The sequence below is a fragment of the Natator depressus genome, chromosome 5, assembly GCF_965152275.1.
Source record: "Natator depressus isolate rNatDep1 chromosome 5, rNatDep2.hap1, whole genome shotgun sequence".
NCBI lineage: Eukaryota > Metazoa > Chordata > Testudines > Cheloniidae > Natator > Natator depressus.
The window spans coordinates 119547269-120123984 of NC_134238.1; the positions used below are offsets into that span (position 1 = coordinate 119547269).

Genomic DNA, 576716 nt, shown 5'->3' on the forward strand with positions numbered 1-576716 from the left:
TGGACAGAAAGCCACATCCGTGTTTAAATTCAGGCCCTTTGCCACATAATAAATGTCATTTGAATAACATGGAACCTGTAGACAAGACCACCCTTGTGCCAGAACTACTAGTCTTAAGGTGCCTTAGCGCCTCCCCTGTAGTTGTGGACCACCTCTGCTAAGGAGCCACCAAAAACTCCTTTAAGTAGGTGCCATTGGTGTGTGTGTGAGTGCTTTCTTTAATGGGAATGCCATCTGTTCGCGTGAAAAGCAAATACATCTTTATAACTGGAGATGGGGCCTGAAGCAAAACCTCAGCACCACGTGCTCCTGGATCTTGAAACAGTTTAATTTTGGTTGAATTTAGCTGCTAGGACTTTTCCTTATGCATTCACTCAATCCTCCCACAGCTGCCTACCCCATTAGGATAAGATCTGGAGGTAGCGATTTGGATCTCTCTCTAACTACCCACCACCTTTGTGCAGGATCAAACAGGAGAAGAAAATGTTGCGGAGAAAAAACCAGGTAACTGATTAAAGCATTATTATACAGGTCAAACTTCTGAAACATGCTACCACAGTGCCAAAAGGGGACACTCTCCTAGGAAAGGATTAACGTGATTACAATCAGAAGGCTGCTTGGGAAGATGTGGCGATGTGCTATTCAAACTCATCCCAGTTCAGCTGATTGTTTCTGCAGTGTCAGTTAAGGGTTGATATTTTAAATCCTCATCGCTAGGTTTCAGAGGCAACAGCATATTATGATGAATAGGGTACACATCATATTTGCCTTAGAGCCATGGTTTCACTGTGGCTTGGCTGCAGATGCTGTAAGACATTTCACTATTTCACACGTGGAAGCTTTTATCTTGAGGACGGTGAGGGTGAGAAACGTAACTATTTTAAATGGAAAGCTTAAATTCTGCAACAGCTAACAGGGTCCCAGCCATGAAGTACTATTATGTGATGCCATTGTTCTATCTTCTGCTGACTATGATGGAGGACAAAGACTGATGTGATAACGCTGATCTCCATCCTTCAGAGAGCTGGCCACAGTTTGTGTTAAGGGTCCATTTACAAATGGACGTTTTTAATAAATGGTGAATTGCTAGTATCTAACATCTGCTTGTAACGAGGGTTTCATCGCTCTACTGCACGTATTACCCCTGTCTAGAATATGCAAATAATATCTATTAATTAGCCCTTTATAAATGGAACCTGAATCTAGCATGACCATTTAGCCTCATCCAGGGCTGTGATTAGGGCCTGGTCTACCCAGCTCCGATTTCAGCCACTGGTTGCCAGCCACTGGTGTGCTGATGTGGCTACAAACTTCTAGTATAGACAGGCAAAACTTCTGAAAGGAGAAGCAGCCCCGCTATTGCAAACTGCAGTCTGCCCTTGCGGCTCTGTGTACATGGGGGAAAAAAAAGGGTGAGTTAGCTTGAGTGGAACCCCTCCTTTTATGCCGGTTTGGGCACAGTTCAGCACCTTTCAGATCTCACAATGCAACCAGCTCAAACAAGCTCAAAGGTATTCAATTGTTTCTACACAGCTGGAGTGGGGGAGGTTCAATTAAGTTAAAGTACCTGTTCAAAAAGCAACCCCCCCGCTTTTTGCCACCGGAGATGGTCTAGGCATTTGCAGTACTGCAGCTGTACCAGTGGCTTGTCACCAATGGCTGAAACAGGGGGCCTAGAGCTTAAGGGATGAGGGCCGACATATCTAAATGTCCCTGTGCTAAGTAACTCTGAGAACTCTGGACTCATGGGAGGGCAGTGCAGGTAGAGAGGTATTGATGGTTTGCTCCAACTTTGCTTCCCCTCTGTTTATCCGGTAGGGCCGTGAAGTTGAGCTGTGGCATAACTGCCTACAATAATGCCTTCTCCTACTGCAATTTGACCACAGAGTAATGTCCCACAACCTGTGCTAAATTATTCTGGGGTTGGGGCGAAGACTGGCTAAACACTGAGGGGGAACCGGGACCAGCTCGTCCTAACTCTCCAAAGGGTTTTCCCCAGTTCTAATTATGATGATTTTCTTAAGCAGAATACAGATGGCAGCACTTGATACTTAACCTGCTCTTCCACCCTACAGTGAATGAGAGCAATAGCCACCATTGGGTTTCTGTCCCATTTCCCGCCGCGCGCGCACACACAAATCTTGTTACTCACCATAGGACGATCCTTGTACATGTTTGGATAACAGAGATCTGATGGTTGGTAAGGGGATGAGAGCAAACAGCATTATGGCCCGAGCTGTAACACAAATAAATGGGTAGTTTTCATCAGTACCTGCTGTCAAAACGTCAGCCTAGTGCCCCTTAGGGCAAGGCCATAAATTGCAGATCAGGGCTGGGGTTGAGCAAATCACAGGCAACAGCTGTGGATTGTAGGATTCACTGTGTGATGTGGGCAATGTGGTTCTTTCAGTCTCTCTACAGTATTTAAAAACTAATCCTCGTGTTTAGGCAGGTCATTGTCCCCTTCTCGTGGGTGGTCCACATGAGTGGAGGGGGGTCTATCTGTCAGCAAAGAGGGTTACTCCTCTAGAGGTCGATCAGCAGGGCTCATGCTCTTAGGGTCCTAGCTTCATGCACAGGCAGGATGAATGTGTTATCTAGGAAAGTGATGGCTCTGCTATTGGTTGGGCCTTAGATCTGAAGCTCTTTGGGGCACGGCCTGTCTTTTTGTTCTGTTTGTACAGCACCGAGCACAACAGGGTCCCCGGTCCATGTGACTGGGGCTCCCAGGTGCTACCGCAATGAAAGTATTAAATAACATCTTACAAACAATGCAGGATTACAGGTTGGTGATGGAAGCTATTTAACCAAGTACGCTTTTTCCTACCCCATTCCCCTGAAACCTTGTTCCTCCAACATGTCTCTCTGTTGAATAAGCAAAGCTGTTAGAAAGTCCATTCCCCTGTTTGTTTCTTTACTATTCCACCTTGTCTCCAGACAGAATAATTTTCAGTGGACTTTCAGCTTCCATTCATACAGGGTATACCAGCATCACACAGACCTTATTTTTGTTTTGCTCTCCCTTAGCACTGTGTCCCTGTCAGTCTTTCAGCAAGGAGATCTTAAGCTGAATGGTATAGGCCTCTTTCTCTCTACATTTACCAAACATTCATCTTGCAGCTGCTCACTGCCACAAACAAGGGTACAGTTTTTATGCTGCAGTAACTGCTTCCTACCGCCAAACTCAGCTCCTGAGAGAGTCAGGAGGCCTATCCCTGTCTACCCCTTGTCCATTTATGCCTGTGACCCACTAACCCCCTCTTTTTGTCCTATGACAGCAGCAGTGTTAATGGGCTTCTCTACATGGAATGGTCCCTTCCAAGATGTGCTCACTACTTAATGCTGAACAGGCTGTTCCACCTGGCATTTTTGCGAAGACTTCTGGCAATGCCTTTCCCAGCCCCGAAGAAGAGCTCTGCCTGGCTCGCAAGCTTGTCTCCCTCACCAACAGAAGTGGGTGCAATAAAAGATAATTCCTCACCCACCTTGTCCCCGTCTGTACGTACAGCGCTGCAGGGGCGCAAATGTGCCTCTGCAGCGTGCGGGGTGAAGATGCTCTAGAGATGGGAGCGAGCTCTGCCATCGGCATAAAAACACCACCTCTGTGAGTGACCTAAACGAAGTCAGCAGGAGAAGCTCTCCTGCCAAAACAGCACTGTGCACATGAACGCTTATGGCGCTCGGGGGGAAGGTGGGGGGTGGAATATCTCTCCACCCCCCCCCAAGCCAAGCAACATATATTTTGCCAACATAGGCTGTAGTGTAGACAAGGCCTTACTTACTTAAAGTTCAGGATTTTGGATACGTAGAAAAACTGCTACAGTAGCTCAAGTTGACAATTAGGCTTCCCACCAACCATAGCTATGCCTTCTTGTGAAACAACGAGAAAACTTTGTCCAATCAGCTCCAGTCCCTAGGACGCCTCCATTTCATCTTTGCCAAGATAACCCAAACTTTCTTCCTTCTCAGCCACAGGCCTTTCCTTACAAGGAGCAATATTACCCATAATGAAGACAGACTGTTTGACTAGTATTAATAGCTGAAAAGGGTTTTTTCTCCTATGCAAAGCTGCCTTTCATCAGCTTAGATCTGGGATATGATCTAGTGAAAAATTACCAGCACTAACTAGTCTTTAAAACAAATGATTTTATAAAAAAAAAAAAATCCCAAATCCCTCCTTGAAGCCAACATGTGACATCAAGTTTATTACTGTTAATCCAGCAAAGACAGGGGAAAAGATGGGGCTGACCCAACAGCTAAGGGCCCACACATTTAGGTAAAATTCACAGCTGATCAGAATTTTGCACCTTGGGCTCAAAGTGGCTGCTGGTGTAGTGGGTTAGTGAACTCACGCAGGCCCCTTGCTGCCATCTCAGGAGGAGCAGAGTGGGGAGTCATGGGTCTGCTCTTTATGGCCTTTCTGCCACCCCCGGGGAAGTAGGGACAACCCTGTAACCAGACAGCAAAGATGAGGTATGTGTGAGGGAGGACACAGGAGGAGGAAATTGCTTCTTACACTGTCACCATGTTGACCTCTTAAACTTTAAACCCTGATGTAATAGGAGAATTTTGTGTGGGTGAATAATTTACTGTGGCTAGAAGAGTCTCTTTGGAAAGTGTGTCTCTCCCACAGTGTTTCCTGCTCTGAGGTTTTCATTGACGTGAACAGCAAAGAGCTTTATACTGCTGCTGAAGCACGGCTCTTGCACATCTCCCTTTTCTCCACCTGCCTGCCGCCTAGCGTACATGGGGATCAGTAATTCTCACTTGCAGTGGCTGTGACCAATCATGTCACAGTTCAACTCACCAATGTAGAACAGGAATGTCTGTCGCACAAAGGCCATGATGAGAATGCCAATGCTGAAGGACAGTATCCCAATGATGATCATAGTCGTGTCCCTTAAATACTTGGAGAACACAAAAACCCCCAGGAAACTGGTAATAAAGATCATGTAGCCAGCAGCATTGCCATAGCCAATCTCCACTGGGCCCCAGCTCAAAGGTTTCTTAAGCAAAAACAGCGGAAGCACATCCATGGCTCCCACAACTGCTAGGTCATACAAGATTGCCCCGATGAAGAGCATTGCAATGATGAGTTTTGATGGTGCCAGGGGGCCGCGCCCCTCGTTCTCACAGGAGCCTGAATTCCCTGCAGTTCTTTCATCCTCTGGTAGCTGGCTGTCAGGCTGATCTATGTCCTTGGGTTTGCTGTGAGCTAGGGAAGCTGGGCAGGTGTCTTCAGGCATAGGGACTTTCAGAACAAAGACGCTGTAGAGGAAGCAGAAGGCATAGCAGGCAATGCTGCAGGCCACTAGCATGGTGCCCTGTCGATAACTTATGTGGGAATGGACGAAGATGTGCCCAGACGCTATGCTTCCCAAGAAGCCCGCCATCCCATAGGTCAGCTCGATAACAATCAGCCGCAGAGACCTCCTGTGCTCAGAGGAGCCCAGAGACCCCAGAGCCATGACGCCAGCCCAGTAGGTGGTGAAACCTCCCGTCAGACCGTTTAAGGCCGCCGCCCCATACATCACCTCAATAGGCCACTCCAGCAGGATTAAGAGGAGCAGGAGGGACCTGGAGACCAGATAGCCGAGGAGAGGTAAGCAAATGGTGAGCTTCCTGGTCTTCTTGTCGCCAAGCTTTGTCAGGCCATAGGCCGTCAACAAGGGGCTCAGGCCCAGAACCAAGTTGTAGATGATGTAGAAGTCAGAGACAGCTTTCTGCTGTAGATCCTCAAGCGTATGCGCTGGGGAGGTCGAGCTGGTCCGGTGGTAGTAGTTCTTCACCACTAGCAGCAGCCCTGTGTCGTAAAAGGAGCTGGCTACCTGGGCGCCAGCTACCACGGGCTCAACCCAGGTCCTCACCGCCATCCCTCCGACCATGATGGCTGCTGCCGAACCTTTCCTTGGGGCTACTGGCAAGGAGGTGGGTGGGGAAGGAAGAGCGGCAGGGAGATGTGCTGGAGACAGCAGGTTCAGAAGTTCTGGTGTTAAAACCGAAAGTCACTAACGTCTGCAAGTTAGCACAGAAACAGAGTTGTGTGAGAGCAATGCTGGCTGCAACTCCCCTCCAGCCACACACAGCCCTGTGCAGTGACTGAGACTGCTCTCAGTCCTGCCTGTGCCAGGGACGCTTTTGCGTGCCTGGAGCACGCCCTCCACTCTCTTCCTGGCATGCATTCAGAAAGGTCACAGGGCCCTGCCTTGGGGAATTTCTGTCTCACTTGGGGAAGTGACTGTCCCCTGGTTGTGGCTTATGTTTCACCACCCCTGAGCTGAAGCGTGCAAAAGGAAACACAGCAAAGCAGTGGCAACATCTATCTATGGGGTGGGGGGGGGAAGGGTGGAGAGGGCTGAGGTCACTGGACAGTAGCCCTCCTTCCCCCCCACCCATCTTCACCCACCCCATGTTTGTTGCTGGTGGCTTTTGAACCTGTTTACCCTGTTCCTTGCCCCCCCACCCCAAAACCTTTTCAACAATTTGAACAGCAAATTGTAGCAGGAAATTCAAACAAAAACAAGGCTGTTGCACTGACCTGTCTCCACAGCCACTCCTGTGTGCATTCAGCCTCACTGTGCTTCTCAAATGAGGGCAATCCTGACGGGCTCTCTTGGCTTACACACACAGCAGAGTCTAGAAATAACTCCCTTCCCACACTAGCTGAGTAACCAGTGAGCTGAGGAGTTAGTAGCTGTGGTGAGTAACAGGCCACATACTGGAAAATGTGTGGCAACACCACCCCCTTAGCCTGGGCTCTCCTGAGGGCCGAGGCACCGGGAACAGCAAGGCAACTGGAAAAGGGAGGCTGACTAGCAGGATATGTACTGTGACCATGTGTGCTTTCGCAAGATCCTCTTGCCCAACCCATCTCCCAAAGCAGCCTCTTCCCATCAAATCACCCCACCACGAGGGACACCCTTGCTCCGTTCCTGCTGCTGGGGAAAAAGAACTGATGCCATCTCCATGTCTCACCCCCTCTTTTCTTTGCCCTGAGGCGTCAGGTCCTGCCTAGGGCCCCCCCGCCTCTTTGGTCCCTCATCTCTGGGCTGGTGGGACTGCAGGTGTGTCCGAGCAGTTGTACACAGGGAGCAGTTTGGCCCCACTGCTGTCGGCCCCGCAGGAGCACTGTGCTCATTGATCCTGGGAGTGGGGAGCATACACCGCAGCATTCCCAAAGAGAGGGAGCTCTTTTCCTCTCTCTCGTCGTCAGCCGGATTTGTCTGGCCAAGCAGGGCTCCGAATGGTTGATGTAGGGACATGGAAAGCGACTTGGAGTCAACTGAGTTGCCGCCAGGGCTCCATCAGCAGAACTCGGAGGCAGCGTGTTGGTAGGCGCCCCTGCGAGTTAACGCGAGACTCTGACATGGTTGCCTTAGCCCGCTCCGTCTGGTGCCTAGATCCTAGGGTGGCAGTGCGCTAGAACTAACCAGGATTGAGCCCCTGGAAAAAAGTAGCTAATGTTTGGTGTCCAGCCATCTTCAACACAATGGAACTTTCAAGTCCCTAATTTTTTTTAAAGATAGAACCGGCTAACCTCAACAGCCATGACTGAGCACCCCACCAATATCAGGGTCGGGGGAGGAAACAGGGAGGGACAGAAGAAGAAATAAAATCTGTGACTAACCTAGGCCTGGCCCTTGAGGGGAGGGGAATTGGGCAATGGGGGGTATTTTATACAGTTTCATTCAATAGATTAACCCCCTTGGGGATTTTTCAGTTGCATCCTTCTCCGTACATTTGCATCCAATGCAAAAGAGCAGCAAAATCACAGGGGACTGATTGGCCAGTGATTTCACTATTTGTTTTGTTGCACTAAGGCTGCTCGGGTGGGGGTTGGAGTGTTGTGTCTGCTTTGTATAAACCAGGATCTCTTCTCTCCCCCATCTCTAGGATTTCCAATGTCTGAGAAACAAAAGTAGGTGAAATACATCCAGAAATAGCTGCAAGGACAGGCCCAGGGGCACCTCTATACCCAAATGACAGACGGTCAGGTGTGAGAACAACCTTTAAGTAGCAGTAGGAAGGTAAGCAAAGGCAGAAAACTTGGTTAGCATGGATTGTGCCCTGCAAATCTTTCTTGTGGCTTTGCTATGTAATGCAACTATCCCAAAATCATGCTGATGCAGGGACAGGCTCTGCTCTCTAAATTTCAGTGGTGTTACTTGAGCTCATGGGCACCATGTGAACCACCGGCTGGAGGAGGCTAGTCCCCAGCTCCACCCTTTCGTCCCCGTCCACCACAGCCACCAACCCCTGCCCCAGGCTAGCGCCCCCTCCAGCCCAGAGCACCAGGAGGGCGGGCTGCGTGGCCCCAGCCAGGGCCCCCACAGTGGGGAGCTGCAGAGGAGGCCTGGGGGGCAGAGCATGGGCGTGGCTACCCCTGGCTATTTGGGGAGGTAGAGCCTCCCCCCACCTTTGATACCCACTGCCCATGCTTGAGATGCAGACTGGTGTTATGTAACACTTCCTAGTTGGGACCCAAACCTTCATACCATGCTGCACTATCGTGTCTGAGTACAGCCATATAGATACACGACATACATGAGAAACCAAACATCATCATCGACCTCCCTCAGCCAAATCACCTTGAGGCTAACGAGACGTGGGGCTCTTGCAGTCCAAGGCGTTAGGAAGGAAGGGAGTCACACAACTGATGACTCAGCAACTGCAACCAGCCCTCTCCCTGGAGCACCTCTGAGCACACCTGTGGCAGTCTGGCCTCTCATTTACGCAGGTGTGAAACTATTTAGTCCAAGCCAACACCTTAAACTCCACCCAGAAACTAATCCAAAATCAGAGCAGGCCAAGGAGATATGGCGTAACGTGATGTCCGGGTGAAGAACTGTTTACTGTAGCAAAGCAGCAAGAAAAAGTTCTTTTGGGCCTAAACCCTCAGTTTTCCGTAAGGCAAGACTATCACTGACTCCGATTGTTCAGACACCCCCTTCCATGGCTATCCAGAGGTGAAAGTAAGCCGGTACACAGCCGGCTGTACCAGCAGGGGACAGCTTCCCCAGTCCGGCAATTGAAAAGGGCCCTGGGCTCTGTGGTTTCAGGTCAGTGCGGTGCTAGTGTTCTTGTAACACTGACCGATCCCGGTCGTCGGCGGGGGGGATCAAACCTCGGACCTCTGGAACCAAATGCATGAGCCTCTACCGCATGAGCTAAAAGCCATTTGCCTGCTGATGGATGGTATTGACTTGCCAAACATTCCTGGTGAGGAAGGTAGAAAAGTAGGGCCAGAGCTAGCCTAACAAATGGCTGTTTTACTTCCCTTTCAAAACCGCAGACGGGCTGAACAGCAGAAGCAAATATCTCCTGTTTTTAATCTCCTGCCACCTTTATTTATTTTTCAGTCCTGAGTTCTGTGCTGAGCCAGCAAACTCCTTGGGTTGCACTCATTTGTGTGCTGCTCTCCCTTGTGGAAAAATCAGAACACTGCAACCTCCAAAGTATACATTTTCTGCAGGATTTGGTTCTCCCTTGGGGAACTGGAGGTATATAGGTGACTAACGCCTCTTATGGTTAATGGGACTCCCCACATTAATCCCCTACATGTAGAGAGGAAAATATCTCTTTATCATGTTGAACAGAGTCTTAAAGCTAGTCTTAATTGAGGAATAAATCTCACCACAATTCCTAAATAATCCCCAAATATTCCTCACGTTATGTATTGCTCTGTGCATCACCTGGCTTTCAATTAGTGAGAAAAGTTACATGAAACTTTTTGGGAAGGGGAGGATTTAGGCATGGAAAAGAGATGAGACACACCTCTATGTCCATGCAGTGGCACACAAGAGGAATGTGATGACTAAAACAACAACAGCATTAGGTTAAAAAATTCCAGGGCCGATAAAGCAAACGTGGCAGCTAAGGGAAGCTTACAGCCGTGACACAGCTCATAGTAAAAGAACAAAAAGGATCACTGTTGAATCTAAAGATCTGTGGAAGCCTAATTTTAAAAAAGTTATTCAGAAACAATGCTTCTTATATACCCTTTGTCTATATTTTATTTCAGAACGCTCTACAAACATCTCTGGTAAACAAACAAGCTAAGGAGACAGGGCCTGCTTTGAAGAGCCTACGAAGTTAAGAGGTAGTAGGATGACTGGAGAAGAGACACCCGGGATAGGGAAGGGTTAGGATGATAAGATCACGTGAGTTACTCTGGTTAGGAGGAGACACATCTTTTAATGGTCTTGTGTGTTTGTTTCAGGGGAAGATGCGACTGTTTAGGTTTCATGGAGAAACTGTGTCTTTAGCTAGGACCTGGGTGGTGAGAGTGGAAACATGTCAGGCAGGAAGGGGGTTCCACCCATAGGCGGCTGCACAGAAGAAGGTCCTGAGGCTAGAGTGGGAAGAAGGAAACAAAGTGAGTATTTAAGGTTGGGCGGGTGAAATATGAGAGTTGGAGCAAAAAGAGGCTGTGGAAGGGAGGCTCAGGACCGTGGCATCGATAGGAAAGGCCAGGGCAAAGGACTTGAAGAGGAGGATCTGGACGTGGGCGATGCGGATGATTTTTGTGGGTGCTTTGTGGATGGATGGGAGAAGGCGAGATGGAGACACAAGGAAGCGGTGATAGTTGAGACAAGAGATGATGAGGAGCCGGACGCGCATTTGAGCAATGGGAATGGAAATGAACAAACGCGTTCTAAAGATGCTGCAGAAGAAAACCTGGCAACAGGAACAATACAGGAGGAGAGGATTCCAGACTAATAGAGTTTATGAGGGAGGATGGTGAAATTGGTAACAGTGAAGAAAAGGGATCATGATAGGAGAGTCCAAGAGGGAAAATGAAGAGTCTGTTTTTCACTGTGCTCTGTTTGAGTTGGTGGCATGATATCTGGGAAGAGATGCTGGGAGGGCAGCTGCAGAAAACAAGATTGCATGGAGTGGGAGGGAAGCGGGTTAGGGAGGTAGCTCGGTGAGTCCAAGGTATAAAGGGGTTATTGGTAACCTGGGGGAAAGCGTATACAGGAAAAAGAAGAGGGAGTTGAGCTAAGAACAGTCACCGAGGACCTCCGTGAAGGAGCAGGAATATCTATAACTGTAACCTATGATACCTAGGGCTGAAGTTACTCTCCTTCTTAACAACAAAATCCCCAGGAGACACCCCACCCCTGAAAATCCATCACACAGTAAATTAGCAGAGACATTTCACATTACCACAACACAGTTAGGGCTAACTCTGGATTTATAAGCCCCAATCTTCCCTGGCTGGCAAAAGGCGAGGCTAGAGTCACCACCAGTATTGGGCACCTAAACTGCAACAATTTCTAATACCGAGACCAGCGAGAGCCTCTAACATCACTTGTTTCTCATGTGCCTGGGTATTGTACTGTACTAGATATTGAAACAACAACAAAAAAAAAACGGAAGGAAAGAGACACTTGGTTTTAGTGACGGAGCTATTTAAGTTTGCCAGACTCCTCTCTGCTTAATGGCAAGTCAAACAAGTGCACTTCATTTGTAAAATTATCTGCAGCTTCCACACTAATACTACACATCTGATGATGTTTACAAGTTTAATTGATCCCTTTTTTCCATTCAGCAGTTCTTCTCACTAGGGTGTGTGTGTTTCACGCCCAGAACGCAAAAACTAAGCTTTTCTGGTATAAAGAAAGCCAACTGCCCGGAGCATGTCGGACGCCCTGCTTGTTTGTAAGGAAGGCTATGGGTTGTTAGCAGGCTTCCCCTGGGTCCAGCCCAACAGACTCCCTGTTAGAGCACCAGCATCAGGGTATGGTCCTGTACAATAACAGCAAATGTGCTATCACAAAGCAATGGGATTGTGTCACTGCTTATCTCATGAAAGTGATGAGTAAAGACAGCTTTTCTGGTTGAATCTGCCATTTCCCCTCCACTTGCCTTTGATTTATATTTGGGCCCTCTTAATTTCAGATGATTCAAAGCTTTAAACCAGCCAAGGCCTGGTTCCTATTGTGTCTTTCACAACTGTTTACTTCTTTTTTCTCCGAGCACCCTGAGACACTATCTGTCACTGAGTGCTGCTGAGCTGCATACAGGACTGGCACCCCTGGATGAGTCATCATTCTGCTAGCTCCAAAATACCCATGTCAAAGGGCTCACAGAGCATTAGGCCGGGTACATGCTCCTCCCCATCAAGAGCCCCGGCTCCTCAATGTGAGCCCTCATGATTATGAGATTTCAATGGCAGGCTACCAACCCACCCCTCTGCATCTGCTTCTCCAGTGATGCAGCCTCTACCAGCAGGTACATCTCCTAGTGCATGGAAGAAATTAAGAGCAGCTGACTCAGAAGTCATCAAAGAAAGCTGGAAATGGCAATGCTAAGAAGAGGGGGAAACTCTGCCAAACTTGTCACAATAATCTCACCTCAGTTGAGGGAAATCCAACCACTGATCACCAAGATACTACAGAGCCTTGGGGTCTGCTGGCCTTCTCACTACTCCTGGGTGTGCCGATTACTTCATTGGTGAGGGATGTTTTCTCCATTCGTAGTGGGCTAGGGGACTATGCCTCTTATTCCCACATGAGGACTTCGCCTCTGTGATCCTTAATTTAAACAGCACCGCCAGGTTAGGCTGTTGCATTCTGCTCTTGGAATGTGATTGCCACTCAGAAGCTGCACCCAGCAGCCCACATATTGTACCAACATGAACGTTTTGCACCGGCTCTCTGCAAACTCCACTGACTCCCCTAGTCCTAATTCCAGCAAAGTTAACACCCGAGTGCTAGCCCACAACACCATTCACAGGCTAGATTGGTTGTTATCAGCTCACGTATCCGTGACCCACCAAGACAGCTTCCCGTCACAAAGCTGCCACCGCTAAATGGCCCAAGTAAAGGCACTTGGGAGCATAGATGCTGCCGCACGCCCTGGCTTGGAGCTGTTGATACAAGGTTAGAGTTTGGGTCGCTGGCTCTCCGCACCTCCTACTATAAAGCTCGTTCCATTCCTCCTGCTTGGGAGCAGATCTTTATCTTCCACAGGAGAGCAGACTGAGCCCGGCTTGCCCGTGTTTAAATGCCACAACCCATTCCTTCCACAAGGTTTTCCCCCTGGGCAGAGAGAGACTCAGAGGGGGCCAAGAGGACTCAGGAAAGAGAGTCCATTTAGGGCACACTTGCTATGACTCAATACTCGGACACTGTGGGAATGGGTGCCTTAGAAATACCTTTAGAGCTTAGATAGAAAATATCGAACTGGTGATACAGACGTTCATGTTGCCTATGAGATCAACAGTGTATGTGTTGCAATAAATCCCAGGGAGCATATATCATGTTATTGTCCAGCCATTTCCTGTAATCTTTTAACTAGAGACTGATTCCGGAAACAAAGGGCCAAGAGTTGAACCAGGGATAGAGTTGGCCCCCGAGATCAAATGTCTGCTTTAGAAAGCATATCAGATTTGTGCCGTTTGAATTGCTGTGATTTCTTCAGTCTTGCACTGCCCTTGGCCAAATGCATTAGCTGCTGTTTAGCTTTAACCCCTGTTCTTTGTAACGTAACACACAATTTCAGCTGGCTTCAGAAACTGTTCCCTCAACATCACAAGAATAAACTAAGTCTTTCCTCTAGTTATCATTCTGCCTGTCTTTTATTTCCTTTTCTGACATCACAGGTTTTCCACTGTTTACAACACTTCCCCATCTGTCTTATTTTTTGCTTTGAGTGTTTTCTTTCTTGATCTGCCACTTCCTAGGACCCTTAGTTACACTTACACTTTTTTTTTTAATACAAAGGTAACTTCCAGACATATTCATCAGCTGCCTTGACTACAGTCAGGTTACATGGACGATCAATTTGGCCCTTTCCCCCCGTCTCTTGAATTTTCCTTTGTCCTACAGTTTTCATCTGCAAGGGGGGGGGGGGGAATTAGGGTTGTGCCTCTTGCGTGTCCTTATGATGTACAGAGAGCTTGTTCTTCCCAGCTATTTTTTCCCAAATTGTTTTACCGTCAAACTATCAGGAATATAAAGTTTCATCTTCCGTGGTTTTGCTGGAGGCCTCCTTGGAGGAGCAGAGAGCTGGAGAGGGGACTTTTCCTGGCCCCTAACTGAATGAATGGGATGCTGAATCTTAAACTAACAGAGCTTACATTTGTCGGGTGTTAGAGTCATGAATAGGTGTTAAGCGAACGAAGCAAAACCAGAGCTTTAAACAGCCTGAGTAAAAAAATCTTTGCCCTTCAGAATCGCTGTTCTATGTCTGTTCGATATAGATTCTTGTATCTATAGTATCTGAGCACCTCAGGTTTCAGTTCCATGGTACCTGGGATATCATAAAATCACAGGGTCACCCAGAAAAAACATAGAACTGAATTGACATGAGAACTCCTTCACTCGCAGGCTGAGAGAGAAAAGATTAATCTGACAGGGCCGGGCCTGGCTGGAGACTGGTACAAGTAAGGAGACCTCCTCCTGTCAGTAATAGGTCAGGAGTTGTCGGCGAGGGGGTGGGGATGGGGAAGTGGGCTGGTGAGCACAGCTACAGCCTGCACCTCTCGGCAGTATCCGTCCTTCTGTCAATGCTCAATGAAAACAGGAACTGGGCACGGACTGGCACTTAGGTGTAAACAATTCCTGCTCTAGAACCATTTGAAAAAAGACCAAAAACAAACGGAGGAAAGGCTGAACCAGAAGAGCACATGGAGGTGAGGTGCAAGGGAGATGCACATCACTGACGGTCTGGGACTGGCCCTGTGCTGATGCTCTGCCTCAGAGCCTTGCTGCTGAAAGCAAACTGGGTGAGCTACCCTGCTTTCCTTTAGCTTTAACAACGCCCCTCTCCCCTTCCACTTAAAGAGGGTTGGCTGAGTTCTCTCTGCCTCCTACACACAATACCTGGGTATCCAAACTGTGACACACACGTCATCACGGCATGTGTTGGGAGACTCCACCTTTCGCCAGGGATATACTTAACAGGAGGGCTGGGAGGCTTCATTGCCATTTAATGACTCATAATTAGTAATGTCCACAAGTGCTTTGAAAGCCTTAGCTGAATCGTGCTAAGTGCTACTCACTAATTTGTTCATATTCTGAACTCCCTAGTTTGGGCATTGTGTTAAACTATGGGGGCATTTAATGACAGCTCAAGGCCTTTGCTCAGCCCAGTGTAAGGCAGCTGGAGTCATTCCTTTACCAACTGCAGTAAATCAGCTCTGGCCTCTCTCTAGATGCCAGCTTTTGTCTAACCACATTTAGCTGGCACCAGCCTGGATGCCCACTGCACTGGACTACACAGAATGCAGCCCCGTGACCTGAAGTGAGCACTGAGGATGAGCTCATCGCATTGCTATGTCTACATCCACGGCTGGCCTGTGCCAGCCAACTCAGGCTCCTGGTGCTCGGGCTAAGGGGCTGTTTAATTGCAGTGTAGATGTCCAGGCCCCCTCAGGGCCCTTGAGCCCAGGCTCCAGCCCAAGGCTGAACCATTAAACAGCCTCTCAGCGTGAGCCCGAGTCATCTGGGATGGGCCAGCCGCTGGTTTTTAATTGCAGAGCAGGGTGGAGGGTAGGGGTTCAGGGCGGGATGGAATGTAGACCCTGGAAGTGTGAGTTATTCAGACTGAACCCTCTAAGTGAGGGGGCAGGGGCTGCACTGTTCTCAGGGCCCTTGTTTCCTGTGTGTTATGGCTAAAAGCTTCAATTTTCAAAAGTAATTAGTGATTTTGGAGGCCTCAACATTAGGACACCTGGACATATGTTGGCAAATGGCATTTGTCCAGCTCTGCCATGCTAACTAGTGATGATTCGTTGTCCTGAAAAGGGGAAGAGGCTGCAGTTCCTAAACCGTATTTAATAGCTATGGCCTAAGTTTTCAAAAGTGATTTTGTAGGCCTCATCTTTGGGTGCCCAATGTGGGACACTTGAAAGGGCCCTGCTTCCCCGACTGCAAGTCCTGCCTTCTTTTGGAGCTGCCATTGCTAACATTGTTATTTGTATTGCAATAGTGCCCAGGAGTCTCAATCATGGACCACACAGAACAAGAACCAAAAGACAGACCCTGCCCCAAAGAGCTGGGAGCGTAAGTAAGAAGCCTTCCTGGGCCGAGAGAAGACCATAACTCTAACAACACTGATAATTACTTTTAGTAAAGCAAAATAAAACCAGTTCTTGTAACTCCATTTGGTAATAGGGAAGCACTTTGCAGTAACAGGATGTGGTGGCTCCCCACTGTTGCATAGGCAGGAAGTGTCACATAAAGCTACCCTTCCTTCTGATTGCTTTCGTAGTTAGAACCTGAAACAGAGAGCGAGCAAGTTTTGGCTGTAGACTATCCCAACAGGGCACATCATGGAACATGGATCTCTGTTTAGCCATGTTATATAACTAACCTGATTTCTTTCTTTCCCCACACCCTGACCCAGAAACATTTCTTAGTGCAGCAGTCCCGGAATGGTTTGACCTATCTGATGCCTCTTGCACAACCTAGTAATCTGGAGCCTAGTGAGAGAGAGAGAGATGTTTTTGTTAGCCAAGCTGGATGCTAGGAATCCTGGGTGTTAAACCAAAACTGAGCCATATGCCGCATGTTCAGATTTCATGAGAGAGGGGGTTTTGGCATCATCAATTGGCTGGCACAGGAGACTCTCTTTTATTTCCATTTCCCCCACCAAGACAAACTAACATCCATTAAATGAAGACAGCTCATTGTTAGAGAGGAACACTGATACTGCAGCTCTGTATTATGACCCTGACTACAGGGGCACATGTCACTCCTCCAGATTTTTCTCTCCTGCCTCTAGCTTCATAAATTTGGAGGCCCACATTCAGAGGCTGTCAAGGGCAATGTTGGACAGTGGGCATAACTGACATGCCAAGGGGTCGTAGCAGGAAAAGCAGCTAACAGGCAGGTGTAAGGGCCAGTAAGGAGAGGGGACACCTATTTATTCTTACCACCTTCCTGTTCTTTGCTGCACCCCTACCTGCCGCTGTGGCAGGAAAGTGATACCCAGTTACTGGTGTATAACTTACCCAACCTGTTATGTCACTTCAGTCCATCTGAGTCTGGTTTCAGAGTTGCATTCCGATGCCAACTCCTATCTAATGTATTACACCAAGGGTACTCCGTGAGAGCGAGAGAGCGAGAAAGAAAGGGGATAACTTCACTGAAAGCTGATTATTTTTGTTTGGGTCTGTTGCTTCAGCTGGCCTTGCTGCTTCATTGCTTCTTAGTTCCCTTCAGAGATTTTGTTGTATGGCACTGTGTGTCAGATGCAAGTCCCAGGTGGGTATATACATGACAGCCAGCCTCTGCATTCAGCTCAACTTCCTAGGACTGGACAGCAGAGATATTTCTTTGGAAATAAAGCACCTACTTCTGTACAACCTAGTGTGCCCTCTAGATGGCACTGTTATTGCACACAGATCCGTATGACCCAGTCTGTTTTGCGCAGCTGGCAGTAAGGGAGGTTTAAGGGACTTGGGTAGCTTTTGGGCAGTTCCATTTTTCTCTCATTGATTTTTCTGCCATTTCACTCTGCTGTGGATCTGTCTATGAGAAGGGGACAGACGTAGCAGGATTTGAGCAGAGCCATGACATGTTGCCACACCTTGGTGTTTTTGTCTACCCTCACAATTTAACATCCAGGAGCAGAAGCTCTTAGCTCAGGGACCAAAGTCAACATGGCATTTAATAATGATTTAATCAGGCCTGTTAATGGGTGCACACTATGTAAACTCATTTCATACATTACTACTAGTTCTGGGCTAAACTATAGCTCGTGCCAAACTTTGAGCTCCCCATCAGCCTGGCTTAGGCTGCTTCTCCTTCAGATGCTGCTTGGTTTTTGTCGCTGACCCTGGGGCTGGTAGAACAAAACTGCTTCTGCTCTGAGATATTGGATATTGAGCTGTACGTGGGCATGAACCAGATCTCTGGCTCTGAATGCTCCCCAAAATCTAGGGAAAGTCAGCTCTGGATCCAAACTTTGTGCCTCAGCTCTATCTCTGATATTAACCCCAGGAACCGTCAGGATAGACTCACTCATGAGATTTCTAAAGGGATAGGAACCAAGGCCCAGAGCCTCAAAGATACTTAGGCAAACGCCCACTGAAATCAAGCACCTCAATATTGTTGATGATCCGGGACCAAACAGGCCCAGTTCCTGTCTTTGCCCACACCCCAGCATGAGTCCTTCCGCCTTCCTTCCCTTATCTGTAGCCATCCCATCACGGCGTGTGGCACACACGGTTGGCCAGCTGCCTCCATCTGTGCCCACCTTCCCCGTGCTACGGGCCCCACTCTCCCTGCTCACATGTATTGCTAACAACATGCTGATGCTTCCTACCTCCAACCTGACTACCTAACATATACCACCCTTCACCTGTCGCCTCGCTGGCTGAGAGGAACTGGCTTCATCTCTAATGGAGGGACGGGAAAGTCTGTGGCATCTTAGCAGAGGCTGGCGTCTGAGCCTGCCTTTGCCTCCCAGCCTCCAGGTAGCCTCCCTTCTTGCTAAGCGACTGGCTACATGAGCCTGCTTGGAGATTGCCAGCCATTACAATAGTTGTGCATGGACAATTTCCAGAATAAGGTGGCACTAGCCCTTCAGGTGCCAGAGGATTCAGTCTAGCTTCTGGTGGCTTTCAGGTTATTTTTAACAGGACTAGTTTAAATACCACAGTGTGTAACGGTCTGTGAGTCAGCCAGTGCCCCACCCCAATGGGGTGCCAGTTCCCTCTACCCCCAAAACATCCCAGCCCACAACAAGCACCCCCCCCTTGCCTGTACACTTCTTCTGACTGGAGATGGGGAGACCTAGTGGTTTGTCTTTTCCTCCAGCAACTTCAGGGGCAACTCTGCCATCTGTCTTGCCAGTGTTTGCAAACTCTCCCAGCTGAGAGTCCTCTGGCCAGGGAATCGGCAGCACCCCAAACTGTTGTGTCACCGAGTGCCGAGGTTTGGGGCAGGCCAGAGGCCCTGGATCATTCGCCCAGGAGCCTGAGGTTAGATATGCCTAGCAGGGGAGGAGCCCCTGGCCCATACCTGAGTGCATTTTGGGGATTCCTCTATCTTATGTGGTTCTCACCCCTCCCTCTCTCATCATCTGAATCCTAGACCTCCCCTCACCCATTTCCCTAACCAGGTGACGCCCTCCTGGATTGTGTTCTCCTCATGTGTATCCCACACACACACGCATCTCAAAGGGGGCTTTCTTTTCTCATCTGCACCCCCCAACTGCTCTCCTGCATTGAGTCAAGGGCCCAGGAAGGGATAGGAGAGATGCCCGCCCTTCCTCCAACCCCAATACCTCAGGCAGCTGCCACCTGCGCTCTGGCGGCTCACAGCTCAGCTGAGCTCCCCCAAGGGACAGCAAGGCAGCAAGCTGCCCCTGGTGGCAGAAAGGTATTTGTTTTAAACGTAGCATTTGGGGTTCAAAGGGACCCTATCAATTTGGTTCTTGAAAAGCTGGGGGGAGGAGGGGCAGTTTGGAAATGGGGCACAGAGCATTTCACTGCTAGGTCATAGGGTGGAACTGGAAGTCCTTGTGCATTAGGTGTTGGGTGCTCTTAATCCAACTCCCAGCCTATAGGTACTTACTCCATCCGGACCACTTTAGACAAGACTGGCTGGCGTTGCTGGTGGCCATCCCAGCAGAGGTGCCAAAGAGGTATAACAAATTACCTGCACTTTCTTTTCATGCTGTAGCGCGGTGGCGAGGAAGGCTGCAAAGCCAGTGCTTATGCTGGGTCAGTGTTGCCAACTCTCACGACTTCATCACGCATTGGGGCTGCTCCTCCCTTGCTCCAACTCAGTATCTCTGCAAAGCCAGGCTTGATGGACCTGAGCATTCCCCAACAAGCTTGGGACAGAGGGGATGCAGTGCCCTTGGAGGAGCGATGACCCCACTCCTCAGTGCCTGGGATGAAGGGAGCGAAGAACCACAGCTGGAGAAAGAACAGAGTTGTGCTAAGGATGCAGAATCGATGTGGGGATGGATGGAAAAAGTTGATGTGGGGCTGGCAGATGTGAGGACTGGAGGGCAGTCAATGGAAGTGAGATGCGGCCGGGAGTCCATAATTATTTGAAGGACTGGAGACAGGCATAGAATTAATTGGCATTTGGGGCTTTGAGAAGCTGTGAGCCCGCTGAACCATCAGCAGAAGTGTTTACAGATTGATGTCACTTGAGCTCATTTAGGTTTTTCGAGCCAGTTCTCCTGCAGTTGGGGGCCAAACCCACCATACTCAGTCACTGTTCATCTGTGAGAGTGGGCAATGTCCCACATGCAGACTGGGGACAGGAAGGGGGAGTTCAAAAATCAGAAGACCAAAAAAACCAAACCAATCAAATTTTTTAAAGTCTTACGATTTTTCAACTGATTTTTTGAACTTTGTGGCTGGCAACAGTCTTGAGCCTTCAGCTGTCAATCATGTCTCTTTCATGAGCACTAAATGTACATGAAAAAATTAATTCAGACCTTGGGATCCCCCACTGAGCCCTGGGTTGCAAACTGGAGATGGGTCCAGAGCTGAACACGCTTGAATTTTTGCTTAAGTTCAAATCCACATTTGAAATTTGTGGCTTAAGGCCTAGGTCCTCTGTTACCGAGCGTTGGTTCCTCTGCCTTTAGGCCCGTCTACTAGGCCCTGCCTCAAAGAGAGTCTGCCGCCCGTGGTGCAGGATGAGGTGAGGAGGTGGCTAGGGCAAAATCACAGAGAGATTGTCAAGCCCCTGCTAAATAGGAAGATGGTGACTGCAGATGGTGGGGGTGACAGGAAAATTTCATCTCAAATAGAATACACTAGATTGGCCTTGTGCTGCATTGGTCCTGTGATTGGACTTGCTCAGGCCTCATTCAGCTAGCAAAGTAACTACAGGACGAATGGGATTCAATCAGGGTCATGGCCACTGCTGTGCATGTGGGCTGAGGTCCAGAGCAGAGCCAGGCCAGCCCCTGGGATAACTCCGCCATCCTCGAGATGTTCAGCACCCACCTCTGCTGCGTGAGCAAACAACAATGAACGTTCTCTAGGGGCAGCAAAGCCAGAACCTCTTGCTCCACTTCATAATCTGTTTGGCCATTAGCAACGTTATTCATACACGGTAACTACTCAGGTGGGCATCTCTAAAAATGCACCAAATTCCAGCCGCTTCAGTGCACTAGTCAATCCATACTCTGCAGTGGGCAGACACATGATTGGGGCAGTGTTCTGATTTCACAGGCAGCTTCTTGGCCTAGCCAGGGGCTTTCCCAAATGCTATATCCTAGAAATGACATGGAATCAACATTCAGCCACTGGCGTAGAATTGAAACCCCTCTGGATGAATTTATGATGTTGAAAGATACAGATCTGGGTTCTACACTTACTTACTTAGTCCAGTGTACCCATTTGGTAGGATTGATGAACTGGAAGCTCCTTTAACAATTGTCTAAAATCTGTGACCATGTTGTAGTCTTGGCTTTGGTCTCTATTGAAGCTACATCAGCCTTCATGTATCGATCTTCCAGCCACTCTGGATATATCATGTAAGAATGCTCAATATTCGACACAGAGGCATGCTACAGCTGGGAACAAAACATCTCTGACACGTTTCCTGAGATGGGCACGTCTGTTACCAAGTTGAATTGTGCAATTTAAACAAGCCTTGTGCTTTTCTCTGGTTTTCGCAGGCCATAGCCCAAGCAAACACTTAGCTGGAGAGCACTGAAAAAAACTATTTATCACTGTGAGATACATTATGAGATGCCCAGATGCTTTGAGGGCAGGTTGGAAAATCCCAATTGGTAGGTTTTGTAGGAAAACAGTCAACTGTCAAGAAAAGAGTAATTTACCAAACTTTCTTGTGTGGCAAATAGAACTTGGTGGCCCTCATCTGCGTCTGTCTTGCAGCATGGTTGGACCTACATCTACACTCCCTTTTTGATGTGTTCCTCGCTGATTTCATATGATAAGGTGGGCTAGGCCATGTCAATGGTTAGGGTCTGATGCAAAAGCCCTGTGAAGCTAGTGGGAGTCCTTTAACTGATTTCCATGGGCTTTGGGTCAGGCCCTGGTTGGGAGATCTTCAAGGAACTCCTATAGGCACTGTGGGGAAGTGGGGTCAGTGATTTGGTGGGTATTGCTCATCCCTCAGAAGATACCCTAGCATTGTGTTAGGGGGCACTCTGTTGCTGCACGTGCTTTCTTTGTGATGAAACAAAGTCGAGGTCTGTTGTGGTCATTGATGTTCCCGTGGCTCTTCTAGTGCCAATAAGGGTAATGTTAGTGCTCTGGTCAGCACTGTGATTATAGTTTGACAGCTTAACGCACCCTATAATTCAGTTAATGTGGAGTTCTTCATTTCTCATTTCTCTAGTGTAGCTGTTCCACCCCAGACACGGCTGCATTTCAGTGATGGCTGAAGTAATACATTTCTGGGGGGAAATTTGGGACTGGGCGTGTGTGTTGGGGATCACCCTGAGGTAATTTTGAAGGCTGGTAAGAGCCAAAGCACAGCAGGCTGGCTGCAGCGCACACAGACACAGCTGAGAGTGACGTATATGCTGGACACTGAACAACCCCAGGCTACAGGGCAGGGGTGACAAAATGACTCCTTGGTCTGGCTTGATTCCTGGTGCCTCAGTGAGCTTCTTATAATCCTTAACTACTTGTCAGGGTGCTCTAAGGCTTAGTGAGTTTAAATTGGACGGGTGCTTTGGCAGCTTTAGATGACAGCGATTTTAGAAGTGCTAGATGCTAGCATTAAACACAAACAGCTGGTAACAATCAGTTTTGTTATACAACTCCTGGACTAGTGGAACAAACTGACACTGTAAGGTTATTTTAAAGAGTGCTAAAGCCTGTCCCACTGCAGACTTCAAATGTGCAGTTTCCCATTTTAAAATGTCCTAAAATTCAAAGACATTGTGAGCTAGGAACACTGGATTTGCCACCTGGGATCCTGTCTCCTTTAGTGTGGTGCAATGAGGGGAAGATTTTCTTTCCCTATGTCATTAAAAGCTGACAGCATTGTCCAGTTTTAGCTTGGATAACCACCTATTGGCATGGACTGTGAAACTATCCAGCCCCTTCTTACATCCTGTCACTGTACGTGATTAATGTGACAGGAAATCCATACCCAATATTGACTTTTCTCTGCAGGAATTTTGGATAGTGTCTATACAAGTGAAAATATCTGAATCTACGGAAAGGATGTCTGCATTAGCTCTTCTTACTAAGAACCTACAGTCAAGTGACCACACCTAGGGCTCAATAAAACTCTCATCGATGTCACAGGAGTCTCTCTCTTTACTTCAATGGGAGTTGGGCCCATAAATAATATGAGAATGTGGTATTCCCTCTCAGTACAGAGGGCCAGATCCTGAGCTGGTATAAAATGGCAAAGCTCCAATGAAGTCAACAGGACTACGCTGACTTCCAGCAGCTGAGAATCCAGCTCAAAGTACAGTAGAACGTCATTGTTACAAACACCAGAGTTATAAACCGACCAGTCAGCCACACCCTGGAACCAGAGGTACACAACCAGGAAGCAGCAGAGACCAAAAAAAAAAAAAAAAAAAGCAAATCGAGTAAAAATAAAGGGAAAGCAGCATTTTTATTCTGCATAGTAAAGTTTCAAAGCTGTATGAAGTCAATGTTCAGTTGTAAATTTTTGAAAGAACCCCCATAATGTTTCGTTCAGAGTTACGAACAACCTCCATTCCCAAGGTGTGTGTAACGCTGAGGTTCTATTGTACTGTATTTGGTGTTTACTTCTAGAAGAGAATCACTCGGTGGCCTGGTGTCTGTAGATATAGTCAGGCCCTAGGGGGCAAGCTCAGCCACTGATATTTTAGCCAGAATTAAATGAATTTGTTCATGGCCAGTTTATATCCATTTGTTCTTGTGGGAAGATCATTAATACACACATTGAATAAGATGGGTCCAATGACCAAACCGTGAGGAACCACTAGTAATCGCTCTCCAATCCGATAATTCACCTTTCAGCACCATCCATTGCCTTCTCCCCTTTAGCCAATTCCTTATCCCCATTATGATGCTTGTACTGATCCCCATTTTCCCTAATTTAACTAATAATTTCCCATGCGGTTCTGTGTCACATGCTTTACTGAGATCGACTGCGCTTCCCTCAACTAAAAAATCAGTTATTTTCTTAAAGAAATCAGATTAGTCTGACGTGATCTACCTTTGGTAAACCCATGTTGAATTACGTTCCCATTACTATTTACTGCTATGAACACCATTATTCTTTCCTTCACAGTTTGCTCTAACACCTTGCATATTCCTGAGGTCAGACTAAAAGGTCTGTAATTGACCGAATCACTCTCCCACACCCCTTCTTAAATACAGGTATGACATTAGCTATTCTCCAGTCATACGGTACTACCTCCCTCCCCCCATAGATCAGACTTTCCGCTCACCTAGATGAAAAAAACAGCAACAGACAGACTGAAAACTGTGGGAAAAGAACAGCAGGTACAATATTTAGGACCCCACACAACACATTACTTTTAGCAGCTGTTTGTGTTGATGGGATGAGAGCATATTTCTCCTCCCCATGGTACCTACCTCCAATTTTACCTGCCAATCCTATGAAAGAGCATTGCAAGTATTTTTAAGGAACAGCTATTATTATAGAAACTCAACACAGGTTTCTGTTTTAATGAGAAAATAACAATATACTTGCATTGTCTGACTCACAGTCACTATAAAACAAAAGCAGGATAACAACATTTAAGTGGTTAATGTATACAGAAAACCTGGGCTGGTCAGATTGGTTGATAAAACGTGACAACAGCGCCACCTTTTGGATGTAAACCAAACCACTGTTACTCTTTTTACTTTCACATAATCTGGATAAGGGGCAAAATGAAGCCAAAACGAGCAGCTTTTCGAAACAACAACTCAGGAAACCTGCATTTGTACCCAAAAACGGGACAGTTACAATTCCAATGCTGAACTATTTTTCATTACACACATGCACTGAAACCAGTCTTTGTCATAGAAAAGGTGTTTTTTTTATAATTTCTTTTGTGGAGACCAAATTAATTTGGCAATAGCGGTCCTTTGTTGCATTTGATTGATTTATATAGAGAGATGTAGGCCTGCCTCTATTTATAGATATCGATGCTTGGTAGCATGCAACTGCAATAAAGAAGAAGCAAGTAAACTGCAGAGCATTTAAGGTATCATAGCACTGAACCATGTGCTGCTGACCACGATGATTTTGTTTCCATAACTTCTGGAAGAGAAAGTGTTGCATGGTAGAGAGGGAGCGGTACTGGACTGGTGCACGCAAACATTTTTTATTGCAGGGTATGTGAAAATGCGGCTTAGATTCCATCCCAGCGCAAAGGCTTCCAAGATGGCAAAACCACACCGGCTTTATAGGAGACTGACTTTATTTTCACAGCAGGGGTTGAGGGGAAGGAGCACGCAAAGCAGGAGATGCCCCGTGACAAGCAATATCAAGCTGAAGAAGTGACAGCCAATGTTTTATTTAGGTATTTATTTTTTACTTACAAAAAATAATCCCTCAAGAAAACAACAGATGCATGTGTCTTAAGAGGTGAGAGAGAGCCAGGAACTTCCGACAATGCCCTCAGCCCTAGGTAACTGCAACCACGCAGAGGGAGAAGCAAATTCATTTCAAAGGGAGCAAAAGCTGTAAGAATCCAACCACTGCAGTGAGAAGTTCAAATGTACGTGCCTTGATGTAAGACTATTTCTCAGTAATGAGCCACTCGTGACATACAGCTTGATACCATGTAATATTGCTAGAGAAGCCCCTTCCAAGACTCATCTATGCTCTCCTCAAACCAAGAGGGATCCAAACCCCCTCTCAATACAGGTGTGCAACTCCTGTAAGTATTACTACAAACAATACCTGCCCATCAGCTGGGCAACAGACTACTGAGTCTGTGGAATTATACTTCCTATAATCTACTGGTAACACACCTTTATTGAACCGGGTCCGAATCGACTAGATTTGCATTTCCAAACAGCTGGTCTATTTGTATATGTGTATACTCTTAAGTATGATTCACTTTAAAGAAATCAATACAAGACAATTGTCCAGTTCAAAAGGGTTTTCTTTTGTTAATAGGCAATTCATAGAACCGGTTTAATTAATGCTTATTTGCCACTTTTACTACAATCCCTGAACACAGGCTTCAAAATGTTTGACTGTTTAAAGGAACATGTGCGACGTGTCAAACCACAGGCTGGAAAGAAATTTAAAAAAAAAAAAATCTTTTGGTTGCAAGCTCTGTGTTTGCCCAATAAAAGCACCAGAATAATGTTCACAGTATCTAAAGCTGTTTTAGGTGAGCCTCAGAATAAAACACCATATCAGGTCACAGAGCAGTATGAAAACAGAAGAGGGATTTAGGGGAGAATCAGCCTCTTGGCTTATTTTAAAAGAAGTTAAAATAATAATTTTAGGTTTATAAAAACAATACATACATGTATATGTCTCCTAAACTTGATAATTTCTAGTCCAGAAATTATGGTTCCCGGTTGTAAAATACGTATTGTTTTGCTTTGCATGAAAAGAAAGAGTAAACCTGGCAGCCTCTATACTACATATGAATACAAAGCACAAGAATAAATACCACATTTCTTTTCTAAATGTCAGATTACAAAACTGCTCAATACTTCGCAATTGTGATTCATGCAAATACCATCTCAGGTCAAATTTTAATATTACAAATACTGTATCAGCTCAGTGCCATTTTATATCCCTTTTCATAAAAAAGAAATTCTCACTCACCCCTATAGCTAGCAAACAGCTCTGGAGAAAATAAATCTGTACACCCATAGCTCTTGTTCATTCTAGAATTCCAACCTCACACACATGTGCGCGCTCACACCCAGACACACAACACCCTTTGTCACTGATTCCAAGCCTATGCACGAACTAAAGGTTCTCTATTTTGCTTTTAGCTCTGAAAACACTGGTTGAACAGCAAAAATAATCCTTTTTCTTGCCTCTCTCTCTCTCACACACTCTCTCTATTACCTTCTTTAACTTTTTATTTCCTGGAAACCTGCATACTCTACATTTACTCCAAGGCCCTTTACCCTATATAAATATAGTTAAAAACATAACTTTTTTCCATTGCTTCATACCTCTGTTTGTGCCAGCATCTGGCTTGATTAAATTATTGCCTTAGTAAAAATTAAATGTCATTTTTTGTGTGTGTTCCCCCCTTACCTTTCTGACTCAGGTTATTCAAACTTTATTCATTTTGTACATACGTCTCTGCCCACACCCATCATAAAAACAGTCATTGCCCGCTAAATACAGATTGTATATTTAGAAACAGTTATGGAAATATGCACTGAGAAACTGGAGACCAGTTCATATTGCAAATATACAGGATCCTAAAGCTAAGGTTATCCGTTTGGCTTGGAATTCCCCTCTACCTCTCTCCTAAACGGACAGATTGTGTTTGCAACGAATGGGGTGCTTTATTAAATATTCTGATTGCAAAACATGGATTGTACATTTCCAATAACAGCCTCCAATTTTTAAATGATAAATTAAGAAAAAAAAAGGGGGGGGGGGAATCAGCAACCCCCCTCCGTCCCCCAATAACAGCAAAAAAAAAAATCATTGCATTTTATGGCTATCTAGGGTAAACCAAACATTAACATTCTTAATGCAGCAGGTGGGATGACGGAGAAGCTGCAGGCAAGTCCAAAGGAAGCCTGGTGACACACCAGGCTACTCTGGGCCAAACTCTCGTTGATACAAAGCAGGGCTGGAAATTCAGTTAGAAGGAAGCACATATATTTGCCCTGCCTTGAGTTTTTGCCAACTCCTTCAGCCTCCCATGCTGATCCATTGCAATGGGTCTGCTGCTGCTTCTGCCCACGGCGACGACACCCTTCCTTGACCAGTCCATGCCTAACATCCTCTCATTCTTTCTTTTGGGGGTGGGGGGTGGGGAAAGGGGGGCGGATTTTGTGGGTGGGTTTTTCTCTTTCGCTAATGGTGCCTGGAGATGGAGCAATCCTGTCTCTGTGGATCAGTGAGCTGCTTGTATCTTTAATAAATATGGGATTAAATGCTGCTGCTTTCTTTTTCTTTTTCTTTTGGTATCTCGGTTCCGAACACCCGTTTTATTGCAAGGGGATTATTCATTCTCTTCCTGGTTGGCATAAATTCCAGCCTCCCAGCGCAATGCCAGGGCACTCTTCCTGCGATTCACCCTGGTAGCCTCAAGGACCTGGAAAAGAAAAAACACCACTTCATTTGATTGCCTTCTTCCACGCCTCTCTAATATCCATCTTTCCCCACCCATACTTACTAGCACACATAGAGCTAAATGATGCCGTCCACACTCACTACTCAATCACATGAGCAGCATAACCCGGGCTACTTATGTCTTTAAGGGCTTGCCAGTGTGAGCAAGGGTTACACCGAATAGCCCATAAAGTCCAAGCTGGACTGTTTAAATCCTACTATTCATACAGCAGCCTAAGTAAGAAGTGGAGAAGTCAAGTCTATCTCTGCAGGCCTAACTCAGGATATCTGCATACTCCCCATCCCAATGCAGACAGGTCAAGTGACAGCCAGCAGGGGGAGGATGGTTACGAAGGATCCATTTTCACTCTCTCATGCGGGGACTACGTACAGCACAAGGTAACCACATACATACATGAACCTTATCTGAGGCACAGTTCCAGCCCACTGTAGACAATGGGAGCCTTGTCACTGACTTCAATCGGCTTTGGATCTGGCTCTTTGTCTTGCAGACTGTTTACCATTTAAACGTGTCATTACCTGTAGACACAAGGTTCCTTCACACTTGCATGCTGTGGTGTTTGGATTGAAGCAAAATCAATGAAAAAGCCATTGCTTGGAACACATGCATGGAAGAACACAGAGTCCTCTGGGTGAAAAACCACACACCTCATGCCTAAACAGGGATGATGTGATACACAGGCCTGGTCTTTGCCACCGGCACAAGGGTGAATTTCCCCCTCGGGGAATAAAAGGAAATCTCAGACATACTCCATCAGATCCTTCCTTCCGCATGCTGTTTGTCCCCACTCCTCCACATCTCACCAAACATTTTAGAACGTTCCCAGGCTTAACCAATGCCAGAGAAGAACCTCATGGGTGATCTAAAGTTTGAACCCAATCCAAAGCCCACTGAAATCAATGGAAAGATGCTCAATGACTTCTAAGGACTTTCAATCAGATCCCTCATGAGAAACATTTTCAAGGGGTTTAAAGATTTAGGTTGAAAAATCCAAACCAACTAGGATGCCTCTAAAGTGTCCAGGTTAGCTAGTGCATGCAGCCCTGTATTTCCATTACTGCCACCCTTGTTGTCCCCTGCCCCACCAGAGTGCTCTACACATCTATGGCATGTCTTGGCCCTGTACAGACTGTCTGGTCTCTGGGGCTGGGACTGTGTTATGTTATGTCTATAGACAGCCCAGCACAATAGGGCTCCAATCCTGATGGCAAATATCAGAATATCTGACTGTAAGAATGAGGACTCTAGATACAAAGAGCAGCTGAAGGTAACCTAGCTGCCGGTTGGTGGGTGAGTAGAGGTTACTTGGTCTTGCAGCTTGTAACAATCCATGACCGGACTCGTTCACAGATGTCAGGGTTTCCAGCTAGGCTGCATATATGCAGTAAGGAGACTACAACTCCTGACAGACAGCTACAAATCATTGTTCCTTGCGCTAAATGAGAATATTCTCTGTGGTCTAACACTAGGATCCAAACTTGCATTTAGAGCTCAGGGACACTCAGCAGTTTGGGGAAAGAAGGGGTTTGGCAAAGCTTTGTTTTTGCCTTGTAGTTTGCATGCACTCTAATTTCTTTTGAGCCTGTGGATCAACAAACCCCCAAACTCAAGGCGAAACCAAGCCAGCACACGCAGTATTGAGTTGAAGCCATATCTCCTTTCCTGGCAGCGATGGGGAGGAACTGTGCATGCCTAGAGCTCAGTCCAGGTTTACTGGAATGTTACATTACTGAAGATCTGCATAAAGCTACTTATATCCTCTTTAGAGACTAACCAATTTATTTGAGCATAAGCTTTCGTGAGCTACAGCTCACTTCATCGGATGCATGCTTATGCTCAGATAAATTGGTTAGTCTCTAAGGTGCCACAAGTACTCCTTTTCTTTTTGTGAATACAGACTAACACGGCTGTTACTCTGAAATATATCCTCTTTGTAAACCATCAGAAGGCAAGACCATTCAAACGGAAGCAGGTCTGATTCCATCCAGCAGAGGGAAGTGGTGCTCACACGGCCACCAATATGTTTACACAATAAAACCCCCGCACCACTTCTTGACTAAAACTCCCCAGAGGCACTAATGGCCTATTGATCCTGCTGCAGCTACAAAGCTGGGGACTAATGGTTTAAATGAGGTGTTAGGGATTCGGACTGCATAAACCATGCCCTAGGACAAGATCTCAAAGGGGTGCGGCACCACTGCCCAGGTTTTCTTGATAACTTGTTCAGAAGGAACAAAGGAACACAGTCGCTCTTTTAGCTTCAGCACAATAGGAAATAAAAAGTGGTGCTTTCTTAGCTTCAGAACTGGGGAGCGTTGACGAGCAGCGGCAGAAGCAGGAGAAAACGGGAATGAGCATTAAAGAGAAGTGCAGGGTAAAGGAGAAGTAACATTCTAACAGGATATGAAAAGTAAATACAAAAGTCACCAAACTCAGGGCAAAAATCGGAGGCCCTTATCTGAGCAAAACCACCCTGCCAGTAGAGGAGAGTTTTGCTTTAGAAAGGACTGCACAATTTGGGCCTTAGTTTCAGGCTAACATAAAACAGGATGGATTTTGTTTTAGTCTCAGTGTTCTAGGGCCAGATCCTCACCTGGTGTGAAATAAACATGGTTCCACTGACTTCAGTGCTGGATCTGGCCTTTTGGTTTAATATTTCGTCTTTGGATCGGCACTATGTTAGCTTTAAGCTACCAAAAACCCGAGAGCAAAGAGAACATCCTTCCCTCCATTACGTCCCCTTTGTCCCTCCTCATCACTGGTTTAAAGCTGCTAACCTATTCTACGTCAACACTGTTCTCAGTCAAAGAACATGGCTGGCAGGAACAAATACTATGGGCTAGATCGGGGTTCTCAAACTGGGGGCCGTGACCCCTCAGACGGTTGTGAGGTTATTACGTGGGGGGTCATGAGCTGTCAGCCTCCACCCCGAACCCCACTTTGCTTCCAGCATTTATAATAGTGTTAAATATTTAAAAAAGTGTTTTTAATTTATTGGGGGGGGGTCGCACTATGAGGCTTGCTGTGTGAAAGGGGTTACCAGTTCAAAAGTTTGAGAACCACTGGGCTAAATCCTCAGCAGGTGTAAATGACTTCAACTGAGGATCTGGCCCAAAGTTTGCATAGATCCAATAACCTACTGAATGCATCTACCCGCTACAGCTTTGTTACTAGAATTTCTATAATCATACAAAATTAGCATTAGAGACTGACTAGTCATTGGAGAGGATGAAGCAGGATATTTATTTCCCCTGTGTAAGAATTATCAACACTGTATTGAGGCATGGTAGCAAACAACCATCATGTCTATCAGCTGGTCCACAAAGCCTCCACTTAAGTTTTTAACTTGGTCATAACTCTCATTGGGCCAAAGAATGACAAGTGCAAGGCACCACAGCTTCCAATGAATTTAATGTCTCTGTTGGTGTACTATACTTTAGACTTCTGTAAGGCATTTGACTTAGCACTGCATGACATTTTGATTAAAAAACTAGAATATAAAATTGTCATGGCACACATTAAATGGATTAAAAACTGGCTAACTGATAGGTCTCAAAATGTAATTGTAAATGGGGTATCGTCATCGAACAGGTGTGTTTCCACTGGGGTCCCGCAAGGATCAATTCTCTACCTTATGTGACTTAACATTTTTATCAATGACCTGGAAGAAAACAAAATCATCACTGATAAAGTTTGCAGATGACAAAAATTGGGGGAGTGGTAAAGAATGAAGTGGACAGGTCACTGACTCAGAGCAATCTGGATCGCTTGGTAGACTGGGTGCAGGCAAACAATATACCTTTTAATATGGCTAAATGCAAATGTATGGGTGTGGGAACAAAGACCGTAGGCCAAACAGGACTCTATTGTGGGAAGCAGACTCTGAAAAAGATTTGGTGTGAGGGAGGGGGCATTTGATAATCAGCTGAATTTGAGCTCCCACTGTGACACTGTGGCGAAAAGGGCTAATTTGATCCTGAGATACTAAGCAGGGGACTCTTGAATAGGAAAAAAGTGTCCATACAGTTGGGATTGGTGCGACCGCTGCTGGAATACTGTGTCCAGTTCTGGTGCTCACAATTGAAGGATGTTGAAATAATGGAAAGAGTTCACAGAAGAGCCACGAGAATGATTAAAGGATCAGAAAACGTACCATGTAGAGAGAGTCAAGAGCTTAATTGATTTAGTTTAACAAAGACAAGGGTAAGGGATGATTTGATTGCGCTGTCTATACATATTTAAATGGGGAGCAAATATTTAATAATGGGCTCTTCAATCTAGCAGAGAAAGGTCTAACATGATCCAATGGCTGGAAGTTGAAGCTAGACAAATTCATACTGGAAATAAGGCGTAAATTCTTAAGAAGAGATTACTTAACCATGGAAACAATTTACCAAGGGTCATGGTGGATTCTCCATCACTGGCAATTTTAAAATCAAGATTGGATGTTTTTCTAAAAGATCTGCTCTAGGAATTGTTTTGGGGAATAATGTGGCATGCCAGAGCTCAGCCAAGATGATCACAATGGTCCCAACTGGCCTTGAAATTGATGAGCAGCAGTTCCATTGATTAGCTCTCCTCAGCATTTGACCTGCTGAAATCAATGGCAGCTTTGTTGGAAAGCTGAGCAAAGACTTCAAGACCTGGCCCCGCATTATTTTAGTAGAAGGAATGGGCCAGAAGGAAGGGATGCTAAAAAGGAAGAGTAGGATAAATCAAAGACATTCTGGAAGAGAGGAACATGGAGTTATTCTCTATAAACAAACAGATTTATTGCTAACCAGTTTATTGTTAAGTTTTGATAAGACTTTCATAAGCTAACGTACCCTTTAACTAACCACCACATTGGAAGCTCCCAATGAAGAGAAACGGAAGAGAAACCTGGCCCAGATTCACCACTACATCACTCCAGTTTTACATCTGTCCCTGAAACCAACAGGATTACATTGGTGGAAAATTGGCCTAATGCAGTGGTGAATCATGCCTTCTGTATTTGCCATTACACTCATCAGATACAGTAGAACCGTGGCGATACAAACACCAGAGTTACAAACTGATGGGTCAACTGCACACAGGGGTGTAGTTTTGGGGAGATGTGGGGGGGGGGGGCATTGCAACCCCAAACAGAGGTAACACATGTGGGGGGCACATGGGATCACGTGCCACTGCCCCGCCGATTTCTGCGAGCACTGAGCTGCCCAGGGCTTGCTCTGCTTGGCCTGCTGGGATGGAGGGGAGCTCTGTTGTTCCCATGCTGAACCCTGTCCCGGCACGTTTCTGGGGGACGGAGCCGCTTCTCCTGCCAGGTGAGGGAGGGTGGCCGCTGTCTCTGCAGCTGGACGCCGCCTCCTGGTTCCTAGTGCCAGTCGCCTTCCCCATCTATGTGTGCTGGGCGCCCTGCATGGTCACCATCCTGTTACGGAAAGTGCCTGAGGTGGGGCAGGGCAAGGGGGGGCAGGGAAAATGAGGGAAGGGGGTGGGGTGGTGGGAAAGAGGCAGTGGGGAAGGAAGGAGGATGGGATAGGGCAGAGGGAAGAAAAGGATAGGGAAGAAAAGGATATAGGGGAATAGGACAGAGGGGAGAGGAAAGGGAGGGGATGGGGCAGGGGACAGTGGGGAGTAAATTTGCAAAGCTGTATTAAGTCAATATTCTGTTGTAAACTTTTGAAAGAACAACGATATTTTGTTCAGAGTTACGAACAACCTCCCATTCCCAAGGTGTTCGCAACTCTGAGGTTCTACTGCAAGAAGCTGCGGGCCTAACTGGGAACGGCTCAATTTCTCTACTAAAATCTGTGAAATGGACAGCAAAATGGACTCCAAACTAGTCCTGTGTCAAATATACAAGGAATCCCCAAAACAGGCTGAGCTAGGTCCTTTTTGTGTGTGGAATGCCCATAATACACCCAGTTCTGGGCCAAAACACCTATTCCAATTGACAGGTTTCAGAGTGGCAGCCGTGTTAGTCTGTATTCGCAAAAAGAAAAGGAGGACTTGTGGCACCTTAAAGACTAACCAATTTATTTGAGCATAAGCTTTCGTGAGCTACAGCTCACTTCATCGGATGCATGCAGTGAATCTCCCCACTGTATTTTCCACTGAATGCATCCAATGAAGTGAGCTGTAGCTCACGAAAGCTTATGCTCAAATAAATTGGTTAGTCTCTAAGGTGCCACAAGTCCTCCTTTTCTTATTTCAATTGAGTAGTTATTTACTCCCACTGATGACCTGTGGTGTCTGTATAAGTGTCCAGCAATGGAGTGAAGTAAATGGACTTCTCGCTGGAGAAAAGACATCAGAATCTGGTCCACAGCTCAGAGCTCTAAATATAGGCATGGGTCCTAGCGTTAGACCATAGCGATTCTCATTTAGCACAAGTAGTAAAGACCTATAATTTGGAGCGGACAGTAAGGAACCATATACCCTGTGCTGCATTTATGTGGCTTAGGGTGGCGACACTGGTGTATGCTGAAGTGTCCAGCAAGTGGATTTAAGTCAACAGGACTATTCGTGGAGTAAGGTGCTAATCAGTGCAAGTCAAGGTATTGGAATCTTGCCCTCTGCGCTCGGCCACACTCATGCATGGCATTGTATTAGTGGAGCTGACAGCAGAATTATCCCTACAGGAGTTAGGTGCCTAACTCCCCGATAAATTGCATCCTGCATGTAAAATGCACATGCTGAAAAACCAGGACTGGGAATGGACATCTCCTTTGCTGTTACTGCTCTCTGGATTTTCTCACTTGTCTGGAATTGCCTCTAAAATTGGCACATAGGCTCCACAAAGATTATAACATTAACAAAGCTAGGAGTGCTTCTCTCAGGCTTTGACTGAATAATTGACAAGGCTACCTCGTAATGGAAAGAGTTCTAATGAAAATAGCCAACTGATGTAAAAAGTATGTTCTGTCTGGAAAAATGAATTTGATCACAAAGTCACATTAAACAGAGAGATTTCAGATGGCAGAAACGTTGAAACGACAGACAAATATAAATAAATATTTGGAATGCTTTAGAACTGTGAACATTGTTCTTCACCTCTCTTACTACACACATGTTGGGGTTTCAGCTCGGAGATCTTGTTGGGAGTTACAGAACATTGTTTTAATGCCAAGTTTTATTTTAAAGTGGATGATTAACAGGATAAAAAAAAATGACTGAAGCATATACAAGTTTTAGCCATCTGCCCCCTAGCGGAGGATAGAGAGAAACAAATTTACTGGTGAATTATCCCATACTTGGTCACTGGCACCAGCCGATGAAGAAGGCAAGCAGGGACAGAATTCAGTATCACTGCATCTCACTCCAGAACCTGTTACTAAATGAAATGGACTAGTATTGTGCAACCCTAGCTAATTTCTCTCCATAGCAGAGGCAATATTGATGTGAAGGAGCTGAATCTCTCTCTGATGCTGCTGACCTAAGCGTGACAGAATTAAACACAGAAAGATTTCAAAGATGACATGCAAGCAGAGAGACTGAAATCCTGGCTCTCCTGAAGTTAATGGCAAAATCCCTAGGGACTGGTATGGGGAAAAGGATTTCCCACATATTGTCTAAATTGACTTGCAATTGACTAGGAAGATTAGCCATACTCCAGCCTCCGATATTTGTACAAGTGAATTCAAGAGAACTTTTGCAAATGGGAGTAATTCCATAAGCATAAGGTGTTTGTAAACTACAAAACAAAGTAGGAGCATATTTCCTCACCGGTGGTTAGAGCTTGCCACATTCTTTGGAATAATGGATCAACTGACTAGCACTCAATGCCATCAGCTTCTTACAGCTTACAGGCAAGTGAGGTGAAAAGCCAACAGTTGATGATGGCATCCAGTTGTTTGTTTTTAAGTCTTAATGCTGATAAATGTTGAGGATACTTCCAGCTAAGTTCTCAAAAGTCATCTTGATTTGTGTATGCAGAACTCCTTCCATGCAAATCCTTGCAAAAGCGATTTTTGTGCTTTATCACCCATTCATGGGCAGAGACCGAGTTCCAATCAAGGCTGAGGGTGTAAGTTCTACCAGCTGTGTGTACAAGAGACCGTGCACAAAAAAACCTTTGCACAAGTGAACCGTGCACACAACTGCCAGCACAAATGCATCAGACAGGTTGGCTGCTCTTGAGAAATTCACCACGGCTGTCCAACAGAAAGTTGAATGCTTGAGTATTGGCCAGACAGGCACACAACTAACAGCACCAACAAAGAAAACTCTTTTTCTGCAGCGTGAAGATATTTTATTTACAGTACATACTGAGTGCTAAATCCTGCTTTTACAGTATATGCATATACTGGGCTTCTGCAGAGTGCAATGGGAGCCGCACTTACATCTGGAAACCCTAACAGAAGAATGTGTTACTGGTGCTGTGCAGTGTGTTGGAATGTGGTCAGTGTCAACAGCAATCAAAGCTAATCTGTCTTGCTATTTGGTGATTTTGTAAAGGTGAGCAGTGTAAACTTACCACTTTTCAGTTGCCTCTGTAACTAACCATTACCAGAGTATTCCTTGTAGTATAGTAGGTAGAAGGAACACTAAGAATTAGAGCTGGTAATGTTATGTAGTCATTCAAGACAAAACTGGAAGTTTTCAGGATAATCATACATGCACATGTGTGAGAAAGCATGCAGTTATTAGCAGTCCTTTTAAAAAGTGGAACAACAAAAGGAGGTCCGGTGTGCTTTTAACGTACGACCTAGGATTCTGAAGGAGATAAATCACAGCAGACTATATTCACAGCTCAGCAGTGTTACAGGACTCCAATTAATGCTGATCAGAGTTGCGTTGCTAAGGACCTCTGCATTGAGTTGAGAATCCATTCCAAAAACACCAGGATTGAAAAGCTATTTCACAGGGCTGAGGTTTAATGACAGGGAGTGCAGATGGCAGATTTTCACCTTAGTCTACAACCATTTTCAACTCTCACTCCTTTCCCACTTATCTCCCCCCTCCCACCCTAGACCTTATCATCAGAATACTGTCCATTCCCTGTGGGAGGCACAAAGACATCTCCACCCGAAGCCCATCAATCGGGAATCTAAAGCGTACTGCCTCTTACAGGCCACGTATACACAGATACTATGTTGATCATTCATAAATGACACCCAAAAGGAGGAGGAGAGTGTGTGTGTGGGGTGGGGGAGTCCTCTGTGCTGTCTACCCTGGGCGGGGGGTTAGGTCGGCATAGCTGTCTCTCTCAGGGTTGTGAATTTTTCACACTCCTGAGAGACGTCGTTATGCCGATGTACATTTGCAGTGTAGACCTGCCCTACGTGTCAGACCAAGAGCTTTGCGGAGGTAAGGGCTGTGCAAGCATCCCTTCAAATGCTCTGTCAATACACTTCAATCCTGACTTAAAATGCCCCTGCTTCTGCAGTCTTGGGTCTCTTGGTTGTCAATAGTGCAAACTTCCATGCTAGGAATGGTCATACTGTGATGTGGAACAAACTACCCAGGAGAGGGACATGGATGCGACCACGGATGAAGTCACCAAACTCCTTTGTGACTTGGAATTGGGATTTGAAGCTATGCTGTCAAAGAGGGAGAGGTCAGTGTGTTTATCCTTTGTACAAATGTAAATGTTATTGAAGACACTATCACTAGAGATGCGCAGGAATCATAATATTTGGATCTGGGTCCATAACTCCTCAAAAGTTGGGGATGTTTGGATCCGAGGTTTTATATTTACCCATTACAGAAGGTTTCATCTGGGAAGGTCAGATCTGAATCTGGATGCTAACTCGCCCAACGCTCAGGAAAGTTCCCATCCCGGGTTTTGGTTTGGTGCCTTCCCTCTAATCACAATCTTCATCACTCCAAAAATTGTAATTAGAATCCAAGGATAAGGAAAAAAAGTTTTGATGATGGATAAGAGGGACTATCCCCCTGTGACGCATGACCAGAAAGGGTTAAGCATCCTGCAGGATGAATGATTCAAATTCAACCCTTAAAAACATATGGGGAGACAACATTTGTGTTTTTGTGTATTTACATATATATGGGTAGAGATCAATAATGTAATCAATAGTCCCTGTCTATGCTGTTTTCTGTTAATGCAGAGATCAAAAGAAATTCTTTACATTTAAATGAACTGCAAACCTAGGATATCCCTGTATTCATCTCTTTTTGAAATGTATAGCCAATCATCTGTGAATGGTGTAAAAACAGGCAATTGCCTTATATGGATCTGTGTGGATAATTACCGCTTAGGAAATGAGTGTCTATTGTTCGTAGAGGGACACGGAGCTGTCACAAGAAGGCCTGAGACTGTATAAAAAGGACTTGGATCCTGATCCTGTCATCTTGGATCTGCTTGAGGCTTCATGCAGGAGAAACCTAAGTCATAAGGACTGAGATCCCAGTGCTGACTGGACCACCCTGAATACAAACATTGGACTATATCCTGTGGACTCAATTCTGAAAGAACTCTTTGCAACTACAAAGCTCACCATCTCTGCTATGAATTTGAATCTCAGAACTGTACTCATGTCTGTGTGTATACTGATCTTTTAACCAATGCTCTCTCTCTCTTTTCTACTACATTTTAGTTTAGTTTATAAAAATTGGCTGTAACGTGTATTTGGGTAAGATCTGGAATATTCATTAACCTGGCAGGTAATGTGTCCAATCCTCTGGGATTGGTAGAACTTTTTATGATGAATAATATTTTCAGTAATCTTCATCATACTTGACTTGGGTATCTGGGTGGAGGCCTGAGGCTGGGTTACTTTAAGGGAACTCTGTTGTTGGCTTCTGGGTAACCAGTGAAGTATTACAGAAGCTGTTTTGTGCTGGCTTGGTAAATCTAAGTATTGGAATATATACCAGCTTTTGGAATTGTCTGCCCCATTCTTTGCAGTTCACCCCAATTGAGTGACCTCAGTTGGCTCCCCTGGGGCCCAGGTCACACCCCCATACACATCCTCACCCCTATTTTGATGTGAAAGCACTGACACTCAGCATGGAAATGCAAACTGAAACAACATGCATTTGGAATGACCATGCAAGAGAAAGCAAAGATAAGCAGTTGAAAAGTACCTCGGAAGTAACCTTGTTAGACAGTAATTTAGAGGTGTACTGGTGGAAAGGAAAAGACCAGCATTAGTACATTGGACAGACGTGTTGAAGTTGGAAACAAAAAACAAAACAAAAAAACTGGAACGAGAACTTGAAGCAGTTTGGACCTGTTTAAAAGGTTAGTTTTTTAATGTATTTGTTTTTAAATGAAGTTGCTTAGCCAGTTGCCATCATGTTTACTCTTACTGGTCAAACTATTTCAGTCTTGCTGCTTGGCAGAGAATCAGGTACCCTCTTCCCATCGTCTCCCGCCCAGTGGCTTCTTCTTTGGAAGACACAGCTAGAGAAAGAGAATAACGTTTTCTCCCCTTATGCAGCGAAATCTTTCAAATGGCAAATACACTGGATTGGACCATTGTCAAAGCAGACAATGAAAGACAAAAGCTGACAATGCCTACAGGAGCTGCCATGTTGAAGAATAGCACACTGAAATTAGAGCAAAACAAAGCGCCTTCTTGTGCCACGGGAGCAGGGCGCACCCAACGCCCTGATCCTGCAAACACCAACTTTCCTGTTATTTATTATGTGCTGCAGGATTTATGCATGTGTTTAATTTTAAGCACACAAATAGTCCCATCTAAATCTGGGGGGCTACTCCATATGTTAGTGTTTGTAGGACTGGGACTGGAGTCTGTTCAGCTTTGCTCCCTTCTGTGTTAGCCAGCAGAAAGGAGCATTTGACCCAAAAGAACTTATCTTCCAACCAGTTAGAAAGTCTCTCATTTTCCTTGTATTCACATGGTGAGCCGAGCCAGAGGCCTGCTCTACACGATCAGATTTTCAAAATGGCAGCTGCCTGTTTGCCTGTTAATTATGCTTTTTTCAGTATATTGTCGACACTTGAAAATGGTTGAGTTATTTGCTCTCGTATGTAATTAGATCCAGAGATTACTTTCTTTTTCCTGAAACTGCATTTTAAAGGCCTCTGCTGACAAATCAGACCTAGTGGTTGTTTAAATAATTATTGCTTAGCCTGGCACATAAAATATGGTCTCTAACTAAGGATGGTGCAAGCTTAGCATGGCAAAGCTACATCTTTATCTTGTAATTTCTTATTCCTCCCCTTCAGAAGTAGTTTACACAAGGGAAAAGGAAAATATAGGGAGGAGAAAAAAACATTCCAGCTGTTTAGGGGAGGCTCATTCTGGTCTTACAAACAGAGCCCTATGATAGGATTTTAGACAAGCAGAAAGGGGAACATAAATACATTTAAAAAAAAATTGGGCTTCAGATGAGCTTCCAGAACATGAAAATGAAAATAAAACTGGGCCAGACCTTTAGTGGGGGGATCAATCGGTGTAGCTCCTTTAACTTCAATGGAGCTACGTCAATTTATCCCAGTGGAGGATCTGGTGCACAATTTGTTTGATGATGCTAACTGTATAGCAGTAAAAATTCTAATTATCAGAGGCTTTTAATAGTGTTATCATCACTGAGCTGCCATGATACCCAGAGTTCTGTTTCTATGGCGTGATGCTCTTCATTTGGAACAAAGTTCTCAGCCAAGACACAGAAGCGCATTTCAAACACAGACAAACAATCTTGGCCAACTTCTTTTCGAGAAGGCACCCGCGCAACCCCACTGACTTCAATGGAGATGCACTGGTGTAACTGAACAGAGAGTCTGGCCCTCAGCATAATGACATCTCTACGAGAGCAGCAGCTACATGGTTTACCACATACAGCAGGGAACAATGTAATGACTGCAACAAAGAACTCCAGTCACAAGCCATTGCCTGGTAAGTCACCTGCACTCATCAGTGCTACAAGGAAAAGGGTATGCTGAGCGTGCAGTCCGTCTTTATCTCTTAGCAAAGCAACTTCTGAACAAGTCCAAGATCTAAAGCAAAAAGGCTGATGGAAACAAACTCCGAAGTTATTAAGGCCACGTAAGGACTGATTCTCCTCTCCCTTATGCTGGTTTTACTTCACTAACTTAAATGAAGTTACTCCTGGTTTATACCCAGAGAAAGTGAGAGAAGAATGAGGTCCCAAATCTCTTGAATGAAAGGTCTGATAGCATCATTCAACAGGCACTAGCATAGCAATATACACAAGGGGGAAATCCTACCACCACCGAATGAAAACTATCCACTTGCACCCAGGGAGATCCAGCCCACTAGACAGTCACCTCTTCTGAAAGAGGCAGAGGACACTGGTGAGTAACTCATTCTTGAGACACGTCCTCACTGTAGAAAGGCAACAAGCCAAGTTAGCAAAGTTTCTTGTGTCAGATGAAGTCCACGGAAGAAGGTGAGCTGAGAATACGCTCGCTTCCTACAGGGGAAGCCTGCTTACGGGCTTGATCCTGCTTCATAGAAATCAATGGCAGTTTTATCATTGCCTTCAGTGGGAGCAGGCTCAGACCCTAACATCTGTCTGCATTTCAAACCCACTCTTCTACTTTGCATTAACTTACAACCAAAAATGGAGTGGGATCCTTTTACATTTCACAGATTCTAATCTGAAGTCTCATACACTGTTGACATAATGTTAAACACCAAAGATTAAAACTCAGCATATTCTGTGGGCTACTGTTTTCAGTGTAAACTTTAAAGACGATAGTCTTAACAGGGTCGTACCTCTAGTGGAAGTGCTTAGAAAGTGGTTTCCTTCGATTATGAACTACTTGGATTGGGATTGTTTTTCTTAAGTGTTTGGAAAGAGTCTGGCACATTGTGGGTGCTAGAGCAAATAAAAACAACAACGGCCAATAGTAACCACTAACAATAATCATATACATGTAAGGGTTTATACTACCCATCTGTCCGATGCACACAGCATTTATACTCACAACAGTCACCTTTGTAAAGTCCCAGTGTAATGATGGGAGAACAGTTTGCTTCCTGTATGCATCTGACAGTCATTAGCTGTGAAATTCATGTCCATTTCCCTACTCTGATGACCATCTGAACATTAATGTTAGCAGTTCAAAAGCTTGAAGGTACCTACATGACGAACTCAGAGCAGAATTTTTGTCCATTTCCCCTTTCTGCTCGTAGGACAGAACAGACCAGACTCAATGGGAAACAGCATTCCATCCACTGTAAGTCCAGGATCCCACTCCACAAGTTCCTAACCAGATCCTGGAGCAACCCAAGAGAATACTGTCCTCAGGAAATCCATCCTAGGTCTTACACTGAACCCAGAGTGTACTGGGATAGGACTTTGGGAGTCTAATGAGTGCTGGGTGAATACTTGTACTGCACAGATATGAGCAACAAGGCTCATACTTCAGTTACGTAGTTCCCTGCAGGCTTTTAGTGAACAGTGAATTCACCTGTGATCACAGAGGGCAACTAGGCGTAGTTTATTATTATAGGATTGCCACTATGATGGACTGATTTTCCCCCCTTCAGATAAACTGATACTGGAGTGTTTTGTTTTTTAAAAATTTTTTAAACATCTTTAAGGCACTCAGCGAGTCACTGTCAACAGAACACTTGATCTTTAAGAGGCCAAACGTTGTCCTATCAACCCCAGCAATCTGCCTGTAGTGAAACACACACGGAAGAGGGGAAGGGAAGAGTGTACTTACACTGCTGTCATCCATCCTCTCACGCCTCTTAGTTTTGTGTGTTTCATAATCCTCCATGAGGGTCTGCATCAAATTCTTGGGCCTCTGGGATCCTGCAGCCTCGTCAGGCAGTAAGTCAGACTGGGAGAGGGGACCTTCTGTTGTCGGGGATGGAGGAGGCCTGATCTTCTCTATCTTCCCTGAAACGACAGGAAGGGACCCCTTTCTAAATGGACAGATTCCCAAGTAGTTTCCAACTGAAGACACAAAGGGAACGCGTTGCAAAGGAACGAGTTGGAGCAATATTTCCAGTGTGGACTGAACAAAGAGAAATTCTGAAACGTAGTCTATAAAATAATGTATCGAAACAAACACGGCCAAAGTGAATTTCAAGTTCCTCCTTTTCCCCCTCCCGGACCAGACTTGCACAAACATTTAAGTGATCTTATTTCATAACATCTAGCAAAGCCGTCAAGTGACATATATACATATCTACCCTACCACTGCTCATTACTAGAATCACCCCTCTCCCCCCGACCCCTAATGTCTCATTTCTGTGCTCTGGACATACGTGAAAGGAAATTGCTGGACTTGTTTTTATTGAATCAGACACTCAAAAAACTGCACAGTGTCACAGTGCAGAGGGTCCCAAACTGTGTTCCACGGAGCACATGGGCTGTCCAGTTACATGGTTCTGGCTCCTTCTTGTTTCCAGCTGCTAAATTGCACGAAAAGAGATAAAAATACCTTAGATATATTTCCTAGTATTTCTTTCCCATGCAACCATGGGATTGTGAGAGGGAGGGGAAGGTGATCTGTGAAACACGCTCTCAATTAAGATGTAATCCAGGCAATGGAAGAATTTGTGAACCCCATGTCCACTGGTTAGATGAAAAGACTGGGAGCCAGGATGAATTCAGGCTGTAGTTCTGACAGGACCGCTTGCTCACTAGGCAACATGCTCGTGACTTAACTACCCTAGTTGGAGAACTGTGTACAAAGCAGGCACATGGGGAAGACTGATCATACAAGGAGACTATTACAACTGCTCTGTATACTGTGAGACACACCCCCCCCCCCATTTCCCCCTGATTCAGCTGCGGACCTGAGCCTTTCATTCTCCGGGCTGGCAGATGCTGGGAGGTCTCCTGGGAAGAGAGGTTGTATCTTATGTCACCAGGCAGCGACTCCTCTGGCTGACTGAAGGGTAGTGTCAACAGGCTTGGAGGAAGCACTGTCTAGCCTTTCTCATCTGAAAGGACGAGGACCATGACTGCAAGCCTCAGGCGAGGAAACTGAAGAGCTTGGAAATAAGGACTTCAGGGCACAAGAAGAGGGAGGCCCCTTTTACAGGACGCAAAACAAATAAAGGAGAATTCTTCTGTTTAAATCTAAATATAATCAGCTACAGTGGGAAAAGGAAATGTAGAAACAAAGTCACACTAACTTTCCCCTAGATGCGGAGGCTCTTTAAAACAAAACCACACACAGAAACAAATGGGGTTAATTAGAAGGACTGCGAATGGATTTTCAGTTGTTCCTTTGCTGAGACAAATCAAAAAGCGAGTAACTCACAGAACAAGTCATGGAAAGCTGCGGCCACCAGAGGTCCCACACAGCAAATCAATGCATGCTGTTTAAAATCTATAGGCTTTCTTTTTAAAGAAGTGAACTCTGAGCAAAGCCCACAGACACCTTTAACAAGAAATCCCCTTGCTGGGCTTGTTTCATTTCTGACCCAAGGTGGAAAAACCCAACAACACTGATAGATACAATGTTACAAGTCTGGCTTAAATTCTCAAATACTGAGAATCATCTGGAAACTCCACCCCCAAACCTACTGGAATGTCCCTAGAAATGGCAAAGGGTCTCTGAGGGTTGTGGGATTTTCTATGCCACGGGATCAGAGTCTCATCTTGAGTAACTCCACAGACGTCACGGATTTGTCCCAACATAACAGAGCTCAGCATGAGGCCCTGTGGGTGCTGCACTTTCTGGTACAACAGCATGTGTTAGCTAGGGCTAGGGCTGTCCAAAAGAAGAGAATAAAAGCAACTCTCAACAACTGACGGAACTAATGGAAAATCGTGTCTGTGTTAAAAGTTAAAGGTTCAGGGCTTGATTTCCCCATTGCATTTGAATGCTGGTGTAAGTCTCTTGGGCACACACGTGTTCTGCAGAGATGAATCAGGCCCTCAGTGTTCCCAACAAGGCCTTTTGTGATTTCTCCATCAGGCATAAACACGCCGTCACCTTAACAAACCCTCAGAGCTGTACAAAATGCTCACAACTGAAAGTGGCTCCTTCCACCCCCAAACACTCTCAATCTCTCCGCCTGCTGGAAAACCCTGCAAGGTGGAGGCTTTGGGGATCTGATCAGAATTAAACAAAAGAAACATCTCCAGGTATTCCCCATCCAGGTGGGCCTGCCCCTCCCTTGCAAGGAGCCCTCCATAAACATCCACAAAGCCACTTCAGTTTTCTCCTTCAAATCCCTCCTTAAAACTCTCCTTTGCAGTGATGCCTACACAAATCTTGACAACAGTTAGGCCGCTGGTCTGCTGTGACCACTGTCTATTTGTTTCCTTGCAGAATGTTGTCTGCATTCATCTGCTGTCTCTTATTTTATACTTACATGGTAAGCTCTTTGGGGCAGGGAAAGTCTTTGTTCTGTGTTTGTACAGTGCCTAGCACAATGGGGTCCTGGTCCATTACCAGGGCTCCAAGGTGCTACGATAATACAAATAATAAATTCCTATATTGCCACTAGGAGTCCGTCCAGGAAAGTGTACTGTTACATGTACATTTCACTGCAGTATCATCATTATTCCCGTATTCTAGATGGGGAGACTGAGACAAAGAGGTGCAGAGACTTGCCAAGGTCACACGGTAGCTTTTCCAGTCTTTTTAAAAAGCAATCCAAGAAATCCAGAAAGTGTGCACTGCTTGTGACCCGACAATAACAAACCAGAACAAAGGTATTTGCTGACACATGGGCCTGGGTTGCCAGCTAGCGCTCGCGTGACATGTTCAGTTCTTGTGTAAAGGCTGCAAAGTAAAATGGACAGGAATCTTGCTCCCAGACAAGAAACACGGGTGAGCCAACGAAGAGACTGGGAGTTAAAGGTTATGAGCTTGCTCCTGCTCCCATGGCAGAACTCCCACTGCCTTCAAGGGAAATGGGATCAAGCACTCAGGGTGCATGCAAAATTGCTATCCAAATCGCAGCCTTGACATATCTCCCTTTGAATATATATTGTATTCCCGAAAACCCATAATGCCTCCTTTGGAAAGCCATCAAGAAAGGGCAGAGAGCAACCATGATAAACCCCTCTCTTCAGAGTTATGTTTCTTGGTCTTGTCAACAGGAAAATATGCTGCGGTTCAGCGGTGGCTGTGATGATGGCTGACCCCCAGATTCCTGGAACTGAAGGAAGTTACTGGAAAATGATTTCTCTCCCCCTCTCATTTCAGTCTCTGGGCAGCTGCGCTTCCTGTCTCACGCACTCTTTGGAGGATGGGGGAAGCTCTCATGTATGCTCTTCCAGGGCCCATAGGAGGGTACTCAGCTGACACAACAGAATTGCTGTTCCTTCCAAGTTTGGTACTAGAAGGATGTTTCCTGGGACGCCTGTGCCAAGCCAAGGGGCATTAGGAGCTGAGAGACCCTTTCATCAGTCTCCAAACCTCTGCATGGCTCTGGGGAGAAATGTGAGCCTTGGTGAAGGAGCCCTCTCCACTCCCTGGTTCTCCTCTGGGATCAGGGAACTGTTCTTCCCTCCCCAACCCTCGACAGTGGTGAGCAACAGAAGACTGGATTGCCCCCATCTTCCCTCACAGGATTAGGGAGCCCAGAGGGTGGAGCAGCAGGTGTTTGGGTTCTTCGCTCCCTGGGATTCCTCTGCAGGTCCCAGGGAGGAGTTTAGGAGCCAGGATGCCTTACACCTCAATAGTGCTGCTAAAGAGGCCAGTCAGTGCGAGTGCACAGAAGAGTGGGAGGGTGGGGCACCAAGGGTGGGCCCAAGCAAATTACATTCTGCTGCTCCTAGCCCCATCCACTCTCCCTTGCTGAGAAGGCCCTTAGAGACAGGGAAGCAATATATTCTGCATATTAAACCAGGATAAACTATTTCAAGGGTGTCCTGTGACAAACAGGACTCTGTTGAAATTAGTCAATTTAAAAATAAAGTTCAAGTTGACACTGTCCCAAAAATAAAAAAATTATTTCCAAAAAACCAAAAGCAATCACATCACAACAGTGGATCTCTGGTCTAATATCTTTTAGATCAATAATGTTTCTGGCCTATATTTTCCCTCACATGACTTAACACGGGACAAATTGTTTAACTTCGATATAGCCTTTAACAATGAAAACCGGACAACAGAAATAAGATGCAGGATGAGATTATCCGCACTGTTTCTACCAGGAGCAAATACTGTCAGCCACATTATAAACTTCTGAAAACCAGGATTGATGATGATAATGCTGACAGAACCTGACCAGTGGCAGTGCCATTGGAGACCAGTGTAGTTTAGGGAGGCAGGGTGTCACGTCTCCCCTGTAAACACATGAATGCCTCCCGTCGCTGTAGCAAGTGTCTACACTACAGTGCTATAGTGCTGCAGCTGTGTGCTGTAGTGTAGACAAGCCCTTAACCAAATTCTGCCCCTGCCTTGGTCTGCAGCACAAAGCCAGCTGTGTTCAATGGCTGCAGATCCTTACCCTGATGCTGAGGGAGAGTGTCCCTTCCTTTCACAGCTACAAACCTCTCCTCTGAGACCAAGTCCATGACTCACGGTTATGGCCCCTGCAGAAGTCACGGATTCCGTGACTTTCCACGACCTCCGTGACTTCTGCAGGGGCCAGTGTGGCTGATCCCAGGGCCGCCCACTCAGCTGGCTCTGGGGCCAGCTGCTCAAGTGGCCCCCGGGGACAGCAACACCAGCCGCTGCTCAAGTGTCCTAGGCAGCGGTCCCTGGTCTGCCGGAGCAGCTCCAGTCCCTGGCCAGCCAGCTGCAGTCCATGGCCCCCAGCAGCTGGTGTTACTGGCCCTGGGAGCCCCTCCCATATCATCTCCCCCCAGCACTCTCCCCACCTCAAGATTTAAAACACAGGTATTTTTAGTATAAGTCATGGAGAGGTCACGGGCCGTGAATTTTTGTTTACTGCCTGTGACCTGTGCATGACTTTTATTAAAAATACCTGTGACTAAATCGTAGCCTTACGCATGGTCCCTATCTGCCTTATATAATGTGGGATGCCTTCGGAGACAGTGCAGTGCTGTTGTCCCAGCAGATGAGGGTTCCCCATGTGTGAACAACAGCAGGACGACTGACTGGGTCATACGCCCCACTGAGTGTGCTCCGAGTTGACAGTGCTGAAAGGGTTTCATTGTGCAGCCTACGCAAGTCTGCTCCTAAGCTCTTCACTACTCTATGGAGTTTGGTTCCAAGACGACGAGTCCTCCCTGTCCCATCTCTGGCCATGGTTTCTCTGTTGGCCTCATCCCATGACTCCCACCTTAACTGTGGTTCACCTGCTGCATTCCAAATCTGAACTGAAACAGTTATTCCTGTAGTAGTAGCTGTCACACTTGTCCCGGGGCCTTAGGGCTTGAACCTACACTCACTGAAATCAACAGCAAAGCTCCCATTAAAAACATAAGGCGATAAGAACGGCCATACAGGGTCAGACCAATGGTCCATCTAGCCCAGTATCCTGTGTTCTGACAGTGGCTGATACCAGATCCTTCCGAAGGAATGAACAGAACAGGGCAATTATCAAGTCACCCTCCCTCATCCAGTCCCAGCATCTGACAATCAGAGATTTAGGGACACCCACATCATGGGGTTGCATGCCTGACCATCTTGGCTGATAGCCATTGATGGAACTGTCCTCCATGAATTTGTCTAGTTCTTTTTGAACCCAGTTCTACTTTTGACCTTCACAACATCCTCTGGCAAAGAGTTCCACAGGTTTACTGTGTGGTATGTGAAGAAATACTTCCTTCTGTTTGTTTTAAACCTGCTGCCTATTCATTTCCTTGGTTGACCCTGGTTCTTGTGTTATATGAAGGGCTAAACAGCACTTCCTTGTTCACTTTCTCCATCCCATTCATGATTTTATAGACCTCTGTCATAACCCCCCTCAGTCGTCTCTTTTCTAAGATGAACAGTCCCAGTCTTTTTAATTCCCCCTCATATGGCAGCTGTTCCATACTCCTAATTATTTTTATTGTCCTTCTCTGCACTTTTTCCAGTTCGAATATATCTTTGTTGACATGGGGCAAACAGAACAGTATTGACTTTAAAGGTGAATAATGCACTTTAATGCATTATTAATGCACTTTACTTTATTTATATTAACTTTACTTTATTTATATTATATTAATATTAATGCATTATTAATGCACTTTACTTTGCTTCTGTAAGTCCCAGAATTTGCCATGTTATTTGACAGTGTAAAGGTGTGGGCAGTCCCTGCGCACAACCCTTGTGGTCTCATGTGGTGGTGTAACTGTTCTCACCTTAATTCCCCCTGCATGGGGTGGCAAGAGGTTTGCTTTAACAGCCCAGGTGAAAGAAGAAGCCAATACACACTAAGAAAATAGCATATCCTCTTTTAACAAGGCTCCAGGACAGAAGCAATTACAGCTCATATAGTCCTGGCCCTAGAGCCCTCGTTCAGCTCCCACAAAAGTCCACAGTCCAAAGCCTTTGGTTAGGTTGGTCTCCTAGAGCCTGAGAGAAAACCACCACTACCCACTGCAGCCTGTGTGTCTTCTACTTCCCTCTCAGCAAGCATCCTCTTCAGGTTTATATAGCCCACCTCTAGGGTGGAGTGGGGCCTCCTTGATTGCAACCCCAGCCTGTCCCTTAAAGGGGTAATACACTCCTTCACAAACAGGAAAATTGTCTCTTCCAGTTTAAGTGCACTGTGTGCACCCAGCGGGCGTGCCATGAAATAGTGAGGAATGAAAGGAAGGCCGAGGAGAAACTCCACAGATAGAATTAGCACTTGGGACAAATTCAGTAGCCACCATTAGGAAGGCTGCAGCTACCAACAGCCACCAAACAATAACACCTGAGATACTAAGTGTGGGAGGGCGGGTGTGTGTGTGTGTACATACAGGAAACAGTTGTATTAACTGCATTGAAGCTGTTGTCTTGTTTTACAGTAACCGTTACACACGAGGAAAACCATTTCAACGGAAGCTATTTCAACAAAACGGCTTGTTGCAGGATTTTTTTTTTTTTTTTGCTTCTTTTGAATCAGTTTTCCTCATGGATTGTGGTTGCCATTAAAAAGGCAAATTTGCCAACAGTTAATAGACAGTTACCATCCTTCTTTCTTATTCTTTGAACTGGAGTAAATGACTGCACAGCACCCAGGGCCTCAGAAATACCTAAAAGTGCAAGCTGCAGCATTCTGACTGCATCCGATCCCTAGCACCTGGCCAACCACCACAGCTGGGACAGCTGCAGTTGAGCCCTCATTTTTGAGTTATGCATGTACGAAAAAAATGCATCTCCCTTTCTTTTTGAAGGGATGTATATTTTGGCTCCTGATCTTCCCTGCCCCACGCTTGCACTAATAATAAAATGACTCATCCAATTTTGTTGAGACTTCCCCCCTTCCCTTGCCTCCAAATTAATCTTTGGTGTGAGACTGAAATTGAGAAATGTCAGCTGGATAGTAATTTATCTGAGGGGAAAAAAGTGGGGGGGAAGGGAGAGAGAAAAAGAGGTTTTAGACTGAAGTGGTTTTTCTATGTAGGCTTATGGTAGCTGTGATGGCTGTTTCCCTGGCAAAGAAAAGTTCCCAAGCTCAGATTTCTCAACACTTTAGGGAAGTAATTATCTCATATTTAATGAAAGTACAATCATCATTAGCATTTAAAACCAACAGCCATAGACCTGGGTTTTCATTCTGTACTGAAATCTTCCAAACAAGTTAAAAACAGTCTTTGCAGTTCATTTCTAAGGAGGATTAATTAGCAAGGGAATTCACAAAAAGAAAGGTGTTTACACACCAGCTGGGCCGGCTCTTGGATTTTTGCCACCCCAAACAAAAAAAATTTTGGTCGCCCCCGCTTTTTTTGTGCCCCCCCTACCCCAACTCCGCCCCTTCCCCAAATCCCTGGACCCGCCTCCTCCCCCAGGCGTACTGCATTTCCCCCCCCATTGCTTCCTGGGGCTCCCTCCTGCCCCCGCAACCCTCCGCCCTAGCTCCCTCCGCTCCTCCTGCTCCCCTGAACCTGTCGCCGCTCCACGTCTCCCCCGCCTCCGGCCAGGGAGAGGCAGTGCGTTCAGGGGAGCAGGAGGAGCAGAGGTAAGCAAGGGTGGGGGGAGCACAGGAAGTAGTGGGGGGGGGGTAGAGGAACCGCTCCCCGCCCCAGCTCACCTCCGCTCCACCCCCGCCGCCGCCTCCGAGCGCCGCCGCTTGGCTTCTCCCCCCGTCCCTCCCAGGCTTGCCTCTTGAAACGGCAAGTCTGGGAGGGAGGGGGGAGCAGGCGGAGACAGAGCGGAGGCGAGCTGGGGGCACGTTTCTAGGGGTGGCATGGCCGGCGCCAGAATGTCACCCCTAGAAATGTGTCGCCCCAAGCACCTGCTTGTTTTGCTGGTGCCTAGAGCCGGCCCTGCACATCAGATACAGCTGAGTTTTTGCACCCAAGGGAGAAAGATACAACTTGCTTTCTGCCTCGTGAACATCAACAAGGAACATAAATGGCAGCTTAGGGAAAGCTATGATTACCATGAGGCATCAGTCACATCCCGTTAGGGATTTCCCATAATCACTGATGAAACATCTGGTACACAGAGATGGTTTTGCGCTAACCAGCTTTCTCACTAAAAGTTGTACAAAAGCCCTAGCAGAATAAAACCTTGTGACTCATTTAATTATTTGACAGCTCGAATACCCATATCCTTCTATGGACAGCATGGTCAAGGTCAGAGAAAGGAATGTACATTTACAATGATGCTCATAAGAAAGGTGTGAAAGATGCAGAAAGCAATTATCTTGTAACAACACAAACCAAAGTTTCAAAGCTCAGCACCCAATCCAGAGCATAGTTGGGGCATGGCCTGCATTTCTGGGTCACAGCCTATATGATGTTGTATGATTTGCTAGTGCTTTTTGGGGAGCGACCCTGGCACTGCTGCTGCTGCCCTTCAAAAGGAGGAGCAACATACTTTGGAGAGGAGGCAGGGTAAAGTGAAGAGTGACTTCTTTAATTTATAGAAAGTTTGTTTTTTTTTTTGAAATTGCACCTTCAACCTGAGGGAGCCCATAACGCTACACAAGCTGCATACATCCAGCACCAATGAAATGCAGCCACCTCTGGGGTGGGGAGTGGGACATGGTGGTGCGGGGGGGGGGGGGGGGGGTTCTAGTTGGATTAAGAACACCAGGCCCCTTATTTTACAAAGAGGCCCCTGCAGTGGAAACAGGACCTCACCCAAATTAGCTGCATGCAACTTCATATATCATTCCTGGAAGCAGTATTGCCAATCCCAAGCATTGAAAAATCGTGAGTCAGGCTCTGCAGTATCATGAGATGGGTTAAACATCATGAGCTTTTATAAAAATGTTGGGGTTCTTTTCATTTTCCTGTTGTTCCTTCAGAGGTCAAAGCTGTGACCTTTACAAAAAAAGCTGAACTTCTTTTATAATCATACGACTCCAGGAGCTGGGGCTTTCAAAAAACCACCTCAGCTGAAGATCTGCTCCACCTAAGCCAATGGCAAAAAAACCTCTACTTCAATGAGGCCAGGATTTCACCCCAGGTATTGTAAGAGTTGACAGCATTGTAGAAGGGTGAAGGTCTGAGCTCACCTCGCCTGGGTTATATGCCTTTTGTTCACAGTTGCCAACTTTCACGCAGTAAATAAGGACCCCGACTTTCACAATAAGCCAAAAATCAACCTAATCCCATTTCAAAACAAGGCCAAAACAAGCCAATCCCTAAGAACCCCAACACTCTTTGTGACTAGATCCCCCGGCCTGCAGTCTGGGATGGTGGTGGGCCTGCTGTACACCCCTGACTCTCTCCTCCCCTTGCCCCTGCTTGCTGGGAGCCGATCAAAAAAAAGGAAGCAACAAGCTACAACAAGCAACAAGCCAAAAACTAGCCAACAAGCAACTCACAAGCCACTTAAACCGAAACCAAGCCCAATTTCTGCGTTTTTTTCGTGGGTTTGGCACGTCTGTCAGGAATGTGCAGGGCCTGATTCTAATTTACACTAAGGCCTATTTACATCATTCTGCCAGTGTAAGTTACATTGACTCCCACTTTTCAGGCCCCTTTACACTGTTAAAGTGGTATAAAGTGGCCTAAGTGTAAATGGTCCAGGGCATTTAAAACCTGATTTAGATCACCCAAGCTCCCCGCCTCCCCAAACATTATAAGACTTAGAGCGTAGGTGAGCAAGAGGCAAGGCTGTTGTTTCAACAAGAGTGCTTCAATCAAGGTGTTTGTTATTTACTCAAGACCCAAACGTATCTTAGGGTCCATAAAGAACCTACAAAGAATTTACAATCTAAGGAAGACAATTTTCATGGAAAATGAAGTGAAAAGCAATAGTGCACTCTTTCAAAAATGACTATGTCAATCTAGATCAGCAGTTCTCAACCTGTGGCCCAATTAGCACACAGCTGCAGCCCAGCTGTGCGCTTAAAAAAAAATTCAAAATTTGCTACGCTGGTCTGGCACGGGGCAGGCTTGGTGTAGGGGGAGAGTAAGGCAGCCTGCAGGAGCACTGCTGCCAGCAGGGGGCTGGTGAGTACCTCAGGGGCAGGAGAGAGTGAGTCTGTGGGTATGTTCGGAGGGGGAGAGGTACTGGGATTAAGAGATTTGCCGGGGTGCTGCAGCACCCCCAGGTTTTAGGTGGGGCTCAGCTCCAGGGATCAGGTCCAGCTGCCTGGCCCCTTGTTGGAGGGGAGAGAGGTTCAGGTCTGGCTGCGGGCTGCCCAGCCCCTCGCAGTGGGGTCCCAGGGTCTGGCTGCCTGGCCCCAGGCATGGGGTCCAAGTCCAGCTGCCAAGGTCCGGCTGCCCAGCCCAGGCGGTGGGGTCTGGGTCCAGCTGCTGGCTACCTGGCCAGTGCTGCAAGGTATGGGTCCGGCTGCCCAGCCCTGTGCCTCGGGGTCCCAGGGTCTGGCTGCTCAGCGCCACTCAGTGGGGTCCTGGGGTCAGGCTATGGCTGCCCGGCTCCGCACAGGGGGTGGTGTGTGGGGGTGTGTGTATGTGTCTGTCCGTTCCCTGGCTGTCCGGCCCAGGGCTCTGCTCCTGGCCCCGCTCGGGCAGGGGCGCTAGACATAAGGGATTGTAGAAGGGCTTTCGGGGGGGGCCTCAGTGGTTCTCAGCCTGTGGCCCACGTAACAGCCAACAATGATAAACAATTGAGAATCACTGATCTAGATAAGTAAGTTTCCAGCCAGTAAAGTAGTGAGTTTGCAACTTCTGAGGAGAACGACACAGAATGCAAATGTGTTTCCTATTTCCTCTGCCAGATATTGTGTAAAATTAAATGTAAAACCCCTTTCACTTCTACCTGCTGTACAACAGAGAGACCATGGAAAATCTACTGTCAATATATATTGCTCCCCCCCACCCCACCCCCCAGCATGCTGTACATACCAACTAGGAAATTTATCCAGCTAGACCTGGTAGAAGGAACTCTATGTTGCAAGCATATTACATTATTATACCAGGTAGTCACTGGATTTTATGCTGCTTCTCCCAAGATTGCAAAAAACCGATGACAGCACCTTGAGTCTGTGGGCTAAGAGGGCAAGAAAAAATAGGATGACCTGTAGGGATTCATCCTGAAACACCAACATCAAGTGCGCTATGCTGATTTATACCAGCTGAGGATTCAGTCCATGCTGGTTAAAATACAGCTGATCATGGTGCCTTTCAATGTGATTTTGCCAGAGTTCTTTTCATATCTTTGTTTGGGGAGATGCTTATGCATTGGGGTGGATTAACTGCCCCCAAGGAACCATCAATTCCCATCAATGCCGCCTACAACAGAGGACTGATCGAGCAACGCAGGCTGTGCCAAAGGACCCAAGATCTTTCTTGAACTTTCAGTGCTAGGACACGCTTAGAGAAACCTGTCCAAACTGGCTCATTCCAAATATAAATGTCATCTTCCCATAAAAATATAATTTATATTTGGCATCTCAACTTTAAAAAGAGGGTAAGTATTTGTTGCCTGGAAAAATAAGAGTAAGAGAAACACACACTTTTCCAGCTGCACTATTCAAATAAATATAAGATTCAGCAGTCTTCCCAAAATTACTTACAAATGAAATAGAGGCAAAGAGTCCACTTCTTCGGAAAGCTTATGCTCCACTACGTCTGTTAGTCTATAAGGTGCCACAGGACTCTTTGCCACTTTTACAGATCCAGACTAACATGGCTATCCTTCTGATACCTTACAAATGAAATGCAACCGCATTTCTCCCACCTGGAGCTGAAACCACAGCGGTTCTTCAAGGCAGGGGCCAACATGTCTTATCGTGTGTGGTGTTATCATAGTCTTTGATATAGGTTAGTGAAACAAGTTACTGAGAAAAAAGAAAAGGAGGACTTGTGGCACCTTAGAGACTAACCAATTTATTTGAGCATGAGCTTTTGTGAGCTACAGCTCACTTCATCGGATGCATACTGAGTGAGCTGTAGCTCACGAAAGCTCATGCTCAAATAAATTGGTTAGTCTCTAAGGTGCCACAAGTACTCCTTTTCTTTTTGCGAATACAGACTAACACGGCTGTTACTCTGAAACCTCTCAAGTTACTGAGATCACTACAGGGGTAACTGAATGAAATTCTATGGCCTATGCTATGCAGGATATAAGACCAGAGGATTTAATGGTCCCGGCTGCCTTAAAACCTCAGAATCTTTGTTGAGTCTTTAAAATTAATGGGCCAGATCCTCTGCTGGTGTAAACTGTCATAGCTCCTTTGGAGCAAACAGAGCGAGGACAATTGACACCAGTCGAGGATCTGGTCCCACATTTTAGCACATGCGATAACAAACCCTGGAGTGTCATAGGGCAAAATATTCTATTTGGTTCAATTTATGGAGCTTCCTCTCCGTATTATTTTTTGGGATAATAATAGCACTTCAAAGAAGTTACCAGCATCTGGCACATTTTTTCCGCAAGAAACACAGACCAAAACCACACTCTTTACATAAAGGAAACAAAAATAATTGTTAGCTATTTATGTTATGGATATGGTTCACATCTGGATTCGCTACAGGAGTGCAATCTAAACCCAACTCCTGTTGAAGTCCACCATTGACTTCCAGGGGAACAGGGACCCTGGTAATGGGCTCCTCAAATGAGAATCCCCCCATACTGGGAATTGGCCCTCCAAAAACTCTTTTCAAGTTTCTTGCTTCTGATTCCATCAGTGGAAAGGAAAACAGAATTTGGATCAACATTTACATCTTCCTGTAACTTTAATGAAACGTTTCTCCCTTAGGATCTCTGTTAATGAGACATTTAGAATACAGAGGTCTATAGCCATAAAGACGACATGCAAAGAAAAGAAAATTGAGCTTGTGTCATTTCTTTCTTTTTTTTATGCTGTATGAAGGAGGCCTTTGAGTTTGTTTTTGTTCTGGAGAAGTGGGGGCAGGGAGGGAGATTTTCTATTGCTTTTAACCATTAAAAACGGGAACACTAGTGCAATTACCACAAGAAGAAACAAGAGAGCGAAAGACGAGTCACTGAGACAGGAAGGTATTTTTAGTCAGTCTATTAAGAACTTTGTTTACTTTTAATACTTAAGTCCAACACCCAATACACACCTTGTCAGTTAAGGTGAAGGAGCTCATAATATATATCTATCGAGACCCCTCCCCCATGTGAAGCTCTCCAGCAAAACCAGATTTGATAGATCTTCTATTTCCATGGTAAAATGCAAGCAGAAAAAAACCTGGAGGTTAGGTGGCAGGGGGAAGACTCAAGAAACCTTTCAGGTCCTTAAACATTATAAAAACCAAAAATGGACACAAGTGGAACTAAAAAAATCCTTTGCAGGTTGCCTTTCAAATAGGCATACGGTTGCAAAAAGTACTGTTATTTTCTTCTGTTTCATCTGACTGTCCTAAATTATAGTGCAAGATTCAAGCACCAGGACCACAAATGTTATACTAGAAAGTGGCAAGGAATTAATCTATCTTCAGAGTTTTCTACAGACTCATCCTGGTTGTATCTAAGTCCTGTCACTGCAATGCTTGGGGAAGAGAGTATATTTCCACTTGCTGCATGCATACACTACTCCCATTAAGTGTACTGGGATAATGTGCCTGCTTTGGATGAATATACACTCTGCTGTCTCTGGATATTGCAGTTTCCATTCATGCAAAGTCATGCAATAAACCCAAAAGAGATCTGAAGATGGCAGCCAGAAAACCATATAGAAATAAAACTAACCTGACCCTACACCACAACTCTTATTATGCCAGATATTTAACTTCAGGCTCTTACCTGGAGCAGTTTTGTAAGCCACCGTTCTGGTGGGCAGTGGAGGTGCGCTCTTTGCGATGGGACTCTGTGCCATCTGTAGACCTTGCCTCTGTCTCTTCAATTCCTCCTCTCGTTCCTGGGCTGCTCTGATCTCTTCTTCTATCATGGACAAAGTCCGCTGTTTTCTTGACCGTAGCTTAAAAGGACCCATGGTCACCTCGGGCTCTTGTGTAGCCAGGATGGAAGCAGTGCTTCTAAGCTCGGCTGCCTCAGAGTACTTGCTAAAATAGCTGACCTCCTGCCTGTTTTCCTCCACAATGAATGGCTGGCTGGTGGGGGATACAGAAGATTGCTGTGAAGTCTTCCCTTCCCTGAGTCCTGAGTCTTCATTTCTTGAAGTCTTTGGTATTGTATCCTTTTTTTCTTGAACAGGAGAAGACACCTGAGGTGGCTCAAACGTTGTGCTCTGCTCCTTCTCAGAACATGGCGCTGGGCTGACTTCTTCCTGGTCTTTGACAGAGTTCTTCTGCTCCACTTTGTCTGTTGCTGGTTTAGAGCCTGTTTTGTCAGCTTGCTCAGCTATGGCTTGTTGAATTGCATTTTGAACTAGTAGGCCGGCGTGGTAGTCCAGCTGGTCATCAACCAGCATGGAGTCTAGCAATGTGGAGGAAGGGGAGTAAAAGCCATGGTCACTAAATGACTTGGAAACACCTACCCGGCACTCTGAGGGGGTGTCCGTTTGGGGGGTCTGGGGTAGAGAGAAATCGGCAAGTGAATTTTCTTGGAGGGGATTCATAGTCTCATTAGAAGCACCACTGTCACTGATATTATCCATGCTGAAATCATTGGACAGAGTTTCCAAGACTGTGGTATCCTGAGATCTCACCGACAATTCATCCAAACCAGAGTCCAGCTCCTCTGGAGGAGAAGACACATTGACCGACCTCGAAAACTGATCTAAAATGCCAGGGTCATCGTCCTTCACCACCATGAAGACTGCTCTCGCACTCATGAATTCACTGTCATCTGCCCACAATTTTGTGGTCTGTCCAGTCTTTGAGGTATCACTGTAAGACAATTCTCTTACTGGGTCAGTTGGACTACTTTGAATATTTCTAGGATGACCCTCTGAGACACAGGAGACCTTCTGAGCTTTTACAATGGTTATATCATTATTCTCAAGCGGTACAGAAGCAGGTCTTGTCATAGAAACTGTTGGTCTGTCTACTTGCGATGGGCCAATGGGTTTGTAGAAGGGCTTGATAGAGAACATTTTGGGTGCCCCTGATCTCTTTGGTGCAATCTGGCTGTTAGCCTGACCTGAATTTTCCATTAACTGAAACTGTTTCCTGGCCGCTGAAAAATCTATCTGTTCTGTGACAATATCTTCTTTTTTAACACAGCCTGGCTCAGGAGGTACAAAGGAATAGGCCACCTGTTTTGGTGACGTTGGTGTTGTGCTTTGTTGCTGCTGCCTCTCCTTGCGTTCCTTGTACTTCTTGTGGGACTCTAGATGTTCTTCATCTAACTGCTCCTCCAGTGTCTTTTCTTGGGGTGGGTTCCACCATTTGGCTGCGATGCCAGGATTTTTCTTTACCGCTTGGCTTTTAATAAGCTCCCTTCTTTCCTTTTCAAGTTCGATAATTTCCTCTGATGGCCTCACTTTCCGGACGCTGTACTTCTCCTTCTCGTTATCATCATCAAAGAGCTTGGATGGCTTCTTTTCTTCCTGGAAGGCTCGCAGTTCAAACTTAGCCTCTTTCTTAATAGTAGTTAAGGTTAGTTCTCCATCCTTGGAGGATCTTCTGGAACTTGTTGAGGAACTTGGACTCGCCGGCATTTTTAGATTGCCACAAAGCTCCTCTTTCTGTCCATCTGAAGAATGGCCATTAGGTTTCAGCTTCTCAGCCATTACATTGGTTTCATTCGGTTCAATGACTGGGGATGCTTGCCTGCCAGCTATTATGATGTCCTTTTCATTGGGTACTGACTCACTGTTAACATGAACAGATGGACCAGAGGCATCCACAATGATTGCACTTGGCTCAGGGGAGCATGTCCCATTGAAGGGGTTATCTGCAGCAGAATCACAGCAGTTGGCCTCCAGCACTTCATCTAGATATCTGATCTCTTTAGCAACTTCACTGTCCAGGGATTCATGCCTGTCCTCAAGGCCATTGTGACTGGCAACAGGCGAAAAGAAGTGGGTTGGATTGTCTGCAGGTTGTGTTGAAGCCACCACAGTGATGTTTTTATGTTCCGAGACTGGGACTTCAATTTCCATTTTCTCTTCCTTTGTAGCAAGTACGCTAACAGGCTCCGGGAACTTGGCACAATTTCGGTCTTTGTCTTTTCTCAACCTGATGTCATCCTCAGGGATTCTGGACGATTTCTAAAAGGAAAGAGAACAAAACCATGGTAAAGTCCTATGAAGAGAGATTTTCTTTTATGCAGAAAGCCAAGAGCAAAAATAGTAAACACCATCTGGAAAGCAAATCCTAGTGTTTCCTAAAGTTAAGATTAAAGCAGCCATATGCAGTGAGGGAAGGAAAGACAAATCAATAATGCTTTTATACTAAAGAATATACATCTTATAATAACTTGGAAGAGATATTGCAGCAACAGCAAAACCGTCCTTTAAATATCTCCCATCTGGATACCATACACCCTTTCTGATCATTTTATACAAGTGCTCAAGACTTTCGCTGAAATTTTAGCTTTGGCATTCCAAGTCATCAAAGGCTTGACAGATTTTTTTAATGCCAGCACTACCACTTAGCACTTAGTACTTTTCACCTCATCCCTTGAAAGAGCTTTATAAGCATAAATTACGTCTCACAATACCTCTGCGCAGTCGATTCCAGTTCCTAATTTACAGATACATAAGTTAAAGCATAGAAAGGTCAGATGACTTGCCCAAGGTCACAGAGTGAGTAAGTAGCATAGCTGACTTTAGAACTCAGAGCCTCTGCTTCCCAGTCCCCCAAACTATGTCCACTGGGTCAATTCTTGCCTGATACAATGCCACTGACTTCAACGAATGATTTTAAACAACATAATAAATACCGTTCCTATTCTGGAATGGGCCAGATTCTGAATCTCTTCTTCAGGCAAGGATTCAACCTGAATTTCATGGGACTACTCACATGAGTAAAGTTTTCAGGAACAGGCTTTACTCATTTTTTAATTTTAGCAAATCAAGGGAGAATACATGAATTCCTAGATTTATTAAAACCCAGCAAAAAACAGTCGGTGTTATCAAAAGCAAGGTATTTTTGAAATTTTTTTTTTTTTTTTAAGTACATGAATTTGGCAAATCATCACTGCAATCTGAAAACAGACACAATCCTAAAGTGGCATTTCTGTTCACTCTGTCTAGAATATTACATACAGAAAAGTGACCTATTAGTCCCTTTGAGGAATCTGGCCTTTCCCCCAACTTGTGCTTTTGCAGAGTGGCTGCTGAGGCAATGGTTTCAAAAATCACTAATAAAACTGCAGACCACAGTGCAGATCCACAATGTTCCCTATTGTCAGCTCGCGAATCTCACTGCTACTGCTGTCATTTATCATGTCTGCTATTGATAAATACCCCAGCAGGAAGCGCTCAGCTAGAAACTCAAATACTGGTTTGCTTGGGGGCCCAAATAACTGCAACACATATAGGCTGGAATGGGAGCTGCAGACAGCTGGCACTTTGCAGGACTGTGTCCTAAAAGAATAGCTCTGTTTTTCAAGAACCTTTGAAGAGGTTTTGTTCACAACAGAAAGCAACAAATATATGAGCCAATAGCTGAAAGTCATGTAAATTTTAAAGTAACTGTCGAGTTTGGCTATCAGATATTTTCTGCTTTTTAACTGTATTTAAGTAGGAAGGAATTTTTTAAAAAGATCTTTTGATTATTTATTTGTTGTGCACAACCAAGTTGTACTGGTCTTACTTTCATTAGGTCTCAGTTCACTTTCTGAACCAATATACTAACCGAACAAAAATTTTAAACTGAAGTCTCTAAAATTCCTTTTTAAAAACAATTTTATTTTGTACATGTTACAAATCTAAACTTGCGTCTATTGCTTTTGATCAGTGTGATATAGTACTGGTATCATAAATAGGGGTCTACTTAAATTGCGGAGAAATCACCTTTTCCGTAGGTTGGTCACGGCATAAATAGCAAATTTGGTGGATGTGTTCATACAGGATATTCCAGGCCACCCTTACTTCTGTGCTGCTGCTGGCCGCAGTGCTGCCTTCAGAGCTGGGCGCCCAGCCAGCAGCCGCCACTTTCCAGCTGCCCAGCTCTAAAGGCAGCACAGAAGTAAGGGTGGCAATACCGCAACCCCCCTAAAACAATAGCCAGATTTCACCGGGGGAGGGGAGAACACACACCAGATTTCATGGTCCATGATGTGTTTTTCATGGCCGTGAATTGGTAGGGCCCGAATCATAAACGCTGATTTGCCTCAGATACAAAACGACATTAAAGAGGAGCAAATCCGGAAGCCCTGATGCAGGCAAAACTCTCAGATTTATACTGGGGGCGAGTAGGTTCGGTTGGAGCAGGATGCAGAATCCTCTGTTGGGGAATTCCTTCACCACAGGAAAATCCTCAGCTCCTGCCTTATAGCTGTTTTAAATCCCCTTTGCATCACTGCAGCAGCGCAAAGGGGACTTACCAGGGGATGAAGATCTGGACCTGACTCTTACCACAAAGAATATAGGCAGCAGCACCAGTCTCTGGAACCCAATAAAGATGATTCCAAACTAACCATCTACCACACTTAACTATCAATGAACTACGGGAAAGTCTGGATCCAGAACCGAATTTTGTGGCCTTGGCCTATCTCTACTCAGGAACCAGTAGGGGACCCTTTTTCTAAACTCCTTGTATCAGCACATATGGCACAGAACATTTCTACAACCACCAGGACTGACAGCTTTTCCAAAGCTATAACTCTAGCAATGACATTTGTATTAACTCATAACTTTTGTTTCATCTTGTGTAACTATTACAGGTAAATTAATACCTTCCTAGTACGGCTGTCAAGCGATTGAAAAAAGGAATTGCGATTAATTGTGCTGTTAAACAATAATAGACTACAATTTATTTAAATATTTGTGGATATTTTCCACATTTCCAAATATATTGATTTCAGTTACAACACAGAATACAAAGTGCACAGTGCGCACTTTATATTTATTTTTGATTACAAATATTTACACTGTAAAAAACAAAAATAGTATTTTTCAATTCACCTAATACAAATAATGTAGTGCAATCTCTTTATCATGAAAGTTGAACTTACTAATGTAGAATTATGTTCAAAAAAATAACTGCACTCAAAAATAAAACATTGTAAAACTTTAGAGCCTACAAGTCCACTCAGTCCTACTTCTTGTTCAACTAATCAAGTTTGTTCACATTTGCAGGAGATAATGCTGCCTGCTTCTTGTTTACAATGTCACCTAAAAGTGATAACAGGTGTTTGCATGGCACTGTTGTAGCCACTGTCTCAAGATATTTATGTGCCAGATGTGCTAAAGATTCATATGCCTTTCATGCTTCAACCACCCTTCCAGAGGACATGCGTCCATGCCGATGATGGGTTCTGCTCGATAACAATCCAAAGCAGTGCGGACGGACGCATGTTCATTTTCATCATCTGAGTCAGATGCCACCAGCAGAAGGTTGATTGTCTTTTTTGGTGGTTTGGGTTCTGTAGTTTCCGCATCGGAGTGTTGCTCTTTGAAGACTTCTGAAAACATGCTCCACGCCTCATCCCTCTCAGATTTTGGTTAAGCCCCTTCGCCTCTCGTAACCGTACCTCTCTGAGCCTTAGCATGCCTGTCTCTCGCTGTGGGCCCCCTCAGGGAGTCCACTCGCTCTGGACCTCCGGGGCCTTAACTCCCAGAGGGAATAATGCAACCCTGTTGTCTAGATCGGAGCGACTCTCAGCCAAGGCACTTCAGATTCTTAAACCTTGGGTGGAATGCTGCAGCTATCTTTAGAAATCTCACATTGGTAGCTTTTTTGCGTTTTGTCAAATCTGCAGTGAAAGTGTTCTTAAAACGAACACCTATGTGCTGGGTCATCATCTGAGACCGCTATAACATGAAATATACGGCAGAATGTGGGTAAAACACAGCTGGAGACATACAATTCTCCCCCAAGGCGCTCAGTCACAAATTTAATTAACGCTTTTTTTTTTTTTTTTTTAAACGGGCGTCACCAGCATAGAAGCATGTCCTCTGGAATGGAGGCCAAAGCATGAAGGGGCATACGAATGTTTAGCATATCTGGCACGTAAATACCTTGCAGTGATGCCTGTTCTCACTTTCAGGTGACATTGTAAATAAGAAGCAGGCAGCATTATGTCCCATAAATGCAAACAAACTTGTTTGTCTTAGCTATTGGCTGTACAGGAAGGAGGACTGAGAGGACTTGTAGACTCTAAAGTTTTACATTTTTTTTTTTTTTTAGTGCAGTTATGTAACAAAAAAAATCTACATTTGTAAGTTGCACTTTCATGATAAAGAGATTGCACTACAGTACTTGTACGAGGGTAATTGAAAAATGCTATTTCTTTGTTTATAATTTTTACGGTGCAAATATTTGTAATAAAAATAATAATACAAAGTGAGCACTGTACACTTTGTATTCTGTGTTGTAATTGAAATCAATATATTTGAAAATGTAAAAAAAAATCCAAAAAAAATATAATACATTTCAATAGGCATTCTATTGCTTAAAAGTTCGATTAATCGCAATTAATTTCTTTTAATCACAATTAATCTTTTTGAGTTAATCGTGTGAGTTAACTGCGATTAATCGAGAGCCCTACTTCCTAGTAACATGAAGGGGCATAGATCACTGCCAGAGACATGCAGAACTATCAGCGATATGAAACAGACAGGGTAATACATGGCTTAAGGCTCTGACTCCATTCTTTTATTAGGGTGAATCTTGCTCTGGCTGACACATGGATGCAAAGGCAGAGACATTGCTTGCTGGTGAATCCTGTGCAAAAGGAACTCTATAGGGACCAGAGCAGGATTCCTTGCAGTGACTGGAGAGATGCAGTGTGGGGCACATTCTGCTGCCCCTCTGAGTAGAAAGTATTCCCACTATATGCTTCCTTCTGACTACAGCATATATGCTAGCTGGCTTTCGGTCTCTACACACTCAACCACCAGTAGACAATGCCTCAACTGGAGACAGGATGTTGTAATGAATCAGCATGCTGCACACAATAGATCCAATCACGAGATAAATCACACACTCCTGCAGAGCTGAGACAAGGGCCAATTTACACTATTCCTTTCAATAATACCTCAGCACAATCAGTTAAAGGATCATTCAGATGAACGCGTTATATTGTCCATAAAAGGTTTACACTGAAGCAGGTCTATTTCTTTCAAGGTACAGTATCAGTTGGTGGTCAAATTGTATATATTGTTTCATATCCTATTTTTGTTTGCAAATTATTTTTAGCGCACGGAACAAAAAAGGTCAAGAACGATTTTATTGCTCACTTACATAACCTTAATTAGTAAAAACTCATCCTCTAATCACAGCCACAACCCACAATGCATAATTAGGTAGTTACATGTATATGCAGTAATTAGGCCATGCAATTATGGCAGTACATAATGACCTAAGTATAAGAGACTGTATAATTAGTACCATGAATGTAATTATGTAATAATGCATCTATTTACACAGTAAAACAAATAAGAGGCTATTCAGGAAAAGTAATAATTACAAGTCTCTGTCATGGATTAGTAGTGATTGAGGGAGAAGTGGGAAGAAATGGCTGATTTTCAGCATGGGAGAGAAGCCAGTCCAAAAAAAAAAAAAAAAGGGTGGTGGGGGGAGGAATTCTGATGCTTTTTTCTGCACTGTTTTCTCCATAGACTGTGGACAAATTTCAACCAGCTCTAGTTAACAGTGTGGTGTCCTGGAGATCAGTATTAGAACCAGGAGTCAATATATTTATTAATCATCTTGAAGACATAGTGAACAGTGGCTGACAAAATTTGCTGCTGACACCTGAGAATATTAAGGGGAGTCCTCAATGATCCAGTAAAACAGTTTGGGGATGAACATTTAGCTGGTTAGAGGCTGGTATGGAAGAAGGGGAATGGGGAGAGAGCATCACAGACAATGTCATACTAAGCCACCCAGGACTGTTGCCATCTGGCAGAAAGAAGGAGGGGTGCTGGGATTTCCACCATAGTAATGTCCTGACCCTGCTTGGAAGTCCAGACTTTTCCATCACGTGTGGAAAATGTGTAGCTCCATCACCTTCTTGCTGCTGGAAGGGAGAAAGAGCTTGTTCTTTCTTCTACTTTCTTCAGAGCCCCTGGATTCTATGAGTAGGGACAGTCTGTAAGTGGAGAGAGCTTGTGTTTGAACCTAACTACAGACAATGCTGTAGCGTTAAAGGTCTCCACATACCATTAACACAGACTTACACTTCTCAGGAGACATGATGATATTTACCGGCCCTGTGCACGTCTCCTTGTTCTCTCCTTTTAAACCAGATGTATCGGGGTAACCAGCGTCATTCCTACAGCATTGCAGAACTTTGGTAAAGTGAAATTATTAGCCTCTTAGGAAATCATTAGCATATTTCCTCCTTTGTTGAATTCCTCATCTACAAAGTGTAAGTGTTTGTGAGCAGTTCATTTAGGAAAAAAATGTGGGAGTAGAGCTAGAGAGACCCATTGAATACATTGCCAGCTCTCTCTCTTTTGTTTGACTCAACAGAAAATGTGTAAGCAGACGGAGTGGGAGGCAATCCTTCCAACCCACAGAAACATTGCCCTTAAACAATGACATTTAAGGAAAAGTCTAATTAGCACCGTAATTGGCCATGAACTACAACATTATTGTTAATATATCTACCAGCTTGAAAGAGCTGAAACAACACAGTTTCACCATTGAGCATCTCTCTCGTGGCTGCTTCCTGGCCATATGTCAGGGCCTGTTCTCTACTTTCACCCTCCTTGACCTCTTGGCAACTTTAGACACTGTCAAACACTCCTTATTTCTTGAAATTTTGTCCTTTATTGGCTTTTGTGGCTCTGTCCTCTTCATTTTCCTCCTGCCTCTCTGGTCTCTCTGTCAGTGTCTCCTTTGGTGGGTCATCCTCCTCCCCTCATCTGCCTTCTCTGGATGTCTCTTAAGGCTCTATCCTGGGCCTCCATCTCTTCTCCCTCTGCACAGTCACCCTCAGTACTCTTATCCGTACGTATGGCTTTAACTGCCATTTTTATATGGATGACTCTCAAATCTACCGCTCTGCTGATCTCCCTTCACCTAATCTAGTTTCTTGGCCTGTCTTTGTAACACCTCTTTGTGCATGTCCAATCATCGTCATAAACTCAACAACGCCAAATTTGAGCTCTTGATCTCCCAAACCCTTCCCTCTCCCACCTTCCTCTATTGCCATGGATATGCCATCATCCCAGTCAGTCAGACCCGTAACCCAGGCAACATTTTCCACTCCAGGACTCTCACTGGGCCCACACATTAAGGCCATTTCTAAATCTTGTGACTTTCTTATATGACATCTCCAAAATTCGGCCTTTCCTCTCTGTCCACACAACCACAACTTTCAGCCACATCCTCGCCATTTCACATCTGGCTTTTCCTCCTCCTCCTTGCTGGCTTTGACTACTGCAAAGTTGCTTCAGTCCAGTCTGTTCAAAATGCTGCTGCTACTAAAGTCACCTGCTTGGCTCATTGCTCTGATCACATCAGCCTCATCTTTGAATCCCTCCACTGGATTCCCCCCTTTACTTCCACATAAAATACAAGCTTCTCATCTTTTCCATTCCAGGCTCTTTGAAACTTAGCTCCATCCTGCCCTGCTGATCTAGTAACCTATTGCAATGTTGACCCTGCCTTCCCTCAGTCAACCTGCCCAGCCTTTACTGTCCACCAGTTATCGTCTGCCTTAAACACTCCCAGGCTCTCTCCCATGCAGAGTCAAACAGAACTCTTCTCTCCCAAGTGCCAGTCCAGTGCCTTTACCCCGCTCTACCTTATGCCATAGGTATAGGCATGACTTTAAGCAGTTGCCTAGGCTTCCAGAGCTTCAGGGATAGTACTGTAAACACTAGGAACATTCACCACCAGGTCAGTCTCAAACTTCTATCTGGCCATGGAGTGTCATTCCTCCCACCCAAATCCCTCTTCCAAAAGTCTGTTTGTGTTTCGACTCAGCTGTGTGTAGTGGGCACCCCTAGATCTCAATGCGTCTCAGACAGTGTAAAAAAATCTGGGGCCATGTGGGAAATACTGGTGTTGGCTACAATGAGATGTACAGAAATAGGGCCCTTAAGAGGAAGAGAAGATAACAGAGGCGGCTGGGTGGCTGTCTGGGCTGGAGAGGTTGAGAAGGAAGCATTGCAGGGAGAAACCAAGGACTGTTTTTGCTTGGGGTTGGCTCTGGGTGGGTTAACTTTCGTAGGATTTGCAGAAGGGTATTTTCATTCAAATTTCCCCCTCTCAAAGATGGTAGCTGCCTTGTGCATCACTGATGGGAGGAAGTTCTGAGTGCGTTCTAGAACATTATTAAAGCTTAGGATTTTCAAATATTTGGCACCCCTAAAGAGCAGATATAGCAGTTGCTAAACTACTTAGCCTTGCTTATTCCATCCCCACAGTTACCTTAAATGCTTCTCTGAGCTGGTCTTCTTCATAGGAACAGATTACTACATTGCACTGATGTGCAACCTCCCTGGGTGCCACCCTCCCAGCCCTGCCTATTTCTGGAGCTCCTTGCCACACTCCCTTCCTGACACAAGGAGTTCTGTGTCCCCCCAATTTCTCCCTTCAGGTTTTCCAATTTTCACCAAAATCACTATGATTCTTCCTATTGATGCCTAGAACATGTTGTTAAATTTTGGAACTGATTGGATGCGGCATTGAAAATTTACTGTATTGCAGCCAAACATCCATCCATACGCCATCAACTTGACCATAGCACTGTGCTTCGTTCAGCCAATTAAAATACTCAATATAAAAACAGATACTTTAAATGCCAACTAGAAAGCTTAAGCTTTGTGCGTGGAAAACGTATCGCAAAGTCAAAGGGAATTTGGGTCACATAAGAAATGTAGGATCTGGTACCTGTCCACTTAGAGGAATATAGGTGGAATATAGGAAACTTGCCTCAGTAGGTGAAACTCCTGTGATAAATGTGTTGCTGAGTGTCTGCAGGAAGCGTTACCATGATCCAGTGGGTAAGGCACTCGACTGGGACTTAGACCTGGGTGTTATTCCTAGCTCATCCGTTCACCTGCTGTGTGACCTTGGACATGTCACTTCACCTCTCTGTGCTTGTTTCCCTTCTTACCCCTTGTCTTGTCTATTTCAATTATCAGATCTTTGGTGCTGGGCCTGATGCTTACTATGTTTAGAGTGCCTGTGGGTGAGAGAGCGTCAACAGCACCATGAGTCAGTGTTTGAACAAACGATGAAGGGGACAGAGTGCAACGAAACAAAACACACATGCAGGATGGGAACCATTGTCCAGACCATCTTGGCTGCTTTCAGCTCACACAACCACAACCCTCCACCCACCTATGTAGGTTCTCACACCCATCATGATGGTATCTGAGCATTGCCCAGCATTCTGAAGTATACATGCTCTACCCTCTCTCGCAGCAGGGATTGGACTGCCTTTGTTTCTGGTGGTGCTAGCGTGAAAAGACTATTTTGAAGAAATGGGTTGGGCATTTTGCTCTTTTGAAAGCTCTTCAGGGAAGCTGAAAATGAGGAAAGCAATAGGGAAAGCTATACTCTGGTGGTGGTGAAAAGAGAGCTGAGAAGGAAGGAGCAATGGATACTGGGGATTGTGTAGGAAGGGCAAAAACACTAGTAGAGAGAAAGGAATAGGGTAGGAGGTCTGCTGCTGACAAATATGAAGCACACCCAGCCACAGCTGCTCGAAACATACAAACCTACTCTCATGAACAATTCTGTCATTGTTTTTTAATACATATAGGATTTGTAAGGCACATAATGTATATACTGATTGCTACCTTGGGAGCATACTTGAGGAAATCTGTTCAACAATTCCTCAGATGTCTGCTCTTTGACTATTAAAATGAAGGTGTAGTGATCCCATTCACTTGGAAAGCATGCAAACAGTTTAGCAATATTCCCCATAGTTCCAGCCTGAGCCACAGACTCCAGCTTCCCCAGGCAGTACACAATACTATGCTTTTATCAAATCAGAATGTGATTCTTTTGTTGGTGTAATAAAGGCTGGAGAACTGTGGCACAAGAAAAGAAGAAATAAATTATTCCGAATTCTCCACTGTCTATACTGGGGAACAGGATTTTTTTTTGGAACTGTCTCCATGGCTTAAATGTAAACTGTGACCTGAATGACAAAGCTTCTGTTGCACAGCCAGGTTTCTATTTTCTGAACAACAAAGATTACCTCCCACTAAAACCAAGGTACGTAAATTGGTAACAGTCTTCTCCAGGTAATAGGTGACCTGAGCCTTTAAGCCAGTTATTTTCTCTTACCCTAAAAATATAAACTTGTTCAGCCCATGAAGAATTTGTTACACTATCAGATTAGATGTAATCATTGCTATGGGAACAGGTACAGTACATTTCTACCATCTGTAAATTAAAGACAAAAGTCTCATGAAGCTGTTGAAAAAAAGCTAAGTAATTATTCGTGGACTTTCACCCCTGCATAGGACTTGGATGGTCTGAGAAAGCTACACAGGCAAGGGGATTTATACGAAAATGTTATGATTTGAGAATCAAAAGGTAATCATAAAATATGCTTGTAACTGTTGGATAGGAAAACAAAATGCTGGCTATGACAAAGATAGATTGTAAGTATCTGTACTGTTCAGCTGGTACAAGCCAAAAAGTCACAGGTACAAGTTGTGTATCAGGACTCCAGTCCAGCACTGCTGCTGCTGTGCAGTATTCGGGGCTGATGTACAGTACTGCAAGAGATCTGCCTCTCTTAAAGCCAGATCCTTCCACCCAGACTTGGTGGAAGCTTAAGTTCCCAGATCACTTTCTGTACAGGGTGAAAGACAACAACCCCAGTGTGCAGTTCAACAACCTCTCTATCAATAAGACCAGTTCTATTGCCCTAGGTGTAGAGGTCGCCAACATATTAAAAAGATATATTTCCAGGTAAAGCTTTCCAAATAAGATGGGGAGCTGCTAGCAGGGTTCATTCATTTGCACTGCCAGCTATCTTCACTCTTTATTCAGAGCTCAAAAGGATTTGGAAAAACATCCAGAAACAGGGATGCTTATCCAAAGCCATGGAGGCCTGTTAGCCTCCAATCATCGCGGCAGACCCCCGAGTGTTTGCTACTCTCCGCCCTGTTGTGTTCAAGAAAGACAGCAGCCCCATTCTCACCACTCTGGCACCTTTAGGGGATCTCTCCTCCTCTCTATTCCTGAGGGATAATGAAGGGCTTCTCTCCACATCATGGAAGGGGCATGGATTTGGGTTTCTGTCCTCGTGTTATGTGCCTCTCCCCTCGGCTGCATCTCTTCTGCTCCTGTCACTTCTTCTCTCCCCTCACTCCTGCATCTTTCCTGCTGCCACCACCTCCCCTCCCTGCCACTTCTGGGTCACTGCAGTTGGGACTCTGCTGCCCGGGGAAGGCTGATGCTTCTGATGCTGTGCTGAGTGGGTTGCTCCTTGCAGCTCTTCCATCACTCAAAGATATCAGCAGAAAGGTGACAGTGGCTCAGGGTGGGAATGAGCCATTTCGCCTCCTGATTACCGTCAGTCCTAGTGAATAGAGAACTATATAATCCCCCCAATTCCTCCTCCTTTTGTTATTAGATAAATCAGCAGCCAGCCTGTAACCAGGACCCAAATTCTCCATTACTCTGCATCTTGCATCTGTACACACTGAATCAAAATAACGACCCTTCTGATCTGATAGCATTTACACTCACTGTGCCCCATGTAACGCACAGCACAAGATGCAGGGCAACACAGAATCATGTCCCAGATCTTTAGCTGGGAGCATCAGTCACCAGGATTTGATTTAATAGACCCAGCCAAAATGGAAAAGTTGGCAAGTACCTGTCTGTTAACGCATAATGGATACCTATATATTCCTGCAGTACCTGTGTTCCACCCATGGCTTTGCCAAGTGCTTAGAGGTCCCTTGGATAGCAGAACCAGTAGATAAATCTCAGTTCTAGTCTGTTTGTGTTCCTTTGCTCTTTCGTTCGTCTTCAACAAAATAGTCAAAATGCAAACCTGAACTTCCAGGAAGCTGTGGTTAAACTTTCATCTTCAAGAAATTGTGGCATTATTTCTTACTGGCGCAAGTCATCCCCATTTCCTACAGGCAGCCAGATACCTAGGGCCTTTGAAGAACCCTGCAGCAAAGTTTCACACACCATTGCAGGAAATGGAAGCTTTTAATAGCCAAAAAGAGATGCAAAAGGTAATTAAGATGGCGAGACTGAGACTTGAGACACAAGAACTCATATTCAAAATTCATTTTCATTTTCCGCTCTCTTGCTCTTTCTTGTCACCTATTCCAGCCTGAAAGTGAAATCAAAATATAGCAACTGTAGGAAAGAGCTTTGGCTGGAGCAGGTTTTTTTTCAGCTCTCTCATCATACGTTTCATCAGTTCAGATTCCAATCCCGATGCTCCTTTGCCTCTGCATTGATTTCTGAGTAATTGAAAACGTTAACACATCATATAGCGTTATTGCCTGTTTGCCATTTATTTTTATTGCTCTAAGTGTAATGGCCGGTACAGGATGTGCTATGTGATGACCGGACATAATCCAAAATGGTGTAGGAGGGACAGCATTAGCTCAAGATTCATAAAAAAAAAAATGTACTATGCACTGATGGCTATTGGTTACTACCTGGCAATACTGTGCCTGTTACGTAGCAGTCGGCATTTCCGTTCTAAATTCCTATTTACGATAACTTGCCTGTAAAATCTGTATTTGAGCTGAAGCTAGTCTAAAAAATTCCAGGACATGGGACATCTCATTTATATAGCAGCTTTCATTCTAAATCACGACGTACCAACTTTACACAGGACACACTCTACTGAAATGCAGCCTCCACTGGGGTGAAATGAATCGCAATTGTTTAGGACAGGAAATGACGAATGCCATACTTGAGCGAAGCAATGGGGGAGTTTATAGACAGAGTTTATAGACAGTTATCCCGGTAGAAATTTGGCCATGGTACCGGGGACAACATTCGGCTTACATGAAGTGTCATGGAATCTTTAATGACCAGGATTGAGGCCCTCCTTGTGCACATGTCCCAGTCCTGCATCAGGATCCACTTAATGTGTACTTACACTTGTGCACAGTCCACTCAATCCAATGGGACTCCACATGGATGCAGACGGCCAATCCTAGTGGATCCTGATGCAAGATCTCGGCTTAAAAGAGCACCTGTAACATCACAGCCCTCAACACCATGCTGTGCCTTGGAGTCAAAGGGGAGAATATGTTGCCTACTGAATCACCAGCACCTGTCCCTAAGGGTTACTTATGCTCTTCGCAAGACCGAGTTCTGCTCTGCTCCAACCTTGCTTAGCTGGTGAGCTCTAAGGGGATCACAGCACATTTAAAAACTTTTTAAAATCACTCTTTAGATGAAGTAGTGCACGTGCACACATATCCCCACACACAACCATTACATCTTTGTGCACTGAAATAACTTCCTTTAAAATATACATATATATTTGCTAGACAGTCTTAAAAGCTTATGTCGACTAGGCCCTTTGGGTATTTTTAGTTGCCATGGTAGTGAGGTATCTTAAATACCCATGTTATTAAGAAGTCAAAGCTGGCGTCTGTAACAAGACCATATTTCATAATATTTATTAATACACACAGTGGTGATAACACTGCAATGCAGGTTGGTGAGGGAAGGATTCTACCTAAGCAGCTGAATTTGCATACAAAGGTAGTAAGCCAACCTTTGGCAGTCATTATATATTTTATGGGAGCTCCAGTTTTCACCACTCTTCCCAGAGATCCCACTAGCATTTGAAAGACTTGGGAACTGGAGACCATTCTGCTTGCAGACGCCAAAGAAAGCTTTTTCTGTTGCATGATGATTGCTTAAGCATTCATTGTGGGAATAAGGATGGCTTTGTAGCTATGGCACAAGACTGGGTGTCATGAGACCGGGTTTCTATTCTTGATGATGCCGCTGGGCACACCACAGGCATGGCACATTCAACTTCTCTGTACCTGTTTCCTCAACTGTAAAATGGGGATAATACTACTCTAACGTTGGGGGGGGATCTGAAAGAATGAGGCAAGACCACATCATCTTAAAAATCCAAACTCTAATGCGCCCAGAGCCCTAAGACTGCAGCACTTGCCGGCCCTAGGGATGGCAGCCACCCACCAAAAGAAAACTATGTTTCCATTCTAGTTCTCCTGCATCTCTCTCAAACCACCGGCAGCCACTACAATGCTGACTGCACCAAAACCCTGAACCATTCGTCTTAGTCCCTGAAGCGTCAGGAGAGGACACTGGCCTTTTCACCTTGCCTATGGATCCTTTAGATGTGCTGGATCCAGGAAGCTTCATGGCTAGAACTTCTTGGGACAACAAGTCCTGAAACCTGTTCTGGTATTCTGTGTGTGCCCTGAGGTAAACGTGCTACAGATAGAACACCTGGAGGGCAAGTGACCCTCTCCTATGTATACCAACCATTTTGTCTGGGTGTCTGATGTCAGACCGATCCCTGGATCAGAGCATGCCTTTGAAGACAAATCTCTTAGCTTTCACATCCAGCATGGAACCAGTAGCTGGAACTGAAGACTTAACAAATAACTCTCCTAAGAATAAGAATTTGTCCTTAACAAACCCAGCTTTTCACTAAAAACTACACTGACAGTAAACTGGACTAAACTAAGGGCACGTCTACACTATGGGCTATGCCACTGTAGTGTCTGTAGTGTAGATGCTTCCTACATTGAAGGAAGAGGTTTTTTCAGGTAATCCATCTCCCTGAGCAGCAGTAGCTAGGTTGATAGAAGAATTATTCCGTCAACTTAGCCTTGTCTGACTGGGGGTTAGGTTGGCTTAACTACAGTGTTCAAGAATGTGAGAGACATAGCTGGGCCAATCTAAAGTTTAAGTGTAGACCAGTGCGAGGGCATAAAATTCTGTTTGCAAGAAGGATCTGGAGATGTTTACAATCTGTCCAGTGCTGCAACTGGAATATTCAGAAAGGCAGACGCGGGGTAAGGAGGGCCAGGTAAGCATTCCAACTGGCACTGACTGCTTTGGAAGGTTCCATCACCCGAGTTGTACCGGCCAACACATCCATGAGCAAGAATATGCAGAGAACACTCAAAGATTCACCATTATTTTCCCCAATAAACTTTTTTAAAAAAAGGGCTTGTTTTATGAAAAAAGACCCCAGAGTTCCCTACAAAGGTTGTGAGTGTACATGACAGCTTAAAATGACATTGTTTTATATTCAAGTCCACCCCAGAGGTATTTAAGGCTGTATTGGCTCCACGCAAACAGACAATCGTCATGGGGCTTAAGAAAAATGAGGGGACGCTAAGAAGGAGAAAGCCTAGTTTAGTTCAAGTTCAACAGGCTTTAGCTTAAGCCCTATGGAATGGAAAGAAACAGAACAGATGGTGATCATAGAATCATAGAATATCAGGGTTGGAAGGGACCTAGGGGTCATCTAGTCCAACCCCCTGCTCAAAGCAGGACCAATCCCCAACTAAATCATCCCAGCCAGGCTTTGTCAAGTCTGACCTTAAAAACTTCTAAGGAAGGAGATTCCACCACCTCCCTAGGTAACGCGTTCCAGTGTTTCACCACCCTCCTAGTGAAAAAGTTTTTCCTAATATCCAACCTAAACCGCCCCCACTGCAACTTGAGACCATTGCTCCTCGTTCTGTCATCTGCTACCACTGAGAACAGTCTAGATCCATCCTCTTTGGAACCCCCTTTCAGGTAGTTGAAAGCAGCTATCAAATCCCCCCTCATTCTTCTCTTCCGCAGACTAAACAATCCCAGTTCCCTCAGCCTCTCCTCATAACTCATGTGTTCCAGTCCCCTAATCATTTTTGTTGCCCTCCGCTGGACTCTTTCCAATTTTTCCACATCCTTCTTGTAGTGTGGGGCCCAAAACTGGACATAGTACTCCAGATGAGGCCTCACCAATGTAGAATAGAGGGGAATGATCACATCCCTCAATCTGCTGGCAATGCCTCTACTTATACATCCCAAAATGCCATTGGCCTTCTTGGCAACAAGGGCACACTGTTGATTCATATCCAGCTTCTCGTCCACTGTAACCCCTAGGTCCTTTTCTGCAGAACTGCTGCCGAGCCATTCAGTCCCTAGTCTGTAGCGGTGCATGGAATTCTTCCGTCCTAAGTGCAGGACTCTGCACTTGTCCTTGTTGAACCTCATCAGATTTCTTTTGGCCCAATCCTCTAATTTGTCTAGGGCCCTCTGTATCCTATCCCTACCCTCCAGCGTATCTACCTCTCCTCCCAGTTTAGTGTCATCTGCAAACTTGCTGAGGGTGCAATCCACGCCATCCTCCAGATCATTAATGAAGATACTGAACAAAACCGGCCCCAGGACCGACCCTGGGGGCACTCCACTTGACACCGGCTGCCAACTACACATGGAGCCATTGAGCACTACCCGTTGAGCCCGACGATCTAGCCAACTTTCTATCCACCTTATAGTCCATTCATCCAGCCCATACTTCTTTAACTTGCTGGCAAGAATACTGTGGGAGATCGTGTCAAAAGCTTTGCTAAAGTCAAGGAACAACACGTCCACTGCTTTCCCCTCATCCACAGAGCCAGTTATCTCGTCGCAGAAGGCAATTAGATTAGTCAGGCATGACTTGCCCTTGGTGAATCCATGCTGACTGTTCCTGATCACTTTCCTCTCCTCTAAGTGTTTCAGAATTGATTCCTTGAGGACCTGTTCCATGATTTTTCCAGGGACTGAGGTGAGGCTGACTGGCCTGTAGTTCCCAGGATCCTCCTCCTTCCCTTTTTTAAAGATGGGCACTACATTAGCCGACTAAAAGGGCATAACTGTGAGCTCAATCAATAAGTGTATTGCTTATACGAGAAGGGAAAGCTGTTTTCCATAGGAATCTGGAGGTCTACCTGTGATATCTTAAAAGAAGATTTATCCTCTCAGAGCTCTACTAAGCTCCAATCTCTCAAAAACAACCAAAAAAAACCTGTTCAATCCCCAGTCCCAGAGACATAAAATAGAGTAGGCAGTGTTCATTTATAGGCCATTTTGTTATAAAATTTCATGGAAGAGCCAATAGAAATCTTGTACCCATCACTGGATATAGTAAAAAGCACACCGCCCCCAAACCTTTAAGAATACATGTTAAAATCCAGGTTCAGGACAGCACAACACGCTGCCACTGGATTTACCTGTATATCATGTATGTTATTTGGGTAGAGTGACCAGACAGCAAGAGTGAAAAATCGGGATGGGGGTGAGGGGTAATAGGCGCCTATATAAGATAAAGTCCCAAATATCAGGACTGGCCCTATAAAAGCGGGACATCTGGTCACCCTATATTTGGGAAACAAGGAGGCAATTCCCAATATCAAGTCACAGCTTCTGAAATTATTATTAAGAACATCCTCTGCAAAGAGGAGCAGAAGAATAATTTAGGCTGAGATTTTCTAAGCTGTCTCGTGGATCAGGAGGTTCAGTTCCCATGGGTGGGTGTTCAACTTCTTCAGCAGCCTCTGAAAAATCTCAGGCTTAAATTCCAGTGAGGCAGACATGTCTCTACATCAATGTTGCTGCAAGGTAGCCTAGCCATCATAGCCGGCGTTTGAGAGCATTACTGTAAAGGATGTTACGAGACATACACATACAAAGAAACAGAAGGAAAATGGAAGGGGAATCATAGTACTATTTCTCCTCCTCAGAACAATGTCTACATCCAGCAAGGCTATAGGAATAATCTGTGAACTTTTATTTCATTACTAAAAAGAAAATAATCTTTTTTGAAACTTCTCTTCTGCTTTTGTAATGAAGTTATAACATCCATAAAACAGAAACTATTTATGCCATGTTTCTCCACCCACTCATGATGGGACTCATTGCTATATACAGATTCATTGATTTCCTTGGTACTTTAGAAGTACAATCTCTTTAGGAAAGAACATTGGAGTTTAATATAGCTCCTATATACACTTGGTCTGTGTGGCCTAGTAGAGAAAGCACTGGACTGGGACTCAGGAGACCAGTATTCCTAGCTCTGCCACTGGCCTGCTGGGTGACCATGGGCCAGTACTTTGCCTCCCCCTGCCTCAGTTTCCCAATCTATAAAATGGGGATAATGACATAGACTGCCATCATAAAGCACTCTGAGGTGTATTGATAAAAGCACTGTATAAGAGCTCGGTTTTGTTATTGCTATTTATGGATGAACAGAGATTGGATTGCAATAATGCTACCATGCATTTGCCATAAAAATACTTTAAAATATTAAATATCATATGTTTCTGTATGCTAACTTTATAGTGCTTCATGTAAATTAACATAAAACTGAACAATAAATAATGATGCCCTAGAATGTGGTCTCATGACCATGAACAGCTTGTCAGTGTAAGAGAATACAGATTTAGAAAGCCATCTAGAACTGGTCTTAATTTTAATGAAAGATGTGCCTAAATCCCCTAGATTGCTTTTAAAATCGTAACCACATCCTTTCACTAAGTGTGTGTATAAAAATACCCATTCAGAAATACAAACCTACCAACTGAGAAATATTTACATGCTAAATGAGTGGGATGTGGCCAAAATAACTAGCAGCGTTTGATATATTGGTCAAACAAAAGATCAATGAAAATCTAAATAAGCAGCATTTTAAAAGAAATGAAGTCAGGCTGCACAGATTCGAAAGAGGAGGTTTATTAGTAATAAATCAAATGTCTACAGTTTCTTGTAAGCAGTGGCGTGGCAGGATGTTGGTAAATGCTCCACATGCCATTGCTGTCCCCAGGCTATAACATATGACCTACCATGTGAGCCTAGCGTTGTAAGCAGCTAGCAACTCCATCTAAGATTCTAAGTTTTGTTCTGATTACAGCCTAAATATTGCAGTCATCTAGCTCACATCCCTGGGGGGATATACCACTGGAAACAAGACTGGGAAGCTTCTCTGCTCCTTATTAGGGCAAAAGGTAGCTGAGAAATCCTAATGAAGAAGACACTCTTTCTCACAACCCACTCTCAATCCCCACCACCTCAACACTCCTTTTCCTGCTGAAAAGCCCCTGATGAAATGACTGGTGGCACATCTGGACTCTGTAAAAGTGTTATTTCATTAAGACAGTCATTACTTGTTCTTGCCACAAAGCAGAGAATTCACGTAACAGTGGAGAAAAAATTCAGACAAATGTTGCAAACTGATTATATTTCAGAACAAATCTTGAACAGTGTGAACTCTCCTGTCTTGGATAGCTGCTCACTACAATATGCAGTTGAGGGTTTTCTTTTTCCCTAATATGAGAGAACACTGAAGCAGGAAATACAGTAAGCATGGGTAATTTACTTCGCATTGGAATGATCGTTCCCGCAAACCCCACCTGTTACATGAAGAGCTGTCACCACATGCACTTTTCAGACAGTTCAATATCCCACTGAAACTAATTTGCAAAAGCAGTTTCTAACCGGGCTCCCCGTTAAGCTGAAAGCAGAAACTCTCATTTTCGCAGCATTCTGGCCTACTAAGCCATCTGGCCAAGGCGACTATTGATTAAAAGAAAATCAACAGGTTGTACCCTCCAACACCACGCCTCCTGGCCCCCCAAAGCCACCAAAGAGGCTGGTTGTGTACAACCAGTCCAGGATCTCAACCATAAGTGACTTCTCAACATCTCAAGCCAGTGATCAAAGCTTAGCATTATGGAGCAGTGCATGAACACTCCAGCACACACCGGGGGAAGTATAATGCTCTGAGTTTTTAGACACATTTTCCCCAAATCCTCATTTTTCTTAAGTTCTTGGAAGTTGAAGTATGTGCTGTCTCAGTGCATTCAAGAGATACCAACCAACCTGTCACAGCTCGCAGGAAGCATGGTAGAAATCAGTAATGTGTCTGCTGCTAAATGTGACTGTCCCTGACGTTGTTTCAATTTACTTTGGTACTAAACAAATAAAAGAGCAAGCAATAGTTTAAACAAGCTCATTAGAAAGAATAAAATGCTTCATATCCCTACAAAGTTGTTCTCTGAAATACAGTTTATATTGCGACAAGGGAATAATAATGTCTGAGTCACTGGAAAAGGTATGCAAGCAGTTAGAGAACGAAATCAGCTAAAGACATTATTTTCAATGGTCCGAGAGCATACACAGTGCATATGTAACTCATGTGTGCCTAATAGGGAGATGTCTCTTTCAGAGACCCATTGGGAGGAGGTAGGTATGAGTTGTCTCTGGGTCACTGTTGCTAGGCAGATTAAGCACTCCACAGACAGAAGCTTCTGGAATTGGGTGTGGACGGTAGCGTTGGGTCTGCTCCAACAGGCTCCCTGTTGCTGGGGTCAGACTCATGGGGGCAGGCAGTCAGGGCAGCTGCTTTGCGGAAGGCAGGCCACTTGCCCTGTGTGGGTTGGGGGAAGCTGAGCCCAGGAGCAGGAAGCAGGCTGTTGTCCCGAGCTCTGAAGCACTTTGCAGCAGGTTACTGATATTGTTACCCGCCAACAGGGAAGTTGGGCAATGCTAATTATAGCCAGGGGAAATTGGGAGGGAAAAATAACTTCTATTTTAATTGTACGCTTTGAATGTTGTTTTGGTTTTAGCCAAACTGCTCTAGTTAAATTGTCTCAACTAGTGCAATTCACCAACTTTTATGTAAATGTAGTAACAGGAGAAGAGTCATTTCTAGTTTGCTAGTCTCAGTTTTGTATTTTCTTGTAACTGCGTTTTCTTTAAATCTATACAGGTAACTGAGCGGTTGATGAATCAGTCAGCTGACTGGCTAGCAGTGATTTCAGCAGAGGAAGAGTCTGCCCGGATTCCAACTGAAGATCCCTACAAGCAAGGGGAGGGAAGACGTTATTTTAGACTCAGCAGACTGTATACACTTGGTGATCAAAGACTCTGAGACTTAGGTGAACAAAACCTAAGCTTTTGGGAACTTTCAGTTTCTTCTGTGTTTCTGTGGGGACTGAACTGTTCAGATTTTAATTTGTTTTCTTTATTTATGTTTACGTATAACTGTGAAGGTAATGGCTGTGGATTATAAAATAGCCATGTCATGCTGTAAAAATTACATTATTTGTTTCTTTATCATAAGATTTTATAAAGTTATTTAATTAAATTCATTTCTTTAGTTCCTTTTGGGACTTGAATGGGGGGAGGTTGACACTGTGCAATCCTTGCTGAAAATCCTTAAAGACTGAACTCTGGATCTCCAGCTGGATCTCTGGATCTCCAGCTACTTTGTATGGGAGTTGGGTTTTTTTTTAAAGGCACTGGGGATGGGAAATGAAGTGAATTCTAGCCCACCCAAAGGTTACACATACATCAAATGTCCTGGTTATCGAATATATTTCAAATCATCTCTTTTGTATCTGTACCAGAACTAACCAGGATGCTCCTGGATTATGCAGAAGTGACAAGAGAGGCAGAGATTTCAGCAGTGGTGCCTGCTATCTACAGCACCGTATAGAGAACAGTCCAGCCAAAGAACTACGAATTCCTCTCTGAGTTGTTTTCTCCTGTGATGGGATTTAAATATATTTCCCTCTTTCGAACCAGAAAGACTTAATGAAGGCACAAGCCCACAGGTCAGGAAACTTAGCTTATCCCCTCTTTCTCTCTGTGTTGGTGCCTGTAAACTCTGAAGCAAGAAAGTGTATTTTCCCCCACAAAGCCTCCTTTTATCTCCCCCCCCCATCTCATTAAGTCAAATGCCTTCCCTGTCTCCTTACAGGACTGCGATGTCATGGAGCTGAGGGCTGGTTCAAAAAAAGAAACAGCCCACCCTGCTCGCCCATTCACACAGACAGCCCTTTAAAAAAAAAACAATAATAAAAAGTGCTATGCTTCGGTGCAATAAAACAGCACAATTTAACTTAAAGACTGAGCCAACCTGTCAGCGTTACCTTCCCATACTTCACGCGGGCAAGGTGCTCAATGAACAGCACTGGTAGGAATTTTTTGCTGGTGCCTTTAAGTGAAAAAAAAAAAAAATCGCGGCACGTCTCTTTGCATCAGCAAAGAAGCAATTAGAGGAACGGTCATCGTGAAAGACACAAGCCACGTTCAGCATTTCACACCAACTGAGAAATAACTAACAGGTTGCCTTTATTCCTCCCACAAAAGGAGAGGCTTAAATGCCAGCGGCAAAGTGTGGGGCCAGCCTGGTGACCTTGTGGTTACTGCAGAATTGGATTAAAGCATGATGGGGTTCTGAACACGAAAAGCAGAAGTAGCAGCTACATTGCCAGGGTGCTCTCTGTGAGGGCTCTGGGACTCTGGAATTTGTTCCCTGCCCTGATCCAAAATAGCCTGAATTTGGTGATTTTCCAGGCAAACACAACACAACATACGAAGTGTATAGTGCTCACTTTATACTAATATTTGTATTACAAATATTTGCACTGTAAAAAGATACACAAAAGAAATAGTATTTTTCAATTCATCTCATACAAGTCCACTCAGTCCTACTTCTTGTTCAGCCAACTGCTAAGACAAACTTGGGGATACATTTATGGGACATAATGCTGCCTGCTTTTTATTTACAATGCCACCTGAAAGTGAGAACAGGCGTTTGCATGGCACTTTTGTAGCCAGCGTTGCAAGGTATTTATGTGCCAGGTGCGCTAAACAGTCATATGCCTATTCATGCTTCAACTTGTAGGCTCTAAAGTTTTACGTTGTTTTGTTTTTGAGTGCAGTTATGTAATTCTACATTTCTAAGTTGCATTTTCATGATAAAGAGATTGTACTACAGTACTTGTATGAGTTGAACTGAAAAATACTGTCTTTTGTTTATCTTTTTTACAGTGAAAATATTTAAATAAAAAATAAATATAAAGTGAGCACTGTACACTGTGCATTCTGTGTTGCAACTGAAATGAATACATTTGAAAATGTAGGAAAATATCCAAAAATATTTATAATAAATTTAAATTGGTATTCTATTATTGTTCAACCGTGAGCTTAAAACGGTGATTAATCATGATTTTTTAAAATTTTTTTAAATTGCAATTTTTAAAAACTGTTTGACAGCCCTAATATAATGCAATCCTTTTGTCCTTTTTTAGACTCAGAAATCCTCCAGGTTGAAGCATAAATTCATATGATAGCTAGGAATGCTCGATTTTGCAGATGGATCTTTGATTTAGCTGAAATCCCTGTTAAATACTCATGTAGCCAGACAGCTCCTTATTGGCAGCAGATTTGAGGATCCTTAAGGTAACAGTGTGGAACAAAATCTCTCAGTAAAGTGACTCTGAGATGTCTGTTTCAGACAGCAGCTTTTGTAAATTTAAGAGTTTGGTTTTGAACTAGAAAGCCCCAAATGGCCTGGGACCTAGTTAGCTGTCAGACAACGGCCTCTCTACCCATGCCAGATTGAGACAGTTTCAGTCAGCAGAGGCACCTGAGCCAGAGCACAGCTGTTTCAAGAGAGGGGAAAGCTGGCAAGCTGTTCTCCAGGAGGGTCCTTCAGCTTTGAAACTCTCTCCCCCTGGGTCCAAAACAGACCTAGTTTGCCAACCTTCAAGACATGCTACAAGGTGTGAACTGTGAGTGGCATGGAGGGGTCGCACACAGATTTTGTACTGGTATAACCGTGTCAGTTAAGGAGTTGGTTTTTTACCAAAATACTTATCCCAGTACAACCCCTAGAGTAGACGCAGTTATATCTGTGCAGAGTCAGTTTAAGGCCAGAAGGGATCACCAGATCATCTAGTCTGACATCCTGTATATCACAGGCCACCAGTAGCACCCAGCACCCACACACTAAACCCTACAACTGAAATTAGACCAAAGTATTACAGCCCACACAGGACACTAAACTATTTCGTGCCACAGGCCAAGAATAGGTGGGACTGCGGTGCACCAATGCCTGAGGCCCCTGCAATGGCAGGGTATCAATCAAGTGAGACGTACCTAAATAACCCTGGCAAGTGACCCGAACGCCATGCTTCTGGGGAAGGCCAAGAAACCTCAAGGTCACTGCCAATCTAACCTGGAGGAAAATTTCTGCCTGACCTCAGATATGGCGATCAGCTAGACCCTGAGCATGTGTCCAAGAACGAGTCGGGAATATTATACCAATACAAGTAGTTTTATACTGGTATAAATGTCCACAGCAGGTGGGTTGTACTGCTTTAGCTTTACAGTACAACTTGTAGTGCGTAGACAAGGCCTAATTGTATTTGGGAGGGCCTACTGCAATAGCTAGGAGTGCCTCTTGATGGCACGTGTGTATGAACTAGGAAGTAACTCAGATACATCCTCCTCCATCTGCAACTCCTTCCCTGAGTACTCGATAAACAGATGGCTTTGTCTACCTAGCGCCTCTCCTGAGAACTCAAGTCAAACACTCAACAGTTAAAGAAAAACACCTGAAATATGTCCCCATAATTGTTCTAAGAGATGTAGCTGTCTCTCATTGGAGCAGTTAATGTCTCTCTTCTAATGTCCCCAGAACATGGGTGCTGCCGCACCCCCTAACTTGAAGTGGTTTCCATCAGAAACTCAGTTTGGTTCAATTACTTTCAGTACCCTGTAGCCACATCTGTAGCCTTTATTTTATTTCAAGTGAATTTACTAATGTTGTATTACGGCAACCCCCACTATGCAAACCGTTCCAGCTCCACGGCCCCAGAAAGCTGTTTGGGTATTAAAGGAACACAAGTGGTACCATAAAGCAGCCCTGCTCCTTTATCATCATGTTAGAACAAGTGAGCCAGGGATTGGTTTTCAGGCCATCCAACCTTTGTGGGTCTCTCCTCTTCACCTTTTATGCAGCTGTGCAAATGGGCAAGTGTCAAAAACGGTAGATCGCTTTAGGTGCATGCTAAATAAGCATGGAAATTAAGATTTTCAGAGTGGGCAAGAAGTAATGTTTTCACCGGTGAAAGCTTTAAGAATTGCTGTGCAATTTGTTAGCACATGTTCTACCATGGTACTTTGCCAAGTTGGCAGAAATAAACAGAGCCAAACCAGGTCAGAGAATATCCTGTCCAAGAGAGCCCATGTAGCAAAGCACTAGGCTAAAGGGCTACAAGACAAGGAATTTTTCAGTTCTCATGGCAGCTCTGACACGGACTATCTCTATAATCTTTGGCAACTCACCGAATCGCTGTGCCTCAGTTTCCCCATTGTGTAAAATGGGAATGATAGGGCTTCCTGACCTCTCAGGATCAATGTGAAGATTAACTGGTTAGCATTTGACCTGAACAATACTTTGAATAAGTTTCTAAGGGTCATTATTAAAATGTAGGTTTGGGAAACAATACACATGAGACCTGATTTTCATGTGAGCTGAGCATGTGTGGCTCCCACCTCTGATAATCAGGCCCAAACAGTAAAAGGGGAAACGGACCAAGCAGTAAAAGGGGAAACGGACAGATTGTCAATTTTCAGTGGAGAGAGGGGAACAGGGGAAATTAAACTGGGACAGTGAATTTGTTCTTATAACAAATACTTAAAAAAAAACAAAAACAAAAACAAACACCCTTGGGTGCTTCCCTCTGTTTAAAGGGCTATTTTATAATCAACAATAGTTACAAATTTAATCCAGTGAGCCATCTTAATAGTTGTTCTCCAACTGTCTCACAAACACAGAATTTAAATCCAAAGACCATTTGTATTTATTTTACAAGAACAAATTCACTTTGTCAGTTTCATTTCCCGTGGTGTCATAACCAGACCTGCTGTTCTGCTTATAAAGACAACCGGAGTTAAGCAGAAATAAAACAATTTCTGAAGCCAGCCTGCATTAAGAGTTTGTCTACATTTGGAAATTTACCAAACTAGCTATTCTGTTTTAACCGCCCCCTGAGAACACTCACTCCAGAATAAGAGTGCCTTTTCTGATTTTGCTTAATCCACTACTGGAATAAGGCTTGATCTACGCTTAACATTTATACTGGCGTAGCTACATTAGCCAGAGTTGTGAAAAACCCACATCCCTGAACAACAAGCTATGCCAACAAAACCCCCAGTGGCCACAGAAGGGTGCTGCTGCTGATGTAGCTAGTCATTCGGTGAGGTGGCACTCCTAGACCAGCAAAACTCCTCCTTCTGTCGGCATACCCTGCATCTACACTAGAGTGGCTATGTCCACAGAGACTCTGTAGTGTAGACACAAAGCGGCCACAGGGGGAGTTATACCAGAATAACTATCCCAGAACAGTTATTTCAGTAAATTTGTAAGTACAGACAAGCCCTTTCAGGCAGTGATGTGCAGGCCTCGGGGTCTGTGAGACCTTACATTTCAGTAGTGAGGGGGAGGGAGGGGTGGCACCCCTCGCTCCAGACCTGATGTTGGGAGGTGATGTTAATTCCCTAGCTGGTCCTGTCACAGAGGAAGAGACTGCGGTCATGTTGTGCTACTAGAAGAGGTGGCCGGGACTATGATTTGTCAAGTCAGGAAAGCCCCATGGATCCCACCAAACCAGAGGGCCTCAAGCAATCACTGGTGTTACCTGTGCCTGCGGGTAGGCCTACACTCTGGAGACTATACTGGCCTAGCTATGCCAGAATAACCCCTAGTGTAGACACATCCCACACCACGGGAAGGAGTTTTTTCTCTCGGAGGAGGACCAGCATCTCCCCAAGCAATGGAAGCTATGTTGACGGAGGCATTCTTCCATTAGCATAGCTACGTCTACATGCAGATTAGTCAATATAGCTACGCTGGTCAGGGGTATGGATTTTTCACACACCTGACCGACATAGCTATGTCAACCTAACTTTTAAGTGTAGACCAGACCTATGGCTGGCCTTGGTGAAACAAGTAGCTTGGACCAATAATTCAGAACAACTTTAACTCATCACGGTGGAAACAGGTTTCATTTTCAGAATGGCTCACAGAACACGTGGGAGCCCCTAGCTGCTATCTGGATTGGAACTGATTTCCAAGGATAACAAGTGATGTACATGATCCTAACTGCCCATGATCAAGCCTCATAAAAGGGGTATTTATACTTGACTACCCTGAAAACCATAGCTCAGAAGGTATTTTGAATTCAGCTCAAACAGAAAGCCAACCTGAACACCCTTACCATTACCAGAAAAGGAACTGTAAATATCTTAAGAATTTTAGTGCTGGGGTCACGTGTCATTCAACTGATATTGCAAAATTTTGAAAATATTGGTGGCTAGAAAGAGGATGGATATGCCATAGGAAACACCCTTCTTGGATTTGTTTTCCAAATATATTTGCATTTGAGCTTGTTTGGTCATGTACAACCATACTGTGGCAAGGAGTGTGGTATAAATAACTGAACATGAAAGACACACACACACACACACTTTGTAACTCATTCACAGGGGAAAAAACAACATTGTTTCCCCCCTCCCCCTGATTCTAGCCTCAAAAAACCACTGGCTCTTCTGTGCCTTTTAGAGTAAGGATGATGAGACGGATGAAAACTATAACCAACAAAAACCACTGCATTTAATAATAATAAACGTACACACCAGCAAACCTGTAATATGTTGTTGAAGGTATATTTACAAAATGCAAATACACAGGGAAGGTAAAGAAGACAGAGTGGAGTATTACCTCTACTCTAGGGAGTAAAAAATAATTATTTGCAATAAGGATGTCCTAATGCATCCTGCCTCGCTACCAATAAGAGATTCTAGGAAAGCTGATCAATCTATACGGACTAACTTTTGAGACCATTTCAAAATCCATTTTAGGATTCCTTCACCTAAGTATTTCAGAAATGTCCTGCCTTCCCAGGCCCTACAAAAAGACATGGAATAAGTAATAAATATAGGATATAACTCTACCGCAGCATGAACGTTGTGTGTATTTCACCTTAACACACCTTGGACATGGGTGAAACTGACCACTCTGTGCTAATACTGTCAGTTCCATTGGCATCACCTCACAATATGCACAATGCCACTGACCTAATGAGAAAAGAATTATTAGGGACCCGTTGAGCAGTTCTTAAATATAAGAAAAACAGGTTGCTCTAATCAGTAAAATTGTTAGTTTCCCAGCATTTTGAAAGTGTTATTAAAAATCCCATTATGGAATCGGAACAACTAGCCTGAATGAAGATATTAGCATTTCTTTTCAGTGATTACTAATTCCTTCAGTGTTTATTGCAGTAACATTAAATTAAATTGAACTCCTGGTATGAATATGGTCCCAGTACGTAATTTTATCAAAACTCAATGTTTTTAGCATAAGTTCATGTCCACTTTTTGGAAAGCTTTATCTATGCAGCTTCCCCAGGATGCAGCATGAACCCTGGGGCTATGCAATCACCGAAAAGTTCTGTTAGTTTATGCGATGCAGTGTTTAACTATTAAACTAATTAGAAGAACAGAGCCATGAACCGGACAATAAAAAACAATGAAAGAAGCACATTGGTTCCCATTATAAACACACTCCTCTTGGTGCAATAATATTTCCTCATTAAAAAATGTTGGAACCATCAGAACTGACTTTCAAGCACTTTGGAGGCTGGTGTTGGGACCTTCAGAAGAGAGTTGATAAAGTTTTTCCAAATTGTTGTGGAAATGCAATGCATAGACAAGAAGGCAACCACAGCAAACTCTTCTAGGCCCTGATTTAGTAAAGCATGTGTTTAAAATTCAACACATGAGTAGTCACACTACAGTCAATTAAGCATGTGCTAAACTGTACCAAGGACTTAAATAAAACAAGGAAATGTATGTACGTTTTAAAGGGAAACTCAGCTGTAATGAAAGAAATAATAATTCCCGCATCTCCGCATCTCATTACAAAGAAGAGTAAATCACTAAATGTCTTTTTGATAGCACTCAATAGCTAATTCACAGTGAATAATATACTCGACAAATGTAGCCTATTTTGCCTTATTGGGGAACACACTGACAAGTTATTTTTCTTGAATTTATTCATTATTCAATTTTACTTTTTTTTTTTCCAATTTTATTTTTTCCTGTCTATGGACTGATTGTCACAAGTTCTCTAGAAGTGCATATTACTCCATATTTGAAATGCAAGCACTCTTAGTTAGCTGTTATTGGTCAAAAGTCATCTGGCATTATTACCAATACCAAGTTAGAGTCAGATGCAATGGTTGTCTCCCGCTTGGTTGCCTTTTTTTCCTGCATATGCAGCGTATGTGAAAGAGATGGCCTATATCTGGTGTTAGAAATGCACATTTGATCATCTTTCCTATTAGCAGAAAATACTAGATGTTGACAAACCACAAAGTTGTTATAAGGCAAGTTCTCTACTTTAAGACTAACTTAAGAGTTACTGGGCCACTTATTAAATAAACCATTTTTTCTTTAAATTGAGAGGGCTTTATTCTGATTTATGGTCAGGTTTGGTTACATCACTCTTGTTGTGTAAAGAAACATTAAAGTGGCTGTAAATGCATTTTCCATCTACTTCAAAGCCCCTTCTTATTGCCAGAATGCTATACAGAGGACTTTTTAAGTCAATGACAATCAGGCCCATAGAGTTCAACTAAGCCCTGGTCTACACTAGGACTTTAGGTCAAATTTAGCAGCGTTAAATCGATGTAAACCTGCACCCGTCCACACGATGAAGCCCTTTATTTCGACTTAAAGGGCTCTTAAAATCGATTTCCGTACTCCACCCCTGACAAGTGGATTAGCGCTTAAATTGGCCTTGCCGGGTCGAATTTGGGGTACTGTGGACACAATTTGACGGTATTGGCCTCCGGGAGCTATCCCAGAGTGCTCCATTGTGACCGCTCTGGACAGCATTCTCAACTCAGATGCACTGGCCAGGTAGACAGGAAAAGAACTGCGAACTTTTGAATCTCATTTCCTGTTTGGCCAGCGTGGCAAGCTGCAGGTGACCATGCAGAGCTCATCAGCAGAGGTGACCATGATGGAGTCCCAGAATCGCAAAAGAGCTCCAGCATAGACCGAACGGGAGGTACGGGATCTGATCGCTGTATGGGGAGAGGAATCTGTGCTATCAGAACTCCGTTCCAGTTTTCGAAATGCCAAAACCTTTGTCAAAATCTCCCAGGGCATGAAGGACAGAGGCCATAACAGGGACCCGAAGCAGTGCCGCGTGAAACTTAAGGAGCTGAGGCAAGCCTACCAGAAAACCAGAGGGGCGAACGGCCGCTCCGGGTCAGAGCCCCAAACATGCCGCTTCTATGATGAGCTGCATGCCATTTTAGGGGGTTCAGCCATCACTACCCCAGCCGTGTTGTTTGGCTCCTTCCATGGAGATGGAGGCAACACGGAAGCAGGTTTTGGGGACGAAGAAGAAGATGATGATGATGAGATTGTAGATAGGTCACAGCAAGCAAGCGGAGAAACCGGTTTTCCCGACAGCCAGGAACTGTTTCTCACCCTGGACCCTGGAGGCAGTACCCCCCGAACCCACCCAAGGCTGCCTCCTGGACCCGGCAGGCGGAGAAGGGACCTCCGGTGAGTGTACCTTTTAAAATAGTATACATGGCTTAAAAGCAAGCATGTGAAAGGATTAATTTGCCCTGGCATTCGCGCCTCTCCTGGATGTACTCACAAAGCCTTTGCAAAAGGTTTCTGGGGAGGGCTGACTTATTGCGTCCTTCATGGTAGGACACTTTACCACTCCAGGCCAGTAACACGTACTCAGGAATCATTGTACAACAAAGCATTGCAGTGTATGTTTGCTGGCGTTCAAACAACATCCGTTCTTTAACTCTGTGTTATCCTCAGGAGAGTGAGATATCATTCATGGTCTCCTGGTTGAAATAGGGTGCTTTTCTTAAGGGGACATTCAGAGGAGCCCGTTCCTGCTGAGCTGTTTGCCTGCGGCTGAACAGAAATGTTCCCCGCTTTTAGCCACGGGGAGGGGGGAGGGTTGAGGGGGTAGCCACGCGGTGGGGGGGAGGCAAAATGCGACCTTGTAATGAAAGCACATGTACTATGTATGTAATGTTAACCGCAAGGTTTACCCTGAAAGACTGTAGCCACTGTTTTATAAAATGTGTCTTTTTAAATACCGCTGTCCCTTTTTTTTTCTCCACCAGCTGCATGTGTTTCAATGATCACAGGATCTTCTCCTTCCCAGAGGCTAGTCAAGATTAGAAAGAAAAAAAAACACACTCGTGATGAAATGTTCTCTGAGCTCATGCTGTCCTCCCACACTGACAGAGTACAGACGAATGCGTGGAGGCAAATAATGTCAGAGTGCAGGAAAGCACAAAATGACCGGGAGGAGAGGTGGCTGGCTGAAGAGAGTAAGTGGCGGGCTGAAGAGAGGGCTGAAGCTGAAAGGTGGCGGCAGCGTGATGAGAGGAGGCAGGATTCAATGCTGAGGCTGCTGGAGGACCAAACCAGTATGCTCCAGTGTATGGTTGAGCTGCAGCAAAGGCAGCTGGAGCACAGACTGCCACTACAGCCCCTGTGTAACCAAACGCCCTCCTCCCCAAGTTCCATAGCCTCCACACCCAGACGCCCAAGAACGCGGTGGGGGGGCCACCGGCCAACCAGCCACTCCGCCACAGAGGATTGCCCCAAAAAAAGAAGGCTGGCATTCAATAAATTTTAAAGTTGTAAACTTTTAAAGTGCTGTGTGGCATTTTCCTTCCCTCTTCCACCACCCCTCCTGGGCTACCTTGGTAGTCGTCCCCCTATTTGTGTGATGAATGAATAAAGAATGCATGAATGTGAAGCAACAATGACTTTATTGCCTCTGCAAGCAATGATTAAAGGGAGGAGGAGAGGGTGGTTAGCTTACAGGGAAGTAGAGTGAACCAAGGGGCGGCGGGTTTCATCAGGGAGAAACAAAGAGAACTTTCACACCGTAGCCTGGCCAGTCATGAAACTGGTTTTCAAAGCTTCTCTGATGCGTACCGCGCCCTCCTGTGCTCTTCTAACCGCCCTGGTGTCTGGCTGCACATAACCAGCAGCCAGGCGATTTGCCTCAACCTCCCACCCCGCCATAAACGTCTCCCCCTTACTCTCACAGATATTGTGGAGCACACAGCAAGCAGTAATAACAGTGGGAATATTGGTTTCGCTGAGGTCTAAGCGAGTCAGTAAACTGCGCCAGCGCACCTTTAAACGTCCAAATGCACATTCTACCACCATTCTGCACTTGCTCAGCCTGTAGTTGAACAGCTCCTGACTACTGTCCAGGCTGCCTGTGTATGGCTTCATGAGCCATGGCATTAAGGGGTAGGCTGGGTCCCCAAGGATAACTATAGGCATTTCAATGTCCCCAACAGTTATTTTCTGGTCTGGGAATAAAGTCCCTTCCTGCAGCTTTTGAAAGAGCCCAGAGTTCCTGAAGATGCGAGCATCATGTACCTTTCCCGGCCATCCCACGTTGATGTTGGTGAAATGTCCCTTGTGATCCACCAGAGCTTGCAGCACTATTGAAAAGTACCCCTTGCGGTTTATGTACTCGCCGGCTTGGTGCTCCGGTGCCAAGATAGGGATATGGGTTCCGTCTATGGCCCCACCACAGTTAGGGAATCCCATTGCAGCAAAGCCATCCACTATGACCTGCACATTTCCCAGGGTCACTACCCTTGATATCAGCAGATCTTTGATTGCGTGGGCTACTTCCATCATAGCAGCCCCCACAGTAGATTTGCCCACTCCAAATTGATTCCCAACTGACCGGTAGCTGTCTGGCGTTGCAAGCTTCCACAGGGCTATCGCCACTCGCTTCTCAACTGTGAGGGCTGCTCTCATCTTGGTATTCATGCGCTTCAGGGCAGGGGAAAGCAAGTCACCAAGTTCCATGAAAGTGCCCTTACGCATGTGAAAGTTTCGCAGCCACTGGGAATCGTCCCAGACCTGCAACACTATGCGGTCCCACCAGTCTGTGCTTGTTTCCCGAGCCTAGAATTGGCGCTCCACAGCATGAACCTGCCTCATTAGAACCATGATGCATGCATTGGCAGGGCCCATGCTTTCAGAGAAATCTGTGTCCATGTCCTGATCACTCACGTGACCGCGCTGACGTCGCCTCCTCGCCCGGTATCGCTCTGCCAGGTTCTGGTGCTGCATATACTGCTGGATAATGCGTGTGGTGTTTAATGTGCTCCTAATTGCCAAAGTGAGCTGAGCGGCCTCCATGCTTGCCTTGGTATGGCGTCCGCACAGAAAAAAGGCGCGGAACGATTGTCTGCCGTTGCTCTGACGGAGGGAGGGGCAACTGACGACATGGCTTACAGGGTTGGCTTCAGGGAGTTAAAATCAACAAAGGGGGTGGCTTTACATCAAGGAGTATTTCAGGCAGGACTTCACGGAGGGTTCTAATAAGAAATGGTGCACCTAAGTTATTGTTCTTATTGGAACAAGGAGGTTAGTCTGGCCTCTGATTGATACATGGCTAGATTTACCTCACTGCACCTTCTCTGTGAGTGACTGCAGTGTGACCTGGAGGAATGAGTCCCCTAGATGGGGGAGGGGGGGAAGCAAATGAGTACAAAACAAATCTGGTCTATTTCTTGTTTTGATCCACTCCATCTATCTTTTACATCTTTAGCTGGCAGCAGACGGTGCAGAAGGACTGCATGCCATCCACATCTCATGGCTGCCCAGCAGAAGAGGATGCAATAGGACTGCTAGCAATCCGTATCGCCTGCCTGCTCACCATAAGATGGTTCAATAGGACTGACTGCAGGACTAAAGAGAATGACCTGGTCAAGTCACTCCAAATTTAGTCCCTGCGCCCATGTCTGCCCAGGCGCTCCTGGCCGACGTGGCCAGGAGCACCTCGGACATGACGATGACGGCTACCAGTCGTACTGTACCGTCTGCTGAGACAAGGCAAGGGGTTGCTGCTACTGTGTAGCAATGCAGTACCATGTCTGCCAGCACCCAGGAGACATAGGGTGACGGTTACCTGAGCGGGCTCCATGCTTGCCGTGGTATGGCGTCTGCACAGGTAACTCAGGAAAAAAGGCGTGAAACGATTGTCTGCCCTTGCTTTCACGGAGGGAGGGAGGGAACGGGGGCCTGACGATATGTACCCAGAACCACCCACGATAATGTTTTAGCCCCATCAGAGTGCTCCATTGTGACTGCTCTGGACAGCACTCTCAACTCAGATGCACGATTGTTTGCCGTTGCTCTGATGCAGGGAGGGGCGACTGAGGACACGGCTTACAGGGTTGGCTTCAGGGAGCTAAAATCAACAAAGGGGGTGGCTTTACATCAAGGAGTATTTCAGGCAGGACTTCACGGAGAGTTCCAATAAGAAATGGTGCACCTAAGTTATTGTTCTTATTGGAACAAGGAGGTTAGTCTGGCCTCTGATTGATACATGGCTAGATTTACCTCGCTGCACCCTCTCTGTGAGTGACTGCAGTGTGACCTAGAGGAATGAGCCCCCTAGACAGGGGAGGGGGGGAAGCAAATGAGTACAAAACAAATCTGGTCTATTTCTTGTTTTGATCCACTCCATCTATCTTTTACATCTTTGGCTGGCAGCAGACGGTGCAGAAGGACTGCATGCCATCCACATCTCATGGCTGCTCGGCAGAAGATGGTACAGTACGACTGCTAGCAATCCGTATCGCCTGCCTGCTCACCATAAGATGGTTCAATAGGACTGACTGCAGGACTAAAGAGAATGACCTGGTCAAGTCACTCCAAATTTAGTCCCTGTGCCCATGTCTGCCCAGGCGCTCCTGGTCTACGTGGCCAGGAGCACCTCGGACATGACGATGACGGCTACCAGTCGTATTGCACCGTCTGCTGCCACAAGGCAATGGGTTGCTGCTACTGTGTAGCAATGCAGTACCGTGTCTGCCAGCACCCAGGAGACATACGGTGACGGTTACCTGAGCGGGCTCCATGCTTGCCGTGGTATGGCGTCTGCACAGGTAACTCAGGAAAAAAGGCGCGAAACAATTGTCTGCCCTTGCTTTCACGGAGGGAGGGAGGGAACAGGGGCCTGACGATATGTACCCAGAACCACCCGACAATGTTTTAGCCCCATCAGGTACTGGGATCTCAACCCAGAATTCCAATGGGCAGCGGAGACTGCGGGAACTGTGGGATAGCTACCCACAGTGCAACACTCCGGAAGTCGACGCTTGCCTCGGTACTGTGGAAGCACTCCGCCGAGTTAATGCACTTAATGCACTTAGAGCATTTTCTGTGGGGGGACACACACTTGAATATATAAAACCGATTTCTAAAAAACCGACTTCTATAAATTCGACCTAATTCTGTAGTGTAGACATACCCTTAGACTATCTTTGAAACATTCCAGTTTCTCATGCTTAAAAATGGGAAACCAATTCTTTCAGTCCTAACTGCATTCTCAGGCCTGCTGGGAAGTACTGCTAAAATGGCCATCCTCTGTGAAAAATTTCATTCATGGGATGGCTGTCCTCACACAGAGACAAACATTTCTAATAACACTTTTAAAATTCCTTGTACATAAACGGAGATTCTTATTTAGTAAACATTGTTTCAGCGAGCTGAGCTTTTACAACTAACAACTGTAGTTCCTCTTTAGAAAACCCACAGTAAAATACCACAGTTAGATTTAAAAAAATCAGTCATTTTACTTCCACAACAGCTTGACCCATAAAGGAGCTATAATCTATGCACCATTTTTGCATAATCAAAACATTTGTATTAATAATACGATGAACTACCACTGCGTATGTTCAAATTTTACAGTACCACACTTGGTTAAGCCTATCTTATTAATGTAACAATGCACAAAGAACATCCATCTAAGTGAACAACTAAATGGAGAGGTTAATTTGTCCTAGTCTAGAATGAATTTAAATGGCTTAATTCAATAACTTTCTTTGGATAACCACGATCCCTGCATTTATAAGGTGCCCATTACTGCAGATACAACCATCTACTTGCATTTACATTTGTTTACTTTGCTGCCTTGAGAACTATAAAGAAGAGCTGTTTGGCATTTTTAAAAACAAACCTGGTTGGGGTTGTGATTTGAATTAAAATATATAATAAGTAACAGACGCTTTCCTTCATAAATCTGGCTTTATTTCTTATTTTGCAGAGTTGCAAGTTTTTGATTAAGCCTCCTCTTGTCATATAGGAATGTCAACTTTTATCCAGTAAAATTGGCATAAATTGGCTTGTTTGCTAACATTGCAAATGCCTGCATACTGTCATCCCATTAACCCCCCTCCCCTCCCTTTCCTACACAAGTTTCTGTGCACGCATAGCCTCCCTCCCCAACGCACTCTATAATGATATCTCTGCAATGCATACAGAGCCCTCAGCAGCTCTTGAGCACGCTCTGTTTTTGACTCTAGGCTTCTGTTTGACTGCACAATGGGGCTGTCACTACCCTAGCACTTCAACATGCAATAGTGGATCCATTTCTACAGCCTTCATCCAGAGCGTTTTCTACTTGTTTAATTTAAAAGGGACTTGGGCCAGGCTCTTGAAGGAGAAAGGATACACTTCAAGCTCAGACAGGGCCACAGCATATTGTCTTACCCGTATCTGCTACTGCTAACAGTACCTGAAGTTAGTGATAGAGTACAACACTTTATTCCAGGATTGATTAAGCATGGGCTATGGACTGGCGCCTTCCCAGCTACAAAGCGGGAGCTGAGAGCAGCCTAGAATCATAGATGCTGGAACTACAGGTGCTGGGGGTGCTGCTGCACCCCCTGGCTTGAAGTGGTTTCCATTCTATGCAGGGTTTACAGTTTAGTTCAATAGCTCTCAGCACCCCCACTATAAAATTTGTTCCAGCGCTCCCAGCCTAGAATTGTGCGGAGGCGACCACACCCCATTTCTTTCAGACCTGGCAGCCTCAGGAGAACACACAGGGTTTCGTTACGCTCTCAGCACAGCTGTCAGACACAGAGGACTCGATGAATCCATTGAGATGCCCAGCTGTGCCCCTCGCCTCCCACGTTAGACCTGCACAAAACGCAGCTCCTCCCCATCCTTTCAAAGGCGGCAGCAGGACTGTTCACCTGGGTAGCCCTGAGCACAGCAGCTGCTCCACAGGGGTCGGCAACCTTTTTTTTGCTCTAGTGCCACTAACAAAATATTTGAGACACTGGAGCAGTTTCTCTTTGCGGCTGACAGCCCCTGGAATGATTTCTCAGACACACACATTCTCCTCTCTGACTTTTTCTGTTCACTCCCCCTGCCCCTTGCCGGTCTTTTTATGTTGGATTTCTCTTTATTTCTACTTCTTCTTCCTTCCCCTGGCTGCCCCCTCCACCCAAGGAGCCAGGCTGCACTAGTGCAAGGGATAGCGTACCAGCTCTTGTGATTGCTTCCCAAGTTTCACAATATTTGGTGGTTTATCTGGGGCAAGCCACACAGATTTATACCAACTGAGATGATTCATTGTCCCCTTTCTGTGGGTCCTGGCTCCTATTCAGGGTCTCTGAACAGATTCCAGCCAGCTCAGCAGTGTACAGCATTGAAACACAGCTCAGCATTCCTCTTTGTTTTACACCTTTCAGTGTCAGGCTACATACTAGCAGTCGAGTGTTGGTCTCCCAGCCAGTGCATCATCACCTCTCTTGGCAAACATCAGGACTGAGAACATTTATTTTCCTCTGCATTCTCGGGTTACAGCAACAGCTATCAAGCCATGACATTTTTTTTCTCTGACCCAATTGCTTTGCAAATTAAGGCCCTAACCAGGGCAGGACTGAAGGGATTTTATAGAGATTTCCCTGAAGATAGGGATAAATTGTCTCATTTACTTGCAGCCCCCTGTAGGGGGCAGTGCAGAGCTGACCGCCACGTGGGGAGCTCTGGGGGCACAATCTCTGCCCAGACTGCTGGTCGGGCCAATATGGGAGAGAGGTGTCAGGACCCATGGCCCTACCTCATCCCTGCTATCTTGGGGGTCCACAACACGCCAGGGATGCACGGAGGGAGCAGTCCTTGAGCTCTTCCAATTGTTCCTTACGTGCGGGGGAGGCTCTCCGCTTTCTGGCCCTTTGCCTCACACAGGTAGCAGTCAACCCTTTTAGATCTGGGTATGCAGCCTGGCTCACAATCTCTTTCTAACCTGCATTCACACATGGTTAATGTAACCATCTGCACAGAGGCATCTGGAAGAGCATGCGATGCCAGTGCCCATCCAGCCTTGAAAGAACACAGTCTGGGGAAAGAAAAGGAGTACTTGTGAGATTAACAAATTTATTAGAGCATAAGCTTTTGTGAGCTACAGCTCACTGGAGAGAACAATGACAGCAGATTTTAAGGAGCTCAACAGCACATCCATAGTCTTATTCAAACAGGTGACAGACACAACACCACTTTGCACCTCTATAGACCTGCCACACAAGGGTCTCAAAGCACATTTGCATTAACCAAGCCTCACAGCATCCCAGATGTAGTCTCCATTTCACAAAGAAGTCAGAGTCAATATATTCTAAAAGCATCCCCTAATTTTGGGTGCTTGACCTCCCATTGATTTCAACTGCAGGTACAGCTGCTCAACCCCTCTGAAAACCAGGCCCTATGTGCCTGCCAAAAATGGAGGCACCCAAAATTAGTGGCCACCTGAAAACATGAGCATAAGTGACTTGCCAAGGGTCAGACAGGAAATCAGAGGCAGTCAGGGAACCTCGCACTGAGTCGGAGCTACCAGCAGAGCGGTCGGTACCGGGCGACCAGAATCGGGCTGAGTGGTGGCTCTTGTCCAACCAGTGCCGGTTGCTGCATCCCGAAGCTGACCTGTCCGAGTGACACTGTCTTGGTCGGGCTCTCAGGGACTGACGGCGTTCAGCGGATCTGCGTCGGATACCCGGCAATCCATGTCTCACGCGGCTCAACTCGTACCGGGACGTCCAACAGGACCAGAAGCTACTACAGGCTAGTTGCCAGGAGAAACGTCCTGAGTAGGGCGACCTCCTTCTTCAAGACAGGCGATGATGTCTCGGAGGTCGCTGATGCCTGATTGGTCCTGGGATTGGTACTGGGCCCTTGGAGACGGTCGAGGCCGGTCCCGGAGTTCTTGCTGGGTGGCACATGCCTCAGAGGGTCTACGCCAATCTACCGGCGAGTTACACCTTGAGTCCCTCGATCGGTGCCCCCTGGCAGGACGCCCCTCTCGATGGGGATCGGTACCGCTGAGGCAGGGACTCACGCATAGGTCCCAAAGTGGGTTTCCCCCTGAGACCGGGGTACCGTGGGACCCGGTGTGGGTAGCACCGGGAGCATCAGGATCTCTTGAGCTTCGGGCGTTGATGGCACCTGAAACTGCCTAGGGCCTGCACCACTATCTGGGGTCGCAGGTAAAGCATGGGATGGGCTGCACTGCTCGACTTGAGCTGGAGTCCGACTTCCCAAAGAGGGTGTTGAGCTGCCCGGCATGGGTCATGGCTCACCCCCAGCCCTCTCCTTTCCTTTGCGGGAGGGTAGATCTTCCCCGCCAGTTTTTTTTGGCTTCTTCCCCGGAGCCCTGGAGGGGGACTGGTGCTGGCTCGTGGACGGTGCTGGAGTGAGTGCCGACTCCATTAGGAGTGCTTTCAGATGGACACCACACTCCTTCTTCGTCCTAGGTTTAAAGGACTTGCAGATATGGCACTTGTCACTTATGTACCTACCCTTCACCTAAGCACCTTAGGCAGGTATGTGGCTCGTTAACGGGCATAGGCTGGTGGCAAGAAGGAACCGAGGGTGGGGCGCCACTCCAAGGGTCACCAGAGCCGGTCCCCTACGGATACTGCTTAGGGAAAAACTTCTGCCACCGGTGCATGTGGCGAGCACACACACCTAATATGGAAAGGACATGAGCAAGCACTCGAAGAAGAAAAGATATTACCTCACCCTTCTTGTCTCTCTAATATCCTGGGACCAACATGGCCAAAATGGTGTCCAACTTTTCAGAACACAAGCCAGGGTAAGGGCATATGAACAGTAAAATGCAGTGGTGCTTCTGAGCAATTTTTCATAAGAATGAAGAACCTGATGATAGCCATATAAGCACCCAAATATAGCACTTTGGCAGAGTATTGTGAGCTCTCAGTCCCTGTCTGTTCAGGGATACTCACTCCCTCTCTCTGGGATTGTTATAGCAGAGGGATAAGGTACTTACGGTACTGAAGCAAACCCAGAGTGGGCATTTTTTAAGATGTGTGTGTGTGTGTGTGTGTGGAGGATTGGTGATAGTGGTTCTGAATCTACTTGTCAATCAGAGCCACTGTTATCCTTTCACCTTCTCTCTGCCGACAGAAAGCCAAAGTTCTCACCTCATTTTTCAAGTAACCTAACTTAGGGTTTGATGCTGCTGCTCATCCCTGTAGAGTCTTAGCGACTTCCACGTAAAATTAACAGCAACGGTGAAATCCACTGTAGACTTCATGGAGTCTCTTAGTACTTTCTCCCTTTGGGGGTCAAAACTCTGCTTGGGGGAGGTTTTTTATTTTTGATTTTTTTAAAGACTGTATTAATTTCCTTTTTCTTCATTTGATTGGTAGGTAAGAATTTCAGGGTAGAATAGGGTTATGGAATCACTCTAAATATGCCAGAATTGTAATAAATATTATTTAGACTAAGTTCTTTGGAGTTGGAACTGTCTTTCTGTTAGGTCTTTGTACAATGCGTAGCACAATGGGGTCCTGAGGCTCCCTGTACAAGTGGTCTTGGATAAACTTTCTTTGTTTACATTCTTTAAGATTTTCTGAGGAACAATCAGGGCTAACAATTTCCCAGACAACCACTCTGAGGGATCTGAGGGCTTAGAAGTATGGTAGAACCTCAGAGTTACAAACTGACCAGTCAACCACACATCAGAAGTACACAATTAGGCAGCAGAGGCACCACCCCTGCCCAAAGCAAATACAGTACGGTGCTGTGTTAAACATAAACTACTAAAAAAATAAAGCGAAAGTAGCATTTTTCTTCTGCATGACAAAGTTTCAAAGTTGTATTAAGTCAATGTTCAGTTGTAAACTTTTGAAAGAACCACCATAGCATTTTGTTTAGCGTTACGAACATTTCAGAGTTACAAACAACCTCCATTCCCGAGGTGTTCGTAACTCTGAGGTTCTACTGTCATGAAATTACTCTTTGGAATCCCCCATTTGGAATTTCTTTTTCTTAGCTTAGGTTCCAGTCCTGCAGTACTTTACTCATATGAGCAGCCCCATTGACTCTCTGATTTTGCTTTGTTTAAGAACCCAGAAGATGCCAGGGAAGTTCTACTTTATTTTCCACTTCCTCAGGATTCTGAAGAGATCTTCAAGCTGATTTTCTAGAACGACAGGACCAATTAGAAAAAAAAAAGTGAAAAAAGTGTTCTATTTTCTTCATGGCTCCCTTGCTAGATTGACAGGTTAACAAAGGGGGAAACCCAGTTTACTAAATTCTCTGACCAGATGATCCTGAAAAGGACTTTTGTGATCAGGGCAAGTGCATATTTTATTCCTCTTAACACACTGCGCAACTCTTGTAGTATCTTAACGGCAAACACCAGAGAGGCATGCAATCCATGAACTGTATATTGCTTATTGAATTGCTTGAAGATTAAAGAATAGATTCAAAATAAACTGAGAAGGTAAAGTATTCATAAGCTAACTCATACAATACAAAACCTAATTTTTGTGCATCCCTATGATTTATATCTGGCAAAACCAATTATGTGAGATCTTTGGGCTATAAATAAACCTCAGCTAAGAACAAATTAACATTTTTTACATTTTTAGCTTAATGCACTACATTTTTTTGGCAGAAGAAACAAAAACACCAGGCGTAAACCATGTCTCATTTTCAACAAACAAGAAGCCAGTAAAAGAAAAACTCCAAAAAAGGAAGTCTCCCAATCCACAAATGCAAAGAGCCAAAACCCTTCTCTAATTCTCTCCACTCAGTATAATAGGAAAGGAAACTAGGCCATCAGGAAATTTACACGCTAATGCAATTATGGGGTGGTTCATTGAGCACTGATAGTCCTGCCCTCCGGTGTTTGAGATCAATCTATACAAATAAAACCTGTCCATCTTTTTCACAAAGCTAAATTCTCACCCATAAGTTAATCAGAAACTATATTTTTGTAATGGAGAGTAGAACTTGATTGCTAAAATATACAAAAGAACCATTTAGGACATTTTGGTACCTTTGAAAAAAATTCCATTGGAAACATTAACTAACTGAATAATTGGATTTACCTATAAATAACAGACACATTTTTACCAGACACAATGTGTATCTCTCCTTACATCATCAGGTGAAACAAATGCAATCCTATTTGTATGTCTACTACTGAGAAAAGCAAATCAAATTAAATTTATGATTATAGCACCATTCTGAAATCGTCATGAAAGTGTACCAGCACTGGCAGAAGTGTTTACCCAGCCCTATGATTATAGGGATAAAAATGCATGATACTTAACTTGTTCATTAACACAGCTACTTGTTCTAGGCACAAGAATTTTTTTCAAGGCTGCCTCTCCTTCCAAAGTTGCTTTGCCATCTGTACCTGGGACGTTAGAAAGCAGCTTCTCTCTAGGAATAGTGATCCGTAGCCAGTATACTGGCCGTAGTACTAGGCAAGATAAATGGAAAGTTTTGGACGAACCCCTACTCTTAGAAAAAGGGTCATCTGTTTTTAGAAGTCCAAGCAAAGCACACGGGACCCTTAAGCTAACATTTTGAAACCTGCATGATCAAAGTTAGGTTCTGTTTTTTTAAGTGACCTGATTTTGAGTAGGAATTGAAGCACCCCCACTAACTTGCAGGGGAGCAACTGGGTTCTCAGCACTTCTGACAATCAGGATACTTATTTAGAAATGGAGTTAGGGGCTTCATTAGAGGCACTGCGGTTTAAAAGTTTTGTCCTCAATTTTTATCTCTCTCATCCAAAGGAAAAATATTATAATGTGTTTGTGCATGTCCATTAAAAGAGTGAGTCAGAATTGTCAACGCTAACTTCTAACTTCCAAGCACTACCAGATCCTCAAAGGAAAGCTGTTATACAATGTAGAGGATTACCACCACCTGAACATTAATGCTGCATAGATAATTAAGAAGTGTGGTGACAGCCTATGTTCAAATACACAGTACCTGGGTACAACATTCCAGAGCCGACACTTCAGTGAGCTGGGAACAAACATTAGTTAATGTGTCAAGTATATGGGAAGAAGTCATGGTGCAGAATGAGAAAGCTCCATGACCTTGTTACATTATAGAAGTTGCATGGTTGTTTAGTAAAAGCATACCAAAGATGCATTCTAACTGCCATCAATGCACATGTGTTTCACAGCATCCAGGAACATTGCCCTGTTTGGCTTGGCCTTTTAAAAGCTGAACTTTTTGTATAAAACATCACTGAAAAAAAATTAACGCTATTGTCTGATACTCTTCACTTCCAGAAACATATCCTGACAGAGCTTTGCAGCACAGGGTATAGCTAAAGCAGAAATCTACCCAAAGGCAATATATGTCTTCAATTAGGCAACTGTTTCTTTGTGAAGGCTTTGACCACAGACTAAACAATAACATGGCTAAGGTGCTTACTGGCCATTTAGCACGGACATCTTCTTTTCTTCTCAATTAGGGTGGTCTTAAATGGGATTAGGAAGAGAGCATGACTTTATGAGGTGGTGCTGCAGCCAGCTACTGCAGAAACACTGCAGAAACCTAGGGATAAATCAAAGGACATGGTCTTCACTGCAGAGTTAGGCTGGGCTCTTACCTGTGTACTGGTCCTAACCCCCCATCCTGTCCACACACCAAAACCTCCCACGAGTTTGGTGGTACTTTCAACCCAGGCTAGGTGGTGTGTGTTAGTTACAGCCCAGGTTCCACTTTCACTGGGGCTGGTAACCTGCCCACTTTGGAGTGAAGCCGCAGGCTAAATTGTTTGAGTGCTGTTAGTCCTCCAATGCCTTCCCATGATTTCCTGTGTGCCCAGAAGGACACACACATTCTCCCAAAATTCAGACAGAAAGATTCATAGAGCAGGTCAGCCTACTACAGCACAAAAAGTAACGGGATATTGCCCCAGAAGTCTTACTGACACACGAGTGAGTGTAGCACCCGTGAGGGCCCAGTAACTTGGGCATGGCTTTGCCATGTGGCTGCTCACACCTGGGCCAAGCTATCCCAGGTGCTGATCACCCAGGCGAACTGCAGTGAAGACATTCCATTTAAAGGCTATTTTATCAGTATCCCCAGACTTCTGCTTGAGAGTGGATTACAGTGCGACAGATTATGATGGTGGTTCTCTAAAAGCTACAGGAATACAACACACTCCACTGTGTTAGGGGACCCCATTTACAACACAGGTATCCCACACACATTTACCACACTAGTCCATTTTGTAGTGTAGACCAGACCTAAAGCATGTCCCCAGACTGTGCAAAAGCTTTGTATTGTCTATTAGCTGGGCATCTCTCCTGAAGGACTACATTATACAGTGATTTTGGGTTCAGTCTGACCTACTGATAAAATCTGGATCAAAAACACCAGGTTTGGGTGTTTCAGGGGTTTGAGGTGTTAGGTTTTGGTTTGGGCCCCATTTCTACCTAACATTCACCAGAGCATTAAACAGAGCTCTAGGAAAACCTCTGGCTAACACATCCTCAAAGCAAGCGGAGTCTTCAGGACAAGTTGGATGTTTAATTCCCTAGCTGGCTTGCATGTGTGATGTCATCTGCTGCAATCTCTAAGCAGTGTATACAGGGCACATACATTACTCCTGATCAGAGGAGGAACAGAGTGAGTTCCAATAGCCCATATTACACAAACCTCTTCCCTACACCAGAAGGATTCCCCGTTCAGAGAGGATGAGTCTGCCAGCATCTCTGCTTCATGCACATTGCTGACACCAGGGCAGATATTGGTCTCAGGTACTTAATTAAATCTGAACTGCCCAGTTAAGACCAAATTCATCCTATCCCGTCCTTATTGCCCATTTTATGAACTAGACCATAATTTTACTACTTTAGCAATTAAAGAAGAAACAAAAAGAAAAGGTAAAAAACAGCAGATAATTTCAATGGTAGATTAAGTTCAAGGTCAACTGGATCCAATAGCTTAGGCTACACATTCCAGAGGGCCTCCATATTTTTTAATAAATCCCCTCCGCCAACACATATACAGCTAAATTAATTTAAGGCTCTGACTTTTTTTTTTTTTTGGTCAATGAGGGCCACATCTCCCCTAAGTCCATCCCTGTGCCGTATATTTTTAGACTGTACAGCACTCAGTAAGGACTGTGGTACAAACGTGAGTCTTGCCCTAGAAGCAAACAGTTTGTTCTGACAGATTTTGTATGTTTAATTGATCATTGTTCATTTTCATAGCACAATGAAAGAAACAAACCTAGGCTTGTTGCTGAAGGGGGCTTGTAGTCCCTTTGCTTCCAGTGCAGCTCAGTACAACTGTAACTAGAACATGATTCCATCAAAAAAGGTGTTTGGGGGGCTCTTTGCACCCTATCGCACAATCCGTTTTGAAAGCAAAACTCTCACTTACTTGAATGGGAATGTCACATAGATTACAAGCTATGGGAGGAAGGAGAGAGGGGCTAAATCTACACTGAGGTGAGTCCTAACATTTCCCACCATTGAATCTCTGCTAGCCAGAGTGATGGCAGAAGCTTTAGTGTCGAGAAGGGCATCCTACACAAAACAACTTGGTCATGTGCACCAACAGTACTATCCAATGGGGTGACTTTCCTCTTCCTTAAGGAATTTCTCTCTGCAATATCGAGCTGAGTGGAAACAGAGTGACAGAGAGGAATGGGAGGTTACAGTTAATTACATATTTTACTATGGCTTCATTTGGATGCTCAGTCTATTTTTTATTGCTATTGTTTGCAATGGCTTTTCCTCCAACTTTAATGGCAAATGACATTTGACTTCGTGTCTGAAGTAGGACGCACCAGTCTGGTAAGTCAGACTCCTACTGGATGTTCCTAGAGCACAGGATAAGCAAGGATCTCTTGGTGGGGACTCAGCATGAATTGCACTTCGCTAGAAGTTACCCCTATACTGTGCCCAGAAGGAAACAATTAATGGCATTGCCTGACCCCCTCCCTTTCCACACTCCAAAGACACCCGTTAGGAAGGTTACATATAGATCCCTTTTTCAAAATAGGCAGCGTCAGCCTAAGAAGAAGCCCTTTGATTTTAAAGCAGTTGAATGAGGGATACTCCGTGAAGGTCAAATTAAAATACATAATTACAATTTGATTGGAAATATTAATTCTTGTATTTTCGGCTGTTGAAATCTGAAAGGAGTGCTCACATTTTATTACTTTTGACGCTGCAAATGTGGTTTAAGGTGTATTTGATCTGCAATGCGTTTAATGATTTTAACACTTCAAGTAGCCAGATTTTTACAAAATAGTTTGATGGGTACATCTGCCAGCTGTCAATGAGAACTTCATGCTCTGAACTTTCTTCCTCTGCTTGTTTCCATGTCATCCATCCAAGTCCCTGGAGAGCAATAATTGAACTCCCATCTCCACAAACCTCTTTTCTATTTCAGAGAATGAATAACTACACTCCTAATTATATTGCTCTGCCTAATTCAGCACTTAATACTTGGATTACAGGGGATGAGTTAGAAAATACTTCAGAGTGGAATAATCGGTTTCAGCATTAGCTCTACTAAAATTTCAATCTACCTTAACTTGAAAAGAGGCTAATGACAACTGTTCACATCAAAATAACTAACTCCCCGAGCCATTTTTAAGGTGAATATAGTATAATCAGTTAAAGACTCTAACAGTAAACAAGCAAGCACTAAGAAGAGAGCTATTCTGTTTTAGTGCTTCCTTGGTAGTATTTATGAACTGACTGATAAAGCCTCTAAGGAACGGTTGTTTGTTAACCAAGCTCCAGGGAATATGGCTGGATAAGATGGGAATTGTTGGATATTCAGTAACACTAGGGGTCAAATGAAAGACATGACTAGCTGCAGAGAGATCATGTTAAAAACGTTTTATTGAGGTATGAAACTATGGTACCTAAACTATGTACCTCATTCACAATACACAGAATATATGTTTATTGTGAATGCATAGCACTCGTATGGCACTTCAGAGATCTCCTCAATCTGTAGCATCATCTTATCAACCATCCACTCCCACAATATTTACTTCTTCCCTCCCTCCCCCCAACAGTTTCCACAGGATATTGACTGGATAATATAAATGAAGTGGAAGGACTAAGGAACTAATCCCAGATAACAGAGAGAACCTTAATCAATGTGTTACAATACATCTACTTTAAATGTCAAAATCCCCCAAAGAAATACCAAAGACAATAATTTACCAGCTATTAAAAACATAAAGCAAGAGAGCAGCAGCATTGCAGGCACCTTACTCAGAAAAAGCAGAGAAAACAACAAAACAGTAAAGACATAAAAATGACAAATTTGAAAGTGTATAGCAGATTTCAGAAAAGAGCGAGCACGATAAACTAAAAGTTTAACACACTTCTCTCCTCTTCATTCTCACAGGAAGCTGGATCTGTCTGAATCCTGGGAAAGGATCGCCATAGTCCCATCCAAACTAAAACCCTGCCCCCTCAACTGAGGGGAGGGACCATAAAGCTCAAAAACACTGAGTACAAAGGACAATAAATAAAAAGATGGCGACAGGAGTGGGGGGTTTCTGTTTTAGTGAACTGAGGTGTTCCTCTTAATACAGCAGCATTGTCAACCCCAAGTGCTCAAAAATCAAAAGCCTCAACACATCATGAAACTGGCTTAAAAGTCATGAGACTTTTTTAAAAATAATACATATGGAATTCTTTTTATTTCTGATCCTTTAGATGTAGTAGTCACACCACATTTTCAAGCTTTTCTCCACAACCACAAAGGCAAGACACTTACATTTTGGGTTTTTTTAAAATGAAAGCTGAAATTTTCATGTAATTACTTGACTTCTTAAAGCTGAGAATTTATGAAAAACACTAAATATTGCAAGAGTCATGACAAAACCCAGGACTGAGCCACTGGTTCAGAAGAAGTAATCGCAGACGTGCAGGGAAAGTGTTATAATAGGAGTCAATGGGCATGTGCTGCTGACTTCTCTTTTGTAAGAACTCTCTTTAAAGGCATCAAGGTTCTTCATTAAGAACCTGTATGACTATCACAGCAGCTTTTAAGAGAAGGAGGAACACATCTGTGGCTTGATCCAAAGTCCACTGAAGTCAAATGGGAGACTTCCACTGACTTCAAAAGGCTTCTGATCAGGCTGCTAGAGCATGATACTCAATAGATGATAGCTTCACTAGGATTTTTATTTTGTTTGTAATTATTGGTACACAGAATAATTTCTGGTCTGGAATCCATTACAATTCTAGGTTTCAGAGTAACAGCCGTGTTAGTCTGTATTCGCAAAAAGAAAAGGAGTACTTGTATTACCAGCAGGAGAGTGAGTTTGTGTGGGGGGGGGGGTGGGGGGGGTTGAGAAAACCTGGATTTGTGCTGGAAATGGCCCACCTTGATTATCATACACATTGTAAGGAGAGTGGTCACTTTAGATAAGCTATTACCAGCAGGAGAGTGAGTTTGTGTGTTTGGGGGAGGGGGGGGGTGAGAAAACCTGGATTTGTGCTGGAAATGGCCCAACTTGATTATCATACACATTGTAAGGAGAGTGGTCACTTTAGATAAGCTATTACCAGCAGGAGAGTGGGGTGGGAGGAGGTATTTTTTCATGCTTTGTGTGTATATAATAAGATCTTCTACACTTTCCACAGTATGCATCCGATGAAGTGAGCTGTAGCTCACGAAAGCTTATGCTCAAATAAATTGGTTAGTCTCTAAGGTGTCACAAGTACTCCTTTTCTCATTACAATTCTAGAACACTGATTATTCTTCTCTGTGTACGGCTATTTATTTGGTAACAAGCGATCTCAGACTTCCATCAGATATTTACTAGAGATTTATGTCAGATATTATTTTAAGAGTCTCTTTAGTGTGAATAAAGATTTGCAAGTTCAGGGCCTGAGTCATTTTAGAAAACATCAGGAAGGAACAAAGTAGTATTTTTTTAAATACTATTTGTTGCACCAATTTGTGTGCAAAAAACACTATTTAAAGGCACTGATTCTCCTATAGCAGGGGTGGGCAAACTGCAGCTCAGCGGCTGCATCCGGCCCTCCAGATGTTTTAATCTGGCCCTCGCGCTTCCGCTGGGGGAGCGGGGTCTTAACCCGCTCTGGCGCTCCTACGCGTAGGGGCAGCCAGGGGAGTCTGCACACTGCCCTTGCCCCAAGTGCTGACCCCACAGCTCCCATTGGCCAGGAGCTGGATGGGGGACCCCTCATCCCCAGCTCCACCCCAGAGCCCACACCCACAGCTGGAGTCCTCACCCCCTCCCGCACCCCAACACCAAATTTTGTGAGCGTTCATGGCCTGCCATACAATTTCCATACCCAGATGTGGCCCTCATTCCAAAAAGTTTGCCCACCCCTGTCCTATAGTAATGGCTTGGCAAAATGTGTTACTTGAGATGCTATTACTGTTGAGACAGCTATTTGCATTAAAGAAAACACCCCTACAATAAAATGTTCCCCAAAATTTAAGAAAAAGCAGTTGATCCTCTCACCAGATACATGGTTAAATCCTGGGATGACCTTTCCAGACCTGTGAATGGCAGAGGAGATTTCAACTGGGGTTTGATTTCCACACTCTACACCCTTTTTCTTTTGCTCTCTCTTATAGTGCCTGATCCAAATCCCACTGAATTCAATGGAGTAACTCCCATTGACTTCAACGGACTCTGGGAACATGCCCATAATGCTAAGGGACATGATTTAGTTAAGGTTTTGTACCAGGGTTTTACCATGATCTGCAGGCCCTGTTGTTCCCATAATGAAATAGATTCTGTATGGATGTCTAAGTTTGTTATGGTATTGACATTCCTGGTATGGTTATTATTGACTTGTCTTACATAACGAAGTCCTGATCCTGCAAAGAGATTTATATGGCAGATACCTGAATGGATACAGAGTCCTATTGACTTGAATGGGATTTATCTGCATGGGCTCCGTTGAGGGATTGAGGCCTTTATCTTTTGTATGAATAGTTGTATTCGGTCCTTAGAAAATCAAATAAAACAAACAAAAAAGGCTCAATACCAGAAGCAGTTTCAAGGGCTTTTTCATTTCTGCCCATGTGCAAGGAGTAGATTGTAAGTGCTTTGGGGCAGGGACCATCTTTTTGTTTTGTGTTTGTATAGCACCTAGCACAAGAGGGTCTTGCTCCATGAGTGGGGCTCCTAGATACAAATAATTTGTAATACAAATACAATAATTTGTAATACAAATAATAAATAAGAATAGTATCCATAGGGCCATAACAGGAAATCTGTGTTGTCATACAGGGGACGTACATGAAGAAAGTGACACAATGATGATGAAAATTTCAGAAAACCAAGGTAACTGGAATGGTCTCTAACATCTGATTCTCTGCATGCCTAATTTCTAGGCACTTATCTTAATCTCATTTTTGTTAATAGTCTACTGAAATGTATTTGTTTAATCTTCAATCATTTCTTCTTAAAGAAAACAAAACCCAAAAAAGTAAATGCCTGAATCTAAATCTGTGCTAGTGCAGTATTATCGTTGAATTTCTACATCCAAAAACCCAACTTATTTAAAGTTAATGTTTTTCTCTAATGTTTTTATGCATCCGATGAAGTGAGCTGTAGCTCACGAAAGCTTATGCTCAAATAAATTGGTTAGTCTCTAAGGAGCCACTAGTACTCCTTTTCTTTTTGCGACTACAGACTAACACGGCCGCTACTCTGAAACCTGTATATGCACAAAGAGAAAAACAATTACAAGCTTCAGGTTGTACAAATCTGCAGTATTTTTTTGCATTTAATAGGTCAAATGCTAGATGGCTTTAAGGTTAACAAGATAGGTGAAGAAAATGACACATTTTGTATATTCACAGAAAGCCGGATTCTAGACTGGGTACTTAAAATAGGCCTACCTAAAGTTCCCCCTTAATTTCACATGGAGAAAGTATTCACTTTTTCTTCTAAAAGACTATTCTGCAGTCTGGGTAACAAAATCCTACAGTTTATCCCAAGGTGGTTACACAGGTGCTGATAAGTAATCTCAATCTCTATGAAATCTGCATAGATCAGATCCTTTAAGATCAAAAGGACTTTGGGTTCACATAAGATGGATAAAGTCAGAACGGACTTTGAAGGGCCTGAATGTGAGCCATTATTGGAAGAATAGCAGTGTTAATAATCAATAATTTTTGCCATAAAGAAGACTTCAACAATTGTATAAACAAGTCTTCACTTGCTACAACTAATGCAGTACTGTCAACCCCAAGCATTCAAAAGTCATGAGTCAGGCACTCAAAATTCATAACATGAATGAATTTTTTTAAAAAATACCATACTTGGAGGTCTGGTTTCAGAGACATTAAGATTCACATTTCCAAACTTTTCCTTGCAACTACAAGGATTAGAAATATAACATGTTTAAAAAACAAAAGCTGAGATTTGCACGCACACACACCGATTCCTTCATATAGGGCCTTAGGAAAGAACACCAAATATTGCAAGAATCATGGTAGAAATCATGAGAGTTGGCAACGCTGCTACTGTTTCAGGTCTTTTTGCAATATAAAAATCATAATGCTTCACCGAAAGCTCCATAAATTTTAAATATCTAATGGAGATTGCTTTCAAGGAAAAGGATACCACACGACAATGTGGGAATCATTATGAAAATCACTACAAGCAAAGTGAATCTAAATTGATTCCAAAGAAGTTCGCTTCTTTTCATATCCTTTTTAGATTTCAACCTTCCCAAGAATAATTCTGTTGCAGCAATTCGCCTTCTTACATTCTCACAGCCTCAAGATTAAAAAATGGCCTCCAACAGAATCCAATTTAGAAGACAGCGAGGGAGCATTATGCAATTGAAGGGACTGGGAATCTGAAGATCTGGATTTTAGTCTCATATGTATCACTGACTTGCTGTATGATCTTGAGCAAGACACTTAACCTGTCTGAGCCTCGATTTCCCCCTTTAACATGTACCTCACAAGGAAGTTGTGAGGGCTAAATTCATTAAATGTTTTAAAACCCTTTTGAGAGCCTTGGATAGAAGGTGCTATCGAAGTCAAATTTATAATATTTTTCAGAATTCACTTGCTTCTCTTTTGCACTGTTCTTTCCAGAAATCAGCTCATCAGCACAACTGAGATGTCCAAAACAAAAATATATATAGTGTATATATATAACCTCACAACAATGGGAGTGAGTTCTCTTTCATTTGTTAGATAATTCTGACACCACACACACACACTCATACAAAGATGCTTCTCAGTATTAAAATAATAAATGACACTTTCAGACAGCATCATGAAAACAACTTTTCTTACCCTTAGCCCCTGTTCCATGGACAGGAAGAGGACTTGCCAGGGTGCTGTGTACCTGAACATCTTTGGCCTCTTAAGCAGACACAATAAATGGCAAAAAGGCACTCTAATCTCTCAGCTTTCTTGGTTGCTTTTCATTTGGAGATGCTTAAATTGAGAGAAATCCTTTAGTCGTATTCTTCAAGGGCCTCTTCAGTAGATTCTAAACAGTTACAGCCATCCCATTTGCACCCAGAGGAACTGAATAAGTAATTCACTAAGAGGCTTTTTTTCTTGGGAAGAGCTCAGCTCAAACTCAATTAGCATAACAGGATGATAACCTTTGAACCTCCCACTTCTGCTGTAGGCTGCCACAATGGACTGCATGTCACCCACAAGTCCCTGGCTTGGAAACCTTGGCTGGGTTTGTTTTTTGGTATGTTTTTCTCACTACTGCTCTCTGATTCTGCTTTCCAAAGTCTAGAAGCTGCCATCAAAAACGACCTAGGCTGTTTCTGAAGCTTTCAAAGACAATCAGATGCACCTGAAGCTTTATTTTTGTTGTGATCCCCCAGGCCAGCCTTCCCGGCTGAAAGCCTCAAAGATCACTGCCTCGTGATTGTATAGCCCGGAGATTTTACTAGAGGGATTTATAACTGTTCGGAATTGCTAAAAATGCTATTAATAAAGAGCACTGGACTAAAATATCATCAACTTAAATGAGGCTGAAATATTTCTCAAAAATACATTAAACCTGTCTCTTTGAAACACCCAAAATATGCTCTACGTTTACGTGTGATCTCAAACTCCTTTCTTTAGCGCCTGTGGATTGCAAATTCATATGCACAATCTAAGGCTACATCTACATTATAGCCGGGATCCCCGCTCTGAGATCGATCCACTGGCAGTCGATTTAGCGGGTCTACTGAAGACTCGCCAAATCAACAGCAGCTCGCTCTCCAGTCATCCCCTGTATTCTACCACCGCCCCAACAAGAAGTGTAAGGTAAGTCAGTGGGAGACTCTCTCCCATCGACCCTCTGCGGTGTAGACCCCGCGGTAACTCAACCTAAGGTACGTCGACTCCAGCTACGGGCGTTGCGTAACATAGGTCAACTTCCGCCGTAGTGTAGACATAGACTAGGCCTTACGTAGGCTATGGGTGACTAAATGGGGAGAAGGGTAAAACTAACAATAAATGTATTTATGTGATTTCTAGGTTCAACTGATATTTCTTGTATTTTACTACTTGTAAGGAAACATGCCCTGGATATTGTGTATAGAATCATGGCCAGGTTTCTAAAAAGAATGTTTTTTTGTTTTTTGTTTTTTTTGTTTTTTTTAAATGGAGCAGTTTGTGCTTATAATTAATTGTGGATGCAAATCTGACCATTTCTAGTCTACACTTGGAGTCATTCTTGATTAACTCCATGTGTGGACACTCTGACTCCAGAAAAAATTACATACAAAATGGTTTTGGATTTGTTTTTTGTGCATGAAGATAACCAGGAACAAAGCTTGTTCTAAAATGAGAGCACCCATACATAGCGTTAATCAGGAACAACTCTGTTTAGACAAGTCTGAAGTACTGTATTTGCCCCAACAATTTTTTTTGTTTTACACCAGAGCAAAAAAAAAGAAAACCCCAAAAGCCATTTTAGGATCACACAGGATCAGATCAGGACCTATCATCTCTCTTATTTCAGAGCAAACTCTTGCATTTTTGCAAGCTAACCAAAATAAATTATAAGACGACACACAGAACTATGAAAAAAGAAAAGGAGTACTTGTGGCACCTTAGAGATTAACCAATGTATTTGAGCATAAGCATGCGATGAAGTGAGCTGTAGCTCACGAAAGCTTATGCTCAAATAAATTGGTTAGTCTCTAAGGTGCCACAAGTCCTCCTTTTCTTTTTGCGAATACAGACTAACACGGCTGCTACTCTGAAAACAGAACTATGAAGCATGCTGTGTTGCAGCACTTTTATCACAGAACTGGGAATTTAGTGCACAGAACAGCTACAGGATCAGACCCCATAATATTTACAGTAAAATAAAATGATACAAAAATCACTGAACAGGCAAACTGGTATTTACTGTAGGTGAGATTCAGATTTATTACATCTGAATGAATCATCATGAATTATGACAAAGTTTTAGAAATACATGATGGCTTTGTGTGAAACTACTTTGAGGAAATCTCTCTCTTCGTAAGATTTATTTCCATCCGATACAGTGTTTAGACATTATTGTGATGGGCACTATTAAAAAACCACAGATCAATAACTATTAAAGCCCTGATTCAGCCAGATACTTAAGCACATGAATAGACTGAATCAGGGTCTTATTTGCCATACGCCATATTTGTTGAATATATGCAATTGCTTGGGAAGGGTGAAATACTTGCATTCATGTATTTCAAAGCAGGAAATGCATGCAACACACACAGCTATAGTTTTATTACTGAATATACACACACCATTTCAATACACAGAGTCCCAATTCTTCTTGCTTAAATTACTTAGCAAGCAAAAATAGCAAGTCATATAATGCTCTCTCTTGCTCGCTCTCTGCTCTCTCTGCCCTTCTGGAGAAATGATTGTGTTATGACATTTCTCAAGTTCATTTTGAGTTTCTTTTGGAAGCAATATAGGTCTATGTTTATTTTTTTTTCAATGGCCAAATAAGATTGGCTTAAACTGGAACACAGCAGCTATAAAAATGCTACACAGTGGTACAGAACTGTATCCATTAAAAAATTCTTAGACTGACCAGAAAAACAAAGGAAACCTTTTGTGCCCAAATCCTGTCCCTAAGGCTATGTCTACACTACACAGCTTTTAGCGACACGGCTGTGTCGCTACAGCTGTGCCGCTAAAAGTCGTGCAGCGTAGCCACAGTTTGTCGGCTCTCCTGCTTACAAAAAACTACCCCCAACGAGCGGCCTTCGCGTTGTCGGCAGCAGTGCTCTCCTGCGGACACACTGTTCACATTGGCTCTTGCCATGGCAAAACTTTTGTTTTTCAGGGTTTTTTTTTTTTAAACACGTCTGAAAGACAAAAGCTTTGTTGTTCAGTTGCCAGTGTAGACATAGCTAGATGCTCGGTTAGGCTACTTCTCTAAAGTGGAGTCAGAGATGTACATGTATTACACACCTGGAGTACACAATAGTGTAAAGGTGATATCTGCTCTAACCTGAAAATGTTTGTTCTGAGACAAGAATGCCTTTGCATTATAACCAGAATATCAGAGAAGAGGGGCGTGGTCTCTAGCATAACCCATGCACATACTCCAAGGCTTAAATTACCCATATACCATCCGGAGAAAAGTGCTAACAGCTTCAAATAAATGTGGAAAATGTAATCATCAAGAAAACTGGTATAATTGAAGGATGAGTACGTGTGCAGCAGATTAAGAGATGTTGCTCAAACGTTGGCTCCATTGTACCTACATACTTACTTCATGGTTGTTTATCTCACAAAGTGCCAAGTGAGAGCCCCTTATAATTGATGTGGGCTCCCAGATCTTTGGGACCAGTCTTTCAAATGCCACCTAGCAAGAACAGATGTGGTTTTGACCGGTGTCTGATGTAAGCAACAAACAAGTTTGTAGGCACTGTTGCTGTAGCTGAGTTGGTCCCAGGATATGAGAGAGACAACGTGGGTGAGGTAATATCTTTTATTGGGCCAACTTCTGTTGGTGAAAGAGATATGTTTGCGAGCTTACATGGAGCTCTTCTTCAGGTCTGACACACAAGGCGTGTGAGGTCCAGTAAAAGATATTACCTCACCCACCTTGCCTCTCAAACAAGTTTGAGCCAGCTGTCACCTCAACCACCATTAAGAAAGCACTCTAGCAGTTTGAGCAAGGAAGGGGGCAGGCAGGACTCCTGGGCTCTATTCCTGGCTGTATCACTGACTCACTGTGTGACCATGGGGCAATCCAAAGGTGTTTTTCTAACCCAAACACATCCTGTGCATACACAGCCCCACCAATATCTCTTTTAACTTATGTGGGGATCTGAGATAGCACTGATTGCTTTGTAGATGGGGGTATGGCCAAGGGTAGAAATAGGGCTATTTGGGAGATACAGCTATTCTATGCATCCTTTGAGCATTCCCATGACCAGACCTGCAAACACTTGCTAAGCATGGAATGGAAGAAAGAATCTGGAGCCTGTTCCCATACCTCGGCTCACCCACAGAAATATATAGCTTTTGGCCTCGTATTGATCTTTTTAGGGCAAAAGCAGTGTTTGGCCTTTTACATACAACACATATAGAAGCAAATACAGCAGAATGAAATGCTGAAGGTTAAAGAGAAGATGAAGAACAGGTTAACCTGAGTGCTCAGTATTACATTCTAGCATCAAACAAACAGTGAAGGAAAGTATGTCTTCATTATAAATTAAAAACCAGGAGACCAAAGTAATGTCAATAGGAAATTAGTCCAATATAGAATTAATCATTTTATTAGTACTACATATACCTTCTCCCTGAAAAAATGGCTTCTGATCCCTGATTTGGCTGGTAGTTGAATTGAATGCCTTTGTTCAGCTAAAAATCTATGTGGGGATTACTAGAAATACTACGGTAGGTCAACTACATGTAGGATAATGACTGAGCTAGAACAGCTCATTAGGACTGCTCTCACCACTCAGCACTAGGAGAGGTTCAAACAGGTACATGAGTTAAAAGCAAAAGCCCAGATTCTTTAAGTTCTGATCTTGTAATGACAGGATGTACAAACGGTTTTTTTTTTTAATAGTTAACTCTCTTTCTTTCAAGTGTTTTGTTTTAGAAAGGCAAGGTTTTTAAACAATGCCCCATATCCTCTTCTAAAACAAGGTATCACAGAGCCACTGATGTCAGAAGACAAATACACCCAAACTGAGATAAAAAAGCTAATTAATACACAGTTGCTGGCTTGTCCACAGGAAGAAGCAGTGAACAAACAGATGCTCAATAGTAACCATGTGGAGTATTACTGTATCATCTGGTAGGGGCCTATCTACCCTGAACCTGCATGCTGATGAATGCCAGCTGTGTTTGAAAGCTCATTCTGTCTCCTTTTATCAGAAATCATTAACACCACAAGATGGCTTTCCAGGATTCAACCACAAATCCAAGCACCAAACACAATGGTGCTTTCCAGCTGATTTTCAAAATGGGTCTGCACATAAATCTCCCAGAATGGCTGGTATTCACAGCAGCACTGAGCAATGCAGGCAGACTTCCATACAGAACTCAGTGCACATACCAGTATAGAACCACACTCTCATCTTGTGGTTTGTTTTACTTAGGATTAGCTTGCGATGGTCTATTTTCCCCTGAGGCAGATTCTGATTTTAAGGGACTATCAGCACTGGCTCTCTCCACGTTACGTCCTAGTGAAGACAAGGCCTTAGAATAAACTGAAGGATTTCTTCAAGCTGATGGAGCCATGGCATTCTTGTAGATCCAATCACCTTCATTCACCTACCCCACCATGAATAAGAAAGATGAGACGTAGTGTAATAGATGGTGAAATTCTCCCCTGTGTAGAAGCTTAGGATAAAGCCAGAGTGTGACTAAGATATTGGACTGGAACCTAGGAGAGATCAGAATTCAGTTCCTGGCTCTGACAGTCTTTCTGTGCCTCCTCGTCAGGAAAGACTTCATAATATTATTCTGTGCTTGTGTGTGTGTGTTGGCACATGCATGTGCACAAAACATACACTGCTGCTGATCTCTTTCAAGACACGTTCTCCACCTCCTTGGCAGAATGGTTTATGTGACGTTTCAGTTTTCCTGAACATGTTGAGAGAAAGTAGTATCAGGGCTATGTCTTATTTGATTGCATTACTCTAAAACCCCAAATGGAAAGATTTTAGTTAGATTGACACCTCCCCCTCTTCCCGGCCCCCAAATGTTCTGAACATAGGCTCAGACAAAGGAACTAGGTCGTTTACAAATTCCACAACAGCAAGATTCTTCTGTTTGTTTTTGTGGGGTTTTGTCAACTCTCTCACTGCTCCCAGGTGCATTTCCTGGCTTGTGCAATGGGCTTCATTGTGACGACCAGCCACAGAGGGTTAACACAGTATAAAGCTCTGTGTTCTCCCTTCCAGGCATCCTCTTGTAACCCCTGCTGCTCTCACACAACACATGATGCATTTGAAAGTGGCTGAAATTCCTTTGATTCCAGTTCACTAGAACTCTGTATTTAAATTTTCTGTTGAAATGCAAACACAGGATGAGTAACAGAACACCAAGCACTGATAAAATGACCACCTTATCCTCATGCTGTGTTTGTTTTGCATCAAACAAGGCAAAAAACTGGATTAATAGCTCACTTACAGGACACGGGCTGGTTTTCACAGGACTGGGGGAGCTTATCAGCTCTCTTGCTAGAATATGCATTAGAAATGGTTTTCAGATGAACACTCAGTCTTTAACAATTTGTGCTCCAAGAGGAATTTAAAAATTTTATTAAGATGATGTTAAAATAAAAAGAAAATGGTACAGAGTTTAAGCATAGAAGTTTCTGGTTATCAGGGAATAACATACAGATTATCAAGGGGTGTGAAGTTCCGTTTAGGATCGGATGGCATAAAGAGTACATAATCTGCAATATCCCCAACTGGGGGTAAAAGGTTAACGGGTCAAAGTACAGACATTGAGATATAATGGCTATGTTCTTCATATAATGGCTATGTTCAGGTGTGGCATATAATGAGTGGATACGATGATGAGGTACTATACTAAACTTGGACCCTATGGTAAGGCTGGCTAAGAAAGTCTAAATGTACAAGCCTGGAGAGCATCCAGTGTAGCACTGGGTGGTATTTAGGACATCCCACTAATTTGTAGCTGTTTTTTGTTACAACAGTTCTGTTAGAATGGTTTCAGAGTAACAGCCGTGTTAGTCTGTATTCGCAAAAAGAAAAGGAGGACTTGTGACACCTTAGAGACCTATCAATTTATTTGAGCATGAGCTTTCGTGAGCTACAGCTCACTTCATCGGATGCATACTGTGGAAATTGCAGAAGACAATATAAAGTCTTCTGCAATTTCCACAGTATGCATCCGATGAAGTGAGCTGTAGCTCACGAAAGCTCATGCTCAAATAAATTGGTTAGTCTCTAAGGTGCCACAAGTCCTCCTTTTCTGTTAGAATGGTAACCAGTCCTTCTCCATGGTTTGAAATGGCAAGAGACCTATGAATGGAGCAGCTCTCCCACTTTTACCTTCTGGGGGTGAGTGAACTGGGATGATGATATCTCTAAACTTCCTTGACACAATGTAGAATGAATTTTGTTGATTTATAAATTAGTAAGCCTCACTTGGCTCTTTTCAAGAAGCATTCTACACATGACACAGAAGGACAGATCCTGGGCTTTGATGATTTGTACCAGCTGAAGAGTTGTCCCTTAGAAGTTAAGTTTCTTGCCCAAGGTGTGACAATGCCAGCACTCCGGGTCCTCCTTTCCAGTCCACTGTACTAACCATTAAATACACTCCCTCACTGTTGAAGTAATGAGATCACTGGAAGAACACAGCATACACTGCATTGTTGCACACACTAGCGACTGGCTATGAGGCAAAGTTGCATGTTAATATGTTGCTTCTCCCCACACAATGAATGCAGCATTGCTATGCATAAGCGGGGGTATGGACCCATGTAGGAGGGGAAAAAGGTGACTTTTCAAGAAGAGGTTAGCCAAGGAATCGCTGAACAATATTCTCTGTATTCAGAAGAACTCTCTTGACACACTCCCTTGCTTACTCTGATGAGGAAGCCCTTCCCCTGCAAAGAATAACACAAAGCTAACTAGATGGACTGACTTTTTGTGGAAGGGTAAATCTACAAAACTCTGCAACTGAAATCTCAGGAGCACCACTTTGCACAGAGTGTGTGTGAGAGAGAGAGAGAGAAACCCAGCCAAATACCCCTCTCAACAGCTGTGTGCAAATGCAGCTCTTTCAACTACATTTCTCAGAAGGAACGTATGAGGTCATGAAGACCAAGACCTTACCTACAGTTGGATATTTTACTGAGGCAAAACCTTCTCCTTCCACATCCTGCTGTGCGGAACAAATAACTGAGGTTAATAAGTACGCATGCTTTATTTATCACTCTTATAGACAATGATTTATAAGTCTAAAAACCACTGCCATGACAGGAGTAGCTACAAGCGCTGGTGCACTGTCTACACTGCCACTTTACAGTGCTGAAACTTACATCGCTCAGGGGTGTGTTTTTTCAATACAGACCAGGTCTAAGTGCTTGGAACCAAACACAGCCTGCCACTAAAAAGCAAGAAGAAAACACTTTATTTACTATTGTTTAGTGCTGCAACTTCAGCTGTCTGATGCTCCATTCCTTTAACTCCTGGTTCACAGCTCACTGAAATCAATGGGAGTCCTTCCATCAAATGCAATGGGCTTTGGATTGGGCCCTTATGCTAATATACCAGGGTTCTCTGTAAGCAGGAAATTCCAGCTTCCAAGTCGTATTCTTTCCAAAGCAAGTGGGACTGCTGCTTGCTCACCTTTTAACCTCTCAAAGACCAGTCAAACTTTTTTTTTTTTTTTTACAAGAGGGATAGCTGACAAAAATCCTGAAACCATCAGAAGAACAGGAAACTCCCACAAATTCTTTAGTGCCATTAACATTTTCTACATACAGTTTTCTAATTCATTACTTCTAATGTCCTTGTTAACAAATGCAGAACAAGAGGAATCCACCCATGTCAACAAGAGGAATTTGTATGGGGGTGAAGAGCAGATACTTTGAGTTTGAGTCAGAAGGGTACTTAATAGCTGTTTAACAGTCCTTATTCCTATCTTATATAGTGATTCTTTCATCCAGAAGGATTGCAAAATTGTTCCCAAACTGCAAATAGAAGGGATTACTCACCACTGAAATGCAACATACACTCTACATCCTTACACTTGCAGAAAATACCACAAGGTCTTTGAATGACCACAAATGATCAGAGCCTTGCTTGCCACCTCCCAAGATATGGCATCTCCAACAGCCCAACATCGCCTAAAACCATGCTGAGGCACTGGTTCAATATTGACCCAAAGAGAATGGTCAGTTGCCAACACCTATCAGTGCTGCCATTTCCTACAACCCAGAATTTTCATTGGATGGCCTCCCATCAAACTGCTCACTCGACTGGCCCTCCTCATTTTATGAAATCTCATGAGCATATCGTTCAATGTGGTAGCCTGAAGAGTTCAGATTAATGAAAAAGGTTCCCACTGGCATTAAGTCTGGGTTTAGAGAAGAAGATCTGACAGAACTTCAACAGAGGACATTGTGAATGTTGTGCTATAACCTATAATCATCCATTACTAAATGAGGAGGTGGGGAATCCTGGGTCCTTATAAAGGCTGTATTAAGAATGAGGTCTCTAGGGACTCCTGGAATATATAACAAGTAATATTTGATACAATATATAGCCATACTACTCACTAGGTCCCGGCAGTTCTACAGTGAAGTGGAACTCTGCCACCTCGCAGTTATTCGACTCCTCTAACAGTCTCATCCTAATTAAAACATGACAATAGCTGCAAGGTTTTAGACCGGCACTCCAAGGGCAGCTATTTTCTCCACGGCTGGTGGTAGCAGCAGCTGCACTGCAAAGCAGATGATGTGATGCACAAAGAATACTAGAAAGTGCAGCGACCTTGTCCAATTCATCTTAGGCATACTCCTCTGAGATGGGCTGACACAGTTTCCTACCCTCTATTTGTCTTTCAGGCACAAACCACTCAGTCCTAATGAATGAATGATTAAATGCCAGCTCATGCTACTGTATGCCCTGGATACAGTTACCAAAGTTACAGCACTGAGCTGAGGACATATAGCTCATTTCCTTGGCATTAAATGGTACCAGAGCGGAGAACTGACACTCAGGGATGGTTTGGTGATCACTGTGCTCACAACCAAATCCCACAACTACTCAGCGGTGAAATGTAAAATGAAGAGTTTCTCTCTGCCTTGTTTATTTTAATTTTTGGGGTAAGATCAGTTAGGTAGTGCAGAAAATGAGTATTCACCCTTCAGACAATGCGAATTTTCCTTATCTTCCTTAAAGAGGAAGCCCCGTATACCTCTTGTAGTGGGACGTCAGTGCCCTGGTAGATGAGGAAAGAGCCTTCTCCCTACTGAAACCTCTCATGATGTCTAAATGTAAATTTTGCGAAGTTTTGTTGTTAATACATCTTTTGCTCTACAACTGGCTAGGCTCCCCAGTTCTGAAAATGCCAACAGGAAAGTCCTCGTCAGCTTTGTCTGGGTATGGGAAACCACCCAAGATAGTCGAGCTTGATCCATAGCCTTTCCACTGACTTCAGGCCGCTTTGGATCAGGCCTTAATAGGGCATGGACCTGATTTATTTACATTGTTTTTGACACTAATAAAATGCAATTTACATCCACTGATTTGCTCCAGATTAAACCAGTGAGAGATGACAATCGAGACTCAGGAAGGGTAAACAGGATTAAGAACTTCAGTACCATCTTAAAGTGGACTCTAGCAGAACAAAGCTAGCTCGGCACACGTAGGGCACTCTGAAAAGTACAGTAAATAATTAAAATAAAATAAATGTCAGCTGTAGAAAACCATACAGGAGTGAGCATGTTTACATGAACAAATAAGGATAGCTTCAAAACAACTTAGCTTCCACACCAGCCCACCCGCTCCCAACTCGCTGGAGCATAGCACTACTGGAGCTGTACTACTAGGGACTTCCCTGTGCTCTCCTCTGGATCTTAGGGTGGACAATGAGATCCTACAGGAAACAGAACACAGTTGAAGGCTGAATTACCTTCTCCACATAAGCTCCACAGAACCAGAGAGAGAAACATGGACATCCCCACTCCCCAGTCCGTCCACCCCTGCCCCAGTGAGAATCCAGAGGTGTAAGGAGTCCCAGGAAAGGTGTCATGAAGCATATGGGACAGCGCACAAGCCCAGCCAAGATGTGGCTCTCTCACCTTAGAAATGAAAAAAAAAAAAAACCCTCTGTTTTAATCAAATCAAGTGTCATTCAATTTTTTCCCCGACAAAATTTTAAATTGTTGGTATTTCAGATGCACTAAAGGAACTCAGCATTTAACGTTATGGCTTTTGACACATCACTGGAAGCTAAAAGGATACCATATTAACACCCTTTTAAAAAATAGTTTTTTGAGGGGATTCTCCATTGTCTGTAAGGCCTTTTATTGGCTTGGGGAAAAGGTGTCTTTTCCTGACATTTGCATTCTCTCTCATTTTGCAAAGGTGTATTTTTCCCTCCTGCCCCTTCCCCCTTTCTCTCCTGCCCCTTTCCCCATTGGCTAAATCCATTCCACAGCGCACAGCCAGAATTAATGAGCTATGTCCCAGGGAGGTATGCAGGAGATGGAATCGTATTCCCTAGCCTGCACACCTGCCAAGGTAGCTCAGGAGATGGATACTGTAAGGGGTGTTGGCTGGTGGGATGATAAGCAGCAGACCCACGGGCCTCAATAAATAAGTTAGGAGCCTCAGTTTCAGCACCTTTTTTAAAAATCTTGGCCGTAAAGCATGTATGTTTTAAGATGCAATAGTTAAAATGATCACACCATACAGTAACCGCCTCATTTGCAGAAGTACAGAACACTCAACTCGAATTCAAGTCAATGGGAGTGGTGAGGGCTGCGCGTCTTTTAAAATCAGGCCTGTATGACCAAGTTTTGCTCAGATGCTCATCTGTCATCAGATTTGGCTCAAAATTTGTTAAGTACTTTGGGATGAAATACTCTTGGGGTAAGATTTCCAACGCTCTCAGCATTGGTCTAATTTCTGCTGCCATCGCCATATCTACGATAAAAATGAGAACTTTCATCAGATTTTGGGTCTCAACAGAATGAAAGTATCCAATTAAGTAACATTTATAGTATGTTAAATGATATCAGTGTGCCCTTTTTCTCTCATCTTAATTCTAATACAATGATTCTTTTCTTGGGTCCATTAATCTGATCCATGTAAAACAGGGAGAGGTTTTATATTAGGATTTATTTAAATGCCCTCTCCGTTCATTAATTAGTTTTGATGAGACACTGTATGTTTGTAGTTATGAAAAGCTACTGCAGTGCCTACTGACCCACTAAAAACGCTTCTTCTCGGTCTGAAGAATGCGTCTGATCTCTATGAAGATAACCACAGCAATGTGCACTGCATGGACTCCTCTCCCTTTCTGGCCGCTGCGAGCAGGTGTTATTCAATAACCTCCATAAAGAGGCCTAGCTCTGTACCACGTTCACTCTTTGATGGTATTTCCAGCCACTAGTCAGATGCGTGTTTTCTCCACAACAGCTGTAGAAATATGGGTTCCTGACAAATAATTGCGCTTAACAATTAAGGGCAGGCTGAACAAGTAAGAGCTTTCTCCCCTGCCAGATTTCACCATTGTAAGGAGCAATTAAGGCACATAAGCTTTACAGGAATAGAGAGGGAGGCAGAGCACTGCTCCAGTTAATACATATTTTTTTTAAATCAGGGCTCTAGGCATTTTAACAATAAAACTTGAGATTGTTTCTGTATCCCCATCAACTTCAATTAGCCACTATCGGGACTAACAACAGCTGCTGCAGCACAAGATTCTGACTTAAGATCGGGGCTCTTTTCAAGGATGGAAGCGGAAGAGGCATTAGCAACAGCCTGGGGATCAGTAACGGCGTAATTCCTTTAACAGGACCATATCTAGGGTTGCATTTGTTACATTATATGTTGCTCGTTTTCCTGCACTAAGCAACCACGATGCATTAGTACAATAGGACTACCAGCACTATTCAGCCAGCAGCCACATACGTATTGCATCAGCACCTCCATCCTAAGGGCAGAGTCCTCTCCATGTACAGGAACTGCCATTCACATAACAGACTTCTGTTACAAAGGCTCCTATTGTCATGCTGCTGAGATTGTCATGTCAAGCTGATGCCTCCATAGCTATTCTTCTGCATAACAGTAATTCAAAACCACCCTCCCAACCCACCCGCAGTGTTTTTTTTGCCTGCCCAACAGATACTGTACACTCAATAAACATGAAATCATTTGGTTGCAGATTCAGTGCGTGACACAAATCTACAGAGAAATAAACCTGCAGAAAAAGAGCCTTCATAACATACTGTTTTGTTTTTTACACCACTACTTGCAATCACCAATAACTATCATTCTAGGTAAGAATGACGGGCACAGTATATAGAAAAACAGGTCAGATGGGTAGACGGATATTACGTGGCTAGCCATGCAAACATAAACACACACTTACAAATAGGACCCAGATTATCTGGAGCTGCTAACAGCAGCCACTACAGAGAAGGAGTTCTCATAATGAACTGACTATATTTTTGCTCCGAGGTGTTTTGAGAGATGCAAGAACAAACCTCAGCTAACCAGCAGAGCTAGAGAGGTGAAACTTTGGTAACTAACCAATCGGCTTGCTGTGCAGAATTCAGTCTATTTCCTACAAAGCCAGCCTAAAGCAGCGTTATGTGTAGGCTTGAAAGGGTTCGATCTAAATAGTTAGTCGTTGATAAACATCATTTCACCTGACACACAGAAGCGGATGAAAAAAAAAAACTATAGTAACTGGCAAGCCCAGCCTCCTCTGCACCTAGCACCCTCAGGAATCCTGTACCCTGGCCCTTTGGAGATCCCGCTGACACTGCTCACTCAATCACTGGCCAGAAGGGGGGGGGGGGGTTGGTTTGCTGTCTGCTACCACTGGGCTGGAGCTGTACAGCAGCAGTGTGGCCTCCCCTGTGGCCAAGAGCTTGTCCTTCTTGTCGCCATCCTGGCCAGAGGTCTCTGCTCCACCCAGCCAGGACCACTGTGTCCCCCACACAGAAAGGCCAAGTTTTTTTTCATTTTTGTTTTTTTTAAGCGTCACCCTCCTAGTTGTAAGAACTGAATACTTTATGGGCAAAATACTGTGATTTAGACTTTTCAATTAGGCTTGTTACAAATAAAAGCAGCTTTAACTTTTTGAGTCTCAACATCTACCGTCATTAAATAATTACTGTCTGACACTCCTGTGACATTCTGTATGTTGGGGGAGCACCCTGTAACCTGCATATTCCTCATTTGTGATCTTGCATATAAAGCAGGCCGTGTGACTATCAGGGAAAAGGTTATGATCTGTTGGAAGTCATTTTTCTAGCCATATGTGTGTATCATTCATGCATATGAAGTTATGAGAATTGTGTTGTATGGTTGTCACTAAAACATGCTGTAAATTGGGGGAATCAGCCAGATATTAGCTCCCCAGAGACAACAGCAAGGAAAGTAATCAACACCCCAGCGTGGTGTCAAACAACCATCAACAGCCATTGTCCAGCAAGGGAGCTACAATTCAATGACTCACCTGCATGAGGCCACACCAGGAGAATTGCTCAACCTTGTCTAGAGACTCAGCAATGCCCAGGAGATATGCCTGGACTTGTGTTCTCCAAGCACATGGGACTGAGGGTATAAAACAGAACATAGGGGCTTCATGCTTGCGCTTTCTCCTTCCCGCACCTATGCTGCAAGCAACAAAAACATTCACAGAAGACTGAAGACTCCAGCAGAGGGGACTGGCCAGGTTTCAAGGGTAGTTGAAAGCAGCTATCAAATCCCGCCTCATTCTTCTCTTCTGCAGATTAAATAATCCCAGTTCCCTCAGCCTCTCCTCATAAGTCATGTGCTCCAGCCCCCTAATCATTTTTGTTGCCCTCCGTTGGACTCTTTTCCAATTTTTCCACACCCTTCTTGTAGTGTGGGGTCCAAAACTGGACACAGTGCTCCAGATGAGGCCTCACCAATGCCGAATAGAGGGGAATGATCACATCCCTCGATCTGCTGGAAATGCTCCTACTTATACAGCCCAAAATGCCATTAGCCCTCTTGGCAACAAGGGCAAATATCCAGTGGGGGTGGGGAGAAAAACTGCTTAATCTAGGGTTGAGAGTTTAGACTGCTTGCTATTATTTTCTTTGGGTAACTAACTCTCACTTTTTGCTTATCACTTATAAGCAGGAGAGTGGGGTGGGAGGAGGTATTGTTTCATGGTCTTTGTGTGTATATAATGTCTTCTGCAGTTTCCACAGTATGCATCCGATGAAGTGAGCTGTAGCTCACGAAAGCTCATGCTCAAATAAATTGGTTAGTCTCTAAGGTGCCACAAGTACTCCTTTTCTTTTTGCGGACACTTATAATCTATCCTTTGTAGTCAATAAATTTGTTTAACTATTTATCTTTAGCAGTGAGTTTGTCTGAAGTGTGTGGTAATTGTGCTAAGGTTTCACGAAGGCTGGTCTGTGTTCACTTTCCCTTGATTTATTAACCAATTAATAAATTTGCACCACTCGCCTTGAGCAGTGCAAGGTGGTATATTCCTGAGGTACCGTGCTGGGAGCTGGGGGGGATCTGGCCGGTGCCTTTCCCTGTACGATTCATAAGTGGCTCTGGGAGCATTCATGCAATCCAGCTGGATGTGGGGCTCCACATGCTGTTGTGCTGAGTGATCACAGCGCCTGGAAGTGTTTGCTGCTAGTCACTAGCAAGGCATAGTGTGATACAGCCCAGGCTAGAGAGAGCGAAGGGGACACAGCGGTCCCACAGTCCCAGGCTGCACCCCAGGGATCACATCACAACTCCACGCCATAAATTTCCCAAATTTGGCAAAATTCAAATAGATAAAAATAAAAAAAATGCTTAAAAATTACTATCAATATTATCTGTCAAAATTACAAAAGAATAAAAATCCAATTCTGCTAAGTCTAATGCTACGACTTTGGCAATAAATATTCTATTCCTAAGAGAGAAAGAAATTTGTGGCAAGCAGAACCCATTTCCAAGCCAATGGGTTATAGTTGAGGAAGAGATCTATCCACTGAATTACCCTCCTTAATCCCCAAGTACAGTACTGCGTTATCCTTCAGATAAGTTACACTGAATATCTGTCTATTTCATGGCCATTCATAACACGCAGACATGGATGAAAACTCATTTTTTCCCACTTGTATGGCCAATTTTTTTTTTTCTTCAAATACAGTTTCCTTTCATTCCCAGTCTCAGCCGGATGGAAGTCTCCCCGAAGAAAAAAAACCCAGCAGCTAGCCTTGCAAACTTGTATAGATACATCTGTCATTTCAAAAACAAAACCAGGACAGTAAGGGTGAGACTCTATTGTATGGAAAGAGCCCGATAACAGATTACGTGATATTAGAGAAATATATATTCCCACTAATCAAGTAATGTGGCACTTCTTAAGTGCATTAGTTTTACCTCTTTGACTCTTAGAGAGTCAAAAGCTTGCATTTAAAAGGAAACTCCGCCGCTGTTTGATTAGTATTGTTTAAGAAATTCTTGCTGAGCCAGAGAGGAAGTGCTCATTTGGTTTCTAAGGCACACCACCAAGCAAAATACCATCAAAACAAGATAAACCCCGCAGTATGAGCAAGTTTCTCAGCACGTAACTCCACCTAGGAATTTTTCTTAGGAAGTAGCCTTCCGCTGTTCTTTAGTGCCTGTTCACTGAGAGTGTGAAAGTCAAGCTCAGTTGTGCCTTCACTGTTGCAAGATGCCTTAACTATTTGAAGGTGCCTTGATGTTGTATGCAGGCTTGCTGTGATATTTATTGTATGAGACACGCTCTAGTACAAACTCTAGTGAGAGACACTATAGTGTAAGCACGGAGTCAGGGCCCGAGCTAGCTCCAACCAGCGACAGGCCCTGGCAAGAGTCACCTCCGAGTCAGAGAGCCCTTCCAAAGGCACAGTGCGCCACGTCCTCCCCTCCATTTAGGACAGGGGTGGGCAAACTATGGCCCGTGGGCCGGATCCAGCCCCTCAGGACTTTGGATCCGGCCTGCGGGATTGTCCCCCGTGGTGCCACAGGCCCCGTGCCGCTCTCAGAAGTGGCCGGCACCACATCCCTGGGGCCCCGGGGAGAGAGGGGGGGCAGAGGGCTTTGTGTGTTGCCCTTGCCTCCAGGCACCACCCCCCACAGCTCCCATTGGCTGGGAACAGGGAACCGCGGCCAATGGGAGCGTCGGGGGAGGTACCTGGAGACATGGCAAGGGCAGCGTGCAGAGCCCTGTGCTCCCCCTCCCCCAGGGGGCCCCCCAGGGACGTGGTTCCGGCCGCTTCCCGGCATGGCATGGGGCCAGGGCAGGCAGGCAGGGAGCCTGCCCTGGCCCCGGTGTGCGCCTCTGCCACCCCGGAGCCACTTTAGGTAAGCGTCACCGGGCCGGAGCCCAAACCCCTTCTGCACCCCGCCCCCCAACTCCCTGCCCTAAGCCTCCTGCCTCCACCTTGCACCCCTCCTGCACCCCAACTCCTTGCCCTGAGCCCCCGCCGCACCCTGCACCCCAACCCCCTGCCCTGAGCCCCGTGCACCCCAACCCCCTGCCCTGAGCCCCTTGTCGCACCCCGCACCCCTCCTGCACCCCAACCCCCTGCCCTGAGCTCCCTCCCACAGTCCGCTGCCCTCCTGCATCCCTGTCCTGAGCCCCCTCCTGCACTCCGCACCCTTCCTGCACCCCAACCCCTTCCCTCAGCCCCCCCATACACTCCGCACCCCTCCTCTGCCCCAATCCCTTGCCTTGAGCCCATTCCTGCACACCGCACCCCCTCCCACACTCCGCACTCCCTGCCGCACCCCAACCTCCTGCCCCGGCCCTGCATACAATTTCCCCACCAGGTTGTGGCCCTCGGCCCAAAAAGTTTGCCCACCCCAACTTAGGACCACCCTAGAAGTGCAGAGTATTAGCTGTGAAGGAGCGGGGTCAGGGCAGCAGTGAGACATGCCAATTCAGTCTATCCCCACTATGGCTTCCATCAGCACTACACCTGTAGTGATGAAAGCTTCTTTCCCTGATGAAACCATGCACTCTCCAAAGGGTTAATCCCCCTCCTCTTCCCACTCTCGGTGGCCCTTGCTGACACAGTTCACCACAGACCTGTGGGTGTGGATCTAGCCCAGTGCTGGCAGCAGTTGCCTGAAGTCCAGTTCCGGAATGACTGGTCTTGGCTTGGAAAGGTGAGCACAAACACTGGAGCAGTATAGTCACAGGCTTTGCCTTCCCATATTGTCACAGACCCACCTGGGCTACACTGCAGACGAAGACGTGGGCAACATGTTCACAGTTCCAAGTGGCTAACAGCTCCTCTCCTCTATCAGGTTAATGGGCTTCCCCAATTCTGTTTCCATCACACCACCAGTAAGATAAGTGTCTTCTCCCTGCATCACATACCAAGACATTTGGTGCCACATGCACAGAGGCCCGAATTCAACACTCTCATTGGCCGGCACAACTCCAGGGAAATAATAGGACTTATGGCAGGGCTGAATACGGTCCAGATACTCAGCTAACGCTGACTGAGTACATGGAGAACAGACCACAGCCATGCAATGTCCCTTCCTTTTCCTCAGCCTTCAGAAGTCAGCTGTCCCTCACTTGTGCTTTGTATTAATATTGTTTTGGCTCTGCTGTATTTTGTATACAGCAAGGGAACAGCATATCAAAAACATCATGGGGCTTTTGCGTATGGTTAATTAACATACTTGTCTATGACATCCGACTCCTGAGGTCAAAAGGAGCCACCAAAAAATAAAAATTCCCCTCCAAATTGTGCTGGTGGAGAACAGAAAAGACCAGAGCAACTGGGCAGTGGGACCCTCCGCAAGGCAGCCAATGTACATGCCATACCCCCCTTTCAGCCCAACAGAAGTATTCCTGCTTTGTGCCTTGCAAGGGAACAGGAGGCAGGTGGCGGGGGAGGGGGAGAGAGAGAGAGAGAGAAGGGAAGTCAATAGAGAGTAGGGTGATCAGATGTCTCGATTTTATAGGGACAGTCCCGATTTTGGGGTATTTTTGTTATATAGGCTCCTATTATCCCCCACCCCCTGTCCCAATTTTTCACACTTGCTGTCTGGTCACCCTAATAGAGAGACTGCCTCCTTCATGATCTCTTTCCCAGATTTTCACCCTGTCCCTCTGGAGAAGGACTTCATGGGCTCAGAATACTATGGAAACCCTCTTGACCCCTTTCTATGCCTCCTCTTGGAGTTCTGATCTGACTTTGGGCCCAACATAACTAGCAGCAAGGAAAAGATCCAAAATGTAACAGAAGTGGAAGATGCAATGCAGATAACAATTCTGATTTAGAGACAATTACTCAAATAAAAGACTAAGTCATTCAAAACCAGGAAATACAAAAAGCAAAAGGGAATATAACAAAGAGTATATTTTGGCTCTCTGGATTTTGTTGTTGTAAGATGTTCATAGTTAAGAAGTTTAGGAATTTTAGCCAGCTGGAGACAAGCGATTGCAATTACGCAACTCTTAACTGAAACCAGACAGACAGTAGAGAGAAACATATCCTACTTTATTTTCTCTGGCCAAGCGTATTATCTTTGTGGGTTTTGTAAATTTCTCCTACAATCACTTTATGGTTTTCTTGACAACTGCATGAGCTGAGACTAGCATTTGTATCTGACAGGGGAGAAGAAGCCTACAGGTCAGCACTAAACCTTACACTACTAGCAGACTTTGAATGCAGAGTGACTGGTTAGAGTATAGAATTTTTGCCTGCCCTCTGTGGATTTAAGAGGGGAAAACCCTCCCCACCCCACTCCACCTCCCCTACAACGACTGACCCACATGCTGCCAACAGACGCCAGAATTTTCCCCTGAAGAGGCACAACAGATGAGCAGCATAATCAGATCACACACAGTAGCACTGTAATTGGAATCTTTTGGCATCCTTCCTCTCATTAGTAAAGGTTAAGAACATGGTGAGACAGCAGTTGCAGAAGATAACCAGTTTGGGGCTCTTTGCTTCCTTGTGGTTATATGACCCCTGGAAGGGGTCCAGAGAGGAAGCCACACCAAGCTGATCAAAGACATAAAGGGCTAAATGGTGCCTGTTCCCAGGCAGAGCGGCCCTGTAGATAGGAAGGAGTTACACCACCTGAGACACTGCATCAGGAAGAAATATGCCGCTCTGTAGGATTTAGTACCTCCTAGATGCTGAGCAGACAGCAGTGAGCTGTAGGACTTGCTAAACCTTTGCAAAGGTATATAGGCAGCACCCGCTTCCTCTTCCCCCTCCCATTATTGCATGGTTTCAAGGAGAGATTGGTTGGGCAGGATCATGGCCCTAACCTTTCCCCCACTTCCTCTTGAGCATTTTTCCTTAGCATTGGCATGCAAACAATGGCTGCCTCTGGTCTAATTGCAGGGAGGGATTCTTTATGCGCTCTCTCTACTCTAGCGTATATGCATCGGGACAGGCACAATTTGGCACAGAGTGTCTAAGATAGGCTGATTGACTGAACAGTATAAGCACAAACAGTTTGGAGAAAAGGAGAGACCTTGCTGTATTAGACGGTTTATTACATGCACCTAGAAAACAAAGACCTAGGAAAGGATCTCGGTGGAGTTACACTGATTAAAGCACAGAGAAGATCTAGCCTAGTATTCATTAACTATTCATTCTTAATCCATCACGGTGCAAAGACCTCTTCAGTACTCTCAAGCCTCTTTATTCCTGCTGAACATTTTGGAGAAAGTACTACCATGCTTGATCATGCTATGATGTTGTCTCTCTTGTTAACACCCTCTGGACGACCCTTTTAGGGTCTGTTTCTTTTACTCAAGCTGAAAAGGCCATTCTGTTTTATTGTTATGGGGAAACCCAGCTTGGATTTTAAAATAAAAAGTTCATGCAAAAGCAAAAGCATTTATTTACAACACAGAGGCATATTGAGATCCCCAGCTGCAGTGCTATTAAATATTTCCTAGCAATAATTGGTGCCTTGCTGGTAGTCTTGGCAGACTAGGCACAGGGAGTCCCTCCACCACCAGAGCTGGTTTCCATTGGAGGGACAGTGCAAGGGAAGTCCTTTAGTCCTCCTCCACTGTTGATGGTGAGATCTGTATTGTTTTTGTAGGCAGACCCTCCCCTCCGGAAATCTGTCATGGGGACCAAACAAGCCAGCACATAGTAGGGGCATTGATGGTGGGGTTTTCAGCATCAGCTTAACTGCCATTGAAATCAACAATAAAATATCCACTGACTTTATGGGTAGAGCAGTGCTGAAGCATTATTAGAGAATCCCATCTTAAATTCACACCCAGGCTACGTCTACACTTAGAGCCGGGGGTGTGACTCCCAGTTTCAGTAGACATCCTTGCAGTAGCTCTCACTGACCTGGCATGCTAACAATTACAGTGTAGCTGAGGTAGCCTGGGCACTGGGCAGTGGCAAGCGGAAGAACAGGCTAGCTACCCACATACATACCCTCAGGGTGGCTAGCTCCTCCCGCTGCTGCTACACTAGTTTAATGAGCGGAGCACGAGTAAGTCTATACAGGCTGGGAATCACACTCCTAGCTCCAAGAATACACCTCGCGACAGGTTGAAAAAGAAGGAATGTGCAAACCTGGGAAGGATAGCAATATAAGCTTAGAATTGCTTACAATACTCATGTCCTCAGGACTAGATGGTATCCTATTTGTTTCCATACCCTATAAACTCCTAAAGCAAAGATGTTAAGAAGATCTACCATGAAGAAAGAGACGGCATCCAAGTAGCAGCTCTGACACTGCTTGCACACCTCCTTGGGTAGAGAAAACTCATGATATTGCTGTGCTAATATGATCGTATTTCACATAGCGTCTTTCCCCCTTGAGTTTTCCTCTTCATAAACAACAGAGCACAAAGTATGCATGCAGCTGCTAGGCCCCTGTGCTAAGTGACAGTAGATTTAGTTTTATTTAATTTGTATAGGGATAGTGGATTTCCCCCTATACAAACACACGCTAATCTCAGTGGTGTGTGTGTTGAACTACACAGAAGTCTCCCTCCCATCCCCTTACAGAGCATATGAGATGTCAAATGACCAGTCTTTCCTCCTATTCACTGGCATATTACTGAACTGCGTCACTGACTCCAAAGGCAAAAGAAATGAGAGCAATTGGATTGTAATTAAAAAAAAAAAAGAAGAAAACATTTTAGTAGATTAATTAGAAAGTCAGCGTGTTTCAGAACACAGGGGCCATTCTTAATGACAGTCGTCCCAGAGTTCACTGTTCTAATGCTGCATTCTGACCTTCTTCTATCACTCCTTGAACTACAGAGGATCAGGTTAATGTAAATACAAGCATGGCCCTAACAAAAGGTGTTTTTTTTCCCCCGTTTTACCTTTTGAAAGAAAAAAAATAGCCTGTTTAAACAGAACGTTTGTATCTGCTGGTGGGCGGGTCACAATGTGAAAAGGGGGGACTTGGGGTGGGAGAGGAAACCCTCCTGGAAGGCAATTGGGTCATTTGAAATGAAGCACTGACAAACATTCTGGCATAAAAGGAAATGCTGAGGAGAATCCGGAGCATGGAAAAGTCTGAATTGTACAGTTGTTTATGTTAAGCCCTTATGCAGTCTACTACTTATTACCAAACAGCCCAGGAAAAGGGTGGAACTCAGAGATCTTCATTGCTTTGAAGCCATGGCATGCTACAGACTGAAATGGCCCTAATGCACTAGAAATAGTAGATTTGTCTGTTTTTCAAACATTTTTAGGCTTTTGCACCAGTAAAATTAAAGACCAATTGCTAAATCTAATTAAGATGCTTATAGTACCATAAAAGAGACTATCTTCCCCAGAGCTCCTTAGTTCTGCTAGCAAAACCATTCCCCCCCATTTTTAATTCTGACCCTTTACTCATGGATCTGTTTATAAACATATTTTATCCCATTTTTCCTGCCACACCTCCCACCCCCATTCCAGGGGCATTGCATTAGGAGGTGAAAATGAACATAAACACAAAAAGGACAGGAGAAATCCCTTGTCCATCAGCAGAGTGCCACTGATGATTCTTCCTATCTGTCCAAACTCTCTTTTCAACCACTCTCACCTTGTGGTAGAGATAGCTGCATAAATCAATTGACTGTCTTCGACATCCTTGATCACTTGAGAATTTTTCTTTAGCTTACGCAGACTGTATTCTTGCATCAGCCTTTGATAGTGAAGTGTGAGTGTTTGAAGACAGACATCACTTGGAATCCAGTGGAGGAAAAGCAGAGATCAATATATGTGTCTCAGCCCCATCCAATGACCATCCTCAGAGTGACTTAAGCAAAGCATCAGCAACCAAGGAGGAAAAGAGGGATGACCTAATCTTTTTGTCCCAGAAGAGAATCTAACAAAGACAGATTCAAATCAATACTCCTCACAATAGTCTCTTGCCTTGGAGAGCCTTTTGTCAGCACAAAGCTAATCAAGGTTCCTTTGAAATCACCATGCTTAAATGTAGAGCTGGCATATGACCAACTTTTGGACCCAACTCCATTTACTTTTCTGGTATATTTATATTCTGATACTTTTGAAGGCTTCTGAGTTTGCTTGTCAGCTCTTCTCCTAGCTAGCTACTACACAGAAGGATTTGTCTACACACAAACTGACAATGAAATAACGTAAACTGCTTTTGATTCACACCTTCTGTTATTTCAGTGGAAGCCTGTGTGTGGACATTCATTTCATATGAAAAGTATCTTATTTCAATTTAACTTACGTCAGTAAAGAAAGATTTGAACTAAAATAAAACAGGATAGTCTCCATCTGAGTTAAAGGCATCCACACTCAGAAAAACATTGGGAAGAACAGACGGTGAGAATTACAATCCTTTCCTGTGTCAGTTTGTATATAGAACAACTCTCAGACTGTCAAACAATGCAAATGGCAATGATTGCAATTTATTCTGATAGGTCAACATCCTGGCCTTGTTTTGCAGAAGATGTAAGGACAAACATTCACATAGAATAACACAATTTAAAAGCAAAAGCAAGCTACCGCCTAAATTACTGTTTAAAGCTGAATTCTGCAGCCTCTTTAGAAGTCACAGAACAGTCCAGTCAGCCTGAAAATTGGCATGTCAGGTCAGGGGCCAGGAGACACTTTGTGGGGAAAATTCGAGGTCAAAAGATCAAGTGGTTCCCGAGACACAGCACTCTAGAAATTAAGTGTTTTGAAGTTTCAGAAGGTTAGGGTTTTTTTTTGTTTGTTGGGTGCACATCTATGAAAAACAAAAGGGTCAGAGGCACAAGACACTTAAATCCTTATAAGCCCTCAGTGAGATCTAGTGCATTGCACCAAAACAAAGCTATAAACACAGCAATATAAAAGTTGCAAATTGTTAGACCTTCTTTTGGAGCTCTGAAGTGGAACACTGCAATGCAATTCCATTAAGAGATCATTTGCATAGTACTCACACTCCTTATCTAGCTTCACTATCAGCTTTTTTCCCCAACCTAAAGAGGAACAAGCAAAATGCTGTTTGCTTGCTTCTCAGAGAAGGGTTTGAATATAGAGAACCCCACAATCTCTACCAGGCTCTTTTGAAGAACATCTATTTCTCTCCCCCCCACCCCCAAGTTATCTAGGGAAAACATTTATTAACCACCCTTTTACAGGCTGGGTAGCTAAAGACAACAGAGGTTCCAGAAAGTTACTTCTGGAAGAGCCAGGAATAGGCCTCAGGTCTGTAGAAGGAAGGGGGAAGAAAACAGGCTGAAAAAACACACTGAACACATGAACACATGGGAGCCCCTAGTTGCTATCTGGATTGGAACTGATTTCCAAGGATAACAAGTGATGTACATGATCCTAACTGGTTTCAGAGTAGCAACTGTGTTAGTCTGTATTCGCAAAAAGAAAAGGAGTACTTGTGGCACCTTAGAGACTAACCAATTTATTTGAGCATAAGCTTTCGTGAGCTACAGCTCACTTCATCGGATTGGAAGACACACTACATTATATTGTTGCAGGGAGGGATTAGTGTCAGAATAGATGATGTAGGAATGTGGTCTTAAAAGCCCATGGATCCTGAAGATGCATAGAGAATCCCAGCCCCAGTCCCAAATATATGGCTTAGATGAGGCTCTGACCCTGCGTGGTTAATATGAATGACCAGAGAGGGGATACCGGTGGCTCAGAACTAGGGAAGGGGTATGAAGCACAGCTGCTAGTTACAAGCCACAATTCAGTTGGTGTGTGTTTATGACTCCTCCCCAATACGGTGCAGAATTAACAGGGGAATCTGCCTCCTGATTTTTCATTTATTTTCAGTATAAAAGTGCCTTTTATATGATCGAAACTGAACCTGTCTTGACACGCAGAAGGCATAATGTGCTAGCCACTGCACGCTCCACAGTCAAGGGCTGAAATGAATAACAAGCCGTGACACAGTTGTTTTGCCTCTGAGTCCCCTATAGTTGGCTATTCTGTACACAATGATAACACAACAGTTTTGCTGATGAGCTCAAAATGGCATTTTGTAGCTTTCACAGCGGCCCCCAGACACGGGTACACTGTGTTCTTTTAAAATATGGCAACGACAAGAGAGATCAGAAACCCACAGAAGGGATTCTCAGAGGACTAAAGGGTTATATCAAGCCATTTAGACAACATCCTCCTCTCAATCCCAAACCCCATTTTTGTCCATTTAAACCCTTAATGGAGTTACCAAGTGGGTAACAAATCCCAAGAGCTCCAAAGCATTTTTAAAGTTTCCAAATGACTGTGTCATGCTGGCAGAGTTCTGCTTATATTTTCCTGTACAAAAGAAAGAGAAACTGGAACACTGAAATATGTTCATTAAAATGAAGGGCCGCATTCTCTTTTACACTTAAGACAGGTCCACACTAGGAAAAATGGTGTGTTTTTACCATGTTAGGGAACACGTAGCATAATCCTACGGTGGTCAAGGCTGGAGACAAGGCTGTTAGCAAGGCTACATCTTCTCTTAAAAAAAAAAAAAAAAAAGGTTTTGTGATAGCTATCTCAGTATAAAATCCTAGTGGAGACAAGGCGCTGTAATGTTACCTTGACCTAGTGGAGGTCAATCCCAGGTGGGAGGAATAGGGCTAGTTGCATCACTAGTTAAATCAAGGTAAAACAATCTGCTGTGTCTCCACTAGGATGTTGCACGGAGATAGGTAACTCACATAGGCACCAACTCCATGGGTGCTCCACGGCTGGCGTACCCATGGAAAAAATTAGTGCCCATCGGCAGCAAGCTCCCCACCCCACCAGCACCTCCCGCCCACCACGGATCAGCTGTTCTGCAGCACGCAGGAGACACTGCGGGGAGGGGGAGAAGAGGGGACGGGGCACTCGGGGAGAGGCAGAACTGAGACGGAAGTGGCGGCGCGGGGCAGGAAGAAGTGGGGAAGTGGCAGAGCGGGGGCAGAGCAGGGGCAGGGCGTGGACCTGGGACTGAGCGGGGGCAGAGCATCCACGGGGAAAGGAAGAAGCCGGCGCCTGTGGTAACTCGAGTTAATTCTCACGATGTAACATCATACTTTTTTCTTTTCTGCGGTGCAGACACAGCCTATGTCGACCTGCTACCATATTAAAACTGAGAGCTGCCTTGTGGATGCTCGTTTACCAGGTGTTAGATAACGCATCTAATCTAACCCACTCTCACACTCCTTTTTTCTTAGTGAAGATGCGGTCTAAAGGTGCCTTTAGATAACTCTGACGGTGTAAAGAGCCCTTAAAGTAGGCGAAGATTACATTTAAGTGGGCGAAGATTACATTTACAGTCACTTCAAGCTCCGTTTACACTGCCAGAGCAATGTAAAAGGACCTTTGTGGAAATGCAAATAAGGCACTCCAAAAAGTCTTTGTGGGATAGAGAATCAAGACTGGTGTAATGGAAAGCAACTGGACATGTTGGAATTAACTTCTAGTGAATCAATGCCACTTACTATTGAAATAGAAATACTGTGGTTTAAAAAAACAAAACACAAAAATTTAAAAAAAAAAAAAAAACCCAAAAAACCATGACAACTTCGGGTAAGAAAAAAAAAAAGATTTTCAGAAGTGACTAGTGATTTTGTGTGCGCAACTTGAGAACTTAGCAGTCCTCTCTTATTTCCACACCTGCCTCCCTCCCTCTGTCCCCCAATGTAAACCTCAGGGGTAAATTCTCAGCAACTATGTAATAGCTTTCAGAATAAGGTTTGGAACAGAAAACTTACCAGGGGACACAGCCCATGTCTTAAACTACAAGAGATGTTCTATCTCTGAAGAAAACCAGTCAATACGAGGTGTGATAACTTCCTTCCTACTTACACAAAAAATTAAAGAACCAAATTCGGGCCTTCCTCTTTCAGTTTTCTGGTGCAGATGACTGTTTTGCAGCAAGTGTGGGCCTGTATTCTGTCCTTGTGGAGGTTCCATGCAGAGTATTCCTACTAAAGCCAGAAGTAATCTGCACATGGGGCATGGAACGGAGTGCTTGGATTATGGCCCCATAGGCGCCGACTCGATGGCTGGAACACCCACAGGGAAAAAATCAGTGGTTGCTCTGCATCCACCTGCAGCCAAGCCCCCCACAGCAGGGGGGCTGTCCAAAACCCAAGACACTCTGCAACCCCGTGTGCCAGGGCCAGGTTGCAATGCCTGGAGCAGAGAGCTGAGCCCTGCCAGCCCTGCAGGACAGGAACTGCACAAGCTGCCGCTGCAGGGTGAGCACACAGAGGCTCGCTCTGCAACTCCCTGTGCCCTGGGCCTCCCACCCACTAGGGCAACACTGACCCCTCCCAACCCCGGGTCCCGCTTTAGCCACTGGAAATGTTTTGGGGCATGCATTGTTAGAATTATTTGGGTCCCCCCTCCCACACATGTACCTACCTTAGGCTAAGTAGGAACTAGAATACTGATCAACAAGTCAGTCCTGAACAGCTCTTCCCTCTGCCCCATTCTCCCGCCCCTGCTCCCTTGTGAATGAAGAACTTGAAAGCACTTCTTCCTATTCACTATGCCTGACCTGACTCGAGCCTCACCTACCGCACAGAGAGTCAGTTATGGATTAGGTAGATTAAACTAGGAACTGATCTTACTGCAGATGGCATTTAACAAATCCAAACATGTGAGAGACTCAAGACCCCTTTTTAAACTGATCCGCTCCAGTCAAAGTGATTCACATGGAAACACATTTTTTGAGGTCTATAAAGAACTGGTGTCATGTTCGTTAAAAACATCTCAAAGGCAAAAAGGCCATTAAAATCCTTATGTAAACCCAACAGTTTGCTCAGACTCATAAATCCCCTTTTTATAAAATAAATACATAAATAAAACAGCCCTACCTACAGGCTAGTTAAGCCCGGTCTTAGGAAAGATTTCCATCACTCCGTTTTTTCAGTTGCATGGAAAAGGGAACTTTGAAGAATTTAATGGATTTTATAATTCATAGGTGTAAATCTAGTGTAATAATCAAATCATAAATCTTGGGGCACTTGGTGAAAAACTAAGGAAAGTGTTCCACATGAAGAGTCCAAATTCATTCTTCATTTCAAAACACAAAAGATTTTATCGTCAAGGTCAGTTTAATGACAAATTACTCTGTTCCATGTATCAGAGTAGCAGCCATGTTGGTCTGTATCCGCAAAAAGAAAAGGAGGACTTGTGGCACCTTAGAGACTAACCAATTTATTTGAGCATAAGCTTTCGTGAGCTACAGCTCACTTCATCGGATGCATGCAGTGGAAAATACAATGGGGAGATTTTATACACACAGAGAACATGAAACAATGGGTGTTACCATACACACTGTAATGAGAGTGATCAGGTAAGGTGAGCTATTACCAGCAGGAGAGAAAAGAAACCTTTTGTACTGATAATCGAGGTGGGCCATTTCCAGCAGTTGACAAGAACAATGACACATCCACTCCCAGTCTTTATTCAAGCCTAATTTCATGGTGTCCAGTTTGCAAATTAATTCCAATTCAGCAGTCTCTTGTTGGAGTCTGTTTTTGAAGTTTTTTGTTGAAGAATTGCCACTTTTAGGTCTGTAATCGAGTGACCAAAGAGACTGAAGTGTTCTCCGACTGGTTTTTGAATGTTATAATTCTTGACATCTGATTTGTGTCCATTAATTCTTTTGCGTAGAGACTGTCCGGTTTGGTCAATGTACATGGCAGAGGGGCATTGCTGGCACATGATGGCATATATCACATTGGTAGATGTGCAGGTGAACGAGCCTCTGATGGTGTGGCTGATGTGATTAGGCCCTATGATGGTGTCCCCTGAATAGATATGTGGACACAGTTGGCAATGGGCTTTGTTGCAAGGATAGGTTCCTGGATTAGTGTTTTTGTTGCTGGTGCATATTTGCTTAGGTTTGGGGGCTGTCTGTAAGCAAGGACTGGCCTGTCTCCCAAGATCTGTGAGAGTGATGGGTTGTCCTTCAGGATAGGTTGTAGATGCTTGATGATGTGCTAGAGAGGTTTTAGTTGGGGCCTGAAGGTGATGGTTAGTGGTGTTCTGTTATTTTCTTTGTCGGGCCTGTCCTGTAGTAGGTAACTTCTGGCAGTGGATGTGTCATTACACAAAGTAAAAACTGTTTCCCCATGTTTATTCCCCCCACCCACTGTTCCTTACATGTTCTTGTCAACTGCTGGAAATGGCCCACCTTGATTATTACTACAAAAGGTTTTTTTTCTCGCCTGCTGGTAATAGGTCACCTTACCTGATCACTCTTGTTACAGTGTATACGGTAACACCCATTGTTTCATGTTCTCCATGTATATAAAATCTCCCCACTGTATTTTCCACTGCATGCATCCGATGAAGTGAGCTGTAGCTCATGAAAGCTTATGCTCAAATAAATTTTTTAGTCTCTAAGGTGCCACAAGTATTCCTTTTCTTTCTGTTCCATGTACTCTGTTCCAAAACTGCTTGCTTCTAAACATTTTTTTAGGCAGAGAAAAACTCTTCTACAAGGCACATGATTTAAGTATACCGTACATTTCAGAAACTCAGAAGGACCCATTAAAGGTCTGATCCAAAGTCAATTAAAGTCAATGGAAACCAGTCCATGGACTTCAATAAGAACTGTGCGTGTATGTCATTCAAACTCCCTATAGGGTCTGTTCCAAAAGCCCATTGAAGTTACTGGGAGTTGTGCACACTTTTCAGAGGGCAGAATTTGGTCCAAAGCCTTCAAAGGTCGTTCTATTCAACTGCAGAGAACAAGCACAAGTCCTTAGGCACAACTTAAGCCCAATATCAATGGCTTCAGAAGTGTATGGAGTCTTGTGGGCCCCCACAGACCACTCTTAAAAAAAAAAGTCTAGCATCAGAATTAATAAAAGGAATCACCGGATCAATATGGTCAAATGCTAACCAGCTGGGTTTGTGAACTGAGGCAGGAGTCTGCTGTACAGAAAAGGAACGTGTACTTATTTTAAAAGTTGTTTCATTTTTGAGTCTTTTGCATCTTTCATCTTTGCTGGATCCTAAAGCCAGGATTCATGAGAAGGGGCGAGACGACAGTTAATGACTATAATTAAATGGAAGTGAACAATAGCAGTACCGTTCAACCTGATAGTCTGATCTCTAGGACCTAAAAATGCGTAATGGGATGCTTAAATGCACGCACGCAAGCACTAGTAAGGACCTAATATTATAGTCCCTGAACAAGAACAGGCCTGTTACCTTCACTGACAGTTTTGACTGCGTATGACTGGAGGACTGGGCCCTCATATGGTAACTATATAGGAGTCAAGCAAAATGGAGCATCCTCCAGATTTATAATACTCCACAGATGCAACAAAACAGGCTGTAAGAATGTGTATTGGGAAGCCGAACGGCACAACACTTTAGCTTGCTCAGTTTCCTAAATGTTGAATTATTCTCAACTATACTTTTCCTTTTCTGGAGAAAGGCTTGTTGATTTCTGTAATATGAATGACCTAGTCATCGGGGGAACCCTATTTGAACACTGTGAAATTCACAAGCTGACATGGTGTTCTCCAAACGGCAGAGATAGGAACCAGATTGACCATATCATGATCAATGGCACACGGCGATGCTCACTGACAGATGCGAAGTGAAAAAGGGTGAAGATGTTGGCAGCGACCACCACCTTGTGACAGCCTCCATCACACTAGAACTGAGAAAGGTGGGTCCACCAAACAAGGGACATAGACATTATGATATTGACAAGCTAAAGTCCCTTGAAATACAGAAAGCCTCCGTTCTGCAGTTAAAGAACAGGTATTAAGCACTTGCAGCCCTTGATGAAGAGGCAGGGAATGCAGATGAGGAGATCAACAAGAAGTAGGACAAAGTAATAGCAATTTATAAACAGAGCAGTGAAGCCTGTCTAGGCTACAGGCAGAAGAGAAGGAAGGAGTGGATTACACCGAGCACATGGAATGCCATAGAAACCAGATGAGCCGTGAAGAAAAAAGTTTTAATCACAAGATCCCAGAAGCTAAAGGACAAATACCATGAGCAGTACAGCAAGGCACACCGGGAGGTCAAACGCCTTGTGAGAGCGGACAAACGGCATTATATTGATAATCTGGCAACACAAGCAGAAGACACAGCTGCTCATGGTGAACAAGGAACCGTCTACAAAATGACGCAGCTTATCAGTGGTAAACGGCAGACACCACCAAACACTCTCATCAGGAACAAACAGGGCCACCTACTAACAACCGAAAAAGAACAAGAAATGCGCTGGACAGAACATTTCAAAGAATTGCTGAACAGGGAGCCACCTAAAGAGGAAGCAAACATCCAGGAGGCAGAAGAAAACAACATGGCGAGGAGCTGTGGAAGCCGAGCTGAAAAACCTGGGGCACAGCTGGGGAACCACTGACAGACTTGCCAGAAACAGACAGGAGTGGAGGAGCTTTTTCACTGCCCTAAACGCCAGCGGTGTAATAGGAACCTGATGATGATGGTAATTTTCCTTCTGGCTGTGTCTGCTTCAAGCAAGGTTTGAGAATACAGTCACGTCCCCTACCCCTTTGGTCTCCCATTTCACAGAACAAAGGAATACGGACATGCCACTGTTTTTGGTGACAGGGCACCTTGACAGCAGCAGTTCACACCACAACTGCTATGGTGACTGTACATACTTCAACAAAGTTCTCTATCAGGATTTAAGGAGAAAATGGTACTGAGAGGGAATTACAGAGGTTTGTTTAATCTCATGAAACAACTGTAAACCCTTAAGACAAAATTCACCTCTCCTAGCGTGCAAAATTCACCTCTCTCTACTGTATGTTCTGCACTGTATCAGGAGGACTCCGTAAGATGACATCATGGCTGCCCAAATCATTTCAGTCTAAAATAGCTATTATTCTATTGGCTCTTGAAACCAAATGTGCCTGTATTTTTTTGATCTTGCAAACACTGAACAGCAGAAAGGTCCATCTTTAAATAAGAAAAGGAAAAAGGAGCTTTAAAAACTATTGGGTCCAAGTTGAGTTTGTTTGGAAAATATCTCAGAGATCTAGGCCTGGTTTCCAATTTCTCATCCCAAGCCTCTGGCTTCCCATGACAGTTTTGATTGTTCCACGTTCTCTCGTATTGCTCTCTCAATCTTTTAGAGGCATCCTGCCCATTCCAGGTAGATGCACAGGGTCCCAGCTATAGCAGGATAGATATAGGTCTGCTAGGGGGGCAAGATTTTTGGAGCCCTCACCTGGAGTGTGCACCCCTTGCATGCTGCTAAACCCAGGTTTTCAGAGTCTGCCTGTACTGAAACTCATAGGGTAGGTCAAAACTGCACATGGCTTATGGTGGTGGGTAAAGTGCAGACACTGCATACGCTCCTAGCATGGGTGTAAACAGCACTGTAGATGGTGAGGCACTGCTTAGTTGAGCAGAGTACCAACACAACAGAAACCTTAGGGTCTGTACCCTACACAGACCTCTGCAGGCCCAAGCAGGGCCTCCCACGTCTACACTGCTATTTTTAGCAAGGTAGTGTCCTGCTGCTGGAGCCTTTCCCTGCCTCAGAGAGCTGCTGGAGCCTTCCCCTGCCTCTGGGAAAGACTCCAGTGGTGGGGAAAAGACTCTGGCAGGAGGGAAGCGCTGGCTGCCTCCCCTTGCCAGAATCTTTTACTGCTGTGTGTAGCTACACACCGCCGTTTGGACACCACCTGCTTTTCACTGCAGCGTGTAGCTACGGGTACCCTACACTCCATCGCCCATGGTGTGCAGTGGACACACCCACCCAGGGCTGTTGGAGGACAGAGCAGGAGTGAACATGTCTGAATTGCCGTTCCAGACGGTCTGCAAATTCTGGCAGACCTCACAGCATTTAGTCATGCTCAGTCCACAACTGGAAGGTTATCATCACAGGCATAAGAAGCAGAAATTTATTTATTGTTATGTAAAATGAAAGCTTAGCTTCTGGAGCAAAAGATGTGGGCCCCAATTAAAAATACCAGCTCATCACGATTTCAAAAACTGGCCAATCCAAGCCTTGGTAGCTGTGCTTCTAGATCCTCTAAGAAAGGCAGAAACCACAGAACACAAATTGCTGCTGCAAAGCAGCAGTACCTTACATGGGGTGTCCCATCAGAAAAATGCATGGAGCCTTGAAGACATAAAAGATGATGAAAGTTTGCATCAGTTGTTTAGTAAGGGCAGGTCAGTCACCAGGACTGTGGAAGGCAATAAGAGATGGAGACATGACTCAGCAATTACTGAATATTTGCATATTTTCCTTCCTGGTCTGCTTGCAATTTCTTGATGCGTTTCTATGGACTGGCCACCCTTTTGCTGGAAGAGCAGTTATATGGAAAGCGATACACGGAAATTTTTGCCAACTTACAGAACAGCTGTGGTAGAGATCTCCAAGGAGGAGGAACCCAGATGATACGGGATGTTTCTTCATCTTCTCTTGCCACTGAATTATAAATGGGGATTACAAAGCCAGGTTGGTTTTGCTTTGGCAAAACCTCATTGGTCAGATTTGAGTTATGTAAAACCAAACCTGGGGTGACTCTGATCCCAAACCCCCCAAAAGTTCAGGAAGTTCCGATAAATGGTTCCAGTTTTGACCTCTCTCAGTTTCAAATACCAACAGGCCTGGGACTAGGCAAAACCTTGGTGAAGGGTGTTTTGTTGTTCTGAATATCAGCTTCTGAATCTTTCCAGTTCTAATTCACCTGAAGCTCCAAACATCAGAAGAGAGGGGCAGTTCAGAAAAGTAGTTCTGGCTTTGGTACAAAACTAACTACTTTAAAAAAAAAAAAAAGTCTAGAATTTGGCACGAGTTTTCGGAATCCTAATAAAAACTTCTTCTTTTTTTAAACCACAGCATTTCTTCTAAGAGGAAGGTAAGCTGCATAGTGTGAGGACTATCTTCAGTCTATTTTGGCCAGAATAAAATACATTGTCTGTGGATAACAAAGGCATGGGAATAATTTGTTCTTGCAGCTTTAATCTTGTATTCTTCTCCCTTGTGTAAGAAAATATTTTTATTTTTTCCTCTAACAGGATGAAATGATTATTATTTAGGTGTTTCTAAACGACCTTTTATGCGTATTGGTGCTCAACAATGCAACAGCTCTGCAGTGCTACAACCCACACAACAATAAACCGATAAATAGCAATTAAAATGTAATAGGTAAAATCCTGGCTCCTTGGGGTCAATGGGAGCATTGCCATTGATTTCAATAGGGCCAGAATTTCACCCAGTGTTTCTATTTGGATGTCAACAACTTTAAGAGACATAATGATAAAATAATGTCTTCTGCAGTTTCCACAGTATGCATCCGATGAAGTGAGCTGTAGCTCACGAAAGCTCATGCTCAAATAAATTGGTTAGTCTCTAAGGTGCCACAAGTCCTCCTTTTCTTTTTGCGAATACAGACTAACACGGCTGTTTCTCTGAAACCCAACGTTAAGAGAGTCACTGGCACAGAGATTACACAGAAAGGGAACAGCTGGGACCAAATTGCTTTGTAACCATTTGCAGATTTTGACCCTGAGACTATAAAGATGCTCTTTGTATATGTTCATCTTGAAAAGGAGGTGAATATTTTTCAGAACAAAACTGCTTAATTTTAAAAGAGCCTGGCCCTGAGTCTACACCTTTCCCTTTAATCAGCCTGACTGCAGTAAACAGACTTGTACAAGGGGTTACTCAGCATATAGTTTGGCCCTGTTTTTCCAAGCTAGAGATTTCTCCAGTATACTTGTTGTGGCTTATACTATATTTTGCTCTTGAAATCCTACTTTCCACGGTTCTGGTCCTACAGTCCTTACTCAGACAAAAGTGCCCAGTAGAAGTCACAGGAATCAGAACTGTACAATCAGACCTCATACTTCCTCCATTTTAGTCTAGCGTTGAAAAGTCGCCCAAGTACTTGTTTCCCTCTGTACAACAGATTCCATTAGTTTCCAGGTCTTCTCAGTATATTCAAATTTGGGAAATTTGTTTTGTCCTTTCCCGGGTACAGTTTCCTTGGATTTCCTGATGCATCAGACAGCAAAACTGGCAAGGGCCATTCAATCTCAAACAGGTTTTTAGAGCAAGATCATTGGTTATCATTTTGCCTCCCAGATAATCTGAAGTCTGTATCTCACAGCTTTGTTACTGCAACAACATCCTGTTTGCATGAGGGTAATTTTCATCAAAAGCAGGATGTTTCCTCTGGGATTCCTATTGCCCACGCTTTGATTAAAAAGAAATCTCATTAGAATCCTTCAGTGCCACAAGTGAATCAAACTAATTAAAATGATAGAAGACAGGGGACAAAATTATTTTCAAAAGGAAACAACTGTTCCTTAAATCACTGCATTAAATCGTTCTGTTTTAAATACATAAATTGATAGCTATGACTTGGAACATTTTTGTCAGGGTTATCTATCCCCACTAGGTCTTCTCTAAGTATCACTACATAAATACCCAGTAGGATAGGGTGACCATATGTCCCGATTTTATAGGGACAGTCCCGATATTTGAGGCTTTTTCTTATATAGAAGCCTATTACCCACCACCACCACCCCCTGTCCCAATTTTTCACATTTGTTGTCTGGTCACCCTACAGTAGGACAAATCCCATTCTCCATCACCCTCAAGAAAACCCACTGAAGTTAACAGATGTAAAAGAAAGCAGAATTTGGTCCACAAAGTCTTCCTCGACCTAAGATGAGTTCACCCTTGCTTATGTTCAGGACATAGCTGGTGCCATATTCTGGCTGTTATCACAGGTCACTTAAATATACTACTGTATATAACTTAGCTGTTAAGTGTTCACTTCTTTTCAGAAAAGCTACTGCTAGTTATTTGAACAATTCAATTTTAAATTATAAACCTAATGATAGGCAAAATATTTGTGGCTGGGGTGGTTGTGGCGGGGAATAGCCTCTATCTACACGACACACCACTGGCAGCGGTGCATAGGGCCTACGTAGCTATAGACTTCAGTGAAAAGCACACCGTGTCCACACTGTGGTATGTAGCTACACGTGTCAGTGAAAGGCTCTGACATACAGGAGGCAACGAATGGGTTTCCTGGCAGCAGGGAAAGGCTCTGGCAGGGGGGAGCTGGCAGAGCCTTTCCCCACTGTTGGAGCCTTTCAGTGTGGTGGAGAAGGGCTCCAGCTGTGGGCAGCTGGCAGAAGCTTTCCCTCTTTCTTCCCCCCGCCAGAGCCTTCTCCTCAGAAGGAAGGATGCTCCAGCAGTGGGGAGCTGGTGGCCTTTGCCCGCTGCCGGAGGCTTTTCCTGTAACGGGGAAAGGATCCTGCAGCGGCAGCTTCCCCGCCGCCCTCCCCACCATTCTTGGAGCCTTTTCCTGCAGCAGCTGCTCTGGAGCCTTTCCCCACTGCCAGTCTTTTCCCGAAGAGGGGAAAGGCTCTGGCAGCAGGGAGACAACAGGGCCTTACGCTACTAAAAACAACAGCGCAGCTGTGGAGAGATAGCTTGGGCGAACGGAGCGCTACAAAGGGGATATGTACTTACATATATAGCCACACCCCTCCGACATGTATTTACTCTACTTGCCTCAACCGTGCCTCAGCAGCTACATTGTTCTTGATACCCATGCAAAAGGGGCTATGTAGGTATGCACGCTACACACCGCCAGAAGAAGGGTGCAGTGTAGACTCACCCTGTGTGTTGAACTATCTCCTATCCCACTCTTCTTGTGTCTTGCATTCTTTGACTGTCAACTCTTCAGGGTGGGAAACATCTCTCACCATGCTCTAGGCCCTGTACCAATGCAGTGGGGCACCTACCGGAATTAGAACCTCTAGCTAGTACCATAACACAAATAATAATAGTAATTCCTTGGGAATTTTATTCTGAAAATTTTCACACTAGTCTGCATTCTCATTACCAAACGCTGAGGTGTCAAACACTTCAGAGTCCTGCTGCAAGCCCTTGGGGCAATAGAATGAGAAAATGGATATGCTTCTTGGTAAACAATCCTGGTTTGGAAGTCAGCTGTACCACAGCTGTGGTAATTTAGCCAGTCCTACCATTGCATTTGCTTGCACAGTACCTCTGTGTTGAAGTTAATAGGGCTCTGTACGGGTCTCTGTGCAGATCTAATTGTAGGATGGGGTTTGGGGTCTCCAGGTCCCCCCATACATCCTTGATTTAGCTATGATCATCAATCAAGAGTGCATCTGTTCAGAGTACTAATCACAACAAATACACCTTAAAAACCCTTGAGTCAGCTTTTCATTCTCTCATAATTCCACATACAAATTCATCAACCCCACCTACTAAATCACCAGGCTGGGCAGGTTGAGTGGTTTGATTAGAAAGATATGAAATAAGATGGGGGAACTGGGGGCAATGTGGTTCTCTAACTTGTGCTATTTTCTCATTACTTGTACGATGCTGCTGGTTAGTTACATTTATGATAATATTCTCAAGGAAGAAAAAAAAATAAGATTCTTTATTATGCCAAACATAATAAAGTTGAATGTCAAGAGACATCTGGTCAAATTCTGCTCTTAGTTACACCAGTGTAAATTTGGAGTAATTCCATTGAAGTGACTATGAGTTTAGCTCATTGTAACAGAGAACAGGATTTGAGCTTCTTGGGTTATGTCTACACTGCAATAAAAAAAACAGCACAGCACCGAATCTCGGAGCTGCTGGGCTAAAAACGGCAAGGTCGACATTATGGCTTGGGCTGGAGTCTGGCTTCTGAGACCCTCTCTCCTCATTGCATCTCAGAGCTCAGGCTCCAGACCGAGCCCAAATGTCTACACTGCAATTTTACAACCCTGCAGCCTGAGCCCCAGGAGCCCAATCTGCTGATCCAGGCTAGCTGCAGGTCTTTTACTGCAGTGTAGATGTACCCTTGGTTTTTAAAGCCTTCGCTATCTGAGGTCGGGCAGGTTTGTTTTTTGTTTCACATTATCAAGAAATATAGGTTTGACCTATTCATTGCTGTTGACCTTAGAGAGGGCTAGGTGACTGCTAGTAGAAGATTAGACATAAATTAAGTGTCAATGGCCATGATGAGTAAGAAGTCCAGGAGCTTAAGACTGAAGATAAAAATAAGCGGCAGAGAGGGGAAAAAACAAAACATGGCAGTGTTAATGGCCAAGTTCTGCCCTTGGTTACTTCCATGATTTCAGTGGGACTGAATAGGTGTAACTGAGGTCAGAACTTGGCATTTAAGCATAACTACAGCATGCAGTTAGCATGCCAGAGACAAGGAAAAAACATTGTAGAAGTTGCACGAGAGTAATTTTTAAACTGTTCTTGATACAGGGTGTGATTGTACCTAACTCTGTGCATGTGTGGGGGAAAGCAGTGCTGGGAAAGGGGCTAGAACTCTCCAAACCAGCACTCATGGGCAGGTAGGGCTGCCAACTTTGGTTGGCTGGATTCCTGGAGGTTTCATCATGTGACATTATCTTTAATTAAAGATTAATCTTTGATTCCTGGAGACTCCAGGACAATCCTGCAGGGTTGGCAACTATATGGGCAGGATACAGGTAACAGTCTTTGGTGAGGAGTGATAGCACTGTGCCCAGCTAGCACCAATTATCCCACTAGCCTCCTGAACAGCAAGAGACAGGACTATTGCCCTGCATCTTCTCTGCAATGGAGAGGGTCTGGCAAAAAGAAGAGGGCACCTATCCTGCACCAGTAACTGGTGCTTTGTCACAGGGAGAATTCTGGCTGTGTCCAGTCAAACTGCATGCAACTCCCACTTGCCGCATGGCTCCTGCTCCCCTTCCTCCAGCCTAAATGAGGACCATCACTAAAAAGCCACCCTCTAGCTTTTTGAAGAGGAAACAAAACCCCCCAGTCATTTACTGTTACTGGCAATGGATGTTTGGAGCAGGAAGAAAGAGTTCACGTCACCGCATTCGTGCTGGAGAGTTGGCTCAGGACCTTTGGCAGCGCTGTGTCTTGCTTTGAGCAGGCTCCAGGCATTCCCGCCCTCCAGCAATGTCTCAGTTACACTTCCAAGTCCCACTCAAAACCATGTTTGTCTTACTTCAGCCTTATCTTTCCCTGCCTTCCTGGGTGGTGTGACACTCTGTACCTCAAAGAAGCACCCTGGACCCCCCATATTCACCAGTATGAGAGGATTAGGATATGTTTTGTACAAAGTATGCCTTGTGAGGTATCATTTAAAAAGCCTTGATCTGTTGAGCCTTAATATCCTGTTTAGGAAGTCATGAAGTATTGCTGTATGTATTACTGAAATATGTTGTGAGGTTGGAAATGCCCATAGCCAGCCTTTCAGTTGCAACAAAGGAGGGCCAGACAGGCATTGATGGCCGATCAGGAAGCATTCACTATCTCAGAGAAGGCACATATGCAATGGGGCGGCCCAACCCAAGTCACAGCAAGGATCATTCTAGCAGCTGGAAGAAGGTATAAAAAGAGAGACCATAACATCATCACTTGGTCTCTCTTTCTCTCCCCCCGTCCCCCGCAATCTCAACCCCTGGAAGATCATCTAGAAGACACAGACTTTGAACTAAGGAGATTGGTCCCAGGCTGGAAGGGGGTCCAGTCTGTGCATTGAAGAATTGTAAGCTGCCTGTATCATCGGTTAAGGTGAGTGACTGCTTCAAATCTTGCGTACTCTGTGTAAGTTAGAATTTAGACTGCAAATTTATTTTTATTTCTTAGGTAACCAACTTTGATCTCGATGCCTGCTACTTATAATCACTTAAAATCTACCTTTCTGTAAAAAATAAATCTGTTTTATATTTTACCTAAAACAGTGTGTTTTTTGGTTGAAGTGCTTGGGGAATCTCAGCTCAGATTACAAAGGCTGATGCACGTCCACTTTCCTATGAAGAAGCAGTGAACTTATTAATGAGTTTGCACTGTCCAAGGAAACTGTGAGCAGTGCAAGATGGTATAGTCCTGGGGTGCAAGACTGGGGAGCAGGGAGGAATTGGCTGGTGCCTCTCTATTGATGGTTCACAAGTGGCTGGAAGATCATTCATGTAACTTAGTTGTGTGCATCCCTGCCTGTGGATGGCTATGTAAGTGCAGTGTCTGTCAGAGGCTTGTAGCTTGGCATTAGTATCACAGTGTGAGGGACAGCCCAGACTGGTGGGTTTGGAGTGCTCAGCAGGCCCACAGCCCAGGTTGCATCCTGGAGACCCTGTCACAGAAGGCTTTAGGCATAAACTGAATAGATGGTCCCCTATGGCTCCCCAGTTAGGAGGCACCATTGGAAAAGCATTGAGACTGCTGGGGGCATGCCCCACCCCAAATTCCCCCCTCTTCAGATGTGGAGTTTCTGCTCATCCAATCCCTTCCTGGAAAGTGGTGTCCTCCTTTCTGCTTAGTCATCTGCAAGAAGCATGTTCAATGTTCAAATATGTCCCAGAAACTTGTGCTAGCCAACGGTCATGGCACTGCCTTTTAGGCACCTCTGTAAATAGTACAAATGATTCTGGGGCATAGCTGAGAACTAGAGACACCAGCCCCAAACAAAGCAGAAATGGGGACTCTTCTGGAAGAAGACATGACAGGTGGACTGACTGATTTGATGGATGAGGTGGAGAAAGAAGAAGCAAGAAACAGGAGGGGATGCTAAGCCAAATCTTTTGTTTGGTTAGGGAGTGAATGCCCCAGGATCCAAGGCTGATCCTAACAACTCCATATGTCATGCTAGCCTGCACGGTGGTTCTATCCCATCTCCCCCACCCCTGGAAGCATGGCTTCTGCTGAAACCTTCCTCCTATCCATCTCTTTCCCAAGGGTTTTATTAGCCACAAGGTATAAAGTCAATGCTGCAGTGAGCAGCACTAACATATATCCCCCAGCTTCAGAATGCAGCAAGCTGCCCAGAGTGCCGGCTCAACCTTTTCCACCCTGGCACACATACACCTTGAAATCCTGTAGAGGGAGCATCCTCCTGTTCAGGAGGGCATGCACATCTTTAGTGGAAAGCATCTGATATTGGTAACGCTCCTGCCTTTTCCACTATATTAGCATTTTTAGTCCTAAATGCATACATTTGATTTTTTATTGCAGTCAGACATGTAGGAGGGCACTGAGATGTACACGGTTTGATGAGGAGCCCTTTCTTACCAGATCTGTTCTCCGTGTGACTCAGAATCGTGTCTGCTGACTTTAATGGGAAAAATAAAGGGGTCCCGCCCAATTTGACTTTATCAGCACTGCAGCCCCAGGAAAGTTATGGGATAGTTAGCTGCATTTTAGTCTGTTTCAAGGTTCACCAACAAGATTGTTAACTAAGTTCAAACTGCAGGGCTAAATCTCCACTGGAGTTTCACAGGTATAACTGGAAGGACAGAATTTGGCTTGCAGAATCTTTATTACTGGTGACAAATAAAGAGGGGAAAGAACCCTGCTTAGCCTAAGTTTCAAACCTCAGGTAGAGCTCACAGTTAGGCAGCGGGAACGGGAAATACTTTTTACTTGCAAACTGATCAAATGTTATCTAGATTCACCATGAGACGACGAACATGAACCCTCCGTTTTGCTCCAGTTACAGACTACCTTGAACGTTCTAGTCCCTTCCTTTCTGAGGACTATAACCTCTGTGAAAAAACAGCAATCAAGCAGGAAGCAGACATGGTCTATTAAATCTGCCTACTGCCAAACACTGAAGTCCTATGTACCGCAAGAGAAACATGTTACACCACCGATATAGAGTTTACAGGGCCTATGTGGGCATTTCCAGTGGGTACCTAAGTTCCCTGTAGGCCGCACAGCAGCCTATTAAGCACCGTGCAGGTGCTCAGGAAACCTGCCCAGCTGGGACCTGCCGCAGCCAGGGGAGGGACATCCCTCCCCCAACCCAGCCCCCAACTGCTGTGGCTGGGGGAGGGGCCCAAACCCAGCCTGGATCTGATGCGGCTGGGGCGCCCTCCCCCAGTCCCGACTCAGCGCTGGACCTGTCACGGCCGCTGGAGGGACGGCCCGAACCCAGCCCCTCCCCCGGCCCCAACCCAGCCAAGCCCCGGACCCACCAGGGCCAGGGGGCCTATCCCCTCCCAGCCCACGTGCTGCTGCAGGGAGAGAAAGCTGTGGGGGAAGTCCTCTATCCCCACTGTAGCCTGCGCCCCAAACCCCTCATCCTTGGCCCCACCCCAGAGCCCGCACCCCCAGCCGGAGCCTCACTCCCTGCACTCGAACCCTCTGCCTCAGCCCTGAGCCTCTCATCCCTGGCCCCCACCCCAGAGCCCACACCCCAACCCTCTGCCCCAGCCCTGAGCCCCTCTTCCCTGGCCCACGCCCCCAGCCAGAGCCCTCACACCCCTGCACTCCAATCCTCTGCCCCAGCCCTGAGCCCCCTCCCACACTCTGAACCCCTCATCCCCACCCCATGAAGGTGGTGCACATAACAAAATTCATTCCGCACACATGTGGGGAAAAATTAGACGGCACACTGGTCCTCTCTCCCTGCCGTAGCCCCAGCGCAGCCTGCACCCCAAATCTCTCATCCACCGCCCCACACCAGAGCCCACCCCCCTAGCTGGAGCCCTCACTCCCCTGCACCCCAACCCTCTGCCCCTGCCCTGAGCCCCCTCCCATACTCGCCGAACCCCTTGGCCCCGCCCCATCCCATCCCATGAATTTTGTTATGTGCACCAATATGAAGGTGATGTGTCACACATCACCTCCATATCGGTGCACATAACAAACTTCATTCCGCACATGGGTGGGAAAAATTAGAGGGAACACTGGTGGGTACTGGTCTTTCTCAGGACTGTATGTTCGTGAAAAGCTGAGGTTATCATTCTAATGCATACTGTAGCTGCTACCATATATTTTTGACATACACTAAGCCTTGATAAAATATTTAGACTCCAGCACTACTTGACTCCACTTTCCAAAGGTATTCCAAATCATCGTGAACGTGTGAAATTTGTTCATGTTTTGTGTAAATCCTCTCTCAACTGAGGTTCAACCACCACTTGCCTTTTTGTAGATTACAGGGTTTATTTGGGGATGAGAGTTGAGAGAGGAACACTAATGACAAGCAGTTGTACGATTCAACTCTGAGGATTAAACATTAGCCGTTAGAGCACATACAGAGCTAAAAATTCAGATGACATAAGAAGGCACAATTCCACTGAAGACAGTTTGGTCTTCAGTCTCCTCCAGTTGAAGGATCACGTGCTACAGAGCACATCCTAAATAACTGGCTCCTGTTATAGCAACTCTATAAAACTTGCACAAATTGCTGAACTAATTTTGTTAACGTTTTTCTTTTGGTCATTTTCCACCTCTATTATGCAGGAAAACTCAACTGAAATGTGACATCTGTGTTTCAATGAGGTTCTAATTTCAAAGGGTTTTACAGCTGGGTTGGTTCAGAGACAAGGAGGTTAGGTGGCTTGCCAAGGTCACACAATTAGTGGCTGACCTTTGACTGTGTCAGACAGTTATTGAGCAAGTTGTATCAAAATATTAACTTGTATATGCAAAGCTGAAAAGAGTATTGAATAAGAAATCACATTTTGCAGACTAATTTCCTAACAAGAAAAAAAGCCCATCTATGACACACTGGGGAAAGGACATGGAAAGTCAAATTGCCCCAGAGGAATGGGGTTTGAAATGAAAAACAGGACCAGCAACCTTAGTTTGTTGGGCAATAAAAAAGTTTTAAGATACTCACTCTGATCAGGTTAAATATACACCAACAGACTGAGTAGGGAGAAATGTTAGAGGGTCTAGAATAGTCTAAAATGCCGAGTAAATATTAGATTTGGTGGAAAATGTCCATTACCAAAATAGACAGTATTCAATCCTCACTACCCTGGCAGTTTTGTGATTAAGGACCCCAGGGTCAGACCCATTAAACTAATATTCAAGGTAGGATCCAATCTACATAGCTTCCCTAGGGAATTGTTCTGGCTACATATTCCAAGGTCCTTTTCTAAACCTTTCTGATTTACATCTGGGCCACTCACAGCTGTACTTTAGGATTTTTTTTTATTTTATTAAGGCAAAAATTACAATAAAATGTGAACATGCTACATCATTCATTACTTGTTGCTTATTCAGCATCCAGTTAATATTCAAAGAACCTGGCTAAAGATTCTGGGCAATCGCTTCCATGAAATGCCATCACACATATTTTTCATTAAGTTTGTATTGGCAAATGTCATCCCTTTAGATTTTTTTTTTCCTGATGCCTGTTTTGTATTCACTACTGTCCCAGTTCTGCACCATTAAGGAATTTAACAAGTTTGCCAGTAGGTAGTTCTAATTCATTAAGAACACTAAAAGGGTCATAGCACGCACTGATCCTAGGAAAACATCGCACAACACCTGCTCCTGGTTTGACATTGTTGCTGTCACCGGCTCATTTCTTGATCCACTCCCACTCTCTGATCTCTGCTGATGATTTGGAAAGCAAAAATTACCTCAGATGGGATTTTAAGAACAGACAGCCTCTATGTAATCAATTAAATCTAATTTCAGTTTCCAGATTTTAGATCAGGAAGGCCATGCTTACCCACAGGCCAACAAAACAGACAATGTATATTTTTCTGCACAGAAAGCTTGGTCTAAATCCCATTACAGTCCATAGAAAGACTGAATGGCTTCACTGGGCTTTGCCCATAGACTCTGTATTGTGTCTATTGCCTAGCAAGAGAGGGTTATCGGATTCTTTTAGAGTAGGGCATATCCCAGATACTGATTGTTATGCAATGTACAGAAAGTTCTCCGTTAGTATGAGATGGGCTTTAAACCAAAAATAAATGTAAATGGATACTAAATCAAGGAATCTATAAAAGCCTACAAAATGCTGCAGTTTTGGCTAGTCAAATGTCCTGAATAAATACTGCTGTTCAATAAATGATTTGTCTGAATGCAGAAAAAAAATAGTATATAAAGGCAGCTTTAATCTGGGGAAAGGTGCACGCAAACCAAGTAGTTTGAATACTGTTCATTTTAAGCTTTCTTGTAAGATAATTCACGACTCAAACCATTACGAACAGCTGAATAAAAAGGGCAGCATTAACACTTGGGCTTCTTTATTAAACTATTTGTGGGATTTCACTCATTTAACATGGCTCATTTCATTCATATGAGGGTTCTAGCTAGGTGGCAAGAGTCTTGGCAATTTTTATGCTTGGGAGCAAAGCCAACCCCTAACTAGGGGGCTAGGAGGAAACATTTCTGAAGACAGGTTATCCTCTTACTATCTACTACAGAGCGTCTTACACCTTCCTCGGATCCATCTGGTGCTGGCCACCGTCCAAGATACTGAACTCCATGGACCTTGGTTCTGATCCAATATGTGTTCCTATGCAAAATGTACCTGAATTGGAATCATCTGTAGAAATCAGTGTAAACTTCAGTGTATTTAGACTTAGTAATCACAAAAAACAGATTTTAGAATACAATTATTAAAAGGGCAAGGCATGTACTGACTTGAACAGATACAGTCTACATTCCACAACTTATGTACAAATACATCATGAACCATTTCCCTAATATACCAAATTCTTTTAAAATGTCTGCAGCCGAACACTCTGTTGTCTAACAAGAGTTACCAAATACTATTTATATATGTTTCAAGATCACTTGCCTGTACTCAGGTAAAATCTTCTTAAATCACTGCTATTCAATACATGTATCACAAATCTACCTGCAAGTTTGAAAATAGTCTCTAGATAAATTTAACCCTGCTACTGCTCTGTAATAAGTGTAAAGCAATGAACGCCAATTCTGTTCTGATTAACTGCTCGCATGATGCCTTATCTAAAGACCACTGAAGTTGGTAAGTCTTTCCACTGACTCCAGTGGCCTTTGGATCAGGTCCATGAAACACTTTTAAATCACCCTCACATCCGATCAGGTCCAAGAAACACTTTAAAATCATCCTCACATCCTTCAGGAAAAATGAGTTAAGTCCAGCCCCAGTGAGTATACCCACGACCTTTGCCTCATGCTTCAGTGCAGATGTGATGTGCAGCATTCTCACCATTCCTCCACCCATGCAAGTAAGGTTACATGATTCAGACTGGTAATTAAAAATACAAAACAATTCCTTCCTGCCATCTCACTCTCAGACTGTGGGAGAGTTTCCTTGCACATTTCCTCAGCATGGTTTCCCCTGCACCCCCTCACGAACCACATTTTGTCATGATTTTAGAATGGAGGCACTAAAGCCCAGAAACAATTAATTCTACATCTGTGAAAACTATTGATATTTGCTCCACATAGGAAGTGTGTGATTTCAGCAACACAAAAAGCCCAAGGCATTATTGTTATAAATAGTAGCAATGGCTTATCCTAAAGGCACACGTGATTAAAAGGTTGATTTTGTATATGTCCAGAGGCTGTAAGAAGGAATCAAAGACAACTGACTGAAATTAAGAGATTACCTGAAGGATTTCCTGCCTTCCTGTTTCATTATCATTTTTCTCTCCTCATCACCCTTTCTACTACAGCTGTTCCTATATGTAGAGTCAAGCCAAATGTGGTGTTTTGAGAATAAACCAAATCAGATGTCACACACACCCACACACAGGAATACAGACCCCAAACATAAACCTAGAAAAAGGACAGTTGTAAGATTTATTATCTAAAAAATCATAATTATGTAAAATATTTCAAACAGGACTTATATTGAGATCTGTACATAGAGAGGCAGCGTGGTTGGGCTGGAGTCTACTCCCACCTCTGCCACTGATTTGCTGTGTCACCTTGAGCAAGGCACTTCAGATATCTGTGCCTATCTTTCCCTTTCCACCCATTGTCTGTCTTATTTATTTAGACTGTAGGGCCTTTGGGGCAGGGATTCTCCCTTACTGCGTGTGTTTGTACAGTGCTGAGCGCAATACAGCCCCCGTCTTGGTTGGAGAAATCTAGGTGCTAATGTAATACTAAGGGCCATATATACTGCCCTTGTGTAGTGGGGCGGCTGTCCCACTCCAGTAGGCAGGGGTTAAAAGCAGCGCTGGAGAGGGCTGCGACTGGGAAAAGCAGTGAGAGCACCTGAGTTAGTAGCGGAACACAGGTGTGGCCAGCTCAATCTGGGCCCAGCTGGCTCTGATAAGAGGGCTGTGGGCCAGGAGCTGAGAGGAGTCTCTCTAGCTGTGGAGAGAGAAGGACCTGGCTGCCTGGGAGCTCAAGGTGCTGGGGAAAGGCAAGAGGAGCTGGGGAGCTCCAGCCTGGCAAATCCCCAGGCTGCGGGCCTTGCTAAAGGCCAAAGCAGGTACTGGGGTTGCAGAGGTGCAGTCCGGGATAGGCAAAGGCAGCAGGTCCTACCCCCTTGCCAATGATGAGTGGCCATTATAGACTGCAGTCTGCCCCAGGGAAAAGGGACTAGATGATGACTGGCAGTAGCCACTGAGGCAAGGTGGGGATAGAGGGTTGGGGGTTCCCTTGGGAGGGGAGACCCAGAGAGTGGGGGTACTGCTAGGACAGAACCCTGAGGTAAAGGGCACCAGGGTCCAGGAGGCACACAGGGCCAGCGGCAGGTGAGACACAGGCCAGTAGGAGGTGCTGGAGAGCTAATTCCCAAGATGACCAGCAGGAGGTGCCGCGCCAGTAAGTTGTCATTTCGCTACACCTTCATTTTTCATTTGAACAACAACAGGAAGATGCTCAATGGCATCAGGAACACAAGTTTAAAAAATAAATCATTCAGAAAGAAACAGCAGACCAGGATGTTTGGGCCCCGATCCTGCAACGGCATATGCATATGGCCACGTCCCATCAGAACCAAAGAAAACAGTGCCTAAGGTAGGAATATGAAGCCTGAGGGCCTGCTCACAGTGTATAACATTTAGCACAGGCACAAGTCTTTGCAAGATCCAGGCTTTGACATGTAGTATACTTTTCAAGCTCACCGACCAACAAAAACTAAGCATTTCTGAAAGAGGCACATTTGAAACCTGTTTTTAGGCATCCTGCCTATTAAAAACAAAAGTAGGGCCTGATCTAATTCCCACTGAAGTCAACGGGAGCTTTTCTGTGGAATCAATGGGAGTTGAATTGGACCTGTAATTAAATTCTGCCACGAGATATTAGGAACCAATACTGTTTTCTCTGGTTAAAAGGTTTGTAATAAAAAGGCAAAAATAAAAATCATTGCCACAAACAAAACACCAGGCTTTATTTGTACTGCTGGAAAGCAAACATCAATAACTGGTAGCTTAGTTTCCCAGACCAAACTCAGCACATCTGTTAGAATAATGAACAAGTTGCTTCCCAAGGAGCTCCATAAAACATTCAATTTCCACTGAACTATGAAATAAGGAGGCGAACGCTTTGAATTTGCAGAAGCATGTGCTTCTTGGGTTAATCTAATTGAACTGCTTATCCAGTAAATAAATAAGTCCTGCATTTCTGAAACCTTTTGGGTGAGGCTTGCCATTTTAGCAGTTTTAACTGAAAGCACAAAACTATATCCTGAGGAAAACTGAGACCTTGCTATTTTTTCCCCCTCTTAACAATATTAAATTACAGCTTAGCAACGGCAAGGGTGGAGGAGGAAATTCCTCTGTTCTCATCTACCCCACACCCCAGAAAAAACCTTTTAGTGGACTTTTGTACAATGAGTTTGCCATCAATTGTTTGCAAGAAACATCTTACATTTTTCTTCTGACTTATGAGTTTGATCCCAGCAGGTCAATTTAATTTTATGGCAGAAAAAAGCCATAAGCATTTTTTTTTTTAAATAAAAAGACCCCAGTGAAAAGTAATCACACAGATCAAAGCATTACACTATCTGCTCCTAAAAGTAAGGAAAAAGTCATAAAGTTATCCAATAGTTACCTACAGTAATCAGTTGGAAGGTGGCTATTTCACAGTTATGAGGCCTAATGGCAAGTTTACATGTGTAAGGGGTACAGAAATATTTGTACACCGGCAAAATTTCCATTAAGGGACGTAGTAGTTTGTGCTTCATAAATAGAATCCTAGAATATCAGGGTTGGAAGGGACCTCAGGAGGCCATCTAGTCCAACTCCCTGCTTGAAGCAGGACCAATCCCCAATTTTTGCACACAAGAGCAAGTAAGTACAAATATAAATGAGATTGCTCCTCTGCTTAATAGTTTCCTCTAAAGCTTTTCCAGTGAAAGATTTTCTTTATTTGCATTTACTCAATCAAAAGTATGGAGACTATGGGCCACATTCTGCTGTCTATCACTTTTACAACTCCCATAGGTGTCAAAGAGATAAAGATCAAAGATAAAGGTATCAGTGTGTATGGGCCCATAGAGGGAGAAAAGTCATCCGCAATTCTTGCTTGAAAAGCTGTGTGTTTTCATCGGCAAATAAATACCCAAAGTGACACTGCAAGTCACAGTTGTTTCGTAGCAGCACTGTGGAATGCAATCTATATACGAATGGAGATGTTTGTGGTGGACAAGGTTCTTTATGTACTTTGAATAAAACAATTACAGAAGATTTGCTCACTTTTAGACTCCATACTTCTCTTGAATATGGATAGTAATACATGCCCAGCTTCCTCTGCACCAGGCGGGGTTACTATTCCTTGTTTTTGAGTCGGAGTTTGGTCTTCATAAAAATTACAGGATCAGGCCTTAAAAGGCATCACATTTTTGTGTTTGCATACTTTGTCTGGATAAGCTTTATTCCATTTAAAACCATCTGCTGTTGGAGCACTGGATACAGGAATTCAGAGGCAAAGTGAAAACTTGAGTCTGGTGATTGCATTCCCAGAATACTACTGTAACTCAAAGCAATAAGAAGTGGTTCAACAGTTTGTGGTGTTCTGGAGTAAAACTGCAACAGGACAGTGTTGAATCAGGCCCACAGTTTGTCATTCAACTGGGTATTTCTGCATGACCACCATTAGCATAGGCAAGCTTGCTGACAATGGACAGCGGGCCAAGATTCTGCTCTCAGTGAAATCTGAAATGAGTCCGACTCCACTGAAGTTAAAGGAGTAAGTCCAGATTTGTATCCAGGTAGCTGAAAGCAGAATTTGGCTCAACTGAAAATACCAGCATGCTCATAAAATTGGATAAGCAAGGTTTTAAGATGGGATTCAGAGAAGGGAGATGGGCTCGAAGTATAGAGGTTGTAGTCTGAAGTCATGGCACCAGAGAAAATAGAACAGTGGGCTGTATATATGTCCATACAAAAAAGGAAAGACAATATGTACAAATCATTGGTCATTTACTGCATGAGAGTAATTGTCTATTCTAAATTCAGAGGAAAATAGAACACATTGTCACAGGATCAGACACATGCAGCCTAACCTTCTGGTTACTGACTTCAGTGGGAGCAGAACTGGATCAGTAAGCTGTTTTTTTCATGTTGGGCCAAAGCTGTCATTTGGAATATTACTTAAATAAATACTTCCAGATTTTGCCCTGCATCACTGTTTCACTTGCCCATTGATCTGTTAGTCAGTCAAGATTTAGAGCTATTAACATTCACTTTACTACACGACAGATTCTATGTTGATGGGTCCACTATCACTCCTACACATTTATACTTGTCATTAAGTTACAAAAAATTTCAATAGTTTGCAATCAGTCACTAGAGACAGAAATATGGCTTTTCTTCTTAACTTAATTTGTTTGTTTAATTTAGCCTGTTAACATTATTGAATGAAAGGAGGTATTTGTTTTGTTTTTTTTATTTTTATATAATTTGAGCTTTTTAGTAGCTGGTTTAGTTTAGTTTAAAATCCAGCTTTTAAACCAGAATAATAATAAGCAAAGCACCCAGAAAACAATTCTTTTGACTCTTCTGATCTTTACAATATCTCTTAATCTACCTTCTTGTTTGTTTTTAATTAGTCAGGTAAGGGACTGTTTTGAAATTTTAAGATTAAAAATAGTAACAGCTAGTGAACCAAAAGCTCTTGGTTACTTGCAAGAGGGATTTGACCCATTGGGTTCACACACTATTGAAAATGGCTCTTTTGGGGCCTGATGTAATGCCCTCTGGAGACAGTGGAAAAACTCCCATTGACTTCAGAGAGCTTTGGATCAGGCACTTAACAGCCAAATACTCAGTTATGGAGGTTGAAGAAGTGAAGTTGCCTGCAGCCTAGGGCCAGGACTACAGTGCATATGGGCTGGAGTAGCAGCCACAGCCCATATGGTGCAATAGGACATGGCGTTCACCAAAATGTGGATTCTGTGCTCTACCTATCTCACATTCCTGACTTCCATGACTGGCCGTGGGGTCGAGCACAGAGACCCACTCAGCAACACTCTATATTATGTTATCCATTGTGCTAGGTGCTGCACAAACACAGAATAAGATGGTGCCTGACCCAAGGAGCACAAAACAAGAGAACTTGACTGTGGCTTTAAAAGCCACCACCTGTCTCTTGGCTTAATAAATACTGGCACAAATTACCCTCTCTCCCCCACACTCACCTTTTTTCGGCTTTGTGAGCTGATTAGTTTATTTTAATGCTGTGTCTGGGCTAGCAAAAAACTGGGGGGGTAGAGGGGAGACACAATTGAAGTAATATATTTTGTGCCTATTTCTCTCTATTTTTGTGATTACACTTTTTTATTCTTCATAAACAAGGGCATCTACCCCATAGTCATGAACACAGGAGTGCTAGCAGAGATTTTCGTGCAAACAAAATCTTCATACATGGCATTTTGTGAGTGTATTAATATCTTTACCTCAAGTCTAGTAGTGTCATAATCTGAGGCCTTGTCTACACTATACCAGCCAACCCCATCTACCTAGTATATACATAGCTACACCAGCAAACCCTCCCCATGTAAATGCAGTTTATACCAGTTCTCCAAACAAACTAAGCTATACTGGCAAAAGCACTTTTTGCCTGTACAACTGTGTCTACACTAGGGCTTTTGTTGCCACAACTACATGGTTAGCCCCCCACCCCCTTCCCCCCAAAAAAAACCTGACATTACACCTCAGGAGAAGTATCCAGTGCATACCTGGGATGATCCCTCTTTCTTAGGTTTTCTGATAATCCAGAGTTCAGGGGCATTTGCTAGAGCAGCCCTCCAATCTTTATCTCAGAGGAAGAAACCACTGCTCCAGCAGGACAGAGTCTGTTCTAAGTTTTGTCCAGCTGGTCACCATGGGAGTCCTGTCCTTTGTGCAGCCCACCAGGCTACACTGATGTGCCAGAGTTAGCAAGAACAGTAGGCAAGAGATATCTAAGATCTGAACTTGTGTTTCCCAGATGTCCCAAAAGAGAGAACTCATCTCTCTCTCTCTCTCTCAGGGTTTGACCAAACATTTGCAATTATAAAACCAAAACCGTGAAATTAGGGAAAGGCCCAGAAAGAGCAGTGGCAAGAGGGAAGAGCCTGCAAACAATTTACAGAAATCAGGAGACAATTGGAGGCATCTGATGTAAATTTAAACGGATGAGGGGAGTAGAGGGAAAGGACACCCTTAAAATACACCTGAGTTCAATCAAGCTCATTTTGAAAGAATGCATTATGTACCAATAGACTATTGGCTCAACCAGTCACAGAATAATGAGTGAGATACCAGACTCTGATAACCCTAGTCATGTTGAATAGTACCTTACTGAAATCAATGGGAGCAATCGCGGAGTGAGCTAGATTGGATGGGTCTGGCTCAATGAGTATGTGTCTCTGAATCTGGCTCCAAGAATTAGTAAATATGATCTAATCTGTTGCCAGCTTTCCAGTTACAACTCCAGCTCTAACACTGCCCCCCAGAACATTCCTCCTTTGAGTTATTTCAGCCTAATGTAAAATACAAAGGCTTTCAATGAATTAGCTGTCATTAGAAGCTATAGTTCCTCCTCAGCAAAGAACTCAATTAAATTTTACCCCTAATTTTTATTGAAAATTAAAACCATTCTCCAGAACCCTTTGGTAATGTATCCGCACCAAACTACAGTGCCCTCTCAGTTTTAGTCCTGTTCCTCTCCATGAACCATGTCAGATTATGTCATCTGTAGTATGTATACGGCATGCTGAATGTGTGCATGGGGCTTTATCAGTAGGTTAAAAAAACCTCCAAACACAACAACCAGAGCCAAGATTTTCAAAAGTGAGACGCTTTCATCCCGAGACATATTAAAGGGGCCTCATTTTCAGAAAGTGCTGTGCACTCACCCTCTCCAAATCAGGCCTCTTTAAGGCATCTCAGGTTGGACATCCACAATCACTAAATCATGTTTGGAAAAGCTTGGCCACGGTTCTGGCCCCTCAGAGTTTATATCCACTAGGGGGTAGGATGAGACCATCAATGTCATTTCCACTAGATGATCAGTTAAGGTGAACAATCTGGCAATGGCCAAGCGATATATTCAATGGCCATATCAGTATTTCCTTCCCATTTCTAAATTCTATTATTCTTATCACCAAAGTCAGGATTTGAACCCAGGTCTCCAGAGTATAAGATTAACACAGGCAGTCTTAAGATACAATTTTATCTGATGAAAATGGAGATCAGGGGCATCGAATAGATGCCAGCATGAAGCCATCCCGCAAAGGGCAAAAAAATAGCATTAAAAAAAAGAAGCTACTTTTGTGCTGTTCCTTAGTTCCTACTTAAGAACTGAAGTGTGCCACTAGACGCACACAGTTACAGTACCATACAGAGAAAAAAAGTGGACTAATGTGTTTTTTCAGAAAAAGCTTTAATTAAGACAATTTGAATAATATTGAATTATTTTGCTCTCAAGGAAGAAAATACTCAAGTGTTTTTCAAAATTTTTTTGGTCAGTTTAACTGCGATAGGCAAGAGACTCCAATGAAATGATCCTGTCAAGCCATTGCCGTATTTAGTTTTTCCTCTTGATAATCCTAAAAAGCAGCAGCAGTAGCCCAAGAAGCAGGAAAGTCTTATCGATCCTTAATTAAAAAGGAACAAATTCACTACTATTCTTTGAACATATTTATTAGGCCAGATCTTCATCTGACTTGGCATTACTTAATTGAAGTCAGTGAAGCTATGCCAATTTATCCGAGCTGAGGATATGGTCTGGTCTGTCTTGATCATGTGCTGCAAACAATTTAAACAACATTTTGAACCTTGAATGCATAAAGTTAAAATTTTGTTTGAAAAGTTGTTTTTCTCTCCTACATACATTTGATCTTTCTGCAACTGAGCCATGGTCTTTCTCAAGTTCTGACACATTCATGCCTTTTCCTCTCCAGATGAAAATAAGCTGTGCTATACAACGCACATTAAAAACATGAATTGGAACTGCATATCTGTGACACATCCCACTATTTCCTTGTCACTTTGCAAGCAACTAAGTGTTTTAAAATCAGGTCAAATTAAGTCTATGAAATCATTGATAGTAGTTTCCATAACAACATGGGAGTATTGCTCTCATGAGAATGTCGGCAGGAATCTTCTCTTCTGCTTACTTTCCGGGGGGCCTTTAAAAGTGGAAGAAAATGACCTATTTACAAGAAAACATAATAGAAGTATGCTTGAGATTTAAGACTCGCTTGACAGTTCAGGTTTCTTTACTGTTTTGGGAATACAGTTATATATTTCAACAGACTGAAATATGGTAAAAAATGGTGGCACAATAATGTTTAGTCAAATCACCCTTTTTCCTCAACAAAGAAATCTTTATTCACAGCAAAAAACTACATTAATGCATTAGCACTAATTATTGGCTTTTGATGCTAGGTCTTGCTGCCAGATGTTGGTTAGGCTCAGGCAGATCTATTCATGTCAGTTCCATGTGGTTCCTCACCCTAGTGTTTTTCCCCAGGTCTGCACTAAAAAAAGTTACAAGAATGGGGAAAATCTTGCAAGCCAGGCATTTCTCTGGTGGTGCTACATCTTGGCCAAATGAGCCTAAATTTGTATCACTAAACCTGCCCTGATGCAATGAGGCAAGGAACTTAAGACAATCGGAGTGTGCATGTACCAATTTAATTTTTTTTATTGCAATCATTAACACAGTACAACCTCTAATGTGAAGCCACTTACCCAGTATAAAGATACCCTATGGCTGGCTCACTATGACTGACCTTGGAGTACCCAGAAATAAGAGTCACCTTGTTCCACCCCCCCACTTCCAGTGAGAGGGACACTTGCTTGTGCTTAACTGCAGATCAGCTCCCTGACACCTCCAGCCTGTTAGCTACCCAGACAATCCCCTTCGGCCTATACCAGCCCTTACTTTGCCTTGCAGGTTAACGATAGGTGCACTCCTGCCCCTGAGCCCCTTTGAAGCGTTCACCTGTAACGTCCAGACCCTAATCCACTGAACACTCAAAGAAACAGGTTTGCTGTCCTAAGGGGGCAGTGTACACACCTGTTTGTGTGATTCAGCATATATATCTAAATGTTGTGATATTATGGTGAAAGCAAGGATAAATTTATTACTAAAGGTTCAAGATTCAAAAGATTGTGAATAAGGATAATGGGGGGAAAAAAGGGTTACATATAAAACAAAATCATAACACACTTTCTAGAGTCTAAACTTAATAGGCTAACCTTCTGTTTAAAGAAGTCTTATCTCAGCCAAGTCTTTTGCAACATCTCCAATCCAGGAAAGCGGAGAGCCCATTTTCATGAATATAAATGTGCCATCCATTTACTTCCTAGATGCAGCCTAAAGGGGCGTCTTTTTCTCTTCTACTTATATCCCCAAAGTTCATTGTTTTCACTCAGAGCCACGATAATGATAATCGTTTGCGGCTTATTTTCCTGTAGATTTCACATCTCCCTGTTGACTTTGCATGTAGATGTGCCGCCATTGTGTTGGCTTACAATGCTTAATTTACATGCAGAGAGACAGGGGAGCAAACATCTTTTCTCCGACAGAAAACCCTTTTGTTAACTCTGCCTTGATATAGACTTCAAAACACATTTTCAGCACACATACATAACTACTTCCATTGAACCGCTACATACATTTCATAATAATATTAAATGACCAGTGTGACCCTGGCTTTCATTTAAGACCTCAGATGACACTCTTTGGTGAACCAGAATGTACATCCCAGAATAAGGATATTCTTGTAATCCCCTTGCCAGATGGGATTGAGGGGTTTTTGGATTACTCTCGCTAGACACAAGTTTTATGTCTAACTATTCTGTCCTGTACTGATATAAGGCACCTTTATATTGGTATAACTGTGTCCACACTAGTGTACTATTTCATACAGAGATACAAGTAAAACCAGTACAGAAACTATTTGTAGTCGAGCCCTTAAGTCAAGCAAAGCACAGGGACATCCCCTTCTTTCCCATGCATATTTCACTGAAATGAATTTAATAATTTACCCTACCCTCCTCTCTTGCTCTTTAGCCCCCTCCTCTACTAGCTGTCACTAGGACGCTTTTATACAGCTGCATTTGCCGACCCTCCCACTCAAACAAGTCTAGGCTAAATCCTCAACGGTGCCAAGGGGCTTAGCTGAGGAAGTTCCTTCATTGACTTCCGTGGATGCTATGCAGCTAAAACCCTACTCAAAGCTCAGAAAAAAGTGTGTGTGTGAGAGAGAGAGAGATCATGTCTAATATTCCCACCTGCACCATGGAATGAGTTTGGATCCTGAAGACTGTCTTTATCAAAGCCATTCTGAGGAATGAAGATGGGTATGTATTTTTCCAAGAGAGATGTATTTGAAAATCATTTTACTCTGGCCCTTATCCTTGACTCTGTATGGCTGGGCTGAATGTCAGCCCTTCAATTGCTCTGTACTCAGTCTCACTTTTTATTGTATTTCTAAGTGTCTCTTATCACTCACCATGGCATCTCAGCCCTCTCTCCCTTGTTCAGTACAAAATATCAAGTTACTTCTCATCATAAAATCTCTTCGGGGTTCCCCCGCTCTTTAGCTCTGTAATGCATTTGGGGAGGATATATAAAACTTGCTTACTATATACGTCATCATATATCTTTAAGCAACGTGTTCTCTTTTGTTCTAGGCTCCCAATATGATACTTATCACTGAAAGGTTTGGGTGTCGGTTATGTTCTCCCCTAAATCCACATTGATGTGGATAGTAACTCCTTGTTTACAGTGAAACGACACTATGTCCTGTACCTAAATATGAAATACCTCGTGCTAGAGAGACTATGGCTATCCAGTAGTTTTGTAATGCTACAGCCCTGCACACAACAGAGTCCTGATGGACATCTAGGGGCAGCAGCCTGGTATTCATAATACCATCAACAGAACACCCAAACCAGATCCCAATTAAGTTAATAAGAAACTATCAAAAAAAGGTATTAGCTGCAGGCAGGTTATTGGATTTTTCTACAGACAACATTGCACCACAGAACACAAAAAGAAAAGGAGGACTTGTGGCACCTTAGAGACTAACCAATTTATTTGAGCATAAGCTTTCGTGAGCTACAGCTCACTTCATCGAAAGCTTATGCTCAAATAAATTGGTTAGTCTCTAAGGTGCCACAAGTACTCCTTTTCTTTTTGCGAATACAGACTAACACGGCTGTTACTCTGAAACCACAGAACGCAGATCTAACTAGCATTTTTGTACTTCTGTATTTTAATATTCATTGGCCTTACCCATTACACAGCTAATCCTGTAAATGTGGTTATGACCATAAATTTAATTAAAAGTTAGCAGAGCATGGTATTAAGTCCTGCACAGAAATGTAACAAGCATATCAAGAAGATTTCTGTGCTGGTACAATACTTGAGTAGGGCGGAGCCTAAAGCAAAGAGCAACGTATTATGTTTTACCTAAATTATTGGTGATACTTTCGCTTTTGTTGAAAATATTTGTGTTTAGATAAAATCTTGCCTTCTCAAAGCCTAGATTTCCTTCTGGTTGACCCCCATAATGGAATCCTAATGTTTATGACATCACATAGTATGATGCCACAGAAATAACTGATGTCACGAGTATTACATGACTTCACTGGGAGAATCAGTATTAAAAAAAACTTTAAAGTGAGAGCCCTTGGTTTATAAAGAAATGCCTTTCTGATTATTCCAGCAGCTCCAGGAGACTCCATCTGAAACTTATGCTAGCTACGGTACATATAGTTCCTGCCCCCAAGAGTTTACAATATAAGTAGACGTGACAAAGGCAATATTAACGTCCCCATTGGTACAACTGAAGCAGAGAGATTAAGTGACTTATCCAAGTCACAAAGGAAAGCTGTGGCAGAGCCAGGGATTGAACTCAAATCTCAAGTCCCAGTGCAGGTCATTAACAACGACATCATTCCTCCTAAGACCACAATTCCTCTCTTTAATCAATGAGCCAAAGCTACAAAGGAGAGTCTAACACAACTGTGAACAGAAACCAGATTTAGGTTTTAATGGAATATTTTTAAAGTTTTCCCAAGTGATAATGTCTATCTTTAACATAACACTACTGACACTTCTCAAGATTCAGTTAATGTTCTTTTAGGGAATCTGCCCTACTTAAAATGCATTATTGGTTTTCCTTGTTATTAGTGAGAGACCAAAGAAATCATTTTTCCTACTCAACAGAACTGTAGGGGACTGCTCACTTTTGGCATCATGTCACATAAAGATGTAGTACAGAGCAACACGTTTAAAACAGCAGCATTAGTCTTTCAGATTTAATTGTTTTCTACCACTTCTCTGAAGTTATCCTTAACGCTGCTTTTTCCTCTCAGTCACAGTATTGTTTCCACTGTTTAAACAGACAAAGAGGAGAATCCTGAAGCCCTTAGTCAGCCAGAACTCCCATTGAAGTCAATGGGATTGTTATTGGGTGAAGACTGCAGAATATGGCCCACACTGAACCCTGCAACCATAACTGAATGTCAAGGTTTGTTCAAATGATGTAATTGCCAGATGTGAGCCTAATTTTGAGGGGGCTTATCTGGAGTTACACTAACAAAGTGAAGCAAAAGAGAGGATACATTTTGCACAGTATCGCAAACTTCTCATTTAAAACACTGTTTTTTAAAAAACAAAAACAAAACCCTGCAGACTGTTATGCCATCATTTTGGACCCAAATAGCAGTACGATCTTTTCATTAGGATTACTGTCTTCAAGCATCAAATGAAATTGGAGCCCCTTTGTACTTGAAGCTGTGCAAACACAATATACAGTCCTGCCCTGAAGAGCTTGCAATCTAAATAGAGAAGTCAGAAAAGCCATTATCTCCATTTTACAGATGTCCTGAGGCACAGAAAGATTTAAGGCCCCTAATTCAGGAAGGTACTCAACCCCATGCAGTCCCACTGAAGTAGGACAGACTACACGTATGATTGAAATTATGTATATGGTTAAGTACTTTGTTGAATTGGGGTCTAAGGATGGGGTTTTCAGATGCACTCAGGACTGATTTAACACTTCTCCCCTGAAGTTCATGGGAGTTTTGTGATTGGGTTCAGAGGAAGCAGACCGAGGCCCCTGCTGAGCCCTTATGAAAATTCCACCCTAAGAATTTGCCCAAGGCTACACTTAAAGTCTGTGACCTTGGGAAATTGAATCTGAACCGCAGCCCAATAATGCCTTAACCAGATCACCCTTCTATCTCCAACCTCCTAACAGATTTGAATGATCTGAACTTTCCATGCCAGCAAAAGAATCCAAGGACAGGAGAGCAGATTTTCTATAGCTGTGATATATTTTCTTAATACAGTTCGCTTATGATTTAGATCAATGTGAACTTGGCTAATCTGCATTTGTCTTGCTACAAAATTAATTAATGACTTATCCTTTGGAAGGATGGAGTGGACTGATGTAGAAAGCCGGAAATCATGTGAAAAGTATACAACCCTTAATTTAAAAATATTTTTAGGAGAGCGCTCTTAAAATTCTTGAGCTATTGAAAACAAGTATCGACCATTTTGGCACACTGATAGATAGGAATTATACCAACTGAAGACTACTGCATTTGTCAGCATATAGTCTGTACTGCTGCTACAGCTCATAATGAGATTTCATTTTACAGAGCCCTGCTTTAGTGGCCTAGGCCAGTAACCAATTAAAACACAAGTCTCGGTAGGCCAAATTCTGTCCTCAGATAAGAATACACAGGTCCCACTGAAGTCAGTAATGCTATGTCTATTGTGCTACTATGCAATGTTTACAGATGCAGCTGCACCGCTGTAAGATCTCCCGTGTAGCCACTCTAAGCTGACAGGAGAGAGCTCTCCCGTTGACATAATTAAACCACACCCAAGAAGTGTCCGCACCGGCACTTCTGGCGGTGTAACTTATGTTGGCCAAGGGTGTGTGTTTTCATACCCCTGAGCGACATAAGTTTTACAGAGAAGTGTAGACATAGCCAAAGTCCGTTCTTCACTCGCACAGTTTTTAATCAAAGGATTAACTGCACCAACTTCAGTGGATTTACTCCTGCTCTACACTAGTGTGGGAAGCAATCAGGGCCCAGTGAATCCAGAGGACAGAATTTGGCTATATACATGTTGAAATTTAAAACACTATTAAAGAGATCAACTGCAAATGATTTAAGAAAACAATGTAAGTCAGCATAAAGACTGCCACTTCATTCATAACTTATATCCTGTTGTGCCTACACGCTGATCTCAGAACAGCGGGAACATTCCATTAGTAAGAAACAAATCAATAGCCAAACTGCCTCAGACATCCCTTGACCAGGTAACAGATGACCTTTTCCCTAGGAATTTCAATGTATGTCCAAAGGGGCTGACAGCTGCAGAAGAATTCAACAGGATGCTGGACTAGATCGACCACTTGTCTGATCTGGTGTGACAATTCCCGTCTTCCATGTTTAGGCACCTAAATATGCAACATAAGAACTTAAGTTTGGGCACCCATTTTTTAATGCGCCAGGACACCTATAGTAAGACTTGAATATTTTTATTTAGGACTTTGAAACTCAAGAGGACAGTTGGTGTCAGTCTTTGGGAAGTGTTATTACAATGAGCCTGGGAGCTTAAATTCATAACTTTGCAAAACACTTAAAATCATGGTCTCAATAAAGATACTGGATTTACGGTTTATTACATCAATCTGTGGCCCACTAATCCCCCTGTTTTGTTCTATGATTGCAGAGATGTTAACAGGCCACTTAACATGTATTCGCAAAAAGAAAAGGAGTACTTGTGGCACCTTAGAGACTAACCAATTTATTTGAGCATAAGCTTCCGTGAGCTACAGCTCACTTCATCGGACCTGAAGACCACCTCCATGTTGAAAGTTTGTCTCTCACCAGCAGAAGTTGGTCCAATTAAAGATATTCCCTCACCCACCTTGTCTCCAACATCCTGGGACCAATACAGCTACACAATACCTACAACTACTTATAACCTGGCCGGTGGCATAGCTGAGAACAAGCAGACAATCCTATATATTCATCTGGCAAAGGGAGCAGGATATTCTCAATGCAGCGTTCTTGACTCTGGAACTTATTCCCCCATTGTTCTGATAGCCCAACTTTGTTGACCTTCAAGGCCAGCTGCAAGGTCTGTTTATCCAGCCTTTCTGCGAGGTGTTGGGGTGAGTTGGTTAAGTGTGAAGGATTTAGTTCTTTTTGGGCTGAGGAGGAGTATTTTACTGATGGCAATGGGTAAAACTAAATGAAGATGCGTGTGTATTTTAAAAAAAAAAATTGTCCATTCATCTAGATTTTCAAGACAAATCTATTCTACGGTTATTTCATTGCGTACAATAAATTCCTCTCATAAACCTCCAGTCATTTAATAGTCTCACATGTTGTACTGCACCATGAAAATTAAGAAACATTCCAACAGTACAGACTGCTAGAAGAGACAGCCAACGTACCAAGAAAATTAATTAATTAAAGAATCTTGGCAGCTTGAACTCAAGTACGGCAAATGTGCTAATTGCTGGTCAGCTGAAGTCAGAGCAGCCTACCTGCAAATGAATAGGTCAGCATGTTGAAATGTCAAAAATCACAGTGAGAATGGTAATAGTAGGGATAACAGTGGATATTGCAAAAAGAAAAGGAGTAATTGTGGCACCTTAGAGACTAACCAATTTATTTGAGCATAAGCTTTCGTGAGCTACAGATCACTTCATCAGATGCATCATGGATATTGCATTATGCATGTTACAAAGGCATTTCATTTCCTGGAGAAGCTTGCCACAAATACAGTATCGGTATAGCTTACTGATTCAGAGCTGTGTTCCTAACTGCAGGACTGGCTTTCTAACACTGAAGCAAGTCAGACAAAAACTGGCATGAATTAATCCACCCCACTCTCAAAATATACATCAGTTTCTCAAGATTCTAAAGCAAGGTCTTCTGGGTACTTCGGTTCCTAAGGGCATTTTTTTAACCCCTTAAGGGGCCTGGTCTTATATTTCTTGCACATGGAATTTGAGTGTACAGAGAAAGCAGAATCAGACTCAAAATGTACACATACAGCTCTTATTAGTACTGAAGTTGCACATACATTAAGAGAAAACCCATCAGTTTATACAGAAACCTCTATGAACTACTGCTACTTATCTGTGCTATTAAAAGACACCTACATGGTTTAATTTACTTAAGAGCTCACATGGGTCATCATGTAAAACAATCTTTGAGCAGGTGTTTTAAACCAGGAAAAAACAATTTGCTGTTTATCTCAAAATTATATCTGCATTAAAAATTTCCAATTAGTACAGAAATAAAATCTGATAGGGGCTATCAAAGTCAAAAATACAGGCGGACACAGAGCTGTGCAATGAAATTAAACAAAAAAAACCTCACCCATGCACTGACTTTTCAAGAATGTGCACAATGAATGTTAAACAAATATCTTAAGTGTCCCAGCGCTTCATACTCAGCTGTGTGTAGTGACTTAAAACATTGTGAGCTAGTAACATATGAATCAACTCACACTCATTAAAACAAGGTAAGCAGCCTTGTAGCGCTCCCAAGGCAGTTGAGTCAATACAATATAATTGTGGAAATGAAACAAATCCCTATCAGCTATGCAAAACCCTTGCAAAGCACTCACCAGACATGAATGTCAATTGACATACCTGAGCTATGAGATAATGCTAGAATCCAGCATTTCATCACAATGCTGAAATGTTAATCACATCTCAAAATAAAAACACTTTCATTTCACTATTAAAATCAGAATCGGGGAATTCATTCAAACAAGTTACTGCCTTAACATACATTTTCTGCAGCTGATAAGTGATTATGGCTGAACACCAAGGCTTAATACTGCTAGTGCTCATTCTGACCAATGATTAATCCCATTAAGTAACTCAAGTGGTTGCTCATACACAGTGGCTCTTAACCCTCCTACACAGACATCTGAATAACCTTCAAAAATGACACCAAAAATGGGGTATGAAGTAGTGGGGGAAGTCTATATTATAGTGGTTTTAAATTAAACCCTCAACATTTAAAATCTGCAACAAGTGTGCTTTGTTACTTCACAGTGATCCAGAGGTGCCATCATTTGCCAAGCAGAGAAAGGTAATTTTAAATAAAAACTATCCCTGAAAAATCTGTAACACTTGAGAGAAATAACCTCATTCGAAAAGCTCCCAAATTATCATGGGTGCTACTGAGATTTCCCAGCTGACAATTAACTCATTGCCTCCCAGTCACCTTTGTACCTACAGTTGCAAATATTATTCAAATGTTACCTGGTATTCCGTAGAGGATGAGTACTAAGAATTCCCACCTAATCTACATTTAAGACTTTTCTGAAGTTCAAATGAACCTGGAGCACAGAGAAAAGACTGAAGTGGTCTTGCCAGCTCAGCGCTTAAAAAGGGAGGCGAATTAAGTTAGGATTTGCAGCTTCCCAAAGAACAGTGTGGGATCCTTCCGTAATAACCAGGCAGAGGATGTGAGGAGACTTGAAAGGAACTGCTGGGGACCCCCAGTGGGAAGGCGCTGTGCGGGGGCTGTATGAGTGAACTCCACAGGATCCTTGCTGCATGGATTTCATTAGCTAGCCTCCCCCCCCGGCTACTCCCTCCAACCCTGTAAAACGCTAACAGAAGTAGCTGGCTGGCGAGGGCCCGCAGCAGCAGGGGAGCACGCTGGTGCGGATTAAATCGCAGGGAGTGTTTGACATTCCGCACACATGGAGGGTTCAGTCACTGGCGGCTCCCCTCTCCCTCGGCGTCACTGCATCAAGCCATGCCCCTGCCAAGGGCAGCCGCTGCTCTCTCCGGGCTCTGTTCCCCCGCTTAGCCCCTCTCTCATCTGGGCCCCCCACCGCTGTGTATCCCCGGCCCTCCATCGCCCTCCTGTGGCCGAGCCAATCACACAAAAAAGGACCCTGCCCCAAAACAGAATCCCCCCCCTCGCCCCCCAGCACAAACCGAACCAGCTGCACAGAAACACAGCCCCGCAGGGCCGCCTGCCTGCCTGCCTCCAGCCCAGCCCCGCTCCCTCCAGAGCTGCGGACCCCACTTGCAAACCGCCCCCCGCCCTTTCCCCTTCCAAGCAGGGCTGGAGGTCACAGCTAAATGCAGCCCGCGGAACTTCCTCCCGCTTAAACCACGCAATATCTGCACCCCAACGCCCGGTGCTGTTTATTGCCCCCGACGCGACGGACCCTGCGCTGTTCATGAAGCCCTTACAGCCCCCCCCCCGAACACACACCCCCCGCAATATCCAGACCGCGCCCCCTCTCCGAAACAAATCACCCCAACACCCCGCCACTGACTGCTCCCAATGCCCAGCCCCCGACAACTCCGGCCGCAAGCCCTGCCTTACCCCCCGGCGCACACACAGCCGCCCGCCCTGCGGCATGGAGTCCCGTGGCCCGCAAGCCCGCCCCGGCCGCGTGGGGCTGCAGCAGCCACCCGGGGCCAAGCCCCCCCACACCCGGGGCATCCCGCTCCCGCCCTCTGCGGGGGCCGCTTTTGCCCTCCCCGCGCACCCAGCGGGGGCAACTTACCCGGGCTGCAGCCACGTCCCCGTCCCCGCGGCGAGGGTACAGCGCCAGAGGTGCCCCCGGAGGCTCCGGCTCCGGCAAGCCCGTCAGCCAACTGCGGCAGCCCCCTGCGCGCCTGGAGGGGGGCGGGTGAGCGCCCCTCCCCGCGCGGCGTGCCCCGGAGGCCGCTAGCCCGCTGCCGCCTCCCCGCGGTCCCTCCTCCGCGGCTGCCCAGCCAGCAGCCTCGCTGCGCCGGCCGAGGGGCGGGCTGGGGCTGCTGCCCGTGCACGCCGCAGCCGGGCTAAGGCGCCGCCGCCGCGAGCCGCCCGCTCAGGCTCCCCCCAGGCTCGGTCCCGGCGAAGGAAAATCCATGTCCACGTACGTACCTGGGGAGCCTCAGGCCAGGGCCACTGCAGGGTGGAAGAAAGTACAGGGAGCTGTTAGGTGTGTTTTAAAGCTAAAGCCTACCCTAGAGCCGGGATGACACGGGCTCTTTGCCGCAGGGAACTGTGTTCCCCCATCTGTCTGCATCCAGCTGGTGTCCCTTGTTTTATAATTAGGATATGGCTAGGGTGTTACCCCCCCCCCTCTCAGGTCTAGTCCACACTACTGCAACTTCCCTGCTCCCTGTCCCAACCGAACTAGAGCTAGCTGGGTGTCAAGCTGCCATCACACACTGTCCCCAAGAGCACCCGAATCGCACCCTATGCTTGCAGCATAGACAGAGCCTTAGTTTTCTTTGGGAGAGGGACCAGTTTTTTGTTCTGTGTTTTTACAGTGCCTAGCACCCAGGGGTGCCGCTCTAGGGCTGGGTCTCTCAGGTACTCATACATACTAAACTAAATTGCAGCCTAAGAATACATTGGGGGCAAGATTGAGCCTTTAGGCCCAGCCCTGAGGAAGGGGTAGTTGAACTGCAACACCCCTAAAGGCACCTTGACTCATACACCCCTCAAAGTAGAGGTTTGGCTCCTGCTTTCTTCGGGGCAGGGAGAGGGAAGTTGTAATTTACTGCTAGTATGGGTCATTCACATCTCTCCCCTCCCACCCCCCTACACACATGCTGGCTCACATGTACTGTCAGTAAATTGAACAGGTAGAACCAGTGCTGTACCCCTCTCTGTCCACCTGATTGTGGTAGGGAGTAGGTGGGCACACAGTCCCTGCCTTCTCCTTTCTGCCTGGATCAAAGGTCTGGATAGCTCACACAGGTTTATAAGGGGAGGTCTTACTCCCCTGTGTAACTGCAGGCCAAGTTACGACATGTGTGTAAACAGGGGAATAGTCCCGCTCTTGTGGGGAACTTTCCTGGCTTCTGCACTACCCCCGTGAAGTGGGCTAGCGAAAGGATCTGAGTCCTCGCTCCCACTTCTTTTACGCAGTGGCCTCCCTGCCCTTGAGGACTCCCCTTCCACTCTCCTGTCTGGCAGAGTCCTCGTAACCCCAACAAGGCTAGGCCCAGCATTCCTGGGGGGCTCGACCTCCAACCTTGCTGTGGTCACCTAGGACAGGGGCTAGGGTGTCCCCACTCCGGGGTACTCTCTCTGCACTGGGCACTTCTCTGACCCACTGACCATTACATACAAGTTAAAGCAAATGCAAGTTATTTAATCAACAATTAATTTTAAAAAGAATAAGGAAAAATGGGAAAGGTTAAAGGAAACACATCAACCCGCTCTGCGGCAGGGAACATCACAAACAGCATCTCTGGAATGTCCAGGCAGTTCACAGTCTGTTCCTTGTAAGTCCCAGGCCTTCTTCTCAGGCCCTGGCTGTGCTGCAGGGATGCTGCGGGTTGGACACTTGCTCTGGTGGTGGCCACACGCTCTCAGGCTCTAAGTGGCAGGACCCTTCTTCCCAGTGTCACCCCCGCCCTGTCAGGGTTATGATCCAAGCTTGACCTGCAGAGCCCCTTGGCTGAGGCGTCTCCCTGTGCTGGGCCTGCTGCCCAGGGTCCCCCTCGCTCTCCTCAGCTGCTCACCGCATCCAGCTCCAGACTGCTCCAGCCCCAGCTCCACCACTCGGTCTCTGCACGGCTGCTGCTCTGCCTCCAGCTCTCTGGGCTGCTTCTTTGGCCCCTCTGGCTCTGGTCGCTCCAGCTCTGCTCCCAGGACAGGTCTGCTCTGCAGCCTGCTTCTGTGACTCTGCTCCCAGCACTGACCTGCTTCCTGGGCTGCTTTTCTGGCCCCTCTGGCTCTGGCTGCTGCAGCTCTGCTCCCAGGCAAGTCTGCTCTCTCTGGGCTGTGCCTCTGGCTTTGGGGCTGCAGCTCTGCTCCCAGCACAGGGTCTGCTCTCTCTGGGCTGCTTTTCTGGTCCCTCTGGATCTGGCACAGCACTGCTCCCCAGCTTAGCTTGGGTCCCTGCTTTCTCCTTAGCTCAGCCCCACTTTGTCTGACCCTGGCAATTCCAGCTCACACAGAGGATGGGACCTCCCTGGCCTCCTGACTCCCTGATTAGCCTGCCTGCCCCGTCATTCAGACTGACCTGGAGCATTGGCCTCTCCCCATTGTTCCTGGGGGCTGTCAGTCTCAAGGTCCTGATTCCCCATCAACCCTTCCCCCTTTTTAGTACTGGGAGCTAGCCAACCAAAACACCCCCACTGAATGTTAGTAAGGGGCAACAGTCCCCTTACATGTGCATAGGTACATGAGGATCACAAACAAAGATGCTGTTGGGGGAAGATGTTGCCAACTGTCGTGACTATATTACAAATCTTGCAAGATTTGGTGTTTTTCTTAACGCTGCAGCTGCTGGGATCATAGAATCTCAGTTTTCATTAAAAAAAAAAACAAACCCCAAGTAAAGTAGTAAGTTTCTAGCCCTTGCAATTGGAGAGAAAAGCTTGACAACATGATACAAGTGTGCCCTAAAGGCTTAGAAAGCAGAAAGTGAATAAAAAGAACTCAAAAGAAAATGGTGACCTTTATAAGAGCTGAAGATGCTGCAACTCCAAAGAGATTAACATATTTCTGAATCTTCAGTACAGCACCTCTTGCCCCATCTTACTGCCCCTGTACTGAATTAGATTTAATTGTATAAGTTCAACGTGGAGTTTTGTTTTGTTAGCAGAAGCAATATAGCAAGTAGCCCTGATGCTGTTTAGATTTTTTTTTTTTTTTTTTTTTTTTTTTTACTTCTTACAGCAGGGAAGCATTTAATTAGTATTAATGAGGCAGGGCACAGATAATACACCACAGGAAGTCAAGTAATATTTCAAAACAGATATTTTAAATGAGTATTGCCTATTGCTTGTAATTTGCATTTTTAACCGTTACAACCCCAGAAGAAAATTATGCCCTCCCTTCATTAATAATGGAAACGTTTAGTGACACCCTAGAGTCTAGTTTCAGTGAAGCACATTTTGTTCACATGTACAATTACACCAAGAATGTACCTTCAGTTTTGAACAATTCTGCTGGGCAGGGAGGCAGACCCTTAAAGTGGGGAATATGTTGGGAAAATCTCAAAGGAAGAAATTCTTTCAGTCCAACTATTGGAGGGCCCAGTATTGGGCTGAATACCCAAGGATGGGAAAATGCTCTTGTCATAAATATAAAGGGAAGGGTAACCACCTTTCTGTATACAGTGCTATAAAATCCTTCCTGGCCAGAGGCAACATCCTGTTACCTGTACAGGGTTAAGAAGCTCAGCTAACCTGGCTGGCACCTGACCCAAAGGACCAATAAGGGGACAAGATATTTTCAAATCTTGGGGGGGAGGCTTTCGTATTGTGCTATTTATTTACGTGTTGTTCTCTCTTGGGATTGAGAGGCCAGGCAGAAATCCATCTTCTCCAACCCATCCTAATCCAAGTCTCCAATATTGCAACCAGTATAGGTAAGCCAGGCAAGGCGGATTAGTTTATCTTTTATGTGAATTTTCCCTGTGTTAAGAGGGAGGTTTATTCCTGTTTTTTATAACTTAAGGTTTTGCCTCAAGGGATTCTCTATGTTTTGAATCTGATTACCCTGTAAGGTATTTACCATCCTGATTTTACAGAGGTGATTCTTTTACCTTTTCTTTAATTAAAATTCTTCTTTTAAGAACCTGATTGATTTTTCATTGTTCTTAAGATCCAAGGGTTTGGGTCTGTGTTCACCTTTACAAATTGGTGAGGATTATTATCAAGCCTTCCCCAGGAAAGGGGGTGTAGGGCTTGGGGGGGAAGATGTCTCCAAGTGGTCTCTTTCCCTGTTCTTTGTTTAAAACACTTGGTGGTGGCAGCATACTGTTCAAGGACAAGGCAAAGTTTGTACCTGGGGGAAGTTTTTAACCTAAGCTGGTAAGAATAAGCTTAGGGGGTCTTTCATGTGGGTCCCCACATCTGTGCCCTAGAGTTCAGAGTGGGGAAGGAACTCTGACAGCTCTATTTGTGACTCATGGGGTTATGGAAGGCCCTGTATGCTCTGGCCTAGTGTGCAGGGCAGCACTGTTCTGCAGTCTTCATGGAAGCCATGGAGGTGCCCTTGTGTAAGAGTAGTTTCAGTCAGGCTTGGGGAAAAGTGGATCTCAGACCTACGTGGGGGCGGGGGTGCACACCACATCCACAAAGGCTGCTGCAGTCTTGACCGTGATAGAGTAGCTATAGTAATCTGTTGAAGGGATGGGGGGTTAAGTCTTGGTTTACTTCTCACTAAGAAACAGGGACCTCTTTTCTCAGGTCTTCTCCCATTACAAAAGGAAAGGAAATGTGGCAATGAAATGTGATGCCTTATCTGTTCGTCTCCATCCACAATTTTCAGTGAGGAAGAGGAACGGGTTTTTCTTGTAATGCAGATTTAAAAAGTCTTAAATTAGCAGCCAGAAAGTTGGAGATTAGAATCTTCCCCCCTTCGCCCCAAGCTCAGACTGACATGCTGATAATTTGAACGAAGGAACACACAGCTTTGCAGTACAAGTGTGAAAGGAAAATGGAACTCCTGGCTGTTCTCTGTGCATTCCCTAAGAGCCCAATGAATTCAGTGATCCGGTCAGTTAGTTAGCATAAGTGCTGTGGGAAACTTGGATGTCACATTCATAAATGCTTTATATTCAATACAAGGGTGGAATACTTATTACAGAGAAGCAGTATGGTCTGGTGGATACTGAACAGGCGTGGGAGGCAGGAGCCCTATTCCTGGCTCTGTCATTAACCTACTACATGACTTAAGGAAAGTCACTTTCTCTTCTTGTCTGGTGAGATAAAAGACAGTCCCTGCCCTGAAGGTATTACAATGTGTTTGTACAGCTCCTAACCTCACTAGGGGCTCAGTCTTGCTAGAGGTCTCTAGGTCCTGCCCTATTACTAAATTTTAATTGCTACATTCCTCAGATGGCTCAGAGGCTCACTTATAAATATATATCCATCTTACTGTGTGTTTGTATCACATAAAAGCCTGATCATGCAACCAGGTACAAGTAGTCCCATTGACTTCAGTGTTGTGCAAGCAGTGAACTGTTTCATCAACCATCAAGTTACAAACCTAATCCTACTAATACTTACTACAGCGTGTGGATGTGTAAACAGTCGCAGAGTGGAGAACTATTCATAGTGGAATCCAACAGAATGAAGTTACTGTATTCTGCACTTGACATCAACATGAAATCATGTTTTCTACTCTTTCAGTGGGCAGTCCCACCATTCAGCCCTCAGCTTCCCTCTTCCTCCAAAACAAATAAGCCAGCCCACCCACCCACCGTAAGAAATCTATAACACATGTGATGTGGCATGATATGAGTTTTACTGCACCTTGTTTGGGAACAGCTGCACACCTCACTCATGGCAATTCCTAATTTTGGGTAATACAGTCATCACAAATCCATAGCAATAAAAGTTATGGACATCTCTGCACAATTCCACCCCAGCCTGTATCTCTGCTATGCTAAAGCGCTTCAGGAGCATTTCAAGTGTAGACAAGCGCAGAGTGTGACAGCTAAATACAAAGTGGAACAGACTGTTCACTCATTTGCGTAACCCATGTTGCAAGATACCATTCAAGGTGAAGTGGGTAGTTAACACATTGCAGTCATAGGACAAAGGAGGGCTAGCGGGTTATGTGATGTTATAATCAGCCATAAATCCAGAGTCTTTAGGGAATCCATGATTTTTAGTGTCTAGCAAAGTTGTGAATTTAAACTCCTCTTTTTAAGGTGTGGTACAGCTTTCCTTTGAGAATGAGGACTGTCAGCTATGCAGTGATTGTTTTATGAGAAGTGTTCACCCACAGGTGATATGGTGCTTTTGTCTCATTTTTCCAAGAGTTCATTCTAGAGCCTAGTGATGGTCTCTTTTCACTCACAGTTATTGGACCATTTAGTGCACTGGATGAGATACACCATATGTTGTGATAGGCCTGTGTAGGATGCATGGCTCTTGAAAGGTGTGTGTGGGGAGGGGAGGATTGATTATTGTAGCTCTGGTAATAGGTCTGCAGGTTTTGCATTTGTTGTAGCAGGGGCTGGTGCCACTTTAAGTTAGTGTTTCCCTCTGTGGGGAGCTTGCTTCTGATGAGCTTGGGGTGAGGTGTTTGAAGGCCCGAAGAGGGGGGTTTGGGAAAGATTTCTATCTGGATGGGATCACCATCAAGTATGGGTTGTAATTGTTTAATGATATCTCTGGATTCCAGTGTGGGGTGGTCCATGACAATTTGAAGTGTGGGATCTTTTTTTCTTAAAGCAGGTTCTCTGAGAGCATTTGTGTGTCTTGTTCCATGATGGGATCTGCTTCACTTTGTTTGGTGAAGGCTGTTTTGAATGTGTGACATTGTGTATCTTGGACTTCCTCAGAGCATATTCTGTGTATAAAAGATATTACCTCACCCACCTTGTCTCTAATCCTGGGACCAACACGGGTACAACTCTACTTAGATTGTAATTTCTGTGGGGCAGAGACAGTCTTTTTATGATGTGTGTTTACAGCACTTAACACAATGAGGCACTGATCCCTCATTGGGACTGTTATGTTCTCCAAGTATAAATAATAATGAGAGTTGAGTTAGAGTGGACTAAAGTGGTGGTTCCAAGATTAAGGGTCACCATGAGGGAAGGTGCAGATGACCGAAGTAATCAAAAGGGGCAGTTACGGACCTTTGGCAGAGGCAAGTAGGGAAAATGACAGGAAATGAAAGGAGAGGCTTGTAGGAACTAACAAACTTCAATTGACTTGAAGTGTAAGTTATTGCCTCTCTTTGGTGCAAAAAGTGAGGGGGAAAGCCACTTAGATGCTTTGAAGAGAGTTGGGATGTGCTTAGAGTAGCATGCAAGCTAAATTTGAGACAGTATTTTGGATGGATTGAAGTCCAGATGAGAGGAGACTGCAGGAGTCAAGGTAAGATAGAGACCTTGTGATCAAAATGGAGAGGAACAGGTGGATTTTGGAAGAGGGGTAGCAGAAAAACTGGCAGGATTTAATGCCAGAATGTGGGATGAGAAGGAGACTGCATTACAAGATAAGAAAATGGCTAGGCTGAGGAACAGGGAGGTTATCAAGTCAACAGCAGTAACATAGAAAGGAGAAAAAGGGAGAAAAATACAGGTATGACATGGGATGGGAGGGAGGTGAAGGAGGGGTTTATTTTGTGCCATTTTAATTTTGGGATGGTGGTAGGGCATCTAGGAAGACTGAGGCAAGTGGAGATGTGAGGTGGAATGGAAGGGAAGACTATGGGGTGGAGAGGTAGATCAAGAATTTATTAATATAGGGGTGATAGGCAATAGCTGAAGCAGTGTGACCAGATGACGTTGGCCAAGGATAGAGTGCAGAAACAAAACCCTGAGGGATACTGACAGGATGGAGAGCCAGAGGAGAAGGAGACAGAAGTTGGAGGTAGGCCTTTTAAATAATGCAGATGTGGCTGCATAATAGACCATTCAGACAACATTTTAGGTGGATGAGCTCGGATACCTGCCCCTGTAGAGGCATTGTTCACCTTTACATTGCACAGACAGAGGGTAAGGGAGCCGGTTCTGTTGCAGGAGCTGGCTTCACCACACTGAAGAGAAGAGGTGCTTATCTTACTAATTGTATTCATTCTATTAGATTTGAGAAATGAGAGACTTCAAAACCTTTTGTATCCAAGGGAATTCTTACATTTACCTCCACCAGCATGGAAATAAAGACTTAGGGCTGCAAGCTCTCAAGACCCTCATAGGTTTAAATATTTGCAATATCATGCCTGTAATCTATTAGTAAAAAAAACATCCATTGATCATGGAATATTTATCCTTATTGTAACCAAAGGATAATTTTGATTCATCAACATCAATGTTGCTGACCTTGGCCATAAGAGGAAAGACAGTCGCACAGGTTAATTGATTCTACATTATCTCTTTAAAGATGATCAGTAAGACCCTTAATATCGTATTTTTTAAAGTGCTAAGCCATATTACTAACCTTTTCTGTCTCCATGCTACTAAACTCCAATACCTTTAAAGCTTCTGAATTTTACATATTAAAATACAAATCTTCGTAAATTAAGCAGTCTTCCATCTACATCTAGCCTTCCTCATACCCAGGATATAGGCTATGAAGATTCAAGATAGTCCCAACTCTCACAATGATGTTAGAATGGTCACAAGCACAGGATATGCATTGGCTATGGAAGAGAGGACAAGACCAATCACACTGGAATAGTTAAGTGAGGAAACCAAGTCTACCCAGAGCTTCTTAGTACTGAAGAAACTTGATATAGTCAGAAAATAAAATTCTCACTTCTCCAATGATAAAAACAACTGCTAAAGACAAACAGCTGTTTTCTTGAACTACAAAGGAAAGAGCCCCATTGATATCAGGTGTCTTGGGATCAGGCCATTGTTGGATAGCACAGCTTCTCACCAAATTAAGTAGAAGATGGAGATCTTAGATTCACTGCATTTTCAGCTCATAAGTGAAATCATGCAAAATGTAACTATAATGCTACGATGGGACTAGTATCCAATTCTAGGCCTGCTCATTAAAACAGACTGCAATCTATATGGAAATCCAGCTCTGCACTACCAATCACTTCTTGCATTTTGATATCTCATTAGAATACATCCTGAGTGGGCAATCATATTTGTCTTTGGGTGTGAAGCCAGGTGGGTACATTTTACACACCAGCATGACAGAATGACAGTTTTGGTACTTCCCTGTGACAGTTCCCAAGCTGAGGCACAAAACATTACAGTGCCACAGGTCAAACGTAATGGCTGTAATAGCTTTCGACAACTCACATAGCTGCATTGCTCAATATCAGCCACAGTACATATTCAAGAGCAATTAGCAAAAGGCATAATTGTAAATGAATACTTAGTTTTGCACTCCTCTGAGCAACCCAATAGATTAGCCAGATTCTCCTCTCCATTACTTCACTCCAGTCCCATTGACTTGACCATGAATGTGGCTGCAACCAGTGTAACAGAGGAAAATTTGGCCTATGGAGAATAAGAATTCAAACTGGCAGAAGTCAACCGAGGATGGCTTTAGCTACCTAAAATAGATTAATTTGCTCTCTGAAATTGACTCATAGCATGCTCATGGATTTTAACAGACCCCCATGCTTGGAATGATAGCAAGATCTGACACCAATTACAGGGGGGGGGGGGGGGAATTCCTATACCACACATGCAGGTCTAAATTTTAAAAGATGATCAGGGATTTGGGGTACCTAACCCCTTGAGGGCTGAGCATCCACTCCCTGGAAGTCAGGCCCCTTTAAGATGTCTCAAACTGAGCATCCAAAATATTGATGCACCTGAAGTCATTGGTCACCTTTGACATTTTAAGCCACACTGTGTAAGAGTCAGTTCCCACCTCTTTACCCTGTTCTTGGTGCTCTGGCCTTTGGTTTGTTGTAGAAGCAGCCCAATGAAGTGAATGAAACTTGCCAGAGTTTGCTGGACTAATTTTCATCTCCTATTGGTGTATGTTAGCATGAGTGTAGATTCAGGGCCTGGGTCTTTGATAACTATTCTGGTAATAAAGCAGAAGCAATTAGACTAGTGGTTAGGGCAGAAGCCTAGGACTTGGGAGCCATGGGTTCAGGTCTCTGCTCCAGACTTCCTGCGTGACTTTGGGCAAGTCAATTACTTTTAGTTCCGCATCTGCAAAATGAAGTGAACAGCACTTCCCTACCTCACAAGGGTGTTGTACAGTTAAATGGTTGTAAGGGGCTCAGATTCTATGGTAAAGGGGGCCACATATGTAATTAAGGTACAATGTCATGATGTGTACTTGGTCCTTTCAGTGGTTTATTAAAATATGGGGCTGCACAATGCTGCCTTGTCTACACTTGTGACGGCAAGGCATGTAGCATACGTGCTGCAGTTAAAAGCTCTGGCAGGGAAGAGACTGCAATGAGGGAAGGCTTTGACAGCTTCAGGAGCTGCTAGAGCTTTTCGCTACAGCTGAGAGGCTCTGGCAGCTCCCTGAAGCGGGAAGCATGCAGAGAACCGTGTAGGGTACATACCCTAAGGTTCTGACATGTCTTGATCCTGCTTGCCTAAGCAGTACTGTCTACCCTGCTATTTATACCTAGGGTGACCAGACAGAAGTGTGAAAAATTGGGATGGGGATGGAGGGGTAATAGGAGCCTATACAAGACCAACCCAAAAATCGGGACTGTCCCTATAAAATCGGGACATCTGCTCACCCTATTTATACCTGTGCTCGGGTGGTGTGCAGTGTTTGACTCTACACGCCACCATGAATGTAGGCAGCTGAAGATGGTCCCTGAACCATGCCAGAACTGCTGATCAGAGGTGTGGTCCCTGGAAAATACTGTACTTGCAAGGGTACCCACTGCAGCACAGCCAAAACAGTGGGCTAAAGGGATAATCTGAACTGCCTGCTCTGGTTTATGCGTGTCTCTTGAAAGATATCCTAGCCCGTGGATTGAATCATCAGTTATAACTGGAGCTCTGATTCCCTGGAACCTACCTATTGACCAGACATCGCTACCAAAATCTGCAATTGAAATTACAGGTTGTCCACACTGAGCCTCCCTATCACTTGTAAAGTAAATATTGCAGAGGAAGAACAGAATGGCATACGCAGATGTCAACTCTCTCCCATTAAGCAGTAACGAGGGTAGAAGAATAAAGAAAACAGCTGCAGTTTATACCACCCACACACAATCTCCGTTTTGAACTACAGCTACAAGAGAGTCTCAAATAGCAGAGAACATGTTATTCTCACCATCAAGCAGGCATTGCATGTATATAATAGGTTATGCAAGCAGATCAAGAAAGTAAAGTTTTGCAATAAGATTTTTCTGAAATTGAGTCTTCATGAACTCATGGGCCTGGCTCGGCTGGTCCTGAAGACGTGACATGTAGCAACTGTTCACGAGGGCCGTGTTTTAACTGTGGCATAAAGAAGACTGATACTACACTTCATTTTAGTCACAAGGTGCAGTAGTTTAATATCTGATGCTGCACATCCTCCATTGGGGGCCTCTTCCTTGTCCACGGCAGGGACAAGGGCATGGCAATGTGCATAACCTAGAGCAGGGATCTCAAACTTGAATTACCACGAGGGCCACATGAAGACTAATATATTGGCCCCAGGGCCGCATCACTGACACACACGCACCCTGCCGCCTCTGGCCAGACCCCCACGCCACCCCTTCCATGAGGCCCCGCCTCCTCCCACCCCTTCCCCAAAGTCCCCACCCCAACTTCGCCCCCTCCCTGCCCCATTCCAACCCCCTTCCCCAAATCCCTTCCTCTTCTCCGCAGGACACGGCTCCTCACCCCTCCCTCCTGGAAAGCGCTAAGCAGGGCCGACTCTAGGCTTTTGGCTGTCCCAAGCGGAATGCCGCTGAAGCAAAAAAAAAAAAAAAAAAAAAGGGGGGGGGGCCAGAATGCCACCCCAAGCACGTGCTTGGTTTGCTGGTGCCTAGAGCTGGCCCTGGTGCTAAGCACCACCAAACAGCTGTTTGGCGGCGGGAAGCACCTGGAGGTAGGCAGAGGAGCGGGGATGCAGCACGCTGGAGGGAGGGAGAGCGGGGGGCAGGGGAGGGGAGCTTGGCAGCCTGCAGGAAATAACTCCGGGGGGAACCCGGGGGGGGGGTGCGGGGAGCTTGGTTGGCCGCAGGAAATAACCCCGCGGGCTGCGTGTTTGAGACCCCTAACCTAGAGCACAATTTGGTCTTACAATTCCAGGTTTCATTAGGCTGAGAGGAACTTTATGGGCCAGGTCTTCAGCTGGTGTAAACCAACAAGTGTTATCAATTGCGCTATGCTGATTTACACCAGCTGTGCAATGAACCTCTATGGTTATCATCTAAAAATGCTCTAGCTATATCTGTATCCAGCTTTTTGAACTTGATCCAAATGGGGCCCATTCATGCTTTTTTGTATTACATTGGTCATTTCATTGTTCAACAGCAGCAAGGTGAATTGTGTTAGGGATTCAACAGGATTGGGTTTGCCCCTCAGCAAATTGCAGCTTATAGAAGCAGATGCTGTCTGGTTGTTTCATACTCTAGCACAGAACTAGTTACAGTCTGTAATCTTTGCAAAAATATAAACCTCAAACTTCACCATGCAGTTTATGAGGCTCTGCTAAAGTTAGCGACTTGAGTGAACATTGCAGCTTGGGATAACTTGCTCTGATCAATTTTGGTTTTTTTGAATGCCGGTAAGGGTGCTTTACTGTTCTTTATTCCGTTTCCTGTAACAACATTTTGCTGATTTTGTTCATAGTGACACCGATGACCGAGTCCACCTTCCTATTACAGAACTCTGCCAATGTCATTAAGCTTTTCCCTTTGCTGTGCAGAGGATCATTTTATTAAGTAAGATGTTGTTATTTTTAAAAATGAGAAAAAGATGAGCTCTCACTCTGTGTTCCTGTAGATTTCCTAATATGGGAGGCACTTTTGTGGTTCCACAAAATTGTCCAGTATATTTAGGTTTGTAGTGATTTTACTTGAAGCCACAGGAACTCAGGAATTTAGAGACTCTAGGTCACATATGGTCCAAGATATGAACGTTTCACATGTATTTATATCAATAGGCACTGAACACAAGTCCTGATTTTACAAGGTGCTTATTGCCTTCAACTCCCATGGACTTCAGTCTTTTATTTTCCCCGCCTGCATCTTTTACTTATTTCTTCAAATTTCTAAACACACAACTGTATGTGCCCAGACCGTACATTAAAAGTCACAGCAGGAAGACAAAGAACTGCCCAGAAATATATCCACCTCTGGCTATGCCTCTCCAACAGCTGAGGGTACTCAACACAACTCAGGGAGTCATCAGCACCTTGCAAGCTGAGCCCAGAGACTAAGTGGTGTGCAGGTATAACATGGGTCTCTGTCTATACTCCTTCCCTAGGTTTCTGAGCTGTCCCACATGCTGTTTTCCAGTGCTTAAAAGGGGCTGGTGACACTAGGGACCACAGACCTGGCCCAGATGAAGAGAGAGCTCTGAGGAGGGTGGACAAGAGAATAGGCTGGAGGGGTGGGTCTCAAAATTGATTCATTCAAACAAACTAGCTAAAGCCTAGTTTTGCTGTGAACTGCTGAAAACATTTTACTGGGCACAACAGAGCTGGCACTTGTTTGAGATCCTTTTAAGAGTTGCCTGTTTTTCAATGCTCCAATCTGTGTTGCTGTCACCTCTGCTAGAAATCAAATATTTCAGTCATATCATAAAAACCAGCCCTCCTAAGCCTCACTGTTGCATCAGGTCTCAAAATATTTAGGAAAGGACCCACCTGAGGCCAGCTGAGTGGCATGGAACTTATACTGATAAACTATTCCTGCCAAGGAAAATTCTGTCACCACAGTGGAAAATGTAGGCCGTCTGCCCAAATAAATTGGTTAATCTCTAAGGTGCCACAAGTACTCCTCATTGTTTTTGCTGATACAGACTAACACAGCTACCACTCTGACAGCTGTCACCTACTATTGGTTTCCACAGAGCATGAATCCATAACTTGCTGACAAGTAAAAGGTGAATATAAACTTACCATCCCAGTCACTGCTGTTTCAGGGCTTTCACATGAGCACGATCCTCTTCCATCCTTAGGCAACACAGCCATTCCCTTCACTCCTGTGAACAGAGTCAGTGAGAGTATACTTATTCAAACGTTTGTCTTGTTTGGATGCAGTACTTGCTTTGTTTCAGTGACATGTTGTTGTTGGCTCAATGTTGTGTTAGTTTTATTGAGAAAATCTTTACCTTGTCCTTTAAAAATATTCTCAATAAAACTATTATTAGGGTTTCTAGTTTTAACCGCTGAACACCAACCAAACCACCCCCAATACAAAAAAGTGAAATCAGCGTTTATCCAAAAAACATAGGAAAGATACCAGAAATGGTAAGGGTCTACACAGCAGAAACGTAGACTTCAGGGGCCTGTTTTATAAAGCGCACTAAGGTGTTGCACATTAATTGATCTGTGTGGAGCTTGCTGATGAGCACTAACGGTTCTCCAGTCATCTAGTGAGCTTTAACATGGTGCTGTTTGAAACCGTGCTATGTTAATACACACTGGGAAACATTACAAAGAGATTACTTATTATAGTATGTACACAGAAATCCCCCAACCTCCCCCCGCCTTTTGGGGCATAGAATCATAGGACTGGAAGGGACCTCGAGAAGTCATCTAGTCCAGTCCCCTGCACTCATGGCAGGGCTAAGTATTATCTAGACCATCCCTGACAAGTGTTTGTCTAACCTGCTCTTAAAAATGTCCAGTGATGGAGATTCCACCACCTCCCTAGGCAATTTATTCCAGTGCTTAACCACCCTGACAGTTAGGAATTTTTTCCTAATGTCCAACCTAAACCTCCCTTTCTGCAATTTAAGCCCATGGCTTCTTGTCCTGTCCTCAGAGGTTAAGAAGAATAATTCTCCCTCCTCCTTGTAACAACCTTTTATGTACTTGAAAACTTATGTCCCCACTCAGTCTTCTCTTTTCCAGACTAAAACCCATTTCACACACCCCCTCCCCAATCTTTCCTTATAGGTTTGTTTTCTAGACCTTTAATCATTTTTGTTGCTCTTCTTTGGACTTTCTCCAATTTGTCCACATCTTTCCTGAAATGTGGCACCCAGAACTGGACACAATACTCCAGTGGAGGCCTAATCAGCACGGAGTAGAGTGGAAGATTACTTCTCGTGTCTTGCTTACAACAAACTCCTACTAATACATCCCAGAATGATGTTTGCTTTTTTTTTTTTTTTTCGCAACAGTGTTACACTGTTGACTTATATTTAGCTTGTGGTCCGCTATGACCCCCAGATCACTTTCCACAGTACTCCTTTCTAGGCAGTCATTTCCCATTTTGTAAGGAACGAACAGTCAGTTGCACACACAGTGGAGTACTTTGCATTTGTCCTTATTGAATTTCATCTTATTTACTTCAGACTATTTCTCCAGTTTGTCCAGATCATTTTGAATTTTAATCCTATCCTCCAAAGCACTTGCAACTTCTCCCAGCTTGGTATCATCCACAAACTTTATAAGTGTACTCTCTATGCCATTATCTAAATCACTGATGAAGATATTAAACAGAACCGGACTCAGAATTGATCTCTGCAGGACCCCACTCGTTATGCCCTTCCAGCATGACTGTGAACCACTAATAACTATTCTCTGGGAATGACTTTCCGACCAGTTATGCACCCACCTTATAGTAGCTCCATCTAGGTTGCATTTCCTGAGTTTATGAGAAAGTCATACGAGACAGTATCAAAAGCTTTAGCAAAGTCAAGATACCGCTTCCTACCTATCCACAAGCCTTGTTACCCTGTCAAAGAAAGCTACCAGGTTGGTTTGACAATTTGTTCTTGACAAATCGATGCTGACTGTTACTTATCACATTATTATCTTCCAGAGGTTTGCAAACTGATTGCTAATTTGCTCCATTGTCTTTCTACATCTGCATAAAAAAATTCACATTGCCAAAAATAAATCCTGAAAAATGAAAATACCCCCCAAAACAGAAGCCCTAAATATATAAATAGCTTTGGCCATCAGTGCAATACAGCCACCTCTGGGACACAACACAGCAGCTGTTTAATAGTGCAAGATTATTCAGGTTTGTCTACACTACGAAATTAGGTCGAATTTATAGAAGTCGGTTTTTTAGAAATCGGTTTTATATATTTGAGTGTGTGTGTCCCCACAGAAAATGCTCTAAGTGCATTAACTCGGCGGAGTGCTTCCACAGTACCGAGGCAAGCGTCGACCTCCGGAGTGTTGCACTTTGGGTAGCTATCCCACAGTTCCGCAGTCTCCGCTGCCCATTGGAATTCTGGGTTGAGATCCCAATGCCTGATGGGGCTAAAACATTGTCACGGGTGGTTCTGGGTACATGTCGTCAGGCCCCCCTTCCCTCCGTGAAAGCAAGGGCAGACAATCGTTTCGCGCCTTTTTTCCTGAGATACCTGTGCAGACGCCATACCACGGCAAGCATGGAGCCCGCTCAGCTCACTGTCACCGTATGTCTCCTGGGTGCTGGCAGAGATGGTACTGCATTGCTACACAGCAGCAGCAACCCCCTGCCTTGTGGCAGCAGACGGTACAGTATGACTGGTAGCCGTCATCGTCATGTCCGAGGTGCTCCTGGTCGCCTCTGTGAGGTCGATCAGGAGCGCCTGGGCAGACATGGGCGCAGGGACTAAATTTGGAGTGACTTGACCAGGTCATTCTCTTTAGTCCTGCAGTCAGTCCTATTGAACCATCTTATGGTGAGCAGGCAGGTGATACGGATTGCTAGCAGTCCTCTTGTACCATCTTCTGCTGAGCCATGAGATGTGGATGGCATGCAGTCCTTCTGCACCGTCTGCTGCCAGCCAAAGATGTAAAAGATAGATGGAGTGGATCAAAACAAGAAATAGACCAGATTTGTTTTGTACTCATTTGTAAACCCCCCCACCCCCCTCCCCCCACCTAGGGGTCTCATTCCTCTAGGTCACACTGCAGTCACTCACAGAGAAGGTGCAGCGAGGTAAATCTAGCCATGTATCAATCAGAGGCCAGACCAACCTGCTTGATCCAATAAGAACAATAACTTAGGTGCACCATTTCTTATCGGAACCCTCCGTGAAGTCCTGCCTGAAATATTCCTTGATGTAAAGCCACCCCCTTTGTTGATTTTAACTCCCTGTAAGCCAACCCTGTAAGCCATGTCGTCAGTCGCCCCTCCCTGCATCAGAGCAATGGCAGACAATCGTGCATCTGAGTTGAGAGTGCTGTCCAGAGCAGTCACAATGGAGCACTCTGAGATAGCTCCCAGAGGCCAATACCGTTGAATTGTGTCCACAGTACCCCAAATTCGACCCGGCAAGGCCGATTTAAGCGCTAATCCACTTGTCAGGGGTGGAGTAAGGAAATCAATTTTAAGAGCCCTTTAAGTTGAAATAAAGGGCTTCATCGTGTGGACGGGTGCAGGTTTACATCGATTTAACGCTGCTAAATTCGACCTAAAGTCCTAGTGTAGACCAGGGCTCAGCAATAGCTAAATGCAGGAAAAGGAGAATAGTCTATTTAAGTGAAGCTGAAGAGACTTCTTATAGGCAGAATGCAAATTAGCTTGATTGCAGTTGGGCAAGGACACTAGGACTAGGACCCTCATCAACAGTGCCATAGTCAAGACTTATCCCCGATTTTCATTTACACTGTTTCAGCAGTGCCTAGAAGGGGCCTTAGTATAAGTGAGAATCTGGCCCTTACTTTTGTATACCTTATCCAAAGTACAGCACACTGGACAGTCCAATGCCTCCCATTACTACCCTGGGGCATTAGCTGAGGATTAACTCCCAGGGAAGTGCCCCCCCTCCTGGATCAAGCATCCCACTTCCTGGAGAATTTTGAAGTTCACCTTTGGATGAGAGTCCTAAGGAAACTAGTGTCAACCCTACTTTGCTGGACCTGATTAATGCACACATCTGAAGGCAGTTTAAAAATTTGCCATTCTGAATAATTGCCCTATTAATATTATGTCCAAATCAAGCTTAAGGCTAGAGAGAAAAGGAAAAAAAACAAACAAAACAAAAAAAACACCTGAAAATAATGCTAATAGACCCAGGGATTGGCTAGCTTAAGTGCAAGCAGTCACATACAGTGGTTTGATTACTTAGTTTTAGATTTTTGCCATTGACCTAACAGATTTAACAAAATTAAAGTCCAGCTCAGATTAAATAATTAAAATATTTACTTTGCTGCCAAATGAATTTAGAGGGTTACAATCTCATCTCAATGCACAAGGATTTATACAAGTAACTTCCAGTGGGGTTTACAGAATGGCAATTTACATGTGTACAGGCACAGATGAAACTATACCCAATGGCGTTGTGCACTTGTGGGCAGTATGCTTTCGCCATCTGCACTTGCTAAATTTTATACACATACTTGGTGTAAGAAATAGTGGTCTAGAGGTTCAAGCAGGGAGTTCTGTGCTCGACTTTAAGCACAATCTCTGCTGCTTTTTGGTTTTATTATAATTACCTTTTTTAAAGGATTGTCTGCCTGAAGGAAGGCAAACAGTTTCCACGCTGCTGCTTATCCATGGAAATATTCCTTTAACATTCCTTGATCATATGACGATTTAGCACTGAAGGAAAAAGTATTCCCATGCAACACGGATTGATCTGGGACTTTTCTAACGTTACTGTTTTTCTACAGAGTGAATAAGAATGGCTGGTGGATCATCTTGCTTTCGTGTCAGGCATTCGCTATTGTGGAGGAAAATTTTCCGAAGTGCTTACAGAGGTTTAGGAGCACAAGTCCCATTCATTTTCAAATCAGCGGGATATGTGCTCCTAAATCCCTGTAGGCACCTCTGAAAATCTCCCCTCCAACCCCCCGTGGCAGTTTCGATTAGAGACTTGGAGATCTTTTCTTTGCGCACACCGACATTAATGGCAAATGTTCACCTCTCTGGAGAGCAGGTCTAGCAGTAAACTGGAGATTTAAGGCCAGTTTTTCCAGAGCTTAGCACCCAGCTTTTATTTAGGAGCTAAATGGGTGGACAGCATTTGGAAGCTGCTGGGTGATGAGCACTTTGAAAATCTAATCCTGGTTTTTTTGGGGGTGGCTTACAATACACTAGGGGCCAGATTCTGATCAGTTACACCTCTTCAGACCAGCTGTTGCTCCCCCTCTCCCCCATGCAGAGCCTGAGTCCATACACGGTAGTGCCTGCATGGGCACTGGCCTCTGTGCAGTGGGTTGAAGCTGGTGTACACACAGGACAGCGGATCTCTGACATCTGACCCTGGTATTCAGTAATGGGTGACTTCTGAGATACGATGGTCCACTGGGTGGATTTGTGTTAAGGAGAGTGTGGTTTTGTAGTCACAGTCATATGCCATTCAAAATAGTCCAAATGGCTACAGGTAGCACCACTTCACATTACCGTGACAGCCAATTTCCCCCCTTTCTCGTCATGTGACTATGCAGCAAAGATGAAGTAAATCAGCCATAACAACTGCAGGGCAGCTCCACCAACACTATCTGGCTCAGAAGCTTTTGATCCATTGCTGTGCTTGCTAGCTCCACTTACGAGACGCACAGGGCTGACTTATTTGTTTCCTTTTATTTGCTGCTGAGTTCAACGGAGAAGAGAGTTTGATGGTTGACGGGAATTCAACAGTAGGAAAGATGGGATAATACAGTGGAAATGAAGCTGAGCTAACAGTCTCTCTTCTTAAGATATGCATACAGGCAAAGTTGGAGGGAAAAGGAAGCTGCAGTAATTGAAGAGGATAGGTTTGCCCTGCCAGTTAAACAGGAACTTTGAATATGCAGGAAACAGGGAGAGACCTGGATTTGTTTTAACAAAAGGAGAAAGGATGTTAGTACTTGAGGAACGGGTTTTAGTTCAGAAAGCAGCTGCCTAGCTCCTTGGTGGTGCAGGATTTAGTGAACATAAAACATCTGTGCTCAAATCAAGGTGTTCATCGGCTTTAAAACCCAGAAGGATCTGGGACCCATGTATCCAAGCAGGTGTGTGTCTCCCCACTACTCTGTGATGCCTACCAAAAAACAAACACCACACCTCTTGACAATGGTTAAGCTATTGGTGTGCTGAGACCACTGCTTATCATACTGACCAATATTGGCTCAGTTTCCTTGTATTCCTCTGTCTGTATCAGTCTTATCTTTTGAGTAATATTTAGATTGTAAATTATTTGTGGCAGGGACTGTCTTTTGTTCTGTTTGTACAGTACCTAGGTGAGTGGTTCCTAGGTGCTCCAGTAATGCTAACAATAAATAGTACCCCAGCACTGCAGTTAATCTGCTGGGAGACTCTAACTGTTGGCTCCTCAATTTGAATGGTCCATGATCACCACTGTGGTTCTCAGGGGAGACATCCTGCCTTGTCCATCTTATGTGCTCCCCCTGGTAGGTCTAGTACTTTAGAGACATTGACTTGAGATTCCCCCCCGCCTGTAGTTTTTAGTCTTCCCAAATGGCATATCCAGTGACTGCTTAAAGTTGGAGACTGTAGCACTGACCTGCCCTGACATTAAGTTGTTAGAAGACAAATAACCGGGTACCACCACTAACTTTGGGATAGAGTGACTTCAGAGGTCAACTTTGCCGTTCAGGCCTCTAGAGTACAAAAAACAAAAATGCCATTTGATGCAGCCAGCCTCTGAGGCGCAGGTCACAGTGTAAGAACGGACAGCATAGGACAACTTGTGTGCAAGCACGGAACCTACAGCCGCACAGTTAGGGTGCTAAAGCTATGCTGTGGTAGCACCATAGCACAGATGCATCCTACAGCAACAGAAGGGATTTTTCCATTACTGTAGGTAATCCACCTCCTTGAGTGGCGGTAGCTAAGTTGATGAAGGCGTTCTGCCATCCACCTAGCTGCATTTACATTGTGTGTGTGTTTAAACACCCTTAGCAATGAAGCTATGTCAATCAAAATGTTTAAGTTAGACCAGGCCCAATTACTGGGCAGGAACAATCCTGCATGGAATGAACCACATGACCTACAGAATGAGGTCTTGCACCTCTCTTTATGATGGACATCTTATCTACCGTTAAGTGTTCTGTAGCATACAAGCCTTGAGGTCATATTCTCTGGTGGCCTGTTACCTTCCTCTACACTGAATCATAGAACACAATTATTTGTGTGTACTCCTGGTCTACGTGCATGTTTTCGATTTGTTTGGGCCAATCCATTGTATATCAATTACTCACCCAGCTCAGTACTGTCTCAAATGTTCACACCTTTAGTCATTAAAGAGAGAAAACCAAAATTTGTGACCACATCCCTGTCTTGATAGTATCAGACTGAGCCTGAAGACCTGGAAACTGTTAAACCACAAAACAGATTATGTGAGACCACCTTGAAATTCCTACATTATGCCCTGCAGGAAGAATTCAGTTACATCTTGAGTCCCTTAAAAAAAGCAAAAACCCCAACACTTCTTTCCTGGACGGGAGGAGGATTTTGTTTTAGGTGCTTCTGCTAGGGTAACCAGATGTCCAGATTTTATAGGGACAGTCCGGATTTTGAGGTCTTTTTCTTGTATAGGCTCTTATTACCCCCCACCCCAGTCCCGATTTTTCACACTTGCTGTCTGGTCACCCTAGCTTCTGCTGAAGTAAGTGTAATGTTACTTCCAATATATTATTCAGCTTATAGAGGTCTGTCTCACAGAGATCTAGGCTGGGTGTGGTCCCTGGTAAACCAGGAGACAAACTGGAACGCAAGCTGCATGGAAGCTTGTCTGTCTATTTAGTTGGTAGCACTTTTCTTTAATAAAGGCTTCTTATGTAAGAGATTGATTCCATGTATGAGGACCTAGGGACTACTTCTAAGCATATGTCTACAAGGCAGTCATCATGGGGTGTGACTGCAGCACATGTAGGCATACCTGAGCTAGCTTTAATCTAGCTAGTATAGAGAACCTGTGGCACCTCAGGCTTCAGAAGCCAGCCTGGGACCTCCTGTCCTTACTCAGGCAGCTAGCCCCTGGTGAGTACCAAAGTCATCCAGCCCTAGCTTCACTGCTGTTGGTACCCACCAGGGCATTGTTTTAAGGCAAAGGGGGCAGTTGCTCCTGCCAGACTTTTCATGCTCCATTAAGCCTTCTACTTCCCTGCCAGACAAGGGCAATGCTAGTGGGGGGCATGAATGGTTTGGAGGGGCACATTCCAGGGAGGGGCGAGGAGAAGCTGTCCTGTCCCACCAACCCAGTTACAGCTGTGCTCGGTACATAGCCTGCCTGAGCTCACTGGAGTCGCTCTGCCTGCCCAGCGAGTGAGAGCTCAGGGGAGGGAGAGAGGAATGGGAGGCCGCTGGGGATGATCATGGGTGGGACAGGGAGGCAGCATAGGCCACACCTTGCAGGATTAGCACATCTGTAAGTTGACAACTTGGTTCCCTCCCCACTTTCCAGCATTTTTCTGAAAAGATGCCTCTGGTACCTGCACTAGCTAGATTAGAGCTAACTCAGGTATGCCTGGATGTGCTGCATTCACACCCCTCCACTGCAGTGTAGATGTATCCTAAGCCTTTAGGGTACGTCAGTCTCATTGCCCGTAAGTCTTTGCCCTCCCTGCTGGGGTTATGTGGACATCCCTCCGATAGCAATTGGTTTAAGATCACCAATGCATTTCCCTGGCTTCCTGCATGCTGCTGACAGTGTGATATTCCATCAGGTGGTTACAAATTCTCCCCTCATATTGACAGTTATACCACTATAGCTTAGGCCATGTCTACACTAGCACTGTAGGTCACTCAGGGGTGTGACACACATGTGCTCTCTGGCCGCTCATTGAGCTGGTTTGATGATGATGGGAGAGCTCTCCCCCATTGGCATATCACAGCTACACAAGGTTTGTAAGTGTGGACATGGTCTCTGATTCAGCAACTAAAATAAGCTATCCCAATATAACTTCATGTCCATACTCAGCCTTTTGTTAGCATAGCAAAAAACAAACAGCTAAACTCACAACCTTAACTGACATACTTATGCTATTAAAATGTTTGAAGTAGAGACCAGTCCTAGGGCTGAAGGTGAAGGTTAAAAGATTCAGAGAACGCTTTGTGCCAGAGTCTTGTTCTGAAGGCCACCCGCATAGTCACCAGCGCTTTCATGATGCACAGCTCTTGACAGAGGAGAGATGCAGTGAGGGGTTTGGAGAAGAATATTGGGAGGAAGTAACTAAGACTGACACCTAAAAAGGCAAAAATCCTTGACTGTAGTTCTTCTACTCATAATAATTAACCAGCCCTCAAAATTAAGTAGAACATCCACAGTCCATTTTTACAATTTAGGAGAACAAAGCAAGGGAAACTGTGCAAAGAATAGAAAAAAATCATACCATATGGAAGAGGAAAAAGTAAAAAGGGGAAAACTCTAAAGGTTTGGTCACAAACCCACTCCCATTAAGCCAATCTTGACACAGCTCCCAGAGGTTTCCAGAGGGGTTTGTATTAGGCTCAATGGAAGTGAACTCTGGGGAGGATTACAGGGGTATGGAGGAGAAGAAGCTCCGTGAGCGATGTGTCTGCAGAAAGGAAAGCAAGATAAAAGGCATTTACAGTATCAGCCATTTCTCCTGCCATCCTGTGCGTCAGAAAGATGGGTCTTGTTTGGAGCAAATGGCAAACTTTTCTGCATTGAAGAGTCACAGAGGTAAGCAAAGGGGAATAAAAAGGAGCAGAAGTGTAGCATTCCTACTAGAGACATGTAAGTAGTTACAAGCAGCGGTGGTTCTTAAAATGGAATCAGTGTATGTGGCACTGTTGCAACAGAACAGGAAAACTGGCAAGAGTGTTACAGGAGCTCCCTGCGTGACCAAGATGGAGACTACAGCTTCCTCATGCACCTTGTATTTATCAATGATACTTCAAGACCACCCAAAAGAAAGTAGCTACATCCATACAATTCTTAATGAGACGGATACAACTCAGGCTGCTAGAGTGAATGAGCTGCTAAAACAGTGGTTCTCAAACCTTTGTGCTGGTGACCCCTTTCACATAGCAAGCCTCTGAGTGCTCCCCCCTTATAAATTAAAATCATATAAAACACCATTATAAATGCTGGAGGCAAAGTGGGGTGTGGGTTGGAGACGGACAGCTCACGACCCCCATGTAATAACCTCATGACCCCGAGGGGTCCCAACCCCCAGTTTGAGAACCCCTGTGCTGAGAGAATCAGATGCTGATAATGGACTGCTGGGAGGAGGAGGTAGAAACAGAGGGCCACATTCAGAGCTTACACAAATGGTGATGAAGTTACACATCAGTCATTGGGCATAAGTGGGCCGGATTCATCCTTGCTGGCCCTCTGCTGACTTTACTGGAATTGCACCAAGGATGAATTTGGCCTACGGGGGTGTATGTGAACGGCTATTGCGTGCCAGGCCTAATAAAGTGAGTAAGTGATGGATGTTTCTTAGGAACTTGAAGAAATGGTGAAGCCATTGGTGCAGAAAAGGAACATTGCAGCCTTGCCTTAGGCTTCTAGGGAAGCCATGTCTAGGGCGCTGGGTACTGATCCAGAACCGAAGAAAAGGGGATGTTCCATCTGTTCAGAAAACGAGACCAAAAAAACCAAAAAACACACATTCAAAAATGTGCAAAGTGTAAAAGCTTTGTATGTTCAGAATGCGTCACCATTTGCTCAAAGTAGTAGCCATTTACTGCCACTTTGCTGTGATTGTGCCTTTTACATTGTCACCGTGGCGATCTATTTTCATTGTCTAAATGTGGGATCAGTTAGATCGACACCTGTATACTTTACACTGTATGTACCTTTTTTCCAAGTGTGTTTGATCATGAGGTCAGTGAGACCACAACACAAGTACTGTGTAGGGGGCTTCTGGATCAAGGAAAGTTTTAACTTGTTCATCGTTGTATAGTTCACTAGTTACAATAGTCAGTTTTAAATGGATCCCATATGTGTACCCCCTAATTCTGACATACTAGGGGTCCCCATTATGGGAATAGTTGGTCCCATAAGAGGGTTAAACAGGAGCTGGTGGGAGGGGGTTGAGAGAGTTATTTGGGGGTTGGGTGGGATGGGTTAGGGCTATGGGAGGAGGGTTGGTTGAGGGCTGACAGCTCCTGGCACTGCCTGGTGGTGCTGGTGACCACAGCTGGCTATGGCTGGCTCCCTCCTTTACAGCCTGTTCCCCTCCCCCATCCCTCGGTCTTGCTAGTACCAGCCTGCCTGGCACAGTTGAGGGCCAGACTCACCGCAGCCACGCTAGGGATGGGGCTAGCTGTCTGGGGGCTGGCTGCAGTCGGGATGGACTCTGCCTCCAACACTGCCCGGTGGCTCAGTCCCATGCTGGTCCTGGCACCACTAGAGACAGAGGTTCACCTGCTGAGCTGGTGGCTAAGGTCTGGGAAGGCTGAGCCCTTTCTAGCCCAAGACGCCTAAGGCTGTTTAGATTTTAAGTTCTTGAGGGTAGGGACTGTCTCTCTGTGTGAATGTTCAACGTGCGGTACACTGGGGCCCTGATTTCAGCTGTGAACTCTAGCTGCTTCTGCGATACAAATAATAACGTTCCAAAGTTTAAATTTAAACTATAAAACCTAGTTTCCTCTTCAGAGAATTTCAGAAACACACTGGAGTCCTGAGGTAGGGTACAGGTTCTCTTTGAAGAAGACACTAATGATGTTGCAATGCCTTTGGTGGTGAGCTGGTTGTTTATGATGAAAAGAAGCCTCGCCATAAGGGCATCCTGGAATGAGAGGAGTGTAACCTTACTACCTTTTTAGATTCCTACTTCAAAAGATACCATTCTGTTTTGCTCCTGTGGGGAGCAGACAGCCTGGAACAATGCAGGCAGACTTGTATGATTAAGGGACTCGGTGTCAGACAATGATGAAAAAGGAAGATCATGCTCCATCAACATGCAGACGCAGGTAGCTAAGTGTGGCAAAGAGGACACATCTGTCTCAATTTTTCATCTCTTCAGGTATGGCATTCTAGACCTGGTTTGCAGCGTTAGGCCCAATGAAAACGGCAGGAGGGGTTATAGTAACAGAGAAACGATGTACCGCGATGTTCGCTCACATAGGGCCAGACTGAAAGCCCATTGAAATCAGTGGGACTCTTTGTACTGACTTCAGTGACTTTGGATAAGGGCCATGGTTTATCCTGAGAGGTTGCCTCCATCTCCACTACACACACCAATGCAGGGTTTGCCTAGGGTGGAAATCCAGTAAAGTAAAGGATTAATGAGTTCGGGGAGGAAGAGAAAGGGCCTTGTGTGGGGAGAGGGATGTTCACCTTAGAGGAATGCTTCAGTCCTAGAAGAGGAAATAGCAACAGATTGGAATATTCTGCCACAGATGGGTGTGACAGTGGTCCAACAGAGTACCACATCTGACAGCTCAGTGATGGAATCAGGATAGTGCATTGTAAAATAAGGGTTTGGACAGGTTGGCATGAATCAAACTCAAGCCTCCAAATGAAGCTCCCAGGGTTGGTTTGCTTTCACCTCTAGTGCAAACTGCACTCTGTGGAGCTGACAGCCTCAATGCTCAACGGTGCGTTGAGATCACAGCGCTAACATTTCTGCAGAAATCTCCACATTTTCTCCTCAAACAGCTGTGTGTGACAGTGTTCTTCCCTAGATTCTCATCTGGGTCCCATACACACACACCTCTGTACTCTGGTTATATGCTGGGGGCCAAAGTTGTCCCCGTGGTCAAGAGCAAGATGCACGGCGCTCTCTCCTCATGTGTCAGACTAGACACTTTGTTCCTTTAAGGTTGTATTCTGCTGCCAGTCTTACTTGCAGTGAGTATTCCCTTACTCCTTGAGTAGTTCTGCTGAAATCCATTGGACTAGTTAGACAAGCACTACTCCATGTAAGGGTGGCGGAATCTGGCTTTTGGTAAACAGTGATCAGAACTGGTCCTTACAATCACATGTTGCCTCCCTTATTCACAATGGATCGAACACAGTAAATAGTCCAGTTTCCTTTAGTGGGCCTGCAACACTAGTAGACCAGGTGCCAGTTCGTGCCCAGGCTGTAGGCATCAGCTGAGCACTGAAAGTCAGAGCTGGAAACCAGACCAGCTCACTTGTATGTTAGTATTGTTCAAGATAGGTGCTAGACTTTTAAAGATACATTTAGACTCTATAAAACGCTTGTAAGTTGCTGCATGCACTGATCTTATGTGTAATGTCTGGATCCCGTGCTATAAGGAGACATGCACATTTTGCTTTGTAACTGTGAAAATGCCTCCTCAGGCAGGAGGAGTGGTTCTCCCGTCAAGGAGGCCCATCAAAACTGAGTGGGCCATCATGAAACATCATGCTACGAAGTCTGGACTAACGGCTCTCACACCCATAAAGGTGCTACTGCAAGGAAGCTGGCCCCATCAGCTTGAATTCTGGGAGAAGGAAATCAAGATAGAAATCACATGATTTTTTTTGTGGGGGCTGTTTGAACTCTCAGGACTGGAGCTAGGAAACAAAAGCAGAGATCCCTAGGGGCAACCTGGGTTAGCCCTAAAAGGCATTCAGTGCTGACAGATGACTACAACTCTGTCACCTTTGGGAACTATCTTGTAATATATCTTGCCTGCTTTAATCTGTAAATAACTTTTTCCTGGTTAATAAACTTTTAGTTAATTACAGGATTGGCTACAAGTGTTGTCTTTGGTGTGAGATCTAAGGTACAAATTGATCTGGGGTAAGTGACTGGTTTCTTGGGACTGGAAGCAACCTGAACCTTTTGTGGCCTTTGGTGTATGTAAGTGACAGTTACTAAATCTGGCTTGTCTGGGTGGCAAGGTGTCCCCTTGGGCACTCGGTCTGTGACTCCATGTTAAGACTGTTACAGTGCTCCAGGACTTCACACTTGTTACTGGGTTGGGTGAAATCTACTTCTAGAACATACCACCAGTGTGGGGTGCCTGTCCTGAGGTTGGCACTCAGGGTTGTGAGCCACACCAGACAGCGTGACATGGACTACTTGTAGAGTAAGGTAGTAAACTGAACTGGAGTAAAGGTAGCAGAGTTTGGCCTTTACTGAATAAGTCTGGCAATCTTAGAAGATGATCTATAACAGGGGTAGGCAACCTATGGCGAGCTGATTTTCAGTGGCACTAACATTGCCCAGGTCCTGGCCACTGGTCCGGGGGGTTCTGCATTTTAATTTAATTTTAAATGAAGTTTCTTAAACATTTAAAAAACCTTATTTACTTGATATACAACAATAGTTTACTTATATATTATGGACTTATAGAAAGAGACCTTCTAAAAACGTTAAAATGTATTACTGGCATGCGAAACCTTAAATTAGACTGAATAAATGAAGACTCGACGCACCACTTCTGAAAGGTTGCCGACCCCTGATCTATAATTAAGAAAGACTATAGTGCTACAGTTTTTTTCCAAAGTACAACTAAGCTGCCCCAAAAGCTAAGCCACTGTATATAAATAACATCCACATATTGTATCGCTTCCTACATTAGTCACCTCGTACAGTCAAGAATTAAAGCGTGTAGTGAACATGTATAATTTCTTAGCATAACATTCAAAGGAAGTGTAACTTATTGATGCATAGATTGAGTTTGTTTCATAGCAGAGTCACATGCTTGAAGGAGATCTAATAAAGGACTGCCTAGGTTTGGAGAGAGAAATCTAGCAAGGCATGACGTGTCAAAGTTTAATGCAAAGTTAGAATGGGAATGTGTCATAATATTGGGTTATATCGTGAACCTAAAGGACTTAACATTTTAGAGAAAGGTCAGTTAGCATTCTGTGCCAAATGCTCCTGCATCTATGACAGGGGTGGGCAAACTTTTTGGGCCGAGGGCCACATCTGGGTGGAGAAATTGTATGCAGGGCAGGGGTGTGGGAGGGAGTACAGGGTGTGGTGTGCAGGAACTGGCTCAGGGCAAGGGATTGGGGCAGAGAAGGGGTGCAGGTGTATGAGGGGCTCAGGGCAGGGTGGTGGGGTGCAGGATGCAACAGGGGGTGCAGGAGGGGTTTGGGCTCCGGGGCGGTAGTGGCCTGCACCGGGGCCAGGGCAGGATCCCTGCCCACCTGCCCTGGCCCCACGCTGGGCTGGGCAGCAACCAGAACCACGTCCCTGCAAGGCCCCTGGGGTGGGAGGAGCGGGGGCGGGGGCGCACAGGGCTCTGCACGCTGCCCTTGCCATGCCTCCAGGTACCTCACCCGAAGCTCCCATTGGCCACGGTTCCCCAATCCCGGCTAATGGGAGCTGTGGGGGCGGTGCCTGGAGGCAAGGGGAATGCACAGAGCCACAGGGACACGGTGCCAGCCACTTCTGAGAGCAGTGTGGGGCCTGCGGCACCACGGGGGTCAATCCTGGGGGCCGGATCCAAAGCCTTGATGGGCCGGATCCAGCCTGTGGGCTGTAGTTTGCCCACCCCTGATCTAGCTGGACTGAAGGGAAATGATCCCATACTTGGGACCTTCCTTCCAGATGTCATGGTATCCTCTCACATGGAGGATACCCCTCCAGGGGAAGGAACCCTGGGAAGAGATGGGTAACAGTACTGTAATGGGGGATTTGATTATTAGAAATCCAGATTCTTGGGTTCATGTGACTAGGAGAAACTGCATGGTGAATTGCCTATGGGGTGCAAAGGTTTTAGACTTCAAGACATCTAGACAGACTGATGTGCAGTGCTGGGGAGCAGCTGGTGGTTATGATCCATGTAGGTACCACTGACAGGGAAAGTTAGGAGGGAGGTCCTGGAGGCCAAATTTAAGCTGTTAGATGAGAAGTCCAGGACCATCATGGTAGCAATCTCTGAAGTGTTTCCACTGCCATGAGCAGGGCCAGTTAGATAGGCAGAAGCGTAGGGTCTCAATGTGTGGATGAGATAGTAAACCTAAATCCCTCCTCTGAACACTAAGAGCTGGGGAACCTTTTGGGAAAGGAGAAGCCTATACAGGAAGGATGGGTTCCACCTAAATCAAATGGAACCAGACTACTGGCATGTAAAATTAAAAAAAAGGTCAGAGGAGTTTTTAAACTAGGGGCTGGGAGAAAGCCAACAGGTGCTGAGGAGCCTTTGGCTCAGACAGACATCCCTTAGTGGAGGATTTATTAAAGGAGATGTGCTATATCCTAGTAAAGAGGAGAGGATAGAAGTTGATAAGTACAGGTAGGAACTGAAGAGAAACAGTCAAAGAAAAAAAAAAGAGTCCCATTCAATTACATCACATGAAGGCCCACAACTAAATATAAATTTTATAAGTGCTTGTACACAAATTCTAGCAGTCTAAATATTAACAAAGGTGAACTTGATTGCCAGATATTAGATGACGCTCTTGACATAATGGGCATCACAGAAACTGGGTACAAAATATATAGGAATGACAGGAGGTCATGCTGGTGGGGCAGTAGCGCTACATGTCAAAGAAAACATGTAGCCAAAGATAGTAAAAATCTTAAATGAATCAAACTACACCAAAGAATCTCTATGGATAGAAATTCCATTCTTGAATAATGAGAGTATAGCACTAGGAATATACTACTGCCCACCTGATCAGGATGGTAATGGTAGTTATAAAATAACTACCAGGGACATGAGAGGCTACAAAAACAGAAAACCCAAAACAAGTGGGGGGGTTTCAACTATCCCCATATTGACTGGGTATGTGTCACCTCAGGGTAGGATGCAGAGGTAAGATTTCTAGACACCATTAATGACTGCTTCTTGGAGCAGCTAGTTCTGGAACCTAGAAGGGGAGAGGCAATTCTTGATTTAGTCCTAAGTGGCACACAGGATCCGATCCAAGAGGTGAATAATTTAGTTGAACTACTCGATTATAGCATTAATAATGTAATTACATTTAAACATCCCTGTAGGGGAGAAGTCCCCTTTTTGAAATTAAATGCTACTGTGGAGGGTAACGCCACAAAAACGTGGAGGCAAGTTAAACGGAACAGTCACAAGAGTGAAATGCCGGCAAGCTTTATGGAGACTATTTAAAAAACACTATAGCAGAGGTTCAAACTAAAGGTGTACCACAAATAAAGAAAATAGTAAGAGAAAAAAATGCCACCATGGCTAGACAGTATAGAAGAGGCAATTAGAGACAAAAGACATCCTTTAAAAACTGAAAGGAAAATCCTACTGAGGAAAACAAAGGAGCATAAACTCTGGTAAGTTGAGGGTAAAAGTATAATTATGCAGGCCAAAAAAAAAAGTTTGAAGAGCAACTAGCAAAAGAAACTAAAACAAAAACAAAATGTTGGGGTTTTTTTGCTAAATATACCAGAAGCAGGAAGCCTGCCAAACAATCAGCAGGGTGACTGAACAATCAAGGTGCTTGAGGAGCACTCAAGGAAACGAACTGTTGCAGAGAAGGTAATGAGCGCTTTGTATCGGTCTTCACCATAGAAGGACATGAGAGATTTCCCACCTGAGCAGGTATTTTCAGGTCACAAATCTGAGGAACTGTCCCAGATTGAGGTGTCAGAGGAGGTTTTAAAACAAATTGATAAAACAAACAGTACTAAGTCACCAGGACCAGATGGTATTCACCCAAAAGTTCTGAAAGAACTCAAATACAAAATTGCAGAACTACTAACTGTGGTATGAAACCTATTGCTTAAATCAGCATCTGTTCCAGATGACTGGAGGATAGCTAATGCAATGTCAATTTTTTTAAAAAGGCTCCAGAGGCCATCCTGGCAATTATAGGCCAGTAAGCCTAACTTCAGTATCAGGCAATTGGTTGAAACTATAGTAGAGAACAGAATTATCAGACAAATGGAGGAACATGCTATGTTGGGGAAGGGTCAATACAGCTTGTGTAAAGGGAAATCATGCCTCACCAATCTATTAGAGTTCTCTGAGGGTATCAACAAGCATGTGGACAAGAGTGATCAGTATACATGGACTTTTAGAAAGCCTTTGACAAGATCCCTCAAAGGCTTTTAAGCAAAGTAAGCAGTCATAGGATAAGAGGGAAGATCTTCTCATAGATCAGTAACTGGTTAAAAGATAGGAAACGAAGGGTTGTAATAAATGGTCAGTTTTCACAGTGGAGAGAGGTGAATAGTGTGGTTCCCCAAGGATCTGGACTGGGACCAGAACTGTGCAACATATTTGTAAATCTGGAAAAAGGGTAAACAGTGAGGTAGCAAAATTTGCAGAGGATACCAAATTACTCAATAGGTAAGTCCAAAGCAGACTGTGAAGAGTTACAAAGGGAGCTCAAACTGGGTGACACGGCAACAAAATGGCAGATGAAATTCAATGCTGATAAATGCAAAATAATGCACATTGGAAAACAATCCCAGCTCTACATAAAAAATGATGGGGCCTAAATCTGATGTTACCACTCAACAAAGATCTTGGCGTCATCATGGAGAGTTCTCTGGAAACGTCTGCTCATTGTGCAGTGGCAGTCAAAAAAGCGAACAGATTAGGAACCATTAGGAAAGAGAGATAATACGACAGAAAATATGCCATTATATACATCCATGGTACACCCACACCTTGAGTATTGCACACAGTTCTGGTCACCCCATCTCAAGAAAGATATTGGAATTGAAAGGAGTACAGAGACTGGGGTATGGAGCAGCTTCCAGATGAGGAGAGAGTAAAAACACTGGGATTGTCCATCTTAGAAGAGAGGGCTAAGGAGACCTAGGAGAGAGGTGTATAAAATCATGGAGTGGAGAAAGCGAAGAGGGAAGTGTTATTTACCCCTTCACATAACACAAGAACCAGGGGTCGTCCAATGAAATCAATAGGCAGCAGTTTTTAAACAAACGTAAGGAAATACGACGGCATATAGTGCACAGTCAACCTGTGGAAATCGTTGCTGGGGATGTTGTAAAGCAGGGCTTAATTTGTGCCAGAAATGGCCAGGGCTGGGGCCTGGCACCTCTAGGCTTGGCAGTTCATAGCCCTAGCCCCTCTGGGCTTGCCGCGCCAGTTCTGAAAGTAAACAATTGCTTGAGCCCTGGCACCTCTTTCATTACAAATTAAGCACTCTTGTGAGGGCCAAGAGTATAACTAGGTTCAATAAAGAATTAGATAAGTTCATGGAGGATAGGTCCATCACTGGCTATTAGCAACCCCATGCTCTGGGTGTCCCTAAACCTCTGACTACCAGAAGCTGGGACTGGACAGTAGGAGATGGATCACTTGATAATTGCCCTGTTCTGTTCGTTCCCTCTGAAGCACCTGGCACCAGTCACTGTCAGAAGACAGGACACTAGACTAGATGGACCAATGGTCTGGCCCAGTGTGTTCTCAAGCTGGATTGGAGATGCTGTGTGAAAAGCCTCTCTTTCATGATATCTTGGCAATTTTACGTGGATTCCTGGCTGGAACCTAGAATTGTAGAGGCATAAAGAAAACGAAAGGTTATGTTTTTTTAAAATGATGAACCGAACACTGAGGTTCAAGACAGTCTAAAAGGAGTTTCGTTTGAGTTTTGAACAAAGGTTTGGAGATGGTTCTTCCATTATTCAGACGGTTTAAAATATCAATAAATGTATGTTATGAACAGAACATTTAAATATTACAATTATTTAAACTCTGCTGTTCAGTTGTCTGGATCTTCCAGATTCAGTTCTGTCATGGATTTCTCTGCGACTAATAGAATTAGAGTTTCAGGCATTGAGCACCTTAGAGCAATAGGTGAGTTATTTCCAAAAGCAGTGAGTAATATTGGGTGCCCAATGCAAGACATCAGGGGCTTGGTTTTTGGGAAGTACTGAGTACCCAGCCTCTGAAACTCAGGCCCCTCTCAGAGATCTCAAGTTGGGTACCCAAGAATTGAGAGACAGTTAAAATTACTAGTGACACTTGAGAATCTTTGTTATAAGGAACATTTGATAAGGGGAAAGGAATCAGCAGAAGGGTTTAACAGCCAGTGCAGACCCCTAGTTTAACACTGAATTAGGTTACCTGGTGAAGACAGATGTTTTTAGACTCAATGGGCTGACAAAAGAAGATACCGAGTCCCAAGGTGAAACGCAGCCTGGGCATAGATAAGTTGAATGCCCACTCACGTCAAGAAGAGTTGACATACTTGCATCGGGGCAAAATTTGACTCCTTATGTTTAATGGAGTGGTGGGTACCTGAACTCAGGTAGACTGTCTTTTGTTTTCAAAACAGCTATGGGCATGCGATGATAACACTTTTGAGTGATAGCCCAGGACTGTGCTCTTACGTTTAAAGTATTTAAGGACTGGGGTGTCATTGTGCTCGGCACTATACAAACAGAGATAGTCCCTGCCTTGAAGTTTACTATATAGAAAAGACAAAAGGTGTGAGGGGAAACAGAGGCCCAGAGATAGGAAGTGGTTTGCCAAAGGTCACACCACAGGTCAATGGAAGAGTTGGAACGAGAATCTGGGTCTTCAGGGCCAGAGTCTCATTCCCAGACCACTACTTTCTGGACTTCTGCAAGTTGTCAGCCTTGCTGGTCAATGCCCATCTTTGCTCAGAGCAACAGGGAGTATGTTCAGATTGTAAACAAACATGTTAGAATGAACAACCCGAGCCTGTGTCTCCTCATTTGTCTTTTCTGTAGACTCCAGTCTTCCCTGACTACTCAAGCCCAAAGAGAGTACAATGAGACTTTAGTGTTGAATTCTCTCCCCCTATTTTTTCCTTCCTTTTTGTGCATTTTGCCTGTGTCAAATGGTCCCTGATTTTGCAGGTTGCTGTTTTATTATAGCCATGCAACTTAAAAAAAGTAGATCTTATATTGATAAAATGGGATACTACTCTATCTACTGGTACTTAATGACATCTTCAGCCATGGTTTAAGGCCTATTGATTGCAGTGGCTGCTGCTGAGAGGGTACTCCCACTGAAACATCAGTGACTCAGCGGATCTGCACCGTGGAGTTTATTAGTTCAGAATGGGTTGCCATGGGAGTACAAAAGAAGGGAGAAAAGAATGGCGGGGAAGGTAGCCCTTGAAGCATTTCTGACTCTTGAAAACACATTTCTAAATGGTAAGCAAGAGTTCCCCCCTCTTCGAATTGGAGAGCCATCTCTTTTAAGTACCACCAATGGGGGAGTCAGGATGCGGCTTTGCAATGGTTACACTGTGGCATTTCCCTCCCATCACATATCAGTGCACCACAATGAGATCATTAAAAATGGCAGGGGATTATTTTGTGGCTCTGCACGAGTGCATTGTACAACACAGGTCAGTCTTATAAAGCAGGGAGGTCGTGCATACCCTTATTAAATCCCCCAGAGCCACTGATGCACATTGGGTGGGTAACTAGCATGGTGGTGAAGCACTAGGGGCACTAGATGGTTGCCAGGCAATCTGTGTTAGAGGGGCTGAGGTTGCACTGTTAATAGAGGGGAGGTAATTGTGCACAGCCCTGTGGGGCTGTAATTTTCCCCACCCATAGGTGCAGAAGCTCATTGCTGGTAACTTCCTTGGTATGCATGCATCTGACGAAGTGGGTATTCACCCACGAAAGCTTATGCTCCAGTACGTCTGTTAGTCTACAAGGTGCCACAGGACTCTTTGCCGCTTTCCTTGGTATAAACTTCCAGCTAGACAATTTAAAGAGATGGATTCAACGTGAATAGTTCTGCTGCTACCCCGCATCTGAAATGTGGTGTCAGATCAACTATGGGGGGGGGAAATTCTGGCTGGACTGTATGTAAAGACATGACAGCTGGCAGGGTTTCTATTTTGTATCAGTGCTTAATGCAGATGGAACGTTTCACGTGGACTGCAACCATGAGGAGCTGCAGTAGCCTATACTAATTCTTTGGGGCTCCGCTTGGATTCATGCCATTGTAAGCTCCTTGGGACAGGCACCAACTTTTTGTTCTGGGTTTATACAGCACCTAGCACAATGGAACCTTGATCCATGACAGGGCTCTTATGCACTGGAGTAAAGATAGTAATACCACCACCACTGCATCAGAGTCTGCCCATGGTGATTCTTTATAAGTCTACTTCATATAATGCCGTACAAATTGCGCTTTAACTCCCTCCATCACTGCTGCACCACAAGGGCATATTGTTGATTTTTACAAGCATGGCGGAGTAAAATCAATGTAATTTGTGAGGAGACCATAGCACTGATGTGTGTGGTTGCTGCATGCATGTGCTTATGTCTCAGAAACTTCAATGGAATTTAGGCAAGTGCTTTGCTGAAGTCGGGATCTAAATGCTACAGGAACTCAGAGCATGGATACTCAGATTGAGGCTTGGGAGCTGCAAGTGGCTCTTTAATGTGTTCCCTTTGGCTCTGTGCAGCACATATAAGAAGCGTGTGATTTAATTATAAACCAGTCTAAGTTAGTAACCAATTGTAGAATGACTTGGTCAGTCATTTTGCCGTGAGAATTATATTATATAAAAATAAATGAAACAATGAATCCACAGTACTGTGGCTCTTTTGGGTAATGTTGATCGGTAATTTCGCTCCTGAACTACCAAGGTCTCAGTATCACTGCTCTACGGGGACTCCTTTGTCCAAACTACATCCATGGGAAACAATCTTCTAGACCAAACCAAACCTTAGGTGCACTTGGAAATAAGGATGCAACAAGATGACATGCACTTGTTTGTGCCCATTATATCAGAGAAATAATTCAAAAGTTATTCATGCACAAATCAGGACTATCTCAGGGGTACCATCAAGGTCAGAGACTCTAGGCTGTATGTTATGTAAACCCTACTGTACTTATGTCAGCTTTCACTTGCACATGCTGCTATCTGCAGTGTTTTCTGAGCTTTGCCTGACAAAATGATGCTTAAGAATCTCCCCCTTTTATTCTGAATCTACAGAACATCAGACAAGCAGGCTGGTGACAACAGCTTCTAGGCAGACAAAAACAGTGTATCCTTTACATGGGAATAGTATCTGTCTTCAGCAACCTGTCTACTTGAGTTGGGGGGGGGGTATTCTTCCTCTTGCACTAGATCTTCAATAATCTCTCAGTGTTAATCTCTCACTAACTAAAAGAATTGAGAGTTTGGGTGTGTTTCAGGTAATTGAGGAAGTATGGTCCAGTGGCTAGAGCACTGAGACCTGGTTTCAATTCCCTGCTCCACCACAAACTTCCTGTGTGACCTTGGGCAAGTCACTTAGCCTCTGTGTGCCTCAGTTCCCCATCTCTAATATGAGAGACAGTAGCACTGCCCTGCATCACAGGGGTGTTGCAAAGACAGCTACATGAAAGATAGTGAGGTGCTCTGATACTATAGTGACTGGTACCTTAGGTACATAATTATCCAAACTGTATTTACTGTGTGGGTCCAGAAAAACCAGGCTGGAAAGCTCACAGGAACAGGTTTCATGTGACATTTCTGGCACCCACATCTAGTTATGGTTAGAAATTCAACAAGTACAGGCTCTCTCAAGGTAGTTTGCACGTCAGTTTCTGGTCCCAGCAGAATGCTAGGCATAAACAAAAACCATACCCAGTCATTTCAGAATCAGAATGTCCTATTATGGCTTCTTCTAGAAATGAGTGAAGAGGTTCTAGATTGCTTTGAGACAGTTCAGCTACCTCTAATCCTAACATGCAATGCAGTCATTCCTCTGGCATTACAGGGTCAAAGCCCCTTCTGAAATCAAGGGAGCCATTTTACTTAGCCCTTACTTAGTAGTAGTTTACTCGGGCAAATCCCACACCAGGGTCAAGGAAAAACAAAAACAGTCTGCACAACTATATCCAGTATCTCTTCCTTTCAATCCCATGACCGTTTTAAAATCTGAAATTTTAATTACTGTACAGATTGTTCCAGTACTACTTTAAATTTGACGTGTCAGAGAGCAGCTTTAGAACTTGCATTTTAAGTTGAATCTTAACCATTTTAGAACTTGAGCCCTCATCTGTGCATGCTCAAAACCCACCCCTCCCCATGGAGATCATGTGTACAAAAGCTTATCAGATTTTTCAGAAGTAAACAAATGCCCTTTTAACTGTCTCTCATGTTAACACTTCTATCCCCTTACCCATTTTTATTGTTGTGTCCATTATCCCTTTTTAAATCTTTGATGCCCAGAACATACTTCCTTATCTCTTTTCTATCAGGGATCTGACACTGGTCATATAAATAGATTGCTAAGAGCACATCTACATGGGAAAGTTTTACCAACTGTATATAAAACTGTTCTAACTGCCCATGTAGGCACTCACTCTAGAATAAGAGTGGGGGTTTCTCAATGTCGCATAAACCCCTTCCAACGTGACCTACACTGAATCAGAAAAGGGCCCTCTTATACTAGAGTTAAGAATGTCCACACAGGAAGCTAGAGCGGTTTTATTTCACCCCTTCACTTTTAGAACTTTCTTGTGAGAACATCCCGTAAGGTTATAAATTGCTTGGGTCCTGATCCAGCAAAGACTCAGGCATGTGCTTAACTTTACACATATTAATTGATCCATTAGGTAAAATCCTGGCCCCAATGAAGTCAATGGCAATACTCCCATTGAGTTCACTTATTAACTTCAATGAGGCTATTGACGTGTGCAAAACTGAGCACATATGTTGGCAGGATTGGAGCTGTTGGTTGTAAATGCTTAAAAGCAGGTTCTGTGTCTTCCTATATGTTTATACAGTGCCTAACATGTTGTGGGCACTAATGCCATTAACAAACAAAATGATGGCCCTCATCTCTCCCTTTCCAGGGCTCTGGGACTTGAAGATTCCTGCTGGGACAGGGACCCCAAAGTCCCAGAGAGTCTGGGGAAGAATCAGCCAGCTGGACTGACCTAGCTCACCTTCTCCCCACAGGACTCACTGCCCCCAGTAAACCCAAGGCTCTCCTCCAACTTACCTTATTGTTGTCCTTGAGAAGGCCAAGCAGTTCCCCCATGCCCTACTGCATGCTGGGATTTACCTCAGCCTCTTTGATGTTTAAAGGGCCAGTGGCAGCAACAGGACCTGCTACCGAGTTTCTGACAGGATGTCAGGGTAGGCAGGCCAGTTCTCCCAGAAAGAACGCTTATGAGATTTGGGGAAGAGGGGGCCTACCTTGAGGCATCATACTGAAGAAATAAAATGGACTATCTGGTCACACCTCATGATCTGGGAGGAGGTCAGCCAGCCACATGCTGAAGATAGGGTGACCAGATGTCCCGATTTTATAGGGACAGTCCCGATATTTGGGGCTTTCTTATATAGGGTCCTATTGCCCCCTTTGTCCTGATTTTTCACACTTGTTATCTGGTCACCCTAGCTGAGGGCGAGAAAGGGAGACGGTAAGAAGCCAATGGACTTGTCTTCAAAAGACAACTAAAGATAAGTGCTGCTTAGGGGTGGGGCGGTGGGAGAGATCAATGCTTAGGGCTGGTTGTGTGAAGGGGGGTGGTTCTTAAAAGCTTAACTGGATCAGAAGAAACCTGTACTCATTGATCCAAATATCATGCCCCTGCCTACAGAGATCATTGGACTCTGAGGCATTCACCCATCCCTACTGCCAGCACCAGCTAGAACCAGGAATGGGAATGTAAAGTTTGCCGTACTAGATGAAGTCATTGGTCAGTGTAGTCTGCTATCCGGCCACTGGGAGTGGCCAGTGCTTAATGTTTCTACAGAAGGGGAATCTTCTTCCCCACATAATGCAGCCAGCTAACTTGTTCAATGCTGGCAAATTCCTTCCAGTCCTTTCCTACTGTGGGACTGGTTAAACTGAAGTGTGAGGTTTGAACAGCCTTGCAATAGTATCCTAGAGTGTCCAAGCTTCCTCATTTATCTCCACCAAACACACCCAAATCCTGTTCTGCAATGCTCCTGCTATTCCGCAACGGGATTTCTTGGCAGGGAAAGCACCAGTTTTCCTGAACTGGGCTGTAACGTTTGTGAAGTGTGGACAAATCGTTCAGTCCAGAATAGGATGAGGCCAGTAGGCTCACTTCATTTGTGACCCAAGATGTGACTACTTGGATTTTTATATAGCTCTCTACAGGCATTAGCCAATCCTCACATTAACCGCAGAGGGGGAGGAGCCCCACATCTTTTCAACGGATGGGGAAATTGAGGTGGGACATTTAAGTGACTTGTCCATGGCAACAGTGGAGCGTCTCAGAGGTGGGATTAGAACTAAGGGGTTCCTGGTTAAAAGTCTTATGCTTGTCTTGCTAGGATATGTCTGGCTGCTCTCAGCTCTCCAGGAGGGAAAGGCTAATTCATTCAGAAAACATACAACGAAGTAATGGCTTAGTACAACTGGTTTGTTTTTATCCCTCCACCCCACCTACTAGTAAACCCACTTTATAGTCAAAACTCAAACAGTCTCACTTTGGCGTCCACAGCAGAGGTGAAAATGAGAAGGTTGAAGAGTCACTGAGGGAAAAACCTTGCTAACCCTGAGCCTGGCTGCCCCGTGGAAGAGGTCTCAACGTTCTCTAGGCGTTGTGTGTGAAATGAAGTCACATGCTGCTGCCTCTCCCGACGGGACAGCGCTCTGGGGAGGCTAGTCTCAGCAACAGCAATGGCTGATGCAGCACAGTGTGTGATGTGACAATCCCCCTCTCTCCCATCTGCTCACTCATGACGTGATTCAGCTTCTATCCAGGATGATTAAATGATTCCCACTCGCTACAGTGGGAGTTGGATCAGACCCTCAACTCTTGGTGACGGGGCTAGCTGAGCTCCCTCCTTCCCATTCCAAAGCGGTGTCTGTGTGCAGCTTGGAGTAGCAGCATGCAGGCATGCGTGTGTGAGGGCAAAGAAGGGGCAGAAGCCGGGAATGGAAGCAGGAGAGGTGGACGAATGGAGGGAAGCAAATTGGTACTTGAAGAGGGTGTGTGTGCAGCTGGGCAGTTAGTTCCACATTACCATGCAGAGAGCAGAGTTAGCATCTTGGGTTTAGCCCCTGGGCTAAGGATGCTATATGGACAGCATGCTCAGTAGCCCCCACCCCAAACTAGGAGCCCCACTCGGCCGGTTTCCAAAGATTTCCCTTCTTGTCAGCAGGCCAAGGAAGGTACCACAACAACATCAGTCCTACAGGGAGGGGTGTTAGTGACAAGAACTCTCCCTCCCCCCATAATTCAGGGCCTAGCCGAATCCAATTCATTCTGGGGTTTGGTCCTGCTTTGAGCAGGGGGTTGGACTAGATGACCTCCTGAGGTCCCTTCCAACCCTAATCTTCTATGATTTGAGAGCACTGCTCCCCATCGCTGCCCTAAAAGGTGTGACACACCATATGCTAAAGAGCTGCTGGTCTCTTAAAGCTCAGCAGTGAGAAGTTTAATTCCTAGCCATTCAGGGTTTTATAAAGAGGGGTTTATACTGGCCTCTGGTGTGTTGGTGACCCCTGGCAGAAAAAGTCCTCCCTCAGAGAAAGTGCTGTGCAAAGCAATAGCAGAAGCTGGGGGGGGGGGGGGGGAGTGAATGGCATAGCTATTTTCATCACAGTGCATTGTGAGATTACTGCTTATTTAACACGCCACAGGCCCAGGGAAGCACCTACAAGTATTCCGCCATTTTTGTTCCAGTGCGGTTAAATTTGTAGGCAGCCTTCTTGCAGGCCTAAATCCTATAGAGCCTAATGAGGATGACACTAAGGGTGCTCTAAAAAGGCCATAGAGTACAGAGGAGGAGAGCCTCTCCAGCATGGTTTTAATCCTCTGTATGGGTTCAATCCTGTAAGGTGCCAAGCACTCTAGCCCCAGTCCTGCAAACCCTTATACACATACTTACCTTTAAGCATGCGCTTAGCACAAGGCCAGAGCGCTCAGCATCTTACAGGAGCAAGCCCTAGAGGATGGATATAAGCCCCAATTTAGCATATTACTTTAGCACTTCAAATTAAGTACAAGTAGTCTCACATGACTACCCACGTGCTTAAAAAATTAAGCACATGGCTAAATACTTTGCTGGATCGGGGAGCGCATTTCTCACATTTTATGGGAGGATTCAATAACCCATACAAAGGTTATCGGTTTCCATTAATGTTTCTGACATTTCAGTAATGATTTGTCTTTGGAAATATCCCTTATCCTACAGATGTTGCCTCTAGCCTATTGGTACTCTAGTAAACTTCTGAGATAGCTTGAGAGGCCCTGACATTTAGGGACACTAAAATTGTCAGGCTTCTTATTTTGCTACCCTGTCACCTATTACAAATAACCTTGCAAGTGTACTAGCTTAGGCCTAAATGCTAGAGGCCAGCCCTTTATCAAGCTAATTGCTAAAAACTGTATTGTACTTCACACACTCCCTAGAGCGGGGGTTTTCAAACTGGGGGTCATGAGGTTATTACATGGGGGGTCACAAGCTGCAGGCTCCACCCAAATCCTGCTTCATCTCCAGTAATTATAATAGCGTTAAAGATTTTTTTAAAGTGTTTTTCATTTATAAGGGGTGGGGGGTCACACTCAGAGGCTTGCTGTGTGAAAGGGGTCACCAGTACAAAAATTTGAGAACCGCTGCCCTAGAGAGAACACACAAACACCCAGGATATTGCAGTGTATGCTATTACAACAGGCCTGTTAGTTCAAAGCACAGTAATCATAGAGTCTCTTACCTTCTATGCAGTGATTTCTTTTTTCCAGACCAGCATCTACACAGACCAGTTCCCTCCTTATAAGTAAAGCTTCCCCCCTCTCCAAACACTTCCTTTTAAAGGCTTGCATCCCGAATGCAGACCAGCTGTCAGCCACTCCCTCCAGGACATTCTGCCAAAGTCAGGTGGGGACTTTCCCTCCAATATAGCTCAGTTTTCCTGTCTACCACATTGCTAGGGATGGCGATATACATCCTATCTCAAGAGCATAATACTTCACTTACGCACCAACAAAATGTTACTTGCTCTGAGCAAGTAGAATTTTGCCAGACTCATTTAAATATTAACTTTCTCTCTTATGGGTCTAACTTATGTTCTGGGGCAAATTCTGCCCTTTCATACTTCCCACACAGCCACATTGAGTTCAGGGCGGTTGCACAGAGTATGAGGCCTTGGTCCTGAAAGCACACAGGCACTTAACTTTAAGTAGGTGGGCTGGTGGTGTGATTCTTGCTTATGGCCTCAGAGGACCAGGTTGCAAGCTCTGGCAGTAGAACTGAACACTGTTGGACCTTTAAGGTCAGATGAGATGATCTGATAATGGTTTCTTCTGGCCTTATAATCTATAAAGTTTCCTGTTGACTTTGGATCAGAGCAGACTTTGCTTTTCCTTGTGTTCTTGAATGTGCCATATATTTCAAATGCTCACTAAAGAAAGAATATTTAAAAAGATGCCAATAATCATAGAGACTGAATTTCTTTCCCTATAGCAGTCCTAGTCAGAATGGAACATATAAGCGCATGCAAGGATGAGATCTACTCTTGGTGGCAGGTTCTGTATTTGCATACATATTTGGACTGTGTCCAGCACCTTGTGAGTCCTAGCAGGATACAAATAATAAATAAAACAATACCAGGATTGCCAACTCCATGTTCAAAAACCATGAGTCAGGCCCCACAAAAATCACAAGTCAAGGTTAAAAAATGATGAGATTTTAAATAAATAAAAAGTGGAGTTCTTTTAATTGGCCTTCTGGCTTTTATGGTGTTATTATTTATCATTTGTATTGTGGTAGCATCTAGGAGCCCCAGTCATAGACCAGGACCCATTGTGCTAGGGGCTGTACAAATGCAGAACAAAAAGCCCCAAGGACCTTACAAACTCAATTAGAATTAATGTTTTCCAGCTTTCCCCTGCAACCCTGATGGCTAGAAACTTATTCTTTGTTTCAAATGTGAGCTGAGATCCTCCTATAATTACATGACTCCAGGTGCTGAGGCTTTAAGAGACTTGCAACACTGTAATGTCACAGTCAGTGAATGATTTCTGTTCTCTCCCCAGTTTGGTGTGAATGGAAACTGATCTGGGTTACTTCTCCTGGTCTACAAATCCCCAGTGTTTCAAAGGTGATCAATAACAGCTTTTGTAATAGAGGTGTAGAGCGAAATAGCAATAACTGCGTATTTCCAGGGGTGTGTATATCTTACACCGGATTTCTACACATTTGGCACAGTTAATGCACTTGGTATGTGACTGTAGCATCACTTCTCACCATTCGCCTGGAAATTTAGCTCTAGCCAAAAAAATTGCATAAATTGGTCAGTAGAAGGAAATATCTGCTCTGCTTCACTGATGAGTTGATTAGGATCCTGTCAGCTTCTCCAGTGGTAAAAATGTTACTATTCTTGTAGCTCCACAGTGGGCATATTTTATTTGATCTAAAGTTACAGGAAACTTAAGATAATGCAGGTTTTTTTAATTTTAATTGCAAGGAGTTAATAGCAGTAATGTGACAACATTAGAATTATATGCATCGGGCCAGATCCTCAGCTGGTGTAAATCAGGATAGCGCCATTGCAGGCAGTGGAGCGGCACTGATTTACCTGAGCTGAGGATCTGGCCCATTATGGATTCCAAAGGGAGATGAAATCAGGCTTTTTTCTTGTCCTCCTGCATACAAACAATTCCAGAGCCCTTTTTTGTCCAACATAGGCTCTCTTTTTTGTCCAGATAGGCTCTCTTCATCAAGCGTCTGATTACTGCAAGCAGCTGAGTTCATTTTTAATAATCCATGTTTTCGTAATTTGGCAATGGTGCTCGTGGGGAGAGAAAACTCTAAGGAGCTCACTCTGGGGAGGAGTTTGGAGTCTCTGATCCCGTTTACTGGCACACGTGGTTTTCTAGTTACCGTAGGTACTTGTAGGGTGCCCATCTCTGTAATATCTCAGTGCCTCGCAATCTTTAATATAGCAGGGTAATATTATTATTCTCATTTGCAGATGGGGAATATGGGGGCCAGAGAAGCTATGTGACTTGCCCAAAGTCACACAGGAATTCTGTGGTGGAGCAGGTCTCTGGAGATCCAGGCTTACACCTCTGAGTGTTCAATGAACTCAGATATGAAGCATTTCTTATATCGACAGAGAGAGCACTCAGCGTTTTTTAAACGGGGAAGCTCTTTTCCCACCCTTTCATTTGGAAACAATTCTTTCCCCCAGGTTCACGGAAAACTCCCCTTTCCTTTGGAGTGACAAAGTATAATTCTCCATGTCATTTGTTCCTTCTGCCCCGTACGCTGGGGACTCCCATCCCCTAATCTTGGTGCAGTGACACCCTCCCCCACACTTTCCCTTTTAAACCTCTTCTCCAACCCCACAGCATCCATGAAATCTGTCATTGTTAGTCATCTCCACTCCCAACGGTCTGTTAGTTGTCATTAAGCAAAAGATCCTCATTCTGTCATAAGTGAGTCCTCCCCCTGGTCCCCTAAGAGTCCATGTGTCTGAGCTGTATTGTGCTTCTGTTGTGATGACAAACTCCACAGGAAACAGGCTGTGTTTCCACTATCTTCTGTATGGCACGGAGCACGCTATCAACAAATAATACAGAATAATATAATGGAAACATGGACCAATTCTTTGTGGTAGCTGGAAAAGGTACGTGGTTTAGTCTTAAGGGCGGGGGGAATCTCACTGTTCTCATTTCACTTTTCTCTGAAGAACTGCACAGCAGAGAGAACAGAATGTCCAGTGGCACCCAAAATTCTGCTGCGACTCTCATCCATGTTTTTTCACTCATACCATTACTGGCGGATGATGCTTCCCTTTGTAACGCTAGGAATGTCAGGGCCAAGTTACATGGTGTGAAGTACGAAGGGTCCTGATGGAATCAAGGAGTCAGTGGGAGACCTGGGTGTGCAAAGCAACAGAGGGGCGGGCTGTGAGTGTGCAGTAACAGCTCACGAATGGAAGCTGTGCAATCCCACCCTGACGGCAGAGGATATCTAAGAAGCGTCTTCCATTTTTACAACCAAACCATCTTTAAATCACCTTGAGATCAGTGATGCTCAGGAGCCACAAGTGGCTCTTTAATGTGTCTCCTGTGGTTCCTTGCAAAACGTGATATTAAAACAGTGTGAGATTTAATTATTAACCAATCTACATTATTAACCAATCAAGATGCTTTTACTATGTTATTAACCAGTTGTAGTTGATAAAATAATACCTGGTCAGTCATTTTGTTGTGAGAATTATATATACATTATACACACACACACACACTAAATGAAAGAATGAATTCCCAGTATTGTGGCTCTTTTGCATAATGTTGATTGCTAATTTGGCTCCTGAACCACTGAGATCTGAGTATCACTACTTTAAATATTCTATTGTATCAGTAGTAACTCATGCTGCAAGCAAGCAAGTTAAACAAATACTTTGCTAACTGTTCTGCTTCCTTCCGGTAATAGATATAAATGAATTACGAGGGTCAGATTGTGGTAACCCTGCTCATGCGGAATGCACCATGAGTAATCCCACTGAGGTCAATGGGGCTACTCAAGAAGAGTAGCAAGAGTCTAGCCCAAATCAACTCCAAGGTGAAAGCGTTTTCTTTTCTCCTACTTGCTACGAGAGTGAAAAAATGTTACTGTCTTTTTAAGGTGACTTGGAAAGGGGAAAAAATGTGGTTTGTGCCTTTTGCTTGTCTGTTTTTTGGCTTAAAACTTAGTACCCACAGGAGTGCCAAATATTCTTTGGCTGGTTTTGTCAGAGGACTTGTTGGATGACTCAGATATGTGAACTCAGAGATTTCTCAGGCCTTAATTGAAGAGAACATTTCTTATAAATGTTTGTGTTAAACAGGGGTTTGCAAAAACAAGGCGTTTTTAATACAGTGACCAAAAATCACTTTTCTGTCAATCAGATCTAATTTCCTTGATTTCTCAAATGTCCTAAACATACCAGTTTTCCTACCATCCACAGAGACTTCCATGGTAGACCAGATCTAAATGTCTCATGTTAAAAAAAACACAGGAAAACCAACTTTATAAAACCTCATATCCAAACCTTTCTGGTCTGTATTATAAAGCACCAACAAGGGACACAAACCCCTTTCCCTCTCCCCCCTCATCCCACCCTTGAAGTTCAGCTTTTATCTATCAGCAGTGACCACAGGGAGCCTGGTAAAGGTCACACTGTCCATTTTATCCCTCAAATGGAAATTGTAATGTGACACTAAGGGACAAATAAACACCTGCAGTGTTGCAAGGCTCATCTTTTCGCCCGGGCACTTGAAAACAGGGGTGGGAGGGCGAGGAGGGCAAGGATTGTAGTTGTAGTGGTGGGGAATAAGAGGGGGGATTACTTTAAATTGCAGTGCTTAGGTGCTGTATTCTAAAGTTATATCAAGGAGACCAAAAGCATGCGGAGAAGGCACCCTCCTGAGCAGTTTTATAAGTCTAAATACATAAAACGTGGTGTTGAGAATAAAACAAGGGGTTGGGTTTTCATCTAAAAATATGGTGGACACTCTCATGGTAAAGGACAGTCTACTGATTTTGACACTGCCCAAGTCCTATTACTGTTTATTCTTGGGACTTAAAGATATTGAATGGAGAACTTTCCCTGGTCAGGAAATTGACTTGTGATGTATTGGCTCACTGCTGAAAATCGAGCCTTTATCTTCCGCAAACAGGGAAATGCTGTGTGATCTTACAACCAATAGGGTCTATGGAGTTTCAGGCAAAGTATCTTGTGAGAAAAAAAAGGGAAAAGGAAAATGACACAATAACAGGCATGATGAGTTAATTCTGTGGTGAAGCATCAAAGAGAAGGAGCAGGAGCAGCGGCAGGGCACAAGAGGGGAGAAAGAAACCACCAAGGTGGGGTTAGTACTTTAATTCTTTTAGTGAGCGAGGCTGCTCCGCTGCAAAGTGTCCTGGAGATCACAGAGCGTCGTGAAGAGTAGGCGTTAGAGAGAAACACAGCACAAAGACACAGAGGTGGGTGCAGTGGAAAGGCAGATTTATTTGCTAGTAATACTGTACAGAGAAAAAAAGAGAGAAGCCACAGTGACAGCCTGGCTGTTGCTGGCAGTGTTCTTGGTTTATTTTTTGTTCTCTCTCTCTTTTTTTTTTTTTTTTTTTTAAATCTGAAGAAAACATAACAGTCAAAAAAGTACACTTCAGGTTACAAAGTACAGCAGCTATCCCAGCAATTCTAATCCAGTGTTAGCACAACAGTCCCCCCCCCCCCCAAAACGAAATGGGATTTTATTTACATTTGCTCACAAAGAAAGTGGGCAACTAAAGCTTTGGGGGGGTGGGGTGGGGGGGAAGGCTCATCCACAACCTACATTCACCATAAAAGCTGCATTTGACACAACATTTTCTTGGACCCCTGAAATAATAATTGGCGTGGGGGGAGAGGGGAGAAGCAGGAAACACGGGTTTGTCCTTGTTCTGACCTGGCATTGCTTGTCTGCCCTTAGACGCAGTTGTCACTGAAAAGGAAAAAGCTTTTAAATGGATTTGTGTCCTGCCTCTGCCTATAAGCAGTGCCTGCATCCTTAACTATAAAGCACAGGACAAAGTTAGAGCCCTGATTCAGAAAAGCACTTAAGACTTAAGCAGGTGCTGAACTTTAAACACGTCCTTAAGCCCGTCCCTATTCAGCAATGAGCTTAAGCATGTGCTTAAGTCTTAAGCACTCTGCTGAATTGAAATGGTTGCATAGATCTTCTCTGTTGCAAAGCTGACAGCAGTGGTAACCATTTATAGCACTGGTACTTGTTAGAATCAGTGACTCGGTTTGGGAGCAGGGCCTTTCACAAATTGGATCAGTCGGTGATGGATTTTAAGTTCTACTTTTGAGCCTTCCTTTAGACTGATAATATCTGCAGAACTTTCCAAGGTACAGTCTGGGGCCAGATTTTTCTCTAATTTACAGTGGGTGGCATTAATATGTTAAGATTCAATACACCAGGGTATTGGTCTGTACCATGCGATTTATGGCATTCTCTATATTAAGAATGAGTAACAATGGCAAGATTTTAATGGTAACCACTGTACCGTACATGCTTGCACACCCATGGATGTCAATGGGATTGTATATGTGAAGCTGAGGGCAGAATTTACGCAAATGGCATTTAAGCTTTGTCTACATTAGCACTTTTGTTGGTAAAACTTTTGTCAGTCAGGGGTGTGAAAAAACTCCCCCCGGACTGACATACGTTTAATTGATAAAAGCGTTGGTGTGGACAGCACTATGCCGGTGGGAGACGCTCTCCTGCCACCATAGCTACTGCCGCTCACTGGGGGTGGTTTAATCTCTCTTGTCGACATAGAGCGGCTACACAGGAGACCTTACTGCAGTGGTACAGCTGTGCCTCTGTAAGGTCTGTAGTGTAGACACAGCCTGATGATGTTGGAAATATCTAAGTACTAGGGATGGGCTCACATCATTTTGTCTTATTCAGGACTCACTTGAACAGCATAGGGGTTGAATTTTCAACTCTTAACTTATTAGGTTTTCACTTTGCTTGGAGGAGACTGTGAACAGAGAAGGCGGCAGGGGGCAGGGAAGAGGAGGAACAACGGAGGAGAGTGACAGACAGAGAGAGTGGGAAAAAAAGAGCAGAGATAGTGAGGGGAAATAGTCTAATGGAAAATCCCCAACTCTCTCTCTCTCAATATTTTATATAATGCTTTTGTGTATATTTTACAGGCCACCATTGTATGGCAGCTTAGCTTTTTAGCTGCGCTCAGGGAGACGAAGGAGTTCTTCTAACCTTGATACATAGCACAGACTTCCTGTCAGCTAGAAGAACATGTCTTAGGTCTCGTCTCTACTAGACAAGTAAACCAGTTTCACTAAATCAATGTAAGAATCAGTCTAGTTAAAGCAGTGCAAATACCTGCAGTAGACAGTTACACCAGTTTAACTCTTGCTTATATCTGTATAGCTTAAAGTCCCAATCCTGCAAACATTTATGCAAGTGCTTAAATTTTATTCCTGTGAGGAATCTTATTGAACTAAAGGGGACCGCCTGTGCGCTTGAAGTTACGCCTGTGGGTAAGCCTTTAGGTCTTGGGACCTGTTGGGTAGCTTTTTAGGATCAGGGCCCAAGTCAGTAATTTACCAGTGTAAATTAAATTGATACAGGAAAAGATTAAATTGGTATTAGTGCATCCAAATTGGGGTTTGCACTGGTTTGGATCAATTTTTAAATAGATTTAGTTAAACTGGTTCACTTTCTCATGTAGACAAGATCTTAAAAAATCTGAATCATCCTTTTGTGGGTTTAAGTAGCAGGAAAAGCAGATTTACAAATAAAACCTTCTTGTGCAATTGCAAGAAAGGGTTTAGAAAAGTCTAAATTCTCACAGGCCAGGAAGGCTGCCCGCTCCTGCTAGACAGGGCCCCTCTGAGGGGGACTGGCATAACAGTAAGATTGCTGAACTGCAGACCTTCTTGAAGCAAACATGTATATTGGTAAAAGCTTCTTTTCCAGAAAAGAACAACAAAAATAGGGAACACAGAGGTAGGCTGGGGTGGGGTGAAAACAGAGTTTTTCTGAAAACTTGTGTGTTCAGCATTTTTGTCTGTTCTTTCAAATACAAGTGGGATATTTTTAAGATCTGATGCATTCCTCTCAATATATACAAGCTGAATATTATCATACGTTTATATTACATGATGGATTTACACTCTTTTCGGTTTAAATGATAATCCATTCATAGTTTAAAGCTTATAGTTTATAGAATCCATAGTAGACAACTTTCTGGTTTACGTACAACAATTAAAGTCTAACACTGTGTCTTTTATTGGGTTACATTGCCAGTGACGGATCATTGAAACTCAGTGCTAAAAGTTATGACTGACACCAAAATATCTGACAGGCATAGTCTGAGCAACTCCTGAATTTGTCGTTATATAGAGAAAACTGGTCAAAATTTATGGGATTTTGAAAATTCAACATTCAAAAAACAAATGGGAAAAATCAATATTTTTCTGAATGATTTCCCCCCAATTTCCGTGGTCAACGTTTTTCAAGTTTTTGACATTTGGTAAATGTCAAATTTGGTAAAATGGGGAAAAATTGAATAAAAATCACATCTTTTTTGCCCTTTTCTCACTCTTTAATAACAGGTAGTTATTAACTGCTATGAGGGCTCACTAGACACAAAATATGAGGTTGTAAAACATCTCTTTAATCTAGTTGTCGAAGACCTGGGGTCAAATTTGTCTATGGTATAAGTTTATTGACTTCATTGGGTTTATAACAGTCCCATAATATTTACTAGATTCTACCCAACATTTCTCTTAAAAAAGAATTGTGGACCTGCTTTCAGATCTAAGGGTGAGGTTTTCTCTACAAAAGATCCCAAGAAGGATTATCATGAAAAAAATTCCAAGAGACTCTGTATCATGGGTGTGACCATATTCTGAAATTCAATCCCCATTCAGGATCTGTATTTCCTTATAAAAATATGATTCCTTAAAAAAATACACAAATGTAAAATACTACATTTTCTATTATATTCTCTCTTATTTTCAGAATATGCAACTTGAATGTTAGACTAAATGAAGAGGTAATGCACCCCTCATTAAGAACCCTTCATTTTGCAAGCACCTTTGTATGTGCTCCCACTAAGTCACTTGCTCACAGTTTATTTTTCTTTTCAGTATTGGGATAACCTCTGAGCCATTGGTTAACTTGGATAGAATGGGGAGAAACTGTCAGAAGAGTCTTCAGTAAAGTTCTAGCGGGTGCTAGCTCAACATTACAAGTGCAATGGTCGCAATGTCATATAGCGCTACTGAATCAGGACCTGATCCTACGAGATGGTGAGGGCCAGTTTTTGTCAATGGGAGTTGTACCACTCAACACATCTCAGGATCACACCATCAATGGGTCGTACTGCAATGCATAAAACTGGAGTGAGTACACAAATAATGCCCAAACTACACCCTGTGGTAATCTTTTAGGCCCTGATCCTGAAAACACTTACGCACGTAAGTAATTTTACTACTGCAAGGAGTTCCATTGATTAAAAGGGGACTCCTCATGGAAAAGTTAAGTGCATGCCTGTATGTTTTCAGGATTGGGGCCTTATATTGCACCTGTATGGACTGGACTCCAGTCGCTTAATTGAGAAGGGCTTGTATACTCTAATAGGGCTATGGGGATTGAAAGATAATGTTGTGTTTTATACAGCTTTGGAATACAGCCTGCAATGTTGGGAAAAAACCAAAAAGAAGAAGAAAAATTAAGAGTGCTAAGGCAAACTGTCAAATGGCACATCTTGCCTCTTTTGTCATTCATTTAGATAACATCACAAAGGCAGACCAGAAGAGTTCTGTAAACATACAGCATACAGTACATCAGCCACAGGAAATAAAAAAAGAAAACAACCCTGTAATTCTTTCCTTTCTGTATTGATGTCCTTATAATTAAAGGAATTGCCTGGCCACTAAGAATAATGTGTTCCATGATTTTGTATGTTTTTTCTTCGTTTTTAAAAAAAGTTGCAGTGATTTGCCAGACAATAGTCCCTTGATGAAAACTAGGCATGACATGAAAAGTAAATCTGTAGAAATTTAGAAAATATAAAATATAAAAGAGTTTCACAGGCGATTTTTTTGTTTGTTGATTTTGTCTTTTTTCTCAGCCTAGGAAAAGACACACTGGAAAGTTAGTATTTTTTTTGTTTTTCTTACAAAAGTTAAGGCAAACAGTTTATTGTGGCAAAATGTTGTCACAGAACCATTTCCAACACTGTTTGTTTGTTTGTAAATATCTTTTCGTGCTGAAATTGAAAATGAACACAAGCCTCTTAAGTCAACCAGAGACAGGGAGCTTGTTTAAAACAAAACAGAAAACTCCCATCATGATCCTTATGAAGTCTCCAGATGAAATATATCTCTGCTTCTTTCATAAAGTGGACCCTTTGCTCTGTGTCTGATTGTGCACATATTTCCGCAGGCTACAGAATATCTAGGGGTGGAGGGAAGTAAACCTTGTCTGAAGCTCGAAGAAGCCATGGAAACCCTATTTACATTCATTAGCCTATGTTAACGTGTTTTACTTCTCAATATAGGCTGCAGTTTAATGAAAAGAGCTTAAAATGAAAAATCTAACATCTAGATGATGTTGTGAGATTTGCTAAATAAGACAATGCTAAGAACTAAAAATATTAGGGCCAGCTGGGGTAAATCGGTATAGCTGAAGATCAGGCCCTATGAGTTTAGAGGGAACATTTTTTTCTCTTTTTCTTTTTTCTTCTTTATTCCCCTCAGACAGGGAACCAGTTTTGGTCAAGAAGTAAAAAACCCTTCTAAATTATCTACAGAAAAGCCATGGCTTTTCTACTTTAACACTGGCCCATTAACCACGATGTCCACACGAATGAATGCAACACAACTGGCCTTTAGGGGCATTAAATATTAGTTGGCAATAACTGAAGAATAGCTTTTTGGCAGTATGAGAAAGAAAAGTCTAAGGCTTGTGCTCTGCTTCTAACCAATAAAGACTCACTTCTCTCTTTCTTATATACCTGTAGCTCCCACTGACTATGGACTAGATGACCTCCTGAGGTCCCTTCCAGCCCTGATATTCTAATGATTCTATGTGATTATGACAATGCACTGGACCTGGGGTACATGCATGTCCCAGTGTGTCTGGACTTTCAAGGGAATCACTTCCCAGGTAATGGGCACAGGAGGATCATGTGATGAGGGAGCATGTGACTAAAGATGCCTGCAGGGAGGTATAAGGACAGCCTATATGAGTTCCTAGTGAGACTTGAGAATGATTAGCACCTCTGAAAAATGAAGCTGTAAGGTTTCCAGGACAGAAAAGTTAGCCACCAGTTATGCTGATGTAACTATGGGATCACCACAACTTTTTTTCTGATAAAAATGACCTGTTAATCATGCAAGCTTGATGGAAATCTAGAGTAATACTTTGCAGAATTCCAACAATTCAATTAGGTTATTATCCATGTGCTCACTGAGGTTAATGGGCGTCCAACAAACTTTACATCAGGCCTGTGGTATATTCCCAGTACCAGCAGTGAATATGTCAGCTAGTATGATTTCAGCAGGCGTCATGTGTATGTGGCTATCATTTGCTAGTCTCCACTTGCCTTTCACTAAGGGTCAACTGGATAGCTGTGAAAGGTTACGTAAGAGGTTTGCCATTAATGGCTAACTGGAATAGCATAAGCAGTCCCTTTTTTTCTTTTCTTTTCCTTTCCTTTCCTTTTTTTTGTATGTCTCATATAATAGCTACCACAAACAAGTGTTTCTTACTGGCACAGAAAGAAAAGAGTTCAGAGCAAGAACTGTTTAATCAGATGTTTAGAACAAATAGTTAATGCAGTAAAAACACCATCCAAGAAAGAGTAGAAATATCATAGAAGCCACCTCAGCCTGGAAAGAGGGGGAGTTTTTTTGACCGTTTTTTCTTTTTTCCCCTTCTTTTATTTTGGGGGAAGTCTGGTAATTTCAAAGATACTTTGACATAATCATCATGATTGAAAATATTTAACCACCAAAAATTATAGGTGCTACTTTTGCTCTCGCTTGTACTGGGGTAAATCAGGAGTAGCTCCCCTGAAGTCAATGGAGTTACACTGATGTAAAACCAGTGAAAATTAGGTCAGAATCAGGGCCATGGTCTTGCCATGAAAAAGTTGACTTCTTTTCCACTATAGAGAGTAGAATCTAAAAGCCAAGACTTTTCGAACCAATTAGTGATTTTGGATGCATCAGTGTTTTCAATTCTGAAGGGTCTGAATTTTCAGAGGGCAGGTGAACAGTTTTTGAAAATCAAGCTGCTTTAAGGGGCCTCAAATAAAGCACACGCACCCCACCCCCCAAAAATGAGGCATCCAAAATCACTAGACACTTTTGGAAATCTTGGCCTCATCAGCATAATCCTTCCTTCTGAAATATCTACTCAAGTAAAGCTCCAATGTATTTCCATGGGAACCTCGCCTGAGTATGGACGGTTGATTGGGTCCTAGGTCTGTACAAGTATAGGTTTACTTTGATTATACGTATCGAGAAATGCTTCTTTGAAAGGAAGTACGAAGTGAGAACCCGCATTTTCTCCCATTGAGGTCAACGGGTGCTTTGCCACTGACTTCACTGGGAGCAAGATCAGACAGTAAAATGTTTCATGTTCGAAGGAAACATAAAAATAGTATTTCTCATATGCCGGTGTTCAGCAGAAAAATCTCATAAATAAACATAGGCAGAGTTACTGAAAGGCAAGTAATTAAATCAGTAACTACATTTCACTTGTGATGACAGCTGGATGTTTTTGATGTCAAGGTAATTTCCACTGTAATTTAAGGAGATAAAGTAGATGCACAATACTGTAATCTGGAAGATTTATATAAGGCAAAATCATCATTTGTGATTTGGTAGAAAGAATAATTAAGGTCCACTTTTGGTTTTACCAATAAGCAGAAATAGCCTATGGCATCTTTTGACACCACAAAGTGAACTCCACAGTTAATATAAAACAGAAATTATGCAAACATTTTGAGAAGGGTGTGTCTGAGTTTTAGCAAATTAAAATGACAAAATGATCTATGGCTCCTTCCACCCACCCCCCCCAAAAATCTATAAAATAATGTTAAAATATGATTTTTTTAAGGCTCTCATACCTGGCTACTGTGAAATTCAGACTCCCACAAAACACTGGGAATCTGATCAAACCTGCCAGATATATAAAGTAAAATATAAAAAATGTTTTCTTTATATATATATTTATATAAAATCAAATAAATATGAAAGCATTTGTTCACTTTCCCATTTCTCTCTCACTCTAAAAACTAAAAAACAAACAGTATGTTTGGTGGGAAAATAATATTTGTGTGTGCATCTTCCTAAAGAACTAGAAATCAAAGCAACCCATCTGCAAGGCAATGGAGGCATTCACTTCCAGTTCACAGTATTGCAGTTAGAAGTACAGTGAGGTCTAAGGAAGTGATGGAGCAGGTGCTGCTCAGAACAGGGAAGGAAGAAGCGGTCACATGATCATACAGCACTGACATCGTCTTTTCTTTTGTGTACCTGGGACTGGTTCCATGGGCAGACTTTCTTCTTTCCCCTCTGGAGAGGAGGGCTCTGTTGTGTCAGACACAGGCCTTCCGGAGACCAGTTCGGCTGCATTTCCATCCATGGTAGATACGTCAGTCACGGTCTTCTCGCGCAAGGACTTCTCATCATCTTCATCTATGAGGACCAGTTCTGCCTTGATAGTTTCATCATAGCCCAGCACTTTTTTTGTCTCCTCTTCATCATCGATGTTTTGGTAACCCATAAAAATCATTGTCACTGGTTGATCCATGCTGGCCTCTGGGACTTCATCTCCAGAGATTTTTGCTTGGTGTTGAGGATTCCCAGAATTCCCCTTGTTAGGTGTATGTACCATTTCTAATTTTGCCTCTTTGAAGAGCATTTGTTCCTTCACATGGCTAAGGTTTCCATCTGCTATCACATTCCTGGCTGACACTGTCATTTCATACCCTCCTCTTACACTTGATTGTCCAGCTTTCTGTATAAGTTCATCTACATCCTTTGAGCTTAATTTATGAACTCCATTTTCTACCACTGTGCTTCCAGAGTGAACCTCATAGACTACCTTGGTACCATCATCATAGACTTTGAATCCTCTTTGATGGGTCCCCTCTGGGCCAATAGGTGATGCAGAGAGAATCTTGGTCTCTCCGGTCTGTTTGTCTTTCTCCACATTAATTTCCATGGCGTACAAAGCTTGAATGAAAACAAGAGAGGAAGTGCATGTTACAACAAAAAAAGCCAGTGAACTGTTAATTGCCAAACAGACAGAGAAAACTACTGTGCCCGTTTCCTATGAAGCTATTTCTAAAGAGCCAAGCATTCTACGTTAGAAGTGAGGTGCTTACTGCGAACAGAACTGGTTATTACAATACCGTACTTTATGTAACTGGATGCTAGGCATGCCTGCTGTAAACTAGAGATACTCCAACTAAATCTGTGCAGAAGTGGTTCTGGTCAATTAGAAGCGTGAAGATCATTTAGGTTAAGTGGGCTCATGGTGTACTTTTGACAAAATGAGATGACAACATGCAGGTCTACCACAGCCTTTCATCTTTGTGCTTGCCTCAGGTTCCAAGAAGAATTGATCTCAAAGCTCCTGACGTGCTCCCGCTCCTACCCTCCAGCCCATAAACAGCTGTTAGCAAATTTTGTTTGGGAAGGAATAAAATGCCCCTGACAGCTTGTTTTATTACTCAATATTTACTCCTACAAATGCCTTTCATCCATAGCTCTCAAAGCACTTTACAAAGCTTGGTAGTTATCATTATCCCCTGCTACACAGATGAGGCACAGATCACATAAATGACACACCCAGCTCACGCTGCAGGTCAATGGCAGAACTAAGAACAGAACTCTGGTTTCCTGGCTTCCCGTCCAGCCCTCTGTCCACTGGATCAGTAAGAACTTAAGGAAGTAAGGTGTGTTTTTAACATTTTGATCTTAATGAAAAGTATATATATATAAAAAGCATAGAAATACCCAAGCTGATTCTTCTTATGGGCTCCTAAAGATTGTTTTCAAAGGGGAGACAGTATAGGGGTGAACTTGATTTCAAAACTGGACCAAACAAAGGGTAATAGACGCACCTGAATTCCAGACTAACAAGGAAAACATTCCCCGACATGAAAGAGTTAAGAAAGGTGCAGTAACAAGAAGAGCATTGTGATCACCACGCAGTTGGGTAGACAGGCAGCCCGCACACAACTTATCCTTCATTCTAAGATCATGGTGCAAACTCTAGAGCTCAATTTTCAAGGTACAATTGTAAAGGTCTCTCAGCTTGTCTGAATGTAACTGTCTATTTAAGTGCTCCTTATATAAAGATGAAAACATTTTGTCTCCTTAAAAGGTACGAACACACAATTAATTGCAGTCGCCACGGTGGGAGTTGTCGCCAGCTGTTGTGAAACTTACCACACTGTCTCATGAAAATTCCAATTCAGTGGACCACAACAAAATTATGAGGATTTCTCTTACTAGGGGAGACCGTCACTTATTGGTGAATACAAAAAAACCCCCAACCCCACGTAAATTGTTACACTGTCTATTAGCAGTGCTGCATTTTCTAGGAGGGCTATTCAATACCATCCATGTACATTTTTTTTGAAAATAGTGGTAATATTAAAATTACCCCAGTGCGGTTTCAATTCTCCCTACTCCCTCACCATATTATCAAGCTTATGTGTCGCTTCCTAGGGCCAAACTCTGTCATAAGCATAGGGAGCATATAATATTGTGCATAATGGACCTCTCTCTGCCTATCTAGAGAAATCCACTTCTGCGTTAAACACTTTTAAGATGCTTGGAGCTATGCACCATGCATCTGAGATTCCAGCCAGCAAAATTCTGAGCAGCCACAGTGAAGGTTTTCTATATCCCTGCTGACTTTAAAAAGTGGGACAGTCCCATTTTATTTGTTTGTATGTACTGATTTACACCTCAGTGCTTGGTCAGTTTTCTCCCACCCTCTTCTTGAGTTCCCCCATGCTTTTGCTCACAAAGACAAGAGCTGAGTTTAAGGGGGCGGCGAGGGGCTGCTAGTTCTTGCTCCTGCTACATGGGACCCCTTGAGTCAGGCAGTTAGTGGCTCACCAGCCTGCTGCCTTCCAAGGTCACCTTTCTGTCCAGTGCCCAGCAGGTAAGCAAGACATCTGTCTGAAACAGGAATTCCTATGACTTATTGACAGGAAAAAGCATGACTGCCTGTCTCTACCCGGTTGGTGCCCTTATGAATTGCTAGATTAGCCTGCATGCCAAGGGAACCTGCTGTGGATTGCACTTCACTGCTTCTCCAAGCAGGAGGAGTGCAGTGTGGTCCTATTTATTTGCCCGCCATGTCATTCAGGGATCATGCCCTGCTGCCTGTGCCATGACTGGATGTGTGGAATAAGAGGCCCCTACAACAGCTTCCTGCACTTGTGTACAAGTACAGCAGAGGGCTGGGCTGCAGTTAGCTCTGAGCATTTAAAGCAGAACCTTGGTTTGTATTCTTTGTTGCTATTTAATTGGCTGATTGGTTTTAGTGTCTCCACGTGTATCATTCGGGGTAATACATGACAAGTAGCATGTTTCTGTCGTTTGGGTTGTCCCCATTTTGGGATCTCTGAGACTCATGTTTCTAAAGTCTCATCTAAGTAGTTGTTACTTGAACCTTAAATCCAAGTTAGAGAGACATTAAGATGATTAAACAAGAGAAGAAGAACCCCACTCTTACTGCACAGGAGCTTGCTTGTTTTTGCCTGTGATTTCTGTGAGGAAGTGTCATCTAGGGGCTAGGGCCTGGGGCTGGGAGTCAGAACCTCAGGGTTCCAGTCCTGGTTCTGCCCTGACTTGGTTTCTGATATCGGGAAAGTCACCCGACCACTCTGAAACACTCAGGCTCCTAGTGACCAAACACTTCAGCCCTCAGTAATGTAAAAGTTGCTGTCATTTTCAAATGGTGTTTCTGTTTAAGCTGTGAGGTAGTTCATATTGTTTAATGCAGACCAGGGGTGTGATTTTTCAAGGCTTCCATGTGCAGAACACCCAATTGAAGTCAATGGGAGTTGCTCCTATGGAATGCTTGAGGACTGGTGCCGGCATCTGTATCTGACCTTGCAGGATTCAGAGGCTCCACACTTTTGGAATAAGGACTCCAGAAATACAAATAAGTACCGACTTGTCCACATGTAGAAAGAGTTGCAAGATGCATCCCTTTGTCCAGATGTCCACTCTTGATGTACAATGATCTCCTAGGCATTTAGGGGCAGAGTTTCAAAACTAGTTGGAAGGAAGGAAGGAACTGTTTTCCCACTGCTCATCTGTGTTAGAAAGTTAACACAGATGTGGTTATATCCTTAAGTATTAAGACACTGACTTGGGAGCTTATTGTCATTGTTATGTATTGATTTCAGAATGTTACACCTGGGACTCTTACATTAGTTAGCTGTTACTCACAGAAGTAGTGCCAATGACTTGATTAAAACTACTCCTATGAGTAAATGCACATTGATATAAACAAATATTCCACAACTGGACCCTTTATAAGCAGATCCTTGCTGAAATGTATTGCCATGGGAAAAGCAGAACAGGAGAAATTTGCTAATCTTTGCTTTTGTTAATCTACTTGCGGATGAAATGGGAATCTAGTATAATACTTCCAAAAGTTGTTGAAAAATAAAGCATGTGATTAATTTTTGTCTTTGCAGTTCTTGTCAAACAGCAAAAAGCACGACTTATTAATACGGTTGGAAATTGGATGATAGTGAAGCGTTGAAAGTACAAAAGTACCTGAAGACGTGAGCCTGCATTACTGTAAGTACACTTTCTGTACAAGTCTAATTACAATGTAACCTGATTTAGTATTTCATAAGAACAACATCCCAGAGTACATCTTATGGAGTACTGTTTCTACCTGTTAAATGGCCTTTAAAACATGGCTATCAAGTCTGTCACTTTTTAAAAAGATGTTCTCAACAATCTTTAATCATGCAATAAAACAAAGCTTATGTTAAATAGTCTTTGACTGTATGTGCTGCTTGCCCTATCCGTTAAGCTGTTTCAGTGCATGGAATCCAGTTATCAAAGAAATACACAAGCAGGCTGAGCTTTTGGGTTATGTTATGGAAGACAGCAGAGATGATTCTTTTCGTGTTTTTGACACAATGGAGCTAGAAACACACAGGCAAATGGGATGTATCAATTTCTGTCTAATGCAGGTCAGATTTAGCACTGGGATGTGCTGTCTGGGCGCCTTGCAAAGAGGAACTCAACCAGATGAAGTGTCCCCATTTGTGGATAGCACCTCAAATCGACACACGCTCTTGCTGCATGAAATAACTGGAATGCCGATGTACCATCTTTCGTTATTGCTACTCTGTGATGGCAATGACGTACCGAGCGGCATGTTGGCATTAATGCATGCAGCATATGGTTTTGAATAGAACAGTATTGAAAATATAAGTAAAATCAACATCTAGGATCTTGCTCATGAATTGCTCCAGTTTAGCAATACATTGAGGCTGAAATTCTGTAACCTCAGCCTGAAACCCAAAGGCGTGTAACATCTTTTATTGCCCCCTAAAAAGTTAAGCATTGTGCTGAAATAAACAACTTCTTTCTGTTCTGTAAGGTTTTACACACATAGTGGGTTGTGCTTGTGTGTGTCTCATTCATCTCAGTGGAAGTTGTGTGGGTGCAGGAAAGGTGTTATTATCATGGCCTAGATTCCATACATTTACATCAGCAGAGATGGAGAGAGAATCAAGCTGAATGCCTCCATTAAAAAGATATCTGCCAAGTGTGCAATGCTACTTTTTAGGACTCACGAAGTATGTAATATAAATAAATGACTTTGAAATTGCTCGCTGCTGTTCAAAGAGCCTTGACGTATTCACAGAATAAAAATCACGTGGCATTTAAACTATATCTGGGCACCAGTCCCGTTAAGGTTAATATAGATCTATATATAAACAGAAGTTTGTGTCTACTGGATTGGCTAATAGAATACAGATCTCCTTGCGACTTACCAGGTACCCTGCTTGATCCGTCCCACCCAGGAACTGGCTCTGCTGTTCGTGAATAGAAGGTTGGGAGTTCGGGGATCTGGGAGTAAATGTAATTTACTGCATCTGGTGTCAGAGAACAGAAAATACAGTTAGATAATGTTATGAGGCCGAGTGGCTTCATTGCTTAGACAGCAGAGTGTTAACTTATCAACCCAAACAATAGACATCAGAGCTTTGTACTGGATAATTGGATCAAAGTAAACAAAGTGCCAAGTCACAGTCATGTGACTGGTGTTCAGCAGACTAGCTGAGGTAGGAGAGAACATGTCCAGATGACTCAAACTTTGTGTCAGTTGCACACATCAAACTATTTGTCAGGCGCTTCTCGATTTTATGAGGTCAGTGACCTCAACAAAAGAATGAACCCCATGTAATGGGTAGAATAAAGGATGTTTTATAGAGAAATACTCATATAAAATGAAGTTTAAAAACTCTGGAGGTAACAATGATCAAATGGCATGACAGGCCAGCTCCCTTATATCAGTTATTTGGCATATTACTTTTGTGTTTTATAGGTTGGTGAGCTGGCATTTGGCTGATCCCATGCTTACTTGACATTCGGTGGGAATAGAATATCTTGCAGTTCCACAGTGCCACCTTTCATCCAAAGCCCTCTGGCCCTGAGTCAATAGGAGCCTAACTTTAAGCATTAACTTTAGTAGAACTACTCACATGCTTACAAATGGGCACATGATTCAGTATCTTGTTGAAATGGGCCTTGAAAGTGGTCAACAAATATTGACTAAGACTCACAACAGCAGTGCTGGGAGGTAGACTAAGGGAAATACTTACAGATTCCTAAATTACACATAGATAGGTTAAGTGACTTGCCCAAGGTTGTGCTACCAGCCAATGGTAGAGTCAGGAGCTCTCAGTCTCCTGCTCTAGGAGCTTCTTTCCAGGTTTAAACACACAAGACAAAGTAATTATTCAAGATGTTTGCATGCTAGGCAGAAGAAGAAAGACCAGATTTTGATTTCTGAAGCAATACTGAAGTATGATCACAAGGAGTATTTCCTTTGGTTTGTTAAATCGACTCCATATTTCCAGGCACAGGTGTTTGCCTCAATCTGCCTATCACTGCATTGATCCCTGGAAATCCTGAAGCCTAGTGCAGGGTTGGACAAACTTTTTGGCCCGAGGGCCACATCGGCGTTACAAAACTGTATGGAGGGCTGGGGTAGGGAAGGCTGTGCCTCCCCAAACAGCCTGGCCCTCACCCGCTATTCGCCCGCTCCCACTTCCCACCCCCTGACTGCCCCCCTCAGAACTCCCAACCCATCCAACTCCCCCAGCTCCTTGTCCCCGGACTACCCCCTCCCGGGACCCCTGCCCCTAACTGCCCCCCAGGACCCCACCCCCTATCCAACCCCCCCTGCTCCCTGTCCCCTGACTGCCCCGACCCCTATCCACACCCCCATGCCCTGACAGCCCCCCCGGGAGTCCCACACCTATCCAACCCCTCCGTTCCCCATCCCCTGACCCCCCCCCCCCGAGAACCTCCACCCCATCCAATTGTCCCCTGCTCCCTGTCTCCTGTCCACTCCCCGGGACCCTCTGCCCCTTATCCACCCCCTCACCATGCTGCTCAGAGCAGCAGGAGCTCACAGCCCCACTGCCCGGCCGGAGCCAGCCACGCCACCTGTGCTGCCCGGCCAGAGTGGCGGGCCAGAGAGCTGGTGGCGCAGCGCACTGAGGCGGCGGGGGAGGGGGAACAGCAGGGGAGGGGCCGGGAGCTCGCCTCACCGGCCGGGAGCCCAGGGACCGGGCAGGGCGGTCCCGCAGGCCGGATGTGGCCCGCGGGCCGTAGTTTGCCCACCTCTGGACTAGTGAATCCTAGTCCCCCAGGGAACGGTATGTATAGCCAGACTGGAGCGAGGCCCCCATGGATCTCAATTACAGAGACAGAGAATGATGTCTTTATTGCTATCTCCAGTCAGAACTGCGCCTCCCTCACAGCCTCTGATAAAAAAAATAAAGCTTGTCTAAGGCACACTACATTTACCCATCCCCACCACTGAAATGTGACATACAGAAACTGTTTCCTGGGATCCCTGATTTTCAATCTCACTTTGTACTGCAAGGTGTTTGGCATTATATATTTCATGGTAATTTCTTGGTCCTGGTTTATTTCAATCAGACTGGTCCACCTCTGTCCATACATTGTGGAACTTTCCACCTTCCCTGGTGACATGTTCTATCTATCTGAGGTACTTAAATAGCCCTTCCTCACAGTAATATCTGAGTGCCTCACAGTCTTTAATGTATTTATACTCATAACACCTTTAGGAGCTAGGAAAGTGATACTATCCCCATTTTATAGATGAGGCAATGAGACAGCGAGAGACTAAGTGACTTGGTCATGGACAGACAGAAAGTCTGTGTCAGAGTACGGAAATGAACCCAGGTCTACTGAGCCCCAGGCTATCACCCTAATCACTGGACCATCCTTCTGAGAGAAGCTCAGGAGCAAGACAAGACAAATTTCTCTGCCACCCCGATAGGTTTTAGCAAAATTCTAATATTCACCAAATTTTATGGTAAATAAGAGATTCTATTTTCTCTGTTCCCTCAAAACATAAATCTTCCAGTCCTTGGGGTTAAAAAATATAGATGATGTTGTTTCTTCTAAGTCTGGTGTATACTAGTCTTGTTAAAACAATAAATACTGGAGGGGAAACAAATCTGTCTGTTTTGGTCTCTCCCATTGCTTGTAAACAGAAGAGATGGGAAGGTCTCTGCAGTGTGTGTGTCTGTGTGTGTGGACCCATGCAGGACGGGGAGAAATCAGGATTAAGAATTTGTTCGGTGGCTGCTTCATCTAGTTCTTTGTGCGCAAATGTGCACCTCACAAAACCCACCATCCCAACTGTTGGTAGTCTCAGTAAAAAGGTGAAGCAGAAAAGGGGCATGAAGACTGAATTACCCTCTGATCTCTGAAGCTGTGTCTCTGCTAGGAAACTCAGGACCTGTTATCCATGACATGGTGGTAAAAAGGCCGGAGCCTGGTCTACACTAGAGCCTCCACCACTGTTACTATCAGTAAAGCTGCACAAGTGGTGAATTCTAATCCTGGGCGAGTATTATGGATTTGACAGCCTGGAAGTCTTCCTCCATCTCTTGGCTGAGGCACCTTAATTGAGTGAGGAAACTTCCATTGTTAGGATATAGATATTCAGGCCTGTCTGCAAAGGCCTGTACTTTAAGAATTTAGGGGTATTCTTATCACTTGGCTAGTTCTAGAGGTATAAAAGAAAGAATCAAAATCACTGTCTGCTGGTGTAAGGGCCTTCTCTTACTGTGACAGTTTGAGGCCCTGTTCTTAGGCTAAGGCCTTTGGCTAAGCAGCAGAGGCAGCCATAAGCTGGGAAGTGACCGGTCACATCCTCACATTTCAACCTAGTCACATTGAAAGAAGGTGCTATTGGGCTGTTAGGAATACAATCCTGTCCTGATAATTCCTATCACCTCCAGAGAAAGGGAAGTGCCTAGAAAATGTAAAAGGAAACAGCATCCTGTCTGGCAAGAACTCACTTATCAATACTGGGATGTGAAATCCTCACTTCTGTATTGTTTTGTCATTATAGTTCCCACTTTGCTATTGTCTGTCTGTATAATCTCTGTCTGGTTCTGTGATTGTTCCTGTCTGCTGTATAATTAATTTTGCTGGGTGTAAACTAATTAAGGTGGTGGGATATAATTGGTTACATAATCATGTTACAATCTGTTAGGACTGGTTAGTTAAATTTCAGGAAAATGATTGGTTAAGGTATAGCTAAGCAGAACTCAAGTTTTACTATATAATCCGTAGTCAATGAGGAAGTGTGTGGGGCCGGGGGGGGGGGGGGGAGATGGGAACAAGGAATGGGAGTAAGGAAATTGGAATCATGTTTGGCTAAGGGCAGGAATGGGAACAGGGACACAGGTGTAAGGCTCTGTGGTGTCAGAGCTGGGAAGGAGGATACTAAGGAAGGAAACTGGAATCATGCTTGCTGGAAGTTCACCCCAATAAACATCGAATTGTTTGCACCTTTGGACTTCGGGTATTGTTGCTCTCTGTTCATGCGAGAAGGACCAGGGAAGTGAGTGGGTGAAGGAATAAGCCCCCTAACATCCATTGCCACTGCTCATGCTGTATCCGTTGTGGGTATAAATGGAGGACAGTATTATCTAACACTGCCAATCCAGCATCTGTCACCACTACAGAACCCATATTCCTCATGGAAACACATAGATGAGATTTGTACCAAGTGCCTTTGAAAGCAAGGGCTGGGTTTGGGAAATATTCTTTATTTCACACCTCAGTGGGCAAACGTAAGCCTCAGGAACTGGACTTTTTTGTTTTAAATGCATAGCGCCTTCTGAAAGCTTTTTTGTTTTGCTGCAATAAGGCCTGAGAGAAACAATTATTTAAGACACAGCTCACTGAGCAATGGACAGTAACAGCTGCTCTCTCTTTTACAAGGTTTCTTGCCTTTGGTGAGACACGGGTACAGTTCCTCTGTGCGGTTATTCTGGGAATCTGCATCAGCACGTTTCTGAAATCTGTTTGCCACACACAGAACTGCTGGCTCTTTCCACGTGCCAGGACATGAAGCAGTTTGGTCTGGAAGCAATGGAAATCCAATAAATAGTTGTTCAACCAGACTATGGAGGGTCTGGTTGGAACAGAAAACTGGGTACCAGGACATCTGCGTTGCATTTCCTTCTCTGACAGTAAATCTCTCTCGGGCCTTGGGCAAGTCACTTCATTTCTTTGCAAAAAGAAAAAAGAAAAGGAGTACTTGTGGCACCTTAGAGACTAACCAGTTTATTTGAGCATGAGCTTTCGTGAGCTACAGCTCACTTCATCGGATGCATAGCTATGCATCCGATGAAGTGAGCTGTAGCTCACGAAAGCTCATGCTCAAACTGGTTAGTCTCTAAGGTGCCACAAGTACTCCTTTTCTTTTTTCTTTTTACGAATACAGACTAACACGGCTGTTACTCTGAAACCTTTCATTTCTTTGCTCTGCTTTCCCCATCTTTAAAAAGGGAACAATAATTACCCTAATGATAGGGTGCTATGAGGGTGAGCTAGGTTAAAATGTTTTATATTATATGGAAGGGATATTAAACACTATGTGTCAGGGCTTAAGCCAAGCTCTAACTCTCAAAGACAAGGATGAGACCTAATGTGGCAGGCAGATTATCCACATCTGCTACTCTGGGGTTCTTACTCCTTCCTCCGAAGTAGGTGGTGCTGGCCACCATCTGAGATAGACCATAGGAATTGCCCGTGTGGATGAAACCCATGTTGCTAAAACAAACTGAAGATGAAAAGAATGATGTTGTTATAGAATTGCTGCCACCTTACTGTCTGACCTTGGTCACATCCCTCAACCTCTCTCTACCTAGCATTTTACTCAGCATCTTTACAATGGACACAATTGACCTACTTCGCAGGGGTGTTCTGAGGTTTAGTTAATGTTTGTTCAGATAAAAGGTGCTACAGTGCATAAGTGGAAAAATATGAATCCATTTGTTTCTTTAAGTGGATTTGGATATTTTGCTTTCTCCTTTTGGTATGTTACGACTCTTTAAAACATTCTTAAAATTGGTGTCCTGGCATTGTGGGTTCCTTAAAACAGATTAAATTTTAGGATTATGGCATTTTCCACGCCATCAACCAAATGAATGCTTAGGAAAACATATAGGGCCACATTTCCAAAGAGCTCAGGGCAGATTTTCAAGGGCTCAGTACCCAGAAATAGGTCCAGGCTTGCAAACGAGCTCAGCACTCATGAAGGCACGTAAATTAGGCTAGATTTACAAAAATGCTCAGTAGCCTGCAGCTCCTATGGAGATAGCTGTGACTAGATGTTCACATTAGGACCTCACCCAACACAAATGAGCACTTTTGAAAATCTGGCTGCTTATTTTGGTGCCTAAATGCAAGCAGAGCTCTTCTGAAAATTCTGGCCCTGGGGACCAAAGTCTGTTCACAGTTATACCCGTGTAACCCTCTAGTATTCCATGGAGCAGAACTGGCACACATAGATACATCGAGAACAACTCCATGCAGCTAGACTGGATATACACATATGTAATGGAGATCAGAATCTGGTCCACAGGGTGTATATTTATGTCCAGATTCCAAAGGATTAAAAATCAAGTTTGGCTGAAAGGCTTGGATTTCGTTAAGCTTTGGTTTGGGGCTATAGCTGAGTGACCAACGTTACTGTAAATGTGGCATTCAGACATTTTAATGGGAATGGAGCCAATAAAGAGATTAATAAAAAAAAATCTACAGCTGAAAAGCAATAAACAGGAGGGATGAGCTAAAGATAACAAAAATCCACACTCTGCTCTTTTGAAGATCTCTGCGGCCATCTTGCCAATTTGGTTTTAGACCTCTGACTGTGAACAGGGCAGAGGGAACAGTAATGGAGTCTGCTCTCTCTTTTCCAAGCATCTCTACGTGAGGAACATGGTATGAGTCGGGTTTACAGGACTGTCGTTTTGCCAGACAAACTCGGATTCATGTTTAATCCACCCACAGGCTTGTGCCTATGGGCAGGTCTACACTAGAAGCGCTACACTGGCGCACCTGCATCACTGTAGCACGCCGGGTGACGATGCTCTATGCCGAAGACAGAGCGTGCTCCCGTCGGCATAATCATCTCCACGAGAGGCAGAAGCTGTGTCGGCTGGAGAGTGTCTCCCACTGACATAGCGCTGGAGTGGACAGTACTTAGGTCGCTGTAACTTGCGTCGCTCAGAAGGGTGTCTTTTTCACACCCGAGAGAAGTAAGTTAGATCGACTTAAGCGACAGTGTAGACATGCCTTAAATCTATTACATTTTTGCAGGCCATGTTCATTCTTAATCAAACTCCTCTGAAGCCAATGGAATTATGCCAGCAATGAATTTGGCCCAGTGTGTTTCATTGTCTCTTCATACTTCATGTCCAGTCTAGTAGCATCTTCTCAATCATTCCGTTTATTAACGGTAACTTGCAAAACCCATAGCGTCACTGCCATTGTGCTTACAGTTCTATTGGTTAAGACGACGGCCTGCAATGAGCTTAGTAAAAACATGTACGGCCAAGAGATACTAGGGTCAAGCTCATCCCTGATGTAACTCCAGTTCAAGGAGTCACACCAGATATGAATGTGGTTTATACTTAGTAATTGCTCGCTGTAATCCTAGCCTAACGGAGAGTGATGGAATCACAGTATCCATACAGCCCAGCACTATACTGTGTCGTCGATGTCCAGTGCAGTTTTGTGCAGGGATAGCTGATGTATTTTGTAGCACATCTCATGACATGTTTAAATGAAAGGCTTGTCAGCTCTTTGTCTGTGATGTGCCACCAGAGCACTGATATGCTGCAAACTGGCTGTAGTGTGAGGAGGTAAGAGTCAGCATGTGACAGGCCTGCTGTCCCCAGCCTAGTCATTGCCATTCTGCTTCCTCTCACTGGGGGATCTGAAGCAGTCAGTCAAAGTGCAGTTACACTGTGGAAAGTGACCACATGGGAGTGATGTTTATTTGCTTCATTGACGTAGAGTTCAAAAATGGTCATTTAGAAATAAAAAGATGTCTTTTTCCACCTTCCAATTCAACCTGGCTTCTCTCTGATCCATGAATCATTTTTATATAGTCACTTTTCTGACATCTGAATTAAAAGGAAGATGCTCAACAGCCAGTGTCTCAGATGGAAAAAACATAAGCACAGAGCAATTTATTCTCTGGTTTATGGACTCTGCGGCATGGGTCACTTGCCTGGATCCTCTGGGCATATCTCACTTAATCAAGGTCCTGCCAGTTCATGGGCCTCGAGCACTGGAGCACCTCAGTCCCTCTTTTTGTGACCTGTGGCACATAATAGTTGGGTCTCTTCAGGGCTGTAATACTTGTGTCTGATTTCAGGAGGGCCTAGTGTGGGTGTTGGTGGCCTGTGCTGTACAGGAGATCAGACTAGATGATCTGCTGGTCCCTTCTGGCACTAAACTCTATGACTCCAAGTCCTTCAGGGAGTGTCAGCAATTGACATGAGGGTCATGAGTGCTAGACGGTGCACTCAGATCTTTCTTTGCTTTAGCAGGTTATTCCTTCATTGTCCATCACAGGTTTCCTTGCACTTTCCTCTGAGGGATCTGGGAGCGGTTACGGTCAGAGAGATGGTTGGTCTGCAGCTGTTCAGCTCTTCCTATTTCCTCTGAAAGGTTTTTAAAAATTTACATAATGAGACAGCTCCCTATTGGCTACAAACCCGTTTCTTCCTACTGAGATCAGCTATAGTTTATGCTTACTAACTTGTCTCCAGTTCAGATGGCAGAAAGAAAAAAAGATTATTAATTTTTGCCAAACACTGATCTTTGTCAAACAATGCCCCCCAATCATCCATGTGGTGGGCTTGCAACATGTACTTTCTCTGGGAGAGCAGAACACAAGAGACTTAACGGTTCATTCAGGATATCATGTATAGGAAGACCTGGTCCTCGCCCTGAAGAATTTATGATCTATTGACAAGTAACAGATGAAGGGTGAGGGGCAGTGATATAACACAAGTGAAGCGGTTATGATGATGGTAGGCACACATCTCACCAGCTGTATTTTTGCTCTGATTATCTATTTATATTATAAAAGCTTAGTTTTAGTTTGCATTGGATTTGGAAGTTCCTGTCAACCTCTGCGAAATCCTGCTTCTTGCAAACTTGTGAGGAAAGTTAGCCTCAAGAGGCAGATAAACTTTAATGAGAGGAGAAGTCGCTTTTGGATCCTCGAGAAGCGCCACTAGTGGGGGTGCTATGATAATGCTGGAAAATACCATGGCCACCATTTTATAACTGGGGTTGCCTACACTGAGACGCTTAGGATCGGTTTTACAAAGGCATTTAGGCACATAAAGGTGCAGATAGACACTTTTGTAAATACAATTTGGTACCTAAGTGCCTAACTCCCATTGAAATCAAGCAGAGCTGGGTGCCTAACTCACTTCGGTGCTTTTGAAAACTATCAGCACCTTTGTGCCTAAATACCTTTGACTGTCTGGCCCCAAAATCTAAGTTGCCATTTTTTCAAAGGTGCTGAGCACTTGCAACTGCCATTGAGTTCGGTACCAGAAAGCAGAAAACCAGGTCCCCTGGTATATAGGTGCCCACCTATGGATGCAGGTGATTAACGGTAAGAACCCATGTTAGAAATGTCTGGCCTAAGTGTCTGGTTGTGGCTGGCCCTGCACAGGTACGTGTGGAGGATGGGTGGAGTGAGAAAGGGTGCAGAGGGCCCTGCCCCAGCTTGCACAGTGCCTGTCACAATCAGCAGCATTCACCCTAGGAACAAAACATTTGCCTTGCTAGATTGGTCTCTATTCTGGTGTCCCTCCTCCGGCAGTGGCCAATTCCAGACACTTCAGAGCAAGGCCAAACAAAAACAATTGTATAATAAAGTCTTCTACTGGCAAAGATGTATCCTGCCCTGCAGGTAGAATTCCTTTCAGACACCTGTAGGCAAGATGAAGCCTGACATATGTTAGGATGGCCTCAGGAATGTCTGATCTGGCTCTTACTCTTACAAAAAATCCTCTCACCACCGACAGCCTATAAATGTTTCCAATAACACAGCATTTAAAGAGGAGGTTACTGATGGGCCTCCCTTCACTGATGCAGGTTACTTTGATTTAATTCAACTGGCAGTCTTCCCCAATGCCTATATTAATTCTTCCTGCTGGACAAAGGCAGGCTAAAGTTCCTTCTCTATCCCTGCAGCAAAACTTAGATAACTTCTCTGCCTAAAATAGATGGCACCTCTCCCATGGTATTTTTGGTTGAGGAGATCTGAGTGTTTCACTCCTATCTGCCTCATCAATGAGGACCACGTGAGCCAATAAGCACTGCCAGGGACACTGGCAGCAGAGTGCACGTTACCACCCATTGTGTAAAAGAAGAAATTACCACTCTTCTCCAGCTGAAATTTACAAGAACCCCTTACTTCAATCCATTCCTCCCCACCAAAAAAAGGCAGCCTTGTGATCTCTTCTGACTCCGAGGGCTTGCCGCACAATCTAGGTTTGGTTGCATTTAAAAATAGGTGGGAAAACCTCCGAATATGTCGATAATACTATTTAAAGACCCATGGTTTGAGTATCCTGTTCTATGTTGAACCTACTCAGAGGCCTTAGAGTGGAGACAGATTGTCTTGACTGACAACTCCCTCCTGTCTGGAATTACAACCTATCATCTTGCCCATGCCCAGGCTATAGAAAAAACGCTACTGCTAAAATCACTCCCCTCTGCAGAGGCCAGATCATCCTCTGCCTTAGGGCAGCTTTATACTGCTCCAGCGGTGCAAGGTTGCTTTAAGTACAGTAGATCAAGCCCCTGGATGATCTGCCCTGCTTGAGGGGTTTCCCTGCAGAGCTTTGATAGCAGCTTCTACACCTCTCTTCCCATCCCTGCAACTGGAACAAGGGGCATGGCTGGGAGGAAGATGTGGCCACGCTGCCCTATATACTCTGGTAAAACCTGGGTGCAGTCGGGGACCTTTGAGGCTGTTGCCTCAGTGAACAGGAGCCTCAGGATGGGAGGGGTTCTACAGATGAGCATCTGGCCCAAAATAGCTCTGTTAGGTCCCTCTCCTCCTTTCTGTCAAGCTCAACTTCTAGGCTTTTCACAGCTCCAGTCCTGCCTACATCTCTGCCATCAATTCCCACTAGTCTTCCTCTTCCTGCTGCCTATGCTTCTCCCAGGCCTGCTTCCTCCTTTGCCTGAGGCTGCAAAGACTTGCTCCTGAGCTTACCGCTGTGGACTGTGAGTAATCACACTGAGCTCAACGGGACTACTCCCATGAGTAAAGTTAGACAAGGGCATAAGCCTTTCTACAACTGGAGCCTAAATGTCCCTTCTATATCCCCCCACCCCTGGTCTTCTCATCTTTCCTCCACGCTATCCCGTATGCTGGAAACACAAAGGATGACCTCTTTCTCCTGACTTACATCCTTCCTTAAAAACACACTTCTTCCACAGCCTTTGGGTGTAATTTAGCACCTAGGGGCAAGGATGGTGCCTTCATCTGTTTATGTATAGCATATAGTACAGTGATTTATAATTCACAGACTTTAAGGCATGATGGACTATTAGATCATCCACTCTGACTGCCTGTGTAGCACAGACCTTAGAATTAGACCCAGTTACTCCTGCACTGAGCCCAATAACTTGTGTTTGCTCAAAACATCTCTTCCAGAATGTCTTCAAATGAAGATGTCAAGAGATGGAGAATCCATCCACCAACGGTGCCCAGTGAATAATAATAATAAAAATACTAATGGAGGACACTGGTCTGCCTGGATATTTTATAGAGCATGGGGATGGATGGGCTGCTTAGGTTAAAGTCAGAACGGAGCAACACAGGCTAGCTTTTTTATTATTATTAGTTTACATACTATTGAATCAGAAGCAAAAGAACCAAACTACTACAAGAAAAACTACTCACACTGCTAGTGTTTCTTTTCCAGCTGGGGAAGCTCGTTAGAAAACCTGGTTGCCAAACAAGTCCAGAGAAGCTTTGGCTGAAGGCTGGAAGTGTTTGGTTGAGGTTTGGAGTAGGTTCTTAAGACAGTCTGGTTAGGAATGGAGAAACTGACCTGAAGTACTTACTCATGTTAATTAGGGCCTGATCCTGAGCTTAGGCACCACTGAAAAGTGAAATAACGTGTTCATCTGGGGACAGCACAGTAGTATAAGCCTTGATGCAAAGCCCGCTGATGTCAGTGGGAGTTTTCCCATTTACTTGAGTAGTCTCTGGATCAGTCCCCTACACGCATTACACTGTAACTCCGAACACAGCCTCAGTGCTCTAATGCAGTGGTTTTCAACCTGGTGTCCACAGACTATGTCTAAGGGGTCTGTGAAAGGTTGTCATTACCATAGAACAGGGGTGTTCAACCTCTGGCCTGTGGACCCCTGGGGGTCTACAGACTATCTAAGATTTCCAAAGGGGTCTGCACCTCCATTTGAAATGTTTTAGGGGTCTGCAAATGAAAATCCCACTGTCCTAATGTGTTAGGACCATTCCATGCCATCCTCATCTATGGCTGAAGACCAAGAAACTGGGATGTGATTTAGCCAATAGTTGGAGGCCTTAACATTAATCTCAGTGCCCTACATCTGTAAGGGGACTGTTGTCCCCTTACTAACATTCAGTGGGGGTGTTTTGGTTGGCTAGCTCCCACTACTAAAAGAAAGGCGAAGGGGCAATGGGAAATCAGGACCCTGAGACTGACAGTCCCCAGGAACAATGGGGAGAGGCCAATGCTCCAGGTCAGCCTGATTGACAGGGCAGGTAGGCTAATCAGGGAGTCAGGAGGCCAGGGTGGAGGGTCCCATCCTCCGTGTGAGCTGGAATTGCCAGGGTCAGACAGAGTGGGGCCGAGCTAAGGAGAAAGCAGGGGCCCAAGGTGAGCTGGGGAGCAGAGATGCGCCAGCCACGGGGACCAGAAAAGCAGCCCAGGGAGCAGGTCAGTGCTGGGAGCAGAGCTGGAGCAACCAGAGCCAGAGGGGCCAGAGAAGCAGCCCGGGGGCTGGAGGCAGAGCAGCAGCAGCAGCCGTGCTGAGGCAGAGTGGAGGAGCTGAGGCTGGAGCAGTCCGGAGCTGGGTGCGGTGAGCAGCTGGGGAGAGCGAGGGGGACCCCGGACAGCAGGCCCAGCACAGGGAGATGCCCCCAGCCAAGAGGCTCTGCAGGCTAGACTTGGAGGGGGATCGTAACCCCGACGGGGCGGGGGCGACGCTGGGAAGAAGGGCCCTGCCACCTAGAGGTCAGGGTGTGTGGCCACTGCCAGAGCAAGTGTCCAACCCATAGCATCCCTGCAGCACAGTCAGGGCCTGGGCAGGAGCCTGGGTCTTGTGAGGAACAGGCTGAACTGCCCTGACGTTCCAGAGACACTGGTGGTGATGTCCCTGGGCTGGGTTACGTGTTTTCCTTTAACCTTTCCCATTTTTTTTCTTATTTTAAAAAATTGATTGCTGCTTAATAAATTGTGTTTGCCTTGAACTGTATGTAATGATCCCTGGGTCAGGGAAGCATCCAGTGCAGAGAGAGCACCCCGGGGTGGGGACACCTTAGCCCCTGCCCTAAGTGACCATAACACAATGGGGGGGGGGGCGAGCCCCCCAGGAATCCTGGGCCCAGCCTTGTTGCGGTTAACAGGACTCTGCCATACAGGAGAGTGGAAGGGGAGCCCTCGAGATCAGGCAGTCCTCTGGGTAAAGGGAGTGGGAGCGAGGACTCAGATCCTTTCGCTAGCCCACTTCACCGGGGTAGTGTATAAGCCAGGAAAGTTCCCCACAATAGTGGGACCATTCCCCCACTTACACATCCTACCAATTCAGTGATGAATAGCAAGAACCAGTCTCTGGAGTGCAAGTTACTGCAGATAAATGATGGAATAAAAAAAACATGCATTATCCACCATTGGTGTTTAGTTCATAAGGGGCTGTCTGGCTATGTGTGAATTTATAAAGCTTTCAGCTAACTCACAAACCTAAATGAAAAGTTCAGTATTCAGGCACATCATGTGCATTTGGGACATTGAATCTATAAACTAGTTATTATGGTAGACATCCATCAAAGCAATCTTTTCTATTTGTGAGACTTATCACACAGAGAATATTACTTCCCAAAGTAAGTATCTAAATGTAATCAACACAAGTTATTAATCTAAATTAAGAGTAATCGTCATTTTATTGAACTGCTTATGAACACTGTGAGAGCACACCACACAAGGGGGAGGGTCTCTACAGTACGTGAAAGGAATTTGCAGCATTTGGTAGCATATGGCAGATAGGTCAAGGATATGAATATTGTATGATGCCCTGTTGGCTGCATAAGCTATTGCAGGCTTTCATGTCCCTCGCCCGCATATAGAGCGTGCTGGAAATTTTCTGACGGAATGCTTTTCTATCAGAAAATGATGATTTGTGGAAACATTCCATGGGACTAGGTCTATTACAATTAAACCTTTGATGGAAACCAGGTGTTACGGAGCAGGGCACGGGCAGTCTGGCCTAGTGGTCAGAGCTGGAGTCAGAGGCAGAGTCAGGAACCGAACAGGGTTGGAGGGGACTGGAGCAGAGCAGGCGCAAGGCTGGGAAGAAGGCAGGCACAGGAGAGATCACAGCCACTGGCCTTTAAGAGCAGGTCTGGTGATGCCCAAACCACCTGAGTGACTGAAAGGCAATCAGGGTATTCAGCTGCAGGGCAGCTACCTGGCCCCAGGCTCAGCTGCGGGCCCTCATTCCTGACACCAGGCACTTGACAGAAACTCGCCTTGTTTCCTGTCAGCTTGCCTGCCCGCCCACCTGCCTCCCCCAAGCTCTCCTACTCCTCGGCAGCCCAGGCTCCAGGCAGATTGCCAGCTGGGCTGCCATGGAGGCAGGCAGGGCTTCCCGGCTCCTGGGCTCTGCACCAGCCTGACTTCAGCAGGCAGCCAGGGTCCCCCAAGGAGTCGGGCAACGGGCAGCCCCCGGAGCATGCTGAAAAATTCCATGGAGGGTCTCCTGACACAGAACGTACCAGTCTCTCTCTCCCATGAACCTTTCTGACCCATTTGTCCCAATTCAGGATGAACATTTTCAAAAACTCTGAAGCTTTTCACAGGAGGGAGATTGCTTTCCAGCCAGCCCTACAGGCACACACTTCATGACCTGGACAGGAGAGGCAGAAGCACCCTACAAAAGGTGGTGGTGGTGGTGAGAGGGGCAGAGGTGCATGAACCATCTTCTCCCCAATGCCACCTCTTCTCTCCAAGGCCCCGCCCCCAGCTCGCTCCTCTCTACGCCCTCCCCCTGTCATTTGTCCTTACAGCCAGTAAAATGTGAGAGGGCCATGGCCCCCTGACCCACCCCTGTTTTGCTGCTCCTGGATCTGGAACTTCACAAGCCTCATGGATTCTTTAGAGGCCTAGCCTCTTGCTGACAGCAAGCATGAGTTAATAGAAAGGCCCGTATGTGAATTACATATGATTTGGCCATTTGGGGCTCAGTGACATTTTTGTTACATGTTGTCTGAAGGTTTATGTTTATGTGATCTAGCTCCAAATAGCCACTGGGATCAGGGTCTTCTTGATGAAACATGATTGTGCGTCAGCTAAGGTTATTTCCAGTCAATGAGATGGTCAAGGATGATGCAGGAGGCAGATGGAAAAGCAATTCTAGGGTGATATTTGAATGGCAAAGTGAAAGGCACATTACACATAGAAAATGTGTAGTGGAGAAAGTGTGGCAGGGAACACTGACCGCATTGGGCTTGGATGGAACAGGGTGCAGAGGAAAAGCTTCTCATATCTACATCAGCACCAATGAAACCCAATCCAGCCCACTTCAGCAGGGCCTGCATAAACCCCACTGCCCTAATTACAACCAGACAGACACACTTCAGGTGGTTTCTTTTGCACGCTTTTTAACATCTTAGAATGAGGATCATATAGAGTTTGTGTGTTCCTCTGTAAGAAACATCATTCTTGAGTCTGTGCTACCAAAAAATAAAGGTTCTACGGAAAAACACTCTGGAAACAATGGACATAAAGATCAGCCGCCATATTTAAAGTTAACGGAGTTTCTCTGGGTTATGCTGATGTCCCCGAGGAGAATTTGTCCCCCATAAGGTTTTAAGCAAATGCATCGCAAAGCATAGTGTACAGCAGTCGTGCCATTTGTGTGGGTGCCACAGTAATACCAAAGCAACCCCCCCCCAACCACATCTCACAAATCATAAAAACAATAATCCCCACCCTGTATCACTTAGCAACAAATTGTTACTACACATCACCAGTTAAAACTGTAGATATAAGTAATGGTGCAGAGGCACTTACCACCATCCTGGTGTGAGAAGCTCTGTAAAGACACAAATATGGGGATCAGTTAAGCCTTCATGTGATGTGAAGCCTCCAAGTTTTTCCTCTAGAATTATCTTGTGTTTGCTGTCTGCCTCTTTGAGACTTATAAAGTGGGAGAGAACTACTGAGCTCTAAGGCTATACGTCTACACACTAATATCAGCAGCAGCTAGGGAATGCATAACTACACGCTGCAGTGAAAAGCAGACTGTGTGTAGCAATATGTGAAAAACTCGAGCAAGGGGGAAGAAGTGGGGAAAAGACTCAGCCTTTCCCAGCTGCCTCTTGCCCTGCCAGAGCCTTTCCCCCACCATCGCAGTCTTTCCCTGCAGTGGGGAAGAGCTCCACCCCCGGGACACCATGCTGCTAAAACCAGCAGTGTAAACAAGGAGCTATGGCTTGGGTGAATAGAGAATTGTTCAGAGTATGTACTCACATATGTATCCACACCCTGCAGGTGTGACTTTCCTCACCTATGCCATGTGTTGCCAGCTACACTGCTATTCACACCAATGCGGGCGGGGGGACGGGGACACACCTGTGTACATAGTCTACACACTGCCAACAGAAGTGTGAAGAGCAATGTACCTTGAGCTGGGCGGTGAGAGGAGAGGGATACTTAGTGTCATTGACATGACAATACCTGTTGGTCAAGCAATGTTCAAGAGTGTGAAATGTGGTCTGGATCCTCAGCTGGAGGATACCACAATGGAGTGAGCCCAATGAAGGGAAGAATACACACCCAGCTGCTATAGGAGAGGTTGTCTATGTACAGGTGCACTTCTGGACTGGCTGAGGGGGACATTTCTCGCCAACCAGACTTTTTATTATCTGGCTGCTGTCTCCTTAAGAGTGGCTGCAGGATTCCTGTACTTTCACTCCAGTGAAATGGAGAGCTCCCCACCTCTCCCCGAACTCCAACGGCACATCCTAAAAAAGCCGAGGAAGTCCAGCACTCTTTGGAAAGGCAGGTGAGTAGCAAAATAACCTGCCCTAGATAGGTGGGTTTGAAAGCTCTGGAGTTTTTTTGATCTTGCTCAGTCCACATCTTATTAGACTCTCCACAGCTATTCTCCCACTGTGCAAAGGCACATAACACTGCAAATGCTGCTTTCAATCAGTATTACACCATGGCTTCACTCTCTTTGAGACTGAATCTTTTTTTGTACCTTTTGAAAGTCCTCAAAGGATTTCTCTGTCTCCTTTAGTTTCTCCAAGATGATTTGCTCTTTGGCAGATATCTGGGATTCTTCACTTTCTAGTGTCTCTATTTCTTGTTCCAGCCTGGAAGACATGGAAAAACCATCCATCATTTATTGCAGTGGCATACTAGATATCTGAAGGCAGCATCAACCTGGGAAGTGAGCATTGGCTTCCTAGCTGCAAAGGTATTAATCAGGATCTTAAATAGGTCAGGAGACAGTGGGAGAATTTCAAAATCTTGTTCAAAAATAGTTTCTTGGCATAGTAGGAGGTTAGAGGGAAGACAGGGCTTAGAGCGTTTGTGGTATAGAAAGGTCTACGTCAAAAAGATGGGAATTTTGGATATGATCGACTTGTCTCAGAACATTTGTCTGTTAAATTAACACCCCCGGCCTCCTTCTCCATTTTGGAAATCTCAGTAGGGCAGGTATATAAACATGCAATAATACTTGGAGGAATAAATATCTCCAAATCCTTCCACACTATAAAGGACGGAACTGGAAACAGCTGCTGGAGGCTGGCAGGGCACCAGCCCCATTGATAGGATTTCCTGAGCTTGTGTGGTACTTGTTTCCAGAAGACAAGGCCTTCACTTGGGTAGGATTCTCAGTTTAATCTTTCTATCTTTCCCATTGTCTTTGGATGATAATGGGGGCAGAACCCTATCAGCCTGCAGGTAATACATACCATGACCTGCCTAGAAAAGCCCTGGAGAGTGATCCTTAGAGATGCTAAATACCCATAGTGCTCATTGATTTCATTGGGAGTTGTGGGCACTCAGCACTCTTCAAAGTAGGGCCAGAATGATTTTATATTACAGCTATATAGTGCCAGATCCCCCACTGGTGTAAGTCAGCCTCACTCCATTGACTTCAGTGGTTTACACCAACAAAGGATCTAGTTCACAATTTTTCTGGACATACCCTAACTTACATACAACATTATCACTATTTCTGCACCATCCATACAAAAATTAATTGCCATATTGAATGTTTGATTTGAGCAAAAGCCGAAGTCTCAAAACGGGGATGTCTGAAGTTCAGGAAGCCCACTGACTTCAGTGAGAACTATGGCTGTTCAGCACCTCTTGTGGATGTAGGAGTCTCACATGAGGCACCCAAACGTGAAAGTTTGGCCTCTATTTCTTTTCTCGCAGGGCTACAAGACAGACAGTATGGCCGAGAATGCGTTACATAGGAGAGTCAGCCCGTCACTGACCAGAGCACTCTTTACAACACTCCTAACTCAACAAATACACTGGAAATGGACATCAGCAGAACCAGAGTACTAGTCACAAGATGGCTAGCTCCTGTCCCGTCTTTTCCCTTGGCAATGCTCAGTTATCCAGGCATATTTATACCTCAAAGATGAAGATATATGAATTCCCTTTACCTTGTGGCCTGATGAATTTACACTGCAGAGATGGGTGCACACATATTCATTTTTTTGCGAAGTCAGTCGTTTGCAGCATTCAGCATTACAGACTCTGTAATGATGTTTGCTGCTAGCCAAATGATTTCAGGTGGCCCGGTAGGTAGGGAAAAAGAAAGTGCATCTGACAAAGCCAGAAAATTGCAGTGGGAGAATTAACTCCTTTCCCCTTTTAAACAAACCAGAACTAGTCAATCTATTATCCCACTGAAGTCAATGGAATAAGATGTTACTCAAGTACGAGTAACGGTATCTAAATCTGATCCATAATAATGGAGGGTGGTGTTAAATGCATCATTTCCTGGATACCAGCTCAGATCTCTGGAGAAGAGGTTTGTCATGGTTGATTCAAGCCAGAAGAGAAAGTTTGTTTCAACCACAAAAAAAAGCTCTCAGCTTTTGCTTTGATTTTCTTTTATGGCTTAGTGGGCTGTTTGCTGTCTCAGTTTTACTCCGTGATGTCTTCCCCCCCCTCCTCCCATTCTCTCCCAAAGTCCCTGCTGCTTTCATGCCAGACTGCCTGCCTGCTGCCCCAGTTAAAAGAACAGTCAGGCCGATGCAACAGTAGATCAACCTCTTTCTGACAGCACATATTGCTCTCGGCTTTCTTTAACCCCTTCGTTGATTCTCTTAAGAAGCAGTAAGAGCCACAAGGGGGAAGAAAGAAATTAGGGGAAGCTATCAGGGTAGATCAGGGAGATGAAGGGACATGGATTTTTAGTCTGACGCTAAATAAGTATGCTTGTAACAGCTGCCACCAGTGTAAAATGGCATAACCCCATTAAAGGCAATGGAGATATGCTGATTTGCACCAGATGAGGATCTAGCCCTAAAATGGGTACTCTGAAGAGCTGGTCCACTCTTGAAAAAAATCTGTCTGGTCAGCTGAAATGCTGGGCCTCCTGTCCCTGCTCTTCCTCCCTATGAACTATCTGAGCAGTGCTGGCCGTTCCAGGAACGTCCAGGTAAGATGTACCCCATGTGCTGCCCAACGGAGCAGACGCATTCAGGGCAGCGACAGCATGTCACGTTCCTTGCAGCACCCAAGACGGCGAGGCACCTTGCTACCACCGGCCCTTAGCATGAAGAAGTCTAGCCTGTACCTGCCTCAGGCAACACGAGCACTTCCCTCCAGGCTTCCACAGGCCTCATTCTCTGACGGGTTAGCGATAGGCTTACTCCAACCCCGCGTCCTCCGAGCATCCCCAGTAGTGTCCAGCCCCATCTCCACTGGGCACTTACAGCATTACCAAACCCACTGTTCCCAAAGGAACAGTACAGCACAGCTTACTAGTTACACCCGGGAACACAGCTTCTGCGTAACACTCGGCACTTAGGTCGGTTTATAGCGAAAACAAGATGAAATTTATTTAACGAAGAACAGAGATTCATATGGTTGCAAACGGGTATATGGGAAACAAAGGGTACGCATAAAACAAAGTCACAGCACGCATTCTAGAGCAGGGGTGGGCAAACTTTTTGGCCTGAGGGTCATATCTGGGTGGGGAAATTGTATGCAGGGCCATGAATGTAGGGCTGGGGCAGGGGGTTGGGGTGTGGGAGGGAGTGCAGGGTGTGTGTGTGGGGGTGCGGTGTGCAGGAAGGGGCTCATGGCAAGGGGTTGGGGTGCAGGAAGGGTGCGGCAGAGGGCTCATGGCAAGGGGTTGGGGTGCAAGAGGGTGCGGAGTGCAGGAGGGGGCTCAGGGCAGGGGGTTGGGGTGCAGGAGGGGGTTGGGGTGCAGGCTCGAACGCCTCCGGGGTGGAAGTGGCGCGCAGCAGGGCTAAGGCAGGGAGCCTGCCCTGGCCCTGCGCCACTCCTGAAAGTGGCCAGTATGTGCAGCAGTGGCTCCTAAGGGGGGGGTGGGGCAGGGAGTGCCGCCACGTGCTGCCCTCGCCTGTGGGTACCACCCCTGAAGCTCCCATTGGCCACGGTTCCCCATTCCCAGCCAATGGGAGCTGGAGGGGGCGGTGCCTGCAGGCGAGGGCAGCGCACAGAGCCCTCTGTCCCCCACTCCCTGAGAGGCTGTAGGAACGTGGTGCCGGCCACTTCCAGGAGTGGCATAGGGCCATGGCAGGCAGGGAGTCTGCTTTAGCCCCACTGCGCCAGGCAATCCTGCAGGCCGGATTGAAAGCCCTGACAGGCCCGCAGGCTGTAGTTTGCCTTCCCCTGTTCTAGAGCCTAAACTTAGCTAACAAGGTGCCCTTTTCTCTAATAAGGTACCAGCCACCCCAAAATCCTTCTCACCATGTTTTTCAACCAGGAGAGCTGAGACCCTTCTTTTGTGAGGCCAAGACAGCTCACAGCCTGCCTCCCCTGATGAGGGATAACTGGGGGGGGGGGGGGTTCATCTGCACCCCAGATATAGTTCCAAAAGTTCATTGTCTCTACTCCCTAAGAGGATAACCTCTGCTGGATTTGTTTTTCCCTGCAGCGCCCACAACCTATTGATCACCATTTTGCTCAGGTGGTGAATGGGCATCTATTGTGAACTATACAATACTCACTTTGCATACACGACTAGCCAGAGAGAGAGAAGCATCTCTTCCTGCCTACCTGCCAAGAATATGTGGCTCACTTTTTGGTGACCTGCCTTAACTCCCAGATCTAGAGAACCTAATTTTTAGTATATACACACACAGAGAACCCCTCACCTATTTTCCATGCACACGTCCAACAATGAGTATGACCATCAGTGCAACTAGTATGTAGATCCTAGACCCAGGGGAACCCTGTAACCCTTGTGCACCCCTGGGCTCTCTGTCAGTTGGTACAAAGAGGTTACTGAATCATGCTATTGAGGGACAACAGCAGCACAGAGGTGATCTGCCATGTGTGAAGGCCCATGTTAAGTTTCCAGTTTTGTCTGAAATAGTGTTACCTCATTATTTGCGGCATTCTCTATGCTTACTAGAGTGACGTCATGTTACCGAGTTATCTAAGGCAATTAAAAAGATGAAGGGAAACCGGAGAACACGTGTATTTATTTGTAATGTGTGCTTCACTGTATTATGCAGGTGTCGCATACGTTATGATAAAGCAGTCATTCTGCTACAGAGGACTGCATTCTCTTGCTTAAGCTGCATTTTTAGCTGGTGAAGTATTCTTGAAGAGCCAGTAGCGAAAGGGTTAAAGTGTGGGACAAGCCTTGCTTTGCGGTCTGTATTTCTGTGCTAATTCCAAGGCTTTGGAAATGGTGTGTGCGCATGTGTGTGGTCTGTATTCTTTTTTACTTCATGATACAATGAACACACGCAAACCTGAATTTAACAACACACACTTACATACCATCTGTGATCTAACTAGAATTACCACAATCTCAGCTGTAATCAACCCATCTAGAGTACACACACCCCTTTTATACCTCCTGAATAAATAGGTCTTCACTGTCATTTGACACCTGGGAAGGAGACCCTTATAATTTCCTGTTCTTGGCTTCTTTGTAGATTTCAGGCTGAAATTTCAAAGATGACTGCACCTGTAACGCCAGCCAAATAAGCAACAACACAGCTTGGAATTCTGCAGGGAATACCCGAGTGGGAAAAGGGATAAAGGGATAGGATAAAGGCAGTGTGAAAAACTGACTGGTTAATGTTGTTGCCCCTTGGCCTGAGCAGTTTGCCAATATTTGGGGCCTTGCCAGGTTGTTTCCATTAGGAGAAGTCCTATTCCCCTGAACACAGTATGAATCAAACTGGAGGCAGTTTTCTTGTTCAGAAATGTAAGTCAGCTTTTCAAATAAGTACTGATACCAAGAGAAGCTCTGCCTCCCGGGGCCATTGCTTCTCTTGTTGTCTCCCTGCTATCTGTTTCCTTCCAAACACAGACACAGACCATGCAGCGACACCCAGTCAATGCCCCAGCTCCTGCAACTGCAGTCAGCCTTCAGGAAAACCCCTATGGCCTCATGGCTTAGCTTCTACTCAGGACTGCCATGATAGTCCAGGCCTTGAAGCATAGAATGTCAGGGTTGGAAGGGACCTCAGGAGTTCATCTAGTCCAACCCCCTGCTCAAAGCAGGACCAACCCCAATTAAGTCATCACAGCCAGGGCTTTGTCAAGCCTGACCTTACAAACCTCTAAGGAAGGAGATTCCACCACCTCCCTAGGTAACCCATTCCAGTGCTTCACCACCCTCCTAGTGAAAAAGTTTTTCCTAATATCCAACCTAAATCTCCCCCACTGCAATTTGAGACCCTTACTCCTTGTTCTGTCATCTGCTACCACTGAGAACAGTCTAGATCCATCCTCTTTGGAACCCCCTTTCAAGTAGTTGAAAGCAGCTATCAAATCCCCCCTTGTTCTTCTCTTCTGCAGACTAAATAATCCCAGTTCCCTCAGCCTCTCCTCATAAGTCATGTATTTCAGCTCCCTAATTATTTTTTTTCCACATCCTTCTTGTAGTGTGGGGCCCAAAACTGGACACAGTACTCCATCAATGCCAAATAGAGGGGAATGAGGCCTCACCAATGCCAAATAGAGGGCAATGCTTCTACTTATACAGCCTGAAATGTTGTTAGCCTTCTTGGCAACAAGGGCACACTGTTGACTCATATCCAGCTTCTCATCCACTGTAACCCCTAGATCCTTTTCTGCAAAACTGCTGCCTAGCCACTTGGTCCCCAGCCTGTAGCAGTGCATGGGATTCTTCCGTCCTAAGTGCAGGACTCTGCACTTGTCCTTATTGAGCCTCATCAGATTTCTTTTGGCCCAATCCTCCAATTTGTCTAGGCCCCTCTGTATCCTATCCCTACCCTCCAGCATATCTACCACTCCTTCCAGTTTAGTGTCATCTGCAAACTTGCTGAGGGTGCAATCCACCCCATCCTCCGGATCATTAATGAAGATATTGAACAAAACCGGCCCCAGGACTGACCCTTGGGGCACTCCGCTTGATACCGGCTACCAACTAGACATGGAGCCATTGAGCACTACCCAGTAAGCCTGATGATCCAGCTGGCTTTCTATCCACATGGCTTCTAGGGTTTCAGCTATTTTGCCCCTGCACCCCATATTCTTTGCAGTGATATTAGGATATGATTAGGACATAATTATGATGTATTTTATGCAAGATAAGTCATGGGAGGGGTCACTGGAAAAGTTATGATGTGCATATATCATTTTTGTATCTGATGTTATGAATATTGACTATGTATCTGTATTTTAAATGTAGTTACACCTGGGTAATGGCCACTAGACAAGAAGCTTTCAGTCTAGATAGTGGGTGGGGAAGGGTCTATTCAGGGCAATGAGCCATTAGGAAAAAACAGTAGGCCTTAGGAGAAGCTTATCTCCCACCTGGTGATCTTTCCTGTGAATGCTCCAAACAGCCTGTAAGTAATGGCTACTATGAATCTACAAGGACATGCGATCAGACCACATCTCTGGACTCCATCTTGGGATGTCAGTATTTTTGCACAGGCTGGTCTGGGAACCAAGCTTTGGAACAAAGGGTTCCCGCCCTAGGAAAAAGCTATATAAGGCAAGGAGTGACATCTGGGGATCTTCACTCCACACACAAAAAGACTCCTGGAAACACCTGAGAAACAAAGACTGAACTGGAGGAAGTGCTGGACCCAGGCTGAAGGGATTTCTGGGCTGTGTATAAAAGACCTGGGGATTCCAAGCTGTAAAGTAAGTGCAGCTTGCCCCTTAAGAATTTGCAGCCTCCTTGTATCATCTCTTAGATTGGATATGAATTAGCAGATTCTCACCCTATTTAGAATATTAAGCTTAGTTGGCATTTTTTGTTTATTTGCTAGGTAATCTGCTTTGATCTGTTTATTAACCATAAAAGATAGATTTTAAGTGATAGCAAACTGGTTTTGGCCTTATCTAAACCAGTGAGTTGGAGTGAAGTGTATGGGAATCATAGCTCACGAGGCAAAGGCTGTTGCATATTCTTCTCTACCTTGAGGGAGGCTTGCTTGTATGTGCATGCCCGTAGCCATAACAAATGTCCACACCTAGCATGGTCACAAACTGTGCTATAAAATTATGCGATGGCCTAGTTACTGCCCTGGTCTAACATGGTTAGAGAAGAATTGTCTAGGTTGGACTGGGAACAACTGTATTAAATTAAGAACTCTATCTCCCCCTGAAAGAGAAGAACTTGAGCCCCATCCCCGAGCAGGGGAAGAGACGAGACCCTTCTACACAGATACCCTGTCTCTTAGGCAGCATTTTCCTGCTTACACGCCCCTCTTAGGTACCTCACATCCCTGGCTGAGGGAGGAAAGACTCCCCAGCTGAGGATCCTCTCTCTCTCTCACAGACAGGTTTATGAAATAATCCCTTTCCACATAAACTTTATCTTATCCTCCATGCTCGAGCTACACCCTCTCAGTCCAAGATTCCTCTTCATTTCCCTCCACAAAAATGGATCTCCCCATCAGTACTACCTCAGCTGGCAGCCCAGGGACCTTCCCCCCCTTATTTGGCTCTTTAGCCCCCCCCCCCTTGTTCTCCTCAGGGTTAGCCCATTCCCCTATCTTCATTCTTTGGGAGGACTACAGGCCTGCTGCCCCACAATCCACAGGTAAAGTCTTGAAGGGCAACAGAACTCAGATCATAATGGACCTTGCTAGCAAACACACTGCTAAGGGAAATCCTGCATGTAGAAAACCATACTTCGTGTGGGTGGGGCTGATGGCTGGAAAGGCACAGCAGGAGGGGAGGTAGCCAGCCAATGCTCCCTACGTGGACATTGGGAGGAGAAAGGCTCTCAGCTCCTTAGACTCCTAGGAGGTCATGGAGAAGGGGGCAGACTCATCTGAGGTATGTGAACAGAAGGGGAGCCAAGTAAAGAGAGAGTCTAGGCGTGGGGGTAGAGGAGAACAGCCAAGGATGGTGGGGAACAGAAAGGGACATCTGCATACACACGTATGGGGGGCCTGTCTCCCAGCCACCCAGAGGATGAAGTCTCAGGCTGTGGGTCTCCTCCAACCTGAAACATGGGATCACCATCTCTCTGCTGCCCTCACCAAAAAGGAGGGGCCCTGCAGCTCTGGCTTTCCCTCTTTCCCCTGCCAGGAGACAGAAATTGTCTAATGAAGGGAGTCTCTTCTCATCTGCACCCCCTCCCAACCGCAACACATGTACACAACGTGAACGCAGGTCTGAGCAGAACTCAGTGTGGCTGATGTAGGATGGGTCTGCCACATGCTGTTCTGCAGTGAGGATGCAGAGATCCATGAGCAGCAGAACTGCTTCAGTTTCTAAAATATAGCCTCCTCGAGCCTGGTTAGTTCACTTCAGTAGTGTAAATTGGTCCTAGAGAGACTGATGCTTGGGAAAAATCTTGTGTATTTTGTTTTGAAGATATCATGGTTTCAGTGCTATAAATAGAGACATTAACAGCAATAAGATTAAACTTTTAAAAAAGATTGATCAGGTCTCTTTTGTCCGTGCCAGCTATGCATAAACCCGAGACAGCTCTGTGGAGCAATCATATCATTTCTGCAAGGAAGGTAGCAATGCAATGGCAATTCTGAACTCTTATTTATGTATGTACGTACGTACACACCAGAGGAAAAACCTCTCAGCAGCAGCAATGAGGAAAGGTCTACTTGGCCAGAACTTCAGGATTCAAGACACAAGGATCCAGAACATGAGTGGGGAAACAGGAAAGGCTTTATAAGCAAGAAAATAACTTGCAGGGGAAAGGAATGATGAGGGTAAATGTGGAACAGTGGGCTGTGCACTGACATGTCACCTCTACTAACTTAGATCCACATTCATCTCTAGCCACCATCTTGGCCAAACACACCAGGGACCTGTAGAGCTAAAAGAATGAGATGCTAGAGCTTGAGCTAAAGAGGCAGGCTGTCAAGCTGAGAACTGTAACAGACCCATATCCCCTGGGGCAGAGGATGCAGTTCTCACTTACTTCAGTGCTTCTCCCAGGGGTGAATTTATCTACCGTTAGCTCAGCGACCATCCTTGGTTCTAGCCCCAACTGGGCTTTGGACCACCTCACAGAAGCAGACAATGTGGAGGAGTCTGTTTTATTCTATGCAGGTTCTTGTACCATTCTGGCAGAGCTGAGCTTCGAATCCTTTTGTCATAACCACAAAACCACCCATCTGCTTTAAGAGACTGTACTAGTCCCATAGCAGGGGTTAACACCAGAGCCACACAGCTGGAAACCAAGAATCTTAAACTGCTGGACCATTTATCTATGTGCCATGCCTATTAATAGTGCCTTCTCTACAGTGACCTCAGACAGACCAGGAGAGGCACATGGATTTGGGGCAGTCACTTATAAGTAGAACCCCCATTTTTTTGGGAATATGAATTAAAACAAAAAACTTACCCCATGCTGGTGACTTTGGCAGCTCCTGTCCCTTGGGCTGGGACTCCAGGCATTGCAAACTGGTGCAAGCAGTTGCAGGGCCACTCAAGGTTGGCCGAGCTGCCCCTCCATCATCATGACAGAATGGCAGCATGGCCAAAATGGAGTGAGTAGCGCTGCAACCTGGCACATTGGGTCACATCACCTTTCACTCAGGTTTGGCCCAGCTGCCCCTTTGTCATGATGGGGCAGAGGGGCAGCTGGGCCAAATCTGAGTTGCCCTGCAACCCCATGCACCAGGTCACAATACCTGGAGCAGGAAGCCAGGCCCACCCTTGCAGGTCAGGAGCCACAGCTGCAAGGTGAGTGCTGGATGGATTGCTTTGCAATTTCCCTCCCCAGGGGGCTGCAGCTGACCCCCACAGAATCTCCCCTCCCATCCCCTGAGGAGGGACAGAACCTAACCCCTGCTCATGGAGAACATGAAATTCCTGAAAATAAAATAGAAACATTATAAAAATTAAAAAGAATTCCATGGGGCTCTACTTATTAGAACACAGACATGGTTTAGCTCAGTGGTTGTCTAACTTTTGTACTGGTGACCCCTTTCACACAGCAAGCCTCTGAGTGCAACCCCCCTTATAAATGAAAAGCATTTTAACACCATTATAAATCCTGGAGGCAAAGCAGGGTTTGGGGTGGAGGCTGACAGCTCATGACTCCCCATGTAATAACCTCAAGACCCCCTGAGGGCTCCCAACCCCCAGTTTGAGAAACCCTGGTTTAACTTCTACACTAGTTAGTTTCCTCAGCAAACCTTGTCAGTTGTGCCAAAACCATCAGAATCCTTTGTAGAGATCAGTACAGTTCATCAAACAGTCAATAAAAAAGGAGGAAGCTGCTTGATTCCATACTGAGCTTGAATTTATGCGCCAGAGTTGAGCAGTGCAATGCTTCTTAGCTTAGCCTTCAACCCCTCTGCAAAAGCACCTCCTTTTGAATCTCTCCTCCTTAGGAAACTTGACACTGTGCACCTTATACTTTCCGAAAGGGTGGTGTTTACTGAGCAAAGCTGCTAATCAAGAGCTGCAAACTTAATTAGCACTTGGAGAAGGGAATAAAACCTCCAGGAGAATACATTATCACCAATCAGTACTTGTAAATTAGATACAGGCACAACACTGGACAAGTAACTGTGGGAGCATGTCTGTGAGGTTTCCTAAATGCATAGGGAAAGTACCTGTCTCCAATGACCAAGCAAAAGATGGTGTCTGGTCTTCATTAAATACGAATTTGTAGGGGACGGGAATCTAGATTAAAACCCATTATCATTAATTAGCAATCATGCATGCTTGTAAAGCGTTGGATGAAGAGTGAAGAATATTTGTTTTGAGTCAGTTGGTAAAATGCTTCCTGCTCAGGAAATGGAGGGTTTTGTGGTGAGCTAAGGCAAGAGCTTTGACCTGGAATTGCAGAAGTTAGAGATGGATAAAAGCAATATATAATCAAGTCCCTCTCCTTGCCAAGGCAAGAGGATCTGTACGCTGACTTTGTCTAGTGTTTTGTCCAGTCTAAAACCTTAAATTTCCCAGGCCATGGGACTTCCACCATTTCCGAGGGAGACTATTCCATCATCTGGCAGTACTTCCTTATACTCAGCCTGAATTGTCTCTTTCTTAATGTCATTTCCTTCTCCTAGTTTTATCTCCTTGGCTCACTCTAGACCACCCCTGTATCGTTCCTTCCTGGTGTTTATTCCCTTCAGATATATGGAGCCTGTTACCAGGTCTCCTCTCTTCAGAGTTCCCCTCACACTGTATATACATAGGGCTAGATTCTGCCACTTGGGTTCCAGTGGAATAATGCCTGACTTTGGGCTAGAGTGTAGGCAGTGTTCTTGTGGTCCTGTCAGTCCCAGGATGCTAGAGAGGCAAGGCGGGTGAGGTGATATCTCTTACTGGGCCAACTTCGCTGGTGAGAAAGACGTGCTTTCAAGCTTACACAGAGCGAGCTCTTCTTTAGGTCTGGGCTAGATAGTAAGCTTACAGACTGCCCTGAGTCAGGGTGTGTGTGCATAACTGCACGGACTCAGGAACGCAGCAGACAATTAATTGCAACTTATGGTTCCTCCCCTGCTGCCCCTTCCTCTGGGAAGGGTAATTACTTCACCCCTTTTCATGAGACAGTCTGTCCCCCACTTGGAGCCCAGCCAGATACTCTGGCCAGTGAGTGAAGGCACAGTAGGACTCCTTCCACTTTCTGTTCACAGCTGGGACTTTCAGACTTCCCTTGTCATGGCCAGAATATGGGCAGGGCCTTAATCACCCCTTATTCCCCTGCACCTCTGAATAAAGGCTATGACAGGCTAGCTCAATCTGGCAGAGCCTGGCTGTCTCATAATCCGTGCCCTGGAAGCACCTATGTGTAAGGGGACAGTTGCCCCCTTACTAACATTCAGTGGGGGTGTTTTGGTTGGCTAGCTCCCAGTACTAAAAGGGGAAGGGTCCATGGGAAATCAGGACCCTGAGACTGATAGTCCCCAGGAACAATGGGGAGAGGCCAGTGCTCCAGGTCAGCCTTAATGACAGGGCGGGCGGGCTAATCAGGGAGTCAGGAAATTCAGGGAGGTTCCGTCCTCAGTGTGAGCTGGAATTGCTGGGGTCAGACAGAGTGGGGCTGAGCTAAGGAGAAAGCAGGGGCCCGAGCGGAGCTGGGGAGCTGAGCAACCAGATCCAGAGGGACCAGAGAAGCAGCCCGGGGGCTGGAGGCAGAGCAGCAGCAGCAGCCGTGCTGAGGCAGAGTGGAGGAGCTGGAGCTGAGGCTGGAGCAGTCCGGAGCTGGGTGCGGTGAGCAGCTGGGGAGAGCGAGGGGGACCCTGGGCAGCGGGCCCAGCACAGGGAGACGCCTCAGCCAAGATGCTGTGCAGGCCAGGCTTGGAGGGGGATCGTAACCCCGACAGGGCAGGGGCGACGCTGGGAAGAAGGGTCCTACCACTTAGAGCCTGGGAGCGTGTGGCCAGCACCAGAGCAAGTGTCTGACCCGTAGCATCCCTACAGCACAGCCAGGGCCTGAGAAGAAGGCCTGGGACAAACCAGGAACAGACCGTGAACTGCCCGGACATTCCAGAGACACTGTTTGTGATGTCCCCTGCCCCAGAGCGGGGTGATGTGTTTCCTTTAACCTTTCCCATTTTTCCTTATTCTTTTTAAAATTAATTGTTGATTAAATAACTTGCATTTGCTTTAACTTGTATGTAATGGTCAGTGGGCCAGAGAAGTGCCCAGGGCAGAGAGACTACCCTGGAGTGGGGACACCCTAGCCCCCGTCTAGGTGACCACAGCAAGATTGGGGGTCAAGCCCCCCAGGAATCCTGGGCCCAGCCTTGTTGGGGTCACGAGGACTCTGCCAGAAAGGAGAGTGGAAGGGGAGTCCTCGAGGGCAGGGAGGCCTCTGGGTAAAGGAAGTGGGAGTGAGGACTCGGATCCTTCCACTAGCCCATTTCACCGGGGCAGTGCAGAAGCCAGGAAAGTTCCCCACAATAGCAGGACCATTCCCCCGCTTACATATGCTTTTCAAAATGGTAATATCTTCATATGGTTTCCCCAGCCCAGCCTGTTACGGAAGATGAACCCTTAGGACTTGCTGTATGACCGTAGCTCCTGTGTGTAGAGATGGGGCTTTCTTTTCCTGTGATTGTCATTGTTTCCCAGTTGTCTCCCTTCCTAGAGAGATAGGGAACCTCTTATGTGTGGGATTTCTTGTATCAAACATCCAAAAATAAAATAAAGTAACTGACTGAACACTGGAATGGGTTACCTAGGGAGGTGGTGGAATCTCCAACCTTAGAGGTTTTTAAGGCCCAGCTTAACAAAGCCCTGGCTGGGATGATTTAGTTGGGGTTGGTGCTGCTTTGAGCAGGAGTTGGACTAGATGACCTCCTGAGGTCTCTCCCAACTCTACACTTCTATAATTCTATGACTCTGAATAGCAGCAGATGCAAAATCCTTGCACTGCAACAAACCAAGCATGTAGCAATCTACATCTGTGATAGAGGTGGAACTGCTCTGTAATAATTAATGAATAACATGTTTTGAATTACCAGGGCTGTTGGGAAACAAACAGGAAGGCAAAACAATGCCTCCAGATAACACCCCTCCGCAAACCCACGGGCGCTGTCACAGGACCATAGGAGACCATTGTCCCGGAGGAGACTGGCTCAATCTCCTGGGCCCACCAAACTGGTTTTAGACAAGCAGGGCCCAAGCCTCAGGAACAGAGAGAATAAAGAACTCTGGCTAAATGGGTAAAATGGGACTCTCTCCAAGCAGGGAGACAGGTGTTGGGGAGCTGTTCAACCAGAGTGACACCCGCTGGGGTGCCTGAAGAAGCTAGACCTGCTTGGCTCTGTTACAGGATGGTAGGGCTTTAGACAGAGATGCATGCAGAAAGTTTATTGCTTTAAAATACTTTTTCTCCAGGTGAAGAAGGAGCGATTATGTGACCCTGGGGATAAGTTTGTTGTCTGGTGTGTGTGTGGGTGTGCTTGCTGCTTGACTGAAATATACTGTTTGTTTGGGGAACCATGTGCTGACTGTGTGTGTGTTGAGCAAGGGAGTTTAGAGGAGGGAGTGTGAGTAGGGGCTGGATACATTTAACATTCCTTAAACTTTTTTAAATATAAAGCCAAAAAATACCCCCTGATCAAAACAATAACAAAGGCAAAAGCTGCAGGAGTAAAAAGAGAATTCAGGCAGAAGTCAGCAACAGAGTGGGGGCTCCCCAGTTTATTGCACCCAATGCAGCACGTATGATTACCTGCCCTACGGGCAGGTGGCATATTTGTGCATTCAGCGCAAGGAGCTCCTGGCCCTCAGAGACTGTGTACGGGCTTTGTAGACACCAGAGTGGCTGAACTGAAGGACCTAAGAGAGACATCTCTATCTATCTATAAATAAAAGAATTTGAAGAACAGCTAGCCAAAGACTCAAAAACAGCCAAAAAAAAAATTTAAGTACATCAGAAGCAGGAAGCCTGCTAAACAACCAGTGGGGTCACTGGATGATCAAGATTCTAAAGGAGCACTCAAGGACAATAAGGCCATTGCAGAGAAACTAAATGAATTCTTTGGATCAGTCTTCACAGTTGAGGATGTGAGGGAGATTCCCAAACCTGAGCCATTCTTTTTAGGTGATAAATCTGAGGAACTGTCCCAGATTGAGATGTCATTAGAGGAGGTTTTGGAACAAATTGATAAACTAAACAGTAATAAGTCACCAGGACCAGATGATATTCACCTAAGAGTTCTGAAGGAACTCAAATGTGAAATTGCAGAACTACTAACCGTAGTCTGTAATCTATCGTTTAAATTAGCTTCTGTACCAAATGACTGGAGGATAGCTAATGTGACACCAATTTTTAAAAAGCGCTCCAGAGGTGATCCCTCTGGCAATTACAGCCCAGTTAAGCTTGACTTCAGTATGGGCAAACTGGTTGAAACTATAATAAAGAACAAAATTGTCAGACACGTAGATGAACATAACTTGTTGGGGAAGAGTCAACATGGTTTTTGTAAAGGGAAATCATACTTTACCAATCACTAGAATTCTTTGAGGGGGTCAACAAGCATGTGGACAAGGGGGATCCAGTGGATATGGTGTACTTAAATTTTCAGAAAGCCTTTGACAAGGTCCCTCACCAAAGGCTCTTAAGCAAAATAAGCTGTCATGGGATAAGAGGGAAGGTCCTCTCATGGATTGGTAACTGGTTAAAAGATAGGAAACAAAGGGTAGGAATAAACGGTCAGTTTTCAGAATGGAGAGAGGTAAATAGTGGTGTTCCCCAGCGGTCTGTACTGGGACCAATCCTATTCAACATACTCATAAATGATCTGGAAAAAGGGGTAAACAGTGAGGTGGCAAAATTTGCAGATGTTACAAAACTACCCAAGATAGTTAAGTCCTAGGCAGACTGCGAAGAGCTACAAAACGATCTCTCAAAACTGGGTGACTGAGCAACAAAATGGCAGATGAAATTCAATGTTGATAAATGCAAAGTAATGCACATTGGAAAACATAATCCCACTATACATATAAAATGATGGGGTCTAAATTTGCTGTTTCCACTCAAGAGAGAGATCTCGGAGTCATTGTGGATAGTTCTCTGAAAACATCCACTCAATGTGCAACGGCAGTCAACGAAACGACCAGAATGTTGGGAATCGTTAAGAAAGGGATAGATAATAAGACAGAAAATACCAGATTGCCTCTACATAAATATATGGTACACCCACACCTTGAATACTGCGTGCAGATGTGGTCGCCCCATCTCAAAAAAGATATATTGGAATTGGAAAAGGTTCAGAAAAGGGCTACAAAAATTATTAGGAGTATGGAACAGCTTCCATATGAGAAGAGATTAATAAAACTGGGACTTTTCAGCTTGGAAAAGAGATGACTAAGGGAGGATATGACTGAGGTCTATAAAATCATGACTCGTATGGAGAAAGTAAATAAGGAAATGTTATTTACTCCTTCTCATAACACATGAACTGGGGGTCACCAAATGAAATTAATAGGCATCAGGTTTAAAACAAACAAAAGGAAGTATTTCTTCAGACAACGCACAGTCAACCTGTGGAACTCTTTGCCAGAGGATGTTGTGAAGGCCAAGACTATAACATAGTTCAAAAAAGAACTAGATAAGTTCATGGAGGCATAGGTCCATCAATGGCTATTAGCCAGAATGGGCAGGGATGATATCCCTAGCCTCTGTTAGCCAGAAGCTGAGAAGGATGACAGGGAATGGATCACCTGATGATTACCTGTTCTGTTCATTCACTCTGGGGCATCTGGCATTGGCTACTGTCGGAAGACAGGAAACTGGGCTAGATGGACCTTTGGTCTGACTCAGTATGGCCGTTCTTATGTTATGCTTTGTTCCTACTCTTAAGATTAACCAGTACTTTGGTTTAAGCAAGCTGTCTGGTCACTCTGTTCACCACTGTTCATAGGTTCCCAAAGGGAAGAACTGTAGCTGCCAAACCCAACTGGATCTATTGGGTGAGCACAGTTGATACATAGGGTACTGTACCACAGGGCCTGGACTAAGAGGAAGTATCCCGTGATTTCACCTCAGGAGTGGTGAAGACATGAGGCCTGACACTAGAGAGGGGACAGATGTGGGGCTAGCACTGTAACTGTGAAAAGAGCACATTCCTGCTATGCACTTGAAAAGTCATTTAGGTTTATTGGCAGATGCAAGTAGTTCTACTCTACGCTGAACGGTGTTATTTATAAATTGGGATAGATGCCGATATAAAGAGAGAGCAATCCAGGGATGACTTCTCAGAGCTCATCCTGCAGTAATGGTACATTACTGGCTACCATAGTATTACCCAGTTTTGGAGCATTATACACAATGAAAAAAATCGGTTATGTGGCAGTGGTTTTCTCTTCCATCCAACAACTGCCACTGCTGCTCCATTTAACCACTTCCAGGCCCAATTTTCCATGCAGTTCAAATATATACGGACACAATGAAGATATGAGTCCAAATTCACACCTGGAAACAGTGGGCTAGCCTCTATTGGCCTCAGTGGAGCTCAGCCTACTGGGCTCATGGTGATTTGGCTTTGGGATTATGAAGGTGTCGTAAGGAAGTATTCAGAAAAAGTATAATTAACTTCCTGAAATAGAAAGGTTAAGAAATAGTGTAGAAGCTAAAAACCTCTTGCTGAGAAGGGTGAAATATTTGTACCACGTAGCTAACCGCTTTTAATGTTGTAGGCAGTGTTGCTATAGCTGTGTTGGTCCCAGGATATGATGGGTGGGTGAGGTAATATCTTTTATAGGGCCAACTTCTGTTGGTGAGAGAGAAGCTTTTGAGCTTCAGTCTGTGTAAGCTCAAAAGCTTGGATCTGTCACCAGCAGAAGTTGGCCCAATAAGAGATATTACCTCACCCACCTTGTCTCTCGAACAGCTTTTAAAACACTTTGATGGTAATAAGAGTTACAGTGGGGATAAAGGAGTTGGGCCTGTATGTCCTATCAACACTTATTATCACTAGTAGTATTTCCATAGCTCTAGAGGCCCAGCTGAGTTCAAGGTCCCACGGTGCTTGGCGTTGGACATACACATACTGAGAGACAAAGTCTGCCCTGAAGAGCTCACAGTCTAAGTAGGCAAGACAGAGGGTGGCAAAAGCATTTAAACCCCCATTTTACAGATGGGAAGTGAGGCTCAGAAAGATCAATTGAATTGTTCAAGGTCCCCACAGGGAGAATGGGGCAGAGTCTGAAACTGAACCCAGGTCTCCCTCGTCCTACCCCAGTGCGTTAACACCACCACCATGCTAAACAACTGTGATGGGCCAGGCGACATAAGCCCAGGAAGTGAACCTGCACAGGAGGGCTTTTCGACAGATGTTTATTCTCCGTCCTTATGGAAAATTACAGCTTCCTTCAGATGGGGCTACAATAGAAAAGTAATGAACTTCTGGAAGCCCCAGGCCCAAACACTACGGACCCGAGCTACCTCCAGCACAAAGCCAAATAGATGGAAGCTTGTAAGGATGCATGTCTGTTTGCCCTAAGCCACTGACCTCCCTAACCCCAGAGGGTAGCGGGGGGGTGGGGGTGGAGGGTATAGTAAAGCTGCACTAGGAATAGAGTGTCATTCTAGTCCTACTGCAGCTTTCCTATACCTTCCCCCTGCCCTCTGGGGGAATCAGGTACCTGCTGCCAATTAGACTTGCCACCATTTGCCCAAGGAACTGCTCTTTTCTTAAGTCTGAATTGTTGGATAGCTGGAAGCAGCTGCAGGGCTTCTGGATACCTGGTGGCAGGTATTTAACCCTTCGTTTGCTGGACACTCTAGGAGGTTCACCCCGTCACACACCACAGGAAGATAATTGAATGGTTTGACAGCTGAGAAGCCAGCTAAACACTGGAGTTGATTTAGTGCAAGTGAAAGGTGCTGGTTTGATAGCCCTAGAGACTGAAGTCTTCTTTACCCCTACAACAGTTAGAGCAGGGAAAGTGGCAGGGCACGTGTAATGACGCATACCGAGATGGGTTGTTGGCAGTGGGGATCACACCTGGGACCTCTGGCTCATCAACCTCCAGTTATGACCTGAAGGTGGGACAGAGCAGCCCTCCAGAGTGCTGAACCCTGGTATGGACTGCCTGATTTTCCTAACGGGGAGAGGATAGGACAGCATCCAGAGCTCTATTTCTCTTTGGTATCTTCTGCTGAGCAGCAAGCTAGATGTAAAATCCTGACTCTGGGGAGTCGTGCAAATGATTCATCCTTTGCGTAACGGAGAATGTGTCAAAAGAATCCTTCAGTTCCAACCCCTGGATACTAAAGGCATTGCCCCTCTCCACCGAGCCGTTCACAGCAGAGTTGCTGTGCATGCTGGGCGTTGCTCCTTTGGTGTGGCACTGGCTTGGCACAGGGGCTGATTTAGGCAAGACAAGAGAAGACGGACAACTCCCTTCCTGCCAGCGAGAAAGAATGGCCTGCTCTCACTGAGGGGCAGGGGGTAGGTTGGGTGGCAAACAATGCCCCTGCACAATGGAAAGGGAGATACTCGGCCACCACCTGCTCCCGCCTCTGGCTCTTTTCATTTGACAGAGGAAGGTTGGTCTGCCCCCTCTCTGCTCCATTCTTGGGAGCTGGCTGGAGACTGCCATCCATGAGAGTCTTGCACTGCAAGCACTTCAGAGAGCAGCAATCTTGTCAGTTTCCATTGCCTACTAGCTCACAACAGTAGAGCAGGCCGGCAGAGAGCAAGTGCAGGGGGACAACACAAGGTGCATGTCATGTGCCATAGGCCATAACTAAGCCAGGGTGTTGGCAGTGGTGACAGCTCAGCTAAACAGCTGGGATTTTAACAACAACTACTGGCAATGTTCTAGCGCTTTTCAACAGAGGATCTTCACACTATCGGAGGTCTATCTATAGGATATTTTAAGACAATCATAGTTACTTCTTTGGTTGTGCAGGGTGGGATATGGGAATTAAAAGTCTGGGGTACTCAACCTTGATCATGCCACTGTCACTTTGAGGGAGTGGCCAGGGCTACTTTACATATCATCACTCTCTAAATTTGTTTTCCTGAGCCTCCTTTGCTTTCTTTTTAAAATCTGACACTTCCATTCCCTGCAGTGTCAGTCAGGCCTACAGCTCCTGCCCCCAAATTATATCTCCTCTCAGGTCACAAATGGCCCAAGATTCCCCCTCCTGCTCAACTTAGGTTCAAAGTGGATGTTAAGCTCCCCCTCTTCTGCTAAGAAAAGACACACAACTAGGGAAACGAACAGGGAAATACATCCCTAATAAAGTCATGCCTCTTTTGTCTCTGCTTCCATTTCTTTTCCTTTCATGTGTTTCTTTCATTTATTCTTCCACTGACTTTTTGGTGGATCCCAATTCCTTTGCAGCCATTCCATTTCCCAGCTCCCCCTGATTTCTTGTACATGTCCTTCCTTTCCTGGCTACCCCAAACTTCCCAGCCTCTCATGCCTTCTCTGACTTCTCCCATCCCTGTTAGTTCCTCTGTATCTCATTCATATTTCAGCGATGCTTCTTCCCAGGCCCCACCCCAAAGAGCTGGTTCATTTCAGTCTCAAGGATGTAAATATTTTGGATGTAAATTCTTCCTCTAATGTACCTATTATTAACATTTACATTGCCTGAACAGCCACTCAAACACAATGTACCCGTAGTCAAGTCAATGTTTTTTTTGTTACACTGCTGTGCCAACGGTTTAAATGGCCTTTACACAAACTCCGGATATCTACTTGTAAATAAACAGACTGTTCTCTTACGACGGAGAAATAGAGTTTTAAAAAAACCAAACAACCCAACCAGTTCCTTCTAATTTTCTGGGTGTGTCAGTAAGGCTGCAAAAGTTCTTGTCTTATCTACAGGAGGCACTTACAAAATTTCTTCAAGGGGAACGCTTCTGGTATTGTTTTTATGAAAGACCCAATTTCAGTGGAACCATTGTATGTGTTTAAAATCTCTCTTGGCCCTTACTGATGTAGTAGGAAATCATGTAGTAGGAAATCATTAAATGAGGGTACCCCAAATAATACATATTACCAGTGCCCGCACAAGTCAATAGAAGTCTTACCACTGACCTCAACAGGCTTTAAGGTTGGACCTTCTGTGACCAAGGAAAATGAATGAGACAACATGAGATGTATGCAGTGTAGCTACAGCCATCTTGGTCCCAAGATATTAGAGAGACAAGGAAGGTGAGGTAATATCTTTTACTGGATCAGCTTCTGTTTCAAGAGCTTGTTTCTCTCACCAACAGAAATTGGTCCAATAAAGATATGACCTCACCCATCTTGTCTCTGTAAGATAACATGAGAGAGAATCTATGTACACCCAAGCCAGTATATATACAGGTATCAATAGATTATAATTAAGGCTATGTTTTAGTCACGGGTATTTTTAGTAAAAGTCATGGGCGGGTCACGGGCAGTAAATAAAAATTCATGGCCCGTGACCTGTCCAGCACTTTTACTAAAAATACCAGCCCTGACTAAAACTTGGGTGGGGGGCCGTGGGTGCTCTGGGGCAGGGGGAGTGGTCTGGGGGTGCCGTGGGTGCTGGGAGAGAGGGGAAGCCGGGCCATGGTGCACGACCTGGGACCCCTGCTGGTACTGGCGGAGAGAGGGGACTGGGCCACGGACCTCTGGTACTGGGGGAGAGGGGAGGTCGGGCCATGGTGTTGGTACCGGGGGAGAGGGGCTGTGTGGGCACGGTGAGCGGCCCTGGACCCCTGCTGGTGCTGCAGGGAGTGTGGGGGAGGGGGGCGTTGGCGGGACTGGCAGGGGTTTCCTACCCGGCTCCGCGTCCCTGCAGCTCGTAGGCGGCGAAAGCAGGGGCCAGGTCAGGGTCCGCTGCTCCCATCATAAGCGCTGGCTGCCGCAGCTCTTGTTGGCTGGGAACCACAGCCAATGGGAGCTGCAGGGGTGGGAGCTGCGGGGGCGGGCAGCGTGCATCACGGAGACCCCCTCCGCTGCCTAGGAGCTGCAGGGGGGCTATGCCAGTGGGAGCCGGGGAGCCCCCCACCCTGACGTAAGCACTGCCCCCACATACCCCCTGCCCCTAGCCCTGAGCCCCCTGCTACACACCCAAACTACTGCTGCTGGCCCAGTATCAGCCCCTGAATCAGCACCAGCTGCTACAAAAGTCATGCTACAAAGCCGACACTTCCATGACCTCTGTGACAGAATCTCAGCCTTAATTATAATCAAAATGTGATATATTAATTGGTAAATTGATTATGGATGAATTAACCAGGACCGTGCTGGGTACAGTACTACCATGCAGTATTCGGGTGTGAGCCACACCGCTGAAGCCAATGGGGAGTCTTTCCCTCAGACCCTGCGCCAAAGGGCTGACATCTAAAGGGAGTCTCTGTCTGGAAAGGAGATTTGAAGGGGAACAGGGGCCTGGCTTTGTGTGTTCATTTGGGGAGGGTGTGCCGAGACTATGGGGCAATGTGGAAGATGATGGGAAGGCGCTTGTGGGAGAACCAGATGAACGTGAGATGGCTGCTGCCATCGCTGGCAGAGACGAGGAGGTGGGTCACGATGCACTACGATAAAACAATGGGTAAACAGAGGGAGGCTCAATTGTGAAGGGCCTCAAGGGATGGACCAGAATTTTGTGACTGATGCCGTGTAAGTGGCAGGAGCCACTGGAGGGACTCAAATAAGGAGATGACTTGTTCAAAGCAACAGGCCAAGATGAGACTGTAGCAGCAGCCTTTTGAATGGGGTGAGGTGGCTGTCAGGAGGTCTGGGGAGGAGGGGGTTGCTTTAGTCAGGGCAGGAGATGATAAGGACCTGGGTCAGAGCTGTAGCTGTCTGGACAGAGAGAAAGCTGGATCTTACAGTTCTTATGGAGTCTGGTGTCTCAAGATCCGGATACCACCTGGATGCTCAAATCTAGAGAGAGAGGTGAAGTTGAAGGTGACAAGGAACTTTGACTGTGAAGATGGGGATGTTAGGAACGGTGACAAAGAGAAGGGAGGCAGGGAAGATTTGTGGGTGAAGATAAGGAGCTCAGCTTTAGAGCCATATTGAGTTTATGCTGCTGACAGGACTTCCATAAGGAGACGCCCGAGACAGGACTGGATGGAGAGAGGCATGTCAGGAGCAGAGGGGCAAGTTTGTGAGTCATCAGCATAGAGACAGTAGCTGAAGATAAAAGCACCTAGCGATAAGGTGTACAGGGAGGGCCAAGGACTGAACTCTCTGGGACTCCTGCTGAAAGCAGGAGGAGCGGGTCCATAGAAGCAGGAAAACAGTGTTGTCTAGTGGTGAGTTCAGGAAACTTGTCATGTACATGTAGAGCTGATTAAATGGCATTATTAGTATCAGTCACTATGGTGAGGATACCCACACCTATCATATAGTACCACATCTCCTGATTACAGCAGCATTTCCTTCCTTGTGCTCTCACCCTCCTTACCCAAGACTGCAGATCAGCCATCTCTTTATTAATATCTGTACCTACACACACGCTACAGTCACGGAGAAAACTCATCTCACTAATTTAATGCTCATTTAAATGTAAAGAAACGGTATTTAAACCTACAGACACATGCACAAACGCACAGTGGAGACGTATATACGTCTGCAGAGGAGACCATCTTCACTCATGGACATAGGAAGTTGGCTGTGGCAAAACTGACAAGTAAGCACAACTGGAAACACACACGTTCATCCCAAAAGTGATCTGCAAAAATCCCGATTCCAACATAGTGGGGAGGTGAAGATAAAAGTCAATATAATTCTCAAGCAGTTCTACATTTACATAATAATCAATTTTGCCACAGTAAATTAAAGTATTCTAGATTAGATCCTCTGATATTTCCCCATGCAATTTAGATGAAGCCCTTTCATTTGGCTGTGGCTTCAGTTACCAGCAAGCTATGAAGTTGGAATCTAGCACTTTGAAAACATATATGATACATATACCCCAAATGAGGTTTCCCTCTGCAAATGCAGACAAGCCTTTTCTATTAAATCATGGCCTTTTATTCAAATTGTTATCATATAATAAATGTATCAGACTTTTTCACCACGGACTTCCTGTACATACAACTCAGGAAATTATTTCCACTTGTTTTAACTCCCTTGGAGTGAAATCCCAGTCCTACTGAAATCAGTGGGTGTTTTCCCGCTAATTTCAATGGGACAAGGGTTTCGCCCATGGTGTGTTCCTTATTTGAGATGTTTTTAAGCTGGAGTTAAAAGGCAGATTCCCCCCTGCAACATCTTGGGGAGAAATACAAATGATGTATCCTAGAAGAACAGCATATTATTCCCATTACCACTCAAAAGAGAGGCAATCTGCATCTGTGGTCCATTAGAAAAGCAGTGTTGTCTAGTAGACTAAGCATGGGGAATAGGTGCCAGGCAGTATGTCTACACTGCATTGTAAACCCAGGTCTGTGGGACCTGGGCTTGTGGACTCTGTGGGTATGTCTACACTGCAGTAAAACACCAGCAGCTGGCCCATGTCAGCTGACTTGGGCTGCGGGGCTATAAAATTGCAGTGTAGACATTCAGGCTAGGGGTCATGCCTGGGGTCTGAGATCCTCCCCTCTTGCAGGGTCCCAGAGTCTGGGCTTGAGCCCAGATGTCTACACTGCAATTTTATACCCCACAGCTCAAGCCCCAGGAGCCTGAGTCAGCTGACCTGGGCTCTAGAGGACTTGGTGCCGTGGGTTTTTTATCACAACGTGGACGTACCCTGTGTTTCCAAGTCTGAGTTTGAGCATCAGCACTGGGCTTACGGTTGCTGGACCTGGTTCTCACAGCCACGCTAATGCATCCATACTGCTCTATGCAGACCTTCTGACTTGGGTCTGCGGCTTGAGCTGTGTCTACATTGCAAAATGACAGGGCTTGGACCTAAGTTTCAGCAGCACTCTGGCTCTGATCCCCTCCCCACATCAGGGTCTTAGGAGTTGGGTCTTTAGTGCTTGCTGACCTGTATATGTGTAGATGGAAGGGAGCTTGGGCTCAAACATGAGTCAGAGCCCAGGCTTAGCGTGCAGTGTGGACATACCCAGGAAGGCCTGCGTTCTAAGCCCGGCTCCACTACTGATTTCCAGTGTGACCTTAGGCATGTCACTTAACCTATCTACCCCAGTTTCCCCATCTTTAAACTGGGGGATAATTGAGTATAGTGAATTTTGCCTGTTCATGAATATTGCAAACACAAAATGTGATTTTTCTCAGATCTATTCACTATTCAGAATTATTCATGACAGATAATTATTTACCTAGATATTCAAAAGCGATTTGTTATAAATATGACATTCAAGCTATTTTGACTGGGCACTGATCACATGTGATGTTTCTGTTTCCTGATTGGGTGAACATAACTCTTAGAATCAGGATTCTAGTACAAATATTTGCAGTCATGATTTCAATATGCACACATATGTTTTGTGAATATTCTGGAACAGTTACTTAAAATTTACTGTTTCAGGGAACAGTCCACCAGTAAGCCCATTTGCTAGATTGTTTGCCGAAAGTGATGCACAATGCCTGTTATCTGACCTGGAATATTCTAATTTACTGGGTGAATACAGTCAAAAATAATTTATGTTTTTTTTTTTTTTAGATTTGAACCAGTTCAGCTATTTTGACTCCTTCTCTGTATCCTGACAGCTGTGTGATTGTAATGCTCTGTTCTAAATAATGGCAAGACTGGCTTCATACCAGGGAACTGTGCAATTTACAGCCTTTTTACCAACCTTCTTTGCCTTTGGCGTGGCACTACGCTATTAGAATCCCTGGGACCTTAGGAGAAAGCTTTCCAAGGGGTCTCAGGGTGCCCAAATCCTATTGAAAGTCATTGTAGATTCGGTGCCTAACTCTCTTCTGCCCCCTTGGAAATCCCACCCATCCTTAGACATCCGTTTGGACTAACTCTCACACATACACATAGCCTGCTCAGCTTGCCAAGGCAAAGATCAAAAGTCAGGGACGTAAGTGAAACGGCCGGGCAGGAAGCGCAACATGATGTGGGATTTGTTTCTTTACTATAAACATGTTATATGACTTCATCTTCATGATTAGGTATTTCAGATTTAATTAATTTACTAGTATCAGTGGGTTGCAGCACCCAGGTTGGATGAAGGACAATACTGGTGATGTAAAGTGAGGAACATCTCTCAGGATGAAGGTCTCCCTCTTGCACTCCCTATCCCCCATCATTCAGTCTAGGGCATGGCTACACTTGCGAGTTTACAGTGGCACTGCTGCACTCTCTAGGCCCGCAAACAGCAGCAGCTACATCAGTAGGAGCTCTCCCGCCAACACCTTCACTTATGTCAGTGTAACTTATGCTGTTCAGGGGGGGTCATTCACCCCCCTGAGTGACATAAATTATTCCGACATAAGCTGTAGTGTAGACACAAGAGACCACCCAAGTTCAGTCCTGATCATACCAATGGTAGCATCCTGCTTCTACTTTACCACACTGATCTTCCTTAAGGCTTTTGATTTTTGTAACAAGCTTTCTATATTGCAGCCTAGTGTGTGGCGAATTTAATGGAGAGATATTTCATCCTGGTGGGATAATTTCAAGGTTATTCTAAGTGTTCCTGCCCAGGCAAATCAAGCCAATCAGGAAGCTCCTAGAACCATGGTGCTGTGCTCAGTTCATTGTTTCCACTCTTAGGCATTTCCTGCCATTGTTCTTGTTAATTTCTCTCAAGTTTTTTGGGGAGGCCTCTGGTATTCACAGACAGATGCACACAGAACTTTTTGTTTTCCTTTTTATGTGGCCTCCCCTTACATTTCCCCAGCTGCCCTCGAGTTCTGGGAAGATGGCTTGGCAGTGATAAATGGATGGGAGAAGCCAGTGAGGCAGAGTGGCTTCTTTCCTTTTCTGTGCTCAGACAAGCAAGGATGAAATCATGCTGTCAAAAGCTGAATGAATTTGCCTGTTTGTCAGAAGAAGCTGTTTAAGATCTTCTTAGAAGCTGGTGGGTGGGTCAGTGATAGCGTTACCAGATAGCAACTGTGAAAAAACGGGACAGGGGTGGGGGTTAATAGGCGCCAATGTAAAAAAAAGTCCCCAAAAACGGGACTGTCCCTTTAAAAATGGGAAGGATGGTCACCCTAGTCAGTGACAAGGGGCTACTACCTCAGACCTGAAGAATTTTAAGAGGATTCCTGGGGGTGATGTACTGTTTTCTAGAAACTGACACACGTGGTTTGATCCCTTTCATTCCATACCGAATTTTCCCTTGTCCCAGTTAGATGAGTCCTTGTAGTTGTATGTATTATGGCTGCAGCACGGCATATGCAGCTACGAGGGTTAGTCAGGGACAGTATTAGCCCCTTGTTTTAGCTTCCTTTGGAATGCAAAATTATTTCTTGTTTTCCCTGACGCGACCTCTGAATTTTTCCTGTCTCTAGGTGGAAAGAGTGGGCGTATCCCCCCCAAGGGTGTTGTAATGTAGTGGGTAACTGAGGATTGAGAGTCAGGACTCCTGGGTTCTAATTCCCAACTCTGCCATTGAATAACCATGTAAACATGGGCATGTCAGAAAGCATTTATGCCTCAGTTAGCCACTGCAGCTACTGTACCTTAGAGAAACTGTGAGAGCTAATTTATACTTCTTAAGCACTCAGATCTCCAAATGAGAAGATACTACAAGTATGAAAGTATTAGATCACTTCTGAGCCCTCCTGGTCCAGTCCAACCAAACAGAGGAAGCTATGCAGCTTTAGGCCTGAAGAAATGAAGGAGAGAAACAGCACTGAGACTGCTCAGAGGTGAAATTTCCAGCCCCTTGCTCCAACAGTATCTAAATCTGAGTCATAACCGTTTGATCACATATGGTGTTTGAACCCCCACAAAAAGAAGAGCAAGTTTAATAATGTGACAACATCCTTTTCTTTCACAATAGATAACGGCAGAAATCCTCCAGATTCCTCATGGAAAATTGGAACGAGACAGGATTTAATTCTGGGAAGCTAAAAAGTTTCACATTCATTTAGGGCTGAATGTTTGTACCAAGAGTCAGCTGACAGCTTCCTGTCCAAGTGGGCCTCAGCCGGGTGAAATTCTTGACCTCTGGATTTTCAAAGTGCTGTAGAAGTTCCAAGTGAGAATGAAGCAGACATCTGGTCTGATTCACGTCAGGGGGTAAAAATTAGTCAGGCCAGCACCTGCAATCCAAGGGTGCAGCATGGGCTAGGAAAAGGCTTTTCCTTTTATTGAAGTCCTTTAAAAGTACATTCTGGGCTCTGGTTTGTTAGGTGGGTCACTTCCAGATACAAGGGGAAGCTGAGGGATGGCAAAGAGCTACGTTAGTATTTATAAACATTTATGTTACAGGATGGGTGATCCATATTTTCTAATAAACCACTGGTGTTCTTTCTGCACCAGACTCAGTGGTCAGAAAGGAATCCAAAGTCTGGGTATTACTCATGCTCAGTTTAGTTATGCTGCATGCAGATTGTCTCACAGAGAGGTTTCTAAACTGTTCTGTGGCCAGCAGAGGTCTGTAGAGCACTTGCTGTGATCCACAGAGAGCTGGCTCTTCCTCACGGGTTCCAGCTGATAAACTGACAGTAGTTGGAGCTAAAGTACATCAAATACCTTCCTCTGATTACTTATCCATGGGAACAACTGCTGCACTTTCAAGAGAGATACTGTGTAACTGTGGATGTGAGGGTAGGTGGTCCATGTGACCGTGTTTGTCCAGGAGAGGATCTCGCTACAAGGATGTGATCAATGCTGTGAAAAAGCTTGGCAATGCCTGCTTCACCTATAGAATCACTGCACATTTAGTGCGAAGAGAAATAAGTTTAGACTAGAATTGTGCAGGACTTTCCTAATAAAACCCCAAAGCAAGTGTTTTGCTTGGTTTTGACTTAACGATTTTACCCCATGTAACTTCTCTGCCACTTGGGGTTGTGCTGTGAACATTTTGCACAGCTGTAGCAGGCTAACCGACAGCTGAGAACGGATGTGGCTCGGGATTTCTACAATAGAGTTGATGGGTGAGATGACTCTACTTTAAGACCCTGATTCAGGAAGTAACTTAAGCACATGCCTAATTTTAAGCATGTGTGTAGCTCCATTGGTTTGACTGGGACAACTCACATGCTTAAACGTAAGCAGATGCCAAAGTATCTTCCTGAATCAGGGCCTAAAAGAACAGTCAGATAAATCTACAGACGGAAGTAGGGCAGGGTGAGGGAAATGGTAGACACCTAGCCCTTTGGAAAATGTAGACTAAAAATAAGACTTTTAAAAATAAACCTTATTATATTTGCAGCAGTAAGAGTATGTGGGAAGTAAAAGAAGCAACAAGCAGGGCTATATCATTCCAGCAGGTTGTCAAGACAACCAGCCACAGGGCAGGAGGGTTAGTCATTAAGCACCAGATGGACACAACCAACTCCCTAAAAGTTTTCTCCCTCATCTGAAACTGGACTTGTTTGTGGTTGAGTTTTCCCTGGCACCATTTGTGGTGCCCTGACACCACTGGATTTACATTTAGAATATCTCCTGTAGTCCACACATCTGTTCTATTCAACACGACAGCCCACGTGGCCTTCAGGCAATAATACTTGGTCACTCCCTGCAATGAAATTTGCCTTGCTGGCAACATGAAGTGCCCACAAGCTCCATCTCTTCATTTCCTATCCTCTTTAGGAATTCACTTTTGGTCTTGGCACATACATGTCAACTTGTTGTAGTCATTTATAAAGAGGCATTTAGCAGCATCAGTGTGGGATTCCAAACACAGAGAATAATGTCAAGAGAGCCGCACCTGCAGTTTTACAGAGGCTAGCCCTCCGACACCCAAGTGGTATAATGGCCTAACCTGTGAGATGATTAATTGTCACCCAAATAGCAGAGTTTGAGTGTTGGCTCTTAGGAGTCAAGGAATGGGCATCAAATCTAGCTGTGCTCCCTGTCAGAATTGTCCAAAGGGCTTTTAGCTATGGTTGGTCACGCACCTATGTCATGCAGGGCTCTGTGCACGGTGATTATGCGACCATAAATCCAAAAAGGTTGCCCTTGTCCTGTCACCTTCCAGCTACCCAGCTTTTCTGTCTGCCATTTTGCCTTCCTTTTCTGAGTCTGTGGTTTTTTGTGCTTGTTGAATGGGTTGCCTGAATGTGGTCCAACACTGATGACCCTGAAAGGACATAGTAGAGAGCAGCAAGAGGGAGCTCCTCTGTGATTTCGGTCACCAGCAAGACTGAAAATGAACTGCCTGCCTCTCCACAACTTCTCTCCAAAATAGCCGAGCTGTTAAGCACGGGCTGGGGGGGAAAGGGAGAGGATGCTGGAAGAGGTTGCTGCCCTGGGTGCCTTTCTCTGAACAGGTAAGTACAGCCTCCAAATATGTGTCAAGAGGTCTAACTAGTTAAGAGAAGAAGCATGGTCCAGTGATTAGGACACTAGCTGAGGACTCAGGAGACCGGTTCCTTGCTCTGCCATAGACGTCCTGTGTGACCATGGCACATCACTCTTAGTCTCTCTGTGCCTCTGTTCGCCATCTGTAAAATGGGGATAATAGCACTGCCCGACCTCACAGGGGTGTTGTGATGATAAGTACATTAAAGGTTGTGAGGCGCTTAGATACGGCAGTGTTGGGGGTTGTATGAATATCATCGTTAGATACGACAATTTCTGGTGGAGCTCTAATCATTTAGTGCCTCCGTGCCCTTGCGTCACGAGAGGGGGTAACACATTTTACGTTTCACCTTAAAAAAATCTTCACTTTCTCTTTCGCTTAGGATTGACATTTTCATAATGCAGTGGATATTATGCTCTAAAAGAAACAGTTGTTTAATTTAGAGTTTTGTGCCCTGAAAACAACCAGTTAGAAAGGGGTTATACATACATCAGTGGATCTGAAAGAACCCCAAACAATCCCTTGAAATCTACTCAGAATGCAAAGGCTCGGTTGTGCCCTCCATCAGCTCTCATAAGGCAATATCATCATGAAGGTCACCCACTAACTTCCCTTTGTTTCCCATTGCGGTTGCATCCTTTGGACGACCTGTTTAGATAATAGGGAGTGACTGTACTTTGGCAGCATCTGCTGGTGAGTAAGAAGAGCTCTGGCCCAAGGATGAAGAATGAGGAAAAGATGTGAAGATGCTTTAGTTCAAAAGATGGGGAACGTGAAAGACTAGTGCTGAAGATAAAAGGTGAATTTCTGTGTCAGACGAAGTGGGTATTCACCCATGAAAGCTTATGCTCCAGTACGTCTGTTAGTCTATAAGGTACCACAGGACTCTCTGCTGCTGTCAGGGAAGGATTGTGATGCAGTGTATGAGGACACCTAGTGGACACTAACATTATGACAGCTGCTGACAGGGTGACGGAGTCTCAACCTTAGGCCACCTCACCTGTCCCAACCTCTCCCCATGGACTTCACACACCTGTGACCAGGAGGACAAACAAAAATTTTCAAAAACTGCCACTGCTTCCCCACCAGCACCACCACAGGAGAAGAGGGAAAGTGCCATTGGAAAAGAGACTGGATTACAACGTCACAGACAACGTAGGGTTTTGCATATTTAGCTTCTGGTGCGGTGGAAGCTCCGGGGTTGGGGTGGGGAACCATAATGCCGTGTTAGACATTTTCGTGGTGAACAAACTGGAAAGTACATTTTAACCGAATCCTGCCCTTAGGTAGTAGTGTTAATGATAGCAAGCCACACTCTTGGTAGGTGTTGTATAAAGAGAATGCAAAGCAATCGGAGCTGTCATAACTTGTGACAAACAATGACGCATCAGCTCCCTGGTGTCAGGTGGAGGTTCACGATGATGAAACTGACAAGAAAAGCCAGGATCAGTTCTACACAATTTCCAGAAGTAAGAGAACTGGATTTGATGCTGTTGGGAAGTGCTGGCTTGACAGCTCTGGAAAGCAAAGTCTTAGTTTATTCACAGAGCAGGTACAGCATAGTAAGCCACAATCAAAGCATCTCCGCATTCCCCAGCCAACATGCCTTAACTCTGACCTGGAGGGACAGCCTGCTTTGGGGTGAAAAAGTAATCCAGTCTCTAGGCCCATTTGTTCTCCACTTCTCCGCTGAGACACGACGGCTGCTTTGGTGAGGGGGACATCTGGTTACTAGTTCAGTGCACAGCTACGACACATAATGAAACTTCAGCCACTCCTGACTTGAGCCGGATTTGAACTGATCACTGAACCTGTTTCCAGCCATCCAGTCCTTACACAAACTGTCCTCGTTAATAACCCCACAACACAGCTATGGGAATATGGTTTAAGGTCAGCACACAAATGACACTGTCCACTAATAACACCGGTCTCTTTTACCATGAGTAAGAAGAGCTTTTAATAAAAGCTTTCCCCTTGGTTCACCAGATAAATCAGAGGACTTGGAGAGGGGAGGAAGCAGATATTCAGCTGGTGTAAATCAATGTCATTATATTGAATCAGTGGAGCTACATCCATTTACACCAGCTAAGGATATGGCCCAATGCTGCACAGTTTCAGCAGGGGTAATAGTTTTCTTTGGTTCTCTCTCTAACGTTCATTACCAGAATATTTAGCAACTTACAGAAATATGTGCACGTTTAAAGAGAAATTGTGGGTGCAAATTTGAATTTGCCTGGAAACCTCCAGTTGAAATCGACTGAAAACTGAATCTTCCTATCAAAGTTTCTGGGTTGTTCTGTCTGCTCTTCAGTAAGGCCATGATCCTGCAAACACCCTAGTTTAACTTTAGGAACCTCGGCATCAATCCCGGTGAATAAAATTAAGCCTGTTTGTGTTTGCAAGATCAGGGCCTAATCCAGTACTTTATATATGACGGTACCCAAGCTGGTCAATTACTCTTCTTTAATGACAATATCAAATCTGTACAACAATTTCTTTTATTGTACTACTGTTATTATTGTTATGTATTATTATAGTATCACCTTGGGGCTCTAGCAAAGATCAGGGCACTAGTATGCAAGAGGCTGTACACACATACACACTAAGCCAACTCTGTTCCAAAGAGTTTATAATCTAAGGAGTCAAGACAGACAAAGAGTGGGAAAAACAAAGTATTATTAACCCCATACTGCAGATGGGGAACTGAGTAGAGAGCAAGTAGGAGACTTGCCCAGAGTCAGAGAGGGAATCTGTGGCAGAGTTGGGAACTGAATTCAGAGCTTTGGAGTCCCAGCTCAGGGCCTTAAGCACAAAGCTGGCTTCCTTGCAAAATCTGTGGCATTTCTAGTCCCACCTGAACATACTGCACGAAAAAGCCTCTCTCAAGAGGAGTCTTTCCCTGCAAAAGCTACAAGTGTGTGTGTGTGTGTGTGTGTGTGTGTGTGTGTGTGTGTGTGTGGTGGAGGAAGTGTCTGAACTTCTCAGAACCTCACAAACATTTGGGTTTTTTAGATCCCATGATCCAGCACAGCAGCTAAGCAGTGTCTCCAAGAATGTCCATGAGTGGCCTCCTTGCAGGTGCCACTGATGGCCTGAAGACAGCCCTGCAGGCAGCCTCTTGACTCAGTTTCTCATTTCCAGGGACTTCCTCAATAATTCACAAACACTTTTGCCCATTCCTACCCTTTCTCAGACTCTGCTTTATTCAATTAACAACCATTCAGAATAAAGATTTTAAGTCTATGAGTTCTCCCAGGCCTTTCCTTCCTGTTGTCTCACTCCCCAGATTTCAGGTTTCTCTGCTGGAGCTGACTTGCTCCCAACAGCCTCTGTATTCCATTCTGTTCACCTGGAGAACTCTCCAGAGCTCTCTCTCTGCAGCTTCCTGCTGCTCCTATCGGGGAATCAGCTGATCCCTGTTCAGTGTGCCTCCTTATTAATCAGGGTTGACTGTCCCCACGACTCAGCAATTAAGGGGCAAGCCACCCTCTTACAAAGGGCTTCAGCCTGAATCTTTACAAGATCCTTATTTTGAGTGCTAATTTTTCCTCCCAACTGATTTAGAAATAGCTTTCTAAGCCTTGCTATTAAACATTCCCACCTCAAACGCATCAGTCCTGCAAAGACTCAGGTCTATGCTTACCTTTAGCACTATGAGTAGCTCAATGGGACCACTCACAGAATATAAAGTTATGCAGGTGTGTAAGTCTTTGCAGGATCGGGGCCTAAAAGAGTAAGAGCATATGAAGATGGCAGAGCCATGCGGTCTGCAAAACCTAGTCTGGCCACCAATATCCCACAAGAAATCAGCTTGAACTTGACCACAATAATAGACACAGAAATCCATGTGTCTCTGCCATCTTCCTTAGAGCAACTCACTGAACAGGAAGATGAAGTTCAAAATTAACTAAGAGCAGCATCTCCATCAGCTCAAACAACAGACATCCCCATCTGCAGCTCTGGGAAAAGAGTCAACTAATTAGACGGTAAAGCTGAAAACATTCAATATCCCAATCAAGATATCGAGTCCCACCTCTGATCAGCCAATGATGCCAGAGTCTATCACCCACTTGCTTTCAAATAAGTATCTTTGCACTTTCTTCCATGCTGCCCCCTCACACCTGGAAGGAGCTCTCCATACACATCTGCAAGGCTACCTCATTATCCCCTTAAAACTCTCCTTTGCCATGATGTCTACAAAAAAAACTTGACAGTGGTTAGGCTGCTGGTGTGCTGTGACCACTGCCTATCATTCAGACCAATACTGTCATACTCATTCCTTGTACTCCTTCATCCATTGTCTTTTGTCTTATACTTAGATTGTAAACTCCTTGGGGCAGGGACTGTCTTTTTGTTCTGTGTTTGTATAGCACCTAGCACATTAGGGATGTGGTCCATGACTGGGGCTCCTAGAGCCTATCGTAATACAAATAATAATTATTAATAATAATAATAACAACCCAACCCTAGAGGAATGGTTAAAAAAACAATAGGGGGTTGTGGTTATGGAAAAGTTACCACACCAGGTATGTACCCAGCAGAATAGATACTTGATTGCCTTTTATGCAATACTCAGACAAAGTACAGTCACTTGCAAAAAAACCAGCACACCTGACCACATTTTTTGAATATTAACGTCTAATAGATATGCCTGGTCTGTTAAATATGTGCATGTAAAGATTTCACTCCATTTAATAAAATCCCTAGAAACGACACATTATAGGTGCTGTAATGATGTAGATTCGGTAATATGGTAACACCCTGTTAAATCAAAAGATCTGATGGCTATATTTCTATGTAACGTCTCTTTAAACAAACATTCACTGTAATAATGATTGTTTTGCTTCTGATATTTACAAGGCAAGGATCTGTAAACTTGTTAAAACTTCCTAAATAAAGAAATAAATAGTTAAAATAATAATAATTCCAGATTTCTCTGAAGAAGTGGAAAACTCAGATCTGATGGACTTTTTTATTCCTGAACGTATCCCAAAACTACCAGATGTCCAGCTCAAAAGGAATATGTTAAACATAGAACCCCACGGGCACCAAGCATGGCTGCAAGAGACAGCCTTCACCTGGGCCTGTACGTATCCACCCGCAACATGCTAAAGATGAGCAATCCCCATTTCACAAGCTTCCATGGAAAGGAGAGCTCGAATTCACATGGGGCAAAGCTAACATTTCCCCAGGATCTTCCTTATCTTTTGCAGCAACACACTGCCTTGAGTCCAGCAGGGAGACTACCCAGATATCAGGGTTTCAGATATATTACCTTGCACCCAGAGGCCATGTCCTCCTTTAAAGGAACATAAACTTTTATGCTTGGAAGCCCTGAAGTAGCTGTGATAGTTCAAGAGCACAAAATCTTAACTAAAGACACAATCCTAAGACATTTTTTTCAGTTAAGTTAATGCTGGTGTGTTATTATGAGGGCAACAGTATTTATTAAATGAAAGGAATTGTCAATTATTGCATGTTAATTGATAGAGAACATATTCTGTAATAATTGTAGGACTAGTTAATCATTTGATCATCCTGACTGACAGCAATCTACATTTTCCATGTAGTTTACAGACTGGAAACTGTATGAAATACCATGTGTCATTTGCATGAAGATAGAACTTAATGACTGAATGCCCTTTTTCCTTATGGGTCTGATACTCCCAACCATTGATCCTTATATTGGCTAAGTGTGTGTGTATGTAACCTTACTCAGCTGGAGTAGCTCATGTAATTAAAGTCACATGTGCTTAAGTTTTTCCAGGATAGGGGCCTATGGGTACTAAATAAAAGAAAACCCAAGTTCCTTCTCTCACTCAAGGGCACATCCTACTTACTGATTCACATACCCAGTTTAAAGAGGTTGGAGGACAGATTTTGCAGGGGTTTTTTTGAATTTGGAAATAAAAACATGTGCTTTCAAAAATATGCACCTTCCTACTGGTGCCTGGACTGTTATACCCACAACCAGAAGGGAAGAAAACAAAAGAAAAGAAAACAGAACCCCCCCCCCCACAATGCAAAATGTTCGGTTCTACAAAAAGACACAAGAACAACAACATTTTTCACCCGTGGAAACTCCAATGCCCCCCCTAAAAATCCTGCAGATTATTGAAAAAACAAAGAATACAACCTGGAGCAGAGATTTCAACAGCATAAGTCTGAAATGCAGTCAAGGACCTTCCAAGTGGCAAATGTCCATGGCTGCATGGCTTTAGCAGTGTGTCCCATAAATCTTTCAAGGAGCTTCCACTGCTTAGAATACTTAAAAGGTTCCGTCATTCCCCTTAAACAGAAAAAAATGCTTAATTCCTGTTGGAAGCCAGTGTAACCACGCTCCTGAAAAGCAATAACTGTCCAGGAGACTTTGGATCAGTATCAGCCAGTATCATTCATTTATCTGGACAATAAAATACTCAGACAAGTCTTAGCAATCCAGATCTCTCTAGCCCTATCACTGCTAATTCATGCTGACTGACTGACCTGGCTTTATTCCACGGACACCCAGCAATTTTAATATTCCCCAAAACATGTTCATTGTGTTAAAAACAGACAAATGTAAGCAACCTTTTTCTTGCACAAGATGCAGAAAAGTCACCCAGTTTGGGGTCTTTAAGATTTTATTTTTGTGGTACTGGAGAAATTTAATCTTGCACATCAGTTTATAACTTCCATCTAACTCTTCTACAATTGTCCATCTACACTCCAGTATTTGCATGCCTTAAAGTCAGGCTTTCTCCTTAAAAAGTGGTTCAAGGAGAGATTGTCCTTTGTCACCGTGTCTGTTTGCTTTGCTCACTTAACTGCTTGCAATAACTATCAGAGGTTCTCTGGAGATTCAGGGCATCACAATCCACAATAAGAACCTGAAATTGTTCCTTTGGCAAATGACATCTCACTTCACCTCAGTGACACACAAGCCTCCATTCAATGCCTTCAAAGAGTCTTGGAGGCCTACAGCCCTCCATCTAGTAAATATCCCAGGTAAGTACGACTGAGCCAGAAGTGATGCCCTTAGGAACCCATCCAGGGAGGCTCTCTAATTGCTGGTAGTCTCTTGGGAAATTCAAATACTGAGGTTACAAATCTCACCCAATCATACCTAAAAATGCTAAATCTGCAACTCCATTTTTATATATGCAAAGCCAGCTCATCAGCTGGTATCAATCGGAGTCCAAGTTCCTGGAGCTACGTTGCCTGACACTTGCTGAGGAAGAGACCCCTTTATCTCAAGACCTTCCAACATGTCATAACTTACCATTATCTGTGTTGGACATAGTAAACTGGATACAAATTAATGTCCTTTCCTGAGCTTTGTATTTCTGATCAGGCCTTGCACTGCTTGGTATAAAACGGACTAGAGGGAATAAGCATTAATTTCATATGGCATGGAAAGATGCTGAAAATCAGCCAGTTGACGCTCTAGCAACAGGGAACAGAACGCAGCATTAAACTCCCCAGCTGGAAATTCTATCACGGGGCAGCTGTAGTTCAAAATAGGAACTGTTATTTTTCCCATCTACTGCGCATTCCAGGAATCAACCCATGGGATAAAATTTTCGGCACTGACATAAGTGTGCAGATCACCAGCTCTATGGTGGACATACAACTTGTCCTACGTCTGCTCACTGTAGCAACAAAGCTTGCACTACCGAAGCAGCGGTGTGAAGCCCTAACCTAGCTGCAAACACCACGCTGGATCACTACCGAGGAAGTTTCTGTAGATTATGTGGCATGTATAAATACTCTGGGACTGTCCTAAATGAATAATCAATTGACTATCGCTTTGGATCCTGTTCACCCACGAAAGCTTATGCTCCAGTATGTCTGTTAGTCTATGAGGTGCCACAGGACTCTTGGCCGCTTTTACAGATCCAGACTAACACGGCTACCCCTCTGATACAGAGATACAAGAATTATGTTCCAGTCAGTCAATCAATCTGTTGTGCTGTCCTGAATCAGGGCCTTTAACTGGCTAGCCACATTGACCCATTCTAAAGGGTTTCTCATCTGCTGGGGGCTAGCAAGAAGATGGATTATTGCAAGGGCTGGAGTGGCTGTCCGGGATAGAGCTGTGAGTGTTGTTGCTACTCAGCCTGTTCCCATGCTATGCTGGCTTATAAGTGACCTGTTTGTCCCATGTCTGAAAATAGACATGCAATAGCTCAAGCCTGGCCCCCGCGGTCTTATCAAAGTATCTTGGTGACATAAAATTCCCTCCAGCGGCAGGAAACAGAATCTTCCCAGGGATGCTTCCTGACAGTGAGAAGCAGCTGCCCTCCCACCATCCCCTTTGGGGGTTTGTTACTGCGAAGATTTCATTAGCAGCTGATGACTGAAGTCCCAGCTTTTCGATTACTGTTTGTACTAAAGTAGAGCCTGCCCTCCCCCACCCCCCTCAGTCAGGATCAGGGCCCCGTTATGCTATTAGCAAAATAATGTTGATTAATAAAAAGTGTTCATACCCGGTGGCATTAGAATTATACAGCTGTTTGAAGCAGATTGAGGGCAAGGCTGCAGCTGGTTCTGTGCAGGTGTCTTGGGCAGGCTTGGAGCATACAGCGGGAGGAGCCTTTGCCCTGCACAAGGACTGCCCAACATTGAGCTGCCTCCTGGGGCATGAGCCCCACTGCCTTCACACCACAGCGGGCCAGAGCTCTGGGACGGGAGGGAGGAAAAAGCACACACTACATCCTTCCAAAGGGTGGGGGAGTGGCCAGTGCAGCATATGGTTGCAGGGGACTCCAGGAAAAATTCTGGCTAAAGCAGACAGTGTTCCTGCCTACAGTACACCCATCACACAGGCTGGGATATTCCATGGACCCTAAGGGAGTTGGGGAATTTCAATGGGACTTGGGCACCTAACTCTCTTACTCCCATTGAAAATCCCACCCCGAGGCAGCAATCTGGCCTGCAGTGTTTGTGCAAGGTGTCAGACTGAGCACCCTGAAAGGTTAAGTCCTGTTTATTCACGGAAGTAAGCAGCACTGCAAACTTTGCCCACACTGCACTGCCCTGCTACGCGGAGCGGGAGGGCAGATTCACTCTTCACTGAGAACATCAACAAGGGTGACAGCAAATGTGGGTGGGTTTTGCAAATGTGTGTTCTAGGACCATTCAGGTGTTTGCTATACAGACCACAAGCTATTACGGAACATAGCTAGATTCAAATGGCTACACAAGAGGCAGAAGACTCCATGTCCCTTTACCATCCTCTGGCCATCAGTCATTCTATCCTGCCATGAAGACCACAGTGCGATCAGATTAAAAAGGCAGGCGTGCCAGTCCAGAAGTGTGGTAGAAGTGGCATATTGTCTCCTGGAACAATGCATGGCAAGGACAGGAAAATCCAGCAGGAGCGAGGTCATGCGGGATGGAGGGAGACAATTGAAATAGTTAGAAGTAGAATGGTACAGTGGCTCAAGCACTGGACTGGAGTAAGGAGACCTGGGTTCCATTTTCAGCTCTCCCATAGATTTATTGTGTGAGCTCCTGCAAGTTTCTTCACTAATCCGTGCTTCTGTTCCCCCTTCTACCTTTTGTCTGTCTTGTCTATAGACTGTATACTCCTTGGGGGAGGGGCTGTGTCACTCTGTGTTTGTACAGCACCTAGCACAATGGGGCCTTGATTTTAGCTGAGGCCTCTAGGTGCGACTGTCAATAATAATTATAATAATACTATGGAAGTCTGTGAGGCAGGGAGGTGAAACAGAAGCAGCAATCCATCAGTGACAAGATTAGCTCCTAGCACTATTAGACAGGTGAAGAAACCAGTTTATTACATTCCCGAATGACTTGGATATTTAACATTCCATACCAATAGTGGAGACTCTAAAAAGCTCTTACTGATTGCAAATTAAATACCAGAAACTTGAAGATGTGACATGGATAGGTTCAGTAAACAACATCAGGAGAATGTGGTACTCATCATAAGCTTGATATCTACACTGCTTAGCTTCTATTACAGAAAAAACTATCTGGCCAGTGTTCCCTCTAAATTTTTCCATGTGTGGAATGAACTTTGTTATGTGCACCATATCGAGGTAACGTGCGGATGTGCGCCACCAGTAGAAACCAAAAACGTAGATATAATATATATTTTTAAAAAGTTACCATAGGGATAATTACTCCAGCCAGGACAGGTTAGGCATTTTACAACTCACTACTCAAGGAATTAAATTTAAGCATAAGAGAGAAATAAAAATTGTGAAATGCATAAACCAGTCAAAAAATTAAAATAACACACTTTGAAAGAAGTATCAAGAAGTAACAACAACACAAATATGTGTTGGGAGGTGAGTGTGAAAGACAGAGTGTGTGTGTGTGTGTGACGGAGACAGAGACGTGCATTGCCCCTTTAAGTACGCTGATGCCACTTTAAGTATGCTGCTCTTTTAAGTAGATCAGCAAGTTCTGACACAGCAGCAGCTGCCAGCAAGCTCCCTCCATCCTAAGCCCTGTCTTGTCCCCTGCCCCCGCTCTCTGGAGATGAGGTACAGGGGAGATGAGAGGGGGACACCCTGACATCAGCACCCCTTCCCCTCCCCCTCATCCCCACGCTGCACAGCAAGCAGGAGGCAGCACACGGCAGTGGGGAGAGGGAGTAGCTCCAGGGCAGAGGACGGGAGGGACACCTGAACTGCCCAACACTTGATAGCCTGCTGGGCGGCCACCCAGCCACGCAGCTTACAGGGAACTTAGGTATCTGCCCAAGTAATTCCTCTTGAAGTTACAGTCTGATTCCCTCCAACATGCAACATCAGCATAGGATGATTTGGGCATACTTTTATATGAGCCAGCTATTTTTCTTGTCTTACAGTTGTAGAAAGGACTCGCCCTACTGGACATAGCAGGTACTGCCCTAGTCAGGTACATGGTAGAAACAGAAAGGGATTGTTTACAATGTAATAAGGGTATGCCATATATTTTGGTTCAGATAGAAATACACTACAAACTCTTTCTTCCTCCCTCCTGCACGCCAGACAAGGCTTTTTTAGTGCTAAAGAATACTGAGCAATTCGGAATCCAAAGAACAAAGGGATTTTCCCCTCCTGAAAACTTGCCTTCCAATGTAGTTTTAAAAATCTACACTAGGCCCAAAGCTGATATTGAACAAGGTTTTGAAGAGGGGGAAAAAAATCTTCAAAGGAGCAGTGGTGAGAACTGGACAAGAGGCCTTTTGTTCTGACATTTCCTAATTCCTGTTGTGTTTACATCTAGTTTCTATCCCACCCAGGATCTGTGTTTCTCACAGTCAGTCACCAGAACAGGGTTCAGTCAGAACCAGTTTTATTTAACCAAGTGTTTAGGCAAAGTTGGTTTTGTTTGAAGGCTACTGTGGTGACTGCTTGGAAACTATAGCCTCTTTGATGTTTGGGAGCAGACAGATGTAAATGGATGTGATCCCATCTTGCAAAAGTAAATGCAATTGAGAGAGAGAGAGAGAGAGAGGGAAGTGGGTTCTGGACACTATATGGCCCCAGCCACCAGAGAAGTTCGATATGCAGAGAAAAGAAATAGGATACTGGGACAAAGGGGTCGGGCATAAGCCTTTCTATTAAGTTTAAGCAGCCGTTGTTTTGATGAGGGAATGGTATAGAATAGGTCAAGGGAATGCTTGGTGTGCAGCTGGTATTTGTATCAAAGAACTGGCTCCTCATATCAAAGACAATATATATATTTTAGCCTCTCTGCAGATACAGCCCCCCTCCATAAATAATTATTTTGGCTTTGTCACCTTCTCCTGGGGCAGCAGTACGCCTCCCAGCAGCGACACTGATCTCTCTGTATGTGTGTACATCTGCCCACATAGCAGAGATGGTGCAAACCTCAACACAAACGAGTGAAGGGTGATTTGCCTATGACAGGTGCATGAGCCTGAAAGTTATGCAGAGCCATATTAGCCCTGCCTGCCCGCCCATGGCTTTATGACAAACTGTTGGCATTTAATTTATAGCCTGCCAATCCAATTATGCTGTTGATCCACAGCCCCATCTGGCCATGGTTTACTGATTACTTCATCTTAAAAGCTGTCACTGACTCCCTGCATCCAGCTCCACTGTTCCTATCCTGTTTCTTCCCTGGAGCAGGCCAGCAGCTCAGCAGAGACGGCAGGCACAGAGAACGCTGTCAGGGCTCGGCAAATTGGTGAGATCCCTAGTAGCCAAAGGAAGAGCCAAAGACATGAGGACTGAGGAGCGCCGTCCTCAAGGTCCAGAGGAAATGTCTGCGGTGAAGGTGCTGGGATTTCCATCCTGGGCCCTCTTTGAAGGTGCCACATTTCATAGAAGTTTCTGGCTATGTGTTTTCCGGGCCCTGCCGGGCTGGGGATGCTGGGAACACTGCTCTGGCCCCAGCTCAGCAGGGACCCTAGCTAGGACACATGTTGGAGCGGGTTTTTTTAAATCTATTGCTCGCAGTTCAGCACGAACAGCAGCAGAGGGCACCCGAGGCTCATTCTAGCACCAACCTCTCCACATTTCTCTGTCCTTGGGCCCTGTCTGTTCCATGTTAGCAAGGCAAGGGCTGGGGTGCAGAGGCTAGCTAGAGAAACACATGGAGGGAGCTGGGCTGAGGGCTGCATACCATGGCGGGCGGAGGGAAATCAGAACTGGCAGGAGGGGAAGAGAAAGATCACCCCAGAAGGGAGCGGGGAGCAGACGGGCTAGATGCTCCTGGCTCCCCTTGAGGCCCATAGGGAGAGGACTGCGTAGGGTGAATGAGAGAGGTGTGTGAGAGATGGGTATGTGAGTGGGCATATGTAAAGTGTGACTGGGAGAGTGGGTGGGCTGCAGGGGGTGGCTGGGGGCAGTGGCAACAGAGGTGATGGGGTGCAGTGAAATAGTGACAGAACGGGTGAGGTGTGGGCTGGCAGTGGTGCGAGAGTGGATGGGGCACATGGGGAAGGTGGTGATGGAGTGGTGAGATAAGGGGGATTAGAAGGGTGACTGGGGTAAGTACAGTGTGAGTGAGGTGTGGGGTGGTAGTGGGGATGAGGAGAATGGGGTACGTGCGGGGCGGTGGTGGGGATGAGTGGATGAGGAGAATGGGGTACGTGCTGGGAGGTAGTGGGGATGAGTGGATGTGGAAAATGGGGTACGCGCAAGGATGAGTGGATGAGGAGAATTGGGTACGCGCAGTGTGGTGGTGGTGATGAGCAGATGTGGAGAACGGGGTACATGCAGGGCGGTGGTGGCGATGAGCAGATGAGGAGAATGGGGTATGGGGGGACGGTGGTGGGGATGTGTAACTGACTAGTGTAACTGACTAGAATTTGCTGCTTGGCAAAGCTAGAAGCAGCAGCAGAGGCACTGGAGCTGTGTTCAGGCTCAGGAAAATGACACTATGTCACATGTGGAAGTTTATCTTCCCAACCATAAAGGTGTCATTTTTTTTAAAAATGAAAGTTTACATTGTGCAGAAATTGTTCAGTGGAACGACCACTCACTTTACATGAAAAGACGGGGAGAGTGGAATTTTCAAGCCCCTGATTATTAGAAATGCCTCCATATGGTTACACACAAACACTTACTCACCAATGCAAAGTGCTAGCGTGAAAATTAACAGACCTGCACACACTTTGGAGTATTTCTCAGTTTCAGGACCATATGTTTTTCCCCACAGCATATATGAAATACTGATCTTTACTTTTAAACTGCTTTTTTTTGGTGGTGGTGGGGGAACCCACTGTGACACACTGGCACCCCAATATTTACCACTGTTATGCAATTAGGATACGTTTTGTACAAAGCATGCCTTGTGAGGTATCATTCTAAAAGTTTTGATCTGCTAGACAGTCATATCTCGTTGGATTGTATGTGGTATTGTCGTATGTGAAGTTACGAAGTTTGGTGATGTAGGTGTGACTGAAACATGTCATGAGGTTGAAAACACCCACAAGTAGCCTTTCAGGTACAACAGTAAAAAGGCCAAACAACGTTAATGGCTTATTGAGGACATGCACAAGGATTACCCCAGGAACTGTGTACAATAGAAACCTCTCAGAGATAGCACTACACAATGGGAACTGTTTGATTCATGTCACAGCAAAAGAGCTTTCCAGCAAGTGAGAAGAAGATATAAAAAGGGGACAATGACATCAGGATGGGACCTCACCCTCCTAACTACAACACACCTGGAAACACCTGAGGGGAAAGGACTGAACTGTGGGAAGTGATGCTCCCAGGCTAGAGGGATTTTTAGCCTGTGTATAAAAACCTGGGAAAACTGAGGCAACTTGTGCCTTAAGAATCTGCCAGCCTGTTTATCACTTAGGGTAAGAATTTGCTAATTCATATCCTACCTATCTAGTGTGTTAAGATCAGTTTGCAGTTTTGTTTATTTCTTTAATAAAGTAATCTGCTTTGATCTGTTTGCTATTACTTGTAAGCACCTAAAATCTACCTTTTTAAATTAATAAACTTGTTTTTGTTTTGTCTAAAACCAGTATGTGGAAATCATAACTGGGGCAAAAAGCTGTTGCATATCTCCCTCCACACTGAGGGAGGGGGTGAATTTCATGAGCTTACGCTGTACAGTTCCCTGTGTAGCACAAGACAGTACAATTTTGGGTTTACCCTTCAAAGGGGAGGGTGCACTTGAGTAACTGGACAGTTCCTTAACTGAGCCTTCCCATGCAGAGCTGATCTCAGCATCTGTGTGAAGCTGCAGCGGGGTGTGTCCCAACCTGTATGTGTGCTGGAAGGGGCTTGAGAGCCTGTCACAATGTAAAGGGAGCCCAGGCTGGTGGGTCAGTTGGGCACAGTGGTACCCCAGTTCCAAGTGGCATCCCGGGGGGAAACTGTCACACCCACCTTTAAAGAAACAAAAGTATTCAGCATCTGGATAAGGTCCAAGATGCACGTATGCACATCAAAATAATCATTCAGTATGTCATACACTGCTCTGGAAAATAGGCCTTTGTACATAGAACAGCATGAACAGTATGGAGTTACTCCAGATTTGCACTGGTGCAAGTGAGATTAGAATCTAGCCCTTCATGTCAGAGGTTTTCCAGAGCCATAACACCTTACATTAGGAAGAGCTGTCAACCAAAAAACAAAAGGATTAAACATTTTTATATGTTCTTAGGTAGGTATGTTTTTTTCATCATCCCTCATATCTTTAGGAGGAGACTGCAAAATTACAGGATTCTCAGGTTACTGACAGCAATAGAGGAATGTTATTTCATGGCATCACAGCTCCATTAAGTGGGTTGGCTTACAGCTTCTGGAGCAGTAAAGGCTGCAGAATTCACACTGGTATCTGCCTTATAAAGAGATTAGATCATTGCTGATATTGTACTTTCCCAATACCAAACTACTGAACCATCCAGTCCCTCTAAATGTAAAGGTGTTTGAATTTATCAGGAAAAATGATCCAAAGCAATGAGGCAGTGGTCAGAAAATTCTTGCATGAGAGAAAGTCGAAACAATAAGGTGTGTGAGAAATCCTGGATCTCCCTTGCCTTGGGATGAAAGAGGGGTGATTGTGCTCATTAATTAGTCCCTTTGCTCAACTGGCTTTTATTGAATTGTGTGCGCTCATCGGAGTCTGAGTCTCCAGTGCCTTGGACGCTGAACAGTCACTGACACCTACAAAAGCAGGTGCAAAATGTTCTAGCACATCAGTATTCTCTGCACATGCATAACAGTGGTTGCAGTTAGTAGCTGCTTTGCAGAGGTGCAAATCATTATGCAGGGTGCAAGAACTGAATCTGGCTCAGAAAGTGGTGTTGTTGCATGTGGGTTTTTAGATAAACTTGACATGACTTAAAAGGGTAACCAGAAAAGAACGTACAATGTAACAATGATGGTCTCGTCAGATAATTGTGATCTGAGCTTCCTCTTTTAAAAATGCTTTGAACTGTGTAAAAGAGTTTACAGATCAACACAAAAAATGTGTAGCTTGATTCTCAGCTGGTGTAAATTAGCCCTAGTACCATTGGGTTTAATTTTGGTCTTGGCTATGCTCAGTTATTTGTACCAATGTCTGGGGAGCAAAACTGGGCCTCAAACTACTTTTAGTGAGTGGAGATTTCCCTGCTGGTTGTTAGAAAGTAAAGCAGGCTGTGGAATATCTGGACTCTTTCTAAATTACTATATTAAGTTTTCTTGGAGTTACTCCAGATTTGCACTGGTGTGAGTGAGGTTAGAATCTAGCCAAGAGAAACGATTAGGCTCCAATTCTGCAAGAAACTCTTCATGGACCAACCGCTGTGCCAAGGCAAAACCCAAATCCAGGAGTCCCTGCCCATAAAGTCACCAGTGACCCACACAATCAGGCCCTTTGTGTGTGTGTTTTTTTTAAATTTGGTATATAACCAAACAAATGGTTCCCCTACCAGAAAAACACCGTACCACAGGATGCCCTTGTCTCTTGTTAGTGTTGCGTCATACCCCATAATGAGAGAAGAAACTGAGTTTCAAAGAGAAGGAAAATGTTTTTTTCCTTTGAAATATCATTTTAGAGTGAAATTAGTGCCTGCGACATGCAGTCCAACAGCCATAATACACAACAGTATTTAAGTCCAAAGCAGACAGCGGAGAGTTACAAAGGGATCTCACAAAAGTGGGTAACTGGGCAACAAAATGGCAGAAGAAATTCAGTGTTGATAAATGCAAAGTAATGCACATTGGAAAACATCACTCTAATTATACCCTGACAAAGTTCCTTCTCTGCCTTGGTAGGTCCTGCGCTTATTGGCGGATTTTCTCGCTTCAGAGGTTCACAGCAGCCCTCAGTTTAGCCACTTTCGTGGCTCAACTCTGCCGTTCACTCAGTTAGCCTCATCACTGGCCAGCATGGGGAAAAGGAAGAAGACCAATCCCCGCAGTCTCTGCTGATCCACCTAGTGGATCGGGGAACAGGCCAGAGACCTTCCCCCTGGTGGAACCCACAGTTCAGTTCAACTCCTCCTGTATCAAGTAGGGAGTTGGGGGGATGAGGGGAACCTGGGCCCGCCCTCTACTCCGGGTTTCAGCCCAGGGCCCTGTGGATTGCAACTGTCTACAGTGGCTCCTGTAACAGCTGCGTGGCAGCTACAACTCCCTGGGCTACTTCCCCATGGCCTCCTCCCAAAAACCTTCTTTATTCTCACTACAGGACCTTCCTCCTGATGTCTGATAATGCTTGTACTTCTCAGTCCTCCAGTAGTACGTCTTCTCACTAACAGCTTCTTACGCCTCTTGCTCCCAGCTCCTAACATGCACACCCACAAACTGAAATGAGCTCCTTTTTAAACCCAGGTGCCCTGATTAGCCACCCTTAATTGATTCTAGCAGCTTCTTGATTGCCTGCAGGTGTTCTAATCAGCCTGTCTGCCTTAATTGTTTCCAGAAAGTTCCTGATTGTTCTGGAACCTTCCCTGTTACCTTACCCAGGGAAAAGGGACCTACTTAACCTGGGGCTCATATATCTGCCTTCTATCACTCTCGTGTAGCCCTCTGGCCCGACCATGTCACAATACATATAAAATGATGGGGATCTAAATGGGCTGTTACCCCTCAAGAAAGAGATCTTGAGCCACTGTGGATAATTCTGTGAAAACATCTGCTCAATGTGCAGCGGCAGTCAAGAAAGCTAACAATGTTATGAACCATTAGGAAAGGATAGATAGTCAGACAGAAACTATCATAATGCCACTACATAAATCCATGGTATGCCCACACCTTGAATACTGCTTGCAGTTCTGGTCGCCCCATCTCAAAAAAGATAGATTAGAAATGGAAAAGGTGCAGACAAGGGCAACAAAAATGATTAAGATTATGGTCCAGCTTCCACATGAGGAGAGATTAAAAAGACTGGGACTGTTCAGCTTGGAACAGAGACGACTAAGGGGGGACATGACAGAGGTCTACAAAATCATTTAATGGTGTGAAGAAAAGGAATAAGGAAGTGTTATTTATCCCTTTATATCTCACAAGAACCAGCGGGTCACCCAATGAAATTAATAGGCCGCAGATTTAAAACAAAAAAAAGGAAGTACTGCTGCACACAACGCAAAGTCAACCTGTGTAACTCTTTGCCAGGGGATTTTGTGAAGGCCAAAATTATTACTGGATTCATAAAAAGAATTAGATAAGCTCATGGGGGATAGGTCTGCCAATGACTATTAGCAACCGCATACGCTGGGTGTCCCTAGGCCTCTGGCTGCCAGATGCTGGGACTGGCTGAGACAGGATGAATCACTTCATGATTGCCCTGTTCTGGTCATTCCCTTTGAAGTATCTGGCATTGGCCACTGTCAGAAGACAGGATACTGGGCTAGATGGACCATTGGTCTGACCCAGTGTGTGGCTGTTCATATGTTCTTAACAGTCACCACTGAGGAGAAGAGGATGATTTCATTCTCGGACCACTTGAGGAGTAAGTTGCTTCTTGTCATGCGTAAGGGTGACAGAATCTGGCCCTTCTGTTGAATCTGATGTAGCACTTTTCATCTGTGGGTCCTAAAGCATTTTACAAAGGTGGACAAATATTATCCCTATTTTAGAGGGAGAAAAATGAGGCCCAGAGCATTCTCAGGGAGGATCTTTACCTCTGTAACACAATTCCTTCCTGCGTCCACCAGGGCATTGATTTGACAACATTCAGGGGACTGCAAAGTCTGTCTTTCCATAGAATCCTAGAATATCAGGGTTGGAAGGGACCTCAGGAGGTCATCTAGTCCAACCCCCTGCTCAAAGCAGGACCAATCCCCAATTTTTTGCCACCGATCCCTAAATGGCCCCCTCAAGGATTGAACTCACAACCCTGAGTTTAGCAGGCCAATGCTCAAACCACTGAGCTATCCCCGCCCCTGCCCCCGCTGCTTCTGGTGGAGGAGAGTTGAACGGATGAGCAGTTGTGGTGGACGACTGAATACTGGCTGAAGGGGCATTTCCAATGGTTTTTAGGTTTTATACATTGGCCCAATGCATGTGGAAGTGGTATCACTATTTTGCACATGCTCCTATAGCTTTGGGGGCGGGGGGGAAGGGAGTGCATTTTATAAAACAGACAAACCAGCTGTCTGATAGCAATGACTTGCAGCAACACTGATCTGGGGTGGGGTGTGTACTGCCTATTTTAATTGATGTTATTATTTTAATTATATGGTGCTTCAGCAGCGGGAGGAATGAATCTACTCTCAGGCCCTGCCTTAGAGTGTAAGCTGATTTCTGCAGGTATCAGGGGAAATCTCCTTCCCCACCCCATCTTCAAATTCAGCATTGCACAATTGGCTCAGCACATTACAGGACTTTCTCTGGCTAGGACCAGGGTCCTGACGCTATGGCACGGAACAAGCGTTCCATTCTGAATTGGAGCCGCAGCGTGGTCCAGAAGACAGAGCACTGAACTGGGCCTCCGGAAACCTGGGCTCATTTCCCAGCTCTGCTGCTAAGTCATCTCACCTCTCTGTGCCGCTTGTTTCCTCTCAGCCTGCACCTGATCCCCTGACCCTGATGGGAGTCTTTCCATTGACTGCTTTGGGTGGAGTTCCTCCTGTCTGTTTAGATTGTAAACTCTTGTTTCTTAGTAGGTGTCTGTACAATGCTACTGTAACATAAATAATACTGTGGTCAGACAGTGCCAATACCAAATAATAAGCAGCATTAGAGTCAGAGAGAGGAGTTATTTAACTTACGTGCCAAGGTGGACACAAGAACAAATGGCTATAAACTGGCCATCAACAAGTTTAGTCTTTAAATTAGGCGAAGGTTTCTAACCATCAGAGGAGTGAAGTGCTGGAACAGCCTTTCAAGAGGAGCACTGAGGACAAAAATCTAAGTGGCTTCAAGACTGAACTTGATAAGTTTATGGCGGGGATGGTATGATAAGACTGCCTACAACGGCATGTAGCCAATCTGCGATTGCTGACAGCAAATATCTCCAATAACCAGTAAAGGGACACTAGAAGGGGAGGGCTCTGAGTTACTACAGAGAATTCTTTCCCAGGTCTCTGGCTGGTGGGTCTCGCCCACATGCTCAGGGTCTAACTGATCACCATATCTGGGGTTGGGAAGGAATTCCCCCCCCGCCAGTCAGATAGGCAAAAAAACCCCCAGGGTCTCTGCCATTCTATGCAGCATGGGGCACGCGTCACTTGGTGGTTTAAACTAGTGTAAATGGTGGATTCTCTGTAACTTGAAGTCTTTAAGTCATGATTTGAGGACGTCAGTAACTCAGCCAGAGGTTAGGAGCTATTACAGGAGTGGGTGGGTGAGGTTCTGTGATCTGCAATGTGCAGGAGGTCAGACTAGATGATCATGATGGTTCCCTCTGACCTTAAAGTCTATGAGTCTATTTGATGGTCAGAGGAAGGGGATTTTTCATTAATTTGAAGTGTTTTCATTAAACTACTTTTAGAAAATGTTGAAGTTTTCAGGGTTGCTGCCCCTGTGAGCAGAGGCAGGGCATCTTTACATGAAACTGAACTCTGAACAAAGGACATTTCCTGATAACCTGGTAGGGAAAACATGGGCCATTCATTATGATATGTGAAAGGGTTTAGTGTGATTGGGTTTTCCCATTTGCCATGCTGCCCACACATTGAGTGCAAAGACAAAAGCATTATGGTGTTTTCTTATCTCTAGGGTGACGGCCCTGGCAATCATTTCCTAGAAGATGAGACTATAATGGAGTGTTGGCTGCTGCTACCAGGAAAGAATTTAATGCTACCAGGGTCTTAAACCTGGGTTGTAAACTGCTGTGATTTTTCTGCCTACAATCAGTTGCATTTGCACAAAGAGAAAAAAACATGGTAAATATTTTTACAATCCCCAAATAACTAGAGCCCTGATCCTGTAACGAACTATGTGTTGACAGGATCTTGCACTTATGTGGAAGTCAATGGGACACAGGAATTTGCCTGTGTATATAAACTTGCAGCATGGAGGCCTAAAACACCTTTATTTGCAGAACTATTGGCAGAGTTGGGGTTAAGCACTGCAGAGCCTTCATTAGTCCCACTCTTGGAAGTTAATAAAGTGATTGTGCCAACACACAGAGCGAGGGCTGAAAGTGTCATTAAAAAAAACAGTACACATTTTAATACCAAAATATTTGACGGGCACCCCATTGATGACAGAGATGGGGAGTGGCTGGTGAGTCCATTTGTGCCACGACCCACTGGCTTCCCTAACACTCCAGCAGGGAGATGTGGGGTGATGCTGTACCATACCTGGTCTGCCATTCATTGATACTGCTTAATTTGCCTGCATTGATGTGCGGGAAAAGGAAAAAGATGAGTGGGACATGGACGGAGAGACCTGCATCAGGCACTTGGACGCACTGGCTGCTCCCACTCAGCTCCACCCTGATATTAGGGACCACCGACCATCCTGACTTTGTTTTAAAGTGGCTTTTCAGCTTTTAGGACAGCTCCTTGCTCACAACCTCCAGCCTCAAGAGCACCAAGGACTTTTTGAGGTTCCTCACTGTTTGGAGTTTCAACTCACTGCTGATCCACACACACACATTTGGAGTCATTGAGCATAATAAAGCAGAGTTGGGGACCAAAAAGTTCCTGGGCAGAGCAACAGCCTGTATCTGTCTCAGTCTGGCATGTGGCAATGGGCCCAAACAACAAAATTTAGCTCCTGTTCTCCGATACGCCAGATCTGATATGCCCCAAACTTCTGGAGTATTCCAGTTCAGGGCTTTGGGTGGAACCACTGAAAAAGTTCCCCTCTGCAAACTAGAGTGGAAGTTTCTAATGTATCTGTAGTAGTGCCAACATTTATGTGAACTGTACATACAGCATATATTTCATGCTGCAACCTTTTCCAAACCTGGAAGGCTATTTTACCGGCCCGAGGTTGAGGACTTCTATTTTGTTCACAGCTCTTAGCTGAAAATCCCCTGGCAGCAAAGCTGGAATCTGAGTGTAACAGATACGAGCTGCCATTCCCAGAGCTAGGAATGGTGTCAACTTGATCCACTGCTAAACGTCCAGTACTATGAGTGTGAGAGCGGGAGCTGGAGTAACTCGTGAACAGTAAGCTTGACTCTCCCCATAGCGTCTGATCAATGACTGACTTCCATGCAATCCGCTTGGAATGGCATTTAGAGGGGTAAACTGGCTCTCTGGCTTCCTGTCCTGGACACTGTCAGCTAAATGAAGCTTACAAGCACAACTCCGTTGGCTGCATGTTATTTCTTTGCTGCAGTTGCCCCCTGAAACATGCATCTAAGTTTAGGACTGACGTTTCATTGCAGGTGTGCCAGCTTATAAATAAATGCTTATGTACGCTCATAGGAATGGGACTACTCACATCACAATGTCCTGAAGCACATTCCTCTCCCCTTAGTTTTTCCTGGGAATTTTATTAACATCTGATTTCTTTCTATATCCTTTGGAAAGTAAGAGGTTTAGCTTTATCTGAGAACCTTGAAACAGATCAGCTTCTTAAGGCTATAGTTATGACTGGATCTCTGTCTGAGGAATCTTAGAAATACATATCACTGGGTGCCAGAACTTCACTCTGACTCTCCAATGCAATGCAGGCTGTTGCATAAAATTCTCTATGGTAGACTGCAGTTTATACTCTCCTCCAACTTTAAAGAGATAGAGGATGTATTGTACCTTGCACTAGGATTAATGATTATCTGACTGAAACCAAACTAAACAAATGATTTAGTCCACCATGGCACAGGCAGACCAGATCTAGGGCTTCAAGTCTTAATTTAAAGTTCAGTCTTCTCTGGTCATTTCTTTGACCACTACAATATAGCTACAGAGAGGAAAGCGCCTCTAACCAACATCAATACTGTAGATTGCTGTGAATGTCAAATTGGTATACATTTTCTGAGAGATGAGATTCCATAAGCAAATTCGTGTTTGCCACGTGGGCTTCCTATCAAACAAACCAATCAAATGGCAAAGTACTAAAACCAACACGCTGTCAGTGTTTCACTAACTATTTACGGAAGGGATGCTATCAAGGTTTGCAGGATCTATATTTGACTTGCCTTGTTCCTCTAATATCTGTTTGCGGAGACCATGGAATTCTTTATAGAGTATAACTTTGATTCAGCTCATTCCAGTGAAGTGCAAACCTGACAATTCTCACCCACCTTTGGTCCAGTTCACGATAGGGCACTGGGCTGGGAGTCAGGAGACCTGGGTTATAGCCACAGTTCTGCCACTGACCTGCTTTGTCACCTCGGGCAAGTTACTTCACTGCCCTTGCCTCAGTTTCCCCTCCCACCTTTTGTTTAATTACATTACAAGCTCTCAGGGGACCCACTGTGTGTGAATAGCATCTAGCTCAATGGGGTGCTGATTTCAGCTGGAGCCTCGCTGCTACTGTATGACAAACAATAAATAACTATCTTGATGTTGCACATGTCTCTGCATGACATGGAACCCTGAATCATGGTCTGAGGTGGGGTCAGGACAGACAAAATCAGGAGTGGCGGGGCCAAAAACCAAAACTGCTTTTGTTTGCATTCTGAATCTACAAAATACAGTCATTTGCAATAAGCCCACCCAAAAGCAGCGTGAATTTAGGAGGCTCTGCTGGATCTGTTCCCCCCCACCCCCAAGAACAAATGATTGAAAGACATTTTTTTTGCTAAAAAGAAAACATCAGCAGCCATTAATGAGCAAGTCTAAGAAAAACACCAGCCTGTGTGGGGGATGGAAAAGAGTCATTTAGGAAACAGATTTGTGGTAGCCTAATTTAAAAAAAAAACAACAGGCAATTCTAGACAATAGCAATCTTTGACACTATAGTCTGAGGGGGAAATGTTCAAAATGCCAAAGTGATTTAGGAACTTAGTCCCACTGATTTTCAATATGACTTAGGCTCCTGAGTCACTCAGGTGCTTTTGATCATTTTACCCTTAGTCTGTGTGTCTGCTAGTCATTGAAGAGGCTCCCAGACATCAGATAGGTAAGGCAGAACTTTTGCAAAGTAATTCACACACCCTCCCTGCTGTATTGCTTGCACATTGTCTGTCTCTGGCATGTCCAGAGTGGCTTAGGCTCTTAAGATCTGGATTTACATGCTTAGCTGGCAGCACATACCCAACATAGTGACCAGCTAAAAATTGGAATCCTACTTTCTTTTCATACGGCTTACAGTTCTTCCCTGCTCTCTCTACCAGAGCAGTTGATTTGTGCTCATGGCCATAGGCGCCGACTCCCTGGGTGGACCACCCACTTACAAAAATAGTGGATGCTCAGCACCCACTGGCCACAGCTGTTCCCCATTCCGGATCATCAGTTGATGGGGGGGGCGGAGGGGGGAGTGCTGCCACCTAACAGCTGGTGGGGGCTGCGCTGCCACCAAACAGTTGTTAGGGGGCAGAGGCGCTGCCAAACAGCTGTTTGGTGGCTCAGGGAGGGGCTTGGGGGAGGGTGAGAGCGGCGGGCAGGCAGGCGCCTCAGGAAAGGGGCAGAGCGAGGTCAGGGCCTTGGGAGAGGGGGCGGAGCAGGGGCAGGAAGAGGCAGATCAAGGGTGGGGCTTTGGGGAAGGGGCGGAGTGGGGGCAGGGCCTTGGGGCACAGCATGGGTTGAGCACCCCCGGGGAAAAGGAAAAGTCGGCGCCTGAACTCATGGCCATCCATTTCTTCTTACGCCGTTTCATCACTGCCACAAAACTACGATGTCATGTTATTGCCAATATTAGTGTGGATATTTATTATTTAGCTCCAACTAAGGGTTTGTCTACTCAGTCCCACAATGCGGACTCCGGGGGAGTCAACTGCAGCCGGCGCTAACTCGTTGCGCTGTGACAGCCCTGTTGTACTGTAATGGTGGGGCTGTGTAGACAAGCCCTAAGATCAGGGCCCCACTGGGCTAGACCCTCTGTAGACACAAAGAGACAGCTCCTGCCTCAAAGATTTTGGCATCTAAATAGACAAGGTAGAAAAGGGTGGGAGAAGGAGACACGACGTACAAATAGAAGATTGGGAGCGGAGGCGCAGGCAGATCAAGTGGCTTGCCCAAGATTACACAGGACGTTTGTGGCAGAGCTAGGAACTTAACCCAGTAATACTTTCCGGGCCTCCGGCTGTCATCACTGATAATCTCCTCTGGAGCAGAAGCAATTCCCAAAGGACAAGCTGAGCCACTTACATTGCACAGATGGGTCCAGAGTGTTTCCAATTGACTGGTTCCTGTGTCCAAGGCCAGCTCTACACGAGGAACTTTTGCTGGTATAACAACGTCAGTTAGGGGTGTGATCTTTTTACATTTTTATACTGCAGATATACTAACAAAAAAGTCCCTTTGCTGGCATGGCTTATTTTGCTCTGGGAACTGGTCTAAACTATACTAGCAAAAGCACTTTTTTTTTTGGTGTCGCGGTTCCTTGTGGGAGTTGTAGTTCGGATGCCTCATGCTCCCATTCTCCTCAATGGGCCATACTCCTGGCTGGACTACATTACCCATGATGCATAAGGTCCCCATTGTGGCTGAATTGCCACAGGGCATCATGGGAGTCCACATAGGTCTGAAAATGTAATTATAAACAGGGAATCATGGACTAGGTGCATTTCTAGTGAGGTCCCACAGGGATCGGTTCTTGGCTCTTTGCTACTTAACATTTTTATCAATGACTTGAAAGAAGACGTAAAATCATCACTGACAGTTTGCAAAAGACAAAAGTTGGGGGTAAATAATGCAGAGCACAGGTCACTGATACAGTGTAATCTGGGTTGCTTGGTAAGCTAGGCACAAGCTAACAATATGCTTTTTAATACAGCTAAATGTAAATATATTTATCTAGGAACAAAGAACGTAGGCCATACTTACAGGATGGGGGACTGTATCCTGGGAAGCAGTGACTTTGAAAAAGATTTGTGGTGGATAATCAGCTGAACATGAGCTCCTAGTGTGATGCTGTGACCAAAAGGGATAATGTGATCCTTAGATGCATAAACAGGGGAATCTGTAGTATGAACACAGAGGTTATTTTACCTCTATATTTGGCACTGGTGCAACCATGGCTGGAATACCGTGCCCAGTTCTGGCGTCCACAATTCAAGAACAATGCTGACAAATTGGAGAGTATTCAGAGGAGAGTCACGAGAACAATTCCAAGATTAGAAAACATGCTTTATAGTGATAGAACAAGTAGCTCAATCTATTTAGTTTAACAAAGAGAAGATTAAGGGGCAGCTTGGTTACAGTCTATAAATACCCACATGGGGAACAAATATTTAATAATGGGCTCTTCAATCGAGCGGAAAAAAGGTATAACGTGATCCAATGGCTAGAAGTTGAAGCTAGACAAATTCAGACTGGAAATAAGGTGTAAATTTTTAGCAGGGAGGGTAATCGACCACTTGAACAAGTTACCAAGGGTTGTGGTGGATTCTCCATCAATGGCAATTTTAAAATCAAGATGGGATGTTTTTCTAAAAGATCTGCCCCTCAGAATTATCGTGGGGAAGGTCTATGGCCTGTGTTATACAGGGGATCAGCTTAGATGTGGCCACAGCAACATGAGTGGCAGGCAGGGCTAGTCGTCTTAGTACATCCCTAGGGTCTCAGACGGGACTGTATTTGGTGCGGCTAGCCAATCCTTCTGCTTGCACTGCCATGGCTACACTCTGCTTTTAGTTTGCTAGCTTCATTGGCACTACTGTGGGTATGTCTGCCCGAGCTGGAAAGTACACCTCCAGACCCAGTGTGGACACACCCTAAGAGACAGAGATCAGCATGAGCTGAACCAGCTTTTAAATGCTGCTTTTGGAAGACTTTAGCTTAGTCCATGCCACTGCCATGTCAAGTCCTAAAACCTCTTTTATCTGACCCCAGGTGGTAGGATGTTATCCCGAGCCTGGATAAGAGCAGCCATTGTGCAGAGGAAGATGGTTACCAAGGCAAAAGGAATTAATATGGCTTCAGGTCAAAGGAAAGGAAACAAGCACTGCAAACACGCAAAGCGATGAAGAGCCTCAGGGTATATGGCCTAGTTCTATGCCATTTGTAAATGCACCCCAGAACAATCATCTGCTTCTAATGTTTAGAGGGGTGAGTGAGTGAGTGAGTGTGTGTGTGTGTGTGAGAGACACTGTTCTCAGACCCAGTTTGAACAGTCTCTTTGATAGTGTGTTTCCTGCCATATTAAAAAAATCATTCTCTGGGTCAGCATTCAACTAAAAGGATGGAGGGATGCTTTTCAGATGCTAGGACTGGCCTGCAGCTTGTTACACTGAGGCTCACCTGTAAGGATAGTTGGCAAACCAATAAACGCAAACTAGGACAAATATAGCAATGAAAGGAGAGGAGTTGGGGTTAAATCCTGTTTGCCATGGGGCGGCAGGGTTGGTAGGGGTGGACTTAACTGAGGTATTATAAAGTGAATATCTATCAAAGCCTCCCATTTATGATGTACCACAGTTTAAAACTTTAGGAAGTCAGAGTCAGTGTAGCTAGATTTAATAAGGGGCTAGATTTTCGGTAGTTATACACACTAGGACAGGGGTCATTCAGTGTCATGTTTCAAGGCCTAATATTAGCCCAAGTATGAGGCAGGAATGTTGTCACCTCATGTACAGCATAACATTACTAGCCACATGCTTTATAGCTTTATATTTACTCTGAGGCATCAGTGCAAGCACAACACAGAGGTAGGAGACGTGATGGATAAGGCTGTGAGTTGGTCACGGAGTCCGTGACCTCCGTGACTTCTGCAGAAGCTGGTGCATCTGGCTCCGGGGCTGCCTGAGCAGCTCAGGCTGCGCCTGGGCCAGCCTCATCAGCCACTCCTGGGGCAGTCTTGGCAGCCACCGCCGCCCCCCCCCAACAGCAGCAGGAGGAGTTTCGGTGTGGGAGGGGGCTCAGGGCTGCGGTTTGGGAAGGGGTGATGGCTGTGGATGGTGCTTACTTTGAGGGGGCTTCCCGGAAGTGGCAACATGTCCCTTCCTCATCTCCTAGCTCCACGCATCAATCCATTTGGAAGCTTGAGGCTAGTGTAAAATATGGCAGCCTGCTTGTTAAGTGAAGTTTCATAGCACCTGTGCTCTGGCATCTGCACAGGCTGCCTTTGAGCTCGGGGACGGTGCTCAAGGTGTTCGTTCTGATCTTAAATGGCCCTTCTGCTTGAGGGAGCTGCTCACTTCTGCTCTGAGCAGCCTCTCTTTCTCACTGACTGTTGGACTGGGTGATAACACCACAGAGTACAAGCCTCATTCAGCGTTCCCAGTTTGAGACATACAGAGAATACATCTGAATCCTGGCACGAGGAAGAGACCAAGGGAACAAACGACAGAACGAGAGAAGACTGGCAGTTCGGACACCAGCAGGAGAGAACATGACGTGGGGAAAAGGAGCAGGAAACACTATGACAAGAATTAGCTTAGAGTTCACGTCTGCTGGGAGCTCCAAGGAGACAGGAGAAAAGGCTTCAACATAGCCTCAGGCTGGAGCCATAGATGTGGGAGGAACTTGGCTTACAACATCCCCCAAACCTATGTGTATTTATTTTTGTTAATAAGCTTTTCTTGTATGCATCTTCAGCAAGGGTTCTCTCTTAGTGAGCCCATCCCAGTCACTAGGACTCCAACAGTGCCAGATTTGAATATGCAGCAATAAAGGCTAAGTTAACTCTGATGTAAGGTGGATACAATTCTGCCAGCTTCAACAGAGATTCATTTCCTTCCATCTGGTCTGGAGCTGGCCCTCTCCAAATTGTGAGCTCCACCTGCCAGCTGTTAGCTAGACACCAATCAGTCACAGCCAAGTGGCAGACAACCTCCCATACTCCGTGCATCTCTTGCTACCTGAGACCTGCATGGCACCTCATCTGTGACTCAGATCGGGTCAGCTCTATCAGATATGCTGAAGGGAAGCCTTTCTTTTGGTCAGCCTGGTAGGCACAGTGCTCAACTCTTCTCAGTGGGAAATCCCTCCTACTTGCAACACACCTATCGCAAGCATCCGCCGTAGGTATTAAAGCCGCTTGTTTTATAATCTCTCAAACAAACATGCTAGCAAAAGAGTCACCAGCAAAAATGTACACCAGTCAGCGGGAACAACTCATTACCTTTGTTCCAAAGCACAGGCCTGAACCCTAGAGTTAAGGAAGATCTCCATTAGCTATATTAGGCTAGGATTCGGCTTTTCTTTTGTGAGGCAAGTCATTAGAGGACAAGAAAAGTCACAATTTAAAACCAATCCTGCTTAGCGTGCACGTGCCCACACGCCCACTCACACAACTTTATAACCTCAAAGGGCTTTTACAGACATTAGGCAATGAATGCACGTGACACTTGAGTAGCTCTGAAATTCTCCAGTAAAGGGCAGTGGACATACCCATTAGCCACTGCATTTCAGTTTTTCCACTCCAAGAGCGGTCACAGTGCCACATTTCTGTTCCAAGAATCTCTCCCCTTTTCCTTTGTGCGTGGCGCTTTGAGGACCTCTTCAGAAGCAACGCACTTTATGTGCGGCTCACATACACCCCAATCCAGGTCCAAATGCAGTGTGTAAAGTGTCTCTCCCCTTTGGAGATGATGGGCCAGATTCTCAGCCAGCATGAATGGGTGTAGCTCCATTAACTTCAATAGAGACACACCAATTTACATCAGCTGAGGATTTAGCCGAGTGATTTTTTCCCCCCCAGGAGCACAGTGTTATAAAAGCAGGTCAGGGTGTCGAACAAGTCTCTGGGAATAGCATTCATCCTCCCAAGGAGTTCATGGAAGTCCCATTGGTTCTATGGCGAGCCTGTGAAAGTTCGGTACAATCAGGGAAGTTACTAGCCATGTTAACTGGCGTCAGTCATCAAGTGATGAAATATGTTGTCACGGAGGTTATTACATGTAAGCATCTTGTATAATGGTTTCATGGCAAAGAAAAATCCTTCACCCTTTGTAGTAAATGTAGGTCTCTGGGACACTCTATAACATAATCTCATAAAATAAAATAAGTTTGGAAGCCTTTCAAATACTGGGAAGGAACAGCAGGCTGTGGGTGGGCTGCCATACTCTGCGAAGGCTGGCTGTTAGTACCCAGATGTTGAATGCCAATTTTCCATTTACTGCTGTAAAATAACAGACTGTCATGTGGTAAAAATAACCACGACAGGCAGACAGAGCATTCCAATGTTTGCTTCACCTACAGCACTTAGGCAAGAATGTGTCTGCGAAAGTTCATTAGGCATTTATCTCACTGCTAGACCAAAGGATACATTTCATGTTTGTGATCTGGAGAGAGGAGGGGGTAAAATATTATTTACTGCCCAAAGTCTAATGCAACTGTATAACCCAGGGAATATCAGCCAGGTGACACTGGCAAAGAATCACAGAAAGAGTTACTTTCTTCCAACCCTGAAGAAGAAACCTTATAAGAAAAAGGAAAACAGAATTATCCTAAATGCTTCTCTTCCTCGCTCTCAGCTGCTCTGTAGCATTCCTGCCTAGAGCATTCCCCATCTCACTTCTGCCTGGCATTCTGCCACAGATTTAAAGAAACAGTCCACACAGTCTTGCAATCACATTTGCTGAATCTAATAGTTAAAGAATGCTTTTCAACCAAGTTCCATCTGACTTCTGTTTAGCCCCAATCATGCTCCCATTGAAGTAAAAGGCAAGAGTCTAATGGGACTTCAAAGCAAGATCAAACCCACTATATTTGCTAAAAATTTCAGGTAGTGATTGGTGCAAGTGTTTAGAAGAAAATATCTCCTCTCCCCTTAAAATGAATCTTTACCCAAGTCTAGAACCAGATCAGCATCCAGTACTAGATTATCTGACACTGGAGTAAGATTGTTCATGGGAAGAAGTTTTCTTCTGGCCCAGTGTAAAAAGCAGATTTCCAGGCACTTATGACCCTACAGAGCTGCTCAAGTCAGTTTGACAAAACAGTCAGAACACCCTCCTATGCCCCTAGACTCTCTCTTCTCAAAAAGCATACAACGCCAAACTCCAGTCACTTTGAATTAGGCTTAGTCAGTCTTATTCGGTCGGCTAGGTCAGAACCAAATCCCTGGATACAAAGATCCCTCAACTCTGTGTCTCTACCCATCTCGCCTTTCCTTTCTTGGTTAATTACGCTTCTAATGCTCCTATGATTCCTCGCTCTCTAAGCAAATTAAAATAATCTCACTCTGCCTGTGATTTTTACTGCAAGGCTCTTATTCTGCTTGTATTTTGCCATAGTCTTTCTTTCCCTGGTTTGTCTTTTATGGATGTTTTGTACTTCTGTGTGCCCTTTGTTGGTGATTATCCGCTTAATTACACAACGGTATTTAGTTATTTGTAATGGCTTCTACATTATGGACTGTTGTACTTTACTGCTGGTTTTTTATGACGTCTGTGAGTCATACTGACTTTCTGGATGTGCCTGGGATTGTGAATACAGAAATGCAGACTAAGGTAGGCCAAGATCCTGCAAACACTTGCACAGGAGTGATCCTATTGAAGTCATTTGGATTACGCACATGGGTAAAGTTACTCACATGAGTAAGGGTTTGCAGGATATAGGCCATACTTTATGATTTCCTGTCTCTTGCATTTCATGAAAATCTAATAAAGAACCGGAAAAAAGAAAAAGTGAAACATTGTTTGCCTTGAGTTTTTTCAACTCTTTTCAACAAAGGATCAGATTCTGATACCCTCACGTCCCGTGGGTGGGCCTTACTGTATATGTGGTCCTAATGATTTCAATGGGTCCACTTGTGGAGTAAGTTGCTATTCAATGTGAGTAAAGTTGTCAGTAAATTCCGACTCGTAACAACAGACATTCGGTCTGTGTTAAATTATGGCTGTGAAACATGGACATTCAAATAATTGACAATAAAGAGACTACTAGTCTTCAAATTATGAAGTTATAGAAGAATTCTGAAAACATGATAGATAGCTTATGTAACCAACGAAAAGTACTGGAACTCAATAAATGCTGGTCAGAGATCTCATGAGGAGAAACATTCGATTTGCAGGACACATTTTAAGAGGTTCACAGGCAATGCATGTTTATGGAAGGGAAAGCTGATGGCAGAAGAACACGAGGCAGAAAAAAAAAGACCTTGGATGGACGATGTGGATCAAAAGGACTATTCATCCGCAAAGAGATTAGCAGGGAATTGTACAGAATGGGCTACTATGGTTGCAAACCTCCAGTAATGGAGATGCCACATTAGAAGAAAAAGAAAGATGTTAGACTCTGAGCCGTAGGCTGCAAGTGGGCTCATGCAATTACCATGATAGTATTAGTGCCTTCTTCTACCATGGAGCTCCATGCATACAGGCTGAGTTTGCTTCTGATACAAAGAGAGGGACAGTCCTCCCCAATGATCTCTCACCAGACCCTCAGCTGTCTCCCGTCACAAAGGGAGAGAGACTCCTGTCCCCAAATGCCTTGTCCCCCTTCCCATGTAAAAGGATAGGATTCCCAGATTTTGGTCCTAATCTTCCAGCCAATTTAAAGTAAAATTGTCAGATTAAAAACCATGATTTTTAGAAATGTTTCCTTACCAGTGTTGCTAACACCGTGCTGTGAATTCACACAAAGGGAATGGCACTGTCTTAGTGAGAGAGGTTTAGGATGGGATTTTCAGTAGCACTGAGTGCTGGCCTAAGCCTGCTCCAATCGAGCAGACTGGGTTCTAGGCCCCAGATCTTACAGATAAATCTAGAGCTAGCCCTAACACTGCCCGAGGGTAGAGATATATGCCACCGCCTGACAACACAGGAAAACAGGCCCATGTGGGACGGTAGGCCGTCTGTATTAACTTCAATCTGGTATGCAGCCGTATCCATTTTGGCATTGTATTCGTAGCGCTTGCCAAGCTCTGGTGTTTATTTCTGACCTGGAAAGGCACAGTGAAATCTCGTACAACATAGTGGCTCTTATTTTAAACAAGCAATAAGTCGTAGTAATAGTAGTAAGAGAGTGACCCTTATGAACACATTAACTTGAGTGAAAGAAGCTGAATCCTCAGGAAACAACAGGCAGGCTCTGCTGTAAAGGTGGGGATGAGCGGGTGCTTGTTTGTTTGTTAAAGTTGGCACCTAAGGCTAACTGCAAGTAGATGACAATAAGCCAGTTGCCCTGTTCTTTGCCCTGAACTTTACATATTCTCCAGCAGGACTCTGCTCCCCCTCACCCCCGGCCAAGCATGTGTGTTACAGGATTCCTTTCACAGATGCCTCAATACTGCAGCTGTTTAGCACTCACCCATATGAGACAGCCTGAATCTCTGATGCAGAACCAACTGGACACATGGTGCAATGGTAGTCTCACCCCTCTGGCTTGTTGTACAATCAGACAATAGTTTTCCTCTGCTCTTGGGTATCTGGTTCAGCCAAACTCCTGTCTGTCTAGTTAAGGGGTTTGGGCCAGCTCCATCCATAATGGACAGGTTCTCTCTTTAGTAGCATACTTCCAAGGGAGCGAGGGCAGGGGCCTTTGGCCCTGATTCAGCAAGGTACTTAAGCATGGGCTTACCTGTAAGCATATAGGTAGTCCCACTGAAGCTATGTGGCTAAGTATCTTGCTTCAGCGTATTACCGTGCAATTCTTCCCATCACTCTCAACTCTCTAACGTGTTCTGGCTACTGGGACATATCCTGGGATAAAGCCCACCATCTCAAGGCTCTCCCCTGGCTGGGTGGTGACACCAAACAGAAATAATCATTTTAGCCTGTTTGCAGTTCTTTCTGCTTCCCTCCTCCAGCTCACATTCCTGCTGTCTCCCCCTTTCTCCACCACTCATAAGAACATCTATACTAGGTCAGACCAATGGTCTATCTAGCCCAGTATCCGCTGATGGTGGCCAGTGCCAGAGCTTCGGGGGAAGTTTACAGAACAGGGCAGTTGGTGCGATCCACCCCTGTCTTCTGGCAGTCAGAGGTTTAGAGTCACCCCGAGCATGGGGCTGCAGCCCTGACTATCTTAGCTAATAGCCACTGATGGACCTATCTTCCATGAACTTTCCCCTTACACCTGCCTCAATGGGATCTGGTGGGAGGGATCTAGTTGTCAAAGGAACCTGTACTATATATTAAGAATTTAGGTCTTCAGAGAGGTCTTGATCCTTGTTATCCCCTCACCCTAGTGGCCAGGTGTCACTGTGGCAGAGGAGGGAACTGGTGCACACAGAGGCTAAATGACTTACCCATGGGCACACTGTAAGGCTTGTGTCAGAGCAAGGAACTGAAACCAGGTCTCCCAACTCCTAGTGCTCTCACCACTGGACCATCCTTCCTCTCCTTCAGGATCAAGACCACTTTGGAGACCTGAACTGCAAATGCATGAAGGTTGTGGGCCAAAATTCAGCCCTATCTGATGCTGGTGTAAATCTAGAGTTCCTGCGCCGACTTCAGTGACTCAGGATTTACACCGGCATAACTGACCATTTGCTCTTGTTGGTTTTAGAATACATCATTTGAAACAAAAAAAGCAAATAGGTGTAATGAGAAATTGATAAAAAAAAGGTAGGGGCCAAATTCTGCAGCTGAAGGCACACATACAATTCCTTGGGCGAGATTCTCTGTTGCCCTGCACCTTGTATAGTCAATTACACCAGTGCAAAGCAGAATGGTGAGCAGTGTGTACACACTTTTTGCACTCACTGTGCACTGATGTAATGACTACAGGAGTTGCAAGGCAATGGAGAATCTGGCCCAGGTGTTTAAGGGAAACCATGTATGTACAACAAAGGGCAGAATTTAGCCCTGTGAAAGCAAAGGAAAACTGTACCTACCTGTGGATGTTGTCTTCAAGCCTTTTCACTTTGAGCTCATCCTCTTCTGACTGCCTCCTTCTGGCTTCTTCTTCTTCTGCTGAGCCAGCGGGAATACCCTGCAGCAGCCATTTTTCTCGAAGTGCTTTTGACTATAAGGAAAAAAAGAAAAGGGTCGAAAGGAGGAAAAAACTGTATTCCCTGAGAGGGAGGAGAAGCCATATCTGCTTTTAAATATTTGATAGCCCTCACTGAATCACTAATTAGCACTTTAAATATTATACACATCATACACACTAGCTAATCCTTGAGGGGTTTATCCAGATGTCAGGTCAGCCAGAAGTCAGAGTGTCAGTTTTACAGTATATACTATATCTGCCACTGATTTGTTAATCTGAAGTTATTTTTAATTGCTAATGAAAACTGAATTTCCAACCACTCAGACTAACCACTCCTAGAAGAAGTGAAATCCCAGCCCGGATATAGGCCATCTTATGAGCTATAATGCAAGGGCTCGGAGGGATAGCCACATAAAATACTTATAGAATCAAAAGCAAAGAGCGATGCTCCGACAAAAAGCAGTGGGATCGAAACATAACATGCTTTAGAAAAGTTAAGATGATTAAGGCCATAGATGTTCATTGTAATTTTTTAAAATATATTTACCAAAAACAGTGCCTATGGAAATGCTCACAACCTCCTAGCCAGACCAAGACACAAAAAAAAAAATCTTACAGCAGTATATGCTAGTTGACCAGCAGCTGGGTAACAAACATCACCCCGGGACTGTGGTAACAAGGGGCAGAAGCACACACTCAATAAGATGGTACATTGGATTCTCACCATATTTTCCATATATTTCCCCCTCAGCCTACCAGCATTAGTACAGTCTCATCTGGAGTGAGCTCCTACCCGGTAGCTGTCATCCAATGAGACACAGTGGTGAAGATCTACTGGGGGTAAGATACACTTAGAGGGTCAGTACGCCTAAAGCACACCAGCCCATGCCTTCTGTGGGGAGGGATAGCTCAGTGGTTTGAGCACTGGCCTGCTAAACGCAGGGTTGTGAGTTCAATCCTTGAGGGGGCCATTTGGGATCTGGGGCAAAAATTGGGGATTCGTCCTGCTTTGAGCAGGGGGTTGGACTAGATGACCTCCTGAGGTCCCTTCCAACCGTGGTATTCTATGATTCTCACGAACCCCTCCCTCCTGATATACATGTTGTATAAGAGGGTAGACAAGATGGAATGCTAGACAACAACACCTTTAGGAATGAAGGCTACTTGTCCAATGCCAGCCTCTGGGAAAGAAAAAGGAACAAGGAGGAAATGGAGCTGCCATGTTTACTGTTGCTACAGTCAGCAGGTGAGTCAACAAGATATCAAGATCAGTGGTCTCAGAGACAGCGTACAGATCTCACTTCATCAGCATGGTCACTCAGGATAGGGTTTTCAAAAGCACCTAAGTGATTTAGGAGCACACGTCCCAGTGACAGATGGGCTATATGTCATTGTAGGCAGTCTCATCACATCATCCTCTCTGTAAACTTATCGAGCTCAGTCTTGAAACATATGGTTTTTTGCCCTCACCCGGAAGGCTGTTCCAGAACTTCATTCGTCTGATGGTTAGAAACCTTCATCTAATTTCAAGCCTAAACTTGTTGATGGCCTGTTTATAGCCCTTTGTTATTGTGCCCACTTTCTCTGCTTCAAACAGATTAGATACAAGACGATAGTTAGCCAGATTGTCAGTATCAAGTGATGGTTTCTTTATCAAAGGCTACACAAGAGCCTGGCCACCTGCACTGCCTGAGGGCCAAACTTCCCTAACCCGCAGTGAGCAGCACTTACTCCGCAGATTGCGCAGCAGAAGTCAATGGGATGACTTGAGTGGGAAAGTACTACTCAGCATGCGTAACGGTATCATACTGCAGCCCGAAGGGCTGTATTCACAATCTCCACCAGAAATGAATCCAGATTTTTCCAGTGCCATTCACTAGCTAGGAGGATAGGAGTCCAAAGGGCAGGCTGCAGAATGAAGCATCCCTGGCTCATTTTGTCAGCCTCACTGGCCTGAACCCACCCAGAAGAGACTTAGTGTTTGTCCACTCCAAGTCCCACCCTGCATCTGATTTTATCCACAAAGTAACCAGCAATTTCCTCACAAGGGGAGAGGTTTGTATCAGTCACCCAGTGAAAGCAGCTTGGATCGCTCAGCTGTCTACCCCTTGAAATCCCCTGAACAAATGGAGGAGGTGAAGAATCTCTCTTGCCCCTGCACAGCCGCAGCATAAACATTCAAAACCCCTTAATTTTGTAATTGGTCAACTTCCACTGCGGGCATTCCAGCTCTCTTGCTTCATTTGTACTGGTCATCTCTGACCACAGATAACCTGTGCGGGTGAAGCCAGACAAGATGGTGATTATTAATGACCAAAGATTATTTCTGCATCCTGCCAAATACTCCAATGTGGTTTGCCAGAGAAACATATTCTATGACTTTTGGAAAAACTTCACGACCCAGGCCTAATTTCAGATCTGAGCCCATTCACCTGGTCTAGAAAGTGACCAGGTCTGTGAGTTTATCCCCTCCGCAGTCTACAAAGTGAAGCTGTTAAAGGAAATTGACCGTTCAAATAGGTGTAAATTCAAAGGCTGCCCCAAACCTGTGGCATCAGGCTTTTTAATGAAGTGCTGAGGTCTCTAGGTCTTATAGAACCAGATTTGTGCAAACGCAGTATAAAAATAAACAAATATCTTTTTGGCAGTAAAGAGAAAGATCATTAATTTTGTTTGTGGACAGACAGACAGACAGACACACTTGCACACACAACCTGTGCATAAGCTATTTGATATCACTGGGTGATCTATTTCATGTCAGAGGAGCAGATTTTAATGTGACAGCATGCACAGAAGTAATGTAAAATGAAAAGGCAAATGAGACTTTATGAACAAACCCAGCTCCCATTAGCTGCATTGGGCTGTGGATCAGGCCCCTTACATCTTAAAAAATAACCTCTCCCATTCACAGAACAGAGGATTTCCAATACTGTAGATGGGGTGTCAGCTACAACTGAACGTCATGAGTTTTGCCATTGACTTGAATTGTTCTCCAGGCCACTAATCTACCTTCTAGTTGTGCCTTCCTCCAACAATGATCAATACTTCATGCTTCAGAAGAAAGCAAAATCATTGGCTCAGTTGTGCCATGTTATACATTGAGTGTGAGTGTTTGGGGGTTATTTTTTCCTAACCCTGGTGGTAAATCATTCTGGTCCTGATTTAGCAAAGCATTTAAGGACATGCTTAAGTCCCACTGATATTAGGTACAGGCTTAACTGCTTTACTAAATTGCCCTCAGGTATGAGATTGTATTAAATATGCCTAACTAGCTATTAATAGACATATAATTAGCTAGTCCTTAAAAAAAATCCAGCTTCCAATGAGCAATGAGTTCCACAGTTTGGCTGTGCTTGAGACAATTAGCATGTCTTTGCATTAGTTTTCAGTGTACTGTCTTTTAATTTCATTCCTCTTACAAGCTGTGGGGAGAACTAAGGCTCGAACCAAGACGGGACTCCCGATTGCTGTGCTCTAAGTGATGGGCCATTGTGCTGTGACACTCTGTTCCACTTGTCACGTTATTTAAAACCAGAGTCATCTTTTACAGCAATGCATAATTCTTAAAACCAGGCACAGGTGCATACAGATTAATTATAATGGAATGATCGAGTGGTTTTTAACCAGGGGTACATACACCCATGGGGGGTACGCAGAGGTCTTCCAGGGGGCACTCAACTCATTTAGAGCAGTGTTTCTCAACCTGGGGGTTGCAGCCCCTGGGGGGGGTCACGGGATGGGTTTAGGGGGATTGCAAGTGCAGGGCCGGCATTAGGGGGTGGCAAGCAGGTCAACTGCCCAGGGCCCCACACCACAGGACCCCCGTGAAGCTCAGTTACATGCTTTAGCCCTGCCGCCTGGGGCTCAGGCTTCAGACAAGGCTCACAAGTGAAAAACAGGCTCAAGTATCAGACTGACCTGTAAGTACAATATTTATATTCCAATTGATTTATTTTGTAATTATATGGTAAAAATGAGAAATAAGCAATTTCTCAGTAATAGCGTGCTGTGACACTCATGTATTTTTATGTTTGATTTTGTAAGCACGTAGTTGTTAAGTGAGGTGAAACTTGGGCTATGCAAGACAAATCAGACTCCTGAAAGGGGTACCGTAGTCTGGGAAAGGTTGAGAACTAGCACGGTAGAGGTAGGGTTGCCAATTTTGGTTGGATGTATCCCTGGAGGTTTCATCACATCAACCCTCGGTAGAAGAATGACTGCTTCGGCGTTAGGGAGGAGCTCACATACTTTAAAAGAGGAGAGATTTTTGACAGGGTTTGGTTCATCTTGTTTCCAGAGCCTGGGGCCAGAGCCTGGGGCCCACCCCAGGGCTAAATGCAGATTAGTAGCTGCGAGTCAATGGCGTGGAGGGAGAGGCATCAACAGGGAAGACTCACGGTAGAGGACGCAGTACTCCCTGTACACTCGTCTCCACGGTTCTCTTTTGGTGCAGGCTGGAGGTTGGATTTCTCTCCTGTGGGGCTGGCCAGGGCAGGTCTGTCCACTGGTCAGAAACTGTGCATGGAGGAAGCATCTTCCCCATGCTCTGTGGCTCACAACCCAGCTGCGTCAGCGCTCCAGATAGTTGTGGCTGAGATTCTGGCTCTCAGTCCGGGACTCCTTTTGTGGGCTTTGCTCCGTTCCTCCAGTGTTCGTCAATGTGATACATTAAGCCTGTCCTGGATACAGTGCAGTAGAATAAAGACTGTCCGTTTTCTAAGACATTTCCCAAGAGATCTAGTTAGCCTATTAGCGAATGGCAACAAGGATGCTACTTAGTACAGGCTGTAATAGCTCAAACTCTGCATAATAGGGATGTATTGCTACAGGGCAGGCAGTTAAAAGGTGCTTAATCAAATGCTGAATAGCCATAAAAGTTTAAGATCCCCTCCATTAATAGAGAAGTGGCCAGTCACAGATTACGGCCCTGACTCGGCAAAGGACATGATTAAAGTTAAGCATGTTCTTAAATCCCACGGAGATTTACGCAGGTGCTTAAGTGCTTTGCTGAATCAGGGCCTAAAAGAAGCAGTAAAGTGAAAAGGTGAGATTATTTGGATTCAACATAATATTTAATTTTAAGCCTCTTTTAATTAAAAATTAACCAGGACAGCTGCTAGCGGAGAGAGTAAGTATTTGGATGTTTCTATTGATAGACTCTGTTGTAATATGATTCTCTACAGCAGTTTGGTTTTTGACACATTTGATGAAAGCCAGTAATTTTAAAATCTCTGTAATCAATTTGCTATTTTATGTTAATCCTTTAAAAATACTTGCTTTGCTATTAAAAAAAGGCAGGGAGGAAAAATGGTAGTATCCCCTATTCTCTTGCCTTTTCTTTCCTCATTCTAGTTTTCATAGCAAAGTAAAACAAAATGTATTTTTAAAAGTAATAATCGGTGAGATTTTCAAAAGCTCCTTAGTGATTTAGGAGCACAAGTCCTGAAGTTAACAGTCCTTGTGCATCTATGTCACATATATGCTTTTGAAAATTCTAGCCAATAATGTTAGAGAAATATCAGTGGATCACTGAGAACTTTAGCATGACAGGTTTGCCCAAGCTCATTACCCAGCTGAGCCTGTTGTCACTATTCAAAGTATAATCAGTTTTTGGTTCGTACAGCATTACTAATGATAATCTTCAACCAAAACTGTCACAGACAATAACTGCCTTTGTTGGTGGTGTTTTGCAGATTCTTCCTGAAGAATTGCATCAGCTGTTCAGAGAGCTTCCTTGGCTGGTATTTCAGTTTTCTATTCAACCCAGGGAGTAATGCTGGCCATGTTAATGTCTTACTTGGTTGAATCAGAGCCAGAAACAGTAGTACAAACTATGGACATGCAAAAGTAGTAAACCAGGTTCACAATGATTACATGTGCCGAGAAATGAAGTGGGGCCTACAGGTCATGGGCTAACACCTGGATGGTGCTGATCACTCTGGCCCCATTCCAGTAAAGCACGTTAAACTGTGCTTAACTTTAAGCATGTGAGTAGTCTCACTGACAATGTTAAACATGGGCGTAAGCGATTTGCTCAGCACTTTGCAGTCTGGAACGAGCCCCCAATGGGGACCACAACGTTCTTCAGTCCAGATTATGGCTGTCCTCATTTTTAATACAGGAGTCTGGTCCACTGCAGGATGGAATACGTAGCCTCCATGGGCCACAACTCTATTTTAAAAGACAGAGATGGGCTGAAATCAAAACTCCAAATACGAAGACTCCTACAGTTGGGAGACGTTGAGATCCAGCACCTAACTTTGAGAAACAGGCCACACTCTAAAGATAATAGGCAGCTACAACCTAGTCCATTTAAAGTCAAATAGATATGGATCTAAAGTTCCTAATGCAGCTCTGAATAGGGCACAATTTGGTCCCTGCTGAAGTAAAGCACTTACTTAATAATTGCTCCGGATTTACTGTCAGCTCAATCCCACTGGTTTTCCCACGTGCACTTACTGAATCTCTATGCTGAAGCTTGAAGAGGAAAAAGTCAATCCCTTCAGGGTAACGATGTATTTTAAGCCACTCATGATATTTTAATGGCATGTTTCTTCTGTTTATGTGACATGCTTAAGCTACAACTCACATTGCTTCGCCCCCTCCCCCAAACTAAAGCTGCCCCTTGGAAACTGTAAATGGAATGAATGTGGAACTTGTAATTGGAAACTGTAACTGTGACTTCGTTAGGACACATTTAGGGACAGGAATGTCATGACGTGTTAGGAATCCTCCTGCCTTGGTGAGATCGTCACCACATTTTGTTTCAAGGGCGAGAGGTGGGGGCTGAGATGCAGTTGGATTGTAATACTGGGATTTCGTTTCACACAGAGAACAAAAAGGATGCAGATTCAAGGGAACTAGCTACAGTTACTTAATATCACATGGGGAATCCAGAATAGGATGCTCTGGGAAGTGAAAAAATGGAAACATTTTTCAAAATATGGGTAACCTGCCATGCTTGAGAATATCTGAAAGTATATTATTTATATACATACACACATCATGCATCCGATGAAGTGAGCTGTAGCTCACGAAAGCTTATGCTCACATAAATTTGTTAGTCTCTAAGGTGTTTTATGTTAGTATAGCTTATTTCTGTACAGGAAGGGAGTAAGCTACCATGGTATACGTCACCTTTATACGGATATAACTACGCCCACACTATGGGTTGTACCGATATCATTATTTTTTAATAAAAATAGTATCACTCAAATAGTTACACCAGTACAAAAATAATTGTGTATAGACTAGGCCCTCTTGTTGACTCTAGTGCACTGCCTTACTCAGGATTAGATCATTCAATGGAAATCAAATCATGCCAGTGGAAATACTCCCATTGGCTTTAATGGGAGGAAAATCAGGTCCTCAGTGTTCCAGTTTAGTACAGTTCTCCTTAGTGAGCGGATTTTGCCACGCACACATGCACAATTCAGTCCTCTTACACGTCACTATGTGCTTTGGTAGAATAAAGGGAAATAAATTCAATCTTCTTTATAACGTACAAGGAAGGGGAACAACTTACATTGGGTGCTAATAGGCAGATGGGAGAGAGGATGGAAATCGGTATTACAAAGAATCAAACCCCAACAGATACTGTGTCTGCAATAAACACAGAGCCATGGGGCAAGGCCTAATTTAATCATGTTTATTGTAGTCTCAAGGTTTGGCATGTAGGACACTAATTCCTTCAGGGGTTTCAAGTTGTTTATTATTTGTCCTATAAAGGGGCCATTGTGCGACCCCATGAATGCACATACTGTAATTAAAGCCACTTTGAAAATAATATACCTTTGCTTACAATGCTCTGTTTGATTTTAATGCTATATTAAATGTTCATTTAATTAATGTTATTTATTTTGACAGCATTTTCAAGTGCTGTTATACCCTTGAAAGCGACCCTGTAAAAATGTCACAGTTGGGTTCCATGTGTATTGCATTTCAGTGATCTCATCTCAAATTTGTTGAACTAGGACCTGATTCTGCAGCTATTACTCAAGCAGAGTAGTACATAGTCATATATGCAGTCCCAGGGGAGCCAATGGCACAGCTTCAGGGCCAGATTTTTACATCTTTACTCTTTAAGATAAAATGTTGGTTTTCGTCTTTATTTTAAATTTGGTTAGTGCTACAACATTTTAATTCTGTTTCTTCAATCTGGTTTTGATTTTTGAAAATAAGTTAGAAACACCCTCTTGCTAAGGTCAGCTATATTTGATGCTCACCATTCCGCTGGCTGCCAAAGATATTTCCAAGGAAACTGATAGTCTCAGGAGATCAAATAAAGGTCAAAAGGTGACCCCAGAAAGCCTCCTCCACTAAAATGTTATGTTTGCTCTTGAGAAAAAAGTAATGAAAATGGATCAATACATACCATTGATGTTCTTTCAAAATACAACTAATGGGACATATGCATCCCCGGTGCAACTCTACTGAAGTCAAGGGCATGACATCAGGGTTCGCTTTAGCCTGGAATATTTCTCAGTGACGAACAGCATTTGAGACCTGAAACTCATTGGATATACTACTATCAATATTATGCCAGACTAGAAAACTCTGATAAGAGTTGTTTTACACTGCAAAACAACCATTTCATCCTATACAAACATCAAACTTAAAGGGATGGTATCAAGGCTTTCACCCCTGAAGGTTACTTAAATTAATAAAAAGTTCCATGTCACATATAATTTAACATATCAGTCATCCCTTCTACTCAGCTGAGGGCCATAACACAACAAACAAAAAAGGTCTTCTCTGCTCTTCTCAACAATAAATCCAGAGTCTTTCTCTTCAGAATCATGGGTGTGCTCCGTGGGAATATGGTCTCACATTGCGTTATCCATCTGCCCTGCCGCTCCAGTCTCATGAGCAGGCAGAATACAGAGATGTAGAAGAAATCCCATTTCCGGCTGAACACAGGATTCTTGAATATTTCAGGCTCCTGCCCGCCCGAGAACAGAGTAGACGGGCACACAGGAAAGAAAACTGCACTGTGTGAACAGGTGCACCTCCAGTCCAACAACCAGTCGGTGCACCGTTTTAGGCCTCTCAGCTTTAATCTCTACAAACATTTCCTGAAAGGGTGAACAGTTTTGTTTCATTGTGGATCCCTTTAAACACACATCTACTGACTGTATGTCTCTCTGGGTTAAGTTAACTTTTAGGGTAATATTTTAAATAAATGAAGCCTTCGGACTGCATGCACATTTATGTTTGCGTCCACTTTCACATCACCCCACACAAAGAGGGCACTGGTATATTCCAAACACCCATCTGAGCATGCAGTTATGCTAACTGCACCTAATTTGAGTGTCTACTGCTGCTCCTGGAGCTCTGAGCTCATTTTCAAAGCTGGGCATACACTGCCAGTCTGGTTTTCCAGAAGCATGAGCTCAAATGAAAAAAAAACAAACCAGTTTGCTTTAGCCATTCTCATGGGCCTTTTAGGTTCAATGCTCAAGGCCCTGGGGTTTACTCACACGAATGTCTGCAGAAAGCAAATGTTCCGCAAATGAACTCAAGTACCTGTTTTGCAGGGGTATATTTTTTATGGGACAGGGACAGTGCTGGAGACAGTGTCCCCAAACTCCATTTATAATTCTGACACAAAGGCGATTAAACAAACCTTATTTAATGAAGGATATGTCTGCAACTGTCCCAACTATGGCCAGGCACACAGATGAGATGGGACACTGCTTGACACAGCATGGGAAGAGGATTCCCAAATCTCTTTGCCAGTGCCCTGCCACAAAGACAACTAAGTCAGAAAAGGATCTGACCTCAAAAAATTGTAACTGTTCTCTCTCTCACACACACAGTTAATACGATGAGAAAAAATTAGCTTTAGACTCTATATCCAATCAATAAATCTTTGTGATCTAGTTTTTCTCAGAATGCTGCTTCTGGGAAGTCCCATGTAGACCAGAGAGGACAAGACTTTGCATTTAACAAAAAACAAAACCCCAATCATGGAGTAGCAAAACTGAAACCTCATGCAACACTTTGACAGTACAGCTCTTACAATTGCATTCACTTTATTCAGTGCATCAGGACACCAGTATAATATGATGTATTAAGGATAATCAGGACCATTCAGATTTGCCCTTTGTATTTCAGAAATCACCACCAAACATAAACATTCTGGAACTGCTGATGGCCAAGAAAGAACAGAACCCAGCTCTGTTCTTGGAGGCTACGTGGGCTTTACAGCACTGACAGCCATAGCATTTGTGTCAGTCAGCTAGGCAGATGAGACTCAGAAGACACATTGGGAGCATCAGAACCTGCTTGTGCATGTGAGCAGAACAAGCATCTGCTTAGGGTGGCAAAACTTAGGTGGCAGCAAAAAAACTCACCTAGCACAAAAATAAAATAAATCTGGGATTCCTCCCATCTCCTTCCCACGCAGCACCAGTGGGTGCTCTGAATCGCATGTTTTACATTTCTCTCCCACTAGCCCTGCCCCAGCTGATGCCATTTACACAGAAGCCAGCCATCCCTGTGCTGAGCAGCTAATGGGTTCTCAGCTCCAGCAGAGTGCTGATCAGTGCTAGTACTGGCATTGCAGGGATATTAACTCCTCCCCCAGCCTCCCAGGGGAGAGGATGGATGGTTTCTCTGGATGCAGCGTGAGTAGGTGCTTTGGTGATAGATACCATTAAACATTCCTTGATAAATCTGCACATGCAAAGAGGATTTGTGGACATACACTGGATGCAGCCAGCCAACTGTATCTGTGTAAGCAGATACACAGGTTGCTTTTGAACATTTGGTCCTTGACACTATTTTACTTGTTTCGCGAGTGAACAGGCTAGCCTGGCTGTGCTCCAAAAATCACCTGGTGTGGCTCAGACTTCAGAGTTATTTTACAATCTGCTGTTTTCATGTGAAATTTGAGTGTTTGAGGAGACTTGTAAAAGAGGAGCTGGGTGGTCATTTGCAAAGGGAGCAGAACTCGAACTTCCTCTAACAAATAGTTCATGTGGACTGGCATAACATGAATGACCCACTCCAGTACAGTCAGGCACTGAGTTTCGCGATGTTAGTGTGATCTGGGACACAATTATTTGTGTCACACAAAACCTCTGCTGCAGTATATTAACTACCATGTAACATGCTTATTCTCTTCTAAAGCGAGCATTAAATCAGCCTTGTCCTGATTAGGAAATGAAGTTGTGTTTGACAACACATTAGTTCACATGATTTTAATCACAACTGTGCATCTAGTGTAGACTGTTTAACACCTTGACAACATATTACAGTCAAACCTGCCTTAGGGACCACCTTAGAAGAGAGACCACCTGTCACGAGCGACTACTTGCAGAGGCCACGGAACACCACCGCTCTCTGGTGTGCAAACCTTTGAAGAAAGACCACCTCTTACAAGCGACCACTTTTGCTAACTCCCATGAGTGGTCACTCTTGGCAGGTTTTACTGTAGCTAGTGGAAGGCATAGTCAACCTTAGACTCCCACTTACAATCAGTACAGACCAGCTGACACATGTTTAAAGCTGTGTAAATAGAGTTAATCAAAGATTTTCAAATTATTGATTAACTTTTTAAAAATGTTTTTCAACCAATGTATAGAGTGGCTGAATTTTTTTTAAACGAAGATGGCAAAGTTATAGCAAAAAATGTTTTACTTTTTCCAACCAGCTGTAGTGTTAAACAGTGCCTATACTAAGTGCAAAATTGTGATTAAAATCACATTAGCTAACATGCTTTCAAATACGACCTAATTCCAAAATTTTAGGCTTGGTCTACACACAGATTTTGTACCAGTTTAGCTATTCCAGTTAGAGGTGTGAATTTTTAAAAACCGGAATAGTTATACTAGTCCAACCATTAGTTTGGAAGCAGTTATACTGGCGTAATGGTGCCTTGTACAGGTATCGCATATTTCCCTTCCTGTATGGGAATCAGCTATACCAGTATAAACACATTTCTATCAGTGTAACCCACAGTAGAGGGGTTGTGCTGCTGAAACTATACTGGTATGGTTAAGGTGGTGCAACTTTTGCATGTGGGCAAGAGGCCTTAGTGTCTATTTTGGAAGCAGGGAGAGTGTTTGGGGAAAACAGATGTGCACGAAGCGGCCAGTATGTGTGATGTTGGTGCAGGTCTCATGTGCAGAAATAACTGTTTGAACATTACAAGCATCACCTGCTGTTGTTACAAGTAACACCTAGAATTACTATGACTGAAAGAGATTAGAGAAAAGTCTCTCTTTTTCTTGTCTGTTTGTTATTAGTTGGTGCATTTGACAGCCCTTCAATTAACTAGTCAGTCAATCACTTATCCCTGTTTTGCCTTCTATGCAGCAACAGGGGAGTAAGAAATAATTTATGTAACCGGGAAACGTAACTGTAAATATTACAAAAATTGGCAGGGAGACTAAGGAGTAAGAACAGAATCTTAAATTATTTGTCATTTTCTTGATATTGACTAGAGTCCGACTACTGAACAGATAACAGAAAGGGCCTTTTCTTACCCCAGCTCAATATAGTAGACCTATAGGTTCAAATCAGCCTTAACAACCATACCTACACACAACCTGATTTGCATATATGCCCAGTAACCACATCTGAGAAGTCTGGTGGTTGGCTGTCTACGTGACCTACACATTCAACTGCAGTTTGCACACACAAATCGGAGGTTTTGCTCATGCAAACACATGGGTGAAACAATTGTAGCTGTCTTTCTAGTGGCTGGGTTGGGGCCACTTTGAAAATGTGTCAGTTACTTTGCAGCCTCACAGTACATTTCCCATGGACAGCTCATTCATTCGGGTGACGGCCAATGTAAATATTTTTGCATCACAGCTAAATTGCTCTTGTCTCATAGTTAAATATCATGTTGCTTTCTAAAATATGTGAACTGAGTGGACAATTATGATTTCCATGCAAAGAGGAGAAGAACCCCAGCCTCTTCAGTCTAGTTGACTTATTTTAGATTACGAAAAACCAGAAAGGAAGAGCTAATATAAAATCTCCATGAGACAGAAAGCAGAGTTTGTATCTCGCTCCTTGAGATCATTCATCCAACCCAAAGGCCTGCTCTAACTAGGGCATTACTTAACTATTATGTGGACTACTTGTAATGGAATCATAGCTACACCACAGCGAGAGGTTTTTTAACATTTACATCAGTGCTTAACACTGCAGATTTTAAGTAAATCTGGCTGAAAAATGTGACCTGACAGCTCTGTATAAATTTTTTAAAGTTAAAAAAAAAGTTTGAATGAAATAAAAATTGTTGTACTGAAAACTAATTTTCAGACAGGTTTTCAGTGTCTAATTTTCAGCATGTCTCATGGGGATGGGGCAAAGTTGGCCTACACTGTCATGCGTATGGCAAGATGATGACAACATGTCAGTCCCAGTTATTCAGAGATGTAATTTTTTTTAAATGGTGGTTAAGTCACTTCAGAAGAACTAATTAGGGGCAAACCCTGAAAGTTTGGATTCAATCAGGATGAGCACAGAAAAGTTCAAATGCTAGATCTTTAGCTGGTTTAAGTTGACAGAGATCCACTGAAGTCCATTAAGCAATGCTGATTTACACCAGCTGATGATCTGTCTCCTGTCAGATGTTTATCCAAATCTTAGCTGAAGTAGCCGAAGCGGAGATGGTCTTGACCCCAAATCCCAGAGGTAAATGCCACTGTTTTTTGGTAATTCCAGATCTGGAGCAGTCCTATCTCTAGCCTCACCCTCTTTACTTAGCACAATTGGAATGAAAACTTTACTGCAGCCTCCCTCACAAATTATTTGCATCTCTGCTTCCACTGTGAGCCAAAAGTTTGTTTATTTTTTTAACCCAAATACTCATTCCATAGTCACTTCTGGAAAGAAAATGAGCCAAGGTTTCGCAGGCAGGGAAAGGTCTTATTCTTTTTCTGGACCCGTTCACCATCCCTTATACAAAACTGCATGAGCTTTTAGGAGAGTCAATAGTCTCCACTATACAAGGACGATTTCTGAAAAGAAGTGTAGTTCTACTCAATGTTCAAGCTTCTGGATGCCCCGAGTTATCACGCTCCCGCTCCCGCTGCAGCCCAAGGGTTAATGTCTGTAATTCTCTTGTGAATAACTATACTCACTGTTTAAAAAAAGCTAAATCTGGGTCACGTGGACTCTTTCTAAAGCAAATATCAGGTCAGTGGGAGAGGGAGATCATGCATATGGGATGCTGAGTTCCCCTTAAGGATCTTTGGAAATACGCAAGACTCCTGCAACTGGTTTGGCACAATCCCTTTAAAATGAAAAGTGCCAGAATAGCGGAGATAATGCTCGAATATAAATAGCACTCAAGTTTTTTCAAGTGACAGTTTTGCCTGTGTTTTGAGAAGGACTTTGAGGCTTGTCTACACAGGCAAATTGACCAGCATAGCTATCCCAGAGTAACTATACCATGATAGCTATTCCAGAATATCTCCCTTGTGTGGACACTATTTCAAAATAAAAGTGGTTTTATTCTAGAATCATTACTCTGCTTTGGAAGTAGATTAATTATTCTGGAATAAAAGTGATTTTACTCCAGAATAGAATGTCCACATAGGGGAGTTTTACTGGAATAGCTAAATTATACCAGAATAGCTATAGCAGAATAGTTATGCCAGTCAATTTCCTTGTGTAGGCAAGACCTGATAGTCTGTCAGAGAATGTATGAGGTCAGGTACTAAGGGCTTGTCTACACAGGGGAAACTGATCAACATAGTTTAGTCTGGAATAGCTATTCTGGTATAATTTAGCTCTTAGAATGCCCACTGGCAGATATTCTATTCCAGCATAAAAGTGATATTATTCCAGAATACAGTCATTTCTGTTTCAGAATATTGTCCACACAGGGTGTTATTCTGGCATTGCTACAGCAAAATAGTTATTGTGGTCAATTTCCCTTGTGACAAAGCTCTGTCCTTGTCTCCGTAGGTCCCGTGTTTCCTGGTGGATTTCGCTAGTCTCAGAGGCTCACTGTGACCCTCCACGTAACCCTTCTCTCTCTAGAGACAAGGGTCACAGTCTACTGAGCCATTTTCATCATAAGCCTGTGAGGGAGGTGAGGAGAAGCTATCCTCCCTTGCACAGTCTCTGTTGTCTCCCAGTCTCAGTGATTAATCGGCGGGGGGGTGCGGGGGGGGGAAGGAGGGAGCCTGGGCCTGCCCTCTAGTCCAGCCCAGGGACCCTAATAATATCAGCTATGGTAGCTGACCTTTTAGAAACATGACACGTACAATTCCCTGGGCTACTTCTCCACAGAAGCCCCCACTTCCTCAAGCTCCACTTCACCCTTACCTCAGGGCCTCCTTCCTTGTGCCTGATATGGTGCATACTGCTCAGTCTCTCCAACAGCACAGCTTCCTCCCACAGCTCCTGACATCCACACGCACCTGACTAACTGGGAGGCTTTTAACTAGTTTCAGCCAGTCCCTGATTGGCTTCAGGTGTCCCAATCAACCTAGCATTCTCCCTGCCTTCTGGAAAGTTCTTAATTGGCCCCAGGTGTCTTAATTGACCTGGAGCAGCTGCAATTTAACTTATCCTCGTACCAGGGATTTGTTTAGCCTGGAGCTAATATATCCATCTCCCACTACTTTTCTATAGCCATCTGGCTTTGCCCCATCACACCCTGTGTAGACAAGTCCTAAGATTTCACACCTCCAGGGCAGTTTTGAAACACTGGGCCAGGTCCTAAACTGATTTAAATTAGCAGAACTCCACTGACATCAAGGGTGTGGAGGGCCCCCCGGTACAGTGCTAGGATAACTGCTGCATGTCACCTCCTGCAAGAGCTTGCAGGATAGGTGGCAGGTGGCCAGGTCTAGACGGGGCTCAGCCCTCACCCCCCAATCTCTCTCTGCCTCAGCAGCTTAGCTAGGGGTAGGCCACTGCTCGACAAATTAGCACCAGGCATAGTGCTTAAAGTGAGGCTATAGTGCGGGGATTTTGCAATCTGGTGCATGGAGTCCTGCTGCTCCCAATCTCAGCCTCTACTCTGCACCCCCTTGGACACAGGCTCTGCCACATGGGGCAGAATCCAGGACTGGGAGCAGGAGTCCATGTGCCAGGTCACAACACTACTCAAATTTGGCCCAGCTGCCCCTCCATGATGTCAGTGGGGAAGGGACTCCGCTGTTACGCCCCCTACCCGCAGCTCTGGTTATTGCCAATGGCTGGAGGGGTGAGGGCTGGCCACAATCCAATGGGCTGTGGGAGCTGGGAGCCAATGGGAAGGGAGAAAGCAGGACCACATGGCATGGAGCTGAGCCCCGTCCTGCATGAGTGACGGAGAGGGAGCTGGGTCAATGAGTGACATTGTGACCTGGTTCATGGGCTCCCAGTCCCGGGTTCTGGTCCCTTCCCCATTGATACAGGCTCTGGCTCCATCCCACCCCAATCTGGTTACTCCCTCCCCACTGGCAGAGGTGAGCCCTGTCCCCACCCCCAAACTGGAAGCCGGCCAGAACCTCAGTGGCTCTCAGCTCCCAAACAAACAATTGGCCAATGGGAAGGCGGTAACTAGAGGTGAGTGCCATGGACTGGAGCCGGCACCTGTGTTGATGGGGAAGCGGAGCCAAGCACGGCGGTCTGAGGCAGTAGCAGCTTTACTAAAGACCTGTCTTAATCTTTACTGGTGCTCAGATTTGGGTGGGCCTGGGTGCTGACTGGGAGGGCTGTGGCCCACTCAGGCCCACCCATGGCTGCATTCCTGCTTAGCCCCTCTGAATATTTTCACAGCTGCCTATGTCTCTCAGCATACAGGGCATGCTAGGGGCACAAGGAAGCATCACCACCTAGCTTGGCTAGTCTTGAGGAGTGATGTGGGGGAGGCGATGAGAGGCAAAATACAGCTGGGGACCGTTGCAGCCACACTTTAGGTTGATCTCACATGTTGGTTTCAATGGCACACTGCTGATATACACTAGCTGAGGATCTGGCTAGGGTTGCCAGGTGTCTGGTTTTCAATCGGAACGCCCGGTTGAAAAAAGACCGTGACAGCTCCGGTCAGCACTGCTGACCGGGCCATTAAAAGTCTGGTCGGCGGTGCAGTGGGGCTCCCTGCCTGCAGTGACTCCACATGGCTCCTGGAAGCAGTAGCATGTCCCCCCTCTGGCTTCTACATGTAGGGGCAACCAGGGGGCTCTGCACGCTGCCCCGCCCCAAGCCCCAGCTCTGCAGCTCCCATTGGCTGGGAACTGCAGCCAATGGGAGCTGTGGGGGCAGTGCCTGCGGATGGGGAAGCGTGCAGAGCCACCTGGCTGTACCTCCACGTGGGAGCTGGAGTGGGGACATGCTGCCGCTTCTAGGAGATGCCTGAGGTAAGTGCCGCCTGGAGCCTGCACCCCTGATCTCCTCCCATGCTCCAACCCCCTGCCCCAGCCCTGATACCCCTCCCTACACCCCAAACTCCTCATCCCCAACCCCACCCAGAGTCTGCACCCCCAGCAAGAGCCCTCACACCCCCCTGCCCCAGCCCGGACCCCCCTCCTGTACCCCAAATCCCTCATCCCTGGCCCCACACCAGAGCCTACACACCCAGCCAGAGCCCTCACCCCCCTGCACCCAACCCCCCTGCCCCAGCCCGGAGTCCTCTCCCATACTCCGAACCCCTCATCCCTGGCCCCACCCCAGAGCTCGTACCCCCAGCTCACAGCTCCCTCCCGCACCCCGAACTCCTCATTTCTGGCCCCACCCTGGATCCCACATCCCCAGCTCATAGCCCGTACCCCCTCCCACACCCCAACCCCCTGCCTCAGCCCAGAACCTCTTCCCATACTCTGAACCCCTCGGCTCCACCCCTCCCAGCCAGGAGCCCCCTCCTGCACCCCAAACTCCTCATCCCTGTCCCCACCCCAGAGCCCGCATCCCCAGCCGGAGCCCTCACCCCTTCTCGCATCCCAAACCACTGACTCAACCTGGAACCCCCTCCCGCACTCTGAACTCCCCATTTCTGGCCCCACCTCAGAACCCACACCCCCAGCTGGAGCCCTCACCCCCTCCTGCACCTCAACCCCCTGAGCCAGCCCGGTGAAAATAAGCAAGCAAGCGAGGGTGGGGAGAGCGAGCAACAGAGGGAAAGGGAGATGGATTGAATGGGGGATGGGCCCTCAGAGGAGGGGCGGGGCAGGGAGCAGGGCAAGGGTGTTTGGTTTTGTCCTAGTACAAAGTTGGCAACCCAATATCTGGCCAATAGCATCCAACTTGCATCCATAATTGTACTCAGTATCTGAGATCTAGAAAGCCGGTGGTGTTAATGGAATTCCCTAAACCTGCATCAGGTTACAAAAAAACTCTCTCTGATCTGCCCAAATAAAGAAACGCACTGCTTGATGCTTCTAAACCAGCATACACGCCTTGGGCCTGCTACTATTCCCATTTCAGTTAATAGGAGCAAGATCTGGTCTTCAGTTTGCTTCCATGATCTGAACAGATGGATAAATGACTTGAATTATGTGGTGTCTTTCCCCGCGCAATAGGCATTGTCACATCACGAATGAAGTTCTTTCTTCCTGACAAATCAAGAAACCGGAACCTCAAACAGCTATCTGGTATGGGGAATCCAGCAGTGCAGTACCTAGGAAAGGTGATCTGTAAAAATACTCTCCATTTTAAATACCTCTGGTCCTTGACTGTACCATGCATGAGTGCTGCTGTAATCAGATAGTGCTTTGGAAAGCTCAATAGAGCCAACATAGTAAGAGCTTATATTAGTTATATATTCCGGAATTTAACATGTTCATGCTGAACTGGTGGGTACAAAAATCACCTTAGAACATTCAAAGGGCAGATAAAAAGCCCGTGGCGGTTCTATTAATATGCAGATTATACTAGAGCCTGATTGAAGAATAAAATATAATTCAGAACAACTTCTTTCAATAGGTTAACCTAGCAATGAATCACTGCAAAACTGGATTCGTGCCCTTTCTGCCTCGTTCTCTCACTTCATGCCAGCCAGGAAATAGAGAAGCAGGCTACATGCTTCAGGTGAGCGTGTATAGCTCAGCAGGCGGAGGGCAAGGCGGACTAATGCTGGCTGCTCTTCCTTTCCTCCTCCTGAAGTTGATCAAGCAAAAATCCCTACATCATCCCTAATTGACGAGAGAGGGTCCAATTCTGTGCTGATTCCCACCGATGGCCACGTGGGTGCTCAGGGTGCAAAAAGAGCAGAGTTTGGCCCACAGGTGCCCTCATCATTCACAAATTTACTTCCCTTCCTTTCAAACCTGCGCAGGCATCACTTGATAACTATTCTAGAGCACTCCACCAGGTTGTGCACGACTGTGTCAGGCACCGCACATATAGACAATGAATGGACATTCTCCACACCCAAGAGATTACAATCCAAAGTAACTCAGACTATATTGTTGTATAGTTGTATGCTGTTTTGGAGAGTGCATTGTAATTACACTCACATATAGAACCATAGAAATGGAGGGCTGGAAGGGACCTTGAGAGGTCATCAAGTCCAGGCCCCTGCACTGAGGCAGGACCAAGTAAACCCAGTCCTAGACCATCCCTAATAGGTATTTGTCTAACTTCTTCTTAAAAACCTTCAGTGATGGAGATTCCACAGCCTCCCTTGGAAGCCTATTCCAGAGCTTAATTATCCTGATATTAAGAAAATCTTTCTAAATATCTAAATCGCCCGGGCCTCAGATTAAGCCAATTACTTCTTGTCCCACCATGGAGAACAACTGATCCCCATCCTCTATATATTCTTTATATAAAATCATGTACAGTACATTGAACACTCTGTGCTAATATTTTAGTACAAGGCCAAATTCTGAGTTACACTTATACAGCTCCGTACAGAGGGTGGTCCAGGGGCTAGGGCACTAGCCTGGGGACCAACGTTCAATTCCCTGCTCTGCCAAAGACATCCCGCGTTACCCCGGGCAAATCACTTAATCTCTCTGTGCCTCACTTCCCCCTGTGTAACTAAACAGGATTTGGCTCATTATATGTATGAAAAATGACTTCACTCTGTTTATATTGCAGTGTAGACCATAGGTGCTTAGCTTTGGAACAGCGGGCGAGTGGTCAAGCTAACGAGAATATGGAATCGGTGACAAACAGTTGTAGAGGCTTTTTTTTTTTTTGCTGAATTAAGGTTTAATTTAAAGAATTTAATTTTCTAGCCTAAGTCGGAATTCCTAACTATTCATTTACAAAAGTTAGCTTCATAGTTCCAAACTCTTGCCTAGATAAGCTGATGTTTGTGGTGGTTTGACAGCTGTTTTTATATGGGGGGAGAATAAGCTGAGGACGGCGGCGTGATCATGTAATAACACTGAAAATTTCTTTTTAGCTAAAGAAGCTTCAGCTCAATCCATGTGGTAACGTAACCTCTGCATAATAAAACGACACCTAATCTATCCAAATAAAAGCTATAATTACGTAGTTTAAGTGTTCACGCACTGTAAGTTATTAAAAAAATACATATTAAGCCCAAAAGGACCATAATATTGATAGCCTTCAGGTTCAAGAATTGTGTGATAAATTCATGTATTGCAACAACTAATGGAAGTATAGCGAAGGCATTTTTCATTCAGTTCAATATTACAGTGTTGGTTACTATAAACTTATTGGCAGTCACCAAATTACATTATTGTAAGTGGTTTTATAAATTCCGTTTAGCTGAATATAGTGGCAGTTAGATCTTGGAAGAAATGCTTTACTAGTTGTAAGACAGATCCTATTAGAAGTTGTGGATATCATCCATAAATAGAAGACTCATTCTACTAAAGACTGACCAAAATAACTTCTTCTTAGATGCAGCTGCTGCCTACAGGATATACCCACACAAACAAACAAAACCATTACCTGGTGTCAAAACATTCAATAGTTAATGTACCTGAATAAGGTTAACAAAGTCAGATTTGTTTTGATCGTCTTTTTGAACTCAAACTCTAGTTTAAGGGTCTTGTAAAACTTCAAATTCCACCAGGTTTAGCCACTCCTACTTATGATGTTATATAAGCATGCATCTGGTGAATTGTGAAGCATGAAGTTGAAGGTATAATGAGACATCCTGCAGTATGTAAAAGAGGAAGGATTGTCCTGCGGCGAAGGGGTAAGCTTGAGGGTGATATTTTGTACTGTGCATCTAAAAGGAGCAGCACAGAACTTGCTGCCCAGGGGAGGGGACTTTAAGCCACCTTTATGCGTTCCCAATCCTGAGCTGCTCTGGGGCCTGAAGAGGCACCCCAGTGTGACTTATAGAATCGTAGGACTGGAAGGCACCTCGCGAGGTAATAGAGTCCAGTCCTCTGCATTCATGGCAGGACTAAGTATTATCTAGACCATCCCTGACAGGTGTTTGTTTAACCTGCTCTTAAAAATCTCCAGTGATGGAGATTCCACATTATGGCCGTCTCCTTCGGTGCCTGTATTAGAGGAATTCTCTCCCAGCCAGAGCTGCGACTTTTAAAGCCCCTTTTTACTCCACTCTTGCTGTCACTGTTACCTGGTGTAAAGGGGCTAGAGCAGAGGGCCAGGATCTCACTCTAGGGGTCTGGAGATCCATCAGTTGTCTCCTGCTCTGCGCAGACATTTTATGGACAAGTCATAGGCTATATTTGTGCCTCAGTTTCCTCATCTACAAAACAGGGATAATATTTAGCTAATAGTGAGAAGAGTTTGTAAAATATGTAGTGAAAGGCACCATGCTGGCATGCACTTACTAATTCTAACCCTTGTGAGATAGATTGCATAATATACTGCCTCAAATCATAGTCAGCTCTCACATCCGGGCCCTCAGCCTGAGCCGTGTATAGAACAAGGGAAAAGTGAATGAACTGAGCATATTGTGAGGCATTTAGCCAAGGACTAATTGCTCTCAACCGCCTGAGAACTGCAAGGAATGCTTGTGGAGAGTTACCACTTTTATATATTTTTTTCAGTGTGATTAATTGTATGCGTTTATCCAGATACCTGTAGTATTCCAAGCCTGATTAGGTAATCAAACATATCATTTTATACAGGATATTTAATAAAATATTATAACAATATCTCACAAAAATGAACCAAACAAGTACCATTATGATGGAGGCTAAAATTCCGGGATAAACATCCCAGCTTTTGGGCTTACAGGATCAACCCAGCTATTACAGTCGTAGGGGTAACCCAGATATCATAGTCGAAGGCTTTTTCAGAGCAAAGTTTGCTAATTTTAACAAAGTCCTTTTGCTCTGCACTGATCCCGAGGCACTTCTGAAGGTTTGCTTAAAGCAGCCTGCAGTACTTTTGCGGCATGGACAAACATCCTCTATAGAATGGGTCGAAGCCCATTTCATTTATGACTAAACCAAATGCCTGTCTGGAGCCTCTGAAACTGAGAGGCTACCGTATTTACCTACCCACATGCCACAGTTTGGGGACTAGATTCGTAGCTGGTATAAGCTGGCCTAGCTCTGTGGATTCCAATGGAGTCACGCTAATCTCCACCAAGTGAAGGTCTGGCTCTGGGCGTTTAAACGAGGATACAATGGTACCATGGCATTGAATCTTGAAGACTAAGAGACAATTAGATTTTTCCCCCTTCCAATCCTTGACGTGGGTCAGGCAGGCCCGATAACATTTTGGTTGGCTGCCTGCAGTTCTATATAATTGACCACCACACTAAATGAAGGGGATACCCAAGAGTCTCCTGGTTTTCTCTGCTCCCACCGAAGCCAACAAAAGTGTGGTATCACCCCTCCAACAGGATCCACGATCCAGGATGAACCTCTGCTGCCAAAGCAGCATTTTATCTGGCTGTGCTTTGCTTCAGGAGCAACCAAGTCCTGATTTGTCCGGAGAGCATAAAAAAAGCAGTCACCAGAAATCCCCCGGTGTTCATCCAGGGTGAAAACACCCAGAAAACAGGCTAATCAAGTGCACTCGGATCCTCCCTACCCTCTAGGGTTTTCCTACACGGGAATAAGATCTGTCTTGACCTACCCCTAAAGTTTTGGTTTTTAGAGTCCCATGGCTTCTTCGCAATCCTTCTAGAAAGGGTCTAGCAGTGGTAAGAACGATCTGTGGAATATCAGGCATAGAGGTATGTGGCATAGAACCAGAAGAGCTGGTTCTCCATCATCTCCTGCAAGAGGCCCCAGTTTAGAAGGCATGCTGGGGCCAGGAGTGGATGTGGTTGTGGTATTCCTACATCTCACCTAGGGTGACCAGATGTCCTGATTTTATAGGGACAGTCCCGATTTTTGGGTCTTTTTCTTATATAGGCTCCTATTACCCCCCACCCCCTGTCCCGATTTTTCATACTTGCTGTCTAGTCACCCTAATCTCACCTATTGTTTGCAGAACAATGACCATAGAGACTGTTTCAATCAGATCACAAGTTAGGGCAGCCCACAGGGCAGCTGTAACCTATGCTGCTTGCTGCACCAGTACTATATAAGGGAATCATATTGTTCTCTCCCTTGGTCCTTGCGCCGGGCTCAGCACTGGTGCAGGGATGGATCGGGTCCATAGTCTCAACACATGTACATTTCCTCAGTACCAAATGCAAAGATATTTCATGTAAACATATATTGTCTTAATTCTGATCTCCCTGACTTTCCTTTGACTGTTACAGTTATTAGTCTTGCTCTATCAATGAGTCAAATAATAAAGGGAATAACACATTGTGACAAAGTTCCTGCTCTACCTTGGTGGGTCTTGCGCTTATTGGTGGATTTGCTCGCCTTGGAGATTCATGGCAGCCCTCAGCTTGGCCGTTTTTCTGAATTCACAGTCCAGGTCAACTCCTCCTTTGTCTGACCAGGAGTTGGGAGGATTTGGGGGGAACCCAGGCCCGCCCTCTACTCCGGGATCCAGCCCAGGGTTCTGTGGAATGCAGCTGTCTAGAGTGCCTCCTGGAACAGCTGTTGGGCTACAACTCCCTGGGCTACTTCCCCATGGCCTTCTCCCAACACCTTCTTTATCCTCACCATAGGACCTTTCTCCTGGTGTCTGATAATGCTTGTACTCCTCAGTCCTCCAACAGTCCTCCTCCTCATTCTCAGCTCCTAGTGCCTCTTGCTCCCAGCTCCTCACACGCACACCACAAACTGAAGTGAGCTCCTTTTTAAAACCCGGGTGCCCTGATTAGCCTCCCTTAATTGATTCTAGCAGCTTCTTGATTGGCTGCAGGTGTTCTAATCAGTCTGTCTGTCTTAATTGTCTCCAGAAGGTTCCTGATTGTTCTGGAACCTTCTCTGTTACGTTACCCAGGGAAAAGGGCCCTACTTAGCCTGGGGCTTATATATCTGCCTTCTATTACTCTCCTGTAGCTATCCTGCCCGACCCGGTCACAACATGTAATTATCCCATGCATCATTTGGGGAATATGTGCAATGATCCAGATCCTCAGCTGGTATAAATCAGCATGGCATCACTGATGTCAATATAGCAACACCACTTTACACCGGCGGAGTATCTGAACCAATAACACTACTTTATACAGTGTTACTTCCTCTAAGGATGATGATATTCTTATACCTAACTACATACACACAACAAAAAGACAGCGGAAAAAAATGAGGTTATCTGAAACCAGCTTTTCAAAAACACCAGTTGATAGGATTTCATGGGAAGCCCGAATTGGTTTGCTTGGAATCAGTTAAGATGGCAAAGAAGATACCCAGCTTGCAATAAGAAAGCAACAGAGATGCATGTTATCTTCCCAGCCAGAGCGTGATCCTGCATACCCTGTCACGTTGTGGTAGCCAGAAGTAATTCTCTCTCTGGGATCTAATGGCAGCCTGAACAAAATGGCAGATCATGTTGCCCCATAGGAATGCAATCATGTTATCTTCTGATAATGCAGGAGACAACGTGTGTCACCACTAGGTTTGTGGTGACAGTGATGGAGCATTTGCCTAGGCTGCAATCAATTACTTGGACTTAAATTCATTATGTCTAAAACCCACAGCACAGTTTACAGAAAATTATGATGGAGACTTAGAGATATATGAAAAGAATCCTGTCTGTAGCACAACTTGAAGTCTGCTCTTTGAGCATGTGCGTGTACAGAATGTATTACACACACACTGTACTCCATATACTGTGTGTGTGTATTACACTCCCTCGTATATATCATGCATGTGTTTTACATATAATGCACACACACAGTATAGTATAGTCATTTTAAAATAAACTTGAGCATGCTTGATGGAAGGACGGATCAAAAGCCTAATCCCGCCTGTTTTATTCAGATGACTAATCCCATCGAATTCCACAGGATCCCTTGGCTGAGTTAGTCCAGCAAGATTTGGCCCCAAATACAGAGTTTTCTTTTCTTCATTGGATACAAAAGCATCTCTGTGTGTGTGTGTCTTTCCCCCCCTTTCTTATGTGTATACAAGTATAAAGGCAATCTTTTCTACTTGCAGCAAAAATAAAAATTATTGGGCTGATTTTCAACTGGGCTGCAGCTCTCATGGGCTTCAATGGGAACTGCGATTGCTCAGTGCATTGGGAAAAAAACAGGCCATATTTTAATATATATAGTATATGTAAAAATTAGATCCACACCCCTTCTGCAGAGATATTCGTATAAGATTTACAATGCTATGTCTGCTTTATAATTTCACATGGCAATTAAACCTTTACACGCACATGCACACACATGTATACACACACACACACACACACACAGAGTCTCAAAAGCTAATGCTTCGATGCTAGAGTGACCGACACGATAAATATCTAAGCCAGCTATGCAGGCAGCAAGACCGCTTTTAATCCATGCAGTGCACACCCATATCTGGCATCGTATCATGTTGTATGAATAAATAACAGCATTTAATACGAATACACATGCACACCCTTCTGCATCTCTGCTACCTGCGCCATTTCAGTAACAATGTCCGGTGTCGGAGAAAGACACAGGATGAGGAACAGGCAGGACATGATTAGCTGAAAGAGAGGGAGGCTCCGGCAGTGAAAGCTGCTGCATGTCGGAGCAGGTTCTTCCCAGCTGCCAGGCGTGTGATCTGCATGTCTAATAATGAACAGATTTAGTCAGTCCATCACTTCTGGCATCAGTCCCTTACCTTGAAATGCTGTAGTTGAAGTATCTGGTCCTCAAGCTGTTGTCTCTTGCCTTCTATTTCTGTCTGCCTTTTCCTTTTTGCCTTGGGAAAATAAAGAGAGAGCACGTCAGAGCGATGGGTGCCTTAAGGACTGCGGATTCTTAAAAGAGAATTTAAGCAGCCAAGCACATCTGTACAGATGTCACCAATGCCATCCGCACAGACATTTCACCTGCTTCTCTGGCTGTGGGTATGCAGACAGCAGCATCCTGGCAACATGTCAGCTAAGGACCTGTTCACCGAGCAGGAGAAATTCTCCTCACTAACATTCAGCCATGGGAACAGCAAGTGAGTACACAGTCCTGGAGGGGGGAGAAACCCAGGCATACTAGCTAACAATGGAGTTAGAGGGACACAGATACGTGTGTGTATTTACCTATATTCTACAAGGTCAACATTAACGCTTGCTTGGTGCAAAGAATGACAATAACACTGTAAAGAAAGCGTGTGCTTGCATAACTGATAAAAGAGGGATAATACTAAGATTACAGACTACATCCTTCTCCCATTGGAGTCCGCGATAAGACTCCACCTGAGTTCAATGGGAACAGCTTCTCTTCAAAGCACTGTATTAACCCACCAGCCAGCTTCAATGCTGAGGCATTTAAAACACAAATGAAAAATATGTACTTTAAGCACTAATTGGCACCCTTCTTGGCAATCTTAGCAGAGAAAGCCTAGGACTGAGTTGACTGAATCACTTTCTCTCCCTTAAAAGGGTTCCATGACAGCAGAATTAGTCCAAACGTGAGGGGCTGTGAGTGCTTTTCAAAATCTCACTCACCCAGAACCTGGTGCTTTAGCAGGTCTGTAGATACAACATCCACTTCAGCAGGTAGTGGATCCTTCCTTCCCCCTACAGCAATGGACTACCGGCCTCCTCTTCTCAATCCCTTGCTGTTGCGAGGCAGCCACTGATAACCTCTTCCAGCTTTCCCTCACACCATCAACTGAAGCAGGCTCTTGGCCCTTTCTTCTGCCCCTCCTTCCACCTGGGTTGCTTCAGAGCAGTCCCCTCTTCGCAAATACATTGGGCAATGGGGGAATTGAGAGGAGATGGATGCAGAAAGACACAAATGCCCACACATTTTTACTGGGTCTGGTTTTCACATCCCTCCACCTGTGAAGCCCTATGTTTTTAGTTACCATGAGCCCAACTTCGCAAACGTTAAAGGAAGCCACTAAAAACTTCGAAAAGTGACCTCAAGTAGTTTTCACATACCAAAAAAAGTCACAACTTTGTATCTTGGGGCTTTGCAGTGATGGACACCAGTTCTGGGTGTCCCACTGAGATCCTGGGAATTCTCCTCTTTCCAGTGGTTCACACCTCTCATTTCTAGCCCTGCAGATATGTAGACAAAAGATGCCACTTGCCTGGGACTGAATCTTGCCCATCCTGGACCTTCAACAGGGGTAATTTTGAGGAAAATGTCCATGTTTATAGGGTGGAGGAGAAAACATTTTTTTAACAGGTTGATTAAAAAAAAAAGAAAGCTGCTTGGAACCACTCAGGGGTTTCAGATGTTAAAACAAACCCTGAGAGAGCTGGATTAATCAATAGAGGGCAGATAAGGTGGTCAAACAATTATGAACACTATATAAGTGACTTTGTAATTGGTTACATAGTTATCTCCTCTACATATTTAGTGAATTGTATTCCTACACACACACACACAAACTACATTATGTTTCCTTGAATATAAAATATCTTTTTCAAGTGGGCCTCTTATTTTAACAGACACTAATTTACTAAGGTTCTTGGTAACAAGAAAATAAAACACATGCTTTAAACAGGTTTATCCCAGACAATTTTATTTAAATCGGTGTCTAATTTTTATTCTATAACAAGTAAATACTATATTATTATTTCAGACAATAGAGTTAACGCGAATATCTTTTTTGATGGGAGTACAAGTTTAGTTGATAAAGATAATAATGTAATAATCTTAGGCTTCTATCAGGATTGGATTTAGTACCATGTGACATTTTGATTTAAAAAAACCCAAAACCATATAAAATTAATACAGCACATATTACATTGATTAAAAATGAGCTAACTGATGGGTCTCAAAATGTAATTGAAAATGGTGAATCATCATCAAGTTGGTGTGTTTCCAGTGGGGCCCTAAAGAGATCAGTTCTTGGCCCTTTGCTCTTTAACATTTGTATCAATGACCTGGAAGAAAACATAAAATCATCACTGATAAAGTTTAGAGATGACACAAAAATTGGGGGAGTGGTAAATAATAAAGAGGACAGGTCATTGATTCAGAGCAATCTTGATTTGTTGGTAAACTGTGCGCAAGCAAACAATATGTGCTTTAATACAGCTAAATGTAAATGTATACACATATGAAAAAGAATGTAGGCCATACTTACAGGATGGAGAATTCTGTCCTAGAAAATTGTGACAGAAAGATTTTGGGGTTGTAGTGGATAATTAGTTGAATGTGAGCGCCCCGTGTGATAATGTGGCCAAAATAGCTAATGTGATCCTGGGATGCATAAATAGGGGAATCTTGAGTAAGGGTAGAGAGGTTACTTTACCCCAATATGTGGTACTGGTGAGACTGCTGCTGGAATACTGTGTCCAGTTCTGGAGTTCACAATTCAAGAAGGATACTGAAAAATTGGAGAGGGTCCAGAGAAGAGCCAGGAGAAAGATTAAAGGATTAGAAAACCTGCTTTATAGCGATAAACTCAAGGAGCTCAATCTACAGTGGAGTCGCATCTTACGTGGGGGTTAGGTTCTAAAGTCAGCGCATAAAGTGAAAATCGTGTCTAGTCAAAATTACCCTTGAAAATCCCAGAAATCGCCCATAAAGTACAGTATACACTCCATCACATTAAGATTGGGATCAGCATCCATAGCGCTACATATCGGTGAGAACGTAAGCCTTGTGTAAGTGGCCTTGAAACAGCGAATCACGCCTTGGTCGAGCGGTTGGAGGTGGTATGGGGGGGAAGAAAGACGACTTCAACGTCGTTATGTGCAAACCAGAGTGCCGCCGGGTGGCCAGGAGCACTGTCTACAATCAGCAACACTTTAAAGTCCAGTCCTTTCTCTTCGAGGTACCGCTTGACCTCCAGAATGAAACACTTGTGGAACCAATCCAGAAATGATGCTGCCATCACCCAAGCCTTTTTATTTGATTGCCAGAACACAGGCAGGAGATTTTTGTTCTTGCCTTTTAGGGCATGGGGATTTGCAGCCCTGTAGAGCAAGCCCAGCTTTATTAAATGCCCAGCCGCATTGCCACAAAACAACACAGTCACACGGTCTTTAGCTGCTTTGAAGCCAGGGGCTTGTCTTTCTGATTTCGAAGTGTAAGTGCGGTTGGGCATTTTCTTCCAGAAGACCCCAGTCTCGTCAGCATTAAAAACTTGTTCCGGAAGGTAGCCCTTTTCTTCTACGATTTTCTTTAATTGTTCGGGGGAGGCTTTTGCTGCCTCTTCACTGGCAGATGCAGCTTCACCAGTAGGCTGCACATTTTTGAGGTTGAAGCGGTTCCTAAAACTGTTAAGCCAACCTTGGCTGGCTTTGAATTCCTTCTCCTCAGAAGGCTGTCCCTCTTCGGTGGGAGGTTTGAACAGCGCGTAGAGGCTAAGAGCCTTTTCTCACAACGAGTTGCCATCGATAGGCACAAGTTTACGGTTCATGTCTTCCAGCCATAAGTTTAATGCCTTTTCAGTCTTCACTAAAGTCTTATCACGCACCTGGCTCATCACCTTAGCAGTTATTGGAGCACTTAATGCCACGGCTTGACGAATTTCTCTCTCTTGAATCTTGATGGCACGGATGCTAGATACGTTGCGGCCATATTTACACGCCATGTTGGAGACCGACATACCATCTCTCAGTAAGTCCAACACAGCCAGTTTTTCCTCCAGTGTTGGAACAGATCGCTTTAAACACTAGAATCACACTCAGCGCGGCGAGATGCTCACACTATGAGAGGCACGCGGAAACTGAGACCGACTGAGGGAACAGCAGATTCACATCTCCCATCTCATGCTCACTCCGGGGCATACGCTCATTGAGTGGAATGGTGGGCGGAATCGCCCGCACTATTTACGGGTATCTTGTTATTTTTCTTTTTTTTTGCTGAGCGCGTATAGTTGAATTCGCATGAGTTAAATGCGCATATGATGCGACTCACCTGTATTTAGTTTAACAAAGAGAAGATTATGGGGTGACTTGATTACTGTCTATAAGTATCTACATGGGGAACAAATATTTAATAATGGGCTCTTCAGTCTAACAAAAAAGGTATAACATGATCTAATGGCTAGAAACTGAAACTAGACAAATTTAGAGTGGAAATAATGTGTAAATTCTTAATGCTGAGAGTAATTAACCATTGGAACAATTTACCAAGGATCTTGATGGATTCTCCATCACTGACAATTTTTAAACCAAGATTTCATGTTTTTCTAAAAGATCTGCTCTAGGAATTATTTTTGGGAAGTTGAATGGCCTGTGTTATTCAGGAGGTCAGCCTAGATGATCACAACGGTCCCTTCTGGCCTTTGTATCTATGAATTACCTGGCATAAATAACCCCCTCGCACAGTTCCTAATAATGGTATCTTCTCCTTTCTGGATTGGAATGCTCAGAGACGAAAGCATAGCGCATTGCTGGACGGAAATATGAAGCATTTAGTTGTGTACCTGTACAATGTTTCTGGCAAATAGTGATCACATTGGAACACACTTCACCAATTACTGGAATTCCCCAATCAGTGGCAGGATTGGCAACATGTGAATCAAGCAATTTTACTGTAATTGTTTCAAACTGTGATTCTTGGGGACCACAAACAGCATACCGGCTTCATGAAAACCAAAAGGACAGACTTTAAGTAAGCAGGCTTGTCCAAAGGGTTTGCATCAAAATTATGAAATCCTGTGGCTTTGATGTGAAACTTGGTGGGTTTTGAGGAGTTTTGCTCAGAAACTTTACCCAAAACTCCAAGTGAAACTTGTGTGAACATGCAGTTCCACATGAATTGGAATGGAAGGAAATGTTCCCATAAACTCCAAGCAAAGCAAAACTGCTAGGTTTTGCACACCAGGGATATTTTCCTACCCCAGCCAACAGAGAAACATGAAGCATGGAAAAAGCAGTCCAAAGTAGTCAGTTACAGACGGCTCTGACCCCAGTATGGCATAGTGCCATCTTGTGGATGCTGTGTGTAGCCTTAAGAAGTGCAGAGGTAACAGGAAATAGGCTTGAGAGAGAGATGAAGAAAACACAGACACTCAGTCCAGTTACATTGTGGATATGATAGTTAAACAAAAGCATTTCACTGAAAGCTCAGACTCTCTGTTCTCGAAGAATACAACCCCCAGCGACAGGTAGACTCCCCTAAATAAGATCTAGGCCTAAACCAAAGCTCTGGATCTAAACAGGTCCTGATTGTTTGGGAACATTCAGATCTAGAATCAGATTCCAGCTTTGGATCCCTATCTCTACCCAAAATAATGAGACAAATGGCAAAGTTAGGGCATTCATTTACTTATTCACATATACAAATCAATTGTTAGAAAAAAGAAGCAGCTTGAATAGCAGGGTCACGCTTGTTGCCTCTGTATTTTGAAATCTGCTTCTTGAGAATGAGATTTAGGCCAAAATGTTCAAACTTGAATGCAAGAAGTCAGGTACCTAAATAAAAATGGCCGGATTGTTCAGAGGTGCTGAACACCCCTAGCGCCCTCTGCTTCAGCAGGGGGTGTAGCTGCTCAGCACCTCTAAATATCAAGGCACTTTTACTTAGGTGCCTAAATGTGGATTGAGATCACTAAATCTAAGCCCTCAAATATGAAAACATTGGCTTTTGTGCCTGCTTATGATCTCAGTGTAACCCCACAGTAAATCCACTGATGTCACTGGAGTCACTTTGGAATTGCCTGGTTTTAGAAGAGAGCAGTGTAGGCCACCAGTTTTTAGGCTCAAAGGCATTCAGCTCACCATGTCACATGGTTGGGGTGTACCAACATAGTGCTAGATTGATCAGTTAGACTCAGCCCTGAATAAAGGGACCCCGTCACAATGCCTTCCCTGCCCCCGTCATTATCTCAGGCTGGGGCAGCAAGTTCCAACAACCCCTTGAAAAGTTTTCAGCTTATTTCTCTCCTCACACCGGGCCAGCTCTGCATGACTTCATCTATTTCCTGCCCCCTTCTGCTGCTCCATGCCTGTTTGCTCACAGAGGGAAATATTCAGATTGCAGGGCGTGGGTTCTACACCATTCCTGGAACCCCCAGCCCTGGTAGGTTTTACTAGGCAGAGCTGTGGCGGGTCAGAGCCTCATTTCCCCCCCCCCCACACACACACACCTTTATTCCACGGCCAAGCTGTATAAGACAAAGGTGAAATCTAGACCACAGAACCAAGCCTGTGTATGCTGCTCGCACAGACTTCAGTGGGAAACAGTGAGCCTGAATCCAATGACAAAATGTGGCCCATAATCAGGGAGGTGAAGAAGGTGATAAAATGTTGTGGCAAGCAGGTGGGAATCACACCACAGCTAACTGGCAGTACGATGCTCCAAGTATTAGTAAGTCTCCGGGCACAGACTTCCCACTGCTTCAGCACGGCAATATTCTTAAAGAGGAGCAGGTAGAAGGGGGAGGAACTGACTGTCTGTTGTGTTAATGGGAAATAAATGCACAAAAAATGGCACAAGCCAAAGAAAATGACAATGCATGGTATTTTGCTGACAAGCACAGAAAATAATCACAGAGAAATTTGTTCGAACAGCCATGTACGTTTCTTCAGCAAGGCATTATTTTCTCTACCAAGCACAGTCGGTGGCTATTATTCCCTGTATATTTAAGCCAGGCCTATTTTAGGGCAGCAAAAAGGGATTCTGACAGTTCTTTTTTTTTTTTTTTTCTGGTTCAGGGGCATTCTGTACTTTGGGAGGAAGAGACCATCTGTGATTGTGCTAATGACTGCAACCTGCCCTTACCACAATCCCAGAGAAACCACCCTTCATGGAAACCAATGCTCTGTTACACGTTAAAACCTCTTGGTTTTTTTTCCCCTCAGCTAGGCACTTTGAAGAACAGAGTCTTCATTGTGGTGACTTCACCAGCTATTTTACAGTGAAATAAAATCTGTAGCGTTTTTTTCTTTTCTTTTGCTCCTACGCTCAGTGCTAGCATTTCGCTGAAAAAAAAATACAGGCAAGCAAGCTTAATTTTTTTTAAAGTGACTGGTTTGCTCATTCTCTACTGTATGTTTCATTCCCACATGGCAGATTTTTATTTTCCTATTGTGTTTCAGGAGGGGGGGAAACTATAATTCCAAGCAACTATTTCTACTAGTTACAACAATGCAGCCTAGTACTGGATGCTCCTTGTAAATGTCTCCTGCCATTGTAAACAGAATACAATAGAAATTACAGCACTAAGGCGGTGGGGGAGGGGGAAATTGAAGATGTGCCATTAGCAGGGTAGAATAAACATTCCTCAGTGGCTGGTGGCAAGATGCCTGCTGCTACTTTGGAGTAATCAGTGCACCCTTACAAAAGTAAATGCATGTTCCCTGCTGTAAATACAAGAACGTGCATCTCAACACATTGCCAAGTACATCAGACTTGTATCACGATATGCCCTCACATGACTGCACTTGGTGCAAATCTCATTGCTATGGATAGCCATATAACGCCTGCAGTCGCAAGGCCGGGGTTCGTTCTGGTCTTCTGCTTCTATCAGCGTGTAATCTGAGATACCTCAGAACAAGGTGAAAACAAGTTTCCACCCTGCTCCAAACAGGGTGTATACACGCTACATATAGTCCATCCTTGCCGCTCTCCTGGGGGTTTGAGTTTATTTGTAATTCAATCAACAATGACAAAACAAAAACAGCTTGGGTTTTTCCACCTAGCCTTGCTCTTCTTAGAGTTTTCCTACAGCTTTCCACCTCTGTCCTAGACCCCAGCTCACTGCCTGGAGCGACACTCCAGCCTCACGTACCCCACTACTTTGGTTGGCTCCTGTGGTACTTAATCTTTATACGGTGTTGCAGCACCTGATCTTAGGGATACTCATCACCCTAAGCACTGAATTCCTATGCAGGGTCCTAGAAACTACCACCCTGTTCCACCCTTATAACTTACCTCCAGATACGTTTAGAGAACAAAATCCAAATTTGGATCTGGATTTCAAACACCTGAAGGTTCAGGGCGATTGGGATCTGGGTCCAGCCCCAGTCCCAACCAAAGAGGACATTGTGGCTACTCCATCTGTGGTGGCCTTGGGGTAGGAGGGAACAATGCAGGGAGCCCCATCCCTAAATTACCTGCAGGAAACAGCTACAGTAAAGATATGGATGCCTATTCTTCCTGGGTCAAGCTGTATTATTACTGTTATTTATTAGAATTACATTTAATGCCTAGTGGCCCCACCAGAGAAAAGACCCCATTGTGCTAGGTGCTGTACAAACACAGTGAGAGACAGTGTCAGCCCTGAACAGCTTATGTTCCAAACAGACAACGAGTGAGAGACAAGCAGGTGTAATTCCACCGGTGAGGTGGGTCTGTAGAGCACAAGAGTGGAGCACCAGTGGATGTGGGATGTGCCTGGGCAGTGTGGGGGCATAGTCATAGGAGTTTACACGACATCTGTGGGACAGGAGTAGCAACCAACTTGTATGTAACCCACCTAAATGAGAGGTGTTACTTTCATTGGCCCTATCCCCACTCCTTTCCACAGTCCACATCTCTTTCCTTGAGCGATGGGAGGTAAAGAAGAGAATGGAGACAACAGAGAATGGAGACAACTGCTGAAGGGTCCCATCCCCCTCTTGCTGAATTGGCACATTGGCTTGGAGGGACGGAGCTCCCTTTTGGAGCCATACCAGCCAGCCAGCCAGCCAGCTGCTGTACACAGGACATGCCTGAGTATGTTGCCCTTGGGCATGGAGTATACTCATTCTGTAGGGACAGACTCCAGCTAGGGAGTGACCAGGGATGTCTGGGAAACTCCAGACAGCCTGAAAACCATAAAAGAATGGTGTGTCTGATTTACAGAACAGATTCCTATTAAGAGGCAATACTGATTCATCCAGAGAGAGTAGTATCCTGAGGGCAAAGCAGAGCAGTACCCTTAGGCTAGAAATATATGTGTGCATTTATTGTGTTCCTGAATCCTGATTCTCCAGCAGGGAGCACAGAGCACAGTGCCAGAACATAAGAACAGCCATACTGAGTCAGACCAAAAGGCCCATCTAGCCCAGTATCCTGTCTTCCGACAGTGGCCAATGCCAGGTGCCCCTGAGGGAATGAACAGAACAGGTAATCATCAAGTGATCCATCCCCTATTCTCAGCCTCTGGCAAACAGAGGCTAGGGTCACCATCGCTGTCCATCCTGGATAATAGCCACTGATGGACCTATCATCCATGAACTTATCTAGTTCTTTTTTGAACTCTGTTATCGTCTTGGCCTTCACAACATCCTCTGGCAAGGCATTCCACAGGTTGACTGTGTGTTGTGTGAAAAAAATACTTCCTTTTGTTTGTTTTAAACCTGCTGTCTATTAATTTCATTTGGTGACCCCATGTTCTTGTGTTATGAGAAGGAATAAATAACACTTCCTTATTTACTTTCTTCACACCATTCATGATTTTATAGACCTCTATCATATCCCCCCCCCTTAGTCATCTCTTTTCCAAGCTGAAAAGTCCCAGTCTTATTAATCTCTTCTCATACGGAAGTCGTTCCATACCGCTAATAATTTTTGTTGCTCTTTTCTGAACCTTTTCCAATTCCAATATATCTTTTTTGAGATGGGGCGACCACATCTGCACACAGTATTCAAGGTGTGGGTGTACCATATATTTATGTAGAGGCAATATGGTATTTTCTGTCTTATTATTTATCCTTTTCTTAATGATTCCCAACATTCTATTAGCTTTTTTAGCTGCTGCTGCACACTGAGTGGATGTTTTCAGAGAACAATCCACAATGACTCCAAGATCTTTTTCTTGAGTGGAAACAGCAAATTTAGACCTCATAATTTTATATGTATAGTTGGGATTATGTTTTAATGTGCATTACTTTGCATTTATCAACATTGAATTTCATCTGCCATTTTGTTGCCCCGTCACGCAGTTTTGAGAGATCCTTTTGTAGCTCTTCGCAGTCTGCTTGGGACTTAACTATCTTGAGTAGTTTTGTATCATCTGCAAATTTTGCCACCTCACTATTTACTCCTTTTCCCGTAGAATCATAGAAAATTAGGGTTGGAAGAGACCTCAGGAGGTCATCTAGTCCAACCCCCTGCTCAAAGCAGGACCATCCATAACTAAATCATCCCAGCCAGGGCTTTGTCAAACCAGGCCTAAAAAACCTTTAAGGATGGAAATTCCACCACCTCCCTACGTAACCCATTCCAGTGCTTCACCACCCTCCTAGTGAAATTGTTTTTCCTAATATCCAACCAAGACCTTGCCCATTGCAACTTGAGACCATTGCTCCTTCTTCTGTCGCCTGCCACCACTGAGAACAGCCTAGCTCCATCTTCTTTGGAATCCCCTTCAGGTAGTTGAAGACTGCTATCAAATCCCCCCTCATTCTTCTCTTCTGCAGACCAAATAAGCCCAGTTCCCTCAGCCTCTCCTCATAAGTCATGTGCCCCAACCCCCTAATGATTTTCATTGCCCTCCGCTAGGCTCTCTCCCATTTGTCCACATCCTTTCTGTAGTGGGGGGGCCCAAATCTGGATGCAATACTCCAGTTGTGGCCTCACCAGTGCCGAATAGAGGGGAATAATCACTTCCCTTGATCTGCTGGCAATGCTCCTACTAATGCAGCCCAATATGCCATTAGCCTTCTTGGCAACGAGGGCACACTGTTGACTCATATCCAGCTTCTTGTCCACTGTAATCCCCAGGTCCTTTTCTTCAGAACTGCCACAGTACAGACCCCTTGGGGAGAGCACTATTTACCTCTCCACATTCTGAAAACTGACTATTTATTCCTACCCTTTGTTTCCTATCTTTTAACCAGTTACCAGCCCATGAAAGGACTTCCCTCTTATCCCATGACAGCTTACTTTGCGTAAGAGCCTTTGGTGAGAGACCCTGTCAAAGTTTTCTGAAAATCTAAGAACACTAAGCCCACTGGATCTCCCTTGTCCACATGCTTGTTGACCCCCTTAGAGAATTCAGGTAGATTGGTGAGGCATGATTTCCCTTTACAAAAGCCATGCTGACTCTTCCCCAACAAATTATGTTCATCTATGTGTCTGACAATTTTGCTCTTTATAGTTTCAACCAGTTGGCCCGGTACTGAAGTCAGGCTTATCAGCCTGTAATTGCCAGGATCACCTCTGGAGCCCTTTTTTAAAAACTGGCGTCACATTAGCTGTCCTCCAATCATTTGGTACAGAAGCTGATTAAAATGATAGGTTACAAACTACAGTTAGTAGTTCTGCAATTTCACATTTGAATTTCTTCTGAACTCTTGGGTGATACCATCTGGTCCTGGTGACTTACTGCTGTTTAGTTTATCAGTTTCTTCCAAAACCTCCTCTAATGACACCTCAATTTGCGACAGTTCCTCAGATTTGTCACTTAAAGAGAATGGCTCAGGTTTGGGAATCTCCCTCATATCTCCAGCCATGAAGACTGATGCAAAGAATTCATTTAGTTTCGCTGCAATGGCCTTATCATCCTTGAGTGCTCCTTTAGCACCTCGATCATCCAGTGGTTCCACTGGTTGTTTAGCAGACTTCCTGCTTCTGATGTACTTAAATTTTTTTTTGTTATTACTTTGAGTCTTTGGGGAACTGTTCTTCAAGCTCTTTTTTGGCCTTCCTAATTATATTTTTACACTTCATGCTCCTTTCTATTTTCCTCACGAGGATTTAACTTCCACTTTTTAAACAATGCCTTTTTGTCTCTCGCTGCTTCTTTTACTTTGTTGTTTAGCCAAGGTGGCACTTTTTCCATTCTCTTACTATGTTTTTTAATTTGGGGTATACATTTAAGTTGAGCCTCTATTATGGTGTCTTTAAAAAGTTTCCATGCAGCTTGCAGGGATTTCACTTTTGGCACCGCACCTTTTAATCTCTGTTTAACTAACTTCCTCATTTTTGTGTAGTCCCCCTTTCTGAAATTAAATGCTACAGAGTTGGGCCACCGTGATGTTTTCCCCACCACAGGGATGTTAAATTTAATTATATTATGCTCACTATTACCAAGCGGTCCAGCTGTATTCACCTCTTGGTAAATCAAGAATTGCCTCTCCTCTTGTGGTTTCCAGGACTAGCTGCTCCAATAAGCTGTCATTTAAGGTGTCAAGAAACTTTATTTCTGCATCCCCTCCTGAGGTGACATGTGTGATGGGTTCGGTCACAGAGACCCCTTTGGGACTGTCACCTGATGTGCTGAAATTACCTCTGAACCCATTTTCCCTGCCAGCTTGGGACTCCAGAACCCTGCCTTCTTGAGCCAGACGTGCTAGCCTGCTGCAACACAGACCCAGGGTCTGGGCCACACCCCTAAAAGCTGCAGACTTTAACTAAAAATTGCTCAGCAGGTTTCCTATCTCCAGCAACCAGACACTCAATTCCCAATGGGATCCAAACTCCAAATAAATTCATTTTACTCTGTATAAAGCTTATACAGGGTAAACTCATAAATTGTCCACTCTCTATAACACTGATAGAGAGATATGCTCAGCTGTTTGCTTCCCCAGGTATTAATCACTTACTCTGGGTTCAATAATAAACAAAAGTGATTTTATTAAGTATAAAAAGTAGGATTTAAGTGGTTTCAAGTAATAACAGACAGAACAAAGTAAGTCACCAAGCAAAATAAAGCAAAACACGCAAGTCTAAGCCTAATACATTAAGAAACTGACTATGGGTAAAATCTCACCCTCAGAGATGTTCCAATAAGCTTCTTTCACAGACTAGACTCTTTCCTAGTATGGACCCAATCCTTTCCCCGGTACAGTCCTTGTTAGTTCCAGCAGACATCTTAGGTGGAAAGCAGGGGTGTTCTCATTACTGGCAGCCCCCTTTGTTCTGTTCCATCCCCTTTTATAGCTTTGGCACAAGGCGGGAATCTTTTGTCTCTCTGGGTCCCCACCCCTCCTTCTAAATGGAAAAGTACCAGATTTAAGATGGATTCCAGTATCAGGTGACATGATCACATGTCCTGTGAGATCCCAGCCTCCATTCTTCCTGGGCTGACCCACACATACACAGGAAGATTTGTAAGTAAACAGAGCCATTTACAACCAATTTTCCTAGTCAATGGGAGCCGCTTGGTGTTGTTCTGCCTCTTTCGCTGCCTCCATTTCTTTGTCCTTTACCTCCATTTTTCTCCTGTGAGCAGCTTTTAGGGCTTTTTCAGCTTCTTTCACTGCCTCCAGTCTGGCTAACTCCAATTTGTGTAGTGCCTTGGTGTCTGTCATCTTTACCTCTCTCTTTTTAACTAACTTTACACCCGAGGGTTAGAAATAAAACAAACAAAACTTGGCTTGTAAAATTTTGCTGTGCTGTAATAGGATACCTATATTCTCTGATAGTGATTGCCAGCCTACCGAAAAATCCCCCCAAAAAACCAAACAAACCCAACAACAACAATAAAATAAAATAAAAAAAAACCCCCAAACCCCCTAACACCTTTGTCTCCAGGCAAATAGGCAGAAAACCCCTCTAGTTACTTTTAGGTAAAAAACAAACAAAAAACTTCAGGTCTGTGAAGACTTGTGAATTTCCCTGCAGGAGGTTAACTACTCTGCCTTTAGGTAGAGAAAACTGCAATTCACAAAAGATAATTCCCTTTTGTCTCTGCTCTGGCCCCAAAGCAAAGCAAAAAAACCTTCCAACTATTTCCAGTTGGAGACCTGCTTTCTAGCAGCCCAAAGGATTTTAAAATTTTCCTTTTAAAATCTGTTTCTCTGGTTCAAAAAATCTCAAATTGATCTCAAAATGATTTCAAGTTAATCCCACCGCTCTGCCACCATGTCAAGGTTCCTTCCCCACTCTGAATTCCAGGGTACAGATGTGGGGACCTGCATGAAAACCTCCTTAGCTTACTTTTACCAGCTTAGGTTAAAACTTCCCCAAGGTACAAACTATTTTACCCTTGGATTTCCACTGCCACCACCAAACGTTTATCTGGGTTTATTTAATAGGAAAGCGTTGTTTGGAAACGTCTTTCCCCCCAAAATCCTCCCAACCCTTGCACCCCACTTCCTGGGGAAGGTTTGGTAAAAATCCTCACCAATTTGCATAGGTGACCACAGACCCAAACCCTTGGATCTTAAGAACAATGAAAAAGCATTCAGTTTCTGAAAAGAAGGATTTTAATAGAAGTAAAAAGTAAAAAAGAATCACCTCTGTAAAATCAGGATGGTAAATACCTTACAGGGTAATTAGATTCAAAACATAGAGAATCCCTCTAGGCAAAACCTTAAGTTACAAAAAGACACACAGACAGGAATATCCATTCTATTCAGCACAGCTTAATTTCTCAGCCATTTAAAGAAATCATAATCTAACACATATCTAACTAGATTACTTACTAAGTTCTAAGATTCCATTCCTGTTCTGTCCGCGGCAAAAGAATCACACAGACAGACACAGACCCTTTGTTTTTCTCTCCCCCCAGCTTTTGAAAGTATCTTGTCTCCTCATTGGTCATTTTGGTCAGGTGCCAGCGAGGTTATCCTAGCTTCTTAACCCTTTACAGGTGAGAGGATTTTTCCTCTGGCCAGGAGGGATTTTAAAGGGGTTTCCCCTTCCCTTTATATTTATGACAGTCCCATTGGGGCCTTATATTCCTGTAATAAAGTGATTACAATCCCTGTGCATGTATTGGCAGTGCCTGCGATCTCACCTTGTAGAAAAAAAATAAGGATCATTTACCATTATAAAAGTTTGTCATTGATTATCCTCATTCCACCAAGTTTCTATGATGCCTATTATATCAATATCCTCACTGAATATGAGGCACTCTAGTTCACCTATCTTATTATTTAGACTTCTAGCATTTGGATAAAGTACTTCAAAAACTGGTCACTTTTTAGCTGTCTGCCATTACATGATATAATTAAATGTGACTTTTTTTCATTTGACTGTTTCTCATCAGATCCTACCTGTATTTTATCATGCTCCATCCTCTTCTCTTTACTAGGACATAGAGAATCTCCATTAATAGAGCCTCCCCTAAGGGATGCCTCTGTCCGAACCATGTGCTCCTCCACACCTGTCGGCTTTCCCCCAGCCCTCAGTTAAAAAACTGCTTTATGACCTTTTTGATTTTAAGTGCCAGCAATCTGGTTCCAGATCAGCTGATTGCATACAGACATACTCCAGGAATTAGGTTTAAGGATTTAAAGGAATTAGACCTAACTGAGAGACTTCCATTAAAAAGAATGGAACTTCCTTTAACAGAACTTTATGGTTCCACAACCACTAGAATTGCTCCACCCACTGGAACCTGATAGATTTAGTGGTTACATCACTCCAGTGCAAGACAGCAAGTCACTCTCTGTGTAGGAGAAATGCATGGATACAAACTAACTGTTTGCATGTTGAGCTTGTACAATTTAGTCACATATCTTAGACTGGCAGGCTACTGAGGGTGCCGCCTATGCACGTGCATCATCTGTTATGACTTGCTTAAATAAATTAGTGTGTGTGTGTGCGTATTTTAAAATAAGTATCCCACTAGATGTTATGTTAAGACCTACAGTAGTACTGGCCAGTATAGCAGACTGTCCAGTGACTTGAACTCTTACACAGTCGACAAGTGCAGCTGAGTGAACCATATCAGTTGCCCAGCCCCCAGTATGGTACACATGCTCCCCACAGATGCCCTGTAGTTCTTATAACTCCACCTTGCCTCCCCAGGGACAGTGTCTCTAGATGCTGGAACTCAGGCAAGTACACCTGGTCCTTACCCCACAGCCCAGCTGAAGGGTTATAACTGAGACTGAACAGTGCCAAGCTGCCTATGAGTGGGAAAGTTGCTCCCGGACTGCTGGAACAGCTTCCAGACTGAAATACAAGATATGATCTGATTGCCCTTAGCATGTGTAATTACAGGCCCTTGGTCACAGAATCTCACCAACATGGTACACCCGAAGAATGACCACTTAATTAAAATCACTGCCCACCTTAAGCAAAATAAAAGGATGGCGCTGCTCCCAGAACAACAGCTCCTATTGGAAAGTGATGACTATGGGAAGGCATTTCCTTCTGAAAAGATGCGTCACTGCCACTTTTGAAAAGCAATGTAATTAACAAAGGTTTCACTGAAAAGCTTGGGCAAGATTCTTAGGGTGGATTCTTGGCCTCCCTGAAATAACTCAAAAGACTCCTGTTGACTGGGACCAGGATTTCACCCTCAGTATCCTGATTTATGGAACCCTGATGCATAACTAGGGTTGAATGAAATGGTTAGGATAAAACAAAACCCAAACCTGAGTCTCTGCCCAAACCACAAACCAAACTAAGCCCTTAGTAAATGGAAAAATTCAGATGACTTTAAGGGCTCGTCTCTGTGGTGAGCTACTGCATGGCAAGCCAGGGTATGAATCTACAGCACATCAGCTTGCCATGCAGGAACCTTCCATGCAGACACTGCTACAGCGCAGTGAAAGTCCTGAAGTGTGGGTCAACACATTGCTGTAGACAAGCCCTGATGTACAGGTTTTTTTCTGTTTTTGGTGGGGCCTGAATATGGATTGTGACAGGATCGGGCCGGATGGCTACAGGAGAGTAATAGAAGGCAGCTATATTAGCCCCAGGTTAAGTAGGTCCCTTTTCCCTGGGTAACGTAACAGGGAAGGTTCCAGAACAATCAGGAACCTTCTGGAGATAATTAAGACAGACAGGCTGATTAGAACACGTGCAGCCAATCAAGAAGCTGCTAGAATCAATTAAGGGAGGCTAATCAGGGCACCTGGGTTTAAAAAGGAGCTCACTTCAGTTTGTGGTGCATGTGTAAGGAACTGGGAGCAAGAGGCGCTATGAGCTGAGAGTGAGAACGCGGACTGTTGGAGGACTGAGGAGTACAAGCATTATCAGACACCAGGAGAAAGGTCCTATGGTGAGGATAAAGAAGGTGCTGGGAGGAGGCCATGGGGAAGTAGCTGAGGGAGTTGTAGCTGTCGCACAGCTGTTCCAGGAGGCACTCTAGACAGCTGCATTCCACGGGGCCCTGGGCTGGACCCCAGAGTAGAGGGCGGGCCCGGGTTCCCCCCAAATCCTCCCAACTCCTGGTCAGACACAGGAGGAGTTGACCTGGACTGTGGGTTCACGAAAACGGCCAAACTGAGGGCTACCGTGAAGCTCCAAGGCCAGCAAATCTGCCAATAAGCGCAAGACCCACCAAGGTAGAGGAGGAACTTTGTCACAGGATGTACTTAAACATCACAAGACAGAACTTTCAGAGACTTCCAGACCAGATCTGTGGAACAAAGAACTTAAGTTGGTTTGGGCTGAACTTCACAGAAGCATCCAAATGTTTAGTTTCTATATGGTTGTCAGACTTCTAAATCTAGCGAGACTGCGGTTGAGGGAATCGGACTATGGGATGACCTTTCAAAGGCGATCAGGTGAATCCACAGTCTGCATGTCTTCAGGAAACAGTGCAAAACCTTCCTCTTTGAAAACACCTTTCCAGCATAACAATGACAATCACAACACAGACACCCCTTTTAGCCCTAAACTTTTACCAACTCCCCCCTCTACATCCACCCAAAAATAATAAAAACAAAAACCCTACCCCAAGCAAAGTTTTTGCCCTGAAAAAGGAGAAGTACCAGAGACTCCTTGAAGTCCACTGGGGACTGTGCTATTGTTGTCAGTTTTACATGGAAGGTGCTCAGATGCTACAAAGCTAGACAGTGGTATAAAATCTAACACAGATTTGTCCATTATTATGGATAACCCTTAATACCACTCAAATATGACCTTAATACCACTCAAAGATGAATACGTCATTCCAGTGCCTACAATGGGACACCTCCAGGATTATGTGCATGGCTTGTTAACTTTGACCTTTTTTCACAGTAACTAGAGGTGGTTGGGAAATGGGTTTTTCTGAGGGGATTTTTTTTTCTTTTTAAATAAATGAAAATATTTTGTTTTTTTCAAAACTTTTGGTGGAAAGTTTCTGTTTTTTTTCCCATTTTGAAAGAAAATGTCTGCAAAAACATTGATTTTTTTTCAAAAAGGTGTTTTTTATTGAAAAACATTTTCACCAGTTCTAACTGTAACCTTTATCTGTACCCTCAAAAAAGGGAACTGGAGAGGAATGGTGACTGCCCCGTAGTTTGCTTAGACTATGTTTGAAATCTAATTGTTGTAACTCCTTGTGCAGTCACATTTCCACTCATTGTCCAAGGTTTATTGTGCCTCTCTGCTGTTGGGAAGGTTCTGATCCAAAGCCTGTTGAAGTCAGTAGGAGTCTATCAGAGACTTCCCACTCACTATCTTGGGGTTTGGATCAAGCCTGTTATGAATGAAATGGTACATGAATTAATGTTACACAAGCAAAGAAACTGTGCAGAAAAAAAAGACATTTACATAATGAAATACTGTACCAGGTGGCTATTTATCCAGGGCACACTATAAAAGCAGGGCTGAACAATAAGCTTGATTAAAACTGCAGTAAGTTATGGTAGCCCCCGGGGTGTTACAGCAGCCCAAGAGGCTGATAATTGTGCATTAGTTTGTTCACTAGTACTTTTGTACTAGACATCCATGGTCTAAAGTTGTGGCTCAGGCCTTGTCTACACTACCGGAAAAAGTCGATCTAAGCTACGCAATTTGAGTTCCTCAAGTCAAGTCAATGTAGCTTAGATCTACTTACCGCAGTGTCCCACACTACGTGATGTCGACGGGAGATGCTCTCCTGTTAACTCCCCTTACTCTTCTCAATCTGGTGGAGCACAGGAGTCAACAGGAGAGCGATCTGTGGTCGATTTAGTGGGTCTTCATTAGACCCTCTAAATCTACCACTGATGCATCGATTGCCAAGCATCAATCCCTGGTAAATTTAGACAAGCCCTCAGCTGATCAAGGCAGTGCTCTGTTCAGAATATCAGCTGAAATTGTCATGCCCAGCGAATTTGGTTTGGCAAAAATGGGCCCGCGGAGGATCTAGAGGAATGACTTAGTAACAGTGCTTTATGTGGCCATGCAAAAGATCAAGGTTTGATTTCCAAGCACGTTTTTTCACTCTTGTCATATTTAGTGAGCATTCAAAAGTAGGATGGTTGGAGAACAAACACATCCCTTTTATTGACTGCATGAGCGAGGAGCTCCGCCTTCTTAACGCACCTAGATCACACTGGGCATGTTAATTGGCTACACATATCTATTAGCATAGCTACTATCATATTAAGAGCTCATCTCATTAACATAGTCCCACCTAATAAGTGGCATGACACTGTTCTCTTTTCGACTTCCTGGGCAGGCAGGAAGCTTGGAGCACCGTGGGGAGACCATGCCCAGGTCCCATATGAGTAAGAGGTTCTTGGGTCTTAACAGTGATCCCATCAGCTAATTATGGAGTGGCACTGACGACTCTGAAGGGAATCCTCTCTAATCCTACCAAGCATCATGCTAGCTATGTTAGACCTTCAAGGTTTTAGGTTGGGAAACCTCCAATGTGGAGGGAGAATTCTGCCTGGGGGAAATAAAAGCAAAGGTACGATTTGCTTGTTCGCTGAGTTTCTAAGTGTATTTGCATCAGACATTTCAAAAGCTAATCAGGGCTGAGAGCCAGGATATCCAAAGTTCTAGTCCTGGCTTTCATACTGATTCCTTCTGTGGTCTTAGGCAAGTCTGGCTCGCGTTTTTCCCTGTGTGTGAAGTGAGGATAATGTCGACCTCACTGGAATAGAGAGATAGGCAGTGTCCATAAAGCGCTTTGCAAATACAAACTACCCAATACAGCTGCTAAGTTTTGTTATTACACGGGGAAATCCAGTGTGCTCAATCTGTGTCAGCATTTGAAAGTCTCACATGCCATAAGCAGGCTGCCACATCCAAAAGCTAAGGGGAAGTCCCCTGCGAAAAATCTTTGATGTGGAGCTGAGCGGCTCTGCAGTAGTGAGCTAATCCAAGCAGGCTGTAAGCATTAAAACACAAAACCTGCTTTTATAGTGTGCCCTGGATAAATAGCCACCTGGTACAGTATTTTCATTATGTAAATGTCTTTTTTTTTCTGCACCGTTTCTTTGCTTGTGTAACATTAATTCATGTACCATTTCATTCATAACAGGCCTGGTCCAAACCCCAAGATAGTGAGTGGGAAGTCTCCGATAGACTCCTACTGACTTCAACAGGCTGTGGATCAGAGCCTTATACCAGAACCAATCCCCTTAGTAAGTGGGGACATATCAGTGTGGGGTTCTGTACCATACTGACGATTGGGCCACTGGGAATGCTGTAATGCCCCCAAGAGTAAAATGCATCTCTCTCTCTAGTGCACACACACATTCCACAATTCACCATCACTTGAATAAGGGTGCAGTAAATAACATGCCTAGCTCATATTCAATGTTTTAGGGTTTTATGATTATACATCCTAATCTTCCATTAGGAGGGGACAAGAGCCCCCACCCAGCTCAAAATACCATAATCCACTCTGGTCTCACCGCTCAGGCTATGCAACTGGATTTAACACACTAGACCAAATTTCTAATGCTGCTCCTTCCCCTCCATTTCTTCCAGCAATAAAAGGTATGTCTACACTGCAGTAAAATACCCATGGCTTACCTGCACCAGCTGACTAAGGCTCACGGGCTGCGAGGCTATAAAACTGCAGAACAGACAACTGGGCTTGGGCTGAGCCAAGGCTCTGGGACCCTTCCCCCTCGCAGGTGTGAGAGCCTGGGCTCCAGCTCAATCGTCTACGCTGCTTCCTGAGTCCTGCGAGCCTGAGTCAGGTGACATGGGCCAGCCCCAGATGTTTGATTGCAGTGTAGACATACCCAAAGAAACAGGAAAATGCATGAGAGGGAGCCATTGCTTAAACTTTCAAAAACGACTAGTGATTTGGAGTGTGCTGATTGTAGGCATAGCTAAACAGAGGCACCTTAAAGGACCCTGATTTTCAGAGGGTAAGTGCTCAGCCCTATGATAATTAGGGCCTTTCACATTGCCTCAAGCTGGGCACCTAAATTGTCATTAGCCACTTTTGAAAATGTTGGTCCACACCAACAGCCATACATAAAATCCTGAAACAAAAGATGGAGGGCACAGAAAATAAAGGACTAAGCCACTTCAGCCTAAGCTGCTATTTCTTTTGATTAGAGATGGGTCCAAACAAAAGTCCAGTGTCTACACCAGGCTGAGATCTCAATTTAGCAGGCTGGACCCATTTTGCTTTTGGTCAGGCATTTGAGAAAAAAACAGAAGAGACGCTACATAGCCCAAACCATAGCAGCTTCTAATACATTGTATTATTCCCTTGCTTTGATTTTATTGTCTTAGTCTACACTGATACCATGTAGGAGCTAGCCAGTTCCACTCTGATGGCATTAGACACTACTTTTCTAATTTAAAAATGGCTGAACAAGCCAACCCATACAATGCTGGCTATATGCACCCTTATAGCTCATTAGATCTCCTAAATTAAGGCTGGTGACTGTTGAGATAAGAGAAACCCCACAAAATGTACCCAAGCTAGCATCTCAATTAGCATAGTTATAAAGGGGTGGTAGTGGAATGAGGTGAAAATGCTACATATATTGTTTATGCCTACCGTATCCCTGCATTCTAGTTTAAGGCCATTCTCAGTAACTAAAATTACACTCCAGTCAACACGCTATTTTGCTGCATGTACGTAACCGATTAAATAATCCACCACTGATTCCACTTTCATTGTCCAATATATTTAATTACTTCCCACCACCTTTAAGTATATTACCAGTATTTATTATAATTATTTATATTATGGCCATGCCCAAAGACCCCAGTCAAGATGGAGGCCCCCTTGTGCTGGATGCTGTATGTACACAGAGGAAAAGACAATCTCTGCATTGGAGAGTTTAGTATACAAGGGCTGGTCTACACTACAGAACTAGAGTGTGTTTGAATGCGGTCGTGGAGAATTGAGTTACCCGACACGTTACTGATGATGACTGGGAGGTTAGTGTAGACAAAGGATAAATCATGTCCGGCATCAGGTCAGTTAATCATAATTAAACATTGAGGATCATTTCTCCTGGTTTACACCACTTACAAAGTTATGGTCATCATCATGCTACCTAACTCCATTCTCACAACTCTGTTCGCATCTGGTAACATTTTGTAGCGAAGACATGCCCTGAGAGACTCAAGAAAAGACAAAGGAGGTACCCCATTAGTGAACTTGGGAGCCACTGGCAGGAGTTTTGTCAGCTATGTAACTCACTTTAATGCTTATGATTCTGTCCCACTCTAGTGGCAGGCCCACACAAAGGTTTATGAACCTGCTGTTGACTTTGCCCTAACAGAGCTGGGTCTCTCAAGCTCAGGTAGTAGAAGCTCATGCTTTTAGAATCAGAGATCCTGGGTTTGAGCCCTGCTGCCAAAAAGCAACTAGGGGCATTGTGTTGCAGTTACACAGATTTTTTTTAACATTTGGAGTAGAGATGGGGTGAGGGGAAATGGCAGGAATGGAACAGTTAGGAAGAGCAAGAGTGTAGAAAAACAGAAAAACGGGGAAGGATCACAGTCACAGCTCCTGACCTGCGCAGCCACGGTCAGCTGGAAGAGTAATGTAAGCGTCATTAGAAGATGACTTTTTTTATTGGTAAATAATGCTATCTTTGCTTAGATCCACCAAATTACGTTTCTTCTCCTCACATTTTCCAGAAATTTGTAAGCATTGCACTCAAATTATTAAAGCCTTCCATACACACCTAATTAAAATTTGATGCCCGTGTCATTTCCTGACATGTAATATCGTTATGCAGCAGGAAGAGCAAACAATTACAGGCTCAGCAATGAAACTGCATTCCCTTAAAGTGGCTCAGCCATCACATATGCATAACAGCATTCTGGGAAAATTACCCGGGCTTTTGTGAACCATTTTCAGCCTTTCTGCTATCACAGGCAACACAGCAGTTAATACCCAAGCAACGATACCTTCAAGAAGAGATGTGGGAAGTAGATTTTTTTGGACAGGTATTAAGGAACAACCCTAGAGACCTGGCATTTAATTTCTGGCTTTGCCACTGACTTGCTGTTTGACGTTAGGCAAATCATATCATCTCTCTGTGCCTGTTTCCTCTCCCACTCTTTTCTTTATTTAGAGTGGAAGATCATCAAGGCAGTGACTGTCCCTCTCTGTAGCCCGATGGGGCTATAATTTTGATTGTGGGCTCTAGGCATCACTGTAATAAAGATAGTGACTAATACTGCTACTACTATTAAAATGACCAAAAATGGGAGCTGCGGTGTGCTCAGCATCCTAGGTCACTTGTTTAGGCACCTAACTATGGATTTAGGAGCCTAACTTTAGGCATCCATTTTTGATAATCTTAGCCCAAGGCCCCAATTGTACAAAGACCTAAGCATATATGTAACTTGAAGTCATCAGCTCTACTCACATGCTTAAGTCTTTGCAGGACCAAAATCCTCATCATTAGAGTATTTTAAAGCCATGTTGTACCATTAGACCTGCTTAAATTAAGCTGCCTTTGCTCCAGTGCCCGTGGATTGTAATGGAGATCTCAATCCCTTGTGCTATGACAAGTACTGCACGGAACCTCTTTTAAGCATCTTTAATGGAACAGATCACACTTCAGTCTGAATATTACGCTCTGAGCTCAGATAAAGCACACAAGGCCATAGGTGTTCCAATTTTTCTCTATCATCAGTTCTATGAACCTGAAGATAACAGGATGTAAAGAATGTAAGAAATAATTATCTGGTTCTTGTTCCAAATTGCTGTGTAATAATGGGATGTGTTTGACCAGTTGATGTGTTTCACCCCAGGGTGCCCATCAGTGGTGGACAAAATGGTTACTTATCTACAGAGGGTGAAATCAGTCAGACTCAGGCACACTTTAGTTGGAGACTGACTTAGTCTAGACATACTTAAACACATGGTTAATCAGCATCACGTGATGCTTAAGTGTAGCTCTGCATGTTTGGAGCTTCAGATGACCCTGCTCCAAAGCATGGTCCAATTAAAAGCAATTTTTTCTTTCCAAAATTCTACTTAAGCAAGGTTTATGTCAGGGCCAAAACTGGAACCACCTAGTTCTGTAGTGTACAGGAACTGAGCAGAATCCCTTTACATAGCTTGGGGGCCCATTAGTGGGCTTTCCTGCCTTTTAATGCAGAAGCCACCAGAACCTAACCGAGGAGCAATGTATATATATATGTAGGTAGGCCATGTATGTTGGTATGTAGTTAGTAAACACAGGTATTTAGGAGCCAGTTGTGTCTGGGAGAGCAAAAGACATGACAAACACACTTTTTTGAAGAGAAGGGGCTGACAAGAGTAGGCAGGTGGAAGGAGAAACCAAAACCCATGTCCCACAAACAAGGAAGCCCTGCAAAGCTAAGGCTTTAAATGGGATATGAGATGATCCTGAAAGAGGACTGGAATTTACTCCCTGCAGAGAGGAGAGGAATGTAGCCCAGGGAAAACACCAGATATCTTGCGTGAATCCCTGTCCTCTTGTCATAAGAAAGGGCTGGGAGCCCCACCTACGTGGAGAACTTAGGAGCTTCAGTAAGTGCAACACCAGGGGACAAATGATCTTCAGTAGTGGAGTTTAGCAAATCAGACCCGTGCTCTAGTAATGTTTGTAAGGTGTTTGGGGATCCACCTGGATGAAAGGTGCTAAAGCATTTAGCGAATGTAAGATCATTAAACAAATCCCACTCACTCATTCGCTATCATTTTTCACAGGGCTGGTGCTTTTTCATCTCACACTGACACATACAGTGCCACAAAGAATCACAGAAATATAGGGCGGGAAGGGACCTTGAGAGGTCATCTAGTCCAGCCCCCCAGGCTGAGGCAGGTTGTGCAGTGCTTTGATTTCCAAATACGTTAGCTCTCAAAATACTTAGCAGCGTTATAAGTGGGATGGCAGTTCTCTTTACAGACAGAGAATAATTACTTAGATGGTAAGCTTTTGTTCGTTGTTTGTACAGCGCCCAGCACATGGAGACCTTGATCCATGACTGGGGATCCTACGCGCTACCACAATACAAATTAATAATAATAATGAGCTTTAACTATAAAGCTTTATAAGTGCCAAACCCAAAGCTGAAGAACTCTTTGAATTTTCTTTACCAAATTTTGGGTGTGAGCTTAGGGATGAAGAGAAAAGTATGCAGCTGACCAGATACTTTCACACTGGATTGAAGCCTTCTGAGTGCTAGACTTCTTGAGTTGACTTCTCACTGAGAGGGTGCCCAGTTTGTCAAAAATAAAAAAAATTCTTAGCTTTCCCAAAGGCTAATGCTGAAATAATTCAAATGTGTCAAATAGCCTCTTCAAATTACTACATTTCATTAGGTGAATGATGTGTCAGTACATCCCTTGAGAAGGCCAAAAAGGACAAATATACTGTACTACTGGTTAAAAGCTAAGCATTTTCAACATCCCTCCTGATTGACATGAATGAAGCCAAGAGAGTCTGTAACCAGGAAGGAAAAAGATGGCTGAAGACAGTCATTCAGGAAGGCAGGAGGATTTAGTGCTCTGCTGATCTCTGTTTGGTATTTACAGCCTATTTTATGTGTTGCTTTTCTCGCTGGTACACAATTCTATCACCCTTTTACATTACTGGTTGGAAAATCATTTCCAGAGAGTAGTTATCAGTGATTCAGAATCATGCTGGAAGGGCATAATGAGTGGGGTACTGCAGGGATTGGTTCTGGGTCCGGTTCTGTTCAATATCTTCATCAATGATTTAGATAATGGTATAGAGAGTACACTTATAAAGTTTGAGGATGATACCAAGATGGGAGGGGTTGCAAATGCTTTGGAGGATAGGATTAAAATTCAAAATTATCTGGACAAACTGGAGAAATGGTCTGAAGTAAATAGGATGAAATTCAATGAGGACAAATCAAAGTGCTCCACTTAGGAAGGAACAATCAGTTGCACACATACAAAATGGGAAATGACTGCCTAGGAAGGAGTACTGCAGAAAGGGATCTGGGGGTCATAGTGGATCACAAACTAAATATGAGTCAACCTCTGCCTACCCTCAGGGGAAAACCACTGATCTAGAAGGTGTTATGTAAAATATCACCAGAACACCGCTAATAACATACTGATCATTAATATTATTGTGTGGTGTACGTACAGAGGACAAATTCAAAATTACAAGCATATAGGAAATTACATTATCAAAGTGTGTCTGCCATTCAGAGCTTAAATTACCCCACCCTAGACAAAGGAATTTGGTTCTGACACCTGCGGGGTTTTTCCAAGCTACACTAAGAGACAATGGGAATGCAATTTTTACAGAAGTCAGACAGAACTATCAAGCCAGAATGGGGAGGATATAACCACTCAGCACTTTGGACCATGTAAAAGTTCCTAGACAGAGCAGTGGGTCAGCTGTCTTGCTGGAAGGTAGATTGGAAAGGAACCTACCTCGAACAAAGGCTGGAGCTTATTTTGTTAGGTCTTTGCCCCTAGAATGCATTTTTCATTTGTATTTGCTTGTAACCATTTCTAAAACTATCCTTTAAACTTGAACTTATTTAAAATCCTATATCTTTTTGTTAATTAACTTGTTTTATTTTTAATTTAAAGCAGCCCAGTGCTGTGTTTGACTTACAGTGAACATTAACCCCACTTAATATGGCAAGCTGCTGGATACTGTATCTTTAAAGGAACAAATAAACCTTCATACCTCTCTGAATGGTTCAGGAGAGGGCCGGATATCACAGAGCACATGGTTTTGGGAAAATTTGGGACTGGGAGTGTGTTGAGATTACTCCTGCATAAGGCACCTGGGTGATAGAAACTAGTGGGGCAGTTGTGTTGTGGCAGGCAGCTGCTGGGATCAGAGCACTGAGCCAGGGCTGCCCAGCACACAGACACTCAGGATACTGCATGCTTGTCTGCTGGCTGTCAACATCCTGGCTGTGAGCCACAGCCTCAGGACAGTTAAGACACCCAGGGTAACAGGGCAGGAGGTGACAGCTCCTACCTGGTCTAGATTGCACCCCAGTATGTGACATCCATGTCTAACAATCACTCATGCAAAAAGCACCACAGGATCTTTAAGAACCATACAAGGTCATACAAAGAGGGCACCTCCAAATGCATAATGGCCACAAAGTCACCTGCTACTGAATCACCAACATCAGTTCCTCCAGCAGCACTCGTTTTCCTTAGTGATCTCCCAGTCAAGCAGCGAGCAGGCCTGACTCTGATTTGTTTATGAGATCAGACAAGAGCACAGTACAAGGTGAGATCACTGCACATCATGTTACCCTGGCATGTACACAATCAAATCTAAGCCTTCTCTTTCCTCCTCCACACACTTTCATTAAATAGGAGAAGAAGAGAAGAACTGAGTTCCTGCATGCAACTGAACATAGCACTGCAAAATGATCTCGTCCTGTTGTCACTCAGGGGTGTGACTGAATGCACCTCTGTATTCACACTCTACACATACAAAGATTATTACAATGGCAAACTATGCTTATGAGGTATCATTTGAAAACTAATAACTCGCTGCTCAGTAATATCATGGTGAAATGTATGTTGCAACATTAGATGTAAAGTTATGAACATAAGCTGAAATTATGGTGGAAATGTGTTTACCAGACAAGTCTGGAGGTGGGGGGAAGGTAAACTCAAAGATGAAAGATAAGCTGACAAATCACCAGTCCAGTGGCCAGTCTTTGGCAGTAAAGTGGGACAGGAGCAGATCGATTTGCAATTTAATGAACAACAAAATGGAACCTCTTTCACCACGAGACTCCAGGCCTCCATCCTCATTGCTGAAAGGAACTTTATCTAGGGGTAGTCCTCAGGAAAATGCATTTCAGAAGGTGACTGGATTATAAAAGTGAGGGGCAAAACACCCCACATTCTCTCTTTCTTTCTCTCCTCCCTGCCCCCTTTCACCCAAGAAGACAAAGGAACCAGCCTTTGGACTTTGTGAGAGATCCTGACTTGAAAATTTGATCAGCAATGTTGCTGGGAACCTGTGGTAAGGATTCTACCTTGAACCAAGTCTAGTTTGTTGAGTCATAGCTATTAAGACACCTTTATTTCTTTGTTTTTCTTGTAACCATTTCTGACTAATACCTTGTGCTTGTACTCACTTAAAACATACCTCTTTGTAGTTAAACTTGTTTTATTTTTTAATCAAATCTAATCCAGTGTGGTGTTTAAACTGAATTGTTTGGTAAGGCCAATTAAAGTAGCAAACTGTTGTACATTGACCCTGTACAGGGACAGCAGATCTCTCATATCTGAACTGTCCGGGAGAGGGCTGGGCAGTTTTTGAGGAAAATCTGTGATGGGGAGTTTGTTGGGGTCACCCTGAAAGTAGTAACAGGCTGCTGGAAGCCAGAGTGTGGCTGGTGTGTAGTTGACAGGCTACTGGGGTGGCTGGACCCAGGACTACAGTTATACCCAAACACTCAGGGTGTGACTGACATGGCTGTTTGTGAGGTGCCCAGGTTGGGAGCTACAGCAGCAAGGCATTGTAAGGCACCCAAGGTTGCTGGGCAGATGGTGCCACATTACCTCACTCGGCTGGATTGTGGAAAGCATTTCCCACCCATGTGTCTTTACTCTCCTGTTTGTCCAGCTAGGCATAAAACACCAAAAAACATCCCCCCTCCTTTCATTCAGTCATTGATAATGAAAAACAAACCCAGAGGTTCAAATTTCATTGACAGACATCCTGTGGGACTGCATATGTTCTAGATTTTAGACTATTTATTTTAATGATCTCTAAGGACAGCACGTACAGGGTTATAAAGGCTTTGTGTTTACTTGTGTAACCCTTTTGCCATGTACCGGTGACAGCAATAAAGGCTGTGTTCAAAATACCAAAGGGTCCCTTTTTGGAGAACAACAACAATATGGCTTAAGCTCCCACCCAGAGTCTTACTTGTATTTCTGCTCTGTGAAGAAACTAAAATAAAATAAACCTTTTCCTGGTCACCCTTGTCAGACAGTTGTGTCCCACGATTTTGACTATTTTAGAACAGAGAACTTTTCATTGAAACGAAACAAAACACAAACAGCAGCATATGGTACAGTCATAGATATCTTCAAATAAAGGTTAAGTAAACCACCATAACTTGCAGATAATTTATTCAACTTCCACCCTCACCTGTTGCCCCCACCATGGAAGGAGTCAGTCTCCGGGTACCCTCTGTCATCCAGGATGGCTCCCCTCTACAGGTCCTGGCTACTCCTGTCACAGCTGTCCATGGGACCACTATGCTTTGTGCATGTAGGTAGGAGAAAGTAGCAGGGGGGTGGGGAAAGAACAGACAAAGCCTTGGAGCTCCCAGGTGGGGAACTGGGAAGCAGAGCGTGATTCTCAGAGTCATGATCTGTTTCCCAGATCATGACTCTGAGAATGAACTGGTCCTTGCTCAGTACTTGTGGCAAAGCCACAATTTTGCCTTCAAGAAGTACAGTAGATGCATAAATCAGTGAAGTAGAATTTCTCCCCAGTCCCTTCACCACATCATTATATGATACGGTTTAGGAGACCACGCAGTTCATTCGGAAGGCTTCAGAGCTGAAGCACACTGAGTTTGCACCGGAAATGGTTCCTAAGGTCTGCTTAGCACCTCTGCTATTTTTAGCATTCTTCTGGGAATTGGAAGTATGTTTATAAATATGCTGTCTTCTATGCAGAGTCAGGAATAATGAGTCAGCCTATTCATATTGATGTCACGACAGGAAGCCATCCTAAGCAAGCAGGAGGCCAAAGGGTCCTGCAGTGACTGTTTTCTGTTTGTTCCCAGGATGAATTCAGTTTGTGAGAGGCAATCAAAGGAGCAGGGCAAACACACTGTCTGCTCTTTCATCCCAATGCCATGGGTTGTGTTTCAGAGCTGGGCCCTGCCAAAAGATCATTGTTCTGTAATTAGCTGCCCCAAGACGTAGGTGGACACCAGCAAACCCTGAGATTGAGCCCAAACACCTCCTGAAGCCACTGCCTGGGCTGCAATCAGTGGCCTCAGAGATGGACTCCAAATTATCTAGTCAAAAACACAGTCACCATTCTGCTGAGCAAAATAGAATCTGATTTTTTACAATGTCCCAATTGCTCCAGTACCTCAGCATGCTTTACAAAACAACGAGCTACAGTACATGCTCAGTAATCACTCACAGATAGCTTTTCCCATTAGCACCTGTTTTACTGACAGGGAGGTTTGGCCAGGTATAACAATACAGCACCCTGTCCTCACCATGTTGCAATATCAACCCACAACCTGATGTGGGATGTGAACCTATGATCTAGTCTCACGGATGCAGAAATCCTACCAGATAAACCAGCTCCTTTCTATAGGGCCATAGTTACTTCTTGGTTTTATATTCTTGAAATACTTTGAGTGACCTGACTGAAAGTGAGCTGAGCAAAGCATGTGGGACAACCAAGCTGCCACCCAGAATTAGAGATGGGACTGAACCAAAAACCCAGATCTGAACTTCTGAAACCTTGGCCCTGGATCAAAATTTTGCAGGGGCCCCCATTTTTCTAATAGAATGAATCAACGCCAAGAATGGCACAATCCTGAATTTAAGAGTGTTCACAATTTGGATCTGGACCAGATTTTTGCAGCTTGAACCCATCTCCACATTGGCTGCAAATGCAAAACTGGTGTGCATCCGTTGGGATAGCCAGGAAACCTATGATATTCTTTCTAGGCCACCGGATGTCATTATCACCCAAACTACTACTGTCAAACTGGCATTCCTTAGATGCAAAACCCCTGACTCTTAAGAAAGCATTCAAAACAATAGCGTCATGTAATCCTGCCTCTTTGTTGCTATCAAAATCAGTCCCAGAGGTCAAAGGAAAAATGTCTTGAAACATTACACAATGTTACATTACTTTTTTACCATTCATGTATTTGAAATTCATTTAACAAATGAATAAATGTGATGGACCAATTCTGCAGTCAGGTATGTAGATGCAGATCTAGCATTGGATTACTGGAGTTGTAACTAACCAAAAGCAAACTGTGTTAAAAAAACACTGCAGTAATGGTCCCAATGGTTCTCCTGCAATGGTTTGTGCACCAAAGCCAGGGGTTATTCTGGAGACAAAGTTCCCACTGGAATCTGTGGGAATTTTGCCAAAGTAAGGACTTGATTAGACTGGGTCCCATGATAGGTGATAGCAAGTACTATGCCTAGTGCTACTATAAATAGTCCCACTGGACTCAGTGGAGCAGCTCACAGCTATTATGCTCATTAGTCAGCATTTGCAGAATCAGGCCCTAAACATGTATTGCACCATCTTGTCTTTTTAGAAAAATTCTTTTCATCTGGCTGAGTTTTATCCGTGTCGCAAGTATATAATGAAGACACGGATTTTGTTTCTGTTTTGTAGGTTTTCATTTATGTTCCAACATCAAATGCTACTTGGAGATCCTATAACCAGGACTTGTCTCTCTAATGAGCTTCATGCGGTTCCTAAATAGCTGATAGAAACTCCTTCTGAATGGTGTCTTATTGTGCATCTCCTCTGGAGTAGCATGCGACCTTTCTGCAATATGTCGGTGGACTGCGGCCTCCACCCAACACTTAAACTCTAAAATAATCCATTCTTTCAAATGAAATTACAGACTGGTTTGTAAACCTGTGGCTCTTTTGTACATACCAGCATGACTAATTCTCTACTTCACTTCATATCACAAACAGGAAAAGCTGCCTTGAATTTAATATCCTCAAGATCGATGTTAAGTCTGTGTGAATGGCAGGCTTCAAAGCATGAACCTGTCTTTCAACAACCAATTTTCCTGTAAAGAGCCAAAATCTAGGGGGGGAAAAAGGAGGGGGTAAATAACATTTGAGACAGACAAAGGGGCCCTGTTCCTGAGCGTAAATGAAACACAGCTGGTTTACAGCTGTGCTATTTTCCTCTATAAGTCAAAGCACCAGACGGAATGAAAATAAATGCTTTCAGCACCACGGTTCCGATGCTACGGAATTCCGAATAGCCCTGTGCTCCGATGTCCAGGAAACAAAGGATGTCGCCTCAACACCTCAGGATTTCCGAGACACAGATGCAGACAGGCAAAGGAAAGTATTTAGGTTTCCTTTTCTCTTTCAGGTCAAGGAGAAAGCACAGGTAACACAGTGAGGGACAAACTTTTAAAGGGCCGGAGGTTCAGATGAACATCCAGAATGGGAACAATTATCCAAAGCCTGATTTATTCAACTCACTTTGGTTTGGAAACAGGGCTGAAGATCTCATGAAAATATGTTCTGACTTAGGGCCTGATCCAAAGCACATTGAAGTCATTGGAAAGACTCCCATTGACTTCAGCGGGCTTTAGATCAGGCCCATAATCTCCTGCAATCCATTTAAACTCAACATGGCAAGGCCCAGGCTCCTCCTCCTATTCCTCCTCCATGGAAGAGGATTCCAAGATCCTTCTGAGCCCTTCTTCACTCTCTTTCTTTACCCCTTAGACATTCAGGCTGGTGCCAAATCCTGCAGCTGCTTCTTTTCCAGCACGCACAAAATCCATCTCTGCGGCCAAAAGCCTTGTCAGGTCATCTCCCATCTTAACTGCTGGAACCTCTTTCTCTCTGGCCTTCTCAGCCCGTCAAGCGTGTCCTCCTCCAGTCCATCCAACATGCAAACCCATTTCTCACCTGCCTGTAGTGCAACCCACACACCTCCTGGGTGCATTGCTCTGTCCCATCTAGTGGCCCTGAGACCACTTAGAGAGAGAATTCATGAGTCTGCTCTACAGCCTTAGCTAACAGCCAGTTGGCTTTTAGCTCATGCAGTAGAGGCTCATGTACTAAGCTCCAGAGGCCCCAGGTTCGATCCTGCCTGACGACGACCGGGGTCTGTCGGTGTTACACTATGACCCCATCATCTCTGCTCTACTAGCTCTGCATCCCCTTCTTTATCAGTGTCAAGGCTCTGCAGAGTTCTCACTCTAGCTACATCTTCATTCACCAGCTGTTTCCCTCTTTGGACCCCAGAGCTTGACAATTCAGTCCTCCTCCACATCCCCTTTGTTCTCTTCTTCTTTGAGCCCCGTCTCTGAACATTTGCCCACCCTCTCTGCTTTCCCTCCATTGCCCTCCCTCATCCAGTCTGCAATGCAGACTCCTCCTTCTCCAAACCCACCTTTGCCCACTAACCTAATATCCTACCTTAAAAAAAAAGTTATGTCCCTGGCCCCGTGTCTTAGGGTGACCAGATGTCCCGATTTTATAGGGACAGTCACGATTTTGGGGTCTTTTTCTTATATAGGCTCCTATTACCCCCCTTACCTTCGGGTATGTCTGTAAAGCACCTAGCAGACTTTGGGACATAAAGCTCTTCCAGGCATGGACTGTCTTATTGGTCGGTGATTGTATAGCACTGAGGACAGTGGGACCCTGGTCTACAACTGGAGCTCATAGACACTGCTGCAATAACAATGGTAAGTAATATTAAATAATTGTGGAATTTATAATTGAATTAATCATTAATTCCATCAGCTAGGCAAATTCAGAAAGGGCAGCTGCTGAAACCCATACATGCAATTCTGTTTCCCCAGCTAGGGATATGTCATGAACCACTCTGAGTAGGGATGTCAACAGCTCCTTTGCTGTGTTCCTGCCAGGAGACTTAAAGCTGGGCAAAAAGTCAATAGATCTAACTTCCCTCTTCCAAAAATTTATGCAAGATCTTTCAAAGTTCTGCTGTTAGAGGAATCTCTTACTAACAATGTGTGCTGTAAGGAGCAATCTTTGCCCCAGATTAAGTGATACCTTAAAATTCAGCTGGGCAGGTATCTTCTCTGCTATGTGGGATATGACTATGCACACTGGAGAGATAGGCCTAAGCCAAAATCGTGGAGCTGAACATCCCTAAGCTTGGATAAGTTCAGATTTGGATCAGGATTTTGAAAATTGTGTCTCTTTCTGATACATCTGCATTGTCCCTTTTAAGCTCACTAGGGAAATATTTTGTTTCCTCCATTTGATGGGAGAGAATTGTTTTTATTTAGTTAATTTAGGCATTTAGTTTAAAAACCTGGAGGCTCATGCCATTTTCTTCTACTCCCTATTCCTTCACTTTTTCTACAGTTAGCTCTGTGTGTACAGCGCACCATGTCCTCTGATTTTTATGGGAGGGATATACAGAATCTTGCAGCAAAATGGGAACTGGGGACATGAAATCATATAAAAACCTCCAGTTTTATTACAAAAATTAACAATGCTCCCCAAAATGAAAATATACAACAAATTCCCATTCATTTAGGTTCAATGCAGCTGAGGAACACAGTTCCTCTGGGGCTTATGTCCTGTGCATGAGGGGAACTTTGTGGCCAGTAGGGTTAGCAAGAGGGGTGTATTACTCTATTAGGATTGAAGAAGGTAATGGGAGTGCCATATAAAGGAGATAGCTGTATAACGTAGTTATTATAAAATGCATAATCTACTGTCACATAAGAATGCGTGTCATTGTTCATAAATAGTTCCAGTAAAGCTGGTTTTGTTGCTATGCATTGCAGACGGCTTCCGGAATAGAGCTCCTAATAAAAAACCGTCAAGCTATCACAGTAAGAGGGTCATAATTTTTGTAATCTCTGTCCAATTCCATCCCATTCTTTGGTTCAGCCTCCAGTCCAAACTTCCAGCTGCAAACAAACAAGTCTTTTGCACTCTATGTCCCACAATGCTCCAGACCTTAAAAAGATATGGTAAACCACATACACAATCCACCTAGTTCTTAAATCCATACACCACTGTCCTCATCTATAATTTGTAAAAGATAGATTTAGTCTTTTGGGAAGTCTATGATTCTGTTAGGAGCCTAAGTCTCGCAGAGACACAATGGAACTTAGGTTTCTAAGTACCTCAGTCATTTTTGGAGATGGGACTTAGGAACCTCCATCTGCCACAGGCATCTGGCACTGGCCACTGTTAGAGACAAGATACTGGGCTAGATGGACCATTGGTCTGACCCAGTCTGGGTCTTATGTTATAACCTAAGTCTCTCCGGATAGTTAGAAAAATTTGACCTGGTTACTATGTTTCTTCACTATTTCCATTTACCTCAGCCAGTAAATGGTCCTAATACATTTATTTATAAACACCTCCTCCTCCCCCCAATTCTGCAATTCCCTCATCTGCAATTTCAAACCATTACCCTTTGATCTAACTATGAAAATCTGGGTGTGGTGTTCTAGCCCATCTAGTCGCACCGAGACCACTTAGGCAGAGATTAATGAGTCTACTCTATAGCCTTAGCTAAGGGCCACATGGCTTTTGGCTCATGCATTTAGTTCTAGAGGTCCCAGGTTCTATCCCATCTGCTGACGACCGGGGTCTGTTGGCATTACACTTATGTTGTGGGTTTGTTTCTCTATGCTATTTTTTATCTAACAATTTAGCTAAATTTGGTCTATGCACAGTGAATATGATTTGTAACTATTTAAGAAATAACTCTGCTTGAGTTTTCTGCATAGTGGTCTGTGGTGTAGACCTATATAACAAAGGAATGCTGCTAGGTTCTACCTATTTCAATCTAATGCCCCTTTAAGTGTCTGCACAGAGACTTGTGCTAACCCATTTCATGCTGGATAATAAAAAGCAGATGAGCTAATGTGTTCTGCTGAATTTCTCTTGTGGAGAATATGAAATTCCTCAGAGGCAAACTGATAGCCATAATCTGGAATGATTTCTAAAGGAAAACATATATTCCACAGTGTCTCCATAGTCTTCACAGCAGAAGTATGTGTCATATTTTCAGTACCATTTCTAGCTACTTGGAATGAACATCAACTGCCACTAAGTACATTTGCTTATTCTACTCCCATGGAGGGCAACAAGCAGTCTGTGGTATGTTTCAGTGAATACTGCAGTTTTCAGAATGACTAACCTCTCATATAGCTTGGTCTCAGCAAGTTAACGTCTAGGCAAACTTTTATCTTCACCTTGATGCTCATCCAGGTGAGATTTTCAAAGCACATAAGTGACTTCGAAGTGTTTAAAAATCCAACCATAATTCATCCAGCCTGTACGATTTTTGGTATCACTATCCTTCTATTCCACAGTAAACAATCATTCTCTACTAACAACTCCATTTTAATGAAATACAGAAATGAAGATCAAATCTCTCTTCTACCATATGATCTGGCCCAACAAAAAAAGTATATTCCTGGTTGCACCCGTAGTTTCAGAGGCAACCAAAACACCTCATCGTCATTAACCTGATGCACTAATCACCATATTGCTGTGTAGCTAAGATTAAAGACCACGGATGTGTTCTGTCTGCCAGAAGAAAAATACTTTTCTTTGGATCCAACATCTTTACCTCAGGATTTATGACCAGTGCTCAAGGTAAGTTTCAATCCAAATAAAAACAAATTAATTCAAAAATAATCTCTCTCTCTCAAGTTGAATGGAATTTCTTTTAGTCATTGTTAACGATCTTGAAGTCCCATAGAAACATGGACTTTCTGTTGTCCATCTTTATCTATGTACAAATATATACATAGTTCTTACCCACTACCCAAGAAGCACTACATGCTACTAACAGGGTAATAAAATGCACCAAAACATTAGAACTACTCAGCGTTGCTTCTTTAAGTCTTTTTACCCCCTTCTTTTATGGCCATGCTTGTTGTACGTTTTCCTGTAATAGTTTAGACACTGGGCTTCTTATTGTAGACAATTTTCGATGGAACTCTTCCAAAGTAGGTTAACATAGCTAAAAATGATCTCATCTCTGAAACACTGTTGGGTAAAGACACATTCTCAATAACTTTTGTCTTTTTTTTGAAGGGATGCATCTTCTCTGGATTGACGCTATTCATTGGGTGTTTAAAGCATTTAAACACAGCTGCAATAACTCCTGTGCCTGCTTGTTCTCAGACTTAGACTCAGCCCAGCTCCAGCCTTGCCTCAGTCCCAGTAACCTAGCTCTGACCCTCAGCTCTGATTCCTGACTTGGCTCTGGCTCTGACATCTAGCCTCTGACTCTAGCTCTGACCCTGGGTTCCTATTCCTGGCTATGGACTCCTTCCCTATCCTGTAGGCCTGCCTCCTGTTCTATCTACTAGGCACGGCTTCCCACATGCTGCTGTCAGACATCATCCTGGTCTCAAATAAATATTGGCTTTAGATCTGAAGCATGAGGTTTAATATCCCTTCCAAAATTTGTCATTAATTATGGTAACTTTGGCTAATCTTGATACCCATATAAATGTCTTGTCCCTTTTCGAATCTTGTTAGGTTCTTGGTCTCAATGACTTGCTCTGGCAAAGAGTTACACAGTTTAACCCCACACTGTGTAAATAAAGTATCTTTTCTTTAGGTGCATTCACTTTAAGAAATTGTTAAACAGGTGGCATTTGAGCCAGGGTTTGATGTGCCTGACACAAGGAAAGTTCTGTAAATGTCACCTTGTTGCCAGTTTAGCAAATAAATCTTGTGGTTTTGGAGTTGGCACTGATCCATGTCAAGTCAGGGGTACCTGGAGATTTTGTTGTCACTACTAGAGATGGTGAAAAAAACTTTGACTGAACCATTTTCCATTGGAAAATGCAGATCCACCAAAATCGAAACACATGATGACACTAACAATTTCACAGAAATCTATTTTGGAGAAAAAATGAAATAAGTTCCAAGAAGACATTTTCTGAACAAAACATTTCATTTTTTGTTTAGAAACAACTTTTCAGTTTACATTTTAATTTTTTTTGTATATTATGGTATAATATGAAAATTTAAAAGGTCAAAGTCAAATTGAAACATCATCATGATTATGTCCAAACAAAATATTTTGATTGATCCAAAACAATTTTTTCCTCAGACTTTTCCTCGAAGGAAAATTTCAAAGTTTTCAGGTTTTGTTTCAATTTGAAGTGAACCCAAATTTCAAAATATGGAAAATCCTTTGGGAAATGGGATTGTCCATCCTTCACACAGCTTTAGGCATCACAAATCATCACACTCCCTTTAGTTTTCAGGACACACACAACCAGTACAACCCTATCACTAAACTGTATAGGTGAAATTAATCTCTGCAAGTCTTCCAATTGCTTTCCCATAGATTCTCACAAAGCAACATTAATTTTTTCCATCCAGCCGGAAAACCATTCACTTTTCCATACATGGTCTTCTTTCTTTTCTTTTCTTTCCAGAAACATCTTCCTTTGCTACCATTTTATTGATCACTTTGCTGTTTCAAGGTCCCCATTAAAGAATATTCCCCCTTGTCACATGATTTTCATGTGATGTCTCCCAAAATCTCCTCAGCCCATCAAGCCTTTTAATTTAACTGAATCGGTATACAAAGGCACAAAATAGTCGTGGCAGCGCAGTGAGAGGGTGCTTTGTTTGGAAGCTACATCCAGCCCTGCTTCATTCTTGGGCCAGTCTCCAATACCAATTCCAGCTGCACCTGCTGCCAATTGAAAGTCTTTTGAACGCTGTAACCCAGAGTGTTCCATTCCTTAAAGGTGCCGTAGCCACACCGTCACTGTAAGGATACGGCCTTTTCCTGTAGCCATATTGTAAGGCCTAAGGCCTTTGTCTGCAGCCATATTAGGAGACCAGCAGCTATGAGCTAAGAAGCAGAAAGTCACATCCTCACATTCCATCTAAATTATATTAAAACAATGTAATATTGGGCTCTTAAGAAGGTGATGCTGTCCTAATAACACCCACCCGCATCAGATAAAGAAACAGATCTTAAGATGGTTAAAGAAAACTTAGTTTGATAGCATTCTGTCTGGCAAGAAACCACTTATTAATAGTTATGATCGTGAAATCCTTATTTCTTTATTGTTTTGTCTTTATGGTCCCCACTTCTCTATTGTTTGTATGAGCTCTGTCTGGTTCTTTGATGGTTTCTGTCTGTTATATAATTAATTTTGCTAGGTGTAAATTAATTAAGGTGGTGGGGTATAATTAGTTAAAGGATTGTTTTACGATATGTTAGGATTGGTTAGAAAATTGTTTAGTAATATTTTATTAAAACAATTGGTGAAGGTACAGCTAAGCAAGACTCAAGTTTCACTATATAAACTGGGGTCCAAAAGGAAGTTCTTGGAAACCAACTCCAGGACACTGCCCCAAGATCAGAGTTGCCAGACCTCAACACTCTGCCAGTGACACCATGCAGAAACTGGGGTCCCCCAGATGACCTGATCCTGACTGGCCATCAAGAAAAGTTCCTCTACCTTATTGGGACTGGGCGTGGTGAGCAGTGTATGCTTAGCATATGCATTCTTTTTTTTTTTTTGGTAATTCTTAATAAATAGAGGTTAAATAGGATATTACTGTGTAAGGCTATTTCACTGGTAAAAGACCCCATAAACCTGCAAAAGATTAAGCCCTGAGTCCACAGGGAATGGTGTTTACCTGGAGCCCATGGAGGAGTACAGCCCAGAGCCCACGGAGGAGTACAGTTAGGTGCCTTTTGCCTGGAGCCCTAGCAACTGGGAAAGGATGAGGGTGCCTAAATCAATCAGGCACCTTGAGCCCTAGGAACTAGGTAGAGGTGGGATGTCCTAGAGTGTGCGGGCAACAGATTTTAAGATAAAGTTGGGTACCTTACAGTGTGTGTAATAGAGAATTTTGTGCAAGTAACAGTCACCCACAGTTCTTAATGTCCTATACCACAATCCCTGTAGATTCACCGTCTGTCATTTGGAAAATCGCTTTGATCCTTGCAAGAATATTATCAATACTGCTACTAAATAAAAACTGCTGTTAAGTAATTACAAAAGATTTTAGGTGTCACTAGATTTCAGACAAAGTCAGTTTGCATTGGGAATGTTCTCTCATTTGTGACAAAGTTCCTCCTCTGCCTTGGTGGGTCCTACGCTTATTGGCAGATTTGCTCACCTCAGAGATTCATGGCCGCCCTCAGTTTGGCCACTTTTGCTAGTGGCTCAAACCTGCCGTTCACTCAGCTAACCTCATCACTGGCCAGCATGGGGAAAGGGAGGAGAATAATCCCCACAGTCCCTGCTGACCCACCTAGTGGGTCGGGGGATAGGCCAGGGATCTTCCCCTCTGGTGGGACCCACAGTCCAGGTCACCTCCTCTTGTCTCAGATAGGGAGTTGAGGGGGATGGGGGGAACCCGGGCCCACCCTCTACTCCGGGTTCCAGCCCAGGGCCCTGTGGATTACAACTGTCTACGGTGTCTCTTGTAACAGCTGTGTGACAGCTACAACTCCCTGGGCTACTTCTCCATGGCCTCCTCCCAACACCTTCTTTACCCTCACCACAGGATCTTCCTTCTGAAGCCTGATCACACTTGTACTCAGTCCTCCAGCAGCACACCTTCTCACTCCTTGCACACCCACCCCTAACTGATGGTAGGTCCTTTTTAAACCAGGTGTCCTGATTTGTCTGCCTGCCATAATTGATTCTAGTATGTTCTTAATTGGCTCCAGGTGTCTTAATTAGCTTGCCTGTCTTAATTGGTTCTAGCAGGTTCTTGATTGCTCTAGGGCAGCCCCTGCTCTGGTCACTCAGGGAACAGAAAACTGTTCATCCAGTGGCCAGTATATCTGCCTTCTACCAGACTCCTGTACCCCACTGGTCTGGGTCTGTCACCCATTATATTTGTCAAAACATGGTATTTTTCATAGAATGAGCCCATTTTGGCTATAAGCCAATGGCCAAGTTGAATGCGCAAGCAATGGGTTGCTAAAGACTTGTTAAGTTGCCACTTGAGGATTCTGAGGGCTCATCTTCATTACTGTGCTAAATCAGTGCCAATTGTGAGCCTGGTGAAGGCGTGCTAAATCGACGGGAGAGTGCTCTCTTGCCGACGTAATTACTTCACCTCAGTGAGAGAATCATAGAAGATTAGGAAGAGACCTCAGGAGGTCATCTAGTCCAACTCCCTGCTCAAAGCAAGACCAACCCCAACTAAATTACCTCAGCCAGGGCTTTGTCAAGCCAGGCCTTAAAAACATCTAAGGATGGGATTCCACCACCTCCCTAGGTAACTCATTCCAGTGCTTCACCACCCTCCTCATAAAATAGTTTTTCCTAATATCCAACCTAGACCTCCCCGACTACAACTTGAGACCATTACTCCTTGTTCTGTCATCTGCCACCACCCAGAACAGCCTACTTTCCTCCTCTTTGGAAACCCCCTTCAGGTAGTTGAAGGCTGCTATCAAATTTCCCCTCACTCTTCTTTGCTGCAGACTAAATATGCCCAGTTCTCTCAGCCTCTCCTCATATAGAAGTCTGGAGTCTGATGATAAGAATGCTGTGTGTGCTGCACAGAACTGCCAAAGGCCCTCCAAGTATAAGGTAGATTGAGTGTAGTGTGATGGTGGCTGTGACGAGTGGTTTCATCAAGTTTGTGTTGGCATCTCTCCAAAAATGGCAGAGAATGAGGATTACATCTGTATGAACTGTGCAAAGAAACCAATGAAGGGCCCAAGCAGCCCAGCTCCACTTCCCCACTTCTTACTGAGCTACAAGCTACCAGTGGAAGATCTCAAGGAGACAAGTCAGCAGCTACTCAGTCTCTCTGGGACTTGGGGAAAATGGACCACCAAGAGCCTACTGAAAGAGAGTGTTTGAAGCCAATGTACAGCCCTGCAGCAGAGATGGTCCCTTATTGCTGGCTTCCTCTGGACAACCGGGATGTCAGAGGCACAGTGGTTCCAACCCATCAATGCAGACACCACCTCTGTAGGAGTTCCATCCAATATTTTAAACGGAAGTGTTTCTAGCTGAGTGTGGGTGCTGCCTTCAGAGACTGAGCAGACATGAGGCTGTTAGATTAGACACTTGGGTGTGTTAGAAGTGCATCTATGAAAAGGGAAGCGAGGGAGAGATGGAAGCTATGGCAGCAAGAGAGCGTCTCCTGCCGACATAGCGTGAAGTAGACACCGTTTTAAGTAGATATCAGTTACATCGCTCAGAGGAGTCTTTTTTTACACCCATGAGCGATGTAACTTACAACAACTTAAGCGGTAGTGTAGACAAGGCTGATAGTTAGGCACACAATTGCCCAATTTCCATTTGACATACAGAAGCAATTGACATTGCATTATAAGGGCCACAGTGTTACCAACTTTTGCTTCTTTATTGCAAGTCTCACAATATCGTGTTTTTCTTAAAACCTCAGTTTATATGATTATACGAGAATCTCAGCGTTGCTATGAATGTTACTAGTCCTCATGGTCACAGAAAAATAACTTGAAAATGTGATCCCAGTGTACCATAAACACTCAAAAATTAAAAGGCAAATAAAAAGAACCCAAAGTATATTTTTAAAAATCATGATTTTTAAAGCCAAATCTCAAGATTTTAAAATGTTTGGGGTTGGCAATGATGAGCTCTTCCCTAGGCCAGCATCCAGCAGCATGGAGCATGGTGATGTGAACATCTTTCCTGTATTGTACTATGGATACTTTATCATGCATTTATCCCTGTAGGGGCAGTCCCAGCTGCCAGCTTTGGAATGAACCAAATAATCAAAGCTAGGTTACTTCAACTGGATTTCAATTTACTTTCTAAATCAATCAACTTTGCAGCCATCTCAAGCTAATCTAAGTAACACTTGGTCATTAGCAAATGAAGCATTCCTATTAAATTATATCATAGCTAATAATGAGCTTATCAGTCTAGGGCTGCCAAACACCTGCCTTGGTGTAAATGACAATTTCAGTATTCTCAAATAGACATCCCTCTCCTCGCCGGTTATTCATTCCTCCCATCCCCCTCTTATTTATCAGCTTATTTTCTAAAGGTGGAGAAGGTAAATAATTCTTGCCAAGGGATCCTATCCCGTCTCACTCTCCACAATTGTGGGCTGCTTTAAGTAGTATTTATGGCCATAAGTGAGAGTTTGCCAAGACATCCCCAGTGGAATAATTTATTCTTAAATGTGATGTGAAACAGGATTTAGCTGGTAATAGATGCTGTAGATGGCTTTCATCGAAAGCCCATCTTGGCATTGACCACCCAAGAATGAAACGGTCCCATGGGATGGGGTTCTAATGGAAGAAAGGTTATTGGCCTGTAAGTACATTAAGAATACATCTTGTTTACCTTCCCCTAGCAGGGCACGCTCCGCTCCTGCTCTCTCTAGCACCACAGAAACTGCTTCGACGCTACCGGTTTGGAATCCACAATGTGCAATTTATTTCATATCCCTCTGTCGGCACGCTGAGAGTTCCACGCAGCAACACTATTTACAGTACCTTTCCCCAGGGCCCGAGAGTAGAAGAGGTCTTCCTTCCTTGAGATCTCTCTAAATCTGGGCTCAGCCAACACTGCTCCCCTCCCCCTTGCAGTTCCTTTCTGGGCTTTATCAGCCCTTAGCTGATGAGTTAATTAATTAATTAGCTGATGCCTACCAGCCTGATTAGATAAAACCTTCTACTCCTCAACCAGACCTCCCTGGGGGAACCAATTAGTTCCAGAGTGATCAGAGTGCTGGCTTATCTGCTAGTAAAGCCGGGGAAGAGCTAGCTTCAAGTGTTACAAGGTGGTGCTTGAATTGACACCTTGAATGACAAGCATTTGCACTGGGACAAGTTGGAATGGTTTTACAAGTATTGTCATCTCTGAATTTCTATGTGCAGATATTGAAACACCACAATCCCAATTGTTATAATGGTCTCTCTGCTGCACCTTTCCGTTTCTAAGGAGGCGGCCTGTCTCCTGGGTAAGTTGTCATTTTTTGAGGCAGAGTTGCTGAAGCATGTTACAGAGTTACCATGGAGATTAGGTTCAATGAAGTCTGCCCCATAAATAAAGTGCTCAACAACCACAACTCAGGCCACATTTTCAATAGCCTAGCTCCCATTTAAGCACCTAAATAAAAGGTCCGATTTTCAAAAGAGCTCAGCACGAAGGGTGCCAATCTCTTCTGAAAATCTGACCGATAACATGCATTTCATATTGAAGTTTTGCACTGCAGGCTAAGGGAGGACAGAAAAGCCATGTGCTGAACAAAGTGATATTAGCCACAGCTGCTGCAATTCTTACCAGTTTGGTCCTACTTGTGTAATGAGCATAGTTCCGAGCGTAGTGGGAATATAGCACATAAAAACAAGTCTTTTAAAGTGAGTAACTAGTGTCCAGAAGTCCAAGCCACAGGAGCATGAACCTCGTGTCCGTCTCAAAGCCAGCCAGAATACAGGAAAAGAGACGCTAACAGAGCAGAGAATCTTAACCACAGAATCCAAAATTGTTTGACAGTAGCATTGAACAGCTGAAAATGGACCAGTGGGCTCAAAATTCAGCTCTGAATTACATCCTGGGTAACCTCATTAAAGAGGGAAAAGATATTGAAATATTTTTTTAATACATAGAGACCACAGCAGGAAGCAGAGTAAAGTGGTTAGGTTGCCAGCACACAACCCACTCTGCTGAGAAAGAATATTAGCCATCAGCCTCTTAGGAATTACATCCAGCTTCCCACTAACAGAAGGAGCTATGGGCAAAAATCATATTTTTACTGTTATTTCTCTTTTCTGATGCATCTTTAATTAATATTGGGATAAATTCAGCCCTAAATTATACTCTGTGCAGCTCTAGATTGAGTGGCACTCTGGTCTTTGGAAAAGGGAGAGATACCAGCAAAAATATGAATCTTTGCCCCTGCTGGCTCACAATGCTTGGACTGGGATGCATCTCTGTTGAGCAAGTGGCTGGCTGACATTCTTGACGACTGGCCACAATGGAACAGACTTTCTGCCTTCCAAGAGGCATGCTGGGAAACTGGCACTAATCCCCTTCCCCTCCTGCTTTCCACAGGGAGTCCTGTTCCTTTTAAAAAGTTCTCTCAAAGTCTTCTACCTTCTGTCCAAAATCAGGGCTTGAAATGGAAGGGGAAAATTAGCCATTTCAGTTATATGATTTTCAAGAATACTGTCACATGAAAGAAGTTACATGCCCTGTAATTTGATTTCAAAGGTGGGCTGGGGCAATTTTGTGCTTTGGTTTCAAGCACTGTTGTGCATGCATCCCTTTACAACACCCCCTGCACAAGGGCATTTCCTCCTGAATGCTGTTACTGATCAGGGGAGTATTGCTGGAGGAACCCAGGAAGTGAGCTAGAATGAGGGTAGAGAAATCCGATATAATCATGGCTCTGGGATCCGCAAAAAGGAATTTTCAAGCTCGTTTATTTCCTAGCCTGACCTTGCCAGATTGGAAACCGGACAAGCATGTCACTTCAAATCTTAGTCCGAGAGAACTATAAAATATATAAATAAATGTCATAACATTAATATGGACAATGCCAAGCTAAATATTCCATAAATTGGGTGTCAACTCCCAAGTGCCATTTAAACACACACACACTCACTCACTCACACACACACACTCTTTGTGAGGAGAATAATGGAATACATCTACATCCTGCAAAATAGAACAGGATAGCAGTAACAACGTTCTGACGAAAATCAACACAGGCGGGAGCTGATCCAATTCCATTCCACTGCTTCCAAGGGCTATGGATTTGAATCAGCATGCAGGCATCCCGCACACATCCAAGCTGTAAACCCTTCTCAAAGATCTCTTTCTGAGCGAGTTTTATTGACAGAGTCGCTAGTATGGACAGAAGCATGCATGCAGTACAGAAGTACAAAGACACACGTTAATGAATTGATTACACAGGCTGTACTCTTCAAACAGAATAGCTGGAGCAGCACTGAAACACAGCACTCTGGGTGAGCCAGCAATTGGTTCATTATCCCGTCTGTCTTACTCCAAGCTCAAACAATGAAAACATTTTGAAAGTGCTACAGAAAACAAGCCCTTGTTGAGATGGCTCAAGCATTTGTTGAAGAGCTCTAATTGAGAGAGGGTTTGGTTATTTTAGGGGCAAGAAAACAAAATGCAGATTAGCAAGGCTCTACATAATGGTGTGTGCGGGGGGGCATTTTAGTGCTTCTTGATGCAGGATTGGTGCACTTGGCAAAAGTACAGTGGGCAGATACCATACAGTCATTGAGGGGAGAGAGAACAAAGTGGTAGTGTGGTCCAGTGGGCAGGGTGCTGGGTGGCAGTCATTCTAAGCTTGGCTCAACCGCTGTGTGTCCTTGGGCAAACTGCTTCACCGTTCTGTGTATGTTTCATGTGTCGCCCTCTTCTCCATTGAGATGGGGACTGTCACTCAATATGTGAGTTCACACAGTGCCTGGATCTCAGCTGCACTATTCGAAACAATGAACAATAGAGATATACTAAAGAACCTCTCCTATTGCCAAACCAGAAAAAAAACCACCATGAAAGTATTCACCAAGTGCTTCATGGGCCTTCCTTTTCCTTGCTCTGAGGGCTGAGTCTCCGCACTACTGGAGGCAGAATAATAGAGTTCACAGTAGCATTTATACAGCACTTTACATCTTCAAAGCACTGTGCAAACATTAACTAACCAGTCTTCACTTGTTTGGTAGTAAACCTATCCCCATTTTACAGATGAGGAGACAGACACAACATTTAAGTGACTTGACTAAGGCCCCAGAATGATTTTGTGGTAGTGCCAGTGTAGCACTTGTGTGTTCATCCCTTCTGCTCCTTTGCTTTGTCCAACAGGTCACATCACCGTCTCATAGTGACTTGACCAACTGATGCTCTGATCTCCGGCGGCAAATCCAACCTTCTGATTATTTAACAAGTTTGTTTCATTAGTCAGGAGGAGGAGGAGGAAACCAAACAGAACGTTATTGATTAGTTTTTAATACAAAGACCTTTCCCTTCTAAGCGCGTGGCTGAGATCAGTGATTTAAAGGACACATTGGTGCAATTTGCCCCTCATTACTACGTGCGGCTTGTAGTTTACAATGCAGCTTGCAAAACTAGAGGTTTATCAACCTCAGAAAAGAGCTTGATTTCTTGCCTATAAAATGATCTAACCTTCTCCCAGCTACAGTACTTCAGTGAATGCTTGAGCTGCCACAACAGGGATTTAGTTTCTCTAATAGTGTGCAAAGCTAATGGGGTTCTGCAATGGTGCAGAAGCCCATGCTAGTGGATCTGGATGCAGGACCAGGGCCAAGGAGAGCAGGAGGAGGTAATTCTTGCTGCCAATCGGCAGTATCTGGAGTACCACTAAAGGAGGTCATTTGAGAAAAGGGACAGCTGAACCTGGGGGAGTTCAAAGGTTTATGCAATGAGCAATCTGTTTTGAGGGTTCACAAAGCTTGTTAGACTTTGTAAACCTTTTCCTCCTAACCTTTCAGCTCCGCTTGTCAACAAGGGTGAAGCTGCTTCTTTAAAAATGTGAGTTTCTGGCTAAACAGAAGCCTGTGTTGCTAACGGGGGTGGAAGACCCAGCTCGCTCTTCACTTTTTTCCTTCTCACTTCAAAATAGCTAAGCTCCAGATCTGTAGATGTTCCAAGCATTCAGAACTGCAACTGAAGTCAATGGGAGCTGTGCCTTGAACGGATCAAGTGCTGTGTAAAGCTCAGTGCTCTGAAAACCCTGGGCCCTAGGGATCTCACGTTGGACACCCAAAATTAGTGGACACTTCTGACAATTTTGGCCTCAGGTGCTCTGTGCTTCAGTTTCCCAGGTATAAAATGGGAACAATACCCCCTCATCTCACTGGAATGTACGTGAAGATAAATTCATTGATGTTTGTGAAGCACTCGGATCCTATGGTAAAAGAACCATAGAAACACTCAGGAGGAAATTAATAATTTTGTGTTCAGGGGATGGTTTGGATGATGTGGACTAGATGACCTCCTGAGGTCGCTTCCAACCTTAATCTTCTATGATTTTAAGATGTGCATTTAACAAGACATGGGGCACACACTGAATGCGGGGGATAAAATGAAATATTGATAATTACCCATTCGCCCTTTCTTAAAGATGTGCTACAGTCAAACAGAAATAACGAGCCTGATTCAGACTTTACTGGGTGAGGCCTGTGTTATGCAGGATGTCAGACTATATGATCTTAATAGCTATGAAAAAAGCCTTTTTGTAGAGCTTATAAATTGAGCAGATTTACTTTGGAAACCACTGAAAGACAATAAACCTGGAACCCCATGATGTCCTTTTTACAGTTTCTTTTCAGAGAATAAATGCCCTTTAAAAGATTAAACCATTTCCTGACTACCCAAAATTATTTTCTTTTAAAGGGAATTGAACTACTTTTTAAATAAATACAAAAACTGATTGCGATCCTAGATCATGCACCAAATACATGTACTGTCTAGCCTTAAAATTATGAACAAATACAAGTACACTGAAATGAGATTCAATCTCTCAGCTTTTTTATTTGTTGTTGCAAGAATTAGTGGCAATGCAAATACCAAAGGAATTTCAAACAGGAATTAATTCAGGGGAATCCTATGACCTGTGTTATACAAAAGGGAGGACTAAATGATCCCAGAGGTCGCTTCTGGTGTTATAATCTATGAATCTAAGATATAGTCAGGAAGGCAGCTCCCCGCTCTCCTTTAGGTATTTGTGATAACATTAACTTTCCCAGGAGAAATACAGAGCCCTGAACTCAGGTCTTGGCAGGTCAAACTCTTTCAGGTTACTTTCAAAATGTGTTTATACATTAAAATGGCTCTGACCACAAATCTCATGGCCTTTAGAACAAGGGCATTTCTTTGATGTAGCTTTCACACAGCTGAAACTAAGACCAGCAAGAAAGAAGACAGAAGGAAGAAGATGAGGAGAGGGGAAGGCAGGAAGGGAGAGAGAGAAAAAAAGAAGAGAAAAGTAGAAAAGAGAGGTAAGAATGAATATATATTAACTTCGTATCCATGACTATCTCAAGAAAAGATAGAGAGGAAAATTAGAACACTTTCCTATTGTGATTTGAATGATCATCTCTTGGGAAACACTCAGATACTGAAGTAATGGGTGTCATTATGAAAACCTGGATGAACACACATGCATGTATTCTGTTTGTTCTGTACTCATGAATACTCAGTCTCTCACAGGCATACTTTTCAAGCCATGTCATGCTATCTGAAATTATAGTCCTTTTTAAGCAGGAGGTGCTTCCTAAGGAAAAAAACTGCAACAGACAGGCTTCCACCCAACTTGAATTCCAGCTTTGTTACTCATGTTTACTAGACCTTATGCGCTGTCTGGAATCCTATACAGTGCACAGACATCTGGTGGCTGAATAATATAACTGCAAGTAAACATACTATTATACTATTTATGATGGAAGATCTTAAACAGTTTTTTAAATATATAGTTTTAAAAAGAATTTCACTTTGCACGATTGGCTTGTGAAACGCTAACATGTAGGCCTGAGACAGCAGGTCAATAGTAAAGGCCACATCTAATCACTTTCCAAAATGTGATGTGCTTGGCATGAAGGCATGGAATGAGAAAAGGATCTTACTGTATTCCACACAGCAGCAAGGACTCAGCCGCTGCACTGTAACACATGTTGAAATGTCTCTTATATTTCCAACTGAGACACAGTCACAAAACCCCTCCGATTTTTTTTATGGCAATCAAAACTTTCCTGGCGCCTAGTGTTGGTTAATGTCTTATCAGAACCTGCTGCCCACCCCACCAAATATACTCAATTCCTACTCCAACCTAAAATGTACAATAAGGACCTGTGTGATGGGATGCACACACCTCACACTGGGCCAGAAGGGGTTAAAGGACAGTACTGGGCCCAGGGAGTCCCACCCTTCCAGTCCCGTGGAGCATGCGCCAACTGGAGAGAGGGCTGAAAAGGGAGCAACCCAGCTCAGAAGGGGAGAGGAGGACAGACCTACCCTGAAGGCTCCTGACAAGGGTGCCGGAGAAGCCTCCTGTGGGAATAGGACCGTATGCTGAGCCTGGTTAGGGCTGATGGTCTGGTTGTCTTTTCTTTTCTTTTCACCTTTTATTGGATGGGAAGATGAGGGAGAAGGGCAGGTGGAAGGAACTGACCCAGGGAGGGTATCTCAGAGGGCACCTTTGGGGGCCAAATGCTGTTGACCCTCCTAGGGCCCTGGGTCAAAGCAGGGTGAAGTGGGTGGGCCTGGGCTCCCCTACTGCAGGGGGGACGCAAGCCACCTGCCCACCTCTGAGTAAAAGAGGGCCTGGACTGCGAGACCTATCCACTAGGGGATGGTGCTAAGTGTGCTAACCACTAGGCTACCTAACCCACCGAGGACTCTATTACAGCCTGCAATGGAAAGATTCCCACTGCCTTCAGTGGGCTTTGGAGCAGGCCCTTAATGAATGACTCAGACACGAGCGAGACTGGGCAAAGAGCAAAGCTATTTTATCATCTTCATTTATTATCATTCTGCCCAATATTCTGCTGCCAGTATAATTATATGCTCATCAGAAAGGCTCATTCCTACTTGATTTTCAAACTGAACCATTAAGGAAGTTTGCACTGGTTGAGCCTTTGCAGCTTTACACCTCACAGTATCAAGAGAGAAACCACACCCTGGAATTCACATACTCTTTCAGCCGGGGCAAATGGAGGTCCTTGCTGGTTTTGTCTCCGTTTGCATGGTTTCCAGCTGACAGGTAAAATCCTTCTGTCAAAGAGAAGCTACAAGAAGAGCAACAAGGCACTGATGATGGGTTGAAAGTTTTTCCGAGGAAAATTCTTAAATGTTTCAGCTGTGGTCATCCCCCCCACTGTGTGCACTGAAGTGGCAAAGGAGGAAAAATGCATAGAAATAGCACTGAAGGTGGAGGAAACAAGATTTTCAATGGACCACATAAGTGGATGAGAACACATGAGAGCTTCTGGGTCCTGAGTGCTGTTCAAAATCTGGCCATTTCATTCAGCTCTAAGTGGGAGTTGAGCTTCTTTGAAAACACAGCGTGGGATGTATAACCCATGTTAGCGTGACCCTGAAATAATGGTCTGCATTACTAAAGTTACCTTTAAACTTCTGAGAATGGGTTGCAGAGGCACCCTTTGTCACCAAGCCACCGAGTGATCAAGACCACAAGGCAAAGTCTGGGAGTGAGAGCAAAAAATACAAATGTATTTGTACTTAATATCTGATCTATTAAAAGGATGCCCAGAAATCACAGAACATCGACTAACAAAAATAAAACCACCGAGACGTCAACTTATTTAAAAAAGGAATCCATCTAGCCCTGAAGTAAAACTCATCCATTCAAGGTGTCATTCTTAGCTAAAAGCATGAGCAAAATCTGTAAGCCATGCAGCATGCCTTGAGGGTTAACATAATCTGGCCATGTCAGACCACTCCGGGAAAGTGAACAACACAGCCAAAGGCCTCACTCCTTATTTCTCGTCACTAGAAAATTACACTGAGTTAGAAGATGGTCTTCAGGAGTTGGGCTAAATAATATGTTGACAATGGCTTTTCAGTCAGTGCAGATAAGGGAAAGTCATGTCCAGGATTGTGCCAGCTGGCCATATGTAAATCCTTTGGGGGCAATAGCTGGCTCATAGCATGCTAACCTTGGCCTATTTGAAATGACGGAAAAGCTGTAGTCAAGACTGTGCAACCCCCAGGCAAACTTGAGTTCTGTTCAGTGTGCCCAGGGGCATGTGCTTTTAGGGAGGATGGGAGCGAACCTGGGGAACATCTTCATTTTTTTTAAATTATAGGTAAGGATGGAGGTGGCACCACTTGGCAAACAAACTGATATGCAGGTGTAGATGCTGGAGGTGTTTACGCTTTGTTCCTGAAAACAATACTGAATCTATTGATATAATAGCACAGTGTTCAGCTTGTATAGTTAGACAATAGGGTGGGGTGACAAAGACCCTGTAATGTTACCTGGAGGTATCATTCCCAGGGAAAATACCTGCCATTTGGTGCAATTTGATCCATTCCAAAGGCAATAACTTTGCTCTTTAGAAGTGTTTTTATGGCCCCCGGGGATATATCATCTCAGGCCAGGATCATTTAGCAGAATCAAGAGAAGGAGTGATTCCATCAGAGGCACAGAAATGACCCCAACTCTACCTTCAGTTTGGTGGCAAAATTTTAACAAAGGGGTCCCAAGAACTCATTGCTGCTGTGCATACTTCCTCTCCCAGTACTGGCCCAATCTTAAGATAAATTTGAGATTAATTGGAATTAATTTGCAAACTGGATACAATTAATTTAGGCTTGAATAGAGACTGGGAGTGGATGGGTCATTACACAAAGTCAAACTATTTCCCCATATTTATTCTCCCCCCCCCCCCCACTGTTCCTCAGACGTTCTTGTCAACTGCTGGAAATGGCCCACCTTGATTATCACTACAAAAGGTTTTCCCCGCCCCCCCCCACTCCTGCTGGTAATAGCTCACCTTACCTGATCACTCTCCTTACAGTGTGTATGGTCATACCCATTGTTTCATGTTCTCTATGTATATAAATCTCCCCACTGTATTTTCCACTGAATGCATCCGATGAAGTAGCTCACGAAAGCTTATCCTCAAATAAATTTGTTAGTCTCTAAGGTGCCACAAGTCCTCCTTTTCTTTTTGTGAATACAGACTAACACGGCTGCTACTCTGAAACCTGTCAATGGCTATACAGGTAATAAAGGGCTGGATCCAAAATCTAATGAGTCTTTGGATCAGGCCCCATAGACAACACACAGTACAATGAAAAGGAGTACTTGTGGCACCTTAGAGACTAACCAATTTATTTGAGCATGAGCTTTCGTGAGCTACAGCTCATTTCATCGGATGCATCCGATGAAGTGAGCTGTAGCTCACGAAAGCTCATGCTCAAATAAATTTGTTAGTCTCTAAGGTGCCACAAGTACTCCTTTTCTTTTTGCGAATACAGACTAACACGGCTGCTACTCTGAAACCACACAGTACAATGGATTCCCTACTCTGATACAGGTTCCTTGGTGCTACTGTAATAATAAATACTAATAACAACTATGTGTATATATTCAAAAACATTTCCCTTTTGGGTATTGTGCAGCAGATAATTTAATTAAGGTAGGTGGTAACTGGATACATGCACCTTGCAGCGTATGGCACTCGGTTAATCTGATGATAACTTTTGTAGTACTGTCCACTCCCAAGTAATCTACGCTTTACAATCGCTCTCGCTGCTGTCATAAAGAGACGACAGCTGCGTGGCTTTCTGCAGAAGGCATAAAAGTTGCTAAATTGTTCCTTCTCTAACAATAAATTACATGGCAACCTTGCTTTTAATCTCTCTCCCTCTCTGAGTTTAACCTCTTGCCTTTGAATGCATAGCCATTCCTTATATAGACTTCAGTGCTTTATTTTACATAAAGCACTATACACCACTGTGTAGAAAATGAACACATCTGAAGCACTGATAGCTTAGTAATATAGTGTCCCTGATGGGTCTGGAAGCATCTGTATACAAACACCATACACATGGAACTTGGGGACTTTTTAATTTCACACCACCGGCTCCATACTCACCTCCTCTGGCTTAAACCCTCTGCCAATTGGCAGCTGCTCTATTATTAAACCTTCTAGGTAGGCTCAACTCCACCCACCTAACTGTTCTCCGAGGATCCTGATAAACGAACTTGGCACACAAAGCGCTCAAAATAAAATCATCTGTGTAAACACATCAGAATGCTGGTTACATGCAACACCCTCAGCTTCACAGAGCCCTAAAGGGCAGCAGCTAATAGACTAGACCTGGCTCCCTCCAAAACCAGCCTCCCCGGCCGGATCGATTGTTTGCTTTTTTGCACTGCAGAGAGTTTGTTTTTATTGGAGGGAGGGAGAACTCCTCACTTGCCTCCAGCACTGAACCCCACTGTAAGTCAGCTAAGTAACAAAAAGCATCTGTGCAAGAAGAACTGTATATTGCCACTGTGGTATTGCCAAAAGGTCATGCTCATTTCACTGCCACGAAACCATGTAGGCTGTGGTTAACCCTTGGAAGACAAATTATTTTAATAACATGGTTTTGTCAAATGCCTTTTCTACACCAGGAAAACTATGATCTGCATCAGTGATAGATCGGGGTCGCAATATTCCTAGATCTCAATTCTGAAAAACAACCCTGTTTGGAACAACACTTAAACATTGTAGTCAACAGGACTTAAGCTAAGCATGTGCTTAACTGCTATCCTAAACAAGGATGTCGGAGACGCGGGTTTAATTCCTAGCTCTGCCATGGGTTTGCTGGGTGACCTTGGGCATGTCACTTCCCTCCCTGTGCCTCAGTTTTCTCCTCTGTAAAATGGTGAAAATGGTGCGGGCCTCCTTTGTAAAGTGCTTTAAGATCTATGGATGAAAAGCACTATACTTACAGGCTTAAGAGGTAAGTATTATTATTATAATTATTTTATTGAGCATGTGGTTAAGTGCTTTTCTGAATTAGAGCTCTAGTCCAGATGCACCAAAGTGAAAACGTCTCTGTCTTGATGGTGTCTGCACTTTGCCTGGACTTGGTCAATAAATCTTGCTAATTTGCTCTGATTGCAAATCAGGCTGTGCTCACAAAATCAGCACAAGGTTTGATACGATGGATGGTCTCTGCCCCAGACAGAACTAACCCTGGAAGAGGAAGGGCGCTGCAGGTCAGGATTGACAGGGTGCTGTTGCCCCACAGGTTGCCCCAGCCTTGAAATTAATAGGCAGCAGGTTTAAAACAAACAAAAGGAAGTATTTCTTCACACAACACACAGTCAACTGGTGGAACTCCTTGCCAGAGGATGTTGTGAAGGCCAAGACCATAACAGGATTCAAAAAAGAACTATAAATTCATGGAAGATAGCCATTGATGGACCTATTAGCCAGGATGGGCAGAAATGGTGTCCCTAGCCTTGGTTTGCCAGAAGCTGGGAATGAGCGACAGGGAATGGATCACTTGATGATTACCTGCTCTGTTCATTCCCTCTGGGGCTCCTGGCACTGGCCACTGTTAGAAGACAGGATACTGGGCTAGATGGACCTTTGGCCTGACCCAGTAGGGCCATTCTTATGTTCTTGTCTCACTATAGGCATTCCTCTGCGTCCATCATGTTTAGCCATTACAACCCTGAAGTAAAGCACAGTAGCTCCAGCCAGCGAAGGCAGAATTACACCTAGTAGTAGAGATTGTCACCATTTTCCAAAAATTCAAATCTTCATCACTCTCTTTTCACAGAACATTTAGAAAAAAATTCACCAAAATCTTTCACCACCTTTACCTAAAATTATTTAAAATGGAGACTGTATTAAACTGAGGGCAAGTTTTGCAGATCCTGGATTGATTTCTATTAAATCCTTGCATGCAAACAATACTAGGGCTGTGATCTTAGGCTAGCGTAGGCCTAAACTGTGCGCTAGTGATGGGTGAAATTTAGATGGTATTGTATGGCTAAATCCTGGAGATTTGGCTCTATCTGGAAACTGGGTTGGAAAATTCCTGTGAGCCGGTTTGTTTCTACTGCTTCCTAGCTTGTATGAAAAATGCGACAGCAGTATTTTCGCGTCGTATGTCCATTTTTGCTGCTGCGTTTGTAAACGTTTTTAAAAGCATAATACAAATTCAAAACCAGCAAAGTTAACCCTACTTTTTCAAACCCCACAACAGTTTTGGGTTGTTGTAGGATTAAGATTTGGGCAAAGGTTGCAGAGTTTGCTATTCAATCCAAACATCCCTGGTGCTTCACAGAATCCAGAAACCAGGATGATATACTGTCTTGGTCCTATGGCTGTTTTCTGTGGAAATCTTGCCTGTGAAGCCAGCCAACGGATGCTATGTGTTACATTTCATGGAGATGCGCTCTGAAGGACGACTCATCATACTTTATGCAAGTGCAGACATAACACTTCCTCTCCCACATTTAATTCCCACCAAGGCGCACTGGCTTGGGCTTAGGCAGAGCATTATTCATTGAGATATGGTTTGTGATGGCAGTATGGTATACACACACCAAACCCATTCTTGGAATATCTGTAACAGGATATGGGCTCCATGACATGCTTTTAACACCATCATGCATTCCTCATGAGAGAGTACCTCAGAAGGCTTTTATATTCCCAATGGCAATCCAGCTTCACTTCTTTGGACATCAAAAAAATCACACACATCTCACAAAAGGGCCACTCCAAAACAAACAAATTTATGGCTTGAAACCTGGGGTTTTAGAAGGTTAGTTAGGATTAATCGGAGCAGTGAATGCATGTTGAAAACATGACAATGAGAGAAAAGAAGGCCAGAGAAAAATGGGTTAAAATGTGTAGCTGTAAGAGTCAGACTAAACTTCATTGCTGCTTTGAGGGAGGGGGTGTGTACTCATAGAATCATAGCAGATTAGGGTTGGAAGAGACCTCAGGAGGTCATCTAGTCCAAGTCCCTGCTCAAAGCAGGACCAACACCAACTAAATCATCCCAGCCAGGGCTTTGTCAAGCCGGGCCTTAAAAACCTCTAAGGATGGAGATTCCACCACCTCCCTACTTTGGAGCCCTGATCCAGGAAAGCACTTAAGCATGTGCTCAACTTTAGGTATGGGTTTAAAACCCTTGGAAGTCACTGGGACTTAAGCACATGCTTAAAATAAAGCATATGCCTAAGTGCTGTCCTGAGTAGAACTGCTTTCCTGAATCACAGCCTGAGGAACCAGCTTATGATTGATCATGACTAGGCCACATTAATGATTAAGTGAAACTGCCAATTTAGGTCATATGACCTCAACCCCTGGGACTCAAATTTTTATGTATAGCAACGTATTCTAAAATGCCTTGCAAACTTGATAAGAAAATTGAAAAGAGAATGAACTCAGGCACAAAATCTACTCACCCAATTTTTAGCAGGATGTAATAGGGGATGATGATGAGAAAAAAGTATTTTGCTAGCCCATTAGAAAAGTTACTTGTCTTGGATGAACAGAAATTTGCAAAGCTGAAAAATGACACTCTGCAGAAATTCTGAATTGTGTATAGGTATGAAAAGGTTATTCCTAAAAAATCAGATTCAGAATATGAATTCCAGACTAGAAAAAAAATCACTGATTCCACTGGTATTTCACATTTAACTAGAGGGAATCTCTCTCAAACCAACAGAATCTTCAAAACAGAATTAACTTTTTTTTTTTATAGTGCAGCCACCGCATATCTTTCTACATTTTACATCTCTATACACAATCAATCTGACCTGTATTTCTGGAAAACCCCAACAATTTTATGAATGTTATTTTAAAGAGCAATGTATTCTTAACTTTAATTCCACTTTAAGGCTCAGGGTGCCTCAAAGCTCCTTCACAGTCTAGGCTGGCAAAGCATATACATTCTCATGTGCAGTTCACTCACGCTACCAGTTCATATAATCCCTTGAACACAAGGGAAGAAGTGAGCTCCACCATCACAGTTTGTAGGGTTTGTAATTATCATGAGCATTACTGATGAAACAAGTCTCACTGAAGTTACAAACCCATAGATTTATAGATTTTAAGGGCAGCGGGATCCATTAGGTAACGTAGCCTGATCTCCTCTACAACACAGGGCCTAGAATGTCATCCAGTTACCCCTGCACTGAGCCCAATAACTTGCATATGACTAAAGCATACCTTCAAGGTATCCAGTCTTGATTTGAGGATGTCCAAGACTGATACAGATTGCTCTGTATGACTGTCCTGTCCTCAGTGTTATTAACCATTCCACCAATCTTTGTGTATCCACACATTTTATCAACAGTCGTCGTATATTCACGTCCAGATTATTGATAAAAATATTGAACAGTGTCAGACCTAGTTCTGATCCCAGCACAAACACACTAGAAACATCTCATTCGATGGTATGCCCAGTTTTTGAGATTGGTCAAATAGCCAGTTCCTAATCTATTTAATGACAGGTTTCAGAGTAACAGCCGTGTTAGTCTGTATTCGTAAAAAGAAAAAAGAAAAGGAGTACTTGTGGCACCTTAGAGACTAACCAGTTTATTTGAGCATGAGCTTTCGTGAGCTACAGCTCACTTCATCGGATGAAGTGAGCTGTAGCTCACGAAAGCTCATGCTCAAATAAACTGGTTAGTCTCTAAGGTGCCACAAGTACTCCTTTTCTTTTTTAATCTATTTAATGTGTGCTTTACGGATATTGTTTAGTACTAAATCTTTAATCAGAATGTTGTGCAGGACCAAGTCAACTGCCTTACAAAAATCTAAGTGTAATGTATCAATGCAGTGAACTTTATCAAATGTGTAATTACATCAAAAAATATCATGTTGTTTGACAAGACCTATTTCCCAATAAAACCAGATTGACTGGTACTAATTATATTCCCATCCTATAAACTCTTTGAGGACAGTCCCTATATGGGGATCTGCCCTCATGGACTCCTGCTGCAATCCATAGGATTCCACACAAGTACAGGAATTGTGCCAGTGGACCCCACTGCTGGATTGAAGTTCACTGCCTTCTCAAGTAGGTGAGCATGACAAGACAAAACAAAATAAAAACCCTCCCCTCCGCACTGTAATAAAACACACACACACACACACACACACACACTCACAAATCAAAGGAAGAGTTAAGGTCAGTAATATAAAGCAAAGCTAACACCCTCATCGAAAAATCCTATTGAATAAGGATGAAATAAATAGTGGTCTATAGAAATGCAACAGTGTTCTATAGAAATTACTCTAAAAATTGATCAAATTGAAGAGAAAATGGTAACCTCTCTCTAGTTCTTCTTTCTTTTTTTAAAGTATCCAGTAGAGATCTACAGCAGAAATATAATCTTCTATTAAATTATAGAAGATGATTAAAAAAGTGAATAGAAAATTTATCATTGCTAAAGACTCAATCTTAAAAGCACTTGCAAACAGGAATAATTCCATTTAGTCCAATGGAACTAATGGCATGCCAAATACTACTCACATGTACATATGTGTTTACAGAATGAGAGCCTTAGATGGAGAGCTCACTGAGAGACTGCATTATCGTTTTACAGATATTATATATTCTACCTATCCTCAACTAGAAAGTGTTGATGCATATACTGGTGGTCTGTGACCCAATCAGGAACTGAAATTGAGTAAGATGGCCAATATAAGGTGGTCTTTAGCCTAAAGCAGAGGGTGGATGGGGATAGAATTAAGTTTGAAAGTTTCATTGTGAATTTCCTGAGTTTCTAGCATTTAGGGTTTTTCAAACTCTCACAAGATCTTTATTCATAATTCTTATACAAATTAAAACATTATTAATAGTGACATTTGGATTTTGAGACTGGCCACAAAGTGGTAGGTAGTTTTCAAGTATGCACAATATATCTTTCTATGTATACATATACATTGTATGTATATATACACTATATATATATTGCATCACTCTGTATCACTCCAGAGCAGTGGACGTGAACCGCGGACACTGGGAACTGTGGGTGGCCGTGCAAATGTAAACAAACTGTCTGGCAGCCCGCCAGCAGATTACCCTGATGGGCAGCGTTCGGCCCATGGGCCGCAAATTCCCCACCACTGCTCCGGAGACTATAGTATCTTGTCCTCCCACACACTAATTCATCCACCTTCCAACTAAGAACCAGTGAGTCTAATCTGGACACACGGCAAACTCCAATATACCTACTCTACAGTCCATTACTCTCACCCTTCAATATGTCTGCTCTAGACACATTATAGAGATTCCCCTTTTCCCTGTCCAAAGTACATGTACCAGCCAGAGTCCCCAGAGAATCTCATACACTTGAGCAGGGGAGCTACTTCTGCTCCTCTCTTCACAGAAGGCAGAGAGGAGCTGACTGATGGGACGCCACTGTGTGTCAGCCTTCTCTCACTACAGGCAATTTAAAATTTCCAGCTCCCACCACCACCCGCCAACAACTTCGTCAAACCAGACAAGCAGCCCCATGTATATATGCACCCAGTGCATCTCCTCTTCCTTCTCCCATCCACTCTGGGTCCTGCATGCTGCACAGAAACCAGGCGTCAGTGATCATCCAATGACCAATTTGAGGTTCCTTCTCAGCACAGTGTTCAAATCACGCCTTTAATTTACCCTGATTCACTCACAAGACCTCAATATACCTGATATAGGCTGGAAGCATGGTTGCTGGTTCTATCATTAAGCAACTACATTTCACACGACTCACAGGGCATACTTGAATTTCATGTGACAACAGACGAGCATCTCCAATTGATAGCAGGGACAAGAGGGAAAAAGACAAGGTTGGTGTGGGGATTTACAAAACCACCACCACTCTGGGTCAGACCAATGGTCCATCTAGCCCAGTATCCTGTTTTCCAACAATGGCCTGTGACAGGTGCTTTAGAGGGATTGAACAGAACAAAGCAATTATTGAGTGATCCATCCCAAGTCGTTCACTCCCAGCATCTGGCAGTCAGAGCCTTAGCCATCTTGGCTAACAGTCACTGATTAACCTATCCTCTATCTTTTTTGAACCCAGTGATGCTTTTGGCCTTCACAACATCCCCTGGCAATGAGTTCAACAGGTTGACTGTACGTTGTGAGAGAAGTACTTCTTTTTGTTCGTTTTAAACCTGCTGCCTATTAATTTCATTGGGTGACCACTGGTTCTTGTGTTATGTGAAGACATAAATGACACTTCCTTATTCACTTTCTCCACACCATTCACAATTTTATATAGACTTCTATCATATCCCCCCTTAGTCATCTCTTTTCTAAGCTGAACGGTCTCTGTCTTTTTAATCTCTCATCATAAGGAAGCTGTTCGATAACCTAATCATTTTTGTTGCCATTCTCTGTACCTTTTCCAATTCTAATACATCTTTTTTGAGATTGGGCCACCAGAACTGTACCCAGTATTCATGGTGTGAGCGCACCATGGATTTATATAGTGGTATTATGATATTTACTGTCTTCTTATCTCTCACTTTCCTAATGGTTCATAACGTTCTTTTATTTTTTTTTTTGACTGCCACTGCATATTGAGCGGATGTTTTCAGAGAACTATTCATAATGACACCAAGATCTCTTTCTTGAATGGTAACAGCCAATTTAGACCCCATCATCTTGTATGTATTATTGGGATTATGTTTACCAATGTGCATTACTTTGCACTTATCAACACTGATTTTCATTTGCCATTTTGTTGTCCACTCTTCCAGTTTTGCAAGATCCCTTTGTAACTCTTTGCAGTTAGCTTTGGACGTAGCTACCTTGAGTGATTTTGTATTGTCTGCAAACTTTGCCATCTCGCTGTCTATCCCTTTTTTCCAGATCATCTATTAATACGTTGAACAGCACTGATCCCAGTACACATCTTTGGGGGACCCCATTATTTACCTCTCCATTCTGAAAACTGACCATTTATTCCTACTCTTTGTTTCCTGTCTTTTAACCAATTACCGATTTATGAGAGGACCTACCCTCTTATCCCATGACTGCTTACTTTGCTTAAGAGCCTTTGATGTGGGACCTTGTCAAAGGGAAGGTCTACACTGAAAACACTGCTGCAGTGCAACTGTGCTGTAGTGCTTCAGTGAAGATTCTACTATGCCGATGGGAGAACTTCTTCTGTCAGCGTAGTTAATTTCCTCAACAAGAGGTGGTAGCTACGTAGATGGGAGAAGCCCTCCCATTGACATAGTGCTGTCTACACATGGGTTTAGGTCATTTTAACTGTGTCGCTCAGCGGTGTGGATTTTTCACAGCCCTGAGCAATGTAGTTATACCAGCATAAGTTTATTGTGTAGACCTGGCCAAAGGCTTTCTGAAAGTCCAAGTACACTATAACAACTAGATGCCCCTTATCCATATTTGCTGACAACCTCAAAGAATTCTAACAGATTGGTGAGGCATGATTTCCCTCTACAAAAACCACGTTGACTCTTTGCCAACAAACCATGCTCATCTATGTGTCTGATAACTCTGTTGTTTACTACAGTTTCAATCAATTTGCCTTGTACTGAAGTTAGGCTTACCATCCTGTAATTGCAAGGACTGCCTCTGGAGCCTTTAAAAAAAAACAACCAGTGCTGCATTAGCTATCCTCCAGTCATATGATACAGAGGCTGATTTAACCAATATATTACATACCACACCTACCAGTTCTGCAGTTTTGTAATTGAGTTCCTTCAGAATGCTTGGGTGAATACCATCTGGCCTTGGTGCCTTATTGCTGTTTAATTTATCGATTTGTTCCAAAGCCTTCTCTATCGACACCTCAGCTGGGGACAGTTCCTCAGCTCTGTCACTTAAAAAGAATGGCTGAGTGTGGGAATCTCCCTTGTAGCCTCTGCAGTGAAGACTGATAGCAAAGAATTAATTTACCTTCTCTCCAATGGCTTTATCTTCTTTGAGTGCTCCTTTAGTACCTTGATTGTCCAGTGGTCCCACTGACTGTTTTGCAGGCTTCCTGCTTCTGATGTACTTAAAAAGTGTGTTGCTGTTCATGTGTGTGTCTTTTGCTAATTGCTCTTCAATTTTTTTTTTGGCCTGCCTAATTATACTTTTACCCTTGACTTGCCAGAGTTTATCTTCCTTTCTATCTTCTTCCGTAGGATTTGACTTCCGATTTTTAAAAGATCCATTTTTTGCCTTTAACCACCTCTTTTATTCTGTTTAGCCATGGTAGCATTTTTTGGTCCTCTTACTATATTTTTTTTATTTGGGGTATGCATTTATCTTGAGCCTCTCTCATTGTAATCTGAATTGCAATCATTTTTGCCTGGCAGTTTATACATGGAATATATATAAGCAAATGCATATACATTTATATCATTAGACGATGACAACAACCATGTCATAGATTGTGGAACCATGTAATAAATTTCAGAGCTACGTGATTAATTTATCCACCATGTGATAAATTACTTGCCTCACCTGTTCTCTACCCACTAAATCCACCTCCTCTGGGATGACTAACATTCCAAACTTCTGAGCAGCATAAGGCAGCCATCATTATTTAAAATGCCACAAAAATGTTTCCTTCTTTCATCCAAATTTTACCAGTCCCTCTTCACGAAAAATGCACTAATCCAAGACCAAGGATTAGCATTATTCAATAAAGTCTGAAATCTGCTGAACTATATAAATCTCCTGTTCTAGCTCATATAAGCAGAAATCCATCCTTCCAACCTCTTTCTTTATAAAGTACCTCCATACCATACATACTACATACATTTCTGCTTCATTTGTGTTAGAAGACAGCTTGTGTTAAGCAATCAATTTTTGTCAGTCCCTTGAATAGTTGCTTAGATAGGACTCAATGTACATATGTACGTTGTGACAAAGCTCTGTCCTTGCCTCCATGGGTCCCGCGTTTCGTGGTGGATTTCGCTAGCCTCAGAGGCTTACTGTGACCCTCCACGTAACCCTTCTCTCTCCAGAGACAAGGGTCACCGTCTACTGAGCCATTTTCATCATAAGCCAGCGAGGGAGGTGAGGAGAAGTTATCCTTCCTTGCACAGTCTCTGTTGTCTCCCAGTCTCAGTGATTAATCAGGGGGCAAAAGGGGGGGGGGAGTACGGGCCCACCCTGTACTCCGGGCTCCAGCCCAGGGACCCTAATAGTATCAGCTATGGTAGCTGACCTTTTAGAAACATGACATCTACAATTCCCTGGGCTACTTCCCCCACAGCAGCCCTCACTTCCTCACACTCCACTTTACCCTTACCTCAGGGCCTCCTTCCTTGTGCCTGGTATGGTGTGTACTACTCAGCCTCTCCAACAGCACAACTTCCTCCCACACCCACCTGACTAACTGGGAGGCTTTTAACTAGTTTCAGCCAGCCCCTGATTGGCTTCAGGTGTCCCAATCAACCTAGCCTTCTCCCTGCCTTCTAGAAAGTTCTTAATTGGCCCCAGGTGTCTTAACTGACCTGGAGCAGCTGCCATTTCACTTATCCTGGTACCAGGGATTTGTTTAGCCTGGAGCTAATATACCCATCTCCCACTACTTTTCTATAGCCATCTGGCCTTGCCCCATCACAACGTATAAAAATACATGATGGTATAGCATGGTATAAAGGTTTTATCACCGTCTGTTTGGGAAGACCATGTTACTCACAAGTCGCAAAAATCACACAGAAGTTCTATCAAAGGAGTGCTAAGAAAAGTTTCACATCACTCCAGATCATCCTGTGTTCTCACTATGCCACAAACAGTATTTTACAGAGAAAAACGGTTTCAGAAATGTTGTAGAGAATTAAAAAAAATTATCTTACCATTATGTGGCCCCTATCCCCATAGTATCTGAGCACCTTACAACCTTTAATGTAGTTCTCCTCACAACAACCTGTGAGGAAGGGCAGTGTTATAATCCCCATATCACAGGTGGGAAACAGAGCAAAGTGACTTGCCCAAGGTCACACCTGTGGCAGAGTAGGGAATTGTACCTGGTCTCCCAAGTCCTAGACTAGTGCCTTAACAAATAGACACTCTTTCCTCCCAAAATTGTACTCCTACCCTGCTCACAATGCAGGGTCAGAGCCATAGAAATTTGTTTCTAACTGTGAGAGCTCACAGGTTTAAAACTGCAATTAATTTGATTGATAGGAAACGATCAGGTTTCTGGCAAGAATATTCACAATTCCAAATTTGAAATTTGTGTTCCTTCAATATTCTGCAATAATCACTTAAAAGTCACTATTTCTGTGAATGTTCCACACAGTAAATTTGTTAACGGGATTGTCCATCTAAGCAATCACAAAAGGGGTGTGATCATAGTCCAAGTGAATTTGTTTAGAAACTGGAATGACCGTGCAAGGAATTTTTCTCCCAGCATTCACACAGCCCTAGAAATAATGCACAGTAGTAGGTCTTTGCCCACCTGAGACAGACACTGGAACTTGGTTAAAATATTTTCTCCTGACTTTTCCAGTGAGCTGAACTGAAATCCTGCATCCCTCTTTTCTGAGGCACCATTTAAGTTTGGCTGATCCTCCTAATCATATTGGATAGGCCCAGCAAATCAGGAACATAGGAGAAATGCTCTGTGACTTATGCCACGTGACCCATCCTGATGAACCAAGCTCACATTCGAAACACACTCTGATTGACATTCTGATGACATTTACAAATATTCAGCGGGAGCAGTAAAGTTCCCCAAAAGCTTACATGGTCAACTTGTTGACATGCAGAACCTTTGAACAAACCACTGCTGGCTTGGGGTGCAGTCCGAACACAAAGCAAGACCAAATTTGAATACTTTTGTGGTTCAAGTTGAACTGTGTTCAATCTACTTTGAGTCACTGATCACATTCTTCTTCACCACCAGTGTCTTCAGCTAAAAGCACGCCATAATGTAGTGTATACAGAACATAGGGGTCTAGATCCATCATTGCCTGCCCTTTGTCCAGTCATTTACCAAATTATCAGGTAAAAATTTTACTCCCACTTTGTAGCGGTGCAAACGAGGATACGACATGAAGGGCAATGGAAAGAACCTGGCTCAAAGTGTTGGGCTGGTGCCATTCTTAGGCACACCCTTTCTTATGTACAGTGCCACCCACTACTGGGAACAGGGAACACTGGTTAGCCCTGAATAACTCAATGATGGCATGAAGCAGCAGTAATATATTCCCCAGCCCTTTTCCGTTTGAAGACAAAGAAGGGTTTTTAAGATCCTCATATATAATTGCAATACATTTTGGAGCAATGCAGCGTAAATTCTCCAAGTTTGGCAGCACAAAGCCTCCAGGAAGAATATGTGAGTGGGGAAAGCTGAGAATTAACCCTTTCATGGCCTAAAGGAGCACTATTAATACTTTGATGAAAGGAACTGTTAATGCCTCGACCTGTAGAATACTTTGGCCCACTATTTCTTTTTAAATCAGCTACTTCTCTCTGTTAAAACATTCAACACATTAACCCATAATATCTTCCCCCTCTCCCTTAAATGAAAACATTTGATCTTTTCCAGGAAACACTTTAGAGGAACAAGTATGTAGTTTATAATATTTCTGGTTATTTTAAATATACACAGGCCTATTAGCAGACTAACGGACCTAAGAAAAACAACTTGGTACTGCAGCAGCAGCCATTCCTCTGTCTACAAAGGAAATGTATAACCCAGCTGTGGCAGCTAGAGTAAAACACAACATCTGTTGATCATTGGCAACACGCTGGCAGGGGCTCCTAAAATCCAAGAGGGCTCAGTCGGTTTGTGCCTCTTCACTTCAGACCTGAAACGTACAGCCGTCTGCACACACTGCACCATCCGACCCCACAGATTTGCTGAATTAGCATGTCGACCATCCCAAAAAACCCCCAAAACTCACCTAAATGTCATATTGAACAAGGGCAAGGTTATGTGGGCTTAGCGGGTGGACAAAGGTCATGGAAATGTGGCGCTTTTGATATCATTTATTCGCTTTAATAATAACGACCTGATGTTTTCCATTGTAAGCACAATTATATTTTTGAAAAAACTGGGGCCAAATCCTCAGCTGCTCTCATTGGCTGTAGCTCCACTGAAGTCAAATGGCGCTATGCCCATTTGCATCAGCTTAGACTCTAGCTCCCTGTGTGGCTGATTTTAATATCAAGGAGGAAAATAAAAGTTTAGACTAAAATGGGTCACAGTTCTGCACTAACTTTGCCCCAGCAGCCCCCATGGGCATACATCATTGGAGAATTTCGCTGAAGGCATTTGAAAAAGCTAGTTAAAAATGATTAGCAATCACCTGCCTTCTTTACTTGATTCTGCTGGCTTTTTTAAAAAATAAGAATTATTTTCTTCAGTAAAAGCCACCCTGCACTTGAGCCCTCTAGTTTAACTTCTTATTCTGCTTAGCTAACGCTCCGACAGCGTGAGAATATTTTTTTAAAGCAAACTACTGATGCTCTCTTCCAACCACCTCCCTCCCCATTTATTCCTCCTGTTCTTCCCTTTCATCTGTCTTATAAGCATGCCACCATTCATGGGTTTGGCACACGTCAGGATGAGAGAGCATCCTAACTCTCCTCATTACCAGCGAAATCACATAAAAACAACCTTTAATCAGTTGTTTGATAAGGAGGAAAAGGGAGAACTCTCTGCTGAAAACTTCTCCAAAACCACCCTGTCTAAATGCTGCCCAGCTACTGTGCTGGAATCCTTGGACTTCATCACTCACAGCTCCCTATTCACAGACAAAAGAGCAAGTAAAATGAAACTGACTTACTGCTATGGCTTGCAGCCTTTCCTTGTGCAATTCTGCCTCCGCCATCCTGGAGAAAAGGACACAGAGGGAAAAAAAATAAAACAAAACAAAGCGCTGCAGTCACCCAGGGAAGCTGAGTTACACCACAGAGTATTTGCAAAGAAAGCTGTGCTCTTTTACAGGAGTCAACCCCTTTTGGAGGCGCTGCAGACTGGCTTACGAGAGGATCATTTTAGAAACTGGACCAGTGCCTGCCTGCCTGTCTCCCAGCTGGACTGCTAACTGCATTTCCTTGCTGCTTCTGTGCGCTGTTGCTGTCACACAAGCCATGTATGTGCTCCAAAAGCAGCTGAGCACAGGGATCGCTCGCATGGCTGTAATTTTTTCCCTTGACGTCTCAGCTCATTTGCTCCTCCTATGGAGTGTTGGGTCATGACAGGAGCTCAACATCAATCGTGTGCATAGTAATCAGAACCTGCATGAATGCAGCAGAGACAGCTGTACCACAGCATGCCCTTAAAACAGGGATGCCAGGGCGAGGGGGACAGAAGGAATTCCCCAATCCGGAGCTATTCAAGAGCGAGGCACGGCAAACCTGAGGTCTAAACGGGTTTGGCTAGAGAAAAGGAGATTGTTTTAGCGACTAGAGAGAAACAATACATAGGTTGACATTCAGAGTATAGCACGAGAGTGTGAGACTGCCATTATAATATGGCATGTTTAAAGAGGGGACTCTTCAGGAGCCTAGCTCAGAGGGTAGGGAATACGATGAAGCCCACATACTGTATATACAGATCACACACACAGAACCACTATCTTAAAGAAAGTTAAGGTTGCAAAGTCAAGCACTCAAAAGTGGGGGCAAAGTATGCAATAATGTCATTAACGACTGTATCATAATGCCGATGCTCCAGGAGACTGAATTAAGATTGTGCAGGCAGCCTTAATTCTCGCGATTCCTAATTTTTGCATACTTGGCTTTGCAACCATTCGACATAGGAAATTACACACATAAAATAAAACTAAGTTTAAAAAAAAAAAAAGAAAAGAAAATCAGACGAGAAAATGGAAATTCCACTGTGTGGCACCCATACTGCTGCTCCCCCATCCCACGATTCATCAGCAGGCCACAGACCTCTGCCACTTGAGCTAATGGAGTAACTGATAGCATCAGTCAGTTGGCATCCTCTATGTGGACCAGCCTCAGAGAGGGATGAGACACATATTTTGCCCCTGAGTTTCACATATATTTGCGGACAGCAGAGGAATTCTGAGACGTAAAAAAAAAAAAAAAAAAAAAAATTCAGCTTGTGGCAAACTTCCCGCATGGAAAATTTCAGCCCAAACAATTAAAATCTTGCAAAGTTAAAAGCAGCTGAAAACAGGTTCTTATAATGGGAAATGTCAGGCAGCCTTAAGCATAGGCCACGTTACCAGCTCTGCCTATGGTAGATCTGCTCTTTGAGCAGGGGTGTGATTTCTAGCTCAGATGGACATACACTTGCTACCTCTGATTAAGCTAGTGCACTAAAACTAGAATGTAGCCCTGGCAGCTCGACCAGCAGGAGGGGTTAGTGGCCTCGAGTATGTACCCGTCTGAGACCCTGGGCCCGTACTCAGGGCAGGAAGCCTGCTTGCTAGCGCACTCATGCGGCCACAGCTACAGTCCTATTTTAAGGCACTCGCTCAAAGAAAGCGATCATGAGTAGGTCTTCCCGAGCTGGGAATCATACCCCCCTTCCCCCAAGCTTGAAATGTAGACATGCACTCCATCACGTTTAAGGGCATGTCTGCACATGTGTCTCGGGTATGCATGTCTTTTCTTTTGAGTACTTACAACCTGGAATAACAAAAATAGGCAACAGAGTAGGTGCCTCAATTTTTGGATGACCAACTAGTTTAATTATTAGAAGTGCTGAGCACCTGCAACACAGTGACAGCTCAGGGTGCTCGAAACCTCTGAAATCACACCTGAAACGTACTCAGACACCTGAGATGGGCCCAAAACGGAGGCAGGCAAATTTGATGGCCACAGTTGAAATTGTGCCTGATCACTGCACGTGAAAAGATGCACCTCGCTTTTAGAAAAGGTATCAGAGGCGGTGGCATGTACACACTGTGCTTCAAGATTAAATCTTCCTTATTAGAAAGGGTCTAGAACAACACAGTAAACAGAAGCATAACTTTTTGCTTAGCCATAGCTCTATGAAATATAGCCCTTCAGATGGGAAAATGCACTGAACATGAGATACTCTTGGTAACTTATACCCAACGGGCAAGGTTTTACTGCCCTCTCCCTTAAAACCCAACATTATTTACCTACAGAGGTTACCTTTCAAACAGGTGACAGACACTTGGTGGGGAATCAGTCAGTAATTCCAGTTTAATATGGGACTTGTTCCTGTTCAAACAATCTTAGCTATTAAGCACAACTCGGGATCTTGGAAAATTCAGTCATTTTTTAATTCTTCAAGCCCTTTCAGCATCTTGTTTTTCTCCAGAATCTCATCCTCAATCATGGCCCCCACATGTTTCTGACATGACTACAGTCTGTTTTGAAATACCCAGTCATGCTGCAGACAGATATACGTCTACCTTCCCGCTGATGCGCAGGGAAGGTACGTGGGTAACTCCTGTTAACCTTACTGGGAATAATGTGATTAAATCTTTTCCACCACCACCGCTGAATCTTGATGGCAGGCTTAGCCCCCAGGGAAGAATTCAGCTGTCAGTTATACCCAGTGAAGCCAATGGAGTTCAGTCAGGTCAGCTGTGTGTGGAATTTGAGAAATCAGATCTTCCTCCACATGAAGCCTTGCAATGGGACAGAGTCAAATTAGACTGCAAAAATATACCACAGGAAGCTCTCCTTCCCTTATAACCCCAATTCAGCAAAGCACTTAAGCACATACTTAAGTGCATTAAAATTACTGGTATTTAAGCACAGGCTTACGTGCTTTGATGAGCCAAGGCCTTCTTATCATCATCAGCATCATCATGGCAAATCCCAAACAGGCATAGCCTTCTTGCAGATCGGGCACCACCTGCACCTATCTCTAGCTACGTCCTTAAGACCCATGTTCAATTTTATTTGACTGACTGAGATAGGCAGACATACTGCCCTGGGGTAAGCATCCTGCAAAAATAAATGTTATTGACAAGAAAAAACAAACAAGTACCAGAGATTTTATTTGTTTTTTTTATATATATATGGAAACTTTAAGGTCATTTAATAGCTGGATGAGTCTCTGCACAGACTCACAGAAGGTTTGAATTAATAATATGCTGGACCTCATTTTAGTAATTGAAGTTCTAATGTGAGGAGGGGCCATCAGTTTACAGGGACTGAGGTATCCTTTTGTTTTACACTATCCCACTATCTGCAGCAGCAACCACATCAAGAATATCATCCTAATCTGCAGCAACATTATTGTTCTGCCTCTGGCAGATTGTGCAAATCAGAGTCAGGCGTGAACAGACTCACAAGCTAGAGAACCCCACCTTCTTCGGTCATGAAATGACAATCTTCATTACCATGATAATATTCCTTATTGCACCTTTTCACCCACTTCCAATTCCAGATCTCATCACCAACAGCAAAGCATGATAACTGCAGCTCAGTCACTGATCTGTTAAGTACTCTACTGTAGCATTTTTAGCTTTGTTCCATAAAACCGCATCCCATGTATGTGTGGGGAGAGAGGGCTTGGGGGGGGGGAAGTGAATAGTAGCGATTGCTGGAGAGATCCTGATCTAAGAGGAATGTGCTGTGGTATTATATATCCAGACAGCAAGCTCCCTCTAAGTTGCAAGAGTGATAGCCAAGAGGTGTGCGCATGTCACAAAATAAGATATGCTCTAGTGAGATTTCTATGGATTCTTGGATGCCCCTGAGTCCAAGTCGGATGATCTCTGCCTGATTAAGTCTTGCAAGAGAACTGGGCACTAATTAAATTTGCTGATCAGAGTTTATTTAAATAGAGGAGAAGATAAAATTGCTTGCAAACACAAGAGCAGGGAGGACAGGAGGGGGGAAGAAGAAAAGACGGAATCAGCAAAGGTATAAGGCAGTGTCGATGTTGGTCAGCTCTTCCGCTGATGTGGTTTTTCAGAGTCTCACACGGAAGCTTTCCACCTTCACATTCCTTCCGGGGCACGGAAATGTATTCAGAGCAAGAGGGGGAGAAGTCCTCAACTAACCCAGGTAACACTGACAGCATTTTGATCATGAATATGCGGTCAAGTTTGAACCAGCAGGGTTCCACAAGCATAGGGAACAACAACGAAAATAGTAACACTTCGACAGTGTTCTCAACAGTGATTGTCACAATGTCCAACGAAAGATATAGAAATGCCTGAATAATAATACTTAGCTCTTTTAGAATACCTTTAAGTTTTAGATCTCAAAGCACTTTGCATGGAAAGATACATATTCTTTTTTTATATCGATTCTTATTGAAAAAAAATCCCAGGTTTTACAAAAAGTATTAGCTTTTCTCCCAGATTTCCGCCCTACTTTTGTATCATTCAAATATATAAAAAATAATTTGTTTTATTAGGAAAATAGAATACATTGCATGAGATGTATGTAGTACTATAATACAATAGTCAGTGTGTATATGCAAAGCTGCCTGTTGAAGCAAGGTTATGTACCAGTCTAGAAGGTACACACAATAAACAGGCACGCACGCTCTGAAGTGCGTGTGCATCTGAACGTACTGATGAATCTCACGCCCACCACATACACATTTCAAGCTGTTAGCAGATAACAGTGTAAAGATCTGGCATACTAAAATGGGAAGAAAACGAAAATCTGCATCAGAATACATTTCAGAACATGAGGAAGTATTCGAAATTTAAAAAAAAACGTAAACAGGAGAAAAGGATGAAGTTGAGGCTATGCGCTGCAAATGGTGTGGCCCAATTATTAAATGTAAATATTTATAGGCTAATAGTTTGAAGTCTACAACAGTAAACTGTTTATTCAAACGAAAAGTTGTATTTGGGGATTAGAGATCTATTGTTTTCTTAAACTCTGAGGTGGCGTTGTGTTTTGAGTTCTGTTTTAGTTCTGCAGCAAACCACACTGAATTCCATTCATCAAAGCATTAATCTACTGAATACTTTCCCCCCTACTCCTTCCATCCACCAAAATAAACCCTGATATTTACCCAGAAAAATGACTAATAGTTTTTCCACCGATTTTCAACTCTTTTTTTGTTGTACTAACAAACACCAATAAATTCTCGGGGAAAAATTAAACAAAATTAAAACCAAACACGAAGGGCCCTACCTATCTTTCATTCATTTTTACAGGGCACAGAGAGGTGATGTCATCTCTTCAAGTTCACACAACAGGTTAGTGGCAGTTCCAGGAAGGGACAAACCTTAACAGCATATTGATATGAATGGGTTCTGTATATCTGGGTTTTTATACCACTCTTGAAACTGTAGTATCTGATAGAGCTGGGTGAAATTTTTCACTCTTTGGGTTTTTTTTCAAATGAAAAATGACCTTTATTCTAAAATAGCAACTCTTTTTTGGGGGGGGGGGGTGAGGGGGAAGGGTAGGAGGTTCAAAAATAGATCTCTCAAAACTTTGAAAAACATTTTGAAAATTTAGGAAAAAATAGGCAAAAGGGGGAAAAAAGGAAAAAGTTAGGGGGAAATAATTCATTTTACTGCAAGGGAAAAAGGTGAAGAAAATAAAAAACAAATAAAACTCAAGATGTCTAAAAATCAAAGTTTTCCAAAAAGATTTTCACAATTTTTTTTTAAAACAACAAAAAATGAGTATTTCAGAATGAAAATGACTTCATGTTTTTGCAGAACTGTTCTTCCTTTTCTTGACCACCTCTAGGATCTGTTCTCTTATGGGATGACCGATTACAATACTAAAGCACGAAGGATTTGGCCATTGACATCCAAAGAACATTTTGAGCTGTGCCCAATGAAGGAGGTCAATTAAATCATGAAAATTAGGTGCCTTTCCTTTCCGTACAGCTGAGCTGGGTTAGGAAAAGTTCTGCTTTAAATAACCCACTTAAGATGTTTAACAGACAGTTTTCAGAGTAGCAGCCGTGTTAGTCTGTATTCGCAAAAAGAAAAGGAGGACTTGTGGCACCTTAGAGACTAACCAATTTATTTGAGCATAAGCTTTCGTGAGCTACAGCTCACTTCATCGGATGCATTCAGTGGAAAATACAGTGAGGAGATTTATATACACACAGAACATGAAAAAATGGGAGTGGATGGGTCATTACACAAAGTAAAACTATTTCCCCATGTTTATTCCCCCCCTCCAACCCCCACTGCTCCTCGGACGTTCCTGTTAACTGCTGGAAATGGCCCACCTTGATTATCACTACAAAATGTTTTCTTCCCGCCCCCCACCCCCCCGCTCTCCTGCTGGTAATAGCTCACCTTAAGTGATCACTCTCGTTACAGTGTGTATGGTAACACCCGTTTTTTCATGTTCTGCGTGTATATAAATCTCCCCACTGTATTTTCCACAGTATGCATCCGATGAAGTGAGCTGTAGCTCACAAAAGCTTTTGCTCAAATAAATTGGTTAGTCTCTAAGGTGCCACTAGTACTCCTTCTCTTTTAACAAAAAGTGTCATTCCAGTTGGTGTGTTATACACTGCAGCACCATCCTACGCGTTGAGGGACAATTTCTCCTCTCGGTCAAACCAAAGCGGCACAAACCCATGGACTTCAGTGGGATTGTACCAGTTTGACAGAGCAAACCTTTGCCTGGAGACTACATCAAAATACACACACCAGAGGTCATGACTGATGTTTGCAATCATCATAAATATTTTTGCGGTGACAACTTCTGGGTGGGCTCCTGACAATGGCTGTCAAGGAAACAAAGAAAGCAATGGAGGGGAACTAGGCTTTGTGTCTCTCTTCATTTCAGTTCTGATTGTTTAAAAGAAGATGCTTCTGGCTTTTACAATTACCACATGCCAGCGTGCTGAACAATGCAGCACTAAGGCTGTTCTAGCATCCCCAGTTCACACTACGGCCTTTTCGGACATTAATTTCATCCAAATTGAAATTCTGAGGTGTGATTAATTTGCTATCTCTCTCTTGCCAGACTCTGTTTCTGTATTAAAATAACAAGCTAGAAATGAGAGTTTCCTCTGATCATTTAGAGCTCCAGCCAGGCTTGCTCATAGCTCACACGCTTTTTAGACTTACTCCAGGACAACCTCCTTCCAACATGGATCCAGGCCCACAATTCTATTTTGGATCCCATCCCTTCCTCCCAACACACACTACCACGGTCCTTTTATTCCTTGTGGAGATCTCTAACAAGCAGGGGGCAATTCTGGAAAAAAAGAAGCTGGGGAAAAGGGAGCTTACTCTAGGTAAGTGATTCTGATTTGTCTCTCTCACCCCACCCCTCAGGTAAAAGTATCAGCCGTGAAACAGTTATGCTGCAAAACATTTAAAGCTCCTGATTTTCACAGTTGCTGAGTACCTACAACTCCCACTGAAGATAACTGGAGCTGCAGCACCTCTGAAAATTAGACACCCCAAGTGTGGCTTCAGAGTTAGCACCCTATGGAGGTGAATAAGGTACTGGTAGTTGGCATATATCCAAAATCTATTAGTGTCTCTGTCACTCTGCAGATGCAGTCAAGGGAGCACTGCATTAGGTTGCATTCAGAAGGTCAGCACTAACTCCCATGATGTAGCACAGAGCAGGTACCTCCTGGCTATGGCTCTCCTTGCAGCTGGTCTTACCATCCCCTGAACCCATAGTTACCTAACTGCCAGGTGCTCAGATGAAAGGTGTTTCTGTGAGTTGGAGGGAAGAGGGGTATATACTGCTGTACTTTGGCTCTGCTGTCTTCTCACTACAGGCTTTGGGATCAATGGGGTGGGATTCCTCTCCTGGCATCTCCTTTGCACTTCAAGTGGAGAAGATGATATAGCCTTATAATTGGTATAACAGTAACGCTTAGAGGCCCCATCTGAGATCAGGGACCCATTGTGCTAGTGGCCGTACAAACCCAAAATAAGAGACACCCTCGCCTGAAAAGCTTACAGTCTAAGGGAGGGATTTTCAAAGAACTCAGCTTTGTCCTCAGCTTTGCTCTCAATGGCAGCTTTACTTTAATGAGTATGGAGTTTTGCCAATGCAGAGCACTTCTGAAAATCCTACCCCAAATAGACAAGAGACACAAAGGGTGGGAGAGGAGAAATTACGCATAGAAGGATTAGGTGATATGCCCAATGTTGCACAGCAGGGCAGGGGCAGAGCTGAGAACTGAGCTCACATCTTCTGACTCCCAATCTAGTGCCTCAGCCACAAGACCATCTTTTCTCATTTTAAACAGTATCAGAATAAGAGTGTTTCAGTAACTATAGGGTTTGCCATCACCATAGCTTTTACTATCAATGCCTAGTTGAAGCATAGACAGCATTGTGTGACAAAAGCCAAGGCTCAGGGCTTTGGTGTTCGACCATCCCAAGATGCCAGGCGTGTGATTAGATAAGCCACGTTTTATTAACAAGTTCTACATATTAGGGTCAATGGCATTTGCTTGTTTTTTTTCTTCAGTAATGGAGGGTTCACAGTAGAAAATCCATTGAATAATGGAGATCTGCACAGCCCAGGCAAGCAGCAGAAAGGATAGCATGGTGAACCCCAAATTCTTCTCCTGTGCACTTCTGACAGTCTGATTCATACTGTGACCCTGAGAATGACCTATTGTAGGAGCACGCCTTGGCTTCTGAGATGTCCTAGAACAGTTTGGGACTTGCAGATGGGAGAGAAATGTGCAGACTCAGCATATTCTCTCCTAGTCCTAGTCACAGTGACATAAAAATACCATTACTGCTTAGCACTTATGCAATGCTTTCCATTCACAAAGCCTCCCACACAACTTTATACACAGATGGGGAACGGAGGCACAGGGCGGTTACATGACTTGCCCAAGATTACACAGGAAGTCAGTGGTTAAGCTGAGATCAGATCCTTCTTCAGTCCTTCATTGAAGCGCTAGCATTATGGAATCTTTCCTACAGCACCTCATTGATCTCTCTCTCTCTCTCACACACACACACACACACACACAAAACCCCACCACTCACTGTTTGGCTTTCCCCTCCATCTTGGTGTCTGAAGTCGGTTTGGAAGCTCATAGGGGCAGGCCTCCTATCTCCTTATTACCAGGAGGAGGCTGGCATGTTTTTAGGCACCGCAAAATAACTACATTAATTGTTGTTTATTATTTGTATTGCAGTAGCACCCAGGAGCCCAAGTCACAGACCAGGACCCCATTGTGCTAGGTGCTGTACAAATGTTTGCAGTCCCATGAGTAGTCCAGTAGATCATACTGTACTTTCTAGACAGCTACCTAATAGTTAGCATCAATCTTAGCACTAACTCCTGTAGCTATGACTTCGTTTGCAGCTTCCCACCCAACCAGAACTGACAGAGCTGTGGCCTTGAGTGACATGGGTCCCAAAAGGTGGCCCTATAGACTCTTTTGTGCATGACAAACAACCCCATGATCTTTAGGAAGAATCCCAGTAACAAGCTTTCCTCCCTAGTGACTGGTTTTTGTTGGTTTAGGAACAAAGGAAAGAGCTAGAAATTTACTTCAAGTTTAAAAAAAAAATTAAACTCGGGTTTTGCAGAGGCTGATGGAATTTACACCCCCTTCCACAGCAGAAGCAGCACTGAACCTACCTGAATGCCTAACAGAAAAGCCTTTTATAACAGTACTAGTTTTCTCTTCTTGTGCCATTTCCAGATACTCTCTTCCTCAGTGTATAATAAATCACATTGTTTCTCCTATATCTATTAGCATGTTCGGATTTACGAGCGTCTAAATAATTACGTTTTTCAACTGGATCAGCTTAAGTGATTATCTCTTGAAATCCATGAAACTCTTTATTATTAAGATGCTTGTTCGTAGATCGGATTTTATTCAGCAGCTGAAAAGGTAGCAGAAGCCGCCGCCTGGGGCCGAACTGGCAAAAGCCAATGAAGCAGTGTAAGAGACCCTGCTTATTGACTCAAGGTACATCTATACTGCAAGTAAACACCCGCTGCTGGCCTGTGTCAGCAGACTCGGGCTCTTGGGGGTTGGGCTGCAGAGCTATAAAACTGTGGTGTAGATGTTCGGGCTTGGATCTGGGCTCTCAGATCTTGTGAATGGGGGGATGGGGTGGGCTTGTCCCAGAGGGGAGCCGAATATCGATATTGCAATTTTATAGCCTCACAGCCCAAGCACCACGATCCCGAGTCAGCTGACATGGGGCAACCATGGGTGCTTAACTGCAGTGTAGACAAACTCATAGGGACACCATTGTGGGCTGGAAAAAAGGGCACCAGCGTCAGATCCCGGAGACCAGGTTCTATTCCTGGCTCTGGCTTTGGCCTAGGACAAGTCACTTCATGTCTCCATGATTCTGTTTCCCCAGCTGTGAAAGAGAGATAATGATACTTACCTCCTTTGCAAAGCACTTTAAGACCTAGAAGTGGTCTTGTTGGTCCAAATCCCACAGCCCTTGGTCAGTTAAAACTCCCATTGAAGGTAAGAGTCTTTAAGAAGGAATGCAGGGTTCAGCCTTATTTGCAACAGCACATATCCTATCTAAAGCAAACAGAGGGGAAAGAAACCCATTTACTTCAAGAGCTTCCAGTGCTTTCATGTTTTCTACCAAGATTAAGTAATTGATCTAACTTGAAATGCAACATCAGAGAGAATGCCTTCTTCCTCTACAAAGAACAGCACTGAGAAATGGCTTCTTCAGCTTCCCATACACCTTATAGGCTATAATTTGCAGTCAGCTTTATCAACAATCAAACAGGGACTGATTTTGATCTCACCCCAATGTAAATCAGGAGTAACTCCATCAATGTAAGTGGATTTACATTACAGATTTAAGGCAGATCACAATCAGGCCCACACTGTATGTACGTGGCTCTTCAGAGTTTTGGAATTATTTCAGGAAAGGAGTCAAATAATCCACCAATCAATAGAGACAACCCTCAAAAAGTTCTGTTTAGCTAAGCTCCCACACTTTGGATGTGAAGCGCATTAAGACCTACTGATGAAAAAAGTGCTACGTAAGAGCCAGGTATTATTACTATCCAAATGTCTTTGGTGTTTCACCTAGAAGACCTGGAAATTTCACATGAACAGACTCTCTCATGTTATTTTGGCGTCTCCATTTCTAATCATGGAAGGAAGCTAGGAAGTGAAGAGACCATAAATATGAGAACTAATCAGAAAATAAGTTACTTTTTGGAACTCCAGAGAAAGTTTTGTTTGAGTTTTGAGTCAGTTCTTATTTCATCCAAATTGGTTGGTCCAACCTAGTACTTATCTGGGGACAAATCTTTCTGAGCTTCAGACAGATGACACATGTCTCCAGAAGTCTGTTCAGATTGACACAATGCAACACACAGCAGCACGTATTAGGCAAGGACATCACACTGCATGTACACAAATGAGATCTTCCAAGCACTGCTAAGAGCATTGTTGTTGCTTCACGGCACCGCTTTCAGGGTTTAGCTGGAAGCACATAAGCACATTCTAACGGCCCTTTTATAGGCATGGCATCCCCAAAGGGCTCTTAACCAGAAGAGCTGAGCGATAAGTATGTAACATTTCCTCAAATGCTTTTCAAGAGAAGCATTAGGGATGGGCGAGATAGCTAGTGAGCAAAATCATAAACCAACTTGCTGGAGAAGATTAGAGTTCAAATGACTTCCTATCAGTCTGATTTTAATTTATTCTCTAATGCTATTAACTATACATTGCAAAGCTAACCAGGGTGTTTTGTATCCTATTCTGTTGCATATCACATACAAACCTCCCGCCCCAAGACAACGTTGTCATTAACCTGATCTCTCTGGTGCCCATCTTAGTTATGAACATCCCCTTTCTATCATGCTCTTAGATACACAAATGTCCCTTCTGATAAGAACTCCCTCAGAGAGGCGGTGTTTATTGATCCTAGAAGGCAGGATTTACTGGGATGAAACCTACGTTGGGAATGAATAAAGTAATGATCACACAAGCTGGGTGAAGAATTTATATGAAATAATGTATTGGATGAATTCTGCCCCTTTTTGTGTTGACAAATTGTGTGCGAACATCATCATTTTCTAAATTTCTAGATGAGGAAGGCTCTTAGTCACTACAATGCATTCTTTCCCAGGTATCTGGCTGATGGGTCTTGCCAACATGCTCAGGGTCTGATCACCATATTTAATTTTCCCCAGGTCAGATTGGCAGAGACTCTAGGGTTTTTTCACCTTCCTCTATAGCATGGGGCCTGGGTCACTTGCTGGTTCAAACTACAGCAAACGATGGATTTGCTGTAACTTGAAGTCTTTAAATCAAGATTTTATGATTTCAGTAACTCAGCCAGAGGTTATGGGTCTATCATATAATTGGGTGAGTGAAGTTTTGTGGCCTGCAGGAGGTCAGACGAGATGACCACGTCCCTTAAAGTCTATGACTCAATTCAGAATAATTTACCGAATTTCTGCAAATAATACCTGGTCTGTGATTTATTTATGAGCAGCTGATTATGGATATTGGCCATTCAACATTCAAGCAGTGATTGGACGTGCAGGTTGAGATTCTGAAAGCAGTCTAAGGGACTTAGATGCATATTTTCCATTTAAACTTACAGAAGATTGTGTCTGAAATTCTCTAGTCTGCTTTGAAAATCTAAGCTACAGGTTTTATGGGGCATGTCTACACAGCAAGCAGCAGTCGGCAGCAGCAAGCCCAGATCTACAGACTTGGGCTAGCGCTACACTTGCCTTTTCTTTTTTCTCTCTCTCTCTTTTCCTTCAACCACCAGAAGAATGAAGAATGTGCATCTAGTTGTCTGCATCAGATCTATTTGGGTAATTTAATTTTCTCCATATGTTAGACTGTGTTCCAATAATGTAAAAATACATGAATAAATGCTTCTCAAGCACTGATAAGATGCTTGCTGTCAGGATTTGACAGAAGAGAAAGTGTTCAATGATGCCAATGCCCAGGCTGTCATCCAGTGTTGTCTTCTAGGTTTGCCAGGACACTAGCAGCCCACTTAACCCTGAGATGCATAAATCTACTATGTAAACCAGTGATTACAATATCATACACGGCAAGTGATGGAAGTGTGGTCACCTGAATGTATGAGCTGCTTATTTTAACAAGACTGCCATCATATTTATCAGTTCCTGCGTTACTTATATCTTAGGCCCCCATTCTCCAAGCTACACCTTATAGGTGCACCCCTAGCCCCATGACGGGCTCCAATGAAGTCCCAATGCGAGTGGACTCTGCATGGGCGGAGCTCCTTGAAAGACTGGAGCCTGAGATTGTAAAACTGAATGTTAAACACATCTACTTCTCACAACTTGAAAACATTTGGCATTAGGGTTTAAATTACACACATGGAAGATAGTACACGCATATAATAAAACTTCCAATCTACTCCATGTGCAGTGCAGAAGGATCCATTGCAATATGTAACAACTAATTTAATTCATATTCTTATGTGCCTTCCAAATTAATAGTAGCTCCATTATATATATTTAATGATATAAAGAAAGGAGCACTTAGAAAAAAAAAACAGAGCTAAATAAAACCAGACAATCTGGTCCAGTGGAGGAGGCAACAGGCAGGGACTCAGACGTGGGTCCTAATCACACCTCTATCACTGACCTGCTGTGGGACACCTGGGGCAAGTCGTTTTGGGGGGAGGGATAGCTCAGTGGTTTGAGCATCGGCCTGCTAAACCCAGGGTTGTGAGTTCAATCCTTGAGGGGGCCATTTAGGGATCTGGGGCAAAAATTGGGGATTGGTCCTGCTTTGAGCAGGGGCTTGGACTAGATGACCTCCTGAGGTCCCTTCCAACACTGATATTCTATGAACTTGTCTGGTTCCCCTCCCATTCTTTGTTTTGTCCATTTAACCTTTAACGCTTCAGGTCTGGACTATCTCTAACTTAGCTGTCGAGGAAGGGTGGTGATTGGTTGAATTACTTCTGATGGTCCAATGACCCTGTTTATGAGTTACCTGAGCCTGTCTGTAGCCTATATAATCATAACAATTAGGTACAACAATTGTTAATAACTTAGCTTGATTACAACTCAATTTCTTCATACATAACCTAGGCACAAGATTTCACTTGATTTTAATTATATGCAAAGTTTGAGGAGTCTGCATGATTCCATTTTGAAGATCATTTGGGACAAAGGAAAGACTAACATATACAAAATTTCTCAAAGGGCTTAATTTTTAATTATTTTAATTTATAAAATAATTAACACAAAAATACTTGTAACTTCTCCAATAATTAACTCTTTACTCAGAGTATGTGCTGTGAGTTTGGGGAGGATATGATGCATTTTTCATACCAAACAAAAAGGCTGAATTGAATCCGTGCTTTAAGTGCAAACTGGAACTCAGCTTTAACCAGGGAGTTGTGGCCAGTGCCTCCTTAATAACTGAATATTATACCCCTTCCAAATTTCCTGTTTTTCAATCCTTATTACACTAGCTCTGAATACTCTTGTTATCAAAATACTTGTCCAGTCCTTTATTGAATCCTAATACACTCTCAGCCTCTGATATCTTATGGCAGTGAGTTCCACAAGGTAACAGTGCCAAGAATTACTTTTTAACAGCTTTATTTTTTTATTTTGTCTATTACATTCTTTGTAGCAGATCCCAAATATATCTTTTAGAACTTCTGGCTAATCCTTTGGGATGCCTACCTCACACTATGAGAAGGGTGCACCAGCTGTTAAGGTCTGTAATGGAAATAATTCTTGTAATCGCTATGCATATGACCTTCACAAATGCCATGGAAAATGACCATCCAAGAAACAAACTATGGCTGAAGCTCTATTGGACTGACTACCTTGTGCTGATGGCAGAGGGAAAAGACAAACAAAAAGACCTTTCTTGTTACTTTCAAGAGAGACAAAGAACACGCTGAGAAAAATGAATGAGTAATGTAAAAATGACAGGAAAAAAAAGAGTTCTGTTTGGAATGGAGGTCCAGTTTCCACTGAGACAATGAAAATAAAATAACGTTGTAGGGAAATCATAACACATTTTGATCTGTTCTTTTAAAATGTGTCTATAGCAAAGATTTTACAGCAAGCCTAAATGGGATTCTTCGCTTTGGACTGTATTACGTGAGAAGCAATTTAAACATTCTCCATCACAAGGCAGAAGATAGGGTCATTACAAGTGATCAGCCACTGTAGGTGAAAACCCCTGGAAAGCCAGCAACCAGAGGTGCTGAAACAATCTGTATAGTGCGAGTGCGGAGAGCCCTTGAACCAAACTGTAAACCTTGTATATGATGGAAACCACTTCAAGCCAGGGGTTGCAGCAGCACCCCTAGTTCCAGTACCTATGCCAGCAACCACACAGAGCTCCATCTTTATTAGGTCTTTTAGAAAAGTTAAAGGACTTGAGAAAGTCTGTAAAAGTGAGATGGAGAATGTAAATAAAAATTATTAGGTTTGTGACAGAGATGAGACAAAAGGGAATCCCAGTTATGGGAAACTTCAGGTAAGGATCAGAAATTTGTGGGCATCTCTAACCTGGGGGATTTCAGTTAGGGGTAATTCATTGTGGCTTATGACGATGGCTCATTATAAATAATGTAATGTTTCAAGTGACTTTCATCCCAAAGTACATTACAAACCATGGCCTCAATCCTGGAGATGCCTGTGCAGAATTTTACATGAGTAATCCCATGGAAGTCGTACAAAAACCTACATTAACAAAAGCTATCAATGTTGCAAAGCCAAGCACTCAAAGGTTAGAAAATGCCAGAATTGAAATTGCCCATACAACCTTAATTCAGTCTCCTTGTGCATACTACGCATTATGACACAGTCTTTAAGTACATGATCTCACGTTATTTTTCCACAGGACCCCCGCCTCATTCACTGCAGAGGATAGACAATGCTTAGGGAATGAGTCGAGTCATGCAGTGAACGAGCCTGTTGTCTGCAGGCCCCCAGCTTCATTCACTGAAGAAGATGGAAAGCGTGTGGTGGAAGGAGGGAAGCAGATGGAGGAATAGAAAAGATGGCCTTTGACACTTGACTGGGACCCAGGAGATTTGGATTCTCTTCCTGACTCTTCCACAGCAGAGGATGAAGAATAATTTTGCCTGCGTCCCGCATAGATCTTCTCCATGTAGCCACTCTGGAATGCTACACAAGAGTCAGCAGAGCCTGAGAGCACGTATTGCTCAGAGTGGCAGCAACTGGAGCACTGCCACAAACTTTAAAGAGCTCTGAAAATTCTACTGTGCACCTGGAGAGGGCCATCCTCCATAGCTTAGAACTCAGCCAAATTTAGCCCGATTTTCTTGGGGGCACTAAAAATCATCTTTCACCTCTGCTTGCCCCTCCTAACAAATTCCAAACCCTTACTCCAGTCTCCTGAGATATTAGAACCGTGAAAATGAGTTACCAAACAAAATGTAACGTGCAAAGTGTGGCACAACCTCAACAGATAGTAGTCACTACCATTCCCACTGTGTATGCTAAGACCCCTGTAATGCCTACACGCAGTGAAATGAATTAAAGGCACAGCAGGGACTTCAATTCAGAATTGTCTTAGTTTTGCCGGGTTCAACCGTTCACGTACTTTGAAGGCACAAGATTACGTGCAGTACTGTTTCGGAACACATTTCTACAGTAGATTTCTGTCTGTCTGTGAGAATCTCGCCTAATGGAAGTTACTGCAATACACAAAAATCTATCTGTGCACTGAAGCAAAAAGGGAAATGTAACTCCAGCTATGGTGCATGTGCTTTTCTCTGCCCCCCACCCCCCCAATCGCATTCTTGCACTAGTTATCACGACTGGGACTAAAAGGGTAACAGTTCAAGACAGATAGCACAACCCTGGCCCCCAGAACAGAGTAAATGGTTGCTGTCAATTGTTCCCAGCAGGCTGGCACTTGGAGTGGTTGTCATTCCCTTGTGCTGGAGTTAAAAAGCCTTATAAGGTAAGGGCTGGCCAACTGTTAAGCAGTCTCAAGTGTTCTTCAGTGCTGAAAAAAACTCCTGGGAATGCACAAGATACCCCCGGCAAAGATTACACCATATTTCACAGCAAGCTCATACAGTCACAAAGCAAATATTGTATTTTTGAATTTCAAACTCTTCAGGCTATTCTTTTAAAAGTAATATTGAAATGGGTTCCCATGTGCCATTTCATTTTGCTGAGGTGGGAGGATCCGGTCTCAATCACTGTTTTTATATGGGCATGGGCCCTGTTAGCTCATTCCACAGGCAACTTGTCGAGGGGCAAACTGTATGTGGAATTTCCAGTGCATCAGGTCCTGGGTAAGCAGATGTGCTGGCCATATGGAGGGAAAAAGGGCTCCAGCCTTCTAATTTTGAAACATGGCTGAAAATGCACAGTGAAATTGTAGGTACGGGGACATCCACATGGAGAATCAGCCCCTCCATGTTGCTCCCCTGCTTCACCAGCAGCTCAGCTCAACCAGGACTCAAGATGCCATTTGTGGGAGGACTGCTGTGCAGCAGTACTCTCCCCTACCCAGCCTGAGTCAAGGCAGGAGCCATGGAATGGGATCTAAATGTTGCTTTGAGCTGCACTACCTCTTGATGGGATTTCCAGTGGAAAGCTGGCCAGGAGGATTAGAAACAATAAGCGCCCTCCCAAGCTCACGGAGCCTCGGCTGTGCAGTGCTCACAGGGAGGGACTTCTGCACTTAGGGAAGGGGGATAATGCCAGGTGAGTATGTTGGCAGCCATCTTGCTTGACATACTGGGGACCCTCAGAGCTAAAAGCTTGAGTCTCTTTAGCCTGTAAAGTCAGGCTCTGTAGCTTTGGGCTGTAACCGACCCACTCCTCTGTGACTCGAGCACAGAGACTTGCAGTGACCAGTTAGTTACATGGACTTTGCTACCTCTTTATGTTTCCTCGTCACTCTGGCTGCTGCTTTCATGAGTCTTCAGCCCTCCATGATGCTCAGCAGATGGCCATGCTACAGTATGTTTGTGGGTGCTCGCTTATAAACCAGTGAGCCATGCCAGACAGGCACAGGCTCTCTTGTAAACCTAACTGTGAGCCAAAGAAAACTGTTGCCCTTCTAAACAGCCGTGCCTCTGGATGCCCATACACTGAGATTCTTTGAAGTGCTTCCCAGTCATTGCTGCTATTTGCTTTCTTTTTCCGAAGCCTATTTAGTATTCCAGACTTTAACCATTTCTTCTTTGTTGTTTTTAAGAGAAATCCTTGCCCATTCATTTTTCAGTTCACATTTGACAGCTCAGTGGCACTATAAAGGAAATGGAGTAAAAGCTAAAGTGCAAACTAATTGGGAAAAGTGCATTTGGCCACTGCTCTAAATTGGATAAAATTGCTCTTGCTGCCAATGCTCTGAGTGGAGGGACTTGACACAGGAAAAACTTTGGTTCTGCACCTTCTGAATCCTCGAAACCCAGCCTCTCTTGTGAAATGTTTGCAAACATTGTTTTGCATGACAAATGAGCCTCAGCTGCAAAATCCAAACACAGATTGAACCACTCCAATATTCCAAGGTGCTTAGATCTAGGGTGTTGGTGTTGCCAATTACAGAGACCTGGGGGCGGGGTGGTAGCTGCAGAATTCTGATCAATTATTGGATTATGCTCAAATTTCTAAAGACCGTTTGAATCCAAAGTTTAGTTTTGGGCCTCTTTCTATTTTCTATTGTGTTTTTTCAAAAATAAATAAAAAGTCTTAAAATGAACAAAAACCACACAAATCATTGCAATTTTTCATTTCTTCTCCCTAGCAAAAGACCCTTTCAAAAGGCGATCACAGAATCTCTTTGGACACACTTCTCCAGGATTCCCACACCAGATCTTGAATTCAATATTCTTCTCTCACTATATTAATAATCTCCTACTGATGTCAACAAGAAATCTGTTGAGAAGAATATCCAAGTTGAAATCTCCTTTGCAGATCAGAGGAGATAAAGGTCTCTTCAGAGAAGGAGCAAAATTATTAGGCAATCTACTCCCTCTACTTTCATTGTGGAAGAATTGATTTGATTACCATGATAGATGGCTGTAGATTTTTGAGGACATACTTTGCTTTCAATGAGGGCAAGTGTCTCTCTCAATGGAAATTACCTCACTTAGGCTACGGATGATGGTAATGGGAGAAAACTATAGTCAGCCATTGTCTTGTCCCCATGCTCAGGTCTAACTGGGCACCATATTTGGGGTTGGGAAGGAATTTTCCCTGGGTCAGATTGACAGAGACCTGGGGGGAGAAGGTGTTCACCTTCCTCTGTAGCATGGGTCACTTGCTGGTTTAAACTAGTGTAATTGGTGGATTCTCTGTAAGTTGAAGTCTTTAAATCATGATTTGAGGACTTCAGTAATTCAGCCAGAGGTTTTGATTATTACAGAAGCGGGTGGGTGAGGTTCTGTAGCCTGCAATGGGTGCAGGAGGTCAGACTAGATGATCATGATGGTCCTTTCTGGCCTTAAAGTCTGCGCATCTGCATGTGAACATCATGAGTTGGGAGCAAGATGTATGGAGGCAAATGTTCTGCTTTAGATTTCATTCTTCTATTGACAATGTGCTATATCACATCAACCATCTTTGGCAGAAGACAGATTTGCCACAAGCTTAATCAGGAACCTCTAGTGGAGAGATGCTTGTTCATCTGTAACTAGCCACACTAAGGTCTTATAAGCCTTCAGCAGTATGTACTAGAAAGCAAACTACATTTGGCTGAGTGGGAGTATCCCTACAAATCTCATCGAATGGTCCTGAAAAACTATGACTAGTATAGTAAGACCTGTCCTGAGAGGCCCAAAATGCCTTGGGTGGAGTTATTTGGACAATTAGATGATCTAATGCTCCTTTGTGGTCTTAAGTCTGTGACTATTTAGCACCAGAGCTGGTTGACATTTTCCAAATTTCAGAATGTTGAATTTCAAAAAATGGTGCCATTTTAAAAAAATGTTGGCGATTTTCTTTTGACCAGCTCTGTTTAGCACTACATACAGCACTATTCCTCAGATTATCTCAGAGGGCTTTGCAAACATTAATTGATGGAATGTGTCAACACCACTGTGAGGGCAGGATGGTGAACATTACTATTCCCATTTTGCAGGTAGAAAAACGGAGTTACACAGAAGTTAAGTGACTTGTTCAAGGTCAGACACTGAGTTAGAGCAGGTATTAGAAACAATGGGCGATCTGGTCCTACTGAAGTTAATGGGAGTTCTGCCCTGACTGATTTCACCCTAGATGAAATCTCTTGACTTCCATATCTATGCTCAAAGTCACTTTTCAAGAGAAGACAGAGAATAAGCAAACTTCTTACACTAAGAAGTTCAGCTGGTATAATACTGCTAACTATTTTCTGCAAATATTCATATTTTTCAACAAAATAATGTTAACCTTTGACACTCTTTTTGGGTAAGGCTTCAGAATGTTCTAACATTGATTTATTGCCAGGAATGTTCATGGAAATGGAATTAATATTGCAGAATATAAAAGAAAATCAGTTTTCAAGTCCATAATTCTAAGTATTCATAGTAAAAACAGGTATTTGCTAGGAAATGCCTGCTTTCAGCTAAAGAATAAGGATGACTAAAAAGGCACCTAGGAGGATAATCTCTTAAAATACTGTCAGTAAAGGCTAGCAAGCAAAATAACGTACACAGAAAAAGTTAGTGGGGGAAAAGTTAATGCAAGTAACAGGCAGTCAAATTAGAATGAGGGTCAGGGTTAACACAGCTTCACAGTGAGTGTAGGTTAGAAAGATTAAAGAATAGTAATGGATCCAAATTCTCTAGGAACACAGGAAGAAGTAACAAAAGGTTGAGATATTGTGGATCAAAGCTTGCATACTGCGCCTTAGGTTGGTTTAGGCCAATGATTTAAAACAGGATTCAGTTTAGTCTGTAAAAATACACAGTCTAGTTCACAAAGTTCCTCCAGTCTCCCAAACCAGTCCTTTTGTGGTGTAAAATAAGCTACAGCATGAAATAAGTTGCTGACACTGGCAACTTCTCCATTTCCTACTCTGTGTGTTTTTAACCTCAGAAACCAAATTTTTACCATATTTTGTTACTCTTCAGCATCATTATCTACAGTAGTAATGAGAAAAAAGATGAGGAACACAAATGCTTTCCAGAACTTGTAAATGGAGAAAGTTGAATGACAAAATAACATACTCATAAATAATATACAAATGCTAGGGTTCTGGTTCCATTTGACTGAATTTAATCCCTTACTATTCACAAATGCACAATGTTAGTCTAGATGATTCAATGTTGAATGCATATATTTGACCCATGAGTGCTCTTAATATAGATTTGATCATGCCCCTAGGGAACAGGGACAAAACCACATGTCCATAAGACAAAGCCATGTGACTTATCTAGAAGCTTGAATGCTGTGATAAGCTGCCCTGTATAAAGGTCTCATCCTAATTCTTAATTGAACTTAATTTATGAGCCAAAGCATGAGGTTTTATATACTGGCTAACATTTGTTAGTTAGCATTAGCTACTGTAACTCTGGAGATTGTCAAACTGGGCATTCCTTCCTAATCTGGAGCCACGATTACCTTGTTGCCAAAATCCATTCAAACAACTTTTATCAGAGCAATCAGTAGGATTCTAGTTTGAAGCATGCCCAGTGCTAATGGTCACAGAACAGAGACATTTTGATCATTCTAATGTGAGTACATGAAATGGCTTGGTTCCGATCTATACAATTCTGGCAAAGGGATTTAAGGCAGCTGTAAATAACAATGGTTTATAGTCTCAGCATCTTAAACTGACTTTTCAACATGTGCTAAAACTGGCTCAAAGTATTGAGGTTTAAACACAAAATATGTAGGCCTGGAGATGTGGGGAGGAAGGGCAATGCAGAATTTCTAATTTCAGCCACCCCTAGCCCAGATTCATCAAGTCTCCTTGGAAATTTGTATAGCCCTCTTTTGGGATCTCTGAAATCAATGGAGTTATGCTGATTTATACCAGTTGAGGATCTGGCCCAGAAGGTGTAAGCACCGGTCACTGTGACTCTACCCGTGTACAGCCTTTAACTCCAGCAGAGTGGTAGTCACTAAAACTCCTACACACTTGTCTCCTTCAGTACTCAGCTGGACCATGCCCTACCTGCCACTGCCCCAATAAGCCATTTGTCATGAGACATTACAGCAAGCCCCAGCCATGCACTGACCAGCAGCTTGCTATTTCTTTCACAAGCAGTTCTTTCCAGGTGGTCTCACTCTTGCCAGATATGAGGGAAAGTCTTTTTTGTTTTGTTTTTTTAAGTGCTTCTCAGCTGTCAGATAGCGGCCTCTTAATAAGCAGACAAAAGACAATAACATTCTCCCACATCAAGCATCACTTATTCCTTGGGGCTAACTCCGTTACAGAGTCTCAGGAACTGTGCTCCTGAAAAAGTGAAGCAGCTAAGCCAGAGACCAAATGTAGTGGAATTTCCTGCTACCAGAATACAGAAGTTGTTTTGTTTGTCAGATCCATAACTCACTTATGGCCTTGAGGACTCAAACGAATTTGAGCTCTACAACTCCTTAAAAACGATGTTATACCCTAGAAAATACAGCAGAGACTCAACTTTCTACCTGCTCTCAAAGACCTTCTTTCACTAGTGGTGTCTTCCCTCTATCAGAGCTAATGTTCACTGCTGTTTCAAGGTTCACAAAAGGAAGAATAAGATCCCTAAAAATACACAGTACTTTCCTTATAAATGTCATCTTTAGCTTAACAGGGGTGATTGCTGGAGCCACTTTTGTTATTAAATTTGTATTGCGATAGGAGCCCAGACACAAACCAGAACCCAATTGTGTGAGGTGCTGTACGAACACAAAACAAAAAGACAGTCCCTGCCTCAAAGAGATTACAATTTAAGGCAGAGTGCAGGCCAAGAGTACCCCAGGGTGGATTCAAACACAGTCCGAGCATGGCTTGGGTTTAATGACTGCAGCATTCTGCCCACACTACTCTATGACGTGTAATTATTGAGAAGCCTCATTCAGCCTTACAAATGCCCTGGAGCACTTAGTAATCTGAATGAGTTGTAACAGTGATCAAGGCCTGGTCTATACAAAAGTTTTGCTTTTTAACTGTACCAGTATAACTATACCAGTATAGATGCAGTTATATACAGGCAAAAAAATTTTTGCTGGTATAGCTTATACTGTGTTCAGTGAGTAAATTAAACTGTACCGGCAAAAGTACTTTTTATGACCGATATCACTGCACCTACACTAGGGCTTTTGCCAGTATAGCTATGTCTTAAAAAAACCATACCCCTAACCACCATAGATATACTGGCAAACCTCTCCAGTGTATATCTGCCCAGACTTAACTCTCTTAGAATGCATATTTTATTGAATATTCACAATAACGTCAGTATATGCACAACTGAGTATTAATTATACATCCCACCAGAATTCCTTTCAGACACACTGCAACACCCATTTGTTTGACAAGGTTTTGGGGGAAGGGTGAGGGTATATTCTGGGTATGTTTGGGGGGGGGTCTCAGTGGCTTTACTGGAGTTTATCAGTTTTTCTTGTCTGCTGGCTGAGGTAAATTATTGCCTGCGTTGGATTTTTTAAGGCCGCTGGCTGGTGGAGTTAATTTATAATGCATTAATGCTGTTGGGTGGGTATTGTGAATCAAATTATTGCCAGTGCACTCAGAGCTTTTGTATGGATGGCGGTTTTTTAAATGTCAAATCTACATTAATATATACATATAACCTAGCGTGAAAGAACAGAAAGGTATGCTAACAGCATACATTCACACACCCATACAATAGAATTAATACAAGAGCAGAGGAAATCGTTTAAGTAAATTAATTTGAAAAATTGTCCTCTTTTCCCCCAGTTATAGGTGCCCCCCCCGTGAGACACCTTAACGGGTCTTGATTTTCAGAAAGTGATGAGCACCCCCTCTCTGCTGATCAGGTCACTTCAAAGTGTCCAAAAAATGGAGGGACCAAAAAAACCAAAGGCCACTAGAAGTTCTATAGCTAATGCAAAAGATGTAGGGACAATGGATAATGTTGACAGACACCCTTTCCCACAATGTAGGGAGCTGAACATACATTGTTGGTTATGGCAAATGTCATTGGTTTGTGGTATAAAAGCCTGGTCCAAGAATCAAATTTCCCTCCACAGCCAAAGGCAGGAGAACAAGTGTCACATTCTAGGATACTATCCAGACTAGTGAGGGGTTGCGTCCCTGCCTGCCCTGTAACCCTAAGTGCTTCAAAAGGCTCTGTGCTGCTGTGAATCTCTTGTCTGGATGCACCCATATAAATCTGTACGGAGTGTCTGAGGGTTAAGCAGCTCTGACTCAGTAATTCTGATCCCAGCAGCCTGCTTGTTACCCCCCAGTCATGCTCTGGTTACACCTGCAAGATGATCCCAAAACACCCCCAGTCATGAATTTCCCCCAAACCATGTGCTCTGCAATGCCCAGCCCTTTCCTGGATGTTCAGAGAGATACTGAGGTTTGTTTATTCCTTTAAAGATACAATATCGAGCTGTGTGCCACGCTAACTGGAGTTAACAATGACTTTAAAACAAACACAGCACCGGGTTGGTTTAGATTAAAGGTAAAACAAGTTTATTAACAAAAGGAGACAGGAGTTTAAGTGAATTCAAGTACAAGGGAGAGAGTTAGAAAAGGTTACAAGAAAACGCAAGTGAAAAATGCTTTCTAGAGACTAAAGCCTAAGAAAACAAACTACAGCCTTTGTCCAAGATAGTTTCCTTACCAACCTGCCTACCAGTAAGATGGTTGACCACCTCTCTCGTCGGGATCTTCCACAAAGACAAAGTGCTTGGATCCTTTGTCTTCTTAGGTGAAAGATAACTTGGGTTCAGTACCCCTCTCTTTTGTAGTCCAATGAAATGGATTCTTCTGAAGGTTGCCCTCCCCCCAAAAATAAAGTTAATTCAAGCTGTGAAGAAAGCGACATGGAGTCTCCTGGTGAAGGAAGTTCCATGCTGGTTCCTTTCCTCCCTGGAGTTTGCTAAAAAGCAAATTGATCTGTTTTCTGCAATCTTCTCTCCCTACCATGATGCTGAGAGGTGGTCTCCCCTCTGTACTATCCTGACAGTCCCATTCACCTTCTATGTAATTTGCATCCCCTTTGTCATTGAGTATACTGTAGAGATGCCTTCCAGGTGGCTGAACCACATTCCTTTGTCTAGGGTGGAGTAACTTTAGCCCTGCCTGGAAGAAAAATAATTTCTAATATGTTTGTAATTCTGAATTTGTCTTCTGTAAATACACCACTCAATATTAATGATCAGTGTGTTAACTTTTCATTGATATCTTACCTGACACCTTTTACATGCAGCTTATGACATTAGTGAGTAGGGATACATTGAACTGGTCGGGCCAGCTGAACCTCAGCTAACAGATACCAATGATCCCTTTGTCCTCTTGCAGTGGGATGCTGTTAGGGTCACACCTCAGTGGCAACGATAAAGTCACTTTTTCCACATCAAGTGAGTAGGCAGCAATAGGGATAGTAGATTTTTATTTCTTCTATAAAAAAGAAGAAAATTTAGTACCCTTTTAATACTCTCCACTGAGTATGAACTTTTAACAAAACCAGGTATTAGGTGGGCTTCCAATTTTATAGCAATAACTGACCAACATTTTAAAATCAAGAGTCATTAAAGATGCTTGGAGAAAATAGAAATTAGTCTGTTTCTGTAGTAAAAATCTAGTCTGCTTGGCTTCAATGAAGGTTCCTAAAAGCAGTTTTAATATTGTATCAGGAAGCAGGCTGTAAAACCACAAACAAGAGTCTATCTGGACACCAGTCAGTTAACAGTGTTTTAATTACGTTTGTTCTCATAGGGTATAACAGGTGCATTACTTTTTTCACATTTTCCTATCATAACCTGGGATTGCTCAATCCCAATAAGAACCTTCTGTATTGACGAAACATTTTTAATGGTAGAACTTTACAGTTCCTTGTAAAATCATAAAAATAGTTGATCTATTCCATGTGTCGCAGCTAGCAATCAGAGTAGCATGGGTTTGAGCATGAGCCCCTTTCTCAGTCATGACACACAGATTTCTGACTATTCCAGGAAAGCTCTTGTGGACCCATTTACTAACTGAATCTCAGGACTTGTGTACATGATGTTGGCAAAGTGCACTAGAAGGGTGTGGTTTGGAGATCACTCTAATGTGCTGCACTCTGCTCTGTGTAGACCCTGGTGGCATGTTCTAAATGTACCTAGTTCACTTTGGACTCCATGACCTAGGTTCCTTTTAGAGGGCGCCAGCAAGGCCCTACACAGGGCAGTTAGAGCACATCATGTTAGTGTGCTTTACCACACCCCTCTGGTGTGTCTTAACACGCTGTATAGACATGCCCTTAGTAATGAAGATGAAGGATTGAGAACGCTATGCATGATTCTGGATGAGGTCTTATCTAGCCATGGCCATGCCAGTCAGCGTGCTCGTACCTGACAGGTGCGGGATGTTGCTAAATGGAGTCAGACATAGATGTGAAGTGTCTCGTTCACCTTCTTCATGATCAGTTCATTTAGAAAAAGATACAAGGCCATAGCAATTCCATGGGACCAGTACAGCCTGATATCTGTCAGCCTTGTGCCTTCTAAGCCATCCTAGCTTCAAAGATTGAGCTTATAGAAGTCTTTCATGACTCATGCAGGAGCTCCCCTCAATGTTCGATGGTTCTGGGTGACATCTCCATGCAAATCTTACACCTAGGTACATCATACTCAGCTCCCAAGTTTGGTGCAGCAGCCATGTTTATCTATGAAGGTGGTCTTGCAGCTACATCCACACACATGCTTTGACCTTTCTTCCTTCTCCTTCAACATGTCTTCACTAGAAAGTTAGGCAGACCTTGTGGAGCTGTGTCAGCTAATATGATATTAAACAGGACTTTACAGACAGGGCTCACCATGGTTAACATTGTGACAACTGGTAGCAGTTAAACCCTAGTGAAACCATAGGTTTGGTGGACCTCCAAATCCCTTAGACAACTTTGAAAATTTACTAACTAGGTGATGGTCAACAGTAAATAACCAGTTCTGATCTTTTTCTGCTTCCCTCTGTGTGTACATACTGAGAACTGTGCTTGTTCATGCATTTCAGAGCTGTTTCATGTGGCATTTCCCTGAGATATCCCATAGATATTTTTGGTACAGTACATCAGGACTTGGATGATCTTTCATTAGTGAGTACTGGGAAAGGCTTGAGGACAAATTAATAGCATAATGTCTCGTAGAGATTATGTTTAGTTTCTACTGACTTCAAGTATTTCCTAGCCTTTGATATGCAGCCCACTTTGTGAATTATGTGTTTCTTTCATGTCCTGTCAGTACATTAGGGATGAACTCTTACATTGAGATTTGTAATGGAAGGTTTTTTGGCATACCAAGCTAACATGAGCATAAATACAGACACAATTACTCCCAAAATTCCAAGGGGATGGGGTCACTCCCAATTTAGCGTGCTAGTCCCACTGAAAGAACTGTCAGTGCAACTCAAGCTTTTAAGTCACAGAAGGGTGCTTGTGTCCCTGGAATATTTACTACAAATGCCCCAGTGGCTCATATTTCCCAGAGGGAATAAAATGTTTTCTTCTCTTTTTAAAGAGATCATCTGTTTGCCGTAAACTAGTTACAGTGCCCTATATTTTCAAAAACAATCAGTGAATGAGGGCACTCAAAAATAGAAGCACCCATCCTGAAACAGAGCTCCCCACCTAAAGCACGCTCTTTTAAGATCTCTCATGTTGGGCAACCAAAATCACCAGCTACTTTTGAACATTTAGCCCAGTATATTGAGTATTTGAACACTTGCACTGCAAAATGAGGATAGCACAATTTAAATGCAACTTATACTGGATTCTGCAAGGATACAATGGATTTTGTGTTCTCAACTCATTTTGACAGCAAGAGTAATTGCTGTGTAGAGAATCAAATTGCCTGTGTAAAAGCTTTAACTCTGTTTCCTTGATCAGATTGTTTTAACAAAAACATTTCTTCTCTATAGAGCTTCGCATATTCCTCGAATCCCAAAGCACAATGCCTAATAACGAATTCAGTACTCATCACCCAGTAGCTACGGTGGCAATCAGAACAACCACTATGCGTTCAGCTATATTATTATTATACCTCAGAAGCAGCCTTGGACACAAGCTATTTTGTTCCTGGAAGGAATGTTGCTCAGAACACCTGGGGTGAAACCCTGGCGCCATTCAAGTCAATGACAAAACTCTCATTGACTTCATAGGGCAGAAATTTAAGAATAATACCTATTTTTTATATAGTGCTTTTTCATCAGTAGATCTCAAAATGTTTCAGGATCTTTCAATGTATTTATCACCACAACACCTCTGTGAGGTAGGGAACTGCTATTATCTGCCCTATCTGTGAAATGGGGCAGTGGGGCACAGATGGTAGGTCTACAATGCACACTAAACTCAGGTTTGACCCCAAGCCTCACTTCCATCCACACGCAAGCCATTCTGACTCAGGTCAGCAAGCACTCAGGACTTGGGTCCTATGGCACTGCTAGGGGGGTAGGTGAGACCCCCAAGCCTTGCTGTGACTCAGGTTCAAGCGCTGTGAGTGTGAGACCCCAGGTCCAGCAATTGTAAGCCCAAGTTTACAATGCAGTGTAGATGCTCAAGCATGGGCTTGGAAACAGAGTCCACAAGCCCAGGTTTACAATGCAGCACAGGTATACCCAGAGAGGCTAAGTGACTATCCATGGTCATACAAGAAGTTCTCGTTTTTGTTGGGTTTTCTTTTTTTGAGGGCAAAGCAGGGAACTGAACCTGGGTCTCCCAAGTCCTAGGATAGGGCCCAGGCCTGGGCCCTAGCCCCTGGACCATCCTGCCTCCTTTCACCCCAGAGCTGTCCTGTACCCTTTTCAAAAAGTGCCATGGCATCTTTCCATTTGAACAGCCACCACAAAAGGGTTTAATTTCATATCATACCTGAAAAAGGCATCTCTAGATGTGTGAGCAAGTGGAACTAGGCTCTGGTGCACCAAAGCACTCAAGTACATGCTTAACTTTAAGCATGTGAGTAGTCCCACTAACATGAATGGATCCCATTAACGTTAAGCATGTGTTTAAGTGCTCTGCTGCACTGGCATCTCAGTGCAAGAGTATTAAGTGAAGGATAGAATCTTTCTCCCAGGCTGGCGAGTTTCCCCAAGGAAGGTGTTAGTTGGTGGCTCTGTGACTGCATAGATCCTCCAGCTATGCCCCTTTAAATCCATTAAAGTCAATGGAGTTACACCAGGGATGAACTTAGCCCACTGCATTTAAATGAACAGCCCCATGACAGTACAGCAGTGTTCTAATCTAAGATTTAATGCACCTTTCAAACGTCTAGCCCATTAAAGATCCTGAGGGAAAACAGCAAATATCACCAGACTGGCTAACACACCCCTTTTGTCCTCAGGAAAAACAGCTTCACAGCTATATGTGGAGAAATGGTAATTCTGTAATATTTCCTATTTGTCCCACATTGACTGGAAATGAAACACAATTTTTTAACACGGAGGGTAATTAGCCATCGGAACAATTTAGGGCTGGAAGGGACCTCAAGAAGTCATGTAGTCCACCCACATTAAGGCAGGATTGAGTATACCTAGACCATTCTGGGCAAGTATTTGTTTAACCTGTTCTTAAAAACCTTCAGTGAAGAAAATTTGATAGCCTCCCTTGGTAACCTGTTCCAGGGCTTAACCATCCCCTATAGTTGGAAAGTTTTCCCTAATGTCTAGCCTAAATCTCCCTTGCTGCAAACTAAATGGATTACTTCTTGCCCTACCCTCGGTAGACATGGAAAACACTCAATCACAATCATTTTTATAACCATTTTTTGCATATTTAAAGACTTATCTCCCCCCTGAGCAGTCTCTTCTCTAGACTAAACATGCCCAATTCTTTCAACCTTTCCTCATAGGTCATATTTTCTAAACTCTTATTTTTGTTGCTCTCCTCGGGGCTCTCTCTCCAGTTTGTTCACAACTTCCTTAAAGTGTGGTGCCCAAAACTGAACACAGTAGTACAGCTGAAGCCTCACCAGTGCTGAATAGAGTGGAACAATTATCCCCCAAGTCTAACATACAACACTCCTATTAATACATCGCAGAATGACATTTGCCATCTTTGCAACAGCATCATACCACTGACTCATATTTAATTTGTGATCCACTCTAACCTCCAAATCCTTTTCTGCCGTACTGCTGTCTAGCCAGTTATTCCCCATTTTGTATTTGTGCATTTGATTTCTCCTTCCTAAGCACAGTACTTTGCATTTGTCCTTATTTAATTTCACTGAATTGATTTCAGACCAATTCACACAAATAAATGTGCTTGGCCACTCCTATTTTTAATCTTCTAGACACTAGGCATTTCAACCCTAGTCAGAACTTGCTTCTTGGCAAACATCTTAGAAGCACAGATACACAGCATATAGTAAAGATAACATAACCAATGATAATCCCGTAGTGATGCTGTCCATATCAGAGTCCTGTGCACATAAAAAGGGGAACAGACAGGATGCATTTAAGAAAACAATTGGGCAACTGAAAACTTTTTTAAAAATAAAAGTGGGTCACAGTTAGCCAAACACTATATAGGTTGTTTCAGTCAAATGAAAAGGAAAAATATTCTGCTAGCTATGTGAAGCTGCATTCAAGCAACCACCCAGGTATTCATTGTTCGCAGTGTATGTGGTCAGCCACTTGGTCAAGGTTACAGCGGCCTACCAACTGAGAACTATGAATGGGCACTGGATCTACCACACACCGATATTTTATGGAGAAACTTTGAATGTGAGCTTTAAAAATAAAATAAAATAAAATAAAAAAAATCAACCAACCAAACAACGCCTTCCCCCTCCTAAAATCATGATAGATTCTCCAGCACTGGAAATTTTTAAATCAAGACTAGGACACTGGTTTTCAACCTGTGTTCTGCAGACCCTTGGAGGTCCACAGACTATTTCTAAGCAGTTGACGAAAGGTTTTCATTACTGTAGAACATTGGTGTTCATCCTGTGTTCCCGTTGGGGGTCCATAGACTATGTCTAAGATTTCCAAAGGAGTCCATACCTCCATTTGAATTTTTTTAGGGGTCTGCAAATGAAACAAGGTTGAAAACCACTGCTCTAGAAAATATTTTGGGTACGTTCAATGCCCTGTGTTATATCAGAGGGTCAGACTAGATCAGGGTGGGCAAACTTTTTGGCCTGATGGCCGCATCTGGGTATGGAAATTGTATGGCGGGCCATGAATGCCCGGTGGGGGAGGGGGACTCTATGGGGTGTAGCATGGGAGGGGCTCTACAGGGGTGGGACTGGGGACTCCTAGGGGCCCTGCTCACAGTGACAGCAAGGCGGCCGTAGCAGGCACCGCCCCAGGTGGAGGTACACCGGCTGGGATGGGTGTGGCCCCTGGATGGTTTTGAGGCTCTCAAGGGTGGGGCTGTAGGAGACCGGGAGGAGATTGGGCATGCTGCCACATGCAGGGTGGGGGTTGCCACGTAGGGGCGGGGTTCCGATCCCAGAAACAGTGCAGTGAAGTCGTGCCTGTGCAGTGTGGCTCTGCGTGCCGGAAGATGGTGCTCAGCAAGGGAATTGTGAGCCGGGGCCTGGGGAGCCGGGCAGGCGGAGCAGGGTAAGCCCCCTACCCCATTCCCTGAGGGGAGCTTGAGGGCCAGATAAAAAAGTCTGATGGCCCAGAAGCGGCCCACGAGACATAGTATGCCCAGCCCTGGACTAGATGATCACAATGGTCACTTCAGGCCTTGGAATCTATGATTGACACACCAGAAGGCTTGCAAGTAGAAGCGTTCACACAGAGGGGCAATTGCTGCCAAAGACATTCCCATCGGCAGTGTTGTTGTAGCCGCTGATCCCAAGATATTAGAGAGATAAGGTAAGTGAAGAGGTGAGATAATATCTTTTATTGGACTGTAGCAAACCGCAGACTCACCGGTGCGGTGCCTCCTGCTGGTTGTCCTGGGAATTAGCTTGATTCCAGCGCGGAGCGCCCTCTGCTGGCAGGTGGATCACCTGCCTCAGGCCCCCGTGCCGGACCCCGGTGCCCCTTACCCTGGGGTTCTGCCCCAGCAGTACCCCCGCTCTCTGGGTTTCCCCTCCCAGGAGAACCCCCAACCCTCTAAGCCCACCTCGCCTCAGTGGCTACTGCCAGTCATCATCTAGCACCTTTTCACTGGGGCAGTCTGTAAACCACTCATCATTGGCAAAGGGTTGGACCAGCTGCCTCTGTCTAGCTCCAGGCTGCACTTCTGCAACCTCAGTACCTGCTTTGGCCTTTAGCAAGGCCTCAGCTGGGGGATTTGCCAGGCGGGAGCTCCCCACCACTGCTCTACTCCTGGTACTTTGAGCTCCTAGACAGCTAAGTCCTTCTCTCTCCACAGCTAGAGAGAGTCTGTCTGCCTTCTGGCCCTGCAGCCCTTTTATAGGGCCCAGCCTTGTCCTGATTGGCTGCCTCTCAGCCTTTTCTGATTGGCTCTCAGCCCCTGCCCTCTCCAAGGGCTGGCTTTTAACCCTTGCTGAGCCAGAGCGGGGTGATTGCCCCGCTACATGGACCTACTTCTGTTGGTGAGAGAGACAAGCAGCTCTGTGTAACCTCAAAAACTTGTCTCTCCCACCAACAGAAGTTGAACCAATAAAAGATATTACCTCACTCACCTTGTCTCTCTAAAGACATTCCTGGGTCATTTTCCTTTAAGACTCTGCTTGCAGCCAGGTAAAAGCACTGTTGACTGCATTTCTGTGAGCTAACAACATGACTCCCTTAGTCAAAGGGAATCACACACATAATTCTCTCCATTATTTCTCTCCAAATTAATGGCAGCAGTTAGATATAATCCAGGCAATTTCTACCAGCTCTCAACAACATATATATGTGCCAAGCTATTAGTTCTTATGAACATTTAATTCTTATACCTCAGGCCATATGACCTTGGTCTGAACTTATTAACTATCAAAAGCTATGCAGGGTTCAACCTAGTCATAACCTGGATGGGAGTCATACAGAGAAAATGGTGTTCATATTTCATGTGGGCAGCGACACTCTGGAGAGAGCTGAACCAGTATCTTGGATCAGTACAACAGCTTGGGCTTTAACATTGAGGCTATTCCTTGTCTCTTTAATTCTAGCCAAAACTCAAGATTCAAATACTGGCAAACTTTGGAGAAATCCAGATCTGAATCTCAACAGAGAGATCGTGTCTATTTCTAGAGTCACACTGAACCAACACTGTGTTAAGAGGAAATAGGTTACCAAAGGGTGCCAACTTTTGGATTAAAAAAATTCCAAATGATGGCCCAGAGCAGTGGTGCCTGCAGCCATATGCACGGTGCATACCATTGGCAGGGATGCCCAGGGTTCGGGCTGCTGGAAGCAAGGCGAGGCCGGGCAGGGCCCTGGGCAGGAGCCCTGGTGCAGGAGCCAGCCCAACAGCAGCAGCAAGGAGCAGCAGTGCTGGCTGCCTTACTGCCCACTCAAGTTTGGCCCTGCAGCCCCTCCTGACTGGCACTGTGACCCTTGTGTGCCAGGTCGCAATGCCACTCACTCAAGTTTGACCCTGCTGCTCCTTGTCATGACAGAAGTGCCATGGGACCAAGCCCAAGTGGGTAGTGGGATGACCAATGCTACCCCCATCTTGCCACTGCCATGGAGCTGGCTCCTACACCAGGGGCCTGCCCAGCCTTTCCCCACTTGCAGAAGCCCATGTCTCCTCTGCTCAGGACTCATGCAGCAACAGCTTCAAGACCCTCTAGCAATATGGGGAGCTGCCGTGAGTGCCCGCACAGAGGAGCCATCCAGGAGAAGGTGGCAGGGAGAGCTAGAGGGTGGACACAAGCAGGTTCAGTTGTGCATTATCATGTGAAAAAATTCTGAGGGCACCTCTGACCTAGAGCCCTGGCCAAATTCCAGTTTGGAAACTTACCTTCTGGTTTCCCCATCTGAGTTTTGTTTGTCTACGGTATTTATCGTCACTTCTTTTCCTAAACTCTTGTGTCAAGTTGTGGCACGTGATTTGCAGCCACATTCCAGTCCAAAGACGGATGAAGAGATAATCTGTAAAATGGCTGGGCATTAAAGTTGCTATGTGAATGTAAGATGGTATCATTAGCCTGTAATTTATTTATCCTACGTGCGGCCAATGACCAAACAGGACAATATATATCTGAGGGAGAGAGAATCCATTCATATGCCAACCCTTCAAATTCTTCAGGGAGAAAGCTCGGCCTGGTGATGTGTGGTGTACGAACCTATATAAAATCGAATGTTTGCACATTCTCTAGCATAGTGGTCCATGACCGGAGCTGCTAGGTATTACTGCAATACAAATAAATAGTTAATTCATATGGGGTTGGCCATGTCTGTCTTCATGACTGAACAGTGCTGACCACACCAGGGCCCCACCTGAGGCCTCTGGGCTCTATAGTCATACAAATAATAATGATAATAAAAGGGCATTCATGAGCTAGTAACCATGGGTCAGATTATGAAACCCTCACTCTGTGTGTAGCCCCTCACTCCATGAGATGTGTCATTGTCTTCACAGGCACCGTTCTGTTCTGGCCCCATTCGTGACCCATAGCGACACCATGGCAGCCAGAACTCATCTCAGCCCGGACTCTGGTTCTTGATCTTCAGCCTCTCAAAATATACCCTTATAATCAAGGCATTTCTATGGGAAGCAATTTTTTTTTGCTGATTCATCCTAGGCTGCAGGACAAGCAATGCTCAAAGCTGCTGATCTCCGCCTGTAAAGCTTTAACTAACAGATTGAGAGTGATCTGCCGAACGCTACTGTAATGTGCTGCATTGTAGCGCTGCATAAATATGTTCTATAAAAACCACGGAACGCAGATGCTGCTTTTTCTTTTCGTGACTGTACCATTTCCCTTCATAACCTTTACCTGCTTGCTGGCTCTAAGAAGAGTCCACCCAGGAAATTTAATATTTTGTCTGTCTTGTATCTAGTAAGCATTTATGGAAATTAAATGGTGCTATTCATGACTGACTTACGCTTCATTTTCTGCTCAGGTATTATGTAATTTTATGGCACCTTTTCAGGGTAGATTAGAATACATTGGTATTCACTGAGGCGGCTATTCAACTGAGCACACAGACTGACACCCATGCAGTACTGCCGCTATAGAGGTCTGTGAACAATTAAAGAAAACAAGGAGAGGAAAAACAGGAGGGGCCTGAACAGTGCTAATGCATGGAAAATCACACTTGGAAACTGTTCTGAATCCTCAAGAGCAGCTTCCAGCCACGTGCTAACCTACGCAACCAATTACTTTTGGTAAGAGGTACAAGCTTTCTTTGTTTCTTGCTGATTTGGGTAACCAGGTGGCTTTACACACTAGGCTAAAATAGTTTAGAGCCTGAACCAAAGCCCACAGAAGTCAGCGAAAAGACTCCCATTAACTTCACTGGACTCCAGTTCTGTCTCTCAATGCTCCCCGTTTCAATCAGTGTGGAGGAGTCAGTGTTCTGGGTCTCCCACCCCAAAGAATGATTAAGGGGAGGTTGCTTGCCTGCTGGCTGGCACAAAGGAAAAACTAGTAATTGAGAGCTTACGGTTCATCGTGGTGTGCTTACAATGTAGTGCTCTTGGCAGGCATCTATGCCTGACACTGTTGGGCGAGCACATTGATCTTACCCAGTGCGAAGAATAATCTAGCCAACATCTATGTTTCTAAAAGAAAAGGAGTACTTGTGGCACCTTAGAGACTAACAAATTTATCTGAGCATAAGCTTTCGTGAGCTACAGCTCACTTCATCGGATGCTTATGCTCAAATAAATTTGTTGAGTACTTGTGGCACCTTAGAGACTAACAAATTTATTTGAGCATAAGCATCCGATGAAGTGAGCTGTAGCTCACGAAAGCTTATGCTCAAATAAATTTGTTAGTCTCTAAGGTGGCACAAGTACTCCTTTTCTTTTTGCGAATACAGACTAACACGGCTGCTTCTCTGAAATCTATGTTTCAGTTCTTTCATGCTCCTCTTTTCTCAAGGATCAGAAGTTGATAATCCTTTTTCCAAGATAAGTGCCGCCCTAGGCCTTAACCCTGCAACAGCATCTCTGCACTTGTGTGGACTGCACCTAATGATTGTGTATGTGCGTGTGTGTGTACGCACACGTGTGTGCGTGTATGGGGGCACGTATGCTTGTGCACATCCATGCATGCAGAAGAACAGGAGATCGTGACAGTGAGTTCTCCTCAGGCAACATCAAGAACACTGGCAGGTAGAGACATCTGGGATATTTTTCCCTCCATGAGATCATGCCGATAAACTGTAGCCGATTACCCCAAAGAGATGAAAACATTTACAGGTACCGGCGACTGAAGTGGCTTTACAATATTCTACTTGTCAGGAATCATCAACTACTTTCTGATGGGTGGCCTATTTGTTTTCACTTGTCATTATTATCATAATGGTGAAGCATGTGTAAGTAAATGTTTAGACTGGGTTGGAAAAGGTTTATTACAATCGGGCAAGGCTGGAAACAAGGTGCGATGAATTTTCCAAACAAGGACTCGCGCCTCGGCCTTATTGAATGCTGCCATCGTGCTGCTATTGTTAAGAGTGAGATGGAAATTTCTTTATAAACGATGGTTTGTATTTTTAACTGTTTCATGTCTTAACAAGCTCAAGGTTCAGCTTGGATTTAAATAGCAGATTAGAACTGTTGGAACATTATTTACATATCAGCTGACCAAAGAATGCATTGTAGACGATGTATTTTCAATTTTCAGATGTCTTTTGTTAGCTAGAGAAAATCAACAGCCTTTTATTTTTTAAAGGGGACCCTGTAGGAGTAACCACGGGGGTGAATGGATAGCAAAGCCCTACCATGTGAAACCCAAGAACTCCTTAATGCCAGTTGGCACAGGGGGGTACAGGAACGTACCTATTCTAGCATTAGAGAGATAAGACGCGGGAGGTAATATCTTTTACTGGACCAACTTCTGGTGGTGAGATGCACAAACTTTTGAGCTTCTACGCTTTGTGTAGGTTTCAGAGTAGCAGCCGTGTTAGTCTGTATTCGCTTCAATCCCCAGGCTGAGGCCTGGCTAAAGGCCAAAGCGGGTACTGAGGTTGCAGAAGTGCAGCCTGGGGCTAGACAGAGGCAGCTGGTCCAACCCTTTGCCGATGATGAGTGGTTTACAAACTGCAGTCTGCCCCAGTGAAAGGGTTCTAGATGATGACTGGCAGTAGCCACTGAGGCGAGGTGGGCTTAGAGGGTTGGGGGTTCCCCTGGGAGGGGAAACCCAGAGAGTGGGGGTACTGCTGGGGCAGAACCCCAGGGTAAGGGGCACCGGGGTCTGGCATGGGGCACGGGGGCCTGAGGCAGGTGATCCACCTGCCAGCAGAGGGCGCTCCGCGCTGGAATCGAGCTAATTCCCAGGACAACCAGCAGGAGGCGCCGCACCGGTGAGTCTGCGGTCCGCTACAGTCCAATAAAAGATATTATCTCACCTCTTCACCTACCTTATCTCTTTAATATCCTGGGATCAGCGGCTACAACAACACTGCCGATGGGAATGTCTTTGGCAGCAATTGCCCCTCTGTGTGAACGCTTCTACTTGCAAGCCTTCTGGTGTGTCAATCATAGATTCCAAGGCCAGAAGTGACCATTGTGATCGTCTAGTTCAGGGATGGGCAAACTATGTCTCGTGGGCCGCATGTGGGCCATCAGACTTTTTTATCTGGCCCTCAAGCTCCCCCAAGGGAATGGGGTAGCAGGCTTGCCCTGGTCCGCCTGCCTGGCTCCCCAGCCCCCGACTCACAATTCCCTTGCTGAGTACCATCTTCCGGCACGCAGAGCCACACTGCGCAGGCACGACTTCACTGCACTGTTTCTGGGATCGGAACCCCGCCCCTACGTGGCAGCCCATAGAGTCCCCCTCCCCCACCAGGCATTCATGGCCCGCCATACAATTTCTAAACCCAGATGCGGCCATCAGGCCAAAAAGTTTGCCCACCCCGATCTAGTCTGACCCTCTGATATAACACAGGGCATTAAACGTACCCAAAATATTTTCTAGAGCAGTGGTTTTCAACCTTGTTTCATTTGCAGACCCCTAAAAAAATTCAAATGGAGGTATGGACTCCTTTGGAAATCTTAGACATAGTCTATGGACCCCCAACAGGAACACAGGATGAACACCAATGTTCTACAGTAATGAAAACCTTTCATCAACTGCTTAGAAATAGTCTGTGGACCTCCAAGGGTCTGCAGAACACAGGTTGAAAACCACTGTCCTAGTCTTGATTTAAAAATTTCCAGTGCTGGAGAATCTGTCATGATTTTGGGAGGGCGGAGGCATTGTTTGGTTGGTTGATTTTTTTTATTTATTTATTTTTTTTTTTAAAAAAGCTCACATTCAAAGTTTCTCCATAAAATATCGGTGTGTGGTAGATCCAGTGCTCATTCATAGTTCTCAGTTGGTAGGCCGCTGTAGCCTTGACCAAGTGGCTGACCACACACACTGCGAACAATGAATACCTGGGGGTTGCTTGAATGCAGCTTCACATAGCTAGCAGATTATTTATGCTTTTCATTTGACTGAAACAACCTATATAGTGTTTGGCTAACTGTGACCCACTTTTATTTTTAAAAAAGACTGTCCAGTTTGACCAATGTACATGGCAAGGATAGGTTCCTGGGTCAGTGTTTTTGTTGTGTGGTGTGTGGTTGCTGGTGAGCATTTGCTTCAGGTTGGGGGGCTGTCTGTAAGCAAGGACTGGCCTGTCTCCCAAGATCTGTGAGAGTGATGAGACAAACACCTACAAGATCTCCATCAAGCATTCTTACAACTACAATACCCATCTGCTGAAGTGAAGAAACAGACAGACAGAGCCAGAAGAGTACCCAGAAGTCACCTACTACAGGACAGGCCCAGCGAACAAAATAACAGAACACCACTAGCCATCACCTTCAGCCCCCAACTAAAATCTCTCCAACACATCATCAAGGATCTACAACCTATCCTGAAGGACGACCCATCACTCTCACAGATCTTGGGAGACAGGTCAGTCCTTGCTTACAGACAGCCCCCCAACCTGAAGCAAATACTCACCAGCAACCACACACCACACAACAGAACCATATAACCCAGGAACCTATCCTTGCAACAAAGCCCATTGCCAACTGTGTCCACATATCTATTCAGGGGACACCATCATAGGGCCTAATCACATCTGCCACACTATCAAGGCTCGTTCACCTGTGCATCTACCAATGTGATATATTCCATCATGTGCCAGCAATGCCCATCTGCCATGCACATTGGTCAAATTGGACAGTCTCTACATAAAAGAATAAATGGACACAAATCAGACGTCAAGAATTATAACTTCAAAAACCATTGGAGAACACTTCAATCCCTTTGATCACTTGATTACAGACCTAAAAGTTGCAATTCTTCAACAAAAAAACTTCAAAACCAGACTTCAACGAGAGACTGTTGAATTGGAATTAATTTGCAAACTGGATACTATTAACTTAGGCTTGAATAGAGACTGGGAGTGGATGGGTCATTACACAAAGTAAAACTATTTCCCCTCGTTTATTCCCCACCCCCGACTGTTCCTCAGACGTTCTTGTCAACTGCTAGAAATGGCCCACCTTGATTATCACTACAAAATGTCCCCCCCCCCCGCCTTGCTGGTAATAGCTCACCTTAAGTGATCACTCTCGTTACAGTGTGTATGGTAACACCCATTGTTTCATCTTCTCTATGTATATAAATCTCTCCACTGTATTTTCCACTGAATGCATCCGATGAAGTGAGCTGTAGCTCACGAAAGCTTATGCTCAAATAAATTGATTAGTCTCTAAGGCGCCACAAGTCCTCCTTTTCTTTTTACACTTTGTGTAAAACCTGAAGAGCTTTGTGTAAGCTTGAAAGCTTGTCTCTCTCACCAACAGAAAAGCTTTCCATTCCTCTCCATTAGTTTTTAGATGATTCCCTAAAAATCATGATTCAATATAAAGTCAATCATGAAATCCCTTTCCTATTCTTGAAATGCTATAAAGTTGGATTTTGTAAATAAAAATACTGAATTCCCTTGGATATTAATCTCTTATGTTAATTTACTTTATTTGCTATAGACTGAGCACAACTTGCTTTGCGGGGGGGTTAGCTGGTGCTGAAAGGCTGGGGGGGGCAGGGGAGGTTGCAAACTCCATGTCAGTAGTTGCAGCCTGAACTGTTTTTGAACATACAGTATACCTAGTTTGCCATTTATGGCCGTGTGCATATAATGTGCTATTTACGGTAACTCCTCTGCTCTTTAATCTATACAACAATTGTTGTGTTTTGAGACATAACTAGTGTTTTTCAAATTTATATACAACATTTAAATGATTTACAATAATTGAGACTAATAGTATTAATATTATGGGTACGGCCCTACCAAATTCACAGCCATGAAAAGCGCGTCACAGACCGTGAAATCTGGTGTTTTGTGTGCTTTTACCTTATACTATACAGATTTCACGGGGGAGACCAGCGTTTCTCAAGTTGGGGGTCCTGACCCAAAAGGGAGTTGCAGGAGGGTCACAAGGTTATTTTAGGGGGGTGGCGGTATTGCCACTCTTACTTCTGCGCAGCCTTCAGAGCTGGGTGGCCAGAGAGCAGTAGCTGTTGGCCGGGCGCCCAGCTCTGAAGGCAGCGCCCCGCCAGCAACAGCACAGAAATAAGGGTGGCAACACCATACCATGCCACCCCCTTACTTCTGGGCTGTTGCCTTCAGAGCTGGGTGGCTGGAGAGTGGCGGCTGCTGACTGAGGGCCCAGCTCTGCAGGCAGCAATGCAGAAGTAAAGGAGGAAATACGATACCATGCCATTCTTACTTCTGCGCAGCTGCTGGCGGCGGCTCCACCTTCAGAGCTGGGCTCCCAGCCAGCAGCCGCCGCGCTCCAGATGCCCAGCTCTGAAGGCAGCACAGCTGCTAGAAGCGGTGCAGAAGAAAGAGTAGCAGTATCACAACCCTCCCTACAAGAACCTTGCAACCACCCCACAACTTCTTTTTGGGTCAGAATCCCGACAAATACAACACCGTGAAATTTCAGATATAAATAGCTGAAATCATGAAATTTGAAATTTTTTAAATCCTATGACCATGAAATTGACCAAAATGGACTGTGAATTTGGTACAGCCCTAACTATGGGCCAGATCCTCAGATTGCATAAAGACTCAGAGCTCCAATAAATGTCCTTGAAACGACCCAATTTACATTAGCTGAAGATCTGCCTATAAGTATTTGATATTGAAACTGGTCTGCTATATAAGCTTTTAAAAAGGTTATTGGATGATTTAGGTGTGAGTTTATGATCTGGAAGTAAAGGGACACATTTTGCTGCCTAGTTTTTAATCTAACTAATCTAGGGCAAGATTTTGAAAGGCATATAGGAGAATTAGGTGTGCAAGCTCCAATGACTTTCACTGGGAATTGAATGTCTAGCTCCCCTTTGTGCCTTGGCAAAACCTCTGCCTCTAATTTCAAAAGCACTTAAGTGATTTAGGAAACTAAGTCCCACTTTAAAAAGTGATTTAGACACTTAGCATCCCAGGGATTGCAAGTCAATGTGATATAGGACACAGATTTTTTCAAAGGTATTTGGATGCCTAAAGATGCAGACAGTTGCCTGGTGGGGTTTTCAAAAGCATCTAGGCACCTAACTCCCATGGACTTAAATGGAAGTTAAGCACCTACATGCTTATTGGCATCATTAGGCACCTAAATCCTAAATGCCTGTCATTTTTGAAAATGAAACTTAGCTCCTAAGTCACTTAAGCATTTTGAAAATCTTACCCTACATCTCTGTGTGTCCCTTTTCTGGGATTCTGTATTGGAAGGAAAATAAAAGCTAGAGAAGCGTGTGTACTAATCATGCGTAAACTTAAGATGCATTACAGCCCAAGAGACCATAAATTGCAGAGGATGACATTACTTGTTTTTCAACACAGAGTGTTTAACAGTTTAAAAATAAAAAATGTGATGAATGACCATGTTTCAGATCTGACGGTTAGGGACCAGATGGTGGAATTTTTACTCGTGTGTTTGTGAACACTTACACAGGTGAGGAAGGGCTTGATAGCTTAGTCCCAAATCTAAAATGAAGATCAGGGATTTTTTTCCCTAGTGGTTTAGAAATGTAGAAGAACCACACCAAGATTTGGTAAAGTCAGAGAGTAGTGGACCCATTCCCCTAGGCTGAATGGAAGTTGAGTTCAGGACCTTGGAGGTCAGTTACCTGTTTGGAGCAAAACTGGTGATGTGGAATCAGACATTATCTTAGCAATTTGTTTATTTACCAAGTGTACACATATAATGTTTCTTGAACAATGGTGGTAAACTGTATAGAGGTGCTGCAGAAACCTCAGGTAAGGCATTGCTTCCCTGACCAAAGTAGCAGTTATCTTGTGCCTTTATCTCTCTCCAAAATAGGCCACACTAGGAGCATTTTGCCGGTGTAGCTTTACTGGTGTACTCTACTGGCAAATTTTGCCAGGATAGCTTATTTCAGCTCCCTAAGCAAAATGAACTATACTGCAGTTTTGCCCGTACAGCTCTCTGTACATTAGGTGCTTTTGCCAGTACGGCTCTGTTGGTCAGGGATCACACCTCATCACACCCATCACAGACATAACTATGCCAACAGATGTCTGTAGTGTAGACCAGACCTAACAAATCTCATACAGATGCTACTTCTTAAATACACTCTATGCCCTCTCACTTTACCTCTGGAAAAGGCATAATCCAAGGCTCCCCTCAGACCACATTGTCTGGACAGGTGGCCTGGCCAATCTCTCTCCTTTTGTGTAACTGCTCTGGAACACAAAGGAAGCCTAGAAAGGTTTAATGGTCCAGACAAAGACGAGCACACTTCAGCTCACACACTACTCTGAACCTCTCTCTGGGTGTGGCTGCTACATGCCATTTTCAGCTCTCGCTAGGGAGGGTTTCATCCTGGGTGCTTATCCATCAATGATCCCTAATGCATTAGCCATAACACCTTTAACCATCAGAACACAGAAGGATGCAAATATGACCTGCTTCAACCTCCAGCATCAAAAATATCTCGGGAAAGACATATTTAATTAAAGAAACCCATGTCATATTCAAGTGCATGGCAAAACAGACATCTTCACAATCCTCATTTGTGATAGCATCAGGGAAAATTTAAATTATAAATGAAAAACTGACCTCCAAATCAAAGGAGCTGAAAAATGCATGGTTCAGAATGAGAGACAAGGTCGGTGAGGTAATATCTTTTACTGGACCAACTTCTGCCGGTGAGAGAAACAAGCTTTCAAGAATATAAGAACGGCCATCTAGCCCAGTATCCTGTCTTCTGAAAGTGGCCAGTGCCAGGTGCCCCAGAGGAAATGAACAGAACAGGTAATCATCAAGTAATCCATCCCCTGTTGCCCATTCCCAGCTTCTCGAAAACAAAGGCCAGAGACACCATCCCTGCCCATCCTGGCTAATAACTAATACATACCCTCCATAAACGTATCTAGTGTTTTTTGTTTGTTTTTGTTTTTTACTCAGAGCTCTTCTTCAGGTCTGGGAAATGAGTTGTTGCCTACACCACAGATCAAGAAATCAGAGAAAACCAAGAACTGACCAAAAGCCATTGAAAAAACAGGGGTCCTATTGGGTAGAAGGCTGGGGAAAAAACCCGGAGAACTACAGAACATCATGTAACGTTTACGTTCTGGGATCCCCAGTGACACAGGACCTCTGCGCTCCTGACTTTGATTCAGCAAGGCTGAAGCACGTGCACAGATACCATTGAGAACTGAAATGAGAGTTATGGAAGAGTTGTTCCATTGACCGAGCATTCCCTAAACCAGGGGTTGGGTCCGTATACCTACATCTCTCGGGGGTGCGTGTTTTTCACACCCCTGAGAGATGTACCTATGTCAATGTAAGTTCCCAGTGTAGACCAGACCTTAGGCTGGGGATTCATTAAAAACACACATATATTCCCTCTCCTGCCAGAATACAAGGCAGTCAAACTAATTCATCAACTATATTTGACCAATTCCCTACACCTCAGTTTGAATTAGCATAGCACATTGGGAAGGATGTAGTTAACTGGTGGTTGGTTTTTTTTTGGCCGGGATGTCTCAAGATCAGGGAGAGACCTTTAAACAAAAGCAAAGTTTTGAAGATCAGAGAGGCACATGGGGATAATAAAGCCAGTGTATGCAAGCTCTTTACAGAACTGGCTACTGTAAATGTCAATTGAATGTGACAAGAAAGAAAACTGCTTAAGAAAACTCAGATCATGTTCCTATGTCGAGTGGACGACAAGCACTGTAATGTAAACTGTGGTTATTTACTCTGCTACAATTAAGAGACCCTGCAAGTTAGACTCTCTCTTTATCATGAGCTTTAGCTTCAAAACTTCTATATGACAACAAAGGGCAAAACTGAGGTTTGCAAGAGAAATAGCTGCTTAATCGAATCTCAGTCTTTAGGTTCATAGCTTGCTACAAAGAGGAATATTTGTTTCAAATTAGCGTCAGTAGTTACAGTTCCTTAAATAAAAAACAGGGAAAAATAAGGGGTGGGGGGAGAGGGAAGGTTGCTCTCCATTTCCATTTCAAAAGATTCCATGTGAGTAAGTCAGGAGTTTTCATTTTCCGAACTAAACATGGGACTATCACAACCATTTCTGCCCATCCGTGGAGAGCTCAGAAGCCTTCTCTCCCATCTGGATTCCATGATGATGGCTGAAAATAGACTTCGCATGAACGATAGTAAGATTAAGAAAAAACAAACACACACACACTGCCTTATGATTTAGTAGTTCCCAGGGTTTATGCAGCAGCTACAGCAACACACTTTAGTATCTCTCTAACAGTCTCAACACTAAGCATAGGCAACAGTTAGTCTGCATTTTCCCAAGGAATAATGCTGGCCTGTAGGATTCGCCTAGAAATCACTCAGGAGTAACATTATTTCATCACTTTATAATCATGTCTCCTAGTGAGGGTAAATTGAGTGCTGTTTGGCTTTTATCCCCCCCCGACATATGGCTGCTGCTGTGCAAATTCTGGAAACAACTTCGGAGATACTGTATCTTGAAAGGTTACGGCCAAGGCTATCAAACTCTTTGCTCTCCAAATGGAAAATGTTTTCCTTCGTGAAATAATTCAGACTCTTCTTCCATCACTTTCATCAGCTTTTTCTGTCCTGGTCTGTTGAGTCTGCACCGCAGCTTGTATAGGGAAGTGCTGCAGTAACTGGGGGGCTTGTCCCTCTCCACCTTAGACTTACTCAGTAGGGGACAAACCCTCTGAAACGATCATGCAGCTTCAAGTGCCTCCTGTTTCAAAATGCCGCATTAATAATGAACAGCAGCCTGCCTTGCTCTAGTACGAAAATGGAAAGGAAGGCGAAGTTCAAGATGCCTTGAGAACCTCTCTGCCTTTCCCATATATGGCATTTCCAGTGTACCCAGGTGCTTTTCTTCCTTAGACTAAAAGGTTTGCACTTGTGTGTGCAATGTACTTATAAATCAAACAGGCATAATAAACAGGGCACAAATTCTGCTTGCTATAGGGAGGACGTGAAATACGGAGCATTGCACATCAAAGTGCAGGACTTGGGTTAAAGCCACGTGCAGCTCTCACCTGACATCTTTTCAAACAAAATAATTAAAACTCACTGCTAAGCACGCTTTGCAACTTGTGGTTTTCAAAAGCTATAACAAGAGAGTCACAGAGAGACTATTTAGACTATGAGCTCTTGAGGGCAGGGACTGCCTCTTAACAAGAAGAAATAAGATCTCCATGTTCATTTTTATCCATAGATCTCAACAGGGTTTACAACAGAAATGTCATTATCCCTGTCGCAGTTCAGGGCTAGCTGCACCTTTACCCTCTCTCCAGTCTCTCCAAATGCACGCCCTCCAGGAACAGACCTCTGGCTGTCCCCGGCCCTACGGCGGAATTCCACAATTCTCCCACTCTCAGACTGGGGTCTGCATAGGGTTGCCAACTTTCTAATTGCACAAAACTGAACAACCTAGTCCCGCCTCTGCCCTGAGTCCATGCCCACTGCCCCACCCCTTTCCTGAGGCCATGCTCCCCGCTCACTAAATTCCACCTCCCTCGGTGGCTCGCTCTCCCCCACCCTCCCTCACTTTCACCAGGCTGGCTCAGGAGGTTGCAGTGTGGGAGAGGGTGAGGGCTCTAACTGGGGATGCGGGGTCCAGAGGGGGCAGATTTGAGGGGTTCAGGGTATGGGAGGGGGCTGGGGCAGAGGGTTGGGGTGCAGGAGGGGGTGAGGCTGGGGATGAGGGGTTTGGGGTGCAGGAGGGGGCTCCAGGACAGAGGGGTGTGGAAGAGGGGTTCAGAGTGTGGGATGGGGTTCTGAGCTGGCACAGGGGATTGGAGTACAGGGAGGGTGAGGGCTCCATCTGGGGGTGCAGGCTCTGGGGTGGGGCCAGGGATGAAGGGTTTGGGGTGCAGGAGGGGGCTCTGGGTTTTCGGGGGGAGCTTAGGGCTGGGGCATGGGCTTTCCTCTGGCGGCTCCAAGTCAGTGGCACAACGTGGGGGCTAAGGCAGGCTTCCTGCCTGTCCTGACTCCACTCTATGCCCCAGAAGCGACCAGCAGGTCCGGTTCCTAGGCGGAGGGCAGCAAGTGGCTCTGCGTGCTGCTCTTGCCCACAGGAACTGCCCCCGCATCTCCCATTGGCTGCAGTTCCCGGCCAATGGGAGTGTGGAGCCAGTGCTCAGGGTGGGGGCAGCGTGCGGAGCTCTGTGGCTCCCCCCGCCTAGGAACCGGACCTGCTGGCTGCTTACGTAGCGCAGCACGGAGCCAGGACAGGTAGGGACTAGCCTGTCTTAGCTCCACAGCACCACTGACCAGACTTTTAATGGCCCGCTCGGTGGTGCTGACTAGAGCCGCAGGGTCCCTTTTCGACTGGGTGCTCTGGTAGAAAACCAGACACCTGGTCACCCTAGATCTGCAGTACAGCCCCCCGAGCATCAGCTGTGATACCTCAGCAGACCCAGCTGAGTTTGAGGCTCCCTTTAGGAGCTATGATGAGCAGCTGATACAGTAACACAAGACAGGCTCTATAAAACTAAGTATTGTTTAATCTCAACAGCAGGGACACAGCATAATGAAAGAAAAGGAAAATAAACAGTCTGCATGCATATTTGTCTTACCCAAAGCTTAGGCAGGCTTATCTCTGTTCCCACAACCTTGGAGAACCATCCCCCTCAGTCTTCCCCCCGCAGTCTCTGCCCCTCTCTTCTTCCCTGTTCTTTCAGAATTGTCCTTTTATGCACCCTAAATTTCTTTGTCTCCCTGTGTCTTTTGAACCTGCTGTAGCCTCTATTTCAAATTGAATTGGCAGTTATTTGTTCAACCACAGTAAGTCTGGCTCCTGTGTTGCTACAGTTTAAAGATCAAGGTCACAGGTACCCTGAGCAATTTTCTTAGTCCGGGAGACTCTCAGAGGACATGAAGAATGAGGACAGTAATCACAAAGTCACAAGTAAAAAGCCTTGCCTGTATTATAAGTTTTAGTATGCAGAGGGTTACAATCACACATAAGTGTACAAAACCTGAGAGAGCCCATGTAATAGCTACTGCTGTATTCACACTGACATACCCAAAGATGTCTGATGGATCTTTCAAAAGGTGGTCATCGATAGAGGGGTGCTTCCTGCTGGGGTCTTCCCTCCCTATCAATATCAGTGAACACTTTTCATCTTGTTTTTATGAGCACGCCTAACCTCTTATGTATATGAATCAGGGTTTCAACCTTCTCTCTCTTATCTGTATTGCCACACCCCATAAATTTTGGGGTGCCCCACTTTTCACAGGTTGTTCTCATAGTTCCCCTTATTCTCATTAGCATCTCTGTACATGTTTCTATGGTAATCTGTGGTCAGAGAAGACCTTTCCATGATGTTACAAGCAGGCTTCTTGTGGTCTAGAAGGGTACGTTGCAGCATATTTTCCTGGAACATCATCTATTGGCACATTCTTTACGGTAATCTTTTAACTTTACTGGCACAGGGTTATTTCTGGATCATGTACTTATGTCAAGCCTCTTTAAGCCTAAGGCCTAGTATGGCGATGCTGAAATCTTATAGGCCTTAGTTTTAAGGCCTTGCATTACTGCCTTACTTCACTTATATATCTAATACACACTCATCATGCCTAAATACTCGTCAATCTCATACTCCTATAATCGTATCATACTTATATATATATACCTACAACTTACATCTATTCATCACACATTGATTACATGTGAAATCACACAAATGATAAGATGAACTATTTGGCTACACTGGTTAAACTTCAGTGCTAGACTTCAAAGCAGTTGGTTCTCTGCATTGTCCCTTAAGTATCGGAACATGGAGCAAACACCACAATAAAAAATGGACATATAATATCCTTATATTCATCCCACATCCTTCCCCATTTTTCAGATGAGAAAGCAGAGGCATGGAAAGGTGATTTGCCTACGGTCACCCAACAGGCCAGTGGCAGAACTAGGAACAGAACCCAGATCTCCTGGCCCAGGGCTCTATACATGAGGCCACACTGCCTCCTACTATGTGTTCGTACAGTGCACAGAAGAATGGGATGCTAATCTTGATCCTTGTTGGGGCCTCTGGATACCACTGTAATACAAATAAATAAATAACCGCAATGACAATTTATCTGCCACCTGGCACTAAAACTCCACCATTGTTGGAAGGTTAGGATAGTGTCAACATGCTAGAAGGAATGACACTGAAAATATAGCAGCACTTGTCTACCCTTTTGTGACTCGGACTGTTTTCTTTGACTCAAAGTTGGAAAAACTCCAACTTGAGGGGAAAACCAAACCAACCTGGATGTAGTAATATCTGGGGCACACTGCATAAGTTTGAACATTCCTTCAAATGTCCAAGGTAATTAATAGATGTTGGGGAACCCCATTCAGATCATATTAAAGTTTAGACAATTGAGGTCATGTTATATTCTCTGAGGATTCTGCTCTTGGAGGCTCAGTCATTAAATTATTTGCCATGTACAGGACACACGCATAGCTAAGGCAACCTGTGCCAATCTGAGTTCGTTGCAATGCATTCAACCCTTCAGCATCCACACATTCTACCTTATGGCCCATCTTTCTCATGGACATTCCCACTGCTTCTCAATATCAGTTTCACATTCCCCATAGCTCTGCTGTACCATACTCCAAAAGGTTAACATATTTGACTGGATTAAGCACCTTTAATAACAGCACAGATGCTTATTTGAATCTTCTGCAGTATCCAAACCTCTTGAAAGTCATGCTGAAGACAGACAGGATGAGAAAAGAGAAGGGGATCTAGTTTGAAAGGCCTGGAAAAGTGCATTAACCATTTGGAGAAAGGTAATCCTAGTACCAGGAATGGGCCAAAGGCCACAAAAGAAGTGATCATGAGGTCATGTTGGAGGAAGAAATGGAGGTACTTACCAAGGGCTAAATTCTTCCCCTTACATCTCTGCAATCCCCAGTAGTGGTGTTGTCAATGCACACAGCAATTGAGAATATCTTATTAATCAACTGTCCTTTGACCAGAACAAGTCAAAAATGGTTGAACAGCAGCAGCAGCAAAAATGTGAAGTGGCCTTTTTTCACAATCAGAAATTTTAGCAATATCTTCCCCTGACATTTTTGTTTTCAGGATGAAATTGGAAAATAAAAAACCCCACCTTTTTTTTTTTTGGCTTTCCTTCCCTCCCACTCCTCCTTTTCCCAGTGGCAATATGGAAAAAAAAAGTTCTGTTTTAAAAACTGTGGAATGGAAAGGAATTCAAAAATTTTCCCTGAGAATTTGTTCCATTTTTTCACACAGCTCTCACTATGACATTGTTTGGTTAAGGACATGCCAAAGCTGACCACAGCACCTCACTGTGGTCATCTTGTGGCTGGTCATTGTAGATTGTGCCATAACAAAAGGGTCACGTGATTTTTCCTTTGTAATGTCAAGCTACATGGATATTACATGTAACAGCATTACAACAGCTGTGAAGAATCTAGAATATTTTACTATACCTCAGATTGCCTGCTTTCATAAGAGTAGGGTGGTTGCTATATTACCATATCTAAATTAAAACCGTTTTGTCATTGGCAAAACAGAGTCCTAATTAAAACAGAATACACGGCTTGGTGTTTTACAAAGATGAAAGGCAAATATTCCTTATATGCTCCCTTTCCCTTGTTCTTAGAATTCTGCACTTTTTGCTGGATCGGGGGACATTTTATGAAGGTTAAAAGAAATATCTGAAGCCAAATCTGCTTCTTATAAACTCTCCCGCTGTCTAACCTTCCACCCTGATACAGTGAAGAAAAATATACAGTACTGTTTGGCTGGCGTCAGCCCCACAGTTACAGTGCTGCTAGAACCAGGGGAGCCGGGAGTTTATAGAAGCTAGGTGCTCTTGGAATCTTCCTGCTCTATTTCTACATAATGGCATTTAGCACATGCTTTTGTCTTCTCTGTTTCAAGCTTTATGTTTCGCCTTCATTTATCACCACAATCGATTCTGGAAGTAAGTTTTTATTATTATTTTGGATTAATAATTTTTCACCAAGCATCAGAAAAATCCTTTTATTCTCCTTTCCTATTGGAAATCTTTGAGGGGTCATGCTAAAGACCCCTAGGTTGCCTGTGGAACAGATGCTCAGCTTGTCTTTGCCCTTCTCTTGGCTTTTGCTTTGTTAAGTTTAAGCTCTTGATCTCTTGGTTGGATATGAGTGAATACTTTTTTTCAGATGTAGAATACTCACAATGTACATGGTTACTCTGTGTTTAGCTGGGCTACTCAGTGTTTATTCTCTCTCCATGGCAGGGAAATTTAAAAAAAAAAAGAAAATCAATTAAGCAAGGCAAAAGCAACTCAGAGTAACAGAGTAGAAACCTCTTCTACGGCCTGATCTGAAGATGGAAAAACTCTCATTGACTTCAAAGAGCTTTGGATCAGCACTACAATAAAATCATTTTCAAGGAACATCTTTGCGATCAGTGAAATTCATCCCTATGAAAGCCAACCAAAGCCCATATAGCACCTAGGCCCTGATTCAGCAAAACATATGCTTAACTTTAAATATGCACTGAAGCTGAATAGGGGTCTTATGAAGGGTTTGGGTTTTTTTTGGGGGGGGGTAGAAGGGGGAGGATGTAGGAAGTCAGCTGTGTATTTCTCTCTTGCACGCTCTATAATGGGGCAGAAGTGCCTGGAGCATTGGCTACATACCTTTGTTAAACATCCATGGAAATCTAAATAAATAATTAATGAATGAGCTTGGCCAGAGCTGTTCACTCCTTTAATTTAATAACGGGGTGACCTGTTCTTCCTCCATCTCCTTTGCCCCATGCATGCTGTGTTGAAATATGAATTTTTTTCTACCCGATAAGACTAACATGTCTGTGTTTATTATGTAGCCAGCATAAGATTTACGACATCCTTAACTATTCATTTCCTTGCTTTTCAGGACTTGGTTTATGTAAAAGTTGTTATCACCTAGCAACCTTAATCTGCAATTTTTTTTTAGCTAAGGGGTTTTTGCTGGGAGCTATAAAGAGTTTTCACTTACAGTGTTAGACTTTATGGAAGCAGCGATCAGAATGCCCCAAAGAAGATGCCCTGTGGTGGCAGGGATACAAGTGTTGGACATGGCAATGAATTTAGAGGCCTCCCAGGAGGTATGGGAGTCAGGTTACAAACACCCCACATCCACCGTTATTGATTACCAGCTACAGCACTGGTTCTAGGTACGGACCGAGCGAGACTGCACTGGGCTCTGCACTTGTGGAGTCCCTACTCTCTCACATCTGGCATCCACAAACACACTTTGAGAGATGAAGTCAGGACCCCATTCTCCATAGCCTGGCAGTGATAAGCACCCACGCTAAGCCTCCTGCTAGTTGCTGAAAACCTCATTTTGTGGCCCCCACCCTGAAATGCACCAAGCTCCCAATGGAGGTCACTGACATCTTCTTGGGGATCAATGTGTCATACTTTGTACAAGGCACCACAAAACCTAGGGATGGCTCACGTTATTCAGTTACCTGAATTAGGCAGTGCTCATTCTCAACTAATGCTTCACAGATGTTGTCTATTTCTAAGAGCTTGCCCCCACACACCGTTACAAAAACAATCCTGGAAAAGATTTAACACTTGGGGAATAAATTCTCAGCTGGTGTAAATAAGCCTAGCTCCACTGACTTCAATGGAGCTAGACCTAGTTACACCAGCTGAGAATCTGGCCCCTGACCTTCTTTGTAACCTATTCAGTGTCGCATAAGTGGCAAGAGTTCTGGGAAGTAGCCATAGCCCAGTGCAAAGGACGCAGACTAGGAATCAAGAGCTCTGGGCTGCATCCCAGCCATGCTACTGTTCATGCTACTGAGTGACTCTTGCAAGTCACTTAATGCCTCTGTGTCTCAGTTTCCCCCACGTATAAATTAGGACTCATGATACTTCACTTACCCACCTTCGTCATGTGCTCTCAGGTCCGTGGATGAACAAATATTGTATACGGGCTAGGTATGAGAAACAAAATCAATCTTGTATGCAACTGGAAGATATGTCTTCAATGGCTAAAAACTACGTGGCTGATTTTCCTCTCAGTTACTCTAGTACGAGTCAGGAGTAGTTCAGTGCAATCAGTGGGCTAAACTGGTGTAAGTCAGAGGGGAATCATGTCCTATGACCTGTTACTTTACTCTGTGTGGCTACATCTACACTTGGAGCTGGGGGGAGATTCGCAGCTTGCGTAGACATACTCATGCTGGCTCTCATTAAGCTAACAATACTAGCGTAGTCATGGCAGTGCGGGAAGTGTTGACGAGGGCGAGCTGCCCTGAGTACATACCCATGGGGTATCCTGTACTACAGCAGGTACGCTATTACTGTTAGCACACCAGCTTGGTAAGAACCAGCACACGTCTACTAGAGCTGGGAATCACACTCCTAGCTCCAAGTGGAGATATACCTGTTGGATGGAGGTTAGACTTTGCAAGGCAGGTTTGAGTCTGCAGATGTGATTCAGCAACATTAACTCGGTTAAGTTAGATAAACATCAATTAGAATGAAAATCAGGCTAGAAAAATCCCCTTGAATCCACAGAAAATACTTTAGGCTAAATGGCTTCCCATAGTCAAAATTCTGTATCAGTAAATACAGGCATCCGCTATGGCTGCCTGATAAATGCTGATTTATACCAGCTAAGGAACTGGCCCCAGTGCACTAAGCAATCACACAGTGCTGCTCTTTGACGAGAGTTTTTGAAGCACAGGCAAAAAATGTCACTGTTGCCCATTAGGGAAAACCAGCGTCTGAACCAAGACAAAAGTGAAGCTGGAAACAGAGGTGTCAAACAGACCCCTTTGTGGAAAGGATGAGAGAAATCCTGTCTGCTTACATTTACACCTGGGACTGGCTTACGTTTCCTGTGAAGCTGGAGGAGCTGAGGCATCAAGACAGTGGTTTCTCATGGAGGAAAGTAAACGGATAAGTAGTTCACTGTTGTAAGCCATCTGAGTTATTATATCTTCAGTTCATGTACTGGATGAGTCTGATTATCAGTCATGCAAGATGTAACACTTTACAGTGAAGATCAAGTGCTGTCGCATTATTGCCATTTCATCTGGGCCACGTAATAGGTAAAACTAGGATAAACACTACTTAAAACATTACATTTTTACAGTACTAGGATGCATTTCTTCCTAGAACCTCACAGCTATTGACAAATATTGCAGGACCCCTGTAAGTACTCGTTAGATCCACTTTATGTTTGGATAAACTGAGCCTGATGGGTTAAGTGACCTGTAAATACAGCAAAAATATTTACTGGTTCTTCCACTTACATGCGGCACTGAAGTCATACAGAAAATATATGGCAGAGGAAGACATAGAAGAAGACAGGAGTTCTATTTCCCAGTCCTAATTCTAATCACTCAACTTCACCCCCAGCCCTCAGGACTGGGACATCAGATATCTTGATGCCTCCCACACAAATACATCATTTATTACAGCTTGGTGACCAGAAAATCCTGCCTACATGTTAAAGCAAAGGAATTTCAAACAGGAAACCATCAGTGCAAGACTTTTGTCGGAAGCCTCCTGGACATTAACGGCGACCTCAGTAATCCATACAAGACTGAGCGATTGCAGATCAAGGTACTGCTGCTGTCTCCATGCTGTGAGCTCACCATTCAGACATAAAGCTATTCGCTAATGTAAACCAGATGTTGAACAGGCTCCACTGCCTGATTAGCTGAGAACTCTCTTTGGGATCTGAGTACTTTGGCCATGATCCTGAAATTCAACCATTGGGTTAACCTTGTAAGTAAAACACAAAGACAAATAGAATAACAGGGGCAAAATTGATGTTTCAGTGGTGATGACAGGCAGTCCTTTGGAAAGCACTCCACTCACGATGCAAGGGTGAACTTAGTCCAGCAAAAATAACTGGCTGTCCAAGTGCTGCATTACTTCATTGCAATGACTCTCATAAACCAAATAGTGTGTATGGCACAGACAAGAAAAGGCTCCCATAGCTAATGGGAGAAGGCACCAAAACATTGACGGGATCTCCATAACCACAAATGTTTTTGCTCCCGCTCAAGGGCAACAGACTGAAGGGGGAAAAGGGATTTTTTTGAAATTTAGTACTTTTAAAAAATGTATTTTTAAACCCCTCTCTCTTAGATGCTCTTATTTTTTAATTTTTAAAAAAGTGGTTGGTGTTTTTAATTTTTTTTTTTGGCCAAAAACATTTGGGAGTTTTTTCCTGGCAAAGTGAATTTCCGACAAAATATTGTCAAAAGTTTGAAATTCCAGAATTTTCCCCTCCATTGTGTATTCAGTGACTGCTGGATTTTAAAGTGGGTAGATGCTGTTGTGAAGCTGTTTGCTCACAGTGAATTTCCAAGCATGTGTAACTGGCACAGGACAGGAATCTAACGGCTGCTTTTGAAGTGGATGTTTTGTTTACAGTAGAAGTGGGTCAGGGGTATCTGAATAAGCATATTTTAAAGAGGAACTGTCATAATCCGGAAACTTTCAAAAATATCAGGACCAGCTCCACAGCTGGTCTAGACTTGCCCAGCATTGATTTTTACTTCAATGGAGCTATGCTGATTTACACCAGCTGAGGATCTTATTTCAATGCTAATTCATTTCCTTTCACTTGATTCTCATCGCTGTAGAATAGATTTGCATTTAAGGCTTTGCTCCTTCCATGCTCATCACTCCCTCTTACTAGATCCTGCAATGAAGTCTTCATTTGAAGTTTTGACATCCCATGCACTTCTATGGACTGGCTGGGATGCTGCAAATGCAAGATTAACTCTTCACCAAGGGATCCATCAGAGGGAGAATTTGGAACGAGTGGCAGGAAGCTTTACACAAAAGCATCAGGGATAACAGCAAACAGAATTTCAAACGACCTGCCATGAAAATGACTATTTTAGGAATATTCTATTTTTCAAGTTTATGATTAGATGAAAGTCGTCTCTCTTTAAATTATTTACTTTTTTCCCTACCAGCTTCTTAATGACAATTGCAGACTTTATGGCTCAAATTCCTTAAAGTTGCATGGCCGAAACAGAGAGAAGAGTTTAACCGATTGTCTGTTAAAGGGACACTGTCCATTTAATTTCAAAAATACTGCGAGGGTTTATGGAATGCATCTTCCACGCTGGAAAACTAGTGTCTGGTTGCAAGAGAAAACCGTGGTAGGGAAAAGGTCAACACCTCTCTCTTAGATGCTCTTATTTTTCGTTGATTTTCTCTCTCCACATTTTTTTAAGATCCCGTTTATTACTTTGTTCTCCTCACCCCCAACCATTTAGCAATGACCATAAGAATTTGCCATGGTTTTACACTGATAAGGTCCTGGCTATGCAACCTTAAGAGCTGGTGCATGGGTGTGACATCAAAAGGCCCAGTCATTTCATCTTAATATTCAAAGTCACATTCTGGCACATTACTCAGGGTATGTCTACTCTGAAATCAGGTGATGTGACTGTAGCCCATGTAGACCTATCTGAGCTGAGGTAGCTAGATCAGAGCTAGCTCTGACATATCTCGCACCTCCAGACTGCAGTGCGGACATACCCTAAGTGACATGGTTAAAAGGCATGTGTAATTATGCTTCAGATCATTTTAGTGACAGGAGCATCCACCATTTATCAGCTGGAATAGCTGTGCTACCATTCCTGAGCTAGTAAGACAGACATCTTAGAAATAAGCCATCATATTATGATGGGCAATCAGACCAGAAATGAATGCACTTAACTGACCAATATGGACTGCTACATCGGAAGAGAGGATGGCATTTTGGCCGGCCTACTGAACCTCTGCTTCATTGACAACAGACGCCTCTCTTTCCCAGAGAAATACAGAATACACTGAGATTTGGTTAATGAAGTGTTGTTGTCGATGGTACCAGTAGAAACTACGGGCAACAAGTCAGGGATTTGGGAAAGAGAAACAAGACTTAGCTGGTATAAATTTTGTATCTCAGTTATCTGCCGTCAATAGCACTGGTAGAGTTCAGGGACTAGTGCTTTGGTCTCAGCTTTATGCTGTTTTTGGTGTTGGGGATCAGTTTGTGCGTGCATGATTTCCTACTGCTTTTTTGTCTGGTACCTAATCTTATACCAAGAAGCCATGACGGCATTGCAAGATGGCTACACTGATTCCATTTCAAAGCTGCTGAATTATTCTCCCTATTTTCTATTATTTTGGATGAGTGTGGGTGGACTCCTGAAGGGGAAGGGGTAGGGAGTCACAAACACAACTCGTTCTGTGGCTAGAATCCTAGTTAGGGATGGGTGAATTGGTTCCGGAAAAGTTGAAGGTTTCCCCAGATCTTTACCACTTTTAGAATCAACTTTGAATAGAACCTTTATTTGGTTGTCAGGTGTTCAAACCACAGATGAAGAACACCAAGAACAGCATTGAAATGCCCTGCATCTGGGGTTTCGCTGTCATACAACAGTGGAGGAATGGAAATTTTGGTGAAGTACATGAGGGCAATCCCCCGCAATGCACTATTATATTGGCTTTGGGATTATATCGCCCTCTCACTGATAAGTACAACTGACACAAGAACTACTGCCTGTCTCCAACATAGAGAGCAAGAGGGAGCCTCTCTCAGGTGTATAAACCCGCATCATCTCTTCCACTCACGACTCTATGGGCTGGCTCATTTGGCAGACCAAAAGAAATGAGGGTGCACCGACAAACTAAAACAGCACCACCTCTCCCTGTCTTCAGTGCATACACTAATCTCCTGTGCTCCATGTCACAATTTCAAGGTAACTGAATCTGTATTCATCCTCTATTGTCCCTTGAGGGCACCCACTTATGGTTTCTCTCTCTCAGCCATCACCTTGCTTGGGTGGAGACCTGAGCCATCACCTCTCTTCTGACCAGGGTGTTTTAAGGCTGCTCAGCTTCCTGCCTTACACTATCACATCACCCATGCTTTGCTTTCTCTCTGAGAGCTACGAACACTGACCTGAGAGCAGTTATAAGTTACCACTCAGCTCTTTTCAAGCAAGCACATTTATCCTTAAGGTAAAAGTATTACAGAGAAAACAATAAACAGATTTAAACACACACTAAATACACCAGGAGTCACCCATCATGCACCCTTATGGGGCCCCTACTAGGCTGAAGTCTTTCCAACCCATCCACAAGGCTTAGAGCCACCCTTGGACAGAGGGTCCTGTCCATTTGCTGGATCACAAAGACGGCCCTAAGTCAATTTAAACCCAGCCTTTTAACACCTTTTAACTCCCTTTCTTTGTCTGTTGATCTTTGCAAACCTAGTCTGAATCAGTATCTGCAAGGGTGGTACCTCTCAGGAGGTGTTTACAACCAGAGTGGTTCACCTTAATCACCCTCCACTGTGTTTGATTCCTGTAGAAGACGTGGCAACCATCCCACCCCAGAGCTGCATACAATCTCTGACCCACATAAACCATTCATAGCCTTCATGCAGTATGTTCCTCCAAAGCTATTGCAGGAGATTGCAATATCTGTCACACTCCAACCTTTGCATTATGTAAGAGAGAAAGCTGCAACCCTCAGACTTTCTCAGGTGGAGGCCAACAACCTGATCCCCCCATTGCTTGGTTCTCAAAGTATTTCATAGTGTGTTCCAGTCTGAGAACCACTTTGCTGCTTAAGCAAATAGCAGACTTGCCTACTTGAATGGCCCACCAGTCTGCATTCAGGACCTTCCCTTATTTGAAACCTTATCAGTCACTTAAATTAGCAGTGTATACTAGAGGTGGCCATCTTGTTGAAAAGGGACTTTAATGATCTATGCAACTCTGTGGCTTTGGTTTGCAAGGGTTCGTTTTAAGAACAGGTTAGGCAAATAACTGTCAGGGATGGTCTAGATATACTCAATCCAGCTTTAGTGCAGGGGGATGAACTAGAGGACCTCTTCAGGTTCCTTCCAGCCCTACATTTGTATGATTCTGTTAGACTTTTAATTCCTTTTACTTTGCATTAGCCCACATCCTCTGAGTTTTGCTTTCAGTGTAAGGTTCAGGCCTTGTGTGTTAAAGAAATTCACACTAGTGCAACTAAAGTGGTGTAGTGAGGCTTACACCAGTGAAGTTTACTGCAGTGTGTTCTTGGTATAAGTTCCTATTAGTCTGGGTGCTGCTCATATACCAGTTGGGGGTGCAGTGATATCACAGCTTTGATGTAGTTACAACAGTGTGAATTTCCTTAATGTAGACAGACTCAGACAAATGCCAAATAAAACACTGAATCAGCCAAGCTTCACTCAATTTCCCATCAAAGTTAAGCAGAACTGCGGAATTTCACCTGGTTTCAACACAAAACCATATATCAGCCCAGATTTTCTGAAACAGAGTGAGCCTTTCTACATACTGGACTGAAGGCTAAAATTCTAATGAAACATCAGAGTAGGCAAGTTGCACATGGGTTCAGGTTTCTTTGGAAACAATCCACATGGCTCTAATTATTTATGACACTAGCAATGCGAGAGCCTAGAAAAAGGGACTGTAAGACCAGTGTCCAATCTGCTTTAATAATGTACTGGTGCCATATGACATCACTTTTCAACAAGATTGCACCTCCAGCCCTTGGTATAGAAATGCCAGTTGTAATTAAGCACTGAAAAACATATATATTTCACATATTATCCCTGGTGACAAGTGCCTCCTGCCCTGTGAACCATTGGGGCCCAATTCTGATCTCATTTACATGATTACATTAGTACATCTCCATTGACATTAGTGGAGTAATTCCTGGTTTACAGTAAGAACATAACAGCCATACTGGGTCAGACCAAAGGTCCATCTAGCCCAGTATCCTGTCTTCCGACAATGGCCAATGCCAGGTGCCCCAGAGGGAATGAACAGAACAGGTAATCATCAAGTGATCCATCCCCTGTCACCCATTCCCAGCTTCTGGCAAACAGAGGCTAGGGACACCATCCCTGCCCATCCTGGCTAATAGCCATTGATGGACCTACCCTTCATGAATTTCTCTAGTTTTGTTATAGAAATTACAGTGATGTAATTGAAAGTAGACTCAGGCCCCTTTGGAGCAAAGTGGGTACATTTCTCCTTTAGTGTTGGCCTTTTAGGACCAAGGTCCTAGATAGCTGTCTGGCTGCATGTGGTTTCACACATCTGCTAAACCAGAGAGCCAAATACAAAAGTCACAAAAATAACAAAGGCTGGAATTATGTGAGGTTCCCTGGTGACTTTTATTCCCCAAATAACTGAGTGGCTTCCAGTGAGACTCGCTTTCCCTAATTCCAAGCCACTCAAACTCTGCGGTTTCGAAGGTTCTGCTGGAACTCTGGTGTTATTGGGTTTCTATTCCTCTTTGGAGAGATGATGAAAGCAGCAAGATAGGGGAAAACTCACCCACACTGAATAAAGTAAATCTAAAAAAGTGTAGCAGTGACCCAAATAAAGAAAGATAATTGTGAAAGGTGTAGAGAAAGGGAGAAATTCAAATGGAAAACCCCCTATACAGTATACAGGTATGTTTGTGTTTTTATACTCTAACACATTGTCAATCCCCAGCTAGTGATTATTAAAGTCTGTAGACCATTTGTCCACCCCACCACACACAGAGGATAGCTTAATGGGTCTTCTGTTTGGTTTATAGCCTACCCAGTCACCCAGAAGCAGCCAGTAATAATCCTGACCTGGGTCTGTTGTACAACATCTGTGAAAAGCTATTCAGTGCCAGATCTATCCCTTCAGCCACTACCATGTTGTTAAACTATCCTCATCAGCCATTCTGAAGAACAATTCATAAACTCCTTCCACATGGTTTGCACAACCCCCTACAAGGCTACACTACATTTTTCTCCATGCAAATAAATACATCAACCTTCTCATCTCCCTAGCTGAGTCCAAGAGAAAATGATTTGTCAATGTTCATTTATGAAAAAGTAATTGAATTCTTTTTGGTCATTAAAAATATTGACAGATGTTTACACTTACACTGTAAATGAAAACTAAATTATGACCAGCCTGGAGTCATGCAGAGGGCCCACTGTTACCTCCTGATGCAAACTTCAGATTCCAGATGAATCCCAGATGCTCACTCCTACCATTGGAGTGTACACAAAGAGGGCTGTGTTTATTGTCACTGCATGGTTATCTCAGCAGCATGTCCAACATAAAGCCATCAGACTTGCTTTCAAGATTTTTTAAAATTTTTATTTTATTGGTAAAAAGGCTTAAGCTTGTGTCTGGAAGGTGCCTGCACTGGTGGACGAATGAGAAGTTTAATAGAAAATGTATTAAAAATCGTCTGAGTGCAGAAAGAATGGTTAATCACCTTCTCGTAACTGTTCTTTGATATGTGTTGTTCGTGTCCATTCCAATCAGGTGTGTGCGCGAGTGCGTGCATGGCAGCCGGAAGATTTTTTCCCCTAGCAGCATCCGTCAGGTCGGCCTGGGCACCCCCTGGAGTCGCACCTTCATGGCACCCAATATAGCACCCTGCCGACCTGCTACCCCTTAGTTCCTTCTTGCTGGCTACTCCGAGAGTGGGGAAGGAGGGTGGGCATTGGAATGGACATGAGCAACACATCTCGAAGAATAACAGTTAAGAGAAGGTGAGTAGCCATTCTCTCTTCTTCGAGCGCTTGTTCATGTCAATTCCTATCAGGTGACTCCCAAGCCCAAGTTCCGGAGGTGGGGTGGGAGTTCAGATGTCCACTGACTGAAGCACTGCTCTACCAAAGGTTGCATCATTTCTGGCCTACTGGGTGATGGCCTAATGCAATGTAAAAGTATGTATTGAGGACCACGTTGCCACTCTGCATATTTCCTGGGTGGAAACATGTGCCAGGAACGCTGCTGAGGAAGCCTGCGCCCTGGTGGAATGTGCTGTGAGTGATGGGGCAGGCACCTCTGCCAGGTTGTACTATTCTCGGATGCAGGACGTGATCCATGATGAAATTTGTTGAGAGGAGACTGAAAGCCCTATCATCCTGTCTGCCACAGCCATGAATAACTGGATGGACTTCTGGAATGGTTTCATTCTCTTGATGTAGAAGGCTAGCACTCTGCGAACGTCCAATGAGTGAAGCCTCTGCTCCCTGCCACTCAAGTGCAGCTTAGGAGAGAACACTGGAATAAGATATCCTGGTTGATGTGAAATTGGGAGACAACGTTCAGGAGGAAAGATGGGTGTGGCCTGAGCTGAACCTTGTCTTTATAGAACACCTCATAAGGGGGCTCTGATGGTAAAGCCTTGAGCACGATACCCTCCTGGCTGAGGTTATCGCGACCAGAAATGCCACCTTGTACAAGAGGTAGAGCAGACAGCAAGTCACCAGCAGTTTGAAGGGCAGCCCCATCAGTTTGGAAAGGACCAGAATAAGGTCCCAGGCTGGGACTGGTTGTCGGACGTGTGGGTATAGCCTGTCGAGACCTTTCAAGAAATGGCTGACCACAGGGTTGGCAAAGACCGACCGTCCCTCCGCTCCTGGATGGAAGGCGGAGACAGCAGCCAAGTGAACCTTTATTGATGACATGGACAGTCCCTGCTGCTTAATATGGAGAAGGTACTCCAGTATAAGTGGTATAGAGGCGAGCATCAGAAGCGGACAGTGTTGCGCTGACCAGATTGAAAATTTCTTCCATTTGGCCAGGTAGGTAGCCCTAGTGGAGGGTCTCCTACTGCCAAGGAGGCCTTGTCTAACTGAGTCCGAGCAGGAGAGCTCCATTGGGTTCAGCCATGGAGCTTCCACGCCGTGTGGTGCAACGACTCAAGGTTTGGGTGCTAGAGACGGCCGTGATCCTGAGTTATTAAGTCTGGGAAGAGCAGCAAGATGACTGGGGCTTCCATGGGCATTTCCAGGAGAGAGGTGTACCAGTGTTGGCGGGGCCAGGCTGGAGCTATCAGAATCACCGAAACTTCTTTCCTCCATATCTTGAGGAGCACCTTGTGAACGAGAGGGATGGGCGGGAATGCATATAGGAGATCCGTCTCCCCATGGGGAGACTAACGCATCCGCAATGGAGCCTGAGCTGTGATTCAGGAAGGAGCAAAACTGCTGGCACTTCCTGTTGTGTCACGTAGCAAACAGGTCTATCTGGGGAAAACTCCGCCATTGGAAGATGAAATTTGCGACATCCAGGCAAAGGGACCACTTGTGCCCATGGAATGACCTGCTCAGATAGTCCGCCAACTTGTCCTGTACTCCAGAGAGGTACGATGCTTGCAGGTGTATTGAATGCTCTACACAAAAGTCCCACAGCCTGAGGGCTTCCTGACACAGGGGAGGAGCGTGCACCCCCCAGTTTGTTGATATAGAGCAGGGATTGGCAACCTTTGGCACGCGGCCCATCAGGGTAAGCCCCTGGCAAGCTGGGATGGTTTGTTTACCTGCAGCATCCACAGGTTCGGCCGATCACGGCTCCCACTAGCTGCGGTTTGCCGTTCCAGGCCAATGGGGGCTGTGGGAAGAGGTGGCCCGGCCCACGCCATGGTGTTGTCTGTCATAACTGATACACATCTCCCTGTCAAGTGGGCTCAGAAAGTCTGTCATGCTAGGTGTACCACTCTTAGCTCTCTGATGTGGAGAGTGAGTTCCCTCTGAGACCATACGCTGTGTGTCCTGAGGTCTCCCAGATGTGCTCCCCAGCCCAAGGCTGAAGCATCTGTCACTAGAGAGGGATGGCTGAGGACTGGTGAAGGTGAACCTCGTGCACACTACCTGCGGGTCAAGCCACCACTGGAGGGAGTCAAGGACCGGGTGAGGCAAAATCATGAGTCTGTCCAAACTGTCCCGAACTGGCCCATACGCTGAGGCTAGCCATGATTGGAGCGGCTGGAGTCTGAGCCTGGTGTGCTGCACCACATAGGTACAAGTGGCCATGTGTCCCAGGAGTTTCAGGCAATCCCTTGCTGTGGTGGAGGGGAACTGCCTGAGACTTCGAATGATGCTGCCCAAAGCCCAGAATCTGGCTTCCGGGAGATATGCTCTGGCCTGTGTCGAGTCCAGCACTGCCCCTATCTGCTGAACAGAGGACAGAGTCGATTTCCCCACATTCAGGATAAGGCCCAGTCCATTGAACATCGTTCTTATGAAGTCGACTTGTGCCTCCACTTGGGCTAGCGCAGCCCTTGATCAGCCAGTCGTCGAAGTACGGGAACACCTGTACCTGCCACTTGCGCAGGAATGCCGCTACGACTGCCATGCATTTGGTAAATACTAGAGGAGCCGCTGACAGGCCAAACGGGAGGACTGTGAACTGGTAGTAGCAGTTGTTGTTCACCACAAACCTGAGGTATCTTCTGTGAGATGGTGTGATTGCTATATGAAAGTACGTGTCTCAAGCTGAGGGCGGCATACCAGTCCCCTGGATCCAGGGAAGGGATGATGGAGGCCAAAGAGACCATGCAGAACTTGAGTTTCTTCATGAACCTGTTGAGCTCTCACAAGTCTAGGATGGGCCTGAGCCCGCCACTGACTTTTGGTTTTAGGGAATACCAGGAACAGAATCCCTTGCCCTTCAGCTCCCGAGAATCTCTTCCACTGCTCCCAGTGACAGGAGTGAGTGCACCTCCTGAATAAGGAGTTGTTCGTGAGAAGGGTCCCTAAAGTGGGACGAGGAAAAGAGATGGGGCGTGAGAGCCGAGAGTTGGAGGGAGTATCCCCCCTCTACTGTGCAGAGCACCCATTGGTCCGATGTGATATGGAACCAAGCAAGGTAGAAAGGGGATAGTCGGGATGAGAAGGTAAGGCGGTTTGGATCCAGTCTGTGCACTCGTGTGCCGTCCTCGAGCGCACCTTCAAAAGGCCTGCTTCTGGCCTGAAGACAGCTTAGTTGGCCAGAGCTCTGGCCTGAGGATGGGTGCAGTCTCTTCCTGCTGCTCCCACTCACTTCAGGCTGCAACCTCCTCCGGAACCAACCTGTCAGTTCTGTGGTTGGTAGAACTGCGGAGGAGGTTGCAGCCTGAAGTGCTTCCGCTGCGTGGAAGGAGTATGGAGGCCAAGTGACTTGAAGGTGGCTCTTGAGTCTTTTAGGCTATGCAGCCTTTTATCTGTTTTCTCTGCAAAGAGAGCTGAACCCTCAAAGGGGAGGTCTTGAATAGTCTGCTGGACCTCATACGGCAGACCAGAGACCTGTAGCCAGGAGCTCCTTCTCATGGCAACCCCCGTGGCCATCATCTAAGTAGCTGCATCTGCCACGTCCAGAGCGGCCTGCAGTGAGGCTCGGGAAATAAGCTTGCCCTCGTCCACTGGAGCCCAAAACTCTACAAGGGAGTCCTGCGGCAAACTTAGCCATTGCTCCGCAAGTATTATAGGAGTATCTGCTTACAATGGCCTGCTCGTTCAAAATGCGGAGCTGCAAGCCGCCTGTGGAGTAGACCTTTCTCCCAAAAAGGAGAAGTCTTTTTGCCTCCCAATTCTTTGGAGAGGGTCCCTGGTAGCCCTAGCATTTGCACTGGTTAGCAGCGTCCAGAACCAGGGAATCTGGTGGAAGATGGGTATATAAGTGCTCGTAGCCCCTCAATGGAACAAAATAGCGTCTTTCATTTCACTTACCCATGTGGGGGAAATAAGGCTGGGGGTCTGCCACAAAGCCTTTGTGGTGTCAGAGATGGTTTTTATGAGGGCAGGGCAATGTGTGCAGGCCCGGAGGGGGTGAGAATATCCACCATGGGATCTGCTTCCTTCGCAAACCCTGGGCAACCCTCTGCAGCAATTGCTGCAGGACCCTGTTGTCTTCCAGGGCTGGGGCTACTGAAGTGCCCGCCACCACCCCATCTGGCAAAGAAGAAAGCAGCCCCGGAAGGATAGGCTTCTCCCTTCCGTCTGTGCCAAGGGGCTCCTGCAGTGCCTTGGGTTCCCGGGGTGTTGCTGTCGAGCCTGATGGTGCCATGACCTTTGGTGCAGGCACTATAGAAGCCGGTGCCAGAAGAGTTGGTGTCAGAGTCAGGACTGCTGCTGACGGAGCTGTCGATGCCAGTGTTGGTACCGATGCAGACGGTGTCGTTGTAATTGGCAGTGGTACTGAGGGAGCTGACGTTGGTGCTATTAGCAGTGGTAATCCAGTGGTAATCTGGCATCAGAAAACGCCAGAGTAGCTCCTGACACCGAAGCTACCAACACCACTCTGGAATGGGACTCCTGGCTTTGCCCTTGGTTTTGGTGGAAGGCCCAGGGTGTCCAGAAGGGCCACTGGGTCGGGTGTTGCCATTGCGCTGGGTAAGATATCCCACCGTGATCTCGATCTCCTGCTCCTACTCCTGTCAGAGCGAACAGAGTCAGACTCCAACTACGAGGTCTCTGAGAAGGAGAACCAGAGAGGAGCTGTACTGCAAGGCACCGACAGTTCATGGCGTGGGCTAGGGGACCGGCATGGCTCCCGCACCTGGGCTGTTAGTGCTGAGGAGTGCTCTGGGGATGGTGAGTGCCGCGACATCATAGCAGGCTTCCCCCTTGACAGTGCCAGGGGACACTCTGGCACCGGTGATTCATCCCTTCTGGGAGGGAAAAACAGTGCTGTAAAGTGCAACAAGTCTTGGGCTGCCTGGAATGCCTCCAGAGTCAATGGCAGCTGCAGCTGTTGACTCCGTGGGCCCAGCGAGCGTTCAGATTCGACCGAACCACCACCAGGGTAGGAGTCAACATGACCCTAGGAAGTGAAGGGGCCAAGGTGGGTGGCCCAACTGGGGTCTCACAGTGGCTGGCTCCTTGGTCTTAATCAAGGGAAAGCAGCCCCTCTCCAGCCTCCTTTTCTTTTGTGGCACTGGTGATTGTGACCAGTGCCTGCCCGCAGCCTGCCCGTGGGAGGAGCCATGACGGTGCCGAGAGTCTCGTGAATCCTTTCTTGGCACCGGTTCCCCTGTAGATGGTGCCGGGGCACCCCACACCGAGGAGGAGAAGGTGCTAGGCGCGGGATCCTCCGATCTGGGGTCTGACTGGGGCCGGAGCGCAGCCTTCATAAGAAAGACCTTAAGACGTTGTTCTCTGTCTTTCAAAGTCCTAGGGAGAAACCCGCGACCAATCCTGCACCGGTCTTTCTGGTGACTCTCTCCTAAGCATGAGGAGTGCGGGTCACTTTTAGGCATGCGTTTACCACAGGCCTCACAAGTTTTAAAGCCTGGGGACCAGGGCATACCATGGCGCCGGGGCAGTCGGGGGGATCCTCCCCCAAGAAAATCTACCTACTAAAATTAACTACACTTCAATTACTAACTAACTCTAACAGTATGAAGAACAATAGACAATGGACACTGTGAATGGCGCTTGCCAAGGCAAGAGCTACGGGACGTTCTAGTTAACCGTCACTGGCAGTAAGAAGGAAGTGAAGGGGTGGCGGGTTGGCAGGGCTCTATATTGAGTGCCATGAAGGTGCAACTTCAGGCCGACCCAATGGATGCTGCTTTGGGAAAAATCTTCTGAAAACGCACGAACCTGTTTGGAATTGACATGAAGAGGCACTCAAAGAAGAACCATACCTGTGACTAGGGGGCCCTGAATTTTTGATCTATTCTTCTGCCACCAATAATCACAACTGCATTGGAGGGTTTTACTTAAAAAGGGGATGCGAGAATGCTACAAAGTCCAATCTTCTCAAAATGTATGGAAACTTTGTAAAAAGAACATGTGAAGCCTGGAACAAAAATAAAAATCGTAAAGCACAGAAAGAATTTTCCTCCTCTTGGCCTACCCACCCAAAGAATCGTTCAGAATGCAGTTTCATAACCTGGCATGAAAAAGGTTACGTTATAATGGGGTGCACTAGATTTTCCCATGGGATCCAGACATGGAAGACTGAAAATATTATTTAGGTCAAAGGGTTTGCTTGAAGAGTTACCTAATACTTTGCATGCATTTACTTGTGTGTTATGGGCCTGGCATACCTCCCACTGATGTCTATGAGAGAAGGATAGGGCCATATGTTTAGTTGCAATTTCATGGTAACATGAAATTCTCTTTGCTAATTGGGCCACAGAGTATGTGGTGGGGTGTGGCAAGAGTCACTACAATCTTTTTGAGAGTCTTTTTCTTCCCTCTGTCTCCTAAACAAGACTAAATGATGAAACTGCTCCATTATTTGGGAATCAGATTGTTCTATCTGGGCAATTACTGAATTGGGGGTCCATGCAGAACCACACAACGACAGGGGAATGAACACAGGCATTGACCAGTGCATGGAGGAGCTACACCCATTTAAATACAGCATACTGCTCCCACACAGTCAGGCAGCAGATATGACAGGCACAGGCAGGAAGTTGAACTACGGCTCCACCTACTCCCACTGTCCCTGTGCTCCTAGTGGTGAGCATTTTGGTAACAGCTCTGTATTCCCCAGTGCAATTCTGGCCAATCCTTATACGGGCTATAACAAAGAAATTAGGTGTGAACAGCTCCTTACTAAAGCTGGTTGGGAAAAGAGAGCTATTTCAGTGGAAAATTTAGATAGAAACAAAAAAACCACAACAACAAATTGAGGTTCATCAAAATTTTCCTCCTTCCTGGCCAGACTACACCTCCCAGGATGCACCATGGTCACTCTCTTCAATGAGGAGAGGTGATGGCAGTTGCATGGTGGAGGTTGCATCATGGGAGCCTGACCCATAGAAGAGAATGGGAGAATGAGGCACCCAAATACTGTTCCCATGATGGCTTTTCAGAATCAAAGTATTTTGGTATTTGGGAGGGGAAGTTGGGCATTCACTTTTTTAACAAAATAAATATAGATACATTTTCTTCAGAGGGGACACTTTTCATAAAAAAATGTGTTTGGTTGAAAACTCGATTTTCCATCAAAGAACAGTTTTGATACTAAATTTCACCTATATAATAGAATTTTTAAAAGACTATGAGCCAAGCATAAGCTAACAAGTCTTAAACGAGTAGGACCAGGCTTACAGCTGGTTTAAATTGGTGTAGCTTTGCCAAGTTTTACCAGCTGAGGATCTGACCTGTAAATTTCTTTATTATTTTTATTACAGTAGGAAAAACAGCCACAAATATTTTCTTGAAATCTTGTTTGGTTGAAAACTCGATTTTCCATCAAAGAACAGTTTTGATACTAAATTTCACCTATATAATAGAATTTTTAAAAGACTATGAGCCAAGCATAAGCTAACAAGTCTTAAACGAGTAGGACCAGGCTTACAGCTGGTTTAAATTGGTGTAGCTTTGCCAAGTTTTACCAGCTGAGGATCTGACCTGTAAATTTCTTTATTATTTTTATTACAGTAGGAAAAACAGCCACAAATATTTTCTTGAAATTTTCCCTTCCTTCCCCCACCACCTCCATCGCTAAGCTGGACATATGTCTGTTAAGTTTTAGGCTGGTTTTATGAACCAGTTACATGTTTTGGAGATGAAGATTTTTATAGTGGAAAGGCTGACATGGTCTTAACTATATCATTGCAAACACAACACTATATGGAAAAGGGAAACTATGTCAAGAATAAGATATTTTCTTGCAGGAAGCATTGCTGGAGACCACGTTCCAAATACTATTGAGCCATGTTTGGAACAACACCACTTTTTTCAAGAAGGAGCTAAATACAACGTCCCCTAACCACATGTTACAATTTCAAACAAATATAGAGCTACTAATTAAGACCTTAGTCCAGGAAAACATCCCCACTCAGGAACTGCACTTAACAACATAATTAAGTCCTATAAAAGTCAATGGGACTTAATTGCTGTTCCTGGTTAGGGATGGATGTAATCTCCCCAGTAAGGCTGAAATGCTTTGCTGAATTAGGGCTGAAAAAACTCTACATATGAGATTCATTAATTTCAGCAGAAATGTTATGAGTGGAGGGCTTGTCTGACCCAACCCAACATCCCTCCTAAATATAATGCAGGGAATGATGACCTATTATAATTATATGCTAGGTGTTGTCCAGGCTTATATGAAGACACAAACCCAATCCTGAGATGCATACAAGTCTGAGGCCCTAATCCTCCAAATGTGCCCACAAATAACTTTATATTATTCATTTATTACAAAGCAAATAACACCAAAACTTTCTGTGGATCTCCATGGTACCCTAGCACCTCTCCTGATCCCTGAGGGGAGATGTGATGGAATCTTCATACGTTTACTCAGCTTGAAGGCCAAGGACTTTTATGGGACTGGCGCACTCGTTTTCATAAACCCCTGGGATTAGATGACCATATTTTTCCTCCACCATGGCCTTCTTATCACTTCCCCATTGGCCTTGAGGACGGTATGACTGGGCTCACTATGGACATTGTCCCTTAACACTTTTCAATAATTAAAACTAATTACCTAGCTCAATGGCTTTGCCTCTCTTACCCTCAGATTCCTATGGTTAAAAGAGTCCCCGTAAAACTTATTTACCATGCCTAGCATGTATTGTACTGGAGGTTTTTCCCTTTTGTTAAATTTACAGCCAAGTTGCAGACTTAGAACCAGTTTAACTTCTGGATTACCAAAGAGAAGAAATAATTCCAAAGTGAATTACAGTTTAGTTTACAATTCAGATCATGGAAAGCATCTGCGGTAGAAACCGCTTTACTTTAGGATTTTACTGTCCTCATTATTCTGCCTCTTTCTCCATGACAACTCCATGACATGGCTGACTAAAGAGTAGGGGAACTGCCACATTCTATGAATTATCCTTTCTGAACAACAAGAAACTTTAGCATGTAAGTATTTATCGTGGTACTAACAGGGCTGAATAAAAGACATAGTTCATAGCAGAGCAATAAAAACAAAACAGCTTATGGGGGAGTGGGTCTATTCTTAGCTATTCTGGTGAAGATGAGTGTGTTAGTGACAGATAGAATTGTTACAGGGTGTGAAAGCGTGTGTGTAGAGATGGTCTGTTAAGAAAACATTTATGAATTCCTTAAAGCAACACATTTGATCCACTCTCTACTTTATAGCACATATTTTATAACATCACTTTGTGATGCCAAATCATATTTCCCCTGGTCTGATTCTCAAAGTGAAAAAACTCTTTGTGAATAACAAATGTCTATCGAGTCGTATGACATCTGTTCAGTTGCATCTCCAATAGCAAAAGGCCCTTTTCTATTTGCTTAATAGCATGGTACATCTAGCTACTGCTTTTTGTTTCTAATAAATAACATTTTGCACTGCTGATGTGCTTTCCAGCTCTGTATTTGAAAGTGTTTTGCAAACTTTAATGAATTAAGCTTCACAATACCCCTTAGAAGTAAGTTTAAAGTGTAGTGTCGGGAGACTGGAGGGCTCAAGTGACTGGGAATGGGCTCCAGGTGAACTCCTGCAAAACATTCATTGACTTCAATGGGGGTCAGGATTTCACCCGTCATCTCTAAGTCATGACGCCCAAGGCAGTCATTAGCAATCCGAGATTCAATCGCCATTTGTTTGGTGAAACAAACTGGTGACGGTCTAATTTCCAGTGGGCAAATCGCAAAGCACCCCCACTGCAACTGGGACATGTTTCCACTCTCAGCACAGTGTCCACGAATTGAAGGAGCTGGAGGCTGAACTAACCCCTCCCATGGAGAGCTGAGTAGACTGGGCATTTTGAGGCAACTAGCATTGCCATTGCCGATCGTGTACCCACTCTGTGGATAGATCAGGGAATCCATGGCTGTCACACAGCAACAGGCGAATGCTTTAAAAAAAATCCATTTATGAATGTATTTATTCGCTCGTCTTATACTCTGTGCTCACAGCATTATGAAGGTGGCAGGAGCAGTTATTCTGCTGCATTTTGAAGCCAACGCTCAAAAAAGAATTGCTCTGTACGTTTGCACTTTATTTCTTCTGGGTACAAGCATTAAAAAAAAACTTCCATAAAAAGGTTAACCCACAGAGCAGTTACTTTCTAGACATATAGCAAAATAAATGCTTGGGTAGATGGGTACTTTTGAATCTTTTAGACTCCAGAGGGATAATTTATATTATTGCATTCCTTTCATTTCATAAAAGGATTTGTGGTAAATAGAGCAGGCAGGATACAGATTTAAAATCATTAGGGACCCCACAAGGTCTAAAATATCTCAAATTATCGCAAACTTTTGCATGAGCCAATTACTGCGTGGAAGTAAACACTACCTAATGTGGGTTATTTTGAAACTAATTTGTAAGTAAACACTCATTTCCCCTTGTGCAAACTGCAGGACCTTAAGAAAAAAATATACTGAGCCCTTATTTACAAATAGCATTATTTCTTATTATGATGAAAACTACACCAACTCCCCCTCTACATCTCACCTTCACTTTAGAGAACACTTTTTACTAATCAAATCTTCATGCTCTCTTGCTTTGTCCACTTTTAGTGGGATGAGCTAATTTCATTTTTCCTTCACTTGCATTACTGTTGATCTGGCAGCCAGTTCCATATAATCAAAGTGCAGAAGTGAAGCAGACAAGGGAATTGGCAGCTAGGTAGACTAGGTAGCCTGAGGGAAGAAGAGAGTCAAGAGACTGGATTAGCAGTTTAACACAGAGGATGTTCATGTTATCTATGGAGGGCATTCTCTGTAACAGTTATGGAAATTAATAATACTGTCACTTAGCACGGCAATTAATTGCCTTCCATGCTAATATGAATGATAAGTAATAGGAACATTTGCTAATCAAGATTTGAATTAACGCCAGTATCTGCTATTTTAATTATAATCACAACCAATTTGTTTTATTTAAAATACATACAACTTTTCACCTCTCTATTTGCTTCTCCTCCCACCATTCTCTTCTTATCTAGCACAAACTCACCAAATTCCTCACTGTCCCTTCAGAAAACTCTTGCTACTATCAGTGCAAGAGCTTCTTCTGCAGCTCCACCCATCTGGAAGAGTCTCTTTAGACCCCACACTTACTGACTGTATTTTCAAATCCCATCTGGCAACCTTAATGCAGTGTGGCCATGTGGATAGGGCACTGGACTGGGACCCAGGATAAATTCTCTGTTCTGACACTGGGTGACCTTAGACAAGTCATTTCCCCTCCCAGTGCCTCAATTCTCACATCAATAAAATGGGGATACTAGCATTGACCTCCTTTGTAAAATTCAGAGAACAGCAAAATAAAGATTAAAGGCAGCATTTTTAAAAGCACTCAGCACTGGCCTAACTCTGCTCTGTGAAATACCACCCTAAAAAAAGGAAGGAAGAATTGACTCATGAGGAAAAAGGAATAATAATATTTTAAAAGCTAATTTTTACAGCTTGATGAAATGAGGATTAAGGCAATTATAGTTACAGAGAGTTGGACTCTCTGATGGAAGTAGAGGTATGCTAGGAGAAACATTGCTTTGGCTAGTCAAAGGAGGTATAGTCAAGGATAAGGGAATGAAACTGCACGAAGGCAAATTTTGCCTGAAGAGCAAAAAATAAATAAAAAGAAGTGTTCTGACAATGAAGCCTATTATTAGACTGTCTCCAGAAGGAAGTGGTGGAGATCTTGTCTGTATTCTGATACTATCATGGAAACTGGAGTGGAAAAGCACTTGACAAACATGCAGCGGGAAGTAGTCAAGATAATAGGCCTTTTCCAGCACTGACCCCTATGGGCTCAATTCTGCTGTCACTTGCCCTGGTGTAATTCCTTTCACATCCATGTGTCTGCACCAGTGTAAAGATCAGAATTTTGCCTTCTGAGCCTATGTCTGTGCCCGGGGCCAGCTGCTGGCCTGCCCCCTGGCTAACCATGCTGCTAGGCAACCAATGAGCCCAGCTGCATTGCCTTGGAGCTCAGAGTGGCCACAGCCCCGGCTGGCTGCTGGTTTGGCAGCCTTGTTTATAAGCCTGGTCCCCCAGCAGTTCAGTGGCTGCTCAACGTGTACTGTGTCTCCTACAGCAGTGCTTGCCCCGCTCTAGCCCTTGTTCCAGACCCTGCTTTGTGCTCATTTCTACTTTGACCCCCTGCTCTGCATTATGCCTCTGGTTGACCCTCTGATTCTGGCATTTGGCAGAAGGCAGAAGGCACTCACTTTCACATTACAGTAAAAATAGTTGCAACAACACATAGGCTTCTGTCTCTCCGGTACTAATCCCTGGCTCACAACTCTGGTTTACCCCCTCTGCCTCTCTCATTTGGCTTTTGCCCCTCTGGTACTGATCCCTGGCTTGTCTCCTGGACACAGCTCTAACCAGTAGGCTGAACTCTCACTCTCTCCACTAGGCCTGACCACCCACAGCCAGGTCAGCAACTGTTTGCCCTAACAGACACTATATGCTAACTGACAGGTTTCAGAGTAGCAGCCATGTTAGTCTGTATTCGCAAAAAGAAAAGAAGTACTTGTGGCACCTTAGAGACTAACCAATTTATTTGAGCAGAAGCTACAGCTCACTTCATTGGATGCATTAGAAGTGTGGGGTACTCATCTACAGATATATTGTACCGTCTGGTATTTTCAGTGTGGTAGGGTGTATGTAGCTGTGTCACTGTTTCCTGAGCACTGAACTTTTACAGTTGAGATTTCCAGTGCTGACTAGGGGATTTAGCCACACAAACCCTGACTTGTAATTTATGGGTGGGATTTTCAAAAGAGTCCAAATGACTTCAGAGTCCAAGTTGCATGAACTTTCAATGGAACTTGTGCTCCTAAGTCAGTTAGGCATTTTTCAGAGTTCTATCCCATGGGAGTGGTCAGCATTGACCATCTCAACCCTAGATTTCCAAGAAGCCTGTCTGCAGGAGCAGATGCCATTTTGTTGATTCCCTTAATCTAAAATGAGACATTAACATTGAAAGGATATAGGCCCAGATCCACAAAAGGACTGAGGCACTGTGATGCTTAACATTACAGCACCTAGAAAAATCACTGAGACACCACTGAATTCATCCGATGAAGTGAGCTGTAGCTCACGAAAGCTTATGCTCAAATAAATTTGTTAGTCTCTAAGGTGCCGCAAGTCCTCCTCTTTTTTTTTTTTTTTTTTGAGACTCCACAGAGATCCACAAAACTTAAGTTAGGCACCTAGGCTCCCTATACAATGAATGAGGACAGATAGGCGCCTAAGAATGAGATTCACAAAAGCCAGCATGCTAGGTGCCTCCCCGTCTAAGCTAGGCAATGAAAAAATCTGAGGAGAGGTGTGTGTCTGAAGCCCTGTCCTCTCACAGAGATAAGTGCCTAAATCCAGACTGCAGGGATGCACTTATCTCAATTTGCAAACCTTAATTGGGAGCCTTCCCCTAGAGTCAGGTGGCTTAAGCATCTAAGATGTTTCTGGTGAGAAAGAATTTGGGTTTTTCTGCACTGAAAATTAAAAGCAAACAATCCAGTGGCAGTCTTAGGCTTTGTCTACACTATGCACCTTTTGGTGACACAGCTGTGCTGCTACAGCCGGGCTGCTAAAAGGCACGCAGCTGCGTAGGTGCTCTCTCTCAGCAGGAGAGAGCTCTCCTGCCGACAAAAGACTTCCACCCCCAACGAGCGATGATAGCTTTTTCGGCAGGAGAGTTCTACTGACGACAAAGCATGTTCACACCGACGCTTTTCATTGGCAAAACTTCTGTGGTTTGGGGGGGTGTGTTTTGTCGTTTTGTCATTCAGGTTCCAGTGTAGACAAAGCTTTAGAGTCTTAGGGACCAGGTCAACTGACTAAGGCTTGGGCTATGGGGCTAAAAATAGCAGATGTTGTTTGAGAAGAGGCAGTGCAAACTTCCTCACCATTGACCTTAGGGTTAATATCACCAGGAAGTGGGGAGGGTCTCAGAGCCCAGGCTCCAGCCTGAGTGGGAACATCTACTCTGCTATTTTTAGCCCTGGAGTGAGACCCCTCCAGGTGAATGGTGAGGAAGTTTGCCCTGCCTCTTCCCAAACTACACCTTGTTTTAGGATAAATGAAGGACTTCATTATCCAGGGCTGTCAAGTCAGCACCTTCCATGAGCACAAAATTCACGTACAGGAAGAGAATGAACAGCTGGTACGAGACCATAGGGCTTCTAGGGCAAGATTTTCCAAAAGATTTCAGCACCCAACAGCTCCTATTTAGACAGCTAAATAAGTGGCCAGAGGTTCGAGAGAGTCCAGAACAAAAGGTGCCTTAGGAGCTGTGCTCTATAAAGATCTGGCCCTTTGTTTTTATTGTTGTTCTGGCGTCTTCTTATGTATATGTTGCCACACCCCTCACTGCCAGTTCTGTTTACAACTCAGTAAAGTTCTACTGGACTTTTAAGGGCTTATCTTCATGGTGTGGCAATGGGCACCAGGGGGGTGTTAATGCACACCAACAATTGTGCACTAACTGACCCATGTAGACCCCTGCGCCATGCACTAGAGGTTATCTAGGGCACGGTGAAACAGTACGACAGTAACTTGCGCTAAGGAATTTTTAGTGCATGCCAGCAGGTTCTAAAGCGACCATGTAATGCAGAACACATTGGTGTGTGTTAGAATTCACACCTATCTGGTGAGCATTGCTTGTATCATGTAAATAAGCTCTAAGTCAATTTCTCTACACCTCCCTTCCCCCCAACCTCCAGTTACTTTTCTCTGCATAATGCAGGAAAAGCTTGCAGGGAAAAAAGGTCACATCAATTCCTTGAAATGCTTCCTGCTTCCATGGAATGCAGAATAATACCCACTCGCAATTATACTGGGTCACTGTGGGTTCAAGGGAACTGAAGGATGTACAGTACTATATCTGGAAATATCATGGACCAGTTATTTGACTGCTTGAAGGAGCAGCCACTTGTGGAGTGAACATGGAATTCAACTTGAAAATTGGAGCAGTTAGGCAAAGAAAATGTGGTTTCCCCCCCTATTTTTAAAACCCAACTTACTGGCTCAAGAGTTACAGACTATAGAAAAATCTACCCTGTTCTCTGTTGATAAATTTAACTTTTCTTTCCTCTGTCCTGGAATGCTCAGTGGAGCTTGATACCTTCCATCCTTTAACTCTAGCAGAAACCCTCCTGAAAGCCTGGGAGGGAAAACCTAGTTTCCAACCCTGCTTAAGCGCTGATTTTAAAGATACCCATTTTTAAAGCAATACCAAAACAAAGAATTTAGAAAAGTGAAGCAGGGAGTGTTTCACAAGGTAGCCAAGATCTTAGGGCTATCATTTGTCAGGATTACTTGAGAAAATGTAAACCCCATGTTTCCAGGTACCTGTGAGGCTCGTTTCATGAGTGCGTGCTAGGAAGTGGTCTCTTTCCCCTGAGACAAATAAAAAGATTGTTGGGAGACCCATCATTCAGCAGCTGTAGGTCAAAGACTCAGGCTTCAGAAGTAGACTATGAATTCTAAGGGTACATCCAATGGGGAAGCTACACAAAGCTGTGTAGCAACATTTACACAAAATGGCACGTTCAGAGCATAGATCCCCTTCCTGTCTGGACCACTTTTCTTTTACTACTATTCTTACATTATATTACATTACTACCACTGCTTCATTTGGAGAGGCAAGAGAGTAAGAGGAGAGAGTTGGCCACCCTACTGAAGAGCTGCTGTCAGTGTTGGAGGGGAAGGGAAGGCGATGGTGCCCTGATCATCTCTGCTCTGAAGAACTAGAGCCTGATATGGAAGAGAAAGCTGGTGCCTCTCTACAAAGAGCTGCTGTCTTTAGAGAAGGTAGAGGGCCACACTCATCCACCCACGTCATGAGGGAGCTGGGGCCACCACTGCTTCTGAAGTAGGCTGAATCCAGTTTGATTAACTAGCAGAAACCACTCCCATACACAGGGAGGTGTAAACATGAGGAGACAGAGACAGCCCTATCCTCCCCACTCCCTTTAAGTGCTTTTGGGATGGCTGACATCAGGGCTAGCACATCGGGAATGGAACTGGGGGAACCTCCAGAGCTAAAAGTGCAAGTCTCTCCATCTTGCGCTGGAGTCAAGCTTTGTAACTGGGGGCTGTAGCAAGACTCAGAGTCCCTCATGGATGGGGCTGAAAGGAGGACACACAACACACTGGCCTGTGGGGTCACTAGAAGTACTGCTCGGAGACAAAGGGCAAGGACAGGGTAGGCATCCTCTGGAAGGTCACTGCCACCACTGGTGAATAGCACTGGCTGTCACCATGTGATAGCCCTTGCTATCCAAAGGGTGAAAGTTTCACCAGCAATCCTTTCTTTCCCAGAGATCCTACCACCATCAGAGGGTGGTGGAGGTAGCTGGGGCCTGCCACAGAGAGGAACACATCCAGAGAAGGCGCAGGGCCTTTGGGGAATCACGGTGGGTAGCATGGAGGAAGGGGAACTCCATGTGTTTAGCTCAGATGTTTTTTTGACCACCTGTGTTTCTGAGGTTTGTCCTTTGCTGCACAGTCTCTTCAGCTCAAGGTTTGCTTTGGCAACTTGGCTTTCACAGCTACTGCCCAGGGTTTACCAGATCTGTAGGAAAACTAAGAAGTGTGCCTTCAGCATGGTCAACCTGGCACCTTTCGCAGGCAGTGAATTCGCTTTAAAACCCAGCACCCCGAGACGTGTATAATGAATATATCGGTCTGTGTTGAAACAGGCCACTCGTTAAATATAGTGCTATATAAAATGCATACATTTGAAAGATTATGTAGCTGAGCCTAGTTCATGACTTCAATATTTTCCACGTGTTATCACCAATTTCAGTCACATAAAATTAGTTTCTCTTTTAAAAGGATGTAGTTCTTTTTTTAGTGAGCTAAAAATATTTTTTTCTTCTTCCCATAGGAGTTAAATCCAGGAAGTTTTTTCAGTATTTAGGCACACAGAGTATAGGAAGCACAATAAGAGTAACTGTAGCTAGAGTAGACTTAATACTCCAATGTGGGTGCCTAAATAAGGCATATGTATCTCATAAAGATTCTCACAAACCCACATAACCTTCCTGGCACCATTCCTACACTTAGAAAATATACAAGGCTGGATGGCTTTCTAAAAAATCTGCTCTAGCTCAAACAGACATTACAGGTTTGATGCAGATATTATGTGCCATGCAAAAAGGTCAGACTAGATGATCAGAACGGTCCCTTCTGGCCTTAACATCTACAGGATTATGAGTAGCAAAGTTTCTGGTGATTTCACTAGGAGACGAATTAGACCTGTTAGATGCCTACGTGCCAATGGATTGTCAAATATGCCCTATTAAGGTGGCCAAATTTAAAGATTGGAACTCCCTACATGCTGCTCTACTATTAAGCTCAAAAAGTTTAAAAAAAATAAAAAGTCAAATTTTTGATTTAGTTGAGAATTCACATCAGAAAAAAAAGTCAAATTAAAGTGTTTCTAATGTTGGGTGTTTCCTTCTGCATACTACTGCTTATAGTGTGTAGTAAACCTTTTATTAATGGTTGAAATGCACCGGTCAGAAACCGTCGAGCATACATGCAGTATTTATAAAAAGGACATTAAGGCGCAATTCTCGTCTGAAAACAGAATGGGGAATCAGGAGTATTAGGTCTCAAGGATTTCTGGATCAGACAGACCTCTTACAGGTAAAAGGGTGTTTTCTTTCTAACCTGCCAGTATGGGATCTGAAAGACATGCTGGGTTATTTCCTTCATGTTCTTCACCATCATAGGTGTAGGGACTATTTTAGTTCCTCAGTAACACCTGTACAACCCCAATACCTTCACAGAGTTTGCACAGATGTAAGTGGAATTTAGTAACCAGTTCAGATGATGATGCACATGAAGGACTAGACTCCAGCTCATTCTCTCTTAGCTGTGCTGGCTCTGAAGAGCCACCAAGGGTATATTAAAAAAAAAAAAAGTAAAATTGGTTTGTTTCCATTAGAGGGACCAGCTATGACCCTAACTACACACACCGAGCAGATCTGTTGATTCAAACAGTGCCTATTTACATAGGAATCAGCAACCACATTCCATTAGTCATTCAGATCCTGCTCTGATTGAAGTGAATTTGTCTGAACATCTTCCAGCCATTGGTTCGTTATGCCTTTCTCCACTAGATTAAAGAGCCTTTTAGTACCCAATATTTTCTCCCATTAAGGTACTTATACACTTTGATCAAACCACCTCTGATATTCTTTCTTCAAAAGAGTGTGATTTTCCAACAGTGAGCACTCTTAACTTACTGAAAATCAGGCCCCTTTTATGTGTCTCAAGTTGGGCACCCAAAATCACCAGTAACTTTTGAAAGGCTCCAATCGTAAAGCCTCACATATTTCTTTTTGAGACTCCAAGAGAGAAACTATGGAGCCAACCATGCTCTCTGAGAAATTTTCCATTCTATGCCACAGGGGTGTGTGTTTTTAAATAAGAACAAGTCTCAACCTGTTCAAATACTATCAATTTAACTGAACTGTCATTGGTTTCTATGTCTATTAGTAAAGATCTGCTTAAGCACAAATGCAGGACCACACTGAACTGAGGCTAAGCAGCACATTTATGCAGGTATCATTGCCATTTGTTATTTCAGTGAGACAGCATCTCAATGGAACAAGCTGAAGGATGAGCTGAGCGCTAAGAAGGAAGAGAGTTTTTCAGTCTGGTGACCATGCTGTGCACAAGGGCTTCTGACTCTGTGGAAATAGATACATTTGATAATTTTGGAAAGAAATGCAAAATCTTTTTTGTTTTTTTTTAAACTGGTACAACTTTGCATCGTTTTGCATAAAAAGAGATTTTCGGATTTACTATACACTTATAATTCCCTCACTGGTCTATTTTCAAGCCATATTTTTCTGGAGACAAAGCATCATCTCGATTTCTGACTTTCAAGACATCTTTCTTTCAACAAATGCAAACATTTGTGCTAGTTATAACATTATTTAGAAATAACTCCAGATCAAACCCCAGGATTCAAAATGTGTCTCTATTGTAGAAACAGAGGAGAACTAAGTACTGTAATGGGCAGAACTAGCACCATGTACCCAAACACTTTTGAACTGGGTGGTTTGAAATCCTGGGATGAACACAAGCTTTCCTAAAGCGCTGGGGGGTGCTCAGAGTTGGTGTTGGCATTCGTTCGGTCACAGAAAGAGGTTTGGACCCAGATGGGGACCCTAAGGGGCAGATCAGCCCTGCACTGGTGCAAGCACACAAGGGAATTGTCTCTTCTGTTCACACACTCTGGCAACTGATTTGGCTCCCTGTGCAGCTAAGCAGCCCCTCGGACTGCTCCAAGTTAAGTCTCTGCTTCAGTGGCAACCATAGGGCATTGCAGGGATAAAAATCTTCTGTAAAACAGGACTGCTCCAGCCAGGCCTCTTCTTAGCCCTGCCCTGCCCATACCACCCTCTAGTCAATCCCTGGGGATTGCGGTGGAGGTGGTGCAGGGAGACCCTAGGCAATGATGAACCTATCCCAGAGTCCAGGTCCAGGGCTTGTCTTCCTTCTCTCTAACCCAGTGCAAGAGCAATATTTTATTTTTGATGGTTTGTTAACCCCAGTGTCACCTCTGAGATGGCAAGGGTTTTTTGGGGTTAATCCCCGTCTCTTTTGCAGTGTATTAGTCCAGAATGACCCAGTATTTTGGCCTCACAGCAGCCCAATGTGGGTTCACCCACCCTGCTCTGTGCTTGTTCAACGTAACAGGAAACAACAGCCCCTTATTGCAGTCTTTTTAACTTCGCAGTAGCCCGGTAGTGTGGAGGCGGAGTATTAGGGGGAAGTGGAGGAGCAGGGGCAATTAGAAAGGAGGCAACCCTATTCTGAATACGGAGCCTTTCATCATCCACCACTAGTACTTTTGGCCTGGCAAGAGATTTCATGCCACAGCTCTCTCTGTTTATAAACAGCTCTCTCTGTTTATAAAGTGATTCCAATTCCAACTCTTCTAGGATTGTGATTTTGTTGCTTGTTAATGTTAAGGAGACCAAATTCTGATTTCTAATTGGTTTTAAAACCTAAGACTTGAGGTAACTGAAAAGTGAACTTTGTTTCAAACTCTTCCAACATACACAAGTTTTTTGGGTAGAGACTGTAGTAAGAGCTTTTATTCATCTTTGATATTGGAAGATATTTCTGAAACACAACCCAGCTCTGCCATGTGTACAGTAAGAACACTTTCAAGCCTATATACAGTCCTGAAAATGATGCTGGAAAGCAATTGTGACCTGCTACATAGCTCTGGGAACAGTCTTGAAAAGGGACTTGCTGAGAAACATGCCAGGGGTTTACTGTTTGTGTCTGCAGGAACTTTGAGCTCTCTTGGCCTCACTCCATTCAAAGGTGGTGGTGGTGGGGTGGGGGAGTTGAATATTTGTGCCAACACAAGACTGCTTTCCTATATTTATGATTTGTGATGTAACATTGCATCACGAGCTGCATTTGTGGAACAGTAACACATCATAAAGTCAAAGAAGCCCATTTCACTGCATATGTACTAAACTGAGAGCAGCTCTCTTTGCTCTAAGAAAGGGAGTACTTGTGACACCTTAGAGACTAACCAATTTATTTGAGCATAAGCTTTCGTGAGCTACAGCTCACGAAAGCTTATGCTCAAATAAATTGGTTAGTCTCTAAGGTGTCACAAGTACTCCTTTTCTTTTTGCGAATACAGACTAACACGGCTGTTACTCTGAAACCTCTCTTTGCTCTGAAACTTCTAAAGCACAGAAACAAGTCTTTAAAGAAAATCCTGCTGATGCTGCTCCTCAAATACAGTAAATTTAGGCTTGATGCTGTACTTGGATCTGTGCAGACAGATCCTTACACCCATGCGGATCCAACTGTAGGATCAAGTAACCAGTATTAGCAGCACGTACATCTACAGCAATCACAGAAAGAAAAATAAATATGCTGCATCGATGTAACAGAAATTTATAAATGTCTGTTCTTTTAGAGACTTTCTAAATTACAGGTTAACCAATTTTTTCCCAAGCTCCATTAAATCTTTAAAAAACCTTCATTATAAATCAATATGCATCTCATTAGAACAAATTGGAAGGGGTTTGACTAATGACTTCCATTTAATTGCCATAACTGGTCCAAGGAATTTAACAGTGCACCAGAATAGTATCAACTTACCAAATGTTATTAATACCCCTCCTTTAATTTTAATAAAGTGACCTGTGAAAATTACTTTGAAAAAAATTACCAAATTAGGTTTAATCATTATTCTTACTCAATATAAAATGTCACATCCACTGGATAAGGATGATTACACCTGAGAATGATTGCTCAATAGACTTCAGACGCAGGTAAAATGTAATATATTACAAAGTCAGGGTCCCACTTATAAATGCCTCTGGGTAGCACTTAGAGGGATTTTTATTGATCTAGTTCAGAAGTGTCAGATTAATGGAATTCTTCTGTCTGTAAAATTATCAAGAACCGTGCTGGAACAAGGACTCCAATCCTACATTGCATGCACATTGCATATAGTCCCATTGATTATTGTTGACTTCAGTGTGACTCCGTATTCACAGTGCATAAAGTTAAGCTCATCTATCTCCGCTACTTATATGCCCCTATTATCATAGTACTGAGTGCCACATGTTCTCTGGCAAGGAGGGAAATGCAATTATCCCCATTTTACAGATTGGGAACTGAGGACCAGTGATTTCACCAAACTCATTTTCATGGAGGTTTTTAAAATCAAAACTGTTATGAACACTTTCATTAAATGCAAAAACTGATGCAAACGTTGTGGAAAGAAAAAAGCATCTTTTTCATGCCTGCAATGTGAAAAGTTTGAAATTTCAAAATTATTTTGGAAAAAGATTTCTCTCTCTCTTTTTTCTATAAAAAAGCAGTTCGAGTCAGTCTTGTAGTTTCAAGCACAGAAATCAGACCTTTCCAGGGTTACCTTTAAAAAAAACAACAAATAACAACAACAACTTTGCAGCAGACTCAGTTTTACAAGCTAAAACAGAAAGGTCAGATGTCAAAGAACCTTTTGTGGGTAGAGTTCCCTTTGATTCAACTCAAAACACTTAGGCTATAAAATTCACCCAGTGGGATCAGCCTCTCTCTTGGCTTTCTCCTCTTAGTCCTCCTCCTAGAGCCCATTTCATTAGCGAAGGATGTTGCTTTCCTACCACACGGATATCCAGGAAAGTTAAATTAGTTAAGCCATATTAAACCCCTATGTGCACACACTTATTCAGAATTAAAAAGGCCATAGTCTGATTTGTCTTAAAATCACTTTCAAAATGAATTATGCTAAACCCAGGTAAGGCCACTTAAATTCTCAACAGTATTCACACAGAGATTTAATGCATTTTAACTAATCCACTTCAAATTCACACCTTTACTTAATTCAGATTAATTTTCCTGGATGTTGCCATGTAGACAAACTCTTAGCAAGTTCCAGGCAAACCACAGCTTCCTTTCCCCACCCCCACCATTAGAGCAGAAGAAAAGAATGGGGTGGCAGGGCCATCACAGGCCTAAGCATTGGGCCTAGGGTGTTTCTTACCCATAAGGATTCCCGCTTGGGGCAGATCCTCAAATGGAGTAAAAAGACTTTAATGGAACAATGAGTCACCAAGATGAGGATCAGCCCCTTAGATTCCTTAAGAGCCTGTACACCCTGCTACACTGAGCAATTTACACAAAAGGGCTACTTCAGTACATGCTGCTTTCTGACAGTCAATAGAAACGGATTTCCAGGGAGGGTTCTGCAGAATAGCACCATCACTGGAGAATTAGGTTTTATTAATGTGTTATTTTCTTTCTGACCAAAGCAATGGCTGATGGGAGGAAAGGGAGCAGGTCGAGGGCTATCAAAACCTGACACAGGAAAGGGTGACAGTCTGGCTATGACGAGAAGGGGGGAGCATGCCCGAAGCATCATGCACTAGCCATCTGTGTCCTAACAAACACTGCCCTGTTATTCTATTTGGTTTGTTTAATAAGCCATTCATTTAACTACGAATTGGCTCCTCTGAGGATTGTTACAAAAGGGTAACCAGGAAACCGCACACATAGCTTAATATATAACCCATATGGGTCAAAGAGTTTCATTTCCATTTAGTAGCCTTTGTGCTTTCATATAAAACCCATATGGGCCAAGTGGCTGAAGTTTCATTAAGAACTTTTAGTGATTTAATGGAAAGGCTTAAAACGGTTACATGTAGAAAAGTTATCAGTTGCAGAAAGCAGTAGAACCTGACAATTTAGCTCATGATCCAGCCCTGTATCTCCTATCTCACAGCGACTCCACACGTGAATGGGCAGCTTTAGACACTAAAGATCAAGTGTAAATTGTCACAGTTAACTGCCAATTGTACTTCACTGTTTTTAATATTGCACTCAGCCAACATATAACATGATGCTCCAAAGATGATGCCACAAATTGATGGGGTGGGGGGGGGGAGTCGCAAGGCTATTGTGTGTGTATGTGGGGGGGTCACAGTATTGCCACCTTTACTTCTGCGCTGATGCTGGCAGTGCTGCAGCCTTCAGAGCTGGGCAGCCAGCCAGCATCTGCCACTCTCCAGCTGCTCAACTCAGAAGGCAGCACAGAAGTAAAGGTGGCAATACTGTGACCCCCCCTGCAATGGCCTTGTGACCCCCCCCACAAACCCCTTTTTGGGTTGGGACCCCCCAGTTTGAGAAATGCTGGTCTCCCTCATGAAATCTGTATAGTGTAGGGTAAAAGTACACAAAAGACCAGATTGTTTTCTTTGGAAACGTTTGGCCATCTTGGTAAACTGTTCTTGCTCTAGGACTAATTCCATTCCATTTTTTTCTTCTCTAACAGAGGAAGGACAACAGACCCATACCCTGCCACAGAGTCTAATTTGGGTCAGCAATGGTTTCCTCCTTTCAAATATTTAATTTCCTTTCCTTCATCTGATTAAACAAGCAAATACCAAAGTGGATTCAGATCTGACTTTACTCAGGTGTTAGCGGTGTGTATGAGACAACCGGGTCACTTGACTTCCTGGAGAGAACTCAAATAAAAGCACAACAAATTGTACTCTTATAACCAACAAAGTGGAACTGTTTTCCTTCAAGTTCTCATTCTTTATTTTAAAAGGAAGGTTTGTTTTTATATTCTGACAATTTAGTGTACTCTGATCAAGTTCCCATGCTGTGTTCTGAATTACATCTTGTGTTTCTATATTAAGGGATAGCATTCCTGGTTTATAAATTGCCATCTTTGTGATGTAATTATATTATGTGACTTATTATTTGAATAAAACAGAAACAAACACTAGTACTAATAGGTGTTTGAACTCTTTTGTAAAAAATGCTCAAATTTAATTCTAGGACTGGTTGAAAAAAAGCCAAATTACTATTTTTTTTAATCAGGAAATATTTTTAAAAGTGTTTTTTTTCAAAATCACCCTTAAAATGTTTTCATTTTCCTCCCAGAAAAACTGAAAATGATTTTTGTTGTTTTTTCTGAAAAATGTTTACCAAAACCCAAAAATGATTACTAAAAGCATACATTTTTAGTGTCTGATTTTTCTCTCACACAGAAAAAAAATCAGACAAAATGAAATTTTTACATAAAAGTTTCTGTTCTTGTTAAAAAGCCATTTGAAAAAAAAATTGACCAGCTCTATTTAATTCAACTGACCTGAAAGTGAACACACCAGCTCTACAAATCCCTGAGCAAAAACTTTGGATTCTAAATTACAATAAACATGAGGCCAGAGCCTATATGGCTGGGACTTTTACCACTGACATCAATGGAAACAGAACTGACCCTTATTCTGTAAAGCCTTGATATATTCAAATAATGTCCCAATATCATAGAATCATAGAACTGAAAGGGACCTCGAGAGGTCATGTAGTCCAGTCCCCTGCACTCAAGACAGGACTAAGTATTATCTAGACCATCCCTGACAGGTGTTTGTCCAACCTGCTCTTAAAAATCCCCAATGATGGAGATTCCACAACCTCCCTGGGCAATTTATTCCAGTGCTTACCCACCCTGACAGTTAGGAAGTTTTTCCTAATGTCCAACCTAAACCACCCTTGCTGCAATTTAAGCCCAGTGCTTCTTGTCCTATCCCCAGAGGTTAAGAAATTTTTTTCCCTCCCTCCTCCTTGTAACAATGTTTTATGTACTTGAAAACTGTTATCACGTCCCCTCTCAGTCTTCTCTTTTCCAGACTAAACAAACCCAACTTTTTCAATCTTCCCTCATAGGTCATGTTTTCTAGACCTTTAATCATTTCTGTTGCTCTTCTCTGGACTTAGAATCATAGAATATCAGGGTTGGAAGGGACCCCAGAAGGTCATCTAGTCCAACCCCCTGCTCGAAGCAGGACCAATTCCCAGTTAAATCATCCCAGCCAGGGCTTTGTCAAGCCTGACCTTAAAAACCTCTAAGGAAGGAGATTCTACCACCTCCCTAGGTAACGCATTCCAGTGTTTCACCACCCTCTTAGTGAAAAAGTTTTTCCTAATATCCAATCTAAACCTCCCCCATTGCAACTTGAGACCATTACTCCTCGTTCTGTCATCTGATACCATTGAGAACAGTCTAGAGCCATCCTCTTTGGAACCCCCTTTCAGGTAGTTGAAAGCAGCTATCAAATCCACCCTCATTCTTCTCTTCTGCAGACTAAACAATCCCAGCTCCCTCAGCCTCTCCTCCTAAGTCATGTGCTCTAGACCCCTAATCATTTTTGTTGCCCTTCGCTGGACTCTCTCCAATTTATCCACATCCTTCTTGTAGTGTGGGGCCCAAAACTGGACACAGTACTCCAGATGAGGCCTCACCAGTGTCGAATAGAGGGGAACGATCACGTCCCTCGATCTGCTCGCTATGTCCCTACTTATACATCCCAAAATGCCATTGGCCTTCTTGGCAACAAGGGCACACTGCTGACTCATATCCAGCTTCTCGTCCACTGTCACCCCTAGGTCCTTTTCCGCAGAACTGCTGCCTAGCCATTCGGTCCCTAGTCTGTAGCGGTGCATTGGATTCTTCCATCCTAAGTGTAGGACCCTGCACTTATCCTTATTGAACCTCATCAGATTTCTTTTGGCCCAATCCTCCAATTTGTCTAGGTCCTTCTGTACCCTATCCCTCCCCTCCAGCGTATCTACCACTCCTCCCAGTTTAGTATCATCCGCAAATTTGCTGAGAGTGCAATCCACACCATCCTCCAGATCATTTATGAAGATATTGAACAAAACCGGCCCCAGGACTGACCCCTGGGGCACTCCACTTGACACCGGCTGCCAACTAGACATGGAGCCATTGATCACTACCCGTTGAGCCCGACAATCTAGCCAGCTTTCTACCCACCTTATTAAATTGGATGTGGCCAAATTGGACTTTCTCCAATTTGGCCACATCTTTCCTGAAATGTGGTGCCCAGAACTGGACATAATACTCCAGTTGAGGCCTAATCAGTGTGGAGTAGAGTGGAAGAATTACTTCTCATGTCTTGCTTACAACACTCCTGCTAATACATCCCAGAATGATGTTTCCTTTTTTTGCAACAGTGTTACACTGTTGACTCATATTTAGCTTGTGATCCTCTATGACCCCCAGATCCTTTTCTGCAGTACTCCTTCCTAGGCAGTCATTTCCCATTTTGTATGTGTGCAACTGATTGTTCCTTCCTCACTGGAGCACTTTGCATTTGTCCTTATTTATTTCATCCTGTTTACTTCAGACCATTTCTCTAGTTTGTCCAGATCATTTTGAATTTTAATCCTATCCTCCAAAGCACTTGCAACCCTCCCAGCTTGGTATCGTCCGCAAACAATATAACCAACCCCAAGCATTCAAAGTTCAACTGTCAGGCACCTAAAAATCATGAGATTAAAAAAAATTAAAAAGTAAGGGCTCCGGTGACTCTTGTATGATTGTCAATTGGGGCTTGGTCCTATGTTCGTTAGAGTCAATAACAAAGATCCCATAGACGCTAATGGTGCAGGATCAAGGCCAGGAGAACGGTCACAGCCAGGAAAACAAATCTGTGCAAAACAAAAACTGTCCAGATTACATGGCTTGCAGTAAAGGTTTCAGTCCAGAATAAAGACCTATACCCTAATTCTGCGAACACTTATTCACATGCTTAACTGTTCTCAGTGGATTAAAATTAAGTGTGTGTGTAAGTATTTGCAAGATCAGGCTCAGGCTTCAGCAAAATCAGGCATACTGCATACTGCTTGATTTTTGGCAGAATCAGGCACACCGCAGACTATCACACAAGGTTACTAAAATGATCTAAAAAACCATCTTCAGTGACTTGCTGACATACACTGTCGCTTGCCACATTTACACAGAGGTGACATGATTAAAAGGGTCACACAGGAAGGGCATAAATCACTGAAGATAATTATCAGAGAAGCTCAGCTCCAGAACCCATATTCTCCAGAGTTCAGGGGTGTTTGGGTCTGGGGTTTTGGCAGTCCTGTCTTCAGTAATTACTGTACAAGTCCATTCTGGAGAAATCTAGGAAAGGATATATAGCCCTTCAACCAATATGGAAATACTTAACCAATAATGAAGTTTACTTCAACTAAGGAACTTCATGTAGCAGATCAAGTTTAATGATGGCCAAGTGTATCGGAAACAGAATGGGTAATCAGGAATCCTGAGTTCTATTCCTAGCAGTTCCTCAGCAGGTGAAAATTGGTACAGTCCATTGACCTCAAAGGAGGTATACCTATTTATACCACCGTAAGATCGAATGCAAAGTAACCTGAGCTTTAGTCAAGGCTCTTGGTATATCCTCACTTTTTTTTAAAAGAATGTCGGTCAAAACAACTTCCTAAGGGAAGGGACGGATTCTCTATCACTTGAAGTCCTTAAATCAAGATTGGATGTCCTTCTAAAAGAAAGATAAGTTCTGGTTGAGCTAGAGTGTATTAACCATGATACAAGAATTCCTCAGCAAAATTTCATGACCTCCATTATGCAAGAGATCAGACAAAACAGTCCCTTCTGGCTTTAAAAATATGAGAATCGATGAAATCGGACATGTTATAATTAACAGTGGTAATGTTTATGCATTTATTGTTTGTATAGCCCCAAACAGAATCAGGAGTGACACTGGGCATGGGAAGGTAACATGTTGAAATGTCAGATGTAAAAGGGCACTTACAGTAGTTCATGGCTACACAGTACCTGCTGAAGAGGAGTTCATCGGATATGAAGGTGTGAACACCTGTACAAAGTAGAGCTTATCCATGAATGGCTGGCAAAGACAATGCAACTAAAGTACCAAACATTCTGTATGGACCGAGCCCAAACCCTGCCCTCTCAACCCAGCAATATAGTCATTAAATTAGTGTAAAAACCTTTCGGGGGTTTGCCTCTCTCTTTAACCACACAACCATCAGCCTAAACTTATTCCTTAGCTGGGCTTATTCCGAGAGTTTCTCTCAGTCCCTAGTTCCTCTCCCCAGAGAGACCTTTGACCCCTCCTATTTTCTGGGGGGAGTTAGCAAGATCTACCTGCCCCTAAGAGTCTACACTAGAAAAATGAGTACCCATATTCTGGCAATGGCATAGCTGCACCTGGTGCTAAGCCTCTACTATGTCTTGGAAAACAGAGCTGCTGTCATCATGATGTGATAAAAATACCTGATCTCTGTCTATCTGCTAGCACGTACGTTGTTTCTATAATGGGTGCAATTGCATTGTTGCTGGCCATTGCTGGAATATGGGTGCCTATTTACCTAATATGCAAGATGTGAGAGTCTGTAGAAATGACTCTCTATCCTCATGCAGGGTTCTAGCACCTGACAACACCAGAGACATACATCCCTATGCCAGCTCCAACTTCCTGCCTTTGTTACAAATACCAAATACTCTCAGTCCTTGAGTATATGGGATGACAAACGAGTAGATGCTTTCCCCTGCAGTAGAGATGATCTTAGAAAATGCCAAATCATACGTCTACATGTCCTCCCTGCTGCAACACAAAGATACAGGAGAAAAGAATAATGTCCTCCCAACCTTTAAGCACAGTGAAACACTCAGTGGCTTCAGTCACATCACAATGCTGCATTTGTCCTTAACTGTGCATTTCCTAACATGTGTTTATGTCAGTCTTTTTCTGACTTGGTTTTCTTTAGTGGGATGAGAATTTGAGGTTTATTAATTTTAAAAACTATATGGGGGTCCACAAAATTTGTAAGAGCTTACAAAAATCCTTTTTTCTTTTCCTGTATTCTAAATCCATGCTGTTTCCCAATGGTAATTCAATTTAAAAAACAGATATTTCTCTATCTAAAGGGAAGCCTATGTTATAAATTAGGGATAAAAAAACTTCCCCATCTGCACATGCCTCCCAAAGCCAGGCCGCTACAAGCAGTTCCACTTTTTAAGGCCTAGATAAATATTGAGTTACCTCTTATTCATTGGAATATTCTCACTGCCTAAAAGTCAGTAAATCACTTATGTTTACTCCCACACATCGTATTAGTGAGGCTTCTGGTTTGGCGGAGATGCACAGCTGCAGTTAGAACAGTTTCATAAATATCTATATATTTTCTCTCCCCCCCAGATGGGGATGGATATGGAGAAAATGCACACATATATACACACACAAGTTTTGAATATGGATGGAATTTAAGCCTTATTTAGGTTATCGAGCTCCAGAGGCATGGCAAACAATTGAAAGAAAACTTGTGCATGATTTAACACTCTGAGCATAGAACTGGGGGCCAGGAAGCTCTCAACTATTATTCATTGACTCTCTCTGTTGCCTTTGGGCAAAGGACAACCCTTCTCTCTCATCCTCAGTTTACCCATCTGTGAAATGGGGACAGTAATATTGACCTACCTCAGTCATATTGTGAAGATTGATTAAACAATATGTGTGAATCACTTCAAAGATGAAAAATGCTATTGAGTACTAAGTATAATTATTGTGCCAGCACTTTCCCTCATCTTATATTTTAGATGATTGTATACCAATCACTGTTGCAAGATTGCTGGTTTAAATCAGTGCAGAATAGCCACTGGGCCACATGACAGGGGGCCCTGGAAAAATGGGCACTCCCACACCCTGACCCTCTCCACCCGCCCAGTGCTCCTGCCAGCGAGTGGGGTCAGGGTGTAGGACTGCCAGGTGGGTGGAGCAAGGCAAGTCCCCATGCCCCGACTCCTGGTAGGAGCACCAGGCGGATGGGATGGGGCAAGCCCCTGCGCCCTGACCCTGCTCCCTGGCAGGAGCACCGGGGGCAGAGGGCGGGGTGGGGAGGAACTGCAGGTGGTAGGGGTTAGGAGGGACTCCCACTTGCTCCGGCCCAGGGCCCCACAAAACCATAATCCATCTCTGCTTTAAATACACTTTCAGCTTGTGAACAATATTCACATAGGAATGAAAATTACACAAAATTCATGAGGAATTTTGGCATGGTTATTGTGCTAAGAAGCCAGCCTTGGATTCTACTTTGACCTCTTGCCCTAAATACAGCAAAAATCTAGGGATGCTGTTCTGTATTTACCAATTGTGGATAGTTCTCTGAAAACATCCGCTCAATGTGCAGTGGCAGTCAAAAAAGCTAATAATGCTAGTAACCATTAGGAAAGGGATGGATAAGAAGACAGAAAATATCATAATACCACTAAATAAATCCATGGTACACCCTCACCTTGAATACCATGTGCATTCTGGTTGCCGCATCTCAGAAAAGATGTATTAGAAATGGAAAAAGTGGAGACCAGGGCAATAAAAATGATTGGGATATGGAACAGCTTCCATCTGAGGAGAGATTAAAAAGACTTGGATTGTTCAGCTTGGAAAAGAGACAACTAAGGGAGGGATATGAGAGAGGTCTATAAAATCATTTAATGGCGTGGAGAAAATGAATAAGGAAGTGTTATTTACTCCTTCACATAACACAAGAACTAGGGGTCACCCAATGAAATCAAGAGGCAGCGGGTTTAAAACAAACAAAAGAAAGAACTACTTCATACAGTACATAGTCAACTTGGAACTTGCTGCCAGGGGATGTTGTGAAGGCCAAAACTATAACTGGTTAAAAAAAGAACTAGATAAACTCATGGAGGATAGGTCCATCAATGGCTATTAGCCAAGATTGTCAGGGATGTGACCCCATGCTCTGGGTATCCTAAGCCTCTAACTGTCAGAAGCTGGGATTGACCGACAGGGGATGGATCACTGGATAAGTGCCCTGTTTTGTTCATTCCCTCTGAAGCACCTGGCAGTGGCCAGTGTCAGAAGACAGGATACTGGGCTAGATGGATCATTGGTCTGACCCAGTATGGCCATTCTTATGTATCAATGGATATCACTCTCACCTCACTGAGTGGGTAAGATTTACGTGCAGTGTGGTTATTGCTGCTAATGAATGGGAGTTACATCAGTAAATACTCATCCACCAATATGCCTTCAGTCTCTGGAGGTCAGGGGCTGATGTCCCACTGCTTGATTAATTTCAAGGTAGACTGAGCAAAGCACTCAAGAATATTTCTGAGTGCTTAACCCTGCATCTCAAACCCAGTAGAGTTTTCCATTTCTGATTTCCATGCAATGGGACATTACTCCATTAAACATCTAGCAAGATAAAAAATCATATACAGTCAGTTACCTATGTATCTAAAATCTGTGTTTCAAAATGAACTCTGGTATTCCTCTTTTTGTCTTTGCAGTCTGCCAAACTGGTGATTCCTACTGTCGTTTAAAGGACCTGTTAGATGAATAAAGTAAAACAACACTGATTTTCCACAGCTCTTCTCCGCTCACAAGAGATTATAAAGTATTCACATACTTACAAGAATATCTATGCAGCATACGGAGAAACAGAAATTATTCATGATAATAAATCAACCATGACTACATACCCATTCCAACAAACTGAACAGACACATTAATTCAGGGTAGCAACACTTATACTACTTGAAACTTGTTTTTTAATTTTAATTTAAAAAAAAAGTGACCTTCAAAGAATTTGTTTTAAAGATGTATTTGAGCCATTTTTTAATTCTTTATAGACCTGAAAGGTTTGTGTTTCGCTTTTAAAAGATTTTGTTTCCTCCTGTTTTTTTTTTTTTAAACCTTCTAATGATCAGGAATATCAGCTCGAGTATTCCTTGGTTTTGATAGAAGCCTTTTTGGAGTCTCAGACATGGTTAGCATGAGATCTCACAGCTTAACTGAAAGGGTAGAAGTTTAAATATTAAACAAAGATTTCCTTTCTCCCATATCTTCATTGGACATTGGAAGTAAACAGACGTTAACAAAAGCAAACACAAAACAAAGAGTTGTACAGTCTTCCTAAAAACCCATCTTCTCTAAACTGATGAGCTTTTACTCTCTTGGGTGATCCCATTTTCATTAGCCCGCCACTTGTGGTAGAAATTTCTATAGCAGATTACGCCTGATTTTCTAACAAAAAAATCAAGCAAAAAGGTTTTGATCTGGGCATAATCCCAACTTTTTGTTTCCTTTGTAGGTCACCTTTAAATCCGATCAATCATTGTTTTAGAGAATATAGCACATTTGTACTGGGATCTTAAGCTGGGTGACTGGGCAACAAAATGGGAATGGGCAATGGGATGGATCACTTGATGATTACCTGTTCTGTTCATTCCCTCTGGGGCACCTGGCATTACTGACTTCAGAAGACAGGATACTGGGCTAGATGGACCTTTGGTCTGACCCAGTATGGCTGTTCTTATGGTTCTTACCCTACTCCTGGTGATCTTCTTTGCGTTTATCAACATCTATGGGATGAAGCTTTGTCAGAAAGTGACAGTCAGTCAGGAATAAGAAAGAGAAAACGTTACAGGAGTTAAGTGTACTTACCAGCTGGAAGAGAGAAGAAATGCAGCAAGCAGCAACCAGATACAAAATGGCTGCTTTAGGGCTGCTGCTGTGTTAGTGGGCCTAATTTAAAGGGCCAACTCCAGAATGGCACGCTGCAGAAAAGTTTATATGGGAGAACAATCCTAAATTGGGCAGAGAGTTTGTCTACATGGGGACCTGAGTGAGAAAATTAACTAAAATAGTGAGTTAGCCCTGGTCTACACTGGGAGTTTAGGTCGAATTTAGCAGCGTTACCTCGATTTAACCCTGCATCCGTCCACACGACGAAGCCCTTTTTTTCGACTTAAAGGGCTCTTAAAATCGATTTCCTTACTCCACCCCCGACAAGGGGATTAGCGCTGAAATCGGCCTTGCCAAGTCGAATTTGGGGTAGTGTGGATGCAATTAGATGGTATTGGCCTCTGGGAGCTATCCCAGAGTGCTCCATTGTGACCACTCTGGATAGCACTCTCAGGTCAGATGCACTGGCCAAGTAGACAGGAAAAGGCCCGCGAACTTTTGAATTTTATTTCCTGTTTGGCCAGCGTGGCAAGCTGCAGGTGAGTGCAGAGCTCATCAGCAGAGGTGACCATGATGGAGTCCCAGAATCGCAAAAGAGCTCCAGCATGGACTGAACGGGAGGTACGGGATCTGATCGCTGTATGGCGAGAGGAATCCGTGCTATCAGAACTCCGTTCCAGTTTTCGAAATGCCAAAACATTTGTCAAAATCTCCCAGGACATGAAGGACAGAGGCCAAAACTGGGACCTGAAGCAGTGCCGCATGAAACTTAAGGAGCTAAGGCAAGCCTACCAGAAAACCAGAGAGGCAAACGGCCGCTCCGGGTCAGAGCCCCAAACATGCTGCTTCTATGATGAGCTGCATGCCATTTTAGGGGGTTCAACCACCACTACCCCAACCGTGTGCTTTGACTCCTTCAATGGAGAGGAAGGCACCACGGAAGCAAGTTTGGGGAATGAGGAAGAATGATGATGATGAGGTTGTAGATAGCTCACAGCAAGCAAGCAGAGAAACCGGTTTTCCCGACAGCCAGGAACTGTTTCTCACCCTGGACCTGGAGCCAGTACCCCCCAAACTCACCCAAGGCTGCCTCCCAGACCCGCCAGGCAGAGAAGGGACCTCTGGTGAGTGTACCTTTTTAAATAGTATACATGGTTTAAAAGCAACTGTGTTTAATGATTAATTTTCCCTGGCATTCGTGGCCAGTACAGTTACTGGAAGAGACTGTTAACGTGTCTGGGGATGGAGCGGAAATCCTCCAGGGACATCTCCATAAAGCTCTCCTGAATGTACTCCCAAAGCCTTTGCAAAAGGTTTTGGGGGGAGAGGGGCAGCCTTATTTCGTCCACCATGGTAGGACATTTTACCACGCCAGACCAGTAGCACGTACTCAGGAATCATTGCAGAACAAAACATTGCAGTGTATGTTTGCTGGCATTCAAACATCCGTTCTTTATCTCTCTGTGTTATCCTCAGGAGAGTGATATCATTCATGGTCACCTGGTTGAAACAGGGTGCTTTTCTTAAGGGGACATTCAGAGGTGCCCGTTCCTGCTGGGCTGTTTGCCTGTGGCTGAACAGAAATGTTCCCCGCTGTTAGCCACGGGTAGGAGGGAGGAGTTAGCTACACGGTGGGGGGAGGCAAAATGCGACCTTGTAACGAAAGCACATGTGCTATGTATGTAATGTTAACAGCAAGGTTTACTGTGGAAGTGTACCCATTGTGCTATAAAATGTGTCTTTTTAAATACCTCTGTCCCTTTATCATCTCCACCAGCTGCACGTGTTTCAAGGATCACAGGATCTTCTCCTTCCCAGAGGCTAGCGAAGATCAGAAGGCAAAAAAATGCACTTGTGATGAAATGTTCTCAGACCTCATGCTGTCCTCCCACACTGACAGAGCACAGATGAATGCGTGGAGGCAGACAATGTCAGAGTGCAGGAAAGCACAAAATGACCGGGAGGAGAGGTGGCGGGCTGAGGAGAGTAAATGGTGGGCTGAAGAGAGGGCTGAAGCTGACAGTAGCATGATGAGAGGAGGCAGGATTCAATGCTGAGGCTGCTGCAGAATCAAACTATTACACTCCAGCGTATGGCTGAGTTGCAGGAAAGGCAGCTGGAGCACAGACCGCTGCCACAGCACCTGTGTAACCAACCACCCTCCTCCCCAAGTTCCATAGCCTCCTCACCCAGACGCCCAAGAACGCAGTGTGGGGGCCTCCAGCCACTCCACCCCAGAGGATTGCCCAAGCAACAGAAGGCTGGCATTCACTAAGTTGTAAAGGTTTAAACTTTTAAAGTGCTGTGTGGCCTTGTCCTTCCCTCCTCCACCACCCCACCCGGTGCTTCCCTCCTCCACCACCCTTCCCGGTGCTACCTTGGCAGTTATCCCCCTATTTGTGTGATGACTTAATAAAGAATGCATGAATGTGAAGCAACAATGACTTTATTGCCTCTGCAAGCGGTGATCGAAGGGGGAGGGGAAGGTGTTTAGTTTACAGGGAAGTAGAGTGAACCAAGGGCGGGGCGGGGTTTCATCAAGGAGAAACAAACAGAACTTTCACACCGTAGCCTGGCCAGTCATGAAACTGGTTTTCAAAGCTTCTATGACGCGTACCGTGCCCTCCTCTGCTCTTTTAACCACCCTGGTTTCTGGATGTGCATAACCAGCGGCCAGACGATTTGCCTCAACCTCCCACCCGCCATAAACATCTCCCCCTTACTCTCACAGATATTGTGGAGCGCACAGCAAGCAGTAATAACAATGGGAATATTGGTTTCGCTGAGGTCTAAGCGAGTCAGTAAACTGCGCCAGTGCACTTTTAAACATCCAAATGCACATTCTACCACCATTCTGCACTTGCTCAGCTTGTAGTTGAATAGCTCCTGACTACTGTCCAGGTTGCCTGTGTACGGCTTCATGAGCCATGGCATTAAGGGGTAGGCTGGGTCCCCAAGGATAACTATAGGCATTTCAACATCCCCTATGGTTATTTTCTGGTCTGGGAATAAAGTCCCTTCCTGCAGCTTTTGAAACAGACCAGAGTTCCTGAAGATGCGAGCGTCATGTACCTTTCCCGGCCATCCCACGTTGATGTTGGTGAAACGTCCCTTGTGATCCACCAGAGCTTGCAGCACTATTGAAAAGTACCCCTTGCGGTTTATGTACTCGCCGGCTTGATGCTCCGGTGCCAAGACAGGGATATGGGTTCAGTCCATGGCCCCACCACAGTTAGGGAATCCCATTGCAGCAAAGCCATCCACTATGACCTGCACATTTCCCAGGGTCACTACCCTTGATATCAGCAGATCTTTGATTGTGTTGGCTACTCGCATCACAGCAGCCCCCACAGTAGATTTGCCCACTCCAAATTGATTCCCGACTGACCGGTAGCTGTCTGGCGTTGCAAGCTTCCACAGGGCTATTGCCACTTGCTTCTCAACTGTGAAGGCTGCTCTCATCTTGGTGTTCTTGCACCTCAGGGTAGGGAAAGCAATTCACAAAGTTCCATGAAAGTGCCCTTATGCATGCGAAAGTTTCGCAGCCACTGGGAATTGTCCCAGACCTGCAACACTATGCGGTCCCACCAGTCTGTGCTCGTTTCCTGAGCCCAGAATCGGCGTTCCACCGCATGAACCTGCCCCATTAGCACCATGATGCCCGCATTGCCAGGGCCTGTGCTTTGAGAGAAGTCTGTGTCCATGTCCTCATCACTTAGAGCATTTTGTGTGAGGACACACACAATCGACTATATAAAAACAATTTCTAAAAAACCGACTTCTACAAATTTGACCTAATTTCGTAGTGTAGACATACCCTTAGTTAATTGATTAAGGTTACTTTAATTCTGAATAAGAGCATCCACAATGGGGATTAATGCAATTGAACTAATCCCTTTAAATTCACACCTTCAATTAATTGGATTAATTTTCTTGAGCGCCCTTTGGAGGCATACACTGAAGCTATGTCTACACTGTGCATCTTACAATGGCGCAACTTTGCCGCTATAGCTGCGCTGATGTAAGGGATGCAATGTAGCCACTCTTCATCACCAGAGAGAGCTCTCCCGAGGACAAAATAAAACCACCCCCAATGAGGAGCAGTAGCGTCATCACTAGGAGAGCATCTCCCCCTGACGAAGCGCTGCCCACATCGGCACTTTTCGTTGTTATACTTTTGTTGTTCAGGGGGAGTGTTTGTTTCACTCCCCGAAGTGACAAAAGTTTTAACGACGAAAGTGCAATAGACATAGCCTAAGAGCTTGGGGGCGGGGGGGGGGGTCACAAAAAACACAAAGCCTTCCCTGGTGCTGCTGCCAACCCGCCGCTGGACATCTGAGCCGTGGTGGCTCCCCACCTTCCCCAAGACCCCCATCGCCTCCTCCACTCCACCCCCACCTCCAAGGTCCCCGCTGCTCCCCGCATCCCTCCTCCTCAGGACGGGGGAGTGAGGAGCAACACGGAGAGCCAGCAGCCGGCGGAGTGAGGCGGCTTGGCTGGGCGCTGCTTGGGCTGGTGGCTTGGTGGGGGGACCTTCAGGGGCGAGAGGATCTGGCGCTCAGGGAGGTTGCCAGTAGGGGGCGAGGGGGAGGGGAGGGCGGTGGCTTGGCCTGGTGCTCGGGGAGGCTGCTGGCTCGGCCCGGGGCTGGGCCGGCCCGACTCTGGCAGCGCTGGGGCCGACCCAGTGCTTGGTGGGGACGGTGGCTCGGCCAGCACTGGGGCTGGCCCGGCTTGCAGGGGAGTGGGGGAAGAAGGGCAGCATCTCTGTCTGGTGCTGGGGGTTGGGGGGGCAGTGGGCCAGGGAGGCTGGCTAGGGTGGGCGGGCCGGGGTTCCTCCGGTCAGGGGGGCCTCCTCAGGGTTTTTCCTTTTACGGGGGTGGAGGTTCGGGGCTCCAGCGTGCGGGGGAGCAGGGCCTTGTGTGGAAGGGGTGGGGACGGTAGGCTAGCCTCCCCAAAGCGGGGTTCACTCACCGCTCATGATCACATGCATTAATGTTCAAGACAAGCCACACCATGTGACATAGATTCATGCCACTTAAGAATTCTAGCAGTGTTCTTAAAGGGAAACTATTCCAAACAGTGATCTCCACTGCTACATGATGCATTTCTCTAATGGTGTCTGGCCGCTGAACTCATGGCTTCTTCAATATCCCCAAAGCACACGAGCAAAATCAGTCATCCCTCTAAGGCAATGAAAGGGATGGGATGTGCGTGGGGGTACAAAATCTACACAGAGAAACTGCATTGATGTAACTATATCGGTTATTAAATTGAATTACTTAATAAGCTAAAGCAACGCTAGCCATTCGTACATGATTTGGAAGTATCTCTGCTAGGAATCCAGCCCATTTAACTAAATCAGTTAGAAATGGAATTCTTTCATTTGGTGCAGTTTCTGTGTAGAACAGATCTCTCCCTAGGAATCAGACCATGGAGCGTCTTCAATCTAGGACTTAAACACTAGTTTAGAACTTGAAAGATCTGGGTTCAGTTACCTGCTTTGGCACAGGCTTCCTGTGTGACCTTGGGAAAGTCACTTTGTCTCTCTGTGCCTCGGCTCCCCCTGTGTACAATGGGGACAATAGGAGTTCCCTGCATCCCAGCGGCGTTGCGAGAATAAATACCTTAAAGATTGCGAGGCACTCAGGTGTTCAGTGAGGAGGGCTGTACCAGTACCTTCGACAGAAATTCACTCACAGGAGATGCTGAAACAGAGCTTTAAAGGGGCACCACCAACTTACAACACATCTGTTTTTGAAAAGAGCTTTACCTGTACTGTTACCAGGAACATGTAAGAGTAATCACTTTCCTTTATAGTAGAGGAGAATTATTTCCCTCTCTTTTTCATTGTGTGACAGCACTTTTCCCTACCTCCCCACTTCACAGTCCATTTCCCCTGTTGTATGTGTGGGCCTTTTAAACAAAAAATGGGAGAGAAAAACATTTGAAAAACAGGAGCACATGGTTGCAAAACCACCAAAAAATGAGAACAAAGTGTAATCACCTTTTGAGAATGTATTCATTCATTTATTTGTTTAGATTTAAATAAGAATATGCCTTATCCAAGGCGCTACGTAATCAACCAAAACAACAAAAATCTAAGCAGCACTACAATGATCATTCCAACGTGAACTGAGCCAACCAGTCACCTACAAAAACCTCTTTTCTGTCCTTTCATCGTTCTTGCAATCAGACCCTCAGCCCTTTCCAAAGCTCCTCTCAGACAGGTGTGTCTTTTGCAGTGTGCCTGGGAGGGCCACCAATTCCATGCATACCAGATCAAGGAGGGGGGCAAGTTCTGGAGTCCTGGGGCCCTCACAGAGTACCCTGCCACATCTGACTATTTTATAGAGGATCCAGCTCAATCTCCTGTATTCACTGCAGATCTTGTCAATATGGCCAGGGGAGAGAGGCAATCCCTCATGTAGGTTGGTCGAAAGGCCTTTAATCTGAATGGTTTAAAGTTCCAATCCCCAAAATATTTACACATAGGCTTAACCTTAAATAGTTCCATTGACTTCAACAGGACAATGCATTTTCTTGAAGTTGACCACATGGTTAAGCATGTGCAAGAGTGAGGCCTAGATTTCAACACGGCAGAGTCCCTTTAAAGGTTGTTGGCAGCATAGATACTCTTTAAAGAATCCTCTTCCACCTTTCCATTGTATTGCACCAATACATAATAATTACTAAAATTTGGAAATGTCCCCTCCAACTCACTCTCAGGACCTAAAAAATGTCAGGGGGGTGCCACATGTGGAGAGCATCTTGTAAAATAGAGGCCTAATCTTCCCCTTTAACAGATTAGGGCCTAATCTCCTTAACAGAAGCTAAGCATCTAAGCACATGTGCATCTGAAAATGAAATACCTACTCTTAACAACAACCACACGGTTCTTCCATCAGCTCTGTTTTCTTTTATCTTATTTTACATTTTTGCCTCGCTTGTCAGCTAACGGATACCTCCAGCAGCTCCTAAGGCCCCAATCCGGCTATTGGAACCACATAGGCAGCACTGAAGTCTCTCAGGGCTTGATGTCTTTTGTGGAACCAGTTGTAGAACTGGGTCTTACAATCCTCTTCAAAGTGGATATGGATAAGAAATTTCTGCTTTCATTGTGATCAACAACAGTGCAATTATTTGAAAGACTTTTCAAATAGTATATTTATACTCAGAATCACAGGCTCGAGGTCAGAGGGGACCGTCATGATCATGTAGTCTGACCTATTCCACATTGCAGGCCACAGAACCTCACCCACCCACCCTGTAATAGACCCCTATGCTCTGGCTGAGTTACTGAAGTCCTCAAATTATGATGTAACGACTTCAAGTTAGAGTTAATCCACCATTCACACTCGTTTAAAACCGCAAGTGACCTTTGCCCCATGCTGCAGAGGAAGGCGAAAAATCCTCAGTGTCTCTGCCAATCTGACCAGGGAAAATTCCTTCCTGTCCCCAGATATGGTGATAAAATATGGACCCTAAGCATGTGGACAAGACCCACCAGTCATAACCTGGGAAGGAATTCTCTGTAGTAACTCAGAGCCCTCCCCATCTAGTGTCCCATCACTGGCCGTTGGATATATTTGCTGCTGCAGTTGCAGATCGGCTCCATGCCGTTGTTGGCAGTTTCATCGTACCATCCACTCCATAAACTTATTGAGCTCAGTCTTGAAGCCAGTTAATTGTTTTTGCCCCCACTGTGCCCACTTGGAAGGCTATTCCAGAACTTCACTCCTCTGATGGTTAGAAACCTTTATCTAATTTCAAGCCCAAACTTGTTGATGCTCTGTTATATCCCTTTGTTCTTGTGCCCACATTGGTGCTTTACTTAAATAACTCCTCTCCCTCCCTGGTATTTATCTCTATGACGTATTTATAGAGAGCAATAACATCTCCCCTCAGCCTTCTTTTGGTTAGGCTAAACCAACCAAGCTCTTTGAGTCTTCTCTCATACGGTAGGTTTTCCATTCCTCTGATTATCCAAGAAGCCCTTCTCTGCACCTGATCTACTTTGAATTCATCTTCCTTAAACATGAGATACCAGAATTGCACACAGTATTGCAGATGAGGTCTCAGCAGTACCTTGTAGATGGTATTAACGCTTCCCTGTCTCTACTGGAAACTCCTCGTCTGATGCATCCTAGGACTGTATTAGACTTTTTCATGGCCACATCACATTGGCAGCTCAGAGTCATACTGTGATCAACCAGTACACCCAGGTCTCTCTCCTCTTCTGTCACTTCCAACTGATAAGTCCCCATTGTATAACTACTGCTCCTGAACAAAAAAAATCTGAACGGAAGTTCCTTTATTTAAAAATGGCCTTTTCAGAAGCAATTCTTTCTGCAAGATATTATCAAACGCTGCCAAAGATTTTCATTAAAAAAAATTAAAGGCACAATTTTTTAACGTATTGAAAGAAAATTAACAATATCAAAATTTTGTGTTTACTGGAAAGCCAGTATTTGCTAAATGAATATTTTTGCTAATGTTTTCAGTAAGTTTTCTATAAAATATTTGGCAAATTTCCTTGGAGTTTATTTCAAATATTTTTTAAAAGTGAAAAACTGATCCATTTTGAATGCTTCAAAACAAAAACAACTTTGAATTTTTGACATTTTTCTTAACTAGAATTCTTCATTTTTCCATCAGCTCTCTCTACACTTCCATGCATCCATACATTCACCCTACAGACCTCTACTTTAGGACATTGGTTCAAATCTAGTCCAGATTTGTAGTTACCAGAAGTCATTCATAATGGATGGCTATTGCTGGCATTTGTGCTGGTTGAAGCCCAGTTACAAGGAGACAGATGTCCATATCACCAAAAAATAAATAAAAAAAATAAAATAAAAAAAATCACAGTATTAACTAGCAGTCTCTACTGGCTGGTTGAAAAATTTCCATTGTAACTGTTTTTTGATGAAAAATTGATTTTCAATTAAATGAAAATTTCTGGGAGAAGTGTTTGCTTTCTGCGCAAAATTTTCATTTTTCATTGAAAAAAACAAAATCCTGAAACCTTTTTGACCAAAACCTGAACATTATTTGATTTTGGACAAAACTTTTTTGGTTCTTTGAAGAAAATATAAAATTTACATGGAAATTTCAACAAAAATGAACATTTTCTGCTGAAAGTGTCTGCTTTCCATAGAAAATTTTGATTTTTCAGTGAAAAACCAAAGCCACAAAGATTTTTCACTGGAAAACAGGTGGTTTTTAAAAAAATTTTAAGATAAACACTTTTCAGTTTTTGCTTTTATGATGAAAAGTTAAAATATTTCATGGAACATTTTTCCCGACCAAGTCTTCTTGTGACGTACCACCTGTTATGTGAATAAATACAGGAATCCTCAGCCCCCAAATCAATAGCACTAAATTTACTCAAATAGAAAACAAAAAGAAAGAACAGAAACAGTCTCATTTCTTGAACAGTAGTTAATTCAGGGATTCCTGCCAGAACCAGAAACCCAGGATAGCTGGTAATATAAAAAGTATGTGTATCTCGACTTTTTCTTTTATATCATGCAGCAATCTCCACATTTCTGCGATCAGCCACTCTACCAGAATTCCCAACCAACCAAGAGACATATTTTGAAAGGCTTTCAAATCACCACAAAATAACCATTGTTTTGATAAATGTATGTGACTGCATAGAATAACCCAGCTTTTAAAATAAATGAAAAAACACTGATGTGGTAAGACTGGATTGGAATTGTACTGGTGATCGGCAATTAATTATGAATTCATATTGTTTGACAAACTAAGAGAAATACTTTCCTCCCAGCTTCAAATCTATTTGAAACTTAAGAGGCTGCTGAAAGGCACCACTAATCTGCAAAAGGGAATTATTCCAAACCCATCTGTTTGCACAGAAAATATTGGATTCATTAAAGGAAAAGCCTCACAAAGCTATTCGTTTCTTCAGACAGATTTTTGCCTTAAAAAACCCCCCAAAGTGGAATACAGATTTACACACATCTTAGAACCACAGTGGAAGAAACATCCTCACCTTAAAACCCACAACTAAACCAATGTTTCAGAAACAAAGAACCCCAGAAAACCCAATTTAATGCATATTTAGCCTGATCCTGCTTCAAATATTTTGCATTTGCATTGAAAACACCCTGCAGAAATCTTCCTAACACTCCTGCAAGGAGCAGCAAGGTAAAGTAACTTGCCCCAGGCCACCCAGTGAGAAAAGAACAGAGCTCAGATAGAACTCTCACATTCTAGAGGTGGGTGAAATTTTTTGGCCAAAACTTTTTTAGGAGAAAAATACAAATTCAGCAATACCTAAATATTTCTTTAGTGTCCACAAACTTTGTGTCCAGTTTGCCAAATTGTTCTAACTGAAAAAAATAAACAAATTCCAAAAAAGGCTAAATATTTTTTTGACATTTTCAAAATGAAACATTTTGATTTTTTGATTCAAAACAACTTTTTGTTTAGAAATTCCCTCCAATTTTATAAAAATAATTCAAAAAATATTTTAAGAGCTTGAAATCAAAACTACATGTTAGTTTGACCCGAGATTATTTTTTTTTCTACTTTTTGATTTGCTGAATATATTTTTTAAAGGTGATTGTTTTTATTTTTTTTAATTGTTCGTGAACTGAAAAAAGCAGTTGTTCACACAACTCTGTAGGAGTCCCAACTCTGTGCTCGTTCTTCTACACTGCTGAAGTCCATGGGAATTTTACATGGTAGGAAAAGTCTGGGCCTACTGTATTAGACACTTGCAAAATTGGCTTCAGACACAAGCTAGAGGTTGACTCTTCTGCACATGATCTGAAAATATGCCATGATTTTGAGAGGAAATTACAGGTAGAGGGCAGATTCTTTCAATGGGCATTTACTTTATTCAGCCTGGCACAGGGTATAAATCATAGCAGAATTAAACCCAGAATTGGACACCACCAAGAATCACACCGCCTAACACAGATGTATTTTATATGGAAACCTGCCCTGCATCATGAACCACCTCCAGAAGACAATTCCCTGTCTTAAGCGACAACACTGAAGTATTCCCAAAGATTTCAGTACATATTTGTTTGACCTTACTTTCAGAGACATGGGAAAAACAAAGCCTCTGAACAGAATCTGCCAGAGTCTGCAGAGAAGCCTCATGGATATTGATATCAAAGGCTGCTGACCAAAAACACTATCCAGAATCAGTGCTGACTGTTGGCCCTTGTCTGTTGCCAGGTGGAATTTGACTAGGAATAAACACAGCCCCCATGCCACACTCAGGCCTAAACCCAGACTGGGAACCAGAGGATTAAAGGAATCAGAACTGTCCATAAGACATGCATGCTGCTTCACCTCTGCCTTCTAAACAACTTATCCAAAGAGGGAAGTTAGAGCCTGGGCAATAAAGAGACATCCAGTGTCATGAAATGGTTTTGTGAGGAAAAGGCCTAACTGCTTACTTATGGGAAACTGGCATCCTACCCTCCCACTAGGAGCTATTAGTCATCTCTGTCAATAATCATCCCAATTCTTGCAGCCCCTACTCTGCCTAGTAGCTTTCACAGCCACAAAGAATAATGGCCCATGTTGCAGGTCATAGGCTGTTGTTCTCTCAACATCTACAGAAGCTTCATAGACAACTCTGGCTGAAATTCAGAGGAAACAGCATTAGCGCTCTCTTTGTACAGTTAGGATTGCCAGATGTCCGTTTTTCAACCGGAATGCCTGGTCAAAAAGCGACCCTGGCAACTCCGGTCAGCATTGCTGACCAGGCTGTTAAAAGTCCAGTCAGTGATGCAGTGGGCCTAAGGCAGGCTCCCTGCCCACCTTGGCTCTGTGCAGCGCTGGGAAGCAGCGGCATGTCCCCCCTCTGGCTCCTAGCTGTAGGGACAGCCAGGTGGGCTCTGCATGCTGCCCCTGCCACAAGCACCAGCTCTGCAGCTCCCATTGGCTGGGAACCATGGCCAATGGGAGCTGCAGGGGTGGCCTCTGCGGATAGGGTAGCGAGCAGAGCCACCTGGCCGCGCCTTCATCTAGCAGCCAGAGGGGGAACATGCCATTGCTTCCAGGAGCTGCCTGAGGTAAGTGCAGCCCGGAGCCTGCACTCGTCCTGTGCCCCAACCCTGAGCCCCTCCTGTCCTCTGAACCCCTTGATCCCAGCTCGGAGCACCCTCCTGAACCCCAAACCCCTCATCCCCAGCCCCACCCCAGAGCCCGCACCCCCAGCTGGAGCTATCCCCCCTCTCCCCCAACCCCCTACCCCAGCCCTGATCCCCTTCCCTCTGAACCCCATCGGTCTAAGCCCAGAGCACCCAGTCCCTCCTACATCCCAAACCCCTCATCCCCAGCCCCACCCCAAAGCCTGCACCCCCAGCTGGAGCCCTCACACCCCAACTCCCTGTCCCAGCCTGCAGCCCCCTCCTGCACTCCAAACCCTTCATCCCCAGCCTGGAGCCCCCTCCTGCACCCAAACCCCTCATCCCTGGCCCCACCCCAGAGCCTGCATCCCCAGCTGGAGCCCTCACCCCTTCCTGCACCCCAACCCCCTCAACCAGCCCGGTGAAAATGAGTGAGGATGGGGAGAGTGAGCGACAGAGGGAGGGGGGATGAAGTGAGCAGGGGTGGGACCTCAGAGAAGTGGCAGGTCCTCAGAGGAGAGGCAGGGTAGGGGGCATAGCAAGGGTTTGTGCAAGTATAAATTTGGCAACCCTAGGTACAGTCCTGCACCCATGCAACTAGCTGATCTGGTCCAAACATGATGAATTTATTAGCAAAGACGACAAAAATTCTTCACAAGGAAGTAAAAGATGTCTCTATCCAAAAATTATCCAGCTAACCAGCACTAAGAACAATTCTGCCAGTCAAAACTGATGGACGAAAAGAAAACTCTCTCAGTTTCTACTACAGCCACAGGACTGCAGAAATTACTTCTGTCACAGCCTACAAGAAAAATCACACAGCAGAGTTCAAATTACCATGTTTAGCAATATACACAACATGCAAGGCCTAGCTATATATGTAAACCGCTGCTCTGGCTACTTCCTAAAAACACACAGAGCCCCACGAGAAGGCCCACAAACTATTAATGAGAATTGGATCGCATCCCTACACACTGCAAAGTACAAGGCTCATGACCATGCCTTTGGCTGCTTGCCAACCATTTAATACGTTGCTTCTCACCGTTATACAAAAATGAGCTGTGAGGGTACCACTAAGGAGTGAATGGGAGTACGGGGTTGGAGGGGAATGCCTATTACAAGGCAAATATGAATCCTCATGTTCTATCAGTGTTCAGCAGGAAGAGCCAATGGCTGAACAATCCTTTTGCCCTCAGAGAATTTTGAAGTGTCACTGGGTCCATCAATAGATGCATAAATTTAAAGGCTGGAAGGGACCATTATGATCATCTAGTGTGACTTCCTGCGTAACACAGGCCAGAGGATTCCATCCCGTGATTCCTGCATTGGGCCTAGTGGATCTTACAGAAAGACATCAGATCCTGATTTAAAGAACTCAAGTAAGGGGGAATCCACTACTCCATAGTCTCTAAGGGCAGGCCTGTGAAATAGGTCCCCTCCCTGATGGAACAGTAAGTGAGCACTCACCTCAGACAGAAAGAATTAGTTACTTATGCCAAACTGCTTCCCCGACCCCCTCTTCCCATTTCCAGCCCCAACTCAAAAATAAAATCTGAAATGCATATACCAAAGGCACTTGATGTGTGTCCTGGTTGCTATGGAGAGCGTAAGTGGATCTGGTTGGAAAATTGTAGTCAGAGCAGTTTTCTGTCAGAAAAATGCCATTTCTATTACAGTAAAAAAAATATTTTTATGACATTGCATTGATTTCAATGAAATTTCATTTAGAAAAAACACCTAGATTTTTTTAATGTCAAAATGACTCGTTTCAATATTTTTTGATTGAAAAGTTTAGATTTTTCATTTCAAAACGACTTTCCCTTTCAAAAGTTACTTTATGTTATGTTTAGAAAAATAAAAAGACTTTAAATCTAAACAAAAATTTCAAATTAATCAAAACAAAACATTTTGGTTGATCCAAATGTTTCTCTCTCTCTCTCACACCTCTTCCCCACTCTCATAATTTTGGCTTTTCAGCCTGATTTCGAAGTAGTTTTTTGTGGGGAGGGGAATAACTTTTTTCACGGGGTGGAAAATCTGTTTTCCAACCAGCTCTAGGTGTGAGAACCTGAGCAGCTGTAGGCCCTACTACAATAGAAATAACAAAAACAAGAGTCCCTGCCTATACAGATAAGGAAGGTGCCCTTCAGAATTAATCTAGATGGTTCCAGGGCCATGCAAGGCAAACACTTGGACAGCTGGAACAGGAAGACTGAGGTGCAGTGAGGCAAAGCAGGCAGCTACAAAATTCCCATTTTGATCCATTCTGGGAACTGCACATGAGGTGGACACATTCAAATGAATTAATTTTGGGGTTGCACCTGATCTCAGATACAAAAAGCCCAGTTACTCCCTATTTCTGACCCTCTTTAAGATCACATAAATTGAGCTCCCATGTGGAGACAGCTGTGCAAATCGACTCCCCAAACTAGCTCTTAGTAAAGCAAGCCAACTAAGGGGCTTCACCCCTGAAGAGGAACAGTAGTTAACAGGCTAAATCATTCACAAACATCTCTCTTACAGTACAGGCCACCTGCTCCCATTTTAGCATAGTCATTTGTTTCCTTTTAGTTCCCACTGATATGCCAGAAGTCCAAGAGTCATTTCACAGAAAAGTCTGAAGACTACTTTGGAATTCATTCCATTTGTGTCTCCTGCAAGTCAGAAGCAGGAAGTGTCTGATCTAATGTAGCACTGAGGTTTATCAGCAAGTGAAGGGAGGACTGAGTGAAAACAGGGAAATCCTAATTTATGAGGTTAATTTATTCCACATTGCTTCCCTTGTGTTTATGCTCAAGGAAGGATTTACAACTTCTGCAGGCTGCTTAGTCCATTTTTCCATTACTGGGATACAGACCAGAAAAATAAATAATACATTAATTCACTGGAAAGGTTGTTTCCTTTCTTTTTCTTCCCAAGCCACTTTTAAACCCCTGCATTCCTTTTTCAAAACCTCTGCTACACTTCTCACTGCTGGATGGTGGGAAAGCGCTAAGAAATGGTCAAGTAATTGCTTCAATCTCACATCTCCTGCTTCCTGAGAAAAGGTAAGACAGAGGTGGTATGTTGGACCTATTGACCGTGCTCTTTTGCCATCTGCTGCCACTTGCTGACATAGAGGGAGATAAACTTTAATCTCAATCCCACTGAAGCTAATGGGAGCCTGTTAATTGAGCAGCCTCTGGATAAGGCCGATAAAAGGCCAGTTTTGCCCTGCTATCCTTGCCAACCAGAAATGGAGCAATTAAAAAGGAAGGCAATTAAAAATAAAAGAGAAAGAGGAGGCAATAATGAAGATAGAGACTGGCTGACTGGTAGGGCATTGAACAGGGAGTCAAAAGACCTGCGTTCTACTTCCCGCTTGACCTCTGACTTGCGGTGTGACCTTAAGCATGTCACTTCACCTCTCTAGGCCCTCATCTTCTGTTTTATCTGCAGTTGCCTTCTGTGGCTATGAGTTTAAGTGCAGAAACAGGTGGCCACACAAAATTTGTTTGAGTGATTTTCAAGGCTGGCTTGAGAATTTGACCTCAAATGTTTTCTGGTCAATGATGTTTCATAAGCTTTTCACAAGAAATAGGTGGATCTCAAAATGACCAGAGAGTCATAGGTTTGGAGAACCACCACATTTTGGATACCTCTAATCTGTCTGCAAAAGCAAATTCTGTGTATGCGTGGGCTAGGAACACTAAAAGAGACCTCATTGCAGGGTTTTCAGATTTTTGCTCCTAGCCCTGACTGGGACCAGGAAGGGCACAGGCATGTGAAATGAAGAATAACGGGGAAATGCAAGTTAGCTAAAATGTTTTGAACCTCCAAAGAGGTTTGACTGTAGTTCTGGGTGAGGGGTTGGAAGTGTCTTATTTTATCAAACCACCCCTATTTTATGAAAAACTTCAGAAGAGATGCTTTTAGAGATGGCTTCCAGTAGCTATATTTGGATCTGGATTTCAAACATTCCCAAATCCCGGGGGTTTCGCTTGACTCCTGATAATGAAAAGGGTCGTTTACAAAATGCAGCTTATGGCTGAGATTTCAATCTGTCCCATGACTCTAAAGCTCAGGAGGCCTTCAGACCCAGGCTTTTCCTTTGGGGCCCATCTCTCTCTAGTTTGCTAAATTTTTGCAATAATGACTTTGAAGAGAGTGTGACAATTTATAAGACATGGGGATTTGGCGCTGAAAATCCTCTCTTCTAGAGAGCTGTGTTACTGCAATGAACTAGAGCGTGTGTGTTTTAAAGAAACTGCAGCAACAGCAAAACTCCGATGCTAATGCATCAAATGACCCCTCCGCCGATATTTATTTCATTGCGGGGAACTGAGTTATTATATCAGAATGACCCCGTTGCTCAGGACCAAATGCTCCGAGCACAAATATTGTTTCATTTAATTTAGTATGGATGAAGAATTACAGTTAAGATATGGGGTAGATCCTGCCCCATCCCCTTGCGGGCACACAGGGGCTCTGAGCAGCAAAAACCAGTGCAGTTTTCTGCTTGTGGAGGAAAAACTGGAGAGTACACAGCCACTATATAACAAGGAGTCTTGCTTTGTGGGGTGAGTGGGGGGCAAGACTTGGGCAGGGCCAGAGGATCTGGCAAGTAGCAGCTCCTTTATTTCATAACACGCAAAGGCGTGGGGGCAGGTAAGAGCCTACTCAAGTCACTGAGCTGAAGCAGCCTCTGTAGCTACTGCACTACTGCGGTGGGAGATGGCAGAGGATCATCAACATCCACCTAGTCCAGCCAGGCATGGGGAGAGGGGGTTAGGATTTGCCCCCATAGCAAAGATGGAGGGTGGGTATATTTAAAACTGTAAAGTGAGCTATTTTTAAAGGTTCTGATCAGTGGTTGAATAGAATCATTTTACAAACACTGGTAGCCAAAAACTTAGAACACCCCGGTGGTGTGCGGGTGTCTGCCTGGCCGGACAAACCAGAGGTGGCATTCAGAGCCCCGTTGATTTAATTAATGGAGTTAATGGGTCACTCCAATAAACCTAGAAGAATACGGCCTTTGTTTTGATTGGTTGAGAATGGCTTCCAGATCGGGAACGGATATTCTGGAAGAGAGGCTGTTCTAGTCTCGCCATGCAGCTATTGCATGAGCTCTGTGGCTTGCTGGGATGGCTGCTGCTTTTTCTCTCTCTCTCTAAAAACCAAGCTCCACTTTTTCAGTTCAGTGTCACGAGAAAACTTCACCCTTGGATTGTCTCTGAAATTCAGCACACATATGGGGAAGAATACGTATACCCTACTGTATACAGCTGTGTGCAGTGGGGTCCGGGTATGGGTAATATTGAGATAAGGAGTTAGCAGAATTGCTACTGGCTCAAAACTCTGCAAAGTTGTGCTTTCAGTTACTTGATTCAGCTGCTGTCTGTGGCCTACAAGTATCCTAGTTCAAGTCTTAGCTAAGGAAATAAACTGCTGGCTATAACCAATGGTCCAGTTTCTGTTCTCAGTGATACCACTGACATCATTGGGTATACAGACAGCATGATACTTGCTTACCTGCTGCAGTCCCCTCCTCTCAGGGGGCTGCGTGGGTGCACCAGAGAGCTGAATTTGGCCCAGTGATATTTTTAAAGACTGGACAAGTATGGCACAATCTGGCTAAAATGCTTTACCATGGGGGCCTGTGCTTTGGTTATTCTACACCCCTGTAATGCCAACATGCGATACAACAACAGGGATGCAAGTTAGGGCAATCCTGCCGAAAACCCTAGCTTGTGCCAGGGGTTGCACCATCCCCTGGCTAGGGGAGGCACAAACAGCTTCCCCTGGCCTCTTCCACTGGCACCAGCACAGGGACAAATCTTTCCCAATGAACTGAAGCACAAAGGAGTTACAGTAACACAGGTGTCAATTCTGAATTTTACTAGAATTGTGGCAAATTCTTGCAAGTGCCAAACTGCAAACTCTGCTGTGCAGTGTTGTTTCACTACAATATTGGTATTTGTGCTAATGCAAAAGTGACATATTGAAAGACTAAAGGAAAGGAAGAATGGGTTAGGGTTTGTGGCTATTTTAAAAAACAACAACATTTCACTCCGGACAGAATTTAATTTTACAGTTATAACGAGTTACCTGTTTGAAACCAAGCTGGGTTAGCAATAGAACTATATTTCTCTCTCAGGCCTCATCTCAGCCAGCATACTGAGAAACTGTAGGCCTCTAACAAAGGTCTGTCTCCATCCTGCACATAATGAAAATGGCAAACTGGAAACCAACAAAGTGTCAGGCCAACTTGGCTGCAGTAACAATACTGAATCCCCACAGCCTGCCAGCCCTTCTAGTTCATTAACCAAAGCTGAGTTAATGGGGCATTCTGCCACCTAGTTTGCTCCCAGGGCAGCGTCTGTGGGATGTTGTGTTCCAAAAACCACCTTATTACAGAGAGCAGCTTAGTGTCAGTTGCTGTTTGCCTGCCTGTAAGAACCATTTATACTATTGAACAAAGCAAGAGCCTCACTGATCTTCCTCTGAGGCTGAACAAAAACAGCAAGTGCAATTGAAGGGAAGAGGAACTAACCTTCTTGCAGCAATTTTAAGGCACTAAGCGCTGTAGTACCACCTGTTCCCATCTAACTGCAGCCAAAAGGACAATCTAATTAGATGTAGAGATATTGGCCCCGATTCTCAGCTCTACCCAGTACCCACTGGGCCCAGCTGAGGAGTTTGGGAGCACAAAGGAGCCAGTTACAGCTCCCTGATCCTGAGGCCAGTTCTACATTGGCTACAGCATAGTTTAGAGCGCTCTAAGAAGAGAGGAACTGACATATTGGATCAGACCCAAGGTCCATTGGGTCCATAGATTCTTCAGGAGCGCATGTAAGAATCCTGCAGTAAGCAGATGTGTGATAATCTGCCCCTCACATTAGGTTTCGTCTGGGTCTCTAACTGGCCTTGTCTACACATGTAGCTACACATGACAGCGAAAGCCAGGTTGTGTCCATACTGCATTGCGTAGCACTAGCTACATGAGGCACTGAAAGGCTGTGGCTGGGGGAAGGCAGCAGGACCCTACACTGCTAAACTAGGGAGATGTGCCGTGTATGTGCTCTCCACACTGTAAGTGTAGACATAGCCATACTTACAGATTGGCTTAAGCCCTGAAACATGAGGTTTAATATCCCTTCCAAAATGTGTTAGCATTAGCTACTGTAACTCTGGACCTTTTTGTTAGCCATATAAAATGTCCAACCCCTTTTTTAATTTTGCTAAGTCCTTGGCCTCAATGACTTCCTGGGGCAGTGATTTCCGCAGTCTAATCACATGCTGTGTGTTAAAGTATTGCCTTTTCATTCCTCAAAGGGCAGCTCTGATGTTGGTCAGCTGGCTCTGGTTCCCAGGGCAACCAGTATGCCAGCCAAGAGTAGAGGTGGGGCAGTAGCACACTGCCTCCATACCCCCAAGATCATGGGCTGCTTGGGGAAGAGCTGGCTGAAAGAGGCTGGTGACTTTCTGGCTGCAGCGTACTGCCAAAGGGGCCAAATGAAGGAAGAAGGTCTGAGGTATTTATAAGGCTGCAGTATCTAACCACCTCCAAATCTTTAGTGCATTTCTTCCCTATGTGAGGCAAGGAAATGCTCTTATCCCCATTGGAGAAATGCCGAACTGGAGCACAGAAAGGCTAAGTGACTTGCCCTACGTCACACAGGACATCTGGGGTCAAGCAGGGACTTGAATTCAGACATCCCAAGCTCCCACCTAGTGGCCTAACCGCCCAACCATCCTTCCTTTCTATTTTGCCCAATAACTAAAGATCAGGGGCATGGCATGTTTAGGAGAAGGCTGTGCAATGGGCCACTACGTCTGGCACATGGCCCTGTTTTGGAATCTGTGGACTATACTCTCTCTGTGTGCAAAAACTGCAAGTGGAAAGCCTGGGGCTGAAAAGTGAGAGAGGGAGAGAGAGAGAGAGAGAGAGAACTACCCACTTCAGAAACATTATTCTGCCTTCTGCTCTCCTGTTAACTCCTGTTCTGCTCACATTTGTGTTCCGATCCCCCCACTCCATTCTACAGCAGCAGCGCTCCCAAAATACTCGATCCATTTTCATACTGCTTCTTCCCATACCAACCAATTCCTCCTCCCTCTTCTGGGTACTGGGGTGGGGCAGATCCTAATTGCACCCATAGATACTTCAGTTCATTAGGCATTTTAGCCCCTGGCCCTCACACAAAGTTATTTTCCTCACGCTTAACGTTTTTTAAGTACTAGTACGTGATCCCAGTTTGTCGTCGGCTTCCTGCGACAAACAGCGCTGACGTGGTTATGAATCTGAAAAAATGGCTGTTTGCAGCCACCCAGCAGGGAACTACCAGGCTGATGATACAGTGCTGAGACATGGAAACCAGCTCTGTGCGGGGATGAGGCTGTAAAATAAGCTCCACTAGGAACAAAACTGCCTGTGTATTATCATATAGAAATCAAATCACTTCATTCCCATCCTCCCCAGCTCCTGCCACGGATGCACAGAATGTCCGTGAAAGCCAAACCAAACCAGACAGTTACCGGTACTGCTAGATAACTCCAATGAATTGGTCACCATGGAAACACGCTCTGGGAGAAGGGATAGTAGCGCACAAATAGAGAACATCAATACTCACTCCATTGTGGGGGTGGGGCTTTCCTCCTCACTGGCAAGCGTGTGATGGGCTGCGGTGCCGGCTCCCACTTGGTTGCTCTTCAGTCATTTTACCACAATCCTTTTTTGTCGTTTGCAAGGTGGAGCTGTGAGTCTTTTCTTTCCTCTCTCGCTCTCCTTTCCCTTCCTGATTTCTGCCTCCCCTCTGGAGTGTGTGAACAGTTAAGGATGTCTCAGCACAGCCTGCAAATAAAAAGGGAAGCAACTGGATAACGCTCTTTCTTGGAAACTCTAACATCCCCAACCCTTGCTTTTTCGTGTGGGTACCTACATCAGTCTGTCAGGCACACGTTGCAGTGATGCAAGGTCAGAAGAAAGAAACACCGCACTTAAAAACCAGATGCCCAGTTGTTTTATACCCTCATGCTATATACACAGATTGTATGCACAAGTAGTACCTAAACTGCATTCTCTAACGTCTATGTTTGAGCATTGCAGTATAAATACCCATTCGCATGCTTCTCTATCTTAAGTACTTATCTGACTCCCATTACTATAGATTCTGAGAACCTCACAATCTCCAATGTATCTATCTTCACAACAAGCCTGTGAGGGAGGGAAGTGCTATTATTCCCATTTTATAGATGGGGGAACTGAGGCTTGGAGAGACTAAGACCCCAGTTCTCAAAGGTATTTAGGCACCTAACTCCTCCTGAAATTAATGGGAGTTAGGCACCCTGACACCTTTGAGGATCTAAGTGACTTGCCCAAAATGGAGTAGGGAATTGAAACCAGCTCCCCCAAATACCAGGCTAGCACCCTAACCACTGGACCTTTCTTCCTCTCTTTAAGTGTGCATGGTTAAGCATGAACTTAAGTACATTCCTGAATCATGGCCTTGAGAATTTTGTCCTTGATTCTGCTGACTTGAGTTCTCCACCCATTATCATCAGTAGAAAAGGCAGGTAATGTCATTTCAGCCCCCCTCGTGTTTTCATTGTGTCTATTCTTGTCTTGTGACAAGCTCCCCGTGTCCCCGATCATAGTGATTACTGATTAGAGGTAAGATCAAACCCCAGATCTGAATACCCCTGAACTTTGGGGAAAGTTTAAACCCAGAACCCAAATTTGGTCCCCTCTGACTTCTAAACATATGATTCTGATCTGACTGAGGAGCCACATACAATGTCTCTGGGAAATCATGGACAGAGTTTACATTATGGCATTCAGGGTCATTTCTGGAAAGTTATTCCTATGAACAGTGAGCAAATTCATAGTCTTTCAAAGCTAGTAGGTTATGTCTTTGCTGACTAAAGACCCTCCCATTATAAAAAAATATTACCCTATTGTACAGCACTTACTGCACTCTCACTATTGTATGAGGCAATGGTTTGAAGCATTTACTACAGCCTAGAATCCTTATTGGTGTGAAAGGGCTGGTCTGATTTTTGCTGTCTCTTGCATAAAGGAGTAAAGACAGACTAACTTCTGTGAAGTCAATGGATTTAAATGAGTGAAACAGAGCAGACTTTGGCTCCCGGTTGTGACTTTTTAGAGAAGTCGTGTTTTTCATTCTCTTTCTCCTGCTTGGCTTGGGAATGGGTGAACGCTGGTTTGGCAGCAGCACTACTGAGAAGTATCTGGGCATTGTGGTGGATCACAGCATCCACATGAGTCAGCAATGCAATGCTGTTGCCAAAAAAGCAAATACAATTTTAGGTTGCATTAACAGAGGCATAGCATAAAAGTCACAGGAGATGACAGTACCGCTCTACTAAGAGCTGGTTAAGCCTCAGCTGGAGTACTGTGTCCAGTTTTGGTCACCAATGTATAGAAAGGATGTAGTGACGCTGGAAAGGATCCAGAGGCGAGCGGCAAAGATGATCAAAGGGTTGGAATGCAGTAGGGTGACCAGATGTCCCGATTTTATAGGGACAGTCCCGATTTTTGGGTCTTTTTCTTATATAGGCTCCTATTACCCTCCACCCCCGTCCCAATTTTTCACACTTGCCGTCTGGTCACCCTAGAATGCAGTCATATGAGCAAAGGCTGAAGGAACTGGGTATGTTTAGTTTGGAAAAGAGGAGATTAAGGGGGGACATGACATTAATCTTCAAATAACCGAAAGGCTGCCATAAAAAGATGGAGAAAAGTTGTTCTATCTTGCCCCAGAGGGCAGAACAAGAGGCAGTGGGTTCAAACTACAGCATAGCAGATTTAGCTTAAAACTCAGGAAAAACTTCCTAATGGTAAGAACAGTAGGAGAATGGAACAGATTGCCTAGGGAGATTGTGGAAGCTCCTTCAATGGAAGTTTTCAAAAGGAGGCTGCATAGTCACCCATCTTGGGTGGTTTAGATACAACAAATCCTGCATCTTGGCAGGGGGTTAGACTAGATAACCCTTGTGGTTCCTTCCAACCCTATGATTCTACAATGTATGCAGGTTTCAACCCAACTCGGCTATATGTCTGCCAAGGCATGTATTTATATTGAGTTCAACACTATGTTCTCTTTCACAAGCATGCAGGATCTTCCTTGCTATTGGGCTGGACATCCAAACGGTAGCCTGTCACTAAAGGAAACCATCATAAAGCAAAGCATGCATGCCACACTCCATTCTCTCTCTCATGTGAAAAGAATCATTCCGTTAGCTTCCCTAAAGCGGATGATCTTTGGCCTCTGCTGTCATTGGATTGTAGGTATCCGTGTCTGGTAATAGGTGGAAGCGATTTCCAGCTTGTTCCCACCCTGACCCTGCAAGCTCCACAACAGCTCCCCAGGCAGGGGCTTAGCACTCTCTTGACCCACCCCACCCTGCCCTGGGTCCTGTCCCCAGGGGGCGCAGGCTGGTCCGTCCCCTAGGCACCCTCCCCTGCCGAGACACCTCTCTGGCCGGGTACACTGAAGCCCATGCAGTCAGGTCCCCTGGGCCCTAGTGCACAATGCAGCCTTAAGGTTTAACCCCTTCCTGCCCGTGTTGTAGCCAGAGGCGGCTGGGTTATGTCAGTGGCCCTCAGCAGCCTAGTGGTGTTAGCTGCCTTTCAGCACTGAGGACAGGAATGGACAAGCTTCTTCCAGCCAGACGGAGGGAGGGGGAGAAAGAGATCAGGTCTGCAAAGACATGGGCCAGGTCATCCCTCCCCCTGACTCCTGCATCTGGAAGCAGCTCCCATCCCTTCCCTCCCACACAGTGCTGAAAGGCTGCTGCTGGCCACGTTCTGGTGTGAACCCTGGCAGAAATCTGGGGAGGGAGCATGTGATCCTGCATGACCTTCCCCCCTGTATCACCCCCTCCGCGTATGTGTGTGGGGAGTGTGTGTCACTCCTCCCCATTTGAAGCCTATAACCTTAAAGATAAGAAGGTAAATAGAAAGAATCCAACTACTCAGTATTTCTTTTTAACGGGGGCTCAGTCAACTTGATGTTAATTTGAACATTTGTACTGCATAGTTCTGACTGATTGCCATTGAACTCACTCGAATAAGAGTAATTTTACCAGGTATCCCCTACGCTGGGTAGGGAAATATGGTCACCCTATTTCTAGACGTGATGTAGATTACTGCCCCGGATGCTCTGGCTCACCTGTGCTGATCAGTATGTTGGGAGGGAAGAGATGCAGGAAATCTGCCTGCCCACTCCCTGCTCAGAGCATGGGAGGGAAAGTTGCAGCCTCACCTTTGATGCCCCCCTCCCTGACCCACAGCCCCCATGCTCAAGCCAGGGAGTAAAGAGGCATTTCCTTATTCCTTTGTGCAGGTGCATGAGACAACCTCCTTATGGGGTCAATCATGAGTTATGAATCATGGTGCCTCTTTGCAATGGCTTCTGCAGCATTCTTTCCTGTGTACCTTGCATTAAGAGGCAGCTAATCAGGGTCACTAATAACAGAAGCTTTCTGCCTTTCCAAAAAAAAAAAAAAACCCACCCCAACCCTACTTCAGTGATTAGATAGTGGGTACTTACTGTAGGGTGTGATTGAGTGTGAGAGAGAGCACATTGTTCACATTCTCCAGGGCACACACAATGATTTGTCTGACACTGAGGAGCTGTTGACTTCTTTCATACAGCGTAGGTGACTGGTGCAGTTTCTTACATCCTTGAACTGGGGGAAGAAAGCGAATGGATATCTGTGTTGGAGAGAAAGGGGGAGGTGACTAGGAAGCTGAGAGAATGAACTGACCCTATTTGGTGCTTGAGCTGCACAGTTCCATGGGTTTGAAATCCTCCTCGCAAATCAACACCCATTGACTCTTTCTGGGCTGTTGATCTCTCTAGCACAGCAGGCACTCACTGCCACAGCACCTCCTGCTGGTCAATCTGAGAATTAGCTCATTCCAGCCTCAGAGTACCTCCTGCCAGCTGGTGTCTCTCTACCGGTACCTGCTTCCTCATCAGTCTCCACCACTGTACTTCAGGCCCTGTGTTCCTCCTGGCCTGCAGTGCCCCTTCTCTGGAGTCCTGCCCTGCAGCAGTATCCCCACACTCAGGGTCCTCCCCTCCCCAGGGAACCCTGATCTCCTAAACCCACTCACCTCAGTGACCCACTGCCAGTCTTCATCTAGCCCCTTCCCTCAGGGGCAAACTACAGTCTGAAATGGCTACTTATCATCCAGGGAGTTAGACCTGTTGCCTCTTCCTCCCCTTGCTGCGCCCCCCACGGCTCTAGTACCTCCCGCAGCCCTGACAGCAAGGCCTCTGCCTGGGGGTTTGCCAGGCTGGAGCTTCCCAGCACTGCACTGTCCCAGATACCCTTTTCCTCTTTCAGGCAGCCAGGTCTGCCTATCTCTCTCTAAGGCTGAAGAGAGACTGACTACCCCCACCTGGTCTGCCCTCTTTTATACCGGCTTGGCCAGCTCTGACTGGCTGCCTCCTGCCTCTTCCTGATTGGCTCTCAGCCCCAGCCCTCTCCCAGGGCTGGCTTTTAACCCTTTCTGAGCTGGAATGGGGTGACCGCTCCACTGCAATCTCTCAACACCTCATGTAGGCAACATGCAGTCTGTATACAGACAACACTCCCAGAAAAGCTTTGCCTGCATAGGACTGCAGGATTGGACCCCAAATGTTCATATTAGAATACAGTGCTTTCTATTTAATTCAGTTACTGAATAATTCAATCTGAATCTCAGGCAGTGAATCAATTGTACATAAAAACAACACAACTTCTGCTCTTGGTTCCAATCACTTTTGATTGCGTTCGGCAGGTATGATAGATCATCTGATTATTGTGCTTAGAAAACTCCCATTTAGTTTAAAAGGAATTGGCTGGTGCTGCCCCCCACCCTCCTTGCTCCCCTTCCAAAGACATACTCAGCACCTGGTGGTAGCAAAGAGACCAACTGGCATCTCTAGTGTATTGGTCAGCTATGAAATGTATGTGAAACAATAGAAGCTCATTTGCTATGGAAGTAGAATAAAATTATTATTAAAATAAACTGGCAGAGCTAATATAGGCAGCCTAACTGCAGGAGGCAGATTGTATCGTATCAGTTATTACAATGGTGAACAAAATATACAGCTATTGGAATTTTCATGTATTAGCTTTAATGTATGGGGCGAGATTGGGTTCTTGTTTATATATACAATATAGGGAAGGAGAAACAGGGTGCAAAGAACATATGAACAGGATGTGGATATTATGTGTTAGGCTGTAATGTTGAAAGCCTTACCAAAATAGCTCAAAAAAGAATGGGAAATTCCCCACGAGAATAAAGCACTCGAACACGGGCAATCCCGATGCAGGGGAAGGAATCGTGGGTAAGTGTGTAAATGTGTTTCCCATTACAATGATGTTCTGCTGGTGCCCTCGAATTTAGCAGGACACAGCTATAGATTTTTCATGAATTTACTCATAGTAGAAGAGGTAGCGGTAAAACAGAGAGAGGTAGCACTGGAATTTGCTTTTCAGTCCCCTCTAGAGTTAGGCAGGGGCGTGCAGGGGGCATGCGGAGCGGGTTTTCTTATGTGTACCAGGATGTCCCTTGAACTTCCATGTAGTTAGTCTGTAATCCTGCCCTGAAGGTTTCTAGGGATGGCGGCCTTATTTCTTCCTCCAAGGTGGGACACTTTCCCATGCTATTGGCAATAATTCTGGCAAGCACCATTGCAGGAAACAGGCTAACGGCATACAGGCCTGGGTAGCTTCAGGACACCGGCAGCAGCTGGGCTCTCTGTGCCTTTGTTACTCTCAGGAGTGAGATAGCAGATAAAAATCACCACCACCTGTGGAACATGGTGCCAGTATTCACTGCCCCTGCCCTATACTCAGTTTCATGTAACCGAGCAATTCCCCCCACATTTCCCTCATCCCCAGCGGGATCTTGTGACTATTTTGTGTGTATGTTTTTGCCTTTTTTAAAAAAGAGGAAATGGAAGTTTTGCATGCCAGTATTTGCATGTTTTTTATTCCAAACCCACCAGTGCTCAAAAGCGGACCCAATTTTATTTATCTGTGAGCAAAAATTTGCCCTTTTCCACTCATAGGGCTAAAAATGTTGTAAAGATTTGTAGCTCAATGCTTGTGCTGGACAGCTGCATTGCCACAACAGACATACCTCCTCAATCGTCCACAAATGAAAATTTTCAATGGGCTTTGATCCAACATACAGTAGTACAGGACTAAGAGGAAGCCTTGATAGTCCATCATGTTAAGAGTTCATGTTTTAATGACATGCTAACATTAGACTGAATGGGAAAGGATATCATTTCATTACAAGCTAGAGCACTCTTGTACAACCCTGTCACTGCAGATCAGCTTAAAGCCATGGGCAACAAGTCTAATATAGGCCCAATTCATCCCTTGTGCAGATAAAACCTGTGGAGGGAATTCAAACTCCCAGAGCATCCCCTTCGTTTCACTGGGTGTGTGGGGTTCTCTCTCCCTTCGGGTACGAGTGTGGGGTTCCGTTCCCAATACTTGTGGGTCTCAGGGAATCCTGACCAGTCCAGGGCCATCCATGTGGTAACCCTGTGCCTCCACACTGCCTCTGTGGCCACTCCTCAAAGTGGCCCTTTGCTTGAGACGCTGCTGCTGGAGGAATGACTGGAGTAGGAAAAGACTGGAATAAACTGGAGGAATGACTCAGTAGGAAAAGAGCCACAGTCTGCAAGGGCTTTTCCTCAGTGATTCACATTCCTAATAAGAAAGTAAACTATGCTATCACAACCAGAAAGAAAATACAACCACTCCCTAGCTGCAGGTCCAACCCCGACCTACTGTTTCATGCTAGGAATCTAGCGTGGCCTCTAAGCATCTACTCTTATATCATGAGACAGAAGAGTCCACCCCTTATTCATGGGACACCAGATCGTCCCCCTTTCCCCTGCAACAGCACAGTTCCTCCATACTAAACCTCCACATTGAAAGGGAATTCACTTTTTTTTAAAACAGAACCCCCTCCCCAGGGTTGGTGAGGGGAGTGAAGCACATCTACTCCCCAGACCACTTCTTCCCATGCACACATCCCTGACCATCCTCAGAAGCACAGGGTCTGAGCGAAGGGACAAATGATGCTAGAGAGGGGTACCGCCTCTTTCTGCCCATCCCAGAAGGGAATCCACAGGCCGTGGGGCCTTAATTTATCTGAAGATCCTTTCTATGAAAGGAATAAGAACTTCAGGACTGGGCCCCTACGACTGTGTGGAAAACAATACTTCAGCTGACAAAACCAGCGACCAATGTTTTGACCTCAGGTTGTTCTTGTTATGGTAGTTATGGAGGTGATTTCAACAAGTAACGGTCATTTCTACCTATGAACCCTCTTCCTTATCCTGTGGAATAAACATGCAATCTCAAGCCTTTTAGGTTTTGTAGGCCCGAGCCTGAGCAAAATATAACCCAGCACCGAAACTTTATTAGGGATCTTCTCACCTGTGGTTGTTATCATTACTCAATATATAAGCAATCTGGTCTGTTTGGAGGCCCTTGACTCTGGTCTGCTAATGGGATGCCCTGAGAACCTGGTGGCAGGTCTGGGATGGAGCCAGCGACTTAGGTAGGGTTGCCATCTTTCTAGTCACACAAAACCAAACACCCTCATTACTACATTCGCCCTCCCTCGGTGGCTCGCACTCCCCCACCCTCATTCACTTTCACCGGGCTGGGGTGGGGGTTGGGGTGTGGGAGGGGGCTCAAGGCTGGGGGGTGGGGCCTAGGGATTTGGAGTGTGGGAGGGGGCTGCAGGTTGGAGGAGGGGGTGAGGGCTCTGGGGTGGGGTGGGGGATGAGGGGTTCAGGATGTGGGAGGGAGCTCTGGGCTGGGGAAGGAGGTTGGAGTGCAGGGGGGGTGAGTGCTCTGGCCTGGGAATGAGGGCTTCAGGGTGTGGGAGGAGACTCTGGGCTGGGGCAGGGGGTTGGGGTGCAGGAGGGGATACGGGCTCTGGGCTGGGGGTGCAGGCTCTGGGTTGGGGCTGGGGATGAGGGGTTAAGGGTGTGGGAAGGGACTCTGGACTGGGGGAGGGGGTTGGGGTGCAGGAGGAGGCTCTGGGCTTGTGGGGGCTCAGGGCTGGGGCTTGGGGTTGGGGTGTGGGCTTACCTCCAGTGGCTCCCGGTCAGCAGCGCAGTGGGGTGAGGCAGGCTGCCTGTCCTGGCACCGCGCTGTGCCCTGGAAGCAGCCAGCAGGTCCGGCTCCTAGGCAGGGGGCCAGGAAGCTCCACGCTCCACTCTCGCCCACAGGCATCGCCCCCCCAGTTCCCGGCCAATGGGAGTGCGGAGCCGATGCTCAGGGTGGGGGCAGTGTGCGGAGCCCGTGGCCCCCCTACCTAGGAGCCTGACCTGCTGGCCACTTGCCAGCCACAACAGGTAGGGACTAGCCTGCCTTAGCCCTGCAGCACCACTGACTGGACTTTTAATGGCCCGGTTGGCGGTGCTGACTGGAGCTGCCAGGGTCCCTTTTTGACTGGGTGTTCCAAGGGAAAACCGGACACCTGGTCACCCTAGACTTAGGGTCTGGGCCAAAGCCCACTGAAGGGGTTTTGGATCAGGCCAGTAGTCAGATACATAGGTTACCATCTCCAGCAGCCAGTCATAGGAGGGAGAATTTTTAGATTGAAAATTACTTTACTTGCTTCTTAACACTGTTGTAAATTGGATTTCTGCTCAAGTCATGGAGCAAAATGCCACCACTTTTGTTCAGGATACATTGTACATGGCCAAATTATTATGAAACTGCACAAACATTTCTTATGTGCGGTTGGGAAGTGTACAATTTAACCCAGTTCTGATTGTAGTTCATGGTGTGCAACTAGAAAATAAAGGTGTCAAAGGGACTACTTTTGATTCTGCAACAGAAGGTCAGCGGTTCAAGTCCCACACTGGATTTTGGACTCATACACAATTCTGACACTACTCCTTGGTACAGGAAAGTTCTGGAATATTAAGGGTGCCTTTAATAAGAGGTTAAAACAAGATCCCAGCTGCCCATTTCTGGTATGTGCCTAGATGAGCCCTGAAGATCTCATGCTACTTTTAAAAAAGAACAGATGGCAACCGCAGTGTTCTGGAGCACTTTCCTTCTCAACAAAACAGACCTGAATATCCCAGGCTGCTTGGGAGCACCTGTATTGTGAAGTGCATAATGGCTGATGCATTTACCAACAGGGCCTCTCCACTATTAGTACTTAGCTTCCTTTCTTTGCCTACTAGCAAAGTACAAAACACTCTGTATAAAAGCAAATTCTATTCTGTTCTTAACCATGGGCTCAATTCAGCAAAGCACTTACGCCTAGGCTTAATTTTTTAAAAAAGCATGTGTTTAACTGCTTTGAATAGGGATGGTCATACATGGAGAAACTTACTACAATTTTCTGAATCTCTAGAGTCTCTGCTCCAGGAATCTGGTCAGCATGGCAATATTTATCTCAGCAACGTTTTACACGGAGAAACATTTTCATTTGTTATACTTACACAATATGTGCATTATTCTCCTCTTTCAGTCTTAGATGTGCTGCTTCTTGCTTTTTCAGTGCTTTTTAATGGAGGTTAAAATGGCTTCACTAAAACCTCCCTAAGCCAAGCTAAAAAATTTGAAAAATATATTGCAAACTCATCTTGTTTTATGGGAAAGTGCATCTCTTCTCAAACAGCAGATTTCTGCCCAAATCCTGCTAGCACTTTATGAACGTACTTAATTTTACTCATGTCAATAGTCTCATTGACTTTAATGGGATAACTCCTAAGAGTAAAACTCAACACACGGAATTATAGAACTGTAGGGCTGGAAGGGATCATCCTCCTTGGCTGAGGTCATTTAGTCCTTCCTCCGATGCTGCGGCAGGACCAAGTAAACCTAAACCATCCCTGACAGGTGGTTGTCTAACCTGTTTTTAAAAACCTCCAATGATGGGGACCCTACATGTTTCCTAGATAGCCTGTTCCAGTATGTAACTATCCTTTATAGTTAAATTTTTTGCCTAATATCTAACCTAAATCTCTCTTGCATTCCTGTGCTGGATCAGACCATTGCAGAGTACTTGAAGTAGATTTGAAGGGGCAGATCTTCAGCTGGTATAAAATGCCATAGTTCCACCTGAGGGTCAGCATTCTATTAGCCTAGGTACTTATCTAATCCTCACTACTGTAGTGGCCAAGCACCTTATCTTACCGTAAAAATGTAATTAAAAGGAGACAAACATTATTCCGTATTTTACTTGCCAACTTCACAATGAGCAACACCAAAATCTCATTTATTTTTGTCTTTTGAGTAAGGAACATATATTGTAAAGCGATCCAGCAAAACCAAATCTGTTCATTTACCTGTTTTTAGCTCCTAGGACACAGGCATTTGTCATCTAGATGAGCAATAGGATGTATGTTGTGGCTTCAGTAGACACCACCAGAGGACATCTGTGCCATCCTTCCAGAAGAGAAGCAAGGCAGTTTTGTTTCATTTCAGTCTATGCTGTGTGAGGGAGTAATAGGGAAGCTTGGTACCAGTGACCAGGAGCCACTGGAGCTGTTTTATTTGCTGTGTGTTTGGGAAGTGGATAGTGGGGTGGATTCTGGTTTTTATTTCTGCTCCTGCACAGATATGCATTAAGTTTGTCATGTTGCTGTTGGTTTTATTAAGGGCGTCTTTTTTTTTTTTTTTCGGAGCTGGGCCTGACTCCCAAATCTCCAGCCCCTCCACTTTCCCTGAACCATAGATCCCTATCCAATCTTTGCATTCCAGGCACATCTCTAGTTTTGTTAGCATTTGTTGCTAGTATTACAAACAACTACAGTGTCCAAAAGCAACAGTCAGGATTGGGGTCTCATTGTGCTGGGCACTGTATATACATATAGAAACAGAGCCTCCCTGCCCCACAGATTTGACAGTCTAGACCCATAACTACATAAACCCCCATTATGGCACTTCCATGCTGGCTAAAAGGGACAGATCAGCGTAATGGAGGATTCCCTTGGCGCAGACGCTGTGGAGGCAGCTATAAGGCTGTTCTCCATGGTACCCCCAAGCCCTGGTGTAAGCAATGTGCTAGGGTGTGGCCACAGCGCACATTGCTGTGGAGAGTCTGGGAAGTGCTGCAGACCATAGGGCAGCTAGGGAGGCTACTGTAACTTACAGGCCCCCAGGTCTATTGAAATTATGCTGGAGGTCTCACCAACCCCCAGAGCAAGAAGGTGTAAGGGACATTTAAAGACACCTCATCTTCCTCCCCACCCCCAGGCTGAGAGCTCTGTGCTGCAGCTCCTGGTCCTTAGGCGCAAGGAGGCCGAATTATGATGCAGTCTTTAATTCGCAAAAAGAACGAGGAGTCCTTGTGGCACCTTAGAGACTAACCAATTTATTTGAGGATAAGGTTTCATGAGCTACAGCTCACTTCATCGGATGCATTCAATGGAAAATACAGTAGGAAGATATATATACACAGAGAACATAAAAAATGGGTGTTGCCATACCCACTATAATGAGAGTGATCAGTTAAGGTGAGCTATTATCAGCAGGAGAAAAAAAATCTTTTGCAGTGATCATCAGGATGGCCCATTTCCAACAGTTGACAAGAAGGTGAGAGTAACAGTAGGGGGGAAAAATAAGCATGGGGAAATAGTTTTACTTTGTGTAATGACACATCCACTCCCAGTCTTTATTCAAGCCTAATTTCATGGTGTCCAGTTTGCAAATTAATTCCAATTCAGCAGTCTCTCGTTGGAGTCTGTTTTTGAAGTTTTTTTGTTGAAGAATTGCCACTTTTAGGTCTGTAATGGAGTGACCAGAGAGATTGAAGTGTTCTCCAACTGGTTTTTGAATGTTATAATTCTTGATGTCTGATTTGTGTCCATTTATTCTTTTACGTAGAGACTGTCCGGTTTGGCCAATGTACATGGCAGAGGGGCATTGCTGGCACACGATGGCATATATCACATTGATAGAAGTGCAGGTGAACGAGCCTCTGATAGTGTGGCTGACGTGATTAGGCCCTCTGATGGTGTCCCCTGAATAGATATGTGGACAGAGTTGGGGTAAATCTCCCAACTTAAAAAAAAGTTGAAAAAATGATATTGTCAAAACATTTCATTTGGGTATTTCACAAATGAAAAATGCCAGTTTTTCAATTAAAAATGAATTTTATAGAAATTTAAGACAATTAGACTAAAAAAAGTTACAAAAAGGAAAAAAGTTGAAATCAAAATGAAACATCTGGATTGACCTGAACAACAACAACAACTAATACCAGTTTTTCAAGTTTCTGAATATATGAAATTTTTGACTTTTCTTCCTGATCTGAGATGGGAACAAATTTTGAACTCTCAAAAATATTTGAGGGACCCTTTCCCACCCAGCTCTATGCTGGAGAATTGGATTCTATCTCTGCCTTTGTCACATACATTATCTGTGATGTTGGGCAAGTCACTTAAACAAAACTAGTAATTATATGTTCCAAATTTTCTGAGTGCCCAATGTGAGACACCTGGGGCCAGATTTATAGATATACTGAGCGTATGTCTACACTGCAATTAAAAACCCACAGTTGGCCTGTGCCTCGGGTGGCTCAGACTAAGGGGCTGTTTTACGTTGGTGTAGACATTTCGGCTCAGGCTGCAGCCCAAGCTCTGGGACCCTCTCACCTTGTAGTTTTTTATTGCAGTGCAGACATACTCTGAGTGTTCACAGGTGCAACTGAAATTGATTGGAGCTGTATTACAAAGAATTACATTGTTTGGATTGAGTGAAACCAAAATTCAGTAACATGCTAAAAAGTTCTATAAAAATACCTGTGGCCACACACTGAATGAGGAGGATAACAAGAAATACTGAACAATTACCCATTCACTGAAGAAGGCAGAGGTCCGGTGGAAAAGATAGTCTGTGATCATCAGGGATCCTCGTTTTCCATGATAAACCCCCCCAAATTCTCCGATTAAAAAAAAAGCAAAAAAATTGATGTTTTTCCAAGATTAAAATGAAATCTGACAGCAGGAGCCCTGCCACCTGGGGCAGACAGCATCAATTTCCCATATTCCTGTGTGTGTGCTGGTGACACAGGGTTCCCCTGTACGTTTTTATTTTTTCACAAAATGTAAAAATTAAAGATTCTCTGTCAAAAGGCAAATTCTGCATTTTTCCACAGCAAATGGATTTCTAGGATTGCTGGTGATCATGTAATAAAAGACTGTATCATAATGCATATCCACAAAGGAAAAGTAGTGTAGCCTAGTGGGAAGTGGGATTCACAAGACCTTAGTTCTAATCCCAACTCTATCATGGGTCTACTGGGTGATGTGGGATAAGTCATTTTGGGGGAGGGATAGCTCAGTGGTTTGAGCATCGGCCTGCTAAACCCAGGGTTGTGAATTCAATCCTTGAGGGGGCCATTTAGGGATCTGGGGCAAAAATTGGGGATTGGTCCTGCTTTGAGCGGGGGGTTGGACTAGATGACCTCCTGGGGTCCCTTCCAACCCTGATATTCTATGATTCTATGAAAGGAGCTGAATTAAGATTGCAGGGGCATTTCCTAACTTTTGAGTGCTTGACTTTGCAACCTTAGTCTTCTTTTAACCTATTTTCATTTTGTTAATTAAAACTAAACAGTTTTTGATTTTTCAATATATTTTGTGATTTTTTTCATCAGCAACTTTAGTTATAAAGTTTCTTTTCTCATAAATAGATAGGTTTGATATGCTGGTTTTTAAAATTTATTGAAATCATTTATTTTCACTTTCAACATGACATTTTGGCAAATCCATTCTTTTAGAAAAAGTGAAATACATTTTTTTCAAAACACTCATCTGATTCAGGTGGCTAGTTGAAAAATAACAAACTGATTTTAAAAAGAAAAAAGAAAAGGAGTACTTGTGGCACCTTAGAGACTAACCAGTTTATTTGAGCATGAGCTTTTGTGAGCTACAGCTCACTTCATTGTGAGCTGTAGCTCACGAAAGCTCATGCTCAAATAAACTGGTTAGTCTCTAAGGTGCCACAAGTACTCCTTTTCTTTTTTCTTTTTACGAATACAGACTAACACGGCTGTTACTCTGAAACCTGATTTTAAAAAGTGATAAAGGGCAAAGCAATGAAAACCAAAAGTGGGGAAAAAAGTTCCTTGTTTTCCACATTTTGCTAGTGTAGCTTTGGACTTGGTCACCTAAGTTACACAGTGCAATTTTGTTTAGAAATATATTTCAAAATGTTATCAAATTCTCTCTCTCTTTCTCACACACACACACAAACCGCAAACACTTTATTTGCAAATATAAAGAAATAAATAATAAAAAAGTAAATTAAATAAAAGTTGGCACAAAATGGAAAATTGTAAAAATACAGATAATTCTCCATTAAAAATCAATGTACATAAAAAAGATATTTTTAAACAAAAAAACTTTATGGAAATGTTTGGACCAGGTGTAGAATAGAGAGAGACATTTTCATATATTACAAATATGTTTGTTGTCTCCAGGGGTTAAAGAACCCGCATTTTTTCTTTACTGTGGCTGCCAGTAATATGGGGATTCATACAATAGGCTGCAGTGTGGGATTTGTTTTGTAAATGGGGAGAAATGAGAATGTAACATGAGCAGAGTTGTATTTTATCTTTAAGCCCTTGTTTTGCAGTGTGCTTGCAACAATTTCCCCTAAATGCCTCCTGGCTCCTCCACCTTAGTACAGACAGGGCAGCACAGTTCTGTTGTTTCTATTCCACACCACACACAGTGAGAGGACATTCTTTGAAAGAAAAGATTATTACTACATCAAACCCTATTAAAGTGGGAAATGATCTGTAATCCACACTGGGAAGTCCAGAGAGGGATTACTAGATTTCCCTGGCTCTGATCTGAATTTGCTATTGTGCATGAACCCGTTAGAGTTTATGAAAAACTGTACAAAATCATCACAAAGGGCCACATATACCATAGAGTTTCACTGAAGAGGGAAGCATATATCAAGAGGGGACAACATAATTGGACCTAAATGAGGTTTACTGGTCCGTTTCAATAGCAACAGGCATTGGCTGGCATACTGAAGGGCCTTCAGCCTGATGGAATGGTAATTTAGTGTCTATATTTCTCAGTTTCAGGACATGGATTCAGCTTTATTATTTCCAAATGTCATGAACCCAGGCCTTATATAAATAGTCCAATGTGAAAACAAAGTCCTTAGCAGCAGTATTTTTCCCCCCTTAAACATATAATCTAGGTCATCACAAAGAATGGATCCTGTTGGGGGAAACTGATTTTCAGACTCTCCTACAAATGAGCCAATTACACTTGGACCCAATGCTTTTCCTAACCAAAGAAACCTCGTCACGTTACCCAAATTGCAGTCCCACCAAAGTCAGTGGCAAAAGTCCCATTAACTTCAGTGGGGCAAGTTTGGACCACATAACCTGAGTTTCACTATAACAGGAGATGCCTGGCAAAATATTTCTTCTTTTCAATCTCAATGAGTGTTAGAAGGAGATGACAGCCGGTAGAAACGTTTTTGATGAAAAATGGTGGATTTTTTTAAATGCTTTAAATGGCAAGAAACTGTTGATATTGTCAGAATATTTCAATTTTCATGAAAAAGGTCTTTTTAAATTTTTTTGAAAGATTTCATTAAAAACATTATCAGACCGGTTATTGAAATTTGTCCTTTACTACAAACCAAAACTATGACTGTAATGAGCAACGGCAGCTGCAGAGACAATTTATTTTCACTTCCTGTTGGAAGCAGTTGTAGCAAGACTGCGAGCTGGGGATTCTTGTTGTAGGTGGCAACTTGTCCTCTCCTCCTCTGATAGCTGAGCAGATGGAGAAGGTGATGATGGCCACCTTAAAACATGGCACTCAAAATGCGGTTTAACTCTGGGTATTGTAACCAAGTTCCTGCTCTACCTTGGTGGGTCTTGAGCTTATTGGCGGGTTTGCTCGCCTTGGAGCTTCACGGCAGCCCTCAGCTTGGCCGTTTTTCTGAATTCACAGTCCAGGTTGACTCCTCCTGTGTCTGACCAGGAGTTGGGAGGATTTGGGGGGAACCCAGGCCCGCCCTCTACTCCGGGTTCCAGCCCAGCGCCCTGTGGAATGCAGCTGTCTAGAGTGCCTCCTGGAACAGCTGTGCGACAGCTACAACCCCCTAGGCTACTTCCCCATGACCTCCTCCCAACACCTTCTTTATTCTCACCATAGGACCTTCCTCCTGGTGTCTGATAATGCTTGTACACCTCAGTCCTCCAACAGTCCGCGTTCTCACTCTCAGCTCCGAGTGCCTCTTGCTCCCAGCTCCTCACACGCGCACCTCAAACTGAAGTGAGCTCCTTTTTAAACCCCGGTGCCCTGATTAGCCTGCCTTAATTGATTCTAGCAGCTTCTTGATTGGCTGCAGGTGTTCTAATCAGCCTGTCTTAATTGTCTCCAGAAGGTTCCTGATTGTTCTGGAACCTTCCCTGTTACCTTACCCAGGGAAAAGGGACCTACTTAGCCTGGGGCTAATATATCTGCCTTCTATTACTCTCCTATAGCCATCTGGCCTGACCCTGTCACATATCTCCCCCCTCTGCTCAACATTACGGGGTTGGGCAACTTGGGACATCAGGCAGTGTACTCATGACAAGCCATCTGCATTGCCATGGTGGCTTCCAGCCCGGTGTTGTATGGTGAATTGGAAAGGTTGTAGGGACAGGAACCATCTGGTCACCCTTGCGTTCTTCTCTTTATTTCGCTGCATCCTCTGGAGGGGTGCATGGTCGGTCACAAGGGTAAACCGTCGTCCCAGAAGGTCATATCGTAGCATTTCCATGGCCCATTTCACAGCTAGACACTCTCTTTCAAGCACGGCATACTTCTGCTCTCTCGGGAGGAGTTTCCTGCTGAGGTAGAGGATTGGGTGTTCTTCATCTCCGACCATCTGTGATAGGACAGCTCCCAATCCTACTTCAGATGCATCTGTTTGTAAAATGAATTCTTTGTTGAAGTCTGGGGCTATAAGCACGGGGTTACTGCAGAGGGCTGTCTGTAGATCCATGAATGCTTTCTCTGCGGCATCTGTCCACTTCACCATGTCTGGACCCCGGGCTTTTATCAGCTCTGTCAGGGGACTTGCTCTGGTAGCAAAATGGGGAATAAATCATCGGTAGTACCCCACCACACCCAGGAATGCCTGGACTTGCTTTTTCCGATTCGGCCAGGGCCAATTTTGGATAGCCTCTAGTTTGTTTAGTTGGGGCTTGACCATGTCCCATCCTACAATGTAGCCAAGGTATTTAGCCTCGGCTAGCCCTATAGCACACTTGGCTGGGTTGGCTGTGCGGCCAGCCTGTCTTAGCATGTCCAGAACCACTTCCACCTTTCCTAAGTGGGTTTCCCGGTCGGGGGTGTGAATAATCACATTGTCCAGATATGCCGCTGCATAACTGGTATGGGGCCGTAGGAGCTTGTCCATAAGACGCTGGAAGGTGGCAGGTGCCCCATGCAGTCCAAAAGGAAGAACAGTATATTGAAACAGACCCTCTAGTGTAGAGAATGCCATCTTTTCTTTCGCATCTTTGGCAAGGGGAATCTGCCAGTATCTCTTTGTTAAATCAAGGGTGGTCAAAAATCGGGCATTGCCCAGGCGGTCAGCTAACTCATCGATATGGGGTATGCGGTATGCATCGAATTTGGATATCTCATTCAGCCGGTGAAAGTCATTACAAAACCTAGTGGTGCCATCGGGTTTGGGCACCAACACAATCGGGCTTGACCACTGACTGTGGGACTCTTCGATGACTCCCAGCTCCAACATCCTTTTTACCTCTGCCTTGATCTCCTCCCTTTTTGCTGCTGGGACCCAATAGGGCCTTAAAGTTACCTTTGCCCCAGGGTTTGTGATAATGTGGTGATATGCTTCGGTGGTCCGATCTGGTTTGGTTGAAAACACGTCCTGGTATCGGTTGATCATCTCAGTTACCTCCTTCTTCTGGTTTGGTGTCAGATCAGTGGATATCCTGATCTGCTCCTGCATATTATTTCCCTGGATCGGGGTCTCTTGGGCCACTACACATGCCTCTCGTTGGTGCCAAGGCTTTAAGAGGTTAATGTGATAAATTTGTTCTTGTTTCAGGCATCCTGGCTGCCGCACCTTGTAGGTTACTTCCCCCACGGGTTCAACCACCTCATAGGGCCCCTGCCATTGGGCCAAAAGCTTGCTTTCTGCCGTGAGTACCAACACCATCACCCGATCCCCTGGCTGGAACTGTCGGACTTTTGCCTGGTGATTGTAATGGGTTCGCTGGGTCTCCTGCGCCTTTTCCAAATGTTCCTGTACAATAGGGGTGACCCGAGCTATCCATTCTCGCATCTGCAACACATGGTCAATTATATTTCTCCCCTCATTGGGTTCCTCTTGCCAGATTTCTTTTGCAATATCTAGTATGCCACGGGGGTGGCGTCCATATAATAATTCAAAGGAGGGAAACCCAGTTGAGGCCTGAGATACCTCCCAGATTGCAAACATAAGGTAGGGTAGTAGGGTGTCCCAATCCTTCCCATCTCGACTTACCACTTTCCTTATCATTGCCTTGAGGGTTCGGTTAAAACTTTCTACCAGCCCATCGGTCTGCGGATGATAGACTGAAGTTCTCAGGGTATGGATATGGAGTAGCGTACAGAGGTCCTTCATTAGCTTTGACATAAATGGGGTACCTTGGTCTGTTAATATCTCCTTTGGTAGCCCCACTTGGGCAAAGATCCCCACCAACTCTTTAGCTATCGTTTTAGAGGCCGTGTTCCACAGGGGGACAGCTTCTGGGTAGTGAGTAGCATAATCCAGAACGACAAGTATATATTGGTGGCCCCGGGCTGTCTTCTCCAGGGGTCCCACAAGATCCATGGCTATTCGCTCGAAGGGGACCTCTATGATGGGAAGGGGTACTAAAGGTGCACTCAAGTGGGGATGGAGACTGTGCAGCTGACACTCCGGGCAGGACGCACAGTACCTCCGCACCTCTTCATGTACTCCGGGCCAGGAGAATCATCGCAGGACCTGTGCCAGGGTCTTCTCTACCCCCAAATGCCCCCCAAAAAGATGACTATGGGCCAGACTTAATACAGCATTCTAGTGTTTTTGGGGTACTAGGATCTGCTGTACCTTCTGCCCCTGTACTGGTGCAACCCGGTATAAGAGATTCTTCTTCATTATGAAGTAGGGTCCTGGTCCCTCGGTTTTCCCTTCCACGGGGACCCCATCTATTTCAGTCACCTCCTTCCTAATGTTGTCGTACCTTGGATCTTCAGCCTGGTCCCATCTAAAATTTCCTCTCCCAGGGCTAATCTGCCCGAGATCTAGGGGACCAGTCTCTGTTGCCTCTACTGGTTCAGAGGCGTTAGGGTGTGGGTCAGACTCGGGTGCTTCTCCCTCCTGGGTGGCCTTCTTTTCAGCTGCTTGGGTCCGTCTACCTACGAGAGCGACCCTCTGGCTTTGGGCCAGTATTCGGGTTCCCAAGGCCTTAGCTGCCCTTCTTTCCCTTTTCGTCTTTCTACGCTGTCTGGGAGTGGAGAACAAATCTGGGGATATTTCAGAGAAGGTTGGGGGTTGACAGTCTACTGTGGATGCCTCACTACTTTCAGGGCTTCCCCCTTTCTTCAATTCCCCTACCGGGAGTAAGTCTCCTAACCCTGGGAAGTCCCTCCCTATGAGCACTGGGTATGGGAGTTTAGGGACTACACCTGCTGCCACCTCAGTAGTGTTCCCCTGAATCTCAATTTTTTCTGGGATGGTGGGGTAATAACCAACTGTCCCATGGACGCATGTTATCCCCGTATCCTTAGCCCACAGCAGCTGACTACGCTTCACGAGCTTCCCCGAGACAAGCATGATAGCACTCCCCGAATCAACCAGTGCTGTGGTCTCTACCCCATTTAGCTTCACTGGTCTAGTGTACATATGTGGGGTTAGTAAAACCCCCACAAGGTGGATTAGGGAGCATGGGTCTGCCCAGGTCCCCAGGTTACACTGCATAGGCTCCTCGGCATTGGGACACTGTGCAGCTATGTGTCCCCACTCCCCGCAGGCGTAACATCTGTATGGAGCCCTAGGCGTTCCCCAGTCTCTTGGTTTGGGTAGTCTAACATCATGATCCTCTTCCCCCTCAGTGCTCTGACTCTTTGTGGCTTCTGGTGGGCCTTCAGCCCCCCTCTTTTTCCACCTGGGTTCTCCTGGTGGCCCAGTCACCCGAGCTCGAGGGCTTCGTGCTGCTAGTTTAACCCGGGGTGCTTCTTCCTTAACTGGTCGGGTCAGCTCCCTCGCCGTCCTTCGCCTTTCTACCAGCACGACAACCTCGTCGTAGGTGGAGGGTTCGTTCTGGCTTACCCAGGTGCGAAGGTCTGGCGGTAGTCCTCTCATGTACCGGTCGATGACCAGAACCTCTAGTATCTCCTCCGGACTCCGGGACTCAGTTCGTAACCACTTTCGTGCGAGATGGATGAGGTCATATAATTGGGACCACGGGGTTTTGTTTTCCTGGTACCTCCACTCATGATATCGCTGGGCCCGCACTTCGGTCGTTACCCCTGATCTGGCCAGGATCTCTGCTTTCAGCTTGGGGTAGTCTGCCACAGCCTCTTCAGGCAAATCATAGTAGGCCTTCTGGGCCTCCCCACACAGGAATGGAGCGAGGATGCCAGACCACTGTTTTCGGGGCCAAGCCTCCCGCAGGGCTGTCCTCTCAAAGGCCAGGAGGTATGCCTCTACATCATCCTCCCGGGTCATTTTCTGCAGCCAATTGCTGGCCCACATGATCTGCGTCCCATCATGGCCGCGGTTCAGCTCTGTAAGGGCCTTTACCTGGTTTACCAGTTCCCGCAACATGGCCTGGTCTTGAGCAGCCTGGTGCATCAGCAGGCGATTAGTCTCTTGCTGCAGCCGCACTGCCTCCTGTTGGGCAGCTGCCTGGACACGAGCAGCCTCCTGCTGGGCAGCTGTGGCTTGTATCAGTGTCCGCACTACCTCCTCCATTGTGGTAAAAAAAATAAAAATAGACCCTCTTCCCTTTTTTTTTTTTCTTCCAAACACCCTCCTTCTTCCGGCCGCGCTGTGGACACCAGATCCCACTTCTGACAGTAGTTGTGACAAAGTTCCTGCTCTACCTTGGTGGGTCTTGTGCTTATTGGCGGGTTTGCTCACCTTGGAGCTTCACAGCAGCCCTCAGCTTGGCCGTTTTTCTGAATTCACAGTCCAGGTCGACTAGTCCTGTGTCTGACCAGGAGTTGGGAGGAGTGCCTCCTGGAACAGCTATGCGACAGCTACAACTCCCTGGGCTACTTCCCCATGGCCTCCTCCCAACACCTTCTTTATCCTCACCATAGGACCTTCCTCCTCGTGTCTGATAAAGGTTGTACACCTCAGTCTTCCAACAGTCCGCGTTCTCACTCTCAGCTCCTAGTGCTTCTTGCTCCCAGGTCCTCACATGCACACCACAAACTGAAGTGAGCTCCTTTTTAAAACCCAGGTGCCCTGATTAGCCTGCCTTAATTGATTCTAGCAGCTTCTTGATTGGCTGCAGGTGTTCTAATCAGCCTGTCTTAATTGTCTCCAGAAGGTTCCTGATTGTTCTGGAACCTTCCCTGTTACCTTACCCAGGGAAAAGGGACCTACTTAGCCTGGGGCTAACATATCTGCTTTCTATTACTCTCCTATAGCCATCTGGCCTGACCCTGTCACAGTATGTCTACACAGCAACTAGACACCTGCAGCTGGCCTGTGCCAGCCAACTTGGTCTCGCGGGACTGTTTCATGGCTATCCAGATATCTGCACTCAGGTTGGAGCCCAGGCTCTAGGACCATGCAAGATAGGAGGGTCGCAGAGCTCAGGCTCCAGCACAGGCCCAGAAGTCTATGGAGCAATGAAACAGCCCCACAGCCTGAGCCCCATGACTCCAAGTCAGCTGGCCCAGGCCAGCCACGGGTTTTTCTTTGCTGTGTAGACTTACCGTGACCATGTCTAAAAATGCTTCCTTCATACTCCACAGATCTTCCCCTGTGCGCATTAGAGTCGACATGTCTGCTGCCTTTAATAATACAAATCCTGCAGAGCCAGCTCAGCTAAGAGAGAGTGAGCTGTGAATTCCACTCCTTCTTGAGCAGAAGCAAGTTCCAGTTTTATGTGTGCAAATCCACTGAAGACCAATGGGTATATTTAAGGGCATGTCTACACTACAAAATAAAGTCGACTTTATGTAATTCAGCCTCGAGCCTCCAAATTAATTAAGTCGATTGTGCATGATTACAACATACTCATTCATAGAATCATAGAATATCAGAGTTGGAAGAGACCTCAGAAGGCCATCTAGCCCAACCCCCTGCTCAAAGCAGGACCAACCCCAACTAAATTATCCCAGAGAGGTCTTTGTCAAGCCGGGCCTTAAATTTTCCCCACGCCTAATGGAACGTTTGAGGGAGGGAGGTTGTGAGCTGGGCGATGCTGGCTGCACAGGGACTCTACCCTCCTGCTTCTGTTCCTGCAGCTCAGTCAGACACCTCAACATGTGTGATTGGTCCCTCAAAATCTGAAGCTCTCATTCGGCGTCGCACGCTCGTGCTCCTGGGATGCTTTCCTGCTCTCCATGTCCATGTCTAACTTCTCAGACAGTGAAATCCTCCAGGCTCTAAGCCCTGTGTCAACTGTCCCAGAGGCATTCATTATCTCGGTGAACATGTCCTCCTGCTTCCTCTTTCTCCTGCTTCTAATCAGTGAAAGTCTGCATACAGGTGTTGATGACACGCTGAAGGACACATTTCCAGCTTTAAGGCATGTAAAAGAATAAAGCAACCATTGTAAATGCACACAATGTTTCCAGAGCAAAGCTGTTTTTAATTAAAAAAAAAATCAAAACTCCTTACTACACTATATATAAGGCATAACGTAATCAGAATCCTTACCCATTCAACGAGCCATTTTGCTGTTCCAGCCATGTTGAGTAGGCCCCCCGAGTCAGGGGTGACGGCACTTTTCCTGAAGTTTATGGCAGACTCGTGTCGGGAGCATAAGTAGCTCGCTGAACACTCACCCTTCCCCCTAGCAACACGGGATGTTGTTTAAGAACGGTGTGTGTGTGGGGGGAGTGTTTTCACTCCCAAATTGTGGAATTTCATGAGGGGCCTCTGGGAGGGTGGGAGAAAAACACAGGAAGCCTACCCCCAGTCCCCTCAGCCACTTGAACTACATGCCAATCCATGCTGAGTACATTAAAGGCAGATTAGCGGCAGCGTGGTTTGGCGATCCGAAATTTGGGGGGGGGTCTACATGCTCTACTGTTTGTTGTTCAAGCACTTTTAATGAAAACTTCCCCCGTTTCCCCTAGGCAACGCTATGTCATAGCAGTCTGCTTAGGGTAACAGAGGTGGAAAGGAAGGAGATGCTGCAAGCGTCTGGGTATAGACCCAGTCCTTATGCTGCTATGCTGTGTACCGCAATGATGCCAGCAGAATTAGTTCAGCAGTTGCGTGGGACAGTGTCCTACCATGGTGGAAGAAATAAGGCTGCCCTCCCCAGAAACCTTCTGCAAAGGATTGCCGTGTACCTCCATGAAAGTTTCCTAGAGATCTCCATGGAGGATTCCTGGGCTATCCCAGTCCACATAAACAGTATTTTCCGGGGGCCACCCTCTGTGTAGCTGGAGCGGCCTCTTGGAAGCAGAGACCCACAGCACCTCGCTTTTTCTTCACAGCAAACATGCAATAAAACCGAATGTGTGTGCCCGCTAAAGTTTAACTGGAATTTGATTGGAACTGTGTACTCACCAGAGGTGCCTTCCCCAGCATCATGGTTGGCCACTGTGATGTCCTGCAACCCACAGGGATCCAGGGTTAAAAATATTTCCTGGCTCTCAGGGAGAATGGATCCACCACTCGCCTGTCTCCCATTCTCCTCCTCTTCCTCATCCACCATATCATCCTCCTTGTTGTCCCTAGACTCACACACCTGAGAGGTGTCCACGTTGCTTTTGGGGGTACTGGTACGGTCACCCTCGAGAATCACATGCAGCTTGTTGTAGAACCAGCATGTGTGGGGGTCAGAACCAGAACAACTGTTCACCTCCCTTGCCTTCTGGTAAGCTTGGCGAACTTCTTTTATTTTCACACGGCACTGCTGCATGTCCCTCGTGTAGCCCTGCTCCCCCATTCCCCAAGCGATCTTTGTATAGATGTCAATATTTCTTCTGCTGGATCGGAGCTCTGCCTGCACAGACTCTTCTCCCCACACAGAGATAAGATCCACCACCTCATGTGCAAACCAGGCTGGATCGCGTTTGGGACATGGAGTCTCCACGATCAGCTGTGCTGGCGTGCTCCCAATGCTGATGAATCAGGAAATGGAAATTCAAAAGTTCTCAGGGCTTTAGCAGGGGAGGGGCTGTTTTTTGTGTACCTGGCTGCAGTCCAGCAGAGTTGAGAATGATCTCCAGAGCGGTCACACGTGAGCATTGTGGGACACCACCTGGAGGCCAATTAAGTCGAATTACACATCGCTGCATCTGCACTACCCATGAAAATTGAATTAAGCGCTATGCCTCTCACGGAGGTGGATTACAGAAGTCGACATTAGAGATAATTTAGGACAGCGTAAAGGACCTGGTAGTGAAGATGCATACATTAACAGATTGACTTAAGGTGGCTTCCTTCAACCTAACTCTGTAATGTAGACCAGGCCACAGTGTCAGTGAGGGCATAAAAGTCAGAGATAACAGGTTTACAGAGGTGTAACTAAGGGCAGCATTTGGCCTACAAAATCTTTATTACTTACGATTGATGATATCTGAGAAGTAGAGCTAGTCAAAATTTTTTAAATGAAAAATGTTACTAACAAAACATTTTGTAAGGAAGAGCCATTTTTGATTTTTTTTATATTATGATGGAAAAATTCAAAGCGAAACAAATTTTCATTTTGTTCTGTTTCATAACTGATTTGTTTTTGTTTCAATTTTTGAAAAACATTTTTGCTCCCCTTCCCAGACTCCCCCACTTTCTTTCCCTGTTTTATTCTCTTCTACTCCACTCCCATTTTTTCCAGTGGGAGAAAGAGGGAAAAACTAAAAGTGGGGAGATAAATAAAAAGAAGAGGAGGGGGGAATTTCTCCATTTTATCTAGTTTTTCTAGTTTTTCCCAACTAGTTTTTCCCAGTGGGAAAAAAAGGGGGAGGGATAAAAAAAGTGAGGAAGAAAAATGGGGGAAGGGAGTCAAATCCCAAAACTGAAAATCAAAATCCAGTTTTTTTTCAAAACCAAAATGAAACAAAAAGTGTGATTTGCAATGAAATGAAACACTTGCTTGTTACATTTAGAATTTCCAATGGAAAAAAACCCTCAAAGTTTTTAAATGAAAAACATTTTGTTTGAAAGTTTTCACTGGGAAAAAAGTTGATTTTTCAACCCACTCTGCGAAAGAAGGAAACCATCCCGCCTGACTCTGAGTGACGTTTGAAATAAAGACGCTATGACTCAAAGAACCCCTCAACTGTCACCCAGCTCACTGTTCTGTAACAGCAACTACTAACAGGCCTGAGAAACTCACAGCACCTAGCACACTGCTTTCATGGTATTTATCCAGAAATGATGTCATGTGACATCTCTAATAAAAGCTTATATCATACTGATCCTCATAATTGCTGTGAGTTGTATGTACAGACGATATTTAAGTAGGTGTTATACGTACTGAAAATATGTTTTAAAGGTTTTCAAAAAGAAAAACAGGTTTCTTCTAGCAGGGTTAGGTAAGATAGGTATCTGAGTAGAAATGTCAATTAAGCACTGTAAGCCAACAGAATGGAACCCCATTTACACACGAGTCAATGGGAAAGGAACTTACTAGAGAATGAGACAGGGCAACCCCCTGTGTAGACAATGACTTTTGGGAATACAAAAGGAAGGAAAAGAGATACCCTTTTTTATACAACATGTAGGAAGTAATTGGGAGTGATTACATTCATGAAAACAGGATCTCAACCTAGGCTTAGTTGAAAAATGCTGCAAAAAGTATTTGTGGTGAGATAAACTTCCTTACACAGAAGGTTAGGTTGCTAGGTTAAGTTTATTCTCTAGAAAGCAAGTTATGATTTTGTTTTGTATGTAACCTGTTTCCATTACCCTTACTTACTCTTAAATCTTAATCTTTGATCATAAACTTATGATTGTTTTCACTATAAATATAACTCAGTGCTGTGCTGATATACAGGAACTGATCCTGGGTTCAAGCTAGTGCGTACATTGTTCCCTTGGGGACAGCAATCTTGGTATAACTGTGAGTGTTCAGTGGATAAGGGGCTGAACACTACAGGAGAATAAAAAAAGGACTTGTGGCACCTTAGAGACTAACAAATTTATTAGAGCATAAGCTTTCGTGAGCTACAGCTCACTTCATCGGATCATGAAAGCTTATGCTCTAATAAATTTGTTTGTCTCTAAGGTGCCACAAATACTCCTTTTCTTTTTACGGATACAGACTAACACGGCTGCTGCACTACAGGGGAATGCTTCAAAAGGGGTTTGGGGATTGGAGTACACCTACTGTTAAGCTGCAAGGCAAAGATTATTTGGGTGGCTAATATCCCAGAGCTGTCAGGGAGCTGACACCCAGTTCAACATAAAGAAGTTTTCCTGTCACTGGAGGCAAAGGGGTAACAAGGTGACTCTCAGTCCCGGGTACCCTGAGAAAGTGTCAGGGATGCGTTAACATTTATAAAACAAATACGTCTAATGCAGAACTCTTCACAGAAACAATCAACCGTGCTATTTTTGTAGAGCCACTTTTCAGCATAGAGGCAAACTTTCATGACTACCAGCTACATTCCATGGTGATTGATAGAGCAGAACCTCTCCGTTCATAGTTACTGGACAGTACAACCAACAAAAACACCCTCTTCAGTGTTATCAGACAGTTACATAGGAATCTCCAGCAGCAGGCTCTCACACTCTGATCTGCTTCCTTTACCATACTGGGCTATCAGCATTGGCTTCCTAAAATTCTGCAGTCGGTTATCTGTCACCTTCTGTAACTCCATAGGTCTCTTCTGGCACTACTGTTGTTAGTGTGTGTCACTCACTGACTACTCCTGCTAGCCTGTTTTTGCTTCTTAGCAAATTCAATGAAAAGGTAAGACTTCCAAGTCTCTGGTTAGTTCACTTAGGAAACATACACTAAGTTTGACCTTAATTTTGTTTCTTGTTTGCAGCTGATTATCAGACAACCACAACTGGACCACAGAGCGAAAGGAGGGTTTTACTCACAAATATAAATCATTTTGTTTCCTCTTTATACCTGCCTGGCTACTGCAAAGTGCTCACCCTATGAGCTATCTGGCCATCCTCCCATGACTCGCAGTCATGAGAGCATCTGCTTTTGTGTCCCACCTGTGACACTGGTAAACCAGAGGGCAGGTCTTGCCAAGGCTGTAGGCATCAGCTGAGCACTGACAAATTCATAGCTGGAAACCAGACCAGCTCACTTGTCTGTTAATATTGTTCAAGAAAGATGTTAAGACTTGTAAAGATATGTTTAGAGTCTATGAAATGCTAGGAATGCATCCGATGAAGTGAGCTGTAGCTCACGAAAGCTTATGCTCAAATAAATTTGTTAGTCTCTAAGGTGCCACAAGTACTCCTTTTCTTTTTATAAAATGCTTGTAAGTTGCTGCATGCACTAATCTTATTTGCAATATCTGTATCCCATGCTAGAAGGTAATATATGAGTTTTGCTTTATAGTTGTAAAAATGCCTGCTCTGAACTTTCAAATCTAGGCAGAAAGAGAGGTTCCCCTGCCCATCGAGAAGGACTATCAAGACTAAATGGGCCATTGTAGGACAAAAAACTTTGTTGATTGCCCCATCCACCCTTGAAGAAGTTATGTGCAGGAGCCCTTGTCCCAACCGTTTGATCACTGCGGGAAGGGCATATAAAGATGCTCTCAAGAAGAAATGGTTCTCTTTGCTGTTTGAACTCACACAGGGCTGGAACTAGAAAACAAAAACAGAGATTCCCCAGGGTCAGCCTGGGTTAACCCTAAAAGGCATTCAGTGCTGACAGAATACTACATCTCTGTCACCGTTTGGAACCACAGATCATGCTTACATGTTGCCTGATTTAACCTGTAAATAACTCTCATTTCTTCAATAAATCCTTAGTTAGTTTACTATAGGATTGGCTATCAGCGTTGTCTTTGGTGTGAGATCTAAAGTACAAAGTGATCTGGGGTAAGTGACTGGTCAGTTGGGACTGGGAGCAACCTGAATATTTTCTGATCTTTGGTGTATATCAACCAACCATCACACAGTCCAGCTTGCCTGGGTGGCGAAATAGACTGGAATGCCCAAGGGGACTGTCTGTGACTCCATGGTAAGACTGGTACAGGGATCCAGGAGTTCACATTTGTTACTAGTTTGATGAAATTTATTTAAGGAACACATCACCACACTGGGCTGTCTGCCCTGCTTTTTGACAATCTTCCCTGAGGCATTCATGGTCATGAGCCACTGTAGACAGCATAACACCTCTCTTCCCACAGACCCACTGTAAAAAGTGAAATCAAACTCAAGCAAGCAAAAGTGTACTAATGAAAATGATCATGATTTCAATGATGCATGTAATCACCCACCTTGTCTCCTTAATATCCTGGGACTGACATGGCCACAACTACACTGCACAGAAAATGGAAGATACCGAATTTTGCTGTCTGAAATGGAAACTCCACAACATGAAGAGAAAGGAAGCAAAACTTAACAGCAACACGTACTTCCTGAGCCCATTCAGGAAACAAAACATCATCTCTAGAGGTCTCACCAACTGTAAGCCTCTGACCACCACAGACAACTCCAACAAAAGAAGTTGGTCCAATAAAAATATTACCTCACCCTCCTCACGATTTAAATTGAAAGAGAACCTATTTTGTGCAAAGGAAAATGCCACAATTGTTTGCTTATATCCAGTCACCAAATTAATAAATGGTCAGAGAATAATTTAAAAAAATGGCCCTGCTTACATTTCACTTCTTCTGCTCCAAGCTGTGCTACTGGCAGTTGGGAGATTAATGTTTAGAAGTAGGCATATGCCATTCTCGTGACTGGACATCTGAATGCTACCACTACTGCTAATTAAATATAGTGAAATGTCTCCCTGGAAAGTTTTACAGAATCCTACAGCGTAGTACCCGATCTTAGAATCATCATCATCATCAGGTTCCTATTACGCCTCTGGTGTTTAGGGCAGTGACGAAGCTCCTCCACTCCTGTCTGTTTCTGGCAAGCCTTTCAATGGTTCCCCAGCTGTGCCCCAGGTTTTTCAGCTCGGTTTCCGCAGCTCCTCGCCATGTTGTTATCTCAGAATGCCTAAGTCAAATTGCAGCTGCTTTCCTTCCTCCTTTAATGCCAATCACTTACTTTTCTAATTTCAAGGGGATCATTCTGAAAGCAAAATGAATCCTTTGCTTCTACCTTAGGTTTTTCTATGTTAGTGATAGTGATTAGATACTATCTCCCATGCCAACTGCACGAACACCATCTGCCATTGATCCCTTTTTCAAATGTTCTAGTGCTCATTTCAGCTCTCAACGTGGATATTTTTGGTTTTACTGGTTTGCTGCATGAGACATCAGCTGAGATAGGGCATTGGGCTCTGTCACAGGGTCCACTCCCCACTCGGGGCACCTCCTCCTGGCTACTCTGGCATTAGCTCCTTCCGAGGCCAGGACCCCATTCTGTTGCTCGCTGCACTCCCTGCTGCCGCTCTCTCTCTCTCTCTGTCTCTGCCAGGCCTGCTGACAGCAACTCCAGGCCCCAGGGCAGAACGGTCAATGGGCTCCCACGCACGCACAAGCTGTGGATGCGGTCCACTTCACATTTGGGCAGTGCTGCGCTTGCACGGGCTGGAGCGCAGCGAGTTGCCAGCTGCGATACTGGGTGCGCTCTTCCGGCACGGCCAGGGCTTCCACATGCCGGCCTGGTTGCCAACTGTCTAATCACGCAAACCCAAAGACCCTTGCCCCACCCCTTCCCTGAGACCACGCCCCTGTCCCACCCCTTCTCCAAGGCCCCGCCCCCTGCTCACTCCATCCCCCCTCTCTCCGTCACTCGCTCTCTCCCACCCTCACTCACTTTTACCAGGCAGGGGCAGGGGGTTGGGATGCGGGAAGGGGTGCGGGATGCAGACTCTAGGAGGGAGTTTGGGTGCGGCAGGAAGTGAGGGGTCAGGCTCTGGGAAGGAGTTTGTGTGCGGGAGGGTGTGAGGGGTCGGGCTCTGGGAGCAAGTTTGGGTGCGGGAGGCGATGAGGGGTCAGGCTCTGGGAGGAAGGATGGGTGCAGGAGGGGGTGAGAGGTGTGGGCTCTGGGAAGGAGTTTGGATGCGGGAGGGGTGCGGGCTCTAGGCTGGGGCTCTGGGAGGGAGTTGGGGTGAAGGAGGGGGTCATAGGGTCGTGCTTACCTTGAGCGGCTCCCGAAAGAGACCGGCACACCTCTCTGGCAGCGGATCCTAGGCAGGGGTCTCCACGCGCCGCTGTCCGCAGGCACTGCCCCTGCAGCTCCCATTGGCCACAGTTCCTGGCCAATGGAAGCTGTAGAGTCAGCCCTTGGGGCAGGGGCAATGCACGGAGAACCCCTCTCCAGTGGTCACAGGGACGTGCCGGCCACTTCCGGGAGCGGTGCAGAGCAAGGGCGGGCTGGAAGCCTGCCTTAGACCCACTGCTCTGCTGATGGTGGCTGGGAGCCCCCGGGTCCTTTTTTATTTGCCCGGGCCCCTGGGCAATTGCCCTCTTTGCCCCTCCTGACGGCAGGCCTGGTATCTGCAACTCCAGGAGCTCCTTCTTCATGACTTGGCCCTCCAACCAGGTTGCTATGGGTATTTGCCCTTTCTGGGGTATCAAAGTCTTTGTTCCTCACCAACAGTCTTAGGCTGTCTTCCCATTTACTGCCCCCCTCAGTGGCTGGTAGGGAAACCCAGGCTTGACCTCTATTCTGGGTTCCAGCTCAGGTACCCTCTGTTCCATCCTAACCTTCTGGCTCTCCCAGGAAAGTAGTCTGCAATCACTCCCTGGGAGAAGGGAGGTGTGTTTGGGGGCTACAGAGCAGAGGTGAAAGTAAGCCGGTATGGTCCAGTATGGTGTACTGGCAAGGCGGTATGGTCCGGTATGATGTACACTGCCGACCGTACCGGCTTCCCCAGGCCGGTGATTTAAAGGGTCTGGGACTCCCAACAGCGGCTGGAGCCCCGGGCCCTTTAAATCGCTGTCCGAGCCCCACTGCTGGAGCCCCTGGGTAACGGTGGTGTCCGGGAGCCCCCGGGGCTCCGGCGGTGATTTAAAGGGCCTGGGACTTCACTGCAGTAGTGGCGGCTGGAGCCCTGAGCCTTTTAAATTGCCGTCCGAGCCCCGCTGCTGGAGCCCTGGGGTAATGGCGGCTGCCCGGGGCTCCGGGGGTGATTTAAAGGGCCAGGGGTCCCAGCTGCTGCTACCACAGCGGAGTCCCGGGCCCTTCAAATCGCCGCCCAAACCCTGGGGCTCCCAGCCGCCTCTGCAGCTGGTAGCTCGGCGGTGATTTAAAGGGCCCAGAGCTCCCAGCCGCTGCTACCGCAGCCGGAGCCCCTTGCTGCCACTTGCCTTGATCCCAGACTCCCAGCTCTTGACAAAGGCTCAGCTCCCAACCCTGATCCTGGTTTCCTGTTTCCAGCTTAAGACCACTGCTGATCCCAGGGAAAGACCCTGGCCCAGACTGACCCCGATTCTCAATTCATGCTCTCTATGCGCTAATGGACTCTGCCTTTGCAGCTTTTGACCTGGCTTGGCCCCGGATTGATTTCTGACCTTCAGCCCCATTACTGAGTGGCTCACTTTATGCCCATAGGCTGCATATAGTCCTGCCCTCGCAGGTGTTTTCCAAGACCTACTTACCCCTACACAGTGGAAGCATGCCAATGCTGCAGCATTTTGGGCACTATGTATCTGAGGAGATGGGAGTGGGCATGGAGAAGGAGCATATTTGACCTCAAGTGTGTATTCCACAAGAAGCATCTATGTCCTACACAGATATGTATTAATAAGCATGTATTTGAAGCAGCCAGTCCCATGGTAATTGGACGGTATGGCAAAGGAGTGGCCCAGATGGAAGCTTGGACTGTGCGGATATAAAAACAAAAACCATGTCTTCATGCAGAGGTTAGGGGGACCAGATATCCCGAGTTTATAGCGACGGGCCCGATATTTGAGGCTTAGTGTTATATATGCGCCTATTACCCCCACCCCATCCCGATTTTTCATACTTGCTGTCTGGTCACCCTAGCGGGGTGGATAAGACTGGAGAAAAGGTCTGCCAAGTTGTTGTTATTATGCTTGCTTCAGTGGCCGAATTCCCATTTGTAAGGCTAAATATGGTCTATTTATCCTTGGTAGGGTCATGGGTATATGATGACCTCAGATTAATTTTGTTTATTAGTTGGCCTTTTAATGAATATGGTTTTACAAGCAGTTCTTCACTAAAGCAGCGACCTCTTGAAAACAACGCTATTTGTTTGCACGAACATTGGATATCTTGTAGCAATGGAGCAGATTCTTAAGTGTATACGTGTGGAAACTGAATACCACTCGATTGCCTATTAAATGGCACCCTGTGGGAAAAAAACACTATTCTAAACAGAAAATTACTTGTTATGGACTAGGAACTGTGAGACAATGCCTTTGTCCTTCACAATTCAATTGGCACTATGCTATGTTACAGTCAATGGACCAGCTTTCCTGCCGGTGTAGCTCCACTCACTTAATAGTTACAGATGGGTTAAGACAATACCTCGGTGCTTTATATTGGACACTACAAAACTAAATTAGCAATAAAAGATTCATGCATGGCTCTGCCTCCTTTAGTGAATCCAAACATGATATGCAATTCTGCTGTACAAAATGCACAATACCATAACACTGCAGTATTTAACAAATCCTTATACCACCTAGCAAGGCAAATAATACAAAGGAAGAAGAAACTCAGTGATCTGTCAGAAGAAATATTCAAATACTGATGCAGAAATTTGCATACATATAAGTCAGTCACTATTTTCAAGTAATACTAGCAACATGAGTAACATGTATATGACTACATATGATATATCTACAGGTAACCATAAACAAGAAACCCATGGATCACCACACCTACCTTCATAGATGCAATAACCACCCCAAACTCACCAAGAAATCTGTTATCTACAGCCAGGCAGTCAGATACAACAGAATTTGTTCCAGGGAGAAAGTCTGGGATATACACATTAACACACTCAAAACTGCCTGCACCAAACAAGGACACTCTACCAGAGAAGTAGATTGCATTATGGAGCAGGCCACTCAAATACCCTAAGAGAACCTGCTTCAATATAGAAATGATACCCCTCTGACCGCACACCCCTAGCTGTCAACTACCACCCCACACTGGAACCCATATAAGGTATCATCAAACAATTACAACCCATACTTGATGAGCACCCCACCCTGAAAGAAATCTTTTCTGAAACCCCACTTCTGGCCTTCAAACAACCTCCCAACATCTCCAAGCTCATCATCAGAAGCAAACTCCCCACAGACAAGGACACACCAACTCAAAGTGACACCAGACCTGCCAGAACAACAGATGCAAAACCTGCAGACATATCTCCACTACTACAGTGATCAACACTCCCCACAACACACCTTTTAAGATCTATGGATGCTACACATGTGGTGTACCTCATTCAGTTCACTAAATGCCCCAATTATGTGGGTAAAACCAGACAATCACTACGTTTTTCAATGAACTCACACAGGAAAATGATAAAAGACAAAAATACTATATCAACTCTGAAATCTTCTCACAGAGTGATTGCTCTATATCTGACCTCTCAGTCCTCATCTTCAAAGGAATTCTGTACAAGACTTTCAAAAGATGAGTCTGAGAGTTTAAATTCATTACTCTTCTAGACATCAAAAATCATGGACTGAATAGAGACACTTGATTTATGGCTTATCACAACAATCTGTAACTCACTAATGCCCCCCCTGTTTTTGTCCTTTAACTTCAGATGTGTCAATGAGCCACTCTACCTTGAATGGTCCCTTACAATATGGGCTAACTACTTATGCTAAACAATCTGTTCTACCTTGCATTTTGCTGTGACACTGGTTGTTCCTTTCCCAGACCTGAAGAAGAGCTGTTCTGGCTTGAAAGCTTGTCTTTCTCACCAACAGAAGTTGGTCCAGTAAAAGATATTACCTCCCCTTGTCTCTCTTATACTAATACTGTATATCCATTATTTACAGTTGCTCTATGTATAGCTTGTAGGCAAATTTAAGCCTGTTTTTTGTTGTTTTTTTTTTGCTCACTTTGACTTTTCTAATAGGCCTCAATCCAATTCCCACTGAAGTGAATTTGAATATTTCCATTCACTATTTGTCCTCTGTGGTGTGTGATTGTGCTCTTTCTGTGGGGATGTCATTATTTCTGCTCACTGAAATGTCTTCGACATGAATTAAAAATAGCAAATGAAGAATACTCTTGTTTATACATGAATAACCTAATTCACATGCAAACAGAGATATCTGTATGAAGTAGAGCTATTCTCCATCATTAGTGTGAACAAAAACCCAGTTGAACCAATGTTCAAGTCTGTCAGATAAAAAGAATCACGAGCCTGGTCAAACTGAGCACCACTTCAGCACTCATGAAAGTTCGTAAACACCTCTTCGCAGTATTCTGCCAGCAGCACTGGTTGTGATAAAACCATAAGAGCAGGCACTTTCACAATTAAGGCAGAAATATACCATTATACATCTCAAACACCTAACCCAAAGTGGGAATCACGTTATCATTCTCTGCTTTTTTCACTTCATTGCGCCAAAGCCTTGGAGAGACATTCTTGCTTTATTCATGATACTTTTTCTTGATTAGCAGCACAGAGCCTTGAAGTTATTTACAAGTGGGAATGATTTGCCATTTAAATACAGGCACAACATATCAAGGGTTTAATGTCTCATATGCTATCTGAGTTAAAGCTGTTCTTGTGCTATTGTATCCATCTCAATATTTGGTATTTTCATTGGCTCATTTTCACGGGTATTTTTGTTTCTCAGCTATGTATTCTGCACCCGGCAGGGAACCAGTGTTATAATAAGATGATAAAAATGCAGAATACCAAAGGAGCCAAGGTAGTACCTCATATTATTGCATTTCAAATGCTTGCACTCTTTTAGTGTCAAAGCCTGCCCTCACGGAAGTGAATGGAAATAGCATCCATGTAAAGGAGAATAGAATGTGACTCAAGAATCCTGGGATAAGATTTTCAAAAGCGCTTGGCATTTCCCTTCCTCTGCTCCTATTGCAGTAAATAGTAAAACTTCTAGTTTTACTACTGACTTCTAAGGGAGCCACGTTAGGTGACCACTGAGCACTGTTGAAAATCTAATATCTAATAGTCTGTTCTGGACCCCAAAATCAGGGCAATAGTGGTAGATGCTGTAGTAAGAACACATGAAATGCTATCTTTTGCTTTGAAGCAGTTTGTAATAAGCATAAGAAGTCACAGAAAAACATCCCATCCCTTGTTACAACCTTCCTTTAGTCCTCCAAGGACAAGGTAAAAGCAAACCACAATTATTTCAGTATTTGCAGTCTCTCATACAGTTTAGTTTCTGGGTGGTGACTCACAAACCCGGGTTTGAATTTTACAGCCTCAGAAAAAGCATCCCAAAACCAGTAAACAAATCTCTCTCTCTCTTTTCTTTTTGTACTCCTATAATGCCAAAGAAGTAAATAAATAAAAAAACAAAATGGATTTTCTTTTTTCAAATCTGTCACATATTTTCTACAGAGCAGATATGCCAAGATTTAGGCAGGAGAAATGTCATTGTCAACTTTTAAATATGTATACTCTATTACATCAATTGTGGTAGTGAACACTGCAGTTATCATGTAGTGCTCTGGGCCTGATGTAACTCCCTTGACTTGAAGGGTACAACCCAGTCCCACTGTGGTCATCGGAAAGACCCCAATCAACTTCTTGAGAGTTGGTCAGGCTGCATAAAAATAGGTTTCAGAGTGGTAGCCGTGTTAGTCTGTATCAGCAAAAAGAACGAGGAGTACTTTTGGCCCCTTAGAGACTAACAAATTTATTTGAGCATAAGCTTTCGTGGGCTAAAACCCACTTCATTGGATGCATGCAGTGGAAAATACAGTAGGAAGATATATATATACACACATGAACATGAAAAAATGGGTGTTGCCATACATACTATAATGAGAGCGATCAATTTAAGGTGAGCTATTAGCACGAGAAAAAAAACCTTTTGTAGTGATAATCAGGATGGCCCATTTCCAACAGTTGACAAGAAGGTGAGAGTAACAGTAAGGGGATGGGGGAATAAGCATGGGGAAATAGTTTTACTTTGTGTAATGACATATCCACTCCCAGTCTTTATTCAAGCCTAATTTAATGGTGTCCAGTTTGCAAATTTGTCATTACACAAAGTAAAACTATTTCCCATGTTGGAAATGGGCCATCCTGATTATCACTACAAAAGGTGTGTGGTGAATGAAGCAGGGGACTGCAGGAAGAGAAAGGATACTTTCATGGACGAGGAAGATGAATGCCTCCTTGGAGAACTGGATTCTACCCCTGCCTTTGCCACAGACTTCCTAGGCAATGCTGAGTTTAACCACTTCAGCCAAAAGCTTATACCATGTTGACCACTAGTTGCGTGTGTATCACACAGGAGCTGAATAAAGATTGCGTTAGCAACATTCCTAACTTCTGAGTGCGTGAATTTACCCTCTTAATGGTTTTTTACGATCATTTTTGGATGTAAGGGAAATGTATGTATCCATTCTTCAGATTTGCACCAGTGTGAATCTGTGTAAGCAGACCCTTGACCCAGTAAGATATCAGGTCTCCCCAGTTGACTTCTGTGAGAGTTAATGGCACTCAACAACTCACAGGATTAGGCTTGAAGGAGACAATGGCCAATATTTTCAAAATTGGGTTCCTAAAGCTAGGTTCCTAATCCTATAATTAGTTACCTTAATAAGTGACCTAATATTCATAAATGCTGAACACCCAGCAGCTCTGACTGGGGTCAATGGGAGCAGCTAGTGCTCATCACCTCTGAAAATTAGGCTACTCTAATAGATACCTACCTATTGATTTAGGAGCCTAAATTTAGGCTCCCATTTTTGCAAAACTTGGCTAATTCCATTATATGTAATGATGGTAAAGTGTGATACTAAAGTTTTATCACAATGAGTTTTGCATTCCAACTTATTAAGCCATAAATGAGTTATGCAGGTCTTCCAAAGCAAAGGAGACAAGGGTGAAGTTCCACATTTAAGGGAAAGAAGGAAACATTTCTCGTACAGTTTTTTTTTTAATGGCAGTTGTTTGAAACTGCTCAGTAGTTTGGCATGTTAGAATTAGTCCTGGGGGAGATGGATTATTGGGCGGGGGCAAGTGAGGCAGCCAAAGAAGCTGGATAAACTGAAGAAGCATTTAATGAATTTCACTGACCACACAGTTCCGCAAGTTAACAGAGAGCAATCACCACCACATATGTACAGGACACAGAATAGACAACTGGAATTACAAATTTGGCCAGAAAAAGATCAGGAAATGGAAAAGCTTGGGTATCAAGAACAGTAACTCAGCTGCTTTGCACACAGCATATCTCAGTCTCTACATTCAGCACTCTGGCCGTAAAATCAAAAGCACGACATGTGCATCGTGGCAGAGTTAGTTACTACTGAAAACACAATTAATGCAGTTCCTGATTTCTTTTGAAATTTGCAGCGGCAAAGATGTGCTAGCTGTGTACTATAATGGTATAGTTGTCTGCTGAGCAACCCAAAGGTTTTAAATTGTACCACTCTATAGACACACAAACTCGTAGTGACACAAAAGGGTTCCCTCACACAATACTGTGACGTCGAAACATCCACAGTGCTGCAAGCCAGTGCAAAATAGAAAATCTTACAGAAACTGCTGTCTGTACACGTTCAAATATGCGACAGTTATTCTTGTATAACTACTTATATTCTTCCCACAAAAACATTAACATACAACTGCTGATTGAGAAGTAATGACATGTGAAGCATGATGTCTAAAGTTCAACTCTTCTTGAGTAACTGGTTCACAATCCTCCCCACTCCCCCGTAATTTTTTTAAAAACAGGAACAGTAAATTTTTCCTTGCTCATATAACTCACAAGTGGCTCTGCAGTTTTTCCAAAAAAATTCACCTTCAGCTGAGACTGAAAGTTCTGGCCTTAGAGGAAAAAAGCCTTGAGAAAGTTATGAGTAAGGAAAAGCATAGGGTTATAATGCCAGCATTCTATAGCCATCAACAGCCCGTGCTCGCCCATACTTCCATGCAGTGGAGGAGCTGGCATTAGCATTTCAGGGCAGCCCATTGAGACAATTTTCCAGTGCTTACGCTCACAAAACACGAGTGTCCATCATGATTGTATGGGACAGGCTCAAGGATTTTGGATTAGTGAGATGATTCTTTGCAATACACCCCAAACCTAAAGAACTCACCTTACAAAAAATGTGTGCATGAGTTTGTGTGTAAGCAGAGCTGAATAAAAAACAAAACATAAAAATATTTGCCTCTGGGCCATGTAAGACTTATAATGGAATCCGAGTTGCAACTGCAATATTCACTTACAGAAATCAAAGGATGCTTTGGGACACAGCAACTAAAAACTCCAACACACACAGGCAGGACTTAACTTCTATGTCTCTTTTTCCCTCTCCAAGCCAAGGCATCAACAAGATATCAAAACAAGGCAACAGCTTACCACTAAGCAAAGATATCGCTCAGCGTACTGGTGGAGGTGCTGACTGCACTGATCATACCACAAACTTAACTGGGGGAGGGGGGCTCCAGACTCAGGGTACTTTTAACGACCTGTTGCTCAGAAACAACGTGAAGCATTTTCTTCATTCTTCCCAGAGAAAAACATTGAGATCCATTCCTTAAACAGTGTACTTCCTCAAAACACACAGCACAATTCTTAGATAAACTACGCAAACTGCAAGCAGGAAAACAATGGCCTCTTAAGCCTTCAACTATGGACTGTAACTGTGAAGTATAGAAGAATATTCACGTCCCAGTCACTAGGGACAAACTGCTCTCTCTCTCTCTCTCACACACACACACACACACACCCCTACACTACAATTATACCCAAAATGTTTATAAATTTGCTTAATTACAGCCTAATTTCTTCAACTATAACCAATGAATGAGTTAATTTTATGAGGAAAATTGGGTGAAGTAATAACAAACCAGAGGAAGACAAATAAATGTTACACACAAATCAAAGTTTCATAGGTAAATTTTTAACCACTTCTAACTTGAAAACAGTTTGAACAATTTTCTTCAGACTTTGCTGGAAAATTCTCTTGAGCCATCAGGATAGCTGGCTGTCTGTTCTAAGTACTTAATGACTCCCAACATCATCCCAACAGGGCTAGTAGCCTGTAAAGCCGTCAGTTCAAGTGAAAGCATTGCATGCCCAACGAGCTACTGAACTGAGGCTTCTGGAGTAAGAGCTGGAGGGATAAGAGTGCTGATGGGTTCAAATGAGCAGGACTGGGAATGGGTAGATAGGCCCTCAGTGCCATTACATAGAAATGAACAATGGGTTCTCTCTAGACCAGTGGTTCTCAACCAGGTGTTCGGGGCGCCCTGGGGGGAGGCGTGAGCAGGTTTCAGGGGATCCGCCAAACAGGGCCAGCATTGGACTTGCTGGGGCCCAGGGCAGAAAGCTGAAGCCCCACTGTATGAGGCTGAAGCCCGGAGCCCCAAGCCCTGCCACCTAGGGCTGAAGCTGAATCCCGAGCAACTTAGCTTCATGGGCCCCTCTGTGGCATGGGGCCCTGGGCAAAATGAATATTTTGTTTTCATCTACATTTTTCAGTTGTGGTGGGATCTTTAAAATCATTAAAAACTTAAATTTGGGGGGATATTTGATTAAAAAAACCCAAATTTTTCAGGTGAAAATGGACCTAACGCTGGTCCTGGCTTTTATATGCAGAAAAACAGTTGTTGTGGCACAAGGAGGCCATGGAGTTTTTATAGGATGTTCAAGAAGAACCAAGTAGGGAAAAGGGGCAGAAACATGTGTGACCAAAAAGGGAAGAACAGTCACAGTCATGCCACTGATATCAGACGCGGAGACAATGATAGCTTTGTGAGGATCCCCGCTAGACCTTTAGAGCCTCTTGCTTTTAGGAATGCTTGAGTAACAAGGGCTATACAAAAGAGGAAAGGGATACAGAGCAACACAGAGAGATTTTTCCCTCAGGAGTTAGGTAGTTTCTCTCATTGCTCCTCTTGTATATGCATATGTGGCAGAGAGGGAGGGAGGGCTCCCCTTTTTCTGCCCTTCGCTGTTTGCCCCTCTCCCTCATTCTTTCAGATCTGTGTTGTGAAAAAAAATACAAGTCTTGCCATTACTTTGGAGTTAATGAGGGGAGAGAGAGAGTGCACAGTGTCTAACTGAGTGTGTGAAGAAGGAGGTATACTGAAGACACGTTTCATTATATGCTGCTCTCTGAGGCTTTTCATTAACACTCCAGACTACCCTTCAGATAGGGCCTTGAAAGAGTACTCTGTTAATTTCTCTTTAATAAGTATTGTCCCCTCTCACCTCAGACACACACTTTATTGCCAGAAAGATATTGTACACCGTTTATCAGTAGGGCTGGTCAAAAACATTTCCATCAAAACTTTTTTTTTCTTTGTTTGTTTTGGATGGGAAATGGCTTTTCAACAAAATGGAAATTTTCGCAAGAAAAAATTCCATTTTCACCTGAAAAATTTGGGTTTTTTTAATCAAATATCCCCCAAAACTTAATTTTTTAATGATGTTAAAGATCCCACGACAACTGAAAAATGTAGATGAAAACAAAACAAATAAAATTCATTTTTGTCCAATTTTTTTTGCCAGGGGTGGGTGGAAACATTTTCTGACTAGCTCCAGTGGCCAGCGAATGGAGTTGCATCCTGCAGGCTTAGTGGCAGGGCATTCTCAGTGTAGGATCTCATAGAGCTGGTCAGAACATTTTCGACTAAATGTACCTGCATCTAAATATGCTGTTTTCATAGACTCATAGAATATCAGGGTTGGAAGGGACCTCAGGAGGTCATCTAGTCCAACCCCCTGCTCAAAGCAGGACCAATCCCCAACTAAATCATCCCAGCCAGGGCTTTGTCAAGCCTGACCTTAAAAACTTCTAAGGAAGGAGATTCCACCACCTCCCTAGGTAATGCATTCCAGTGCTTCACCACCCTCCTAGTGAAAAAGTTTTTCCTAATATCCAACCTAAATCTCCCCCACTGCAACTTGAGACCATTCAACAAAGTTTTTGCATGAGCTAAAAGCCACATGGCCCTTAGCTAAGGTTGTAGCAGACTCATTAATCTCTAAGTGGTCTCTGTGCCACTAGAGGGGTCAGAGCACCACACCCAGGAGGTGTGTGGGTTACACAGGCTTCTCTGATCACCTTTGACCAGAGAGAGAGACATGACCTCGTGTGATCAAAAAGGCCATTTCACAAAAATGTTTGAAAGATTTTGTTTTCATTCCAATACTTTTACTTTTATTTCCAAGTACAGTGTCGGTTATAATTATTCTGGTATAACTATTGTGGAATAATTATTCCAGGATAGCTATGCTAGGAAATTTCCTCATGTAGACAAGCCCTGAGTTTGGCAAACTTTGAGGCACAACATGAGGTCTAACTATCCAGTGAAGCCTTCAATTGAACAGCATTTTAATATCATGGCAGATTCATCTTTTTATGTGCTCTTCACATCTTCTGAATTCTTGTTCTAGCTGCCAAGGTGCTAGGAACTCAAACAATTGACCAAATGACTAAATGTGCAGTGGAACTGTTCATTTTTACTAAATTTTTAAAATTATTATTTTAAAATGTAAAATATTTTGGATCCAGTTTGGTTGTTGCCTGCAAAAAGGAATAAAAAGGAGTGAATCTACTTGTGTAATCTCACGGATGGAAAGAAAGCTAAAAGTACAAATGTAAGAAGAGGTTTTGGCCCCCACAATCTTTGGCATGTAAAACAGAATCTTTACCCACTATGTTACAGAGCCTTCCATTAACAGAGGAATTGTACTATTCGCTGGAGATCTTCCACATTTCCAATACTGCAATAAAAATACATTGAAAAGAAATACTATGTTAAAAATTTGAACGTACAGGCTACAAAGTTCAAACTGTGATGGTGGCAGTCCATACCAAGACCTCAATGCCACAAAAACATAATCAGATTCAGGTTTAATAGATAATATTATGTTTACTTAGTCAATTAAAAAACGTGTAACTATTTCAGTTAAAAGCTCTAACTAGTTACTCAGCAGGCTCTCATTTAATAGGAGACATAAGTTAAAGGCAGCAGCTACTGTGCTGATTTTAAGTTTTTGGAAAACCCACTCTTGGCTGAAAATTCTGCCCTCATTGACACCTGTGCAGCTTGTTGGCCCAATGTTATTTGAAAAGATATTCTACTCATGTAAGTTTCACTGTGCAGAATTGTTCATAGAAGGCTCTGGGGGACTCATTCTTATCTCACACGGGTGTAAATCAAGAGCAATTTTGTTGAAAACAATGGAGTTTCAACAGAGCAAACTGTTTTAAGTGGGATGAGAATCAGGACCTCAATTTTACAAGCTAAACTAGATAAGCACTTGCCTACGACACAATTTCATGCCAATTTTTTGGCTCTTTGCTCTAACTTTAAAGGCTACTATATACTTTCATATATGAGAGATGCTCATTTCAGTGCTTGATCCAAATCCCATTGAAATCAATGGAAAGATTCCCATTGACTTCAACGGGTTTTGGATCAGGTCCTAGATGAAACTCCCATGTTATGAGATCTTTCCCTTGTTCCCATGTTTTAACAACCTTGCACCTTGGAAATGTTGTAGGAACCACATTCTGCATTCCTTATGCCTTGATTTCAGTGGGAATTTTGGGCATGCAGGGAATGCTGTATCAGGCACGGAGAGGAACTGAGTGGAGCAGCTGTTATTGAAGAATGTGGGAGATGGCTGCAGAGACCCAAAACCTCCATCTTGGAAGGCAGAGCCCTGGACTGCAGGGGGAGATCAGACAGGGGCAAGCTGCAGCTTACAGCTCAGTGGTGCTCCCGCATGTTAAAATACCAATTTAATAATGTGAAACACAAGATTGCATTGCTTTAATGCAAAAAGCAACCCAGGAACTTCCCCCCTGAAAGCTCATTCTGTTGAATGACTGCAGCATATGCAGAGAGAAATCAGCGTTCTGTGTTGTCCTTCACACTGCCTTGTTGTACATCACTGTGAAATTTGACAGCACTGATCAGGTGTAAATTTGAAAATCAATAAATATAATTTAAAAGCCTTAATCCCTTAACATGAACCCAAATGGTTCATTTTATAATACATGTGCGTTTCCATTTTCTGGTGTTTATAAGACTCGCATACAAGGCATGTGAGCCTCAGCATGAATTATGTCTACAATAACATACCAACGCAATCTGTTTCATTGCTTGTCACACAATACTATGCAGGCGCCTGCTTGCCAGTTACCTTATGAGATGCATCATTACTTGAAAATGCCAAAATTAGTTCATACTATTTTTGTCTCACTGTGACAGGAATTTTATTATTTTTCCACAAGTCCCAAGAATCTGCCAACTATACCTCTATTCTGTATAATCCCTAAAAAAAACCTGGTATGGAAGTTTTGCTTCTGAGCACTAGTAATTCCACTGAGTGCACAAGTAAATGGAACATGGATCTCCTCGGATTGATTAACTAGATTTGAGCACAGACTGTTACTTGGGACCACAGAGAGTGCCAAGGAATCTCCTCCATCTTCATGCACAACATATGTCGAAGAATAATTTGAAAGGACTGTAACTCACTGCATCTGTCAAAACAGATGGCTGAAGTATGTCCGGGTTCCAGACAGTGGCTTGGAAAACGGTGGATGGACTCTTGCTTCAGACTCTGCTGCTGCTGCTGCTGAATGGGACTGTTTTTCTCTTTACAGATCTTCTCAGATGGTTGCCTGTGAGGTTAAATCTCTCTTATGCCAGGTGTTGTTCAATGGGTGGAAGATTCCTGTGGTTCTTTGTTTTTTGGAGCGTTTTTTTAACCAATACATTTATATTTTTCTAAATCAAATTGTAGTGCTTGTGAAAGGAGACAGCCCTTAAGATCCAAGTCTCCAACCGTCCTACAGGTACATGAGCAGATCAGCTTCACCAGTCAGTTAGTGCACTGCTCTGAGCGAGGCCCCCAAACATGGGGTGAATTTCACATGCAAGTCCTCAACTGACACCTGCATTTTTATGATGTTGACAACTCTATGGACTAGACTCTATGGACTGTACTAAAAATCACCTGTTTGTAGGTAACCAAAGCATCACAAGAGGGTTTGCAATTGTGCAGGATATACCAAAGTAAATATATATATAACTTCCTTCAATTGAACCAAAGTGTTTTGCAGCTTCAGCAAATAATCAAATTGTAGTTTATTTTACTACAAAACCCACTCTGATTTGATTACCACATTAACCTATTGCTCACCTTTTGGCAAAAATAGCTCCCTTTGAACTTTGCAATTGTTGCCTATAAATCACAAGTTTATTCTTCTTAAAATCAAATCAGCTGTGTCTTGCACCACTAATGGCTGCTGCTAAGTTTCCAAGTTTCCACAAGTTGCTATGCAGCCTTCCCTGCCTTGGCTGGAAAATTAAACTGATCCTTGCCTTTCTGGCAAAAGTACCTGCCCTTTGAACAACCTGACTGTAGCTGAAAAGTCCAGATCAACCCCCCCACAAACACCACCCACCTCTGATCAGAACATTAACAGGCAACACCTTCATACTGGGACACAGCTGAGACGTGTTTTTCTCCTTGGTCCACCCCCTTCTCCCAAAGCACTACTTGTATGTCTGCCCTCAACTTGGTCCAGTCTCCTCCTCTTTGATTGACAGCTCATTTCTGTAGCTCTGCTCTCAGCGTCCCCTTCCTTCCACCCACCCCATTCTGATTTGTGCTTCTGTTCCATCGCTCTGCCCAGCCCTTTCTCCTTCCCCTTCCACTGAGGCAGGCCATTTCTCTCTGCTCCAGTCTCCTGCAGCCACTCCCCTTTGACTGGCATCTCAGTGCTGCTGTGGCTGATGTCACAGCCCTCCGCCTGCTTGTCCTGTTGCCCTTGGCAGGTGAGCCAGAAAGCTGTAACATTTTCTTACCCAAGAGGATTTTTATCAAGCCTGTAACTTTGGTTAGGCTGTAACTGAAGAGACATTTTTGGTTATGGTATCATGCCAAACTTGGGCTGTGTCAAGAAGGGACTGGATTTTGGGTTCTGGTTTCAGCCCCCCTCTAAGAGTTCAAGACCCAAACTTTTGTGCAAGTGTAGCACTGACAGACCCTGGTCATCGGCAGGCAGGATTGAACCTGGGACCTCTGGAGCTTAGTGCATGAGCCTCTACCGCTCTAGTGCACGAGCACCACTCTAGTGCAAAAGCCTCTCAGGCTGTAGAGCAGACTCATTTTATCTGTCTCTCACTATGTGGTCTCGGTGCCACTCAATGGGACAGAACACCACACCCAGGAGGTGTGTGGGTTACATAAGTGCATGAACTAAGTGAATATTTGTCCTCTTGAAGGTAAAACCATTGGTACTGAGGGAAATTGCAGTCCTTCAGTTTTCATTTTCCTGAAAATTAAAAAAAGGAAAACATCCCTATCTAGTTGGGCTCCCGTCACCCAACTGCAACCATCGATACCTCAACCATCACTCAGGGAATGTTGATGGTTGAGGTAGGAATTCCTGAAAATAGGAACATTTCATGCGGCCAAAGTAGAGCCACACTGTCAATGAAAAAGTGCGGCTAAAAATATCACATACTGTGAAGTGATACAACCGAAGCAACATGACTTTCTCATCATGGGATGAGACCCAACATAAATGGAAGGGAAAGAAATGTTTCTGAGGTTGCCATAGTTACCTACTGGCTAGGGATTGAAAGAAAAATTAATGGCTGTGGGGAATTTTAGGGTAAGTCATTTCAATCAGAGGCTGATATAGTAACATAAGATTTGCCGTGACGGAACTAGAGATAAGCCCAGAACACAAAGTTCTGTTCCGGACTGGAACTTCCTCAAACTTTAACAGCGTTCAGCTCTGGGGGTTTCATCCCGGCCCATCTCTACTTCGAACAGACCAATTGTAGCTGTGCAGCCAAGTTCCCTGCCTCTGACACTGACCAATTCAGGATTCATCAATGGAAGGTGAAAACCCCTTCATTTAACTGTGCAATGCTATAACACTGGGGACATATTTTTCTGACCACACATGCAGCTCAGTTTGCATCCTGTAATAGGAGGATGTATTTTATACCAGTTATGTAAAAGGGGATACAGAGACCGATTCTCAGTACACTCAGGTGCCTCTAAGCACTCTGGCAATATGACAGTAGTACCCTGCTCTTATATATAAAAGAGTGTTAGAGTGGAAGTGAATTTATATTGCCAGAGTGCTGCAAAGGGGCCTTAGAGTGTAAATGAGAATCAGGCCCACTGTTCTTAGTCATATATAAATCTTATGCATAATATCCTGAAAGTGAGTTTCATGGTCTAATTATACTCTAACTAAGAAAGCATTTCCCCTTTAATTGTAAATCCATTACCTTTTAATTTTACACCATGTCCTTGATTCTTGTATTATAGGAAAGGATAATGAGGAATGCCCTTCAGTTTACCAGTCCTCATTTAATAGATAGTACTTCTACCATATATCATCATACTCTTCATTCCAGTCAAGAGTCTGTTTAATCTCTCACCAGCGAGAATCATCTACATAATTCACTAGCATTAACTGGTAGTACACTCAGTTTTCTTTGTATTTACATGATAAAAAATCTGTAGTCACCTAGGACTTCACAGCTTTGTCTTGAAATGAATTGAGATATGTCCATTTACTCAACAGCGAAGGATCCAAGTATGAGAAACCACGTATTCCCATCAAGAGTCAAAAAGAAAGGAAAATAAAGTGGCTATAGAATTGTGTCAAATTAGGTAATGGTACTTTACTTTAAACCAGGGGTTTTCAAACTTGGGGTTGGGAGCTGTCAACCTCCACCCCAAACCCCGCTTTGCCTCCAGCATTTATAAATGTTCAATATAAGTAAGTGTTAAATATATAATAAAGTGTCCTTAATTTATGAGGGGGAGTCGCACTCAGAGGCTTGCTATGTGAAAGGGGTCACCAGTAAAAAACTTTGAGAGCCACTGCTTTAAACTATTTCAACTATTTAAAATCAGGGAGAATAGATTTTGCCCTAAAGTTATCCTCAAATCTATCTAAGATTGCATCACTCAGCCTCACCTCATAATTCAGTTGTGCCATAAGAAAAGTTTTTGCATCATCATAATAGCAAAAAAAAAAATCCATTCTTCCCAACTTCAAACCATTTGAGCTTATGAGGAAATATTGGAATGCAGTTATGCTAGTAGATATCAACACTGGTTTGATTACAACAAAATTTCCTATGGAAGTGACGATTAAAGTACAGTGTAAACCAACAAATTTAGAAGTCAAATTGAGGGGAGTAAATTTAAAGTGTTCCAAAATTCTCTATAAATCTGCAAAGATGACTCAGTTCCCCCCCCCCCAATATAAGTATGAAAAATACAGAAGGCTTTTTCTAAAAATTTGAAACACAGAAATGATCTGATGAACCCAATATCCTGATGCTACAAGATTTAATATTATTTTCAAAGATCTCCAGATTTCTATGAAGCATAGTGTTATCTTTTATCAGTGCACTCGTGCAGCTTTTAGAGCTGTCAGATTGTATTTGCAATTCACTGGGGTTTTCGCTCTAACTTCTAAAATATTTCTTCTAAAGGAGTAGTCTGAAATCTAACTAAGAACTGAATAAATCAAATCATGATCCCAAAGCATGAACACATGACAAAACTGTATCAGAGAGATGCTAAAGGGGATGGAGAAATAGGATAGATTGGCAACATGACAGCAGCATGATTGATGTCTAAAGCTACTGTAGCCAAAAAGTATCATGAGGGCTGTGCTGTTGTCTCACTCTGTTACTTTTGGATGTTGCAGCATCTTAGATCCCGATTCAGCACTCCCTTATACT

At 44.3% G+C, this 576716-nt stretch overlaps 2 protein-coding genes and 1 long non-coding RNA gene across 8 annotated transcripts in view; 1 reads left to right on the forward strand and 2 right to left on the reverse strand.

The window, feature by feature from the left end:
* The window catches only part of SLC46A2 (solute carrier family 46 member 2), a 9132-nt gene extending 3247 nt beyond the window's left edge, over nucleotides 1-5885 (reverse strand). Inside the window, exons 1-2 of the mRNA XM_074952121.1 lie at nucleotides 4808-5885; nucleotides 2153-2236 (exon numbers count right to left, since the gene is read on the reverse strand). Of these exons, the coding sequence (XP_074808222.1) occupies nucleotides 2153-2236; nucleotides 4808-5885 (1162 nt within the window). The remainder of the gene's footprint in view (nucleotides 1-2152; nucleotides 2237-4807) is intronic.
* An 18804-nt stretch (nucleotides 5886-24689) lies between these two features.
* Nucleotides 24690-413552, reverse strand: PALM2AKAP2 (PALM2 and AKAP2 fusion). 6 transcript variants are annotated; one of them, XM_074953529.1, is made up of 13 exons: nucleotides 413181-413552; nucleotides 346040-346120; nucleotides 319906-320036; nucleotides 255076-255190; nucleotides 253884-253905; nucleotides 237993-238094; nucleotides 232477-233178; nucleotides 190687-190769; nucleotides 172522-172671; nucleotides 57305-59675; nucleotides 42821-42999; nucleotides 39244-39282; nucleotides 24690-28170 (listed from the first exon to the last, which is right to left on the reverse strand). In XM_074953529.1, the coding sequence occupies exons 1-13, from the start codon at nucleotides 413223-413225 to the stop codon at nucleotides 28078-28080; spliced, it is 4113 nt and encodes a 1370-aa protein (XP_074809630.1). In that variant the 5' UTR covers nucleotides 413226-413552; the 3' UTR covers nucleotides 24690-28077. The 6 variants fall into 6 exon arrangements, with proteins under 6 accessions (XP_074809630.1, XP_074809631.1, XP_074809632.1 ...); XM_074953530.1 differs by lacking the exon at nucleotides 172522-172671 and having other exon boundaries at nucleotides 413181-413551; XM_074953531.1 differs by lacking the exon at nucleotides 232477-233178 and having other exon boundaries at nucleotides 24691-28170; nucleotides 413181-413549.
* Nucleotides 413553-417309: 3757 nt separating this feature from the next.
* LOC141987784 (uncharacterized) lies at nucleotides 417310-506273 on the forward strand. Its single transcript, XR_012639619.1, has 3 exons — nucleotides 417310-417363; nucleotides 418476-418517; nucleotides 506219-506273. It is a non-coding gene; the product is annotated as an uncharacterized LOC141987784 (long non-coding RNA).
* The last annotated feature ends 70443 nt before the right edge of the window (nucleotides 506274-576716 follow it).

Excerpts from the sequence above, each read along its gene's own strand:
- PALM2AKAP2 (XM_074953529.1), bottom strand. The coding sequence starts at position 413,225 with ATGGCGGAGGCAGAATTGCACAAGGAAAGGCTGCAAGCCATAGCA. Across the intron at positions 320,037-346,039 it reads TTCAACTACAGCATTTCAAG|TCAAAAGCACTTCGAGAAAA; the intron begins GTAAGGGACTGA and ends TTTTCCTTATAG. Across the intron at positions 28,171-39,243 it reads CTAACAAGGTTACTTCCGAG|GTCCTTGAGGCTACCAGGGT; the intron begins GTACTTTTCAAC and ends TTTCTTTTCCAG.